The following is a 490,091-nucleotide window of genomic DNA, read 5'->3' on the forward strand; positions in this document are numbered from 1 at the left end:
ACTTAGATAACCAGGCAGCGAGTTCCATTTCCCTTGACTTTTATACTTCTGCAATCGTTTTTTCTTCTGTACCGTTCTAATCTTTTTGACACATTTTTTTCGTTGTAATACACTGAAGAGCCAAAGAAACTGGTACACCTGCCTAATATCATCCAGGGTCCCCGTGAGCCCGCAAAAGTGCCGCAACACGACGTGCTACGAACTCGATTAATGTCTGAAGTAGTGCTACAGGAGACTGACACCATGAATCCTGCAGGGCTGTCAATAAATCCGTAAGAGTACAAGCAAGTGGAGATCTTTTCTGAACAGCACGTTGCAAAGCATCCCAGATAATTTCAGTAATGTTCATGTCTGGGGAGTTTGGTGGCCAGCGGAAATGTTTAAACTCAGAAGAGTGTTCCTGGAGCCACTCTGTAGCAAGTCTGGACGTGTGGGGTGTCGCGTTCTCTTGCTGCAATTGCCCAAGTCCGTCGGAACGCACAATGGACATGAATGGATGCAGGTCCCATATCACTCCAACTGCACACGCCCCAACCCATTATAGAGCCTCCACCAGCTTGAACAGGACCCTGCTAACATGCGGGTCCATGGATTCATGAGGTTGTCTCCATACCCATAAACGTCCATCTGCTCGATACAATTTGAAACGAGACTCGTCCGACCAGGCAACGTGTTTCCAGTCATCAACAGTACAATGTCGGTGTTGACGGGCCCAGGCGAGGCGTAAAGCTTTGTGTCGTGCAGTCATCAAGGGTACACGAGTGGGACTTCGGCTCCGAAAGCCCATATCGATGACACTTGTTGATGGCCCAGCGTTGAAATATGCAGCAATTTGCCGAAGGGTTGCACTTGTGTCACACTGAACGATTTTCTTCGTCGTCGTTGATTCTGTTCTTTTTCCGACCGCAGTGACGTCGGATATCTGATGTTGATCCCTGATATTCACGGTACACTCGTGAAATGGTCGTACAGGAAAATTCCCACTTCATCGCTACCTCGGAGATCCTGTGTCCCATCGCTCGTGCGCCGGCTCATAAATTAAGGATAATTGCAGAATGTGATGTCACACAACGTGGCACTACACAAAACTGGCGCTAATGGCATAGGAACATAGCGAACACACACGACACAAATCTGTTAAGCCCACGTTACTGGTGATAAGTTGAAAAAACAGTCCCAAAGCACATGTGCTACAAATCGCCACTGTTTCCTGCGCATGTACCCCAACATCAGTATGGGATATGATCACCATGCACACGTACACAGGCCGCACATCGGGTTTGCATACTCTGGATCAGGTGGTCGAGCAGCTGCTGGGGTATAGCCTCCCATTCTTGCACCAGTGCCTCTCGGAGCTCCTGAAGTGTCCTGGGGGTTTGAAGACGTGCAACGATACGCCGACGGAGAGTATCCCAGTCGCGCTCGATGGGGTTTAGGTCTGGAGAACAGACGGGCCACTCCACTCACTTAATATCTTTCGTTTCAAGATACTCTTCCACGATGGCAGCTCGGTGGGGCCGTGCGTTATCATCCATCAGGAGGAAGGTGGGACCCACTGCACCCCTGAAAAGGCGGACATACTGGTGCAGAATGACATCCCTGTACACCTGACCTGTTACAATTCCTCTGTCAAAGACATGCAGGGGTGTACGTGCACCAAACATGATCCCACCCCAAGCCATCAAACCACGACCTCCATACAGGTCCCTTTAAAGGACATTAAGGGGTTGGTATCTAGTTCCTTGTTCACGCCAGATGAAAACCCGGCGAATCACTTCAGACTATACCTGGACTCGTCTGTGAACATAACCTGGGACCACTGTTCCAATGACCATGTACTGTATTCTTGACACCAAGCTTTACGGGCTCTCCTCTGACCAGGGGTCAGTGGAATGCATCTTGCAGATCTGCGGGCGAATAAACCGTGTCTGTTCAGTCGTCTGTAGACTGTCTGTCGGGAGACAACTGTTCCGGTGGCTGTTGTAAGGTCCCGATCAAGGCTACCTGCAGTACTCCGTGGCCGTCTGGGGGCACTGATGGTGAGATATCGGTCTTCTTGTGGTGTTGTACACTGTGGACGTCCCGTACTGTAGCGCCTGGACACGTTTCCTATCTGCTGGAACCGTTGCCATAATCTTGAGATCACACTTTGTGGCACACGAAGGGCCCGTGCTACAACCTGCTGTGTTTGACCGGCCTCCAGTCGCCCTAGTATTTTACCGCTCATACCGTCATCAAAATGTGCTCTTTGAACCATTTCCAACACACAGTCGCCATTAGCATGTCTGAAAACGTCTGCACACTTACACGCTGCACCGTACTCTGACATGCACCAACACACCTCTGTGTGTGTGGACTGCTGCCAACGCCACCGTGCGACGACCGCAGGTCAAACGCACCGCATGGTCATACCTCGAGGTGATTTAAACCCTCAAAGCGCCCACCAGAGCGTTGTTTCACCATGTGTCAGCATTATCCGTAATTTATGAGCATGAGTGTATTACAGCAGCAGTAACCTATCGAACAGTTGTGCCGGACGCTTATCTTGTATATGCGTTGTCGACCACAGTGCCGTGTTCTGCCTGTTTACATATCTCTGTATTTGAATTAGCATTCCAATACCAGTTTCTTTGGCACTTCAGTATATAATCGCTAACTATTTCATCCGTTTCATGATTAAGATTACGTTTTGTAGGTGATCAGGTTATATTCAGTTTACATGTTGCCTATGTCCATCATTAATTATTACATAAATGAGGTTCTTACCAGTTGCAAAGAATATGAAATTGACGGGTTCTCATTGTTTTGACTCAAAGGAAGGCCTCGGCGCTTGTTGGTGACGTCACGTCAGCTAGGCACGGCGAACGCCAGGTCTGTTGCAGGCAGAAACGCCTGGGCGTGCTTATCAATATAAAACTCTTTTTGGACAAAATTTTTGGTATTGTTTTGGATTCTGCAGTTTTATTTAGATGAAAGATTTTCTTACTATCGTAAAGCTACAAATGAAGATCATAGTTCTGTATTACTGAATCCTGTTGAAACAAACGTAGATCAATATGAGAAGATGCTTTGCCCCATTGCAAGCTTCGAAAATTTTACATTCAAGTAACTATATTTACTTGATCCATTTTGTTATCGAAACTTACCCCAACCCCCTTACAATGAACTCGTTTCTTTTATTTATTTATTTATTTTCGTTTGACATCGTCACTGGAAATGTGAACTAATTTACATGTGTAAATGTCCAACTGTTGCCAGTAATTAGATTACAGTCGTTTTCAACAAAAGGAATTCTAAACAGGAAACAAAATAGCTTCATACATCGAAAATACTGCTGAGCTTAAACTTTTTTAAACATGCACATTAGAAAAGATAAATATTCCCTTCTTGCAACTGAAAGGAGAAACTTTATAAGATAAAAAATTTTATTTGATAAAACAAGTATCTCTCTTTTGCCTCTTCTTCTGTTCCCCACCCCCTCCCCCAAAGTGTACAATCGCCATATATTTCATTAACATTCAGTGCTCCTCACCCCATAGTCAACCAAGATACCTAAAGAAGAGCACCAATATGTTCACAGTTTCTTGAAAAAGCAACCCAGCACAAACGTATCTTCCTCAGATTTACAAATAAGGTAAAGAAGCACGAATTCTGTTGCTGCTGGACCATGAAGTTGTTTTTGTATGTCAATCCTTAAAACAGGTGGAAATTTAAGTTCAGGAGTACACTGTTTGTAAAGAAGTGTAATGAACTGCACAATTAATTGACTGCAGAAATTTCTCAGAACAATGTGTTTTGGTCAACTACCGCCAATAGTTTCACATTTTCCTGTGTCAGAGAGGGAGACACCACCATTAGGAGTATGCCTGCAACAGACCTGGCGTTCGCTGTGCCTAGCTGACGTGACGTCACGAACAATCGCCGAGGCCTTCCTTTGAGTCGGTGTTGCCCATGCCCGAGGGAGAACTCGAACCTCCGCCGGGACCAGCCGCACAGTCCATGACTGCAGCGCCCTAGACAGCTCAGCTAATCCCGCGCGGCTTCAGTTTGTCAGCCGACCCTTACACACAAAATTAACGAGCACCTTTTGTGGTCTTTTAATGGTTTACCTATTATCGATTCGTAAAAAAGAATCAAACTTTGAGAAATAAATTATTTTCACGTACTTCATTGTTCAAATATAAAATAGAGAACAATGCCCGAAATGACGTACAGTACTTTATTACAAAGCATGGGTGGCAACTCATCAAGTAATGATGAAAGGAGGGAAAATATACACATACTGGACGAAATATTAATAACGACAAAAACAGGTGAACCTACAAAGTTCTTTTATTGTTATTTCAAAATTTGTTACACATATTTACAAACAAGGTACAGTACACAGTTCTGCCATTTTATGTAAAGCTCTTCTATTTGTACAGCTGTAATTGCATTTGGAAAATGAATCAAATGAGTATTCTGAATATTACGTCGAGTATAAGTGGTGTAAATATTTATAGAGTTCTGGAACCTCGTTTCTGTTAATATCTCGAATGCGCTATAAGCTGACTGTTTTTCCCTTTAGACTTTCATGCACTGAAGACTTCTCGTCGTTTCTGGCGTGACTTCACGCACAGGAATGTTTGTATCAGTCTTCTTTTCGCAGGGTCGCAAACATATTTTGGGAAGACTTGTAAAGTAGAACACTTAACGTTTCGAGTTAGACAGTCACCAACTGCAGATGGAACCTTAGCGTAAGTTAGGAATACGGCAGCATTCTACAGGATTTACACATCACCATATTTGTGAAACCTGTGTCCGTGACTGAATGTTAGCTGTTAGAACAAGAGAAACATGCAGAAACCTGTCGTTTGTTTTTCACGACACGTTCTGGCGACTTAACTGCATCATAATTTGAAACTTTCCGGCGTAGCTCTTGTGTACGCAACTCTCTTAATGTTCAGCAGTTTTGACCCACCAGCGGTATGTTTTACAGTAACGAGCTCTGCAACCAAACACTACCCATTTTCTGCATCATAACTGTAAATCACTGACGAGCTAAACTCAAAAGACTGCCAACTAAAAATGGAAGTACAGTCAGCCAAATACCCTGTGTCAAGTACAAATTACTCTATAAAATTGTTAAGGCTTTCGCGGCCACTTGTTGACAAACTGCCTATTGGCTTCTGTCTCGGGTTCTTCGGCCGACGTTCATCTAATGATTTTTCTGACGTTTCGCCAGCACGAGTGGCTGGCATTGTCAAAGCTTCATCCTCCATTGCCGGTGGTGAAATGGAGCCGAGCTCCCGGCCGCAGACTATATGTACCTGGCGCGCCAACGTCCGAGGGCTTCTCCGCGGTCATTTCCGGTGCGGTTCTCCTCTTGCTACCCGCGACGGTCGTTCGCTGCAGTACGGGAAGCCAGGAGCCGTTTACCATAAGGTTTTCCTCTTTCTTGTTGAAACTGTTCGCGTGTTTTTGTATTTCCACAGCTTCTCTGAACAAGCGCGTGTGATGGTGCTTCTCTACAGCCAGAACTTCCGTGTCGGCGAATTTTATTACGTGGTCGGTCTCATGATTAGTACGATCGTAACGAGAACAGGACGAATATGTGAGCCGCAACACCTCAAACGAGAAATGCAACACCTGGAAACTGTTCTGAGGAGCAATGGGTACTCCACAAATTATATTAGAAGTGTAACAGAGCCAAGCACTCGGCGAAGTAAGGAACCAGAAAAAGAAATGTCGGGTACGGCCTTTCTGCCATACATTCCCAGAGTGACGGACAGAATCGGCCGTATATTGCGCAAACACGGCGTAAAGACGATTTTAAAACCGACAAGGAAGATCAAAGAGTGTCTTAGATCGGCGAAGGAGAAAAGAGACCCACTTGCAATGTCGGGAATATACCGTATACCATGCACATGCGAAAAAGTTTATGTCGGAATGACTGGACGATCAATTAACACCAGGATCAAAGAGCATAAGCGACATTGCAGGTTGGGGCAGGTGGAGAAATCGGCCGTGTCAGAGCACGCACTGAATGAGACCGACCACGTAATAAAATTCGCCGACACGGAAGTTCTGGCTGTAGAGAAGCACTATCACACGAGCTTGTTCAGAGAAGCTGTAGAAATCCAAAAACACGCGAACAGTTTCAACAGGAAAGAGGAAAGCCTTAAGGTAAATGGATCCTGGCTTCCCGTACTGCAGCGAACGACCGTCGCAGGTAGCAAGAGGAGAACCGCACCGGAAATGACCGCGGAGAAGCCCTCGAACGTTGGCGCGCCAGGTACATATAGTCTGCGGCAGCGAGCTCGGCTCCAGTTCACCACCGGCAATGGAGGGTGAAGCTTTGACAATGCCAGCCACTCGTGCTGGCGAAACGTCAGAAAAATCATTAGATGAACGTCGGCCGAAGAACCCGAGACAGAAGCCAATAGGCAGTTTGACAAATTTCTCTATCTAAGGTTTTTTAATGAATTCAGCAAGTTTTCTCATACCTACATTACCGTAGTCATGGCCTTACGTGAACAAGACATAGAAGAGCTGTCGAAGGAAAGGGACAGCACTGATCGCTCAAACAAAATCGAAGGGGATGAAAAGCAGCAAAAAGCGCAGTAGCGACTTGCTTCCTCTCAAAATTGGGAATTCATCAGTGACAGGATTCTCCTGTGTAGGAAGCAAGATTGCAAAGCATGATCCAAGTGAGGAAGGCGTCAGGAATATACTGGCAGACGCAGAGAGCTTTCTGCATCTAAAGAACTTTGCTGGTAGCAGATATTTTTGAAATGAGGATGGAGTTCCTGAAAGAATTCGTCTGGAGCATGGAACAATTTATAAGTTCCGAGAAGATGAAACTCGAAATATTTGTAATGTGTTGACGGAGAACATTAAAAGTGGACAAACAAAGCACAGACAGGGTACCTAGAGTGAAATCGAGATAAACACAGGTGTACGCCAAGACGGTAGCCTATCCCCAGTTCTTTTTCATCGTGTACCAGAGAAAAACTGAGAATTTTGAATGCGCAACTGAATGACCGTAATATTTCCCCAGTAAGGTTGGTAAGAGGAAACAGAAATATTGCAGCAAACTATCTCGCATATACAGATGGCTTTGCTATATTTTCTGAAATGTGACATGTGCTATAATACAAAACAATCCTTTAGAAGAAGTAGGCAACAGGACTGGCCCAAGAATTTGTGCGGGAAAAAAATACATTTTTAACAAGCATTAAAAATGCAACTAAATTTCTGAAAACAGATACTGGACAAATAGAGAAGGTTAAAAAAATTAAATATATTGAGGAAATAATCCAATAAAGTGGTTCCGAAGAAGCCGCTATAGAAGAAAGGACACATAAAATGGGAGGGGCACATCGTATAGCTACATACCTTTACAATAACAAATGCCTACTTAAAAATGGAAAAATAAGGCATTACAGTACAGCAGTCAGGCTAGAAAGTCTACGTATAAGCGAATTTCTAACACGAAACTATATTTTAGATAAATTAGATATACTAGAAGGATGATCTGGAGTGAAATATTAGGCCCACGATAACGCGTGGAAGGTTGGAAATTACTTACTGATGATGAAATTTATCGAAACATAGGAAAAACACCGGAAATAATGGGAAAGACTGTCATTTTTTAGCTATTTACATCGAATGCAGGACAGTACAATAACCAAAAAATCGTCGAATATTTCTGGGATAAAAAGTCAGCGAGTTGGATACACGAAATAAAATAAACGATTTAAAAAATAAAATAAAAGCTAAAGAAACAACTAAGAGAGAAGTGTTTAGGGAAGAAGTATTGACTCAATGGTAGAAGAGTGATAGAAACTGCTCTGAAGTGGCCAGAAAGCGGGAGGGAAAATCACATTTTACGGATGAAACAATACTAGAAGAAAAGAAACGAACGACGAATAAGTAATTTAAATTGGCAAGTAGTCCTTAGCTGTCCCATCCGAAAGCAATACAAATTAAGAAGTACTAAGAAAAATTATCGAGGAACGAAGTTTGTGGTATAGTCTTGGGAGGAGAAGGAACAGGATACTGGGACGTTTGCTGTGGCACTCAGGAGGGAGTGTTGGGTGCTGAAACTAACAGAGAGTAGATAGGTCTACAATATGTAGAACGGAGTTTAGAGGATGTTGGGCACAGTAGTTACGCGGTGGTGACTGGATCAGCAGAAGGTGGAGGACAGTATCACAAGAGTCGTGAGGTCGATGATTAAAAATCAATCTGCTGGTCCAATAAAGCAGACTTCCAGTCCAGATTTCACTCTCGCTTCGCAGACTGTATTCGGGATTCGTACGCTCCTTTCGAAATGTCCTGCAGTACTAACAGAAGTACTTTTTCATTAACCCGATTATAGAAACTATAATTATCAAGGGTCCAGCCATAGAGCCCAGTGGTAATTCAAGCTATTGCCAAAAAATCTGACACAGCAGAAAGTATTTTGTCCTAACTTTTTTATTTTGACCGAAAATATGAGAATTACAGCCATAGAACCCTGCAACAACTGAGACTGTTCCCCTCACGCCTGGCGCTATTGAGAGAGCATTCATCATTCGTCCTTAACTCGATTAGCTACGCACAAACCAGCAATGGACGACCTCCATCGTAGCACCATTTATTACCAGGATACGTGGCACTCCAAAAACTATGATTCAAATTTCTATCATGCGTCTGTACATATTCAAAGAACCAACTTTTAAACCAGGCTACCAGGCCTTTTGTTAGCTTACGTGCTCTGTGGTATCGGAGGAGGTGTGCCATTGTGCCCTACAGGAGTAGCGACACATGACGCTTTCTAAAGTAATAACAGTCCCCCAGAAACAGAGTTCTGTGATAGTTCAGTTCGTTACCATGGTACCTGGTTTTTAAGAAATTAATGAGTGTTAAATTGATTATGCTCATTTAGACTGAAAATGTAAGTGGTTGGTGTATAGAGCCCCATAGTAGCTGAGGCTGGAACCAGATTATCTGACAAGTTATATTTACTTCATGTAAATAAACTAAACACAGCAGTGGTCGAGACATAATGCCCTGTAGCTGCATCATACTGCCCTTCAGCAATCCTGGTTGTTGTCAAGACATCTGACACTAATGAAACAATGAATCCCTCTCTGTTATCTGGATTGAAAAGTGCCATGGTCTTGAGTTGGAGCCCAATAGTAGTTCCAGTAGTTAAAGGCACTTAAACTGACTACAGTCATAGAGTTGAAAATAAAATGGTGTTCGTGGTAACTGAGGTTGTAGCGAGACCACATCTTTAGTTGTTACGCAGACAGAAGATAAGAAGGCTTTGGAGACAGATTCTGCTAGCAGCTGAAGCGTGGTACAGGTCCCTACAGTAGTAGGACAACCGGAATTTCCGAAGCCGTTGGTCATGGATTTGATTATGCAGACTGAAATAGCAATGGCCTTGAGATGGAGTCCTGTGGTACTTCAGTTTGTCTCCAGAATTTCGGAAGGTAATGATCCTTAAATCGATTTTGCTCATCAGAGTTGAGAATAAAAATGTATCACAGAGCTCCATGGCATCTTGGGGATACCTGACATCTGACTTCAGGTTAGTTACACCGATTGAAGATGGCAGCGGTCTATAAATAGCATCCTGTAGTAGTTCAGCTGCGTTGGTGTGTCCTATGGCACTCCTGGTTATAGAAAGGGTACTTGGCACTTTTTAAACCACTGCCACACAGCTCCATTATCTAGGCTGGAAATGCAGTGGTCTGGAGTTGGAGCCCTGTGGTAGTTCTGCTTGTCGAAAGAGATTTTAGACGACAACGACCCTTAAATAGACTGCGTTCATACGAGATGAAAAGAAAAATGGTCCAGACAAAGAGCTCCATGGTAATTTAGATTGCAGCTAGTCTACCTACCGCTTTATCTTTAGTTGTCATGCTAAGAGAAGATAACAGGAGTTAAGAGATAATGCCAGATAGCAGTCCAAATGGGCCACAGCTCCCTTGTAGCAGCCTAGGTTGCCGCTAGGACACCTGCCACTTCTGAAACCATTGATCATGTGGACTGAAAATGACAGTGGTCTTGAGTTGAGACTCTGTGGTAGTTCAGTCCGCCATTAGGATACCTGGCATTTCAAAAGGTAACAATAAATCGACTATGTTCGTAGGAGCTGAGAATAAAAATGGGTAGGACTTGGGGACCGATGGTAGCTCAGGATGTCAAATTAAACCCCTTTCAGCCATCTAGTTCCCAAAGTTATTTTATTTGGCTACTAGTTTCGGAGATTTACTACACCATCTTCAGGCCCCTGAAAAACATGTGGGAAGATTCCATCCCGGTTCTGATCAAAATAGGGGCCAGCAATACTGTTATTAGTAGATTTATGCTTGCTATAGCGATCATTTCAACCATCATCTGTCGGCAGTTGCAGATGACAGTTGAAGGTATCGCCATAGCAAGCAAAATCTGCTGGCCCGTTTTGATCAGAACTGAGATGGAATCTTCCTACAAGTCGGTCAGGGACCTGAAGATAGCGTAGTAAATTGCCGAAACTGGTAGCCAAATAAAATAAGTTTGAAAACTAGATGACTGAACGGTGCTTGAACTGTCATCCTGTATCGAATAGCTGAGTCCCACAACCATCACTGAAAAAGTGGACATACAGAGACTTGATGGTATCTCAAGTTGTAGCCAGCCTACCCGCCATCGGCCTTTAGGTCAGTTATACAGACTGAAGAGAACAGCGGTCTAGACATAGTGTCCTGTGGTGGTTGTGGTGCTTCAGTGGGTCTCACAGCACTCCCAGCTGTTCGAGGAACTCTTGGCGCTCGGTAAAGCATTGTACTCTATCTCGATAATCTAGACTGGAAATGCAGTGGTCTGGAGTTGGAGCCCTGTGGTGGTTCTGGTAATCAAAAGACATTTTAGACGGCAGCGATCTTTAAAGGGAACATGAATATAAGAGGAGAAAAGAAAAATGGTCCACACATAGAGCCCTGTGGTAACTGCAATTAGGCCAACTGTCACTTTTTATTTAGTTGTTACAGCAACACAAGACAACAGCGTTCAGTGATAGTGCCATGTAGTAGTTCAGGTGGGCCACAGCTACCTGTAGCAGCCCAGGTTGTTGCTAAGACATTGACACTTCTGAAACTATTGATCACGTAGACTGAAAATGACAGTGGTCTTGAGTTGGGACCATGTGGTGGTTCAGTTTGGTACCAGGATATGGCGCACTCCAGAAGGTAATCCATTACACTCGAATGGACCGGGAACACGCGTGGTATTGGCCAGTTGTAACAGGGCCAGCCATGTCCTTCATCCCACAGGCTGGAGACCGACTAGTGGCAGGAGGGGGGCGGCCTCTGCCAGCACGCGGGCAGCTCCTCGTACACGTGCTGCAGCTCCTGGGGGTGGGGCGGCAGCGGCAGCGGGGCCGGGGGCGGCGTCGTGCACATGTGGTGCAGCTGCAGCCCGCCCACGCCCAGGCTGAGGGCGGCGTCGCGGCGCAGCGTCCCGGCCGCCGACTGCGGGGGCGGCGGCACGTCGTACGTCGCCGCCTGCATCGGATCTGCAACACGACGCACCGCTGCGGTTAGCTCGTGGCTTGCCACCCACTGACGTCGGAATGACGTGTGACTTGATGCGACCGCAGAAGTCGATAGCAGTCGACCAGCAAGCTGCGAGTGACACAACCTTCTCCCTCATGTGTATGGACTGTCGGAAATATAGACATATTCGGAAACAAATAACCAAATACACAGAGGTGACATAACTCATGTCATACCGTTATGCATCTACATCTACATCTACGTACATACTCCGCAATCCACCATACAGTGCGTGGCGGAGGGTACCTCGTACCACAACTAGCATCTTCCCTCCCTGTTCCACTCCCAAACAGAACGAGGGAAAATTGACTGCCTATATGCCTCTGTACGAGCCCTAATCTCTCTTATCTTTGTGCTCTTTCCGCGAAATGTAAGTTGACGGCAGTAAAATTGTACTGCAGTCAGCCTCAAATGCTGGTCCTCTAAATTTCCTCAGTAGCAATTCACGAAAAGGACGCCTCCTTTCCTCTAGAGACTCCCATCCGAGTTCCTGAAGCATTTCCGTAACACTTGTGTGATGATCAAACCTACCAGTAACAAATCTAGCAGCCCGCCTCTGAATTGCTTCTATGTCCTCCCCCAATCCGACCTTATAGGGATCCCAAACGCTCGAGTAGTACTCAAGAATAGGTCGTATTAGTGTTTTATAAGCGGTCTCCTTTACAGATGAACCCATCTTCCCAAAATTCTACCAATGAACCGAAGACGACTATCCGCCTTCCCCACAACTGCCATTACATGCTTGTCCCACTTCATATCGCTCTGCAATGTTACGCCCAAATATTTAATCGACGTGACTGTGTCAAGCGCTACACTACTAATGGAGTATTCAAACATTACATGATTCTTTTTCCTATTCATCTGCATCAATTTACATTTATCTATATTTAGAGTTAGCTGCCATTCTTTACACCAATCACAAATCGTGTCCAAGTCATCTTGTATCCTCCTACAGTCACTCAACGACGACACCTTCCCGTACACCACAGCATCATCAGCAAATAGCCGCACATTGCTATCCACCCTGTCCAAAACATCATTTATGTATCTAGAATGACATTTTCACTCTGCAGCGGAGTGTGCGCTGATACGAAACTTCCTGGCAGATTAAAACTGTGTGCCGGACCGAGACTCGAACTCGGGACCTTTGCCTTTCGCGGGCAAGTGCTCTACCAACTGAGCTACGCAAGCACGACTCACGCCCCGTCCTCACAGCTTTACTTCTGCCAGTACCTCGTCTCCTACCTTCCAAACTTTACAGAATCTCTCCTGCGAACGTTGCAGAACTAGCACTCCTGAAAGAAAGGATACTGCGGAGACATGGCTTAGCCACAGCCTAGGGGATGTTTCCAGAATGAGATTTTGCCCGAGAAGGGCAAAGGTCCCGAGTTCGAGTCTCGGTCCGGCACACAGTTTTAATCTGCCAGGAAGTTTCATATCAGGGCACACTCCGCTGCAGAGTGAAAATCTCATTCTGGAAACATCCCCTAGGCTGTGGCTAAGCCATGTCTCCGCAATATCCTTTCTTTCAGGAGTGCTAGTTCTGCAAGTTTCGCAGGACAGCTTCTGTTAAGTTTGGAAGGTAGGAGACGAGGTACTGGCAGAAGTAAATCTGTGAGGACGGGGCGTGAGTCATGCTTGGATAGCTCAGTTGGTAGAGCACTTGCCTGCGAAAGGCAAAGGTCCCGACTTCGAGTCTCGGTCCGGCACACAGTTTTAATCTGCCAGGAAGTTTCATCATTTATGTAGATAGAAAACAACAGTTGACCTACCACACTTCCCTTGGACACTCCAGATGATACCCTCACCTCCGATGAACACTCACCATCGAGGACAACGTTCTGGGTTCTATTACTTAAGAAGTCTTCGAGCCACTCACGTACTTGGCAACCAATCCCATATGCTCGTACCTTAGTTAGGAGTCTGCAGTGGGGCACCGAGTCAAACGCTTTCCGGAAGTCAAGGAATATGGCATCCGTCTGATACCCTTCATCGATGGTTCGCAAGATATCATGTGAGAAAAGGGCGAGTTGCGTTTCGCAGGAGTGATGCTCTCTAAAGTGGTGCTGATGCATGGACAACAACTTCTCTGATTCAAGGGAATTCATTATATTCGAACTGAGAATATGTTCGAGAATCCTGCAACAAACCGATGTTAAGGATATTGGTCTGTAATTTTGAGGATCCGTCCTTCTACTCTTCTTATATACAGGCGTCACCTGCGATTTTTTCCAGTCGCTCGGGACTTTACGTTGTGCAAGAGATTCGCGATAAATGCAAGCTAAGCAAGGAGCCAATGCAGTAGAGTACTCTCTGTAAAACCGAATTGGAATCGCATCAGGACCTGGCACGTATACAGATGGCGGTAGTACCGCGTACACGACGTACAAAAGGGTAGCGAGTTGAAGAAGCTGTCATTTGTACTCAGCTGATCCACGTGAAAAGGTTTTCGAAGTGATTATGGCCGCTAGACGGTAACTGACAGACTTCGAAAGCGGAATGGTAGTAGGATTTAGCGCATGGGACATTTCCTTTCGGGTATCGTTAGGGAACTCAATATTTCGAGATCCACAGTATGAAGAGTGTCTCGAGAAACGAAATTTCAGGCATTACCTCTCACCATGGACAGTGCACATGGCCAATGGCCTTCACTTAACGACTGAGAGCAGCGTCGTTTACGCAGAGTTCTCAGTGCTTGCACACAAGCAACACTGCGTGAAATAACTGCAGAAGTCAATGTGGGACGAACGACGAACGTATCTGTTGAATGTGAATGTCGTGTGACGAGGGCCTCCTCTCGGGTAGACCGTTCGCCTGGTGCAAGTCTTTCGATCTGACGCCACTTCGGCGACTTGCGCGTCGATGGGGATGAAATGATGATCATTAGGACAACACAACACCCTGTCCCTGAGCGGAGAAAATTTCCGATCCAGCCGGGAATCGAACCCGGGCCCTTAGGATTGACATTCTGTCGCGCTGACCACTCAGCTACCAGCGGCGGACAACGTATCTGTTAGGGCAGTACGGTGAAATTGGGAGTTAATCGTCTCTAGCAGCAGACGACCGACGCGAGTGCCTTTGCTAACAGCACGACATCGCTTGCAGCTCCTCTCCCGGGCCACAACCATAACGGTTGGGCCACAGACGACTGGAAAACGTGGTCTGGTCACACGAGTCGGGACTTCAGTTCGTAAGAGCTGACGTTAGGGTTCGAGTGAAACGCAGACCCAGCGAAGCCATGGACCCAAGTTGTAAACGAGGCACTGTGCAACCTGGTGGTGGCTCCATAAAGGTGTGGGCTGTGTTTACATGGAATGGACTGTGACCTCTGGTCCAACTGAACAGAACATTGACTGGAGATATTTATGGTCGGTTACTTGGAAACCGTTTACAGCCACTCGTGGATTTCAAGTTCCCAAACAACGACGGATTTTATATGGATGAGAATGCATTTCACTGGGCCATAATTGTTCGTGATTGGTTTGAAGAACATTATACACAATTCGAGTGGATCATTTGGCCAGCCATATCGTCCGACGTGAATTTCATTTATGGGACAGTCTCGAGGCCATTTTGTGCACATGATTCTGTACCGGGAAACCTTAGCAGTTGTGGACGGCTGTAGAGGCAGCATGGCCCAATATTTCTGCACGAGACTTGCAACGACTTGTTGAGTCCCTGCCACGTCCATTTGCTCCACTGCGCAGTCCACAAGCCTATGTGACACGACATTAGGAGGTATCCCGTGACGTTTTGTCACCTCAGTGCGTTTGTGACAAGCAAGGAAACAAATGTCATTCCTGCTTGTTTCACTCACAGCAATTTAATTTTTCGTTTTTCTAATCACACTGAAGCCACAAAATCGAACATACTCCTGAGATATAGCGTTCTTATATGGAAACAACCGGGTGATAAAAAAGTCAGTATACATTTGAAAACTTAATCAACCACGGAATAATGTAAATAGAGAGGTAAAAATTGACACACATGCTTGGAATAACATGGGGTTTTATTAGAACAAAAAAAAAAAAAAAAGTTCACTAAATGTCCGACAGATCTCTTGCGCGCCTCGTTTGGTGATGATCGTGTGCTCAGCCGCCACTTTCGTCACGCTTGGCCTCCCAGGTCCACAGACCTCAGTCCGTGCGATTATTGGCTTTGGGGTTACCTGAAGTCGCAAGTGTATCGTGATCGACCGACATCTCTAGGGATGCTGAAAGACAACATCCGACGCCAATGCCTCACCATAACTCCGGACATGCTTTACAGTGCTGTTCACAACATTATTCCTCGACTACAGCTATTGTTGAGGAATGATGGTGGACATATTGAGCATTACCAATAAAGAACATCATCTTTGCTTTGTCTTACTCTGTTATCCTAATTATTGATATTCTGATCAGATGAAGCGCCATCTGTCGGATATGTTTTGAGCTTTTGTATTTTTTTGGTTCTAATAAAACGCCATGTCATTCCAAGCATGTGTGTCAATTTCTACCTCTCTATCTACATTATTCCGTGATTTATTCAGTTTTCAAATTTATACTGACTTTTTGATCACCCGGTACATCGAACATTGCAGAATATATTTCTGTTACGTTAATAAGAGAGTCCCAGAATCTGTTACAAACGCGGATAGAAAAAAAAGGAATGTTAGAACTTAGCATAACATGAGTCTACAGCCTTGAGCTCCGTAATCCACGTCTCTAGCCGATTGCCAAATATCACTTTCTACAAAAGTATCATTTATTCTAAGGTGTTCTCGAAGGCTAGTTATGGCGCCATTCTTATAGAGTCGTTCGTCGTAACGCAAAGTTTCGGAAGAATCTGTGATTGATTATCCTAGCATCATATACCTCGGGTGAGATGATGGAGAAGATATGGAAAATGCACTGTGAACAATGTCCATGAAACGTACGTCGAAGGGGCAAAATATTATCACCAAATGCTTAACGGTAAATCGCGTTTTTTTTCTTTTTTTTTTTTTAGGAGACCAATTTCAGTGAATAAAATATTTCAGGGTAGAGTCTGACACACAAAATACTATGTGACAGGATGAATATAGTTTCATTTAATTTGATTATTCAGTATTTTAGGTTTGTTGTCATATGGCAACAAAGTGAATATATTATGCTATTATTGATCGTTCAGTTACAAAGACATGGAAATAGTCTGTTATATCATTAAGCATAATTTTACATACTTTAAAATGTAATTAGATGTGACAGAAGTTCCAGAAATAATTTACTCTTCCAGCTGTTTTCCGGTGTATTTACGTAATTCCGACCTTCAGCAACGATAATCGATTTTGAAGTGTTCCTGCCAACATAAAGCCGCTAAACACAGGCTAGCTCGATGCAGTCAGACTGTGTGTATTGCCAGGCAGCAGCATCGTGCATATACGAGTGTTTTCCTTAAAACTGTACGTTAATTTACGGTTCGTTGGCAAATAACACCGTGACATAGAATGTTAATAGCGTGTTGTTCCGCTTTTGAAACAGCAGTGATTAGGCGTGGCGTGGATTCCACAAGTCCTCTGAAGGCTCTGGAGGTATACGGCAAGGATCAAGCAGTTCCCGAAAATTACGGGCCGGTGCTTTCTGGACACGGAGTTGGCACCCGATAGCATCCCACGCGGGTACAATCGGATTTAGGTTACGTGAATTTGGTGGCCCACTTGGATGGGTGACCATCCATTCTAACTAGCACTGTTGGCAAACTGAGGAGCTGTTTGATTGAGAACTAGCAGTTTCGGTCTCGTAAACCGACATACCGCCGAGAGAGCGATGTGCTGACCACATGCCCCTCCATATCTGCCTCCAGTGGTGCTGGTGGGCTGAGGACCACACGGCGGCCGGTCGGTACCGTTGAGCCTTCACGGCCTGTTCGGACGGAGTTTTAGTTTCACAATTTGGTGGCCAAGATATCGACTTGAGTTCAGTATCACGTTTTTGAAACCACTGTAGCACGGTTCTGACGCGTGTCTTCTCGGTGACTGTGGGGTGTGGCAGCTTGACTTACCGATGAAGGAGGAGGTCCTGGGCGAGCAGAGGGCGTGGGAGGGGCTGAGCACCGCCGCCAGCAGGAGGCCCTGGCCGCCCATACCGCCCCCGCCGCCCCCGGAGCGCGCTTCCACCCCCGCCGCCTCCGCGCCCGCCGCTCCCGAAGGCTGCACGAAGACGGGGCTCAGGAAGACCGGCGCCGCCACTGTGGACATACGACGGACTATCATGTTTCTGGATTTCTGCAGAGGAATGCCAGCCCATTCTTCCTGAGCGCCAAAACCAGAGAGGGAATACTCTGTTCATCACAAGAATAAACCTGGTGTAAACATTACGCCATGTATTCTTCCGCGTTTGCTTGAATCTCATTCGATTTCGTTTCAAGTGGCGCGGAAGCCAAAATGTGACCAGTACAGTCATGTACTATCATAAGGATACGCTTTACGCTGTGTTAAACGCACGTAGACTGTGCGATGACGCCGGCACATTAAACTTGGACAGCACTGGTCAACCAGCGGTCCAATTAGCCTACAATGATGTGAGCAGTTGCAGTTCAGTAGTAAAAAGAGACGGGCAAAGAAACAGTACAGCTTCGAATGTCACTTAATTTTTAAAAAGAATCAAATAATATTCAGGAAAACCCCAGCACTGACGCACGCTTCTTAGGTGACGAGACGGAAAGCACAAAATGCTAACAGACCTGTTATTTCTCGGGACAAATCGCTTAGCCTGGCTCCAGGTCAGTTCCGTTGGGTTCACATTGTAATGGTACAGCGGCAAAAGTAAAAATGCAGCATTTGTATGCAGTGCTTGATGCTGTGAAAATGATTGTTTTCTGTGTTTCTACGACACTCATCTACATCCGTGCTATAAAACACTGAACATAGTTCAAATAAAGAGTATTTGGTTTTGCATTTTTGCCTTAAAATGAAATTGTTATTTTTTCTAAATTTAAGGAATCTTTATTAACAGTCATTCAGAAAATGTCGCTAGTTAAGAATTTATCTTTGAAATGAAAACAGGAATTTCGCGTGCAGTATGTAATTAGAAAGAAGAAGACGTGCGTTATTAATTAAAAATAATGATGAATTTTACAATTACGAGATGCAGGTATTCCAAATTGAACGAGGAAAATAAATGACTTCCACGAGACTTGAATCCGTGAACCATGACTTGCAGTGAACAATCAATCTGCTACACTACTGGTGGCGCTATACATAAAATGTAAATATGAAATTTGACTATATCCAATACATTCATAAAGGCGAAGGGTGGACACATCCGATATTAAGGTCCACTCATAGATATCCGGATACTTTTGTTACAGCAAAAATTCCCCCAAACAAATATAACACCTGTAAATAATGTTGCACTAAATACAATGATGTTACTTCCAACCACAGAGAATGAAGTCAATAAAACTGTTCAAAAACTAAAACACAAAAGGTCAGTAGGCTTAGATGAAGTACCAATGAGTGAACTGAAACAATGCATAGGGATTACAAAAGGCCGCTTACAAAGATAATAAATGAATCCTTCACGTCAGGGACATTTCTAGAGCAGTTAAAAAAGGCAAGAGTTGTACCTTTGCTTAAGAACGGTAATGCAGAAGACGTAGAAAATTACCGGCCCTGCTGTCACCATTCTCAAAAATAATAGAAGCAATTACGAAAGACACATTAATGAATTACCTGAATAAATACAATCTTTTAAGCGAATCGCAGTTTGGTTTCCGAAGGTGCAAAAATACGGAGTCAGCCATAGTAGAATTAACAAAACTTGTACTTGATACTCTTGATAAAGAAGAGTGTGTCACAGGCATATTTCTGGACCTTTCTAAGGCGTTTGATACAGTCGACCACAAGATTCTATTAAATAAAGTAGAAGCATTAGGAATAAGAGGGGTAGCTAATGACTGGTTTCGATCATGCGTGACAGGGTACAAAGAGCAGCATACTTCAAATACATCTAAGCATTTAGTAAAACACTTATCAAAACCAAAATACATTAATATAGGGGCCCGCAAGGTAGCATATTAGGACCAATACTATTCCTGACATACATCAATGACGACTTCCCTAGTAGCGTTACTCTTCGATGATGGCAGCAATATTATAGTCACTGAGAAAACAAGAGAACTCCTTGCAGAGAAAGAAAATGAAACTCTTAAGGAAGTATATGATTGGCCAATAAGCAATAAAGTGACACTGAACATAAGGAAAACTAATGCCATGAATTTCAGTTTGAAGAGGAAAGATGACAATGTTAAGTTAAATGTAGATGGCACCTCTACAGACTGTGTAACAAATGTAAAATTTCTAGGAATGAATACTTATTCTCAGTTGAAGTGGTGTGAACACACAAAGGTACTTGCAAACAGAATGTCATCAGCATGTTATGCCCTTAGAATCCTATCATCAGTGTGTAACATTCAGTGTCTTTTAGTTACATATTATTCATGTGTACACTCAGTCCTTAGCCATGGCATTCTTTCTTGGAGAACAAATGCACAAAATATGAACACAATTTTCAAACTCCAGAAAAGAGCCATAAGTATAATAATCAAAAATACTAGTCGAGCTCATTGCAAAATCCTGTTCAAAACACTGGGGTTTTAACTGCTCCATGTGAATACATTTACCAGTCAGTTGTACACATCAAAAATAACATTGGTAATTACTGCACAAACAGCCCTGTCCATGACCATACAACAAGAGATAGACTCAACTTACATTTACCAAGAAAAAATGAACATAAAACTCAAAACAGCATCTTCTACCAAGGAATAAAACTGTACAATAAATTACCGAAAGAGATTAAAGAAATTGCAAAAGTACACTTATTTCAAAAGGCGGGTAAAATGTACCTGTCATGTAATACATTTTATACATTGAAGGATTACTTAGCTAAAACAGAGTAGGAGTTTGATAAAAAAAGTGTTATACAAATAAATAATAATAATAATAATAATGGTTATAAAATATCCAACATTCCACATAACACCTTCACTTTACGTTTTTTTCTTTCTTCTTTCCTTTCTAGAAATACTTACCCCCAAGCTATGCATAGCACGATACTAACACCTCTTCCTCTTTCTGAGCTCAACATCTCACTCATTATGGAGGGGTGTTGGCTCAGTTTTTCAGGATAGCAAATGGGAAGTTGCAGTACAGAAAATGGCCCAGAGATCACCAGTGTGTGTGTGTGTGTGTCTGTGTGTGTGTGTGTGTGTGTGTGTGTGTGTGTGTGTGTGTGTGTGTGTGTGTGTACGAATTAGCTTATTTTAAATTGAACTAAATTTGTAAATACTTTGACATGTCCTATATCCTTGCAAAAACAGATCTACGGATGAATAAAGCTACTACTACTACTACAGTCCCCTTGGAGAACTCTGTAAATTTATGAAAAGCATTAAGGACAGCCTATTTATCGACACTTTTTAACCGTGTTCCACACGCGTGTTTCACAATGGAACAGTAAGTTTCCTCAGCCATTTTCATACTGCATATTAACAGCGCGACAATCAGGGACCAACAGTGCAGAGGCGGTGACTATACACGATTTTTGAAATAAAAACTACATAGCCAAAGCGTGATAAAGAAATACGTTGATGGGGATTAATACATTTGAATATCTTTAAAGTTTCATTTAATGTAACGTAGTAGTTATACAGGGTGTGCATAAAGTCCGGGAACATTTTCAATTATTTATTGCATAAGAACTAAATATTGTACAGATGTTATACATATTACATTTTGAAGAGAAACTCTGAAAGTGTTTCTTACAAACATTCGATATGCGAACCATGAGTCACCCGGCAGACGTGAATACGGTAATCGAATTCTTGCCATACCCGTCCCAGCATGGCATCGTAGACTGTGGCAGTCGCTTCCCGTGTTCTCTACCGGAGCTCTGCTACATCACGTGGTAGAGGCGGTACACACACCAGATCTTTAATGTATCCCCACAGAAAAAAAGTCACACGAAGTGAGATCTGGTGATCGCGGAGGCCATTTCATGAGACAGCTGCCCCTTCTGTAGCACGGCCGACCTGTCGATGCGGCAGCTCCGTGTTCAGGTACCCACGAACTTCACGATAAAAATGGGGTGGAGCTTCATCCTGCTGAAAGATGAACGGAGAGTCCGACTGCATTTGAGGCATCAGCCATGTCCAAGTAGGAATAGCCATTGACAGAGCTCTCGGCAAAGAAGAATGGCTCGCACAGTTTTCGACGTGACAAGGTACAAAAAACATTAACCTTTGGGGAATCACGCTCAAATTCAGTGCATTCGTGTGGATGCTTTGTACCCCAGATTCGACAATTATGCCTGCTTACTTTCCCATTAATGTGAGAAATGGCTAAAAATTAAGCGATCAACAATGCTATCCATATCCTCATTCAATTGTTGCAACAGCGAACGAAACTCGAAACGCTTGTCTTTGTCGTCATTGAGCTTCTGCACTAGCTTCAATTTGAATGGTGTTACAGACAGCTTCTGTCGCAGGATTTTCCACACTGTCGTTGGAGCCATTTCGAGTTCACGGGATGCACGGCGCACCGATTTCTTTGGACGCATTATGAATGTCTCTCGTACACGTTCCACATTCGCTTCACTCAAACTGGGATGTCCGCTTCTCTTTGCCGGGCACAAGCAACCCATCGTAATGAATTTGATGTGCCAGTGGTAAATGGCCTCCCTTGTTTGTGGCTTCTTACCGTACTTGGTTCTAAACATCCGTTGAACAGCTGTAGCACACTTGTTTTTGTCGAACTCCGACACACAGAAAACTCGCTCCGCACCTAAACTCTCCATGTTTGCGACTAGCGGTGACTATCGGCAAATTACCAAACTACGCTGTGGTGGAATAAATGGAAAGAAACCTTCAGGGCTTGTCTTCAAAATGACATATGTATGATATCTGTACAATGTTTGGTTCTTGTGCAATAAATAATTGAAAGTTTTCGCGGACTTCATGTACATCCTGTATACAGCATACGTAAGCAGAACCTACTTTCAAGAGCGTAACGACACCAGTGTACGTGTGCTACGGCTTCTGACCAATCATTGCGTTTGTGTTTGTTTACATCAGGTTTATTCTTATGATGAACGGAGTATAGCCATTTTAGTCGCTGGGGTGTGGAGCAAAGTCAACTATCCTGCGTATCTCAAAGGTGTTCCATTGGGTTTCGGTCAGCTTCTTCCATTTCAGGAACCAATGCCTCAGAGTTGCTGCTTTGTGGCAGGGTGCGTTGTCATGCTGATACAATCATCGTCCCCGAACTGTTCCTCTACCATATCCAGTACAAAGTGCTGTAAAAAGGATTCATATTCTTCCCCATTCGGCGTTTTCTTAGGCGCGATGAGTGGGGCCACACCCTAACCACCCCCACACCGTAGCACCGCTTCCTACATACTACACTCGAAAGGTATGTACATAGGGTAAATAAATTCAAGTTTTGTAAGAAAATATTACATTGAACCAGAGATGATCAAATGTAGCATCGACTGTGTAGTAGCGTCGTTGCTCAAAAACAATCGTGTTACGAGTAATGCGTTAGAGTAACTTCAGATGTATGGAGGACTCCCAAGTGTAAAGTGTTGTAGCTGACGTGTGCTGGATATATACTTATGATTTTTTTTTTTAATTTGCAATATACAATGATGATTGCTAACTGAAAAAGAATCTTAACAGAAGTCTGAAATAATTAACGTAAAGAAAGTTGTTTTGTTACTGATGCAATGCGTGTATTCATAAGTGACGATTGACACAATGTAAAGCATGCACATCCAATGATTTTGTAAAGCTAATTGTTACTGTATAATCAGTTAATTCAGTGTGTTAACTGTGAGCATGATCAATTTTCAAAGAGTCAAAATACAAGTCTTAAAGTTAGTGCCATATTGTTATCTACCCGAAGTAAATACCAGTTCCCTGATCCATATCATTTTTGATTAACTATTTTTCTCTAGAAGTTATCGTCTCAGTCATATTCGATTTAATTAAAATGTATGCTAAGCAACAGCCTTACACCATAGCTGTTTGATAACTATACAATTCAAAGTACTAACAGAGAGCAGTGCGAAGTGCGTTACCATTGCGCAGGTAAAGGTAAGAAATCTTATTATTTCACGGATTGAATTCATTAAGCACAGGGACCATTATTTTCAAATTGATGAAGTTTTGTTTTATTACCAGGGCCAATTTGAAATCAATCGTATTGCATCAGATTCAGCTTTTGTGTTACGTAAATGCATGGGTTGTTAGTTTAGTTTAAAGTTATTGACAGTTTACATTCTCACAGCTAAATTTACACTCTCGCAGTCACAGTTCAGTACAGGGCAAAGCGCAGATAAAGCGACGAGACAGAATACACGTTCACATGCCATTCCCATTTGAACAGTTGTGTTTCAGACTACTGTCGGTTACGCAATTTCAATAATACACTGAAGCGATAAAGGAACCAGTTTAAGAGTGCGTTTCCAGATACAGAGATATGTAGACAGGCAGAATACGGCGGTTACTGCTGCTACAATGGCAGGTTATCAAGATTTAAGTCAGTTTGAACATGGTCTTATAATCGGCGCCCGAGCGATGGGACACAGCATCTCCGAGGTACCGGTGAAGTGGGGATTTTCCCGTACGACCATTTCACGAGTATACTGTGAATATCAGGAATCCGATAAAACATCAAATCTCCGACATCGCTGCGACCAGAAAAGGATCGTGCAAGAACGGGACGACTGAAGAAATTCGCTCAGAGTGACAGAAATGCAACCCTTCCGCAAATAGCTGTAGATTTCCAGATTCGCAGGAGAGCTTCTGTGAAGTTTGGAAGGAAGGAGACGACGTACTGGCGGAATTGGAGCTGTGAAGACGGGTCGTGAGTCGTGCTTGGATAGCTCAGATGAAAGAGCACTTGCCTGTGAACGGCAAGTCTCGGTCCGGCATACAGTTTTAATCTGCCAGGAAGTTTCATATGCTGCAGATTTCAATCCTGAGCCATCAACAAGTGTCAGTGTGCGCACCATTAAACGAAACATCATCGATATGGACTTTCGGAGCCGAAGGCCCCCTCGTGTACTCTCGATGACTGCACGACATAAAGCTTTACGCCTCGCCTGGGCCTGTCAACAGTGACGCCGGACGTTTGATGAATCGAAACTTGTTGCCTGGTCGAACGAGTCTCGCTTCAAATTGTGGACGTGTAAGAGTATGGAGAAAACCTCATGAATCTATGGACCCTGCTCGTTAGCAGGGGACTATTCGAGCAGTAATGGGGTGCCGGCCGCTGTGGCCTGGCAGTTCTAGGCGCTTCAGTCGGGAACCGCGCTGCTGCTACGGTCGCAGGTTCGAATCCTGCCTCGGACATGGATGTTTGTGATGTCCTTATGTTAGTTAGGTTAAAGCAGTTCTAAGTCTAGGGGACTGATGACCTCAGATGTTAAGTCCCATAGTGCTTAGAGCCACTTGTATTTGTAATGGTGTGTGGCGTGTGCAGTTGGAGTGATATGGGATCTGCGATACGTCTTGATACGACTCTGACAGCTGACACGTAAGTAACCATCCTGTCTGATCACCTGCATCCATTAATATCCATTGTGCATTCCGACGGACTTGGGTAGTTGCAGCAGGACAATGCGAAACCTCACACGTCCACAATTGCTACATAGTGGCTCCAGGAAAACTATTGGGAGAAGTTTAAACACTTACGCTGGCCACCAAACTCCCTAGACATGAATATCATTGAGCATATCTGGGATGCCTTGCAACGTGCTGTTCAGAAGAGAAGTCCCTCGAATTCTTACGGATATTACGGAAAGCCCTGCAGGATTCATGGTGTCAGTTCCCTCCAGCACTACTTCAGACATTAGTGAGTTAATGCCATGTCGTGTTGCGGCCCTTCTGCGTGCTAGGGGGCGCCCTACACGGTATTAGGCAGGAGAACCAGTTTCTTTGGCTCTTCAGTGTAACATACCAGTACACCTCCTGTACTTTAAGGTCTGATCAAAAGTGTCCAGACACTCCTACGTCATGTAGAATTGATACCGGAGACGGATCCGCCTACGTAAAAAGGGGCGGCGAGTATTGGCTTGTCAGTAGAGGAGCAGTAACTGCAGATTGCGTCGTTGAAGAGAGCTTATTGACTTGACTGAACATCACCTGAGTAACAAATCCCAGCAGGCACATTTATGGGGAGTGGCAACGTAAAGGGCGAACCACAGCTGCAACAAGATCAGGGAGACCTCATGTAAGTGCAGATACTGTCGACCATTACAGAGGGTGGGTGAAAAAAATTGCCTGAAATAAATTACTTGGATGCTATCACTAATCCAGCTGATACAATGACTGTGCATAGGGAGTTGGAAACAATGGGGTACAATGTTGGAGCAGTTCCTCATGAGCCACACATTTCTGGAATGAATGCTGAGAGACGCTGGAGGCGGTGTAAAGAGGGATGCCAATGGACAGCAAATGGCTGGAAACGAGTGCTCTGGATTGCTGAATCACGCTACACCCTGTAGCAATCCGACGGAAGGATTTCAGTTTAGCAATGTCTGAAGAACGTTACGTGTCATCATGTGTAGTGCCAACAGTGTGAAAAATATGCATTTGAAATGAGTCAAACATGAATGTTTCAAATACACTGAAGAGCCAGAGAAGTACACCTGCCTAATATCGTGTAGTACGGAGAAGTGCCGCAACACGACGTGGAATGGACTGGACTAATGTCTGAAGTAGTGCCTTGAATCCAGCAGGGCTGTCCATAAATCCGTAAGAGTACGAAGAGGTGGATATCCCTTCTGAACAGCAGGTTGCAAGGCATCCCAGATATGCCCAATAATGTTCATGTCTGGAGAGTTTAGCGGCCAGCGGAAGTGTTTAAACTCAGAAGGGTGTTCCTGCAGCCACTCTGTACCAATTCTGGGCCTGTGGGGTCTCGTGTTCTCCTGCTGGAATTGCCCAGGTCCGTCGGAATGCACAATGGACACGAATGGCTGCAGGTGATCAGACAGAATGCTTGCGTACATGTCACCCGTCAGAGTCGTATCTAGACGGACCAGGGGTCCCATATCACTCCAACTGCACACGCCCCACACCATTATAGAGCCTCCAGCAGCTTGAATAGTCCCCTGCCGACATGCAGGGTCCATGGATTCATGAGGTTGTCTCCATACTCGTACATTCGCTCGATACAATCCGAAAGGAGACTCCGACCGGGCAACATGTTTCCAGTCACCAACAGCCCAATGTCAGTGTTGACGGGGCCAGGCGAAGCGTAAAGCTTTGTGTCGTGCAGTCATCAAGGGTACACGAGTGGGCCTTCGGCTCCGAAACCCCTTACCGATGAAGTTTCATTGAATGGTTCGCACCCTGACACTTGTTGACGGCCCAGCTTTGAAATCTGTAGCAATTTGTGGAAGGGTTGCACTTCTGTCACGTTGAACGACTCACTTCAGTCGTCGATGGTCCCGTTTTTTGCAAGATCTTTTTTCCGGCCGCAGTGGCGTCGGAGATTTGATGTTTTACCGCATTCCTGATATTCACGGTACACTCGTGAAATGGTCGCACGGGAAAATCCCCATTTTATCGCTACGTCGGAGGTGCTGTGTCCCATCGCTCGTGCGCCGATTATAACACGACGTTCAAACTCACTTAAATCTTCTGCCATTGTTAACAGCAGCAACCGATCTAACAACTGCGCCAGGCACTTATTGTTTTATATAGGCACTGCCGACCGCTGCGCCGTCTTCTGCCTGTCTACATATCTCTGTATTTGAATACGATCTCTGTAGGAATATGTGTGGACAGGCCGTACGCTCCTCGGAATCAGTTACTATTGGTTATCCATCTTAAGCCTACTTCAAGGATAATTACACCAGATGCGTTTGGATTTTATTTATAAAGCATCTTCCGTGGTTATTCTGCAAATAGCATACATGCATTTGCACATATTTGGTTGTTTTAGGTTAAAAACAGCGTTTTGTTATTAAAGTTGGCTTGCAAATTACTTACGGTGTTCTTTTACATTCTCTCTCTCTCTCTCTCTCTCTCTCTCTCTCTCTCACACACACACACACACACACACACACACACACGCACACACACAAAGTAGTTTCACAGGTTAGCAACACTCACAACGTGAACGAAAACAAACGAACAGACATAAACACTGTTGCTGTGCAGAGTGAGAAACGAGAAACAGTTTACGAAAGTGAAATGTAAATAACGCAGCGCAAGAAGTTCTGTAGAACGGTAAAAACTGCCGAGTCCATATGTGAATCTAAGTCTTCCGACGTCAACCGCTGCTAGCAAGGAGGGAAGAGGCAGAATATGAAAACAAACACCGCAAGTAATTTGCACACCGACTTCATAAACAAAACGCTGCTTTTAACCTAAGGCAACCAAAAATGTTCAAACGTATGTATCGAATTTGCAGCATAACCATGGAAGGCGCTTTATAAATAAAAGCGAAAGGCTTCTGGTGCAATTCTCTTTAATTAAACAGTATTAAGCTCAAGACGGATAACCAATAGTAACTGATTTGAACAGCTTCTGCGGAAGATGGCCATGCAAACAAAGGTGTCCTCTGCAATTGTTTATGTCTATTCCGCAGCTAAGATGGTATGAAGAACTAACTGCAACATCAGTCGCTTTTGTGACCGTTGTGACCACTCTCGAACATTCGCCACAGAAAATCGCTACTTCTGACAATGATCGTGTAACTTTAGACTCTTAAAGCAATCGGTTTTTGTAGGATAAATTTCAAATTCGAAACACAAAATAGCCAAAATACACATTAGTACGAGTTTGCAGTAATAAGTACAGGAGTGCAACCATTTGTGGCAGCTAAAATTACGGTCCCAGTAAAATACGTTTGAGCACTATTTTGAACAGTGTGATAACTGTGTAAATGTAATCTTGGTATAAACTGCTCAGTTTTCATTTTTCAATAAACCCTTATAGGAAATTTCCAGTTATCTAGGTACACAGATAAAATATTTGTCTTTGTTTTAGCCATGAAAAGAGACTTACTGAATCTTCACAACAAAATAAGAGACGCCGTCAGAATCCAAAAGCGGATTATGGGTTTACTACACAATTATTCAAGTATCATTATGAAATAACTGAAACGAACAGAACCAGGTAATAATCAACAATATGACACTAACATTCCATGGAGAATTCGTAAAAGGAACCTATTCCACATAGTATGCACTAAATAATTCAGCTTTCACAAAAAATTTCAGTCTGCACAATATCCCCTTCGTTCCCATGTGGACCTAAGTTCATGACCTTTTTTCTCCGTAAATAGGCGTATTTTTCCGCTTATAGACCGATGGTCCGCGAATGTGGACTTATTTTTAAAAGCAGGCCGCACCACCTCTCAAGGTGTATTCGTGTATTAGCTTACAGCTTGTCGTGTGGAGAAAATAATTAATTCTACAAATAAAAAAACTATGTAAATAACTATTGTGCCTAAATATCTGACTGAGACTCGGTGTTTTTTTTCCCTACGGTTGGCTAAGTAGTCTCGATGTTGAGAACTAGTTCATATTTGTATGAATTTTGTTCGTTACTATCAAACAACTCATTTCTTGCAGGTCCTCGTACGTGGATGTCAAGTCATAATGCATATTTTCAAATTTCAATTTACTTTTTGATAATGGAATACGGAAACAACTGTTATTTCTACACTCTACAAAACTGGATGAAATATTAACCGATGAGCAATTAGAAGCTCTTTTTAATGAAAGCACTGTGGGATTATCTTTTATGGAAGATGTCGAATTCACGTCTTCCGCTGAAGATAGTGCTGCTGAGCTTGAAGAAACTAAGCGGTACACAATAAGAACGTTAAGATGTCGTGCCGGTAGCTAGAAGAAGGGGACGTCCTTGAACAGTAAGTTCCTCTGACTGTGAAGATGATGATGGTGCAGGAAATGCGAATAAAAACCGAAGAAGTTCTGTGTTGCAACTAATTTCAGAAGTTAAGTTTTAAAATGTTGGCCTGCTGCTAAAATTTGCTTGAATGCCTCACAGTGTAGGAAACCTGGCAGTTCCAAATTATTACTTGCCACAAGTAATTGTATGATTATAATTTCCTCGCAGTTATGAAGCTGTTTTAGACCACCAACAAAAACATGAATTGGAGAGGAGGTATTTCAAAAATATTAACTGCACGAATCGTATTTTCTGTGTGCATTAGCATATAAAGTTTACTGCTTCAAATAAAATATACTTATATATTGCAGAATAAAATGTTTTATTGTAGAAATCGGAAAGAGAATACAAAGCAAAGACTAGTACATTTTCATGATAAGTGAGATTTGAGGCCCACATTTGTGGATCTCCATTTATGCCTTAATAAATCATCAAAAAATATTTCATTTGCATTTTTGTCATGCTTTTTTAATACTTTGCTGGAAAATATGAAAAGAAAATTTTTCGGTTAATTCCTTTATTGCAGGTGTGGAAAGGATATATTGAACCCAAAATGAATATCACATGCGTTACAATCATAAATCAGTGCTTTAACTGGATGCGACGAAATGAGGAGATGGTAGATCTAAAAATGGTGGTGGGTATCCCTTCTTTTATAAAAAATACAGTAGTGCCATTTGAGCTGTTACACTTGTCGCAAGCAAGCGAAATTCCCTTGCGTATGTATCTTAATAGATATCAATTACGAATTGTTGGGCCATTTATGAAACCCGTGCACTAAATCACGGTATTTACGAACACGATCTGCCTGTAAGAACGATGTAATGACACTGAAAACCTGAAGAACGTGTACGGAGAACCCTTGCGCCGCGCAATGTCGCGTCACAATGGAGACAATGTATAAGGTATGATGGCGAAAAATTCTGTTTTGCGCTCCTGAATGCTTACTCGACAGATATTCCTACTGTCTGTATCCGACACACATTGTCTTTGGTTCATTACACTGAAATCGCAGATATTCCAGTGTAACAACAGAGCTAGCATCGTAGCCAACAACAAACAAGCTTGTGATTGTGGACAAGGCATGCTTAACGGAATTCTCATGGATGCCAGTTCTAAATACGTGCTCTTTGAGCTACCACCTGGTACAAAGGTCAGGTTTTGAAAAATCGTTATGAAATTCAGAACAAGCTGAAAGTGTTGATCGAAGCAGTTTGACAAAATTGCACATTCCTGGATATTCATCTGAAAGGAAGTACTCAGTCGTCCGATCTAAAATACAGGACAACCTAGTTTCCGAGGTAACTGTCTTGGTGTTGTTTCAGTTTTCATGCTATGAAACTAGAAAGATAGAGAATATATATTTCTGTTCTATATTAAAATAACTGTCGTGATATATCGAATTATGTTTTCACGATTTCCGAATTCTTCAAACGTAATCAGTCTTCGTATTTGTGCTATCTTGATTTCTTTCCATCATTTCTTGTCAAAAGAACACGTTCGTACACGCCTGTGCAATGAATTTCACGATTTTGGCCTGTCTTACTAAGTTGGCCATGTTACGTCAGGATTTCGCACACCGGTTCCATCTCACTTGCGTCTCTGAGTAGTTGTAGGACAGCATGTTAAGTGTACATTTGTAAGTAGTCGTTTGAAATAACATCGCTCGCTTATTAAAATCTATTATCGTGCAGAGCCACCTCCTATATTCCAAGATAATTTTCTTGAAGCTATTTCCTTTTTAATTGAATCAAAAATAGAAAATTAGTTATTTCTGTTTCATGTAAGAGAATAACTGCTTAAAAACTGTCATATATCCAATTATATTCAGACGATTTCCGAATTCTCGATGTCTTGGTGTGATCTCGATTTTTTGCATCTGTTCTTGTCAGTAAAATGCATTCGTTCTCGCCCGAGAAACGTATCTCACGATTTTGTACTGTTTTCCGAAGTTGTAGTATTGCAATTTCATCTCACTTTGTGCCGAAGTTAACTGCCGCCCTTAGTGCTCCCTCGCGTTTTTGAGTAACTTCAAAAAAACTTGTGATGTGCTGTCTGTTCGGTTAACTTTGCATTCGATCACTGGTTAAGCTATCGTTTCAAATAACAGATATTCATCACAAGTTGTGTCAGTATAATTGGCTCTGCTGATATTCAGTTCAGATAATATTAGTACTGCTGCTGAACATCTGTGTAGCTGCAAGTTAGGGTGGGAAAAACCTACCAGTTAAAACCGATACCAGTATTTTAGTTCTGAATAGCCGATATTTTTCGGTATTTATTTGGTCTCTGTTACAACACGTGTTTTTGTATTTCTACTAATAACGGGGTAAATAAACCGAAATAACTGTTAGCCATAGCAGCACTGCTAAAATATTTCGTTTTTAAATAAACCTTAGTTAGAGAACACGTAATTTTTATTCGTGAAATTTTCATTGCTTTGAAACACCGCGTTATTATAGAAACTGGGCAAAGCGATCAGTGCTATTTTAATGACAATGCTAACAGAAACGGGTTATTAACAAATGACAAGAATCGATACTGCATTGCTGAGACAATAATGTATCTGTTACCATGTGGCTTGGTCTACTAGATGGTACGCGTGTACATACGATGTGCAAGACCCACAACAAACTTGTGACATAATCTGAAGAGAAAACTTGAGACGTAACAGTTGATTCATAATTACGATGAAAATCTGCTGCCTGGGTCTACATAACATACCCTTATCTGCTTGTAGTCCTTGAAAACGAACAAAGTAACACGAAAAATATAGTTCTTCAATCTTAGTTTTCGTCCTTTAGCAATGACTACTCGTCACGTCCAAATAAAGGCCGATTATAACACGATTTTGGAGGAGAGTTTCAAAAACTTAGAATCAGTAGGAGAATACTGACTATTTTTGTAATAGTCAACCACTTATCACTTTTCGAGAAAAGTGGCCACCGGTAAACGGACTACGTTTTTTATTTGCGTACTAAATTTTTTACTTTGATTCTACGTGTCTTTAAACTGAGGAAGAAAAAATTTTTAAATCTTTGTTCGATTTCTACGCCTATTACAGGAGATCATATGAATAAAAAACTGAAAATCGGTTATTTCATAAACCAGCTACTTTGAGCTGTTTTGACAGTCCTATTAAACTGGCGTTGAAAGGAGTAATATAATCGAAAACCTGTTGTTTCAGCGATAACAGCCATCCCTACTGCATGTGGCGGCTAGACTCCAAAATCACTCATACAGCACAGTGTATTACGTATCTCTTGTACTCCCCCCCCCCCGCCCCCCCCCAAAAAAAATCATAAATTCGAAACTCATAGTAAACAGACCTATTACATGTGCCCCAGGGCCCTAATTATTTGCCATATATCAATTTCCGCGTAGTAGTTTACTCCATTTTAATAAACGGCCTGCGTTGGCCTATTGTTAGAGGATGCTGGCAGGCCCCAATGCAACGCTTTAACTCTTAGAGAGCCCACATACAGACTTTTCATTAATATCGTTTCTTGTCTGACAGTTCTTGCGTCGTAGCTCATTGGTTAGAATAGTCTTAATTTGAGTATTTTCCCCAACGTGTCCACATTGCAAGTTGCTTGTGATGAATGCAATGCGCAAAACTACCCATAGTGAGCCCGAAATACAATAATAACAGCACGAACGTTAAATCATGGATTTCGCGCAGTATCTTCACGGTCAGCAACAGCTAGGATTAAGCGTTTCATTACCAGATGGCACTGACGCACTGGTAGTGGCTACCGTCGGTAGATGGCACTGCAAGGCAGTTCTGCCATTTTGACAAGCATAATACGTGAAGTATCTTAAAAAAGATCTGTCATTAAGAAATAACACTAAGGGTGTACCACATAACGTTCCCTTCCTATATTTATGAAATTAAGATAATGATTGAAATCGCGAAGTAAGGCGATGAACACCTCAGAATAGGTGTGCTGAATATCGGAATGCGAACTGAAATCGAATACTTACAAATCATTGACCGTTTGTTTTCTACGAAACAGAGTAAGTGAATGCTATTATAAATGACTGACAAGTTTCAATTTCACATCATGATGTTAAGTAAAGGCTACTATCACACTTTTTGAAACTGACTGTTCAAGTACTAAAGATGACTGAGATAGTTATGCAGATTTATCCGAATATTCAAATAACTTGTACCTAGAGAGGTACCTGGTTCCTGGTTTTACTACTATCCGCTATGTTGTATATCCATTTCGCTACTTAATCGCCTACCCTAATTCTTACAAAGAGAAATCTAGCAATACGGCTACATTGGATTAATTAGATATTAACTATAATACGGTGTATGTTTCGTCCACCATACCTAAATTTCAGTTTGATAAAAGTCATGATCACAGAAGTAGATTAGCGTTCTTGAGGAACAGAATTCAAATTATTTTCCGACCATTCTGATTTAAATTTCCTGATATATCCCGAAATCGTTGAAGGTGAACGTTTGGAATGCTTCCTTTGAAACAAACATGTTCGGTGCCACGGCCAACGCCAGTGTCGAAGTGACGGTACATCTTACTCTTCGTTTCTTTGGCTATTACCTACAAAGTTCCCGTCTGATTCCATATCCTGCAATACACTTGAAAAAATAAAAATGAATTGACCCCGACGTGATTTGAACACGCAACCTTCTGATCTGGAGTCAGACGCGCTACCGTTGCGCCACGGAGTCAAGTTATCTTACGGCGCATTGTATCACAATATGTTCACATATATTCTAAGTAATTATCATACTCTGTATTGAAGGGTTTTAGTTCTTCTACATGTTATTTAGATAATGTATTTCATTTGCATCACTACTACTGTCACTTCAAGTTCCAGAAATGAATAAAGTATTCTTTTATTTCGAGTTGACACCAGAGAGAAAAGAAGTGCCATACAGTTTCGTTGCAGATACAGCACTGAGGCAACAAATTAAGCGATAAATTCACTTTTTCTGAATGAGTTCCAGGAGATATAGCCACGATGACCGACATGAAAGCGAGCGAAATCTTCACAAAGAAATGATATGGAAGGTCTTACCTTTCGTTAGCCGTCTGTGACCCTAACGTCTGAGCTTGTGACCACTTACTTGACGTCTGTTCAGATCTGGGATGTCAGTACGGTATCTTTTGTACCACACTGCTAAAAATAAACGTAAAATCCCGTTATATTTCACTGGATCCGAAAATTTTCATCTCTTATGATTTAAATTAAGTACCGTATCGATTATGTGTAATACGTTCAAAATATTTTTTAAACATCGCGGCAGACAGTATTCGTCATTGTTGGACTCCATGATTCGTATTTATCTGCAGAAGTAACCCATTATACGGCTCTGAAAATTCCGCCTTATGCATGACACTGTGATATTTTATTGTTTGATATTTACATTGTGCAGTGCACATTAATTATTGTTTTTTTAGCTAAACTTTGTCCGCATAATTGTGTAGTTGTTGTAGTTCATTGCGTGTTTGTCCAAATAGCCACGAATGCTGTAATGATACTAAGGGTGTCAAGTTCGTAATCTCATAGTTAACGCATACTTAATACTCACGACGACACACTCTTAATTGGAGGAGATACGCTGTGCAATTGCACCGTCTTATTTTTCACATTGTTATAGTTAATATTTGTTAAGTGTAGTTTTCTACAAAAGAGTGGTCATCAGTATGCAAAAAGTAAAATAAAATTAGAAACACTGACAACGGATGTAATTTAGCCCATTCTGGCAAAATATTGTCACATGCTATCTATCTATACATGCCTATATAAAGAAGATTGCGCGTTTAATTCTTTGTCTGTACAAATCTAGAGTTTTATTCGAATCTTTATGAAATTTTGCACACTTTACCTTCCAGACAAGAGGAAGATCACTGACTGCTTAAGATTTCGTAATCTAACATTGTGTACTACCAAGCTTTGCGATATTTTCTTTCACAGTTTTATTCGAGTTTGGTGTAATTATACATTTGGTAACTGTAAATACGCTTTCATTATGTTTTCGTGAAAGGAAAGTCTCTCTGCTTGCCTTGTAGAAACTCCTAAATCAGTATATCTTTTTGAGTAATAACGGCCCCCCCCCCCCCCCCCGCACTCCCTCGCCCCAGCTGACTGTAAATATGTATTTCTTGTAGAAAATTAAGTTTACTGAAATGATACAAGTATATATTTACAGTAAGATTTTGGGTCCATTATGCATTCCACATATATTACTTTACTTTGTAATTTAAAAAGGAATCAAAGCATACTCTATGATGTAATTGTTAATACTAAACTTATGGCTCGAAATTGGTGTATATTTGTAAAAGTCACGACAGGAAGCATCCCGTTGACACCCAGTGATTCAAATATGTCCTTCGATTTAAAGCGATTGCAGTTTCCCCTGTGGCTTGCATTCGCCATGAGTACAGGGCCAGTCACTTTGTGTGACGGGTCAACGTCGGGCACTGCAGCTAAAATGTGTGTAAAAGAACTGAAGAAGATAAATCTGTGGTCTTCCGAAGGTTGGTTTCAACACCACAGTATTCAGTTATTGAGAGAGGGGGGGGGGGGGGGGGGGACTACATTTGAACGTGGACACCCAGTTATTGTGCAGTTCGGCGAACGAGAAACCTTTGGATCCATCATATGGCACATTACCACTGACCCAAATTACAGTTGAATCGGTGCCTTGGAAAATAGGGCATGTCCACTTTTTCCCATGTTCCGTTTACCGGCGATAACTGATCTTTATGTTTGTATGCATCGTTTGGTGTAACAAGGAGTCGCATCTCATCAAAAGAAATGCTCGTTTGTTGAGTTAGAGAATGGGTCCTGTCCAGATAAACAAACCTATTGTAGACCTGTTCCAATAAAAAAGAACAGATGTAAAGAAAATTCTGCAACACATACCCAACGAGCGGAAATCATTTATAACAGTACCTGTCAGTGGCCAGCGAGGGATGGACACCATTGCCTGCTTTTCTATAATTTGACTGTATTTTGGGTACTTTATGAATAAACTTAACATGCTCATGACACACTCTCTTATTACTATAACGACTAAGAATAACATAAACACAACCGTTCTGCTGCAAACAGAACGCTAGCTGTCTCATCCGTATTATCAGGTTCGAAATGGGCCATCTCCAGTACTCTCAGACTGAATTACTGACCGCACTTGATGGCGAAAGTGCGTTGTAATACTGTATGGTATTTCACTCTGAGACCAATTGCCACATAGCAACTCCATGACACCGTGCTTAAACCTGCTGTGTACTAAAACTGTTTTTTTGTTTCTCTTGGAAAATTTACTTCTCGGACATGACGCCTTTTTCAACTCACCGACTCAGTTATTAATTAGTTGTTGTTGTGGTCTTCAGTCCGAAGACTGGTTTGGTGCAGCTCTCCATGCTTCTCTGCCCTGTACAAACCTCTTCATCTCAGAATAACTACAGCATCTTACATGTGTTTGAACCTGCCTACTATATTCATCTCTCGGTCTCCCTCTACAATTTTTACCTCCCTTCCTCCTCCACCACAACCAAACTGACGATTCCTTCATGCCTCTGAATATGCTCTAGTTTAGCGATGCTGTTAGTTAGAAAGCAGCTTTTTACAGAAGCGAAAAAAGCGAAATATTTTTTCAGGGACTAGATAGAATAGACGGTGCCGAATCTTGTGTTGGCAAATAAAAAAATGGTCGTATCTTGCACGGTGTGGCATTTTTCAGAAAATAAATACTCTTATGAGCTCTCAATTACACAACAAGTTAACAAATATGCAAAGCACGATTCCATCAGTTCACTAATATTATTCATGATCTACTTTGGATATTTCTGCATAGTTGATGGTACTGGCACAGAACCTTTTTATTTATTGCGACTGACTGCGTTTGTCTGCCAGAAACAGTGAAAATTATCTACTTACAGCAGAATATTAATTAGCAATAATCTATACTTCATACAGCTTGCAAATATCAAACAGTAAGTTAGCGGTGATGGCATTCTATGGGACAACAAAATCACGTGTGAAACTGCAATACATGCAGATACAAGAGTGTAAGTATAATTTTCTTAAATATTTCTGATTCATTCTACGTCAATTAGTTGGTATTTTGTATCTTTTGAAATCCAGTAAAGTATTCCGTGCTGATTGTGCCAACTATTTCCCGCTTATCTCCACTATACACTGTTAAGACAAAAAAACAAAAACAAAAAAAAAACAAAAAAAACCGCACCACGGAGAAATTATCTCAATGGGACGGAAATCGCTAGACGTGATGTACATGTACAGAAAAACAAATGATTTCAATTTCAGAAAAATTTGATGATTTATTGAAGAGAAAGAGCTTCACAAACTGAGCAAGTCAATAACACGTTGGTCCACCTCTGGTCCTTGTCCAAGCTGTTATCCGGTTTGGCAATGCCTGACAGAGTTGTTGGATGTCTTCTTGAGGGATATTGCGCCAAATTCTGTCCGGTTGGCGCGATATATTGTCAAAACTCCGAGCTCGTGGGGGCGCACTGCCCATAATTCTCCAAACGTTCTCGACTGGGGAGAGATCCGGCGACCTTGCTAGCCGAGTTAAGGTTTGGGAAGCACGAAGACAACCAGTAGAAACTCTTGCCGTGTGTGAGCGGGCATTATCTTGCTGAAATGTAAGCCCAGGATGGCTTGTCATGGGCGGCAACAAAACGGGGCTAAATGCGTCCTGCTGGTACCCCAGACCATTACTCCTGGACTCCCGGTTCTCAGGCCGCATGGCAGGCGACAGTCAGGTTGTTATCTCATGGTCGTCCGGCGCGTCTCCAGAGATGTCCTCGGCCTGCAATCTCACTGGTTCTAGCAGAATTGTGTTCAGTGATGATCTCTTGGAACTGAGGCCTGATGACCATCGAAGACGTGTCTGGTGACGCCCCAGACAGCAGTGGGACACCAACCCGTCCCTGCCACGTGGCCGACAGCCAGGAGTGATGCTCTGGGGTGGCATCTCTTTCATAGCAGGACCACTTTGGTTGTCACCCTCACAGCACAGCGGTACGTCGACGATATTCTACGACCCGTTTTGTTGCCCTTCACGACAAGCGCTTTTGGGATTACGTTCCAGCAAGATAATGCCTGCTTGGATATGGCGAGAGTTTCAACTGGTTGTCCTTGTCCAAACCAAACCCTACCGTGGCTAGCAAAGGTGGCCGGGTCTCTCCCCGATTGGGAACGTTCGCAGGGCACGGAACTTGTTCATCTGGTGATCCCAAAGGGCATAGTTACAGTGGGGAGATGTATATGGCTTTTGATGTTGGAAGAACTTAGTGAGAAGATTTTCAGATCCAGTTCTGCTGAATGATTATGATGCCAGTCTTCGTTTGAGAAACAATATAATCAAACTGCAGCCACCAGAATATAATCAGTTCTGTTCACCAAGACTTATCAATGTACTGAAATATGCCTGATACGAATCAAGATATTTAGAGGGTCACCCATGCCAATTTGAAATCCTGCTGAATTTTGTTTTATATCGTGTTCAGTGTCGTGTATATTATGTGAAGAAATTTCGTTCATTTTTGTGCTTGCTGTAAGAAAACGTTATGTTTGAAGCATTTATTTACATATTACCGTTATTGTAATGGGTATCAGCAAACCACAGAAAGGGCGCTCGTCTAAAACGGGGCACGTGTGACACAGTAAGGTAGTCGTAGAAACGATCGGTATTGTAGTTATAAATTGTCGAAGCTGGGTTGGGAAAGAACCAGAGCTCTGAGCCCTAATAGAAAGCACCGAAGCTCAAATAGCTATGGGTACAGAAAGCTGGCTAAAGCCGGAAATAAATTCAGCCGAAATTTTTTTAAACAATCTAACAGAAAGGATAGATTAAATACAGTTGGTGGTGGAGTATTTATTGCTGTCAGAAGTAGTTTGCCTTGTAGCGAAATTGAAGTAGATAGTTCCTGTGAAATAGTATGGGTAGAGGTTATGTTGTTCAAATGTGTGTGAGATCTTATGGGACTTAACTGCTAAGGTCATCAGTCCCTAAGCTTACACACTACTTAAACTAAATTATCCTAAGGACAAACACACACACCTATGCCCCAGGGAGGACTCGAACCTCCGCCGGGAACAGCCGGTAGAGCTTATACTTGACAATCGGACTAAACTATTAATTGGATCGTTTTACCGACCCCCGACTCAGAAGATATAGTTGCTCAACAGTTGAAAGAAAACCCGCGTCTCATTTCAAACAGGTACCCCACTCAAAAAAATTATACATTTAAAGCCGGTGGGAGGCATAAAACTTGATACGAAATTGTTCTGATGCTTTCTCAGAAAATTATTTTGGACAATTAGTTCACAAGCCCACTCGAAGCGTAAATGACTGCGAAAGCATACTTGACCTCTTAGCAACAAATAATCCTGAACAAATAGTGAGTATCGTGACGAATACAGGGATTAGCGACCACAAGGCAGTTGCTGCTAGGCTGAATACCGTAACACCTACAACCATAAAAAAGAAACGCAAAGTATATCTATTTTGAAAAGCTGATAAAAATGCTCTTAACTTCTTTTTAAGAGACAGTCTTCACTCTAATCATGTAACCGTAGAAAATATGTGGAATGATTTCAGAGAGATAGTATCGACAACAGTTGACGGATATATACCACATAAATTAATACTGATCCCCAACGGTACGCAAAAGTGTCAGATCCCTGTCGCAGAAGCAACGAAATAATTTCCACAACGAAACTGTGTGTCGAAATTTGGCAGAAAACCCAAAGAGATTCTGGTCATACATAAAGTACACCAGTGGCAAGACGCAATTAATACCTTCACTACGCGATACCAACGGTGAAGTAACTGATGACAATGCCACCAAAGCAGAGTTATAAAACACGGTTTTCCGAAACTCCTTCCCCAAAGAGGACGAATTAAATATTCCACAATTCCAATCAAGAACAACTTCGAAGATGAGAAACATTGAAGTAGATATCCTCGGTGTAGCAAAGCAGCTTAAATTACTTAATAAAGGCAAGGCTTTCGGTCCAGATGGAATACCGGCCAGGTTCCGTTCAGAGTATGCAGATGCAATAGCTCCATATTTAGCAATTATATACAACCGCTCGCTCACAGAAAGTTCCATACCTAAAGACTGGAGATTTGCTCAAGTCACACCAATACCCAAAAAGGGAAGTAGGAGTAATCCGCTGAATTACAGGCCCATACCACTAACGTCGATTTGCAGTAGGGATTTGGAACATATACTGTATTCGAACATTATGAAGTACCTCGAAGAAAACGATTTATTGACGCATAGTTAGCACGGTTTCCGAAAATATCGTTCTTGTGAAACACATATAGCTCTTTATACTCATGAAGTAATGAGTGAGTGCTATCGACAGGGGATGTCAAATTGATTCCATATTTTTAGATTTCCAGAAGGCTTTCGACACCGTTCCTCACGAGCGTCTTCTAATCAAACTGCGTGCCTACGGAATATCGCCTCAGTTGTGCGACTGGATTCGTGGTTTCCTCTCAGAAACGTCATAGTTCGTAGTAATAGACGAAAAGACATCGAGTAATAGAGAAGTAACATCGGCGTTCCCCAAGGAAGTGTTACAGACCCTCTATTGTTCCTGATCTATATTAACGACATAGGAGACAATCTGAGTAGCCCTCTTAGATCGTTTGCAGGTGATACTGTCATTTAACGTCTTGTAAAATCAACAAATGACCAAAACGAATTTCAAAATGATTTAGATAAGATATCTGCATGGTGCGAAAAGTGGCAATTGACCCTGAACAAAGAAAAGTGTGAAGTTTTTCACATGAGTACTAAAAGAAATCCGCTAAATTTCGATTACGCGATAAGTCACACAAATCTGAAGGCTGTAAATTCAACTAAATACTTAGGAATTACAATTACGAATAAACTAAATTCGAACGATCACGTAGATAATGTCGTGGGTAGAGCCAACCAAAGACTGCCATTCATTGGCAAAACACTTAGAAGGAGCAGCAGCTCTACTAAAGAGACTGCTTACACCACGCTTGTCCGCCCCATTCTGGAGTATTGCTGTGCGGTGTGGGATCCGCATCAGGTGGGACTGACGGATGACATCGAAAAAGTACAAAGAAGGGCAGCTGGTTTTGTATTATCACGAAATAGGGGAGATAGTGCTACAGACTTGATACGTGAACTGGAGTGGCAATCATTAAAACAAAGGCGTTTTTCGTTGCGACGGGATCTTCTCATGAAATTTCAGTTGCCAATTTTCTCCTCCAATTGAGAAAACATTCTGTTGGCACCAACCTACATAGGGAGAAATTACCATCACGATAAAATAAGAGGAATCAGGGCTCGCACAGAAAAATTTAAGCGCTCGTTTTTTCCTGCGCATCGTTCGAGAGTGGAAGGTGGTTCACTGAACCCTCTGCCAGGCACTTTAATGTGAATCGCAGAGTAATCACGTAGATGTAGATGAATGATTCTGTATCATAATAACGAATTACTTATTAGTTTCAATTAACATAATGCAAGTATACGAAAAACAAAAAAAAAAGAATGTAAAACGAAAAACTACAATTTAAAATAAAACAAATGTAAGTACAGTAAATAAGTAGATTACTAATGAATGTTTAGATATTTTAATTATGTATGCTGAATATACTTTGACAGCTGTGTACAGCTTATTTTCAAAAAAAGGTGTTTCATAAACCAACTTTATTATACATGGATGTATGTAGTTTGAAATCTTCTTTATGTTCCAACAAAAGCTTTCATTTTTCAGAATTAAGTAATGGTGGTGGAGCTTTTTACAAAATTTAAAATTATTACAAAATTCGATTATACAGTTTTCAAGAATGTTAATCACGTATCAGCTTTTATATGAGAGACATTTTTTATATGTATCACAGTTTTGAAGCTATCCCCAAATATACCAAATTACCTTTCGGGGTGTGTTTTGCCCCTAAAAGTGAAATTGGTCACGAGAAAATACGTACTCCATTATTTTTAATCCTCTACACATCTACACATCCACCAAATTTTATCAAGACCGTTTATTGACATTGGGAATGTTTCCGCGTCAGAGTTTTGAATGTACTTCGTATTAAAACCCACATCTCACTGCGATCAATCAAAATAGGTTGCGCACACTGATTGTGTTCTTGATTATTCAGGCAGACTGAAGCTTAGTTTAGTGTGCTCCCTGCCGCCATTGGATAAGCAGCTGCAGCAGCAAGTCGTATACCCCTAGCTTACTTATCTGTTACATAGTTTAATTCTTAATTTCTTTGCGTGTTTTTGGGTACTTGCATTCTTTAATTCATAAATTTCGGGCGTATAACAGTATTTGAGAGTTGTAGCATCGCGCTTTAGTACCTGAATAGTGTAAATTCGCGTAGTCGTCTGTCTTCTGTTTTTGTTTTGAACGGCCAGTGTCGGTTGGTCACAGCCAGTGTGCTCCCTGCCGCCGTTGGGTAAATGGCTCTGAGCACTATGGGACTCAACTTCTCAGGTCATTAGCCCCCTAGAACTTAGAACTAGTTAAACCTAACTAACCTAAACACGTCACAAACATCCATGCCCGAGGCAGGATTCGAACCTGCGACCGTAGCGGTCTCACGGTTCCAGACTGCAGCGCCTAGAAACGCACGGCCACTTCGACCGGCCGCCGTTGGATAAGCAGCTGCAGCAGCAAGTCGTATACCGCTAGCTTACTTATTTGTTAGATAGTTTAATTCTTAATTTATTTGCGTGTTTTTCGGTACTTGCATTGTTTAATTCATAAATTTCGGGCGTATTGTGGTATTTGAGAGTTGTAGCATCGCGCTTCAGTGTTTACTTCGTAGATTCTTACTTAAATTGCGTGTGAGTTTCGTATAGGAGGTGTAATTTCGAGTTTTAGTTACTGTAATCGTAAATTCAGGCAGATTGTAGCGCAGTCGTTAGGCATTTGTACCGGTTAGTTAATACATTCTTTGCGTGTTTCCCTTGCGTAATCTAGGCACGGACTCGTCTTTCAGTAACTCTTGTTCAACATCGATTAGAATGTACAGGGACTGCGATTGCTGTGTTCGGATGAGAACTGAGTTGGCATCCCTTCGCTCACAGCTGCAAGCGGCGCTGACTTCGGTCGCGCAGCTTGAGGCTGTTGCCAATGGGCACGACTGTGGGGAGCCGGACTTGGGTATCACGGGGATATCAACCTCGTCCCATCTGTCCCCAGATCGGTCTGCCGCTGTGGTTGCCCCGGTTGCTGCCCGCAGTGGGGCTGAGCCCTCGCCTGTGGTTGATTGGGAGGTCGTTTCAAGGCGTGGCAGGCAGCGAAAGACGTCCCCGGAGGCTGATCAGAAAGCCCGGTGCGTCTGACAAACAGGTTTCAGGCACTGTCTCTGGCTGAGCCAGATGCAGCTGTCTGCCCTGTTTCAGAGGATGATTCTCAGCCTTCAAGGTCCGGGCAATCGCAGAGGGTGGGCTTATTGGTAGTTGGGAGCTCCAATGTTAGGCGCGTAATGGGGCCCCTTAGGGATATGGCGGCTAAGGAGGGGAAGAAATCCAGTGTGCACTCCGTGTGCATTCCGGGTGGAGTCATTCCTGATGTGGAAAGGGTCCTTCCGGATGCCATGAAGAGCACAGGGTGCAGCCAGCTGCAGCTGGTGGCACATGTCGGCACTAATGACGTGTGTCGCTTTGGATCTGAGGAAATTCTCTCTGGATTCCAGCGGCTATCTGATTTGGTGAAGGCTGCCGGTCTTGCTTACGAGATGAAGGCAGAGCTTACCATCTGCAGCATCGTTGACAGAACCGACTGCGGACCTTTGGTGCAGAGCCGGGTGGAGGGTCTGAATCAGAGGCTCAGACGGGTTTTCGACCGTGTTGGCTGATTCCTTGACTTGCGCCATAGGGTGGTGGGGTTTCGGTTTCCGCTGAATAGGCCAGGAGTTCACTACACTCAGCTGGCGGCTACACGGGTAGCGGAGGCTGTGTGGTGCGGACTGGGAGGTTTTTTAGGTTAGAAGGCCTCGGGAAAGTACGGGGTGGGCTGCAATCTCGAAGGGTGCATGGCAAATACAGGACGTGCTTGGATAAAGGAACAGTCGGAATTGTAAATTGTTGTAGTTGTGCTGGGAAAGCCCCTGAGCTACAAGCGCTAATAGAAGGCACAGAATCTGAAATCGTTATAGGTACAGAAAGCTGGCTAAAGCCTGAAATAAGTTCTGCAGAAATTTTTACGAAGTCGCAGACGGTGTTCAGGAAAGATAGATTAGGCAGAATTGGTGGTGGAGTGTTTGTGTCTGTCAGTAGTGGTTTATCTTGTAGTGAAGCCGAAGTAGATACTCCGTGTGAATTGGTATGGGTGGAGGTTATACTTAACAGCCGAACTAAGTTAATAATTGGCTCCTTCTACCGACCCCCAGACTCCGATGATATAGTTGCTGAACAGTTCAGAGAAAATTTGAGTCTCGTAACAAATAAATACCCCACTCATATTGTTATAGTTGGTGGGGACTTCAACCTTCCCTCGATATGTTGGCAAAAATACTTGTTCAAAACCGGTGGTAGGCAGAAAAAATCTTCCGAGATTGTCCTAAATGCTTTCTCCAAAAATTATTTCGAGCAGTTAGTCCACGAACCCACGCGAATTGTAAATGGTTGCGAAAAGACACTTGACCTCTTAGCCACAAACAATCCAGAGCTAATAGAGAGCATCATGACTGATGCAGGGATTAGTAATCACAGGGTCGTTGTAGCTAGGCTCAATACCGTTTCTTCCAAATCCACCAAAAACAAACGCAAAATAATTTTATTTAAAAAAGCGGATAAAGTGTCACTAGAAGCCTTCCTAAGAGACAATCTCCATTCCTTCCGAACTGACTATGCAAATGTAGACGAGATGTGGCTCAAATTCAAAGATATAGTAGCAACAGCAATTGAGAGATTCATACCTCATAAATTGGTAAGAGATGGAACTGATCCCCCATGGTACACAAATCAGGTCCGAACGCTGTTGTAGAGGCAACGGAAAAAGCATGCGAAGTTCAGAAGAACGCGAAATCCCGAAGATTGGCTAAAATTTACAGACGCGCGAAATTTGGCACGGACTTCAATGAAGATGCCTTTAATAGGTTCCACAACGAAATTCTGGTCGTATGTAAAATACACAAGCGGCAAGACGCAGTCAATACCTTCGCTGCGCAGTGCCGATGGTACGACTGTGCCGCTAAAGCGGAGTTATTGAACGCAGTTTTCCGAAATTCCTTCACCAGGGAAGACGAATGGAATGTTCCAGAATTTGAAACACGAACAGCTGCTAGCATGAGTTTCTTAGAAGTAGATACCTTAGGGGTTGCGAAGCAACTCAAATCGCTTGATACGGGCAAGTCTTCAGGTCCAGATTGTATACCGATTAGGTTTCTTTCATATTACGCTGATACAATAGCTCCCTACTTAGCAATCATATACAACCGCTCGCTCACCGATAGATCTGTATCTACAGATTGGAAAATTGCGCAGGTCGCACCAGTGTTTAAGAAGGGTAGTAGGAGTAATCCATCGAACTACAGACCTATATCATTGACGTCGGTTTGCAGTAGGGTTTTGGAGCATATACTGTATTCAAACATTATGAATCACCTCGAGGGGAACGATCTATTGATACGTAATCAGCATGGTTTCAGAAAACATCGTTCTTGTGCGACGCAGGTAGCTCTTTATTCGCACGAAGTAATGGCAGCTATCGACAGGGGATCTCAGGTTGATTCCGTATTTCTGGATTTCCGGAAAGCTTTTGACACTGTTCCTCACAAGCGACTTCTAATCAAGCTGCGGGCCTATGGGGTATCGTCTCACTTGTGCGACTGGATTCGTGATTTCCTGTCAGGAAGGTCGCAGTTCGTAGTAATAGACGGCAAATCATCGAGTAAAACTGAAGTGATATCAGGTGTTCCCCAGGGAAGCGTCCTGGGACCTCTGCTGTTCCTGATCTATATGAATGACCTGGGTGACAATCTGAGCAGTTCTCTTAGGTTGTTCGCAGATGATGCTGTAATTTACCGTCTAGTAAGGTCATCCGAAGACCAGTATCAGTTGCAAAGCGATTTAGAAAATATTGCTGTATGTGTGTGGCAGGTGGCAGTTGACGCTAAATAACGAAAAGTGTGAGGTGATCCACATGAGTTCCAAAAGAAATCCGTTGGAATTCGATTACTTGATAAATAGTACAATTCTCAAGGCTGTCAATTACCTGGCTGTTAAAATTACGAGCAACTTCAGTTGGAAAGACCACATAGATAATATTGTGGGGAAGGCGAGCCAAAGGTTGCGTTTCATTGGCAGGACACTTAGAAGATGCAATAAGTCCACTAAAGAGACAGCTTACACTACACTCGTTCGTCCTCTGTTAGAATATTGCAGCGCGGTGTAGGATCCTTACCAGCTGGGATTGATGGAGGACATCGAAAGGTGCAAAAAAGGGCAGCTCGTTTTGTATTATCACGTAATAGGGGAGAGAGTGTGGCAGATATGATACGCGAGTTGGGATGGAAGTCATTAAAGCAAAGACTTTTTCGTCGCGGCGAGATATATTTACGAAATTTCAGTCGCCAACTTTCTCTTCCGAATGCGAATATATTTTGTTGAGCCCAACCTACATAGGTAGGAATGATCGTCAAAATAAAATAAGAGGAAATAGAGCTCGAACAGATAGGTTTAGGTGTTTGTTTTTCCTGCGCGTTGTTCGGGAGTGGAATGGTAGAGAGATAGTATGATTGTGGTGCGATGAACCCTTTGCCAAGCACTTAAATGTGAATTGCAGAGTAGTCATGTAGATGTAGATGTAGAAAATTGTATTTGCTTTACGGAAATAACTCCAGGGCATTCTTCTTCTTCTTTTTCTTACTTTTTCTGTCCATTCAGTGTTGAACTAGGCTATATTCAAATAACCTCATACCATGGTTCCTTTGTTAAGTTTTAGCGGAGAGTGTTGTACCTCTATGGTAGTGTACCTAGTAATACACCATGTTTTTCCGTGGGTACTTCTCATATAGTGACTGATTTTGGAATCGCATGAAGAAACGCGCTCTAGAGATGGTCAAAAGCAGATTTCGGCAATTTCTACTGGTTTTTTTTTCGGTTTTTGTCGTTGTGAGGCATAAGATTGTGTTTTGTGTAGCACTTGTAAATGTCTTTAGTTCTACACATTTAAGTTTTGTATGACGTATTAAAGCGTTTTATGGCGTGTGAAGTTCTGTATATATTTAAAACCAGTAACATAACGTGTGAACAGTTAAGCCATACTTCGGTCGAAGGCTCTTCTAGCGTGAAACACGTGATATTTTCAAATAAACTGAGTTTCTTTAATGCATTATCAGTTTTCCTCGCCTTTAAAATGGACAATTCTGTTAGCTGACAGTGTCTTCTACTTAAATGTATTGCAGTAGAGCACACTGAGACGAGGAACGTCATTGCACACCTCCTCATATCGCACAGGATCTCCTTTTGTTTAGGGTAGTGCAGCAACTGAAGCTGCATGGGCTTAGCAAGTCGTTGGAAGTCCACTACAGAAATACTGCGCCGTGCTGCCTCTGTGGCCGTCCATAACTACAGAAGTGTTGCCGGTGTAGGATATCGTGCAGGAACTTACATCTCCATTATGCCCCATAAATGTTCGATGGGATTCATGTAGAGTGATCTGGGTGCCAGATCATTCGCTCGAACTATTCAGCATGTTCTTCAAACCACTCATGAACAACAGCTGTGACCTGGTGACATAGCGCAATGTCATACATAAAAATTCCATCGTTTTCTGGGAAAATGTTCTGCAAGTAACCTAACATAACCATTTCCAATCAATGACCGGTTCAGTTGGACCGGAGGACCCAGTCTATTCCACTTAAAACAAGACCACACCATTATGCAGCTACCACCAACTTGCACAGTGCCATGTTGACAACTTGTGTCCACGGTTTCGTGGTGTCTACGCCACACACGACTATACCAAAGCTCTTACCACATGAAATCGGGACTCATCTGACCAGGCCACGGTTTTGCATTGGTCTGGGGTCCAACCCATTTGGTCACGAGCCTACATGCTGTGTTGTGCTGTTAGTAAAGGCACGCGTTGGTCGTCTGCTGCCACAGCCCACTAACACCAAACGTCGCCGCACTGTCCTAGCGGATACGTTCATCGTACGTCCCACATTGGCTTCTGCGGTTATTGCACGCAATGTTGCTTGTCTGTTAGCACTGACTACGCGAACGTCGCTGCTCTCGGTCGTTAAGTGAAGCTCGTCGACCTCTGCATTGTCTGTGGTGAAAGATAATGCCTGAAATTGGTATTCTCGGCACACTCTAGACACTGTGGATCTCGGAATAATGAATTGCCTAACGATTTCCGAAACGGAATAACCCACGTGTCTAGCTCCAACTACCTTTCCGTGTTCAAAGTCTGTTTATTTCCGTCGTACAGTCATAATCATGACGGAAACCCTTTCACATGAATCACCTGAATACTAGCGACAGCTATGCACTACCCCTTTATACTTTGTGTACGCGAACTGTCGCCATTTGTATGTGCGCATAACGCTACCCCGTGAGTTTTGTCACCTCAGTGTAATAATGTAGCACACAGACTATGAAGTACAATTTATATTTGACTTGATCATTTGTTCCTAGTGTTGTACCGTGGAATAGTTTTTCACACTTCGAGAAACCTCATTTTTATAGAATAATTTTTATAATTTCAGAAAAAGGCTGCAGCACAGATAAAGTGAGTGCTGTCATTTCGAAATGGAATAAGGAAATGGTAGACGCGAAAGGTTGAAAACTGTTTCAAGATAAACACTCTGCCCTATAATTTTATTTTCGTTGTGTTCACCATAAATTTTTATCTTGTTATAATTAATTTTAAGGTCTATTTTCAAACTTGGTCCATTAAGTTTCTCCATTTAGTGTTGATGTTTACCTGCTCTACAATCGTCTTTAATAACAGACACATTATCCATTGACTTTTATTCCTTCTTTACTCTGAAGTGACAAATGTCACGGGACAGCTATATGCACGTATACAAATGGCGGTAATGTCGCGTACACAAGGTATAAAAGGGCAGTGCGCTGACGGAGCTATAATTTGCATTCAGGTGATTCATGTGAAAAGGTTTCAGACGTGATTATGGCCACACAACGGGAATTAGCAGGCTTTGAACGTACGGTGGTAGTTGGAACTAGATGCATGTGACATTCCATTTCGGAAATCGCTACGGAATTCATTATTCCGACATCCACAGTGTTAAGAGCGTACCGAGAATGCCATATTTCAGGCATTACCTCTCCCGATGGACAACGCAGCGGCCGACGCCTTTCTCTTAACGACCGAGAGCAGCAGCGGTGTCAGTGCTAACAGACAAGCAACATTGCGCGAAATAACCGCAGAAATCAATGTGAGACGTACGACGAATGTACGCGTTAGAACAGTGAGTAGAAATTTGTCGTTAGTGGGCTATGGCAGCAGACGACCGACGCGGGTGCCTTTGCTAAAAGCACGTCCCCTTCAGCGCCTTTCCCGGTCTCGTGACCATATCGGTTGGATCCTAGACGACCGGAAAACCGTGGCCTGGTCAGATGAATCCTGGTTTCAGTTGGTAAGAGGTGATGGTAGGGTTCAGGTGGGGTGCAGATAATCCCGAAGCAATGGACCAAAGTTGTCAACAACTGTGCACTCTGGTGGTGGCTCCATAATGGTGTGGCTTCTGGTGCAAGTCAACCGATCATTGACTTGAAATAGTTATTTTCGGCTACTTGAAAGGCATTTGCAGGTGGAATACTTATGGATGACATCGCGTCATGTTGCTGCTTCACAGTTGTTCGCAACTGGTTTGAAGAAGATTCTGGTGAGTTCGAGCAAATTATTTGCCCACCAGATCGCCAGATATGAATCCCAGCGAACGTTTATGGGCCATAATCCAGAGGTCACTTCGTGCACAAAATCGTGCACTGGCAATACTTTCGCAGTTATGTAGATGCAGCATGGCTCAATATTCTGAAACGGAACAACTTGTTGAGCCCGTGCCAAGTTGAGTTACTGTACTGTGGCGGGCCATTGGAGGTCCGACACGGTATTAGGAGGTACGCCATGACGTTTGTCGCCTCAGTGTATTTTTTCAGTTTATAGATGTAAAAAATTTTCGTAAGCCACCAAAATACACTCTCTGTAGGAGCTGCAGTCAACGCAAAGTAGTCGATGATGGATGAGGTTATTAAGTTTATTTGTAAAAAAAAATATATATTCTATCAATGCCAAGCAAATAGTTTCGTCCGTCTGCTTGTAGGAGATTTTGTGCTGAATCAGTTGTACCTTTGTGCAGAGAGAATTTTGGCGGACGTACCTGTGGTGGTGGGAGCTGCCGCCATGGGGTCCGGCGCCATGCTGCACGCGCCGCTGTGGGGGCTGATGGAGCGCAGCTCCATGGTTCCCGCCCCCGCCGCCGGTCCGCCCCCTGCCGCCCCCGCCACGTAGCGGCGCCGCCCCCGCGCCAGCATCGCCGCTGACACGGAGACCACCACTATCACCACCAGCGCCTGCGCACCAAACAACACGCCGTTTAGTCGCCTTCTCCAGGAAGTGAATTATTTACTTTATCTCACCAGACAAAATATAGCCTATTTCAAAATGAACTTTTCAGAAATGGGGATCGGTAGAAAGGTGTGGTTTGAGGCATAATGTTCAGACACGCCTAAAGTTTTGCTAGCCGTTTAACAGAGTTCACTGTGTGCATCATCTGTAGCGTGCAGGATATCTAATGGATATTCCAGTTCTCCCATGTCCAGCCTAGCATGTCCTTAATAACGGGTGCAATTGCTACCCTCACGTGAGCTGACAGTTCTTCAGGCACAGCAGTGGGGTACGGCAGAGTAAATCCTTCACAAAGCTCCAAAGAAGAAAAAATCTATTGGGTTTACATCTGGGAGACTTTGGAGGCCAGGAATGGGTCCTCCTCTACTAATCCAGCGACCTGGAAACGTGGCGTCCAAAGCCTCCTAACGATAGAGCCCCAGCGAGTTGGGGCATCAACTGCTGCAGCGTGGTGCCAGATTGCAGTGCTTCGACCGTGGAAAATGCAAACTGTTCAAATGGTTCAAATGGCTCTGAGCACTATGGGACTTAACATCTGAGGTCAGTCCCCTAGAACTTAGAACTACTTAAACCTAACTAACCTAAGGACATCACACACATCCATGCCCGAGGCAGGATTCGAACCTGCGACCGCAGCAGCAGCGCGGTTCCGGACTGAAGCGCCTAGAACCGATTGGCCACAACGGCCGGCTAATGCAAACTGTCCCAGCACGCCCAGGTAAACAGGTGAGGCTACAGACGCCTCTGCAGAGTAAAATGGTCCCACCGCACGGTCGTAAAGCAGACCGCACCACATGTTTACCTTTGGATTCACCCGCACAATTTCCATGCTAAAGTGGGGGGTTCTCACAGCTCTGGATCCTCACATTGCTTCTGTTTACTTTCCTGGACACATGAAAGAAAGATTCGTCCGTCAAGATCCTTCTTTTTCGGATAGTCTAGGTCCTTATCAATGCGACTCGGGGTCCCAATTGCAAATACTTTGCGCTTTGGCCTGTCATCAGGTTGAATTGCATGCAGCAGCTGTATCTCATAGGCATGGAGCTTCAGTCTCTTACGTGGACCCTATGGTAGCTGCAGCTGTCGAGGGATCGATTTTGTTGGGCTCTGGATAAATACTCGTTGTACCCATTGTACATCTCGATCTTGGTCTCTATCAACCATTCCACACACTGTACGGGACGGTGGGAGCCGACTCTTTTCGTCAATACCTTACCTGCAAAAACAGAACAAAAAACTCAAGGTGTGTGTGAACATGAAACTGCAAACTGCACCTTTCTAATTATCCCATTTTTTGAAATATACGTCGTTAAAGTTTTAAAGATAATTTAGGAACATCCTATCTTAGTCATCCACCGAAAACAGCACACTAGGCCCTCTGAGGAGCTGTAAATAGTGTAGGACTGCTATCAAGTGGTTGTACAAGCCGCGAACCGCTGGCGTCAGACATGACGGAAAAGTGACGTGTACTTCCCACTCGCTTTTACAGAATCAGCGCAGTAGCGTAAGTCGACTTGGAGACAAGACAATAGCAGAAATGAGCTATGGTGTTTGGAAGTGCCTGCCACAACTCTACAATAAAGTTACTCAGTATTTTGGTGTGTTGACATGGACCCTGCAGTGTGTCTACAAAGAATAGTCTACCACTTCAAGCCATGTAACACAGTGTAAGGACAGTGGTCATAAAAATATTCTAGCCGATAGGGACTGGAGATGACTGCTTTGCCTTGTCAGTGACATCCAGTTTCATACCTGTTGGGAACTGATTTGTCAACAAATGCAAGTCCCAATGAATTTCACGTAATGGAGTAATGGAGATATGGAGTCAAGTACCTAGCTTAAGACCATTGCTCACACTGGGACAGAAAGGTGCATGCCTTCAATGGACCACTCAACACAGAGGTGGGTCCATCATTTTTAGGCTATTTTTCTGACCACTGCTAAGGGGCCATTCATTGAATTTAAGACGATTATGGACCAAGATATCTATTTCAACATTCAAGTTGACCTTTCTTCTACAAATATTTGTGATGATTACACTGTGGACACTTCCGCTTTCCAAGATCTCAACAGCTGGGTTCACTGAACTGCACACATACAGGGTGTTTCAAAAATGACCGGTATATTTGAAACGGCAATAAAAACTAAACGAGCAGCGATAGAAATACACCGTTTGTTGCAATATGCTTGGGACAACAGTACATTTTCAGGCGGACAAACTTTCGAAATTACAGTAGTTACAATTTTCAACAACAGATGGCGCTGCAAGTGATGTGAAAGATATAGAAGACAACGCAGTCTGTGGGTGCGCCATTCTGTACGTCGTCTTTCTGCTGTAAGCGTGCGCTGTTCACAGCATGCAAGTGTGCTGTGGACAACATGGTTTATTCCTTAGAACAGAGGATTTTTCTGGTGTTGGAATTCCACCGCCTAGAACACAGTGTTGTTGCAACAAGACGAAGTTTTCAACGGAGGTTTAATGTAACCAAAGGACCGAAAAGCGATACAATAAAGGATCTGTTTGAAAAATTTCAACGGACTGGGAACATGACGGATGAACGTGATGGAAAGGTAGGGCGACCGCGTACGACAACCACAGAGGGCAACGCGCAGCTAGTGCAGCAGTACAAAAATCAAACGCGGCAACTCCTCAGCGCCGCTACCATTGCTGCACGAGAGACATTCGCTAACGATATAGTGCACAGGATTGATGACGGCGATATGCATGTGTGACGAAGCTTATTTTTACCTGGACGGCTTCGTCAATAAACAGAACTGGCGCATATGGGGAACCGAAAAGCCCCATGTTGCAGTCCCATCGTCCCTGCATCCTCAAAAAGTACTGGTCTGGGCCGCCATTTCTTCCAAAGGAATCATTGGCCCATTTTTCAGATCCGAAACAATTACTGCATCTCGCTATCTGGACATTCTTCGTGAATTTGTGGCGGTACAAATTGCCTTAGACGACACTGCGAACACCTCGTGGTTTATGCAAGATGGTGCCCGGCCACATCGCACGGCCGACGTCTTTAATTTCCTGAATGAATATTTCGATGATCGTGTGATTGCTTTGGGCTATCCGAAACATACAGGAGGCGGCGTGGATTGGCGTCCACATTCGCCAGACATGAACCCCTGTGACTTCTTTCTGTGGGGACACGTGAAAGACCAGGTGTACCGCCAGAATACAGAAACAATTGAACAGCTGAAGCAGTACATCTCATCTGCATGTGAAGCCATTCCGCCAGACACGTTGTCAAAGGTTTCGGGTAATTTCATTCAGAGACAACGCCATATTATTGCTACGCATGGTGGATATGTGGAAAATATCGTACTATAGAGTTTCCCAGACCGCAGCGCCATCTGTTGTTGACAATTGTAACTACTGTAATTTCGAAAGTTTGTCTGCTTGAAAATGTGCTGTTGTCCCAAGCATATTGCAACAAACGGTGTATTTCTATCGCTGCTCGTTTAGTTTGTATTGCCGTTTCAAATATACCGGTCATTTATGAAACACCCTGTACATCTCTGGTTTGACAATCACTCAGGCACGTTACCACATATCGGTTGGCCCTCACTCGATTCCATGGAAACTGTCTGTGACTATCTTTTAACAGCGGAAGAAGCGTAGCTATCAACATCTGCGCAGTTTGGTAGCTCTTCAGGATGTTATCATGAATGAGAGGTTTCAGTTGAATATGACACTCGCGAAAAAACTTACAAATTCTTTTCTTCGCCCACTTGGGGCGATTGTCTGGGCTAGAGGCAGTGTTACAACGTACTAGCGTGACGTTTCCTAAGGAGGGAATAATTTTGTGCTTTGAAAGATGAGTTGATTTGGCCTGGAGTGCTATTGCCACTCTAAATAGCGTTTCCAAAACGAATCATTTAGTGCGTCTGATACAGAATGTTACGAATCAATGCGTTTTTTTTTTTCTTATGGCAGTGAAACACGAATTTTCGACGGAGAGACCATTCTAGAACGGTTGCTCCGCAAGCAGTGGAGAGACACATGTTGGGAATGAATGGCAAAACGTTCAAAGAACTGGATCAGGTAGCAGACTGGAATAAAGTGTTTATAATACAGGGTGTCTCAAAAATAATCATCCGATTTGGCATGTCTATATTTCTGAAACTAATGAACTTATACAATGAATTTTGTTTTTTGATGAATAGGAAAATCAAAAAGTTTTTTTCATACCTTTTCATTTGTGTTCACTATGCCACCCTTGAGATGCATGGCATATGTCAGTGCGGTATTCAAATTGTTCCCACACTGCATCGAGCAAATCTTGAGTTACAATTTCCACAGCTGCTGTTACGCGATATCTCAGTTAATTCATTGTTGTTGGTAACCGAGGGACACAGTTTTATAAACCTCCGCAAGGAATAATCACATATAGTCAGGTCCGGTGACCTTAGAGACCCGTAAAGTAAGGCCGAATGATTCGGTTCAGTGCGACCGATCCATCGTTGAGTAATCCATTGGTTTAAAAATTCCCGCACTTCGAGACGTCTGTGTGGTGGTGCCCCATCCTGTTGGTAAATGAAGTCGTTCGAATCAGTCTAGAACTGCGGGAAAAGATAGTTCTCTAGCATCTCGAGATATGTCTTGCTGTAACAGTGTTCTCGGCAAATAAAAATTTTCCTGTGAAACTGCTCAAAACACATTAAATTTTTCAGTCCCTCTCATGTTATACAACTTCATGTGGTTGTTTTGTACCCCATATCCTCACATTATGACGGTTCAGCTCTCCATTTAAATGGAATGTCGTCTCACCAATAAACGCTAAGCGTGCACGAAAACTGCCATCCTCCATCTCGGTAAGAACGAAATTACAGAAGTCCACACGTTGTCGTTTGTCATCTTCAGGAAGAGCCTGCAGCAGCTGAATTTTGTGCGGTTTCGTGTGTAAACATCAACGCAACACGGCCAGGCGGACATCGGCAGCATGTTGAGCTGTCGTGCTGCACGGTGTACGGGTTTGTGCGGACTCCTTGTGAAACTATGGCGGATGCGTCCGACGTCTGTGTCCGACACTCAGGGACAGCCCAGCCATTTGCCTTTACACGTACAACCTGTTTCTCGGTATTGTTCGTGCCATCGTCTAATGCTCCGTGCTGTAGCAGGATCCCCATCATATGTAGTACGAAAGTCACGCTCAACAGTTATCACTGACATGCACTGCGCTACACGTAGAACACAAAACGCTTTCTGTTCTCCCGACACCATTTTTACTAGAACAGAAATGGGCGCACACTGCTGCTACCTAGCGGAAACAGTGTAAAACTCAAGAATTTGTAGCATATTGCAGCTCCATCAGCAACTTTGAAAGACTAATATTTCGAAGGATCAGCCTCAGTTGCCCAAATTTTCTCGTCTTTACCAGGTTTCGGCTACATTAATCTAGCCTTCTTCAGAAGCATAAAATTACTATAACATACCAGAGTAAGGTACAGTCAACACTAAAATTAAAACCTATAGTACCGTGACATGGTACCACGGTACTATAGGATTTAATTTTAATGTTGACTGTGCCTTACCCTGGCATGTTATAGTAATTTTATGCTTCTGAAGAAGGCTAGATTAATTTAGCCGAAACCTGGTAAAGACCAGAAAATTTGCACAACTGAGGCTGAACCTTCAAAATATTATAAAACTCAAGAGATTGTTGTTGATAATTCTTCCGGGTTATATGGCCGTGGTCCATGGAATTCTTCTATTCCTACCGTTTCGTCCAATACTACGTTGGACATCTTCAGAGGTATGGCTGGTCCTGCCGACTGACCAGTCGGGCGTCGGAGAGCGGCCTAAATACCGAGGAAAGTGGGCGTGGTCTAGCTTGCACGTAGTAGCAGAGAGAAAACTAGTCAAAGATAAAATGTAACTATCGATAGTAGTCCATCATAGATAAAAATCACTTATCGATTCTGTAACGCCACTGTCCATATCTCGCTTAATTTCAAGGCCTCTTCTATTAAAATTTTGCTGAAACATAAAGTGAAATCGGTATTCAAACCTACCAGAAAAATAGGACAAGTACGTCGTTCTGTTAAAGGCCACCATTATCAACTAGCGGTGTCTATAAAATTCCGTGTACTTGTGGCAAGGTCTATATTGGTACTACGAAAAGAAGTGTGAATACGAGGGTAAAGGAGCATAAATTCTTTGCCGACTGGGAAAAATAGATAAATCGCCCGTTGCGGAACATGCACTTCAGTCAGGTGACCATGTAGTTAAGTTTTCTGAAACTACAGTTTTAAGTGCTACCACGAACTATTATCCATGACTGTATAGGGACGCTATTGAAATTTATGAACTGAAGATAATTTTAATAGAAAAGAAGAGGCCTTGAAATTAAGCGAGATATGGACAGTGGCGTTACAGAATCGATAAGTGATTTTTATCTACGACGGACTATTATCGATAGTTACATTTTATCTTTGACTAGTTTTCTCTCTGCTACTATGTGTAAGCTAGACCACGCCAACGTTCCTTGGTATTTAGGCCGCTCTCCGACGCCCGACTGGTCAGTCGGCAGGACCAGCCATACCTCTGAAGATGTCCAACGTAGTATTGGACGAAACGTTAGGAATAGCAGAATTCCATGGACCACGGCCATACAACCAGGAAGAATTATCAACGACAGTACCATCCGGTAGTGAAAGCCTTCATTGTATGACTCAAGAGTTTGCTCCTCCCAACAGTATGTTGTCCATGCACATATCTCAAATAATATAAGTTATGCTTTTTAAAAATCGGATGAGTCTTTTTGATACACCCTGTACAGTAAGTGCTGAACCCTAAACATAATTTATGGTTTAATTTCAGAGCCTAATACGCTCCACATGGTACATGACGTGTGGTACTCACTGAGCCTCCGATTGCGACGGGCAGCCATGTGGGCATGGTGGTCTCGGGGTCGGGCGCGGGCTGCGCCGGTGGCGCCTCCACGGGCAGCGGCGGCGGGTCGGCCATCACCAGCAGACCCACGCCGGGGTCCTTCCCTGGGGGCAGGCTCTTCAGGTCCTCCCCTCGGCCGCGCTTGGCGTGCGCTGCCTGTGCATCCAACAACGACATCCAACGAGCCACACTAACACTAGACACATACACGTTTGAGGAAAACAGTTATTCACTTAAGGAGGTGGGAACAAGCTCTATGGACAGTAAAGAGAATTACAGGAGTGATAAATAATAGCAGATGTGTACAGGGAAGATTTTTCCTCCCTTTTATAATAATGTTACGGACTGCATAAGAAAAGCCCTCCGGTTCAAAGGATTTTAAGCCCACCAGGAAAACGAAAGAATGCCTGCGAACTGCAAAGATTGGGCGTCATCCACTTACAACAAATGGTAGGAATGAAATTCCGTGTAACTGTGGCCAAGCATACCGGGTGATCAAAAAGTCAATATAAATTTGAAAACTGAATAAATCACGGAATAATGTAGATAGAGAGATACAAATTGACACACAAGCTTGGAATGACATGGGGTTTTATTAGAACAAAAAAAAAAAAAGAAAAAAAAAGTTCAAAAAATGTCCGACAGATGGCGCTTCATCTGATCAGAATAGCAATAATCAGCATAACAAAGTAAGACAAAAAATGGTTCAAATGGCTCTGAGCACTATGGGACTCAACATCTGTGGTCATCAGTCCCCTAGAGCTTAGAACTACTTAAACCTAACGAACCTAAGGACATCACACACATCCATGCCCGAGGCAGGATTCGAACCTGCGCGGTTCCAGACTGAAGCGCCTAGAACCGCACGACCACACCGGCCGGCTGTAAGACAAAGTAAAGATGATGTTCTTTACAGGATATGCTCAATATGTCCACCATCATTCCTCAACAATAGCTGTAGTCGAGTAACAATGTTGTGAACAGCACTGTAAAGCACGTCCGGAGTTATGGTGAGGCATTGCCGTCGGATGTTGTCTTTCAACATCTCTCGAGATGTCGGTCGATCATGATACACTAGCGACTTCAGGTAACCCCAAAGCCAATAATCGCACGGAATGACGTCTGGGGACCTGGGAGGCCAAGCATGACGAAAGTGGCGACTGATCACACGGTCATCACCAAACGACGCGCGCAAGAGATCTTTCACGCGTCTGGCAATATGAGGTGCATTTTTGGTTCTAATAAAACCCCATGTCATTCCAAGTATGTGTGTCAATTTTTACCTCTCTATCTACATTATTCCGTGGTTGATTAAGTTTTCAAATTTATACTGACTTTTTGATCACCCGGTATGCTTGGCCACAGTTACACGGAATTTCATTCCTACCATCTGTTGTAAGTGGATGACGCCCAATCTTTGCAGTACATTGAAATCATGAAAACACGCATCAATACTCCCTTAGCTGAACATAAAAGGAGCTGTCACTTGGGAAGTGCTTTTCAAACTGGAGAATGTGCAATGAAATTTAGTGAGACCAGCGTTTTAGCCAAGGCAACGTGTTATCTGGTCTGTGTGTGCAGAGAGGACAATTTTAACGGAAAAGAAGGAGTTAAGGAAAATAAAATTTATATGCCAATTTCAAATCAACAAGCTCATAACTTGTAATAAAGAACAGTTTCACCAACCAGAGATAATATCGCGTTTAGCATCTCGTGATATGTAGCTTCGGTATTCTATTGCAACTGTATTAGCATGTTAGGAAGGCGAAATTGTGTAAACCACTGGGTTTCGGTAAAAGCAGAGAATTTTAACATGGTAACACACAAGTGTCGGTGTTACTCAGAATTCGCCGCTGATGTAGCCTCTCTGAAAGAAAAGAGGTTATCAAGTCAGGCGAAATTAAATTGCTCATTATTTTGCGATTTCAGCGTAATCGTGTAACACATTGGGTTTTTAATAATAAATGATCCATTTGTAAAATTATTGGTCGCACTGGCATAGCCAATAAAGATGATCGGTTGGAAACTCTCTAGCTACAGCTTACAAGTTTGGCCTGTGAGTAGTCTCTTCCCCTCCTCTCCCCCTCCCTGCCGCTCAGCGTCCACTTGCAATGTAACCTCCACCACTACCAGTGTCGCCTCCTCTCCCTACCACGTCCTGTTCGCAGATATGACCCAAGTTGCTTTGTGCACACTCTACTTTGGCACATTTACTGACTCACATATTGCTGTTATACTTACCCGGAATTATGACATTGCGTCACTGTACAAGTTATGGTTTCAGCCGCTACTCCCAGTGATACAGCTGAGCTAAGCCAGCCTAGCGTTTTACCAGCCAGTCTCGCCATTCACGATAGTCAAAGTAAAGCGAATATTGGTAACTGTCTGTCAAACTACAATTAACAATGCATCTCTCCTATGTAGTTCAGAGAATACATATATTGATAAGGTACGTATAAACTGCAGGAAGAAATGTCAAAGCATGGACTGTGATTAGGAGTTGACCGTTTAAATACACTGCAGAGCCAAAGAAGCTGATACACCTGCCCAATATCGTGCAGGGCAGAAGTGCCACAACACGACGTGGCATGGACTCGACTACTGTCTGAAGCAGTGCTGTAGGGAACTGACACCATAAACCCTGCAGGGCTGTCCATAAATCCGTAAGAGTGCGACGGTTTGAAGACCCTTTCTGAACAGCAAGTGGCAGGGCATCCCAGATACGCTCAATAATGTTCGTGACTGGGGAGTTTGGTGGCCAGCGGAAGTGTTTAAACTCAGAAGAGTGTTCCTGGAGGCGGTCATTAGCAATTCTGAACGTGTAAGGTGTCGTATTGTCCTGCAGGAATTGTCTGTCGGAATGCGCAATGGATATGAATGGATGCAGGTGATCAGACAGGACGCTCATTTGGATATCATCTGTCACAGTCGTATCTAGACGTATTGGGATCCCATAACACTCAACCTGCCCACTCTCCACAACATTGCAGAGCGTCCACCAGCTTGAACAGTCCCCAGCTGACATTCAGGGTCCACGGATTCATGAGGTTATCTCCATATCTGTACACGTCCATCCGCTCCTCCGACGAGGCAACACGGTTCCAGTCATCAACAGTCCAATGTCGGTGTTGATGGGTCCAGGAAATGCGTAAGCTTTGTGTTGTGCAGTCATCAAGGGCACACGAAGGGGCCTTCGGCTCCGAAAGGCCGTATCGTTGATCTTTCATTGAATGGTTCGCCCGCTGACACTTGCTGATGGCCCAGCATTGAAATCTGTAGCAATTTGCGAAAGGGTTGCACTTCAGTCACGTTGAACGATTCTCTTCAGTCGTCGTTGGTCCCGTTCTTGCAAGATCTTTTTCCGGCCGCAGATGATGTGTTACCGGATTCCTGGTATTCACGGTACACTCGTGAAATGGTCGCACGGGAAAATCCCCACTTTATCGCTACCTCGGAGATGGTGTGTGTTATCGCTCGTGCGCTGGCTATAACAACACGTTTAAACTCACTTAAATGTTGATAAGCTGCCATTGTAGCCGCAGTAATCGATGTAACAACTGCGCCAGACACTTGATGTGTTATACAGGCATTGCCGACCGCAGAGCCTGACTCTGCCTGTTTAGGTATCTGTATTTGAATACGCATGCCTATACCAGTTCGTTTGGCTCTTCAGTTTAGTTTACTGTATGTTGATGATCAAGTTGTTGTAGTTGAGGATGAAGGAGATTTAAGTTACATGTTTTGAAAATTAGTGAAGAAATGCGAGGAAAAGGGTACTGACATGTACGATAAGGGGGGGTAGGACGTCAAACGGGCCGAATTGGAGCAGGAGAAACACAACAGGACATTTTAATTTCCAGTGCCTATACTTTTACAAATAAATTCATAAAACTTTGTCAGCATGACCAGGAAGGATTCAGGATACACACTCATAGAAGCGAAAGTTGAAAAACATAACAAAATAAATTTTTTTACATGTGAAATTTCATCATTTTTTCACTTACTATTGGCTGCATTTGTTGCTATATGTACACTTTTCTTCATAAGTAAGAGAGACTGTTCGATAAATTTTGCACAGCATACAAACCATACTTACAGGTGGCTGAAACTCTAGAATCTATTTAATTTATGAAAAAATGAATGAGCTGTTACGTTTTATGCTTTATGTTTAGAAAAATATCAAATTTTGTAGTTAATTATCTCTATTTTTACCAAAGTTTTTAATAGATTTGGAAAATTCTGGAGTTTCATACATCGGCAAGTAAGGTTTGTATGCTGTGCAAAATTCATCAAAGAATCTCTCTAACTTGTGAAGAAAAATGTACCTATAGCAACAAATGCAGCCAATTGTAAGTGAAAATGATGAAATTTCACATGTAAAAAAAATTATTGTGTTATTTTTTTGAACTTTTACTGCTATGAGTGTGAATCCTGAAACTTTCCTGGTGGCGCTGACAAAGTTTTATGAATTTATTTGTAAAAGTATAGGCACTGGAAATTAAAATCTCCTGTGGTGCCTCTCCTGCTCCAAGTCGACTCGCTTGACGTCCTACCCCCCTTAACACAGTATACGGTCATAGGGAGTTTAAAAACCTTGGTTTTTAAACCAAGAATGTAGTTATTAAAACTACACCCTCATATACATACAGTATCTGACAAAAATGTCTGGACACCCATATGGAATGCGGAATTCACCGCCAGATGCCTCAAGGACTGTCTTCACCAGTGTGAGAGGTGGCGGGGAGAACTGTGTTGTGAGTAGTGAAGCAGTGACAGCACAATGGGTCGCTCAGCGCCCTCCAGTGGGGATTAGACATTGGATGTCACCTGAGTAACAAATGCGTCAGGCACACTTAAACGATTCTAAAGGTGCCCAAGTTGACTGTAGGCGATGTGTATGTCACGTGGAAAAGTGAAAAACGAGAAGGAACGGCCACAACTAAACCGAGGCCAGGCAGACACCTTGTACTGACGTACAGAGACCATACACCACTGCGAAGAGTGGTTGCAAAAACATCGAAGGAAAATCGCCAGAAGGAATCACTCCTGAGTTTCAGGTGCTGCCAGCCGTTCAGCTGGCTCAGTGACTGCAGATATGTAACTCAAAAGAATGGAGCGCAATGGTCGAACAGACGCAGATGAGTGACACACTTCTGTAGTCATTACCAAGTTAAGCCTGAAGTGGTGAAAAAAAAGACACCACTGGACAGTGAATGACTGGAAACGATTCATTTGGAATGAGGCATCAAGCTGTACCCTGTGGCAATCCAACAGCAGGGTTTCGTTGGACGAATGTTAGTTGCCATAATGTGCAGTGCCAACAGAGAAGCACGAATGAGGTGGTTTACCGTGTGGGAGAGTATCTTTCGTGGTTAGGCTGTGGTCCTCTTATTGCGTTTAAGAAAACGTTAAATGTAGAAGGACAGGAGAAATTTAACCGCATTGCAGACTGCGTACAGTAGAGGAACAATTGGGAGATGATAACGGTTTGTATCAGCGTGACGTTAAGCAGCGTCTGTGTTGCAGTGGTCGCTCCAGAGCCGAGAGTACAACGTCAGTACCTCGTCTGATTTCGGCCCTTGTGGTAGAATGTGCTGCCATCCCTCCGCAGACATTCAGACACCTCACTCAAAGTGTACCGAGCACAGTTCAAGTCGCTTTAAAGGTGAAGGGGGAACACACTCCACACTAATGCCCACTTGTAAATATCCGGATACTTTTGACCATATTACTCATCCTTCCGTATACACTGGTGAACAAAATTACAGTAACAAACTGATATTTACCCAGGCTACATCTAATCCACGATATAATCATACGAACTATAAACAGAAGCCTTACAATCGCGTTCTGCACGAAAGATGGCTTTCCGATCAACAGAGAACCAAGTCAACAATGACGTCAGCGTCACTATCAAGCCGGATATTGTTTGCAGAGTAGTCCCACATCCACAATCGCTGTGTACAGTCACAAACGGTGCAGTACGGCACAGAGAAGAGTGCAGTGGAGAGACGTAGGAAGAATGGAAGCAGGAGAGTCGCAAACAGATGAGGCCCGGTGGCTTAATGCGAATCGTTCTGTTGTTTCTCAGATGAGGGGACAGTTTATAGAGGCCGAAACTGTATCCTGGAGATCAGGACGGGAAGAACCACTTGTGACATCAGAAAGAGACGACTGTTGTTTGGCTGTAAGGGCACGACGGTACCGCCTTAGTACTGCTCTGCAACTGGCATCTGACTTCGCAACATCCCCTGGACGTGTTGTATCGAGCCAGAAGATGTACAGAAGGCTTCAGCAGAGTGGCAGACCTGTTGTGTGCGTACCTCTGGCGTGTCTTCCCAGGAGGGAATGTCTAGAGTGGAGCTGTCAACATGCCACCTGGAGGGTCAAACGGTTGGCCATTGCTCTTTTCACAGCCGAGTCCCGATTTGGTCCGGAGAGTGACTCTCGACGGATTCGCACCTGGCAAAGCACGCAGAACACGATTTAGAAAGCCAAACATTGTAGAAAGAGACCGATATCGAGGAGGATCCCTAACAGCGTGGGCACTGATTATGTTGGCCACTCGAACACCTCTTTATGAAATTGTGCAGGTGTATCGGCAAGGTTTAACTGCTGTGACGAGATCTTAGGACCTCATGAGCGGTTGTAGCGAGGTGCTGCGGCCTCATACTTTGCATTGATGGAGGATAACGCTCAACCTCGTAGGGCACAGGTGGTTGTTGTTTTTTTGGATATTGCACGCATGGTGTAGCCTGCTCGCCCTCCCGACTTGAAGCCCATCGAGCATGTGTGGGATGAACTAGGAAGACGGGTTGCATCAGTGAAGGTGTTGACCAACCGCTCTCCAAGACTTACGAGCAGCACTGCATGAAGAATGGGCGTTACTGCCACAATACGAGATTGATAACATCAGTCACAGGATGTTCCGTCGTTGTGAGGCCTGTATTGGTGCCAGAGGTGGTCACACCCCATACTGAGCACCTTAACCAGTTTCCAGAATGTGTGTGCAAATCAGTTAAGTGGAAAAAAAAAACAAGGAAAATTTTTGTATACCGTTATGGATGTTGCAATTGTTTACGTTATGCATTTTTTACATTGTTTCCACTTCACTGTAACCTGCTTATACTGTTTTGTGACAAAAGTGAGTCGCCCTGCTAAACCTACAGGACAGGACAGGCAGTTTAAATTGTGGAAAGGGGCCAAACTAAACGGCTCTCAGTTACACTCGAACATACAACTCTATTTGTCTGACCAATCACTACAAGAGCCAAGAAAATAAAAAAAAAAAATACAGCATTAATTTGTGGAACTTAATTACCGGCTGAATGCGCTATACAATCTCATGCCTTAAGGGCAAGACCACTTTAATTTAAAATCGCCTGAAAGCCAATAACTTAAGACTCAAACCAAAATCAGAAATTTAAAAGGCATAAGGCCTTATCTTAAATCAGTTCTTTCAATTAGGCTGAAGGCCCAAACAATCTCGCACCTTAAGAGCAAACAACTTTAATAAAAAAAAATCGGATGAATGCCCATCACTTAAAGATTCAAACCAAAATAAATTTTTAAAAGGCCAAAAGGTCTTATCTTAAAACAGTTCTTTAATTAGGCTGAAGGCCCAAATAATCTGACACCTTAAGAGCAAGACAACTTCAATTTGAAAATTGGCTGAAGGCCCATCACTTAAGACTCAAACCAAAATAAATTTTTAAAAGGGCAAAGGCCTTGCCTTAAAACAGTTCTTTAAATTAGGCTGAAGCCCCAAACAATCTTACGCCTTAAGGTCAAAACAACATTAATTTAAAAATCGGCTAGAAGCCATACAAATACAAACAACAAGAACAAATATGAAAAGGCAGTACACCCAACGGCGCTCAGAAGTTTCCGAGGGTCGGCCTGGAATTCAAACACTAACGCTCGCTTAGGCGAGACAGGCAGTCGGCCCAACCATTCTCGATCCGACGACAACCCAACCGACAGACAGTCAACGGACCCACTGACAAGATAGCTTCCGCTCCAGCCGACCACAACACAACAGGGGGTTCAATGGGACAACGTAGAAAGTATTGGCATCCACAACCAATTATACATTGAGCTGTCAAACTACACACCGTGCTGGACAGCGACAACACGATGAGAAAAATACACTGCCTGAATTTGCGTCAATGGCCAGAGCAGATAACCGGACGTTAACGGCCACAAGGCAGAAGATTCCGCTGGTGCACTGCAATTCAAAATAACCAAGTACAGTTAAACTCCACCGGAGGGTGACTAAAATTTGCCAACTTGAAAACACAGGTTTTTGCTCCCGGGAATTTCCCAACAGCCAACAGCGAACTCCAAACGACACAATGTGAACAGTCGTGACTTGCTGGTAGATTAAGTCAAAATTCAACTTTCGTGTCCAGGATCGGTGAGCCACGAAACTCGTAGCAATGGGAACAGCACCACAAACTGCGACCGCGCGTGGACGCCGCCAGCGGCCCCGGCCAAAGCACGAGCCGTGGAGATTTCCTCGCTGCTCCACGCCAACCGACCAACTACTCGCACACTGCACAGCTGGAAACAATAAGCGCCAGGCCAAAGATAGTACAAGGTGCGAATATCGATACACACCGCTGCTGCCACTCGCGGAGACAGAGGATAACAGCATAATCGCCATAACCGCGGGAGACTAAACACAGAGTAGCATTGTTGTTGTTGTGGCCTTCAGTCCTGAGACTGGTTTGATGCAGTTCTCCATGCTACCCTATCCTGTGCAAGCTTCTTCATCTCCCAGTACCTACTGCAGCCTACATCATTCTGAATCTGCTTAGTGTATTCATCTCTTGGTCTCCGTCTACGATTTTTACCCTCCACGCTGCCCTCCAGTACTAAGTTGGTGATCCCTTGATGCTTCATAACATGTCCTACCAAGTTGTGCCACAAACTCCTCTTCTCCCCAATTCTATTCAATACCTCCTCATTAGTTATGCGATCTACCAATCTAATCTTCAGCATTCTTCTCTAGCACCACATTTCGAAAGCTTCTATTCTCTTCTTGTCTTAACTATTTGTCGTCCATGTTTCACCTCCATACATGGCTACACTCCATAAAAATGCTTTCAGAAACAACTTCCTGACACTTAAAGCTATACTCGATGTTAACAAATTTCTCTTCTTCAGAAAGGCTTTCCTTGCCATTGCCAGTGTACATTTTATATCCTCTGTACTTCGACCATCATCAGTTATTTTGCTCCCCAAATAGCAAAACTCCTTTACTACTTTAAGTGTCTCATTTCCTAATCTAATTCCCTCAGCATCACCCGACTTAATTCGACTACATTCCATTATCCTCATTTTGCGTTTGTTGATTTCATCTTATATCCTCCTTTCAAGACTCTGTCCATTCCGTTCAACTGCTCTTCCAAGTCCTTTGCTGTCTCTGACAGAATTACAATGTCATCGGCGAACCTCAAAGTTTTTATTTCTTCTCCATGGATTTTAATGTCTACTCCGAACTTTTCTTTTGTTTCCTTTACTGCTTGCTCAGTATACAGATTGAATAGCATCGGGGAGAGGCTACAACCCTGTCTCACTCCCTTCCCAACCACTGCTTCCCTTTCATGCCCCTCGACTCTTATAACTGCCATCTGGTTTCTGTACAAATTGTAAATAGCCTTTCGCTCCCTGTATTTTACCCCTGCCACCTTTAGAATTTGAAAGAGAGTATTCTAGTCAACATTGTCAAAAGCTTTCTTTAAGTCTACAAATGCTAGAAACGTAGGTTTGCCTTTCCTTAATCTTTCTTCTAAGATAAGTCGTAAGGTCAGTATTGCCTCACGTGTTCCAGTATTTCTATGGAATCCAAACTGATCTTCCCCGAGGTCGGCTTCTACCAGTTTTTCCATTCGTCTGTAAAGAATTCGCGTTAGTATTTTGCAGCTGTGACTTATTAAACTGATAGTTCGGTAATTTTCACATCTGTCAACACCTGCTTTCTTTGGGATTGCAATTATTATATTCTTCTCGAAGCCTGAGAGAATTTCACCTGTCTCATACATCTTGCTCACCAGATGGTAGAGTTTTGTCAGGACTGGCTCTCCCAAGGCTGTCAGTAGTTCTAATGGAATGTTGTCTACTCCCGGGGCCTTGTTTCGACTTAGAGTAGCAATCAAGGTTTAATCCAACGCATAACATGAGCCATCCACGGCTCAAAAATAAACACAGCCTTGCCAAATTTCCATTTGTTTAATTACTATTAAAAACAGTCTTGATCACGATTTATTTAACAAGGTGACCGGTTTCGACCACTACTGTGGTCATCTTCAGACCATTGAGTAGGAACCTCTTTCTGTTGGAGTAGTGATTCTCCAACAGAAAGAGGTTCCTACTCAATGGTCTGAAGATGACCACAGTAGTGGTCGAAACCGGTCACCTTGTTAAATAAATCGTGATCAAGACTGTTTTTAATAGTAATTATTTATAAGACATTGATCACTGCTGTTCCCGTAATGCATTCAAAAGTAACCCATTTGCTTAATTTCGGACACCGGTGTTGCTTACATCTATGTCCCTAATAGCCTTGGGCACGCCACACCATTTGACACTGTCTGACGCCGTTTCTAGACCCCCCGTAAAGTCTGCAGCCCACTGTGCGCCAGAGCTACGTCGCCGGAGAGCAGCGCGCGAACTGACCTTCCTGCGGCCGTTGAGCACGTGATGCTCTATGGCGACGGGCTCTCCGCCCCCCTGCAGCTCCTTGGGGACGGCCTGCCGCCCCCACGGCTCCCAGCTGCCCTCCTCGGGCCCCCCGGCGGCCGCCCACTCCGCCCCCGCAGCCGGCGGTGGAGTCGCCGTCTTGCGAGCGTAGGCGGGCACCTCCTTCACGTCGCTCGCCTGCCCACACAAAGCACTTCCTTCACCATCCGCCATCAGGTGGACCGCAATTAGAGTAAATACAGTACACTATACAAGGCACTCTTCCTCGGCAGCAGTGTATGGCGCGATTGGAAATACAAACTTCACAACAATTTACAAAGTGCACGTGTATGAAATCGCTCTAACACACTGAACAAATACAGTTTTATCACTCATCTTGGTCAAACACCACAAAATAGAGCCCTCTGGCAAAGCATCGTGCTAACAAAGGCATTAAAATATTTTCCAACAAATCCCCATCTCTGTATCCCCAGTTACATTTTAACTGTATTTATGTTAACTGCCAACAACCTACCAGAGAAATGTTCTTTTTCTTCTTCTTCTTCTTCTTCTGCTTTTACGGCCTCATTGGACCACTTCAGTCAATCATTTCTGGTCCTCTTCTTTGGTATTTTCCCCTTCCGAGTGGCCCAGTATCTCTTCATTCGTTCCGATGCTTTTCGTCGTTCCTTATCTGTAAATACCCTTTTCATTGTATGGCGTTTGTCAATTTTTGGTTTAAATCTTATTTCTGTGTCCCTCAACTTCTTTAAATTTGGCGTTTTGTTCTGCAAATCATCCAGAGTTATTTCCAGTTCTTCCATATCCTCTCTTATTTCCTTAAGCCATCCTCCTTGTTGTTTCAAATTCCAGAGTTTCTCAATAATTTTCCTTGATAATCTGGTTTCTGGTGTCCTCAGAATGTGACCACAAAAAGAGATCCTTTTCTTTCGTATAGTATCAGTGATGGGCTCCAGTTCTCTGTATACCACTTCATTTGGAACTATCTGCCATTGCCCAGCTTTTTGATATTTCTTATTTATGCATGTTCTAGCAATTCTTCTCTCTACTTTTAAAATTTTGTCAATTCTATTTTTCTGGGTGACTTTAAAAAGAGTTTCACTTCCGTATGTAACCTCTGGCCGAACCACCGTCTTGTAATGTTTTAATTTTGTTTTAATTGATAGACATTTTTTATTGTACGTAGACCATGTTAGTTTTTGAGCTTTTATCATTTTATTAGTTCTTGCTCGCCATGCAGGTTTCTCGTCCAATTTATGTGTTATAATTTCACCCAGGTATTTAAATTGTTTCACTATTTTAATTTCCCTATTGTTCACTGTGGTGTGATCTATTACAAGTGGATCCGTTACCATTATTTCAGTCTTTTCAAATGATATCTGGAGTCCTAATTTTTGTGCTATATTTTGTAAGCTTGTTATTTGTTTCGTGGCTTCCTGAATATTATTAGCTAGTAATGCTAGGTCATCAGCAAATCCCAAGAAATTTAGGTTTATTTTATCTTTCTTAGTTCCAATTTTAATATTCATAGGATTTTCCTTGTACCATTCTCTCATTACATATTCAAGAGCACAACTGAATAGCAATGGTGATAAACAATCTCCCTGTCTCAACCCTGTTTTAATCGTAAATGGTTCAGATATTTCTCCTCTAAATTTTACTTTGGATTTGGTGTTTATTAAGGTTAACTGTATCATTTTTATTAATTTAGGATGAAGTCCAAAATTCCTTAATATTTTCATCATTGAAGATCTATGGATGCAATCATACGCCTTTTTGAAATCTACAAAGGTTATGACTAGTTGTTTTTGCCTTCTTTTGTAGACATTCATAACTAACTTCAAGGTGATTATCTGTTCTGGGCAGCTTCTCCAGGATCTAAATCCTCCTTGATATTCTCCCAGTTCCAGTTCTAATTGATCTTTACAGCGGTTGTATAGTATTCTTGACATGATCTTATACGTGCAGTCCAAAAGGGAAATTCCTCTATAGTTGTCTGGATTTGATTTTTCTCCTTTCTTATGTAATGGATGTATTATAGCAGTAGTCCAATTTTCTGGTAATTTCTCTTCATTCCAGATTTTTACTATGCATTGGTGTAATGCTATCTTTACTGGTTCTGCTGCATATTTCCAAAGTTCAGCAAACGTTTGATCTTCTCCACTTGCTTTGTAGTTTTTGAGTTCTTTCAAAGCTCTGTAGACCTCATTAATTGTAGGTGGATTTATATTTTCTGCTGGTGTTTTAATTGGGGTTTCTGTGTTTATCTGAAGAAGTTCTGGGGGATCTTCACAATTTAGTAACTTGTTAAATGTTTCTGCTAGAATTTCTGTATTTTTACTATTGCTATGGGCTAGGTTATTATTTTTTTCTTTTAACATTAATGTTGGAGGATCATATCTTTGTAATTGTCTGCCAAATATTTTGTAATAGTCTCTTGAGTTTGTTTTTTCACTATTTGTTTCTATCATTAGAAGTATATCTTTTTGGTACTGACGTTTAACTCTCCTTATTATTTTTTGTGTTGTCTTCCTTTGTTTTGTGAGTTCCAAATATGATTTTTCTGTTTTTTCATTTTGATGCCTTAACTAGGCTTGGTGTCGATCCAACACTGCTTCATCACATTCATCGTTCCACCACTGGTGTTTTTTCCTTGGATTTATAGGGGCAACTTGTTCAGCTATTTGTTTCAATTTGGGAATTATTTCTTCCAGATCATCTGTTATTTTTATATCCCTGGTTTGTGCTTCATAATCCTCATTTTGTATCAGTTTATGAGGGTCATAGGTTCTCTTCTTCTTCTGGTGGGATTTTTTCTTTGCTAATGGGGTTAATTTAATTTTAATTTTTATCATGTAATGATCTGATCCGGTATCTGTCCCTCTCAGTACTTTCACATTGTAAATTTCCTTGTGGTAATTCTTATCCATGCAGACATGGTCCAGTTGCCATTCTCCTTTTTTCCAGTCAGGTTCGTGGGAAATGTTCTTCTAATATGTAACTAAATAACTAAGCCTCCTAGATTTAAAAAGTAAAAAAAAAAGCCTCAAGTCATCAGAAGATCTAAACCAATGATTCAGATTTGATACGCACATCAAAAAAGGTTTTGCATCACCTCGGTTCCGAGAGTTCCGGAACCTGTACAGAAAATTGGAATAGAGATCAACATAAACATCATTTCCGCCTTTTTTATTGCTCACGCAAACCACACATTGCGTGTGGTACTACCATACAGCGAGACCTTCCGAAGAGGTTTTCCAGACCGCTGCACACACCGGTACATCTAATACCCAGTAGCACATCCTCTTGCATTGATGCATTCCTGTATTCGTGTACAGGCATACTATCACAAGTTCATCAAGGAACTATTGGACCAGATTGTCCCACCCCTAAACGGCGATTTGGTGTAGATCCTCGGAGTGGTTGGTGGGTCACGTCGTCCATAAACAGCCCTTTTCAATCTATCCCAGGCATGTTCGATTATGGTAATGTCTGGAAAACATGCTCGCCACTCTAGTCGAGCGATGTCGTTATCCTGAAGGAAGTCATTCACAAGATGTGCCCGATGGAGGAGCGAACTTTCGTCCATGAAGACGAATGTCTCGCCAATATGCTGCCGAAATGGTTGCACTATCGGTCGGAGGATGGCATTCACGTATCGTACAGCCGTTACGGCCCCACATTATGCCACTCCAGAACAGCGGTGAACCTCCACCTTGCTGCACTCGCTGGCCAGTGTGTCTAAGGCGTACAGCCTGACCACTTTACCTCCAAACACGTCTCCGACGATCGTCTGGTTGAAGGCATATGCGACACTCATTTCCGAAGAGAACGTGATGCTAATCCTGAGCGGTCCATTCGGCACGTTGTTGGGCCCATCTGTACCGCGCTGCATGGTGCCGTGGTTGCAAAGATGGACCTCGCCATGGACGGCGCATCATGCAGCCTGTTGCGCACAGTTTGAGTCGTAACACGATCTCCTGTGGCTGCAAGAAAAGCCTTATTCAACATGGTGGCGCTGCTGTCAGGGTTCCTGCGAGCCATACTCCGTAGGCAGCTGTCATCCACTGCCCTTGGGCGGCCTGAGCGAGGCATGTCTTCAACAGTTCCTGTCTCTCTGTATCTCCATGTTTGAACACACCGCTTTGGTTCACTGCGAGACGCCTGGACACTTCCCTTGTTGAGAGCCCTTCCTGGCACTAAGTAACAATGAGGACGCGATCGAACCGCGATATTGACAACACGAGCTGTTTACCTCCTTTCTGGTGGAATGACTGGAACTGATCGGCTGTTGGACCACCTCCATCTAGTATGCGCTGCTCATATATGGTTATTTACATCTTTGAGCGGGTTTAGTGACATCTGCGAACAGTGAAAGGGACTTTGTCTGTGATACAATAACCACAGTCAACGTCTGTCTTCAGAAGATCTGGGAAACGGGGTGATGCAAACCTTTTTTTGATGTATGTATGCGCGAAAAATGGCAATTATGGCGGAATAAGGAAAACTGTGACGTTATCCACACGAGCACTAAAAAATCCGTTAAATTTCCATTACACGATAAATGACACAAATCTAAATGCTGTCGGGGTTCAGTTAAATACCTAGGAATTACAGTTACGAACAACTTATATTGGACCAATCACAAAGATATTGTTGTGGGGAGGGCAAACCAAAGACCGTGCTTTACAGGCAGAACACTTAGAAAATGCAACAGGTCTACTAAACAGACTGCCTACACCTCACTTGTCCTTCTCTGCTAAAAATATTATTGTGCGGCGTGGGATCCTAGCCACGTAGGATTGACGGAGGACGTCGAAAAAGTTCAAAGATGGGCAGCTCGTTTTGTATTATAGCGAAATAGGCGGGGAGAGTCGAGACAGTGAGTGCCACGTATATGATACACGAGTTGGTGTGACAGTCATTAAAACATAGGCTTTTTTTTTGCTGCGAGATCTTTTCACGAAATTTCAATCACCAACGTTTTGCTGTGTACGCGAAAATATTCTACGGCCAGGAACCTACACAGGGATGAACGGTCACCGTAATAAAATAAGAGAAAACAGAGCTCGTATTGAAACATTTAAGTTCATTTTACCCATGTGTCGTTAAAGAGTGGAACTGTAGAACAAATGGCCTGAAAGCGGTTTGACTTACGCCATGCCAGACACCTTAATTGTGAATTGGAGAATAGCCATGTAGGTGTAAATGTAATACTGGTCTGCATACTGTGTTATGTGCGCACAAAACAGTATCTGTGCTCGGCATTAGCTAATAATTCCAGACCATGCAAACATAACAACAGAAGTATCGATTTAGTTCACTTTTAAGTTATATATTGTAACACCAGTTTTCGTCATTCGTGTAAATACCAGTTTAGATCAAAGTGTTTGTCCACATATCGATTTATCTTACACACAAAAAGCAAACAATCCTTTTTGGGTGAATCATATTCCTTTGTAACATGCACCAGTTGTTGGTCATACGCTGGATGCTGGCAGATCTTGACAATCGTTATATATTTTCATTCGTAGTGAAAAGCGTGGTCTGTGGTTTGTGTTCTGTAGCCGGTGGACAACAGAAAAGCTACCTGCCAGACGGATAAAAATTTCAAAGATATTGTCGCAAAACGCAATAGAACTCATTTATCGATACAGTTCACCGTATAACCATTACTCATGGTGATAGATTAATGCCTCTTTGCCTATTTTCTTGTCACAGCACCAGTACCCAGCATTATACTATGGAAATGAACGTGTGACTGCCATGTGCCCCGTCTGAAGACGACCCTAACAAGGTGCCAGAACTATTTTGTGGGAACATTAGAAAAATGTGGCTGGGTGCACTTTTCTGTATTCATATAGAAATACAGAGTTTATCGAAAGAATTAATCCGATATCAAAAGGCTAGGCAAACTTACGGTACTAAGCTTTATAATAATTTTAATTTTCTGTCAAGGTTGTATTGGAACATTCTTCAAACTGTGGAATACTGTGATATATCTTCAACTTTTGCAGTCCTGTTGTCCTGAGTTGCGTATAATATCTATGTCGACATTATTACTTTCAGACCATCTGAATAAGAAACAGTTTTTGTGCAACAAGCGTTTCGCCTTTATTGCAAGGCATCTTAAGTGGCCTGAAATATGTACATACTTTTCTTTATACTATTCAGTTTACATTTTTGACTTTGTATATAGAGATTATAAACAGTATTGGCACTTCCTGCTTTTCTACGATTTAGTAACAATTTGCGGGTTTCGTGGATGTACCTCTACCTATTTACCCATCGTTACTTAGTAGGACTGACCACGTAATAAAGGGAAACAGGTACTTGCATATTTTCCTGAAAAGTGCTCACTGACATGAAAAGATGGTATCGTTCGATCTTTGTCAAATTTCCACATCAGCAAACTTTCAAAATGATTCGCAGAAATTTTACTTCCTTAATGTGGTGGTGGTAAGTTCTCACGGGACCAAACTGCTGAGGTAATCGGTCCCTCGGCTTACACACTACTTTAACTTAAACTAATTCACGCTAAGGACAACACACACACATCCATGCCCGAGGAAGGACTCGAACCCCCGGCAGGGGGAGCCGCGCGAACCGTGGCAAGGCGCCCGAAACCACGCGGTTTCCCCGCGAAGCTTTCCTTAATGTCTGTGATGAATGAGATCAGTAGAGATGAACAGGTTCACACAATATAGGCTACTGAAGAGTGCATTAAATATGCGGCCGGCCGGCTCTAGGCGCTCCAGTCTGGAACCGCGCGACCGCTACGGTCGCAGGTTCGAATCCTGCCTCGGGCATGGATGTGTGTGATGTCCTTAGGTTAGTTAGGTTTAACTAGTTCTAAGTTCTAGGGGACTGATGACCTCAGCCGTTAAGTTCCATAGTTCTGAGAGCAATATGAACCATTAAAGATGCCTGTAAACTAAACATGACCCTGCAAGAAGCTTCTGGTAGCCCATGCGCACTCACACAGTGTATACACAACAGTGGTAGAATGAGATGCGAGTGATCCCGCTAGTGAAGATAATCGACAATGCGTGGCGGCAAATGCACGTACAAAGTCATTGATGAAAAATCATTATAGTATAGAGTAAGAAATTCTCATAGGCGAGCTACAAACATTTAAACAGGAAAAAAGTGTATAAATATTAGTGCAGTATCCTGCCCAGTAACAAAGCCATGGGGCTCAAGTATGCGAACTTGTACAATTAAGTAAGAAAGATTTAGAAACATGACGAAGAAATATAGCATAGGAGCGTAACTGACAATAAACGGAGTCGAAACGCTGAAAAACAACAAGAAGTTAAAGAAAAAGAACAAGTTATACAATAGAGCACCCAAACAGAAATCTTCCTAACTAATAGTCTAGAGAAACTATGCACCAGGACACGAGTTAGATGGTACATAAGCGTGCCAGTAAATAATTTAGAAAAGTTTACCCAGAATGACTAAGAGTAAAAGAGGGCCAGTAATTGTCGAGAGTGTATAGCCCAAAACAAAATTAGTTCATAACGATAAAACTAGCATATACTTCTACTGTCACGAACAGGAACCGGGGCCAAATTGCATATCCCAAATATTCCATAAAATATAATGCAATTACAAAACTAGAATTTTTTAAAGGCAAATTTGCAACAGAAACCTACAACATGCTTTAGAAATTTAACAGGAGCTTCGTAATGAAGTATTATGCACAGGGAACAGGCTGGGTGTAATAGTAAGCATCGCCATTTTCTACATCTACTTCTACATCTACATCCATACTCCGCAAGCCACCTGACGGTGTGTGGCGGAGGGTACCTTCAGTACCTCTATCGGTGCTCCCTTCTATTCCAGTCTCGTATTGTTGGCGGAAAGAAGGATTGTCGGTACGCCTCTGTGTGGGCTCTAATCTCTCTGATTTTATCCTCATGGTATCTTCGCGAGATATACGCAGGAGGGAGCAATATACTGCTTGACTCTTCGGCGAAGGTGTGTTCTCGAAACTTCAACAAAAGCCCGTACCGAGCTACTGAGCGTCTCTCCTGCAGAGTCTTCCACTGGAGTTTATCTATCATCTCCGTAACGCTTTCGCGATTACTAAATGATCCTGTAACGAAGTGCGCTGCTCTCCGTTGGATCTTCTCCATCTCTTCTATCAATCCTATCTGGTATGGATCCCACACTGCTCAGCAGTATTCAAGCAGTGGGCGCACAAGCGTACTGTAACCTACTTCCTTTGTTTTCGGACTGCATTTCCTTAGGATTCTTCCAATGAATCCCTGTCTGGCATCTACTTTACCGACGATCAACTTTATATGATCATTACATTTTAAATCACTCCTAATGCGTACTCCCAGATAATTTATGGAATTAACTGTTTCCAGTTGCTGACCTGCTCTATTGTAGCTAAATGATAAGGGATCTTTCTTTCCATGTATTCGCAGCACATTACACTTGTCTACATTGAGATTCAATTGCCATTCCGTGCACCATGCGTCAATTCGCTGCAGACCCTCTTTATGGGTCAATCGGGGCATCCTCTAGCAATAGCGTTATGCGGAGGGGTATGGAAGGGCGGGTGTTACCAAACAGCTCTCCCGGGAATTATGGGTTTAGTAGAACTGGTGCCCCACTTCTCGTTCAAGTAGCTCCCCAGTTGGGATCACGAGGCTGAGTCCTCCCATAGACAGTACCAGGGACTGAACCCGTGTCCTTCGTATGGCAGTCAGCCGCACTGACAGTACGGAGCCAGACAGAGTATGTACGCAGGTACAGCCAAATAGTCACCCCCAGGAGAAGATGGAGGCGCCAGCGCCCTTGCCGCAGTGGTAACACCGGTTCCCGTCAGATCACCGACGAAAGCGCTGTCGGGCTGGGCTAGCACTCGGGTGGGTGACCATACGGTCTGCCGAGCGCTGTTGGCAGGCGGGGCGCACTCAGCCATTGTGAGGCAAACTGACGAGCAACTTGACTGAGAAGTAGCGGCTCCGGCCTCGTAAACTGAGTTGTGTGCTGACCACTTGCTCCTCCATATTCGCATCCAGTGACGTCTGTGGGCTGAGGATGACACGGTACCGTTGGGCCTTCATGGTCTGTTCGGACGGAGTTTAGGAGGAGATGGAGGGCGTACTGTCAGCTGGACAGGAGTGCTGACCTTCTTCCTGGGCGCGCCCTTGCTGATGGCGTCCTTGCTGATGCTCTCGGGCGGCAGCTCCGCGTGCGGCGTCGACGTCAGCACCTCGTGGTCCGCCCCCTCGTCGTCTCCCTCGTCGTGAGCCGCGGCGCCCGGCTCTGCCCTCTCCGTCCAGTGGATGGCCGGCAGGTCCGAGTGCAGCAGTGGGTGGCCGTTCTCCGGGGGTATCCGTCGCCTCCCTGTACACACGCGGCCAAACACTCTTCGTCCACACATGTAAAGGTAATTTCTGCGGGACCACAAGGAACGGGTATAGGAGCATTACAAATAACAATACATACAGGCTGGATTACAAAGAATACACTGCGTAATAAAACTGTTTGTAGTGAGATAAATGTACTACCCGATCTTAGATCATATGAAGTGAACGATACCGCGGTGAAGACGTAAATACCAAAGATCCACTACTATAAAACCATGTGAAAATGCAAAATGAGATTTTCACTCTGCAGCGGAGTGTGCGCTGATATGAAACTTCCTGGCAGATTAAAACTGTGTGCCGGACCGAGACTCGAACTCGGGACCTTTGCCCTTCGCGAGGAAGTGCTCTACCAACTGAGCTACTCTTTTTTTTTATTCTCTTATTTTAAAGCCCCTTAGGGAAATGGAACTAAAAAAAGGAACTAAGTGCCACCGCCACTTTTCATCCTATTTTGTTCGATATAGTTCGTTGCGTTTGGTCTGGGCGGACGTCACAAGATAGTCGTTCAAGTTGATCGCTGATGCCTTGACTCAGTTTTTTTCTTACAGAGAGCACGCAGCCCTCTGACCGAACGCGCTGAGCTACCGTGCCGGCAAGCGAATAGAACCGCTCGGCCACAACGGCCTGGTCTGCCTCATGTATCGTTATATCCAAATGGTTTATAAATGTTAAGCTACATTCAGATCCGATGATGGCACTTTTAGTGTGTTGAAACCGGTTATCCAGTAAACAGCATTTAAGTGATCTTGGCTTTTGAATTATTTCTACTGAAATATGTTACCTAGACAAATGAATTCCCGAAATTTAATTACATTAATTGTTTTTTGGTACTGTGATCTTTTTTTCCGTCAGTGTAATTATCTTCGGAATACATGATCTCAAAATTTTGTGAAAACCTAATGAAAATATTTTTGAAGTCCCAATCGCCTGTCGCCCACCATGAAAGCTGCAACGCCCAGTAGTGGGCAGCAGAGACCAGGTTGATCGCCACTTATGTAAAGAAATCACCCACTCCATATTGCCGCATCGAATTAATCGACGACTGCAGATAGGCAATCCAATAAACAGATTTCTAATGTGGCCTGTTGTTTCCCTTCCTGAACGATTCGTGTCAACAACTTCAATTAAATGCATGCACGAGATGACTTTTGTCGTGTCCCAAATGTTGCCCTATTGAGCACCTCTAATGTGAGTTACAAACTTGAAGACACCCTCTGTACACTGATATGCCTCCTTTTCTGGAAGTGACGCACGTAATTTAAGTGGAGTCGTCTTCTGAAACCCGGGAGGTACCTACGAATAACCCTCTATCTAGCCGTGACCCTGGTTCCCACGTTGACATTTAAACAACATTGCATCAACTTCAACTGCAAGATCGTAGCAAGTGTCTTGCTGAGCGCGACGAAAACGTGTTTCCGCCCGGAATCGAACCGGGGACCTTCTGCGTGTTGGGCAGACGTTATAACCGCTACCCCACGGAAACTGCTACGCTCTGCCCTCCACGTCTGATACAACTTGTAGGAAGATCGCCATTGTGGCATAAAAATCACTTTGCGGAAACGCACAATGCAGGTATTTCGCATTCGTGTGCAACATTCGACAGCGCCGTTGACTACCTGAATGCCATGACGAATAAGAGCTCAAGAAGTCATCGGAAATGCTCGCGGGAGAGTCCTCAGCAGCATCTGCTGCTCTTTCTTTCCTTATGAGGTACCGTCGATTCGCGCAGTCGTTATTGCAAAAGATGTCACCAAAGGCAATCCCTTCGTTAGCGGTACGACGTCTGGGCTTAGAGTTGATGCAATGTTGTATAAATATCAACGTGGGAACCAGGGTCACGGCTAGATAGAGGCTTATTCGTAGGTACCTCCGGGGTTTCAGAAGACGACTCCACTTAAATTACGTACGTCACTTCCAGAAAAGGAGGCTTATCAGTGTACAGAGGGTGTCTTCAAGTTTGTAACTCACATTGGAGGTGCTCAATAGGGCAACATTTGGGACACGGCAAAAGTCATCTCGTGCATGCATTTAATTGAAGTTGCTGACAGGAATCGTTCAGGAAGGCAAACAACAGGCCACTTTAGAAACCTGTTTATTGGATTACCTATCTGCAGCCGTGGATTAACAATAAGTTGGTCACAGGTTACTGACCCAGGACTCTGTGTGTATATTCTGTGGAACGCATTTGTACACAAATAGGGGTGGACAACGCAGTGCATGAGTCAGTGAGGATTGCTGCAACATTGGACCATAGAATAAGATATGAGGTAAATGGATTTACCAGATAAGTACTTCAGTCAGGTACAATTCTGTAGAGAATGTTGGCACTCGGCATGATGACCGAATAGAAGGTGGAGTGTAGATATGGAGGAGCAGAGGACTGGAGAACGGCTTTACTGAGCAGTGGATGTGATGGCAATGACAAGATACCAGCAAGTGTGGACAGTGATGACGTCAGGGCTGGACTCACCGCTACGACCCGGACCCGGAGGCTCGGAGCCCGCGGTCAGCGACTGGTTGTGGTCGGACATGGCGGGGACCGGCGGCATGTCCAGCAGAGGCGGCAGGTCCAGCTCCGGGGGCAGCGGGGGCGGCGACGGCGGCGGCGACGTCTGCGTCTCTGGGGACTCCGTGGCTGGACGGCTCTCGCCAGCGAGGGCGTCCAGTGGCAGCGGCTTCTCCTTGTCCACACCCTGCACGAGGCGCGAGGGTGAGGTGAGGAGAGGTAAGAAAAACTGTAAGGGTTAAGTGGATAGTAAAGGGAAACGGTAAGGACGTGGAAAAATAGGAAAGAAAGTCTCTCCGTGTAGCCTTAACAGCACCTGTTACTCTGTTCAATAGCATTTTTCTGGCAGAGATTGTTACAGCTAAATTTTTTATGGACCTGTCGAGTTATATTGTTACGATTAGGACAGAAGTGGATGAAATGATGTAACAAGAACAGTGAGAACTTTGTATTTTGTGTTATGTATTGGAGTATAGATATCGCCAGCACTGTCCGTCTGTCCTTGAAAAGTATGTATACAAGCAGAATTGTATTAAATACCCTGTGAGAGAAAGATAGGTGAAAAACATAGTTTTCGTGATTTTTCAATCCAGGTGTAAACTATTTTCCCCGCTGCAGAAGACTTTTTAAAGTCGAGTAGAGGTACTTAACAATTTCGTTTGTTCTGTAAGGCAGTGTAACGTTTGAGGTTATGAGAAATGAAGTTACACATGTGTTTGTGTCTAGCTATGATGACACTTTCTTTTTTTGTAAAGAACAGTGGGACCGTGGCTTAGGGGAATAATGGGATGATTTGTCGATTCGATTTGTCACTGTTATTTTACGATCGATAAAGCTTTTTTTTTTTTTTTTTTTTAATGAGAACATGGCCAAGAAGGCTGTATTCTTTTCATTATCCGTCCAGTTGTCCAATTCCAACTGTTTGCCATTTTAAAGCACATTTCTTAAGCTTCCAGCTTCATTTCGTATTCTAAGGCGGAAGCTCAAATGAGGTGCTTGAAAATGACCCACCGTTGAAATTGGCAATGAAAAGAATACAGCCTATTTAGACCATGTTCTACTACACGTTGTGGTTGTGTATCCCCCACAAAAATAAAATTTATGAAAGATCTGAATGAAGCTTGTGTGGAATATGGGATGCAAATAAACACAGCAAAAACAAAAAGTATATTCAAAAATATTCAAATGTGTGTGAAATCTTATGGCACTTAACTGCTAAGGTCATCAGTCCCTAAGCTTACACACTACTTAACCTAAATTATCCTAAGGAGAAACTCACACACCCATGCCCGAGGGAGGACTCGAACCTCCGCCGGGACCAGCCGCACAGTCCATGACTGCAGCGCCTAAGACCGCTCGGCTAATCCCGCGCGGCATAAAAAGTATGATCATCAGTACAAGACTGTTCAGTATTAAAGTAGGACAATTTACCATTAGCCAAGTAAGTGCATTTAAATATCTTGGAAGCACAATAACTGAAGACTTGAGATGTCACCAGGAGGTGAAAACTCGAACTGCCCTAGCGAAGAAGGCATTCAACAGAAAGAGGAGACTCTTATGTGGCAAATTAGATAAAGCTCTAAGGAAAAGGCTTGGCAAATGGAGTGTGGCACTATATGGGGTAGAAACATGGACGCTGAGACGGGAGGATGAAAAAAGTTTAGAAGCATTTGAGATGTGGGTCTGGAGGAGAATGGAGAGAATGAGCTGGATGGAAAGAGTGAGTAATGAAAGAGCATTGGAAAGGGTTGGTGAGAGAAGATGTCTGCTGAAGGTTGTAAAAGAAAGGAAAAAGAACTGGTTGGGATATTCATTGAGAAGGAAGTGCTTGCTACCAGATGCTTTGGAAGGATTGGTTTGGGAGAAGACTGAGAGGAAGAAGGAGATACAAGATGATAGACGACTTAAAGGGAAGAGGAAATTATGCAGACCTGAAGAGGATGGCAGAAGACTGGACAGCCTGGAAAACTACCATGTGAAACCCTGGCTTTTGGCAGAATGATGATGATGATGATGATGAAGCAAAACGAGTAAAACTACCTGCAGATTGAGAGTAAAAACGATGTGGCGTTAGTGAGTGGTGATGACACAAACACACACATATGCACGTGTGCATGTGCAGGGTAGGTGAAATGAGATGGAGATGATAGGGTGTACTTGTGATTCATAAAAAGATAAGGGAATTGTATTTATTGCTTCTTGTGAGGCAGTTTTATTAAGAGGCAGTTATTATGTGCTTGGAATATATCCAACAAATGATGGAGGGCGTTGGGTGCAAGGAGCACTCTTGCATGAAAAGGTTGACACAAGAGAGGCATTCGTGGTGAGTCACATCAAATCTGTCAGAAGACTTACGAAAAAGACTTTTGCAAATACAACGAAATGAAGTGTGCCACAGGGATGAATGCTGGGTCCTGCACAACTGCTCACCGCGGTCTTGTCGGGCGCGCCCTTCTTGGCGAGCCTGGTGTCCTTCTTGGGGAAGGCGGCCGCGGGAGGGGCGCCCTTCTGCTGGGCCGACACCTCGGCGACGGCGGAGAACTGCGGGGGCGGCTGGCCCGCCGGGTCGGGGGCGTCGGTGAGGCGCAGCTGCTGCCAGTAGGGCGACCCCGCCCCCACCTCTGGAACTGGAGCTGGAGCTGGAGCCGCTTCCGGATCTGGCGTGGACGACGCCGCTGGAAGGAACACTCTCAGTGTTAGCACTGCCACCACACCAAATACACAGCAGCGATATTAATTAATGAAAAATTCTGCTTTGTCACTAACTGAGTGGAAATCGGGTAGATGTTATTAACAGCTTTGTTATTAGCTTGCAAAGAACTAGTGGTTACAATGGAGATAGAAATTATCTCCGCCTCTTTTCCGTTTCCAACTAAATACAGTTCTGAGATATAGACTTCAACTAAGTCTGGAAGGTAGCTGGGGCACTGGCGATGCAAAACGGATACATCTAAATGGTGCACTGATAATTTCAATCTTTCGAGAGACATCGTCCAATTGGGACTAGAGATAAGTCGATTTTCAACACTTGTCCTGCAGCGAGACGGGAGACAATGTCCTCGATTTTTGGAATGGTATAGTAAGTACCTCAGCGGTTTCAGAAGGTTGTAAGTAGGCTGTTTAGGTTTTAATGTTGGTAACGTCACCTAGCGGTCTGTATGAAAATCACTGGCTGTGCTGTGTGCAGTCTGTGGCTGGTTGGCATTCTTGGAGTATTCGCCATTGTAGTGTTGGGCAGTTGGATGTGAATAGCGCGTAGCGTTGCGCAGTTAGAGGTGAGCCGCCAGCAGTGGTCGATGTGGGGAGAGAAATGGCAGAATTTCCATCAGAAAGAGTAAATTTGTAAGATTGGATATCATGAACTGATATATGTATGATGACTTTGGAACATTATTAAGGTAAATACATTGTTTGTTCTCTATCAAAATCTTTCATTTCCTAGACTATGCCTATCAGTAGTTAGTCCCTTCAGTACTTTGAATCTTTTATTGGCAGTAGTGGCGCTCGCCGTATTGCAGTATTTCGAGTAACGAAGATTTTCGTGTGGTTAGTGATTCATGAAAGGTATAGGTTATTGTTAGTCAGGGCCATTCTTTTGTAGGGATTATTGAAAGTCAGACTGCGTTATGCTAAAAATATTGTGTGTCAGTTTAGTGTTGATCAGAATAAGTAAAGAGAGAAATGTCTGAGTACGTTCAGTTCCGCTCAGCTGTTTGACAATAAAATAATGGAAGAGGTTTATCAGCACAGTCATTCATAAATTTTTCTAAGGGGATGTTTCAAGGTGACTGTGCGGAGACTACAGGGTGGGGCAGGTAAACGTGGCCTGGACGAGTGTGGTTAATGTATGCATTAGCTACACTCCGAAAAGCGCGCACCACATGTACGCCCGCCATGCGAGCCACGCCAACTCGGAGTGTAGTGCGGGTTGTGTCAGTGTGAGTGGAGCACTGCAGAGGAGACGATGGGACACACAGTGGAACAGTTGGTGTTCGTTGTGGAAAGCTGCGTGAGAGCAAAGTCGCGGAAACGGTGTGGTCAGTTGTTTGCTGAAGAGTTTATTGATGTCTAAGTGCCATCAGAGAGTCCCACGCAACGGCTTAGTCAGAAAATGACGTCAGACAGGATCTGTTTTCCACAACTCAAAACACATTCCGAAACGTGCCCTCGCACCAGAAAATGTGGCTGCAATTCACCTGAAAAAGCTTCAGAGTCCAACGAAACCAACTCGGTGCTCTTTGCAAGACTAGCATTACACTTCGAGTATGTGGACGAATACTCCACCTGAAACTGCACATGCTTCCCGACCGAGTGTCTGTTGTTCATGCATTAAAATCAGCAGACGTTCCTCAGAGCCTCCAGTTTCGTAAGTGGCTGTTTACTGAGATAACAATGAATTACTTGGACACGGATCTGGTTAAAAAAAAAAAAAAAAAAAAAAAAAGGAAGGTTAAAATGCGTCTGAGCACTATGGGACTTAACATATGAGGTCATCAGTCCCCTAGAACTTAGAACTGCTTAAGGACATCACACACATCCATGCCCGAGGCAGGATTCGAACCTGCGACCGTAGCGGTCGCGCGGTTCCACACAGAAGCGCCTAGAACCGCTCGGGCACACAGACCGGCTGTCTGGTTTCACCTGAGTGGTTATGTCATCTCACAGAATAACAGGTTTTGGGCAATCTGCATAACTGGAGAATCCACATAACTTCCACGAAACGCCATTGCACGATCAGAGCCGCGCGAAGTGGCCGCGCGGTTTGAGGCGCCATGCCATGGACTGCGCGGCCCCTTCCGCCTGAGGTTCGAGTCCTCCCTCGGGCATGGGTGTGTGTGTTGTTCTTAGCGTAAGTTAGCTGAAGCAGTGTGTAAGTCTAGGGATCGATGACTTCAGCAGTTTGGTCCCTTAGGATTAGGTTGGGACTTAGTGAGCAGTCTCTGCACGCCGCGTTGTTGGTCCCATCTTCTTTCGTCAGACGCTGACTTCGGCGCGTTACGTTGGCAACATTTTGAAACCGTTTGTAGCAGCATTAAACCAGGAGGAAAATACCTACAGTTACTTCCAACAGGGTAGAGCAACTGCCCTTACAGCCGGCCGAACCTTGGAGCACATTTATACAATCTTCACAACTGACGCAGTTGTTGACAGAGGTCACTCTGGTGGCCGCCCTAGCTGGCCACCAAGGTCACCTGATCTGTCAGCGTGCGATTACTTTGCGTGGGGTCTAAAGTGTATCGCGACAACCCTAATGCTAAAACTTTGAACATAGCTGCTAAGGTTCAGTGACCGTGTCAGAATTATATCAGAACAAATAAGCCCTCGGTCACAAATATTAAGTCAAAATTGACCAGGTTTCGATGTTACTACGAGCGTCGTCTTCAGAATTAAACCAACTGTTCTAAAACATAATAGATGTATAAGACATTAATAAACTAAATTATGTACTGACTGGAAAGAGATGCAGTACTTACAAGTCACATTCTAAAAAAAATCTAAGCCGGAAAGGTAACGTCATGAAAAGTTGTAAATAACATGGCGAGCCGCTAAGGGCTGCTCGTACCTGAGTGAACACGGGTTGCAACAAAAGTGAGGTGCCCACGTTAGAAAGTGTGGGCAAGTAAACATGGTGTTGCTACAAGCGCCATCTAGTAGCCGCAGAAACGACTAGGCTACTGTACATTCAAAATTAGACACATGAAATTGTGATGCAGCTGATTCAGGCATAACGTAAGCACTAATAATACTAAATTGAAGGTACATATTTACCTGCTTTAAACGGAGATACAACGTAAAAAAAACGTCAGTTATGGCATACAAGAAAACAGCAAAGACGTAACAGGAAAATAACATTTCGGTAAACTGCATGAGGAAATCTGAATCAAAGATCAAGCAACGGCTTTATACAATCGAAAAAGTTTTTATTTCGCAGCTGCAGCTGTTCGTTGAGAATGAGGCCATCATGACGAGATATATGCTTGAAAATCTCCAATTTCTCTAAAACATCTAACCTACGCCCCTTCTTTTCGGTATACAGAATACTGCTATCGCCAATGGCTTTAGGCACGTGTCCAGTAATTAAGACATCAACGGAAAAGGATGAATTTAGGGGACTGGTGCCGTTTTTTCTCAAAAGATGTTTTTTATATCTGATGGTGAAAACACATCCAGTTTGCCCTATGTAATAGGAGGAGCAGGTATCACAGATGATCTTATATACGCCAGAACTTTCGGTAGGGGAGCGAATGGATTTCAAATTATGAATGAAGTTTCTCTTCAGATTGTTATTAGTAGAGTAGGCAACATTGCAGTTGTATTTGTTACGAAGCACGCGCTGAATCTGATAGGAAATGGGTCCTACGAAAGGAATAGAAAAACGTTGAGCGTAGTAGTTCTTGCAGTTTTCTTTTTGAAGATATCGTCCACTATGTTAGGCGTATATTCATTATTGACTGCTATGGTTTTAAATAAATTAATCTCCTCATTAAACTTTTCTGTTGAAAGTGGTATGGAGGTGGCTCGGTGGACGGCAGAGTGAAAAAAGGCCATTTTTTGAGACTGTGGATGAAAAGAGGAAGCAGGCACGATTTGGTCAGTATACGTTTCTTTTCGAAAAATATTGAAAGTGATGTTCTATTGTAAGCGTCAAGTCTAAATGTAATTCCTACGTTTCTTCGTATCCTGGAACTCTGTTCTTTGGGCCACTTTTATTTGCTCCACCCTGTACAACACGCACAGAAGAATAATGTGTATCAATGGATAGAGTAACTCACCAAATTTCGAATCGTAAGTTGCACTAGCAGGCAGGTGTATCAGAACGTGTATACGAATTATCCACTCCGTATTGTCGCACTGAACTAGCTCGTGCCTGCAGATGGGCAAGCCAGTGGTCTGCTGTCTCACCTTTCTGGGCAATTAGTGTCAGCGACTTCACTGAATCGCTCGCAATTGCTATGGTTTGCCGCACCAGAAATCGTGTCCCCGCTGAGCACTTTTAATTAAGATCGTGGCGAGGTGCTCTGTCCACTGATATGTGCGATTTTCCTGTATATCTCACAGTACCTGTGCAGTTGTTTCCCGCGTCACCAGAGGTACTTATGAATAATTCTGCACTAGTTACAATGAATTTCATAAATTACGCCACATCACAAGTACAAGGGTCATTCCTAAACTAATAACTCCATTTTTTTCTATGCCAACTACAAGAGATACGGAAAGCACAATACGCCGTTACGTAGAGCAAGATTGCAGGAAGATACTGCCACCACCATCTGTCATGTTACGCTCTTGACAATGCTGGATAAGAGTGCTCTTTGAAAAACCTGAACCAGAAGAGGCCAGCCACTCTCTTACAACCTTGTTCGCAGCGTTTGAACCTGGCCATGTTGTCCATCTTTCGTAGGCTTAAAGAAATGTAAGTCTGCTTCTGATAAACCAAGATTTTATGGTCGAATTTCCACATCATATCTCGGATGATGAAGATGCTAAGAAAATTATATATAAGAGGGTGGTTTGAAAAGTTCTCGGAACGAAATAGAATAAAGTACTTACATCACTGAAACATTTGTTATTTTTCAATGTAGTCTCCTTGTAGATTAATGCACTTGGTCCAACGATGTTCGAGTGCCTTGATCCCATCTTGAAAATGAGTTTCCTCCAGGTCTCCAAAATACTTGTCAACTCTACATCTACATCTGCATGGATACTCTGCAAATCACATTTAAGTGCCTGGCAGAGGGTTCATCGAACCACCTTCACAATTCTCTATTATTGCAAATCTCGTATAGCGCGCGGAAAGAACGAGCACCTATATCTTTCCGTACGAGATCTGATTTCTCTTATTTTATCGTGGTGATCGTTTCTCCCTATGTAGGTCGGTGCCAACAAAATATTTTCGCGTTCGAAGGAGTAATTTGGTGACTGTAATTTCGTGAGAAGATCCCGTCGCAACGAAAACTGCCTTTCTTTTAGTGATATCAGTTCTTCGTTTTAGGTGAATCTTCGTCCACCAAGAAAAATTTTCAGTTATGGGAAGAGACAGAAGTCTGACGCAGCCATATCGTACCTTAGTTCGTGCAATTAATAATGTCCATTCTCATACGTTTTTGATCCAGGGTCAAGAGCCGCGGCATCCATCTAGCAGATTATTTTTTCATTTCTAATTCTTCAGTTAAAATGTTATATATCCTTTCACATGACATGAAAAGCGTGAGAAATTTCACACACTTTCAATCGGCGATCCGCCATGATCATTTTGTGCACTTTTGCAATGATTTCTGGAATAGTGACACATCTTGGCCGACCACTTCATCTAAGCTCTCCCAACCAAATTTAAATTCATTTGTCCACTTGGCAACAGTTGAATATGAAGGAGCAGAGTCCCCCAGTGTATTCTGGATATCGGCATGAATGTCCTTTGCTTTCATACCTTTCTTTACTAAGTACTTAATCACTGCTTGAATCTCGATTTTTTTCCGTCTTCGCAATTCACTACGCGGGAACAACAGAGCCACGTCACCACCACAGCTCTCTTCCAAGAGCACTGACGAGGCACATGTTTACAGGCAATTGTCCAGTGAACATCACGTGAGCAATTCCTTGCGCTAGTGCTGATCTCTCGTGCTGATTCCGAGAACATTTCAAACCCCTTCCCCCCCCCGTCCCCACCACACACACACACACACACACACACACACACACACACACAAATATATATATATATATATATATATATATATATATATATATATATATATATATATATATATATATCTATGGTGGTCAGCAGTAGTCTGTAAATCTTTTAACAGCGTTGCAGGGTAGGTTGAGACTTTTTTTTTGGGCATCAGTCTGCTGACTGGTTTGATGCGGCCCGCCACGAATTCCTTTCCTGTGCTAACCTCTTCATCTCAGAGTAGCACTTGCAACCTACGTCCTCAATTATTTGCTTGACGTATTCCAATCTCTGTCTTCCTCTACAGTTTTGCCCTCTACAGCTGCCTCTAGTACCATGGAAGTCATTCCCTCATGTCTTAGCAGATGTCCTATCATCCTGTCCCTTCTCCTTATCAGTGTTTTCCACATATTCCTTTCCTCTCCGATTCTGCGTAGAACCTCCTCATTCCTTACCTTATCAGTCCACCTAATTTTCAACATTCGCCTATAGCACCACATCGCAAATGCTTTGATTCTCTTCTGTTACGGTTTTCCCACAGTCCATATTTCACTACCATACAATGCTGTACTCCAGACGTACATCCTCAGAAATTTCTTCCTCTAATTAAGGCCGGTATTTTATATTAGTAGACTTCTCTTGGCCAGAAATGCCTTTTTTGCCATAGCGAACCTGCTTTTGATGTCCTCCTTGCTCCGTCCGTCATTGGTTATTTTACTGCCTAGGTAGCAGAATTCCTTAACTTCATTGACTTCGTGACCATCAATCCTGATGTTAAGTTTCTCGCTGTTCTCATTTCTACTACTTCTCATTACCTTCGTCTTTCTCCGATTTACTCTCAAACCATACTGTGTACTCATTAGACTGTTCATTCCGTTCAGCAGATCATTTAATTCTTCTTCACTTTCACTCAGGATAGCAATGTCATCAGCGAATCGTATCATTGATATCCTTTCACCTTGTATTTTAATTCCACTCCTGAACCTTTCTTTTATTTCCATCATTGCTTCCTCGATGTACAGATTGAAGAGTAGGGGCGAAAGGCTACAGCCTTGTCTTACACCCTTCTTAATACGAGCACTTCGTTCTCGATCGTCCACTCTTATTATTCCCTCTTGGTTGTTGTACATATTGTATATGACCCGTCTCTCCCTATAGCTTACCCCTACTTTTTTCAGAATCTCGAACAGCTTGCACCATTTTATATTGTCGAACGCTTTTTCCAGGTCGACAAATCCTATGAAAGTGTCTTGATTTTTCTTTAGCCTTGCTTCCATTATTAGCCGTAACGTCAGAATTGCCTCTCTCGTCCCTTTACTTTTCCTAAAGGCAAACTGATCGTCACCTAGCGCATTCTCAGTTTTCTTTTTCCATTCTTCTGTATATTATTCTTGTAAGCAGCTTCGATGCATGAGCTGTTAAGCTGATTGTGCGATAATTCTCGCACTTGTCAGCTCTTGCCGTCTTCGGAATTGTGTGGATGATGCTTTTCCGAAAGTCAGATGGTATATCGCCAGACTCATTTATTCTACACACCAACGTGAATAGTCGTTTTGTTGCCACTTTCCCCAATGATTTTAGAAATTCTGAAATTCTCGTTGAGACATAATAGGTAAGACATAAGAAAAAATTCGATACGTTGCGACAGAACGTCGTTGAAACTCAGTGAGTTGTTGATAATGGCGTCTTTGTCGCCTTTAAGGCATTCTTGACTAAAAACGTCTCAGCACGTCCGATCTCAAAGGCAAGTAACACTCACGACCGTTAAGCGTGTATTTAAAGCGAACTTGATTTTCGTCTTCATAGTGGCGTTGCTAGCCCCACTTAATGCCACCGACGCGAAATGAGATTATAATTCATCTTTCATATGTAGAAACACGCTTATCAACTTTCGTTGGTGTCTCACAACTCCTTGTTAGTGTTGCGTATTTTTTTTCAGTCAGTGTATATTGACTTTGTTCAACAATACTTTGTGTAACAGAGACAGCTGGTTAATATTCAAAATATCAGATGCAAAAAAGAAGAAGAATCATATAATGATTTAATATTATTTGATTATTTATAATCAAGCAGCAACTTCTTCAGTTAAAAGAAAAACTGTAGCAATTCTTGTGTTTTGACCGCATTTAGTTTCTGAAATTTGTAACTGAATATTTCGTAATTAGCGATCTCATATCCGTTGTATACCGAACACAACACTGATATTCTGGTTTTCTTTTCAGGCGTTCGCAGCGTTAGCTGTTCTGGCAGACTGCTTACTGATAATGTAACCACACATACCGCTCCATCAGCTCCCCTGCTGACGTCATTGCCAGAGTATACTCTGAATAGCGGGTTGATCATTTACTGTCCGCTGCTGGGAATAAGTGTGGCTTCAGTCCGGTTTGAGGTGGATGGCTACAGGGGGCGGGCTTGTTTCCGTGTCGGTGGTTGTGATCCACTCCGGAACTGGCGTGTACTCACGTGCTGCCTGGCTGGGGTCGTCGGCCACTGGAACGCAGCGGTCCTGGTCCTTCTGGAAGCCCGCGCAGCACTCCTCCACCAGCCGGTCGCGAGACACCACCTGCACAGGAGCTCACTCTGCACCACCCACCTCTCAACTCACTGCGCCACGGAGGATCACGAAAAAGGCCTTAAATGCAGTAATTACAAAGCATAAGATCTTAGCGGGAGAAGAAAATAAAAATAGAAAACAACAGGATTGAATGAATGCAACTGCTTCAACTACACTACTGGCCATTAAAATTGCTACACCGAGAAGAAATGCAGATGATAAACGGGTATTCGTTGGAATAATATAGTATACTAGAACTGACATGTGTTTACCTTTTCACGAAATTTGGGTGCATAGTTCTTGAGAAATCAGTACCCAGAACAACCACCTCTGGCTGTAATAACGACCTCGATACGCCTGGGCATTGAGTCAAACAGAGCTTGGATGGCGTGTACAGGTACAGCTGCCTATGCAGCTTCCACACGATACCACAGTTCATCAGGCGTATTGTGACGAGCCAGTTGCTCGGCCACCATTGACCAGACGTTTACAATTCGTGAGAGATTTGGAGAATGTGGTGGCCAGGGCAGCAGTCGAACAATTTCTGTATCGAGAAAGGCCCGTAATGCGGTCGTGCATTATCCTGCTGCAATGCAGGGTTTCGCAGGGATCGAATGAAGGGTAGAGCCACGGGTCGTAACACATCTGAAATGTAGCGTCCACTGTTCAAAGTGCCGTCAGTGCGAACAAGAGCTGACCGAGACGTGTCACCAATGGCACGCCATACCATCACGCCGGGTGATACGCCAGTATGGCGATGACGAATACACGCTTCCAATGTGCGTTCCCGCAGTGTCGCCAAACACGGACGCGACCATCATGATTAAACAGAACCTGGATTCATCCGAAAAAATGACGTTTTGCCATTCGTGCACCGAGGTTCGTCGTCGAGTACACCATCGCAGGCGCTCCTGTCTGTGATGCAGCGTCAAGGGTAACCGCACCCACGGTCTCCGAGCTGATAGTCCATGCTGCTGCAAACGTCGTCGAACTGTTCGTGCAGATGGTGGTTGTCTTGCAAACGTCCCCATCTGTTGACGCAGGGATCGAGACGTTGCTACACGATGCGTTACAGCCATGCGGATAAGATGCCTGTCATCTGGACTGCTAGTGATAGGAGGCCGTTGGGACCCAGCACGGCATTCCGTATTACCCTCCTGAACCCACGGATTCCATATTCTGCTAACAGTCATTGGATCTCGACCAACGCGAGCAGCAATGTCGCGATACGATAAACCGCAATCGCGATAGGCTACAATCCGACCTTTATCAAAGTCGGAAACGTGATGGTACGCATTTCTTCTCCTTACACGAGGCATCACAACAAGGTTTCACCAGGCAACGCCGGTCAACTGCTGTTTGTGTATGAGAAATCGGTTAGAAACTTTCCTCATGTCAGCACGTTGTAGGTGTCGCCACCGGCGCCAACCTTGTGTGAATGCTCAGAAAAGCTAATGATTTGCATATCACAGCATCTTCTTCCTGTCGGTTAAATTTCGCGTCTGTAGCATGTTGTCTTCGTGGTGTAGCAATTTTAATGGCCAGTAGTGTAGCTACAATCAGTAATACACTATAAGATAAAAATCACCCCTCGTTCTTATGGAAGCACTTACTCGGATGGCGCTGAGTGATAGTGTCGTTCGATGTCCTCCTGAGGTATATAGTGCCAAAGCTGTTCATATGGTGACTCTGATCGTGCAAAACCGGAGCTGGTTGGAGATTCCTGCCCATAATGCTCCAATCGTCCAATTGGGCAGAAATCCCGCGACGTTGTTGGCCAAGGTAGTATGTGACGAGCACAAAGACAAGCAGTACAAACTCTTGTCGTGTGCGGATGAGCGTTATCTTGCTGAAACGTAACCCCAGGATGGCTTTCCAAGAAGAGCAACAAAACGGAGCGTAGAATGTCGTCGACGTACCGCAGTGCTGCGAGGGTGTCCGGGTGACAACCAAAGCAGTCCTGCTGTGGAGTGAATAACGGCACCCCAGGCCATCGCTCTTGCTGGTCGGGCTGTGTGTCGGGTGACAGTCACGTTGGCATCCCACAACTGCGTGGGCGTCTCCAGACAGGGGGATCACTTCGAAGCGAGACTCATCGCTGAAGACAGTTCTTCTCCCGTCAGTGAGATTCCATGCTGTCTGGCCTGCGGACCATTTGTCTTCCCAGGAGGACACCCGTCCACCACAGCTGTGCGTCGACGATACTCTACGTCCCACGTTGTTGCCATTCTGGGCTTACATTTCAGCAAGATCATGCCTGCCTGCACGCGGCGAGAGTTTCCACTGCTTGTCTTCCAGCTTGGCAAACCCTACCTCGGCGAGCAAGATTGCCAGATTTCTCCCGACTTGAGAACGTTTGGAGGATTATGGGCAGGGTCCTGCAACCATGTCAGGATTATGACCATCTAAAGTGCCAGTAGGATAGACTTAGGTACGGTATCCACCAGGAGGACATACAACAGTTCTATGAATCAATGCCGAGCAGAATAACTGCTTGCATAAGGGTGAGAGATGGACCAACTAGTTACTTGAATTTGTGGAGCACTTTCTCTTGAGTAAATCATTAAATGTTTCTGAAAGTGTTCGGATTTGTTCGTCTGTACATATACGTCACATCTACCGATTTCCGTGCCATTAGGATAATTCTTTCTTCCTGCGTCTTTTTTTACTTTTCTATCTTAGGGTGTATGCATATATGTTGCAGATCCGGAGGTGTGTTTAAGAAATAACGCGAATTTTTTGCTTCTACGCGAAAACTTTATTCGCTCGTCGGTCGAATTTCCTTGCGTGACGCAATACCCTCACATTAGAATCGCTAATTACTACGAGACCAATAGCTCGTAAACAGAGGTTGACTCCACAACGAATACATGTCGGTACGTGTTTGTCGCGCAGTATTTGTTTGGCTGTGATGTCATGGTACCAGCGTAGGCACATGCGCTTTAAGTTGTAAACTGATGTAGCATGGAAACGCGACTAGCTGCGACGTCGATTTTGGTGTCACTGTGGAGACCTTGTCACTGTGGAGCGGTGCTGGGAACCAAAATGAAACAACAGAGATATTCTCCGGGTTATAGGTGAGAATCGGTATTAAATTGAATATTACAAAGTAATTGATTGTGTTGCCTCATAAGACTCGTCTATATGATCGGAATTATAGAAAACGCAGGTCAGAGGAAAGGTCGTGCCGAAAGGAATCCGAAATGCCTAAGATGTCCAGTGCCGAAACAAAGTGAGACGTAAGGCAGCGTCGTCGAAAAGGAAATGCAGTACTGGCGAAGAGCCATCACGTAGTTACCCACTGTATTAAATACACTGAAGAACCATAGAAACTGGTACACCTGCTTAATATCGTGTAGAGCCCACGTGAGAACGCACAAGTGCCGCAACACGACTTGGCGTGGAGTCGACTAATGTCTGAAGTAGTGCTGAACGGAACTGACATCAAGAAACCTCCACGGTTGTCCGTAAATCCGTAAGACAACGAGGAGTGGAGATATCTTCTGGACAGCACCTTGCGAGGCATCCAAGATATCTTCAATAATGAAACTTCCTGGCAGATTAAAACTGTGTGCCGGACCGAGACTCGAAGTCGGGACCTTTGCCTTTCGCGGGCAAGTGCTCTACCATCTGAGCTGCCCAAGCACGACTCACGCCCCGTCCTCACAGCTTTACTTCTGCCAGTACCTCGTCTCCTACCTTCCAAACTTTACAGAAGCTCTCCTTGCAGCAGTAGCACTCCTGAAAGAAAGCTGTGAGGACGGGGCATGAGTCGTGCTTGGGCAGCTCAGATGGTAGAGCACTTGCCCGCGAAAGGCAAAGGTCCCGACTTCGAGTGTCGGTCCGGCACCCAGTTTTAATCTACGAGGAAGTTTCACATCAGCGCACACTCCGCTGCAGAGTGAAAATCTCATTCTGGATCCTCAATAATGTTCATGGCTGGAGAGTTTGGTGGCCAGCGGTAGTGTTTAAACTCAGAGCCACTCTGTGGCAATTCTGGACGTGTGGGATGTCGCATTGTTCTGCTGGAATTATCCAAGTCCGTCGCAATGGACATGCAGAATGGATATGAATGGATGCAGGTGATCAGACAGGATGCTTACGTACGTGTCACCTGTCAGAGTAAACGTATCAGGAGTTCCATATCACTCCAACTGCACACACGCCTCACACCATCACAGAGCCTCCACCAGCTTGAACAGCCCCTGCTTACGTGTAGGGTCCTTGGATTCATGAGGTTTCCATTCCTGTACACGTCCTGTACACGTTCATCCGCTCTACACAATCTGAAACGAGACTCGTTCGGCCAGGCAACATGTTTCCAGTCATCAACAGTCCAATGTCGGTGTTGACGGGTGCAGGCGAGGCGTATGGCTTTGTGTCGTGCAGTCATAAAGGGTACACGAGTTGGCCTTCGGCTTCGAAAGCCCATATCGATGATGTTTCGTTTAATGACTCGCACGGTGACGCTTGTTGATGGCCCAGCGTTGAAATCTGCAACAGTTTGCGGAAGGGTTGCACTTTCGTCACGTTGATCGATTCTGTTGAGTCGTCGTTGGTCCCATTCTTGCAGGATCTTTTTCTGGTCGCAGCGATGTCGGAGATTTCATGTTTTACCGGATTCGTGATAGTCACGCTACACTCGTGGAATGGTCGTACGAGAAAATAGCCACTTTATCGATACCTTTGAAATGCCCTGTCTCATCGCTCGTGCACCGACATAACGCCATGTTCAAACTCACTTAAATCTTCATAACCTGCCACTGTAGCAGCAGTAACCGATCTAACAACTGCGCCAGACACTAGCTGTGTTATAAAGGCGTTGCCGACCGCAGTGTCTCATTCTGCCTGTTTGCATATTTCTGTAAGTGAATACGCATGCAATTACCAGTTTCTTTGGCGCTTCAGTGTTTATTCATTATTAAATTAAATCTTAATATGAAGCCGTTCTTATGACTTCATCGCGCCGTTTATGCGATAAATCTAAGGCGCGGACTCGAACTGCGCATCCAGAAATTTTTTTGGAAAGAATTTTGCTTATTGGTCTCTATCGATGTCATGCCCTTCAGTATAGTCCCCATTTGTTATTACATCCTTATGCCAGCGCCTTTTCCAATCCCCAAGACCCTTCTGGAACTCAATTTTGGTGACAGCTTTCAGCTCTCTCGGTGATGCGTTTTTAATCTCATCTGTGCCCACTTTAAGATTTTACCTATTTTTTGGAACAGAAGTCAGTCACGTGGCAACATGTCTGGAGCATATGAAGTTTGGGGCACTATTAAAGTATTGTTTTCAGGCCAAAAATTCATGAACAAGCAGCGAATTATGGACGAGTGAATTGTCGTGGTGTAAAATCTATTAACATTGTCTTCAGGAAGTTGTCAACAGCGCAAATATGTTTCACAGTATTGATGAACCAAAGCTGCATTTGGTTCTTTTCTTGTACTACCCATTGTCTGGTGACTGTATTATAGCAATTGGAGGATGAGTCACAAATATAGCTACAATCACAAAAATAAAATGTAAACGATAATGGCAAGAGCATCACTATTGTCACTTGCCTAATGCAAATCGATGTCAGCGATATGGGTCTGTAATTCAGCGGACTACTCCTATTTCCTTTCTTGAGTGTTGGTGTTGTGCAACTTCCTAGTCTTTAGGTATGGGTCTTTCTATGAGCAAGTGACTGTATGTGACAGCTACGTACGGAGCTATTGTGTCAGCATACTCTGAAAGGAACCTGACTGCTATACAGTCTGGCCCAGGGGCCTTGACTTTATTAAGTGATTTATGATGCTCCACTACACTGATGATACCTATGTCTAAGTTCCTCATTTTGTCAATTGTTCTTGATTTGAATTCTGGAATATTTACTTCGTCTTCTTTGGTGAAGGAAATACCGAAAACTGTGTTTAGTAACTCCGCTTTAGTGCCACTGTCATCTAAAATATTACGAGCGCTGTCGTGCAGTGAAGGTCTTGATGGTGTCTTTACACTAGTGAAGTAAACACGAATCTCTTTGCCTATTGTACCAGATTTATTTAAAGAGTTTCGTTGTGGAAAGCATTAAAAACATATCGCATTGAAGATAGCGGTGAATGTCGAGCTTATGTAAAACTTCTCCTGTCTTGAGTATTTTACCGAGGGAGATGGCACCGTAGTTAGCACACTGGACTTTCATGTGGGAGGATAACGGGTCAAACCCACGTATGGTCATCCTGATTTGGGTTTTTCGTGATTTCTCTAAATCAGTTCAGGTAAATGCCGGGATGTTTACTTTGCAAAGGCATGGACGACTTCCTTCCCCGTCCTTCCATAATTCGATGGGACCGATGACTTCGCTGTTTAGCCCCCCTCCCCCGAATCAACCAACGAGCCATCTTGGGGATTTGGCGTTCTTTTAAATTTGGCATGCTTTTTTAGTTGCTTCTGCAACAGTGTTCCGACCTGTTTGGTGTACTGTGCAACAGTACACTCGCTGTCATCTGACAACAGAAGAGTTGCACTAATCGAACTGATAACACACGAAATTACAAAACTCGCGTTAGTTTTTGAACACATCTCGCGTAACGTTTTTGGTTACTTCAGCTTTTTAACGGTGATACTGTATGAAGAAGGACTGACAGTGTGTTTATTAATTAAAACTTCCGGGCTGAATTGCCGTGGTCCTTCCTGACGTTTCGTTGCTTACTGCGGGCAACATCTTGCGAGGTGAGTCGGCGAATGGCTGCTAGGCGCTGGAGGTCCCGCTCATACAGGGTGTTACAAAAAGGTACGGCCAAACTTTCAGGAAACATTCCTCACACACAAATAAAGAAAAGATGTTATGTTGAGATGTGTCCGGAAACGCTTACTTTCCATGTTAGAGCTGATTTTAGTTTCGTCAGTATGTACTGTACTTCATGTACTTCTCGTTGATCACGGACGTGGTTTTGCAGTCAGTGCAATGTTTACAAATGCGGAATTGGCAGATGCCCATTTAATGTATGGATTAGCACGGGGCAATAGCCGTGGCGCCGTACGTTTGTATTGAGACAGATTTCCAGAACGAAGGTGTCCCGACAGGAAGACGTTCGAGGCAATTGATCGGCGTCTTAGGGAGCACGGAACATTCCAGCCTATGACTCGCGACTGGGGAAGACCTAGAACGGCGAGGACACCTGCAATAGACGAGGCAATTCTTCGTGCAGTTGACGATAACCCTAATGTCAGCAACAGAGAAGTTGCTGCTGTACAAGGTAACGTTGACCACGTCACTGTATGGAGAGTGCTACGGGAGAACCAGTTGTTTCCGTACCATGTACAGCGTGTGCAGGCACTATCAGCAGCTGATTGGCCTCCACGGGTACACTTCTGCGAATGGCTCATCCAACAATGTGTCAATCCCCATTTCGGTGCAAATGTTCTCTTTACGGATGAGGCTTCATTCCGACGTGATCAAATTGTAAATTTTCACAATGAACATGTGTGGGCTGGCGAGAATCCCTGGCGAGAATCCGCACGCAATTGTGCAATCACGTCATCAATACAGATTTTCTGTGAACGTTTGGGCAGGTATTGTTGGTGATGTCTCGATTTTGCCCCATGTTCTTCCACCTACGCTGAATGGAGCACGTTATCATGATTTCATACGGGATACTCTACCTGTGCTGCTCGAACATGTGCCTTTACAAGTACGACACAACATGTGGTTCATGTACGATGGAGCTCCTGCACATTTCAGTCGAAGTGTTCGTACGCTTCTCAACAACAGATTCGGTGACCGATGGATTGGTTGAGGCGGACCAATTCCGTGGCCTCCACGCTCTCCTGACCTCAACCCTCTTGACTTTCATTTACGGGGACATTTGAAAGCTCTTGTCTACGCAATCCCGGTACCAAATATAGAGACTCTTCGTGCTTGTATTGTGGGCGGCTGTGATACATTACGCCATTCTCCAGGGCTGCATCAGCGCAATAGGGATTCCATGCGACGGAGGGTGGATACATATATCCTCGCTAACGGAGGACATTTTGAACATTTCCTGTAACAAAGTGTTTGAAGTCACGCTGGTACGTTCTGTTGCTGTGTGTTTCCATTCCATGATTAATGTGATTTGAAGAGAAGTAATAAAATGAGCTCTAACATGGAAATAAAGCGTTTCCGGACACATGTCCACATAACATCTTTTCTTTATTTGTGTGTGAGGAACGTTTCCTGAAAGTTTGGCCGTACCTTTTTGTAACACCCTGTATATGGACCACGGCAATTCGGTCCGGAAGTTTCAATTAATGAAGACGCCGGCCGTGAAAGCTTACATGTTATGATGTGTCAGTGTGTTTATTCTGAGCCACGGCGACCGTTGCCACTGTGAGCGACTGACCTGCGTCCTGTCGACCTCCCTCAGCTCGGTGTGGTACTTGGAGCAACGCGGCGGCACCTTCATGCACCACTGGTACGTCCTCAGGGTGACCGGCTCCTTGGAGCGCACCTTCATCGTCACGTTGTACCTGCGGGCAGGGAGCTCTGCTGTACTGTCGGCAGCGGGCCGATAACACGGCTGAGAAAAAACGTGTAGCTTAACCAGAAAATGGTTCAAATGGCTCTGAGCACTATGGGACTTAACTGCTGTGGTCATCAGTCCCCTAGAACTTAGAACTACTTAAACCTAACTAACCTAAGGACATCACACACATCCATGCCCGAGGCAGGATTCGAACCTGCGACCGTAGCGGTCACGCGGTTCCAGGCTGTAGCGCCTAGAACCGCACGGCGACTCCGGCCGGCTGTAGCTTAATCATTATGCAGTAACATGGTTGCTGAAAGACCTGATTAAATTTTCCACTTACTGCCATGAATGGCATCTGTCATAGAGTGTGAACAGGAGTAATATAACGGCCAAGATAAAGAGAAAGGACCCAATAATAACTGATTACAACAGTTGTAAGTAGGCTGTTTAGGCTTTTATGTTGGTAACGCCACGTAGCGCTCTATATGAAAATCACTGTCTGTGCTGTGTGAAGGCTGTGGTTGGTTTGCATTGTTGGAGTAATATTCGCCATTGTAGTGTTGGGCAGTTGGCTGTTAACAGCGCGTAGCGTTGCTCAGTTGGAGGTGAGCCGCCAGCAGTGGTGGATGTGGGGAGAGAAATGGCGGAGTTTTGAGAGCGGATGATCTGGACGTGTGTCCATCAGAGACAGTAAATTTGTAAGACTGTATATCATGGACTGATATATATATATATATATATATATATATATTATGACTTTTGAACACTATTAAGGTAAATACATTGTTTGTTCTCTATCAAAATCTTTCGTTTGCTAACTATGCCTATCAGTAGTTAGTGCCTTCAGTAGTTAGAATCTTTTATTTAGCTGGCAGTATTGGCGCTCGCTGTATTGCAGTAGTTCGAGTAACGAAGATTTTTGTGAAGTAAGTGATGCATGAAAGGTATAGGTTATTGTTCGTCAGGGCCACTCTTTTGTAGGGATTACTGAAAGCCAGACTGCGTTGCGCTGAGAATATTGTGTGTCAGTTTAGTGTTGATCAGAATAGGCAAAGAGCGAAATGTCTGAGTACATTCAGTTTTGCTCAGCTGCTTGAAAAGCAAATAACGTAAGGGGTTTATCAGCACAGCAATTCATTAATTTTTCTATGGGGACATTACACAGTGGGGGTTAACCTGCTGAGGACATTATATCGTATAAGATTTAGGGTTAATACACTCTGAGACAAAAATAATGACGCACCACAAAGGAGTAACCCGAATGGGACAGAAATCGGTAGGTGTCATGTATACAGACAAACAAAAGATTACAATTTCAGAAAAATTTGGTGATTTATTCAAGAGAAAGAGCTTCACAAATTAAGCAAAGCAATAAAGTGTTTGTCCACATCTGGGCATTATGCAAGCAGTTATACGGCTTGGAATTGATTGGCAGACTTGTTTTATGTCCTCCTGATGGACATTGTGCCAAATTCTGTCCCGCTGGCGCGTAATAGTGTCAAAATCCCGAGCAGGTTGGAGGGCCCTGCCCATAATGCTGCAAACGGTCTCAATTGGAGAGAGATCCGGAGACTTTGCTGGCTAAGGTAGGCTGTGGCAAGAAACTCTCCCCATACGACGGCGGCCATTGTCTTGCTGAAATGTAAGCCCAGGATGGCTTTCCACGAAGGATAATAAAACTGAGCGTAGAATATCTTCGACGTGCGCTATAAGGGTGACGAGGATGACAACCAAAGTGGCCCTCCTTGGCAACCCGGACCACCACATCCGGTTGTCAGTCTGTTATCCCACCGATGTCTGGGACTTCTCCAGAAAAGTCTTCGGCCTGGAATCTCAGTGACTGGAGCAGAATTTGCTTCAGTGAGGAGCCCAGTTTGAAATAAGACCGAATGACCAGTGATGTGTCCGGACAGTGGCGGGATATCATCCTGAACGTCGCCCGCCATACAGCCCACAAGCGGGAGTGATGGCCTCGAATTCCATTCATTTTCATAGTACGATACCTTTAGTTGTCATCGGCTGCACCCTTATGGCACAGCGCTACGTCGACGACACTGTACAGCCCGTTTTGTTGCTGTTCATGGCAAGTCATTCTGGGCTTACATTTGGGCAAGGTAATGCCCTTCCACATACGGCAAGAGCTTCTGCTACCATGGTCAGCAAGGTTGCCAGATTCCTCCCCAAATCAGAGAAAGTTTGGAACATTGTGGGCAGTGCGTTCCAACCATCTCGGGATTTTGATGATCTAATGCACCAATTGCACAGGATTTGACACGATATCCCGCAAAAGGGCTAGATGTGGTCCAACGTCTTACTGACTTTCTCAATTTGTGAAGCTTTCTTTCTTGAATAAATCGTGCAATTTTCCTAGAATTGTAACCATTTATTTGTCTGTACATGTACATCACCGATTTCCATCCCATTTGTATAGTTCCTTCCTGGTGGGTCGGTTTTCTTGTCTTAGAGTATATAAAGAAGTGATAGGAAATGTAACGATCACTTGAACGCAGTATTTCTGAGGACGAACTTTCCCTGTGTTATTGTAAATGAATTAGTCTCTGGGTGCAAGAATGGGACTGCCAGTCCCACAGTCTGTTATCCATGAAAGAAATTAAAAACCGTCCTTACAGCCAGACGATAATTTATTTACGACTGGAAATCATCACAGTGCTGCATCCCCACCATCCACGACGATGGAATGTCGAAATGAATGGAAGACCTGAATTTGTTCTAAAGATTCTGAGTGAGTGTGGTACATCTGTAAAGGAAAGTGATCTGGTCTTCAAATTTTATATTATACCCAAACAGTGTATTACTGAATATCGCTTCTTTACCATAACTGTATCTACACTCCTGGAAATGGAAAAAAGAACACATTGACACCGGTGTGTCAGACCCACCATACTTGCTCCGGACATTGCGAGAGAGCTGTACAAGCAATGATCACACGCACGGCACAGCGGACACACCAGGAACCGCGGTGTTGGCCGTCGAATGGCGCTAGCTGCGCAGCATTTGTGCACCGCCGCCGTCAGTGTCAGCCAGTTTGCCGTGGCATACGGAGCTCCATCGCAGTCTTTAACACTGGTAGCATGCCGCGACAGCGTGCACGTGAACCGTATGTGCAGTTGACGGACTTTGAGCGAGGGCGTATAGTGGGCATGCGGGAGGCCGGGTGGACGTACCGCCGAATTGCTCAACACGTGGGGCGAGAGGTCTCCACAGTACATCGATGTTGTCGCCAGTGGTCGGCGGAAGGTGCACGTGCCCGTCGACCTGGGACCGGACCGCAGCGACGCACGGATGCACGCCAAGACCGTAGGATCCTACGCAGTGCCGTAGGGGACCGCACCGCCACTTCCCAGCAAATTAGGGACACTGTTGCTCCTGGGGTATCGGCGAGGACCATTCGCAACCGTCTCCATGAAGCTGGGCTACGGTCCCGCACACCGTTAGGCCGTCTTCCGCTCACGCTCCAACATCGTGCAGCCCGCCTCCAGTGGTGTCGCGACAGGCGTGAATGGAGGGACGAATGGTGACGTGTCGTCTTCAGCGATGAGATTCGCTTCTGCCTTGGTGCCAATGATGGTCGTATGCGTGTTTGGCACCGTGCAGGTGAGCGCCACAATCAGGACTGCATACGACCGAGGCACACAGGGCCAACACCCGGCATCATGGTGTGGGGAGCGATCTCCTACACTGGCCGTACACCACTGGTGATCGTCGAGGGGACACTGAATAGTGCACGGTACATCCAAACCGTCATCGAACCCATCGTTCTACCATTCCTAGACCGGCAAGGGAACTTGCTGTTCCAACAGGACAATGCACGTCCGCATGTATCCCGTGCCACCCAACGTGCTCTAGAAGGTGTAAGTCAACTACCCTGGCCAGCAAGATCTCCGGATCTGTCCCCCATTGAGCATGTTTGGGACTGGATGAAGCGTCGTCTCACGCGGTCTGCACGTCCAGCACGAACGCTGGTCCAACTGAGGCGCCAGGTGGAAATGGCATGGCAAGCCGTTCCACAGGACTACATCCAGCATCTCTACGATCGTCTCCATGGGAGAATAGCAGCCTGCATTGCTGCGAAAGGTGGATATACACTGTACTAGTGCCGACATTGTGCATGCTCTGTTGCCTGTGTCTATGTGCCTGTGGTTCTGCCAGTGTGATCATGTGATGTATCTGACCCCAGGAATGTGTCAATAAAGTTTCCCCTTCCTGGGACAATGAATTCACGGTGTTATTATTTCAATTTCCAGCAGTGTAATAACATCCGACTGCAACCACTAAAAACCTGTAATAGGAATTATAAAAACATCCCATATACGTTCATGTAAAAAATGTGGATACTTGTTTGTGTGTGTGTGTGTGTGTGTGTGTGTGTGTGTGTGTGTGTGTGTTTCACACAAGCAAATGGTTCAAATGGCTCTACGCACTATGGGACTTAACATCTGTCGTCAGTCCCCTAGACTTAGAACTACTTAAACCTAACTAACCTAACGACATCACACACATCCATACCCGAGGCAGGATTCGAACCTGCGACCGTAGCAGCAGCGCGGCTCCCAACTGAAGCGCCTAGAACCGTTCGGCCACAGCGGTCGGCTCCACGCATGCTTGCAACGTTATCTACACTCGACATTAATGTTGGAAATGTGATGATGTGGCCTGCCTCTAACAGCCAGACATTCCACACGAACGTTGCAGATGAACGTGCACACTACACGCACACACAGCAAATGTTCTCACTAGCACAATTGAAAGCATGTACAAAATTTTGTTCTCACTACGCTTCTCCTATAGATGACCGGGAACTGCATGTTTGTGTTGTCCTCATCATTTCAGCATCATTCGGTATAGTGGTGGCACTTGATAGTGCAAAGATTCGGAATTTGCACGGGTACTGATAATTGCTCAGTTGTGAGTGCCCCGCAAATCAAATATCATCATCATCACCGCCATCTTTGTCCAGTACACAGAAGATACTGCGTGGTCGTGGGTCTGTAGGCTCCTGATAGCACTCAGATGTTTTACAAGGAGGGTCGCCTCAATTTTAATCAACTGTTTGGCCTTAGGCGACGAGTTTTTATATTCTCTAGGAAATGCCATGATGCATTTTATTTATCATGAGAACTGCTCTTGTGGTATGAATGCCATTCGCAATCACAATCACTTTTTGAAAAAGTTACACATAATTAAAGTAGAATATCATCTGAACTGTTTAGAAGGAACACAATGTACAGGGTGGTGATAATTAAACTTTCGCTTTAGCCAGTGTAGACAGAAAACTATTTAGTATAAGGGTGCACAATTTTATAGCAATGGTGTTCAGACTATGCGCTACAGAATTTTTGGCAGTAATAGTGTTACTGTAAGGTTGAACCACGTAGAAGGGGATTCTATCATTAATTTATTTTGAAAGGCTAATTTCATTGTCTCATTACAGTCCAGCATTAGCTTCGGCTGCCTGTAATTTTCTCGTCCCACGGTCTCGTAACAGCAAGTGAGCACTGGGGTGGGCAACCTCGACCACGCGCCTCCCTCGTGTGCTGACGAGGTAATGCAGCCTAGGCGACTCTGATCAGCCCACGCTTCAGAATTTTCCATGCTACCCCCGTGGCTTTCACGGATTCTGACCAATCAGGGCGAAGCCGCTTGGTCGTGCTGAATGTACCCCGCCGCCCATTGGCGAAGCTCTCTCTCTGGCGCGCGCCCTGTAGCTGTGAACACCACCTGCCTCTCCCGGTGCTGCCGCGCCGTACTCTTTGTTTCAGTAGCTGTCACGCCATTCGGACTTGTCCGAATGGCAGACACCAAATTTCATTAACTTTGCGAACTACGTTTCGCCCGCCACTACACTCTGGCTCACCCTTGCCTCCATAGGCCTGACTTATGTGGCCCATTTGAATGCATTTTCCGCCAATAAATGGTCTCTTAACTAAAATTGTCTTAACACAGGGTGATTCAAAAAGAATACCACAACTTTAAAAATGTGTATTTAATGAAAGAAACATAATATAAACTTCTGTTATACATCATTACAAAGAGCATTTAAAAAGGTTTTTTTTCACTCAAAAACAAGTTCAGAGATGTTCAATATGGCCCCCTCCAGACACTCGAGCAATGTCAACCCGATACTCCAACTCGTTCCACACTCTCTGTAGCATATCAGGCGTAACAGTTTGGATAGCCGCTGTTATTTCTCGTTTCAAATCATCAATGGTGGCTGGGAGAGGTGGCCGAAACACCATATCCTTAACATACCCCCATAAGAAAAAATCGCAGGGGGTAAGATCAGGGCTTCTTGGAGGCCAGTGATGAAGTGCTCTGTCACGGGCTGCCTGGCGGCCGATCCATCGCCTCGGGTAGTTGACGTTCAGGTTTCATAACTAACCTTTTTCGTAGGACACTCCATACAGTTGATTGTGGAATTTACAGCTCTCTGCTAGCTCTGCGAGTCGATTTTCCTGGGCTGCGAACAAATGCTTGCTGGATGCGTGCTACATTTTCATCACTCGTTCTCGGCCGTCCACAACTTTTCCCTTTGCACAAACACCCATTCTCTGTAAACTGTTTATACCAACGTTTAATACACCACCTATCAGGAGGTTTAACACCATACTTCGTTCGAAATGCACGCTGAACAACTGTCGCCGATTCACTTCTGTCGTACTCAATAACACAAAAAGCTTTCTGTTGAGCGGTCGCCATCTTAGCATCAACTGACGCTGACGCCTAGTCAACAGCGCCTCAAGCGAACAAATGTACAACTAAATGAAACTTTATAGCTCCCTTAATTCGCCGACAGATAGTGCTTAGCTCTGCCTTTTGTCGTTGCAGAGTTTTAAATTCCTAAAGTTGTGGTATTCTTTTTGAATCACCCTATAGTTTATTCCCGGCCACCACCTTCTGCTCCAGTGATCCTGTACATTACCGTCATGACTTGCCTTTAGGCGCAGGTAGTGGTGCGGCAGTGTAGGGTTGACACACGGCATCAGTGTGTGTTACAACTGTAGGCAGTCAACATGGGTGTAGCCAAGGTGGGCCGGGTTTTACACGTAAAGCTGTTTAATCAAAACAGCAGCAGTAGCGCTGCTGTTCTTTTCGAGTATGGACGCACTGCTCGTGATCCGAACAGCCAATGGGAAGCGAGGAAACGTCTTTCTGAGCCGTTCCACGTGGTCGACCACACACCCAGCGCTTAATCACAACGCAGTATCTTCCACCCAGCTGAGTTTACCCCAATATTGTGTAACATATATCTCATTATTTGGCTGGAATGACCGTCTCCCAACAAACCAACAATATGTTTCAGATTGGGCAGAGTTCAGTGTAGCACCAATTGGCCAAAACATTACAGCCTGGAGATCATCCATGATCATTGTTGATTCTACCAGGTAGCGAATGAAGAATTCATGAATAGGAAATTTCTATGATTGTGTGGTCTTGTGGTGACATGAATGAATCAATTCTTCTTGAGCTTTCGTTTGGCTACTGTGGGGCCATTATACTACAGGCTGCCATGCTGGGCAGTGTAATCACTGAAGGATCTCCTTCTCCTGTGTCTTTGTTTTGATTTTCTTTTCTTCGATTTCGCGTAAAGGGGCAAGGGGGGAGGGAGGGGGGAGGGGGGGGGGAAGTGCATGGCGAACTGGCAGCGATTCGTGGCATGTTATCAGACAGAAATTTGCGCAATGTTATACAATGATGGCAAAATGTAGAAATCAAATAAAGCTACAACAGTGCCTTGGAAACTCACAAGGAGGATGTCTATATGATTCAGCACACTGAAATGAAACGAATAAAGTCAGTGGGGACAAAATCGACAAATATGCTATCATGTCTGTCTTATATACAAAGCAGAGTGTATACAGGTATGGTGTATGTTCAGGATCTCCTCCCAAAGACCTGGATCGATTTCAACCCAATTTGGCACAGAGACACCAGGTCTCATGGATGTCAGTTCTGTGGGGTTTATAACCTCCTAGCTCCAATAGGAACAGAGAAAACGGGTTTTTGGAGTCATTGGGATATATGCTACTCTACAGGATAGACATTTTGAGTGGGAAATCGACTTGCTTTGCAGCACTGTCTACACGCCAGGGGCAAGAGACTGTTTACCGGGCCCCGACATGTCAGCTGCCGTGAGTGACAGATATGCTACGTTGGTAGCTTTATCGTACATGTCAGTGGCAAATAAATGATCTTGAGGTCACTGACATGTAGCCTGCCCTGCATGGAAGGTGTGTAGTGGGAGTAGGTTCGACCTGCTTCAGTGAACTGTACTGCAAGGGCTACATGGGCATGGCTGAGGACAGGTTGAGATAGATAGAAGAGTGGATGGACAGAATGAGGGGGAGGCAGACTGAGAGAGGGAAGGAGGGGAAGATGTATGAAGCAGGCGAATGGTGTAGAGGGTGGTGGGCAGGAAGAAAAGGAAGAGAGAGGCAGAGGTTGAAAGAGAGAGGGAGAAGGGAGGAAGATATGGTTAGAGAGAGGGGGTGGAGAAAATGGAAAAAGAGATGGGGAGGAGGAGATGAAGAGGAAACAGATAGATAGAGGTGGGAGGATGAGGTGGACAGGTAGATGGAGGAACAAGTAGACACAGTGATGGTGAGTGGGAGGTGTGGTAATACAGGATACATGTGTTGAGCGCATATGCGAGTGAAGCAATAAAATAAGCTGTTGAGTGTTGTGTCTAGACAAGACAGCCTAGACACAATGAGAGGAAGCCGAAAGGCACGCGCTTAAACTCACGCAGGCTGGCGTGAGGTCTGAAACAGGATACGTAATGAATGCTATAAAGAAAAGTACGTAGCTTCTGGAATACTTAACTTTAATCCACAATTGGTGAACATTGGTCTTGTTGATACAGTATTATCATCTCAATATAACTTTGTGATGGCGCCTTGCTAGGTCGTAGCAATTGACTTACCTGAAGGCTATGCTAACTATCGCCTCGGCAAATGAGAGAGTCTTCGTCAGTGTAGCATCGCTAGTAAAGTCCGCGGTACAACTGGGGCGAGTGCCAGTACGTCTCTCTAGACCTGCCGTGTGGTGGCGCTCGGTCTGCTATCACTGACAGTGGCGACACGCTGGTCCGACGTATACTAACGGACCGCGGCCGATTTAAAGGCTACCACCTAGCAAGTGTGGTGTCTGGCGGTGACACCACATTGAGAAACACTGCAGTCCAATTGAATGCACCTTCCACTTTTCGATAACGTAATCTTGTGAGTGTTTTTCATACTGGGATGTCTCGATATGCGTCGGTACTTACGTCTCCTTCCTGTGACACACGTGTTCCCCCAGCAGTGTGGACGATGACGTAGACGCCGCCGCAGCTGCCACCGCCAGCGTCGCCCACAGCCACGTGGCCATTACGTGGCGCCTGCAACAACAACACAGGGAAACTAGAGCCAAAGCAAGTGATCTGTTAGTGGCTGCCGTCTGCTATACCTGTGGACAGTAGCAAGATACGATGACGGTCTCTCAGTGGGGATCACTGCACGTCTGTAGCGTCAACAATCTACAAACCGAAGGTTTTGCAGACAGCAGAAGACACAAAAACTGAGCACTTTTTCTATTCTGCAACAGCCACCTACATATCTGTATTTGAAGCAATAAAAGTAACGCCAATGCAAAAAATTTAGAGCTAGCATCCAACTTATGTTACCTTTTTCAGCTGCTCATCACAAACACAGAAACACACAATGTTTATCAGTATCGAGTGAAAAAGTAAAATATAACGGAATAAAACTAAAAAGCGACTTTTGCTTCAATTGTAGATGAATCTAGTAGGTGGTATACCCCGAAATTTTTTAGGCATTGCAGCACGATTACAAAAACGAGATGACGTAGTAGCTGGTTTGTAATGGTGTCCGGAAAGATATGGGCCGTTGACTTGTGGACACCAGAGGTTTGCGGACACGTAAGGTTACGTAACAACGCACAGCGCAGTAGCGGCTGCAGAATGTGTTCTTTAAGCTACAAGCAGCAGTCATTCGGAGGTCGCTCCCGCGTGATTAACACGTTGCACATTTAATAACTGATGTATTACCGGTCTGAAAGGAAGCCTGTCATCTGGTTCGAGGACGGGCGCTAGTCACAAGCGAGTAGTATTACCAGTGTCATCGATTAACATCTTGGTTAATAAAGTTCTTTATTTGTTCTCCATGTAGCACTAAAAACTTGGACACATATTTAAAAAAAATTAGATAATTTTTCTGTCAGGTGAACTAACAATTAGTGTGATAGTCCCTTTCTCTTTAAACGTCACTGATGCACAGACGTACGAAGCCGAATTTACCACGCGGTAGCAAGCTCTCAGGTCAGGTGACTGCTGTGTGTAGGCTAGACAGCAGTACTTACATCCGCTACCACACTGTGTACTGTTACGTGACCTTACATCTCAAGTGTTGCGTGAAAGTCGCTCTGGTGGAAACACCACACCCTGCGCTCACTTTACTTCCAAATTCCTAGTGCCACTACCACTGTGGAAAACTACCAAGGTCAGCCCGTCCGCTCATTACAGCGGTTGCAGGTATCGTAAATTTGGAGAATCCAGAGAGGGTGTTTCTTCGATCACTGCAATGGGAAGATGCGTTCGAAGAATGGAGACGTGTTTTAAGTGTGCGAACATCTCTGTGGACCACCTGACGATGCAGCTCTGGAAATAAATAAGCAAATGGAGAGGCAGAAGAAGAACGCTCGAGAAGTTACTGCGCAGTTATGCGAGATACGCGTGGGTGAAATAGCGAATCTTCATAGTAAAGGTTGTGATTTTACTACTGTACTACCTCACTCGGAAAATATGAAGAGGATCATGCGTTACCTCCTACTGCTGATTCTAGGATTAATAGAAGTGTTTGTCCAATAATTAGTGGTGAAATTAAATTTATTGCTACAGATGGTCCGGTATTTCCTAATAAGGTTAATAATAAATGTCCGGCAATTGTGTTTGCTGCTTGAAATTTATCTTCCCGAAGATATCTTAAAATGGCCGATGACAGTAGTTCTCACCTATAAGACGATAGATCACAGAAGAAGATAGTCATTTTTTCTGGAAGTAAAAGAAAAGATAGCTTACAAACATCTTCCTATTTTTATGGCTGGAACATTTCAGAGCGGCATCAAGCAGTCTGCACAAATCTACGAGGGTTGACTGAAAATTAATGCCTCCACCTTCGTAACTCTTCAACAGTTGGCAGCATTGGTATGCGGCAGGTACTCGTTTGTTCCGTAGCCTCTCCTCTACAGCTCCAGTTGGCGTGAAGCCTCAGCATTGAACGGCTGTGTTGTTACACTGTAAAGTATGGAACCGTGCGCAGGCGGTCGTCCAATGCGATTTAGTCAACGTGCAGTCATTGAATTCTTGACAGCAGAAGGTGTCACCCCAAAGGAGATTCATCAGAGAATGAAAGCAGTTTGTGGTGATTGTGTTGATGTGAGTACTGTGCCTCGTTGGGCGAGTAAGTTTAAAGATGTTGAGGCTGGAACATCTGACCCGCGTGACAAACAAAGAGTTGCTCGTCTTGTTACAGCAACCGCCGAGTTTCACAAGCAAAATGTTGGCAGATTGATTCGCGACGATCGTCGTGTCAGTCAGAGAGAAACTGCAAGCACAATCGACGGCTAACAAGGGTCCGAAAGGAAAAGGGAAATGTTTCCCTGCAGCATGACAATGCCAAACAACACACTCCACGTGCCACCGCAGCAGAACTTCAGAGACTGAATTTCACCACCGTACAGCACCCTCCATTCAGTACAGATTTAGCACCGACTGACTTCCATCTATTCCTGATAATGAAAGACGATTATGCTTCTGATGAACACGTTGAGAGAACTGTGAGACTGTGGTTGCGGAAACAGAGTGTCGACTTCTTTCGTGACGGCTTCAGAAAACTTGTTGATCGTTGGCAAATGGCTCAGAGCACTATGGGACTTAACTGCCGAGGTCATCAGTACTCTAGAACTACTTAAACCTAACTAACCTAAGGACATCACACACATCCATGCCCGAGGCAGGATTCGAACCTGCGACCGCAATGGTCGCGCGGTTCCAGACTGTAGTGCCTAGAACCGCTCAGCCACTCTGGCCACCTCGTTGGCAGAAACGTATCCAATTGGCTGGCGATTATGTGGAAAAGTGAATATTGGTAATTAAAGATTACATTGTAAGCATTATTTCTGCGTTCGATTTATTAAAATATTCCCATCCAAACCCAATTAACGAAGGTGGAGGCATTACTTATTCAACCCTCGTACACCGTAAAGGCGGACTTAGGAGGCCCGAGTGACGGAACAGATATACTTCCTATTGTATTTGCTCCCCCTCCATAATTACAAGAAAGAAACTTGTTTCGTCTGATTAGACAAACAGTTCGTCAGTGGTATCCAGGAAAAGTGTCTTTCTTGAGTGAGGCAGATGCGATATCTGCCCTTCGTGGAGTTTTCCCCACAAGAGAAATAAGTGAATGTTATGTCCGTATCAAGAAGAGTTTATGGAGAAAAGTTCAAGGTGTCGGTCTGACTGACGAGTACCATCAGAACGAAACTTTGTGACTTCACGTCAGCACGTGAGCCGCGCTGGCATTTGTAAAACGGGTGGCTGTAGTGATGGATGTGTTGACATTGATGTCCAGTCTCCTGACAACGAAAGCCTCTCTCAGTTTTTGACTACTTTGTGGATACCTGGCTCCAGAACGATGATATCCACATCGCAGTGTGGAACAGCTGCGGGAAAAGGCACCTGGCGACCAATGCTGTTGAAGGGTTGCTCAACAAAATAAATAATATTATTCAAAACCTTCGTCCTAGAATCAGCTATATTGTTGAATGCTTGAAGAAGCAAGTGGAGCTCACAAATTGCATGGGAGATGAAGCTCGAAAGGAAGGCGTAAAAGAAAAAGTATTTGATACTGGATGACGCGATAAAGGCAACTGTAAACGTTTATAAAAATACTGGCGGCATTGAGTACTGCTTGCAAGCCGTTGTCCACATTCAAAAACTCGACTATGGTCTATTCGCAAATAATATATTAAAAAGCTATGAAAGCCACTGAATCCTCGCAAATTTATGTGGTCTAAATTATTAATTATATTGGAAAAGCATTATCACCGTTAATTTTATGTTATATTAATAAATTAACTGTAATACAAATAATGAATCCTATGTAAAAGGTGTATGGATGTTTCGTCGCTGATGCTGGTATTTTTCCAGTGTGAGTAAAGAGTTCTAAAAATAAATGTGACACAATTTTCAGAAATTGTGTTTGTTTCCCATTTACCTTAACTCTTCCCTCGAAGTGGTCCACTCGTTAACCATTATTAAAGGTATATTTTTCCTAGTTTTTGATTCCAATAATAATTGTTTATATGGTTATATACAGTTTTTTAGTCTCGGTTTAACTTGATCTTGTGCTTGTTCCTTATGCCCAGTTTCCTGAAGTTACACTCTTATGTTCCATGTTAGATGAGTCGAGAGGATCACTGCCACCACGAAATTGCTGTCAAAAATGACATGGTGGTGTTTAACATCAAAAGAGCAAATTGCTCAAATTATAGTTCATGTTTCATAGTCTTTAAACTAGGCTTTGTCTGGCCTTATGATATGCCTGAAATAGCAGTATATGTACTCCGTATGCCTTCGTATTATACATTTGAAACAAAACAAAAATCTACCTTGTCAGCCCACGGCGTGACCGAGCGGTTCTACGCGCTTCAGTTTGGAACCGCGCGACCGCTACGGTCGCAGGTTCGAATCCTCCCTCGGGCATGGATATGTGTGATGTCCTTGGGTTAGTTAGGTTTAAGTACTAGGTTCTAGGGGACTGATGACCTCAGATGTTAAGTCCCATTGTGCTCATAGCCATTTGAACCTACTTTATCAGATATATTTTTTTGAATTGCATTTCAATCCAAAATTATTGGGTAGCATAATTAGCGTAATTATTTTTAAGACTTCGGAATGTGGTTAATAAAAGATTCTCTGGGACATCGCTTTCACTTTAAATATTAAAACACGATTTTAGCGGCCGACCGGACTGACCGAGCGGTTCTAGGCGCGTCAGTCTGGAACCGCGCAATCGGTACGGTCGCAGGTTCGAATCCTGCCTCGGGCATGGATGTTTGTGATGTCCCAGGGTTAGTTAAGTTTAAGTAGTTCTAAGTTCTAGGGGACTGATGACCTCAGAAGTCCCATAGTGCTCAGAGCCATTTTTGAACAATTTTAGCGTGTTCAATTAAAGCGCAGCAATATTCCAGATTGGAGCCACGAAAAATTCCTTTCACTTCGAATACTATGCGTACATCATATTTATACAAGAACTATTACTCTCATTCGAGAGGACGATGGTTCAAAACTCGCGTCCGGCCATCCTGATTTAGGTTTTCCGTGATTTCCCTAAATCGCTTTAGACATACGCCGGGATGGTTCCTCTGAAAGGGCACAGCCGACTTACTTCCCTAACCTGATGGTCCTGTCTCTCAAAACCAACCATCCAAGCTACTTTACTCTGTAAAATGCTCCTCAATGTCATGAAATTATCGTAAATGATTAAGGTATCTGGAAACCCAGCTGTATGAATACCTAGTTAAGTGCCGATCAAAATCGAAATCTGTGTACAATTAACAGTCCAATATAATTAGCTCGATAAAAGGTCGTGCCTGTCAATAAATATGCACTAGCTTGAAATATTTTTAATGGAAGTTAGGCATTCCAAATATCATGTAAATCATTCTGCTATTGTTTCTAGTTTGTGCTAAGCTTTTGGGGGCCGTAAAAACCATGAAATATTCAGACTTTTTTTAGTTTTTCGCTTAAACCTCGAAAACGATACAACCTACAGAAAATTTACAGAATACCAAAAGGAAAGAGCATAAAATTTCGCTTAGAGAAACCTACTTAAAAGTTAAAATCGCACGTCTGTAACGCAAAAACGGTGCTCCAAATGAAACGTGTTATGTATGAAAGATGTAGAGTATCAAACTGTGCTTAAGAAGACATCCTAAATTTAAAAACTCATTCACTACTTTGCAGAGATACAAATAAAAACGCGAAGACATTCGCAGCGGTAAATTCCTGTTAAGACTTTTTTGTGAAGTCAGATTACTTTTGAATGCCAGATCATCCACATTCGTCCAGATATTCAGATTTACGGGCAACTTCGTTTGGTACCTAACTAGGTAGTTATTTCCATTTATTGATTTAATTATTAAAGACGGTAGTTTTTAGTTTTTGTGTCAATTACTTATGTCTCTGATAATTACAAAAAAAATGGCTCTGAGCACTATGGGACTTAACATCTTAGGTCATCAGTCCCCTAGAACTTAGAACTACTTAAACCTAACTAACACACACAGCCATGCCATGCGACCGTAGCGGTCGCGCGGTTCCAGTCCGAAGCGCGTAGAACCGCTCGGCCACTGCGGCCGGCTGTGATAATTACACAAAGAATATCAAACAACAGGGAAAAAAGCATGGAAAATGCCCAGATAATTTTGGTGAGACAGTTTATGTTGATCGATAAGTAGCAAAACCACTCCGTTCACAGCCACTTGACATACTGAGTCAATAAAGGTGAATGGGCCGAAACGCCTTGCGGAATTTCAAAAGTCAAGTCAGACACCTTTCAGCCGTCTAATTTCCAAACTTATTTTATTTGGCTACCAGTTTCGGCTATTTACTACGCCGTCTTCAGACCCCTGAACGATGTGTGGGTAGATTCCACCTCGGTTCCGGTCAATACAGGTGCCGGCGTTACAGTACTAGTAGCATCTGTAGACTTCTGTTTGCTAAGGCCATCACTTCAACCATCAACTGCCGACTGCTAGATAAACCAGAACCGAGGTGAAATCTTTTTACACGTCTGTCAGGAGTTTGAAGATGGCGTAGTAAATCGCCGAAATTGGTAGCCAAATAAAATAAGTTTGGAAACTAGACGGCTGAAAGGTGTTCGATTTGACATGCTGTAGCGAACAGCCGACTCCCGCAACCATCTCTGAAAAGATGGACGTATAGAGAGTTGCGGAATTTCCGTGTACTCGTAACCATTGGTGCGCAAAATTATATTTTTGGTAACTTTACGATACCACCTGGTACGAATGAAGTTTCGGTAGTAGTCACACCTGTCAGGCCGTGCCTCCTTTTGGTATGGCGATTACAAAACTTTTAGTGTTTTTTATTGCATTCCGAATTATCTTTCTTTCAGGCACAACTTGCTTTATTCAGTGAGTTGAACGCTGCGCATGGTGAAGGCAGACACGAACGCTTTGCCATGTCCTCCGCCGGCCAGGAAGACAAAAAAACTGTACGGATGGAGCCGTCCTTCGGCACCCAGCCGAGCCCCCGCCCCCCCCCCCCCCCCCCCGAACACCCTGCCTCATGCCGCACACGTTGAGAAACACATGCTGCTTACACTTACACACACACACACACACACACACAGAGAGATACGTCCATATGCTAGGCTCACGCATCCGGTATACGGCGGTCGCTGGCTCTAAACGCAGCCAAAGTCACGTATCTTTCCTAACCAGGCAGCCAGAACAACATGGGGGTAGAGCAGTTCCAGTCCTGCCGACACTATATGTGAGCGGGGTGCGGTAGGGAATTTCCCTTGTCAGAAAGCTGTAGTAGATATAGGAAACCGGGTACACTATGTGATGGAAAGTATCCGGACACCTGGCTGAAAATCACAGGTTTGTGGCGCTCTCCATCGGTAATGCTGGAATTCAATATGGTATTGGCCCACTCTTAACCTTGATGACAGCTTCCACTCTCGCAGGCATACGTTCAGTCAGGTGGTGGAAGGTTTCCTCGGGGAATGGCAGCCCATTCTTCACGGAGTGCTGCACTGAGGAGAGGTGTCGATGTCGGTCGGTGAGGCCTGGCACGAAGTCGGCGTTCCAAAACATCCCAGAGGTGTTCTACAGGATTCAGGTGAGGACTCTGTGCAGGCCTGTCTATTGTAGGGATGTTATTGTCGTGTAACCACTCCGCCACACGCCATGCTCGATCGTGTTGGAAGATGCAATCGCCATCACTGAATTGCTCTTCAACAGTTGGAAGCAAGAATGTAGGCTTGTGCTGTGATAGTGCCGCGCAAACCAACACGTGCAAGCCCCCTCCATGAAAAACACGACCACACCATAACACCACCGCCTCCGAATTTTACTGTTGGCACTACACACGCTTGCAGATGACGTTCACAGGGCATTCGCCATACCCACACCCATGCCATCGGATCGCCACATTGTGTACCGTGATTCGTCACTCCATGCAACGTTTTTCCACTGTTCAATCGTCCAATGTTTACGCTCCTTACACTAAGCGAGGCGTCGTTTGGCATTTACGGCGTGATGTGTGGCTTATGAGTAACCGGAAGACTTCACGAGGCATTCAACCGTAACTCATCGTGCTGGGATCCAGACCAGACAAATGTTTTCAAGTGTGTGAGGAGTCCTAAGGGACCAAACTGCTGAGGTGATTGGTCCCTCGATTTACATGCTATTTAAACTTATACCAACTTATGCTAAGAACAAGAGACACACCCATGCCCGAGGGAGGACTCGATTCGCCGGCGGGAGGGGCCTAGCAGTCCGTGACATGGCACCTCAAACCGCGCGGCCACATGGCAACATAATCTGCAGGGGAGAGAAAATGACTGGGGTCAGCGACTACCGAATGAAATACTAAGAATCTAAAACTTCCTGGCAGATTAAAACTGTGTGCCCGGCCGAGACTCGAACTCGGGACCTTTGCCTTTCGCGGGCAAGTGCTCTACCATCTGAGCTACCGAAGCACGACTCACGCCCGGTACTCACAGCTTTACTTCTGCCAGTATCTCGTCTCCCACCTTCCAAACTTTACAGAAGCTCTCCTGCGAACCTTGCAGAACTAGCACTCCTGAAAGAAAGGATACTGCGGAGACATGGCTTAGCCACAGTCTGGAGGATGTTTCCAGAATGAGATTTTCACTCTGTAGCAGAGCACTTGTCCGCGAAAGGCAAAGGTCCCGAGTTCGAGTCTCGGTCGGGCACACAGTTTTAATCTGCCAGGAAGTTTCATATCAGCGCACACTCCGCTGCAGAGTAAAAATCTCATTCTGGACTAAGAATCTACATTGCGTTGGTGCAAGTGATCATGGAAGTGTGGACTTAAAGATGTAACGGTGGTTGATGGATTTACTTGCTACAGTGGAAACGCTGCTGGCGTGCTGTCCGACGCACAAGGAATCCAGCAGACTGGGTAGCGCCAAAGGGTGGTTGGCTTTCGGGTTCTGCTGAATAGGTCAGGTGTCCACTATACGCAGGAGGCGGCTACACGGGTAGCAGGGGCTGTGTTGCGTGGACTGGCAGGTTTTTTAGGTTAGAGGGTCTCGGGAAAACACAAGAAGGGCTTCAGTCACAAAGGGTGCAGGCCGAACACAGGAAGAACGTAGACACAGGAACCATCAGTGTAAATTGTGTCGTAGCTGTGTTGGGAAAGTACCAGAGCTCCAAACGCTAATAGAAAGCACTGATGCTCAAATCGTTACAGGCACTGAAAGCTGGCTAAAGCCGGATATAAGCTCAGCCGAAATTTTTGCGAAGAACATAACGGTGTTCCGAAAGGACAGGCTAAACACGGTTGGCGGTGGCGTGTTTGTTGCTGTTAGAAGTAGTTTATCTTGTCGCGAAATTGAAGTAAATATTTCCTGAGAGTTAATATGGGCAGAAGTCATTGTTGGCAACCGGAATAAAATAATAATTGGATCCTTTTACCGACCTCCCAATTCATATGGCACAGTTGCTGAAAGGTTCAAAGAAAACTTGAGTTTGATTTCAAACACGTAGCCGGCTCATACGATTATAGTTGGTGGTGACTTTAATTTACTTTTGATATGTTGGCGAAAATATTTAATTTCGGAGGTACGTGTAAAACATCGTCAGAAATTGTGCTAAACGCTTTCTCTGAAAATTATTTCGACCATTTATTTCATGAGTCCACGCGAGTAGTAAACGGTTGCGAAAACACACTTTTCTTAGCAACAAATAATCCTGAGTTAATAACGAGCGTCAAAACGGATACATGTATTAGTGAACACAGGGTTGTCGTATCGAGACTGAATACTGTAACCCCCAGATCCTCCAAAAATAAACGAAAATATAGCTATTCAAGAAAAGCAGATGAAAATTCACTTGACGCCTTCCTGAGAAACAATCTCCAGTCCTTCCATATTAATAATATACGTGTAGACCAGATGTGGCTTGAATTCAAAAATATAGTATCGGCAGCAATTGAGAGATTTGTACCGAGTAGATTAACAAACGACGGAGCTGATTCTCCTTGGTACACAAAACGGATCAGAACACTGTTGCCGAAACAACGAAATAAACATGCCAAATTTAAACAGACGCAAAATCCCCAAGATTGGCGATCTTTCACAGAAGCTCGAAATTTAACGCGGACTTAATTGCGAGACGCTTGTAGTAGTTTCCACAACGAACCTTTGTCTCGAAACCTGGCAGAAAATCCAAAGAGATTCTGGTCGTATGTGAAGTATGTTAGCGGAAAGAAACAGTCAATGCCTTCTCTGCGCGATGGCAATGGAGATACCATCGAAGACAGTGCTGCCAAGGCAGAGTTACTAAACACAGCCTTCCGAAATGCCTTCACAAAAGAAGACGAAGTAAATATTCCAGAATTCGAACCAAGAACAGCTGCCAACATGAGTAACGTAGAAACGAATATCCCAGGAGTTGTGAAGCAACTTAAATCACTCAATAAAACCAAGTTTTCTGGTCCGGACTGTATACCAGTTAAGTTCCTTTCAGAGCATGCTGATGCATTATCTCCATACTTAAAAATCATATACAACCGTTCGCTCTACGACAGATCCGTAAACAAGTTGCGTAGGTTACACCAATATTCAAGAAAGGTAGTAGGAGTAATGCATTAAATTACAAGCCCATACCATTAAGATTAGATGGGTAGACCACATAACTAATGAGGAGGTATTGAATGGAATTGGGGAGAAGAGGAGCTTGTGGCACAACTTGACTAGAAGAAGGGATCGGTTGATAGGACATGTTCTGAGACATCGAGGGACCACCAATTTAGTATTGGAGGGCAGCATGGAGGGTAAAAATCGTAGAGGGAGACCAAGAGATGAATACACTAAACAGATTCAGAAGGATGTAGGTTGCAGTAGGTACTGGGAGATGAAGAAGCTTGCACAGGATAGAGTAGTATGGAGAGCTGCATCAAACCAGTCTCAGGACTGAAGACCACAACAACAACAACCATTAACGTCGATATGCAGCAGGATTTTGGAACATACATAGTGATCGAATATTACGAATTACTTCGAAGAGCCGGCCGATGTGGCCATGCGGTTCTAGGCGCTTCAGTCCGAAACCGCGCTGCTGCTACGGTCGCAGGTTCGAATCCTACCTCGGGCATGGATGTGTGTGATGTCCTTAGGTTAGTTAGGTTTAAGTAGCTCTAAGTCTAGGGGACTGATGACCTCAGATGTTAAGTCCCATAGTGCTGAGAGCCATTTGAACCATTTTTACTTCGAAGAAAACGGTCTATTGACACACAGTCAACATGGATTCAGAAAACATCGTTCTTGTGAAACACGACTAGATCTTTATTCGCATGCAGTGCTGAGTGCTATTGACAAGGGATTTCAGATTGATTCCGTGTTTCTGGATTTCCGGAAGGCTTTTGACACTGTACCCCTCAAGCAGCTTGTAGTGAAACTGCGTGCTTATGGAATATCGTCTCTGACTGGATTTGTGATTTCCTGTCAGAGAGGTCACAGTTCGTAGTAATTAACGGAAAGTCATCGAGTAAAACAGAAGTGATTTCTGGCGTTCCCCAAGGTACTGTTATAGGCACTTTGCTGTTCCTTATCTTTATAAACAATTTAGGACACAGTCTGAGGAGCCGTCTTAGCTTGTTTGCAGATGACGCTGTTGTTTATCGACTAAGAAAGTCATCAGAAGATTAAAACAAACTGCAAAACGATTTAGGAAAGACATCTAAATGGTGCGATAATAGTCAGTTGACTCTAAATAACGAAAAGTGTGAGGTCATCCACGTGAGTGCTAAAAGGAATCGTTTAAACTTCGGTTACATGATGAATCAGTCAAATACAAAAGGCCCGAAATTCAGCTAAATACCTAGGAATTCCAATTACGAACAGTTTAAATTTGGAAGGAACACAGAAAATGTTGTGGGGAAGGCTAACCAAAGACTGCGTTTTATTGGCAGGACACTTAGAAAATGTAACGGACCTACTAAGGAGACTGCCTACTCTACGCTTGTCCGTTCTCTTCGTTCTCTTTTAGAATACTGCTGCGCGGTGTGGGATCCTTAGCAGACAGGATTGACGGAGTACATCGAAAAAGTTCAAAGAAGGGCAGCACGTTTTGTATTATCGCGAAATATGGGAGAGAGTGTCACTGAAGTGATACAGGATTTGGACTGGACATCATTAAAGCAAAGGCGTTTTTCGTTGCGACGGAATCTTCTCACGTAATTTCAATCACCAACTTTCTCCTCTGAATGCGAAAATATTTTGTTGACACCGACCTACATACGGAGAAACGATCACTGCGATAAAATAAGGGAAATCAAAGCTCGTACGGAAAGATATAGGCGTTCGTTCTTTCCGCACGCTATACGAGATTGGAATAATAGAGAATTGTGAAGGTGGTTCGATGAACCCTCTGCCAGGCACTTAAATGTGATTTGCAGAATATCCATGTAGATGCAGATGTAGACAAGGAATCCAGCACACTATGGTTGTTGACCGGCGTAGTATGAGGACGAATCTGTTAGGAGACAACCATCTACCAGTTAAATGCTCCAAAATAAATGAACAAACAGAGAACAAATTCTTTAGTGTTTGTGGTAGACTAGTAGCTGGGTAATTGCTTAAGTGTTTCAATGTAGTTTCCTAGTAGTAAAAATAGTTGTAGTTTTTTAACATTTAAAAAAAAACTAAGTATCTAAAATAAATAATTGCTACATAACTTATAACTATCCAAGGGAATGTGATTTGTTTGGCCTAAGTTAGTTTTTCAGATAACAGGCTGCAATTGTGAAAAATAAATAAATACATGAAAAATTCCCTGGCACACGAGGTGTCCGCAAATCTCCGCTTTCGACCAACGATAACTAGGTCAGTACATCCACAGGAGCTACGGATACGAGAATATGCTGATGAAGACCCACTTTTAAAATGTCACAGCGAATTGTACGTCGATCTCAGTAGTGACGATTGTTTCCGTCCATTTGTGGGCAGGACGCTACGTCAAAAATGTAGAACTCTATGCTCTGAGATGCCGAGAGGTAGTCTCAGTCGCCTAGGCAGGAAAGCATTTTTTCCACGGCACACATTGGTCCCTTTCTTGTAGACACAATGTGCGGGCAAAACAATAATAATATGAACACCATGCATTATAGTACATCTTGCAGCAAGTTGGCACGGAGCGAGGGCGGGGCGCAGCGGCTAGCACACTAATCTCGCATTCGGGAGGACGACGGCTGAAACCCGCGTCCGACCATCCGGATTTAGGTTTTCCGTCAGTTTCCCTAAGCCACGCAAGGCAAATGCCGGGATGGTTCTTTTGAAATGGCACAGCCGACTTTCTTCCCCATCACTCCCTAATCCGATGGGGCCGATGACCTCGCTGTTTGGTCCCCCCCCCCCCCCCAAAAAAAAAAAAAAAAAAAATCAACCAACAAACCAACCACCGTTACAAGTTGGCAGGACTGCACAGATCACGGTGCCACGTGTTTTAGGTTATCTTTCAGTATAATACGACGGTTAACACCAGGGATCGGCGAAGTGTGTGATCTCACAGACAACTCGTTGGTGCGCGGTAGGGGGGAGGATCTATGACGAAAACATTTGGACTGTTTAACGTTTCACGAGCGGCAGCGTCCACGGAATTAACAGCATACACAAAACATGGTACAACATTACCGACGAAGTGGAATAGTGGGCGGAAACCGAAGTTAACTGACAGAGTCCGACGAGCATCAAAAAATATTGCGACCAGACAACGTAAAACTACAAAACTCAAGACTCACTTGAGTAATACTGTGTGGACAAAAACAGCTTCACAAGGCTAACGTTCATGGGAGGACTGCAACTTTGAAATCCTCAATAACGGAAACCAGCGCAAAGCTTCGACAGAAGTAGTACCGCGATCACAAAACCTGGACATCTGATGACTGGAAGAATGTGTTATGGTGCGATGAATCATCGTTTACAGTAGTTCCTACAAACGGCAGAGTTTTTGAGTGGAGAACATCAAAAGATGCCTGCGATCCAGCCTGATTGCCTCCTACAGTGGAGCTTGCGGGTGGTTCTGTTATGATTTGGGCCGCTATATCGTGGTATTCGGATGGTCCTACCGTTAGCCTCACTGCCCGGATTACAGCGAATGAGTATCTCGAAATCCTCGACACTGAAGTGATTTCTATGACTAGCATATTTCTGCCAAACATTGTCATATTCCAAGATGATAATGCGCGCGTACTCACAGCTAAGAAGGTTCAGGCGTGGTTAGTGGAGCACCAGAATATCTGATCCGGTGAACTTTCGCACTGAAACATATTTGTAAAATAAAAATCCGCTTCAGTTGTCACTAATTTTCTTAATTTATTCCACGACTGGTTTCGAACCTTAAAAGTTTCATTTTCGAGTCCTATGCTTGATGGCGCCTGAAGATGAAGCTTTAAGCTCAGAGACTGGTCGTTGAATAAATTAAGAAAATTACCGGCAACTGAAGCGGATTTTTATTTTATAAATGACAATATCATGAACTACCTTCCATGGCCGGTACACTCTCCAGATCTCAACATCATTGAATAGGTATGGGGAGTCTTAGGGCAAGAGAGCTAGGAGCAGATTTCGAGCTCCAACATACTTCAAGCAGTTGGCGGATGTTCTGGTACAAGAATGTTAGAATATTCCGCTGCAAGCTATTCAGGCACTCCACGAATTTATTCTGCGAAGAACTGCATCGGTTATGAAGGCCAATGGTGCCACGACCATTTATTAATACATAAACACAGGGCTATTCACAAAGAAGGAACAGATTTCAAACATTTATTGCTTCCAAACTAGAAAAGATAGAAACGCAATTCCAGCGTTCCTGAAAAGAGAACAGTTCAAATTTTTATGTATTCAACGTGAGCACCATGACAAATACACTACTGGCCATTAAAATTGCTACATCACAAATATGACGTGCTACAGACGCGAAATTTAACCGACAGGGAGAAGATGTTGTGACATGCAAATTATTAGCTTTTCTAAGCATTCACACAAGGTTGGGGCCGGTGGCGACACCTACAACGTGCTGACATGAGCAAAGTTTCCAACCGATTTCTCATACACAAACAGCAGTTGACCGGCGTTGCCTGGTGAAACGATTTTGTGATGCCTCGTGTAAGAAGGAGAAATGCGTACCATCACGTTTCCGACTTTGATAAAGGTCGGATCGTATCCTATCGCGATTGCGACATTTCTGCTCGCGTTGGTCGAGATCCAATGACTGTTAGCAGAATATGAAATCGGTAGATTCAGGAGGGAACGCCGTGCTGGATCCCAACGGCCTCGTATCACTAGCAGTCGAGACGACAGGCATCTTATCCGCATGGCTCTAACGGATCGTGTAGCCACGTCTCGATCCCTGAGTCAACAGATGGGGACGTTTGCGAGACAACAATCATCTGCACGAACATTTCGACGACGTTTGCAGCAGCATGGACTATCAGCTCGGAGAACATGGCTGCGGTTACCCTTGACGCTGCATCACAGACAGGAGCGCCTGCGTAGGTGTACTTAACGACGAACCTGGGTGCACGAATGGCAAAACGTCATTTTTTCAGATGAATCCAGGTTCTGTTTACAGCATCATGATGGTCGCATCCGTGTTTGGCGACATCGCGGTGAACGCCATACTTGCGTATCACCCGGCGTGATGGTATGGGGTGCCATTGGTTACATGTCTCGGTCACCTCTTGTTGGCATTGACGACACTTTGAAGAGTGAACGCTACATTTCAAATGTGTTACGACCCGTCGCTCTACCCTTCATTCGATCCCTGCGAAACCCTACATTTCAGCAGGATAATGCACGACCGCATGTTGCAGGTCCTGTGAGTGCCTTTCTAGTTACAGAAAATGTTCTACTGCTTCCCTGGCCAGTACATTCTGCAGATCTCTCACCAACTGAAAACGTCTGGTCAGTGGTGGCCGAGCAACTGGCTCGTCACAATACCCGAGTGACTACTCTTGATGAACTGTGGTATCGTGTGGAAGCTGCATGGGCAGCTGTACCTGTACACGCCATCCAAGCTCTGTTTGACTCAATGCCTAGGCGTATCAAGGCTGTTATTACGGCCAGAGGTGGTTGTTCTGGGTACTGATTTCTCAGGATTTATGCACCCAAATTGCGTGAAAATGTAATCACATGTCAGTTCTAGTATAATGTATTCGTCCAATGAATACCCGTTTATCATCTGCATTTCTTCTTGGTGTAGCAATTTTAATGGCCAGTAGTGTATCAAAACGGTGGCTCATTCCTTGCCACACACGAAGCAGCTGGTCTCTCGTTATCGAATTCACAGCTTCAATAATGCGATGTCGCAGGCTTTGAAGAGCCTCAGGCATAGTGGGGATTAAAACGCGGGCTTTTGCGTAACCTCAGATAAAAGTGACAAGGTGCGAGCTCTGGAGACCTGGGAGGCCCCCTCTACCGACTCGACGTCTCAGTTTGGAAGGAATAAATGTTTGAAATCTGTTCCTCCTTTTTTTGAACAGCCCTGTATTGAGAATGGGGCGTAGTACTGCCAGTTCATGTTAGACTCCTGTACGCACTACACTACCTAACATTGTTTATCACGTGACGCTCTGGACTAATGTCACCTGTTCTTACATGCAGTGAAGGAGGCTATGTAATGGTTGAAACTCAGATGTGCTGTAATAAGACGACGGGTTTCGCAATTGACTGCTGTTCTTTTCTCCGTTTTCTCAGTTCAACTATCGCTGTGCACGTCGGGATGATACGGATTCCAATCTGACTCGGATAGATACTGTGTATATGTCAAGTGTTGATATTATTTTGTTCACATCCTTTATGTAAGAGTCCAGTTTGAGGTGTGTTTGTGGAGTGGCAACGGCCTTGCCGCGGTGGTAACACCGGTTCCCGCCAGATCACCGAAGTTAAGCGTGGTCGAGCTTGGCTAGCCGCCGGATGGGTTACTGTCCGGGTCTGCCGTGTGTGGTCGGTAAGCGGGGTGCATTCAGCCCTTGTGAGGGCAAACGAGGAGCTACTCGACTGAGCGACACCGGTCACAAAAACTGAAAACGGCCAGGAGAGCGATGTGCTGACCACCTGCCCCTCCGTATACACATCTGCTGACACCTAAGGGCTGAGGATGACACGGCGGTCGGTCGGTACCGTTGGTCCTTCAAGGCCTGTTCGGAGGTGTTTGTGCGTTTCTTTTTGTATTTGTGGAGTGTAGATGAGAGTAATGGAAGTGTGTACAGTGTAGTTTTGCGTTTTTTTTATTATAGATGAAGGGATGGGTATTGTATTGTTTTGTGTTGTATGTTTACCGGGGACCTAGAAACGACGGAGAGGCTCCGTCCCCGCCGCAGCCGCAGTGGTCCGCAACCCCACGACGGCTACCGCAGTCCACTTCACCCCTCCGCCGCCCCACGCCGAACCCAGGGGGCCGGCCGAAGTGGCCGTGCGGTTAAAGGCGCTGCAGTCTGGAACCGCAAGACCGCTACGGTCGCAGGTTCGAATCCTGCTTCGGGCATGGATGTTTGTGATGTCCTTAGGTTAGTTAGGTTTAACTAGTTCTAAGTTCTAGGGGACTAATGGCCTCAGCAGTTGAGTCCCATAGTGCTCATAGCCATTAGCCGAACCCAGGGTTATTGTCCGGTTCGGCTCCCGGTGGAGCCCTGCAGGGAACGTCTCACAGCAGACGAGTGTAACCCCTATGTTTGCATGGTAGGGTAATGGTGGTGTACGTGTACGTGGAGAACTTGTTTGCGCAGCAACCGCCGACACAGTGTAACTGAGGCGGAAAAAGGGGAACAAGCCCGCATTCGCCGAGGCAGATGGAAAACCGCCTAAAAACCATCCACAGACTGTCCGGTTCACCGGACCTCGATGCAAATCCGCCGCGCGGATTCGTGCCGGGTCCAGGCGCTCCTTCCCGCCCGGAAAGCCGTGCGTTAGACCGCACGGCCAACCGGGCGGGCCAAGGGAAGGGTAGCGAGAGGGTGACACCAGGTGTTGGGAGAGCCTCTCGAAAAGCACCTTAACGTCCCCATCCGGAGGACGGATCACCAACAGTGTCGCCATGTTCTCACTTCTTGACACAGTGTGGAGAGGTTCATGATTTAATACAGAACATTATCACAAAGGCTGGTGATCAGGAACTATCCGCCACCACCTCCCCTCGCTGGCCAAATACCACAGTGAAAATTTAACCCACCGTCTTACCTGAGACTCGAGGGCTACCGCACGGGAATCTGTCAGCGACCTCAGCTACAATTCTTTTGTTCCTGGTCAACGGGTGATCCCTTCACCAACGCCGATATTTTGCGGGTCTTCCTGGGTTCCATTTACAGTCAAAGGAACCATCCTACACTACTGGCCATTAAAATTGCTACACCAAGAAACAATGCAGATGATAAACGGGTATTCATTGGACAAATATATTATACTAGAGCTGACATGTGATTACATTTTCACGCTATTTGGGTGCATAGATCCTGAGAAATCAGTACCCAGAACAACCGTAATAACGGCCTTGATACGCCTGGGCATTGAGCAAAACAGAGCTTGGATGGCATGTATAGGTACAGCTGCCCCTGCAGATTCAACACGATACCACAGTTCATCAAGAGTAGTGGCTGGCGTATTATGACAAGCCAGTTGCTCGGCCACCATTGATCAGTTGGTGAGAGGTCTGGAGAATGTGGTGGCCAGGGCAGCAGTCGAACATTTTCTGTATCCCGAAAGACCCGTTCAGGACCTGCAACATGCGGTCGTACATTATTCCGCTGATATGTAAGGTTTCACAGGGATCGAATGAAATGGAACGTCCACTGTTCAAAGAGCCGTCAGTGCTAACAAGAGGTGACCGAGACGTGTAACCAATTGGACCCCATACCATCACGCCGGGTGATACGCCAGTATGGCGATGACGATTATACGCTTCCAATGTGCGTTCACTGCGATGTCGCCAAACCCGGATGCGACCATCATGATGCTGTAAACAGAACCTGGATTCATGCGAAAAAATGACTTGCCATTCGTGCATCGACGTTCGTCGTCGAGTACACCATCGCAGGCGCTCCTGTCTGTGGTGCGGCGTCAAGGGTAACTGCACCCATGGTCTCCGAGCTGATAGTCCATGCTGCTGCAAACGTCGTCGAACTGTTCGTGCAGATGGTTTTTGTCTTGCAAACGTCCCCATCTGTTGAACTCAGGGATCGAGACGTGGCTGCACGATCCGTTACAGCCATGCGGATAAGATGTCTGTCATCTCGACTGCTAGTGATACGAGGCCGTTGGGATCCAGCACGGCGTTCCGTATTACCCTCCTGAACCCATCGATTCCATATTCTGCTAACAGTCATTGAATCTCCACCGACGCTAGCAGCCATGTCGCGATACGATAAACCGGAATCGCGATAGGCTACAATCCGACGTTTATCAAAGACGGAAACGTGATGGTACGCATTTCTCGTCCTTACACGAGGTATCACAACAACGTTTCACCAGGCAACGCCGGTCAACTGCTGTTTGTGTATTAGAAATCGGTTGGAAAGTTTCCTCATGTCAGCACGTTGTAGGTGTCGGCACCGGTGCCAACCTTGTGTGAATGTTCTGAAAAGCTAATCATTTGCATATGACAGGATCCTCTTCCTGTCGGTTAAATTTCGCGTCTGTAGCACCTGATCTTCGTGGTGTAGCGATTTTAATGGCCAGTAGTGTAGCATTCGCCCTTGAGCGAAACCACTGCAGAACGTCTGTCTGGACGCCGACCCCGGGACTCGGACCGGTCGCTCAACCACTGCGGCTCCCTCCCCGGTGACGTCGACTCGAGCCGGCGGCAGAGCTGTGCTGGTAAACACGGCAGGCCGGCTGTTTGGACGAGACAGCGGGCCGCTCCCAGAAGCTGGCGTGGCGTTAGTTAGGTCACGGCACCCAAATAGCGCGCTGATAGCGTCACCCGGACTCTGAAAAAACGGAAGTGTGGGGACGCTGCAGGCGGAAGCGGCTGTGCTCCCCGCCGCACCGACTGTTGCTGACTGCACGCCGACGCCGTCTGAGGGGCGGAACGCACAGTGGAAGGCAGTGGCGAGGACCTGTGGCGGGGGCGAGCACGTGCGCGCAGCCGCCCTACACCGCACACCACTCCCTGCGACTTGACAAAAGTTACAGGACAGCAATACGCACATTTGCATATGGCGGCAGTGGCGGGATTAGCCGAGCGGTCTAGGGCGCTGCAGTCATGGACTATGCGGCTGGTCCCGGCGCAGGTTCGCGTCCTCCCTTGGGCATGGGTGTGTGTGTTTGTCCTTAGGATAATTTAGGTCCGGGGTCTCCAACACTTTTTAATCCGCGGGCCACACTGTCTCCTCCACGAAGTCGTAAGGGCCAAGATCTACCCAGTGTGATTAAAGCACACTAGCACTCCATGATCGCCGTTATGTAAGGCTAAAGGAAATCGCAAAAAACTAAGGTTGTGGGAACAGCTAGCTCTGAAACGAACTACGATTTTTATTTAATTACATAATTTTGATTGGTGGACATACCTGACCGAAATTCTGGCGTATTTTATTCTGTCGAATTTCACCGGCAAAAAAGTATGTCATTGCACATTCTCTATGTATTTTACAACGCAATCAAAAGAAAGTGGAACCTCGCTTAAGAAGCATCTTCCATAACGATTGATTACTAAGGCTAGTCGCCGAAGTGGCGTCCATTTGAAAGACTTGCACCAGACTCGTGAGTAGAATAAAATGCAAAGAATTCTTTTACTTAAAATGTTTTCGCCAAACTAGTCTGTTATCTGTTTTTTTTTTCATTATCGCACTGAGAATGGTCTGTCTGTTTATTGTGGATAGCCACAAGTTTAACCATGACCTTACGCTTTGTAAAGATAGAGCTCCGACAATGTCGCGGTGTGTTGGTCGCGATAGACCTTGAAACTCAGTTGTTGGCAGTATAGGCACCACCTCAAATATTTGGCGGGCCGGATACCGGGGGTGTCCGGCCAGCTAACGCGGGCCGGTTTGCCGGCACTCGCGGCCCGGTTTTGGCCCGCGGGCCGTAGTTTGGAGACCCCTGATTTAGGTTAAGTAGTGTGTAAGCTTAGGGACTGACGACCTTAGCAGTTAAGTCCCATAAGATTTCACACACATCTGAACATTTCTGAACGCGTGCACAAGTTATAAAAGGGCAGTGCATTCGCGGAGCTGTTATTTCTACTCAGGTGATTCAAGTGAAAAAGTTTCCGACTTGATTACGGCCCCATAACGGGAATTAACAGTCTCTGAACACGGAACAGTAGTTGGAGCTAGACGCTTGGGGCGTTCCATTTCTAAAACTGTTATTGAATTCAGTATTCCGAGATCCACAGTCTCAAGAGTATTCCATGAATACCAGATTGCAGGCATTATCTCTCACCACCGACAACGCAGTGGCCAATAGCATTCACTTAACGACCGAGAGCAGCGGCGTTTGTGTAGAGTTGTCAGAGCTAACAGACAAGCAACACTGCGTGAAATAACCGCAGAAATGAATGTGGGATGTACGACGAACGATTGTGTAATTCGATTGAAGAGTTCCTAGATAACAGAAAGCACCACGTCATTCTCAATGGAGAGAAGTCTTCCGAAGTAAGAGTGATTTCAGGTGTGCCGCAGGGGAGTGTCGTAGGACCGTTGCTATTCACAATATACATAAATGACCTTGTGGATGACATCGGAAGTTCACTGAGGCTTTTTGCGGATGATGCTGTGGTATATCGAGAGGTTGTAACACTGGAAAATTGTACTGAAATGCAGGAGGATCCGTAACGAATTGACGCATGGTGCAGGGAAGGGCAATTGAATCTCAATGTAGACAAGTGTAATTTGATGCGAATACATAGAAAGAAAGATCCTTTATCATTTAGCTACAATATAGCAGGTCAGCAACTGGAAGCAGTTAATTCCATAAATTATCTGGGAGTAGGCATTAGGAGTGATTTAAAATGGAATGATCATATAAAGTTGATCGTCGGTAAAGCAGATGCCAGACTGAGATTCATTGGAAGAATCCTAAGGAAATGCAATCCGAAAACAAAGGAAGTAGGTTACAGTACGCTCGTTCGCCCACTGCTTAAATACTGCTCAGCAGTGTGGGATCCGTACCAGATAGGGTTGATAGAAGAGATAGAGAAGATCCAACGGAGAGCAGCGCGCTTCGTTACAGGATCATTTAGTAATCGCGAAAGTGTTACGGAGACGATAGATAAACTCCAGTGGAAGACTCTGCAGGAGAGACGCTCAGTAGCTCGGTACGGGCTTTTGTTGAAGTTTCGAGAACATACCTTCACCGAGGAGTAAAGCAGTATATTGCTCCCTCCTACGTATATATCGCGAAGAGACCATGAGGATAAAATCAGAGAGATTAGAGCCCACACAGAGGCATAGCGACAATCCTTCTTTCCACGAACAATACGAGACTGGAATAGAAGGGAGAACCGATAGAGGTACACAAGGTATGCTCCGCCACCCACCGTCAGGTGGCTTGCCGAGTATGGATGTAGATGTAGATGTAGAACATACCGGTTAGGACAGTGCGACGAAATCTGGCGTTAATGGGCTATGGCAGCAGATGCGGGACGCTAGAGCCTTTGCTAACAGCACGACGTCGGGTTCGTGTCCATTCCGGTTGGAACCTAGGCGACTGGAGAACCGTGGCCCGGTCAGAAGAGTTCCGATTTCAGTTGATGGTAGGATTCGATAGTGGCGCTGAGCCCACGAAGCCATGGAGCTTGTGAACAAAGCACTCTGCAAGCTGGTGGTGGCTCCATAATGGTGATGGCTATGTTTACATGGAATGGACTGTGTCCTCTGGTCCAACTGAACAGAACATTGACTGGAAATGGTAATGCTCGGCTACTTAGAGACCATCAGCAGTCACTCATGGATGTCATGCTCTCAAATAACGCTGGGATTTTTACTGATGACAATGCGCCGTGTCACCGGTTTGAAGAACATTCTGAACAGTTCGACCAAATGATTTAGCCACCCATATCGTCCGACGTGAATCCCATCGAACATTTATGGGACGTGATCGGGAGATCAGTTCTTGCGCAAAATCCTGCACCAACAAGACTTTCGCACCGCGGCTCAGTACTTCTCCAGGGCACTTCAAACGACTTGGTGAGTCCGTACCACGTCAACTTGCAGGGCTACGCTGGGCCAAAGGAGGTCCCACGCGATATTGGGAGCTATCCCTGAATTTCAGCGCATTATGCAGCTTGGTAGCTAGGTTACTTCTTATCCGCTGTTGGAATTCATGTTTACATATTTACGCAGTCGCAGTTGCAGTCGAGTTTTGGTTTGTAGCCATGGCAGATGTGAGCGACTGAGCAGCTCTTAGTGACAAGTGTGTTGGTGTGCGAACGACAACACACGGGCTAGACAATGAAACTGGTTATGGGAGCATTCTAGAAAAGATTTATTAAGGCTCCACAATGAAAGACAGCATTCCTGCTTTGGGAAAGACGTGCTTTTGTTTTTGGCAATGGAGTGGAAGGAAGAAGACGCGCAAATAAACATGTGACGGAGTCTCTGTTTCCATTGAGCAATCTCCTATGAAGTCGACACGTAAACGCACCGAGGACGACAATGCGTGATCACATGGAAAAAAAAAGAGTTTGAGGTCAGACATTTTCGACTGACTTTGGTAAACCAGTTATCGGATACAGAACTGAATGAGTGCGTTTCAGCATGCCGGGCTTTGTTCTCAGTTTCTAAATGCAGCGATCCCTGTCAAGGCTATGTTTTCACATGAATGTGCCATTTATCGTAGCTCATGTGCTGGAAACATTGTCGTTTGGGCCAAATGAACCCTCATTACAAAGGAACTCGTCTCACGTAATGATATGGGCAACGATGACATCACATCATCTGCTTGGATCGCACTTTTTTGACGAGAGTGTCAACGGCGCATGTAATTTACATGTGTTACTGACATGGTTAACATCTCAGCTTCAGGAAACGGGGCTCACAGAACGCATATGGTCGCAACAAGGCGACTCTCTTACAGTGCGCGACTTCCTAAATGCTTTCCAAGGCGACGAAAAGCAACGCCAATTACCTTGGAATGGCGACAAAGAAGTCCTGATCTCACCACACCTGACACCTCGTTAAGGGGTGCCATTACCTGCACAGATCTTTATGCTACAAACGAATAATTGCGGAATGCTGTTGAGAATATACAGAGTGACAACTACTGAGCTATATGAAATAAAATCGTCATAACTTCAGAACGGCTTGCCTTAGGGCGTACAAACTACACGGTTGGCCACGGGGCATGATGAGAATCAGTATGCGCCATATGGTTTGGTTTAGCGACGACGTCCGCTTTCTTTTGGACGGGTTCTTCAATAAGAAAAATTGGCGCATTTGGGAGACTAAGAATCCGCAATTCGCGATCGAGAAGTATCTTCACCCTTAACGTGTGACAGCACGGTGTGCAATGTCCAGTCGTGGAATAATCGGTGCGATATTCCTTGATGCCACAGTGACTACCGAACGGTAAGTGAAGGTTTTGGAAGATGATTTCATCCCAGTTATCCAAAGTGACCCTGATTTCGCCAAGATGTGGTTCATGCAAGACCTCATCAGAGCAGAAGAGTGTTTGAGGTCCTGGAGGAGCACTTTGGGGACCGCATTCTGGCTCTGGGGTACCCAGGGGCCACCGGCACCGGCCTCGATTGGCCGCCGTATTCTCCGGATCTGAGCACGTGCGACTTCTTTTTCTAGGTCTGTATTAAAGACAAGGTGTCAGCAATAACCTCAAAATCATTCCTGAGCTGTAAACACCGATTCAGGAGGCCATCGACAGCATCGATGTTCTGACACTTGAGCGCGTCATGCAGAATTTCGTTATTCGTCTGCACCACATCATCGCCAATGACGGCAGATATGTCGTAACCTAAAATCGAATATCTGTAGTGATGTTCACATGTTGAACAAAATGTGTGCCCTCCGTAATTTATAAATAATTCACGATTTTTTGAAATATAGTTCAATAATTGTCACCCTGTGTTTTTGACACTGTAACACCGGACTTCCTCAAAAATACACACATCAAAAAATGTTTTACATCACCTCGGTTCCGACAGTTCCGGAACCTGTACAGAAAATTGGAATAGAGTTCAACATAAACATCATTTCCGCCCTTTCTATTGCTCATGAAAACCACTCATGGCATGTTGTACCACCATACTGCGAGACCTGGTGGTCTAGATTGCTGTACACACTGTAAGTAGGCTGTTTAGGTTTTTATGTTGGTAACGTCACCTAACGCTCTGTATGACAATCACTGGCTGTGCTGTGTGCAGTCTGTGGCTGATTGGCATTGTCGGAATATTCGCCATTAACTTTTCTAAGGGGACGTTTCATATAGCGACCCTGCCATATGAAACGTCCCCTTAGAAAAATCAGTGAATTACTGTGCTGATAAACCCCTTACGTTAATTGATTTTTCAAACAGCTGAGCAAAACTGAACGTACTCAGACATTTCTCTCTTTACTTGTTCTGATCATCACTAAACTGACACACAATATTTTTAGCGCAAAGCAATCTGACTTTCAACAATCCCTACAAAAGAATGGCCTTGACTAACAAGAACCTATACCTTTCATGAATCACTTACCTCACAAAAATCTTCGTTGCTCGAACTACTGCAATACAGCGAGCGCCAATACTGCCAGCTAAATAAAAGATTCTAACTACTGAAGGCACTAACTACTGATAGGCATAGCTAGCAAATGAAAGATTTTGATAGAGAACAAACAATGTATTTAGCTTAATAGTGTTCAAAAGTCATTATATATAAGTTCTTGACATCCAGTCTTACAAATTTACAGTCTCTGATGGACACACGTCCAGATCATCCGGTCTCAAAACTCCGCCATCTCACTCCCCACGTGGCATTGCTGGCGGCTCACCTCCAACTGCGCAACGCTACGCGCTGTTCACATCCAACTGCCCCACACTACAATAGGGACTATTCCAACAATGCCACTCAGCCATAGACTGCACACAGCACAGCCAGTGATTTTCATACAAAGCGCTACGTGGCGTTACCAATATAAAAACCCAAACAGCTACTTACATAGCCCCCATGCTCCCCACAAAAAATTTTACAAATTGTGTGGGGACGTTTCAACACCGGTACCTCTAATACCTAGTAGCACGACCTCTTGCATTGATGGATGCCTGTATTCGTCGTGGCGTACTATCCACAAATTCATCAAGGCACTGTTCGTCCAGATTGTCCCACTCCTCAACGGCGATTCGGCTTAGATCCCTGAGAGGGGGTTGGCGGGACACGTCGTCCATAAACAGCCCTTTTCAATCTATCCCAGGCATGTTCCATAGGGTTCATGTCTGGAGAACATGCTGGCCACTCTAGTCGAGCGATGTCGTTATCGTGAAGGAGGGCATTCACAAGCTGTGCACGATGGGGGCGCGAATTGTCGTCCATGAAGACGAATGTCTCGCCAATACGCTGCCGATATGGTTGCACTATCTGTCAGATGATGGCATTCACGTATGGTACAGCCGTCACGGCGCCCTCTATGACCACCAGCAGCGTACGTCGGCCCCACATAACGCCACCCCAAAACAGCAGGGAACTGCTGCACTCGGTGGACCGTGTGTCTAAGGCGTTCGGCTGACCAGGTTGCCTCCAAACAGGTCTCCTACGATAGTTTGGTTGAAGGTATTTGCGACACTCATCGGTAAAGAGAACGTGATGCCAGTCCTGAGCGGTCCATTCGGAATGTTGTGGGGCCTATCTGTACCGCGCTGCATGGTGTCGTGGTTGCAAAGACGGACGTCGCCGTGTTCGTTGGTGTGACGTTGCGCATCATGCAGCCTATTGCGCACAGTTTGAGTTGTAACACGACGTCGTGTGGCCGCAGAAAAAGCATTATTCAACATGGGGGCGTAGCTGTCAGGGTTCCTCCGAGCCATAGTCCGTAGGAAGCGGTCATCCACTGCAGTAGTAGCCCCTGGGCGGCCTGAGCGAGGCATGTCATCGACAGTTCCTGTCTCTCTCCGTATCTCCTCCATGTCCGAACGACATCGGTTTGGTTCATTCCGAGACACCTGGACACGTTCCTTGCCGCGCGGAGTGGCCGCCCGGTTTGAGGCGTCATGTCACGGATTGCGCGGCCCCTCCCACCGGAGGTTCGAGTCCTCCTTCGGGCATGGGTGTATGAGTGTTGTTCTTAGCTTAAGGTAGTTTAAGCTAGTTCAAGTAGTGTGTAAGTCTAGGGCACGATGACCTAAGCAGTTTGGTCCCTTAGGATTTCAGACGCACACTTATTTGTTGAGAGCCCTTCCTGGCACAAAGCAACAATGCGGACGCGATCGAACCGTGGTATTGACCGTCTAGGCACGGTTGAACTACAGACAACATGAGCCGTGTACCTCCTTCCTGGTGGAATGACTGTAACTGATCGGCTGTCGGACCCCCTCCGTCTAATAGACACTGCTCACGTATGGTTGTTTACATCTTTGGGCGGGTTAAGTGACATCTATAAACAGCCAAAGGGACTGTGTCTGTGATACAATATCCATAGTCAGCATCTATCTTCTGTGAACCGGCGTGATGCAAAACTTATTTTGATGTGTGTATGTCAAGAAGAACAGCGAGGCGTATGGAAATGCATATACAGCACGATGAGGAACATACCGATTTAATGAACACTTAATACGTAAGTAAGTACTTGTGCTAAGGAAAATGAAATCAATTAGGCTTCGATATTACGGAGTGCGAGAACTTCTCGCAAAGCTTGTACTGTGCCAGTTCTTTCTATGTATGGTCCAAGTTCCATTGAGCATTGTTACTTGGCAGTGACACAAGACGCGAAACTTACTTTTATCCTTAAGTTTTGCACACCAGTGCTCATATACATTAGACATCCAGTCACATTGATGTGACTATGTTCGACGCCAAACTGCAATTGCCACTCACAGACGGCAGATGACAGCACTAGCAGAGGAGGGTATATAAAGCGTTTCGGGTGGACGAGGAAAACGCTGCAGTCGTTGTCGTAGTGAAGAAACGGAGCCCAAATGGTCACGATCATCGGCTTTCGGGACAAGGGCGGAAACAGTTCCGAAACGGCAGAGTTCGTAAACCGTTCCTGTGGTTGAAGTCTACCGTGCATAGCAAATGGCGCTCTCCCAAACAGGAGCCGAGGCAACAATGGTGCACCACGGGCCATAAATGACAGCGGCGGCTGCGGGGATGTGTACTGACTGCCCAGATAAACCAAGGGGCTATCAGCAGTGTCTCCTCAGCGAACGTCTGGAGAACGTTGCTGTGTATGGGTGTAAACAGCAGCTGCCTGGTTCGTAGAACCACGCTGACTGCTGTTCATCGCGGGCGAAGGCAGGTATTTGCACTCCAATACCCCAGCTGGACGTCCACTCGGTGGAGACAGGTGGTCTTTCCAGATGAATCAAGTTTTATGCTCCATCGGCCAGATGGTCGGGAAACGTCTGAAAGCAAATACCCTGCAACTATCGTCGGAGGCAAGATGTTTTAGTGCCATTCCTTGGGTGATCTCACCACTCTCAAAGGCACAATGGATCGACACAAGTATGCGTCGACCCTGGGGACTATGTCCACCCCTACACGCAGTCTGTTGTTGCTCGATACTATGGCTTCTACCAGGAGGACAATGCAGCGTCTCACTCAGCTCGCAGTGAACGTACTTGCTTCGGAAAGCACCTGGATGAGTTTACACGTACTCACTGGCCAGCAAACTCTCCTGATTTAAACCCAATCGAGAATCTATGGGACCACCTCGGTCGGGCTGTTCGTGTCATGGATCCTCAACCGAGAAACCTGGTGCAGCTGCCCACGGCAGATGACTCCACATCCCTGTCGGTATCTTCCAGAAAATCGGTGACTCTCTTCCTGCACGTCTCGCAGAGGCCTTCGTTACAGAATGTGATCATGTAGGGTTTTTACAGATGGTCGTATTAATTTCACTGGCAAAGTGTATTACACTGATGAATAATGTATGCTCTGCCACAGACCATCTGATGACTTGCCGGTTGGAAGTATACATATTCCGTGCAATAAAATGTTCAGTTTATGAACTCTACCCCACCGCGGCGATGGAAATGGAATTGAGCGTTTGGCGTCATTGGCCGGGAGGCCACTTACGGGGCAGGTCAGGCTTCCTTCGTGCAGGTCTTATTACATTCGACGCCACATTGGGCGACCTGCGCGCCGGATTGGGATGAAATGATGATTAAGACAACACAAAACCCAGTCCCTGAGCGGAGAATATCCCCGACCCAGCTGGGAATCGAACCCGGGCCCGTAGGACGGCAATCCGTCAGGCTGCCCACTTTTTTTTTTTTGTTTACTCATTTTGTTCGCTTTCGTTCGTTGCATCTGCTCGGGGCGGACGTCGTAAGACATCCGTTTAAGTTCGTTGTTGATCGATTAACTCAGTTTTTTTTATTACAGAGGGCAGCTAACCCTTTGACCGAACACGGTGAGCTACCGTGCCGGCGGTTTTTGTTCGCTTTCTTTCGTTGCATCTGCTCGGGGCGGACGTCGTAAGACACCCGTTTTAGTTCGTTGTTGATCGGTTAACTCAGTTTTTTTTTATTACAGAGGGCAGCTAACCCTCTGACCGAACATGCTGATCACTCAGCTATCGCGGCGGACATCTCGGCGATTATTTGATACAAGCATATAACTAAATTGTTAATGACTTACGTAACAAAAAGGAATGCATTTCTTTTGTTACTGCATGAAGGAATGAAAACGTTGCCTGTACAAAGGTATTATATGAAACCTCTAAAATCCTATATTACGTAACCCAATAAATGAAAGGATACTGCACAGAAGAATGCCAGCGTACAGGCCTTGGTCTGACCGCGAACGGGAATTCGATCAACGTCATGTAATTCTGTGAGCACTAACAACATTTTTCTTTCCGTAGATAAGGGCTGCAACCGCAAAAATTAAATAAATTTTCCTCAGATACGCTCTGCGGGAACACCGTGATCGTCAGAAGCAGTGCTGCACCGCCTGCAGGCATACAGGAGTGGAATTTCTCTCGCACTGGTCACGCTGTGTTACAAAAATTCTCTCAACAAATTCCAGGACGTCGACCTTCCTTTCAAAGAACAGCTATTTCTGTTTTTAGCAGACGTATCTCTTTGCAATTTAAGTCCACAACGTTGTTGTCTATCGTGACGCAAGCTCCTGGGAATGTTTCTGATAGTGCTGACTTATAGAAACCAAAGCACTGAGATGTTTCTGGCAATTTTACTCTGTTGCATCTATCGAGGCATGTTCTTGATAATAAAAGAAACTAGAAATCAATCAATAATACGTTATGTTTGAAGAACGAGCACTGGAAATATTGAACAAAGTGATGCAGATGCAGTTTAAAATTACACAAGTCGAAGGAAAACATTTTGATTACTGCTTATTAGGTAATAGCTTATTCTTATCGTTTTCTTTGAATCCATATCGGACGTCAGTTTTTTTCTGTCGCAGACACTCAGAAATTTATAAATATGAATTGTATATATGTTTTTTGTATTCTTCTGGGCCCACAGCGCGATGTATATATTGGGGAGACATAAGTACATAAGTCCTAATCGCTGCTATGTGCAGGTTTTCGATAGGCCTACTTCGGCTCCAGTGCCGTTTTCTGTCTGCGAATAAAATATGAATTCGTTGATTTTTGGTTCTACTGTTATGGATAATTATTGTCAATATTATTGTCAATATTGGTAGTACTAACGTCTAGCTGTTTCAAGTGTCCACGAAACATCATTTGATTGTTATTTCTTACAGGTCGCGTGATTATATGATTGTGGCAGCCACACTGCCATATTTCGATCGTTTATGTTTTTGTTGGTTTTGCCTTTTGGTCCTGTTTACAAGTTTTTTGAACTTCTGAAAACTTTATTTGATAGAACACCAGCGATGTTATATAGTCACAATTTTGTTCAGATTTATTAACCTGTGAGCACAGTCTAACGTAACAGTCGCGACACTACGTTTCGTTTTTGTTACCCACAGCGATACCAGCGCCCCAAGCGGCCAGCAATCGACACTTCTGAATACTATATCGAATGTGTACAAATACTAACGTTTATATTGATTTGTAACATAGTTTTTACAATAAGTGTGTGTAAAGACCTAAAAACCGACAGTAACTAAAAATGACACCACAATTATCATTATTTAGTTTCCTAAGGACCCTGGGAGGTACGAAGCGGTACATTACAGAACAGTTCATTTTCGACTCTCTTGTAACATACAGACGTTTACTGAATAATCTCGTTTTCCTTTAATAAAAAGATTACTTGTAAATACCGGAACATCCAGCCTTTAGTAGAAAGACATCGTGTATCTAACCAACGATGCATTTCAGCCAAATTAGTAAATGTGGAACGTAGGAAAACTACACGGAATGTAAGACCTACATTATATAAGGTATCAAATAAGCCACCACAACTGTAGCATAAATGAAAACCACACATACATGATCACAATTCCACAATTGCAGCTAAATCTGAGCTCTAAACGGCAAGAATCATCAACACAGTCTCTTTTGAAGCAAAAAGAATTACATTTAGAGGAATGTTTGTGTATTAGAAAATCGAGTGAGATGTAAGAATAGGCGACTCATTAGACTGTACAAAAAAATTTAAGTGTCAAAGAAAGTGCCTATAATAACAACAGACAACAAAAGGAAATATGTGTTTCTATTCTTTCGCTTTCAGCGAAATAAGCTGCAAGTATACATGCATTCGAGAGTATTTCTTCGTGAATAAGATTTAGCCTATGTCATTGAATCAGCGTGACTTGGCTGGTTTCACCTGTTTATCGCGATAATTCATGTCTCTTAGTAATATAATAGCACATGGAATGCAAAAATATAACCAACATTTAGTTAATTTAGTAGAAAACAATTTAAAACAAATATTATCCGTACGACGCATGCGACCGACTGCTTTCTCACCGCTTGGAGCGCTAGTGTCGCTCCAACTGTCAAACTGTAACAATTTTCACATCGGAGAGTATCGTGACTGTATGTACACTCCTGAAAATGGAAAAAAGAACACATTGACACCGGTGTGTCAGACCCACCATACTTGCTCCGGACACTGCGAGAGGGCTGTACAAGCAATGATCACACGCACGGCACAGCGGACACACCAGGAACCGCGGTGTTGGCCGTCGAATGGCGCTAGCTGCGCAGCATTTGTGCACCGCCGCCGTCAGTGTCAGCCAGTTTGCCGTGGCATACGGAGCTCCATCGCAGTCTTTAACACTGGTAGCATGCCGCGACAGCGTGGACGTGAACCGTATGTGCAGTTGACGGACTTTGAGCGAGGGCGTATAGTGGGCATGCGGGAGGCCGGGTGGACGTACCGCCGAATTGCTCAACACGTGGGGCGTGAGGTCTCCACAGTACATCGATGTTGTCGCCAGTGGTCGGCGGAAGGTGCACGTGCCCGTCGACCTGGGACCGGACCGCAGCGATGCACGGATGCACGCCAAGACCGTAGGATCCTACGCAGTGCCGTAGGGGACCGCACCGCCACTTCCCAGCAAATTAGGGACACTGTTGCTCCTGGGGTATCGGCGAGGACCATTCGCAACCGTCTCCATGAAGCTGGGCTACGGTCCCGCACACCGTTAGGCCGTCTTCCGCTCACGCCCCAACATCGTGCAGCCCGCCTCCAGTGGTGTCGCGACAGGCGTGAATGGAGGGACGAATGGAGACGTGTCGTCTTCAGCGATGAGAGTCGCTTCTGCCTTGGTGCCAATGATGGTCGTATGCGTGTTTGGCGCCGTGCAGGTGAGCGCCACAATCAGGACTGCATACGACCGAGGCACACAGGGCCAACACCCGGCATCATGGTGTGGGGAGCGATCTCCTACACTGGCCGTACACCACTGGTTATCGTCGAGGGGACACTGAATAGTGCACGGTACATCCAAACCGTCATCGAACCCATCGTTCTACCATTCCTAGACCGGCAAGGGAACTTGCTGTTCCAACAGGACAATGCACGTCCGCATGTATCCCGTGCCACCCAACGTGCTCTAGAAGGTGTAAGTCAACTACCCTGGCCAGCAAGATCTCCGGATCTGTCCCCCATTGAGCATGTTTGGGACTGGATGAAGCGTCGTCTCACGCGGTCTGCACGTCCAGCACGAACGCTGGTCCAACTGAGGCGCCAGATGGAAATGGCATGGCAAGCCGTTCCACAGGACTACATCCAGCATCTCTACGATCGTCTCCATGGGAGAATAGCAGCCTGCATTGCTGCGAAAGGTGGATATACACTGTACTAGTGCCGACATTGTGCATGCTCTGTTGCCTGTGTCTATGTGCCTGTGGTTCTGTCAGTGTGATCATGTGATGTATCTGACCCAAGGAATGTGTCAATAAAGTTTCCCCTTCCTGGGACAATGAATTCACGGTGTTCTTATTTCAATTTCCAGGAGTGTATTAGACTGTGCTATGAGTTTCAGTGATTACTGATTTGATCTTTGCTGTTAATATTGTCGTTTCTTGTAAAATGTTACTGGTTTGAATGTTTATCCATTTTCTATCTTGGATACGTCTACAAAATTTTTGATGTAGTGTTTGTGCTTAATATCAGTTTGTTCGTTTAGTATGCTTTGTTGGTAGTTATATTGTGAACCTAAATATCTATTTCTTTCAAGATATCCACGGTTATTCCCTTCGATATTACGTGTAATATTTGCATTGTTCGTTCCATCTGGTCTACTATGTGAGTTTCTGTTTTCATGTGACTGAAGAAAGCGGATGGATTTGCGTCGCTATTTCTGGTGTGTTCTCGATATCTAATTCTGAAACTTCTTCCTGTTTGTCCTACATAAAAATCATTGCAATATTGATATTTGATTTTGCGTATGAATTTGTGTGGGCAGGCGAATTTTGTTTTCTCTGACTGAATTTGTGTTTTTAGATAGTATTTGGTTCGGTAAGCTAATTTTTCTCCCGTATTTTTTCAGTAATGCACTTAATTTTTATCTCAGTTTGCTATTAGTTCTTTTATTGCTGCGTTTTCTACGTTTTAACCGCGTTCGTTGTTCCTCCTGATAACCTCAATGTTGAGCGCCGCTAACCCACAAACAGCACTTCTGTACGGCCGTATTTTGTTCATTTGGCGGCAGTGCGGAACACCTTCCGGAAGTCAAGGAACCCGGCATGTACTTGGGCGCCTGTTATTTGCTGCTTTCTGGGTCTCGTGGATGAACAGGTGACTGGATTTCACACGATCTTTGATTTCGGAACCCATTTCGATTCCTAAAGAGGAGATTTTCCGCCTCCAGAAATGTCATATGGGAGCAAAAAAAAACGTGTTCCAAAATTGTATAACAAACCGGCGTCATAGATATAGATCTATAGTTCTGTGCATGTGTTCGGCGACCTTTCTTGACAACGAAATGATCTGCGTTTTTTTTCCATTCACTAGGAACTCTTCTCTCCTTCAGCGAGCAACGCTGTTGCTAGAAGAGGAGTAAGTTCTACCACTTACTTTATATGGACTCCTACTGATATTCCCTTAGGTCCAGTCGCCTTTCCTCTGTCGAGCGATTTCAGTTCCTTCTCTACCCCCTGGTCACTTATTTCGATATCTTGGATTTCGACGTTCATGCGACTCAGTGAAACAGTTTTGGAAAAAGGCGTTTGCTGTTTCCGTCATCTCCCGGTCAACCTCCGTTTATATAAGCAATTTACCGGTCTTGCTCCAGTTGTCGGCTAATTATAGCGACAATATTGTCTGTAAGAATGGATAGTCTCTTGAAAAGGGGTTATAAGATGCGTATCAACAAACAAAGGTAATGGTGCGTACTCGAATCAAATGAGGTGATGCTTAGGGAATTGCATTAATAAATGAGACACTAAAGTAGTAGATGAGTTTTTCTATTTGTGCAGCAAAATAACTGATGATGGCCGAAGCTGACAGGATATAAAATGTAGACTGGCAATGGTAAGGAAAGCGTTTCTGAAGAAGAGAAATTTAGTAGCATCTGATTGAAGGTACTTTTGTGTGCTGCAAACCAAACGATTTAATTTATGGCACAACTTTACTGAAGCCATCAGTTGCACTATTGTCTTTCCATTTACGAGTATCACAGTCTTACACGTAATGATGTTGTCCCACATAATGCCATCATCATTGTTCGGTCATCTGATATTTGAAAGTCGTATGAAGTGTAGATTATTTATAATTAATATGGGGTCTCTTTTTAGACAGTTTTCGCTATCTGTAGCATAAAAAGCAATTAGTAGCAATCATGTAAAACTTTTGTGCTAGTACTATAAACTACATAAATTTCCGAAAAAAATCATGAATAATATTAGGGAACTAACTGAATTATCCTTTGCACATTTGTTAGCCTGTTGTATAATATACAGCTAACAAGGATGTTACTATTTTGCGAAACTGCCACCTTATGGGAGAGAGAACTATTTTTTTTTTAAATTTACTATGCTAACTTTTGTAGCCAGCTGTTTTAGTTCTACGAAAATTGACAACATACTTCTTTTTTTTACTTTTTTATAAAATTAAGAATGGATACTAATTAATATCATCGCTAACACTAGGCCACCTGCTGGAGCATCAAGGAATAGTCAATTTTATGGGGAGGGGGCAGTATGGGACGTTAAAACTGTAGAGGGAGATGAAGGGATGAATGCAATAAGCACTTTGAAGTGAATGTAGGTTGCAGTAGTTACTCGGAGATGAAGAGGCTTGCACAGGATAAAGTAGCCTGGAGAGTTCCATCCAACCAGTCTGACTGAAGACCACAACATCAACATCGTTGTCTATGATTGTCTCTCGCGTTACGTGCAACAAACGTGGGTAAAGTCAGAGCGACGAGTACTTAAAGTGGCTTCCAGGCCGCATTCTCCCTGTGAAGCGGCGATAAACGGAAACCACGCGACAACGACAGCTGTATTTACGGCAGACGAGCTCTCGCCTTAATGAAGATTAACGAGCTGACGATACCAGTAATAAGTGGGAACCTGCCGCCATACGTCTTCTGAGGCAGTGACGTAACAGAAGTTCACTGGCCACTGCGCCGATTCGAAGACGTTCGGCGCCATTGTTATCAAGTTCGACAGAGCCATCTTATGCTGTGAAGTTTCCTTAACTCAGATATGCAGCAAAAACTGGCCTTTTGTTTCCTTTATCGTTGATGTAGCAAGCGCTCAAAATAAAAAAGGCTAAAGGACGTGCTTCGCGTCAGTACACTGTCCCAATATTTAGCTTAAAAACTAGAGTATTTGTTGTTTTCACTGACCGGAAGCCTCCAGTGACGGGAAAGAATAGCAATACCAACAAATAATTAAGGTAGACTAACGAAATTTCGGCAATACATTTGTCTAGGTAAAATATTTAAGTGTTTAATGTTGCAAGATCACAGGTAAATGTAAGCGCGAGATACGCCAATGCAAACGAAATGCTGATACATTAACAACCGGTGTAGTGTTGAATGCAAGAAGGCAAACGTGCGTCATTGTGTTGTACAGGTGTCGGAAGTAAATTTGTGGTTCAAAATAGTTCAAATGGCTCTGAGCACTATGGAACTTAACATTTGAGGTCATCAGTCCCCTAGAACTTTGAACTACTTAAACCTAACTAACCTAAGCACATCACACACATCCATGCCCGAGGCAGGATTCGAACCTACGACCGTAGCGGTCGCACCGTTCCAGACTAAAGCGCCTAGAACCGCTCGGCCACATCGGCCGGCTCAGTTTGTGGGATGGAGTCCTACGCCTGTAGCGTTTTGGTCCGTCAATAGAAAGAGTGTTAATGCTGGACGTCGATCACGCTGGAGCTGTTGGCCGATGATGTACCATATGTGCTCGACTGGAGACAGATCTGATGATCGGGCCGGCCATGGCAACATGCCGACCCTCTGTAGGGCGTGGTGGGTTACAGCAGCGTTATGTGGGCCAGCGTTATCCAGTTGGAAAGCACCCCCTGGAATGGCAGCACCAAACTGACGTAGAAATTTCAGTCAGGGAACACGACTGTGTTCCTGCTGTCATACAAACTGCACCCCAGACCATAACTCCTGGTGTAGTTGGTTGTAGGTCCCATCTGGCGTCCCCCTAACCAACACACGGCCATCACTGGCACCGAGGCAGAACCAGCTTACATCAGGAAATACAACACACCTCCACCCTGGCCTCCAATGAGCTCTCGCTTGACACCACTGAAGTCGCAAATGACCGTGGTTTGGGGTCAGTGGAATGCACGCTACAGGGCATCTGAATCGGAGCTGTCCTTGAAGTAACCGATTTGTAACGCTTCGTTGTGTCACTGTGGTGCCAGCTGCTGCTCGAATTCTGCTGCAGGCGCAGTACGATGTGCCAGAGCCATACAGCGAACACGATGGTCTTCCTTCTCGGTAGTGCCACGTGGCCGTCCGGAGCCCGCTGTTCTTGCGACCGTACATTATCGTGACCACCGCTGCTAGCAATCATGTACTCTGGCTACATTCCTGCCAAGTCTTTCTGCAGTATTGCGAAAGGAACCTCCAGAATCTCGTAGCCCTACAAGACGACCTCCTTCAAACTCAGTGATCTGTTGATAGTGGCGCCCTTAGCGCCTTAAGTGCATTCTTGACTAACATCAACTGACCGTGTCCAGTCTTAAAGGCAACTAGAGCTTACGATTCTTCGGCAAACCCCACGAAAAGTTTCTTTTTGCTATGCTTTCGCCCTCACCAGCGGGTCAAAACCCAGCATTCCAATAGAGATATCTCGAGCAAATTGCTGAAGTTTTTACGATATATTCCTAAGATCCCAATCTCGAACAGCCTCAAAATTTTCTTCATATCTTTATCCGTTTCCGAGATATGGAGGTTCAAAGTGACCCTACTTGTATACGTAAAATAGACACGTAAAATCCTCTGTGAGGCTAAATCATAGTTTATAAGGTGACATAGCACGGAGAAATATACTGTAAAATATCTCCGTTCGAGATATGGAGGCTCAAAGTGACCCTACTTGTATACGTAAAATACACACGTAAAATCCTCTGTGAGAGTAAATATTAGTTTACAAGGTGACATAGCTCGGAGAAATATACTGTAAAATATCTCCGTTATCATCTGGGAACGATATTTTCTAGTACTGAAGCACATGGAAAATTTTTGTGCATTTCAAATCCGGTATAATGTGTAAAATTAGTTTTGCGTTACTTCAATTTCACATAAATAAACTATCTAAATTTTACTAAGCACTACGGAACCAGTGGAAAAATACTCCCATCGGAGCACAAAAATTGCGAATATGTCCCTGTTTATACTAAAAGACTCTGACTAAAAAGTGGGGTACCAGCTGCCTAATTCTACCTTCCTCAGCACCTTTGATAATTTTCCCCAAATTTTCGGCATCCGAACATGCTGAGAGAGAAGACAGTGGAAGTGGCAAAGAGACGGAAACTGGAACATAGTAGACAGTGGTTGTGTTATAGAAAGAGCGAAAGAGACAATGGTAGTGTGTGTGTATGCGTGTGTGTGTGTGTGTGAGAGAGAGAGAGAGAGAGAGAGAGAGAGAGAGAGAGAGAGAGAGAGAGGGGGGGAGAGAGGAGGAGGGAGGGAGGGAGAGAGAGAGGGACTCACTGGCAGCGGAACATAGTTGACAGTGGCAGAACAGTGCTAGGAAAAGAGAGAAGTAGAAAGTGCCACGGGCGAGGAATAAAGAAAAAGAGAAAGTGGAAGTGGATGGGAGCCAGTGATAATGAGAGGCAGACTATATGAAAATGACAACAAGAAAGAGAGATAGTGACAAGAGCATTGTTCCGGTGGTATGCAATATGCACAAGAACCAAGAGGGAACTCTTAAGACTGGAAGACCAAGAATGATAGGACAGTGATTCTGTCTTTTTCCCCTACTACTGAACCTGAACTTCGAAGAAGTAACGTCGGAAAAAGATGAGTATGGAGAGTGAGATTTAGATAGATGGTGATACGATATCAATGATAAAATTCGCTGATGACGCTGCTACGGTCAACAAAAATGGGGAAAAAATTTCAGGACATGTAGAAGGGAGTGTACGGTCTAATAACCACAGAACGCGTATTGATAGTAAACCAGAAAAATACGAAGGTAATGACGAACAGTAGAAGTGTGATTAGCAGTAGTGTTGAGATCGAAAATAGGGACCACGTGACAGAGAGAAACTCAAGGGATTCTGATACCAAGGCGTGACGGATAAAGCAGGCTACCAAGGCGAAAAGGGCATTCCTGGCCAAGGCAAGTGTAGTAGTATCAGACACGGGCTTTAATATGAGGAAGAAATTTCTGAAAAAGTACGTTTGAAGCATAGCATTGTATGGTAGTGAATCACATAAAACCGGAAGAGAAGAGAATCGCAGCTTTTGATATGTAATGCCACAGAAGTATGTTGAAAATTATGTGGACTGATAAGGAATGAGGAAGTTCTCCGTAGAATAGGCGAGGAGAGGAATGTGTGGAAAACACTGATAAGAAGAAGGGACAGGGTGATGGGGTATCTGTTAAGACATCAGGGAACAACTTCCGTGCTACTAGAGGGAGCTGCAGAGGGAAAAAACTGCAGAGAAAGGAAGGAATAAAGAAAGATTGGGTTTAACGTCCCGTCAACATCGAGATCATTAGAGACGGAGCACAACCTCGGATTGTGTCAACGGGGAAAGGAAATCGGCCGTGCCCTTTCAAGGAAAGTGTCCCGGATTTGCTCGATCGATTTAGGGATATCACCCTAAATCTAGATGTATTCGGGTTCGAATCGTCATCCTCCCGAATGCGAGTGCAGTATGCTAACCACTGCGCCAGCTCACTCGACAAGAAGGAAGAGACTGGAATATATGCAACAAATAGTTATTGAGATGTAAGACTTGAGGTAAAATTATCTGGATCGTTAGGCCGCGTGGTACTTCTTCTACACTACCGACGTTTGGACACACGTGCTGAGCTTGTGGTGTGAGCGGCGGGGACTGAACTCTCAAGGGCGTTCAGTCAACCGTGGACCCCTGTGCTGTGATAGTCATTAGGATCTTGTAGTGTCCACGGCTGACTGGACGCACAAGTGTGTTCAGCGAACCTGGACACCACAAGATCCTGTAGAAGATCCCAGCAGAAGGGTCGAAACGTCGATCGCATAGAACAAACACAACGATGCCGTGGCCCGACAACCGAAGAGATTTTACCTGTAGTAACTATGATGGTGGGAACGCATGGGACTGGCCACAAGACCGATAAACCATTAAACCAAAGTCTGAGATTATTTATTCTCATCCTACACATGAAACGAATAAAAGTGGGTCTTTGTACTGGTCAGTGTCGAGTACCAATACTGCTTTCTCTCCATTAATTGTACGACAGTTGTTGTTGTTGTTGTGGTCTTCAGTCCAGAGACTGGTTTGATGCAGCTCTCCATGCTACTCTATCCTGTGCGAGCTCCTTCATCTCCCAGTACCTACTGCAACTTACATCCTTCTGAATCTGCTTAGTGTATTCTTCTCTTGGTCTCCCTCTACGATTTTTACCCTCCACGCTGCCCTCCAATACTAAATTGGTGATCCCCCGATGTCCTACCAACCGATGGCTTCTTCTAGTCAAGTTGTACTACAAACTCCTCTTCTCCCCAATTCTATTCAATACCTCCTCATTAGTTATGTGATCTACCCATCTAATCTTCAGCATTCTTCTGTAGCACCACAATTCGAAAGCTTCTATTCTCTTCTTGTCTAAGCTATTTATCGTCCATGTTTCACATCCATACATAGTCACACTCCATACAAATACTTTAAGATACGACTTCCTGACACTTAAATCTATACTCGATGTTAACAAATTTCTCTTCTTCAGAAACGCTTTGCTTGCCATTGCCAGTCTACATTTTATATCTTCCCTACTTCGACCATCATCAGTTATTTTGCTCCACAAATAGCAAAACTCCTTTACTTCTTTAAGTGTCTCATTTGCTAATCGAATTCCGTCAGCATCACCCGACTTAATTCGACCACATTCCATTATCCTCGTTTTGCTTTTGTTGATGTTCATCTTATATCCGCCTTTCAAGACACTGTCCATTCCGTTCAGCTGCTCTTGCAAGTCCTTTGCTGTCTCTGATAGAATTACAATGTCATTGGCGAACCTCAAAGTTTCTATTTCTTCTCCATGGATTTTAATACCTACTCCCAATTTTTCTTTTGTTTCCTTTAGTGCTTGCTCAATATACAGATTGAATAACATCGGGGAGAGGCTACAAAACTGTCTAACACCCTTCCCAACCACTACTTCCCTTTCATGCCCCTCGACTCTTATAACTGCCATCTTGTTTCTGAACAAATTATAAATTGCCTTTCGCTCCCTGTATTTTACCCCTGCCACATTTAGAATTTGAAAGAGAGTATTCCAGTCAACATTGTCAAAAGCTTTCTTTAAGTCTACAAATGCCAGAAACGTAGGTTTACCTTTCCTTAATCTATTTTTTAAGATAAGTCGTAAGGTCAGTATTGCCTCACGTGTTCCAATATTTCTACGGAATCCAAACTGATCTTTCCCGAGGTCGGCTTCTACCAGTTTTTCCATTCGTCTGTAAAGAATTCGCGTTAGTATTTTGCAGCTGACTTATTAAACTGATAGTTCGGTAATTTTCACATCTGTCGACACCTGCTTTCTTTGGGATTGGAATTATTATATTCTTCTTGAAGTCTGAGGGTGTTTCGCCTGTCTCATACATCTTGCTCACCAGATGGTAGAGTTTTGTCAGGACTGGCTCTCCCAAGGCCGTTAGTAGTTCCAATGGAATGTTGTCTAATCCCGGGGCCTTGTTTCGACTCAGGTCTTTCAGTGGTCTGTCAAACTCTTCACGCAGTATCGTATCTCCCATTTCATCTTCATCTACATCCTCTTCCATTTCCATAATATTGTCCTCAAGAACATCGCCCCTGTGTAGACCCTCTATATACTCCTTCCACCTTTCTGCTTTCCCTTCTTTGCTTAGAACTGGGTTTCCATCTGAGCTCTTGATATTCATACAAGTGGCTCTCCTTTCTCCAAAGGTCTCTTTAATTTTCCTGTAGGCAGTATCTATCTTACCCCTCATGAGATAAGCCTCTATATCCTTACATTTGACCTCTAGCGCAGGACAGTATCAAACGAATAGAGTAAGTAAAAAGGGAGGATATGATAGACGCTAATTGCGTTGTTGGCCTGTCATGCGGATTAGATGTAGGAATTGACAGTCTATGCAGACATTGTGATGACAAGATAGCGATGTTTTTAACTCTGTTGTTCTTTTAGCAGAGCAGCATACAGTGTGAGGCGCTAGTGTTGTGGATCGTGGCGAACTGGAGCATGAACCAGGAAGCGCCGGCCTGCCGCATGTCGAGTTTTGAGGGGAGCGACCACCATGGAGGAAGGGCCCCTCCCCCCACACTTTAAATTCGCTGCTATCACGGCGTCTGCTCGTCCTGCAGGACGCGTCCGCTTCGGCGCTGGCAGTTCTTGCGGCGGCAGATGCTGAGGCATCGGGTGACGACGGACCGAGGTGCAGATGGCCAGCCTCGCCCGTCCACACGTGTTCCACACACACACACACACACACACACACACACACTACACTGCACTCGTCATGGCTTCTAGACCCTCCCGCCGGCCCATTGCTCTGCAGTGTGCCAGCGCTTATTTGGCAAGTGTGCGAGAACATCGGAAAAGGAATTTAAGTTAACAGGGTAATAAAACGTTTTATGTACAAAAAAGCTTCCAAAATATAAGTTTTATTTCCCAGATCGTAGTTGATACCTATCCTGATTACTAGATCCAGCAGAGTTACGGCCTTGCCGCAGTGGATACGGCTGTTCCCGTGAGATCACCGAAGTTAAGCGCTGTCGGGCGTGGTCGGCACTTGGATGGGTGACCATCCAGACCACCATGCGCTGTTGCCATTTTTCGGGGTGCATTCAGCCTCATGATGCCAATTGAGAAGCTACTTGTAGCGGCTTCGGTCAAGAATACCATCATAACGACCGGCAGAGCGGTGTGCTGACCCCACGCCCCTCCTATACGCATCCTCCACTGATGATGACTCGGCGGTCGGATGGACCCGCTAAGCCACTCGTGGCCTGAAGACGGAGTGCTGTTAGCAGAGTTACAAGGTGACAATTATTGAACGATGTGAAATAAAAGGTGTTGACAGATGTGAAAATTACCGAATTATCAGTTTAATAAGTCTCAGCTGCAAAATACTAACTCCAATTCTTTACAGACGAATGGAAAAACTGGTAGATGCTGACCTCGGGGAAGATCAGTTTGGATTCCGTAGAAATATTGGAACACGTGTGGCAATACTGACCCTACGACTTATCTTAAAAAATAGATTAAGGAAAGGCAAATCTATATTTCTAGCATTTCTAGACTTAGAGAAAGCTTTTGACAATGTTGGCTGGAATACTCTCTTTCAAATTCTAAAGGTGCCACTGGTAAAATACAGGGAGCGAGAGGCTATTTATAATTTGTACAAAAACCAGAAGCAGTTATAAGAGTCGAGGGACATGAAAGTGAAGTACTGGTTGGGAAGGGAGTGAGACAGGGTTGTAGCCTCTCCCCCATGTTATTCAATCTGTATATTGAGCAAGCACTAAAGGAAACAAAAGAAAAATTGGGAGTAGCTATTAAAATCAATGGAGAAGAAATAAAAACTTTGAGGTTCGCCGATGACATTGTAATTCTGTCAGAGACAGCAAAGGACTTGGAAGAGCAGTTGAACAGAATGGACAGTGTCTTGAAAGGAGGATATAAGATGAACATCAACAAAAGCAAAACGAAGGTAATGGAATGTAGTCGAATTAAGCCGGGCGCTGCTGAGGGAATTAGATTAGGAAATGAGACACTTAACGTAGTAAATGAGTTTTGCTGTTTCGGGAGCAAAATAACTGATAATGGTCGAATTAGAGAGGATATAAAATGTAGACATGGCATGGAAAGCATTTCTGAAGAAGAGAAATTTGTTAAAATCGAGTATAGATTCAAGTGCCAGAAAGTCGTTTCTGAAAGTATTTGTATGGAGTGTAGCCATGTATGGAAGTGAAACGTGGACGATAAATAGTTTGGATAAGAATAGAAGCTTTCGAAATGTGGTGCTACAGAAGAATGCTGAAGATTAGATGGGTAGACCACATAACTAATGAGGAGGTATTGAATAGAATTGGCGAGAAGAGAAATTTGTGGCAGAACTTCACTAGAAGAAGGGATGGGTTGGTAGGACATGTTCTGAGGCATCAAGGGATCACCAATTTAGCACTGGAGGGCAGCGTGGAGGGTAAAAATCGTAGGAGACCAAGAGATGAATACACTAAGCAGATTCAGAAGGATGTAGGTTGGAGTAGGTACTGGAAGATGAAGAAGCTTGCACAGGATAGAGTAGCATGGAGAGCTACATCAAACCAGTCTCTGGACTGAAGACCACAACAACAACAATGAAATAAAGTTGTCATAACTTGTGAACGGTTTGCGTTAGGCAGTTCAAACTGTACGGTTGGCCGCGGGGCATGGTGGGAATTAGTATGCGCATGCGCACGCGCCTTGTTTTTGTCGGCCACTTTGATCTGGATGGTTTCGCCAATAACCAAAGTTGGCTCATTTGGGGGACTGAGCATCCGCATTTCGCGATCGAGAAGTCTCGTCACCCTCAACGGATGACTGCGGGGTGTGCAACGTCCAGGCACGGAATAATCGGTGCCATATTCCTTGATGGCACGGTGACTGCCGAACGGTACGTGAAGGTTCTGGAAGATTCTTTCATCGCCATTATCCAAAGTGACCCTGATTGTGACAAGATGTGGTTCGTGCAAGACGGTGCTCGACCCCATGGAAGTAGAAGAGTGTCTGATGTCCTGGAGGAGCCTTTTGGGGACCCAGGCATGGGCCTCGGAAAAAAATGGCTCTGAGCACTATGGGACTTAACTTCTAAGGTCATCAGTCCCCTAAACCTAACTAAACTAAGGACATCACACACATCCATGCCCGAGGCAGGATTCGAACCTGCGACCGCAGCGGTCGCGTGGTTCCAGACTGTAGCGCCTAGAACCGCTCGGCCACACCGGCCAGTTGCGTGGACCTCGACTGGCCGTCATATTCTGCGGATATGAACAGATGAGACTCCTTTTTGTGGTGCTATATCAAAGACAAGGTGTGCAACAGTAACCCCAAAACCTTTGCTGGACTGGAAACAGCCATTCAGGAGGTCAGCGACAACATCGATGTTCTGACAGTTCAGTGGGTCACACAGGATTTTGCTATTCGTCTGCGCCACATCATCGCCAATGATGGCAGGCATAACGAACACGTCGTAATCTAAAGCGAAATATCTGTAGTGACGCTTACGTGTTGAATAAAGTGTGTGTACGCCATAGTTTATAACTAATTTACATTTTTTTCATATAGTTCAATAACGGTCCTCCTGTATATTTCTATCTTCAGGATCATCGGATACGTGAAGTACGGAACCACTTACCGACATATACACACCTGACACCAGTGTATGTGCTCTACTTGGTGTATGTGACGCCTCTGTGCTTTGCTGATACAGTTATGGCTTTTATTTCAGTGTGCTTAGTGTTGCATGGAAGACTCTTTGTGTGAGTTTACCTCCATGCTTCCAATGGCCAGATGGCAACGTGCCACACGTAGTGGATTGTAATTCACGTATTCTGCCTCTGAAGATGGTAACATAGCGCTGCCGAAACTAGTAATCAGGATACACATCATCTGCGATCTAGGAAATAAAACTTCTATTTTGCAAGCCTTTTTACACTAGTATAGAGGTCGCTCTCCTTCTGACACTGGCAGGTAATTACAAAAACCTTTATGTTCTTGTTGACTACGCTTGGTAAATCATCTCCTTTTGTCCTCGCATTTTCCCGCTATTAAGGGGAGCCCTTCCTAGTCACATGGCACCATCAGTTCATCCTCTCGACTGAGGCACAGTTTGTTCACATCACTCTGGACAGTGGCGAAACAGCTAGTTTGAGGTCTTCATGTCTCTCTCTCTCTCTCTCTCTTCTCTTTCTAGCCACAGGAAGGCACTTTTTACGACATGACCACCAGGCCTTCGCGTTCGTTATGTGATCCTACCATCATAGCCTGCATTCTGAGAGTTTTTTTATTTGTGGGGACGACTATGAAGCTACCTCTTATGCGGCCGTAGGCCTCCTAGGCCAGTGTCAATTTGAATAAAAACATTTCGTACATAACGCGGCGTCATTATGAAGCACTAAAACAACCGTAATTCCAAAGCCTCGGCCATCTTTGCAGCGGTCCTCTTCGGGGTCACTAAGTGCTGAATCGCCGCGTGGGGTAGCCGCGCTGTCTAGGCTTGCCCCGTCGGAGGTTCGAGTCCTCCCTCGGGCGTTGGTGTATGTGTTGTCCATAGCGTAAATTAGTTTGTTAGATTACGTAGAGTTTAAGCTTAGGGACCAATGACCTAAGCAGTTTGTTCCCGTAAGATCTTACCACAAATTTACAAATTTAAAAAAAAAGTGCTGAATTCGGACGATTGTGTTCCACTGTATACAGGATGCTTGTTTTAACCTGAGACAACTAAATATATCCAAAACGACGCATCGTTCGTAAAAAAATCTTATAGCTGAAAAGGGGTCATCTGTCTGTGGTACAAACTGTCACGTCCTAACCACCCCTGCTGCGTGGGCGGGGTCAACTTTGTATTTTCAAATGGGAGCCCCCCACCTCTATAGTAGAAGGCGGTGTATTCGACAAATATCGAGTGTGCCTGTTTTTGCAGTTAAGAACCCATACATCTGATTCTACAATTCAATTTACCATGAAAATCTAAACCTTTGACTTCTGTCGATACTGATTTTCAAAATTTACCTGCTTGTAACGTGACTGTACAGTAAAAATAATACTAACACTCAGCCCTTGTGAGGCAAACTGGGGAGCTACTTGACTGAGAAGTAGCGGCCCCGGTCTCGTGAACTGACATACGGCCGGGAGAGCGTCGTGCTGATCACATGCCCCTTCACATCCGCATCCAGCGACGCCTGTGGTCTGAGGATGACACGGCGGCCGGTCGGTTCCGTTGGCCTTCATGGCCCGTTCGGACGGAGGTTGGTTTATCTTAGTCCGTATAAGCTACTCCTATGATTTTTTCTGTCATTTAATAAACATGTATTTCAAACCGAGCGAGTTGGCACAGTGGTTAGCTCACGGGACTCGCATTCGGGAGGGCGACGGTTCAAACCCGCGTCCGGCCATCCTGATTTAGGTTTTCGGCGATTTCTGCAAATCGCTTCAGGCAAATGCTGGGATAGTTCCTTAGAAAGGGCACGGCATACTTCCTTCCCCATCCCTCTGTAATCAAATGGGACCGATGACCTCGCTGTTTGGTCCCCTCTCCCCAAATCAACCAAGCAACCATGTGTATTTTAATGTATTTTGCTGTACTGTGTAACGGTACTTTGACTACCGCGCCTTCGCCAGTACAAAGATATGATTTACGATCGCGCATGCAGAAGAGCGCTGCGCCAGCGACAGATTTTTATAAGTAATTTTGATCTTTTTTACTTTTGCGTAGGTGCTTGTTTTTAACAACTAGTTTATCACTCTCTTGTCTTTATACGTCCAAGACGTGTATTTTTCTGCGATTTGTTAAATATGCTTTTAAGTGGAAATTAAAACTATGTTACGAAACGAAGTTATTTCAGTAGTGATTCGCAATGGTTATCGCCAAATTTATAAATTAATCCTGACAGTGACAACTTAGAAATTTTCATCAGACGGAGAACGAGAGGAACAGCGAACAATGAAAACAGGTCATCCTACAAGAAAATTAAGAAGTATTCCAGACGCAGCCACGAAGACTATATTATAATAAATGCTACGTTTCTGACAGAATTATAAGGTAAATTTCAACTTATTTCTGATGCTATTTCCTTACAGTCGCTTTTTGTAGTGTTGCTGACCCGGTCTGCCGTTCACGGTCAAATTACAGCACTATCTCAATCAGTAATACGAATTCCGCCTTATTCGTAACTTATTCCATCAAAATTCGAAACCCAATCAGATTTTGTATTTTCACGGCAGAACCCCGAGGAAAGGAAACACTACAACTGTATGGGTTGTTCCTATTAATACAGTGAATTTTGATAATATTCATTGTCACACACGGCTAACTGTAGCCTTTTTGTAGCCTTCTGTTTGAGATGTTACGGAGCGCCAAGTTCGGCACGCCGCCTGACAGGTTTTTAGTTTACTTCGCTCCGGCCAGCATGGCTTGTGAGCCGTGCGTGGCTCGTGTCCATGCCATCTCTTATTTAACTTTATTTTTTTATTTTATTTTTTTTTTTTTTACCGTACTGCCACCTCGTTATGTTACTTTTCAATTACTGGTGTCACTGAGTTGCTGCTTTGTCTGCCTGTGAGCGGCAGCAGCAGCGCTTATCGACATAGGCCCTGCTGTATTATCTTTGCTGGACTGCTATTACTGCCTGGTCGTCGTGTGTCGTCGAAAGGGTTGGAACGCGCCAGCAGTGCAGTTCGGACCGGGCAATGAAGTCAGTTGGAACTCGCCAGCACTAGTGTTCGGACCTGGCAGTCGGACAGCTGGGAAGTGGCAAAAGTTGGGTCGGGTTGGAGCGGCAGTCAGGTTCGGATAGCTATGACTCGCCCGACCGTTGCCGGCACACATGGCTGGAGGCGGTCTCGGTTGATCGTCGGCCGTTCGTCTTGTCGGACGACGTGTATTTGATCGCCGATCGCTTATGGGTCGGCGGTGTGCGTCTCAACTCGTGGTTCCTCCTGGTGATTGCACAGTCACCGTGAGAGTTGGCAATACTCTCTTAGGATTTAAAGGTTGGCTACAGCGTGCATACACAAGCTCTGGAATCAAAGATATTGTTGTCGCGCTTCGCAGCGCACTGATTAACTAGTGGCAGTTAGGAGGCCAGTGTAGGAGCCCGCCTGCTGTGGTGCGCACGTCCGTTGGGCGAGGGGTCGTCGCCGAGCTGCCGTACTGCCGTGTCCGCCAGCAGCGACACAGGATTCGGTATTGAGTTGATATCTTTTATAATTTGCAGCGTGCTTATTAATTGAAAGAAAAGGGTTTGTGTATGTGCGTAGCAGCAGGCGGTAATTTTGATAATGATAGGAGTTGAATTCTTAAGGAAAACCATTGTTAGGCGAATAGATTAAGTATTGATTTTTGTCATTGATTTCTTTTGTAATTGTCAGCGAATTGTTTCACTATGTATTTAATGGAGAAGTATTTCAGTCTGTCTCAAGAGTTTGATTAATTTGTAATATTGCTTTAATGCCACTGGAGGCAGATTTACGTACGAAGCGATTATTCCAAGAGGTTCTAGCGTTTTGTTAATTGAATGAGAAAGAATCGCCTTCAGAATATAGTTTTTGAAAAAAAGGAATTACTTGTTTGGGTTATCATTTATCGAGTTTAGATTTCACCAAACCCTTTCTCTTGAATTATATGCAGTTGTAGGAAGCCGCAGCAACAGCAGGAGCCGCCATACACAACATACATTGCACTCAGCATGAATAATAAGTTTTTTTAATGTTTTTGTTGAATGATGGAATGCAGCAGATCAAGCAGTGGCGGCAGAAAGACCAAGAAAGTTATCCGTTGCGCACAGGATCAATAAAAAAAATAAAGTTTAGGCGATTTCTGTAATAGTAAAGTTAACAAGAGTACAAGCACGAGGTTTTCGGTAGAAAACACGAGATAAGAAGATAGAGCTCGCGACTTTCAACTGCTTTTAGCATTGATCGCGTTCTTCGTCCAAGTGATTGTGAAATTGTGTGTAGCCTGTGATGTTCACTGCCCAGTTATTTCAGTGCTGTCTCCGTGCTGATGTGCAGCCGTTGGTCGGTTGGCGCAGTCGCGTCTTCAGCACCAGTGGGGCATGCAGCGCCAGGGAGACGCTGATAGCCATCACTCGCCGATGACTGCCGACACACGTGATTTGAGTGGGGACGACTTTGGTTGATAGTAGGTTGGTCGTCTTGTCGGACGGCGTGTATTTGGCCGGCGATCGCTTATGGGTTGGCTGTGTGTGCCAACTCGTGATTCGTCCTCAGTCACTGCCGTTAGCATTGTCTAGTCCTTCGTGCAAGTGTTTGTGAAACTGTGTGTAGTTTATGTGGTTTGACTGACAAGTTATTTAAAAGTTGTCGGCGTACTGGCCATGAACTGGTCGGCTGGCGTCGAGTAGCGAGGAAGGACAGGATAGCCATCACTCGCCCGACGACTGCCGACACACACGTCTGAGTGGCAACGACCTTGCTTGGCCGTTTGCTCGGTCACACGACTTGTATTTGGGTCGCCCACCGCTTATGGGTTGTCTGTGATCCGTTCTGGTTGTTGTTCCAGTCTCCGCTGTTAGCATCGTTCGAGTTTTGGTGCAAGTGTGGACCGGAATTGATCTTGATCGTTGGTCCGTTGACTGTCTGTCGGTTGGGTTTCCAGCGGATTGAAAAGTGGTTGGACCGACGGCCTGTCTCACCTAAGCGAGCTTTAAGCGTTTGAATTCCAGGTCGATCCTCGAACATGTGAGCGCCTTTGGGTGTACTGCCCCATTCTTTAAAAATTTGTTCTTGTTGTTTGTACTTGTATGGCTTCTAGCGATTTTGTTTCAAATTAGAGTTGTTTTGCTCTTAAGGCCTTCAGCCTAGTTTAACGTACTGTTTCACGTAAGCCCTTTGGTATTTTAATAATTTTAATGTTGTTCAATTTTAAATCTTGGGTCTTCAGCCGATTTTGAGTTGTTTGAGAACAACCACCTCTGGCCGTAATAACGGCCTTGATACGCCTGTCTAACATTACGAGTCAAGACAGCTGTAACGGAACTTGAATAGCGTAAAGTTATCGTTAAAAACGCACGCCGCGCGATTTGTTATGATTTGGTCGGTCATAATAGTAGTAACATGCTTTTGAATACAATTAAAATATAACGGCGATACCTGTTTAGCGTTATTGGAAATAATATGTAATAAATTAATGATTAAGGTAGCCGATCCTATAAGAAGAGGTAAAATTGGGCATATTAAGGTGTTTTGCTTTATATCGACTAAGCCGATGATACGGCGTCTTTTTTTTCCGTTTACGCTTAGAAGAAAAAAAAAACCAGTAACGAAGTGCTAATTGTGCGTTGTGAAAAATATAGGGGCGAATTTTAAATAGCTACAGTGTATAATCAGACTAACAAATGGACATTCAGTTACGCGAAATAGCGGACAGTGAAGTGTGGTCATTAAATTGAGTACACCTACAGGGCGGTCAATTCCAGGATAAGTCTATTCGCGTCTCACGAGGCACGCGGAATTGAGACCGGTTTTTTTTATTATATCACGGAGAGCGGGCTTCAATTTATAAAAAGGAGAAAAGCTGTATCATTATCATTGACTGTTGGTGTTATGCAACCAAAACTGTTCATCAAAGGGTTTCGGTGAATGAGTGGTGAATGCGAAATGAAACTGTGAACGAAGTTATGTTAAATAAAGCAGAAGAGACAAGACAGTTTGGTCGTATCTGTTATTATTCCATAAACCGTAACATTTATTCTCGTTGTACGAAGCCTTTATAGACGATCGTTATGACAATTTGCTTTGAAGGGATCTCGTTACGAGTTAAGTTTTGGGGACCTGGTCAACAGGGGATAGTTCTTAACTACTGCAGCTATTCTGGAATCAGGTGCTACCGTGACCGTTGTGTGTTGTCTATGGCTTAAGGTCATCATATCTCATGCTCTAAGATCGACGCGCCTTTCCTCTTGGTATAACGGTGTCTCACGGTAACCACGACAACGCCGACGGCGAAGGAAAATACGGTAGAAGTGGCGCCACAACGTGCGGCTCGATCGAGGAGGATTGCTGCATCGAGTCGAGTGTCATCCGGATTCACGAACCCTCGAGTTGGAAAATATTGTAGCAGCCAGTGAGTCTGTCCAATGAAAGAGGTATTCTTCAATAATCGCTAAAAGTGAGCGATACTACCAGGTATGATTAAAATAACTGTATAATTATAAAAAAAAGGAAGTTGAGACTTGTGATTTCGGAAGATAAATATATATAAATACATAGTGAAAATAAGTGTATGTCTTGGTAGTGAATAATCATGTCAAAACGAACGAAAAGAATACATGATAATATGCAGTTGAGTAGAGTAATGAGTAGAGAGAGAGAGGAAAGTGAAGAGGAAAGGGATGATGTATCCCATGAGCTCAATGTGGGACAGGAGACATGTACAGATAATAATACAGTTATTGATTTAGAGCCGTTAGGAGATTCAAATACAATGATAAGTAAGGTAAGCAGCGTGGGAGAACATAAAGATCTTGAGGTTTCGGAAGTAGATCAGCAAGTTTATCCTCAAAATGGAAATATTAATCAAAAAATGTTTGATCTGCTGGTATCAATAAATACTCAAATGGCTGTAGTGAATGGAAGACTTGGTTCACTAGAAAAAGATAATAAGCAATTAAAAGAGGACAATCAAAAGTTCATTAGAAGTTAAAATGGATTCTTTGGAAAGCAAACTGAACACCTTTGATTATAAACTGGAAAATACTAAGAAAGAATTAAAGGCGGACTGGGAGACTCAATTAAATGCGAAATTTGGAGAACTAGATGCAGAGTTTTCTAACACCTTAGAAAGGCAATATAATAATTTAATGGGAAAACTTCATGACGTAGAAAAGAAATATGAGGTAGTTTCGAAGAGTTATGATGGCCTGTCCAATAGGATGGTTAAGTGTGAAAGCAGCTGTTTCAATGGTAGCGCACAGATAGAAGAGCTTTCGAAACAAATAGTCGAGTTTGAGTCCGATGCTCGTAAGGGGATTGACAAGTATTTAGTAGATCAAACTAAAAGACTTGACGAAGATCTATCTGAATGGATAGAAATAAAAGGAAATGAAATTGTAGACAAGGTTAAGACTACTATTGGATCCCAGCCAAATGAAAATATCAATGAGCACCTGAGTAGAAATGATGAATTAATTAAGCTCTTCACTAGCGAATTTCAGAAAATAAAAGACAAAATAGTTGATGAGTTACCTAAATGGCAAAAGGAAACCAATCATAAATTGGCGGAGTTAGAACGAAAGTCATCACAAAATTTGTTGACAGAGGACAAACGTTCGGAGAATAGGTCGAAAAACAACCGAACATGTGATAATACGAAGTACAATTGTGGTGAAAATTTGCATTGGGAAGTTGATGATTCGGTTGGTAAAGATGATGATTCTTTTGGTCAGCGAGGATATTTGTCTTCTTTAAAGGTGGAGAACAGCATTTTTAAAAGTAGACAATTCCCAACATTCTCCACTGAAAAGAACAACCTGCATCCGAAAATCGTTATCAATAATTTCAAAAGAATATTTCCGCGTAGCTGGTCAGAACACGACCGACTTCAATTTATAGTATCCAAAATTACCGGAGAAGCCGCATTATGGGCCGCCGAAGTAAGTGAAAGTTGCCATACTTGCGCTGAGTTTGAACAACTTTTTTTGGCTAAATACTGGTCGTCGAGTAAACAAGAGAAATTAAGAAAAGAGGTTTACCAACCTGAGTATTTTAACAGTAAAAGGAGTACTTTAAGGCAGTATTTTGAAAAGTACATAAATAAAACACGTTATTGGAGTGCTCCAATTTCTCACAAGGAAGTGATCAGAATTTTGAAGGGAAGGTTGCCCATAAATATACGTGAAAAGTTAATAAATGTTCCTGACCACGATGTAGAACAATTCTTGTCGGTGATTGACTCAATAGATATGATTATGGAAGACGCAAGACAAATGAATAGTAATCAAATGTCGGCTCACCCTCATAGTAATACGAATAATTATAATAATAATTTAACGTATAATAATAATAATACCGAAAACCAGGTCAAACCCGCATCACAGGAGCGTGGACAATCTTCATCCTATGGCTGCAATAAAAACAATGATTATAATAAATATAGAAGAGATACTTACTGTGCTAGAGGTAAACCTCGATATGGTGACGCGAATGTGCATAGTAGTGATATTAATAAGGGTAACAGGTACCCAAGTGATGAACCCAATTGCATTCGACCTTGGGAAGATAATTCGAAGCATAATGTTCATCGGCAGGATGGAACAAATGCCTCGAGTCCTCATCCAGCACAAGGAGTTATACCAATGGGCGAAGGAGCCTCCAATGTGCGACGGGGTGAATACCATAACTCAGATCATACTGTACGGATTGTGGAAGTTCATGAACCCCCACCGATGACTCAACGAGATAGATTAAACTAATACCAGTCACCAAATGCCTTCCTAGGATGACTGGAAAGGAGAAGGAAGGCAGGCATCAATTTGAACTGAGAGTATTAAGGTATAATAATGATCAGGATATAAGGAATGAATTAATTGAAGAAAAACCTGAAGTTTCTAATAAATGTGGACAAATTTTACAGGCAATAATTCCAACAAGTATAAATAATGTTGATGTTGAAATATTAATTGATACTGGAGCAACTATTAGTGTCATGACGTTGGACTGTTTAAAACAGATAAGCCGAGGGGTAAAAATGCCCACTTTTCCTATCTCAGGATGTACCGTGTCTGGCGCGTTCAGCGCAAAAATGCAAAAAGTTGTGAAACAGGTACGTGTTGACGTTACAATACAGGGGGCTCAAATAGAAAGTACATTCCTGGTTGTTCCTAAAATGACAGTACCATGTATCTGGAGTTTGGATTTTTTATGTGAGACCGGTGCAATCATTAATTTAGAGAAAGGTGAATGTATATTTAATTCAAATGGTAATGTTTTGACAACTACCCTGAAAAAGGGCCGAGTAATTCCAAATCAATTGTGTATGAATCTAATGGCAAAATATGTCAGTATTGATGATGAAAATGTGTATGATATATGCCTTATTGAATGTTCTGAAGAAATGATGGATAAAATGTCATTGCAGGAAAAGGTGTTAGAATCAGAATATTTATCTGTTATCCAAAGGGATGAACTGTACTACTTGTTGGAAGCATATCAGTCAATTTTTAGTAAACGTCCGGGTATAATAAAAGACTTTAAATACCATATAAAGACGTATGCACATAAACCCTTTTGTCGTACTTCCTATTCTATCCCATGGAAAAAGAAAGAAGTAGTCAGAAAGGAAATCAATAAAATGTTAGAATGGGGTATTATTGAGCCCTCAGATTCTGAATATTGTAACCCTCTTGTGGCGGTAATTAAACCCAATGGTGACATCAGATTGGTGTTGGATGCCAGAGAGATCAATAAGATCATTATACCTGTACAAACGCGACCGGAGAACCTAGAAGAGTTAGTACAAAAGTTTTATGGTGCCCGCTTCTTAATTTCTTTGGATATGCGTAGTTCATATTGGCAAACTAGAATATCGAAAGAATCTAGAAAATATACTGCATTCGTTTTTCTGGGCCGAAGTTACCAGTTTACTGTCATGCCATTTGGGTTGAAAATAAGCGGTGGTGTTTTCATATCGGCATTAGATACCGTACTGGGCAGAGACCTTTTGAATGAAGTTACTTTATATGTGGATGATTTGCTAATTGCTTCTGAAACTTGGGAGGAACATTTGGACTTATTAAGAAGAGTTTTTGCGAAATTTTTGGAATACGGAGTTACTGTAAATTTGAGCAAATCCAAGTTTGCTCATAACCAATTGAAATTTCTTGGACATATAATCACTCCTGAGGGGATAAAACCAAATCCTAAAAAGATGGATGCGATTAACAGATGTGCTTATCCAAAGAATAGAACGGAATTAAAGTCATTTATCGGCTTAGTTTCATTTTTTCGACGATTTTTACCAAATCAGTTAGGAAGTCAAGACTGTTTGTTACGGCTGTTAAGAAAAAATGTCATGTGGGAGTGGAATTCCGAATGCACGCAAGCTTTTGATAACATTCGCAATGCTTTGACTAATGCTCCACTGTTACATCATCCGAGACTTGATCAAGATTTTTATATTGCTGCGGATGCTTCTGAAACAGGATTGGGTGCCACTCTTTTCCAGATGGACAATCCAGAAGATATCAGTACCATCAAGATAATTGGGTTTGCCAGCAGAACACTCTCTAGCTGTGAACGTGCATATTGTACTACTGAATTGGAAGTGCTGGCCGTGGTCTGGTCACTTAGAAAGTTTCGCTATTTTGTATATGAAAAGAAGATCATTGTATTCTGCGACCACAAAGCTTTATCTTTTATTTTAACAGGAAGGATGTTCCATTCACGTTTAACCCGGTGGGCCTTGCTACTGCAAGAATATGATATTATGCTCAAATACATCAGAGGGAAAGACAACATCATAGTCGATGCTCTTTCAAGATTACCGAAAAGAAAGAATGCTGACGAGTGTGAAGAACAGACTATTGACTTTAAAGTCATGAATTTATCAAGGCAATATTGTGAGAGGCAGATTTCACAGCTATCTCGAAGTCTTCCACAACTGCAAGAAGATGATAAGTTGTGGAAAGCCATTAGGCAGGCTGTTGAAAGCAAAACGCTAAGTCACTCTCAAGAACAGTATCAATTAAAATCCGGAATATTGTATCGGAGGAAGGATGAAGAAGATGTTTGGAAAGTTTGTGTTCCAAATAAATATTTAGAATCACTAGTATGGTACACTCACTTGAATTGGGGTCATTTTGGTGCCGCTAAATGTACAGCCAAAATGGCACAATACTACTATCATCCAAATTTGGGACGTATAGCTACAAATATCCTTAAGAAGTGCAAAATATGTCAGAAGGCGAAACCCATAAACTATTGTCGGAAGATAGAATTACATCCTATCATCCGACAACAACCTTTAATGTTGGTGTCATGTGACGTCTGTGGGCCATGTCCCATGACACGTGGACGGTTCAAATATGTATTGGCTTTCTATGATGTCTTTTCAAAATATGTGAAATTATATCCTTTGAAAAATCTCCACGTTTGACCCATGTTACGCAAATTTATCAACAACTATATAACTGAGCTTGGCAAACCTATAATGATCTTGACAGACAACGCTGCTTATTATACAAGCAAAGTATGGAGAGACACTATGAAAGAACAAGGAATCCAGCACATTTACATCTCAAGATTTTACCCTTGTGGAAATCCGGTTGAAAGAATCTTCCGAGAGTTGAACCGATTTTTACGGACGTACATACCCAAACAACATTATAAATGGATCGATTGGATTTATGAATTTGAGAAAGTGTATAATGACTTACCACACTTATCGACAGGTTATTCACCTAACCAAATAGTATTTGGTGAAAGTATTGTGCCAGAATGGATGAAGAAATTACCTGCAATAGAACAAAAGATTACCAAGAAAGAAGATATGGTGAAGAAGGTCTACGAAAACCTGAAGCATCAAGCACAATTGAGAAAAACCCGTTTTGATAAAAATGTGAAGAAAGTAGTCACATATGATGTAGGGGAAGAAATTTTATTGAGAAATCACCCAAAAGCATCAACCAGGAAAAGACTGAATAAGAAATGGCAATATTTATATACAGGTCCATATAAAATAATGAAAATACCTCATGAAGGGAGCTACCTCCTGGCAGATTGTGATACTGATGTAATTAAAGGCTTGTTCCCTCACATAGACCTGAAGAAGTATTATCAATAATGAGCAAAATATAGATTCAAGAAACACTGAATGATACCAAGACTACACTCAGTGGACTACATAAAAGCACCAATGGATAAATACGTACTTACACTAACTTACAAAGAAAATTAAAGAATGTACCGATGATTTCCATGAGATACCTTCTTGGTATCAGCAACAACGACGACGCTGAAATACGATTTATCCCTCACCGAACAGCGAGGATGGATGATTTAAAAGTAGAATTAAGAGGAAAAGAAAAGGACCAAATCCTCTCTGGTTAAACAAGTGGCCTAATAAGGGTTTTGGCCTAGGATGCCAATCGTCGAACCCGGCCGTGATCCCTGCCTTGCACAGTCGGTTGAAGAACTGAGGGCTTCATCAAGAAAAAAAAAATGTGGTGTGAATATGAAGTGATTAGTGCGAAGTGCTTCTAAGACAACCTATAAACAAATGTGGAATTTAGTTAAGGGCATTTTGTCTAGGCCCATTAACTCAACTTAAATATTGTAGAATGTATGTACTGACTTGTTGAGTGAATCTGAGAGTGAGTGTATCCGCCGAAACAAATACCCTCTCCCGTCACAGTACACAAAAAAAAATAAGCCTGTTCTGTCTGGAACCCTCTTCAAGACATCACAGTCTGGGGGGCCGTGTAACATTACGAGTCAAGACAGCTGTAACGGAACTTGAATAGCGTAAAGTTATCGTTAAAAACGCACGCCGCGCGATTTGTTATGATTTGGTCGGTCATAATAGTAGTAACATGCTTTTGAATACAATTAAAATATAACGGCGATACCTGTTTAGCGTTATTGGAAATAATATGTAATAAATTAATGATTAAGGTAGCCGATCCTATAAGAAGAGGTAAAATTGGGCATATTAAGGTGTTTTGCTTTATATCGACTAAGCCGATGATACGGCGTCTTTTTTTTCCGTTTACGCTTAGAAGAAAAAAAAAACCAGTAACGAAGTGCTAATTGTGCGTTGTGAAAAATATAGGGGCGAATTTTAAATAGCTACAGTGTATAATCAGACTAACAAATGGACATTCAGTTACGCGAAATAGCGGACAGTGAAGTGTGGTCATTAAATTGAGTACACCTACAGGGCGGTCAATTCCAGGATAAGTCTATTCGCGTCTCACGAGGCACGCGGAATTGAGACCGGTTTTTTTTATTATATCACGGAGAGCGGGCTTCAATTTATAAAAAGGAGAAAAGCTGTATCATTATCATTGACTGTTGGTGTTATGCAACCAAAACTGTTCATCAAAGGGTTTCGGTGAATGAGTGGTGAATGCGAAATGAAACTGTGAACGAAGTTATGTTAAATAAAGCAGAAGAGACAAGACAGTTTGGTCGTATCTGTTATTATTCCATAAACCGTAACATTTATTCTCGTTGTACGAAGCCTTTATAGACGATCGTTATGACAATTTGCTTTGAAGGGATCTCGTTACGAGTTAAGTTTTGGGGACCTGGTCAACAGGGGATAGTTCTTAACTACTGCAGCTATTCTGGAATCAGGTGCTACCGTGACCGTTGTGTGTTGTCTATGGCTTAAGGTCATCATATCTCATGCTCTAAGATCGACGCGCCTTTCCTCTTGGTATAACGGTGTCTCACGGTAACCACGACAACGCAGACGGCGAAGGAAGATACGGTAGACCTGGGCATTGAGTCAAACAGTGCTTGGATGGCGTGTACAGGTACAGCTGCCCATGCAGATTCAACACGATACCACAGTTCATCGAGAGTGGTGACTGGCGCATTTTGACGAGCCAGTTGCTCGGTCACCATTGACCAGACGTTTTCAGTTGGTCAGAGATCTGGAGAATGTGCTGGCCAGGGCAGGAGTCGAACATTTTCTGTATCCAGAAAGGCCCGTACAGGACCTGCAACATACTGTTGTGCATTATCCTGCTGAAATGTACGGTATCGCAGGGATAGAATGAAGGGTAGAGCCACGGGTCGTAACACAATTGAAGAGTAACTTCCACTGTTCAAAGTGCCGTCAATGCGTACAAGAGGTGACCGAGACGTGTAAGCAATGACACCCCATACCATCACGCCGGGTGATAACGCAGTATGGCGATGACGAATACACGCTTCCAATGTGCGTTCACCGCGATGTCGCCAAACACGGATGCGACCATCACGATGCTGTAAACAGAACCTCGATTCATCCGAAAAAAATGACGTTTTGCCATTCGTGCCCCCAGGTTCGTCGTTGACTACACCGTCGCAGGCGCTCCCGTCTGTGATGCAGTGTCAAGAGTAACCGCAGCCACGGTCTCCTAGCTGATAGTCCATGCTGCTGCAAACGTCGTCGGACTGTTCGTGCAGATGGTTGTTGTCTTGCAAACGTCCCCATCTGTTGACTCAGCCTAACTTAAAGAACTGTTTCACGTAAGGCCTTTAGTATTTAAAAAAATAATGTTATTGAGTTTGAAGTGTTAGTCCATCAGCCGATTTCAATTTAACTTGTTTACTTCAGCCTAACTAAGGAACTGTTTTAAGATAAGGCTTGCCTTTTAAATTTCTGATTATGCTTGCTTTTTAAGTTATTGACCTTCAGCCGTTTTTAAATTAAAGTGGTTTTCAGCCGGTAATTAAGTCCCAAAGATTAAGGCTGTGTGTTTAAAAAAATTTTTTGGGGGGGATCTTGTAATGTTTGGTCAAATAATAAAGCTGAATGTTCAAGTGTAACTGACAGCCCCTTATTTTGGCCCCTATCCACAATTTAAACTACCTGTCCTTTCCTGCAGGTGTAGCAGGGGCCTCAACTTGTTCACTTTTGTTATGTTCAACCACTGCACTCGACTCTTTTTTTCTGTGAAATCTCGTGCACTATACAGGACGTTTCCGTAACAGCGTGCAAAAATTTAACAGGACATAGAGGATGCTCCAGTGAACAGTTTGAGATAGGGAATCTGAGGTCGGAGAAGACAGCTTAAGGAGATAATAGGAATAAAATCCACAGTACCGTGTACTTGTTTGTTTATATTACTTACGGTTAACTGCAGATACCATCACCGACACAATTGACGTAACACTTGTACTTTATCGTACAAAACGTGCTGAAACTGACGGCCATCAACCTCAACGCAAACAGCACATCTTCATACAAGGTTCTGACGCACCCTCACGAATATCCCTGATGTGTTTCGAATCAGAACACAGGCAACCACAATTCCGGCAACTAAATCCCTCTCCATATCCACTGGGGTCAAACAAGTGGCTTTTACTATCACACAGGAAATAATCAAGAGGACTGACGTCAGGTGACCCCGCAGGCTATGGAATAGGACCTGCCCTTCCAACCCAGCGACCAGGAAATGCAGCGCTGAGATGGTTGCGGCGCAGCGTCATGTTGTGTCCACATCCTCTCACGAACAGACAAGGGTACGTCCTCCAACAACTCATGTAGAACGCTTTGCACGAATCCATCCAGACAGCCCGGTAGAGGATATGGCTCGCCCTCTTTGCTTCCTTGCAGGAAATAAAGAATGTACATGCATTAAACAGTACGGTAGGTGTAAACTTATACGCATGTTAGTTGTAAATAATGTGGAAAACAGTAACGCTAGACCAAGCAGTAGACAAGTTTACTTCCGTATCTCGTTAAGCTGGCTTCTCCGACCCTAGGTTCCGTACCTCAAATTGTTCAGTGGAGCCATTCTCTATGCCGTGCTACATGTTTGCACGAACTTACGGAAACACCCAATATGTCAGATCTTATGCAACTTTCTTTATTGTATTCTGTAAATTTGTCTGTCACATATTCCGTCTTACTGTGTAGGTAGTGGATTATTTTTGTCCTCATGACGTATGGATTTTTTAACAGACGGTCTAATGATGGGCCACGCCCGAAGCGCATGATAAACAGTTTGGATTCAATGCAAAATTCCTGTGGAGTACCCAAGATCTGTTATTAGCGACCGATCGACATTGTATGTGTGTATTTATACAGAGGTGTGGGATTATTGTTCCTGTGCAGAATACTGTCTTGGTTCTCTGGCAGTCTGACGATGGCGGAGTGCAGGATGATGAAACGTCGCGGAAAAAAAAACAAAAAACAAAGACGCGACACAGCTGGTTGGAAGTCGTAAACGACAGCTGGATGACGCGCTGCAGTGCTGGAAGCAACGCGAGATTCCGCACGTGCAGCAGGGATTTGTTAATCACTTGCAAGCGTTAAAACCTGTCTGATTTACTTTAAAAGAAATTTCCCGGTTTCTCCCAGAAATGGCCTTTCTTCTTCAAGACTATTTAAATAGTACATTTAAATGTCATAGGCGCCTAAATAACAAGCAGGTTCACCTGGAAAATGTCAAATAATGTGAAATTTTATATATATATATATATATATATATATATATATATATATATATATATATATATATATATATATATATAATTTCAAACCTAAGACTATGTCAAATTTAGGATGCTTTCTTTTTTTAATGTTTTAAAATAGAATATACAACTTATAGAACACAGTTTAGGTTCAGTATAATTCGCAATAGGTACCTAATGTCTGACAGAAATCTGATAGACATACAAAAGCCAATCAATTGCAATAAAGCTTTACTTTTACTATTTTTCCTCATCAGAGAATTCACGATTACCTAAAAAGATTATAAATAAACATTAACATAGAGGAAACTAAATAACAACCAGTTTTTATTCCTAAAGGCTTTATAACATGACTGTGATCACATGTAATAGCTGATGAACCACTTTTAAGAGGAATAATGTTCTCGCCACATAAAATACTTCATGAAGGAGTTCATATTAAAATCGCAAGACTGAAACTGACACAAAGCTGGTAACTGCTGGTAGAACTACAGCTACATGCCGCAGCACACTATACACGCCGGCCGCTGTGGCCGAGCGGTTCTTGGCACTTCAGTCCAGAACCGCGCTGCTGCTACGGTCGCAGGTTCGAATCCTGCCTCGGGCATGGATGTGTGTGATGCCCTTAGGTTATTTAGGTTTAAGTAGCTCTAAGTTCTAGGGGACTGATGACGTCAGATGTTAAGTCCCATAGTGCTCAGAGCCATTTGAACCATTTGAAAAATTATATAGGAGAATGCAACAGAAAATATGAGCTACACTTTGGTACAAAATGATTAAGGTGTAATAAATGAAAAACAGACAGTAGAATGATGTCTCAAGAGTCTGCTCTGAGGAAAAACGAGACTTCACTTTTAGGCGTTTCTAAATAAAGGCTTTGTAACATTAAATTTTTTATCGCGTAATTGCAGTTTTTCGTTTAGAATGAAACAGTCACTGAAAGAATGATGTTTGTAAATTTCTAACTCTTTAAGAATATTAAGTCTAGTGCCTGCCCTCTCTGTGTGCAGGATACCGACGTCATGAACTTCTTTAAGCTTATGGCCTGTAATTAATAAATGATCGGCAAAGGACGAATTATACAGGATGATCGGAAAGAGGGGAGTGACTATATAACATTTCGAATAGGAACCCGTGCCAAGAAAACGTATCGTTTCTGTGCTACAGCCGTCTGAAAATAAGTTTGCTAGGTAGGTACGTAACAGGGTAGTCATGGTGGGGGATAATTACGTCGAATCGGCCGATGTCATTTGGCGTCTATCCTGCCTCTCTGAACTGGTTCGAGCCTCATTCACATGTCTGTAAGTGTTGGAGCAACATGGTTGGGTAGGCGTTTGCAGAATACATCTACATGATCCTTCTCTATGGCAAAGCTCACGGTAATGGAACAGCTACTTGTCGCGTTTACCAAGATCTTTATCCGCAACGTCGGACTCCGTCGCAAACCTTTTCGCCGCAATTGCGCAACGGCTTCGAGAAAAAGGAACCTCCAGCGTCAACAGACGTGACCGTTGTGATCCAGGGGACGCCCCACACCCGAACTGCAGGAGGCCGTTCTGCATCGCGCTGAAGAGAACCCGTCGACTAGTACACGAGCAAATTCTCTGGCGGTTAATGAGTGGAATTTTAAAACAATTGATGTACCGGGTCACCCTAATCAACTACTTGTAAAAGTGGTCGCGTTAACCGCGTGCTTTCAAATGGCTGTAGCGCGTAAACGGTACGTTCCCGGACACGCGTTCCAATTCAAAATATTATATACCCACTCTCCTGGAAGTCTGTAACGGGAAATTCCGAAAGCAGTGTGTCGAAGTTCGACAAGTGCACTTTCGATATCAAACTGACGTCAAATTAAATGACTTAACTAATTACACTACTGGCCATTAAAATTGCTACACCAAGAAGAAATGCAGATGATAAACGGGTAGTCATTGGACAAATATATTATACTAGAACTGACATGTGATTACATTTTCCAGAACAACCATCTCAGGCCGTAATAACGGCCTTGATACGCCTGGGCATTGAGTCAAACAGAGGTTGGATGGCGTGTACAGGTACAGCTGCCCATGCAGCTTCAACACGATACCACAGTTCATCAAGAGTAGCCCGTTGCTCGGCCATCATTGACCAGACGTTTTCAATTGGTGAGAGATCTGGAGAATGGGCTGGCCAGGGCAACAGACGAACATTTTCTGTATCCAGAAAGGCCCGTACAGGACCTGCAACATGCGGTCGTGCATTATCCTGCTGAAATGTAGGGTTTCGCAGGGATCGAATGAAGGGTAGAGCCACGGGTCGTAACACATCTGAAATGTAACGTCCACTGTTCAAAGTGCCGTCAATGCGAACAAGAGGTGACCGAGATGTGTAACCAATAGTACCCTATACCATCCCGCCGGGTGATAAGCCAGTATGGCGATGACGAATACACGCCTCCAATGTGCGTTCACCGCGATGTCGCCAAACACGGATGCGACCATCATGAGGCTGTAAACAGAACCTGGATTCATCCGAAAAAATGACGTTTTGCCGTTCATGGACCCAGGTTCGACGTCGAGTACACTATCGCAGGCGCTCCTGTCTGTGATGCAGCGTCAAGGGTAACCGCAGCCATGGATTCCGAGCTGATAGTCCATGCTGCCGCAAACGTCGTCGAACTGTTCGTGCAGATGGTTGTCGTCTTGCAAACGTCCCCATCTGTTGACTCAGGGATCGAGACGTGGCTGCACGATCCGTTACAGCCATGCGGGTAAGATGCCTTTCATCTCGACTGCTAGTCACACGAGGCCTTTGGGATCCAACATGGCGTTCCGTATTACCCTCCTGGACCCTCTGATTTCATATTCTACTAACAGTCATTGGATCCCGACCAACGCGATAGGCTGCAATCCGACCTTTATCAAAGTCAGAAACGTGATGGTACGCATTTCTCCTCCTTACACGAGGCATCACAACAACGTTTCACCAGGCAACGCCGGTCAACTGCTGTTTGTGTATCAGAAATCAGTTGGAAACTTTCCTCATGTCAGCTCGTTGTAGGTGTCGCCACCGGCGCCAACCTTGTGTGAATGCTCTGAGAAACTAATTATTTGCATATCACAGCATCTTCTTCCTGTCGGTTAAATTTCGCGTCTGTAGCACGTCATCTTAGTGGTGTAGCAATTTTAATGCCAGTAGTGCAGTAGACTTCTCTTAAGCCAGAAATGCCCTTTTTGCCATTGCTAGTCTGCTTTTGGTGTCCTCCTAGCCCCGTCCGCCACTGGTTATTTTGCTGCCCAGGTAGCAGATTTCCTTAACTTCATCTACTAAGTGACCATTAATCCTGATGCTAAATTTTTCGCTGTTCTCATTTCTGCTACTTCTCATAACTTTCGTCTTTCTTCGAATTACTCTGAATCCTTATTTTGTACTCATTACATTGTTCATTCCATCCAGCAGATCGTGTAATTCTTCTTCACTTTCATTCAGGATATCAATGTCATCACCGAAATCGTATCATTGATATCCTTTTACCTTGAATTTTAATTTCACTCCTGAAGCCTTGTTTTATTTCTGTCATTGCTTCTTCGATGTATAGACTGAACAGTAGGGGTGAAAGACCACATCCGAGTCTTACACCCAAGCACTAAGTTCTTGGTCGTCCACTCTTATTATTCCTTCTTGGCTCTTGTACATATTGTATATTACCCGTCTCTCTCTGACCACAATCTATTGGTTATGACCTGTAGATTAAAACTGAAGAAACTGCAAAATGGTGGGAATTTAAGGAGATGGGACCTGGATAAACTAAAAGAACCAGAGGTTGTACAGAGATTCAGGGAGAGCATAAGGGAGCAATTGACAGGAATGGGGGAAATAAATACAGTAGAAGAAGAATGGGTAGCTTTGAGGGATGAAGTAGTGAAGGCAGCAGAGGATCAGGTAGGTAAAAAGACGAGGGCTAGTAGAAATCCTTGGGTAACAGAAGAAATATTGAATTTAATTGATGAAAGGAGAAAATATAAAAATGCAGTAAGTGAAACAGGCAAAAAGGAATACAAACGTCTCAAAAATGAGATCGACAGGAAGTGCAAAATGGCTAAGCAGGGATGGCTAGAGGACAAATGTAAGGATGTAGATGCTTATCTCACTAGGGGTAAGATAGATACCGCCTACAGGAAAATTAAAGAGACCTTTGGAGATAAGAGAACGACTTGTATGAATATCAAGAGCTCAGATGGAAACCCAGTTCTAAGCAAAGAAGGGAAAGCAGAAAGGTGGAAGGAGTATATAGAGGGTCTATACAAGGGCGATGTACTTGAGGACAATATTATGGAAATGGAAGAGGATGTAGATGAAGATGACATGGGAGATACGATTCTGCGTGAAGAGTTTGACAGAGCACTGAAAGACCTGAGTCGAAACAAGGCCCCCAGAGTAGACAATATTCCATTGGAACTACTGACGGCCTTGGGAGAGCCAGTCCTGACAAAACTCTACCATCTGGTGAGCAAGATGTATGAGACAGGCGAAATACCCTCCGACTTCAAGAAGAATATAATAATTCCAATCCCAAAGAAAGCAGGTGTTGACAGATGTGAAAATTACCGAACTATCAGCTTAATAAGTCACAGCTGCAAAATACTAACACGAATTCTTTACAGACGAATGGAAAAACTAGTAGAAGCCAACCTCGGGGAAGATCAGTTTGGATTCCGTAGAAACACTGGAACACGTGAGGCAATACTGACCTTACGACTTATCTTAGAAGAAAGATTAAGGAAAGGCAAATCTACGTTTCTAGCATTTGTAGACTTAGAGAAAGCTTTTGACAATGTTGACTGGAATACTCTCTTTCAAATTCTAAAGGTGGCCGGGGTAAAATACAGGGAGCGAAAGGCTATTTACAATTTGTACAGAAACCAGATGGCAGTTATAAGAGTCGAGGGACATGAAAGGGAAGCAGTGGTTGGGAAGGGAGTAAGACAGGGTTGTAGCCTGTCCCCGATGTTGTTCAATCTGTATATTGAGCAAGCAGTAAAGGAAACAAAAGAAAAATTCGGAGTAGGTATTAAAATTCATGGAGAAGAAATAAAAACTTTGAGGTTCGCCGATGACATTGTAATTCTGTCAGAGACAGCAAAGGACTTGGAAGAGCAGTTGAATGGAATGGACAGTGTCTTGAAAGGAGGATATAAGATGAACATCAACAAAAGCAAAACAAGGATAATGGAATGTAGTCTAATTAAGTCGGGTGATGCTGAGGGAATTAGATTAGGAAATGAGGCACTTAAAGTAGTAAAGGAGTTTTGCTATTTGGGGAGCAAAATAACTGATGATGGTCGAAGTAGAGAGGATATAAAATGTAGGCTGGCAATGGCAAGGAAAGCGTTTCTGAAGAAGAGAAATTTGTTAACATCCAGTATTGATTTAAGTGTCAGGAAGTCATTTCTGAAAGTATTCGTATGGAGTGTAGCCATGTATGGAAGTGAAACATGGACGATAAATAGTTTGGACAAGAAGAGAATAGAAGCTTTCGAAATGTGGTGCTACAGAAGAATGCTGAAGATTAGATGGGTAGATCACATAACTAATGAGGAAGTATTGAATAGGATTGGGGAGAAGAGAGGTTTGTGGCACAACTTGACCAGAAGAAGGGATCGGTTGGTAGGACATGTTCTGAGGCATCAAGGGATCACCAATTTAGTATTGGAGGGCAGCGTGGTGGGTAAAAATCGTAGGGGGAGACCAAGAGATGTATACACTAAGCAGATTCAGAAGGATGTAGGTTGCAGTAGGTACTGGGAGATGAAAAAGCTTGCACAGGATAGAGTAGCATGGAGAGCTGCATCAAACCAGTCTCAAGACTGAAGACCACAACAACAACAACAACAACCCGTCTCTCTCTATAGTTTACCCCTATTTTTCTCAGAATTTCGAAAATCTTGCACCATTTTACATTGTCGAACGCTTTTTCCAGGTCTTGAATTTTTTTAGTTTTGCTTCCATTATCAACGGAAACGTCAGAATTATCTTCTGGAGCCTTTACCTTTTCTACAGCCAAACTGATCTTCATCTAGCACATCCTCAATTTTCTTTTCCATTCTTTTGTATATTATTCTAGTCAGTAACTTGGATGCACGAGCTGTTAAGGTGATGATGCGGTGATTGTAGCACTTGTCAGCGCTTGCAGTCTCCTAAATGGTGTGGATGATATTTTTTCGAAAGTCAGATGGTATGTCCCCAGACACATACATTTCCACACCAACCTGAAGAATCATTTTGTTGCCACTTCTCTCAATGATTTTAGAAATTCTGATGGAATGTTATCTGCCTTATTTGATCTTAAGCCTTGCAAAGCCCCCTTAAATTCTGATTCTAATACTGGATCCCCTACCTCTTGTAAATCGACTCTTGTTTTTTTCTTCGATCTCACCTGACAGATCTTCCCCTCATAGAGGCCTTCAGTGTACTGTTTCCATCCATCCGCTCTGCATTTAACAGTGAAATTCACGTAGCACTTTCAATATTACAACCGTTGCTTTTAATGTCACCGGAGGTTGTTTTGATTTTCCTTTACGTTCAGCCCTTCCGACAATCATTTCTTTTTCGATTTCTTCACACTTTTCATGCAACCATTTCGTCTTAGCTTCCCTACACTTCCTATTTATTTCCTTCCTCAACGACTTGTATTTTTGTATCCCTGAATTTTCCTGAATATTTTTGTACTTCCTTCTTTCATCGATCAACTGAAATACGAGGGTTGTCCAGAAAGTAAGTTCCGATCGGTCGCTAAATCAGAAACATTTTATTTGAAAGAGTTAGCTACACTTTCCAGATACTTCTCTACATAGTCGCCGCTCCGACTTAGACATTTGACGGAGCGTTATACCAAATTTCCAACACCATCGTCATAGAAGGTGGCCGCCTGTGCTTCCCGATAATTCTCTACGCTGTCTATAGGCGTAGCCTGCGCCCAAGTGTTGTCTTCGTATCCAGCGTTTCATGTGAACAGAGATGATACTCAGGACGAGCCAATTAGGGCTGTCTTGTGAGTGATCTAACACTTTGCATCGAAAAGGCTGCAGGATCACCTTCACTGCCCCTGCAGAGTGCGGCTGAGAATTGCCATGAAGAAGGAAGTGCGTGGCAGTTGTGTCAGGTGGGCTGCATTCATTAAGGCGAAGCCTCTCAGCGGGTCCTCCTACTCGACAGCAGACATCGTTGTCCTAGGCACCTTCACTCGCTCACAGTGCGCTCACAACTGAAAAGAGCGTCTTGATGCGATCGACGGTCATACTAGAGACACTACCCAACACATCTGTGCAAAGCTTCGTTGGGTTTTCACTGTGGTGTCCATTTCGCGACCGATCGGAACTTACTTCCTGGACAACCTTCGTATTGCTTCTGTTGCCCATGATTTCTTCGCAGTTAAGTCCTTTGTACCAATGTTTTTCTTTCCAGCTTCTGTGATTGCCCTTTTTAGAGATGTCGATTTCCCTTCAACTGTACTGCCTACTGAGCTATTCTTATTTTTGTACCTATAGCCTTAGAGAACTTCAAGCGCATATCATCATCTCTTAATACTTCTTTGCGTATTGATTCTTCATGACTAATCTAATGTTCAAATGTGAGTGAATTCCTTGGGGACCAAAATGCTGAGATCATCGGTTCCTATACTCACACACTACTTAAACTAACTTAATGCTAAGGACAACACTCACACCCATGCCCGAGGGAGGACTCGAACCTCCGGCGCACAATTAGTGACATGGCGCCTCTAACTGCGCAGACACTAATCTCTTGAACGCCAGATTACTCTGCATCACCACAACATTGTGATTTGAGTCAATATCTGGTCCTGGATATGCCTTATAGTACAGTATCTGGTTCCGGAATTTCTGTCCGACCATGATGTAATCTAACTGAAATCTTCCAGTATCACACGGTTTTTTCCAAGTATTCCTCCTCCTCTTGCGATTCTTGAAAGGAGTATTCGCTATTACAAGCTCAAATTTATTAAAGAACTCAATTAGTCTTCCTCCTCTCTCATTCTTTGTCCCAAGCCCATATTTTCCTGCAACCTTTTCGTCTACTTCTTTCGCTGCAACTGTGTTCCAGTCCCCCATGACTATTACATTTTCATCTTCCTTTACGTATTGTATCTTTATCTTGAGCTTGCGACATAGGCAAGTACACCTGAACTATCGTTGTCGGCGTTGGTTTCCTGTCGATTCTGATAAGTATAAACCTGTCACTGAATTGTTCACTGTAACTCACTCTCTGCCCTACCTCCCTATTCGTAACGAACCCTACACCCGTTATACCATTTTATGCTGCCTATACTCATTTGACCATAAATCCGTCTTTCCATTTAACTTCTCTGACCCCTACTATACCTGGATTGAGCCTTTGCATTTCCCATTTCAGATTTTCTAGCTTCCCTACCACACTCAAGCTTCTGACATTCCACGCCCCGACTGGTAGAACGTTTTCCTTTCGTTGACTATTCAATCATTTTGTCATGGTCACCTCCACCCTTGGCAGTCGCCTCCCGGAGATCTGAATCGAGGACTATTCCGGAATCTTTTGCCAATGGAGAGATCATCATGACGATTTTTCTATTACAGGCCACGTGTCCTGTGGATACACGTTTTGTGTCTTTAATACAGTGATTTCCATTGGCAGGTTACTATTATGCAAAACCCGTGAAGGAGGATCTCGAAAACGGCGAAGCTGGTGGAAAGTTCACGTGCTACTGTCGTGAGCATTTACGGACAGAGGTAGGAGGACAGTGAAACTAGCACTAGACGCTAAATGGTTGAATGGGCACAACGCATATTACAGGGATTTCGAGGGAAGCAGTGGATGACTGCATAACTGTAAGCAGTCCTACAGAATTGGAGGACGTAAGCTAAAGAAATTTAAAACAAAGAGTTATCTTTACGACTGCACAGTAAACTGTGGAAGCGGCTCAAAAATTTGTAGATGAGATAAACAAAGTGATCGCACCGTTGAGTACGGAATTTGTTTTCAAGTCGGACCAGACGGGATTTGATGAGCGTTGTATCAGTTTCAACTAACGTCAGGGGCTCAACGCATTCGTATACAATCATACCGACTGTTGATCAGGATGGTAAATTGGGTGTAAAGTTATTTGTTGCGCGGCGGGAATTTGGAGGGGATATACCGTACTAAGATTCTTTGTCGCCTTCCTGGTCTTGCAAGGGCAGCAGGGAATATTTACGTCGCAGCAAGCAAGATTGGAAAAATTGGCCTAAGAGAACTACAGCTATGGTATGAGCACTACTTTTGGCCAATAGCTGGTGAGAATAACTTGCTTTTGCTGTGATTCCTGGTCCACGTATAAAAATCATACAGCTTTACAGCAAACAAAATGTCCTAAGTATGAGACATTGCAATTCATACTACATGGAACCATTGGACAAATTCAGGCTCAGGATGTTTTTTTTTTTTTTTTTCCGTGCCTGTAAAAGATATTACAGCACTATCTGCAGCTAAGCATTAAAGGATAGCCGCGCGGAGTGGCCGCGCTGTCAAAGGCGCCATGTGACGGATTGCGCGGCCCCTCCCTCGGGCATGGTTGTGTGTGTTGTTCTTAGCATAAGTTAGTGTAAGTAGTGTGCAGGTAGCGATGACGTCAGCAGTTTGGTCCCTTAGGAATTCACTCGCATTTGAACATTTGAGCCGTAAAGGACAGCCAGTTTCACGATAAGCTCTACGACACACTGTTTCGTATTCGGTTGCATGCCATCACATTCCTTCAGTTCTCGTTACCCCGTCACACCATCATGATTCTACACGCATTCTTCAAGAGTGGATACCTAGGTGAACGTCCAGTACAGTTTGTGACTCCCAAGGAGTCCGCCTTCGATGTTGATGGTACGAACCTGTGTGATTACTGTGACGTGCCATTTTTCAGTCGGTGGTTTGCATCGAACAATTCTCGAATGTCGACATGTCCGTTTTGCGAAGTGTAATGCGTACATCCCACAAAAGATTGATCTCTGCTCCTCCAGGACACTCATTTTCTTTCGCGCTCCTGACGCACGTGGTGAGTCATTAGTAACTAATATGTTGCTGTTATAATTGCTAGCAAAACCTTTTCAAATGAGCCTTATTAAAGACTGAACTTGCGACCCCGCACTCAAGGGGTTTTTGTCAATGCGCCTGTACTTTCTTCACCAAACGTCAGTCCTGATGACCTGCAACACGCGACCGAAGTCTACGGCGTTCTGGACATCATGAAAGGAGGGAGCCGAGTTCCTGCAGGTAACCGTCAGCAGAATGGGCACCCATTCTCTCACGCACCGTTTGCGAATAGCGAAGGGGGCAACACATACTGCTGCAGGTACCCTCCGCCAGGCACCATATACGGTGGCTAGTGGAATGCAAATGTAGGTCTGAAAACGAGTGCTTCTAATGAGTTTCGCCATTTCGTGGATTTAAGGCACTTCGAAAGTAAGTACCTGCTCTTGCTGTAAGTAGCATTACAGCAGGTTACGCCCGCCTGGTCCCGGCGAGGGGACATGGTGTGGGATTCGCCGACGGCTCAATCGGAGGTCTTCCACGGCGCGGCGAGGGACGCCTCGTCCCACAGAGGCAGCGGAAGCGCCAATTGAAGACAATCGGCCGTTCGCTCGGCCGTCTACCGACCCAATGGGCGCACCAGCGGCCGGGACTGGACTGGGCTGTTCGGGGGGGTCGGGCGGCTGCGGTCCCCCTCACACCCTGCCCGCGACAGCCGGCGCATACGACGCCAGAGGCTGCATCTTGGTCAAACGTTTCCGCAACACACTCCAAACAGCGCACTCCACGCAGACCATCAACGTCTAATTCAATGGACGACTATTTTAATAGACTTTCTCAGGACAGTTTACGTCTATCTTCTAGAGTCTTCAGTTCCTTCAGTAACTCTGTGACACTCTCCCACGGGTCAAACAAGCCTGTGACCATTCGTGGTGCCCTTCTCTGTATGCGTTCAATATCCTCTGTTAGTCCTATTTGGTACGAGTCCCACATACTTGACCAGTATTCTAGAATCGGTCGCACGAGCGACTTGCAAGCAATCTCCTTTGTAGACTCATTGCACCTCCCCAGTATTATACCAATAACCAAAGTCTACCACCTGTTTTACCCACAGCTGAGCTTATGTTATCATTCCATTTCATGTCCTCTCCAAGTATTTGTATGAAATGTTCGCTTCCAACAGTGACTCACTGATATTATAGTCATAGGATACTACGTTTTTCTTCGTTTTGTGAAGAGCACAATTTTACATTTCTGAAAATTCAAAGCAAGATGTCAATCTTTGCACTACTTTAAAATCTTATCAAGACATGACTGAATGGTTCAAATGGCTCTGAGCACTATGGGACTCAACTGCTGTGGTCATAAGTCCCCTAGAACTTAGAACTACTTAAACCTAACTAACCTAAGGACATCACACACATCTATGCCCGAGGCAGGATTCAAACCTGCGACCGTAGCGGTCGTGCGGTTCCAGACTGTAGCGCCTTTAACCGCTCGGCCACTTCGGCCGGCATGACTGAATATTTATGCAGTTTCTTTCAGGTAGTAGATAGTAGATTAATATTATATATTATAATACTATGTATTATATATACTACACTGCTGGCCACCGTAAATGCAACACCATGAAGGAAGCATCCGAATCAAGTGAAATTTACACCATGGGTTTGCAACGATGAGATATGCGACTGATTAGAATTTCAGCGCAGACGCACATCACGCGCACCTGTGGCGCCACCTCATAGCGCCATTTAGGGCTCGGCGATTTCGACGAGTGTACGTTCGGCACGTGTGTTTACCTTGTGGTTGTTTCACAAGACGATCAGTTATGCCTCGTAGACAACAGCGAACATCTTTTGATCAAGTATCCGAGTTCGACAGAGGAAGGATAGTGGCTTACCGAGATTGTGGATTATCATACAGAGAAATCGCTAGTCGTGTTGGACGAAACCAAACAACTGTAATGCGGATATGTGACCGTTGGATGCAGGAGGGTACGACGGACCGACGTGGTCGATCGCATTCACCTCGGTCCACCACTGCACGTGCTGATGGGCAAATTGTGCGCATGGCAGTGACGGATCGCTCAGTGACATCCCGAACCATAGCACAGCACATTGCGTCTGTAACGCATCATCCAGTGCCTGCGCGTACCATTCGACGCCGTTTACAGCAGAGTGGTCTGTCCACAAGACGTCCATTGCTTCGTCTACCATTGACGCAGAACCACAGACGTCTCCGTCGCCAATGGTGTGATGACAGACGGATGTGGAAGGCAGAATGGAATGACGTTGTCTTTACTGACGAGGCACGCTTCTGTCTGCAGCACCACGATGGTCGGATTCGAGTGTGGAGACACCGTGGAGAGAGGATGCTGGATAGCTGCATTATGCGCCGCCACACTGGTCTTGCACCGGGTATTATGGTATGGGACGGTATTGGATATTACTCTCGCACGCCTCTAGTACGCACTGCCGGTACTTTAAATAGCCGGTGCTACATATCCGAGGTGCTGGACCCAGTTGTCCTTCCTTACCTTCAGGGCTCGGCCACAGCCATATTTCAACAGGATAATGCGCGACCACACGTGGCACGCATTGTCCAAAGGTTCTTCGTCAATAACTAGATTGAAGTGCTTCCCTGGCCGGCTCGCTCTCCGGATCTTTCGCCGATAGAAAACATGTGGTCCATGGTTGCTCAACGAGTGACCCAGATTACATCCCCAGCTGCCACACCAGATGATCTTCGGCAACGTGTGGAAGCTGCTTGGGCTGCTGTACCCCAGGAACACATCCAACGTCTCTTTGACTCAATGCCGAGACGTGTGGCAGCGGTGATCTCCAATGGCGGCTACTCTGGCTACTGATTCTGGCAGGAACCACATGTCACAGGCGTCTGTAAACGTAATCATTTGATACTTGGTCAACATGTTATCTACAAAATAAATTTTGTTGTGCTACCTCTTGTCTTTCTTGGTGTCGCATTTACGGTGGCCAGCAGTGTATATATTATAATACTATACAATATATAAAAATACTGAATATTTATGCAGCATGTTTCAGGTAGTACTTCATCATAGATAACTGTATCATCTTCAAAAACGCCTGATTTTACTATTAATATTGTCTGCAACGGCAGTAATATACAACACGAACAACAAGAGTCCCAACACACTTCCATGGAGCACACTCGAAGTTACTCCTACATTTGACGATGATTCTCCATCCAAGATAGCGCGCTGCGTCTCCCCTGCTAAGAAGTCCTCAATCCAGTCACAAATTCCAGTTGATACTCTATATGATCGAAGTTTTGACAATAAGCCTACGTGTGGTATTGAGTCAAATGCTTTTGGGAAATCAAATACTGCATTTACCTGATTGCTTTTATACATAGCTTTGAGTATGCCACGTGACAAAATTGCGGTTTCACATGATCGATGTTTTCAAAATATCTATGCCTCGTAATACACTGAAGCGGCAAGGAAACTGGTATAGGCATGCGTACTCAAATACAGAGGTACTTAAACAGGGAGAATACGCCACTGTGGTCAGCGGCGCCTGTATAAGACAACAAGTGTCTGGCGCAGTTGCTAGATCGGTTACTGCTCTTACAATGGCAGGTTATCAAGATTTAAGTGAGCCTGAACGTGGTGTTATACTCGGCGCACGAGCGATGGGACACAGCACCTCCGAGGTAGCGATGAAGTGGGAATTGTTCCGTACGACCATTTCACGAGTGTACCATGAATATGACGAATCCGGTAAAACATCAAATCTCCGACATCGCAGCGACCGGATAAAGATCCTGCAAGAACGGGAGTAACGACGACTGAAGGGAATCGTTCAGCTTGACAGGGTGCAATCCTTCCGCAAATTGCTGCAGATTTCATTGCTGCCCCACCAACAATTGTCAGCGTGCGAACCATTCAACGAAACATCATCGATATGGGCTTTCGGAGCAGAAACCCTTGATGACTGCACGACACAAAGCTTTACGCCCCGCCTGGGCCCTTCAACACAGACATTGGACTGTTGATGACTGAAAACATGTTGCTTGGTCGGACGAGTCTCGTTTCAAATTGTATCGAGCGGATGGACGTGTACGGGTATGGAGACAACCTCATGAACCCATGGACCCTGCATGTCAGTATGGGACTGTTCAAGCTGTTGCAGGGTCTGTAATGGTGTGGGGAGTGCGCATTGGGAGTGATATAGGACCTTTGATACATCTAGATACGACTCTGACAGCTGACACATACGTTAACATACTGTCTGATCAACTGCATCCATTCATGTCTCGTCCGCAGCTCGTGGTCGTGCGGTAGCGTTCTCGCTTCCCACGCCCGGGTTCCCGGGTTCGATTCCCGACGGGGTCAAGGATTTTCTCTGCCTCGTGATGACTGGGTGTTGTGTGATGTCCCTAGGTTAGTTAGGTTTAAGTAGTTCTAAGTTCTAGGGCACTGATGACCATAGATGTTAAGTCCCATAGTGCTGAGAGCCATTTGAACCATTTGAGCCATTCATGTCTATTGTGCATTCCGACGTACTTGGGCGATTCCAGCAGGACAGTGCGACACTCCACACGTCGGGAACTGCTACAGAGTGGCTCCAGGAACACTCTTCTGAGTTTAAACACTTCTGCTGGCCACCAGACATGATTTTGCATATCTCGGCTGCCTTGCAACGTGCTATTCAGAAGAGATCTCCGCCTTCTCGTACGGATTTATTGACACTCCTGCAGGATTCATGGTATCAGCTCCCTCCAGCACTACTTCACACACTAGTCGAGTTAACGCCACGTCGTGTTGCGGCGCATCTGTGTGTTCGCGGGACCCCTACAGGATATTAGGCAGGTGCACCAGTTTCTTTCGCTCTTCAGTGTATAAACTGCATATCCTGTATACACACTACTGGGCATTAAAATTGCTACACCAAGAAGAAATGCAGATGATAAACGGGTATTCATTGGACAAATATATTATACTACAACTGACATGTGATTACATTTTCACGCAATTTGGGTGCATAGATCCTGAGGAACCAGTACCCAGAACAACCACCTCTGGCCGTAATAACGGCCTTTGATACGCCTGGGCATTGAACAGAGCTTGGATGGCGTGCACAGGTACAGCTGCCCATGCAGCTTCAACACGATACCACAGTTCATCAAGAGTCGTGACTGGTGTATTGTGACGAGTCAGTAGCTCTGCCACCATTGACCAGACGTTTTCAATTGGTGAGAGATCTGGAGAATGTGCTGGCCAGGGCAGGAAACATTTCCTGTATCCAGAAAGGCCCGTACAGGACTTGCAACATGCGGTCGTGCATTATCCTGCTGAAATGTAGGGTTTCGAAAAGATCGAATGAAGGGTAGAGACACGGGTCGTAACACATCTGAAATGTAACGTATACTGTTCAAAGACCCGTCAATGCGAACAAGAGGTGACCGAGATGTGTAACCAATAGCACCCTATATCATCCCGCCGGGTGATAAGCCAGAATGCCTCCAATGTGCGTTCACCGCGATGTCGCCAAACACGGAAGCGACCATCATGATGCTGTAAACACAACCTGGATTCACCCGAAAAAATGTTTTGCCATTCGTGGACCCAGGTTCGACGTCGAGTACACTGTCGCAGGCGCTCCTGTGTATGATGCAGCGTCAAGGGTAACCGCAGCCACGGTCTCCGAGCTGATAGTCCATGCTGCTGCACACATCGTCGAACTGTTCGTGCAGACGGTTGTTGTCATGCAAACGTCCCCATCTGTTGACCTAGGGATCGAGAAGTGGCTGCACGATCTGTTACAGCCATGCGGATAAGATGCCTGTCATCTCGACTGCTAGTGATACGAGGACGGCGGGATCCAGCACGGCGTTCCGTATTACTCTCCTGAACCCACCGATTCCATATTCTGCTAACAGTCATTGGATCTCGACCAACGCGAGCAGCAATGTCGCGATACGATAAACCGCAATGGCTTTATCAAAGACGGAAACGTGATGGTACGCATTTCTCCTCCTTACACGAGGCATCACAACAACGTTTCACCAGGCAACGCCGGTCAACTGCTGTTTGTGTATGAGAAAACGGTCGGAAACTTTCCTCATGTCAGCACGTTGTAGGTGTCGCCACCGGCGCAAACCTTGTGTGAATGGTCTGAAAAGCTAATAATTTGCATATCTCAGCATCTTCTTCCTGTCGGTTAAGTTTCGCGTCTGTAGCACGTCATCTTCGTGGTGTAGCAATTTTAATGGCCAGTAGTGTATCTGTTATAATGAAAGGTTGTGGAACAAGGAGACAACTTTGAGCTGTGAATGGATGGTGGTGGTGGTGATGGTATCTGGGAGCGTCCTTTCATAACACGCGGGTGTGTGCGTGTGGCGAGGCAGACACAGGGACAAAGCGGCCGCCGGTGATGTAAGCGCATGCGCAGCGGAGCTTCCGGTCCCTGGAGGAACAAAAACTGCGCCGTGGTGTGGCCCGTCTCGCCCCTGAGCGCCACATTCCAAGGCACGGCCTGGGATGAGGGGGCGTGGCACACGCAAGCAGCACTGCGTGCCTGCCTCACCCGGCCGCGACAAGTAGCGACAGGGCAGCCTCACACCGCCCCCGCGCGGGACGTGCTCCTCGCCGTTTAAGCCGTCCTCCCACGGGATCTGAAAACGCACGTGGACGACGAGCTAATGACGTCACAGCGTGGTACTGCACGGTACACTACACTGCCGAGCGGGAAGTAAAGCCGTCGGCACACGGACCGTGCTGTCGAACGTTAACGTTCAGCGTGCCAAGTTCAACGTGCTGCTGAGCGCTCAGGAACGATGCGACTCGTGCATACGGTACGTGGGCCCCAACGTGGTATACGCGATCGCAACGCACTCCAGCGGCAGTTGAGCGATGTTTCTAGTTCGTAAATCACACTGTTTACCCAACGGGCGCGCGTACAATTCCCACGTTATCTCTATTAAAACGCACATTTCCTCCATCGTCCACGAAAAGGAAAGTACCATGTCCAATCAATGAGGACAGAGACATATAAAAGTTCCATTACAAACAGTGCGGTACAAATTAGGAATACTTCTCCGCATAAGATAAACATTATTTAATCATTCCCACATTTTATTAAAACCCCAAGGTCAGTCTTACTTAATCACTGTTCCTACCCAATAGGGGAATCTTTTCAACATGTGAATTACGAAGCGTAAAAGGAAAGGAGCAAAATATCTTTATGCAAGTAGCGCAAGCTGTCCTGTAGATTAAGCCAATCGAACAAAGTCACCCCTCAAAAAAAGGTGAACTTATATTTACATAACATCAAATATCACAGTATATACTTATATTAAACTAATAATGAAGTATCAGAACCTAATAAAACCGCTAATGTTAGGAAATAAAATACAGGAGTGGCAAATCGCGAACCACCGCTCCAACTATCAAATCAATACGAGACAGTTGCGCTATCATTACGCTAATCCAACAACACACGGATACATGTCACAAGTAATCCAAGTATGTTACCCGTTGCAGAAAACCTTATCGTAGATACGTTACTAATTGAAAATTAATTATAAGAAATTGTACAAGAACAATGCGTTTTGGGTGGATCTTCCGTGTGTCACTGCCTTCAAATAGCCTACTCTCATAAGAGGCAAGTTACAATAATTCTTTTGCCATGATATGATGTATCTCGTTATTTTATTGCAACGAATCACACAGTTAACAACGGGTTTTCCAATGATTCTGAATTTGCTGATGCTCAGAGACGGCATGTATAGATATAAGCTTGAAATGAATGCCAATATGGCGCCTCACAACTCTGTACTGAAGGGAGACGGCGTACATGTGACGTAGGTGGCGTTGTGCCATCTCATTGGTTCAACGCTCAGACGCACGCTCAGAATATCTGCCATGCCACATATTGCTCTGCACGTTCGGAAAGACTCCCGAACGTGCTATTCCACGCCATGACGTCAGAAACTCGGCACGCTCAACGTTCGTATGCACGGTCCGTGTGCCGACGGCTTAAGCAATCTGGCGGGTCAGGTTTTCGCCTCGTTCAGAGGTGCGTAGCGAATGAGATGCTACATCGTGTTTACGTCACAAGGGCCACCGCATTGTTAAACATCGCATTTGGTGCGGTTTTTTTTTTTTCATAGAGTACGTGGAACGAGTATAAGCTGTTTCTAAGCGTCAGAAAACTGAGGATCTATCGGACAAGCGTCGGTTTAGCTTGTATTTGTTATAATAAAGTGATGGGAAACTACACATCAGTAGGTAAAGGCTTCCTATAGTTGAAAGTTTCAGTCTTATAACTTGGGTGTTACGTAAGTACGTATACCGTTTCAGTGCTACGGTACAATGATGATCTACGGAAAGGTCGTCTTTTTGCTACACTTTGCATATTACATTTCAAATAATGACGTCTTTAGAAGGTCTGTACCTTATAAGGACGCACAGTAGTAATGCCAAAGGTATGGCACACTTCGTAGCATTGTCTGTTCCGAACTGCGAAGGAAAACGTAACAAGTTCACATCCAACTCCTTTTTTTTTTTCAGCTTTCATTTTGTAAGAGATTTTGGGTCTTTCTTGTTTATTTATTTATTCGAATAACCGTTTTGGAAGGTACGATAAATCAACTGTCATTTTGCTTCTTTGTGTATAATGTTCGTTCCTCCCAGACTTCCTGCATCCTTCGAGAGTCTCGTTCCATTTCTTCCTGGGTCCACTTTCTAACTGTTGCAGACCCCATCCTTTCCCGAAATCGTGCCTTTCGTGTTGCTTCTGCCAAAAGTATTCTGTTATCTCCCGTGTCCGTCCTAATTCCTGTGTCTTTCACGTCTTTGTCAATTTCGGTGAACCATGTGGGTTAGGATTTGTCGCTGTTTAGTAAGTGGAATATCTGCTTATACCACTCGATATACGTATATGTCCATAAAACTGTAGCCTTCTTTTGCGTTTTCAAATAGAGCTCTCTGTTTGAATGTTCAAATGCGTGTGAATTGTTAAGGAACCAAACTGCTGAGGTCATCGGTCCCTAGACTTACATACTACTTAAACTAACTTATACTAAGAACAACACACACACACACACACACACACACACATACACACACACACACACACACACACACACACACTTAGGCCCGATGGAGGACTCGAACCTGCGGCCGGGGGGCCCGCGGAATCCGTCACATGGCGCCTCAAACCGCGCGGCCACACCGCGCGGCGCTCTCTGCTTGATTTTTACGTGCATTCAACATTACTATTACGTCTAGGATCCAGTGTTACCTTAGAATTCTTCTTTGAACTTTTTCGAGTTTCTCATGATGCCCAAATCTCGTCAGTTTATGCGTTTCAGGTCTTATCACCGGAACTACCGGTAGTCGAACCCGGACCCATGCGTGTCAGATCACGCAGCTCCGAAGTAGGACATTGTAAACAGCAAACGTCCTACAACGCTGCCCTGGCGTACTTCCGAAAGAACATTTACATCTGTCGATTTCTTCCCGTTATGAACAACATGTAGGGTTCCACACGGAAGGAAGAACTGAAACCAAAAACTAATCTGGCCGGATACTCGCTGATTGCACTACTATATAAAGACAAGTTGTAGTTTAACGTTGTTACCAAAAATCTCGGAAAATTCATGTCCGATGTACTTCTGGTTTTTACACCATACTCTAATAAAACTTTGGATGGATACAGCCTACGCATATTTTTAATGTAAAAGAAAAGAATCTTAGTAAAAATCTCAGTAAATTTCGACCGATATACTTCAAATTTGTACAAGATACTCCAATAAACGTTCAGACTGATATAGGCAATATATTTTTAATATATACGGTACATAAAAATATACAGAAAATCTATACCTCTTTATGAAGAAAATCGCAGTTTAAAGCTCGAAAACTTCGTGACAGATTTACTAAAAATTTGTAAATGATACTCTAATAAACGGTCGGACGGACGGGGGCTACATATTTTGAAATTTATGTGGTATATAAGTAGTATATCCACTGTGTAAATGGAAAAGGTTGTTAACAAAAATCACGAAATATTACTGACGAAATAACTTCAGATTTTTACGAAATACTCTAATAAACATTCAGACTGACATATCGTACTTCTTTATAAATATGGATGGTATATATATATATATATATATATATATATATATATATATATATATATATATATACTGTATAAAAGAGAAATGTTCTAGCAAAATTCTCCAGAAAGGTTTGGCCGATTTACTTCAAATTCCTCATTATAATCTAAAAAACGTTCAGACGGACATAGACTGAATATTTTTGAAATATATTGTATACTGTATTTAAATATATGTCTCATCTACATCTACATCTACGTGATTACTCTGCTATTTACGATAAAGTGCCTGGCAGAGGGTTCAATGAACTACCTTCATGCAGTCTCTCTACAGTTCCACTCTCGAACGGCACGAGGGAAAAACGAGCACTTAAATTTTTCTCTGCGAGCCCTGATTTCTCTTATTTTATCGTGATGATCATTTCTCCCTATGTAGGTGGGTGCCAACAGAATGTTTACGCAATCGGAGGAGAAAACTGGTGATTGAAATTTCATGAGAAGACCCCGTCGCAACGAAAAACGCCTTTGTTTTAATGATTGCCACTCCAATTCACGTATCATGTCTGTGACACTATCTCCCCTACTTCGCGATAATACAAAACGAGCTGCCCTTCTTTGTACTTTTTCGATGTCATCCGTCAGTCCCACCTGATGCGGACCCCACACGACACAGCAATACTCCGGAATAGGGCTGACAAGCGTAGTGTAAGCAGTCTCTTTGGTAGACCTGTTGCACCTTCTAAGTGCCCTGCCAGTGAATCGCAGTCTTTGGTTTGCTCTACCCACAATATCATTTATGTTATTTGTAAGTATTTAGTTGAATTTACAGCCCTCAGATTTGTGTGACTTATCGCGTAATCGAAATTTAGCGGATTTCTTTTAGTACTCATGTGAATAACTTCACACTTTTCCTTATTCAGGGTCAATGGCCACTTTTCGCACCATACAGATATCTTATCTAAATCATTTTGCAAGTCGTTTTGATCATCTGATGACTTTACAAGACGGTAAATAACAGCATCATCTGCAAACAATCTAAGACGGCTACTCAGATTGTCTCCTATGTCGTTAATGTAGATCAGGAACAACAGAGGGCCTGTAACACTTCCTTGGGGAACGCCGGATATTACTTCTGTTTTACTCGATGACTTTCCGTCTATTACTCCGAACTGTGATGTTTCTGGCAGGAAATCACGAATCCAGTCGCACAACTGAGGCGATACTCCGTAGACATGCAGGAACGGTGTCGAAAGCCTTCCGGAAATCTAAAAATATGGAATCAATTTGACATCCCCTGTCGATAGGACTTATTACTTCATGAGTATAAAGAGCTAGTTGTGTATCACAAGAACGATATTTTCTGAATCCGTGCTGACTATAAGTCAATAAGTCGTTTTCTTCGAGGTACTTCATAATGTTCGAATACAGTATATGTACTAAAACCCTACTGCAAATCGAAGTTATTGATATAGGTCTGTAATTCAGCGGATTACTCCTACTTCCCTTTTTGGGAATTGGTGTGACTTGAGCAATTTTCCAGTCTTTAGTTACGGATCTCTCTGTGAGTTAGTGGTTGTACGTAATTGCTAAATATGGAGCTATTTTATCAGCATACTGTGAGAGGAATCTGAATGGTATACAATCTGGACCGGAGGCCTTGCCTTTATTAAGTGATTTAAGCTGCTTTGTTACACCGAGGATATCTACTTCTATGTTTCTCACCTTGGCACTTGTTCTTGATTGGAATTCGAGAATATTTACGTCATTTTCTTTCGTGAAGAAATTTCGGAAAACCGTGTTTAATAATTCTGCTTTAGTGGCACTGTCATCAGTGACTTCACAGTTGTTATCGCGCAGTGAAGGTATTGATTGCGTCTTGCCACTGGTGTGCTCCAAGTATGACCAGAATCTCTTTGGGTTTTCTGCAGATTTCGAGACAGAATTTCATTGTAGAAATTATTAAAAGCATCTCGCATTGATGTACGCGCTATATTTCGAACTTCTGTAAAACTTTGCCAATCTTGGGGATTTTCCGTTCTTTTAAATTTGGCATGCTTTTTTCGTTGCTTCTGCAACAACGATCTGTCCCGTTTTGTGTACCATGGGGGGTCAGTACCATCACTTATTAATTTATGTGGTATATATCTCTCAATTGCTGTCGATAGTATCTATTTGAAAACATTCCACAACTTTTCTGCACTTACATGTTCAGATCGGAAGGAGTGAAGACTGTCTCTTAAAAAGGTGTTAAGAGCATTTTTATCAGCTTATATATACTTTGCGCTTCTTTTTGATGGTTGTAGGTGTTACGGTATTCAGCCTAGCAGCAACTGCCTTGTGGTCGCTAATCCCTGTATTCGTCACGATACTCACTATTTGTTCACGATTATTTGTTGATAAGAGGTCAAGTATGCTTTCGCAACCATTTACGCTTCGAGTAAGCTCATGAACTAATTGTTCAAAATAATTTTCTGAGAAAGCATTCAGTACAATTTCGGATGATGTTCTATGCCTAGAGCATAAAGAGAAATCGTTTGTTACTTTAATAGACGCTCTGCCAAACATAGGCTACATATTTTTAATACAGTATATAAGGAACACAAACCTGTAGCAATTGCGAAAGGTTCGCTAGTCTCGTATATAGAGAGAACTTCCAGTGTTTGGAGTCGTTATCAGGTAGCCACTCCAGCAGACGTGCGTCGAATTTAAAGACGTGCTGTTTGGATCGTAATGACTCATAAATTATCGTATACGATGCAGTACCATGCGAAAATGTTGCAGAGATGCCCAGGAAATTTGAAAGCGAACCGTTGGGAGGAAGGCGGCGTCTAGCATATGTCCATGTGGGTGAATTAACTGGAAAACCTCTTCTGCCTCAGTCTCGGGAAGCCTGATTAGGGAGCTTTAGAATTAGGAGAGAGATTGGGACGTGCAAACGCAGATTAGAAACACTTTTCGCTCCCTACAGTTGCGCATGGAATAGAAAAGGAAGTGCATAATAATACTGGCATGCACCTCATACTGGCGTACGCACATTACGAGTCGATACAATGAACCTTTCGGAACATGCTGCCCATCATCATCATCACCGACGTCGTGCATTAGACGTATCGGCTTGTTCTGCCTCAGAACTGTCCATGCAATCGTTTTAAGTTTGGCAAATGATTTCTGTAGGATTCTATTTCAAAGCAACTTTAGTGATTATATTCTAGAGATGCGCTCTACCAAAACTACGGTTCAATAGTTTTAGTGCACTTCGTGAATGACGCAGTAAATAGCAGCATTACCGGCAGTAATTGTAGAACTGGCAGGGAAGAAACATAAATGAATGTGTGTGACAGAAAATGGGAGCGAACGACTCAGCTTTGTTTTTTTTGTTTGGTTGTTTCCGACGAAATTAAAATCGTATATCATTCAGTCTTAGTTCATCTTGTGTTTTATGTTCTTACAGTATACAAATCGCAAAAAGTATTAAAAATTAGTTGACCGTGTAACTTCTGCGCTTTTATGTAACTAAAGCACATCTTTAGGTAATTTTGTAGATTATCTAACTCGACACTCGTGTTTTATTCTGACTAACCCAACCATATCAACTTCATATTTACTTCTGGGTACTGAATTGCCACTGTTATTACGACAAACAAGTGTTAAGTGGTATACAGCCTCTTATCATATTTTTCCGTTTTAAAAAATGGTTCAAATGGCTCTGAGCACCATGGGACTTAATATCTGAGGTTGTCAGTCCCCTAGAACTTAGAACTACTTAAACCTAACTAATCTAAGGACATCACACACATCCATGCCCGAGGCAGGGCTCGAACCTGCGACTGTAGCGGTCGCGCGGTTCCAGACTGAAGCGCCTAGAACCGCTCGGCCACACCGGATGGCTTTCTGTTTTCCTATTGCAGTCTTGTTCACCTGAAGACGGGCTTCTAATGGCCTGAAATCGGCCCTGATTGAACGAATAAAGCTATTTACAAATGAAGCGGCTTATTATCTGATGCCAGGATGCTCAGTTGCGTTAACCAAATTTTATGTAAACAAAGCAATTACTTTCGATGCAAGTACAGTTCACAGGCACTAACAAAAAAAATACATGTAATTGTTGCTGTTATTTTGTACTCAACAGAACGTTCTTCATCATGATCAAAGGCAAGCATTTGCTTTTATTATTGAGAAATGCGAAAGTTGTGTGTGAATAACAGAAACCTGTTTATATAAGTTCGGCGCAGTATTGAAGAGATGTTTGATATACCTTTGTTTTGCATTTTTTATTTTATCTTTTTGTTGAGGAAATTGCTCTTTCTTGTGCTATATAATAAATCTATATTATTTTCTTTATTTTTATTGTAACATTTCTCTGTGTCACGTTAGAAATCAATAATTGTCGAATAGAACGCGAATTAAACATTGACAATTTCTATTATGCTATAAATGCTGTTTATTCTTAAAGAACAGACAAGAAGATAACTATGAAAAACAAAAATAATCTATGGGTTAGCTGGCCTTTTATATACCCTCAATCAGTTTCTAGAGGGTTCACCACTTCTGGGTTTTAGGGGAAATCTAGTAAGATATCACATACATAAAGAAAGCGAACGTTATAACCTAACGCCTGATAGGTATGCAACACACCTCGTGTACAAGTAGTGTGAGTACGAGCTTAGCTGGCCAAAGCTACTAGGAAAAGTACCGTAATGTACGCACTTTTGTGGTGGTCTACAGTAGCTATGGCAGTTTTACAACTTTGTTGTGTTGTCCTCCCCTACATTCTTAACTTTTTAAAATTAGTGCCTATAACTGCCTCCACATTTAATTCCCGTCTACTGTTAATATTCTTTGTACAACCTAGCAGCTACTAAATTTCGCTACGTAGTGGAAAAACTAAGGTTGTGTTGTTTTATAAGACGGTGGAGTTTAGCTTTTGGATACAAACAACGTTAACGGACCAGCTGTAGCTTCCTATGGTCTGAGTAAGGTTTCCTTTCAAATGTTACCTTTTAACGTTTGCCACATTCTGGCAAAGAAATGGTTAAATCTTTTTATTTTTATTTCAACATCGCCTGATTTTTATAATCTAAGTAACTTCCCAGGTATTTAAATTCACTTACTTGTTCGGATACTTGCACTTTTATTATAATGTTTTTGCCCTTGTAAGTTGTAATTCTCGAAAGGCCATGACTTTGACTGTGGAAATTGTCATACCACACGTAGCTGGTTCCTGGTTCAGTTTATGTGCAGCTGTGCATTTCATTTTCAGCATTGACTAGTATGACCTGTTCGTGAGAAAACGTTAAGATTCTAAAATTTATGTTCTTAACGATAAAAGTCCCGTTTACTATTTTAAGTCTGTTTTTAGGACAGCATCAATATAAACATTAAGAAATGTTGGTGAAAGCACACACCATTTTCTCACTCCTCGGCTAATGTTTGCTGAGATTGATCCTCTTGTCAGAAAATGAACTGTTTTAAACAAAATTATTATATAATTCATTAAGTTGCTTTATTGACGGTAATTAATGCACATGATCGATTTCGAACTTAGACAATTTCATCTGTAGAACGTCCAACTCAACCGAAAGACTGATGCATTTAAAGCGGTCTAAAACGCAACCACAAAGAAAATCAGTAGTGCTACCGTAAGCATGAAATACTCTGTTTCTGGCGTGCAGACAGTATCAAGGCCAAACGTCTACTGAGCAAAGTTTCAAGTCTGCCACTCGAAACGAAGTGACCCACGAATATCGGCAGTGCTTCACATTACGCGCACACACCAGAACTGGCTAATTTTATGTTTAGATACCTCTAGTGATTTTCGGTGTGGTTATGTTTTGGGCCATTTAATGTAATTCATTTTTTTCTGTTGACTTCGGCACAAGCACGCCAGAAGAAGGAATTGTGTGATTTAGAAATTGATCATGTGAATTAAATACCACCTACGACTAACGAAATTCAACTGAACGCCCCTAAGTTTGCTTCCATGAAGGCGAATCACACCAGAATTAATCTGATTATTACGTACGATGATTTAACAGCTGACATTAAACGCTTTTGTATTTCAGTATTTTCTGATGCTTTCGAATAATTAGTTTCGTTTCAGCCTCTGAGATGCCTTCTCGTAGTCTATAAACGCGCAGCAAATGAAAGTCTTTTCTTTTTTTCGGTTGTAAGATACAGTGTGAACATGATTTTCCATTTCTCAAGCGACGCTGGCTATCTGAAACTTTTCGCGTCAATAACAGGGGCTAAACTTTTATCATTATGCCGCACATTTCACGGCAGCGAGTTATAAGAGTTATTGCTCTGTAATTTGTACATATTTACTTATCAGTCTTCTTCTATATCAGACTAGCTGCAGCACATGGTGTTGCACGTGATGTTTAATATCTGTCGGACAAAGTGATTGACTCTGTGCGCTGTTCATTCTGGAAACGAAGCTCCCTCTCCACCGAAGTTTGCCTCGCCCTACACGTAGAAGCTCTCATACGCTCACGGTGTAGACGAAGCTCGCGTTGTTCGGGTATTGTCGACGCTGGGATAGCTTTTTGTCTTTTAGCTGCATGTTTTTCCTGACCATACATTTTCTTTTCTTCGGTAGCAAAAAAATGGTTCAAATGGCTCTGAGCACTATGCGACTTAACATCTGAGGTCATCAGTCCCCTAGAACTTAGAACTACTTAAACCTAACTAACCTAAGGACATCACATACATCAATGTCCGAGGCAGGATTCGAACCTGCGACCGTAGCGGTCGCGCGGTTCCAGACTGAAGCGCCTAGAGCCGCTCGGCCACTCCGGCCGGCTCTTCTGTAGCATTTCGACAGCTATGAACTGATATCTACGTTGACTAAACCTTTCTTCTTCTAGTTCCAGCTAATAGAAGCAAATCGGCAATTAAAAGTACTAAAAATTAGCATAAAGGAAGTAAGATGACTTAGGTGGTAATCCGAGCTAACAGCTAGCGCTGGGAAATGATATTCACGTTCGAAAGGGCACGAGATTTCCCAATACAGCGCTGCATTCCAACAATCACGTGACATTTGACTCGCCCGGCGCGTGTGCGAGGGGTAAGAAGCTACGAAATAGACAACAACAAGCTCTGCATAAATACAACTTTTGTGAAACAGAGTAAAAAATAGCATTAAATCCTACCAGTGCAAACACTACTATTGTTTTTGAACATAATTACAATACGAGATCTCGTGCAGTGCTGGTATCTATGTATATATAAACATTTATGATGATTTTTAAGTAAAGGTGAACCGAGTATATTTTTTTTCCTTTATTGAATTTCGAATTTTGAAGTAAAGCGGCCAAGAACTTTGAAGTAAATCGGTCAAGTACTTATATATTTACATATGTATATTTATATAATGTGTATATTTAAAATATATAGCCTATATCCCCCCCCCCCCCAAATTTTCACCAAGGGATCAAGTAGAAATTTGCAGGTAATGGTCCAAGAACTTTTAGAGATTTTCGGTAACGATCTGTCCGTTTTATATATTACACATGTTTATGTTTCAAGTCATAAAATGAAATCTTATGTAGATAGTGATCTTCAAGGTACAGTGCCAAATTTCGTCAAGATCAGAATAAAACTGAAAATCTGTATGAATAACAAACAAACAAAAAGAAACAAACGGACACTCTTCTTTATAAATATAGACATATAGCGCTTCACTCCAGTCTTCTAGTGTGTATCCAGACTACCAGGCTATGCTCATGCCAACGGTTTAAGTAGGTGCACTGGACAGGGTCTAAGAGCGATCAAACTGCGAGCAGTTTAGTAGGAAGGGAGAGGGTGCGGCCCTCCCATAAAGAGAGCGACGGGGAGGCGTTCGCCCTCAAGGGCATGAGGGCACCGGAAAAAGGGCAGCGGGCGGTCAATTAATAGGCTGCAGGGCTGAGTCAGCCGCCCTTTGTCAAGCGCCGGCCCGAGCGCCTTGACGAGCGTTCCAGGCTCTGGAAACGACCGTCCGAGCTGGAGAGCGCTCCTGGACGAGAAACTGAGTAAAAATAGTCCAGATCGACCTAAGTTTGTTCTGTGGAACGCCTGATGAGAAATGAGTAAGGCTGGGAGATGCAATTAACTACCTGACGTACGATATTATTGAACGATATTATTGAACCACATGAAAAAAAAACTCGAATTAGTTACAAACTACGACGCGCGCACACTTTTTTCTACATGTAAACGTAACTGCAGGTATTCGGATTTAGGTTGTAACATGTTCGATATGCCTGCCATCATTGCCGATGATGTGGTGCACACAAGCCGGCCGCGGTGGTCTAGCGGTTCTGGCGCTGCAGTCCGGAACCGCGGGACTGCTACGGTCGCAGGTTCGAATCCTGCCTCGGGCATGGGTGTGTGTGATGTCCTTAGGTTAGTTAGGTTTAAGTAGTTCTAAGTTCTAGGGGACTTATGACCTAAGATGTTGAGTCCCATAGTGCTCAGAGCCATTTGAACCATTTTTTTGTGGTGCACACGAATAGCGAAATTCTGCGTGACCAGCTGAAGTGTCGGAACATCGATGCTGTCAATGACTCCTGAATGGCTGTTTTTACCTCAGTAATGGTTTTGGCGTTGTTGCTGTACATCCTGTGTTTAATATAGCCCCACAGAAAGGAGTCGCATGTGTTCAGATCCAGAGAATATGGCGGCCAATCTAGGTCCGTGACAGTGGCCTCTGGTTACTCCAGAGCCAGAATGCGGTCCCCAAAGTGGCCCTCCAGGACATCACTCTCCTAATTCGATAGGATCGAGCTCCATCTTGGACGGATCACGTCTTGTCGCAATCAGGGGAACTTTGTATAATGGGATTGAAATCATCTTCTAAAACCTTTCCGTACCATTCAGTAGTCAGTACGCCGTCAAGGAATATCGCACCGATTATTCCGTGAGTGGACTTTGCACACCACAAAGTCGCTAGTTGAGGTTGAAGAGACTTCTTGATCGAGAAATGCGGATTCGAACCCCCCAAACACGTCAATTTTGCTGACTACGAACCCATCCAAATGAAAGTGAACTTCGTCGCAAAATCATATTGCGCCTAGTAATGTAATTCCCATCGTTCCCCAAAAAAATGGTTAAAATGGCTCTGAGCACTCTGGGACTTAACTTATAAGGTCATCAGTCCCCTAGAACTACTTAAACCTAACTAACCTAAGGACATCACACACATCCATGCCCGAGGCAGGATTCGAACCTGCGATCGTAGCAGTCACGCGGTTGCAGACTGTAGCGCCTAGAACCGCACGGCCACTCAGGCCGGCCATCGTTCCACGGAGCCAACCGTGTAGTTTGAACTTCCTAACGCAAACCCTTCAGAAGGTATGACAATTTTATCTCATATGGTCCAACAATTGGCACCCAGTATTAAATGCTTATAGAGAGACAAGCGATCTGGTTGACAGGCAATGAGTGATGTAGACCACGTGATTAAAAGTATCTGGACACCTAATAGTGGAGATTAATATTGGACGTGTCATTCCGTGGCCTTAATGATGGCTTGAAATCTACTGGGAACACTTTCAGTGAAGTGTCTGTCTGCGGCGGAATGGCAGCCCATTCTTCCTCAAGAACCGAAAGAAGAGAATGTGTGATGTCGTATGCTGCAGTATGGAACGAATTCGGCATTCCAGCTCACCTCAAAAGTGTTCCACTGGGTTGAGGTAGGGACTGAGCACTCGAGTCAATTTCAGAAATGTTGTTGTCCACAAACCACTTCCTCCCAGATGGTGCTTTGTAACAGGGTGCGTTGTCATGTTGATACAAACTACTATAGTTTACTCAGGTGGCACCCAGTGATTAGACCAAAGTCGCTGATTTCTCTTGAACGACTCAGTCTGCTCTTACTGCTTCTCTACTGACACCACAATACTCCCTGCCTTTTTTTTTGATCGGCCTCCTTTGACATATGGCGACCTTTTGCACATTACATATAGGCATGTGGATACTTTCGATGACATGCATAGCAGAGCTGATCAGTGATGACCGGTTAACCAGCAGATATATCACAGCTCCCGACTATAACCGAGCGAGTTGGTGCATTTTTTGGCACACTGGACTCGCATTCGGGAGGACGACGGTTCAAATTCCCTAAATCGCTTCAGATGGTTCAAATGGCTCTGAGCACTATAGGACTTAACATTTGAGGTCATCAGTCCCCTAGAACTCAGAACTACTTAAACCTAACCTAAGGACATCACACACATCCATGCCCGAGGCAGGATTCGAACCTGCGGCCGTAGCGGTCGCGCGGTTCGAGACTGAAGCGCCTAGAACCGCTCGGCCACACCAGCCGGCCCCTAAATCGCTCCAGGTAAATGCTGGGATGATTCCTGTGAAAGGGCACGACCGGTTTCCCTACCCATCCTTCCCTAATCCGATGGGACCGATGACCTCGTTGTTTGGTCCCCTCCCCCGAATCAACCAATCCCGACTATAACTGAGCGCTCTGTTCCAGCTACCTGCAGTGGTCTGTCACAGGAGGTGACCAGAAATTGACGGAGCGGTCGTCTGGTCAAAAACACTCGCAGTGTGTGATTCATGCCCCAGTTTTTACAGCGCGTAAAAGAAATTGTGTGCTGTATACAAAATTTTAGAGTGTTTGGAGGAGATAAAGGGAAACTCCTACTTTTATGTGACAAAAGTCTCACAGATGCACTCTTACCCACACGAGATCTCCATGAATATTATGACGCTACTGATACTCAGAGACGGTGTTGCCATGAGATGAATATTATTTCGGAGATGTTGCTAAAATTACGCATACGTTAATGCACAACTGGTATCTGTGTGCTTATGATTGTTTAATACGCTCCAACCAGGCACGTGTTTCACGAACAACGGCTGCAGTTGCAGCTGAAGGAGGAGCCAGCTTTTGGTACTGAAATTACCGCGTCTTTCTCCTTGAAGCACCGCCAGAAATGTTGGCGAACGCCCCGCCAGCAGTCAGGCAATGATTATGGATGGTTCCATCACGACGGGACCGCACTACACTTGCCATTGATGTCAGGGAACACTTAAATAATGCTTTTCCCAATTGTTGGATTGGTAGGGGTGAGCCGGTACCGTTGCCACCACGGTCTCTCGAACTCACTGGATTTCTTCGTACGGGTGGAGACGCTGAGTTTGCTGTACGAGACACCAATAGCCACAGTGCCTTTAAATAATTTTGAAAAATCGTGATCTCACAGTACACCAGCAGCTCGCTTTATTAAAATTACCTTTCGATCAAAAAACGGACCATCTTCAGGCATTAGAAACGACATTAGTTAAAATGATCGTCATGCATTAACAAGGCGAACCAAAAGCACAAACTCAGTGTGAGTTCTGCTTCGCCCTTGAAACACTCCACCTAGTGTATAAATCGGATACTTTTTTGGGTTCCATAATGCTGATATAGTTAATGTGCATTATTGATGTGGATACAAATGACAATTGTTGTGCGCATTAATGTCGTTCCATAATGCGTCAGGATGATGTGTTGTTTGACTAAAACTGACTGTTTTGATAAAGTGACATGCAGCGATTGGGCTACGTCATGATTTTTCAGAAGAAAATTATTTTCGTGGCAGCGGGATGTCCAGAAGGAACGAATCACAATTTCTTACAAAATGAAATTCTCAGAACTGTAGTTGCTTACAATGTGCTTAACTGTGAGAATATAGTTCGCGTGAGATTTGTACACATTACTCTGCTGTTAAGTAGGTAACGTTCACATACGTGCGAATACGGTACATTATTTGGTCACATATTTTGGAGTTAGTGACATATGCTGCTCAGAAGGAAAAGCAAACATTGCGCAGTGATTCACCATGAAGAACTCGAACTGTTTTCTTCTTTTTATTACCTTTTAATGGCCAAAGAAATTCTACAAACTGCAACAATTTCAAAAGCAAAAGCCTCATTCTTAGCGATAATCGATGAATTATTACACACTATAAAGTGCATCACGAAAACATAAAGCAACCTCTATATATTAATAGCTCTCAAATGATACATTTGCCGATGTGTAAATATATCGATTATCGTGCTTATCAACGTTTTTTTCTGAGTCATCAGGCTTTTGCAAGTATTCTTCCCCCTCTTTTGATTCTTGAACAGAGTGTTCGCTATTACTAGCTGAAATTTATCACAGAAGTCAATTAGCCTTTTTCCTTTCTCATATTTGTACCAAGCCCATATTCCCCTGTAACCATTTCTTCTGATCCTTGCCCTACACCTGCATTACAGTCACCCATGACTATCAGAATTTCATCTCCCTTTACGTACTATACTACCCTTCGAATATCCTCATACACTTTCTCTATTTCTTCAGCCTGCGACATCGGCGTGTATGTCTGATCTATCGTTGTCAGTGTTGGTTTGCTGTCGATTCTGATAAGAACAACCCTATCACTGAACTGTTCACGGTAACCCACTCTCTACACTACCTTCCTATTCATAACGAATCCTACTCCCGCTGTGTGATTCTCTGCTGCTGTTTGTATTACTCTGTACTCACCTGAACAGAAGTCCTTGTCTTCTTTTCACTTCGCTTCACTGACGCTATATCTAGATTGAGCTTTTGCATTTCCCTTTTCAGATGTTCTAGCTTCCCTACCACAACCAAGCTTCTGACATTCCACGCCCCGATTCGTAGAACGTTATCCTTCCGTTGGGTAGTCATGGTCATCTCCCCCTTGGCAATCCCCTCCTGGAGATCCGAATGTGGGACTATACCGGAATCTCTCATCAATTGAGAGTTCATCATAACACTTCTCCAATTACAGGTCACATGTCCTGTGGATACACGTTACGTGTCTTTAATGCAGTGGTTTCCATTGCCTTCTGCATCCTCATGCCGTTGATCATTGCTGATTCTTCCGCCTTTAGGGGCAATTTCCCACTCCTAGGACAAGAGAGTGCCCTGAACCTCTGTTCGCTCCTCGCCCTCTTTGACAAGGCCGTTGGCAGAATGAGGCTGACTTCTTAGGTCGGAAGCCTTCGGCCGCCAATGCTGATTATTAATCAAAACTTGAGGTATGGTGGGTTTCGAAACCGGGACCAAAGACGTTTTAATTATTAATCAAAGACGCTTCCGCTAGACCACGGGTGATTATTTCACACGGAGAAGAAATTACGGGTCATTATCTTACAGTCAGCAGAAAACGATAAATACAGCATGTTGCTCGTAAAAATAAACAGAATATACAGTTTATGTTATTCATATTATTTGATCAATTTAAAGTCAATATATAGTATGACTTTTGTATTGCTGCTAGTTATTTCTGCTCTCCCAATTAATTCTTGTGTGTTAAATTAGACAGACGTTTTGTCTGTCGCCTTCTTGTCGTCTGCTGTTGCCTACATCCTCCTTAGTTTCTTTAATGATTAATCAGTATGTGAATAGTCTAACAAGTCTGTCATACAAACATCTCGCACTTCAGTCTGTTCCTCACATAAAGGGTTTTGAACAGTTGTACAGACAGACAGACGACAAATTACATTTACATCTACGTGATTACTCTGCTATTCATAATAAAGTGTCTGGCAGAGGGTTCAATGAACCACCTTCAACCTGTCTCTCTACCGTTCCACTCTCGAACGGCACACGGGAAAAACGAGCAGTTAAATTTTTCTGTGCGAGCCATGATTTCTCTTATTTTATCGCGATGATCGTTTTTCCCTATGTAGGCGGGTGCCAACAGAATGTTTTCGCAATCGGAGGAGAAAACTGGTGATTGAAATTTCATGAGAAGATCCCGTCGCAACGAAAAACGCCTTTGTTTGGATTGCCACTCCAGTTTACGTATCATGTCTGTGGCACTATCTCCCCTATTTCGCGATAATACAAAACGAGCTGCCCTATTTTGCGTGGTGTCTGCAGTCTCTTTAGTAGACCTGTTGCACCTTCTAAGTATTCTGCCAATGAATCACAGTCTTTGGTTTACTCTACCCACAACATTATGTATGTGATCGTTCCAATTTAGGTTATTTGTAATTGTAATCCCTAAGTATTTAGTTGAATTTACAGCCATCATATTGGTGTGATTTATCACGTAATCAAAATTTAGCGGATTTCTTAGTACTCATGTGAATAACTTCACACTTTTCTTTATTCAGAGTCAATTGCCACTTTTCACACCGTACACATATCTTATCCAAATCATTTTGCAAGTCGTTTTGTTCATCTGATGACTTTATAAGACTGTAAATGACAGCGTCATCTGCATACAATCTAAGACGGGTACTCAGACTGTGTCCTATGTCGTTAATATAGATCAGGAACAATGGAGGGCCTTAACATTTCCTTGGGGAACGCCGGATATTACTTCTGTATTACTCGATGACTTTCCGTCTATTACCACGAACCGTGACCTTTGTGACAGGAAATCACGAATCCAGTCGCACAACAACCTCCGGAGGCACGCAATTTGGTTAGAAGACGCTCGTGAGGAAATCTAAAAATATGGAATCAATTTGACATCCCCTGTCGATAGCACTTATTATTTCATGAGTATGAATTTGTGTTTCACAAGAACGATATTTTCTGAATCCGTGCTGACTGTGTGTCAATAAATCGTTTTCTTCGATCCTATAAACGGTTGCGGTTTCACCTACTGAGGTGCAGAATCATAAGAATGAAAATACACAAACGTATCATGGAAAGTACTGCATTGGGTGAAATAATTTCAACTGTAGGCCTACTCAAAATGAAATGCAGATGTGTGTAACAGGTAGCTCCTGGTACCATATCGCGTCTTATTGTATTGGTTAAGAACGGTCTTGGTTGCAATTTTAATTTTTTATTTTTCAACGCAGTTCGCCTTATTTAGGCATCTTCAGGTTGATCTACATAGAAAACAGAGAACAAATACATCTATTTAAGAATCGCGATCGCGCTGTGCAGACTTGGATAACCTATAAACATGTATAAACAGATCAACTATTGAAAGAGCGACTACCTTAATTTGGTATTTCTTAGAAGAATTCTTTAGTCAGTGCAGCCAAAGGCCATCGTCGAATATATCAGGCCAACATCGCCTTCGTTAAACTCAGTAAAAACTAGAGATATAAAATAGTAAAATTATTACCTTTTCTAGATGGACGCGAGAGGCAGCAAGATCTGCATAACGCGTTCCTGTTCACAGGAGAGAGTAACATAGTAAGATGGGGGCTCAGGTAGTAAGCATAATGCTCTTTCAATAGTTGATCTGTTTATACATGCATGGTTCAAATGGCTCTGAGCACCATGGGACTTAGCATCTGAGGTCATCAGTCCCCTAGACTTAGAACTACTTAAACCTAACTAACCTAAGGACATCACACACACCCATGCCCGACGCAGTATTCGAACCTGCGACCGTAGCAGTCGCGTGGTTCCAGACTGAAGCGCCTAGAACCGACATGCTTATAGGTTATCCAAGTCTGCACAACGCGATCGCGATTCTTAAATAGATGTATTTATTCGCTGTTTTCTATGTAGATAACCTGAAGATGCCTAAATAAGGCGAAACGCGTCGTTGAAAAATAAAAAACTAAAATTGCAACCAAGACTGTTTTTAACCAATACTGTTAAGCACTGGTTTGGTGTATGCCACATATGGATTGGAAGAATTTCTATATTCTGTCTTCCTCGTGTTCACGCGTGAGTAACGTCGGTGTGGCGAATGAGGTTTCAGTGGTCACGGCTGACACAGGAGTTGATGACGTGGGCAGTGGATCTGGGGCGACAGGGATCCACGGCGAGTGGCCCGCGACTGTACCGGGCAGGGTAATTCTTAAATTGGCGCGCCCATTGGGCAGGCGGAGTGGCCCGGGCCCAGCGCGGGGGACCTGACGACGTGACGCACGGCCGAAACTCCGCAGCCGGCCCCTGCACGGTCCCTATTTGTCACATTAGTGAGTACGTCCTGAACGTTTATACTATTTGGCAAGGGACGGAGGGGGACGTCAGCACCAGGCATTTTTGCTCCGGCTGGGAAGAGTGCTCACAAGGGAACCTCCCCATCGCACCCCCCTCAGATTTAGCTATAAGTTGGCACAATGGATAGGCCTTGAAAAACTGAACACAGATCAATCGAGAAAACAGGAAGAAGTTGTGTGGAACTATGAAAAAAATAAGCAAAATATACAAACTGAGTAGTCCATGTGCAAGATAGGCAACATCAAGGATAATGTGAGTTCAGGAGCGCCGTGGTCCCGTGGTTAGCGTGAGCAGCTGCGGCACGAGAGGCCCTTGGTTCAAGTCTTCCCTCGAGTGAAAAGTTTAATTTTTTATTTTCAGACAATTATTATCTGACCGTCCGATGTGAGGTAACTGCGCCGTAGTATGGGGACGCTACACCTAAACAAACATCAAAAGGTTGAAGAATATTTTTACTCATTCACCAAGTGCACAAGTTAGGTGGGTCGACAACATATTCCTGTCATGTGACGCACATGCCGTCATCAGTGTCGTATAGAATATATCAGACGTGTTTTCCTCTGGAGGAATCGGTTGACCTATGACCTTGCGATCAAATGTTTTCGGTTCTCATTGGAGAGGCACGTCCTTTCGTCTACTAATCGCACGGTTTTGCGGTGCGGTCGCAAAACACAGACACTAAACTTATTACAGTGAACAAAGACGTCAATGAACGAACGGACAGATCATAACTTTGCGAAAATAAAGGAAGTAAACTTTTCACTCGAGGGAAGACTTGGACCAAGGACATCTCGTTCCGCAGCTGCTCACGCTAACCACGGGACCACGGCGCTCATGAGCTCACACTATCCTTGATGTTGCCTATCTTGCGCATGGACTACTCTGTTTGTATATTCTGCTTATTTTTTTCATAGTTCCACACAACTTCTTCCTGTTTTCTCGAGTGATCTGTGTTCAGTTTTTCAAGGCCTATCCACTGTGCCAACTTATAACTAAATCTGAGGGGGGTGCGATGGGGAGGTTCCCTTGTCAGCACAGTGTCAGAGTAGGCAGGTGAGAATTGTCTTCGTTATTTCCGTTGACAAACGCAAGTTTCACAAAGTAGCACTCAATCTACAATTACGAGGGGCGTTCAATAAGTAATGCAACACATTTTATTCTGAAAGCAGGTTGGCTTTTTTCGTAATTCCTGTACACCATATTGTTGTCCACTCTATTCGCTACAAAACCCTATTTTTCAATATAATCTCCTTTCAATGCGACGGCTTTATGCCACTTTACTGGGAAGGCCTGTATGCTCTCATGGTACCACTTTAGTGGTCGATGTCGGAGATCAGCGTCTTGATACGTCAATAACCTTTCCGTCATCCACGCACTGCTCCCCGCCGAGTGCATCCTTCATAGGGTCAAACAGGTAGAAGTCGGAAGGTGCGAGATCCGGGCTGTAGAGGGGATGAGGAAGAACAGCCGAAACAAGTTTCGTGAGCTGCTTTCGGTTGCTCAGACTTGAGTGTGGCCTTGCAAGGTCACGGAGATGTTCCTTTGTGTTTTGGTGGTGGCGAACACACTGAAGTCTTTACTTCAGTTTCCTATACTATACACTTGGTCGCTGCATCGCGAGGGAGGACATCGAACAGAAAGAACCCATTGAGAGTCCCAGAAGACCCTCGCCACCACTTCACCAGCTGAGGATGCGGCTCTGAACTTCTTCTTCGGAGAAGAGGTGGTGTGGTTCCACCCCATTGGCTATCGGTTTGTTTCCGCTTCGAATTTATGAACCCACGTTCCATCGCCTGCGACTGTGTTTGATAAACAATTGTCACGATCAGCCTCGTAATGCGTAAGCAACTCCATACAGGTCGTTCTTAGTTGCTCTTCTGGTCTTCTGTTCGTCGGCGAGGATCCCAGCGGCTTTGAGTGCCCCAACTGGCTAACGAATGTGTCAGCACTACCCACAGAGACATTCAAATATTTCTGGCTTAGTCAGCCATCACATTAGGCTCCAAGAAACTGTTCCCAGAGCAGTGGAGATGCAAGTATATACACTACTGGCCATTAAAATTGCTACACCAAGAAGAAATACAGACGATAAACGGGTATTCATTGGACAAATATATCATACTACAACTGACATGCGATTACATTTTCACGCAATTTGGGTGCATAGATCCTGAGAAATGAGTACCCAGAACAACTACCTCTGGCCGTAGTAACGGCTTTGATACGCCTCGGCATTGAGTCAAACAGAGCTTGGATGACACAGCTGCCTATGCAGCTTCAAACGATACCACAGTTCATCAAAAGTAGTGACTGGCGTATTGTGACGAGCCAGTTGCTCGACCACCATTGACCAGACGATTTCAGTTGGTGAGAGATCTGGAGAATGTGCTGGACAGAGCAGAAGTCGAACATTTTCTGTATCCAGAAAGGCCCGTACAGGACCTGCAACATGCGGTCGTGCATTATCCTGCTGAAATGTAGGGTTTCGCAGGGATCGAATGAAGGGCAGAGCCACGGGTCGTAACACATCTGAAGTGTAAGGTCCATTGTTCAAAGTGCCGCCAATGCGAACAAGAGGTGACCGAGACGTGTAACCAATGGCACCCCATACCATCACGCCGGATGATACGCCGGTATGGCGATGACGAATACACGCTTCCAATGTGCGTTCACCGCGATGTCGCCAAACACTGGTGCGACCATCATGATTCTGTAAACAGAAACTGGATTCATCTGAAAAAATGACGGTTTGCCATTCGTGGACCCAGGTTCGTCGTCGAGCACACCACCGCAGGCGCTCCTGGCTGTGATGCAGCGTCAAGGGTAACCGCAGCCACGGTCTCCGAGCTGATAGTCCATGCTGCTGCAAACGTCGTCGAACTGTTCTTGCAGATGGTTGTTGTCTTGCAAACGTCCCCATCTGTTGACTCAGGGATCGAGACGTGGCTGCACGATCCGTTACAGCCATGCGGATAAGATGCCTGTCATCTCGACTGCTAGTGATACGAGGCCGTTGGGATCCAGCACGGCGTGATGGTACGCATTTCTCCTCCTTACACGAGGCATCACAACAACGTTTCACCAGGCAACGCCGGTCAACTGCTGTTTGTGTATGAGAAATCGGTTGTAAACTTTCCTCATGTCAGCACGTTGTAGGTGTTGCCACCGGCGCCAACCGTGTGTGAATGCTCTTAAAAGCTAATCGTTTGCATATCACAGCATCTTCTTCCTGTCGGTTAAATTTCGCTTGTGTAGCACGTCATCTTCGTGGTGTAGCAATTTTAATGGCCAGTAGTGTAAATTACACTGCTTCTTCTGTTGTTCTGTAAGTTTGTTTATTGCATTTTAACATACACTTGCCTTATGCCTGATAGTATTTTAACATCTTATGTGCTCCTACGAGGGCTGCGCGAACTTACGGCGCAAATGTTATACAGCTCTTGCGAAGCGTTGCCGTTGGGTGGTGATAATGTAAACAATACTCGGAGCGCGAACTGCACACCATTTAACCCGTGGCTTCGCAGCCATCAGTTAGTGTACGATCGTGGTTTTACGAGAAATCCGAGGAGCCGTCAGCACCAACCACAAGGGTAAACGCTACAATCTTTCTCTGTTTTTTTAATATACACTAGTACTGCCTGTAACTTTCACTGTAGCTTTTCTGTATCTTATTTCAAGACCATACGTAATAGCAAAGTTTGTTACTTTACTGTTCCTAACCTTGCAGGATGGCTTGTATATAAGCCGAAACCGGTTAATAAAGAAATATTATTACTATCTCGGCTGTTCATTTTGACTTAAATGTAACATCAGGTCGCTGCTCTCCGTAGACTGTGTTGTCAAAATTTATTAGCTGTGTTTGTTCCTTTGCACTGGGGGTTCAGAACCACATCACCAACAGTTGACCGAGCGAGGTGGCTCAGTGGTTAGCACACTGGACTCACATTCGGGAGGACGAGGGTTCAAACTCGCATCCGGCAATGCAAATTTAGGTTTTCCGTGATTTTCCTAAATCGCTCCGGGCAAATGCCGGGACGGTCCGTGTGAAAGGGCACGGCCGACTTCCGTCCCCATCTTTCTCGAATCCGACGCGACCGATAACCTCGCTAGTAGGTCAAAAAAATGGTTCACATGGCTCTGAGCACTATGGGACTTAACTTCTGAGGTCATCAGTCCCCTAGAACTTAGAACTACTTAAACCTAACTAACCTATCACACACATCCATGCCCGAGGCAGGATTCGAACCTGCGACCGTGGCAGCAGCGCTGTTCCGGATTGAAGCGACTAGAACCGCTCGGTCACAGCGGCCGGCGACACACTCTGTTGGTACTTACTACTCGTACTTCTGTTCTGACAACACGAAACTCGTCGCCTGCTTTTACATTGGCAGGTCCACGTCTCGTGGCATGTAGCGGTCAATTTGGCACCACATAGCGGTTTCCCCGTACTTGTGGTAGAGTACCTGAACATAGATATCACTCGAAGTGTTTCTCGAAAGGTCGATGTGTCGATACTGGAGGAAACGTTTGCCAGCTCGGTGTAGACGTGAATGTTTCGCGGGCGCCGCCTGTGTGGGACGCAGGACCCGGGTGCCACTTGGAGGCAAGCGGACGGCGGCAAGTCTGTCTGTGCTGCGCAGAAGCAGAATCAGGAGCACAAGCAGCAGCAGAAGCAGAGGGCTCCCACTCCAGCGGGCCATCTGGCTGCAAGGCCGGCCGTGGGAACGCTGGAAGCCCCACTCGGGCTCCACTCACACGCGCCGGCCTCGACTCCGCACAGGTTCCAGCCAGACAGCGGGCTCCAGTGCTGCCATCTGGCAGAAGGGGGGTCACACCACGACGTCGCGTGCCCAGCTCTGTGTCCGATGTAGGGTCGCGCAAGATATCGATAAATTTAAGCTAGCCTGCCCCATGTCAACAACATTATTTAAAATCTGTGTAGACTTCACTCTTAAATCATGGTCTCGTAAATACAATGGGATGGGGCTAAAGATTAAACATGGACTTTATTTACATCACCTACTATTTGCTGATGGTCCAGGAGCTGTAGCACAAGACGGGGAGGATACAAATGCTGCAGAGGCAGCCAGAAAAAATGTATAGAATCTTTTCCACGCTCCATCGAGATATCGATACTGTCGTTCGATTTGACTTCGATTGTATTGTAGTATGCTCTTTGGCTCAACAGATGTTAATAGTTTCATCTCGGAATTGAGGAAACAAGATGGCTGGAGCACGCTTGAGAACTGAGCAACGAAAATGTATTGTGAAGCGGTTTTTCTAGTTTGATAATGCCGTTGGAGTGCAACGTCAGTGGAGGCGGGAATTTGAAACAGAACCGCCAACCCGCCTAGCAGTTAAACGCACTATGACAAGTTGGAATTGTGTGGAATGATTTGTGATATTTACAAAGGAAGATATGGAACATAGCGTACAGCTACAAGTCCTGCTTCGTCGGCTCTCGTGTTGGAAACGTTTGTTGGTTCTCCATAGGAGTCTGCTACACAATGTGCATGTGCAGTACTTTTATTTATTTTATTTATTTCATTAACAGTAGAGACTAACCCACTGTCTTTAAATGTAAGGTGGGTCGGACGATTCTGAACCCAACATCAAACACTTCTCAGTATTACGATGTTATTGGTATACAGTTGTTAATGCTTTTTTTTATAATATAAATAACATAAAAATTTCTGTAAGTTTACAGCGAAATGAATGCTTAACAGTTGGTAAAATGGCACTAAGCAATTTGCTTCTGCCTAGCTGATGAGAATATAATTTATACTTGAAAATGTCAAAGAAAAAGAAAAAGAAAAATGTAATACAATGAGTGTGGTAGAAATATTTTGCAATATGTAGAGGGAAGTGATACACTGTGTCTGGATGTGTAACATAGCCTATGTAGCATGTTGGTTGGTAATGGCCTATTTCTACCTATTTCAGGTGAGAGGGCCTCAGTAGAACCTCGAGCTTTTCTCATCTGAAATTGTTTGTGCTTATCTATGTTTACTGTGTTTGTGTGTATTGGTATATTACTGGGAGTGTTACAAGTCAAGACACTACGTGATATCCAGCAGCTGTTTGTTTGTCCTATTGTTGATGGTTGCGGTATGTTCTTTGTGATACCTTAGGTACATACACCGGGTATTATACAGATTAAATACTGACTGAGCATTTGATACATGGAATACATGAATTTTAGCTGTACATGAGAAATACACTTATGTTTGTAATTTTTTTAGTGGAGAAAGAATGTAGTTTATTGCTATTTGAATGCATTATTCCTTAAATAACTTAATATAATACATTTATAGTTTTATAGATACTTTATACAGAAAATACATTTGATGTAGGAATATAATTCATTGTAGCTTCAAATAGAGAAGAGAATATACGTCTATCTACACATAATAAGACGAACAATACATTACTGCTTGTGAGCAGTATACTTTAAATACTATGTGTTCCAGTCATCGGGATTACGTATTATTCTGGCGATGTCATTGTCGTTCTGTACAATCTCACTTGTGCCATCGTGTTTCACAACAGTGTGACATGTTCTGATGTCCCAGTTTATCCGCAAACGCATACTTCATCGTTAGATACTCCCATGCGGTTTAAATGTACCGGATACGGCCTGTGGCCTGTCAGGAAATGGACCATCCCCCGGGTTGGATCGACATTTCAGTTGTAATCTTTCGCGTACGTCAGGACAGAAAGAGTGTACTCGGCGACCCCTGTCGGATGCGTCCCACTCTCTCTGCCATGTTTGAATCCGCCATTGTTTTATCTTTGTTTTGTTCATAATGTTGGTTCCTGTAATTTCGTAGACTTTATCGAGCCTGTCCCTCTTAAGCCAGTAAAGTGCAGCTCTACACCGTCTTGTTATATCTATAGGGCAGGTCCCCACCACAACGCAAAGTGCCTCTCCTCTAGTGAGGTGGTGTTGAAGGCTCCGCTCATCCTCAGGGGTACACTGCGTTTACCTCGTCTTGCAGTTGTCTTGTTAGTCTGTATGTTCAGTCAGTGAGTCCAAGCACTTGCGGCGAAGCATGCGATGGATTCAGATACCGCAACGTGGTGGGTCCTTATCGTCTTAATAGGTACAAGCGTACGAAGAATTCAGAAAGCAGCAAAGTAGGAAGTTTACATTCCTGGACTACTGCACGCGATTAATGACGACAATCATGATCACCGAATGAAATTTTCCGAATGGTATCAGCAAATGGTAACTCATGACGAACAATTTGTGACGAAGGTAGTGTGGAGTGACGAGGCACAATTTAAACTTAATGGAACCGTGAATCGGCTTGACAGTGTGTACTGGGCACCGGAAAATCCCCATATTTATGTGGATAAAACGGTCAGTCTGCCAGGGGTTCATCTGTGGAGTGGACTATCATCTAGGACCCTTTTATTTTGATGCTACTGCAGCCGGCCGAAGTGGCCGTGCGGTTAAAGGCGCTGCAGTCTGGAACCGCAAGACCGCTACGGTCGCAGGTTCAAATCCTGCCTCGGGCATGGATGTTTGTGATGTCCTTAGGTTGGTTAGGTTTAACTAGTTCTAAGTTCTAGGGGACTAATGACCTCAGCAGTTGAGTCCCATAGTGCTCAGAGCCATTTGAACCATTTTAACCTAAGGACATCACACACATCCATGCCCGAGGCAGGATTCGGACCTGCGACTGCAGCGGTCGCTCGGTTCCAGACTAGCTCCTAGAACCGCACGGCCACTTCGGAAAGAAAATTAAGAAGGTCAATACCTTATGTTATTTGGGATCCATTTTAGAAATCGAGGGAAAATCAGAGGCAGACATTAATAAAAGAATTAGTAGTGGAAGGAAGGTCATTGGGATGCTCAGCTCAATCTTACGGAACATAAATACAATAAACCGAACCAAAAAAATCATATATAAACCGGTACTACACAGCATAGTTTTTTATGGAGTGGAGACTTGGACTACTAATGTGAAATACATAAAAAAACCTGCAAACAGTAGAAATGGACTTGTGGAAAAGATAAGCTAGAATTTCTAGAAAAGAGAACAAAATGACGAAATAATAAAGAGAATGGAAATAAGAGAAAGAATACGTGAGGTGATGGATAGAAGGAAGTTACAATGGTAACGGGTATGGAAGAAGAATGGAGGTAGCCAGAAATCCGAAAATGGAATGGAAACCAGAGGGAAAGAAGAGAAAAGGACGCCCTATGACTACCTGGCTCCGAAATGTACGATTAACAATTACACGACTTGGCGCACAGGACAAAGGTGTACAAGATCGGAACACCTGGAGGGACGTCCTGAGGAGATAAATTAAGACCTTATGTCACAGATGTAATAATTTCCGGGTATTTGTTATGTTGGAGAAAGTAATAAATAATTTCTCCAAATTAATATCGATAGAGACTGTCGATTTTTAATTGTCGATTTATCGACTAATAAAATTTAACATGATTATCGAAAGCGATATTTTTATTGTCTGTCTTCACTTGATTCATAGGCATTATAGTTCTCATCAGCACATTTCTGGCCCATCCCAACAACTACAAATCTTTGCAATCTGACAGTAAATGTCTTACAATGTTCTTAATTTAATTTCGCATTCAGTACTACAAGTGAGCATCAGATTTGAACATGACTGTATCTGTACTGTGTATTCTTGTAACCTTGTGTCATTTGTACCATTGCAAATGACGCGTGCTGGGTGGAAAATGCGCATATTTGGTGACAGCATTGTACGAGAATGGCGGATATTACTTCTCCCTGCTCCCAACTATGAGGCAGAACGTGCGCTTGTCTTACCCCCTGATTGCCTCGATCAAGAAAAGGTAGACGCACTGCAAAAGCAACGTATACTCGCCACAAAAGTCATACACATTACTGCGCTGGTATTTAATGGAAAATGGGCCCTAATTGTCCGAAACGTTTTGCCGGCGTTTCACGACTGTTTTATTAGGAATTTCTCAGAAATACTTAATGTGACAAGTCGCTTCTCTTTCCTCTGAAATAGCGCCTTTCTTAGCAAGCTTGACTGCGCAGATAACACAAGCGGACTGACTGGAGAACATATTAAACGAAGAGTTCTGTTCATGTCTGCCGCTGACGATTATTACACTATTGCCCATTAAAATTGCTACACCACGAAGATGAAGTGCTACAGACGCGGAATTTTACCGACAGGAAGAAGATGCTGTGATATGCAAATAATTAGCTTTTCAGAGCATTCACACAAGGTTGACGCCGGTGGCGACACTTACAACGTGCTGATATGAGGAAAGTTTCTAACCGATTTCTCATACACAAACAGCAGTTGACCGGCATTGCCAGGTGAAACGTTGTTGTGATGCCTCGTGTAAGGATTGTAGCCTATCGCGCTTGCAGTTTATCGTATCGCGACATTGCTGCTCGCGTTGGTCGAGATCCAATGACTGTTAGAAGAATATGGAATCCGTGGGTTCACGAGGGTAATACGGAACGCCGTGCTGGATCCCAACGGCCTCGTATCACTAGCAGTCGAGATTACAGGCATCTTATCCGCATGGCTGTAAAGGATCGTGCAGCCACGTCTCGATCCCTGAGTCAACAGATGGGGACGTTTGCAAGACAACAACCATCTGCACGAACACTTCGACGACGTTTGCAGGAGCACGGATTATCAGCTCGGAGACCATGGCTGCGGTTACCCTTGACGCTGCATCACAGACATGAGTACCTGCGGTGGTGTAGTCAATGACGACCCTGGGTGCACGAATAGCAAAACGTCATTTTTTGGGGTGAATGCAGGTTAGTTTAGAGCATCATGATGGTCGCATCCGTGTTTGGCGACATCGCAGTGAACGCACATTGGAAGCGTGTATTCGTCATTGCCATACTGGCGTATCACCCGGTGTCATGGTATGGGGTGCTATTGGTTACGCGTCTCGGTCACCTCTTGTTCGCATTGACGGCACTTTGAACAGAGGACGTAACATTTCAGATGTGTTACGACCAGTGGCTCTACCCTTCATTCGATCCCTGCGATACCCTACATTTCAGCAGGATAATGCACGACCGCATGTTGCAGGTCCTGCACGGGCCTTTCTGGATACAGAAAATGTTCGACTGCTGCCCTTGCCAGCACATTCTCCAGATGTCTCACCAAATGAAAACGTCTGGTCAATGGTGGCCGAGCAACTGGCTCGTCACAATTCCCCAGTCACTACTCTTGATGAACTGTGGTATCGTGTTGAAGCTGCATGGGCAGCTGTGCCTGTACACGCCATCCAAGCTCTGTTTGGCTCAATGCCGAGGCGTATCAAGGCCGTCATTACGGCCAGAGGTGGTTTTTCTGGGTACTGATGTCTCAGGATCTATGCACCCAAATTGCGTGGAAATATAATCACATGTCAGTTCTAGTATAATATATTTGTCCATTGAATACCCCTTTATCATCTGCATTTCTTCTTGGTGTAGCAATTTTAATGGCCAGTAGTGTATGTTCGCAACTCAAAATTTTTTGGATAATTTCAAAAGGTGCAGAGGAAGGTAGACAGAGGCAGTTGGTACCGTGCTTTTTCCGTCATACAAGCAAACAGGAACTCATACTGTTTTTGCGCTACTAGAGGAGCATTCTTCCGCTGGCGGAATTATATGACAGCGCGTTGGTGGAGAGCGCCGAATAGCCGCGTCCTCTGCTGAGACAGGCAGCTACTTACGGTAGGAAGCTGACCCGGCGCCCTGTGAGGGCACAGTACTACTGATAACAAGGCCGCCTCCACACTCTGCCCGGACGCCAGCACACGCCTACTTAGATAGCCGGACCACCACGCTAGTGGGGGAGCTTTCCGAGTGTCGCCTTTAACAGTGACTGCACACCAGAACGGCCAACAACCGCTATTCTTCCGCATATCTGAAGCCACTGTAAATTAAAAAGTCCCCCGCCGCGATTCTTCTGTCTGTACCTTCGGGCTAATCTCGATAACTACTGTAGGGATTGTGATATGGTTTTCACCAGTAGATAGGAAGTCATGGTGCACGGTACTGACGTGTTCAAAAAGCCGCCCGCGAAAATGCAATTTTGTCAGGGAGTCTCGGCTTCTATTGATCACAGAGACAAAGTGTCAAGTGTTTTGGATAGTCCTCGATCTAACGTTCATTTACATCCCTATCGGAAGAACGCTCGTACTACAGCTATCCTATAGTACAGCGTCAAAGTATAAACGTAACACACTTGACGCAGTCTAGGCAAATACAGGAAATCGTTTGCTTCTTTTGCATTAGGTGTGGTCTATGGTGGACCTTAGGCAGCTTGTAAAAGCACCAGTTGGTCGTGGGCGGTTCTTAAGAAAATCCAGAAAAACTGTCGTTTTTGGGTACGAGAAGTACAGATTGTGGGGTAATTCGCACTCAGGGCGGATAGTTGAAATTTTCAGCCGACATTCTCAGGGAACTTCCCAACTTTTTTTCATATCATTAACCGTTATCGAGGCGTAGAGGTTCAAAGTTACCGTACGTATGCATAAAACTGCAACCGAGCGAGGTGGCGCAGTGGTAGCATACTCGACGCGCATTCGGGAGGACGACGGTTCAATCCCGCGTCCGGCCATCCTGATTTCCCTAAATCGCACCAGGCAAATGCTGGGATGGTTCCTTTGAAAGGGCACGGCCGACGTCCTTCTCTAATCCGATGACACCGATGACTCGCTGTTTGGTCTCTTCCCTCAACCAACCAACCAACCATAAAACTGCAAAAACCGGTTTGTGTCCGTTTTTGCACCGAGCGCCGCAGGTATCTAAATAACCAACCACAGAAAATAGCTGAAATTTTAACGGTACACTCTTTAGACATTCATCTATGAACAACATTATCCAATTTTCGAAAATAAGTGTCCTTTATGAAGATACACCGGAAAAACCATGATTTTTGGGTTCCTATAGTACCAATTGTAAGGATGAGCACTTCTATAATTTCTGTTCATGGCAGGTGGTCGAAATTAGTACCATATATTCTTAAGATGATGTTCTCGGGGAACCTCGAAACCTTTTATGATATCATTAATCGCTATCGAGATCGAACGCTTCAAAGTTACCGTACTTATGCATGTAAAACATGCACATAATATCAGGCCTGATACGCAAATGTAGTTTTAAGTGACGTAGTGAACACCTGACAAGGGTTATAGACTCATCGCAAGAATTCTGAGGTCACCAAACTATGTTTTTGCTCAACATTTCGCACCAATAAAACTTAATGACGCGCTATCTCTGTGAAACAGGTGCTTCACGCCGATACAAATACGCTCAAAGTGATGCTGCAATGACAAAAAAGGGCTATAAATGCTCTTAACATGCCTGAAAAGAACCGAAAATGTCTTCGCAAAATTATGTAAAACTGGGAAGACTGCAAATTTAGCAAAATATTTCTAATAACATTTTTACTCTTTCAAGATACAAATCATAAGCTGGGCGTTTTAGGTGAACTGCGATCGATGAGCGAAGCATCCACAAAAAATGTAAAGATAAAGATTTTGTGTGAACCGTATATTGGGCATACTTATTTGTTGCTTATATTTGTCAAAGTATAGAAATATGTCGAAGTATGCAAACAAAGATTACTGTGCTACAGGATGCATTTTATATAAGCTGCGCACTCCGATGTAGCAGGGAAAAGAAGGGAACCAACTGAAAAAAAGACGAATATATTCCTCTTGAAGAGAGTATGACAGAAAAGTGGGGAAGCAACTGCTTCAATCCTAAGTCCAGTTTGCTCACCAAAAATTTTGTCGTGCGAACATTTCTTGCTTTGTTGTGTTGAAAGACAGTAGCGAAGACAGTGTGAAGGTGGAAGGTGTAAGTGCCAGTGAAAGAGAAACGGGACAATGGTGGTGCGACAGAAAAAGTGGCCACGAAAGAGAAGGAGATGGAAGAAGACAACAGCAGTCAGAGCGAAAGCTAGAGGAGGTATTGGTGATCGGGTAGCGACTGTGACATTACAAGAGAATGAGAGGTGGATGGAGATAGTAGCATTAGGACCAAAAGAAAGAGGAGGCAGAGATGTGACCATAATGTAGGCTTGGAGCGACTGGATTCTCGCAGACCAGCGAACTTTAACACGGGGTATATGGAGGGGTGTGTGTCGGACCGAAATTTGAAACACAGGGGTGTAGGGGGCAACAGGTTGGACCCCCGCCACAGAATTTTCGTGCTGCCCATGTATGGTGGAGACAGTGGCAGTTATGAATAAAGACAGAAGGAGGGAGGATTCAGTGGATGCGGGATATACTGTTAATCAATGGAAGAAAAAAAGAGACAATGGGAGAGTGATAAAGCTGTATAGACAGTGGCACAGAGCGGGATATACTATGAAGGATTAGCTACGAAGAGAAACTGGGTACAAGGATTTATCGTGTTTCGTGTTAAAAAAATCCCAAATACGTTCACATGGCATAATTTTTGGCGAGAATGATGGAATGTGGACTGAGGAAAGTGACTCCCCACTTTTATGTGAGAGTCTTTTAAGGCGGATCCTTTTGTCTTTTTCTTTCAAAAGGCACATTTTTCCTCTGGTATTACGAACATATTACCTCTACGGCAGACAAATCGATACAGCACCTGATCGAAAGTCTCCCTTTCCCCTCCCCATCAACGCGGAACTGTCTACCAGATGTCACGAGAGAGTATAAAAAGAGGTGCGGGAGTGTTGTGTGGAGAGTGGGTCGGTCAGGACACCTTAGTGACTTCATCTACATCTACATGGATACTCTGCAAATCACATTTAAGTGCCTGGCAGAGGGTTCATCTAACCACCTTCACAATTCTCTATTATTCCAATCTCGTATAGCGCGCGGTAAGAATGAACACCTATATCTTTCCGTACGAGCTCTGATTTACCTTATTTTACCGTGGTGATCGTTCCGCCCTATGTAGGTCGGTGTCAACAAAATATTTTCGCATTCGGAGGAGAAAGCTGGTGATTGGCATTTCGTGAGAAGATTCCGTCGCATCGAAAATGATTTCCACCCCAAATCCTGTATCATTTCTGTGACACTCTCTCCCATATTTCGCGATAATACAAAACGTGCTGCCTTTCTTTGAAATATTTCGACGTACTCCGTCAGTCCTACCTGGTATGGATCCCACACTGCGCAGCAATATTGTGAAAGAGGACGGACAAGCATAATGTAGGCAGTCTCCTTTGTAGGTCTGTTACATTTTCTAAGTGTCCTGCCAATAAAACGCAGTCTTTGGTTAGCCTTCCCCGCAACATTTTCTATGTGTGCTTTCCAATTTAAGTTGTTCGTAATTGTAATACCTAGGTATTTAGTTGAATTTACAGTTTTTAGATTAGACTGATTTATCGTGTAACCGAAGTTGAACGAGTTCCTTTTGGAACTCACGTGGATGACCTCACTTTTTGTTATTAAGGGTCAACTTCCACTTATCGCACCATTCAGATATTTTTTCTAAATCGTTTTGCAATTTGTTTTCATCTTGTATGACTTTATTAGTCCATAAACGACAGCGTCATCAGCAAACAACCGAAGACGGCTGCTCAGATTGTCTCCCAAACCGTATATATAGATAAGGAACAGCAAAGGGCCTATGACACTACCTTGGGGAACGCCAGAAATCATTTCTGTTTTACTCGATGAGTTTCCGTCAATTACTACGAACTGTGATCTCTCTGACAGGAAATACACATAACTGAGACGATAATCCATAAGCACACAGTTATATTACGATCCGCTTAGGTGGTACAGTGTCAAAAGCCTTCCGGAAATCCAGGAAAACGGAATCGATCTGAAATCCCTTGTCAATAGCACTCAGGACTTTATGTCGTAAGTAGGCTGTTTAGGTTTTTATGTTGGTAACGCCATGTAGCGCTCTATATGAAAATCACTGACTGTGCTGTGTGCAGTCTGTGGCTGGTTTGCATTGTTGGAATTTGCTATTGTAGTGTTGGCTGTTAACAGCGCGTAGCGTTGCGCAGTTGGAGGTGAGCCGCCAGCAGTGGTGGATGTGGGGAGATAGATGGCAGAATTTTAAGAGCGGACGATCTGGACGTGCGTCCGCCAGAAAGAATAAATTTGTAACACTGGATGTCATGAACTGATATATATATGTATATATTATGACTTTTCAACATTATTAAGGTAAATACATTGTTTGTTCTCTATCAAAATCTTTCATTTGCTGACTATGCCTATCAGTAGTTTGTGCCCTCAGTAGTTAGAATCTTTTACTTATCTGGCTGTATTGGCGGTCGATGTATTGCAGTAGTTTGAGTAACGAAGATTTTTGTGAGGTAAGTGATTCATGAAAGATATAGGATATTGTTAGTCAGGGCCATTCTTTTGTAGGGATTATTGAAAGTCAGATTGCGTTGCGCTAAAAATACTGTGTGTCAGTTTAGTGTTGATCAGAATAAGTAAAGAGCGAAATGTCTGAGTACGTTCAGTTCTGCTCAGGTGTTTAAAAAATCAAATAACGTAAGGGGGTTTACCAACACCGTAATTCATAAATTTTTCTAGGGGGACGTTTCAATGTGAGTAAAGAGCTAGTTATGTTTGACAGGAATTATGTTTTCTAAACCCATGTTGACTGTGCGTCAATAGATCGTTTCCTTCGAGGTAATTGATAATGTTCGAACACAATATATGTTTTAAAATCCTGCTGCATATCGACGTTAACGATATGGGCCTGTAATTTAGTGGATTTCTCATACTACCTTTCTTGAATACTGGTGTGACCTGTGCAACTTCGAACGTGGACTAGTCATTGGATGTCAGCTGAGTACTAAATTCATGAGGAACATTCCAATCTCTCTATAAGCCACCAGATGGAGTAAAGAGCTACGCCACTGGATAGTGGAAGACTGGAAATGAGTGATGTGGAATGAAGGATAACGCTGTAATCTGTGGCAGTCCGATGAAAGGGTTTGGGTTTGGCTGATGGTTGGAGGACGTGACCTGCCATCACTTATAGTACCAACAGTGAAGTGCAGAGGAGGTGTTGTAAAAGTATGGCGGTGTTATGCGTGTGTAGGGTCCGATCCTGTTATTGCGCTTAAGAAAACGCTAAATGACGAAGCGTTCGAACGCATGTTACAAAATTGTGTGTTGTGTTCAGTAGACGAATCTGTTTGGAGACGGTGTGTGTGTGTGTGTGTGTGTGTGTGTGTGTGTGCGTGTGTGTGTGTGCCAGCATGACGATGCACTATGTCATGAAGCAGCATCTTCAGGCAATAGTTTGTGGACAATAACAATTCTGAAATGGACTGCTGTGCCCCGAGTCCCGCTCTGAACCCAATCGAACACCTGAAGGATGAGTTAGAACGTCGATTCACTCCAGACCCCGCCGTCCAATATCGCTACCTTCCCTGGTTTCGGCGTTTCCAAGTGTCCCTAGGAGATTCCGAGCCGCCACAAAGGTGAAGGGTGGACACACCCCATGTCAGTGCCCAGTAATGGATCTCCAGATAGTTTCGGTGAACTATTGCTACCTTTGGAAAGCCGGGGTACTTTACTTGTTACACGCTAAATATGTATCGACTGAGATCAACGACTCATGGTGTCGAGGAGAGTTCCAGCCAGATCCACACTACGCAAATCACAGCCAGGTGCGTGGCAGAGGTTGTTTCCAATGCGCAGTATACTCCACATATTTCTATATACTCCATAAGCAGTTGGACATTGAATGGCTGGCAGAGTTTGGAAGGGGCCTCGTCCTGGGTCTCCACTTATCCAGCTGATCGAATTGTGCTGTATCCATATTTGTGGAGCACTCGAATGTCACAGTGGAAACCTCCCAGACAGCTGCTTCCGGGATTCGAGCAGGTGCTCCACGGTGGCTTAATCAACGATGGTCGGCATGCCGCCTGGCCTGGGTGTAATGTAATGGTACCGTACCAACAGCCGCTATTTTGAGATTGTTTTCTTGCGCTACCAGTTTCGACGTTTCCATTGTGTCATCTTCAGACGTATAGAATAAAGTTACAAATGGTTCAAATGGCTCTGAGCACTATGGGACTTAACTTCTGAGGCCATCAGTCCTCTAGAACTTAGAACTACTTACACCTAACTAACCTAACGACATCACACACATCCATGCCCGAGGCAGGATTCGAACCTGCGACCGTAGCAGCAGCGCGGTTCCGGACTGAAGCGCCTAGAATCGCTCGGCCATAGCGGCCGGCAATAAAGTTACAAGACAGTGGAATAAACATAATAGGATGTAACACATAGTGTTACATAAATGAAAGAATGATACATATTAACGTATACAGACTGAACACAAAGGCCACCAACAAACTGGGGGGATTGTTGACTGCAAATGAAGGCGTAAAGGTCTTGTGAACAAGTGTCTGGAAATTTATCGTTGTCACGGTAGATGGCGCTGACAAATGACAGTTCCACGTGCCGAGTGTTCCTTGTGCAGCAGGCTGTGTGATTGATGCAGGGAAAGACATCACACATCCTTTTTGGGCGTTTGAGCGATCACGGGTCCTTTCAGACAGATGAAGGTCCAGGGCGGAGGACTTTGCGTGCACCAGATTTGGAGGGCCGGGTCTTACAGGATACTGAGACGAACCCTGATACAAGCTCCAGGCAGGTGGCCTGCCAACACGGTGTGCGCCAGACTACGGTTGTGTGTATCCTGCATAATCGCTACCATCCCCGTCACCTGCAGTCCTACGGAGGCCACTCTGAACACCTGCAGTGACGTGGATGCGGTGCAGCTCTGCACTGTGTTCCGGGATGTTTTGTTGCGGTTACACGCACACTGTCCATTTCCGAACACGTGTTCATAGGACATGTTTTCCTCCATTTCTGGTCAGGAATCCGTTCCTGTCTATAAAATTCTAATTAAATTTGGTCTAATATAAGCCTGTTGAAACAATAAATATCAAAACAGTAATAAAGAACTATTTATAGTTTTTCACCACATGTATAATCCTCTCCATAAAAAATCACTAAATAATATATATATATATATATATATATATATATATATATATATATATATGATGAAGTCCCATACTCCTTGACAGAGCATAGGGAAACGATGCGGGAGACCCGCACCGCCGTACTAGGCAAGGTCCTACTGGAGGTGGTTTGCCGTTGCCTTCCTCCGACCGTCATGGGGATCAATGATGATGATAAAGACGACACAACAACACCCAGTCATCTCGAGGCAGGTGAAAATTCCGTGACCCCGCCAGGAATTGAAACCGAGACCCCGTGCTCGGGAAGCGAGAACGCAATCAGTTTATCGGTTTCATTCATGTTCAAGCTGTACAAGTAAAAGAAACCAGTAATGAAGTAAAATATTCAGGCTATAGTGAAAGATGCACTATGAACATACAACATGATATTCAGACACAAAGCAAGAACATAAGTCACCTGACGGAAATAACTATGAAACAGTAGCGTATTGTAAGCATAAGTCCTATGTTTTCATTGTCTATATATATATAAGGGTATAAACGAGAAGGGTCTATTTCTTGTTACATGGAAGAAACAGGAAGAGCCGGGCAGAGTGGCCGAGTAGTTCTAGGCGCTACAGTCTGGAACAGCGCGACCGATACGGTCGCAGGTTCGAATCCTGCCTCGGGCATGGATGTGTGTCATGTCCTTAGCTTAGTTAGGTTTAAGTAGTTTTAAGTTCTAGGGCCGGCCGGATTGGCCGAGTGGTTAAAGGCGCTACAGTCTGGAACCGCACGACCGCTACGGTCGCAGGTTCGAATCCTGCCTCGGGCATGGTTGAGTCTGATGTCCTTAGGTTAGTTAGGTTTAAGTAGTTCTAAGTTCTAGGGGACTTATGACCACAGCAGTTGAGTCCCATAGTGCTCAGAGCCATTTGAACCATTTTAAGTTCTAGGGGACTGATGACCATAGAAGTTAAGTCCCACAGTGCTCAGAGCCATTTTTTGAAACACGAAGAATAGCGCCGGACTTACACCGTAAAATTGTAAGAAACGATAAACGCGTTAAAAATAAAGTAGCGAATTAATAATCGTATCGCAAAAATAACTATGAGGGCTGATAACCGAAAATGGTCGTAAAGCAAAGCAGTCAGTACTACATAATACGAATAATTCAATCCAATAGTCAAAGTGCTACAAACCATCAGAATGGAAACAGAGCAAGGAAGTGTAAAAATGTGAACCAGATGCAAGTAAAGGGAAGCATGTCAGGTGTTATATACGTAAGTATTTTGAAACCTTTATGTGAATCCACAATAAAAAATGGATATACGTATGTAGATCCTTCTCGCTTATACCCTCACATATTTGTAGACAATGAATGTGTAGGACTAATTTTTAAATTACTTTGACACTACTCTTTTATACTTATTTCTGTTAGGTGACTTATGTTCTTGCTTTATGTATGCAACCATGTTGTATGTTCATAGTATACCTTTCATTATTACCTAAACATTTTACTTCATTACTGGTTTCTTTTAGTTATGCACGTTAATATGTACCATTTGTTTCATTTATGTAAAAGTGTGGGTGACATTACGTGTTCGTCTGCTGTCTTGCAACTTTATTCTGTACGCCTGAAGATGCCGTGATTGGAACGTTGAAACCGTTTGCCTAATAAAACAATGTCAATATAACGACTGTTGGTACAGTATTATTACATTACATCGACCACACGCAGTCCTGGTCCACCAGAAGGTAGGACTGCTGTTCTAAACCCCTTCTCATCTGCGCCTGTTAGAGCTGCGCTGTACCACAATACAAAAGCTGTGCTTCCGTAGTTTTGGTACAGTACATAAATGACGTAGTAAAAGGTAAGATTACCGGCACTATTGGTAGCACTGTCAGGGAAACAAACATAAATGAATGTGTCACAGAAACAGGGAACCGACGGGATCACTTTGTTTTTGTGTTTGTTGGTTTTGCACGTAATTAGAACTGCACATGGTTAAGCGTTAGTCCATTGTATATTTTACAGCATTACAAAATATAAATTCCATTTTATGAGTAATAAAAATTACTTGATCGTATAACTACTAACTTTTATGTAACCAAAGAAATTACTTTTGATGCAGATGCAGTTTAGATCCGCAAACGCAAAAAATCTATATAGCTATGGATTTTATTTCGTAGTCAATAGAACGTCCTTCATCAAGGTCAAAGGCAAGTGTTTCCCATTATCATTCATAAGTGTGCAAGTTGTTAATAAATAAGAGAAACATGTTTTATACTCTGTAGTGCCAAAGAAACTAGTATAGTCATGCGTATTCAAGTACAGAGATATGTATACAGGCAGAATACGGCGTTGCGGTCGGCAACACCTTTATAAGACAACAAGTGTCTGGCGCAGTTGCTAGATCGGTTACTGTTGCTGCAACGCCAGGTTATCAAGATTTAAGTGAGTTTGAACGTGGTGTTATAGACGGCCCACGAGCGATGGGACACAGCACCTCCGAGGCAGCTATGAAGTGAGGATTTTCCCGTACGAGCATTTCACGAGTGTACCGAGAATATCAGGAATCCGTAAAACATCAGATCCCCGACATCGCTGCGGCCGGAAAAAGATCCTGCAAGAACGGGACCAACGACGACTGAAGAGAATCGTTCAACGTGACAGAAGTGCAACCCTTCCGCAAATTGCTGCAGATTTCAATGCTGGGCCATCAACAAGTGTCAGCGTGCGAACCATTCAACGAGACATCATCGATATGGGCTTTCGGAGCCGAAGGCCCTCTAGTGTAGCCTTGATGACTGCACCTTGATGACTGCACGACACAAAACTTTACGCCTCGCCTGAGCCCGTCAGCACCGACATTGGACTGTTGGTGGCTGGAAACATCATGTTGCCTGGTCGGACGAGTCTCGCTTCAAATTGTATCGAGCGGATGGTCGTGTACGGGTACGGAGACACCTCATGAATCGATGGACCCTGCATGTCAGCAGGGGACTGCTCAAGTTGGTGGAGGTTCTGTAATGGTGTGGGGAGTCCGCATTTGGAGTGATATAGGACCTCTGATACGTCTAGATACGACTGTGACAGCTGACACATACATAAACATTCTGTCTGATCAACTGCATCGATTCATGTCCATTGTGCATTCCGATGGACTTGGGCAATTCCAATAGGACAATGCGACACGTCCAGAACTGCTACAGAGTGGCTCCAGGAACACTCTTCTGAGTTTAAACACTTCCGCTGATCACCAAACTCCCCAGACATGAACACTGTTGAGCATATCTGCTATGCCTTGCAACGTGTTGTTCAGAAGAGATCTCCATCCGCTCGTTCCCTTACGGATTTATGGACAGCCCTGCGGGATTCGTGGTGTCCTCTCGAGCACTACTTCAGATATTAGTCGAGTCCATGCCAGGTCATGATGAGACACTTACGCGTGCTCGCAGGGACCCTACACGATATTAGACAGGTGCAGGAGTTTCTTTGGCTCTTCAGTGTCTAAGCTCGACGAAGCTTTGAAGCGATGTTTGGTGTGTTTTCTTTCGGCATTTTTTAAGGAAACTGCAGCTTCTAGTGCTATATGGCAAAGCTGTAATATCTTTTAAAATTTTTACTACAACATCCCTCTGTTTATCGTTACAAGTCAACAATTTTCGAATAAAACCTGAGTTAAACTCTGACAATTTCAATTTTGCTGTACATAATATTTGTTTTTAAGCAACGGACAGGAGGATAACTTCGTAGACCAAAAATTTTCTGCAGGTTGCGCAGCCCTTTATACATCCAAGCTCAGTTTCTAGATGATTCACCACTTCCTGCTTGTATGGGAATCTAGTAAGACTGATCGCATACACAAACAAAGCGATCGAAATGAGGTAATGCCCGACAGGTATGCAATACGTCAGACATACAGGTAAAGCATTTCCGATCTTAACTGACCAAGGCTAATGGGATAACTACCGTATTCTACGCTTATTCATTCTACCGTAGTGTACGGTAGTTTTACATCTATAACATCTGCCATCCAAGAACAAGTAACGGACTCCCCACAGAGTTCTGGAGTTAAGTATCAGCCTCGACCATTGGTCGAAGACTTGAAGCTGACGGACGAGGGAATTACCGTCCGCTGGGTAGGCTGCCGTTAACACAAAAGACTGCATGGCCTGTTGACGAGTGGCGTCGTACGATGAATCGCGGCTCTGCACTGCCTCACATGGCCGACGTTGGCCAGCACAGCGGCGATCTGGGGATAAGCCCATTCCTTCCAATGCTTTGGAGACCCACGGCAGTGTTACTCCCAGCGGAATGGTATCGGGGGCCATCGGGTATGGCTGCACGTCATGGCGTTTAGTGACTGAGAGAATTCTGCCAGCCCAACAGTACACACGGATATTCTCTATCCTCATGTTACCTCTCATGCTACCGTATCGTGGTAGTACTTCTCAACAGCAGAGGAGTCACATTAATACCACACTCTGCCAAGGTATATGAAAAGATCCTGGAAAGCAGAATCCGATCAGGGGTCGAGGACAAATTGAGAGAGGAACAGCACGGCATCAGACGTGGGAGGTCAACTGTTGACCTCGTATTTGCAGCGAGGCAGCTCCAGGAGCACCACAATAAATTTGGGGCAGACCTCGTGATGGCGTTTCTCGGCATAGAAAAGACATCTGATTGAGTCTGTAGAGAAAAGGTCTGGGGAGCCTTAGGAAATAAGAGAATGAAAAATAGTCAACAAGTAGAATGGAGGCGATGACTGTGGAAGTCTGAGTTGGGTGAAAGTGGGAAATGAAAGAATGGACTGGTTTCACAAAACAGGTGTTTTGTAACAGGGCAGTTCATTGTCGCCACACCTCTTCATTGTGGCCTTGGATGAGATAATGACTAATGTGGCAGAAAGAAACTGTAGAAGATGAAAGTAACGGTGTTTGCAGACGACTTGATGATCTAGGCAAACAGGGAAGAGGAGATTCAGGAACAGCTGGATGCTTGGGAAGAAACTGTGAGTGGGTATGGAATGAAATTTAATGTAAAAAAGTGTGAGATTCTCGTTACAAGTAGAAAGAAAGATAGACCAACTAGCGTAATAAGGACTGGAGGTGAAGAGTTTAAGTAGGTGGAGAGTCTCAGGTACTTGAGCACAGTGACAGACGAAAATGAAAGAAATGAGAAAGAGCTCAGTGAATGTGGCAGACAGGTAGAAACATTCCTGCGCAGTGTTGCAGTCCTCGTCCGGAGCAAGGCAACCCATAAAAAAGCGAAGATGTAATATGTGGAAGTTACTACAATCCAGTATTGATCTATTATTCTCAAATATGGGTAATGATTCAAACAGACGTTGGTACATTACAGGCATGTGAAATGAAGTTCCTCAGAAGTAGGATAAGAGTAACAAGGAGAGATAGGATGAAGAATGAAAGGGAAATAGTGAAACATAAACCTTTGCAGAGCAGGATAGAAACATAGAAGCTAAGGTGATGTGGACACTTAAAGAGAACGGAAAACAAGAGGATTTGCAAGAAGATTGAGAGGCGAAGGAAATGACCAGGAGTTAGATGGCTGATAGGGTGTTGAAAAAAGAGGCGAGGTCTCTACCAGTGAGAACATGGTGGGAAAATAGAATTAGATGGCGCTGCTTATGTTCCAAGCAGACCCAGCCTAGGGCTGGAAATAGTTTAAGATGATGCTTCTCCTGCTGCTGCTGATGATGACAACATTCGTCCACTCATGGGACCTGTCTCTGAAGAACTGAATGAGTGACGGTGAGCCACTCCCGTCGTCGACAAGATCTCCAGATCTCCCTCTGGTAAAACATGTGTGTGACCAGCTCGGAAGTCAATTCCGTCCCGGTGCCGGTATACCGGATATTAAGCGCCAGTTACAACATTTGTGGGCCAGTTTGCCTCAGGAGGAAATACAAGCCCTTCATTTCACCGTTCTCAAGCGAATCAGTATATGCTTGAAGAGCCAGAGAGGGTACAGCTCCATACTGACAAGTGGGCTCATAACGCCAAGTTCTTCGTAAATTTGATTCGATTTTGTACTTAACGAAATAACATCACAGACCCTGTCAAGTTACATTTTGTTTCCTCCTCCCCTTCTGGTTGCTACACTTTTTCCGTGAGACAAACACATGGATTAACTAGAAACTGTGAGGTACTTTGGAAGTAAGAAAACTAATTTGGAATTTATTGCTTAACGAATACAACAAACATTTTTCGTTGAGATTTAGTATTATAATTTAACTCGTCATTGCAACGTTTTATCTATTGTTCCGTATTTTGGGATAGCAATCCAAAAAGTTGTAAGTGTCTGATTCTAAAATGAAAACATTCATGGCTAGGAATGCTTCAATCATTAAGATACTGCCTGAGAAACCAAGTTTGGCCGGGGGTTTATTTATTCCGACTTCCTATTAGTCTATCTCCTCCTCACTCCACTCTGTATCCATGTCCACTACCCCCTCTCTCTGTCCATGTCAAACTCTTTCTATCTCCTACTGATCCTCACTCTGTCCATGTCTCCCTTCCCCGTCTGCTCCTGCCCTATCTGTCCATCTGCTGCTCCCCCCTCTAATTCCATCACCTCCTCCTCCCCCATCCGAGCATTTCCTCCGCCATCCTCTCTCTTCATCTCTTCCCCTTTCCCCTCTGTACCCGATTCCTTTTCTGCCCTCTGTCTGTTCATTTGCTATTCTTCCCTTCCTCTGTACATCTTCTCCTCCCTCTCTGTCTGTCGATCTCCTCCACACCCATCTCTCTGCCTGTCTTCCTCCCACTGTCTCTGTCCATCTCCTCCGCTTTCCTTTCTCTACGCATCTCTTTCTCTCCACTCATTCTGTCCATTTCCCCATCCCCCATCTCTGTCCATCTCCTTCTCCTCCTCCTCCGCCTCATACTTTTGCCTGTCTCCACATTGTCCCTCGCTGTCAGTTCATCTTCTCATCCTTCCTTTCCTCTTCACGTTATCACCCTCATCCAGCTGATGGTTCTTATCCCTACAGTATTTATTTCCAGATTGTAATTAATATGTGTACCACATTTCATTGGAATCGTTCCAGGGGCTTAGGATAAACCTTTTACCCGTGGCTTGGCTCGCATACACACATTTAACATATTTCACGCGTTTTCGTACACGTATTTCACCTGTATGTGTAGCGAATTTCGCTCTGTAGTTTCATTTTCTCACAGCTTAATGTTTATGACGTCTTATCTCCTAAACTATATGCTGTACAATGATATAATTTCGCCTGTACATCCAGTGATATTGTGCCTACTGTATGGTAAATGTGTTGTGAATAGAGTTAGTAGTATAGAAATAATAAATTAAAACCTGATGCATGAAGCGGCAGTTTCAGTTTTTTCCTTTCATCATTCTGTGGGGTTGTCAGTGAGAAAAAGTTTTGTAAAGGCTTGAAACTGCATCTAAAGTTTGTTGCAAGTCCCTAACTGCTTTCGTTATCAAATACTGGATGACCAAAGTATGGGTATTCTCGCGTCGTGGGATGCACTGCTTTTTCACTCCCATCTCTACCACTTTGATAGGTGGGTGGTTTTTAAAGCAAACACTCCGTCTTCAGGTCACAAATGGCCCATCGGGACCATCCGACGGCCGTGTCATCCTCAGATGAGGATGCGGATAGGAGGGGCGTGTGGTCAGCACACTGCTCTCCCGGTCGTTATGATGGTATTCTGCGACCGGAGCCGCTACTATTCGGTCGAGTAGCTCCGCAATTACCATCACGAAAACGGCAACAGCGCATGGCCGCCCGGACGGTCACCCATCCTAGTGCTGGCCACACCCGACAGCGCTTAACTTCGGTGATCTGACGGGAACCGGTGTAGCCACTGCGGCAAGGCCGTTGCCCTGAGTGGTTTTTACCTCCATAGTAATTCTTTCCAGACAGTAAATGATATGTGTACTAAGTTTTGTTGAAATCGGTGAAGTCGTTTAGGAGGAGATGTAGAACATACTGAGATACATACATAAATACATATGTACATCCGGTTTTTTTAAAAAAATTGTATCGATTTCGGCCTATAATTCCGTGATCGAATGAGTTTCTTTGAAGTACCCAAAGTTGCGTTCCCATCTGCTGAGGACATCGTCAGAGGCGATTACGACTTCCGTGAATGTCCAATCCACACCCTACATCGCTACTCCGACAGTCATAGAAGCTGCAACCATTCCTCTGTGAGTCCCCTGCAAATGGGGACGAAGCGTTTATTGTACCACGGCATTATAGCCTGGAATATTGTAATAAATTGGAATGTTTCACGTTACTAAACAGTTTAGTCCATTCCTATCGATAAAAAAATAACGAAAATGGTAAGCTTTGTCACTGACGTTACTGTGCAGGACATTATTGCCATGATTTAAATTTTTTTGTTTAGAGTTTGATATATGTGGCGACAATTTCTTTAAACTATGTTTGAAATACACTGCAAGACCTAAGTCTTTTGCACAAGTTATAGTTAAACTGATTCAAGTCACGCATATATGTCGCCAGAGCATCGACACCCTTAACGACCAATACAGGAAACAGTGTCGCAACTATTTTTTAATATACCACACGATACATTAACACATGTTACCCTATGTACGATAAATTCGCCACGCACGCTGTTTCCAAAACTACTCCAACACTTAAAGGACACAATGCTATCGGCAGCACGACACAACGAGCTATCAGGTATCTCGATCCAGTGGAATCAGTCTTCTCTTGCTTGGATGAAGAGACTTCAATTAACCACTAAATCAGGTCCATTTGAAATGGGCTTCCAGCACAATACTGACTGGAAACCCTAATGCAGGAACACTGACATGTCCTCTTTACCATTCAGCAGAAGGATCTAAATTATGACGCTTTCGCCAGTTGGCTGTTCTTCTATTTTGACTACTGCAATTTCGCTTCCAAGACATTTTTCAGAGTAATTCATTATTACTCTGTCATAATTAGTGACACTTTGTACCGTACAACACCTCAAAAACATCTTACACAACATATGACCATAAAGGCAATGTCAGTGCCCCTACTGTTGTTGTTGTCTTCAGTCTGAAGACTGGTTTGGTGCAGTTCTTCACGCTAGTTTATCTTGTGCAGGGTTCTTGATCTCTTCATAACTACTCCAGCCTACACAAATTTCAACCTGCTTACTGTTCTCGAGCCTTGGGCTCCCTTTACAATTTTTACTCCTCCCCCCTCCCCCCCTGCGCCCACTGTATCATTACAGCACAGAATAGTAAGTGATGGAAACCAGAATAATTTTATTAAACTCACATTGCATCAGGTAAAATCGAGTCATACTACAACAGAAGTAGCCGGCCCGAGTGGCCGAGCGGTTCTAGGCGCTACAGTCTGGAACCGCGCGACCGCTACGGTCGCAGTTTCGAATCCTGCCTCGGGCATGGATGTGTGTGATGTCCTTAGGTTACATAGGTTTAAGTAGTTCTAGGGGACTGATGACCTCAGAAGTTAAGTGCCATTTGAACCATATTACAACAGAGGTGGAAGTGAGAAGCGAGCCAGCATGTCACCAGTGGGGCAGGTCATCGATACATTACAACACTGTTCAGTGAGGATGTGCATTCAGCAGGAAGCAGAGTGTGACAGAAAAATGAAGGAAAGAAAACAAGCATATTCGTTAGCTCATACGAATTGTTCCAATAAACTTTATTTTCTCCACAAGAGCAAATAGTGAGGAACTGACGCAGCAGTTAACAAACAGTCTGGTAAGTGAATACAGCAGAATAAGGAGGACACATGCGGTCATTACGAACTGATCCCCGTGTCATAGCCTCATGCTAACTCCCTTTAAATATCGCAGCTCTCCAGCTCTCATCACGAGTTCATAACTGGAATTGATGCCATTCACGGTAATAGCACTCTATTGTATGATCATGATACTGTAGTGAATCTATGTCCTAGATGCTCCAGCACAGCCTATGAACTAGCCACAGATGTACTTGAGATGATGGCCTTCATCCCATGAACTTCATGCTGTTCGCTGCCTGCCATGTATGATGGAGGAACTTCCGACAACACCACATCACAAGGTTCTGCTGGCACAGAACTTCAGTCCTGAAGGCAGCAACAGGGCCTCTTGGGGTCCACGCTGAGGCGCCTTCGGGTGCTGAAACCTGCCAGGGGTAGGGAGGAGATGAACCGACCCCACCACTACCGACACCAGGAACGTTGCAGATGGGCCATCGAAGGTCATCGTAGAATTCTAGCACCTTCCAGCAGTCAGCCTGAGACCACTATCTTGACTTCATAGGACAGGTGTTTGTGCTCTGCCCTCGATAACATTAGCAAACTGACGATTCCTTCTTTCAATCAAGTTGCGCCAGTAACTTTTTTTGTTCCATTCGATTCAGTACCTCTTAATTAGCTATATGATTCATTCCATTTGATCATCAGAATTCTTGTGTAGCACTCTTTATTGTACACTTTTCATTGGCGTACCACGATACACGCCATACAAACACCTCCAGAAAGGGCTTTTTACCAGTTAACTTTATATTCAATGATAATACACTACTGGCCATTAAAACTGCTGCACCAAGAAGAAACGCAGATGATGAACGGGTATTCATTGGACAAATATACTAGAACTGACATGTGATTACATTTTCAAGCAATTTGGGTGCATAGATCCTGAGAAATCAATACCCAGAACCACCACCTCTGGCCGTAATAACGGCCTTGATACAAATGGGCATTGAGTCAAACAGAGCTTGGATGGCGTGTACAGGTACAGCTGCCCATGCAGCTTCAACACGATACCACAGTTATCAAGAGTAGTGACTGGCGTATTGTGACGAGCCAGTTGCTCGGCCACCATGGACCAGACGTTTTCAATTGGTGAGACATCTGAAGAATGTGCTGGCCAGGGCAGCAGTTGAACATTTTCTGTGTCCAGAAAGGCCCGTACAGGACCTGCAATATGCGGTCGTGCATTATGCTGCTGAAATGTAGGGTTTCGAAAGGATCAAATGAAGGGTAGAGCAAGGGGCTGTAACACTTCTGAAATGTAACGTCCACTGTTGAAAGTGCCGTCAAAGCGAACAAGAGGTGACCGAGACGTGTAACCAATGGCACCCCATACCATCACGCCGGGTGATACGCTAGTATAGCGTTGACGAATACACGCTTCCAATGTGCGTTCACCGCGATGTCGCAAAACACGGATGCGACCATCATGATGCTGTATACAGAGCATGGATTCATCCGAAAAAAATGACGTTTTGCCATTCGTGCACCCAGGTTCGTCGTTGAGTACACCATCATAGGCGCTCCTGTCCGTGATGCAGCGTCAAGGGTAACCGCAACCATAATCTCCGAGCTCATAGTCCATGCTGCTGCAAACGTCGTGCAGATGGTTGTTGTCTTGCAAACGTCCCCATCTGTTGACTCAGGGATCGAGACGTGGCTGCACGATCCGTTACAGCCATGCGGATAAGATGCCTGTCATCTCGACTGCTAGTGATACGAGGCCGTTGGGATCCAGCACGGCGTTCCGTATTACCCTCCTGAACCCACCGATTCAATATTCTTCTAACAGTCAATGGATCTCGACCAACGCGAGCAGCAATGTCGCGATACGATAAACCGCAATCGCGATAGGCTACAATCCGACCTTTATCAAAGTCGAAAACGTGATGGTAGTCATTTGTCCTCCTTACACGAGGCATCACAACAACGGTTCACCAGGGAACGCCGGTCAACTGCTGTTTGTGTATGAGAAATCCGTTGGCAACTTTCCTCAAGTCAGCACGTTGTAGGTGTCGCCACCGGCGCCAACCTTGTGTGAATGCTCTGAAAAGCTAATCGTTTGCATATCACAGCATCTTCATCCTGTTGGTTATTTTCGCGTCTGTAGCACGTCAGTTTCATGTTGTAGCAATTCTAATGGCCAGTAGTGTAAATACCACTTCTTGAGAAACGCGTTGATTGGTATTGTCAGTCTTCATTACATCCTGTATACTATGTCCAACGTCAGTTATTTTAGTTATTTTACTGCCTTAATAATAACTGTCACATTTCCTAAATCTATCTCCCTCGGCATACCCTACACAGCGAACAACAGGTGCACACATTCAACAATACCTCTCCTACACTTCTGCTCGAACAAGCTACTGTCGGCTTCAGATGTTCTCGGCGAAAATCGGCTGCTTCGTGGATAGTTTTGCAACTTTTTCAAAATTGTTTTCGATTCTTCCCCACCAGCAATATCTTCAGTTAATACACCGTACTCAGTAGCAAATACGTGGTTTATTACATCAGTACGTTTTGTTGCTTCTGATTTCTTCGCAGCAAAACGATTCCACGAATGCGTCCTGCTTTCAACGGACAGACATTTTGGCAACGTATTGTTTGAACACCGGGAAACGACTAAACCTGGAAGACAAAACTCGAACAGTCACGGTCTTTTACCACGTACAGCCACCGAATCTTATCACCCCACAAAGAGAGCAGTAGTAACGCTCTTAGGACAGCACAAGAGAGTACTTTCTTTAAAACCAGGTCTCCTTAAAAACTTTGTACGCACAGTTCAATTGAAACGACAATGATAACGAATTCTTTCACTGCATTTTGCCGCCGGCCGGAGTGGTTGCCGCCACGGTAGTTCAGCGTGTTCGGTCAGAGGGTTAGCTGCCCTCTGTAATAAAAAAATCTGAGTTAATCGATGAACAACGAACTTAAACGGATGTCTCACGACGTCCACCCCGAGGAGATGCAACGAACGATGTGTGTGATGTCCTTAGGTTAGTTAGGTTCAAGTAGTTCTAAGATCTAGCGGACTGATGAACTCAGAAGTTGAGTCCCATAATGCTCAGAGCCATTTGAACCATTTTTTTGCATTTTCCCAGTATCCTGTCAGTCATCAGAATTATGTCATGCACTTTACTTATAATTAAATCTATGACAACATTTCGCTTCATATCCCCCACAACTTGTTGCACCCAGGCGCACTGCGGTCGTTGATACTGCACTCATACTCTCCGTATGCGCGCCACACCATGCGTTCGTAGTATATTCCAAAATGCCGCGCATAAAAACGGGATTTTCCGCTGTTCATACCTCGGGTTCAGTTATTGACAAAATGGTGGGGCCAGATGTTTAGGACAGCCCTTGGCCTAGGACTATTTGTGTACTCAACAGAACCATCATCTTAGTGTCACTGTCCTACAGTGCGTGCTAGAACAATGAATGTTCCATACTTCCTCCTGCTAGGGCTAGATGCGAATTATGAAGTCATCACAAGTTCATGGGCAGTTCCTCGGAAAACCTCCAAAAGGTTTATTTTTACTGTATTTTCGTCATTACCAGCGGACCAAAACCCACCCGCGTATTTCGAGACGGCTGCGCACAGCAAATGACAGTCATTTTTACGAAGTATTCCTAAGATCCAGATCTCGAGCAACCTTGGCAATTTTCTTTATATCTTTATCCGTGACACAGACGTTCAAAGTCACCCTACTTGTTCACGTAAAATCCGGTGTGAAGCGGAAATGTAGTTGATAAGATGACGCAGCACGGAGAAATACGCCGTAAAGTGTCTCCGTTATCATCTTGGAACGTCACTTTGTCGTACCGAAGCACGTAAACTCCGGTCTGTCTCGTAAAATTAGGTTTGCGTTATTTTAATTTCACATAAGTAAACTGTCTTAATTTTACTGAGGAATACATTTCTTTTCATATGAGTTACATCTCCTGCTGCACCAGGGAAAAGAAGGAAAGCAGCGGAAAAATGTTCCTATGAGAGCACAAAAAACGGAAGATTCCACAACAAACTTGCGATCTCTCTTGAGGAGAAAACATAAAACTTAACGTTTCATTGAGCGTCTACGATAAAAGCAGAAGATATGTGATCTGCCGCCCGTGTCTGCATAGTAGGCATCTTTATCTGCTTGCAGCCCTTGAGAACGGACAAATTAATACGAAAAACGGAGTTCTCAACCCCAGTTTTCGCTCTTCAAAACTGGCTTCTGATAATGTCCAAACAGATTACATCACTTTGGAGCACATTTTCGAAGAATTAGAATCAGTAGAAGAATAATGGTGATTTGCTGTAGCATTCAATCGCTCATCACTTTCGAGAAAAGCGGCAAACGGAGACAGACTAAGTTTTCTTTTATTTGTCTATTTAATTCAATATTTTGTTTCTGTGTATCTTGAAACGCAGGTATTCAAAATTTTTCCATCATTCTTCGGCTTCTGCGTTTATTACAGGAACTAATAGGAATAAAATACTGAAAATCGGTTATTTCATTTACCGGTTATTCTGAGCGGTTTTAACGATCAGGTTAAACTGATTTCGAAACGAACCGAAATTTGTTGTTTCAGCGATAACCTCCGTCCCCGCGCTGTAGTATGCGGGAAAGTGTCTCTGAGTGATTGTATTTATTTATTTAACCTGATCAGATTAGAGCCATCAGGCCCTCTCTTACATCGGACCAGTGTTCCACACATGCAGCATTTCACACATGAGAGTTACTTCATGACAATAGTTTAACTGAGAAAATTAGATTACTCTAGTGACAATATGAATAAAGAGTAGTGACTAAAACCTAATAAAGTAAATGCGGGAGTATTTTTACAACAGGTGCTATACATACAGATTATGATAAAAGCAATAATAATAATAGTAAAAAAAATCAAATAATAATGATAAACATGCGAAAAATTGGCAATAGTAACGAAGATTTGTGCAGATGTACATTAATATCTTGGTGTGTAAAGTAGATGTTTACTAGTATAGCGAGTTTTGGGGAAGGGAGATTTAAGGAGGGGGAAAGAGGGAAGTAATGAGGTGAAGTGCATTCATGTACACAGGAAGGCATTACTGATGCCTAAGTAGATACGTCATTGACTGTTTTTGGAAGCCGGACTCGTTTTTAAGTTCCCTAATATAACGAGGGAGGTTATTCCAGAGTCGGGTTCCCGCTGCTGTAAAGGACTTGGAGAAGGCGACTGAGGGATGCAGTGGAACAGAGATTTTATTATAATGGGAACGTGTGCTTCTGTCATGTTGTTCCGACATGAGCGTTAGGGACGGGGAGAGATATGAGGGACAGTGTACATTTATAAGGCAGTAGATGAGACAGAGTGTACGGAAATCTCTGCGTTTGTCTGCACACAGCCAGGACAATTTTGCACATGCTGGTGAAATGTGATCAAAAAGTCGAACGTCACAGATATATCGGACGCAGGCATTCATGACCAGTTCCAGACGTCACGAATTTTCCTGAGAGAGTCCTTGTAGGATAATATCGCTGTAGTCAATGATTGGGAGTATAAGCGTTTGTACTAATTTCTTTTTCAGATCGAAAGGGAAGAGTTTTTTATATTTTTGTAGGACATGAAGGGATGCTGATGCTTTTTTGCACACTGCAGTTACGTGCTCTGTCCAATTTAGATTTTCATCTATTATTACTCTCAAACTCTTTGCTGGGGGAGAGAAGTTAATATATTTTGTTCCATTTAGGATAAGAGATGGTATCGATTCCCGATGTTTTGGGCTAATGAGCTTAGAGTGACCAACAAGTACCGCTTGGGTTTTAGATGGGTTTAGTTTTAGACCTATGTCCTGTGCCAATATTGACAGTGCATCGAGGTTAATATTGAAATTTTCAATAGCTTTCTTGAGATTCTTTGGTTTCACACTTAGATACAACTGAAGGTCATCAGCATACATATGATATTTGCAATAGGTCAGAACCGATGACACATCATTGACATACAGAGAGAAGAATATAGAACCCAATACTGAGCCTTGGGGAATGCCTGACACAACCTGCCGCCATTGTGATTTTATATTCCCAGACAGGACGCGTTGCTGACAAGACGTCATGTATGAGCGAAACCATTGCACTGCACTTGGTGAGAAATTTAGACCGCTAAGTTAGACTAGTAAGATGTCGAAGTCGACAGTTTCAAATGCTTTGCTGAAATCTGAGAAGCAAATGATAGTCGCTTCTTGTCTGCCCATGGCAAGTTTCAGGTCAAAGGTATAAGATGATTTCTGCAGCGTTTCTATTTGGTTTGATGAATGGCAGAGTGCACTGAATTTGTCGAAATGTAAGCTAACGAAGAGGAGTAGGAAAAATATTCTGTACCGTTCGAATACATATTAGTAACGTCCTGATTCACTCTGTCACGTCGATTAAATATCTAGGCAAAGAGATACGAAATGAAACGAACATCTAAGGATTGTAGTGGGGAAGGCGAATGGTCCACTTCTGTTTATTGGGAGAAGTCTATGAAAGTGTGGCGGAGACCACTGCTGGAACATTAGTGCGACCCATTGTTGAGTACTGTTGGAGTGTTTGGGATCCGCACCAGATCGGATCAAAGGAAGACATCGAAACAGTTGAGAGGCGCGCGCGAGCCGCTGGATTTGTTACCGGTAGGTTAACTGGCAAGTATGACGCAGATGCCCAGTGAATTCAAATGAGGATCCCTGGAGGAAAGGCATCATTCTTTTCGCGAAACACCGTTGATAGAATTCAGAGATGCATACTTTACAGAACTCTGAAGCAGTGAAATCCAGATGTTAAAATGCAGACACCAGACGCTGCAACTAAAACTACTGCGAAACCAGTCAACTTTATGTTCAAATGTTACACCCATTTCAAAACCTGGATTTTATTGCTTGAAAGTTCTGTAAACTATATGTACGTATGTTAGCTGGGGCTGCCCTCGGTTTAAAATTATCTGCCATTTTATACATGAGATTTCATTACACTGCAGGAGCCTCCACGAAGATTGCGTTCACCACTCGAACAACAAGCAATCGGGCGCCCCTGGAAACGACCTAGTCGGCCAATCCTGCAAACACCGGAGCACCAAAACCAAAGATGACAAAACAACTCTCCGAAGAGACTAAAAAAAGGCCTTTATCAAGACCATCACTAGTGACAAATTCCTGCAATATTGAAGGCTTATCTGTAAATAAAGAAATTTTATTATCTGACATGTGCAAACGAAACAACTGTGATGTTTTAGTGATACAAGAAACACACAGAGCACCAACTAGCCATAGACCAAAAATACAGGGCATGAAATTAGTTCTTGAGAGACCACACGAAAGGTACGGAAGTGCTATATTTGTGAAACCGAACTTAGACGTATGCTCCTGTGCTCTGACCTGCGAAGAAAATATAGAAATTTTAACTATTGAGCTACATTCATGTACTGTAACATCCGTGTACATACCACCCAGTGCGAGGTTCAAATTTACGGAGCCTGGAAATTTCCATTCAAAAAACATTAAAGTTGTACTAGGAGATTTTAACTGTCACGGTCTCGCATGGGGTTATAAAGAGACAAATGACGATGGCGAAATGCTGGAGATCTGGGCAGACCAGGCTAAACTGAAATTGATACATGACCCAAAGTTGCCTGCATCATTTAACAGCGGAAGATGGAAACGAGGATATAATCCAGATAACATCTTTGTCTCCCAAAAGGTATCCCTGCAAACAGTAAAGCAAATCGAGGACCCAATTCCAAGATCGCAACACAGAGCAATAACTTGCTGCATTACTGCAGTAATCAAATCAGATGTAATGCCCTTCAAGAGACGCTTCAACTGCAAAAAAACTCATTGGGAACTTTTCACACAGGACCTTGATAAGGAGATCGTGGAAATTAAACCAGAGATACAATTATATGAAACTTTTATTGACCTTGTCAAGAAAATCTCTCGACGGCGCATACCTAGAGGGTGCCGCACCCAGTATATCGCTGGACTCAATGGTAGCAGCAAGGAAGCTCCGAAAAAGTATGAAGAACTGTACAATAAGGACCCCTTCTCAGAGGAAACGATCCAGGCAGGTGAGGTACTGATGTCTGGTATCTCTGAAGCGAGAAAGGAAAAGTGGTGCAACCTCCTACAAGAGACGGACATGAAGCACAGCAGTAGGAAGGCATGGAAACTGCTCAAAAGTCTCAGCAACGACCCAACAGAACCACAACCAAGTTACAGTGAAGTTACACCTGATCAGATAGCTCGCCAACTACTCATGAACGGAAAAACTAAAAGGAAGATCAGGAATGGCAAAATTAAAAGAAAATTGAACGAGGAGATTAGCTTCCTAGCTCGCCCGTTCTTCATTCAGGAGCTACAAGATGCCATCAACGATTTGAAAAACAATAAGGCCGCTGGCCTCGACGATCTGAGATCTGAGCAAATTAAACATTTTGGACCGGGAGTACAAGCATCGATCCTAGAGCTAATGAATAACTGTATTACAACAATGCAAATTCCTAAACTGTGGAGGAAAGCTCGGGATATTGCGTTACTAAAACCAGGGAGAGACCCAGCTGAAGCTAAAAATTTCCGGCCTGTCTCACTGCTTTTTCATTTATTTAAAGTGTTGGAGCGAATGATCCTCAAACGCATAGCTGATTTCGTGGACAAAGCCCTCATTAACGAACAAGCTGGATTTCGACCAGGAAAATCATGCTGTGGACAAATCCTTAATCTCACACAGTACATCGAAGACGGCTATCAGAGGGGAGAAGTAACTGGGGTCGCATTCCTGCATCTCAGTGCTGCATATGACACAGTTAACCGTAAGTTGCTTACCCAGAAAGTGTATAATGTCACTAAGGTCTACACCCTTTCTAGGTTTGTGCAATGCATGCTACAGAACAGACGCTATTATGTAACCTTACAATCTAAAAACAGCCGATTGAGGACACAGAAAAATGGACTTGCACAGGGCTCCAATATTATTTAACATCTATACCAATGATCTTCCCATCAGCCACCAGACACGAATGTTCATGTATGCTGATGATGCAGCAGTGGCCACACAGGATGAAACCTGTGAACAAGTGGAGGAGAATCTCACAGGAGCCTTAACAGAACTTGCTACCTATTACGACGGCAATAATCTCAAACCAAACCCTAGTAAATCTCAAGTATCCGCCTTCCATCTTAGGAACAAACAAACCAAACGGAAATTCCGAGTCATGTGGCAAGGGGAAGAGCTGAAACATGCAAACAGCCCAAAATACCTGGGAGTAACATTGGACAGAGCACTTACTTTTAAGCAGCACTGTCACAAGACTAAAAAAAAAGGTCTGTGCCAGGAACAACATACTGCAGAAGCTAACAGGTTCATCGTGGGGCGCTCAACCACATGTTTTGCGCACCACGGGTCTGGCGCTGAGTATCTCAGCAGCGGAATACGCGGCGCCAGTTCGGAGGAACTCTGCTCACACTAAGCAAGTTGACGTCATCGTAAACGAAACTGTACGTATTGCCACAGGATGCCTCAAACCAACTCCCACAGACATCATTTATCCCATCATAGGCATAGCATCACCCACTATCCGCAGACAAGTAGCCGCCGAGATCGAAAGATCAAAACAAAAGAATGATCCTCTACACCCGATGCATAAGCACCGAAAACAACGTGTCCGGCTGAAATCCCGCAGGAGTTTCATTGAAACTACTGAAGAGTTCGCCACCAAGTCCGTCGCAAGGCGGCTATCTCTTTGGGAAGAAATGGTGCCACACTCCACAATGGAACTACTTGAGGAGGGATCTGCAGGATTTCAACTACCTTTTACAACTTGGAAGTCATTAAACCGGCTGCGCACTGGAGTAACTGGGTGCAAATCAAACCTATTTAAATGGGGTTACAGTGATAGCGATAGGTGTGAATGCGGAGCAATACAGGACTTGGACCACCTACTGATTTGCCCAGATATGTCTATAACATGCACTAAAGATGATATTTTGAAAGTCAATGACAAAGCAAACTACGTTGCTAATTACTGGGAAGGAAAGATATAATTGGTGCATCCGGATACGGAAGAAGAAGAACAATTACATTCATAACTTTACATAAGCGGAATTTTATGGATTTCTTTTTTACTGCCGAGTTGGACACCCCCAATACAGATACTCGTTTTTCTTTCCTACTTTTGTGACTGGATTAGGAAAGGGAATGACTTGCCGTAGTACAAGGTACCCTCCGCCGTGCACCGTGTAAGGGCCTGTGGAGTGCGTTTGTGTATGCAGATGCTTAGAGTTGTTTGGGCTAGGTACCAGACAAAGTGCGTTAAGGTCGTGTCCTCTGCCTGCTCCGGAGAGATGTAAACAAACCTGTTGTGTGGAGCCCTATACACACATGGCTACGCCCGCTACTTGACGCTGGGGTGCTTACACGCGCAGCGTTCTCGGTATCTTTAGACACCAGACGCGCGTGGCCGCCTTACCTGTCTAGCGAACGCCTCCTGCCGCCGACCAATCACAGCCGCGCATCAACAGGTGTCTGCCCCGCGTTCACTACTCGCCGCCTCGCCTCGCTACGCACTCGACGCACGGAACGCACAAAGCACACGCAGCGGCCGCCACACACAGACTGGATCACTGGTCAGGGGTGACGGGAAGCGGGGAATGGTGGGGGGGAGGGGGGGAGACCGGCCGCACCGCTTCTGCAGGCCCCCTTCCCTCTCCCCTCACACCACATCGTGGGCTGCGTCTTCTAGAAGCAACGCCGCCCCCGCGTCTGCAACAGGAGACCTGCTGCACCAGTGACGTCGTCCGAGCTGATCTATATCTACTTACGTGTACACTAAGGAGACGGAAGTTACCGGATAGCGACATGCACATATACAGAAGGCGGTAGTGTCCCGTATACAAGGTATACAGGGTGGTTCGTTGATCGTGACTGGGCCAAATATCTCACGAAATAGCGTCAAACGAAAAAACTACAAACAGCGAAACTTGTCTAGCTTGAAGGGGGAAACCAGATGGCGCTATGGTTGGTCCGTTAGATGGCGCTACCACAGGTCAAACGGATATCAACAGCGTTTTTTAAAACAGGAACCCCCATTTTTTATTACATATTCGCGTAGTACGTAAAGAAATATGAATGTTTTAGTTGGACCACTTTTTTCGCTTTGTTGTAGATGACGCTGTAATAGTCACAAACAAATGGTTAAAATGGCTCTGAGCACTATGGAACTTCTCAGGTCATCAGTCCCCTAGAACTTCGAACTACTTAAACCTAACTAACCTAAGAACGTCACACACATCCATGCCCGAGGCAGGATTCGAACCTGCGACCGGAGCGGTCTCACGGTTCCAGACTGCAGCGCCTGCAGTCATGCACTGTGCGGCTGGTCGCGGCGGAGGTTCGAGTCCTGCCTCGGGCATGTGTGTGTGTGTGTGTTTGTCCTTAGGATAATTTAGGTTAAGTAGTGTGTAGGCTTAGGGACTGATGACCTTAGCAGTTAAGTCCCATAAGATTTCACATTCACAGACTGTAGCGCCTAGAACCCCTCGGCCACCACGGCCGGCTCTCAGAAACATATGGCGCACAATTTTAGACGACAGTTGGTAACAGGTACGTTTTTTAAATTAAAATACAGAACGTAGGTACGTTTGAACATTTTATTTCGGTTGTTCCAACGTGATACATGTACCTTTGTTTAACTTATCATTTCTGAGAACGCATGCTGTTGCAGCGTGATTACCTGTAAATACCACATTAATGCAATAAATGCTCAAAATGATGTCCATCAACCTCAATGCATTTGGCAATACGTGTAACGACATTCCTCTCAACAGCGAGTGGTTCGCCTTACGTAATGTTCGCACATGGATTGACAATGCGCTGGCGCATGTTGTCAGGCGTTGTCGGTGGATCACGATAGCAAATATCTTTCAACTTTCCCCACAGAAAGAAATCCGGGGACGTCAGATCCGGTGAACGTGCGGGTCATGGTATGGTGCTTCGACGCCCAATCCACTGTCATGAAATATGCTATTCAATACCGCGAGCTATGTGCCGGACATCCATCATGTTGGAAGTACATCGCTATTCTATCATGCAGTGAAACGTAGTAACATCGGTAGACCATTATGTAGGAAATCAGCATACATTGCACCATTTTGCCATCGATAAACTGGGGGCCAATTATTGTTCCTCACATAATGCCGCATCATACATTAACCCGCCAAGGTCGGTCATGTTCCATTTCTCGCAGCCATCGTGGACTTACCGTTGACCAATAGTGCATATTAGGCCGGTTTACGTTACCGCTGTTGGTGAATGACGCTTCGTCGCTAAATAGAACGTGTGCAAAAAATCTGTCATCGTCCCGTAATTTCTCTTGTGCCCAGTGGCAGAACTGCACACGACGTTCAAAGTCGAGCCATGCAATTCCTGGTGCATAGAAATATGGTACGGGTGCAATCGATGTTGATGTAGCATTCACACCGACGTTTTTGAGATTCCCGATTCTCGCGCAATTTGTCTGCTACTGATGTGCGGATTAACCGCGACAGCAGGTAAAACACCTACTTGGGCATCATCATTTGTTGCAGGTCGTGGTTGACGTTTCACACGTGGCTGCACACTTCCTGTTTCCTGAAATAGCGTAACTATCTGGCGAACGGTCCGGACTCTTGGATGATGTCGTCCAGGATACCGAGCAGCATACATAGCACACGCCCGTTGGGCATTTTGAACACAATAGCCATACATCAACACGATATCGACCTTTTCCGCAGTTGGTAAACGGTCCATTTTAACACGAAGCAAATACCGTCCGCACTGGCGGAATGTTACGTGATACTACGTACTTATACGTTTGTGACTATTACAGTGCCATCTACAACAGAGCTAAAAAAGTGGTCCAACTAAAGCATTCCTATTTCTTTATGTACTACACGAATATGTAATAAAAATGGGGGTTGCTATTTGAATAAACGCAATTGATATCAGTTTGACCTATGGCAGCGCCATCTAGGGGGCCAACCATAGCAGCATCTGGTTTCCCCCTTCAAGCTAGACGAGTTTCGTTCTTTGTAGTTTTTTCGTTTGACGCTTATTTCGTGAGATATTTGGCTCTGTCACCATCAATGGAGCACCCTGTATAAGGGGAGTGCGTTGGCGGGACTGTCATTTGTACTCGTATGATTCATGTGAAAAAGTTTCCGATGTGATTATGGCCCTACGGCGGGAATTAACAGACACTGAACGCGGAATGGTAGTTGGAGCCAGAAGCCTGCGACATACCATTTCGGAAAGCGTTAGGGAAGTCAGTACTCCGAGATCCACAGTGTCGAGACTGTGCCGAGAGTACCAGATTTCAGGCATTACCTCTCACCTTGGTCAATGTAGCGCCAGACAGGCTTCGCTTAACGACCGAGTGGCGACTTTTGCGTAGAGTTGTCAGTGCTAACAGACAAGCAACATTGCGAGATATGACGGCACAAATCAATGTGGGAGGTACGACGAACGTACCCTGTAGGAAAGTGCGGCCAAGTCCGGAGTTAATTGGCTACGGCGACAGGCGACAGACGCAAGAGCCTTTGTTAACGGTGCGACATCACCTACAGCGTCTTTCCTGGGGTCGTTACCGTATCGGTTTCACCCTTAGACGACTGGAAAACCGTTTCCTGGGATGATGAGTCCCGATTTCGAATGTGGTGTAGGCCCCACGAAGCCGTGGACCCAATTTATCGCCGGCCGTTGTGGCCGAGCGGTTCTAGGCGCTTCAGTCCGGAACCGCGCTGCTGCTGCTGCGGTCGCAGGTTCGAATCCTGCCTCGGGCATGGATGTGTGTGATGTCCTTAGGTTAGTCAGGTTTATGTAGTTCTAAGTCTAGGGGAATGATTACCCCAGATATAAAGCCCCATAGTGCTTAGAGCCATTTGAACCATTTTGAACCCAATTTATCAACAAGGCACTGTGCAAACTGATCGTGGCCCCATAATGGTGCGAGCTGTGTTTGGATGGAATGGACTGGGCCCTCTGGCCCAACTGAACCGATCAATGACTGTAAATGTTCATGTTCGGCTACTTGGAGTCCATTTGCAGCCTTTCACGGACTTCATGTTCCCAAACAACGATAGAATTTTTAAGCATGACAGTTGCCATGTCACCAAATCACAATGGGTTTGAAGGACATTCTGGACAGTTAGAGCGAATGATTTGGCTTCCCAGATGGCCCGACATGAAGCCCATCGAACGTAACGGGACGTAATCGAGAGGTCACTTCGTGCACAAAATCCTGTGCCGGCAACACGTCCGCAATAATGGCTCAGTATTTCTGCAGCTTTACTGTATGTTTCAGAAGGATGTAGGTTGCAGTAGGTACTGGGAGATGAAGAAGCTTGCACAGGATAAAGTAGCATGGAGAGCTGCATCAAACCAGTCTCAGGACTGAAGACCACAACAACAGCAACATTTCTGCAGTATACCTGCAGCGACTGGTTGAGCGCCGAGCGATACGGTATTGCGGAGTATTCGATGACTTTATATGTGTATGTGTGTATAAATACGCTGCAATCCACTGATAAGTGGATGCGAAAGGATACTTAACCATAGCAGCATCTGTACTCCGGAAGCCACCTTACGGCGCGAAGCTTTGTGTACGACGATCACTTCCCCCCATTCTTGCTGCAGTCTGCAATGCTTAGACCAGATATATTTTCTTTTTTTCTCCTCAAACAATTATAGTCTCGGTCCGGTACACAGGAAGTTTCATATCAGCGCACACTCCGCTGCAGAGTGAAAATCTCATTCTGGAAACATCCCCCAGGCTGTGGCTAAGCCATGTCTCTCGCAATATCCTTTCTTCCAGGAGCGCTAGTTCTGTAAGATTCGCAGAAGACCTTCTGTGAAGTTTGGAAGGTAGGAGACGAGGTACTGGCAGATGTAAAGGTGTGAGGACGGGGTGTGAGGCTTGCTTGGGTAGCTCAGATGGTACAACACTTGCCCGCAAAAGGCAAAGTTTCCGACTTCGAGTCTCGGTCCGGCACACAGTTATAATCTGCCAGGAAGTTTCATATCAGCGCACACTCCACTGCAGAGTGAAAATCTCATTCTGGCAACAGAAACTAGTTATCGTGTTCCAATTGTTAAAGGAGAAAAAAAGAAAATATATGCGGTCTAGATATTAAAAAAAAATTATTTCTGTTTACTGGTACCTATTTTAGGTGTTTTATAATCGCTTATTATCTGAAGCTGTTATTACCGACAAACAAATAAACATTATAAAGTCAGGTGTCCTTGGTCAGTTTTGTGTGCCTGAAAACTGTATTTAAACTTTGCAAATAGACGAAAAAAATTGTAGAAAACGACTGCATAATGTTAATTATAACCCGTCTTGATTGCAAAATGTTTATTCACTTACCGGTTTCGGTTCCTCCAGAACCATCTTCAGATCTGAAATGACAATGATACTAATTTACTATTTCACAAATGCAAGCCTGTTTCGTCCTATCAGATCAACATCAAGTGTACCGGCTCGCGGCACAACACGGAAATAGCGGGAACCACGGAATCAGACCATGGAGGAAAACAAGTCTACACCAGCGCCATGGATATAGAAATCGCCCTTTGTTTTCGATCGTACAAAAACGATAATTCTATTATGTATTTCAATTTTGACAAGTACGGATTTCAACCTTGAGAAGTATTGATCTTAAGTAAGTATTTTTAGAGAGAAAAGCAAATTAGAAAAATCTACTTAATACAGTATGTGCATATGTAATGTAACAAATGTACAAGACGCCACCTGTCGGTAAGAGTTTTATAATTAATATAAATGACGTGCATTCTGCCAACCAATTTAATGTGACGCAGCATGTGAAGGTAACTGAGCGTGGACGGGTTACTCCTGTAACCGAAATTGCAGGTACGTTCTGGTACATTTGATGTTGATCAGATAGGACGAAATATGCTTGCACCTGTGAAATAGTAAATTAGTATCATTGTCATTTCAGATCTGAAGATGGTTCTAGAGGAACCGAAACCGGTCATGTGAATAAACATTTTGCAGTCCAGACGGATTATAATTAAAATTATACAAAAAGTGACTGCGGTATCCCTGCAGACATTATGTCTGTTTTTGCGAAAACGACTGCGTTCTACCGGCGGAATTGACTTTTGAAGAAAAATGTAGGTGACATTGTCTCAGGGTATCCGCTTTACGGGCGCACGCGTTCACTAAAGCCGTGAGGCCGGTCGCCTTGCGTTAGGCGTCCAGTTCTCGCATTAAACGGCGGCGCAGTACGTTCTGCTGGCCAGCACTGGAGCGGCTCCTGTACCAATATTTGAAGTCTCCATCAGATACGGCGTGCACACAGCAGCCTGGCCTGTCAGCGGCCTGTGCCGGGCAGAGGCGTCTCTGCAGTAGGTGGTGGTCCACTACACATTGCGGCTCTCTACACAAGCAGTGTACACCGGATGTACAGAAGGCGTGGCCTTGCGTAGGTGTAAATATGCCGAATTAGCGCTCACATTTTTTTTCGACTGATCTCTCACACAGATACAATCCACACCTTACCGCACACTTAATAGATATGATGTCTAAAAATTTTAAGCAAAGATATGCCGTACTCACAATAGCTGATAAATCCCACTGGCCAACGATGAGAAAGAACATTTTTATTGAAAGTGGCTCACTCTTTTAGTTTGTAGAGTAGTGCTTCACCTACCATTTACTCAATACAGAATTCGAAAAAGCGTTTTCAGCTACTTTAATTATATGGGTGGCGAAGTCGAATTCCACAGACAAAATTTCCAATACTTCGCTAATATCTCGAAGCGCACGCCAGAACTTTTGTGTTGTTATACACTCTAAGACAGGAAGAAAACGACGCACGGATGGGACGGAAGTTGGTGAATGTAACATACATGTACAGGCAAAAAAATGATAACAATTGCAGAAAAATTGGATGATATATTCAAGAGAAAGAGCTTCAGAAAGTGAGCAAGTAGTAGTGCGTTGGTCCTACTCTGGATCTTATGCAAGAAGCTGTTCGGCTTGGCATTGATTGAGGGAGATGTTGGAGAACCTCCTGAGGGCTATCGTGCCGAATTCTGTCCAGTTGGCGCCCATAGTACGTCAAAATACCGAGCTAATTGGATGGCCCAGTTTATAATGCTCCAAACGTTATGAACTGGGGAGAGATTCGGTGACCTCACTGAGACACCCACTAAACCCGCTGGGCAGAACAGGTAATTAGGATTGTGGAAAGGGCCAAATAACGTTGGGATCAGTTTCACCTTGTAGTTTATTGTAATTTAATAGCACATTTACAACCAAAGCGGCACGTTGCCGAGCCTTTACCAAATGCAACTCCTTCACGGCTGAAGGTTTCCAAACAAGAAATCTTAAAAATCAACAAGATAAAATGCAGTTAAAATAGCAAATAAAATAATCAAAACAACATATATCAAGGCTAGGTGGAAAGCCTCAAGGCAAAGTAGAAAGAACAAACATATGCAAGGTGCAATACAAATGGCTGAAGGCCACAATTAAATTACGAAATTTTGAAGTATATTACCATAATCTTTTAAAGGCAGAATCCCGCAATGTTTAAGCTTGAAAGATAATTTTAAGAACAAAGTTGCAAGGCTGAAATCCCACAATTAATTTTCAAAATTAAAAAAAACCATAATCCTTAAATTTTAAATAGCTGAAAACATAATTAAACACCGGTGGGAAAGACAACGGCCCTCAGAAGCCTCCAGGGAGGTCGGTCTGCCCTCGTTCACTTAAGTGAGGCAGGTGATGAGCCCAACTACACTTGATCTGTCGGAATCCAACCAGGGGACAGCCACGGACCGACCGACAAAACGACTTGCTTGCCATCAATCAGTACACGACAACTCAAACACAAAAGGTTACGAGGATGATAATCCACAATGATGTATGTATTAGCTGTCAAAATTACACACCATGTTGGACAGCGACAACAGGTGAGGAAAGGACGCTGCCTGAAATTATGTTAGTGGCCAGGGCAGGTAACCGGAACACTAACGGCCATAAGGCAGAAAATTCCGCTGGTACACTTGAATTTGAAATACGGTAATATAGTTAACTTCACCCAAAAAGAACACTGCCCGAATTTACGTGAGTGACCAGGGCAGGTAACCGGAACACTAACAGCTACAAGGCAGAAAATTCCGCTGGTGCAGACCAATTGTAATCAACCGATATAGTTAATTGCACCGCATGGCGGCTAACTTTCAGCAATAGAAACACTCGGTATTCCTCACAGGAAAACCTACCCAACAGCGAACCACCGAAACGAACCACCACATCATGAATGGACGTGGCTTGGGTAGTTGAAACCACTACTCAACTTTGACGTCCTGGGTCGGTGTGATCGGACAGCTCCACACACGCTCCGGCACTGCGCAGGGATCGCCAGCGGACCCAGCCGACTGCACCGCACGGAGATAAACTTTCCTGGTCCGCAGCAACCGACCGACTCACTGCAGACCCCCTAGCCGGAAACTATATGCACAAAACCAAAGATGGTACACGGCGCAAATATCGATACACATCAATGCCGCCACACGTAGGTAGAAGAAGAACCACGACGTAACCGCAACAAGGGCGGGAAACCAAACACAGATAGACAGCGAAGTTCACGAAAATGCGTAGTTGGGATTGAGCATGGCTCACTCGCTGGCCATGGCAGGGTTTGGCAAGCAGGAAGACAAGCATTTGAAACTGTCGCTGTGTGTGAGCGCTTATTGCTTTGCTGAAATGTAAATCAAGGATGGCTTGTCATAAAGGGTAACGAAACAAGGCATATGATATCGTCAATATACCGCTGTGATTTAAGAGTGCCGCAGATGAGAACCAAAAGGGGTGTCCACCTATGAAAAGAAATGTCACCGTGGACCATAACTCATGGTTGTTGGGCCGTATGAGGGTGACACACAGATTGGTACCACTGTCTGGGGCGCCTCCGGACACGAATTTGTTGGTCATCGGGGCTCAGTTCGAAGCAGGACTCATCACTGAAGAGAATCCTACTGGAGCCAATGAGATTACATGCCGAAGACGTGTCTGCAGACGCCTTGGACAGCTGTAGGACACAAAACTGACTGTCACCCTCCATACATCCCGACAACCAGGACCCTGGGCTACTATTTTTTCTTCATAGCAGGACACCGTTGGACGTCATGTGCGGCACTCTTCACCACAGTGGTACGTCGACGATATTCTCTACGCTGTCTTTTTTCCCTCTTCATGGGAAACCATCTTGGGCTTATATTTCAACAAGATAACGCCCAATCGCACACGGCGAGAGTTTCTGCTGATTGTCTTCGCGCTTGCCAAAGCGTACGTTGGCCAGCAAGGTCCCCGGATCTCTCCATAATTGAGGACGTTTCGAGCAATGTTGTCAGGGCTCCCCAACCATCTCAGGATTTTGATGATTTAACGCGCCAGTTGGACAGAATTTGGTACGATATCCCCCAGGAGGTCATCCGACAATTCTGTCAATAAATGCCAAGCGGAATAAGTGCTTGCATAAGGACCAGAGGTGGACCAACGCGTTATTGAAATGCTCAGTTTGTGAAGCGCTTTGTTTTGAATAAAGTATCCAGTTTCTCTGAAACTGTAATCATTTGTTTGCGTGTACATGTACTTCACATCTACCGATATCCGTCCCAGTCGGATAATTCATTTGTGGTGCGTCTTTTTCTTTCCATTTTTTTTTGGTTGTGCTCCAGGGTTCTCATGCTCTGACCAATGCATGAAAACTTCAAGGGATACGGTAGACATCAGCCTAACGCAAAGCAGGAATATCCTTTGCAGACACTGAAAGACTTATAGTCTAAGATGGCTATCGAGAAACACATTTAACATCGTGTTTCCTCAGAATAGTACCAATGCTGTCGGAAATGGTACCTGCATAATGCAAAAAACTGTAGAGTTGGATGCAGCATCGTCACCACCAACTTGTGGCGAAACAAGCGCTGTCATCATTGTCAGAGATAAGCGAGCGAGTGTGCCGGGACTTCCCCTAGTTCACTGTTACTACGGCCACGTCATCATAACGCGCCTGTGCGTAGTATACCAACCATTGCGCTGTAATCTGAGAGTGAAATTAAAAATTAAAACAACTTTTCCAGAATTTGTCAGTGTATGCTTCGATATACTAACACTGACACCCGAACTCTCATAGTGCTCTAATGAATATGCTTCGCTAAATATATTAATTTAAGAAAAAGTAAGAGGCGCTAAATAATGAAGCTAGAAAGCTAAACATTGTTCACAATGTGAAAATGCATGTCACAATCAAAATTTAGAAGTTTCAATATTTTGATCAAAATCGGCGTTTTATCGAAAAATCGGAAGCATTAAATATTAGACCCGGAAAGATGAAAATTCATATGTACCCTCAGTCTGACATAAAACCACTAAATTTATAACACCAATAATCTCTCTAGTAGTTTTCAAGTAATTTACCAAAAACTAAATTTTTAACGGAACCTTCCCTATTCATAATAGTATAAGTATCGTTTGTATTTTCTATGGAGAGTTTTAATTACAGCACTCGATTACATTGAAGACATATAGTTGTACCAAGTTTGAAGCATTAAGGGTAAATAACGACCATTACAAGGAATCTAAAAGAGGCAGTTGAGGTGTCATTTTCTATTGTCGGTTCCGTTATAAAAATTATAGCCAGGAAGTTTAAATGCAGTACAGCTAAAACTTTTTCGGTGACTAAAGCAAACTTAACTCCGTTCATACAAAAATTAAGAAAATTGTAAAGTATTAAACGTCAGAGATATTAATTAATACGCGTACGAGAAAAGGACCGTTTAAATGCCACAGAGGTCACCTCTGAACTGGTAATAGTGCTGTTTCCGATAGGGACGTCATTATAAGCATCGGGAATATTATTATGTTGGTGCGTGTGAATCTTTACTGAATATATGAATCAATTACGTCAAAACTGTTATTAATAGTTGCTGATCCCGCTGAGTAAATAGCAAGTAGGAATATTTTCTTTCAGTGAATACACTGAGTAATGTAGACTGGCAGACTGTAAAATGGTCAGTATGTTCTCCGCAGCTTTCTGGTTGACACCATAAACACACTGAAGAGCCAAAGAAACTGGTACACCTGCCTAACATCGTATAGGGCCCCCGAGAGAAAGCAGAATTGCCGCAGCACGTCGTGGCATGGACTCGACTAATGTCTGAAGTAGTGCAGGAAGGAGTTGACACAATGAATTCTGCAGTCCATAAAACCGTAAGAGTACGAGGGGGTGGAGATCTCTTCTGACCACCACGTTGCAAGGCATCCCAGATATGCTGAATAATGTTCATGTGTGGGGAGTTTGGTGGCCAGCGGAAGTGTTTACACTCAGAACAGTGTTCCTGGAGCCACACTCTAGCAGTACTGGATGTCGGGTGTCGCATTGTCCCGCTGGAACTGCCCAAGTCCGTCGGAATGCACAGTAGGCACGAATGGATGCAGGTGAGCAGACAGGATGCTTACATAGGTGTCAGCTACCAGAGTAGTATCCAGACGTATCAGGGGTCCCATATCACTTCAACTTTACGCGCCCCACACCGTTACAGAGCCTCCACCAGTTTGAACAGTCCTCTGCTGAAATGCAGGGTCCATGGATTCATGAGGCTGTCTCCACACCCGTACAAGTCGATCCGCTCGATACAATTTGAAACGAGACTCGTCCGACAAGGTCGACATCTTTCCAGTCATCAATAGTTTAATGTCGGTGTTGAATGTTCCAGGCGAGGCGTAAAGCTTTGTGTCGTGCAGTCGTCAAGGATACACGAGTGGGCCTTCGGCTCCGAAAGCCCATATCGATGATGTTTCCTTGAATGGTTCGGACGCTGACACTTGTTGATGGCTCAGCACTGCAAAGTGCAGCAATTTGTGGAAGGATTGTGTAGAGTTGGCAGAAGAGCCAACACTGTTTTTCTAGAGGAGGCCGAAATGCACGCGTTTAATTACACGCTGACTGGCGTGAGGTCTGGAACAGGACAATATCTTGAGAATTGCAAATAAACTACGTAGTTGATATAATACTTAACTTTAATCCACGATTGTAGAACATCTCTCTTGATGATACATGCATCACATAATAAATATCAATTGAATACGGCGCCTTGCTAGGTCGTAGCAAATGTAGCTGAAGGCTATGCTAACTATCGTCTCGGCAAATGAGAGCGTATTTGTCAGTGAACCATTGCCATGAACGTCGGCTGTACAACTGGGGCGAGTGCCAGGAAGTCTCTCTAGACCTGCCGTGTGGTGGCGCTCGGTTTGCTGACAGTGGCGACACGCGGGTCCGACGTATACTAATGGACCGCGGCCGATTTAAAGGCTACCACCTAGCAAGTGTGGTGTTTGGCGGTGACACCACAGATTGTACTTCAAAAATGGTTCAAATGGCTCTGAGCACTATGGGACTTGACTGCTGAGGTCATCAGTCCCCTAGAACTTAGAACTACTTAAACCTAACTAACCTAAGGACATCACACACAGCCATGCCCGAGGCAGGATTCGAACCTGCGACCGTAGCGGTCGCGCGGTTCCAGACTGTAGCGCCTAGAACCGCTCGGCCACCCCGGCCGGTGATTGTACTTCTGTCACGTCTAACGATTCTCTTCAGTCGTCGTTGGTCCCGTTTATTGCAGGATCTTTTTCCGGTCGCATCGATGTCGGAGATTTGTTGTTTTGCCGGATTCCTGATATTCACGGTACATGCAACCTGAGGCAGCAGGTACTCTTCCACGCTGAGCCAGGTAGTGGAAACTATCAGCCTGTAGATACAGGTCAATATGGATAGGCTTCCCACAAATAACATGTCGCATCGTAGCATCATGATCCCTCATGTGCAGCACGTCAAGGAAGGGAAGGCAAGCACCCTTTTCGACCGCCATAGGGAAGTCAGTATTCGCGTTTAGTGCACTGAGATGTTCTGAAAAGATGTGCAAATCACACTACAAGATGGCCAATTAGGATGTACACTGATGAACGAAAACTCTACGGCCATCTGCCTGATAGCACGCCGATTTACCTTTGCGACGCAATGCAGCAGCAATACTGCGTGGCGTGGATTCAACAAGTCTTTCATAGACATGTGACACTGGATACCTACAGGCAAGTCCCCCAATTGCCATAAATTATAGGCCGGTGGGTTACAGTCGCAAGCTTGCGCTCGATAGCAACGCAGATGTGTTCCGTGGGGGTGCAGATGGGATGATTCTGGTGGCCGAGGCACCGACGTAGGTTCACTGTCACGCCCCTCGAACTACTGCAGCACGATTCTGCCCATGCCACACGGTTGTTATCTCCTGGAAGATACAATTGATATCGGGTGTGACATCAAGCAAGAAGCTCCATAGCTGGTCCCTAGAAATGTTCACACTGTCGACAGCTGTCATTGTGTTCGGTTACTACCGCAGCTGCCATGGAAGACCAGATGAATGTCAGTCATATTACACTGCTGGCCATTAAAATTGCTACACCACGAAGATGACGTGCTGCAGACGCGAAATATAACCGACAGGAAGAACATGCTTTCATATGCAAATGATTAGCTTTTCAGAACATTCACACAAGGTTGGCGCCGGTGGCGACATCTACAACGTGCCGACATGAGGAAAGTTTCCAACCGATTTCTCATACACAAACAGCAGTTGACCGGCGTTGCCTGGTGAAACGTTGTTGTGATGCCTCGTGTAAAGAGAAGAAATGCGTACCATCACGTTTCCGACTTTGATAAAGGTCGGATTGTAGCCTATCGCGATTGCGGTTTATCGTATCGCGACATTGCTGCTCGCGTTGGTCGAGATCTAATGACTGTTAGCCGAATATGGAATCGGTGGGTTCAGGAAGGTAATACGGAACGCCATGCTGGATCCCAACGGCCTCGTATCATTAGCAGTCGAGATGACAGGCATCTTATCTCCATGGCTGTAACAGATCGTGCAGCCACGTCTCGATCCCTGAGTCAACAGATGGGGACGTTTGCATGACAAGAACCATCTGCACGAACAGTTAGACGACGTTTGCAGCATCATGGACTATCAGCTCGGAGACCATGGCTGCGGTTACCCTTGACGCTGCATCACAGACAGGAGAGCCTGCGATGGTGTACTCAACGACGAACCTGGGTGCACGAATGGCAAAACGTCATTTTTTCGGATGAATCCTGGTTCTGTTTACAGCATCATGATGGTCGCATCCGAGTTTGGCGACATTGCGGTGAACACACATTGGAAGCGTGTATTCGTCATCGCCATACTGGCGTATCACCCGGCGTGATGGTATGGGGTGCCATTGGTTACACGTCTCGGTCACTTCTTGTTCGCATTGACGACGCTTTGAACAGTGGACGTTACAATTCAGATGTGTTACGACCCGTGGCTCTACCCTTCATTCGATCCCTGCGAAACCCTACATTTCAGCAGTATAATGCACGACCGCATGTTGCAGGTCCTGTACGGGCCTTTCTGGATACAGAAAATGTTCGACTGCTGCCCTGGCCAGCACATTCTCCAGATCTCTCACCAATTGAAAACGTCTGGTCAATGGTGGTCGAGCAACTGGTTTGTCACAATACACCAGTCACTACTCTTGATGAACTGTGGTATCGTGTTGAAGCTGCATGGGCAGCTGTACCTGTACACGCCATCCAAGCTCTGTTTGACTCAATGCCCATTTGTATCAAGGCCGTTATTACGGCCAGAGGTGATTGTTCTGGGTACTGATGTCTCAGGATCTATGCACCCAAACTGCGTGAAAATGCAATCACGTGTTAGTTCTAGTGTATTTGTCGAATGAATACCCGTTTATCTTTCTATGTATTCGCAGCACATTACACTTGTCTCCATTGGGATTCACTTGCCATTCCCTGCACCATGCGTCAACTCGTTGCAGATGCTCCTGCGTTTCAGTACAATTTTTCATTGTTACAATCTTCGGTATACTACAGCATCATCCTCAAAAAGCCACAATGAATTTCAGATGTTATTCACAAGGTCATTTATATATATTGTGAATAGCCACTCCCCTGCGGCACACTTGAAATCACTCTTACTTCGGAAGACTTCTCTTCATTGAGAATGACATGCTGCGTTCTGCTATATAGGAACTCTTCAATCCAATCACAGAATTGGTCTGATAGTCCATATGCTCTTACTTTGTTCATTAAACGACTGTGGGGAACTGTATCAAACGCCTTGTCGAAGTCAAGAAACACGGCATCTATCTGGGAACCCGTATCTATGGCACTCTGAGTCTCGTGGACGAATAGCGCGAGCTGGGTTTCACACGATCGTCTTTTTCGAAACCCCTGCAGATTCCTACAGAGCAGATTTCTAGTCTCCAGGAAAGTCATCATACTCGAACATAACACGTGTTCCGAAATTCTGCAACTGATCGACGTTAGAGATATATGTCTATAGTTGTGCACATCTGTTCGACGTCCCTCCTTGAAAACGGGGATGGCCTGTGCACTTTTCCAGTCTTTTGGAACGCTACGCTCTTCTAGAGACCCACGGTACACCACTGCAAGAAGGGGGCAAGTTCCTTCGCGTACTCTGTGTAAAATCGAACTGGTATCCCATCAGGTCCAGCGGCCTTTCCTCTTTTGAGCGATTTCAATTGTTTTTATGTCCCTCTGTCATCTATTTCGATATCTACCATTTTGTCATCTGTGCGACAAGCTAGAGAAGGAACTACAGTGCAGTGGAAAATTTCACAGGAACATGATTGTAAACTTCTATTTATTGATTAATTACCGTTGCTACCCATGACATATAGCATAAAAGATATTTTAGTCCGTTTTTCACAGTTATTTTTCTTATTAAAATCCCTAGTGCCGCACGAACACTAAGGCATGTCGTGGATATAGTAACAACAGAAGTCACTAGATCGCGGGCCGATCAAAAGATCGAACAGAATCCGCAATTTCCCGAAACTGTGACATGAACTGTTCGATAGCGACCTACACAGACAGAAACGATCGTCATAACAAAAATTAAGTAAACAAGGGGCCGCAAGGAGAGATACAGGTGTTCGTTTTTTTCTGCACGCTTTTCGAGACTGGAATAATAGAGAACTACTGTCGAGTTCGATGAACCCTCTACCAGGCACTTTAGTGTGATTTGCAGAGTATCCATGCAGATGTAGAAGTAGCTGGTCAAACACTGTCCCACTGGGAACAGTGAAAACTGTGCTGAAACAATAGAAGTCACATTTAAAGGGACTTTTGTTCGCTATGCGGCTTGCATTCGCTGTATCAACAAGGTACAGAGCCAACTACCTTGTGTGGGAGATATCACACATCCCGGGTAACATCGGGCACTGGACGTAGTGTAAATTAAAAACTGAAATTTCTTGTGGCCGGTACCGCATGACAACCACGCAGTAGGATGTACTCATATTGTACGTTCTTTCACAGAAATAATTGAACCATCAATTAGGGCGGTTCACAAACAACTCAAGGACGCATGTTATTCCAAAACATTAACGTGGATGTAGGGGCCAGGAGGTGCTGGTGAAATAACACACACTGCTAGAGATACATTTTTATTTTAAAGACTTTCTTAATAATAAATTTTTAAGTCTGTCTTTTTTTAAAAAACAATTTCAAAAACAATTTCCAATAGCTGACAAATTTTCTTTATGAAAAGGAGATTGCACGGTATGACGTTAACAACTTCCCAATAATGAGATTTTAAACTTATCGTATATATATATATATATATATATATATATATATATATATATATATATATATATATATATATATGAGAGAGAGAACAATTCCTTAAAAAACCCGTAAGTAGCTAGTTTTTACTAAAGTTAAAATAGTTGTCTCTTACCAATTAAATAACTTATATTACACCTGTCAGTTGTTACGAGATAAATATGAATAAGCCAACACACAAACCTTCACATTAAAGGCAATTCCCAAAAAACAGTAGTTTGGAATAGAGATCAACATAAACACCATTTCCGCTCTTTTTATTGCTCATGAAAACATTGCATGTTGTACGACCATACAGCGAAACCTTCAGAGGTGGTGGTCCAGATTGCTGTACACACCGGTACCTCTATTATCCAGTAGCACGTCCTCTTGCATTGATGCATGCCTGTATTCGTCGTGGCATACTAAGCACAAGTTCACGAAGGCACTATTGCTCCGGATTGCTCCACTCCTCAACGGCAATTCGGCGTAGATCCCTCCGAGTGGTTGGTGGGTCACGTCGTCCATAAACAGCCCTTTTCAATCTACCCCAGGCATGTTCGATAGGGTTCATGTCTGGAGAACATGCTGGCCACTCTAGTCTAGGTAGTCATTCACAAGATATGCACGATGGGGGCTTGAATTGTCGTCCATGAAGACGAATGCTTCGCCAAAATGGTGCCGATATGGTTGCACTATCGCGTCGGAGGATGCATTCACGTATCGTACAGACGTTACCCGCGCCTTCCGTGGCCACCAGCGGCGTACGTCGGCCCCACATAATGCCAAACATGACGACTGTCTGAAGGCATGTACGACACTCATCCGTGAAGAGAACATGCTAATCCTGAGCGCTCCATTCGGCATGTTGTTGGCCCATCTGTACTGCGCTGCATGGTGTCATGGTTGCAAAGATGGACCTCGCCATGGATGTCGGGAGTGAAGTTGCGCATCATGCAGCGTACTGCGCACAGTTTGAGCCGTAACACGACGTCCTGTGGCTGCACGAAAAGAATTATTCAACATGGTGGCGTTGCTGTCAGGGATCCCCCGATCCATAACCCGTAGGCAGCGGCCATCCACTGCAATAGTAGCCCTTGGGCAGTCTGAGCGAGACAGTTCCTGTCTCTCTGTACCTCCTCCATGTCCGAACAATATCGCTTTGTTCACTCCGAAACGCCTGGACACTGCCCTTGTTGAGATCCCTTCCTGCACAAAGTAACAATACGGACGCGATCGAACTCGGTGTTGACCGTCTAGGCATGGCTGAACTACAGACAACACGAGCCGTGTACCTCCTTCCTGGTGGAATGGAACAGATCGGCTGTCGGCCGCGCGGGATTAGCCGAGCGGTCTAAGGCGCTACGGTCATGGACTGTGAGGCTGGTCCCGGCAGAGGTTCGAGTGCTCCCTCGGGCATGGGTGTGTGTGTTTGTCCTTAGGATAATTTAGGTGAAGTAATGTGTAAGCTTAGGGACTGACGACCTTAGCAGTTAAGTCCCATAAGATTTCACACACATTTGAACATTTCCTTTTGATCGCCTGTCGGACCCCCTCCGTCTAATAGGCGCTGCTCATGCATGGTTGTTTACATCTTTAGGTGGGTTTAGTGATATCTTTGAACAGTCAAAGGGACTGTGTCTGTGATACAATACCCACAGTCAACCTCTGTCTTCAGGAGTTCTTGGCACCGCGGTGATGCAAAACTTTTTTTGGTGTGTGTAGAAGCAAAGTGTTCTATTAATTAGAATGTGTTTTCTACAGATGATTTTGGATTCCTGCCACCGGCCGTCGCAACTTTTCTGCTTCCTGGTTTGTGTCCGTGCTGCCTCCCATAGTAGCCGACACAACAATACCCGGTTGCTGCTGTTGTAAATAATTTAACGACCGGTTTCGTAACCTAGAAGCGACATCATCATCACGTGAAATATGGTGAATCATGACAGTGAAGTTGCAACAAGGACGGGAGCGAACGTTCCTTGTCCATGAATAAGTGACGCTATTAGCGGATGGTCAGGTAACCAGAAGGTATGTATCGAACGCTTGACGAAACGTGAATGCATATTTCGTAACCTAGAAGCAACATCATCATCGCGTTAAATATGGTGAATCGTGAGATTAAAGTTGCAACAAGGACGGGACCAAGTATTCGTTGTCCACGTTTCCTCAAGCGTTGGGTCCATACTTTCCGGCCAACTGACGATCCGCTAATTGCGTCATTTATTCATGGACAAGGAATACTTGGTCTCGTCCTTGTTGCAACTTTAATATCATGATTCACCATATTTAACGTGATGATGATGAGGCTTCTAGGCTACGAAACTTCTACATCTACATCTACATGATTACTCTGCAATTCACATTTAAGTGCTTGGCAGGGGGTTCATCGAACCACAATCATACTATCTCCCTACCATTCCACTCCCGAACAGAGCGCGGGAAAAACGAACACCTGAACCTTTCTGTTCGAGGTCTGATTTCTCTTATTTTATTTTGATGATCATTCCTACCTATGTAGTTTGGGCTCAACAAAATATTTTCGCATTCGGAAGAGAAAGTTGGTGACTGAAATAGATCTCGCCGCGACGAAAAACGTCTTTGCTTTAATGACTTCCATCCCAACTCGCGTATCATATCTGCCACACTCTCTCCCCTATTACGTGATAATACAAAACGAGCTGCCCTTTTTTGCACCCTTTCGATGTCCTCCGTCAATCCCACCTGGTAAGGATCCCACACCGCGCAGCAATATTCTATCAGACGACGAACGAGTGTAGTGTAAGCTGTCTCTTTAGTGGACTTGTTGCATCTTCTAAGTGTCCTGCCAATGAAACGCAACCTTTGGCTCGCCTTCCCCACAATATTATCTATGTGGTCTTTCCAATTGAAGTTGTTCGTAATTTTAACACCCAGGTACTTAGTTGAATTGACAGCCTTGAGAATTGTACTATTTATCGAGTAATCGAATTCCAACGGATTTCTTTTGGAACTCATGTGGATCACCTCACACTTTTCGTTATTTAGTGTCAACTGCCACCTGCCACACCATACAGCAATCTTTTCTAAATCGCTTCGCAACTGATACTGGCCTTCGTATGACCATACTAGACGGTAAATTACAGCATCATCTGCGAACAACCTAAGAGAACTGCTCAGTTTGTCACCTAGGTCATTTATATAGATCAGGAACAGCAGAGGTCCCAGGACGCTTCCCTGGGGAACACCTGATAACACTTCAGTTTTACTCGATGATTTGCCGTCTATTACTACGAACTGCGACCTTCCTGACAGGAAATCGCGAATCCAGTCGCACAACTGAGACGATACCTCATAGGCCCGCAGCTTGATTAGAAGTCGCTTGTGAGGATCGGTGTCGAAAGCTTTCCGGAAATCTAGAAATACGGAATCAACTTGAGATCCGCTGTCGATAGCGGCCATTACTTCGTGCGAATAATGAGCTAGCTGCGTTGCACAAGAACGATGTTTTCTGAAACCATGCTGGTTACATATCAATAGATCGTTCCCTTCGAGGTGATTCATAATGTTTGAATACAGTATATGCTCCAAAACCCTACTGCAAACCGACGTCAATGATATAGGTCTGTAGTTCGATGGATTACTCCTACTACCCTTCTTAAACACTGGTGCGACCTGCGCAATTTTCCAATCTGTAGGTACGGATCTATCGGTGAGCGAGCGGTTGTATATGAGTGCTAAGTAGGGAGCTACTGTATCAGCGTAATCTGAAAGGAACCTAATCGGTATACAATCTGGACCTGAAGACTTGCCCGTATCAAGCGATTTGAGTTGCTTCGCAACCCCTAAGGTATCTACTTCTAAGAAACTCATGCTAGCAGCTGTTCGTGTTTCAAATTCTGGAATATTCCATTCGTCTTCCCTGGTGAAGGAATTTCGGAAAACTGCGTTCAATAACTCCGCTTTAGCGGCACAGTCGTCGGTAACAGTACCATCGGCACTGCGCAGCGAAGGAATTTACTGCGTCTTGCCGCTTGTGTACTTTACATACGACCAGAATTTCTTCGGATTTTCTACCAAATTTCGAGACAATGTTTCGTTGTGGAACCTATTAAAGGCATGTCGCATTGAAGTCCGTGCCAAATTTCGCGCGTCTGTAAATTTTAGCCAATCTTCGGGATTTCGCGTTCTTCTGAACTTTGCATGCTTTTTCCGTTGCCTCTGCAGCAGCGTTCGGACCTGTTATGCGTACCATGGAAGATCAGTTCCATCTCTTACCAATTTATGAGGTATTAATCTCTCAATTGCTGTTGCAATATCTTTGAATTTGAGCCACATCTCGTCTACATTTGCATAATCAGTTCGGAAGGAACTTCTCTTTAAATAAATTATTTACGACAGCAGCCAGGCAGGTATTGTTCAAGACGTTTGTTAACTCACATATAGCAACGAAATTAATCACTCACCTTAAAAACGGGTACCACAGGTCTGAAAATATCTTCCATGCGGTAAGAGCTGCACACCGTCAAGCACTCAGAGCAGACACAGTGCTGGAGGGAAGGAGAAGGTGTCCGAGTGCAGTGTACACGGGTACACAAGCTCGCTTGTGCTTACTGAACGCTTCTGCCATTTCGTGGCGGAAAAGAAAATCACAGCCCCGGCCGGTACTGTAAAGCCGGCCGCGACTCGGCCCTATAGTAACCTGTGCGGATGACGTGCCCCGGCTGTCTCTTCTCGGAGCCCGGCGCGCGCTGGATTTACGCAAAGAGGCGGCTGCGCGGCGCCACGCGGAATGCCGTCGGTCAGCGAGGAACGCGCACGTGTCCTGCACGAGGCTGGCTGCAGCTGCGACTGCGGCCGCACGTGTCGCGCGCGGCGCCGTCCAGGATGCGCGCTGCAGGTGGCTCGGAGAGCAGGATGCCAGTTCGGGCGGTGTTTCACAAACGGAGACTGGCTCTGCAGGTGAGAAGATCGCTCTCACATCTGGCCACTCTGATTTGATTCGCACAAGTAGCCGCGCGGGATTAGCCGAGCGGTCAAAGGCGCTGCTGTCATGGTCTCTGCGGCTGATCCCGACGGAAGTTCTAGTCCTCCCTCGGGCATGGATGTGAGTGTTTGTCCTTAGGATAATTAAGGTTAACTAATGTGTAAGCTTAGGGACTGATGACCTTAGCAGTTAAGTCCCATAAGATTTCACACACTCGCACAAGTAGGAGAAGCACAAATTACGGCACGAGAATTAGAACTGTGACACAGTTCAGTAAAATCTGAACGGTTTCTCTGATAGGTAAACCAATTACGGCAGCAACAGGAGGACACGAAGCAGGCGGAGGGACAGTATTATGGCTGGAGTCGCCACGTCTCTGGCTTTTTACGATCGTGTCCTGCCAAACACACGCAAGTTCGGCCTGTCCAAATACTGTCAGACTTTTTAGACATGAAGTAGAGAACGCACAACTAAAGACCGTTCCAGGCTTAAGAACAGACATAGGGCAAAATGCATTCTTCTGTTTAAACATACACACACAATACACACACACACACACACACACACACACACATATATATATATATATATATATATATAAGTTACAGCTAAAATAGTAGAACTTGAGACTATTATGTACAACATAATGCTTGATATTCTGTGCAATTTTTTTTTTTTAAATGCGCAGCGACATCCATTCTATTAGGATTTCAATTGTTAATTACCGTTGCTTCTACACTACTGGCCACTAAAATTGCTACACCACGAAGATGACGTGCTACAAACGCGAAATTTAACCGACAGGAAGGAGATGCTGTGATATGCAATTGATTACCTTTTCAGAGCATGCCCACAAGGTTGGCTGACAACGTGCTGACATGAGGAAAGTTTCCAACCGATTTCTCATACACAAACTGCAGTTGACCGGCGTTGCCTGGCGAAACGTTGTTGTCATGCCTCGTGTGAGAAGGAGAAATGCGTGCCATCACGTTTCCGACTTTGATAAAGGTCCGATTGTAGCCTATCGCGATCGCAGATTATCGTATCGCGACACTGCTGCTCGCGTTGGTCGAGATCCAATGACTGTTAGCAGAATATGGAATCGGTGGGTTCAGGAGGGTAATACGGAACGCCATGCTGGATCCCAACGGCCTCGTATCACTAGCAGTCGAGATGACACGCATCATACCCGCATGGCTGTAACGGATCGTGCAGCCACGTCTCGATCCCTGAGTCAACAGATTGGGACGTTCGCAAGACAACAACCATCTGCACGAACAGTTCGACGACGTGTGCAGCAGCATGGACTATCAGCTCGGAGACCACGGCTGCGATTATCCTTGACGCTGCATCACAGACAGCAGCGCCTGCGATGGTGTACTCGACGACGAACCTGAGTGCACGAATGGCAAAACGTCATTTTTTCGGATGAATCCTGGTTCTGTTTACAGCATCATGATGGTCGCATCCGTGTTTGGCGACATCGCGGTGAACGGACATTGGAAGCGTGTGTTCGTCATCGCCATACTGGCGTATCACCCGGTAGGACGGTATGGGGTGCCATTGGTTACACGTCTCGGTCACCTCTTGTTCGCATTGACGGCACTTTGAACAGTGGACGTTACATTTCGGATGTGTTACGACCAGTGGCTCTACCCTTCATTCGATCACTGGGAAACCCTACATTTCAGCAGTATAATGCACGACTGCATGTTGCAGGTCCTGTACGGCCATTTCTGGATACAGAAAATGTTCGACTGCTGCCTTGGCCATCACATTCTCCAGATCTCTCACCAATTGAAAACGTCTGGTCAATGGTGGCCGAGCAACTGGCTCGTCACAATACGCCAGTCACTACCGTTGATGAACTGTGGTATCGTGTTGAAGCTGCATGGGCAGCTGTACCTGTACACGCCATCCAAGCTCTGTTTGACTCAATGCCCAGGCGTATCAAGGCCGTTATTACGGCCAGAGGTGGTTGTTCTGGGTACTGATTTCTCAGGATCTATGCACCCAAATTGCGTGAAAATGTAAACACATGTCAGTTGTAGTATGATATATTTGTCCAATGAATACCCGTTTATCATCTGCATTTCTCCTTGGTGTAGCAATTTTAATGGCCAGTAGTGTATAATGTACTTATTCTCGTTAACTATTCAAGCAATAAAACTGGAATTTCACAGTTTATATCTGCGCAAGAGGCTAATAAAACGTGTTGAACAGATTTTGGTTTCGTGTTATAGCTGCTTTGAAATTAATTTTATAGTTTTTCTCAAACTTTAAATGAGAGCTTTTCTCAGAGATAAGATAACAGAAATGCGCTGCACAAGATTATTCAGTAAGTAATTCTCAAGAATTATGCCGAATTTCAGGATGCTAACTTTTACAGTTCTGGAGAAAGGGTGCTTTACAGCTTATAAAACTTGGTTTACGGCTGTTCGCATTTAAAAGTTTTATTTCATTTTTTGACAATATTGCTACACTTCTAGTGACTAATGCTGTCCGTATCCATAATCTTTTCCTCGTCTTCCTGGAGGAATCTCTTCCCCTACTTCTTTTGCCTAGTCAACTATTGCATGTTTTCTTCTGCTGCCTGAGTGTTGTCCAGTCGTGCTACATCGATGCTTCTGAGTATCTTCAGCGTGAATGCAGCTGGCTGGAAGCCTAGTCTCTGCAGGCACTTAATCCTACCTCCATTTCCACTGCTGAACACTAGATAGGCATCACATACAACAACTGAGGACACTGTCATCATATACTCTAACACCATTTGACCAACAATTAGCACATCCATATGAAGGAATAATCAAATGAGCAAGTATGTCTAAGTCAATTAACCTAAACCCAAGGAAAACGCGTCTTTGGCACTATACACGGCATCGTCAATTCCTTCACTAATTTTGTTCTTCAGTGAACTCAATGACATTGTCGAAGTGACTTCTTTGAATATGTGTCCACTGTTACGACCAATTTCGAACAAAACAGGTTGATGTTATTATTATTTATGTATGGACCCAGAAGGCCACGCTAGGTACAATCCATCAATGTCGCTTTTGATGGTTGGCTTTCCTTTGTGTCCAAATTTGTTTCATCCTTTCAGAAGGAAGTCTCTTTCCTTCATCAGACCACGGTGTCCCTGTCCGTTTTCCAATTTCCCTCTGACCAACTTTCCAAGCAAATATCTTTTGCCTGGATGTTTTTCTATCTGTAACATATGCCTAAATTATACCAGCTATTTCAAGACCCTTCTTAATCTCATTGATCCAGTTAATTGCTTCAGTTTTGGCCTTACTTCTGTTATCGTACAATACTACTATTTGTTTTGTCAACCTAGTGGGTGCCATTCTTTTAATGTGCCCATAGAATTTAAGTCTTTGTTTTCTCATGTCACCATGTATGTCTGTGTGTTTTCCAATTTCCTTATTACTTCTCAGCCTATACGTTTCTCCACAAGTAATTTTGGGGCCTAATATTTTCTTAACAGTCTTTCATTCTTTTGAATTTCTTCAGTATCCCTCTTTCTATTTATAATTAAAATTTCTGCTCCATAAAGATATTCAGGTTTGATTACAGTGTTGTAATGCCTAAGTTTACTGAATTTAGAAAGTGACTTTTTATTATAAATATTTTGTGCTAATATGAATGCAGTTACATTTTGGTGCTCGTTTTTTGCGTGTCATATATTCCGTTTTTTCGAATGATATTTGTAGTCCTACTTTTTCCGCAACTTCTTTAAGAATTTCAGTTTGTTTTTGAGCTGTGGTAATATCCCTAGTTTTAATTGTCAGATCATCTGCAAAGGCGATGCAATCTACTCTAGTATTACTTCCGCCTAACTTGATTGATTGATCTATAGTTTGACTCGACTATTGCTCTCGCCATTCTGTAATCGTCTTTCCCAAAACACACGTAAACAGTAATGGGAAGAGGCCGTCTCCCTACCTAACACCAGTGTTTTTGTCAAATGGTTCAGAAATTTCTCCCATGAATTTAACTTTAGAGCTAGCGTCGGTTAACGTTTCCTTAATCAACGTTAGCGTCGCATTATGTAGCCCTTTTTCCTTTAAAATTTGGAAAAGACATTCACGATCAACTGAGCGGTAGTACTTTTAAAATCCACCAATATACATACAGTATTGTTACCAGAAATCCTTTGGTGCCTAAGGATTAGTTTTAAATTAACAATTTGCTCGGGGCAGGATCTGTTTGGTCTAAAGTCTGTTGGTATTCACTAAGTTTAGGTTTTAACTGTTCTTGGTGTCGATCAAGTAAACAATGCGAGAGAATGTGACCGGGAGAAGAAAGATTTCTCGGTAAATATTAACATAGGTTCTATTCCCTTTTTTCTGCAATGAATGAATTAGGGCACTTTTCCAGTCCTCAGGTATTTTCTCAGCAAAACTAAAAGCTGAAATAAGTTTGCAGTACGTACTACTAAAAAAAACCGTTGTAAACAAAAAAAAGTAAAGACAAAGTTTCTCACAGCCTTCTAGACTCATCTGCAGTTAGTTTCGAAAATTTGACGCACAAAAAGTTTCTAGCGGAGAGAAGGTGTGGATCACAGCATAGAAAGAGGGAACGTGCCAGGCGCAGTCGCCCACACAAACTTTTCAAAAACATATTTCTAGCCAGAGTACGATTATGAAACTTTGCGACATTATTCTTAAAGAATCACTCTAATAAATTAAACAATAAAAAATTCGATTTTTTTCGCAATTTTGTCGTACGTCTGCCATTAACAACTGTATTTTTATGTTTTTAATTTTTGTTATGAAGTGTTGTTGTAAATGTTTTGTATATTATCTTTTGAAAGCGTGGTTTGAAAATCGAATACGTAGCTCGAAATTAGTCATTAGCATAATTAAACGCAGCTGTGACGGAATTACAACAAAGAAAACATATAAATTATAAAAATGTATGTATGTATGTATGTGTGTCTGTTCCATCTCTCCTCTTAAACCAGTGGGCCGGTTTCAGCCGAACTTGGTACACGTACCGCTCACTGTTTGGAAGTCGTCGCTTTGCCAGTGGGAACCACCCATCTACCACCAGGGTGGGGATGGGGACGACAATCAGTGGAGCGCGCGACACGTGAATATCTATACTTTAGTCATCTAGTATTTGAGAATGGGAGCATTTTGTGAGTTGGAACAAACTTAGACGTACTTCCAAACCTTTACGAAACTTATTCTCGCTGACAACCCCAACAAAATGATGAAAGGAAGAAACGTTTTCGCTGTTCATGCAGTAAAACTGCAGCATGGAGCATGACGTTTTAGTTTATTACTTCTTTACTACTAACTGTATTCGCGACACATTTTGCAAACGGTGTTCACATACAGCACTGAATGTACTAGAAACATTGCATCATCGTAAGACACTTAGGAGATACGACGTCATGAACACCGAATGCGTGAAAAACTACCGCGTCACGCAGGACTTTTAGATTTGCTGCTTCTTTGCTACTGACTCTGTTCCCAAGACATTTCGCAGGCGGTATTGACATATGCCGCTGACTGTGCCTACAGAAATATATCGTTGTACGGCACATTGCTCAGGAGATGTGACGTAAAATAGTGAGATGCGTGAGAAACCGCTGCATCATGTATGACATTTTAATTTACTACTTCTTTAGTACTAACTCTATTCGCAACACATTCCGTGAACAGTAAGCACCTATACCACTGCACAGAGCTGTAAAATTAAGTAAGTGTAGAGCAGAGAGTTCAGGAGATACATTATAAACGCTAAATTGAAATAAGTGCACACATATGTGTGAAATAAATTAAATATATACGAAATGTATTTGATACATACATATGTGAGTAAAGCCACAGGTAAAAAGCTCATCCCAAACTGCTGGAAGGTTTCAGTCAGTTTTGGTCTACATATTAATTACAGTTTGGATGGAAATACTGTGGACATAAGAGCCACCAACATGTTACTGGTGTGACTGTGATAATGTGGAGAGACCGCAAGGGAGAAGAAGGAGATGGACACAGATAGGACGAGGAGAAGATGGACACAGGCAGGAGGAGGAAGAGACAGAGAGATGGACAGAGGGAGAGGAGGATATGGATAAAGAGAGCTGAGAGGAGATGGACACCGAAAGAAAAATGGAGGAGATGAACAGGGAGAGAGGAAGCAAGAGAGGGAAAGAGAGAGGAGGGGTGGAGTAGATGGACAGAGAGAGTGAGGGGTGGTGGTGATGGACAGGATGGGGGGGGGGATCGATAGTGAGAGGAGGGAGAAGAGATGCGAAAAGAGAAAAAGGACGTGTAGAGAGGGGGAGTGGAGGAGATGGATAGAGAGAGGAGGAAGGAAGAAGTATGCAGAGAGAGGGGGGGGGGGGGAAATGGGAGACGGTAGAGAAAGAGGACACACGAGGGAGGAGGACATGGATTAAGAGAAGACTGGAATAAATAAATACCCTGGAAACGCTGCTTTTCTCAAATAGCTATACAAATAAATTCTTTGTACGAGGTGCGACAATAAAGTAATATTTGCAAGATGTGGCAGCTCTGAAGGCTTGCGTAGGCACAATATCTTTGACCTTGGTCTATAAGCTGCTTCTAGTCCAAGCGGCACATCGATGCAACTGCTCAGTCGTGAGTTGTGCTGTAATAAGTTAACATGTGTTTGTGTCTCTTGTCACAGAAATGGAACTGTATAATATTGCGCAACGGTATACCATTCCTTTTTTGCGTTATATTGGGTGAAAACGCGACGACAACTTACGGTAAGCTTCAGAAGGCTTTTGGAGAGAAGGCTATGTCAAGAACTCAAGTTTTTTGTTGGCATAAAATGTTTAGTGAAGGCAGAACGAATGTTAAAGATGAAGACCGCAGTGGACGACCATCAACCTCGCGGACGCACGTCAACTTACGCAGGGTGCGTGAACTCGTACGATCTGATCGAAGATTATCTGTGAAAATGATTGCAGAAGAACTGAACATCAATCGAGAAACGGTTCGTCTATTAATAACTGAAGATCTTGGTATGAGAAAGATTTGTGCAAAAATGGTCCCCAAAAACAGCGAAAAACATGAAAAAATGTGGCAGCTGATCTGTTAGAGCAAATGGAAATCAATCCAGAATTGTTGATCCATGTTATCACTGGTGATGAAAGTTGCTTTCCTCAGTACGAACCAGAGACAAAACGCCAAAGTTCGCAATGGTGCTCAAAGGGATCATCCAGACCAGAAAAAGCTCGCATATCAAAGTCAAAATTGAAAGGCATGCTTGTGTGCTTCTTTGATTCCAAGAGAATTGTTCATAAAGAGTGGGTGCCCCCTGGACAAACAGTTAAGCGATATTACTATAAAGAAATTTTAGAAAAACTTCGTAAAAGAGTTCTTCGTGTCCGTGCCAACATTGCTGATAATTTGATTCTGCATCACGATAATGCGCCATCCAATACTGCTCTCTCAGTACAGCAATTTTGAACCTCAAAACAAATTTCAGTACTACCACAGCCACCTTATTCACCAGATATCTCTCCGTGCGACTTTTCTCTATTGCCAAGATTCAAAGAGGCGGCCAAGCTACACCATTTTCAAACAAAACAAGATGTCCAAAAAGCTGTGACGAGGGTCTTGGAGAATATTACAGAAGATGAGTTCCAGAAATGTTACCATTAATGGCAGAAGCGCTGCGAAAAGTGTGTGCAATCAGAAGGGAACTACTTTGAAGGAGACAACACGAAACTTGACTAAAACGGTAAGCAAAATTTTTTTTCACATCAGTCTCATTACTTTATTGTCGCACCTCGTACATGTTGCTAATGAAAGAGTAACACCGGTATAATGCAATTATTAGCGGCTGTATATTAAGTTTGGCTGCTTAACAGGTAGCAGCTCCCCGTTCATAAAGCGAGCTCTGTCCACGTTCTTGGAAGTTCGGTAAGAAACAACACTTTCAAAACCTCTTGCGCAGATGAGTAAGACATAACACGCGTTGTGTCGTAAACAGTACGCTGAAAGTGGGAATTTACTTTGAGCACCGTTAAGTTGATTTCAGAGAAAACTGACTGTAATTGATTATTACTGAACTACTGGTAATACCAAACTGACTATTTCTATTTAAAATTGGTAGTCGTGGTTTTAGCACCAAGAACCGGACTCAGTAACATAGCGCCGAGTCTGTCTTTTCTGTCTGTGGACGTTTCGACCCTAATTACAACTCCTCCCCACGCACCTGGAGGACGCCCCAGGCGAACAGAAGAGGCGGTAACGGGGCACAACTACAAGCACCAGGATGAAGAAACAGATGACCTTCCTTGGTGAAACTTTTATAAGGGGCGATCAAAACGTTTTCGTTTGAGGGCGTGACCGAAGCGTATATGCAACATAGCGCGACTAGGATGCGGATATACACTCCTGGAAATTGAAATAAGAACACCGTGAATTCATTGTCCCAGGAAGGGGAAACTTTATTGACACATTCCTGGGGTCAGATACATCACATGATCACACTGACAGAACCACAGGCACATAGACACAGGCAACAGAGCATGCACAATGTCGGCACTAGTACAGTGTATATCCACCTTTCACAGCAATGCAGGCTGCTATTCTCCCATGGAGACGATCGTAGAGATGCTGGATGTAGTCCTGTGGAACGGCTTGCCATGCCATTTCCACCTGGCGCCTCAGTTGGACCAGCGTTCGTGCTGGACGTGCAGACCGCGTGAAACGACGCTTCATCCAGTCCCAAACATGCTCAATGGGGGACAGATCCGGAGATCTTGCTGGCCAGGGTAGTTGACTTACACCTTCTAGAGCACGTTGGGTGGCACGGGATACATGCGGACGTGCATTGTCCTGTTGGAACAGCAAGTTCCCTTGCCGGTCTAGGAATGGTAGAACGATGGGTTCGATGACGGTTTGGATGTACCGTGCACTATTCAGTGTCCCCTCGACGATCACCAGTGGTGTACGGCCAGTGTAGGAGATTGCTCCCCACACCATGATGCCGGGTGTTGGCCCTGTGTGCCTCGGTCGTATGCAGTCCTGATTGTGGCGCTCACCTGCACGGCGCCAAACACGCATACGACCATCATTGGCACCAAGGCAGAAGCGACTCTCATCGCTGAAGACGACACGTCTCCATTCGTCCCTCCATTCACGCCTGTCGCGACACCACTGGAGGCGGGCTGCACGATGTTGGGGCGTGAGCGGAAGACGGCCTAACGGTGTGCTGGACCGTAGCCCAGCTTCATGGAGACGGTTGCGAATGGTCCTCGCCGATACCCCAGGAGCAACAGTGTCCCTAATTTGCTGGGAAGTGGCGGTGCGGTCCCCTACGGCACTGCGTAGGATCCTACGGTCTTGGCGTGCATCCGTGCGTCGCTGCGGTCCGGTTCCAGGTCGACGGGCACGTGCACCTTCCGCCGACCACTGGCGACAACATCGATGTACTGTGGAGACCTCACGCCCCACGTGTTGAGCAATTCGGCGGTACGTCCACCCGGCCTCCCGCATGCCCACTATACGCCCTCGCTCAAAGTCCGTCAACTGCACATACGGTTCACGTCCACGCTGTCGCGGCATGCTACCAGTGTTAAAGACTGCGATGGAGCTCCGTATGCGACGGCAAACTGGCTGACACTGACGGCGGCGGTGCACAAATGCTGCGCAGCTAGCGCCATTCGACGGCTCCTGGTGTGTCCGCTGTGCCGCGCGTGTGATCATTGCTTGTAACAAACAATGTATTTACATTAATAATGTTCAAAAGTCATTATATATATAAATTCATGACATCCATTTACACAAATTTCCTTTTTCTGTCGGACACACGTCCAGATCGTGTTCGCATAGTAATCTCTCAACGCTCTGGCATCTCTCTCTCCCCACATCCACTACTGCTGGCGGCTCACCTCCAACTGCCCGACACTACAATAGTTAATATTCCAACAATGAGTCCAACTAGCCACAGACTGCACACAGCACGGTCGGTGATTTTCATACAGAGCGCTACGTGGCATTACCTGTTGTGTTGGCCGTGTTACTAGAGGAGGCCGAAATGCACGTGTTTTAGCTCACGCAGGCTTGCGTGAGGAGGGAAGACTATACCGACGTGAGGTCTGGAACATGACAAGGAATTAGAATTCAGAAAGCGGACCTAATTAGTTTGATACTTAACTTTAATCCATTAATGATGAACGTCGCTCTTGACGGTACATGATTCAGAGTAGTATCAGTTCAAAATACATTCTTGAAGAATATGGCGCCTTGCTAGGTCGTAGCAAATGACGTAGCTGAAGGCTATGCTAAACTGTCGTCTCTGCAAATGAGAGCGTATGTAGACAGTGAACCATCGCTAGCAAAGTCGGCTGTACAACTGGGGCGAGTGCTAGGGAGTCTCTCTAGACTAGACCTGCCGTGTGGCGGCGCTCGGTCTGCAATCACTGATAGTGGCGACACGCGGGTCCGACGTATACTAACGGACCGCGGCCGATTTAAAGGCTACCACCTAGCAAGTGTGGTGTCTGGCGGTGACACCACATTACCAACATGAAAACCTAAACAGCCTACTTACAAGTCCTGCAGGATCATTATGTCAACTCGTCAACTCTCTCCTGCGAGTCCATGCCAAGTCGTTTTGCAGCACTTCTTCGTGCTCGCGGGGGTCCTACGCGATATTAGGTAGGTGTACCAGTTTCTTTGGCTCTTGAGTGCAGCATTGCCAGTAAATATTGAACGTGCGGAGGCGAGTTATGTACGGGCGGTATCGCGAAAGATGCGAACACGACGGCTTGGCTCTGAGCAGTATGCGACTTAACTTCCGAGGTCATCAGTCGCCTAGAACTCAGAACTAATTAAACTTAACTAACCTAAGGACATCACACACATCCATGCCCGAGGCAGGATTCGAACCTGCGACCGTAGCGGTCGCTCGGTTCCAGACTCCAGCGCCTAGAACCGCACGGTCACTCGGGCCGGCCGCACGACGGCTTGAAACGGGCGATTTGCAGACACCGTCAATTCGGGGGAGGTCTTCGCTGATCTCGACTTACGGGTGCCGAGGCTGCCTGGTGGCATCGCAGGTGTCGCCAAATGTGCGGGGAAACCCTGCTGTCCGCACGTCTCAGAGTCCCGCCGCATCTGCGGGCGTTCAGAAGCCAGCGGACGGCTGCGGCAGCACAGTGAGCTGTCGCGGCGAGGCAAAGTGGTCGGGTGCGGGTAGGTGGAGGTGGACCGGCTGTCCTTGGAGCAGCCAGCCGCCGGCCATTAGCGCTGATGAGGCTGGAGGGGGCAGCGGGGGCTCAAGAGGGAAGTCGCAATCGTAGGCGCGACACGCACTCACGCACTGCGGCAGACGCGAGACGCGGCCGGTTCTCAGTGCGTGGCGGGTGATGGTACGGCACTCAGGAGGGGTGATGGGGGGGGGGGGGGGAGAGAGTCGAAACTACATCTACGCGGCAAGCCACCGTACGGTGCCTGGCGAGGGGTACCACTGCTGTACCACTGCTCATCATTACCTTTCCTCTTCCACTCGCAAATAGAGCGACGGAAAAACGACTGTTACGTGCCTCCGTATTGGCCCTAATTTCTTGTATCTTCGATGTCTTCCTTTAAGTCGACAGGCTCGGATCTCAATCAGACGAGCAGTACTCAACATTCATCTATGCAGTTTTCTTTACAGATGTACCACACTTTCCCAAAATTCTTCCAGTAAAGCATAGATGACCGTTCGCCTTGGTTACCACAACCTTCACATGCCCGACCTATTTCCTATCGCTCTGCAACGTTATGCCTACATATCGAATGGACTTGACTGTGTCAAGCAGGACGTTATTAATGATGTATTCGGTTATTACGAGTCTGTTGTCCCATTCACCCGTGTTACACTACTGGCCATTAAAATTGCTCCACCACGAAATTACGTGCTACAGACACGAAATTTAACCAACAGGATGAAGATGCTGTGGTATGCAAATAATTAACTTTTCAGAACATTCACACAAGGTTGGCGCCGGTGCCGGGACCTACAACGTGCTGACATGAGGGAAGTTTCCAACCGATTTCTCATACACAAACATCAGTTGACCGGCGTTACCTGGTGAAACGTTGTTGTGATGCCTCGTGTAAGGAGGACAAATGCGTACCACTTCGTTTCCGACTTTGATAGAGATCGGGTTATAGCCTATCCTGATTGCGGTTTATCGTATCGCGACAATGCTGCTCGCGTTGGTCGAGATCCAATGACTGTTAGCAGAATATGGAGTCGGTGGGTTCAGGAGGGTAATACGGAACGCCGTGCTGGATCCCGCCGTCCTCGTATCACTAGCAGTCGAGATGACAGGCATCTTATCCGCATGGCTGTAACGAATCGTGCAGCCACGTCTCGATCCCTGAGTTCAACAGCTGGGGACGTTTGCAAGACAACAACCATCTGTAGGAACAGTTCGACGACGTTTGTAGCAGCAGGGACTATCAGCTCGGAGACCGTGGCTGCGGTTACCCTTGACGCTGCATCACAGACAGGAGCGCCTGCGATGGTGTACTCAACGACGAACGTGGGTGCACGAATGGCAAAACGTTACTTTTTCGGAGGAATCCAGGTTCTGTTTACAGCATCACGACGGTCGCATCCGTGTTTGGCGACATCGCGGTGAACGCACATTGGAAGCGTGTATTCGTCATCGCCATACTGGCGTATCAGCCGGCGTGATGGTATGGGGTGCCATTGGTTACACGTCTCGGTCACCTCTTGTTCGCATTGACGGCACTTTGAACAGTGGACGTTACATTTCAGATGTGTTACGACCCGTGGCTCTACCCTTCATTCGATCCCTGCGAAACCCTACATTTCTGCAGGATAATATACGAGCGCATGTTGGAGGTCCTGACCGGATCATTCTGGATACAGAAAATGTTCGACTGCTGCCTTGGCCAGCACATTCTCCAGATCTCTCACCAACTGAAACCGTCTAGTCAATGGTGGCCGAGCAACTGGCTCGTCACAATACGCCAGTCACTACTCTTGATGAACTGCAGTATCGTGTTGAAGCTGCATGGGCAGCTGTACCTGTACACGCCATCCAGGCTCTGTTTGACTCAATGCCCAGGCATATCAAGGCCGTTATTACCGCCAGAGGTGGTTGTTCTGGGTACTGATTTCTCAGGATCTATGCACCCAAATTGCGTGAAAATGTAATCACATGTCAGTTGTAGTATAATATATTTTTCCAATTAATACCCGTTTCTCATCTGCACTTCTTCTCGGTGTAGCAATTTTAATGGCCAGTAGTGTCAATTACATTTAGAGCCAGCTGCCGTTTATCACACCAACTGTAAATTTTGTCTAAGTCGACTTGTCACCTCCTACGGTCACTCAACTTCGACGCCTTACCGTGCACCACAGCATCATCAGGAAACAGCCGCAGACTGCTGACTACCCTGTGGGACAGATCATTTATGTATGTAGAAAATAACCGGGGACGTATCATACTTCTCTGGGGCACCCTGACAATACCCTTGTGTCTCTGATGAACACTCGTCGTCGAAGACAACATATGATGATTTTTTGGTTTCTGGGGCGCTCAAATGCGTGGTCATTAGCGCCGTTACAAAGTCCCAATGTTTACACAGTCCAGTCTAGCCACTTGCGCGAAGCATGATGAAATGATGAGGACAACACAAACACCCAGTCCGCGGGGAGAGATAATCCCCAACCCGGCCGTCGAACACCGGGCCCCGTGATCCAGAGGCAGGAATGCTAGCTACTAGATCATGAGCTGCGGGCAGGATAACACACTGGGTTCTGTCACTTAAGAAGTCTTCATGCCACTTACATCTCTGTGAACCTATTCCATGTGCTCATACCTTCATTAACAGCCTACTGTGGGGCACGCAGCATTCCTGTCAAACCTCCCTGGTGCACCCCAGACGATACCGATGTCTCTGATGAGCACTCACCGCCGAGGACAACATACTCGGTTCTGTTACTTAAGAAGTCTTCGATCCACTGACATATCTGGGGCTCCATTCCATATGCTCTTACCTTTCTGAACAGCCAGCAATGAGGCACCGTGTCAAATGCTTTACGGAAATCTAGAAATGCGGAATGTGCCTGTTGTGCTCCATCCATAGTTTGCAGTAATCATGTGAGAAAAGGGCAAGCCGAGTTTCGCACGAGCGATGCTTTCTGAAACCGTGCTGATTCGTGGATGTAACCTTTGCGGTGTCATGTACAACGTGTACAACTTTGCTGCCGCCGTTTGCCGATAGGTGGCGACAACGGTAAGTAGCGTTCGAAAGAGACAGATCACAGACGTCAGGCAGTTAGCTTGGACCTCGGTCAACGTAACCTCATTCAAACATTAGTCGTTTTGTGTCTGCATCATATTGATCTTGATTGAAAATGTCAGTTTACGAGCCTAATTCTCGTCATTTGCGGGAGGTGTTACTGTTTTGTTTCACTATGAAGAAAACAGCGGCTGTGTCTCATAGAATGCTCTCCAGTACGTATAGTAAGGACGCTATTAGTGAAGGAACGTGTCGTGTGATTTCAACGCTTCAAGAACGGTGATTTTGACGTCGTAGACCGGCATAGTTGTGGAAGAGTGAATGTTTTAGAAGATGCAGAATCTGAGACATTGCTGAGTGAAGACTCGTGCCAAACTGAAGAAGACTTGGCACAATTAGTGGGAGTGACACAGAAAGCCATTTCGAAACGTCTCAAGGCTATGGGCATGATTCACAAAGAAGGAACTTGGGTCCCGTGTCAGCTGAAACCAAGAGACATTGAACGACGTTTGCGTGTTTGTGAACAGATGCTCCAGAGGAAAAACGGAAGGGATTTCTGCATCGCATTGTGACCGGGGACGAGAAATGGGTTCATTACGATAACCCCAAACGCAAAAAGTCACGGGGATATCCCGGCCATGCTTCCACGTCGACGGCCAAACCGAATATTCACGGCTCCAAGATCATGCTCTGCATTTGGTGGGACCAGCTCGGCGTCGTGTACTATGAGGTGTTAAAACCAACTGAAACAGTCACAGGTGCTCGTTATCGAACGCAATTAATGCGTTTGAGCAGAGCATTAAAAGACAAACGGCCGCAATACAGCGAAACGCACGATAAAGTGATTTTGCCGCACGACAACGCTCGACCCCACGTTGCAAAAAGAGGTCAAAACGTACTTGGAAACGTTAAAATGGGAAGTCCTACCCCACCCGCCATATTCTACAGACATTGCACCCTCTGACTATCACCTGTTTAGATAAATGGCGCATGGTCTGGCTGACCAACCCTTCCGATCTCAAGTCACAAATTGGATCGATTCGTGGATCGCTTCAAAAGATGAACAATTTTTTCGATGCTGGATTCGTACACTGCCCGAAAGATGGGAGAGAGTAGCAGCCAGCGATGGAAAATACTCTGAATGAAACTTGTGTAACGAATTTGTTTCAATAAAGCCTAAAATGTTTGAGAAAAAACGGCGGAAGAAAGTTGTACACCGTGTAAATTTATGGTATTCCAACTGAGAATATTCTGCAGTAAACAAATGTTAGGTCCGTAATTTTGCAGGAACGATCTTTTACCCTATTACGAACAGGAGTCACCCGCGCCTTTTTCCAGTCGCTTGGAACATAACGCTGGACACATTTGCTATAAATGCAAGCTGTGTACGGAGCCAATGCCTTAGAGTGCTCTGTGTAAAACTGAATCAGGATTCCATCAGGACCTGGCGTCTTACTTGTTTTGAACTCTTTCAGTTGTTTCTCTACGCTGTGGGTGCCTATTACTGTGTCGTTAATACGGGAGTCAGTTCGATGGTGAAACAACGATGGTATGTTTACACGTTTCTCCTGCGTGTACGATTTCCTAACGTGAAATTAAAACTTCTGCTTCCGTTTTGGTGTCTTCAAGTGCCACACCAGATTGATCAACGGTTGACTGGATTGAAGTCTTAGACCCGCATAGCGATTTCCCACAGGACCAGACCTCACCCCGCTGCCTAACCCTTAAATTCGTGAGGAGTAGAAGGCAGCAGGCGGTGGAAGCTGCGTTGTTTGGTTCGCGCAAAACTTTCCACGGAATTCCCCACTGCCGCCTAGTAAATAAAATACGAGCACTCATCTACATCCGTATCCGTCCTCCGCAAACACTGTAAAGTGCATGGAAGAGGGTACGACCCACTGTACCAGTTATTAGGATTTCTTCTCGATCCATTCACGTATGAAGCGCGGGAAGAATGTTTAAACGCGTCTGTGCAGTCCTGTAATTATTCTAATCTTGTCCTTATGATCCCTGTGGGAGCGATACTTTGAGGGTTGTGGTATGTTCCTAGGTTCACCATTTAAAGCCGCGTCTTGAAACTTTGTTTGTAGACTTCCTCGAGATAGTTTGCGGCTGTCTTCAAGTGTATGGTACTTCAGTAGCTTCGCCATCTCCCACCTGTGAAAGAAACCTGTGAGCATTCGTGCTGCCCTTCTCCGTATACGCCAAGTTTCCCCTGCTAGGGCTATTCGCCGCGAGTTCCGCGCACTTGATCAATATTCTAGGAATGGTCACACGAGTCATTTGTAAGCAGTCTTTTGTCGGCTCAATGCTTGTGTCTAGCAATCTGCCAGTCTTCCACCTGCTTTATCCACGAGTCAAACTATGCGAATATTGGGAATTCCCGTCACATCTACAAATAAAAAAAATTTCCCGCACACAACTGGGAACGGGGCTATACGAGCAGAGCCGGATAAACCCGAAAGAGTGAAGAATGCCAATCGCTGTTTGTTTATGTGGTTGATTGGACGTGCGAATGATCACCGTTGTTATACACAACTGGCCATTAAAATTGCTACACCAAGAAGAAATGCAGATGATCAACGGGTATTCATTGGACAAATATATTATACTAGAACTGACATGTGATTAAATTTTCACGCAATTTGGACGCATAGATCCTGAGAAATCAGTACCCAGAACAACCACCTCTCGCCGTAATAACGGCCTTGATACGCCTGGTCATTGAGTCAAACAGAGCTTGGATGGCGTGGTCACGTACAGTATCCCATGCAGCTTCAACACGATACCACAGTTCATCAAGAGTAGTGACTGGAGTATTGTGACGAGCCAGTTGCTCGGCCACCATTTACCAGAGGTTCTGAGTTGGTGAAAGATCTGGAGAATGTGCTGGCCAGGCCAGCACTCGAACATTTTCTGTATCCAGAAAGGCCCGTACAGGACCCGTAACATGCGTCGTGCGTTATCCTGCTGAAAAGTAGGGTTTCGTAGGGATCGAATGAAGGGTAGAGCCACGGGTTGTAACACATCTGAAATGTAACGTCCACTGTTCAAAGTGCCGTCAATGCGAACAAGAGGTGACCGAGACGTGTAACCAATGGCACCCCATACTTATCACGCTGGGTGATACGCCAGTATGACGATGACGAATACACGCTTCCGAAGTGCGTTCACCGCGATGTCGCTAAACACGGATGCGACCATCGTGATGCTGTAAACAGAATCTGGATTCATCCGAAAAAAAGACGTTTTGCTATTGCACGCGCTTCTGTCTTTCACCCAGCGTCAAGGGTAACTGCAGCCATGGTCTCCGAGCTGATAGTCCGTGCTGCTGCAAACGTCATCGAACTGTTCGTGCAGGTGGTTGTTGTCTTGAAAACGTCCCCATCTGTTGACTCAGGGGTCGAGGCGGAGCTGCACGATCAGTTACAGCCGTGCGGACAAGTTGCCTGTCATCTCGACTGCTAGTGATACGAGGCCGTTGGGATCCAGCACGGCGTTCCGTGTTACCCTCCTGAACCCACCGATTCCATATTCTGCTAACAGTCATTGGGTCTCGACCAACGCGAGCAGCAATGTCGCGATACGATAAACCGCAATCGCGATAGGCTACAATCCGACCCTTATCAAAGTCGGAAACGTGATGGTACGCATTTCTCCTCCTTACACGAGGCATCACAACAACGTTTCACCAGGTAACGCCGATCAACTGCTGTTTGTGTATGAGAAATCGGTTGGAAACTTTCCTCGTGTCAGCACGTTGTAGATGTCACCACCGGTGCCAACCTTGTGTGAATGGTCTGAAAAGCTGATCATTTGCATATCACAGCATCTTCGTCCTGTCGGTTGAATTTCGCGTCTGTAGCACGTCATCTTCGTAGTGTAGCAATTTTAATGGCCAGTAGTGTAATCATTAGCGAAATCCATAGATGCAGCCTAGTCGAAAAAACGACTAACAGAGAATAACAGGTATGAAAGATTACATATTATCTACCCGGCGTAGCGAAGAATATGGAAGTTTGACAGAATGTATTTGCCAGATCGCTACACTACCAGTTGTACAGTTCGCAATTAGCAAGTCCCTTAAGTTCTGTTTTCGGGATAGCACGGGAAATGCCGCGTTGTACGAACACTTAAGAACGCCTAACAAGAGAATAATCGAGGGATAACTGAGTCTGTGATTCTGTCAGCGTTAGCGAAGTTAACCGCAGAAAAACTTTCCACAATGGCAGGCATGGTTATAGAATTAGTGATGAAAGATTGTTTGTTAGAACGATGAGCGAGAAGAAACGGAACATCACACAAATTAAATGGAAGAATATGACGATTCTAAATTTATATGAAAATTTCGTACTACTACTTTTCGATAGCTTGCTTGAGAATCTGGCGCATATGAACGAAATGTGAAACTATTTCCTAACATCAAACATTCTGTTTGCAGTAGGCCTAATAGGCATCTGATGTTGGTACTTCGTGAATTATGTTCTGTTGTGTTATTTGTGTAAATTAGGTACATAAAAATGACCGTTTGTGCCAAAACAGTTTCGCTTATTTTTCGTGTGTTACTGTTGCAATGTTAGACGGCCTATTTCGTTTTATTTAGCAGACAGCATAACGAAACCAAGAAATCATACCAGTCTTGGGTGTTATTAGTATTAACAGCTTTTTCAGTAATAGACAACGCCAATTTGATTTTTCAAGTAGCCAAATGTTTGACGAACTTTAATGAGAATAGATTCTTTTGCAGAAAGGAAAGCACACTGTGTAAAGCTGTAGCAACATTAGTGAGTGAAAAATGCTGGGACGTAAGGCTCGAAGAAATGTGTACTGTCTTGCTTGTCACTTGTCTTTACCGCTTTTATGTTTCCTATGCTTAATTTTATGTCACACAAAAGAGAAATTTATTAGCTAATAGGACATAAAGGGTGCAAATTTTCTGACGAGATCTTATTCTCCCTGTCACAAATAATCTCACTCATTATCAGTTGTGAGCTATTTTTCTTAAAGGGTGATAGGATATCAATCTGGCTGACTGGGATCAGGAGGGGCAACACAGGACATTTTAATTTCCACTGTCCTGGATGTACGTTTGAATTCCACAGAGCGAAATTCAGCGATGTGCGGTAGGAGCAAGCTGTGTGAAGAGGCGTGGCACTGCACTTTGTCACACTTAAGACCGAATAACATTCTTACACTTCCTCGACATATATGTTTTATATATCAAACTGTTCAGAAAGATGCGTGATCAAAAAGTCAGTATAAATTTGAAAACTTAATAAACCACGCAATAATGTTGATAGAGAGGTAAAAATTGACACACATGCTTGGAATGACATGGGGTTTTATTTGAACAAAAAAAAAAAAAAAAAAACAAGTTCACAAAATGTCCGACAGATGGCGCTGGGCAGCAAAACTGCTACCGTGACGGGTGAGAGGTAAGCCGATATGTTACAGAATCGCATCATCCCCAGCCTGGCTGATAAACACCTGCTGGAACGTACGATGTTTATGCAGGATGGCACTCCACCCCATATTGCTAGACACGTGAAAGATCTCTTGCGCGCGTCGTTTGGTGATGATCGTGTGCTCAGCCGCCTCTTTCGTCATGCTTGGCCTCCCAGGTCCCCAGACCTCAGTCCGTGCGATTATTGGCTTTGGTGATACCTGAAGTCGCAAGTGTATCGTGATCAACCGACATCTCTAGGGATGCCGAAAGACAACATGCGACGCCAATGCCTCACCGTAACTCCGGACATTCTCTACAGTGCTGTTCACAACATTATTCCTCGACTACAGCTACTGTTGAGGAATGATGGTGGACATATTGAGCATTTCCTGTAAAGAACATCATCTTTACTTTGTCTTACTATGTTATGCTAATTATTGCTATTCTGATCAGATGAAGCGCCATTTGTCGGACATTTTTTTGAACGTTTGTGTTTTTTTTTTTTGTTCTAATAAAACCCCATGTTATTCCAAGCATGTGAGTCAATTTGTACCTCTCTATCTACATTATTCCGTAATTTATTCAGTTTTCAAATTTATACTGACTTTTTGATCACCCGGTTTTGATGTGCTATCTCAAAAGCTTGGGGTGGGGGTGGGGGGTGGGGGTGGACGGATGCCCCGGTTCGGAAATATCGTAGATCCTGGGCTGTTTGGAAATAACGTTATATAACAGCTGTGTATATAATAGCACCAATATTTCCACATCATTGCGTATTTTATATTAAAGGAGTTCGTATAAGATGGATACATAATATTGCTTTCATATGTTCATTCATTGTAGGGTATGCATGGCGGCGGGAGCGAGCAGCCTGGCTGCTCCATGAATTGTCTTGCCATCGAATGCACTCGTAACTTCACACCGAAGTAATGGAGGGAGGAGAACAAGCAAACAGGGCTATCGAGCCCCGTATGTTGGACAGCAACACTTCCAGTTTTACTCTTGAAAAAGATACGAGGAGAAACACCACTAGAAATTCTCAGGCTTGCCTGAGACGTAAACGCAGAGTAACTCACGACGCAGACCCTGCAAATAACGAGACACTTACCCTCCTGCGCCCAGTGGACCGAACTTCCACTAAGTGCGATCGCCTAACTTCCTTTGGAGAATACGCCTGTGAACAAATTAGAAATCTTCGTAGCACACGTCTCAAGTCTCTACCACAAATGCGCGTGACATAAAGTACTTTTCAGTTTCGAAATGGATTCAGAAACTCAAGGTCTAACGTAAGGTGTCCCTGCATCCACGACTAGCTTTGCGTCATCAGCCACCAGCCAGCCCACACATGGCGCAGATCCAAACACTGCAGAAACTGCTCCCTGTGCTGCTTCTTCTTTTATTTATTTATTTTTTTTTTAAAAAAAACTTTACAACCTTTCCGATTTGATTTTCAATTATTCAAGGTATAAAGCTTTCCCTTATGTATAATTTATCATTAAGATTACAAGCGTTGTGAGACCCGAAATAAAAGGCTCTTTCCTGCATGTTCTTGACCTTTTTATTGTAAATGTCCTATATCTGCCAAATGTTTTGTTCCTCACAGTAAGCCGTATAAGAAACGTTAGGTTGTCGTCAGCCTGCTATCCAGTGGACACGTTTTTTTTAAGCTGCAGCCTCGCCGGCGCACATCAGCAACACACCTGGCTCTGATAAAAAAGAAGAGGAACTGCCCGACTATCGGGAATTGCACGCAGTGTTGTCTGGTGTAGCGACAGCGATGTCGTCAACCACCTGTGGTGCAACCGGTCATCGGCCTCTTCCCGGAGCGACGCCCAGTTCTCCAGTTGATTCGAACTTCTTCATCGTGCCCCGCACGGCAGGTGGAGAAAGACGACCCTTCCGTAGTCCTTTCAGCAGGCGATATTCTGGAAGTGCAGCTGCAGCATTACTGTTGTCTTGATAATAAAGCTTCACCAATAATGCCCTGCTCCTTTTGTGCAAGCTCATGCTGACACGTCAACAAGCGCACTGCGACTGGTCAGGTGTGTGAGACTAGGAATCACAACGGCTGATCACGGCATCTGATGGCCGCAGTTGGGACAGGATGGTGGCACTGTGGCCATGGAAATCGTATACCCCCTACTCTGGAGATTAACGCTACCAATTTTGATATTCATACGGAAATTAAATGGTTCAAATGGCTCTGAGCACTATGGGACTTAATATCTGAGGTCATCAGTCCCCTAGACCTTAGAACTACTTAAACCTAACTAACCTAACACACATCCATGCCCGAGGCAGGATCGAACCTGCGACCGCAGCAGTCGCTTGGTTCCGGACTGAAGGGCCCAGAACTGCTCGGCAACCGCTGCCGGCTGTACGGTTATTAGGCATATCTTTTCGTGTGTCTTTGATCGACAGATCGCGGCATATCCCCCTTTTCACCAACGATAACTGATAGTGTGGAATGTTCTGAGAAAAATAATTTTGGGTACTGGGCCGCGTCACTATAAACTAATACAGCAACTAAATTGCTGATATTTCGAATACAAACCACCCTGAAGAGGACCGCAGCAATTCGGTCGAAACTTCGGGAGTTTAGTTGCTCTAGTAGTTTAAAATGACGCCACCCAACACTCAAAATTGTTGTTGTTGTTGTGGTCTTCAGCCCTGAGACTGGTTTGATGCAGCTCTCCATGCTAATCTATCCTGTGCAAGCTCCTTCATCTTTCTCCTGATAACGACGTCCTCTTGAGTAGTCCCCGCCCGGAGATCCGAATGGGGGACTATTTTACCTCCGGAATATTTTACCCAAGAGGACGCCATCCTCATTTAACCATACAGTAAAGCTGCATGGCGTTCTAAAGTGTTCAGTGACGAGTTCTGCTTCTATTTGTGGTGGTTAGACTGACGCCAACTTGTCCCTAGAAAACTTTGTGAAACATCATAGGGAGCATAGGTTATCTAGACCCATACCTCTCAAAATCCTGGTATCACTGATTATGTGAGGAGCTGTTGGCTATACCAGCAGGACTGATTTGATAATATACACACATCAACAAAAGTTTTGCATCACCTCGGTTCTGAAGGTTCCATAGCCTGTACAGAAAATATCTGTAGATACCAACATCATTTCCACCCTTTTTATTCCTCATGAAAACCACCCATTACATGTTAGGGGAAAAATTACGGTTGTAGTTTCTCAGTTTCTCCTTGCTTTCAGCCGTTCGCAGTACCACAACAGCAAGGCCGTTTTGGTTAGTGTTACAAGACCAGATCAGTCAATCATCCAGACTGTTGCCCCTGCAACTACTGAAAAGGTTGCTGCCCCTCTTCAGGAACCACACGTTTGTCTGGCCTTTCAACAGATACCCCTCCGTTGTGGTTACACCTACGGTACGGCTATCTGTATCGTTGAGGCACGCAAACCTCCCCACCAATGGCAAGGTCCATGGTGCATGGGATTATTTTATTCAAAATGACACTGGCCATGGGAGCGGACGAACTTACATAATGTGAAATGTTATCTAGAACCTGAGAGGAGATTGTGAGTCATAACTATTAATCCCTGCAACTGTAAATATTTTACTGGAATAAATTCCAGATGTTAAAAGTGACGATTTTAATTTTGTAGCTGTTAGCCACCAATTCGTAGTGAAGGGTTAGAGAAGAGTTAAGGAGGCCACAGCCAGGATACAATGCATAGTGCCCGTAACACCAGATCTCGATATCCGAACGCGGGTTCGATGTTTCGTTAGTTAACGTAGCACCCTAAGAAGATATCTGATAAGGGGATCGGACTTGTTGGCTCCGACTGTGGAAATCCATCTGAGGCAGGAGACACTGTATTGTTGGCTGTTCTCTCGCAACCTCGACGAATCGCTACCATTCTGGAACTCCGGTGTTTCCATGCTTTTGGGGCGTGTTGCAACAGAGGACGCGAATGTGCAGGTTTACTGCCATCTTTCAGAGTAAGGGTGATCACTTGACTGACATGCAAACACTGCAGGATGTGAGCTGGCGAATGGCCTCTGGACATTTGACGAGAACTGCAGGGACCGGCTCGACCAGAAGGAACACACCTGTCGTCTCCTCGTCGCCATCGCAGTGCCTCGTACTGTAGAAAACAATGGAAAGAATGTTACGGGTGGCCGCTGTCCTCTTTCTACAACACAAATGCACATGTGGATTAACACGGTTCTTTGTTTACATGAACAGATAGCTGCTCCTTAACTTTAACAGAGTCCGTGTGTTGTGCTACAAGCCCATCCGTAACAGTCCTCTGGCAGACAATATCGGTTCTCTTGATCTGACGCCTGCACCGTAGCAGCCTAAGCTCGCTCTGCAAAGGAATGACGAATGCCAACTGGAATGCGGTTTAGTGACTGAGCTAGTGAGTGAGGCACCCGGTCAGCGGCGACGACATAAATATTTGTGGTCGAGAGGGCGTTGGCGGCACGTTGCTTGCGAGTCTGTCTCCGGCCTCTCTCGTCATAGGTGCGCTTGATCGCGTGCCTACTATCGATATTCTCACTGCGGCTTTGCCGACCAGTGTGCTAGTGACAGCTTACGCAAGCACAACTCTACCGGCAGATCGCAGGGGTGTCTGAATGCCTTCAATAAATGGATGACAGCACCTGGAATCCGGGCAGAGGTTACGGGCGGCGCATGCCAACGAATCGTCTGGAAGAGATTACTGGAAGATGGTCGACAGCTCGACTTGTCGTGTGGTCGTTTACTGCTGACACCACACCGCAGATAACAAAAGGCTTGTATGTTTTACAGCCCGAGTCAGCTGGGACACTGAATGGCGTTCTGAAGTGTTCAGTGACGAGTTCTGCTTCTTTTTGTGGTGGTTAGACTCACACCAACTTGTCCCTAGAAAACTTTGTGAAACATCATAGGGAGCATAGGTTCTCTACACCTGTACCTCTCAAAATCCTGGTATCAGTGATCATGTGAGGAGCTGTTGGCTATACCAGCACGACTGATTTGGTAATATACACACATCAAAAAAAGTTTTGCATCACCTCGGATCCAAAGATTTTACAGTGAATCGCAATACAGATCAGCACAAACATCATTTCCACCCTTTTTATTGCTCATGAAAACCACACATTGCGTGTTGTACCACCATACAGCGAGACCTTCGGAAGTCGTGTGCACACCAGTACCTCTATTACGCAGTAGCACGTCCTCTGCATTGATGCATGCCTTTATTTGTCGTGACATACTATCTACAAGTCTGAGGCACTGTTGGTCCAGATTGTCCCAGTCCTCAACGGCGATTCGGCGTAGATCCCTCAGATTGGTTGGTGGGCCACGACGTCCCTAAACAGCCCTTTTAAATCTATCCCAGGCATTTGCGATAGGGTTCATGTCTGGAGAACATGCTAGCCACTCTAGTCGTGCGATGTCGTTATATTCAAGAAATTCATTTACAAGATGTGCACGATATGGGCACGAATTGTCATCCACGAAGACGAATGCCTCGCAAATATGCTGCCGATATGGTTGCACTTTTGTTCAGACGATGGCATTCACCTATCGTACAGCCATTACGGCCCCAAATAATGCCACCCCAAAACAGCAGCTTGTCATCGACAGTTCCCGTCTCTCTGAATCTCCTTGCTGCACTCTCTGGACAGTGTGTCTAAGGCGTTCAGCCTGACCGGGTTGCCTCCAAACACGTCCCCGACGATTGTCCGGTTGAAGGCATATACGACACTGATCGGTGAAGAGCACGTGATGCCAATCCTGAGCCGTCCATTCGGCATGTTGTTGTGCCAATCCGTACCGCGCTGCATGGTGTTGTCGGTGTCCTGTGGCTGCACGGAAAGCATTATTCAACATGGTGGCGTTGCTGAGAGGGTTCCTCCGAGCCATAATCCTTAGGTAGCCGTCATCCAATGCAGTAGTAGCTTTTGGTGGCCTGAGCGAGGCATGTCATCGACAGTTTCTGTCTCTCCGTATCTCCTCCTTGTCCGAACAACATCGCCTTGGTTCACTCCGAGACGCCTGGACACTTCCCTGGTCGAAAGCCCTTCCTGGCACAAAGTAACGACCCGGACGCAATCTAACAGCGGTATTGACCGTCCAGGCATGGTTGAACTACAGGCAATACGAGCCGTGTGCCTCCTTCCTGGTGGAATGACTGGAACTGATCGGCTGCCGGACCCCCTCCATCTAATAGGCGTTGCTCATGCGTGGTTGTTTACTTCTTCCGGCAGGTTTATTGACATCACTAAACACTCTAAGGCACTGTGTCTGTGATACAGTATCCACAGTCAACGTCTATCTTCAGGAGTTCTGGGAACCGGGGCGATGCAAAACTTTTTTTGATGTGTGTAGTTAAAGTCAGGGTGGTCGCCCATCAGGGGAGAATGGTAGGCGCTGTTGTCATAGACCCCATAACCAGGGTACCAAATAGCATATCCAGTAGTGCAATACCGCACAAACATCACCCACCTAAAAAAGGGAGACGTTTAAAAATATTAAAATCTTGCCACAACCTGTGCTACAGACATACAATTGATTCCGTATTTCCGTAAGGTTTTTGGCACTGTACCACAGAAGCGGCTGGTAGTGAAATTGCGTGCCTATGAAATATCGTCTGAGTTATGTGACTGGTCTCGTGATTTCCCGTCAGAGATTTCACAGTTCGATGTGATTTGACGGAAAGACATCGAGTAAAACAGAAGTGATTTCTGCGTTCCCCAAGGTAGTGTTATAGGCCCTTTGCTGTTCCTTATCTACACTCCTGGAAATTGAAATAAGAACACCGTGAATTCATTGTCCCAGGAAGGGGAAACTTTATTGACACATTCCTGGGGTCAGATACATCACATGATCACACTGACAGAACCACAGGCACATAGACACAGGCAACAGAGTATGCACAATGTCGGCACTAGTACAGTGTATATCCACCTTTCGCAGCAATGCAGGCTGCTATTCTCCCATGGAGACGATCGTAGAGATGCTGGATGTAGTCCTGTGGAACGGCTTGCCATGCCATTTCCACCTGGCTCCTCAGTTGGACCAGCGTTCGTGCTGGACGTGCAGACCGCGTGAGACGACGCTTCATCCAGTCCCAAACATGCTCAATGGGGGACAGATCCGGAGATCTTGCTGGCCAGGGTAGTTGACTTACACCTTCTAGAGCACGTTGGGTGGCACGGGATACATGCGGACGTGCATTGTCCTGTTGGAACAGCAAGTTCCCTTGCCGGTCTAGGAATGGTAGAACGATGGGTTCGATGACGGTTTGGATGTACCGTGCACTATTCAGTGCCCCTCGACGATCACCAGTGGTGTACGGCCAGTGTAGGAGATCGCTCCCCACACCATGATGCCGGGTGTTGGCCCTGTGTGCCTCGGTCGTATGCAGTCCTGATTGTGGCGCTCACCTGCACGGCGCCAAACACGCATACGACCATCATTGGCACCAAGGCAGAAGCGACTCTCATCGCTGAAGACGACACGTCTCCATTCGTCCCTCCATTCACGCCTGTCGCGACACCACTGGAGGCGGGCTGCACGATGTTGGGGCGTGAGCGGAAGACGGCCTAACGGTGTGCGGGACCGTAGCCCAGCTTCATGGTTGCGAATGGTCCTCGCCGATACCCCAGGAGCAACAGTGTCCCTAATTTGCTGGGAAGTGGCGGTGCGGTCCCCTACGGCACTGCGTAGGATCCTACGGTCTTGGCGTGCATCCGTGCGTCGCTGCGGTCCGGTCCCAGGTCGACGGGCACGTGCACCTTCCGCCGACCACTGGCGACAACATCGATGTACTGTGGAGACCTCACGCCCCACGTGTTGAGCAATTCGGCGGTACGTCCACCCGGCCTCCCGCATGCCCACTATACGCCCTCGCTCAAAGTCCGTCAACTGCACATACGGTTCACGTCCACGCTGTCGCGGCGTGCTACCAGTGTTAAAGACTGCGATGGAGCTCCGTATGCCACGGCAAACTGGCTGACACTGACGGCGGCGGTGCACAAATGCTGTGCAGCTAGCGCCATTCGACGGCCAACACCGCGGTTCCTGGTGTGTCCACTGTGCCGTGCGTGTGATCATTGCTTGTACAGCCCTCTCGCAGTGTCCGGAGCAAGTATGGTGGGTCTGACACACCGGTGTCAATGTGTTCTTTTTTCCATTTCCAGGAGTGTATATAAACGATATGGGAGACAATCTGAGCAGCCGTCTTAGGTTGTTTGCAGATGATACTCTCGTTTATCGACTAGTGAAATCATCAGAAGAACAAAACAAATTGTAAAACGATTTAGCAAGCAACACAAGGTGGAATGCGAATGTGGAGAGGCATACATCTGCGAGACTGGCAGGCCAATAACAAAGCGCATTCCGGAACACGAGCGTTATATTCGTCTAGAGGGCAACACAACGAATCTGCAGTGGCAGAATATCAGCAAGACTGCGGAAAAGAAATAAAATTGAGCGAAACCTGTGTGTTGGCGGAGCAGCCGGTTATGACGAAACGCAAAATGAGAGAGGCCATTCAAATACTTAAAAACCCTAATAATACGAACAGGGAGGATGGACTCAGGCTTGCCCCATCTCGGCTGCCAGCAATCAGAGCCCAACAGACCGCTCTGTCAACACGAGGCGCGAGCACCACCGGCGAGGAACTGCCGCCGCGCGCCCGACGTCCAGCAGCTGGTAAACAGCAGCCGACTTCTCATGCGACGGTGGCCACCAATCATGGTACACAACACAAGAGCCAATGGACAACAGAGGTCACGTTCTCCCTCCACTGCAACAACCTACTAAAATAAAGTTCCCTCTGCTTCTTCCTTAAGTCACCAATGAACGAACTATCTTTTTAAAATGATGAAGTAATGGCATGCACAGTGAATAGTAACAACAAAATATAAGTGACACTGCATAGCTAGATCGCACCAGAAGACCCAAAAGAAGGCGCCGGTACCACACCCAGAAAACGTTTATGTGGAATGAATACATAGAAAATATTGTGGGGAAGGCGAACCAAAGACCGCGTTTTATTGGTAGGATACTTAGAAAATGTAACAGGTCTAGTAAACAGACTGCCTGCACTATGTTTGTCCGTCCTCTTTTAGAATACTGCTGTGCGGTGTGGGATCCTTACCAGATAGGATGCATGGGGGCTTAATTAAATATTAATGCAAATACTTTTATGTGTTTTTTTTGTCGCTGTTTGTCCGATTACGAAGTCTCGTAAACGGTTGGCCCTGACTAGTTTTAGTACGCAAACTGACTGCATAGAATAACAACAAAGAAAGGAATGAAATTTTCCGTTAACACAATTAATTAATTAAGTCCCCAGCAGCTATAAAAGCAACGCAACAACAAAGCACAAGTGTAAGTGTTCTGTGTGTGGAAGTGTGATTCAACGTACACATCTGGCACGGATCTTCTTCAATAAGACAAGAAATTTTAAATATCATTTATACTGAAGTAATTAAAAAAAATAGAAATACTATAATTGCGCAAGAAAACCAGAATTACACTCTAACACAAGAACACAAGCCAGATGCTTTGTTGACTGAACCTGTAATGACGCATTATTTAAGACATTGAAATAATAAAAAGAAAAGGAAATTTTTTTTTACCTTGATATATATTGACGAAAAGCACTCTGATCATTACAATATCTCCATTAGAACAACATCGGCTGTCTATCCCATCAAACAACTGCATAAAACATGGAACAAGCACTCCCTACTACAACATCTCAACACCGACTCGCTACCACCTCTCCACCACCACGTCTCGACAAGAATTTTTCACTACGACATCTCAGCAAGCACTCTACTCCACCACGACTTCTCGATAAGATCTCTTCACCACGACATCTCAGCAAGCACTGACTACTACGAGTTCTCGACAAGCACTGCCAGTGGAGGCGGCGGAATAATACTCTTTGGCGCAATCTCTGGCGCTGTGGCTCAGTGTAGCCACCTTTCAAGGATCAACGGAGAACATCGAAAAAGTTCGAAGCAGGGCAGCACGTTTTGTATTATCGCGAAATATGTCACTGAAATGATATTGGATTTGGGCTGGACATCATAGAAAGAAAGGCGATTTTCGTTGCGGCAAAATCTTCTCACGAAATCCCAATCACTAACTTTCTCTTCCGAATGCGAAAATATTTTGTAGATGCCGACCTACATAGGGAGAAACGATCACCATATTAATAAGGGAAATCAGAGCTTTTACGGAAAGATATAGGTGTTCGTTTTTTCCGCGCGCTATAAGAGACTGGTATAACAGAGGATTATTACGAAGGTGTTTCGATGAACCCTCTACCAGGTACTTAAATGTGATTTCCAGAGTATCCATGTAGATGTAGAACAGAAAAAACTTACACATAAAGAATGTATTACCAGAAGGAAAACAGATTATAAACGGCTGCACTACAGTTCGCAACTGCACTCTATCTGACACATTAAAGGAAAACACGAACCAAACAAACTCACGGAGGAAGAGAGAAAGTAGAAAGTAGACGCTGCAAACAGATATGAGACCAAGTGAGCATCGACGGAGACTGCATACAGATAATAAATATAAACACTAAGTTTTGTGAATTGAAGGAATGTTACTTGCGGGTAAAGTTCCGCAAAAACATGTGTTGTGTTTGCGCTACTCTGAAGGTACGGCAGAGAGGGTTGAGTTGTGTTGATTTTGGGGGAAGAGACCAAACAGCGAGGTCATCGGTCTCATCGAATTAGAGAAGGATGGGGAAGGAAGTCTGACATGCCATGTCAAAGGAACCACCCAAGCATTTGCCTGAAGCGATTTAGGGAAATCACAGGAAAACCTAAATCAGGATGACCAGACGCGTGACTGAACCGTCGTCCTCCCGAATGCGAGTCCAGTGTGCTAACCACTGCGCCACCTCGCTCGGTACAGTAGAGAATGAGTACCGGAAAAGATATTTCGACAGTGACTATTTTCACACAGCAAAATTTCTTTTAGAGATAAAGTGAAGTGACAGTAATATCGTTGCAGATGACAAGCTACGAATATACAATAATGTACAACAGATCCTACATAGCCCAGCAATGTAGAAAAAAGGTACCATAATGACAATAACACGTAAAAAAGTGCTATTAGCCATAAATTCTTTGGAGTAACTATTATTATTTGTGACATGTTTGTATTTTACACAACTGAATAAAGAATATCCACTGACGATGGTGCAAAGGTGTTGAAACATGTTTCGAATTGTACAGGGTGCTTCAAAACTCGACGGCAAAATTTCTGGGATGGATTCCTCATATAACAAGAAGAAAAACGTCAGGTAAACATGGACTGTAAAGTGCATAACTTCGGAGCTACGATCACTAGGTCATCTTCGATACTGCGAAACACATCTCTTCCACTGAACAAGGGCCATAGCTCTTAAGATATCGACTTTAGCGCCAGTGCTCACTGGACATCTTTTTCTTGTTTTGGTCCACTCATACCACCACATCTCAGAATATGGAAAGCGAAGAGCTTGCAGTAAAATATATGTGTTTCACAGTATCGAAGTTGAAGAAGTGCCCATAGCTCCTAGGTATGGACTTAACAGCCCATGTTTACCAGACGTTTTTCATCTTGTTATGTGAGTAATGAATTCCTGAAGTTTTGCCGTCGAGCTCTGAAACACGCTGTGTAAGAAACCTTTGTTTGTACCGTTCGGGGAGTCTAAATGCAGTACTTTTGTATGAAAACACTGCTACTACAAGAGCTAGAAAGTCAAGCGATGAAGAGTTGAATACCTGTTATGTGGTGAAGACCTCCATAAAGTTTGGTAAACACCGGACTAGTGCTCCATGGTGTACCACTATTTCCATCAGTGTATGGAGGCTATAACCGCCCTGATAACATTACCTCCACTTTTCTGTCTATAATACTTCTGAAATAAATGATCCAAACAAACAGAAAGAAAGGTTCATCTCTAGCAAGAAGCCATGTGCTTGGATATTTCTGGTATCTCAACCGCGGATTTTTCAGCACTCATTTAGCTTTAGGACTCTGTATCTCGCAATGAACAAAAATGGACTTGTACCACTATTGATATAAGCCCTTCACGTGTAACTGGTCATGGTTGCAGTGAACGAGTAAACCAGATATTTGCTGTATATTGACGAACTGGCAAAAGGATTCGCAGTTACGGTGGTTGTAAACCAGTGTGCAAGCCTCTCAAAACAGTAAGTAGTCTCATTGTTATCGTTCTGTTGGGAGAGCTTGGGAAAGTTGAGGTGTGTTACCAGTGAGATGAACGGTTCTGATGCCTACCAGAGTGTAACAGGGATAGGAACAACCGACCGCTTATAACGGGTACCGGTATTTTAGTTATGAATAACTGGTATTCTTCGGTACTTATTTGGTTACAGGAGGTTTTTTGCCAATAACAGAGTAAAAAAAGCGAAATATCAATTAGCCATAGTAGCAGTGCCAAATTTTATCGTCTTTAAATAAACTGTTTTTAAAAAAGTAGTGATATTTGTTCTTACAATTTGCTTTGATTTGAAATATTGCATTATTATAGTAGATCGGAAAAGCAATAATTGCTATTTTAATAACAATGCTCAAAGAAGCGAGCAACAAACACATGGCTCAAATGGCTCTGAGCACTATGGGACTTTACATCTGAGGTCATCGGTCCCCTAGAACTTAGAACTACTTAAATGTAAGGACATCACACCCATCCATGACCGAGGCAGGATTCGAACCTGCGACCGTTGCGGTCGCGCGGTTCCAGACTGGAGCGCCTAGAACCGCTCGGACACATCGGCGGGCAAAACACATGGCATAAGGACTGGAACAAGATTGCTGAGACAATAATGTCCCTGTATGTCGTGGCTTAAGCTGTGCGTGTACGTACGTGCCGTGTGCAGGACTTGCCCCTGCAGAACAGCACCAAGCGTAGTCTGGAAATATTTTTACCGAGTGACGCAGCGATGTAGCACAGTGGTTCACCCACTACAGATTTGTCCGACATTCGTCTGAAATAATGAAAGAGGAAGGAAACTATGATAACAGTAATAAACTAATAACTTAAGAAGAGTTCATTTCTATTATAAAATGAAATTGAAACTAGCTGATCGGCGGTGTTTATCTACATAATATCCGTTTAGTTGCTTGCATCCCTTGAGAACGGACGAATTAACACGAAAAACAAGAGTTCTTTAACCTCAGTTTACACCCTTTCAGAACTGACTATGCGCAACTCCTAAATAGTGGAATGATCCTGATTACATGATTTTTGAGCAGAGTTTCAAAAAAATTAGAATCAGTAGGAGAACACTGGCGACTATTTTGTACTATTCAACCACTCATTACCTTCAAAGCAGAGAATGGTTGACGGACTTTCTTTTAATTCCTTATTTAATTAAATATTCTGATTCTACGTATCTTGAATCACTCAGTTTCTTCATTCTTTGTTAGATTTTTACTTTTATTGCAGAAAATAATGGGAGTGAAAAGCCGAATATCTGTTACTGTATCTGAGCGTCATGACGGATACAGGGATTAGTGAACACAAGGTCATTGTAGCGAGGCTCAAAACCATATCAACCAAAACCGCTAAAAATAAAAGCAAAATATATCTATTTAAAACGGCAGATAAAAATTCGCTTGATGCCTTCCTAAGAGAGTCTCCATTCCTTCCAAGCTAATTATGTAGCCTAAGTGTAGACCAGATTTGGCTCAAATTCAAAGATACAGTATCGACAGCAGTAGATAGATTCATACCGCATAAGTTAATAAGAGACGGGACTGATCCATCATGGTACACAAAACACTTCAGAACACTGTTGCAGAAGCAATGAAAAAAGCATGCCAAATTCAGAAGAACGCAAAATCCCCAAGACGTGCTAAATTTCACGGAAGCTCCAAATTTAGTGCGGACGTCAATACGAGATGTTTTTAATAGTTTCCACAATGAAATATTGTCTCAAAATATGCTAGAAAACCCAAAGAGATTCTGGTCGTATGTAAAGTACACCAGTGGCAAAAAACAGCCAATACCGTCACTTCGATAAATTGCACAAATGTAAGGGCTGTCAATTCGACTAAATATCTAGGAATTACATTTACGAGCAACTTAAATTGGAAAGAACACATAGATAATATTGTGGGGAAGGCGAAACAAAGACTGCGCTTTGTTGGCATAACACTTAGAAGACGCGACAAACGCACTTAAGAGACAGCCTACATTACACTTGTCCGTCCTCTGCTGGAATATTGCTGCGAGGTGTGGGATCCTTACCAGGTAGGATTGACGGAGGACACCGAAAAAGTGCAAAGAAGGGCAGCTCGTTTCGTATTATCGCGCAATAGGTGTGAGAGTGTCACTGGTATGATACGCGAGTTGGGGTGGCAGTCACTGAAACAAATGCGGTTTTCTTTGCGGGGAGATCTATTTAAGAAATTTCAGTCACCAACTTTCTCTTCCGAATGCGTAAATATTTTGTTGGCACTCAGCTACGTAGGGGGAAACGCTCATCATAATAAAATTAGAGAAATCAGAGCTCGAAAGGAAAGATTTAGGTGTTCCTTTTTCCCACGCGCCATTCGAGAGTGGAATGGTAGGGAAGTAGTATGAAAATAGTTCGATGAACCCTCTGCCAGGCACTTAAGTGTGAATTGCAGAGTAACCATGTAGATGTAGATGTAGAACCGTTTAGTTTGAGCGGATTTAACAGTCAGGTTAAACTGGCCTGAGGAGAGAGAAAAAAAAAAACGATGTAACAGGAAACCTATTCCGCCATCCCTAGAGTGTAACACCACTGACATCGGTGCTGGAGACCATTCCCCCACGGCCTAAAGTGAAGTTTTCTCAGCATAGCTACATCAGCCGTTCCACTTGTTTCGCGCTACACAGTAACCTGCGAACAGGCATTTCCCTGCAGGCGCAGTGCGCAAACACGCCTCTATGAGTCACGGAGTGGCTGGGTCACGTGACGGAGCTGCAGCTACCGCAGATTACGCTATCACTGCGTTCGAGGAAGCGGGCTTCGTCATCCAATGGATGCGCTGTCCTCCATTTCGGGCCGCGCTGCGTTACGGAATGCAGTGTTTATTTTTCGAACCGCAGCGTCGATGACGGCACTTGCGATCGAAGGAGACGTATCACCCGGCAACGCGAACTGGGAAGTGGCGCCAGTTAAACGATATGCATGCGACAGCAAGCGTACTTGATATGTTGCAAAACGCCGCGCATAGAAACGAGACTTCCCGGTGGTCATACGTCGTGTTCTGCTGGCAATACGAAGGTAGGATCAAGCGTTTTGAACAGCCCCCGTGCCAGGTACCATTTGTATACCCAACAGAAAAGTCGTCCTAGGGTCATTATCCTACAGCACGGCGTCAAAGTATGACTGTTACACATCTGATTAGACCAATAGAGAGAATCGGCTGATGTCTTGTAAGGTGGGCTTGATGGGGTTTATGAAGACACCATTGCTTCATGGGTGGTTCTTTCCAAAACCTCACAAAACGGTGCTTTTTACTATATTTTTGCCGTCACCTGCGGTCCAAAACCCAACCGAGGATTCCAAGCCGGCTATTCACAGCAAACGGCTGAAATTCGTTCGAGACGTTCCTAAGATCCGATCTCGAAGAACCTTGAAAATTTGCTTCATATCCCTGTCCGTTTCCAAGAAACAGAGGTCCAAAGTTACTCTACTTGTACACGCTAAGTACAAAAGTACAACCGAGTTTGTGGCGAAAAGACAGTTTGTAAAGTAACGTAGCGCAGAGAAATACGCTGGAAAGTGTCTCCGCTATCATCTGCGAAATTCATGTTTTAATACTGGAACACATGCAACTATTTTTTTTTTTGCGTATAAAATCCGGTGTGAGGTGTAAAATTAGTTTTGCGTTATTTTAATTTCGCCTAAGTAAACAATCTAAATTTTACTGACCGAAACATTTCTTTTGATATGAGTTACACGTCACGCTGCACCACGGAAAAGAAGGGAACCAGTCTAAAATGCTGGTACGCAGGCACGCACCGGCCTCCCGCGCTCACGCAGCGCCGTCCTCTCCCACGCACATGCGTGTCTCCTGTTGCAAACACTGCGCTTGCATCACTGCCTCCTCTCGTCTTCCTCAGGTTCGTGGCTTAGACATTTCATGCTGATTTCTTCTACACCAGTTCCTCCGATCACTTGTTAGTTCTTCTGTCCTTTCTCCTCTCAAGTCGGCTATCACCCATCATTTTTGCCAGTGGCAGTCATAAAGTTTCAGCTACCATCTCGAAAAAGATCAAGCTGCTACCATGAATCTTGATGACGTCCTAGCGGAAAAATGCTGCTACTGCAGTACAAAAAATGTAAGTTTGTTCCTGTTTATTTAAAGGACCCTGTCTGAAAAGTGGGGTACCAGCTGCCTCATTCTACATTCCTCAGCACGTTTAAAAATTCCCCCCCCCCCCCTCAAAAAAAATTGGCACACAAGCGTGTTGTCGCTTTTTTATTCTGGGAGAGATGTAGACAGTGGTAGTGGTAATCAGATGGAAAAGTACTAAATACTGCAAGGTAGTAGGCACCAGTTGTGGTATAGAATGGAGACAATGGCAGGGCGAGAGAAAGAGAGGGACACAGTGGCAGTGGAAAATAGTTGACAGTGACAGAACAGTTTTGGAAAAGAGTTAAGGGGCAGTGCCGAAGGGGGTGGGGTGGGGGGTTGTGAGGGTGGTGGTGGAGGAAGAAAGAGGAAGAGAAAGTGGAAGTGGGTGAGAGCCATTAATAATGATAGACCAAGTATGTGACAATGACAACGAAGAAGAGAGAGAGAGAGTGAGAGAAAGCAACAGTAGGGAGGAAGGAATAAGATAGCAGCAATTAAGAGAGAGCAAGAGAGAGACAGTGCAGGGGTGGGAGACTGTAGAAGTGGGATAGAATGTAGGGCACTGTGCCTGTGACACAGGGGACAATGACAGAGAGACACTGCGAGATAATGACAGTCAGTTGGGCTGAATGAGTAAGTGAGGAAGTGCAGCTGGGATGGGTATGAGCGACCTACAGGGACGGACTAGTCAGAGCCAGCGAGTTACAGTTACGGGAGCTTATGGAAATGGAAGGGTGAGTTACTTGTTAAAAGAAGTGCGAATATGTTCACATTCCTCAATTTTGGAGAATATTTTAAAGGTGCTGAGGAAGGCAGAATGAGGCAGCTGGTACCCAACTTTTCGGTCAGAGTCTTTAAAATAAGCAGCAACATATTCACATTTTTTGTGCTCGTGTAGGAGGATTTCCTGGACTGGTGTAGAGAAGGACCGGGAAAGTCATCAAGATTCATGGTAGCAGCTTGATGCTTTTCTGGATGACAATTGAAACTTTATGAATAACAGCTGGTAAAAATGATGGGCGATAGGCGGCTTGAGAGCAGAAACAACAGGAGATCTAACAAGAGGTTGGAGGAAGTGTTGTAGAAGGAATCGATTTGAAAGTCTGAGCCTTGAACTTCAGTGGCAGTGACACGAGCCCAGTGTTTGCAGCAGGAGACACGCACGTGCGTGGGAGAGGACGGCGCTGCGTGAGCGCGGGGCGGCCCGTGCGTGCGAGCGTGTGTGCCAGGATTGCGTCGAGTGGCCAGTTCCGGAGGGTGGGGAGTCCCCCGCCTGCCTGGTGCACGCTGGTAGTTGCGGCGTAAGCCGCAGGGCGCCGCTAGCTGCTTTCCTGTCCACCCGCCGTCACAGCCCCCTAAACTAGCGAACTTGTTCATCAAACGCGTCCCTGCCTGGCCGCGGAATTGTGGAACAAGCCCGTGCACGTACCAAGGAAGTATGTCAGTTTAACCTCACTTTCAAGCCCACGCTGTTCGTGTTCGTGGGTGTTTTAAACTGAAGAGTGAATGGCCACAAATGCAGACAAAACAGTCCTGACATTGACTTTGGTACTAAAGAAGAAGAAGAAGAAAATAAGATGCGGGTCAGAGAATGGCAGAAATGAGAAGGACTTATCTATAAATATCTGCTAAGGGAAATAGTTCTCTTAGTACCAGGCGGTTACACCAACTTCATAGAATGAAACGTTGTCAAGGCCCTCGTAAAAGAGCAAACTTGTGTGTCAAATTCACTCTTATGTAGCCACCGATGTATCAAACAAGCGCCTACACGCTCAAAGAAGGCTTGTTATTTTAACCTTATATGTGAAGCGGACGTTTTTCGTATGTGCTGTATTTTGATACCGGTGGGAACGGCTACAAATGCAGATAATGCGTTTCTAACATTGCCACTGTAATTAAAGAAGAAGAAGAAGAAGAAGAAGAAAAGACACTGGTTCAGGCAATTGTTTAAAATGAGAGAGAAACATGTGCATGAAAACGTGTTGATGGAAATGTTACGCTCACAACTCGATGATTGCTTTAACTTTATGATTACTTTAACTTTCTGCGAATGGGCAGTGAAATGTTTGATAACGTGTTTAGAGTTACCTCGCTTTCACATTGCAAAAAAACCAACTATGCGAAAATTTATTCTCCTCTACTTGCTCCTCTAACGAAAGTTCATTAAAATATCACAACATGGGGACATACAGCCCTCGTCGTCCTTGGAAGAACTGGAGATCTTCCATTTCTTTTATTTCATTGCATTCCCGCTTGTAAAATACTGCTTTTGTTCTAACCTCTACCTGTGTAATATACGTATGAGAATGAGATCGCTACCATTTTGGTAAGTATCTTTGCTTTTATCCTTGATCGTATTTGCATAGTTACTTAAACACGCGATGCAGTGAGATAAACTGTGATAATGGCAATAATTTTCACTAAACATGTGCTGCGAAACCGACACAAACAACGGCCGCCACCTTGCCAAACTGTCCATCAGTCAAAATTTCTCCCAAACACGTCAAACACGACCTATCCGTGACAAACACTTCAGACAACACCGTATATGGCCAAATGCTTGGCAGGAACTGTTTTATCGTGTACAGGGGCCTTTACACTACAGCCGATCGGTTCCAGCCATTCCACCAGGAAGGAGGTACACGGCTCGTGTTGTCTGTAGTTCAACCATGCCTGGACTGTCAACACCGCGGTTAGATCGCGTCCGCGTTGTTACTTTGTGCCAGGAAGGGCTCTCAACAAGGGAAGTGTCCAGGCATCTCGGAGTGAACCAAAGCGATGTGTTCGGACATGGAGGAGATACAGAGAGACACGAATTGTCGATGACATGCCTCTCTCCGGCCGCCCAAGGGCTACTACTACAGTGGATGATCGCTACCTACAGATTATGGCTCGGGGGAACCCTGACAGCAACGCCACCATGTTGAATAATGCTTTTCGTGCGGCCACAGGACGGCGTGTTACGACTCAAACTGTGCGCAATAGGCTGCATGATGCGCAACTTCACTCCCGACGTCCGTGGCGAGGTCCATCTTTGCAACCATGACACCATGCAGCGCGGTACCGATGGGACCAACAACATGCCGAATGGACTGCTCACAATTGGCATCATGTTCTCTTCACCGATGAGTGTCGCATATGCCTTCAGACAGTCGTCGGAGACGTGTTTGGAGGCAACCTGGTCAGGCTGAACGCCTTAGATTCACTGTCCAGCGAGTGCAGCAAGGTGGAGATTCCCTGCTGTTTTGGGGTGGCATTATGTGGGGCCGACGTACGCCGCTGGTGGTCACGGAAGGCGCTGTAGCGGCTGTACGATACGTGAATGCCATCCTCCGACCGATAGTGCAACTATATCGGCAGCATATTTGCGAGGCATTCGTCTTCGTGGACGACGATCCGCGTCCCCATCGTGCACAATTTGTGAATTGCTCCCTCCAGGATAAGGACGTCACCCGACTAGAGAGGCCAGCATGTTCTCCAGAGATGAACCCTATCGAACATGCCTGGGATAGATTGAAAAGGGCTGTTTATGGACGACGTGACCCACCAACCACTCTGAGGGATCTACGCCGAATTGCCGTTGAGGAGTGGGACAATCTGGAGCAACAGTGCCTTCATGAACTTGTGCATAGTATGCCACGACGAATACAGGCATGCATCAGTGCAAGAGGACGTGCTACTGGGTATTAGGGGTACCATTGTGTACAGCAGTCTGGACCACCACCTCTGAAGGTCTCGCTGTATGGTGGTACGACAGGCAATGTGTGGTTTTCATGAGCAGTGAAAAGGGTGGAAGTGATGATTATATTTATCTGTGTTCCAATGTTCTGTACAAGTTCCGGAACTCTCGGAACCGAGGTGATGCAAAACTTTTTTGATGTGTGTAGCTGCGTTAACTGTGTCAGCGATTATTGGAGAAGAGAACAGTAAATCGCGATGAATTTTCTGGACCGGTCGATGGTTTCAACAGCGAATTGCTGGTAGAGGAACACCACGTATCACCGTTCAACGATCTGACATACATAATATTAGATCTTGATCGGTAACTCAGTTTAATTTTCATTTCATTTCAGGTTTTATTTTGCATATATCTGAGGTATAGTGTCTTCTGTCAGATTGCTCATGGATAACATCCAAATTCTCGATTTTGCATTGACTGCTATCACTGAAGTAACGTACTTCATGTCATACATTTCAAGACCGAGATTCGTTTCGTATTTTCATTGCATCGGAAGAAGAGATTTTTTTTTTTTTTTTTGCTGCTCACTGTCACCGAAAATGATACTTCCTGGGAATGTATGAACATGAGGCAGGTAGGGATAGGTGTATAAACAGGATGAGTCACTAACTACTGCCACCAAGAATAACTTCGAAAGTATGATAGTAGCTGAAACGTTTGTGGGACATAAGCTGCACGGGTTAACGGGGGCCATAATAAGACGTTGGTTTTTTGTTGCTAGGTGGGGTCGCTTCAGAGATATGAAGGTCAATTTTATTCTTTAAATGTGATGCTATAGTTGGCACTTATTTTCTGCTGGTGGCTATCGAGGCGGATCCAGTCACGTGTAACAGTAACGCCTTTGAAGGTCATCGAAGCTCACAAAGATGACATGAACGTCCATTTACTGAAAGTATTCGAAGTGATGGGTATTGTTATAAATTCAGTGCTATTATCTTCTTATTATGAATTGAGTGGTATTCGTTATCACATCGTCACTTATTGAAGCACATGTTCTGACAATTCTCTCTCGCGTATCTTCAGGTGTAGTTGGAACATCTTCGTAAATAATGTCTTTTATGAATACCCACAAGAAAAAAAATCCAGAGGCGTCAAGTCTGGCGAACGAGCCGGCCACGGCGCATCTCCTCCGCGTCCAATCCAACGATTTGGAAATTGTCTCTGCAACTCATTTCTAGCCATCAGCAAAAAATGTGGCCGACACCCGTCGTGTTCCCTGTTCAAATGTTGAAATGTGTGTGAAATCTTATGAGATTTAACTGCTAAGGTCATCAGTCCCTAAGCTTATACACTACTTAACCTAAATTATCCTAAGGACAAACACACACATCTATGCCCGAGGGAGGACTCGAACCTCCACCGGGATCAGCCGCACAGTCTATGACTGCAGCGCCTGAGACCGCTCGGCTAATCCCGCGCGGCGTTCCTTGTTCCTAAACGTATTTCTTCCAATAAGAGCTAATGTTTCTTGCAGGAATGTGGTGCACTTCCTACCAGTAAGATTTCCTTCGATGAAATAGGTGTCTATAATTCTGTCCTCCAGAATCCCACACCATACATTCACCGACCACGGTTTTGGATTTTCAGTTGCCCAATAATGCATGTTATGGAAATTAACATTTCCATGGTTCGTGAATGTAGCTTCGTCAGTAAATAAAATCAAATTAATAAATGTGTCATCCCTCTGAATCTGAAGTTGAGCGCATCGGCAGAATTCAATGCGACGCTTGCAGTACGTACCAGTTACTTCTTACTGGAGACTGATATGGTAAGGATGATATTTATGGCGATGCGGAAGACGAACAACACTACTCTGGCTCACGCCAGATTCCCTTCCGATTTGACGCGAACTAACACAAGGATCTCGAAACACAGTGGCAAGAGTGCCAATTTCCGATTCCTCGTTAGTAACTTTCCTTTGCAGGATATGTTTCCGATTCGTTACAGATCCATTTATTCTCAGTTTATTATTCACATATTTAAATGTACGATGTGTAGGGTGAGTACGTTGAGGATATCTTTCATCGTATAGTTCTCACTGAATTTCGTTGGTCCTCTCCGTAAGTGAGAAACATATCGACTTGTTCTTGGAAGGAATACATCATTCACATTCACTTGATTTGACAATTCTAGTCTTACCTTTCAACACTACCAGGTGTTGTATTGCGAAACCGTGGAATTGTGTTTACAAGTCAATGTCACGTTAGATGGATACGCCGTATTCGGCGTATATTTACTAGTTGCACGATATACGAGAGGGAACTGTCAGAGCATGTGCTTCGATAAGTGCCGAAGCGATAAATAATACCACTCAATGCACGGCCGCGTGGAGTGGCCGCTCGGTTTGAGGCGCCATGTTACGGATTGCGCAACCCCTCCCGCCGGAGGTTCCAGTCCTCCCTAGGACATGGGTGTGTGTGTTGTTCTTAGCATAAGTAGTTTAAGTAAGTTTAAGTAATGTGTAAGTCTGGGGACCTCAGCAGTTTGGTCCTTGAGGAATTCACACTCAATCCACGATAAAAAGATTGCTGCACTGCACTGATACCAATGCTCATCACTTCGAACTCCTTCTGTAAATGGACGTTCACGCCATCTGTGTGAAGTTCGTTGACCTTCTAAGACCTTACTGTTTCACATCATTGGATCTCGATAGCCGCTATCAGAAAATAAATACCAAACTACAGCATTCCATTTAAAATAACAAAGTTAACGTTCATGTCATTGACGCGACCCCAAATAGCAACAAAACACCAACGTCGCATTATGGCCTCCGTTGTCCCATGCAACATTTGTCCCACAAACTTTTCAGCTACCATCATACTGTCGGAGTTATTCTAGGTGGTAATAGTTAGTGACTTACCCTGTAATTTACACACAATTTCATAATAATCAAAAACTCCCAGTGTGTAACCTGTGTTTACTTTCTGAAGTAGACCGGCAGTCACGTTAACATTTCTGGCCACTGCAGAAACATTCCAGTCGTCAATTTATGCAGCAATAATTGCAGAAATTACATTAAAGTAAATAACATTGACGTTTGAGATAATACTTCTATTAAATGAGTAAGAAAGGCCGAAAAATCTTTTAGAAAACAGGTCGAAAGAAAAAAAAAGAATTGATATGAGGTGGACACAAACGTACGAGCTTCCTCTCCACAGCTCAGGACACGATGAACAAACTAGGGCTTCAGCGTTGTAGCGTTGTCTCCGTAAGACCGTGGGTAAAATCTGTTCTACCTGATATTTAACTGTAACAGCGCACTTTTGGAAGCTTGTTATTGTGCCATACCATTGAAGCGGAGTACTTTTGTGACACAGAAGCTATAACACTAAACTCATCAAATAGGGGAAGCCATAAGCTACAACTGTGTAGTCTTCTGTCATTTTATTATAACAAATCATACCTGAACGACGTGTTTTCGAGACATCCTCAATCTGCTGATGCTTTGAAACAGCTTATATTCATTCTATGTGCTCTATAATGAAAAATGTTCACACAAATCAGAGACGGCGACAGTGTTTCTACGAAATCTCTCACCCCACCGGGAAGTAGTTTCACGTCAGCCTCTGGGCGCAGGCTACGGCTAGCCAGTTAGACTGGGGAAACAGTGGGGGCGGGTTGCAGTGTTCAAAGTCTCGGTGTGGTTGTGGCGGTTACTTCTGTAAAATATCTGGGAGTATGCGTACGGGACGATTTGAAGTGGAATGATCAGGATGAGGTATCGAATATAGTGCTTCCCCTTACTTATACCTCCCGAGGTAAATAAGAGAGATTCGAGCGCGCACGGAGGCTTTCCGGCAGTCGTTCTTCCCGCAAAAATACGCGATTGGAAAAGGAAATGGAGGTAATGACAGTGGCACGTAAAGTGCGCTCCGTCACACACCGTTGGGTGGCTTGCGGAGTATAAATGTAGATGCAGATGTAGATGTAGAGTGCACCTCGCTTGCCGACAGCACTCGGTAGAGCCGAACGGTGACCCATCCAAGAGTTAACCCACCTTGACAGCGCTCAATTTCGATGATCTGAGGGGAAGCGGTCTTACCACAGCAGCAAGACCGTTACAATTAGTACAGCATGCAAGAAATAAAATCAGGAGATTAAAAAGCACAGAGAGTCGGTAGTGCCGTAGCAATCAGTGTCATATCCTCCATTTAAATTGCAAGTGCTATTAGCGAGCCTAATTCTCATTAACATTCTAATTTTTCTCATCATCTCATAAATGAGTCAGATGTGGCTAGCTGAGATGACTAGCCACCTCTCAATAGGAACAATCTGAACAACAACCACTCAGCTACCTAGCAGTAAATGATCATTGTAATTAGCCGGCCGGAGTGGCCGAGCGGTTCTGGGCGCTACAGTCTGGAACCGCGCGACCGCTACGGTCGCAGGTTCTAATCCAGCCTCGGGCATGGATGTGTGTGATGCCCTTATGTTAGTTAGGTTTAAGTAGTTCTAAGTTCTAGGGGACTGATGACCTCAGCAGTTAAGTCCCATAGTGCTCAGAGCCATTTGAACCATCATTGTAATTAAACAAGAGGATTCAAGCCTAATCTCACTGATTACGAATACGTCCTACTTCATGTTCTGCTATTTGTGTTCCAAACATGCATGATTTTCTTTAAGTCTTGTGGGATTCTCAAACGCCAAAGCACAGAAAGTTTTGTACAGCATCGTTTATAGGTATAATGTGTGCAGCAAACTTGGCGGTCGTCAATAGAATCTTAACTTGTAGTGGATCAGTATGCTAACCGTCCTTTGAAAAGGACAAAAACCGTTTAACTCTAAACAACAGTATTTTTGAAAACTGGTTAAGTTTCCTTTCTGTTTCTTGGTTAGCAATGAGCAGTAAAATATTTATGTACTGCGTCAAACCTAATAACTTACTCGTAAAAATGGTCGTGCTACCAGCATGTTTTCAAATGGTTGTAACACAGAAATGGTACGTTTCAGTACATGGGCCTAGAAGTTTGTAAGCTGAACTTCTAGAGTACCCACTATCCACATTTGCCACTGAATGTATTTGCAAAAATATCGTATGAAACATAGTTCAGGAAACATGATGCCAGATATTGAGATTTCAACGTCATGTATGACACCTTAATTTATTATTTCTTTCCTACTAACTCTACTACCAACACATTTGCAGGCCATATCCACATGTGCTACTGAATGTACTTAGAGAAATATATCGTTGTACAACACCGCTATATACTTACATCTCTGAAAAAGTGGCACTACATGCATGATGTTTTAATTTATTACATTTTTTCTACTTGCTCTATTCATAAGACATTTCGCAGCCAGTTGGCATATACACCATTGGATGTACCTGCAAAATCATAACACTGTACATCACAGAGTTAAGAAGAAACGACTGCATGAACATTGAGCTGTGCGGAAATGAAACTGCAGGCCGAAATTCGCTAGAGATACAGATGAAATGGAGGGTGGGGCAAATAAAAGTGTCCGAAACGAGTGGATACGACTGGCCGGGAACGTATGCATGTAAGAGAGGAGGAAAAGACGTAGAGTTACTTCCAACAGGATGGAGGAACTGCCCATACAGCCGGCCTAACGTTGCAACACATTTGCGCAGTCTTCACACCTGGCAGAGCTGTTAGGAGAGGCCAGTCTGTCCGCAGTCCTGGCTGGTCACTCAGGGCATTTGATCCGTCAGTGTGCGTTTACTTTGTGTGGTGAGCCCTGGAGTCTAGGATGTTTTGCTACAACCTTCATAGTCTTGAAGAAATGCAGCAGAACATTTCGGATGAGATAAATTCCAGCAGTCCAGCTTCGGCATGCCTTCAGCTACTTGCTGACCAGGGCCCAAAAGTGCCAAGGCGTGAATGGTGGTCACTTTCACCATCTGCTATAGTCAGTTTAATAATGTACGTCATTTGCTATGTTTCTTTGTACCGCGGAACACTGTTCTCTGGGCCACATTTACTTGCCCCACTCTGTATGTGCACAAATACGTATGAAATATGTTACATACATGTGAAATATGTTTGACATATGCGTCCACGGGCAAAGCCATGGGTATAAACCTGTGGAACAATTTTAATCAAATTTGGTGCACTTGTTAGTTACGATCTGAAATGCTGCAGGGGTAAGAAATATCAGCCTCTTATTGGGCCGGTGATGATGATGTGTACAGAGAAAGGAGGAGGAGATGAACTGATATAATGGGGGAACAAGGAGATGGACAGTTATAAGGGGGAAGGAATGGATGACCAGCGAGAGAGAGAGAGAGGAGGGGGAGATGGGCAGAGAGAGTGGCAGAAAGAAATGGACAGAGACAGCGAAGAGAAGATGGACGGAGACTAATAAAACATTGCAATAAATATGGACAGAGATACCTATACAAATTTTATATATACAGGGTGAGTCACCTAACGTTACCGCTGGATATATTTCGTAAACCACATCAAATACTGACGAACCGATTCCACACACCGAACGTGAGGAGAGGGACTAGTGTAATTGTTTAATACAAACCATACAAAAATGCACGGAAGTATGTTTTTTTAACACAAACCTACGTTTTTTTAAAATGGAACCATGTTAGTTTTGTTAGCACATCTGAACATATAAACAAATACGTAATCAGTGCCGTTTGTAGCATTGTAAAATGTTAATTACATCTGGAGATATTGTAACCTAAAGTTGACGCTTGAAACCTCGGACGTTCAGTTGCGTGTTGTAACAAACACGGGCCACGGTCGGCGAGCAGCATCTGCAGGGACATGTTTACGATGACGACCATGTTTACGAGTGTGGCTGTAGTGCACTGTTGTGGTTTGGTCTAGCTGTCGCAGTGTCCGCATGTAGCGCTTGCTGCTATTGTTATTCTGCATTCGTCTCCGCACGCAGACCAACTGTAGTACACCGTGTTACAAGACGTCTGTGATAGTGTAGTGTTGTAGGAACTGTGACCATGGTGTATTCGAACTCTTAAAAGTCGGAGATGATACTCATCTATGGCGAGTGTCGACGAAATGCAGCTGAAGCCTGCAGGGTGTATGCAGAACGGTACCCGGACAGAGAGCATCCAACGTGCCGCACATTGCAAAACATCTACCGCCAACTGTATGCAACAGGTATGGTTGTAGCACTCAAACCGGTCCGTAACAGGCCCGTCACAGGAGAAGAGGGTGCAGTTGGTGTGTTAGCTGCTGTTGCCATGAACCCACACATGAGTACACGGGACATTGCGAGAGCCGGTGGACTGAGTCAAAGTAGTGTCATGCGCATACTGCATCGTCACCGCTTTCACCCGTTTCATGTGTCGCTACATCAACAATTACATGGTGATGACTTCAATCATCGAGTGCAATTCTGTCAATGGGCATTAACAGAGAATGCGTTGCAGTTCTACCTGTTTACCTATGAAGCGGGTTTCACAAACCACGGGGCAGTGAATCTACGGAACATGCATTACTGGTCCGTGGACAATCCTCGCTGGCTCAGACAGGTAGAGCGACAGCGACCGTGGACTGTAAATGTATGGTGCGGAATCATTGGCGACCACTTCATTGGTCCTCACTTCATTGCAGGGGCCCAAACAGCTGCAACATACATCGCGTTTCTACAGAATGATCTCCCAACGTTGCTCGAAAATGTCCCACTGGAAACGCGTCGACGTATGTGGTATCAGCATGATGGTGCACCTGCACATTTCGCGATTAACACTAGGCTTACCATTGACAGGATGTTCGACGAGCGTTTCATAGGACTTGGCGGACGCATAAATTGGCCAGCCCGTTCTCCTGATCTTACACCTCTGGACTTCTTTCTGTGGGGTACGTTAAAGGAGAATGTGTACCGTGATGTGCCTACAACCCCAGGATATGAAACAACGTATAGTGGCAGCCTGCGGCGACATTACACCAGATGTACTGCGGCGTGTACGACATTCATTACGCCAGAGATTGCAATTGTGTGCAGCAAATGATGGCCACCACATTGAACATCTATTGGCCTGACATGTCGGGACACACACTATTCCAACCCGTAATTGAAAACGGAAACCACGTGTGTACGTGTACCTCACCCCTCATGGTAATGTACATGTGCGTCAGTGAAAAAGACCAATAAAAAGGTGTTAGCATGTGGACGTAATGTGCTGTTCCAGTCTCTTCTGTACCTAAGGTCCGTCACCGTTCCCTTTGGGTCCCTACGTAATTCGGTGCTCTCCCGTACACACGATCGAACAACGGAGAAGTGGTACTCAAGCGTCAACTTTAGGTTACAATATCTCCGGATGTAATTAACATTTTACAATGCAACAAACGGCACTGATTACGTATTTGTTTATATGTTCAGATGTGCTAACAAAACTAACGGGGTTCCATTTAAAAAAACGTAGGTTTGTGTTAAAAAACATACTTCCGTGCATTTTTGTATGGTTTGTATTAACCAATTACACTAGCCCCTCTCCTCACGTTCGGTCTGTGGAATCGATTCGTCAGTATTTGATGTGGTTTATGAAATATATCCAGCGGTAATGTTAGGTGACTCACCCTGTATATACACGGTGGTCAGAAAATGTGTGAAATGCTTGTAGGGACGTTACAGGGCAGATTGTTCTGAGACATAAATGTTAAGAAAGAAATTCGATACGTTGCTCCGTTCCCGAGTTACTTAGCACAGAATTTAGCCAATCGGGGCGTCGCGCGCTCACACTCAAGCGGCCCGCCCAACGCGTGCTGCGTCTCGTTAGCTGAAACTTGAATTTACGCGCGCGGCGATCTGATTGGCTAACTTCAATGCTAAATAGCTCGGAAAAGGAGCAACGTATCGAATTTTTTTTGTAACATTCATATTAACACGACTCCGAAGGGACCGAAAAATCAGGAGTTCGTGTTAAAAAAATTCGTGATAAGTGAAAAATACAGATTTTAATAGGTATACATGTACAGCAGTACGCTAATGAGTAATACACTACACTATCAATCACGTTATTGTAGAATTATAGCACTATAAAGTGATTGTAAAATCAAAGTACTCACAAATTATGTACGTTACTTTCTCGGAAAAAAAATCGGTCACGGGAACGATAATATTTTGTAATTTCGCAACCAATGGTAATGAAAGCGTCCGTAAACCCAGCAGTGACGTCGGATGTTGAAGCGAACCCTTCTAAACAGTCCAAAGCTGTAAACGTCTCCTGACGGGTGGGTGGAATGGTTCAAAAATGGTTCAAATGGCTCTGAGTACTATGCGACTTAACTTCTGAGGTCATCAGTCGCCTAGACCTTAGAACTAATTAAACCTAACTAACCGAAGGACATCACACACATCTATGCCCGAGGCAGGATTCGAACCTGCGACCGTAGCGGTCACGCGGTTCCAGACTGAAACGCCTAGAACCGCACGGCCACACCAGCCGGCAGGTGGAATGGTATCTGTATTCTCTTCCTCTTCACTTTCTTCTGATGGCCCTGCTTGCTCCTCGTTCACAGCTTTTGGTACATCCGATTCCACAGAAGCACATACGGCAACATCGTCGTCTACACTAATAAGTTCTTCGAAACTAATCCCAGTGTTCCAATGTCCTGCAGAACTGTCCATTCATCAGGTGAAGTGGCATCTTATAACTCGTGGACATCTTCAGTGTGGGTATGTCTCCAAGCTCTGTTAAAGCACTTCCCTATATGATGTGGCGATACTGAACCTTTATGTTCGATAGGTTCAGATCATGAACGTTATGGGGAGTACATCTGTCCAATGTAAGAACAACATGTTTGTTTTGAGCAACCATTCGACTGTTGAAACGAAGAAGCCACTTGCGAAATGATGTGCTATCGACCCAAGCTTTCTGGCGGTGAGAGTAGATGCAAGGTAAAGTGTCCATATTTATGTTTTCGAAACAACGTGGTTTCTCGGATTTACCGATAACCCAGGGACGAAAATTCTCACTGCCGTCAGCATTACGGCACAGTAAATCAGTCACACGTTGTTTGCTTCGTGCTCCACCGAGACACTTATCACCTTTCATCCCCAGGGTGTGATTAGGAAAACGATTGTAGAAAAATCCAGTTTCATCCATGTTAAACACATCACACGAGGCATACTTTTCCCTCTCTCAGTTGAATTCAGGCAACTAGCTGTTCGCACATTCTTCATCAACTTTATTTGCTTCACCACAAATTTGTACAGATGAAATTGAATGTCTCTTTTGGAACGGCTACAACCAACCAGTAGAATAACGGAAGTCTTCCATGCCCATATTTTTAGCGATGTAATTTGCTTTTGACTGAATTACAGGGCCAGTTAAAGGTATGTCAGGTGCACGCATATGACTGAACCATTGTAGCAGTCACGTCTCAGTGTCTTCATACTTGTCGGTACGAAGTCGTTTAGATTTGTTTCCAGAACCTGATGCCGCAACATTAATAATTTTTTTCTCGTTTCTTAATAATCGTAGATAAAGTAGATTTAGGTATTCCAAACTGCTCTGCAATTGCTGTTTTCTTGGTTCCGCGGTCCACTTCATCTAGAATCTTAAGCTTCAACTGTACATTTAGAGCTGTCTGTTTCCTCTTTGCCATTTTCGCGTGCTACGGTACCGGTTGTAGCTGTAGTTATATTCAGTATTCCCACTTGGTACGGCTTCGACTAACAGAACACATGTCAAATCTGGCACTGAGTACATTCCTAAATGCTGCTGCACACATTGTTGAATGTCTTACAATGTACAGCATACGCTGATTGTTGAGGTGAGAATCGCGGCTACCGACCTACAATACGTTAAAAACGACGCAACAATAAGTATAATTAGCTTTTTAGCTATATTTCCTACATTCATTTCGGAAAAAATTACACTTTAGAATACTCTAAGGTCGGAAGTTTGTGTTACAGTGAAATTTAATTACGCTAGGAACAGAAACAGAGTTCGTAATTCGCCTTAACCGAAATTCGTGTTAACCGATAAAACATACCATAAGAACTAATGTATTCATGGCGGGACAAATATTTTTTTTCGCGTTAACCGCGAGTTGGTCTTACGCCAGTTCGCACTAACGAGGTTATATATATATATATATATATATATATATATATATATATATATATATATATATATGTATATATTTCGTTTCAAAAGACAGAATTTTTCTGTACGAAATTCCATATACACAGTTTGAACACAAAATATGGAAAAATAAATAGAGTAAAACATTTTAAATACCTAGGTGAAATTTTGGAGCCAACCGGAGGAGAGAAAGTTGCACAGAAGATCAGACAACAGAAAATGAAGAGAGCATATGGTATGACACATGAAATATACAATAAAAAATGCATCTCCTCGAACACAAAAATCAGACACTAATGCGCAGTAATTAAGCCAGCAGCACTATATGCTAGTGAAACGCTCACACTCCACACAAAATGTGATTTAGAAAAAATACTAAAAGAAGAACGCAAAATTATGAGAAAGATTTTAGGTCCAAAATTAACAGAAGAAGGATACCGGATACAATCAAGAAGAACCACAGAAACTATATCAAACCTGGCAGCAGACATAAGAAGGCGAAGATTAAAATTTTATGGACATGTCACTAAACTTCCCCCCACACGACTCACCAACAGAATTCTCACTTACATAGAAAAAGTCAAATCAACAACACCACGGATTAGCCAAGTAAAATTAGATTTACAAAAAGCAAATATTGAACTTAAAGATGTCAAAGATAGAAAAACTTTTAGAAATAAGGTGGAAAAGTGGATTGTATTGTCGGAGAAGGAAGCACTAAAGAGACCAGCAACAAAATGGACAGAAGAAAGAAAAAGAAAACATGGAGAACGAATGAAAGAAGTATGGAAGAAACGACGTCAGAAAGCTTTGCGTGATCCTTCTGGGTCCATTCGCGATAAGTAAGTAAGTAGGTGTATATATATATATATATATATATATTCTCGTAAACCATTGGATCGAGTTATGGGAAACTTCTTACACATATCAGTTACTATCTGGAAAGCATTGCTGTGGGGATAAGAACCACAAACCTATCAAAGGGGTGAGAGGGGTGAGGCTGGGGGTGAAAAAGCAGTGCACCCCATGACATGCGACTAACCACTAACCATACTTCAGTCACGCAGCATGTGGGAATGAGAGCATTTACAAGGAACCCCTAGAGCGCGAGCTCGAGAAAGGCCAATGATATTTACAGCATTAGACACCCCACATGTTGTCTACCGTGCGACCATCATATTGGCTGCTACTGGCGACAGGAGCAGGACTGGAGTTGAGTACAGCTATGGAGCGTAGCTGAGCTGCTTAGTCCACGATTATCTCACAACAGTGCATCAGTGTTACTGACGTCGATACCAAGCAGAGCTGTGGCAAAGATTAACAAAGCAAACATCGTGTTATATCTACAACAATAGTTGCAGAAGTGGAAATTTCGTAAGAGAGGAACTCAAGGAATTTCGCAGACTGAGAAATATTTATTTTACGGTAAGCAAGACTGGAAAAATGAGCGTAAGAGAACTACAGTTATGGTATGAGCACTGCTTTTGGCTAATAGCTGGTCTAAACACTTACTTTTGGGTGAGTCCTGGTCTGCATATAAAAATCATACTCCTTTAGAGCAAAGTATCCCTCCTGAAAAGTGTGTGACATTGCAATTCATACCATCTGGAACTACTGGACAAATTCAGCCTCTGGATGTTTTCTCCGTGCCTATAAAACATCTGAAGCTGCGACTTAAAGGAAGGGTAGCAAGTTTCACGATAAACTCCACGACAGACTCTTTCGCATTCGGTTGCGTCAGACCCCATCAGCCCGTTACACCGATACGCATTCCTTAAGAGTGGAGACCCAGCTGAACGTCCTGCACGGTTTGTAACAAAGAGTTCGCCTTCGATCTTGATGGTGTGAACATTTCGGATCACTTTGGAGCGTGCAGGTTAATGGTTTGGTTTAAGCATTTCTTGAATGTTGACGTTGTCCATTTTGTGAAGTGTAATACATACACCACATAGGTTAATCTCTGCACCTCCTGGACAATCATTTTCTGCCTTCGTGATGGGCATGGTGAGTCATTCGCAGCTAATATTTTTCCTGTCTGTGTGGTTAATATGATACTTTCAAATGAGCTTCACTAGAGATAGAACTTGCGTCTTCACGCTCAAGCGATTCTGTGTTAGGCACTTGTAACAAACTTTCCACATGATTTCAAACCCTTACGGAACTTTTTATCGTTGACTACCCCACAAAATAGTGAAAGAAAAAAGGTATAGCGATTACTAAATTTTAGCTGTTCAAGTGGTAAAACTGCAGCGTGTATGATGACGTTTTGATTTATAACTTCTCTATTACTAAATGTATTCGTTGCATACTGTGCGAAATGTGTTAAGACATACCACTGAATATACCCGAAATGTTACATCATTCTACGACACAAGTTCAGGAGATATGTCGTTATAAACGCTGAGATGCGTTAAAACCCGCAGCATCATGTAAGACGTTTAAATTTAATACTTAGTTTCTACTACCTCAATTCTCGACATTTTTCGCAGACGGTATGCACTTCCCTCGTTGAATGTACAAAAAAAAAAAAAATATCATTGTACGAGTCATAGTTCAGGAGATGTGACGTTAAATAGACGGATGCGTGAAAATCCGTCGCATCATGCTTGACGTTTTAATGTATTACAGCTTTAAAACTGACTCTATTCGTAACCCATTTCACAGACAATAGCCAGATATAACACTGGATGTACCTGCAAAATTATATCATTGTACACCACACAGTTCAGCAGATACGGCGTCATAAACATTGAGCTCGTGCAAATGGAACTGGAGGTCGAAATTAACTAGACATACAGGTAAAATATGCGTACTGACACGTGTGAAATACGTTAAATATATATGAAATATATTTGACATGTGCGTAATGCGAGCAAATCCACGGGTAAAAAATCACCCTAAACTCCTGTAACGATTACAATCAAAATTGGTGGAGAAAAATACTGTAGGGATGAGAACCACCAGGCTCCTAGTGGGGTGAGTGTGATAACATGGAGAGACTGGGGGATAAAGAGGACGGACAGCGAGGGGGAAGGAGGAGGTGTAAATGTCGTGTGACTAGGGCCTCCCGTCGGGTAGACCGTTCGCCGGGTGCAAGTCTTTCGATTTGACGCCACTTTGGCGGGCGCCTCACGCGTCGATGGGGATGAAATGATGATGATAAGGACAACATAACACCCAGTCCCTGAGCGGAGAAAATCTCCGACACAGCCGGGAATCGAACCCAGGCACTTAGTATTGACATTATGTTGCGCTGACCACCCAGCTACCAGGGGCGGACAAGGAGGAAATGTGTACAGATAGGACGAGGAGTTGGACAGAGATACGGGAAGGGAACATGGACAGATGGAGGAGAGAGGAAGAGACAGACAAGCGAAGAGGAGGCAGGCAGAGAAGGGAGGAGGGGGACATGGATACAGAGAGGGAAGAGGAAGAGATGGACAGAGAAACAAAAAAGGAGCAGATGAACAGAGACAGGAGAGACAGGCAGGAAGACGGTGGAGGAGGAGACGAAGAGAGGAAGTGGAGAAGGAATTGGACAGAGAAGGGAAGGGGAGGAGATTGGTGGAGACAGGCTAGAGGAGGAGATGGACACAGAAAGGGAAGGACAGGAAGTGAACAGGGAGAGGCGGCAGGAGGAGATGAAGATGAGGTGGATGTTGACAGAGAGCAGGAGAGCAGATGAAATTATGTGGGGGAGGCAGATGTGGTCAGAGGGAGAAGGGGACCGAGTAGGGGAACGACAGGGATGGTCGTATAGAAGAATGAATAAAATCATACGCAGGCAATGCTGTGTACCTAGGTAGCTTTTTTATAAATAAGTATTCAACCGAGAATAACACTGTGGGGCACATCTAATATACACAAGCAGACATAAGTACATGCATTTCGTAATATGTGCTGATTATTACCGAACTCTACTCATTCTCTTTAAGAAATCTTCCTTGAGCCGTGGTAAAAATTGCTGTTTTGTAGAGCGATCTGCAGCGCGTTGTGTGAGGCAGTCGCCGTTTCTGGCGATGGCGCCGCTGTGGCAATCGCAGCTTTGGTGTCTCCCTCTGGTGGGAAAGGTAGCGTGTTCACGTGCATTTAAGGGGCGATATGAGCTCGCTAGAAGGCGAGTCTGGTCAGTTGGTCAGTCGGGTCAGTGTGGGGCAGTCAGTGTCTGTCTGTCTGTCGTCCGGAGTGCTGGTATGTGTTACGCCGCCAGTCTGCTCGAGTTTGCTCAGGCAATGGGCATTGGCGGCTGGATCGATCGGTTGGTCGGTCACGCACTGGGACACCAGATGACTTGTCCGTCTTGAGCGTCGGCGCATGTGAGGTCGCCACGTGAGTCCAGTGGGCCGCGCCGTATAGCGAGGGGTAGTGGCTTCGCGGCCGACACGAGAGCAACGGGAGTCAACCCACGACATCGGTCTGACCGGTGCGAGCTGCGACGCCGTGAGACGGGAGATCGGCGCGCCTTCCTGCGTCCATTGCAGCGGCTGGCAGCGGACGGTTCGGGAGAGCGTTTTGGGGGTGCTGCGCCAGGTCTTCGCCAGACATCGCAGTTTATTAGAAGTTAAGTGATTCGTGATATGTTGTTTCATTTACTTGTTAAATTCTACTCGTTGTCTTGGTCAGTCTCTCGTGCGCAGCTTGCTCGTCTGTCTCTCGTCCGCATTTGTTAAGCAGTTAGTGTATGTTTGTCTGTCGGTCGGTCTGCCATACGTTAATAGCTGCCTCTGTCATGTTTGTCGGATTCGGTGTTAACGAATTTATTGCTTAAGGTTTAAAAGCTGAATCCCTGAAATATGTTTTTATCTTGCCTATCATCTTGCGAGGTGGTATATGTGTAATGTAGGGCATGTGGTCTAGGGGTAGCGTCTTTGATTCATAGCGTCTTCGGTCCCGGGTTCGATCCCAGCCACTGCCTAAATTTTGATAAATAATCAGCATTGGCGGCCGAAGACTTCCGGTATAAGAAGTCAGCCTCATTCTGCCAACGGCCTTGTCAAAGAGGGCGGAGGAGCGGATAGAGGTTCAGGGCACTCTCTTGTCCTAGGGGTGGGAAATAGCCTCCAGAGGCGGGAGAATCAGCAATGATCAACGACATGAGGATGCAGAATGCAGAAGGCAATGGAAACCCCTGCATTAAAGACACGTAACGTGTATCCACAGGACATGTGGCCTGTAATTGAAGAAGTGTCATGATGATCTCTCCATTGGCAAAATATTCCGGAATAGTCCCCCATTCGCATCTCCGGGAGGGGACTGCCAAGGGGGAGGTTACCATGAGAAAAAGATTGAATAACCAACGAAAGGATAACGTTCTACGAGTCGGGGCGTGGAATGTCAGAAGCTTGAACGTGGTAGGGAAACTAGAAAATCTGAAAAGGGAAATGCAAAGGCTCAATCTAGATATAGTAGGGGTCAGTGAAGTGAAGTAGAAGGAAGACAAGGATTTCTGGTCAGGTGAGTATGGGGTAACATCAACAGCAGCAGAAAATGGTATAACAGGTGTAGGATTCGTTATGAATAGGAAGGTAGGGCAGAGGGTGTGTAGCTGTGAACAGTTCAGTGACCGGGTTGTTCTAATCAGAATCGACAGCAGACCAACACCGACAACGATAGTTCAGGTATACATGCCGACGTCGCAAGCTGAAGATGAACAGATAGAGAAAGTGTATGAGGATATTGAAAGGGTAATGCAGCATGTAAAGGGGGACGAAAATCTAATAGTCATGGGCGACTGGAATGCAGTTGTAGGGGAAGGAGTAGAAGAAAAGGTTACAGGAGAATATGGGCTTGGGACAAGGAATGAAAGAGGAGAAAGACTAATTGAGTTCTGTAACAAGTTTCAGCTAGTAATAGCGAATGCCCTGTTCAAGAGTCACAAGAGGAGAAGGTATACTTGGAAAAGGCCGGGAGATACGGGAAGATTTCAATTAGATTACGTCATGGTCAGACAGAGATTCCGAAATCAGATACTGGATTGTAAGGCGTACCCAGGAGCAGATATAGACTCAGATCACAATATAATAGTGATGAAGAGTAGGCTGAAGTTCAAGACATTAGTCAGGAAGAATCAATACGTAAAGAAGTGGGATACGGAAGTACTAAGGAATGACGAGATACGTTTGAAGTTCTCTAACGCTATAGATACAGCAATAAGGAATAGCGCAGTAAGCAGTACAGTTGAAGAGGAATGGACAGCTCTAAAAAGGGCCATCACAGAAGTTGGGAAGGAAAACATAGGTACAAAGAAGGTAGCTGCGAAGAAACCATGGGTAACAGAAGAAATACTTCAGTTGATTGATGAAAGGAGGAAGTACAAACATGTTCCGGGAAAATCAGGAATACCGAAATACAAGTCGCTGAGGAATGAAATAAATAGGAAATGCAGGGAACCTAAGACGAAATGGCTGCAGGAAAAATGTGAAGACATCGAAAAAGATATGATTGTCGGAAGGACAGACTCAGCATACAGGAAAGTCAAAACAACCTTTGGTGACATTAAAAGCAACGGTGGTAACATTAAGAGTGCAACGGGAATTCCACTGTTAAATGCAGAGTAGAGAGCAGACAGGTCGAAAGAATACATCGAAAGCCTCTATGAGGGTGAAGATTTGTCTGATGTGATAGAAGAAGAAACAGGAGTCGGTTTAGAAGAGATAGGGGTTCCAGTATTAGAATCGGAATTTAAAAGAGCTTTGGAGGACTTACGGTCAAATAAGGCAGAAGGGATAGATAACATTCCATCAGAATTTCTAAAATCATTGGGGGAAGTGGCAACAAAACGACTATTCACGTTGGTGTGTAGAATATATGAGTCTGGCTACATACCATCTGACTTTCGGAAAAGCATCATCCACACAATTCCGAAGACGGCAAGAGCTGACAAGTGCGAGAATTATCGCACAATCAGCTTAACAGCTCATGCATCGAAGCTGTTTACAAGAATAATATACAGAAGAATGGAAAAGAAAATTGAGAATGCGCTAGGTGACGATCAGTTTGCCTTTAGGACAAGTAAAGGGACGAGAGAGGCAATTCTGACGTTACGGCTAATAATGGAAGCAAGGCTAAAGAAAAATCAAGACACTTTCATAGGATTTGTCGACCTGGAAAAAGCGTTCGACAATATAAAATGGTGCAAGCTGTTCGAGATTCTGAAAAAAGTAGGGGTAAGCTATAGGGGAGAGACGAGTCATATACAAAATGTACAACAACCAAGAGGGAATAATAAGAGTGGACGATCAAGAACGAAGTGCTCGTATTAAGAAGGGTATAAGACAAGGCTGTAGCCTTTCGCCCCTACTCTTCAATCTGTACATCGAGGAAGCAATGATGGAAATAAAAGAAAGGTTCAGGAGTAGAATTAAAATACAAGGTGAAGAGATATCAATGATACGATTCGCTGATGACATTGCTATCCTGAGTGAAAGTGAAGAAGAATTAAATGATCTGCTGAACGGAATGAACAGTCTAATGAGTACACAGTATGGTTTGAGAGTAAATCGGAGAAAGACGAAGGTAATGAGAAGTAGTAGAAATGAGAACAGCGAGAAACTTAACATCAGGATTGATGGTCACGAAGTCAATGAAGTTAAGGAATTCTGCTACCTAGGCAGTAAAATAACCAATGACAGACGGAGCAAGGAGGACATCAAAAGCAGACTCGCTATGGCAAAAAAGGCATTTCTGGCCAAGAGAAGTCTACTAATATCAAATACCGGCCTTAATTTGAGGAAGAAATTTCTGAGGATGTACGTCTGGAGTACAGCATTGTATGGTAGTGAAACATGGACTGTGGGAAAACCGGAACAGAAGAGAATCGAAGCATTTGAGATGTGGTGCTATAGACGAATGTTGAAAATTAGGTGGACTGATAAGGTAAGGAATGAGGAGGTTCTACGCAGAATCGGAGAGGAAAGGAATATGTGGAAAACATAAGGAGAAGGGACAGGATGATAGGACATCTGCTGAGACATGAGGGAATGACTTCTCTAGAGGGAGCTGTAGAGGGCAAAAACTGTAGAGGAAGACAGAGATTGGAATACGTCAAGCAAATAATTGAGGACGTAGGTTGCTACTCTGAGATGAAGAGGTTAGCACAGGAAAGGAATTCGTGGCGGGCCGCGTCAAACCAGTCAGTAGACTGATGACAAAAAAAAGGGCATGTTTGCACATTTTATGTAAGACTGCACTTCATTGTTGTTGTTCTTGTTGTTGTGGTCTTCAGTCCTGAGACTGGTTTGATGCAGCTCTCCATGCTACCCTATCCTGTGCAAGTTTCTTCATCTCCCAGTACGTACTGCAACCTACATCCTTGTGAATCTGCTTAGTGTATTCATCTCTTGGTCTCCCTCTACGATTTTACCCTCCACCCTGCCATCCACTACCAAACTAGTGATCCCTTGATGCCTCAGAACATGTCCTACCAACCGATCACTTCTTCTAGTCAAGTTGTGCCATAAAGTCCTCTTCTCCCCAATTCTATTCAATACCTACTCATTAGTTATGTGATCTACCCATCTAATCTTCAGCATTCTTCTGTAGCACCACATTTCGAAAGCTTCTATTCTCTTCTTGTCCAAACTAGTTATCGTCCATGTTTCACTTCCATACATGGCTACACTCCATACAAATACTTTCAGAAATGACTTCCTGACACTTAAATCAATACTGGATGTTAACAAATTTCTCTTCTTCAGAAACGCTTTCCTTGCCATTGCCAGCCTACATTTTATATCGTCTCTACTTCGACCATCGTCAGTTATTTTGTTCCCCAAATAGCAAAACTCCTTTACTACTTTAAGTGTCTCATTTCCTAATCTAATTCCGTCAGCATCACCCGATTTAATTCGACTACATTCTATTATCCTTGTTTTGCTTTTGTTGATGATCATCTTATATCCTCCTTTCAAGACACTGTCCATTCCATTCAACTGCTCTTCCAAGTCCTTTGCTGTCTCTGACAGAATTGTAATGTCATCGGCGAACCTCAACGTTTTTTATTTCTTCACCATGTATTTTAATACCTACTCCGAATTTTTCTTTTGTTTCCTTTACTGTTTGGTCAATATACAGATTGAATAACATCGGGGACTGGCTACAACCCTGTCTCACTCCCTTCCCAACCGCTGCTTCCCTTTCATGTCCCTCGACTCATAACTGCATCTGGTTTCTGTACAAATTGTAAATAGCCTTTCGCTCCCTGTATTTTACCCCTGCCACCTTCAGAATTTGAAAGAGAGTATTCCAGTCAACTCTGTCAAAAGCTTTCTCTAAGTCTGCAAATGCTGGAAACGTAGGTTTGCCTTTTCTTAATCTATTTTCTAAGATAAGTCGTGGGGCCAATATTGCCTCACGTGTTCCAACATTTGTACGGAATCCAAACTGATCTTCCCCGAGGTCAGCTTCTACCAGCTTTTCCATTCGTCTGTAAAGAACTCGCGTTAGTATTTTGCAGCTGTGACTCATTAAACTGATAGTTCGGTAATTTTCACATCTGTCAACACCTGCTTTCTTTGGGATTGGAATTACTATATTCTTCTTGAAGTCTGAGGGAATTTCGCCTGTCTCATACATCTTGCTCACCAGATGGTAGAGTTTTGTTAGGCCTGGCTCTCCCAAGGTTCAGTAGTTCTAATGGAATGTTGTCTACTCCCAGGGCCTTGTTTCGACTTAGGTCTTTCAGTGCTCTGTCAAACTCTTCACGCAGTATCATATCTCCCATTTCATCTTCATCTACCTCCTCTTCCATTTCCATAATATTGTCCTCAAGAACATCGCCCCTGTATAGACCCTCTATATACTCCTTCCATCTTTCTGCTTTCCCTTCTTTGCTTAGAACTGGGTTTCCATCTGAGCTCTTGATATTCATGCAAGTGGTTCTCTTTTCTCCAAAGGCCTTTAATTTTCCTGTAGGCAGTATCTATCTTACCCCTCGTGAGATAAGCCTCTACATCCTTACATTTATCCTCTAGCCACCGCTGCTTAGCCATTTTGCACTTCCTGTCGATCTCATTTTTGAGACGTTTGTATTCCTTTGTGCCTGCTTCACTTACTGCATTTTTATATTTTCTCCTTTCGTGAATTAAATTCAGTATCCTATTACCCAAGGATTTCTACTAGCCCTCGTCTTTTTACCTACTAGATCCTCTGCTGCCTTCACTATTTCATTCCACAAAGGTACCCATTCTTCTTCTACTGTATTTCTTTCCCCCATTCCTGTCAATTGTTCCCTTATGCTCTCCAAGAAACTCTGTACAACCTCTAGTTTAATCAGTTTGTCCAGATCCCATCTCCTTAAATTCCCACCTTTTTGCAGTTTCTTCAGTTTTAATCTACAGCTCAAAACCAATAGATTGTGGTCAGAGTCCACATCTGCCCCTGGAAATGTCTTACAATTTAATTCCTGGTTCCTAAATCTCTGTCTTACCATTATATAATCTATCTGAAACCTTTTAGTATGTCCAGCGTTCTTACACGAATACAACCTTCTTTCATGATTCTTGAACCAAGTGTTAGCTATGATCAAGTTATGCTCTGTGCAAAATTCTACCAGGCGGCTTGCTCTTTCATTTCTTAGCCCCAATCCATATTCACCTACTACGTTTCCTTCTCTTCCTTTTCCTACTGTCGAATTCCAGTTACCCATGACTATTAAATTTTCGCCTCCCTTCAGTTCAAATGGCTCTGAGCACTATGGGACTTAACATCTGTGGTCATCAGTCCCCTAGAACTTAGAACTACTTAAACTTAACTAACCTAAGGACATCACACACATCCATGCCCGAGGCAGGATTCGAACCTGCGACCGTAGCAGTCGCGCGGTTCCGGACTGAGCGCCTAGAACCGCTAGACCACCGCGGCCGGCTCTCCCTTCAGTATCTGAATAATTTCTCTTATCTCATCATACATTTCTTCAATTTCTTCGTCATCTGCAGAGCTAGTAGGCATATAGACTTGTCCTATTGTCGTAGGTGTGGGCTTCGTGTCTGTCTTGGCCACAATAATACGTTCACTATGCTTATTTTCCTATTCATTATTAAACCTACTCCTGCATTACCCCTATTTGATTTTGTATTTATAACCCTGTATTCACCATACGAAAAGTCTTGTTCCTCCTGCCACCGAACTTCACTAATTCCCCTTATATATAACCTATTCATTTCCCTTTTTAAATTTTCTAACCTACCTGCCCGATTGAGGAATCTGACATTCCACGTTCCGATCCGTAGAACGCCAGTTTTCTTTCTCTTGCACTTCATGGGTTTTTTAAATGGGCATTTTAGTATATAAAGTTGCCACCCTTCCACCGTAAGAGTTTTCTTTTAAAAACAAGTTGCTCTTTCGGTGGCGAGTAATTTTTTTTCTAATGTGAGTGTTTTGTACCATTTTCATCCTTCCTATGGGGTGCATTGTTTATGTGTTTGTGTGAGTTCTTAAAATTTTTAGTTTAAAGTCATCTGGTGTGTTGCAGATTGGCACCAGTGTAGTCTTTCAGAGGTTGTTGTGAGCGGTCGTGACTACGCAGTGTTAAAAGGGAGCGGCAAGGTTCTCAGCCCGAAAGCTCGTACTGTCAAACGTTATTTCTAAATCTGAATAAATTGTAATTTAGAATTGGAAGGAGAATCAGCATTGGTCGTATTTTTTTGTTTTATTATCCGCAAAATCGATTTTCCGTCACTTAGTGAAAATCCTCAGTGCTGTAATATACAATTAAAATTGGTAGGCACTGGTATCAACAAGCTTAGAGCGATCATAGACCGGATAATAAAACAAAAAAATACGACCAATGCTGATTCTCCTTCCAATTCTATCCAGCATTTGGTGGTGGTGTACAGAACTCTCCATGGAGTCGCCAATCAATAAATTGTAAGTTGATATTTAGAAGGTGCCTTCTGATTATAACTTTTAAATCTGTCAAAAAAACAGGAAAGGGTATTTAGGAATAAAATTTCCATTTGTTGAAAGAAATTTGTTTTCATCAGTTACCCATTGGCAAATACTTCCACGCTCACATAGTGATTAAATGCGTTAATGTTCTCGATGTATCGCTAGTAAAGAAAGTAAAGTCTTTAAGAAAAGATTTTGAGAGTAAATCCACAGTTCAGTCCTCTTCTTTGTTTGTGTGTGGTAGGTTCATCATACGCCACAGCTGGCGGCCGGGAGCGCGAACAGCCTCTGGCCCTGTGCCGGCCGCACTCTGCGGCGGAGTGCGTCGCGGGTTGCGGGGCTGCCAGGCGGCTGAAGCTCGCGGCCCGGGGGCGCCAACCGTTTGGCCGGCCCAGCGCCTCTGCAGCGAGCCGCCTCCCCCCCGGTGTCACCGCTGGGTGGTCGCGCGTGCGTGCGAGGCCGCTCCGTTTCGTCCGCCACAACTGCAGGCTGCCTGGCCTCTGCCACCGACCGCGAGCCCTGTGGGGAGCGCGAATGATCGCACGCGTCTACTCGCCTGTTTCCGGCCGATTCCACCCCTAGGAGGACGAAATAAGCCACGAAAATTTCTTGAAAAGTGTAGCTATTAAGGCAAATTTGAAGCTAGACCTACGAAAATTGGTATTTGGTTTATCGCTCAGAAATAAAGAAATACGTGTTTCAGCTGTTTTGAAAATTTAGCCTCTATAGGGGTGAAATAGTTGGTCACAATCTTTTGAAAATAAACCATTATTAACATAGACAAATGTAATGTATTGCGAATACATAGAAAGAAGGATCCTTTATCGTATAATTATATGATAGCAGAACAAACACTGGTAGCAGTTACTTCGGTAAAATATCTGGGAGTATGCGTGCGGAACGATTTGAAGTGGAATGATCATATAAAATTCATTGTCGGTAAGGCGGGTGCCAGGTTGAGATTCATTGGCAGAGTCCTTAGCAAATTTAGTCCATCAACATAGGAGGTGGCGTACAAGACACTCGTTCGATCTGTACTCGAGTATGGCTCATCAGTGTGGGATCCGTACCAGGTCGGGATGACAGAGGAGATAGATAAGGTCCAAAGAAGAGCGGCGCGTTTCGCCACAGGGTTATTTGGTAAGCGTGATAACGTTACGGAGATGTTTAGCAAACTCAAGTGGCAGACTCTGCAAAAGAGGCGCTCTGCATCGCGGTGTAGCTTGCTCGCTAGGTTTCGAGAGGGTGCGTTTCTGGATGAGATGTCGAATATATTGCTTACCCCTACTTATAACTCCCGAGGAGATCACGAATGTAAAATAAGAGAGACTCGAGAGCGCACGGAGGCTTTCCGGCAGTCGTTCTTCCCGCGAACCATACGCTACTGGAACAGGAAAGGGAGGTAATGACAGTGGCACGTAAAGTGCCCTCCGCCACACGCCGTTGGATGGCTTGCGGAGTATAAATGTAGATGTAGATGAACCACTAAACTATTTTTATAGTTGCATTGGTATTTGATTTCACGGTTACAAACAAAAACTACGTGTTCATTGTTTTTGGAAATTAAGCTCTTATGGGGCAGAAATAGCGGATGAAATGTTTTATGAAATATTTCATTAGGAAAGGATTTTTACAGCTAAATCTATGGAAAATTGGCTCTGAGCGCTATGGGACTTAACTTCTGAGGTGATCAGTCATGAAAAATTGAATGTGGCGTCTCGATTAGGAATACAAAACTGCATCTTTCACTGCTTTTTGAAATTCAACCCCAATGGGAGCGATGTGTGAGACAGGGGATGAAAGTTTATATGGAAATATAATTTTGAAGCTAAATCTATGAAAAGTTGTATTTAATTTCTCTGCTGTAAATAAAAAAGACGCATTTTACTGTTTAGCCAGCTGTTTAGCCTTGTCACAGTGGTAACTCCAATTCCCGTCAGATTACCAAAGTTAATTAAGCGCTGTCGGGCTGGACTTGCGCTTGGATGGGTGACCTTCCGGGTCGGCCGAGTCGTGTTGGTGAGGAGGCTCCACTCAGCCCTGGTGAGGCCAGTTTAGGAGCCTTCCGTGGTCTTTTTGGACTGAGAGCTGTCTTCTCATTTCACTGTTTGTGGAAATTCAACCACTCAGAGGGTCAAATGTCTAGTGAAATGTTTTATGAACATACCTCATTACGAAAGCACTTTTAAAGATAAATCTACGAAAATTGGCATTTGGCTTTTCGCTTGGAAATAAAAAGTAAGTGTTTCTCTGTTTTTGAAAATTCGTCCACTAAGTGGGTGAAATAGGATCAGACTGATTCTCCGACTCATCAACGCTCGGCCCACACCGCTAAGGATAAAAACTTCAAATTTGAAGAGGTTTTAACAAGGGATTGTTCGAAATTCCACTCATAAGCCAGTGAGACAAGGGATCCAAGAATTTGTGAAAATAAGTCGTTATTGAGACAATTTTGAAGCGGGAACTACGATTGTATTGCACTTCTCATTTAGAAATAAAAAAAATACATGTTTCAGTATTTGTATAAATTCAACCACAAAAATGGGAAAAAGTGCATGAAATTTTTTTTAAAAATAAACCATTATTAAAGAACTACTAAAGCGTTTTTAAAGCTACATCTATTAAAATTGGTATTTGACTTCTCAGTCAGAAACAAAAATACGTGTTTCAGTATGTTTTGAAATTCAACAGTCTAAGAGAGTGAAATAGGGGATGAAACGATTATGAAAATTATTTCATTATGAAAGCATTTTTGAAGCTAAATATATGAAAATTTGTATGTGATATTCTGTTAAAAATAAAAGAAATGGAAGCTTCGTTGGCTTTGGGAATTCACTCGCTGAAGGCTTGAAATAGGGGATTAAGAAAATATTTCGTTACATTGGAAAGTTTTGAAGCTATATCTATAAAAATTGGTATTTCATTTCACGGTTAGATACAAACAAATATGTGTTGGGGGATAAAAATGTCTACAGAAATATCCACACAAGAACGCAAAACGCACGATTAAAAAAAAAATCTCCGATTCCAACTACCAGAATCGCTTCTCTGGCCTTCTCTGGAGAAGTTCAGGTGTTGCAGTTTGTGAACAACATGAAAATTCGATCAAGTATAAACATATAAAATCTGTGCATACCATATGGCTTTCGCGAGCGAAGCGGTGGACGCTAAGCTTGTCATGACAAAGTTCAGACTTAATGTTTATCCGATTACTGTTGTTAGAACAACCATTGGCGACAAACTGCAGAAAGGTTCTACCGAAACCGAGACACATCTCTCGTCAGGTCGGCGAAGACAAAACACAGGAAGTGAAGGGTCGTATGAAAGCTTATAGGCAGTCGTTTTTCACTCACTTCATTTGCGAGTAGAACAGAAGAGGGGACTACTAACGGTGATGCAAGGTAGCCTTCACCATGCATCGTATTGTGGCTTTCGGAGAATAAAGGATGTCTCAAACCTTTTGGATCATAGTGAAGCAGGTGATAGCGGGACCAATCAAAGGGAGAGGCAGCAGATAACGTCCTATTAGATGATTGTGGACAATGCCCACCCACACGTCGGCACAGAATCGTAGCTGGTGGCCAGGGGATTGTTGTCACTCGAGACATGGCTTTTGGAAACACCATCACTGGTGAATGAGGCCTCATACGTGAGCAACACAAACTGCACAGAGTTCGGCACTACAGCACTTCAGTGGATACTCCATTGACAGAAGTGAGCCCAGGGGTCCCAAACTCCGTTGGCCGCAGTGCTTGCACGTACTCCTTATGAGAGGGGTGTAATACCTGCTCCACAATTTGTACAGTGTGTTCTTCGCAGTGTGCGTTTCAAGGGTAAGTTGTTGGGTGCTTATTGCTGGGTGGTCGGCCACGCGATCCATGACGGTCTGCTCAAAGCCTGGTGTTGAGACATATCTTTGACGGTAACGTTAGCTGGTTCTCTTTGGTGTGAACTACCCCTTGTCTCGTAAGTTGGTATTCATGGGGATAAATTGCTTCCGGTTAGGATTACGCCTATTGGGCAAGCATTCTCTGTAGATTCGTGATGCACTATGGTCACTACATACTGCCGCACCATATATTAAATGCCTGTCTGTCAACTTTTGTGACGAGTAACGTTCCATCTTTGACTAAGCGTCATGCTCTGCACACAGTAACACATCTCACCGCCGGCCGGTGTGGCCGAGCGGTTCTAGGCGCTTCAGTCTGGAACCGCGCGACCGCTACGGTCGCAGGTTCGAATCCTGCCTCGGGCATGGATGTGTGTGATGTCCTTAGGTTAGTTAGTTATAAGTAGTTCTAAATCTAGGGGACTGATGACCTCAGAAGTTATGTCCCATAGTGCTCAGAGCCATTTGAACCATTTGAACATCTCGCCACGGACGAAGCTATCTGATACAATTGACAACAGGGGTGGTGGTGAGCGTGCGGCATAGGTTAGTGCGCTGGTGTGGTGCATGTGGCCGTCTCATGACACACACGTTATGAGCCAACTTGTGTACAATGTCTCTACTTGGTGGTCGGGGTTGTACGCTGTTTATCATCCACTACCACTTCCAGTGTGCAACCGGGATCTTCGCGAGAGTGCGGCAGAACTTCATGTGGCGGTACAACACACACATTGAGACTGGCGGTCGTCGCTTTGAGCAGTTGCTCTTTGTCATATGGAGCAAGCTGTGTATGTTGATAACACAATAAATATGCATTTCCTACCACTGGTTCCCTATCTCAGTAGTGCATCCAGTATAACTTGTTTGAATTTGACGCATATGTAGCTGCACTGCGCCTATGCTCGTTGTACGTGGTTAGTTGAGGCGCTTCCACGAGATTTACAGCGCGCTTCATTAGCTGTCGGAATGTGTTACGGTGGGACGCGCCCCATAGAGAGCGGGATGAAGAAGGCTGGACTGGGGCCCCCCGGTGCGGCCAGCCCACACAGAGGGACAGGATATTGCGGCGGCCGGTCACAGCGGGGTCTCCGCGCCATAACGCAGGTGGGGGCGGCAGGTATTGCGACCCGCGAGTTGCGCTTAATGAGGGCGGCTCAGGCTGCGAGAGGTCGCTGCCGTCATTAACTGACGCGAGCGCTGCGGAAGGCGCCTCGTGTTACACCGGCCGTTCTGCGCGGAAAGCCGGGAAATCCACTGAGTGTTGCTGCTCCACACGGATCAGTACTGGGTCCACTTTTGTAAGCAACTCTCGTCAGTACATCGATATCGTTTCTCGTTTATAATATTTGACTATGCTATCTATAGCCGTACACGGAGCATTACGAAAAGCAAATACGGTGGATGGTGTCTTAGGTTACACCGTCCGTCCTACGTAGAATGACGAGAAATCCACTCACTCACTCCGCTTCCGTAAGCACCTTTCCTAACTGTCGGTGCATCGGTATCGTTTCGTTTCACATTTGTAATACACTACTGGCCATTAAAATTGCTACACCACGAAGATGACGTGCTACAGACGCGATATTTAACCGACGGGAAGAAGATGCTGTGATATGCAAGTCATTAGCTTTTCAGAGCATTCACAGAAGGTTGGCGCCGATGGCGACACCTACAACGTGCTGACATGAGGAAAGTTTCCAACCGATTTCTCGTGCACCAACAGCAGTTGACCGGCGTTGCCTGGCGAAACGTTGTTGTGATGCCTCGTGTAAGGAGGAGAAATGCGTACCATCACGTTTCCGAATTTGATAATGGTCGGATTGTAGCCTATCGCGATTGCGTTTTATCGTATCGCGACACTGCTGCTCGCGTCGGTCGAGATCCAATGACTGTTAACAGAATATGGAATCGGTGGATTCAGGAGGGTAATACGGAACGCCGTGCTGGATCCCAACGGCCTCGTACCACTAGCAGGCGACATGACTGGCATCTTATCCGCATGGCTGTAACGGATCGTGCGGCCACGTCTCGATCCCTGAGTCAACAGATGGGGACGTTTGCAAGACAACAACCATCTGCACAAACAGTTCGACGACGTTTGCAGCAGCATGGACTATGAACTCGGAGACCATGGCTGCGGTTACCCTTGACGCTGCATCACGGACAGGACCGCCTGCAATGGTGTACTCAACGACGAACCTGGGTGCACGAATGGCAAAACGTCATTTTTTCGGATGAACCCAGGTTCTGTTTACAACATCACGATGGTCGCATCCGTGTTTGGCGACATCGCAGTGAACGCACATTTGGAAGCGTGTATTCGTCATCGCCATACTGGCGTATCACTCGGCGTGATGGTATGGGGTGCCATTGGCTACACGTCTCGGTCACCTCTTGTTCGCATTGACGGCACTTTGAACAGTGGACGTTACATTTCAGATGTGTTACGACCCATGGCTCTACCCTTCATTCGACCCTTGCGAAACCCTACAGCTCAGCAGGAGAATGCACGACCGCATGTTGCAGGTCCTGTACGGGCCTTTCTGGATACAGAAAATGTTCGATTGCTGCCCTGGCCAGTACACTCTCCAGATCTCTCACCAATTGAAAACGTCTGGTCAGTGGTGGCCGAGCAACTGGCTCGTCACAATACGCCAGTCACTATTCATGACGAACTGTGGTATCGTATTGTAGCTGCATGGGCAGCTGTACCTGTACACGCCATCCAAGCTCTGTTTGACTCAATGCCCGGGGCATATCAAGGCCGTTATTACGGCCAGAGATGGTTGTTCTGGGTACTGATTCCTCAGGATCTATGCACCCAAATTGCTGAAAAGGTAATCACATGTCAGTTCTAGTATAATATATTTGTCCAATGAATACCCGTGTATCATCTGCATTTCTTCTTGGTGTAGCAATTTTAATGGCCAGTAGTGTGTTTGACCACAGGAAGACAAATTATAGAAATGTATGTTCCAGATCTCCTAAACCACTGGGCCGATTTCAACAAAACATGATACGCCTATCATTTAGTCTCGAAAGAATCCGTGTGGTGTTAAGATCTAGCAACGTATCAAAGGGATGGGAGTGATGGTGGTGGGGAATCAGTGCAGCCCGTGATGCAAAAATACCCGTACTTTAGTTATGCATGTTTGGGAATGAGAGCACTTAAAGAGTCGCAACAAACTTTGAACGTAATTCCAAATATTTACGAAACATAGTCTCGCCGTCGAGCCCCACAAAATGATGAATGGAAAAAAAATTTGTCGCTCACTACATTTTCGCTGTTCGAGAAATAAAACAACCACATGGCGCATAACGTTTTAATTTATTACTTCTTTAGTACTAACCGTATTCGTAACATATTCTACAGGTGGTATTCGCATATACCAATTAATTTGCGAGCAAAACTACGTCACTGTACGACACATAGTTCAGGTGATACAAAGTCATAGACACTAAATGCGTGGCAAGCTACCGCATCACGATAGACGTTAAATTTATTACTTATACTTCGTTCCTACCAACTCTATTCGCAACACATTTCGCAGACAGCAAGCACACATACCACTGGCTGTACCTACAAAATTGTTTCACCCTACGACACATAGATCAGGACATATGAAGTAATAAACTTTGAGTTGCGTGGAAATAAAAGTGAAGCTCATGTATAAAATATGAAAGGAACGGGTGGAGATGAAAAACGAGAGGGGTAGGAAGAGATGGACAGGGAGAGAACGGATGGAGGAGATGGACAGACAGAGCGGAGTAGGAGATGGACGGAGAGTGGAGTGAGTAAAGCGGAGACGGGCTAATACAAGTTTGGAACAAAACCATTCCCGGGCAACAGTGGCTGCTCAGATAGTTACAATATAAATCGCCCGTGGTGCATTTCAGTGTTCACCAATGACCAGCCAGATGACGTCGCAGTTTACGTGAGTTTACATCAGTACACAGGCTTTAAGTACGCACTGTCCACACTGTAGCAGACGGTTTGACATGTTAAGTACATAGGTAGGAAGGCAGTTCCGAATTACGCACCAGGACATCAAAAATATGAACGCGTGTATTCTGAAAATCCGATGAGGTAATCAAGTGCCCATCATATTTGATGACGGTTAATCATGTCTGGCCACGACTAAGTCTTGATTGTTCCTCATTATACGAGCAAGTTCTCTGTATTCTGTGGCTTAGAACTGCAATGAAGTTTATAAGTAGGGGAGACGGTCGTAGCTAGAAAATGGTGTGCTTAGGAACACACGATGTTTCTTCATCACAACGTCAGCCCAGTTGCTGATTTCAGAACCACGCGCAGCAGCAGAGACTGCCACAAGCAGTTTCTCCCATTTTCTATAGAATTTGTTGCTGTTACATATGATATTTAATTTAGTCGAGCATTTGTAAATTTTTCGACCTTTTTCCTGCGCCACCCTGTAGACTCAAAGCACTCGCCGAAATAGCCGAGTGTGAGCAGCATTGCGACGACTAACGGCGTAGGTTCTGTCTTGGAATACGTCACTTACCTGCGCAGACAAGACAGTGTCTGGGATCAACGACGTAATCCGTGTACTCAGAAATGATCGTCTATCCACAAGGATGGCAGGTAAGCTTGGATGTTAATTTTCTCTCACTACAGATCACACTTTGTATCACTACAACGATGCTACGTACTGAAGGGTAGCCACAGTTACTAATTTTGTGGTATGTTGGGGCTAGTGGTAGCTACCGGGATGTGCCAATATTGATCTTAATAAGGCATCCGACTAACACGTTAATCTCAGTCCTCAGTCGCGGTGCAAAATACTGTGCACAAGAATATACAATGGTTAGAAATCAGAAATTACACTTTAACCTTTGTAGCGGCAGACTTTCAGTGTATCAACTGACAATACGACGCCGTACTTCGCAAAGCAAAGGTGTAATCAAAAATATGCCGCCAAAGTGTAAAACTAATAAATACGGACTGTCTGACCTGCAGATTCCACTGCACGAAACTCCTACCAGAGCTTCAGTGTATTACGTAAACTCATCCAGTCAATGTGAACTGTAAGTGCGTTCAACTTGCAGCTTCCAAATTTTATCTTTAAATACGAGTCGTTGCTAGTCAACGATAACGTGTATACTTAGCGTCTCGCTACAATAAGATCAACTGTTAAATAGAATTAAAACGTTTTAACTCCTTCTCAGACATCTCAATCTATCCGAACTAAATGAAATTTATTTCTTTTAAAATTAATTATCTTACATATAGCGTAAACTAGCTTTCCTTGTCCTTCAATCGTTACTATGTTTTCTCTGCAATTTAGTAAATATAAATTATCCCTTTCCGTTTCTTTGAGGGTTAATATCTCTGAACTTTACTTCGACTCAGCGCCAACATTTTTCTTTACATATCTGTGACTTCTCTTTAATACTTTTCTATACAAGCAAATAACTGTCTGCCCGAAGATCGAACTTGGCTTTCAAATATCTTTCCAGCAATAGTTCTGGGGTACATGCTACTCGGAGGCTCCTTTTTATAGCTTAAAACAGAAATTCTCTGTCCCTATTGCCTATTCGAGTATAGGTTCAAGTTACCATATTTTGTTACGAGTCCTGTTTAACTACACAAAATCCGACTAAGCGGAAACGTAGGTATAAAAAAAGTCAAACAAAATACCTGAGTGTCACCGCCACTTTTGAACTATGTAATCTCTAAATGGGACACAATTCTTAACCACTTCTGGCGTTCACTTTAAGCGAACCCACTAATATTGAAATACACTCCTGGAAATTGAAATAAGAACACCGTGAATTCATTGTCCCAGGTAGGGGAAACTTTATTGACACATTCCTGGGGTCAGATACATCACATGATCACACTGACAGAACCACAGGCACATAGACACAGGCAACAGAGCATGCACAATGTCGGCACTAGTACAGTGTATATCCACCTTTCGCAGCAATGCAGGCTGCTGTTCTCCCATGGAGACGATCGTAGAGATGCTGGATGTAGTCCCGTGGAACGGCTTGCCATGCCATTTCCACCTGGCGCCTCAGTTGGACCAGCGTTCGTGCTGGACGTGCAGACCGCGTGAGACGACGCTTCATCCAGTCCCAAACATGCTCAATGGGGGACAGATCCGGAGATCTTGCTGGCCAGGTTAGTTGACGTACACCTTCTAGAGCACGTTGGGTGGCACGGGATACATGCGGACGTGCATTGTCCTGTTGGAACAGCAAGTTCCCTTGCCGGTCTAGGAATGGTAGAACGATGGGTTCGATGACGGTGTACGGCCAGTGTAGGAGATCGCTCCCCACACCATGATGCCGGGTGTTGGCCCTGTGTGCCTCGGTCGTATGCAGTCCAGATTGTGGCGCTCACCTGCACGGCGCCAAACACGCATACGACCATCATTGGCACCAAGGCAGAAGCGACTCTCATCGCTGAAGACGACACGTCTCCATTCGTCCCTCCATTCACGCCTGTCGCGACACCACTGGAGGCGGGCTGCACGATGTTGGGGCGTGAGCGGAAGACGGCCTAACGGTGTGCGGGACCGTAGCCCAGCTTCATGGAGACGGTTGCGAATGGTCCTCGCCGATACCCCAGGAGCAACAGTGTCCCTAATTTGCTGGGAAGTGGCGGTGCGGTCCCCTACGGCACTGCTAAGGATCCTACGGTCTTGGCGTGCATCCGTGCGTCGCTGCGGTTCGGTCCCAGGTCGACGGGCACGTGCACCTTCCGCCGACCACTGGCGACAACATCGATGTACTGTGGAGACCTCACGCCCCACGTGTTGAGCAATTCGGCGGTACGTCCACCCGGCCTCCCGCATGCCCATTATACGCCCTCACTCAAAGTCCGTCAACTGCACATACGGTTCACGTCTACGCTGTCGCGGCATGCTACCAGTGTTAAAGACTGCAATGGAGCTCCGTATGCCACGGCAAACTGGCTGACACTGACGGCGGCGGTGCACAAATGCTGCGCAGCTAGCGCCATTCGACGGCCAACACCGCGGTTCCTGGTGTGTCCGCTGTGCCGTGCGTGTGATCATTGCTTGTACAGCCCTCTCGCAGTGTCCGGAGCAAGTATGGTGGGTCTGACACACCGGTGTCAATGTGTTCTTTTTTCCATTTCCAGGAGTGTATTTAATCGCACAGCACTTGTTATATAAGTATTCAATATATGTATTCAAATCTGCGACAACATCTGACTGGATTTCATTACTACAGTAACGACGTAGGACGTCCGCTCTCCTCACAACGGTAATAGCATTTACGGCGTGTCTCTAGAGACATTTCCAATATTTGTTACAATAAACGACCCATACGCTGAAGTCACAAAATACACTCTGACACAAAATCGCAGAGGCACGATTCCTAAGTGCTTGCTTTCTATTCAAGTACCACAATAGTGGGTGCTGTAATCTAACTCACAAAATCACATAGTGACTTCACGTGATACAGTCTCTCATCAACGAAAATCTCCAACTAAATAAGACATGTCACACCTACAAAACGTTCGGCTATCAAGCAAGTGAATGTTCAGACACTGCGTCCGCAGAAAATAAACAAACAGGAGAAACCAGTCTGAGGATTCAATTATTCGTAGTCTCAGCTGCTACTACCCACAAAATTGTACATTTCATGACAAATTTGTGTTCTGCTTTTCTCTCCACACGGTGAGCTCAATCTTCACCCAAATCGGCGAGACACTTACTTTTTCCAACAAGCCGATAACATTTTCAAAGTTTGTACCTAAACGACTTAAGAGTTGCTTTTAACTCTCCCGAGGCTAAATCCCGGAGTAGACTAACTTATTGCGCTCGTCGAGACTATGACTGAGCCGTGGTGCGGCTCGCGTTGCTGCTGTTGCCGGCCAGACGGCCAGACGGTATCGTTTAGTTGGCATGGTTGCGGTTGTTGTTTTCTTCTCGTGTTGACTGGCGCCACTCGGTTTCGCAAGCGTTGCCTGTCCGCTAGTGGCAGCAGCGGCGGTTATCGGTAAGTAGTAACTGTTGCCCTATCTTTGGGGCGACGTCGTTGTTTTTCCGGGTCGTGTGAGTGGGTCAGTTCGGTTGGGGACTCAGGAGGAGCCAGGTCCGCGCAGTGCCAGAACACGCCAGGACTGCTGGCGGCGCGCATGGACTGCCAGATGGAGGAGCTGTGGTAGCGCGGGTGCACGACCTCGTCGTAAACCGGATCCGGCATGCCTTAAGATGAGTGCATTTCAATCCATGTAGAGAAACCTCCACCATTGTAATATCTCGCGACTCTCCAGTGACTTGGGTTCGTGTCGCTGCTCGTAGTGTCGCCGAGGCGAAGAGCGGCGAGTGGGGTGCTTTCTACTCTGGTGTTTGTGGTTCCTTTCTCGTTCCGTGGTTGTGGTTCCTTTCTCGTTCCGTGGTTGTGGTTCCTTTCTCGTTCCGTGGTTGTGGTTCCTTTCTCGTTCCGGGTGCCCTAAACACAGTATTCTGGGGATGCAGTGCAGACCGCCGGTTCCGGCTTTGGCGTATTGTTCCATCGTTGCATTTGGTTTATCAGACGTCAGGTAGCTTGAGCAAGATTATCATTAGTCATTCGTTAGACTGCCACAAGTCTGAATTACCATCTTGTGAAGTGAATGCAACTCTTGGCTGCCTGTCTCATCGCTCGCGAAAGTGTTTGTTGCTGGACCTTCTCAGAGGTAAATTCCTGGAGCACCGTCTGTAGCCCCTTGTGTTACAAAGTTTACCATCATCTTATTTCATCCGTTTTGTGATCAATTGCTTTTTTTAATTAATCTTTGCTATTGTATTTGCTGTTTTACAGCAGTTTTCTAAATTTTTTATATTATTGCCTTTTCTGGCTTGTAAGGCCTTCAGTCGTGATAGTGGTCATTTGCCTTAAAATTTTAATCTGGTATTTGTATTTTAGCAGTAAGCCTTAAAATCTTATTTACTGCCATTCCTGGCGTCTGATGCTGTGTTCGTGGCGACTTGCCCTTAATATTTCAATAACTGTAATTTGTAAGTTGCAGTGAGTTTTAAACAATTCTTAATTTATTACCATTCTTGGTGTGTAAGGCCCTCTGCCCGTATCACAGTGGCTTGTTTTTCAAACATTATCTGTTGTCTCTGTATTCAATCGTGATTTGCTAAATTGTACCTCACTGAAAACACTATTATTTGCACAGTTGCTTATTCCTTCATTAGTAACGTGTGGTATGTATATTTATTGTTCAGTCTGGAATTACTACTTTAAAATAAATTGTATGTAACTGTAAAAGGCAACCAGTAGTTACTGATTTCGGCCCTGTCCACAATCGTAACCGAATCCTGCCTTCCCTTGACTATCACGTCTCAATGAGACCATCTCGTCAGTTTAGTCTTGGGAGACTAATTAAAATTCTTAAGGGACAAGACAAGATCTGTTTACGGTGAACAAATGTATCACGCTAATAGTCTCTTTGACAATAGATGTTTATTCTTAGCAACCGCCGCCGTGATCTGGTAGAGGCTAGATACTTCGTAGCTCTAATCTTTGCCGCACGCCGCGGCTCTGCAGTCGGCTGGGCGTAGTAAACTCGCTGACTTGACTGGAATCTGCTTATCACGTAAATCAGGCGTCAAAATCTACAACATTTTAACATATAGGCAAATAAGAAAATTTTACAAACTCACAAATAAACCCTAAATTCTTCCAAAAAAACAGTCAATTCTGATAATAAGATGAGCCGATAACACCCGTTAATGTGCTATAAATTTGTCGATTTAGAACTTGTACCAATTTACGTGCTGCATAAAATACACCTGTGCTCGAAACTTGAGAACGAAATTAACTTTCGCGTGTGCCGCTGCCAAGTAACATAACTCAATGAAACTTGGACCATACATACGAAGGAACTGCTGCAGTACAGTATAAAGTATCACTAAAAAAAAATACGGAATGACACGAAGAGAAATAATGAAATAACTACACACAAGTCGCTGCCAATTACAATGGTCCCCTGGACTCTACAAAATGTGGCACTCGGTTCCTGATAGCGTGTGTGTGATCACCGCATATGGCAGTGGTTGCTCTGCTCTGCAACGTGCTTCCATGCTGGCCACAAGCTTTTTGAGGTAGGGCGCTCCATACCTCCCCCAGAGCGGCTGGGCACGTGGCATTTAATTGGGAGCAACGGAGAGGCCAGACCTTTCACCGAATATCATTTCGTTGCAAGAGGTCCTTCATCTACACTGCTCTACGCGGTCGCCCATTGTCATCCATAAAAATGAAATCCCAGCTGAATGTATTCCTGGAAAGGCGCACGACGTGATCGTTAAAGTGTCCTCACAAGCGACTTCTAATCAAGCTGCGGGCCTATGTGGTATCGTCTCAATTGTGCGACTGGATTCGTAGTAATAGACGGCAAATCATCGAGTAAAACTGCAGTGATATCAGGTGTTCCCCAGGGAAGCGTTCTGGGACCTCTGCTATTCCTGATCTATATAAATGACCTGGGTGACAATCTGAGCAGTTCTCTTAGGTTGTTCGCAGAGGATGCTGTAATTTACCGTCTAGTAAGGTCACCCGAAGACCAGTATCAGTTGCAAAGCGATTTAGAAAAGATTGCTGTATGGTGTGGCAGGTGGCAGTTGACACTAAATAACGAAAAGTGTGAGGTGATCCACATGAGTTCCAAAAGAAATCCGTTGGAATTAGATTACTCGATAAATAGTACAATTCTCAAGGCTGTCAATTCAACTAAGTACCTGGGTGTTAAAATTACGAACAACATCAGTTGGAAAGACCACATAGATAATATTGTGGGGAAGGCGAGCCAAAGGTTGCGTTTCATTGGCAGGACACTTAGAAGATGCAACAAGTCCACTAAAGAGACAGCTTACACTACACTCGTTCGTCCTCTGTTAGAATATTGCTGCGCAGTGTGGGATCCTTACCAGGTGGGATTGATGGAGGACATCGAAAGGGTGCAAAAAATGGCAGCTCGTTTTGTATTTTCACGTAATAGGGGAGAGAGTGTGGAAGATATGATACGCGAGTTGGAATGGAAGTCATTAAAGCAAAGACGTTTTTCTTCGCGGCGAGATCTATTTACGAAATTTCAGTCACCAACTTTCTCTTCCGAATGCGAAAATATTTTGTTGAGCCCAACCTATATAGGTAGGAATGATCATCAAAATAAAATAAGAGAAATCAGAGCTCGAACAGAAAGGTTCAGGTGTTCGTTTTTCCCGCGCTATGTTCGGGAGTGGAATGGTAGAGAGATAGTATGATTGTGGTTAGATCAACCCTCTGCCAAGCACTTAAATGTGAATTGCAGACTAATCATGTAGATGTAGATGTCACAATAACGTTTACGGATTTTGATGTCAGAACACCCTCGCAACACTGTATCTTCCCACACTATGATCACTCAAAATATCGTGTTTGACTATGTTTCTGGACGCATTATGTGTTCGCACCTCTCGCCATACGACGGTATGTCTGGCACTGTTGAAAACGATGGTTTTGGTGGTCCCAGTGTTATGGTGTAGTAGGCATGGTGTTGCAGGGGAATAAATACCCTCTACAGTCCCTCTAATACCATGCAGGTTAATCTCTGACGTCTTAACACATATCCTAGGATACACTCCATTCTTCTAGTCAGTATTTTCGAAGCGTCTTTCGCTGAGAATCTTCTCGTTCCTTATCTCATCAGTCCACCTAACGTTCAACATTCTCTGCTGCACCACCTCTCAAACGTTTCGATTCTCTTTTGTTCCAGTTTTCGTACAGTTCATGATTCACTACCGTACAACGCTGTGCTCCAAACGTTGGCATTCTCAGATATTTCTTCCTCAAATTAAGGCCAATGCCTTGTATCAGCAGACTTCTCTTGGGAGAATCTTAACTAAATGTAATTGATTTTACGAAACAGGTGGCTTTCAAAACATTTTTTCTACCGACTCTTGATATTGCTCAACGGAGAGAGACCACAGACAGTTTGGATTAATGGAAGAGATAGAGCAGATCTGAAGAAGAGCGGCACGTTTCGTCCCGGTATGGCTTAGTCGGCCCGGGAGCATTACGGAGATGCTGAATAAGTATAGCGGCAAAAGCTACAAGAGAGGTGTTACGAATCATAGAGATTTAGAATTGAAATTCGGAGAGCGTACTTTACGGGAAGAGCTTTTTCGTCTGTAACCAAGGAACCAAATACCAATTTTTAAAGATTTAGCTCTAAAAACGTTTTCGGAATGAAATATTTTCATAAAACGTTTCACTATTACATCACTTAGGTGTTAAAAACAGTGACATGCGTATGTTTTATTTCTGACCGAGAAGCCAATATAAATTTTCATACATTTGGCTTCAAAAATGCTTTCACAATGAAATATTTCCATAAAAACTTTCATCTCCGTTTCATCCCCATAGGGGCTGAATTTACAAAAACAACAAATCATGTATTTTTTAATTTTTAACTCAGAAGCCAAATTTTAATTTTCATGGATTTAGGTCTAAAAATGCTTTCATAATAAAATTTTCTCATATAAAATATCATCCATTATTTCACCCTTTTAGAGGTTCAGTTTCCAAAAACATTCAAGCATGTATTTCTTTTTATTAGCAAGTCAGAAGTCAGATACCAATGTTCGTAAATGTAGCTTTAAAATGGTTTAGTAGTTCTTAAATAGTGATATATTCTCAAAAAAAGAGGCTTTCACCCCCTGTAGTGTTAAATTTAAAAAAATGCTGCAACATGTATTTACTTCATCCCATGTAGGCTTTCACGGCCGGCGTCTTTATCAGTAAACACTTCCGGGCTAAGTTGCCGTGGTCGATCTGTAGAAATTCTTCTCCATGACGTTTCGTTCTCAACTTAGCCCGGAAGTGTTTACTGATAATGTATTACTTATTTCTGACCGAGGAATAAAAAACCAGTTTTCGTACGTCTAGCTTCAAAATTGACTTAATAGCGACATTAAAAAAAAAAAACCTTTCATCCCCTATTGATCCCCTTAGGATTGGAATTCCGAAAAATCCTTTTTTAAACGACGCCTACACTACAAGATCCACATCTTCACAAAATTTCAAGTTTGTATCAATAGCGATATGCGTTGGACAATGATGAGTCGGTGAGTCAACCAGGACATTGCTATATATGTACATGGTGGTCCACTGATCGTGACCGGGCCAAATATCTCACGAAATAAGCGTCAAACGAAAAAACTACAAAGAACGAAACATGTCTAGCTTGAAGGGGGAAACCAGATGGCGCTATGGTTGGCCCGCTAGATGGAGCTCCCATAGGTCAAACGAATATCAACTGCGTTTTTTTAAAATAGGAACCCCAATTTTTTATTACATATTCGTGTAGTACGTAAAGAAATATGAATGTTTTAGTGGGACCACTTTTTTCGCTTTGTGATAGATGGCACTTTAATACTCACAAACGTATGGCTCCCAATTTTAGACGAACAGTTGGTAACAGATAGGTTTTTTACATTAAAATACAAAACGTAGGTACGTTTGAACATTTTGTTTCGATTGTTCCAATGTGATACATGTATCTTTGTGAACTTATCATTTCTGAGAACGCATGCTGTTACAGCGTGATTACCTGTAAATACCACATTAATGCAATAAATGCTCAAAATGATCACCGTCAACCTCAATGCATTTTGCAATACGTGTAACGACATTCCTCTCAACAGCGAGTAGTTCGCCTCCCGTAATGTTCGCACATGCATTGACAATGCACTGACGCATGTTGTCAGGCATTGTCGGTGGTTCAAATGGCTCTGAGTACTATGGGACTCAACTGCTGAGGTCATTAGACACCTAGAACTTAGAACTAGTTAAACCTAACTAACCTAAGGACATCACAAACATCCATGCCCGAGGCAGGATTCGAACCTGCGACCGTAGAGGTCTTGGGTTCCAGACTGCAGCGCCTTTAACCGCACGGCCACTTCGGCCGGCCATTGTCGGTGGATCACGATAGCAAATATCCTTCAACTTTCCCCACAGAAAGAAATCCGGGGACGTCAGGTCCGGTGAAAGCGCGGGCCACGGTATAGTGCTTCGACAACCAATCCACCTGTCGTGAAATATGTTATTCAATACCGCTTCAACCGCACGCGAGATATGTGCCGGACATCCATCATGTTGGAAGTACATAGCCATTCTGTCATGCAGTGAAACATCATGTAGTAACATCGGTAGAACATTACGTAGGAAATCAGCGTACATTGCACCATTTAGATTGCCATCGATAAAATGGGGGCCAATTATCCTTCCTCCGATAATGACGTAACATACATTAACCTGCCAAGGTCGCTCATGTTCAACTTGTCGCAACCATAGTGGATTTTCCGTTGCCCAATAGTGCATATTATGCCGGTTTACGTTACCGCTGTTGGTGAATGACGCTTCGTCGCTAAATAGAACGTGTGCAAAAAATCTGTCGTCGTCCCGTAATTTCTCTCGTGCCCAGTGGCAGAACTGTACACGACGCTCAAAGTCGTCGCGATGCAATTCCTGCTGGATAGAAATATGGTACGGGTGCAATCGATGTTGATGTAGCATTCTCAACACCGACGTTTTTGAGATTCCCGATTGTCGCGCAATTTTCTGCTACTGATGTGCGGATTAGCCGCGACAGCAGCTAAAACACGTACTTGGACATCATCATTTGTTGCAGGTTGTGGTTGACGTTTCACGTGTGGCTTAACACTTCCTGTTTCAACGTAACTATGCGGCGAAAGGTCCGGACACTTGGATGATGTCGTCCAGGATACCGAGCAGCATACATAGCACACGCCCGTTGGGAATTTTGATCACAACAGCCATACATCAACACGATATCGACCTTTTCTGCAATTGGTAAACGGTCCATTGTAACACGGGTAATGTATGACGAAGCAAATACCGTCCGCACTGGCGGAATGTTGCATGATACCACGTACTTATACGTTTGTGACTATGACAGCGCCGCCGGCCTTGGTGGCTGAGCGGTTCTAGGCGCTACAGTCTGGAACCGCGAGACCGCTACGGTCGCAGGTTCGAATCCTGCCTCGGGAATGGGTGTGTGTGATGTCCTTAGGTTAGTTAGGTTTAAGTAGTTCTAAATCCTAGGGGAGTCTGGCATGAGGTCAGTCGCTTGACGGCGCGTTTCGGCGCGGGCCCGCTCGTTGCCGGCGCGCCGTAAGGCACGGAGGCTCGCACTGGGGCGTATCGCTTCCCAGTCGGGCGTGCCGCGGCAGTCCTCACAGGGGAAGTGAAGCGTCTCTTATAGCCTCTCCTTCCCAAGTGGCTCTTTACGCCTTCCCGTGGTGCCAGACGTTAAGCTTGGCATACTGCCTTGCGACAAAAGGGAGAGCTGCGACCCAACCCGATGCGAAAGCGAAGGGTGCGTGGCACAGGGGGAGCTGTGTCGAGGGACCGAACACCAGTCCCTTTCTGTTCGCAGGGCACAGACCAGCAGGTGCTCTGCATGCCGGCGACCTCGTTTGTCGGCGTGGGATCACGGCGCGAGTCGGCAAGGGTGCTTCGCCGCGCCCCTGGGTAACCGGGGCGTGTTCTGCCAAACCCAGGAGGTGGTGACATCGCCTGGGCCAGGTTAGATGGGCCCAGACCGCCGAACGACTGGGGAACGGACCCACCACCTGAGTAGGAGTGGGTCCTTGGCCTTCAGGTGGAAGCTCGGGCAAGTAGGCGCCGAAGGGCGAGGGGTGCATCCGCCTCTCCGGAGTGCGGGGTGCAGTTGCCGAGGAGCGTCGTGTGAAATCGTCGACGACGGGGCCATCGATGGGGACCAGTACGCTGGCGACGGCGCGTTGAACCCGCCAGCTCGGAAGTGCCCTTGACCTAGGGGCGAGGTCGGTGGGCGAGCTGCGAAAGTCCCCCCCCCCCCCCCCCCCCCCATGCCAGAGGAGCCGGTCCGGGGCAAGAGACGGGCTCCCACTTCTTTTCATCACTCGTTCATAATGGCGACAACAGAGACGAGTGATACTAGTGCGCCTTCGAGAGCTTCTTTTGCGCCTGATCCCTCTCCACAGGACGAGATGGGACAGGCAGTGGAGGATTACACAGTAATGCAGAGGCATTCTAAAATCACGCTGCTCCTAGAACAAAGCATTAAAAACGGCAAGATAAGTCAGGCAGCAATCTTGCAGATAAAAAAGGAATTGGCTGCATGGGCAATTGCCCATGCCAAATTGGAAGGAAGAGTAGAGGAGCTAGAAAAGGAAAACACCCAGATAAGACAACAACAACAACAACAACCGAGCAAGACCTGGGCGGCGGTGGCAGCATAAGCCCCCAGACAAAACAACACAAAAGAGGCAATAGGCAGGGTGTCAAAGAAACAGGAGACGGCAGTCTTCCTTAGGACCCTGCCTGGAAAAGATACAAGTGTAAAAAGAATACAGGAACTTCTGACCACTACGATAGACCCAGTTAAAGACAAAATTAAGATAAAACGTGTCAAACCAAGCCGCAATTAGGTAATTGTGGAAGTTGCGTCTGAAGAAGACAAGAACAAACTTCTTGAAAATACCAAATTAAATGCAGTAGTGAAATGTGAACCCCCAAAAAAGAGGAACCCCTTGGTCATACTATATGACGTTCCTACTGTAATGACCAATGAAGAGCTGTCTGAGGCAATCAGAAAGCAAAGCTTTGAAGACATAAATGAAAAAGAACTTCAAAATAAATTCAAACTAAGATTTAAGACGGGTCCTCGGGACCGTGATGTCGTACATCACGTCGCCGAGGTCTCCGCAACAATGTGGAGGAAAATTACGGTATTGGGCAGACTATACGTGGGATTCCACGCCATAAATACAAAAGATTACATTGTGGTACCTCGTTGCCACAACTGTGGTGACTTGGACCACATCCTGAGGCACTGCACCAGGGGGTCGGCCTGCTCCAAATGCGGTGATAACGGACACACACGGAAAGACTGTAAGGCCACAGGTGTCTGCATCCCGTGCAAGAGTCGTGGCAAGAAGTCCTGTGGAGCCACAGGACGGAACTGCCCTACCTACAGGATGCTCGAATAGAGGTTGATTTCCCGCATCGATTATGGCTGAAAACGGCATACCATGCAGGATGCCAAAGCATAAATCCCCGAGCAAAAGGAGGAGGAATGCAATGAGAGCATGTAGATTCAGGAATTTCCTGAAGTCGCTTATCAAGGCCGATGTACCAACAGTTGATAAATCTATACAAACTGACTCCCCCACCAGGGACATTGGAATACAAACTGAGCTCCCATCAGAGGTTAGAGCACCCTCCTCCCAATGCCGGGATAAGCTGCCGATTAAAAATCCACAACGGCAAGAGCATCCTGTGGTAGTGACAGACAATGTTGTAAAACCTGTCCAAGAAAGTACAATAACGAGTTCCACCGCCAACCCCAACACCAGAGACAGCCCGGTGGTCAGGTTGCCTCCCGTGGACCCGGTGGGGGTGTACCCAAACCTTGAGTACACCATGCAGCTAGCTAGACTGGAGCAGCCGACAACCCTGACCACTGCATTGCGTCACGTGGTCCGAGTAGGACATGAGTACGGACGAAGGGTAACCTTTTCGGTGATGGAGGCTGTGGACAGAATACAATTAAAGTCGGTGAACCTCCCCACTGACTTCGGAGCACTGCGAGATCTACTCAGAAAAGTGTTTGACAGACGAGGAGAAAAATTTGACCTAGATGAAATTTACCAACAATCAGTGATGGCAAACGGACGACTGGCATATGACTGGAGCAAAACCTGGCCGCATGACCACATACATACCTATTTTCCATGACGACTAGAATAAAAATTGGACAACTAAACACTCACAACAGTCGACTGGTAATGCAGGAGCTCCGAAAGGAAGTGGTGGAGAAGAGACTAGATATACTCTGTTTACAGGAGCCGTACTCTCTGGCTGGAAAAGTTGCGTTCACTGCCGCAACATGGCAAATTGTCAGCAGTGGGGACAGTCCCAGAGCGGCTACTGTGATAACAAACACCGCACTGCGAGCAACACCTCTGTCACAGTATTCCAATAGTCACTGCAACGTCGTGGAGATACAATCTCCTTCTGGAATTATCATCATCATCAATACGTACTTCCAGTACGGTGATAGAATTGAACGACACTTAGATCACCTAGCGAGTGTGGCCACGGCGTTGCGGGGACGCAAAATCATTATAACTGCCGATATAAACGCCAAATCCCCCCTATGGTACAGTGGCACAAGGGATGAAAATGGTGCTAAAGCAGAGGAGACGCTAATGGCTCTTCAACTGGTGGTGGCGAACAGACCAGGTAATCCCCCCACCTACGTGGCTGGAGGAGGACAGGGCACCAACATAGACGTGACGCTGGTCACGCCGAACGCACTGAATATGATACAAGAGTGGAGAGTGGAAGACAATGCCACCACCAGTGATCACAATTTAATCACTTTCACTGTAGGAGGCAGAGAGTGCCGCTGGGCCATGGGGTGGGAGGTGCAAATAAATTTCAGAAAAACGGATTGGGAACGCCTAATCAGAGAGTGCGACATTCCTCCATTACCAGAAGGAGACGCACGACAGGACTTCAACGTGGTACGAGCGGTAACGAGGGCGATTAAGGCGGCCGTACCAACCAGGAGGAGGGCCGTGGCGGCCACACCGGCACCATGGTCAGCCGAGCTGCAAGAACTACGTCAGTCTGTTAGAAGACTGAGGAAGCACTACCAGCGCAGTGTCGTCTGGTGGGAAAAGCAAAGATGGCTGCAGTTATACCGGGAGGCAAAGGACAACTTTCAACAAGAGCTACAAAAGACGAGAATAAACAGCTGGGAAAGTTTTGTAACTAATCAGCTGGCCCTCGATCCTTGGGGTGTACCATACAGACTGGTGAGGGAGAAAATCCGCTCCCCAACAATGATATCAACGCTCAGGCACGGTGACGGAATGACGGAATCTTGGCAGGAAACTGCCGAGGTCCTCCTTCGGTCGCTGCTGCCTGACGATGACAGGAATAATGACACCGAAGAGCAGCGTCAATTACGAAACGAAGACCTTCATAGGTACGTAAATGACGTAGCGGTCCTCCCCTTCTCAGTAGAGGAAGTTGCTGCTCTTATCAAGTCCTTAAAGAAAGGGAAAGCCCCCGGACAGACGGCATTGTGGCGGAGGTAGTGCAGTTCTTGGCCCCACAACTAGTTGCCCCACTTACAGATCTTTATAATGCATGCCATAGACAAGGCAAATTTCCAAAAACATGGAAAACTGCAGACGTGGTAATCATCAAAAAAGGCCACGGACCCTGCTGAGGCCAAATCCTACAGGCCCATTTGCCTGCTGGATGGCTTTGGCAAACTCCTAGAAAAGTTGTTAGCGAACAGACTGACTGCTCACCGCATGCTGCAGGGGATGAGCGACAGGCAATCGATTTTAGGCCGGGACGATCGGCATCTGATGCAATCGCCCTGGTGGCCGAGGTCTGCGGCTCAGCCCCTTGTAAGTATGTTGTTGGCATCATGGTGGATATCAGTGGCGCCTTCGACAACCTGTGGTGGCCTTCGCTCTTCTCCTGCCTTCGGGAGAAGGGATGTCCAGGGCTGCTATATGGGTGTTTGAGGAGCTATTGTGAAGATCAGGAGGTATGGCTATCATCCCCTAGCGGGAAAGTCCGGAAAACCATCACCAAGGGTTGCCCCCAGGGCTCCGTGTTGGGTCCCCTTTTTTTGGGACATCCACATGGAGCCTCTTCTGGAAAGCCTGCAACGGAGCGAAGAAGTGCTAGAGGTGATAGCCTACGCTGACGACCTCCTCCTGCTGGTCGGCGGCCGAAGTCGCGAGGATATAGAACCCAAAATAGATCGAGCACTAAATAAACTACAACTATGGTGCCGCAACACCAAAATGACGATCTCACCAACCAAGTCGACTTACCTGCTACTTAAAGGACAATTAACGAGAAACCCGACTGTGAGAATTGACGGAACGCCCGTTTTACGGAGACGAGAAACGCGCTACCTAGGAATCATCATCGATGAAAGATGGAACTTTGCAAGGCACATAGAAACCGTAACCCAGAAAGCCCTACAATTATTAAATAACCTGATTTCTATAGGACACAAGAGATTCCACCTTCCGCCTCATTTAATCAAACTCTACCACAATAGTATACTGACATCAATAGTGGGTTACGGCTCAGGAGTCTGGGCTCACAGGCTCACGAGGGTGGTGCCTGCCATGACGGTGAGGAGAGTACAAAGGAGCATGATATTAAGGTCCGTGGGAGCATATAGAACTTCTCCGGGTGGAGCACTGCTAATCATAATGGGGCTCTGCCCTTTAGATATTAAGATTAGGGAACAGGCCGCTTGGTACTGGGACAGAAAGGGTATTAACACCAAGGTAGAGGAAATTATGGGGGTAATAGTGAGGGAAAAAGGGGAGATAAGGGAAAGAGGGATAGATGTATGGCAGGAGATATGGGAGTTAGATGAAACTGGTAGAAGAACCTTTCAGTTCCTACCAGACGTCAAGGAAAGACTAAAAATGAAGTATTTTGAGCCAACTAGGGGTTTGTTCCACTTTCTCACCGGTCATGGCCCATACCCGACTTATCTAAGTCGGTTTGGGAAAAGGACGACGCCTGCGTGCGACTGTGGCGCACCGGAGGGTATTCCTGACCATGTGGTTTACGAGTGTCCCCTTTTCGATGATGTAGCCGGGACACTGAGACGACAACTACCAAATACAAATACCTATGACCTATTGAGACAAGAGGAGACCTTTCAAAGACTAAACATGCTAGCAAACGAGGTATCACAAAAGTATTAAAAGCTTTTTTGAGAGACCTACAAGCCTAGTTAAATAGAAAACACTGATTGCGACCACAGCTCCGGTCCCATACCGCCCGTTCGTGGATAGGTCGACTTCACAGTTGGAATCCGCCACGACCGGGACCAGGGGGACTGGGGTAATCCCGAATAGGACAACGCACCAACCATGACGTAGAATAGGAAGTAGATTTAGGCAATTAGAATAGGATAGTAAATTAGGAACCTGCAGCGATAAACCATCCTTGCCTGCCCTGTGCCAGGGGCACGCACATAGGGATTAGCTCTCTGGGCAAGGCTTCCAAAGTAGGTTTATATAATTACACTGGCACAATTGTAACGCTGCAGGCAGTTAGTACTAACCCTTTCGTAGTAACTAGAAGTCAAGCTAACTTAAAATAAGAAGTTGTCTGCCTAGTACTAACCGCATAACTGTCTGTAATTAAGTATAATGTAGAAGCTGCCATTGTATAAAGTAGGAAAATAGGACCCACTAATCAATAAGGTGGTGGGTCCATCTTGTATAATTATTATTGTGTTATGAATAAAGAATTTAAAAAAAAATCGTAGGGGCTGAAGACCTCAGATGTTAAGTCACATAGTGCTCAAAGCCATTTGAACCATATCACAGCGCCATCTATCACAAAGCGAAAAAAGTGATCCAACTGAGACATTCATATTTCTTTACGTACTACACGAATATGTAATAAAAAATGGGGGTTCCTGTTTTAAAAAAACGCAGTTGATATTCGTCATCTAGCGGGCCAACCATAGCGCCATCTGGTTTCCCCCTTCAAGTTAGACGAGTTTCGTTCTTTGTAGTTTTTTCGTTTGACGCTTATTTCGTGCGATATTTTGCTCGGTCACTGTCAATTGACCATTCTCTATATAGAGGTTCGTAGTTCCCCGCATCCAGTTGTACGGGGAAGTTTATTTGGCACTGATTGTACACGTGAAGAAACCGATCGTTATGAGAAACGCCCGAATGGTATGCAACACACTTAACCACCTTCATTGTCCGAATCTACTTGGAAAACTACGGAGCCGCGTGGGATTAGCCGAGCGGTCAAGGCGCTGTGTTCACGGACTGTGCGGCTGGTTCCGGCGGATGTTCGGGTTCTCCCTCGGGCCATGGGTGTGTCTGTTTGTCCTTAGGATAATTTAGGTTACGTAGTGTGTAAGCGTAGGGACTGATGACCTTAGCAGTTAAGTTCCATAAGATTTCACACACATCTGAACATTTTTTTTCGAAAATACGGAAGAGTGCGCTTACTTACGGTAGTCTGTGGTAGCCTGTAACTAAACAGTAGCTTCACAAACCCGGTCGGGGCGCACAGCATTTGCGACAGCCGAGAATTTCTTTGACGCCGTGGCGCGTCCGATGCGACGCGTAGGACTTCAGCAGGCAGAGCACCGCAGTCGTCGGCCGTCGCAGCTCGGCGCGACTTCACAGCCCTGGACGCCGGACGTGCCTCTCCGTCCTCCACCACGGACGCCTGTCAGTAGGGCGCGGTAGCAGCGGAAGCGCGACGACAGAGGAGACGCCCCCTCCCTCCCTCCTCACGTGAGCGGCGAAGCGCCTTATGGGCGGAGGGACGGAGGGACGGAGGGAAGCAAGCCGCCGCACACGAGCGGCCGTCCGTGGCGGCGCCCTTCTAGTGCTGGCCGCGACCGAAGGCAAACAATGAAAACGAAATGATCGTATGGCATCGTTGGACGGGAGGCCCCGTTCGGGGGAGTTCGGCCGCCGCATTGCAAGTCCTTTATAGGTGACGCAACATTGGCGATTTGCGAGTCAATTTGGAATATTACTACAAGGGAGACAGGGCAACCAAGAGTACAGGATGATGGCATCACCATCAGAGCGAATGGAAACTTGATAAACAACAAGCCGGAAGTCGAAAACATTTTGAATAGTCATTTTTTAAATGTTGTAGAGAAAATACACTCCTGGAAATTGAAATAAGAACACCGTGAATTCATTGTCCCAGTAAGGGGAAACTTTATTGACACATTCCTGGGGTCAGATACATCACATGATCACACTGACAGAACCACAGGCACATAGACACAGGCAACAGAGCATGCACAATGTCGGCACTAGTACAGTGTATATCCACCTTTCGCAGCAATGCAGGCTGCTATTCTCCCATGGATACGATCGTAGAGATGCTGGATGTAGTCCTGTGGAACGGCTTGCCATGCCATTTCCACCTGGCGCCTCAGTTGGACCAGCGTTCGTGCTGGACGTGCAGACCGCGTGAGACGACGCTTCATCCAGTCCCAAACATGCTCAATGGGGGACGGATCCGGAGATCTTGCTGGCCAGGGTAGTTGACTTACACCTTCTAGAGCACGTTGAGTGGCACGGGATGCATGCGGACGTGCATTGTCCTGTTGGAACAGCAAGTTCCCTTGCCGGTCTAGGAATGGTAGAACGATGGGTTCGATGACGGTTTGGATGTACCGTGCACTATTCAGTGTCCCCTCGACGATCACCAGTGGTTTACGGCCAGTGTAGGAGATCGCTCCCCACACCATGATGCCGGGTGTTGGCCCTGTGTGCCTCGGTCGTATGCAGTCCTGATTGTGGCGCTCACCTGCACGGCGCCAAACACGCATACGACCATCATTGGCACCAAGGCAGAAGCGACTCTCATCGCTGAAGACGACACGTCTCCATTCGTCCCTCCATTTACGCCTGTCGCGACACCACTGGAGGCGGGCTGCACGATGTTGGGGCGTGAGCGGAAGACGGCCTAACGGTGTGCGGGACCGTAGCCCAGCTTCATGGAGACGGTTGCGAATGGTCCTCGCCGATACCCCAGGAGCAACAGTGTCCCTAATTTGCTGGGAAGTGGCGGTGCGGTCCCCTACGGCACTGCGTAGGATCCTACGGTCTTGGCGTGCATCCGCGCGTCGCTGCGGTCCGGTCCCAGGTCGACGGGCACGTGCACCTTCCGCCGACCACTGGCGACAACATCGATGTACTGTGGAGACCTCACGCCCCACGTGTTGAGCAATTCGGCGGTACGTCCACCCGGCCTCCCGCATGCCCACTATACGCCCTCGCTCAAAGTCCGTCAACTGCACATACGGTTCACGTCCACGCTGTCGCGGCATGCTACCAGTGTTAAAGACTGCGATGGAGCTCCGTTTGCCACGGCAAACTGGCTGACACTGACGGCGGCGGTGCACAAATGCTGCGCAGCTAGCGCCATTCGACGGTCAACACCGCGGTTCCTGGTGTGTCCGCTGTGCCGTGCGTGTGATCATTGCTTGTACAGCCCTCTCGCAGTGTCCGGAGCAAGTATGGTGGGTCTGACACACCGGTGTCAATGTGTTCTGTTTTCCATTTCCAGGAGTGTAGGATCCAAATGTTCATTATAAGAAGCAAGGCAGTTAATGGAAGAGGCCTTACCCACACAATTTGATACAATTGAAATTCCACCCACCTCTCCTTCTGAAATTAGGAAGATAATAAACTCTCTCGAGAATAAAAGCTCACATGGGATTGGTGGCATTTCCAGCAGGATAATAAAAGCTTGTTCCCAAGAAATAAGTGGGATTCTTAGCCACATATCTAATAGCTCTCTGAAGCAGGGTATGTTCTGAGATAGACTGAAGTATGCCATTGTTAAACCATTGCTTATAAAAGGGCATACGTTTGATGTCAACAACTACCGCCCAATCTCTCTTCTGACTGCCTTTTCCAAATTTTTTGAAAAAGTAATGTATTGTAAAGTAGCTTCACACCTTTGCAAAAATAAAGTTTTAACAAAATGTCAGTTTGGTTTCCAAAATGGTTTTTCAACGGAAAATGCTATATATACTGTCACTAATGAAATATTAAATGCTCTAAGTAACCGGGAGTCACCCGTTGGGATTTTTTGTGATCTATCAAAGGCTTTTGATTGTGTAAATCATGGAATACTTCTAGATAACCTCAAGTACTGTGGTATGAATGAGACAGTGCTCCAATGGTTTGAATCATACCTAACTGGAAGAGCGCAGAAAGTTGAAATAAGCAGTTCACCTAATATGCAAAAAGCTGGTGATTTCTCAAACTAGGGAACAATCAAGAATAGGGTGCTGCAAGGTTCGGTGTTGGATCCTCTGCTGTTCTTAATATATATTAATGACTTGCCATTCTATATTCACGAAGATGCAAACCTGGTACTTTTTGCCGATGATACAAGTATAGCTATCACACCAACAGACAAGAATTAACTGGTTAAATTGTAAATGATGTTTTTCAGAAAATCATTAAGTGGTTTTTTGCAAATGGGCTCTCATTAAACTTTGACAAAACCCAGTATATACATTTCCACACAGTAAGTGGAATGACACCATTGATAAATATAGACTTCGATCAGAAATCCGTAGCTAAGGTAGAATATTCAAAATTTCTAGGTGTGTGCATTGATGAGGGGTTGAACTGGAAAAAACACACTGAGGATCTGCTGAAACGTTTCAGTTCAGCTACTTATGCTATTAGGGTCATTGCAAATTTTGGCCCTATACATCTGAGTGTAAGTGATGACGAGAAAGGACCGACCATCATAATGGAAGAAGTAAAGTCTGCCATAGCTGCAATGAAAAATGGCAAAGCGGTAGGTACAGATACAGTACCGGGAGAAATACTGAAATGCTTGAACCACGATGGAATAAGAGAAATATTGAGGTTATGTAATAAAATATGACAGTGGTGAATGGTCTGAGGACTTTCTGACAACAGTAATTGTTCCATTACCGAAAAAACAAGGAACCAAGAAATGCAGCGAGAACAGGACAATCAGTCTCATTTCACATGCAACCAAAATGATGTTAAGAATAATTAATAAAAGACTTGAAAAAGTAATGGAGGAGAATCTTGGCGAGGAGCAGTTTGGCTTTGGCCGAAATACGGGCACCAGAGATGCAATAGGGCTCCTACGAATCTTGGGAAAAAAGTTTATTGAAAAAGGAAGAGACCTATATATGTGCTTCATCGATCTAGAAAAGGCATTTGACAGTGTGGTTTGAGACAAGCTGGCGACTATAATGAGGGAAAAAGTGGACCGGAAAACCAGAAGACTTATAAACTCATTATATCTTAATCAAAAAGTTTCAGTTAAAGTGAGAGGAGAAAGTACAGACTGGATCAGACTAGGAAAAGGAGTAAGACAAGGATGCTGTTTATCACCTACTCTTTTCAACCTCTACTTGGAAAATATGATTGAGCAATGCTCATTAGATGACAAAGGAGTAGAAATTGGAGGAAGAAGAGTAGGGTGTTTGAGAGTTGCTGATGACATGGTCCTTCTAGCCACAGGGGAAAAAGAATTACAGGATTTGGTGCACACCATTGCAACTAACGGAAAAAATATGGAATGAAAATTAACACAAATAAAACAAAAGTATTGGCACTAGGGGGAAATAAGGAAATAAAAATTATGCTCAATGGAGAAATACTAGAGCAGGTACAAAATTTTAAGTATCTTGGAAGCAGGATAGACACCGACTGGAAGTGCACCAGAGAAATTAAAACAAGAATAGCAATGGCAAAAGAGGCGTATTATAAGAAAAGGAGAATCTTCTGCAGCGGTCTGGACAGAGAACTCTGAAAGAGACTCATAAAATGTCTTGTATGGAGTGTTCTTCTATATGGCGCTGAAACGTGGACTATGAGGGAAAAAGACAAAGGCGCTGTAGGCTTTTGAGATCTGGACATGGCGGAAGATGGAAAGAATAAATTGGATGGACAGAGTAAAAAATGAAGAGGTACTGAGATGAGTGGGAGAGAAAAGACAGTTACTAGATGTAATAAAGAGAAGAAAAAGAATGACGGACTGATAAAAACAGTTTTAGAAGGTTATGTAGAAGGAAAAGGAAGCGAGGAAGGAAGTGTTGAGTGGTACTTAAGTAAATAAATTAGTGAAATCAAAGTGAAGTAGAAATTAGAAAATAAATGAAAAACTTGGTTTAGTTTAGAGAGTTACATACTGGCAAACAGCGGGCAGAGCAGAAGAGCCAATGACCGTGAAGTCAGCAAGTTAAGGAAAAGCCATCGCCCTCCCCACATAAGCGGACGCTGTCGATTCAGCAGTCAGGGCATCGCCCGACCGGCTCACGTGTTTCTCAGTTGTCACATGTGAGCAAAGGCCCTCGCCTACGTTCCAAGAGCCAATGACCGACGTTAAGAAGATTCTTCGAGAAGCTTTTCAACGTGACAGAAGAGGCAATGACCGTGAAGTCGTTCACCTCCAGTAAACTGATGTGAATAAATACGCGAGACGCAGTGGGCCCAACAGACGAGAGACGAAGAAGACGAAGAAGTGAAGAAGGGTAGCAGTAGTTTTCAGTCAGTTCGGTGCTGAAGACCGTCATGCAAGAAGAGGCTGCATCATGCACAGACGCACCAAGTCCGCCGCTGTAATGGAATAGCAAGCAGCAGCCTCGGGGCCAGAAGACAGAAGTTAAAAGGTATTTGAAGACTGATTTTTACATACCCGGGTGACTCGTGACGATGGGAAGGAGACAGCCTCACATCAGCAGTCACCTGTGAGCTGGGATGAAGATTTGACAGCCGAAGACTGGCAAGCGGGAGTCCGTTGTTCGAGTCCGGGACACTGGCGTTCCCCCGCCGCGCCGCTCCGCTGGCCGACGCACAACACACGCTGCCGCTTAGAGAAGAGAAACACTGGGACGCCACATCCAAGGTATCACCATCCGATGCACGACTTCGCTCTCAATAATTAAACGGGCCACCGCACGAGGCGCGTCTCCAGTCAACTAGGCGAGACGCCGAAACGAGATACACACCGCCACGCGTAATCAGACGCCGCCGCTGCCGCAGCAGAAGGCTTCGCAAACGACACAGCTGCCGCTCTGCGAGCCAGAACATCGAGTAAGGAAACAGTTGTACAAAACTTTCAATAAAAGTTATCTTATGTAAAAACGCTGTTTCATTCTACCTCATACCCGAGCCAAGGAAGAACCCACCCTGCCCACATGTTGTTAAGAGAGAAAAAGTAATTCATTTAGTGTTTTTCACCCTGGCATAACGCTTTAGAATCAAATGCCCTTTGCAGTAATGCTCATCCTGACAATTGACTAGCATAAAAAAAAAGAAAACTCAGTTACGTTTAGTATCAGAAGTGTTACAGAAGAGATTCCAGATACTGGATGACATGATAGACGTTACGACATACAACAGCCTTAAGAAGGAAGCAGTGGATCGCAGAAAATGGAGAGGCAAAGGACCTGCTAATATAGCAGATAACTGATGATGATGACATCTGAGTAAATTAGCTTACCATGCCTATTTTCATTCTCTGCTTTCCTATGGCATCATATTCTGGGGCAACTCATCATACAGTAAAAGAGTGTTCACTGCACAAAAGCGTGCAATCAGAATAATTGCTGGAGCTGATCCAAGATCATCCTGCAGACACTTATTTAAAGAGCTAGAGATCTTCACTGTAGCCTCACAATATATATATTCATTTATGAAATTTGTTATTAACAATGGGATCGAATTCAAAAGTAATAGCAGTGTACATGGCTGCAACACTAGGAGAAAGGATGATCTTCACTACTCAAGGTTAAATCTAACTTTGGCTCAGGAGGAGGTAAATTATGCTTCCACGAAAGTCTTTGGTCACTTACCTAATAGCATCAAAAGTCTGACAGATAGACATATAGCATTTAAAAGGAAATTAAAAGAATTTCTTAATGGCAACTCATTCTACTCATTAGATGAATTTTTGGATATAATAAGTGGGTAATTTCCCCACCCCCACAAAAAAATTAAAAACATTAAGTGTCATGTAATATTTTGTGTAATTTAATATCTGGTATAGACACCATTTATTAACCTGACACGTTCCACATCATTACGAAGTGTCGTATTCATGATCTATGGAACAAGTACTAATCTAATCTAATGATCATGATGGACACACAACACCCAGTCACCTGCCTCGATTTGAACCCGGGCCCCCCGCGTGGTATGCGGTAACACTGCCGCTACACTACGAAGGCGGACTAGGAAAACAATGAAATGAGGGAAACGAGAGCTGACGGGAAAAGACTTCAGTTCTCGATGCAATGGGCCCGCAGCGTTGAAGGCATCTGCTGAACACATTAAGTAATAAAATTCAAATTGCTGCCTCAGGAGTTAAGTGTTTTCATTGTCATGGATCCATTTTGAATAAATTACCATTTTCAGACCATCGGCCAAAATTACGTAATATTTTATTTTATTATGATGTTGGTATCGTATTTCTGGATACACAAATTTTGTACTTACGTTGACATATCATCAGTGATCGATCTGACTCTGCATTCTATTACAGCGCGGTGCACATTTTTAGGACTCTAATCGTATAAGCTGTTTTGTGGTTTGCTGCTGTTGTTATTCGTCCTTTCTCGTAGTTTATGTAACTTGACGTTCTATAGTCACATTCAACAGATTGGCAGTTGTGACAGCTGGTCAAAGATGTTATACGGTTACAGTTGCTATAGTGTGTTGATACTATGATTCTGGGCTGTAAGTATTTTTTTTGTAATGGATGTTTCTGTGGGTAGTTGTTTGTGTGTATCCGTTATCTTTGGTCAGGAATATCGTAAAATTTTGTACGAAATGTTTGTATTTTAAATTCGTTTGTTCATTGAAAATGTCATCACGTCGTTGTTTTGTGTATATGTAGATTTCTATCTCTTCAAGTACATTCAGTGCTAAACCATTAGGTAACATTCCATTCTTTCTGCGTTGTGGTTATTGTTCTTCAAGTAGTTGAAGAATGATTGTTTTCGCTAATTGGTTCAAATGGCACTCAGCACTATGGGACTCAACATCTGAGGTCATCAGTCCCCTAGAACTTAGAACGACTTAAACCTAACTAACCTAAGGACATCACACACATCCATGCCAGAGGTAGGATTCGAACCTGCGACCGTAGCGGTCGTGCGATTCCAGACTGAAGCGCCTAGAACCGCTCGGCCACACCGGCCGGCTATTTTCGCTAATTCTCGTGTGCTCTCTGTGACGGATCAAAATTATTATATCGGTTTTCGTGTCGTCACGATTTAATTTTATCCTTTCACTGTTCTGTTACAGCAGTCAGGAAATAAGATTAGTCAAGGCTATCATTTCATCGTAACTAAAGTGTGTTGTTGAATATACTGCGTCCAACCATGCAAGTATTCGTAGAGAGCCGCCAAAGATCATCCACGCTTCGTTGACCGACAGCAGAGCTTGGGCTCACCAGAGATCCTCCAGCTAGAAGAGCAGCAGACGGCCACGGGATTCTCTATTTCAATTGTTAAGAAATAATGGTAACATCCTACGTTTGCATGAACTACTGGTTCACCTATGGTACTGAAGCGAGTTTCACTCCGTCACTATTGAGGAGCTGAGGGGTTAGTGAGCTTGCTTCACTAACACGGTAGAATGACGTGTTACTGCATGTGATTTAGGAGACGTTTACTAGTGTCGAGATCGATACCTACCTAGAACAAATTGTATCGATTATTTCGTCTATGTGGAATTTTCGGCGGTATTGTTGAAAAAGTATAAGAAATTGTTCTCGGACTGAGTTGCGTTTGTAATGCAACGTTTGAAGAATGCAGTAACTGATGTAGAGCATGTAGAGTATAATCAGTTTCTCAATCTTGTCAGAGTCGGGCTCCACCTAATTTGTGTGACATTTCACGAAAGGTCACATGATTTTAAGTTGGTACGTGTTTATTCAAGGGTGGTATTTGATTGTATGATTCGTGAGTCCTCAGTCTACGAAGACACTATAAATTTTCAGCTTCAGTAATTTTATATGAAGTAGTTCGTGTTGTGTTGCCTGTGACACTAGCCAATGCAGGCGCCAGTGAATTAAGCTGTTGCAAATGGTTACAGGAGATTTATGAAGGCACACTCTAAGCTAGTTGAGTGTCAACCGAGAGTGTAACCTTTTTAGTATAGAGTTGTACTACTAGGCAGTAACGCTATTGTGTGTGTGGAGTAATTGCTTCTCGAGCATTATTTCCGAAGCTTCTTTCGATCGGCGAATCAAGCAGACGACACACCGTTCGGAGGTGATTTTTTATAGATAGTGTATTTTTCCTATACGTACTGTTAGTGACGTAACCATTAAGACCACTAGTTAAACCATTTCAAAAGGGAAATTCCATGCCGCGCGGGATTAGCCTAGCGGTCTAAGACGCTGCAGTCATGGACTGTGCGGCTGGTCCCGGCGGAGGTTCGAGTCCTCCCTCAGGCATGGGTGTGTGTGTTTGTCCTTAGGATAATTTAGGTTAAGTAGTGTGTAAGCTTAGGGACTGATGACCTTATCAGTTAAGTCCCATAAGTTTTCACACAGATTTGAAAATTTTTGATTTTGGAAATTTCAACTGCTATCATTATTTCAGTAGTAAACGTGATGGGTGGCAGTTACTTTTATGATTTGCTATTGGTTACGCGAGAGACCGGCACCTGATGAGATTCCTATTTTGAAAATCTTTATTGTAAGATGAAATATAAAGTGGTGGTGGCACCTAGGATTTATTTTGAGCTTTTTAAATTGTTGATTTCGCTTTGTGTGGGGATATCAGTTTTTTGCAGTCACTAGTTCACAATCGACGTTTGGCCATTGTAAATCATTTACATTTAAAACGAAACAAAAATAAACCTTCATTCGTTAAAAATAAATATTAGTGCCCGAGTTATCATTTACCCGCCACGAAGTTTCAGTAAATAATTGTAGAAAAGAAAATAATTTAAAAAGGAAAGTAAAAGTTATAGTACTGACATTTAGCAAGTAGCGTAACCACGCTCAAGCCAGCGATAAGATCTGGACAATTGAATTGAGAATAGTTAATAACAAAGCGTCTTGTATCTTAAGACATTACAACAATTTCATGAGAGGTTGGTACTGAAACATTACAGCTAAGAGTTGGACAGAATATTTCTAAAAGATTTACTAAAAGAATGAACTAATTATTTTTTTAAACATTTATTAATAAGGGATCAAATAACCAGAGGTAGTGCATAAAGAAATTGAGGTAAATTCCAAGAATAATCGCCTATGGAAGTTGGAGAGCTCCAAACGTTGTATATCGAACATGAGATAGTAAATCGATTAAGGAAGTCTCGTGGCGCGCGTTAGGAGTATGTTTCAAGTTGTCACTACAGCAATGACAAAAGAAAAGCGTTAGACAAGCACTCGTAAATTCAAAGGAGACGACTTACCTTACTCGTCGTCGGTGTCATCGTCTTTTGACTGTCCGCGTGATGTATAAGCTACAGGGGAAATTCCTTTTTTCCCATACCCAGGGTAAACTCTGCCAATATCGCGCAGGAATATCGGCAGTGTCGCATGCGTCGACTTTCCCCTGCAAACGCAAGTTGTGAAAGTGTAGGTATTGGAACAAGTACAGTTCGTCCCTCTCTCCTGGGCACACTTCTCTTTTTATGGTAGACTTGACAGACTTCCACAGTTTTTCTATATTCTGGGTATGGACCCTGGCGTCATCTGAAGAGGCAAACTCCACAGAGTGGTTCACGAATTCGTGGTCGAATCCTTCAGCTTTGAGAGTCTGGTGCGACTGAAACCCGTCTGTGACGACTTTTGTTCCAGGCAGTATGAAATGTTTTATGAGACCCACTAAAGTCACCTTGTCTCGGGACAATACGCTCACAACAAAACACTTACGGGACTCTCTTTCTGTCCCACCGAAAACCCAAATATGGCCTACTTCACATTTAGAAGGTCGTACTCTCTGATTCTTTCGTGTAGCAATATGAGATTCGTCTACTTCTACTGTTTTATTCGGTCCACCAATTGGCACACTGTCATTTGACACTATTACGTAGCACACTTCTCGGCAAAACCCGAAGTAGTCACACGCGGTATTTGCCGATAACTCAGTTTGTGATGCTGTGGCTTGCAACGTGTAATCTCGAATCCAGCACGACACAAGAATTACGCTCGTCTGAATCGATAATTTGGAGGACTCGAACCACGTACTTTTCCTGGTGCTGGTTCGCTTTCCGCAAAGTCCGCAATAAAATTGCAACGGAATCTCAGTGTCCACACTCCTCTTACGCAGTTTCACAGACTTCTCAGCACCACGGTCGATATAGTCCCTCCTTTCGCCGTCCGGCACGAGTCCATATTTCCGGCAAAAAGTCAAACATTTGTCTATGCTGGATATGCATGGAATTAGAGTTCTCCATGTGAGGCAATCCGCAGAACGAACGTGACAAGCAGCAGACATTACACTCGCTATCAAGTGAAACCGTGTCGATTTCCCAATGGAATCTCAAACAATTACGGCGGGAATGTAATATACAAGAACTGAAGAAACAACGCAAAACTGATAAAAATGACGATCACAAATAATTGATCATAACGCGCGCCACTAGGCTTCCATACTCTATTTACTATCGCACGTTCGATATGTATCGTTTCGAGCCCTCCAACTTCGATAGGCAATCATTTTTGAAAACTACCGAAGTTGATTTACGTTGTCTTAGTAACAATTTGTATCTCTGAATTTGGATGTAAAATTCTATTACGAAAATACTTTAATTTTGATACTTTCCAGCACTTAGGAATTTGTAAGTAATTGATGGGATATAAATGTTAGTGTTGTTGTGTCTAGACACAATGAGAGGAAGCCGAAATGCACGCTATAAGCTCACGCAGGCTGGCGTGAGGTCTGAAACAGGATACGTAATGAATGCTATAAAGAAAAGTACGTAGCTGCTGGAATACTTAACTTTAATCCATCATTTGTATACATCGTTTGTGGTGTCACCGCCAGACACCACACTTGCTAGGTGGTAGCTTAAATCGGCCGCGGTCCATTTAGTACATGTCGGACCCGCGTGTCGCCACTGTGTAATCGCAGACCTAGCGCCACCACCAAGGCAGGTCTCGTGATACGAGAGAGCACTCGCCCCAGTTGTACGAGAACCTAGCTACCGACCAGATGTACGAAGCCTTTCTCTCATTAGCCGAGAGACAGAATAGCCATCAGCTAAGTTAATGGCTACGAACTAGCAAGGCGCCATTAGCCATACAGTGATTGTACTTAAAGTCTCCTGTGTATCGTCAAGATCGATGTACCACCATGTTTGAGTAAAGTTAAGTATTAAACCTGCTCCGTACTTTTCTTCCTAACATTAATTACGTATCCTGTTCCAGTACTTCACGCCCGTCTGCGTTAGTCTAGCTTGACTTTTCAGCCATCTCAACTTCACGGTGTCGGCCCAGCTACCGACACAACATCGTTCTTGATGAGACATGCTTCATACGATAACTATCAATTGCTATGGCGCCTTGCTAGGTCGTAGCCATTGACCTAGCTGAAGGCTATTCTAACTATCTTCTCTGCAAATAAACGAGGCTTCGTCAGTGTTGCATCGCTAGCTAAGTCGTCCGTACAACTGGGGCGAGTGCTAGTAAGTCTCTCGAGACCTGCCGTGTGGTGACACCACAACTGACATAATACCGAAGGTCGTATATTAATGCAAGGAGAGGTGTTTTAACATATTTTTAGTTATTTAGTGGCATATTGCTACGTGCTAACTTGTGCATGCATATGGTACATATATTGAAAGAATTCTTTACAAAAAAGAATTTTCATTAGTAGTGAGTTGGCTTGTGCATTCGCTCTGTTTTATGTTGATGGTCCTTCTTTGTGATCCATTTAATCGAAGCTCTGCCATAGTACTCCGTCTTCAGGCCACAAGTGGCCCATCGGGACCATCCGACCGCTGTGTCATCCTCAGCTGAGGATGCGTATAGGAGGGGCGTGGGGTCAGCACACCGCTCTCCCGGTCGTTATGATGTTTTTCTTTGACCGGAGCCGCTACTATTCGGTCGAACAGCTCCTCGCTTGGCATCACGAGGCTGAGTGCACCCCAAAAAATGGCAACAGCGCATGGCGGCCCGGATGGTCACCCATCCAAGTGACGGCCACGGATACCGGTGTATCCACTGCAGCAAGGCAGGGTAATTTCAAAAAAATTTTTTGGCTATCGAAGTCGCGGGTTCCCAACTATAGATATCGAACTAACTCCTGTAGTAGTTGGTGTTAGAGCTACACCTTTTTTAGGTTGAAGTCAGCTGATAGGTATACCCGCTTAAAGGAAGTTCCCCTAACTTAGAGCTCACCTTCAGAGGATGTCATGTTTTCAAGTAGAGGAGGAATTAGCATAAAATTGTTGGATGTAAGGTCCGCCAGTTTTACAAAACACTGTGTTTTCCAAGTACCCAAACATGTTTCAGCACCACTGTGCCATCATCAGTGGGTTTCCGTTTTATTTAGTCTGTAACGTGAACATTTTTTACTAAATGATTAAAAATTATGTGGATACTTAGTTCAAACAATAATTAGTATCTTTTTGTTAATACCTTTATACTTGGTGTGCGTGATTTTTCAGGACTACTTGTGTATAATTTAGTACAGGTAGCTTGTCATCTGCAACCAAACGATGTTGATGAGAAATTTAGTTGTGAGTTAACCTATGAACTAAACGTAATTTAGTATGTCGCGATATTTCGCGACTACATTAGTTTTTACTTACGTTTTCGTGTGGCAAGCCCTTTTATTCTCAGCACCATGGTAAGGTGTATGATGCACACACAAATGTTACACGTATTTTCACAAATAAGGTCGTAAAAGCACTTTGCACTTCACCAAAACGCAGTGTAATTGTGGTTGTTGTGTGTCCCAGCCCAGACGCTGTTCATTTCTTCACCAGTGAGTTCGGAGCCAAATTCGTATTTTGTCTATATTTTACCTTTGTGTGTGTTTGTGTGTGTGTGTTTGTGTGTGTGTGTTTTCTGTACGCTTCTTAGCTTTTTGTGTCGTCTTTTACATGGTGTTCCTTTTGTGTCTAATATGGTGAGTCTTTGCAGAGTATAGTGTATCCATTTTTCGTGTGTGTGATTGTGTGTGTGTGTGTGTGTGTGTGTGTGTGTGTGCGTATGTGTCTCTGTGTGTGGTTAAAGTTTATCTGTTTGTGTTGTCATTTTTGTAAAGTTCCTTTAATGTGTTAAGTAGTGTGCCCTTGCAGAGTGTTCTGTATTCATTTATGACCCGTTTTCCTTCTGCTATTGCCTTCTGTATGTGGGAGTTTTCCCCAATGGTCAGCTTGCTGTGCAGGCTGTGGCTGGGTTTTAGTATTCTTAAGTCTTTTTCTATTGTAGTTAGGTGGTGATTGTTGGCTACAAGGCGGTCAGCAAATGTGCTATGGGAGCTGTTGCTTTTTAAAGCTCTGAGGTGTTCTGAATATATGGTTTTGAAGTTTCTGTATGTTTGTCCTATGTACACTGACTGGCAAGTGTAACATATGAGTTCATATATTCCTGATCTGTTAAATTTATCCGTGGGTGTTTCTTGTGTTCTGATCTTTTTCTGTGTTGTGTTCTCTGTCCTGTACCCTATTTGGAGTCCCTGTTTCTTTAATTTGTTACCTATTCTGTGAACAATCTTGTTATTGTAGGTGACTATGTGCCATTTCGTTTTGTGTGTGTGTTGTTGCTCTGTTGTGTCTTGTGTGTGGTCATTGTTTGTGTTTTGTGTTGTTATGTGTTGGGTGAGGATGTGTGTGCGTGTGGTATGTTCATTTTTGCACTGTTTACATATTTTTCGATTTAACTTGTCTACCACAATGGTATCATAAACATTTTCTGGTGCTATTTGTTTTATTGTGTTTAGTTCTTGTGTGTAGTTCTGTTTCTTCATGGGTGTTCTGTTTAATCTATGGAGCATGAATCTGAAGTTTTCTTGCTTATGTGTCAATGGGTGGTTCGACAGGTTGTGAATGGTGGTGCTTGTGGTCTCGGTTTGCTGAATCCACAAAAAGAAATCAATTATTCTTTGAACTAAATATCCACGTATTTTTATAATCGTTTAGTAAAAATGTTCACATTGCAGATTAAACAAAACGGAAACCCATTGATGATGGCACAGTGGTATTGAAACATGTTTGGGTACTTGAAGAAACGGTGTTTTGCATAACTGGCGGATGTTAAATCCTACAGTTTTAACTGCAAACACAGTAAACACAAGGAGCTGCAAATCCAGATGAGGAATTAGCATATTTCATCAAAATATAAGAGGTATTAGAGATAAAGCTAATGAACTGCTTATAGATGTTGACTTTGAAATTATTGGTACATCGGAGCATCACTTAAATAATTTGACAATTCAGAGGCTTGCTTTACCAGGATACAGATTAGCTGGCTGTTTTTCAAGGAGTTCTTCGCAGGGTGGGGGAGTGGCTATATACATAAAAAACAGTATTCCATTTGAGTCCATAGACATATCGCGGCACTGCACTGAACAGATATTTGAACGTTGTGCAGCGGCACTTGAACTTAGTGAGACATCAGAGCATTTCTGCTCAAGCTAGAGAGGGTTTTTGATTCATTTTGTACGAAGTACCATAAATTAGTAATATGTGGTGACTTAAATACAAATTTTGTATACGATGGTGCAAGAAAAAGCATCTTGGTAGATCTCCTAAATTCATATGATCTGATGCAGACTGTGTTTTTTCCACAAGGGTGCAGGGGAACAGTAGCACAGCCATAGACAATATTTTTATTCACTCTTCATTACTAGATGGGCATTCAGTTAGTAAAACGGTGAATGGCCTTTCAGAACATGATGCACAAATTTTATCGCTAAAAGGCCTTTGGTACTCAAACAAATGTTACATATAATTACAAACTATGTAGGAAAATTAATCCAACAGCAATAGAGTGATTTTTAAACCTTCTCAAGGAACAAGAGTGGCAGGATGTTTATAGTGCCGATAACACTGATGATAAATGTGATGCTTTCCTTAACACATTTCTCATGCTCTTTGAGCGTTGCTTTCCATTAGAACGTTCTAAACGGGGTACTAACAGTAACTGGCAGCCCAGGTGGCTGACTAGTGAGATAAGGATATCATGTAGAACAAAGCGGGAATTATATCAAAATGTTAGAAGTAGTCACAATCAAACTACAGAAGCCCATTACAAACAGTATTCTAAGATGCTTAAAATGTTATTAGGAAGGCAAAAAATATGGAAAATAATTCGCAGGATAAAATTAAAACGATATGGTCAGTTGTGAAGGAAGTTCTGGTCAGCAGCATAACATCGACAATATAAAGTCAGTTCCTACTAAAAATATTTCTGTTACTTATAAATCAGGTATATGTAGAGTATTTAAATATCACTTTCTGAGCATTGCTTGTGAATTAAACAAAAATTTAGTTTCTACAGAGAATCATATAACTTTCTTGACAAATGCCTTTCGAGATTGATGTCTGAAGTACTGCTATGTGATTCATACAGGGGAGATTGAGTCAGTAATAAAATCACCGAAGACTAAGGACTCTCATGGATATGATGGAGTGCCTAGAAGAATATTAAAGTACTGTGCTGCGCATGTTAGCCCTGTATTTAACTCTATTTGTAATTTTTTCTTTCGGAATGATCAGTTTCCTGAACGATTACTCAGTAGGAAAGCCGCTTTATAAAAAGGGAGAAAAGGATAATGTAGACAATTTTAGAACTATTTCTGTGCCATCAGTGTTTGGTAAAGCTATTGAAAAGGCTGTGTATATAAGGATAATTGATCATTTTATATCACATGATTTGCTATCAAACGTACAGTTCGGTTTTAGAAGTCATTTAACAACTGGAAATGCTATATTCTCTTTCCTCTGTGAGGTACTGGATGATAAACAATAGGTTTCCAACGGTAGACATATTTTTTGATTTAACTAAGGCGTTTGATTGTGTTGATCACAAAATATTGCCCCATAAGTTGGACCATTACAGAATACGGGGAGTAGCTCACAATTGGTTCACGTCTTACTTTAGTAACAGACAGCAAAAGGTCAGTATTCACAATGTTGAGAATGGCTGTGATGTGGGGTCTGAGTGGGGTACTGTCAAGTGTGGGGAGGGGGGGAGGGCTGCCCCAGGGATCAGTGTTGGGGCCACTCCTGTTGCTTATTTATATAAATGATATGCCCTCTAGTATTATGGGTAACTCTAAAATATTTCTGTTTGCTGTTTCCAACACATAATTCAACAGAACCTGATGTTTTAATTTCACAGAATGGGCATATGATTAGTGAATCTGAACAGTTCAAGGTGTTCTGCTAGGTAGTAAACTGCCTTGGAAAGCCGACGTTCAGTTTCTTGTTCAAAGACGTAATGCTGCCATTTTTACTATTCTAACGGTATCCGAAGGGAGTGGTTGTTCGACACGAAAATTAGTCTACTTTGCTTACTTTCATTCGCTTCTGTCGTATGGTATTGTATTTTGAGGTAACTCTTCCCTTCCTAAAAGGATATTTTTGCCTCAGAAACGGGTGGCTCCGGCAATAAGTGGTCGACCCCTGTTCACGAGTCTGGGTATTTCGACACTGTCCTCTCTCTCTATATATATATCCCTTACTGTCATTTCCTGTTAACAATATTAGCTTATTACCAAGAATAAGCAGTCACTCAGTTAATAATCGGCAGAAATCAAACCTGCATTTGGATAGGACTTCCTTAACTCTTGTGCAGAAAGGTGTGCAGCATACTGCTGCATCTATTTTCAATAAGCTACCGCTCGAATTAAAAAATCTTAGCAGTAATCCACGCGCTTTCAAATCGAAACTGATGAGTTTCCTCATGTGCCATTGTGTCGAGGAGTTTCTTGAAAAATTAAGCTGATTCTTGTTGTATTGTTGATTGCCTTTACTTAAACTTATGGCTTGACTTTTTCCGGGTTCATAAACATTTTATTTCTATCTGTTGTAATTTTCAGGTACTGACATGTTCCATGGCCTTGGAGATTTGCTCCTCAATTTCATCCTGCGGATCTTGGCGTGTAAATAAATAGATAAATCAATAAAAAGTGTGATTCTAATCGATCATGCGACTGTGGTAGCGGCTGCTATGATAAATTAGTTGTGAGTTGCTAGGGAAACGTAAACGATTTATGTCGGTAGTGTGTTGGATGTCTTGTGTTGTGGACGTTTCTTCGGCCAATTGCTTCACGTCGAAGAATATAATTCCATCCTTGTGTAACGTAGAAAATTGTTTGAATTTTTGTCGGAAATATGGACTAATAGCGGATGACGAAAAGAGGGACTGTGTCTATAAAACTTCGTAAGAAGAGTTCTGATAGTGAAATACCTTTATGATTTCATTGTGGAAACAGTGGTACACGAACGACTATCAGAAAAAATACATGGTCTGGCTATTCCAAATTATCGCTGCAGACCAGCGTAATTCATGTACCTTGCTGGACTAGGGACTACACCCTGGAAGCAAGGCATCGGAAACTGACTTATCTGCCAACGCCGTGTGCCACTGTTTCGGGTTTTGCAGAGAAGTGTGTTATGTAATAGTAACGAACGACAGCGTACCGATCGGTGGACCGAATATAGTTTTTGAAGTGGACCGGTTGGGTTGGGTTGTTTGGGGGAAGAGACCATAGAGCGAGGTCATCGGTCTCATCGGATTAGGGAAGGACGGGGAAGGAAGTCGGCCATGCCCTTTCAGAGGAACAATCCCGGCATTTGCCTGGAGCGATTTAGGGAAATTACGGAAAACCTACATCAGGAGCCCAACTCTACTTGTTTCAGTATCTGTATTTCCGTAACTTGCGGTTTCAAGGAAAAATTGATGCATGTGACACTCTACCCGTATTTTTGCGTAGCATAGGCAGAGTCTACCCAGGTTACGGCAAAAAGGGAATGCTTCCCCTCGCATGGACTTTCTCATGACGACAATATCGACGACGAGTAAGGTAAGTCGTTTCCTTTGTAATTACCAGTATTTTAGTCGACGCTCTTCTTTTGTCGTTGCTGCAGTTACCACTGTAAACATACTCATAACGCTTGCCATCACAATCGGGTGATCGATTTAGAATACACGTTCGATATGTATCGTTTGGAGCCGGCGGCTTCGATAGGCAAACTTCTTGGAAATTACCTGTTATAGTGCTGGGAGGTAGAATTACCAGTTCGCTCAAGCATACAATTTCTTATTGGTCACATGGTCGTTCGTGCGGTGTTTCTAGGAATCTCTGTCCTACTGAGATGTTGGATACAATTGTACTGCACCTTTCCACGAGTATTTATAGTTTAATTTATATATTTTTTTTCTTGTTTTTCTCTCGTACTTGGACGGAGTGGTGCGTGAAAGTTGTAACAGGGTAAATTACGTGGACACTCGTAGGCTGCAATTCCGCCACAGTGCATGTCGACATCTTATACTGAAGTTGCGCCCTGTCTGTCATACGTAAAATTTATTGCAATCCTGGTCTTGCCTGGGTTTGTGTATATTGGTAATTTTGTTTTTCCTGGGTGAAGTCTACGGCGGATGTTATTGTTGGTTCTGTATACTAATTCTATACTTCTGTTCTTCATTAGTGCGTTTAATTCGTTTGATATTGTGCCTAAATATGTTAGAGAAATGTGTTGGTTTAGTAAAAATACTAATTTACAACTTTTTGATGTTTCTCTGGATAATTTTAAGTGCTTGCGAATTTTTGGTTGCATAGGTGTACTTCTTCTTTTGTATATCTGCGATGCCGTAGGACAGATCCACACAATTGTAGACCTAAATCGTTGACGTCCATCTGTTGTGGAATTATGGAACATGTTTTATGCTCAAGAATTATGTCGTTCTTGGAAAATGAACATCTCCTGTATAAAAATCGACATGGATTTCGCAAACAGACAGACTGCGAAACTCAGATCGCTCTGTTCCGCATGAGATCCACAGCGCAGTAGACAACGGATCTCAGACTGATCCCGTGTTCCTTGATTTCAGAAAGGTATTTGACACCTTCCCGCATTGCCGTTTAATGAAAAAAATGCGAGCTTACGGAGTATCGGAGCAGACTTGCAATTGGATTCAAGACTTTGTTGCAGATACAACTCAACACGTTGCTCTTAACGCAACAAAATCGACAGATGTAAAGTTAATATCTGGAGTATCACAGGGAAGTGTGATAGGACCGTTGCTGTTTACAATATATATAAGTGATTTAGTAGAAAGCGTCAGATGCTCTTTAAGGCTATTCGCAGATGATGCAGTTGTCTATACCAAAGTAGCAACGCCATAAGGTAGTAAGAATTTGCAGAACGACTTGCAGATAATTGATGAATGGTGTGGGCTCTGGCAGTTGAGCCTGAACGTAAATAAATGTAACATACTGCACAGGCATAGGAAAAGAAATCCACTACTTCACTATTGTCTGCCGTAAAATATCTAGCCGAAATGGTTCCATCACGATAAAAACACAAAACTCGTATACCAGCGATTTGGATTTGATGAGATAAAGATTTGTCTTCATATTAACAGAATCTTTCGTCGGTTCTTGGTAGAACAACATTATAATAATAAATGAAAAGCACCAGTTTGCTTTTGTTCTACAATATTATTTTAATTTTTAAACTGGTACGCAGTCACTGCTTTGATTATAATGTTAATGTTAAAATGCAGTACCACCACACTCTCAAACTGTAGGTTCCCTCAAACACCTCAATTTTCCTGCATTTACTAATTTCTGTTTATCTTATTGATATTGCTTAAGTTCCTCTTGTATTCTGTATTTACATTGACAACTGTCTCTTCTTTTTTAATTGGTTGTGTATCACTCTCCATGTTTCAAACCTCTTGATGCAGCCTTGTCTGGTACTAATTTTATCTTATTTTGTTAGTTTTGTTTATTAATAGAAACTGTTATGTAGGCATGCTATTCCTGTTTTGTGCTAAAGGTTTTCCTGTCAACTCCATTGTTATTTATGTACTGTTCAGTTTTTACTATTTCATTGCAAAGATGTTTCTACTTCACTCTAGATGTGTTACTTCTCTTCCAATGTTGTCTGCTAACATTTAACTTCTTTGGTGATAATACTCAGTAAATGTCTGAAGATGGCCCTGTAAGCCGACAACCGGTCAGCAATAAAAATAATATTGTAGAACAAAAGCAAACTGGTGCTTTTCATTTATTATTTAAGTCTTCGTTTTCCCTCACGCTGTTCGAGAGTGGTAAGGTAAAGACATAGCTTCAAGATGGTTCGAAGAATGCTCGGCCAGGCACTTAAGCGTGAACTGGAGAGTGCACATGTAGATGTAGACCCACACCAAAGAGCACTCACATGGTATACTGAACGTATATAAAGATACGCGGGAAGAAACGTTACAGGTTTGTTTTACTCACGGCACGGCACCATGGAAATGTTCAAGAACCTCAAGTGGAAGAGGATTGAAGATACTCGCCAATTACCCCGCCAAAAACCACTTACAGTTTCAATGACCGGCAACTGTTTTCCGCCCGTTGGTGAGCGGTGCACCTGGCCAGCTGCACACATCTGTATATGCGGTGGCGGCGTATTCAGGGGCGAAGCACGGTATACACCACAAAATGAATAAGCTAGACGTTACCTTCAGCCGCCTAGGTATCGCTCCTATAAAGACTGCAGTAGGATTAGAACGAATTTAAACTCTGCAGCGGAGCGTACGCCGATTTAAAACCTGCTGCCAGGTTAAAACTGTATGCCACACCGGGACTCTCCCAGCTGAGTTATCCAGGCAGCACTCAGGACCCGCACAGCTGTACTTCTGCCAGGACTAGCACTCGTGGAAGAAAGGATATTGCGGTGACGTGGCTTGCCAGGAGGGACGTTTCCACAGTGAATTTTCACTCTGCGGCGGAGTGTGTGGCGATTTGAAGCTTCCTGGCAGGTAGACAGGAACACACAGTGAAGATTCTCACGACCAGTTGTCGCAGCTTCTAGCGAATCTTGCGAATTGTGTGGCCGTGGTCCGTCAGACTTTTTCGTTCCTGACTTTTCGTCGAGAGCTGCAATGGCTATTTTCAGGTGTGGCCCCGGTTCGGCAGTCTTCCAGACAGGTTGATCGTACTTTGGAAAGTGACACAAATACTTTGAAAATGGAGGCGTGGTAAAAGTTGAAATGTGACTGACAGAGATGATCCTTGTCAGCCGAAAAACATAACTATGGAATAGTGGTCTGTCAAACATAAAATTTATCTATCGATTCTGTGGAGCTACTACTCATATATCACCAACTTAGATGATTTAATTTTTTATGTTAAAATTATCCATATGTATATATACAGGGTCGTCCATTGATCATGACTGGGCCAAATATCTCACGAAATAAGCATCAAACGAAACAACTACAAAGAACGAAACTCGTCTACCTTGAAGGGGGAAACCAAATGGCGCTATGGTTGGCCCGCTAGATGTCGCTCCTATAGGTCAAATGGATATCAACTGCGCTTTTTCTTTTTAAATAGGAACCCCCATTTTTTATTAAAAATTAACTTCTGAGGTCATCAGTGCCCTAGAATTTAGAACCACTTAAACCTAACTAATCTAAGGACATCACACACATCCATGCCCGAGGCAGGACTGTAGCGCCTAGAACCGCTTGGTCACCCCGGCCGGCCTATTTTTTATTACATATTCGTGTAGTACGTAAAGAAATATGAATGTTTTAGTTGGACCACATTTTCGCTTTGTGACAGATGGCGCTGTAATAGTCACAAACGTATAAGTACGTGGTATCACGTAACATTCCCCCAGTGCGGACGGTATTTGCTTCGTGATACATTACCCGTGTTAAAATGGACTGTTTACCAATTGCGGAAAAGCTCGATATCGTGTTGATGTATGGCTGTTGTGATCAAAATGCCCAACGGGCGTGTGCTATGTATGCTGCTCGGTATCCTGGACGACATAATCCAAGTGTCCGGACCATTCGCCGGACAGTTACGTCATTTAAGGAAACAGGAAGTGTTCAGCCACATGTGAAATCTCAACCACGACCTGCAACAAATGATGATGCCCAAGTAGGTGTTTTAGCTGCTGTCGCGGCTAATCCGCACATCAGTAGCAGAAAAATGCGCGAGAATCGGGAATCTCAAAAACGTCGGTGTTGAGTATGCTACATCAACATCGATTGCACCCGTATCATATTTTTATGCACCAGGAATTGCATGGCGACGACTCTGAACGTCGTGTACAATTCTGCCAGTGGGCACAAGAGAAATTACGGGACGATGACAGATGTTTGCAACGCATTCTATTTGGCGACGAGGCGTCATTCACCAACAGCGGTAACGTAAACCGGCATAATATGCACTATCAGGCAACGGAAAATCCACGATGGCTGCGACAAGTGGAACATCAGCGACCTTGGCGGGTTAATGTATGGTGCGGCATTACGGGAGGAAGGATAATTGGCAATCTAAATGGTGCAATGTATGCTGATTTCCTACGTAATGTTCTACCGATGTTACTACAATATGTTTCACTGCATGAGAGAATGGCGATGTACTTCCAACATGATGTCCGGCACACAGCTCGCGTGCGGTTGAAGCGGTATTGAATAGCATATTTCATGACAGGTAGATTGGTCGTCGAAGCACCATACCATGGCCCGCACGTTCACCGGATCTGACGTCCCCGGATTTCTTTCTGTGGGGAAAGTTGAAGGATATTTGCTATCGTGATCCACCGACAACGCCTGACAACATGCGTCAGCGCATTGTCAATGCATGTGCGAACATTACGGAAAGCGAACTACTCGCTGTTGAGAGGAATGTCGTTACACGTATTGCCAAATGCATTGAGGTTGAGGTACATCATTTTGAGCATTTATTCTATTAATGTGGTATTTACAGGTATCACGCTGTAACAGCATGCGTTCTCAGAAATGATAAGTTCACAAAGGTACATGTATCACATTGGAACAACCGAAATAAAATGTTCAAACTTACCTACGTTCTGTATTTTAATTTAAAAAAACCTACCTGTTACCAACTGTTCGTGTAAAATTGTGAGCCATATGCTTGTGACTATTACAGCGCCATCTATCACAAAGCGAAAAAAAGTGGTCCAACTAAAACATTCATATTTCTTTACGTACTACACGAATATGTAATTAAAAAATTGGGGTTCCTATTAAAAAAAAAACGCAGTTGATATCCGTCTGACCTATTGCAGCGCCATCTAGCGGGCCAACCATAGCGCCATCTGGTTTTCCCCATCAATCTTGACAAGTTTCGTTGTGTGTAGTTTTCTCGTTTGACGTTTATTTCGAAAGACATTAGGCTGGGTCACGATCAATGGAACACCCTGTATATTTTGAAGGCTTCTTTGTATAACCGTGCATAATACTCTGACGAGAAAAAAAACAACACCGAAAAATAATTAATCTACAGTAATGAAATGTCAGGAAGACGTTTGTCTAGCTAGCATTTTAAAATGATCAGCATTGCTAGATCACAGGTGAATGTAAGCTCGAGATAAGCCATTGCAAATGTGAAGTACTGGCACATTAATAACTGGTGTAAGCGCAGGATGTCGAATACAAGCATACAAACGTGTATGCATTGTGCTGTACAGGTGTCGCATGTCAGTTTGTGTAATGGAGTTCCATAGCTGTTGGAACTTGGTCGGTCAGTACAGGGACGGTCAGTGCTGTTCGTGGATGACGCTGGAGTTGTCGTCCGACGCTCGATTGGAGGCAGGTCTGTCGATCCGGAGATGTCGTCCGACGCTTGATTGGAGGCAGGTCTGTCGATCCATCAGATCGAGGCAATAATGTCGACACTCTGTGGAGCGTGTTCGTTTACAACAGCGGTGGACGGGCGAGAGAGCGTTATCCTGTTGGAAAACAATCCGTCGAACACTGTTCATGAATAGCAGCACAAAAGAATGAATCAGCAGATTGATGTATAAATGTGTAGTCAGTGTGAGTGGAATAACTTAAACGGGTGGTGATAAAGCCGTCTGGTACGAGTACGCGGCGTTTACTGTCCTTCACAGTTACCACGCTTTTCACGCCCCTCGTGTACCCTGCCAGGCCTGGTAACAACAGTAAACACGAACGACACTAATTGTCTCTGGTGGCTGTTCCACTTGACACAGGGAACTGCCAGTCTAACCGCTTACGTATCCACCGATGGTGTGTCCGTAGACACCGCTACATAGACATCCGACCATGTCTCCTGGGTGCTTCCCTTTTTTGACAGGAAGTGAAATTACACCACGCACTGATGTATCCCAGCAGAAACTCTTTCATCTACATCTACATACATACTCCGCAATCCACCATACGGTGCGTGGCGGAGGTTACCTCGTACCACAACTAGCATCTTCTCTTCCTGTTCCACTCCCAAACAAAACGAGGGAAAAATGACTGCCTATATGGCTCTGTATGAGCTATAATCTCTCTTATCTTATCTTTGTGGTCTTTCCGCGAAATGTAAGTTGGCGGCAGTAAAATCGTACTGCAGTCAGCCTCAAATGCTGGTTCTCTAAATTTCCTCACTAGCGATTCACGAAAAGAACGCCTCCTTACCTACAGAGACTCCCACCCGAATTCCTGAAGCATTTCCGTAACACTTGCGTGACGATCAAACCTACCAGTAACAAATCTAGCAGCCCGCCTCTGAATTGCTTCTATGTCCTCCCTCAATCCGACCTGATAGGGATCCCAAACGCTCGAGCAGTACTCAAGAATAGGTCGTATTAGAGTTTTATAAGGGGCCTCCTTTACAGATGAACCACATCTTCCCAAAATTCTACCAATGAACCGAAGACGACTATCTGCCTTCCCCACAACTGCCATTACATGCTTGTTCCACTTCATATCGCTCTGCAATGTGACGCCCAAATATTTAATCGACGTGACTGTGTCAAGCACTACACTACTAATGGGGTATTCAAACATTACAGGATTCTTTTTCCTATTCATCTGCATTAATTTACACTTATCTATACTTAGAGTTAGCTGCCATACTTTACATCAATCACAAATCCTGTCCAAGTCATCTTGTATCCTCCTACAGTCACTCAACGACGACATCTTCCCGTACACCACAGCATCATCAGCAAACAGCTCCACATTGCTATCCACCCTGTCCAAAAAATCATTTATGTAGACAGAAAACAACAGCAGACCTACCACACTTCCCTCGGGCACTCCAGATGATACCCTCACCTCCGATGAACACTCACCATCGAGGACAACGTACTGTGTTCTATTACTTAAGAAGTCTTCGAGCCACTCACATGCTTGGCAACCAATCCCATATGCTCGTACCTTAGTTAGGAGTCTGTAGTGGGGCACCGAGTCAAACGCTTTCCGGAAGTCAACGAATATGGCATCCGTCTGATACCCTTCATCCATGGTTCGCAAGATATCATGTTAAAAAAGGGCGAGCTGCGTTTCGCAGGAGCGATGCTCTCTAAAGCCGTGCTGATGCATGGACAGCAACTTCTCTGTCTCAAGGAAATTCATTATATTCGAACTGAGAATGTGTTCGAGAATCCTGCAACAAACCGATGTTAAGGATATTGGTCTTTAATTCTGAGGATCCGTCCTTCTACCCTTCTTATATACAGGCGACACCTGCGCTTTTTTCCAGTCGCTCGGGACTTTTCGTTGGGCAAGAGATTCACGATAAATGCAAGGTTTCGCATTTCGAATAAGCAGATTGATGTATAAATGTAAAACTGAAGTGATATCAGGTGTTCCCCAGGGAAGCGTCCTGGGACCTCTGCTGTTCCTGATCTATATAAATGACCTGGGTGACAATCTGAGCAGTTGTCTTTGGTTGTTCGCAGATGATGCTGTAATTTACCGTCTAGTAAGGTCATTGGAAGACCAGTATCAGTTGCAAAGCCATTTAGAAAAGATTGCTGTATGGTGAGACAGGTGGCAGTTGACGCTAAATAACGAATAGTGTGAGGTGATCCACATGAGTTCCAAAAGAAATCCGTTGGAATTCTATTACTCGATAAATAGTACTATTCTCAAGGCTGTCAATTCAACTACGTACCTGGGTGTAAAAATTACGAACGACCACATAGATAATATTGTGGGGAAGGCGAGCCAAAGGTTGCGTTTCATTGGCAGGTCACTTAGAAGATGCAACAAGTCCACTAAAGAGACAGCTTACACTACACTCGTTCGTCCTCTGTTAGAATATTGCTGCGCGGTGTGGGATCCTTACCAGGTGGGATTGATGGAGGACATCGAAAGGGTGTAAAAAAGGGGAGCTCGTTTTGTATTATCACGTAATAGGGGAGAGAGTGTGGCAGATATGATACGCGAGTTGGGATGGAAGTCATTAAAGCAAAGACGTTTCTCGTCGCGGCGAGATCTATTTACGAAATTTCAGTCACCAACTTTCTCTTCCGAATGCGAAAATATTTTGTTGAGCCCAACCTATATAGGTAGGAATGATCATCAAAATAAAATAAAGAGAAATCAGAGCTCGAACAGAAAGATTTAGGTTGAAACTTCCCCTTTGAACAATTTATACAAGACTGTGCTTAAACTGACACACAATGTTTTTAGCGCAACGCAATCTGACTTTCAAAATTCCCTACAAAAGAATGGCCCTGACTAACATTAAACTATACCTTTCACAAATCACTTACCTCACAAAAATCTTCGCTGCTCAAGCTACTGCAATACAGCGAGCGCCACTACTGCCAGCTAAATAAAAGATTCAAACTATGGAAGGCACTAACTACTGATAGGGATAGTTAGCAAATGAAAGATATTAATAGAGAACAAACAATGTATTTACCTTGATATCATCATATACAAATATATCAGTTCATGACAAATTTCAAAACTCCGCCATCTCTCTCCCCACATCCACCACTGCTGGCGGCTCACCTCCAACTGCGCAACGCTACGCGCTGTTCACATCCAGCTGCCTAACACTACAATGGCGAGTATTACAACAATGCAAAGCAGCCACAGACTGCACACAGCACAGCCAGCACAGACTGCACACAGCACAGCCAGTGATTTTCATACAGAGGTGGCGTTACCAATAAAAAAACCTAAACAGCCTACTTACATATCCCCCATGCTCCCCACAAAAAATTTTACAAATTGGATTGGGCAGTGGCCAATACAGATTTGAAAATTTTTTTTCATAATTACAATAATAAAGAAATCAAATGCACACACTTATTGATACAATGTTGGTCAAAAGCTAAAAATTTCTCACAGTCCATAAAGACAGTCCAGATTGTTCATCACAGTAAAAATGCAGAGTTTTTCTCAAAGTCTGAGCTTTAAAAGAAAATGCACACAGAAGTAGTGGATTTCCATGCAGTCTTGAAGAAGTAGTGTTGTCCTTCCAACGAAAAGACAATGCTGACTCTTGACATGCAGACAGGTAATGGGCCACAACAGAGCAAACCCACCGCAGAGTCAGTCGACGTTTTGAAGAATATTGGTAGGTAGGTCATCACAGAGTAGATCCACTGTAGTCCTGGTAGAGATCACGGTATTGGTGGGCCACCAGAGGTGCAGACCCACTGTAGTCCTTGTAGAGATAGCCAGCAGCCATCTGTTGTGACTGTGCAGGTGCACAATCACCATTGAAGAGTCTTGCGGATAATATAGCAAGTCCATAAACCACCACTTGTGCACTCACAAAGTTTTCGGAACTGTCCTTAGAACCAACAATGCTGTTATCCCGTCCCTTTCTGAATTATTAACACACGTGCAAACACTAACAGTCCCTACTTCTCATATATTGTCCATATACTATGACCAACAGAAACGTGTGCAGTGAAATGTAACTTACAAGTTAATAATAAGATGAACTGGTGTTAATTACAATTTTATAACACGAGAATACAATTACAAAGGTACAAAATACATCATTAAAAACATAACAATACAGATAACATTTGTAGTAAAACAGGCGTTACAAAAGAATAGAAATAGACATATACGTCAGTGTTACAGGAATTATGACATGAGTACATACATAAAAGATCAGAATAACTTTCGAAACATCAACTTCACACATGAGCATTAACACAAAACAAAATAAATAATGTCTAAACATCTTTACAAAGTAAATAACACATTATTAATGCCAATTGTATTTGAGGATAACAGTATTCCTCATCATAGTGAATGTAACTTAGTATTAGAAGAGAAAAAAGTTCTATGAAACAGTACACAGAGACAGGAAGAAAACAAATACACAAGGGTACACAAACATATAGTGGGATAACACAAAAGGGAAAGGACAGGGTTTGTTTTACTGCAGTATTTTGCATGGAGATCTCCCTTTGTTCATCATTATTCCCAAAAAGTCCTATCTAAGCCTGCTTTCTGTATTCTGTTCATATTTCTTTCAAAATAATTATTTCTGATTGTACAATACTCATTTGGGCCCAAATCTTTTTCATATAACTTCGCAATGCATTCTTTACCTATTTTCCATAGTCAGTTTCTTATATAGTCTACCCCCTCTTAAGCTAACTTAAATCTACTGAGCTCAGATGCTAAACTAAGGGATGAGGCAATGCAGCAGCACATAAAACAATTAATATAAACAGCAATGAAAAAAATGGAAAATCGCAAAGCAAGCTACAGTAAATCTAAATTACCAAGCAATTCAACATTACAACTAATATGAGGCAATGCGCAGCAAACAAAAAATAAAAAAAAAAAACAAATCTGGCTTAGCAGAGTAACACAAATTAAAGTTCAGTAGCACTATGCCTGGCAAACAGCAGCAGCTTATATCTAAACATGACATAGCTCAAGCAGAAAAAATAGTACACTAAAGATAACAATGCAGATAAGGGAAATGTATAATCACATCTTAATGTCTATGTAATGAAAGTGGTGCACCACAACAACTTATTGTAAAAAAAATATTACCATGTACTTGAAAAGAAAATTATGTGTCCAGTTACTGTTACTAGTCCCTTCTTATTGTTCTTTCCTTTCCAAGTGCTCCTTTTTTTAAAGAATGTGGATTACAAAATTATCATTTAATAGATCTGTTGACAGAAAGTGTTCACATTAGCAAATGCATCTAAGTTTATTTTATAAAACTAATGCTGTAACACAGCTGGAAAACAGGTATCAAATGAAATTAGCAATTACGCAAACCAAAGCATAAAAATATCATTCAATAGTCATGTGACATTTCATAAGTTAGTAGAAATTCTCTCAACTCTCGTAGAAAGACGCTTGTTGTAATCAGGTGTGCAGATGTAAATATATTTCTCGTCATTTCATTAGGCATTTCAGTAAATATCATAAATTACGAGCTCCACAGTATGCTTTCAACAAGGAAATGTCAATAGCGAGGATAATGGCCTCCCCTTTTTTTTTCTACCTGTGCTTCCGGAAAGGCACACCCTAATGGCTTGTTCTCCAGGTGTCTGACACAGCGGTGTGCCGACGACGCACGTGCAGGTGGTCACTTAACTTTCTTACGGAAATATTTACGACAGCAGTTTCCGCTACAGTGACAGTCTCATATAAAAATTTCACAGGTCGAGAATTTACGTTGCAAATGTGTAGAAACAAAATCCTATGAATATAACAGTGTCCAAAAAAATTTTCGCCGGCATTGTGATACATTCACACATTTACACACATTTCATAACTCTTAAAGTACGATTCTTGGTTTCCAACATCCTGTTTCACAAGTCAAGAGTCCCTAACTTCTATTTATTATTCATATACATATAAACATGTAATCACATTCCTCATATATGGTAGCATCATCTTATTGACATAAACATACCTCAACAGCATACTACACATCGTCGTCGTAAAAATAACATCATAACACCTCAGTCAAATCTCAAAAAGGTCGTAGCTTTCTGCAATAATTTCAAACCATAAAAAATATTCTCTGCTCATTTCAATAGTGTCATCTGCCTCAAACGTACTTTAAAAATCATGATCTCATACCAAATACATCATTCAAAGCTCTCGTAGTATCACAATGGTTCCGAAAAATATGAGCAGTTCACAAAGTAAAGACAAATACAATTTCATAAGTGTGAAGTTACCCAACTGTGTAATTGCATAAAGATGTGTCACTGATGTAGTAAAAAAAAGTTTATCTCTCAGTTAAATGATCAGATAGCTGTGTAATTTATGTTTCAGAGAAATATGGTACCGATGTGTAAAGTTGTATAAGCAAATACCATATTAGCTAGGGTTCCTTGTGCTTGCCAAACACATGGTACACAAAGTAAGCATGTACCCCCCTGAGGATTAATGTAATTATACCCTCAGGTGTTACAGATGTATCATGGAAAATGTATCACGGAAAACTTTCTTTGTAATTCAAAGATCTTGAAAAATAAATGGTTTAAGTACAAAATTAATCACTGAAATGCGTGTCCTGTAGCGCTAAATGTGCATCTTGTTGTAAGATAATCTCTGTGGAAGTGTCGTAGTTATTTTCCTCCGAAAGCTAAGTTCTGCAGTACTTACCTCATGATAAACAAAAGTGAAATGCTTTGCGTAGAGATATTTTAGTTATTACGCTTATTGTTGTGATGATGAAAGTACTGTGCTGTAACGTATTGTTGTGCTATGGAAAAGGCTGTCTCCTTGTAGCTATACCACAAAAGTTACTAATAAAACATGTTTTGCTTTCCAGAAGAATTCAGAAAAATTGTGCAGATATAAAACAAATACACCGCAAAAGCAACAATGTAAATTATGTCACCCATTAGTAGTGTTGTAATATAACCGTGTAGCAGTCAAAGAAACCAAATACTAAGTCATCTTTAATCTCACAGAAAGTACTTTAAATCCCAAATGTATTTTCAAGTAAACCAAAATGTTGCATTAAAATCTCATTAGCAGTACTGGTAAATGTTCTAATCGTGCAACTAACAAGCAAGAATGTACACACACAATTACACTGTGTCGTCTGTTCGCAATAACAATGCATTCGTAATTTCTGTTTAAATAAGTTTTCTTGGTTCTTGACTGGATATTTAACTTCAAACATTGTTGCATGGTAACAGTTTCTGAAGCATAATAGTAACGTGAAGTGAAACGTTTTATGGCAAAGACAAAGTTAAAATGCAGATTATCTTTCAATAAACGGTTTTACATGTGAAATGTGGTGTAAACCTTTACTCTTCCTAGTACGCAGAGTTTCAACTTCAACGCAATTATCATGTGGTATACGTCGGATTCTGTAAGGTCCATTGTAAACTAGAAAGAATTTGTGACTCAAGTGTTTCTTCTTATGTGACAATGAATGAGCTTTAATGAGAACTTTCTGACCAATATACAATTTCTTTGCATTTGCTTTACCGTGTAGTTTTCTCCTTTTGTCTGCTGCAGATTTTATATTTTTAAGAGCCAAATCAATTATGTCTTTGTGTCGAAGTTTACGTGTATTCGGGAAAGGTAGAAGCTCTCTGATTCTGTTCGGTGGTTCTTCATTCTTCAGTACAAGAATAGGTGGTAAAGCAGTGGAATCATGAGGCATTTCATTCAGCACATTTTGAAATAAGTGTAAATATCTGTCCCAATGCTGATGCTTTCTGTGACAATAAAGGCAGCAAAGCTTATTGATTTCTTTCATAATCCGTTCAGACGAGTTGCAATGTGGTGAGTACAATGAAATAAAAACGGGTTTGATTTTATGATTCCGAAGCGTGCGTGACCAAACAGCAGATCTAAATTGAGGTCCGTTATCTGAAATGACTTTAGCAACGTGGCCAACTTCACGTAAGAAATTTTTAACAAAGGCGTTGGATACAGATCGTCCAGTGGCTTTACGTAACGGAGTGAAAGAAACAAATTTTGAAGTAAGTTCAACAGCGACTAGAACGTACGAAAATCCATTGGATGTTCTGACAAGGGGTCCCAAGAGATCAACAGCAGCAAATTCTTTTAATTTAGAAGGAGTAATAGGAAACAATGGAGCACGATGTGAGATAGTAGATGGTTTCGCCTTTTGACAAAGTTTACAAATAGACAAGACTTTTGGAATTCGCTTTTCCATATTGTTAAAATAACAAGTCGTTCGAAGAATATGATAACATTTTCGTGGGCCAAAATGTGCGTAGCTGAAATGAATGTACCAAATGAGCTTATTAACAAAATCGTCTGGAATGCAAAGTACCCATAGCTTGTCATCAACAGTGCAGCGTTTGAAGAGTATGTTGTTTCTAACCAGGTAATAATGCCGAATCTGAGTGTATGTCTTTTCATGCCATATACTTTTGATGTCTTTCCAAATCGGATCTTTATCTTGTTCATGAGTAATGTCCTTTAAAGATGTGGTGATGAAGTTTTCAAATGCTACTTTCTGAATGTAAAGAATACTGAAATTTTTCTCAATGTTGCCTACTGTGTTATTTTTCTCAAGCCCAGCCGGTGCGCGTGACAGCGCGTCCGCAACAATGTTCTCCTTGCCGGGAATGTAGACTATTGTGAAGCGGAATTCTTGCAGAAACAATGCCCAACGTTTTAACCTGTCATGATTTAATTTTGAAGACATAAGAAATTGTAATGTACGATGATCACTGTATACTTTTACGTGCTTACCAGAAAGAAAGAAACGGAATTTGTTAAATGCCCAAACGATAGCTAAAGTTTCTAATTCAGTAACGGAATAATTTTTTTCAGATTTTGTTAGCACTCGGCTAGCAAAAGCAATGGTTTTCTGAACGGTAGTGTCATTTTCTATGGCTTCTTGAAATAGATGGGCTCCAAGACCGACTTTAGAAGAATCCGTGCTAAGGCAGAAATCTTGTGACAGATCTGGATGAGCTAAGATTGGCGCGTGAAGTAACGCTTCTTTTAAAGAATTGAATTCCAATTGTGCTTGTTCGTCCCAGTTCCAAATAGTATTTTTTCCAGTGAGAGAACAAAGTTTTGGTGTAACAAGAATTTGCATATTCAGAAAACGACGGTAAAAATTTACGAGACCTAGAAAACTGCGGACTTGTCTTTTTGTGGATGGAACTGGAATGGCTCTGATTGCTTCTAACTTTTCAGGATCCGGCTGAATGCCTTCAGAAGAAATAATATGTCCCAAAAACTTCACCTTTGTCCTACCGAATTCAGACTTTTCCAAGTTAACTGTAATTCCAGATTCTGCAAAAATACGTAACAAACTGTTGAGGATGCGATTATGTAGTTCCCATGAAGCTTCTGCTATTAGAATATCGTCCACATATAAGGTGATGTGACGTTTTAAGAACTCAGGTAATATGGAATTTAGCCCGCGAATGAATGCTGCTGAAGAAATGTTCAAACCAAAGGGAAGTTTCCGAAACTGATAACAAACGCCGAAACAAAGGAAAGCTGTGTATTTTCTACATTCTGGATGAAGTTCGATATGATAAAAGCTGGATCTGAGATCAATGGAAGACAACACTTTTACACCATTAAAATTTTGAAGAAGTTCTTCCAACGTTTGCGGCCTGTCTGTTTCAGGAATAATGATCGTATTGATTTGTCTCGAATCTAAGACAAGCCTGATCGATCCATTTTTCTTCTCAACAACATGTAATGGATTGTTGTATGAGCTTACTGCAGGCTCAATAATGCCCTCGTCAAGCATAGATTGTATTTCTGTTCTAACACGGTCCCTATAATGTGCTGGAATTACATATGGTCTAACACAAAATTTAGTATGCTCACGAACACGAAATTGGTATTGAAATCCCTTGATTGTTCCTGTTTTATGAGTAAAAACTGTGGAATGTTCTTGTAAAATCTCAAAAAGGTCCTGCCTATCAGTGTCATTACAATTCTCAATTGTTTGAATTTTATTCTGAATTAACTCATTAATTTCAAATATGCCGTCGATATCATCCCTGTCAGTTCTTGCAGAGTGATTGTTAGTGTCTAGTTCCGTAGAAAATTCCGAACTGTTGTCCAACAGAAGGTAAAGCCGATTGATTTTTTCGTCATGGTTTGAGAGCCAATCTTCAAATTTCAAAGCTATTGACTTACCTTCCTTCTCTAAACTTATTTCAGCATCGTGAAAGTTTAAGATTGCTTTGAATTCATTCAAAAAGTCTACTCCCAATATAATTTCCGTCGACAATAATGGAACAATAAGAAAGTTCGTAGAGAAGCTGTGGCTTTGACAAAAGAATTCTAAGTTGGTTTGTTGGCGTACATCTACACTTTTTCCAAAGATTGCATCTTGTAATTTAATCTTACGTAACGGAAGTGTGGGGCAATCGTTCGATTTGTTGCATTTGCTAAAGGCTGTTTCACTAATTACTGAGATGGGACTGCCAGAGTCAAGTACTGCCGTAAATTTTACGTCATTTACAGTAATGTGAATCACAGGATATGCAATGTTGTTAAGTTTTACGTCGTGTTCCTGGAGTAAGATGTCCCTAATGTCTTCCATTTTGACGCAATTACTAGCTACGGCAGCTGCGTCGTCAGTGTCATAAGTACGTTTTGTGGCTGCCAGCGGTGTGAGTCATTGCCTATTGTCTCTTTGTTGGCGCGCGTCGTTATTGGGATTTGGAGACCTAACTTCTACAAATTCACCGTGACGAGAGGGCCCTGCTCTGTTTGAATCCCGCCAGTTCTGATGCAATTCAGGTCTGTCGTTACGATCATATCGTCTGTTGTCATGTCGGTAGATTCCATAGTTTCTTTCTTGTCGGTCACATGGTGGAGAATTTCTCCCTGAGTCGTAACTGCGCGCTGGACCGTTGCGTCTAAAGTTATTCTGTCTCCCTTGATAATAATTGTTTTGGTTCCCATATTGTCTGTTTCTCTGATTGTCTCTGTGATAGTCATTACCGCGGAGAGGTGATCTTTCCCTGTAATTATTACTACTCTGCCAACGGTTGTCATACGGGTGGTGTCTGTTTTGGTCATGATTTGTGTTGTGAGAATAGCCTTGTCGCGTCCAGTTATTATCGAGGAATCGTGACGGATGTGACCTGTAATTGTAGTGTTCCTGTTCCCGCATTCCGCGATTGTCAGTGTCAATTTCCAATTCTTGTAACAGTCCCTGAAAAGCTTCAATGTCGTCTTTGCAACGTCCTGCCAAAATAATGTGTCGTAAATGTTCAGGCAATTTGATTAAGCAAATGCGGATAAGTTCTGAGGGGCTGTATGGGTTTGAAAGATACTGATTCTTATGCAACATGTCTTCAAAATATTTCATAAGACTGGAAAATTCAGATTGTTCGAATCGTTTCATCATTATGATGCTATGTTTTACTCGGTCTTGTGTGGCTTGAGACCAATATGCTGAGAGGAAGGCATGGTAAAACTCTCCTTCACTGTGGCAATCGTGGATTACCGATCGCATTCTTACAGCTGGTTCATTCTCCAAGTAGCCACACATAAATTCTAATCTGTGTTCTAATGACCAGTTGGGAGGAAAACAATGAGAGAATTGATGGACCCACGCTTGTGGATGAATGTCGTTGGCAGAATTCTTAAATGTTTTGAATTTACGTGTAGTAATGAACAGCTTATAGTCAAAATCATCATGTCGGCGAGTCGCATATCGGTCATTGTTAGGTCGTGTCGGCCATTCCATCTCAAAATTCGGCGTACCTTGCCAACTTCTTTCACAATTTCCGAAGTGCCCTGTGTTGTTATTTTGTGTCTGTTCCGTATTTGTATGTCCCTCTTCCCGTATTGGGGCGCGAGTGTCCTCTGAAATACGTAATTCTTGTACTACTTGTGCCAACTGATCTTGCACTTCCCGGATTTCTCTTTTGTACTGTGTATTGATTTGATTTTGATTTTGTTTGAATTTTCTAATTTGTTCATACTCTTCTGTGTCAGTGAAGGCTACAGGTGTTGTGTCATTCAGATCATCATCTACCTTTGTAGATAAGTTAGTGACCTGATCCGAAAGTTCGGCTACTTTATCCGATAGTGAAATCATTTCCTCTGTATGTTTTTCTGAACCAAGTTTCAGAGTGTCCATTTGTGTTGCAATCGTGTCTACTGTGACCTTTAAGTTTTCCTGAGTTTTTGCAAGTTGCGTAACCGAATCGGTAGATGCAACTGAGTCAATTTTAGCCCACAAGGTCTCATGATTTTCATGAACAATGGTCTGCAGTTCTTTTATGGCTGCTTCGTGATTCTGTAATGCATTTTCATGCCGTAAAAAAATAGGTTGAAAATGCTCACAAATTTGTGTTTTTACGTCATTACAGACTTTTTGACATTTCGATTCAATGTTATGTAACTCAGTAGTTAAATCTTCACGTGTTTGTTCAAGCGTGGTGTGAAGATTTTGTTCCATTGCGTCTAACTGTTGTTGTGTTTGTCTCTGGTGTTGTTCCATTGTGTCTAACTTTTGAAGATTCTGTTCTATTGTGTCTAACTTTTGTAGCCTTTGTCCCATTTATTGCATTAACTGTAATAACAGTGCACTGGTGTCTGAAACATGTTCCTCAGTGCTATTCGGCAACACATTTGAACCGGTAATATTCGCAGTTTGAATAGCAGAAAATGTGTCTTGACTTATTTGAGAAAAGGGTGAGGACGCAAAACCTGAATCTACAGTATTTGCAAGATTGTGTCCTGTCATTTCGGATTCCTGAGGCGAGCTGTTGCCGACCGATCGATCGATAATGCTTCCCTGTTCACTAATTGTTTCACTGTCTACACCATTGTTTGCAGCCCGCTCCATTTCCCTATGTACAATTACCAAATTACTACTTTGAACATTAGTTAATTCATTACTCGGTGACGCTAACACACTGCTTTCTTCACTGTCATTTCTCAGTTTACTTTGGAGCGTAGTATTACGTTTTCCACACGCCATTATTGTCACAATATTTCACACGACAACACAGAAAAGCACAATTTTAAGAGCAAAAATAAGAGAACACATTAACATAGAACTGAAAATAATATCTAGTTAATTGCAGCTGCGAAATACTTGGTGCAAATCTACATGCATGCCACAACTGTTTTACTGTGCAACAATGAAAAACCACAACTACCAAGGAGATTCTCTCTACAATTACGCAGTAGCAATAAACAAAATCTACACTAATTACACAAACTACAAAAAAAAAAATCAGAAAATTTCAGTGAGGTATCCTCGGCTAAGGGTCGACATATGAAACTTCCCCTTTGAACAATTTATACAAGACTGTGCTTAAACTGACACACAATGTTTTTAGCGCAACGCAATCTGACTTTCAAAATTCCCTACAAGAGAATGGCCCTGACTAACATTAAACTATACCTTTCACAAATCACTTACCTCACAAAAATCTTCGCTGCTCAAGCTACTGCAATACAGCGAGCGCCACTACTGCCAGCTAAATAAAAGATTCAAACTATGGAAGGCACTAACTACTGATAGGGATAGTTAGCAAATGAAAGATATTAATAGAGAACAAACAATGTATTTACCTTGATATCATCATATATAAATATATCAGTTCATGACAAATTTCAAAACTCCGCCATCTCTCTCCCCACATCCACCACTGCTGGCGGCTCACCTCCAACTGCGCAACGCTACGCGCTGTTCACATCCAGCTGCCTAACACTACAATGGCGAGTATTATAACAATGCAAAGCAGCCACAGACTGCACACAGCACAGCCAGCACAGACTGCACACAGCACAGCCAGTGATTTTCATACAGAGGTGGCGTTACCAATAAAAAAACCTAAACAGCCTACTTACAAGGTGTTCGTTTTTCCCGCGCGTTGTTCGGGAGTGAAATGGTAGGGAGATAGTATGATTGTGGTTCGATGAACCCTCGGCCAAGCACTTAAATGTGAATTGCAGAGTAATCATGTAGATGTAGATGGAATGGGAGAGAATATGTGGTGCCACACTACCCTCCGACATGCACCTTAAGTGGCCTGCAGAGTGTGTATGTCTACGTAGATGTGTGTGGTGTGAGCGACGCTGTGGCCAGCAGCAGTGCTGAAACAGTCGGGTTGAGCAGACTGCCGGCAGGGCTCCGACGACCGCCTATTCCCGCGAACCCACCTGGCCGTCACGCAAACGCAGTGTCCGCCAGTTAGGCGGCCGGATCGCGCCGACTGCGGGCGCCCACTTGTGGCCGGCAACAGGTCCGCACTGGCCGGCAACAGGTGGTGAGGCGCCGCCCCCACCAACCCTGTTCCCTCAGTCCAGGGCTAGGCTCGGACCTGACCTCACGACGCGTACCGTCTCACTGGCGAACGGCGCCGAAAATCACACTCCATTTAAAGTCGGACGACATTTCATTAGAGAAAGTGTCCAAGTCACTGATCGACGTCCGTGATTCTCTGCTGCACAAGACTATACTCCACATAACTGGCGAGAACCGAGCGAGGTGGCGCAATGATTAGCACGCTGGACTCGCGGTTCAAACATGCGTTCGGCCATCCCGATTTAGGTTTTCCGTGAAAAAATGCCGGAATATTTCCTTTGAAAGGACACGACCGTTTTCCTTCCCCATCCTTCCCTAATCCAATGGGACCGGTGACCTCGCTGTACGGTCCCCCCCCCCTCCCCCCGTAGAGAACCAACCAACAAACTGGCAAACACTTAACCCTCGTGGTTGAAGGGACAGATACTGCGGTTGGATAGAAATCCGGAAACAACGGGTGAAGTGCATGGTTGAACGTAAATGCAGGTGCCAGCCAAGCTTTCAGATTTAACGACAGCCGGCGCCTGTGCAGCGTGCCCTCCGTACGTCATGATCAGAGCAGTGTTGTGTGTAGTCGTGGGTGCGTTATGTCGGAGCTGACCGATTTACACTCCTGGCCATTAAAATTGCTACACCACGAAGGTGACGTGCTACAGACGCGAAACTTAACCGACAGGAAGAAGATGCTGTGATATGCAAATGATTAGCTTCTCAGAGCATTCACACAAGGTTGGCGCCGGTGGTGACACCTACAACGTGCTGACACGAGCAAAGCTTCCAACCGATTTCTCGACGACGTTTGCAGCATCATGGACTATCAGCTCGGAGACCATGGCTGCGGTTACCCTCGACGCTGCATCACAGACAGGAGCGTCTGCGATGGTGTACTCGACGACGAACATGGGTGCACGAATGGCAAAACGTCATTTTTTCGGATGAATCCAGGCTCTGTTTACAGCATCATGATGGTGGCATCCGTGTTTGGCGACATCGCGGTGATCGCACATTGGAACCGTGTATTCGTCATCGCCATACTGGCGTATCACCCGGCGTGATGGTATGGGGTGCCATTGGTTACACGTCTCGGTCACCTCTTGTTCGCATTGACGGCACTTTCAACAGTGGACGTTACATTTCAGATGTGTTACGACCCGTGGCTCTACCCTTCATTCGATCCCTGCGAAACCCTACATTTCAGCAGGATAATGCATAACCGCATGTTGCAGGTCCTGTACAGGCCTTTCTGGATACAGAAAATGTTCGATTGCTGCCCTGGCCAGCACATTCTCCAGCTCTCTCAGCAATTGAAAACTTCTGGTCAATGGTGGCCGAGCAACTAGCTCGTCACAATACGCCAGTCACTACTCTTGATGAACTGTGGTATCGTGTTGAAGCTGCATGGGCAGCTGTACCTGTACACGCCATCCGAGCTCTGTTTGACTCAATGCCCAGGCGTATCAAGGCCGTTGTTACGGCCAGAGGTGGTTGTTTTAGATACTGATTTCTCAGGATCTATGCACCCAAACTTCGTGAAAATGTAATCACATGTCAGTTCTAGTATAATATATTTGTCCAATGAATACCCGTTTATCATATGCCTTTCTTCTTGGTGTAGCAATTTTAATGGCTGGTAGTGTATTTAGCTGAAGTGACAACCTCTTAATTTGTGTAATTTATTTTGGAATATAAATTTAGCGGATTTTTTAGTACCTATGTGAGTGGCTTCACATTCTTTATTGTTTAGGGGCAACTACAATATTTCGCACCACAGGAATATCTTGTCTAAATAATGTTGAAATTAATTTTGATCTTCTCCTGATCTTACTATCCGGTAAACGGCAGCATCATCTGCAAATGAACTAGTAGCACTGTTCAGAATTTTTCCTAAATTGTTTGTATACACTAAAAAGACCAGAGGCCTTATAACGGTTACTACGAACTGACAGGAAATCACGAACCCAGTTGCACAACTGAGACGGTACTCCAAAAGCACCCAACTTCACAGAAGCCGTTGTAGAAGAACGGCATGAAAAACCTCCTGAAAGTCTAGAAATGTGGCATGTACTTGATATCTCCTACCGACAACTCAGTGCTTCCCGTGAATGAAGAGATTAGTTCTGCTCCAAGAAGATCGATTTTTTAAAATCTGTGCTACTTTGTGTCAACATGCCGTTCGCTTGAAGATATCTCATAATCAGCCTCCGTCTCCTTCCACTGATTGTGCTTTGATTGGTGGCAGAGCGGGCCATGAATCACTAGGATTCGTTAGCGTATCGCTGACTATACATACTTCGGACGACTGATAGGGAAATGAAAAGCAACGTCATGGCAGAATGATCCATCAAAGTCAGCCGAAATTATTCCGTGTTTGCTGGCGCTGAGTTTATCGGAGGAGCGGAAAAAAAGGCAAGATAATCCAGTAACCAGCAAGTAACCTCATTATAACTGACAAACCCCATCTGTATGCTCTGGGTATTAAACCGGGCCGCTGCAGTTTCGATCACCTGCGTTGATGCATTTCGCGGGGACTGGTCTAGCAAGAGGAATCGTATATAACTCTTCCTTGTGTTACACTTTTCTACCTAAAATGAGGAGAAAGCCGTATAGGTGCTCCATACGGAACAGTGCTGCGTCCACTTTTATTCGTTTTATCTATGGGGTGGGGAAATGTTGCATCACTCTTCTTTTTTTGTTTTTGTTTTGATTCATCAGTCTTATGACTGATTTGATGCGGCCCGCTACGAATTCCTCTCCGGTGCCAACATCTTCATCTCAAGGTATCAGTTGCATCCTATGTCCTCAGTTATTTGCTTGACGTATTCCAATCTCTGTCTTCCTATACAGTTTTTACCCTCTACAGCTCCCTCTAGCACCATGGAAGTTATTCCCTGATGTCATAACACACGTGCTATCATCCCGTCCCTTCTTCTTGTTAGTGTTTTCCATACATTCATTTCCTCGTCGACTCTGCGGAGAACCTCCTCATTCCTTACCTTAACAGTCCACCTAAGTTTCAGCATCCCTCTATAACACCATATCTCAAACACTTCTTTTGCCGTAGTCCCACAATCCAACATTGGCTATCATACAATTCTATGCTCCAAGCGTGGTGTTAACCTCAACGTGTCTGACAGAGCTCAGAATGGGCCACTACGTACGACAACCGACGACACTCATCGAAATCGGGTTGATGAAAAAAAAAAATGGTTCAAATGGCTCTGAGCACTATGGGACGTAACATCTGAGGTCATCAGTCCCCTAGACTTTGAACTACTTAAACCTAACCAACCTAAGGACACCACACACATCCATGCCCGAGGCAGGATTCGAACCTGCGACCGTAGCAGAGCGCGGTTCCGGACTGAAAGAACCACTCGACCACAGCGGTCGATGGTGGTTGATGAACTCATCAAAGAAAATCATCGGGTAAGACAGACAGAGATCTCGGGTAAGTGTGGAGTATCACGAGAGCGTGTAAAGTTCATTATTGCGGATTTGCAGTAGAGAAAATTGTGTTGATGGTGGCTGCCTCGAATACTCACTCCTGACATGGAACACGAGAGACTGGACTTCTGTTAACAACACGTTTTGCATTTTCATCACTAGGGTGATGGCTTGCTTAAAAACACTGTGACAAGTGATGAAGCCTGGGTTCACCATTTTGATCCAGAAAACAAGAGAGCATCAATGGAGCTCCCGCCCAAGGGATCACCGACGCCAAAACAGTCCAATACCATGCCATCAGCAGGCAAAGGTATGCGCACAGTGTTGTGGGATGTTCAAGGTGTGGTGCGTTTGGAATTCATGTCTAAAGGAATCACCATAACCTCTGCAAAGTTCTGCGAGATCAACAGGAAATCGAAAGCACGAATTCGGAGAGTTAGTCCCTACACGGATCACCCTCTCATTCAGAATGACAATGCTACAAAACACACGAGCGCTGCCTCATCGGCAAGAATCAGACGCTTTGCGTTCTCTGTGATCAATCATCCTAAATACAGTCTCGACTTGGCCGCATCCGATTTTCATCTACTTCCAAAAGTTAAAGCACGCCTTCGAGGAGATAGCGATGAAGTGGTACAAGCAGAGATGGGGTTGTGGCTTCTACAGAGGCGGTACCGACAAATTGGCATCTCCTTGGGAGAAATGTATTCGTCGTCAGGGTGAGTATGTTGAGAAATAAATACGTAAACATGAAGAATGAAGATTTAGAATGTTATTAAAGCCAGTTTTGTTAAAAAATCCTTGAAGAATTTTTTCATAAAAAATTCGGAGGCAATGCTTTTCAGCACGTTCTCGAACATACGCTAATTCTTTAGGGTGAATGCAGAAGGAACACCAACATGCTTGCATTTTCGCACATTGAGAAATGACAAGAGGCGATCTGTTTTACTGTATACAATACCTTCTATATCAAAGATCGCATAAATACATCCTTGTTTTCAACAACCGTTTTCGACAAAGTTATTCTGGTATACAAAACTTTTTGTTACAAGACGTGTTCATCGTGAGGCGGGACCTCATCCCAAGTTGTCGTATTGGCACAACGACGACAGTTGCAGTTCAGACGTGTAGCGCGTCCACGTCTGCCGAGGGAAAGAGAAAAGTTGCTCGTCCTCGTATGCAAAAGGGTTGACAGGTGACGTGTATTACGAGAGACAGCCGCCTGGCGCCACTTAACGCCGTACGCAAAGTTTAATTACCGAGACTCCTGGAGAAACACAGGAAGGTCTGCTGGCACGAGTTCTGGCTGCCGCTGTATAAGCTGAAGAGACACCAGCTGGGACGGCGGCTATGTACCAGACCGTGCTAAGCAGGTACGGTGTCTGTGACAACGCATGTGCGTGTCGCAATGCATCAGTACTGTTCTGTACATGCCGTATCATGAGTTCTCTTTTGTTTTGGGATAAAGTAAACATGCAACGTTCAAGTGCTAATACAAAAAAAGAGTGCTTAGGTGATAAATGGATGTTTCGTTACGTTTCCTTTCGAAATGTTACCATCCTCAACCAGAAGTCGCTGAGTTAACCATCTGAATTGAAACAGTCGTCGGACATGGGTTCCTATTCAAAATATTACACTACTGGCCATTAAAATTGCTACACCAAGAAGAAATGCAGATGATAAACGGGTATTCATTGGAGAAATATTTTATACTGGAACTGACATGTGATTACTTTTCACGCAAGTTGGGTGCACAGATCGTGAGATATCAGTGCCCAGAACAACCTCCTCTAGCAGTAAGAACGGCCTTGATACGCCTGGACATTGAGTCAAACAGAGATTGGATGGCGTGTACAGGTACAGCTGCCCATGCAGCTTCAACACGGTACCACAGTTCATCAAGAGTAGTGACTGGCGTATTGTGACGAGCCAGTTGCTCGGCCACCATTGACCAGACGTTTTCAATTGGTGAGAGATCTGGAGAATGTGCTGACCAGGGTAGCATTCGAACATTTTCTGTATCCAGAAAGGCCAGTACAGGACCTGCAACATGCGGTCGTACATTATCCTGCTGAGATGTAGGATTTCGCAAGGATCGAATGAAGGGTAGAGCCACGGGTCGTGACACATCTGAAATGTAACGTCCACTGTTCAAAGTGCCGTCAGTGCGAACAAGAGGTGACCGAGACGTGTAACCAATGGCACCCCATACCATCACGCCGCGTGATACGCCAGTATGGCGATGACGAATACACGCTTCCAATGTGCGTTCACCGCGATGTCGCCAAACACGGATGCGACCATCATGATGTTGTAAACAGAACCTGCATTCATCTGAAAAAATGACGTTTTGCCATTCGTGCACCCAAGTTCGTCGTTGAGTATACCATCGCAGGCGCTCCTGTCTGTGATGCAGCGTCAAGTGTAACCGCAGCCGTGCACTCCGAGCTGATAGTCTGTGCTGCTGCAAACGTCGTCGAACTGTTCGCGGAGATGGTTGTTGTCTTGCAAACGTCCCTATCTGCTGACTCAGGGATCGAGACGTGGCTGCACGATCCGTTACAGCCGTGCGCATAAGATGCCTGTCATCTCGACTGCTAGTGATACGAGGCCGTTGGGATCCAGCACGGCGTTCCGTACTACAGTCCTGAACCCACCCATTCCATATTGTGCCAACAGCCATTGATTTCGACCAACGCGAGCAGCAATGTCGCGATACGATAAACTGCAATCGCGATAGGCTACAATCCGACCTTTATCAAAGTCGGAAACGTGATGTTGCGCATTTCCCCTCCTTACACGAGACATCACAACAACGTTTCATCAGGCAACGCCGGTCAACTGCTCTTTGTGTATTAGAAATCTGTTGGAAACTTTGCTCATGTCAGCACGTTGTAGGTGTCGCCACAGGCGCCAGCCTTGCGTGAATGCTCTGAAAAGCCAATCATTTGCATATCACAGCATCTTCTTTCTGTCGGTTAAATTTCGCTTCTGTAGCACGTCATCTTCGTGGCGTAGCAATTTTAATGGCTAGTAGTGTATGTACTCACTCCCCTCTACCAATCGTAGAACTTTATAACGGAAATTTCTGAACACTCTGTACGTAGCGCACAAAGATGATTGTTAGCCCTTACCTCATGAGGCGTGGTCTCTTAGACCGCGCGAAAAGTTTCAAACTCGCTCTCCAAGGCCAGTTGTGGTGGAATGCTTCTACACTCCCCCTACCCTTCTTAAATTGCCGAGCATACGATGTTTCTGTCGGTTGCGCTGTTATTGTTTACTGTTGACACGTGTTGTTGACAGGTGTTGGAGTCTCCTGGGCGGCGCCTCGTGAACTACGTACGTATTTTCTTCAGTACGTTACCGTATAGGTCAAAATGTGTTGGCACAAATGTGTCATTTTATTTTTAACTTTCCAAAGTTTTATGCAATTGTTAGTCGGTCTACGGAGGAAGGCGTAGTGATATAGACCAAGAAATAAACGAAAAACACGACGATTTTACTTTATCCAATAATCACAGTTCTGCTACCGAACAAGAGTATCATTCAGAGGAAGAACTTCAGGAAAGTTGTGATGGGGATCTGTCTGCTTCTTCAATGAAATATTTAAAGTGTCTGTTAAAATCAAATGTGTTCTGAAAGGTGATAAAAATGTAGTTCCCAGCAATGAATGTCAATTTGACAGACTTTCTTTTTGTGCCTATCGCGTGGAATTTTTATGCGCAAATTTAAACCCTGGAATTTAGTTTTATTTGGAAATTTATTTGCTACAGAGATTGTATAATTTTTCAAAATGTAAAATTCAGTACTGCTGAAAAGAACCACACGAAATTATGTGCATTTGTGTGATAAATAGTAAAATGTTGCAGGCTTCCTTTAGCGCAAAAAATAAACTAGAAACATTCAAACAAAACTTAAATAATTGTAGAAATAAATGTTACATAGCATAAATTAAAAATTTCAAATTATTTTTGCCTTAAATGTCGATTTAAACATAGGAGTCCGAGGGGTATGCGTTAGAGACAAGTTACCTCGCGAGTTAAGGTTGAAAATGGCTCTGAGCACTGTGCGACTTAACAGATGAGGTCATCAGTCCCTAGAACTTAAAACTACTTAAACCTGACTAACCTAAGGACATCACACACATCCATGCCCGAGGCAGGATTCGAACCTGCTACCGTAGCGGTCGCGCGGTTCCAGACTGAAGCGCCTAGAACCGCTCGGCCACAAAAGCCGGCTCGCGAGTTAAGGGTTAAGTTTCAAAAATGACAATGTACTGTAAAATGCAGATTAGCACATCTGTTTACGTTAGTTTGACGTGTTCCATGCTTTGTGCACTTTACTGTATATTGCGATTTTCAAGACTTAACGATCATCTGTGAGCGCTGCATGTAGAGGATATACGGAACTGGTGCTTTTTCATTGTACGAATTGTTTCGGAAAGGTTTAATTTCTGACACACCATCGTATAAAGTGCTACATTGTTGCCACTAATACGTCAACTTGGCATGAGGCTCCAGCTCGCAATGAGTACGTTTTGTAGCCATTTTTTTTTTTAACCAGAAGGAGACTAAAACTGACGAATGTGTTTGCCGAAAATAATAAGTATTTATGCGATTTTGGCTGTAGAGAGTTTTTTTTTTATACCATGGAAGACAACACTTGAATTGCACGCATGAATGTCTGCCCCCACTCTCCTTCCAATAAGAATAACAATTCAGCAAGTTTACAGTAAGCTGTTACTGGTGGGGGACCGGGATACTACGCAGTAGGTAATAAGCAAGCTTACTACGGACGCAGATAACGTAACAGATTTTCTATCAGCTGTTGCTCATCACTTGCACGCCAGTGGCAGAGAAACTTGGAATGCCGCTGGAATAAGTCAGACAAGAGTTACTCCCATTTTGCACAGAAATAATATCATGTGTCACCAGCAGGGTCGCAGAAGACCCACGGATTTCAGTCGCGGTTCTGATACGTCATAAGACAACAGGTTCTTTCCTCAAAGAACTAAACCCACCGATGAAGTTACCTTTGCAAATCATAACAATTTGAGTGTAAGATATTTGGATTATTGGGCCAGTGGCTGTGGTGGGTTAAACTTCAACATCTGGTCGTATGTGAAGTACACAGGCGGAAAGACATAATCAATACCCTCACTTCACAACAGCAATGGTAATATTTCTGATGACAGTGCCACTAAAGCAGAGTTACTAGCTATAGTTTTCCGAAATTTCTTCACCAAAGAAGACGACATAAGTATCCCAGAATTCGAACCAAGAACAACTGCCAATCTGAGTAACTTAGACGCAGATATCACCAATGTAGTAAAACAGCTAAAATCCCCTAATAAATGCAAGGCCTGGGGTCCTGATTGTATACCAGTCAGGTTCTTCTCAGACTACGCTGGTACAACTGCTCGATATTTACCAGTGATATACAGCCGATCGGTCGTTGAAACATCCTTGCCGGCCGCTGTGGCCGAGCGGTTCTAGGCGCTTCAGTCCGGAACCACGCGGCTGCTACCGTCGCAGGTTCTAATCCTACCTCGGGCACGGATGTGTGTGATGTCCTTAGGTTAGTTAGGTTTAAGTAGTTCTAAGTCTAGGGGACTGATAACTTCAGATGTTAAGTCCCATAGTGCTGAGAGCCATTTGAACCATATGAAACATCCGTGCCTTAAGACTGGAAAGTTGCACAAGTTACACCAATACCCAAGAAAGTAAATATTAGCAGTCCGATGAATTCAAGACCCATATCGCTAACGCAGATTAGGAATAGGGTTATGGGACGTATACTGTGTTAGAAAATTATGTGTTATCTCGAAGAAAACGATTTATTGACAAAGAGGCAACACGAATTCAGAAAATATCGTTCTTGTGAAACAAATAGCTCTTTATTCACACAAAGTAGTGGTGCCATTGGCAGGGGATGCCAAATTAATTCCATAGAGTTTCAGATTTCCAGAAGGCTTTTGACGCCGTACTCTACAAGCGACTTTTAATCAAATTGCATTCCTGTGGACTATCGTCTGAGTTGTGCGACTAGATTCGTGCTATCCTGTCATAAATGTCACAGTTCCTGGTAACTGACGGAAAGTCATTGAGCAAAACAGAAGTAAAACCCGGCGTTCCCCAAGGAAGTGTAATAGGCCCTCTCCTGTTCCTGATCTACATTAACGATTTAGAAGGCAATCTGAACCGCATCTGTTGGATTGTTTGCAGCTGATGCCCTCATTTATTGTCTTATAAAGTCATCGAATGCTCAAAACCATTTGCGAAACGACTTAGACACGATATCTGTATAGTGCGGAATGTAGTAGTTGACTCCAAATAATGAAGTGTCAAGTTATCCACGAGAGTACCAAAAGAAATCCGCTAAATTTCGGTTACGCGATAAATCAAAGTAAAAGTTGTAAATTCAGCTAAATACTTGGAAATTACAAGTACGAAGGATCGTAAAGCAATTCAAAGACTGCGACTTATTGTCATAGCACTTAGGAAATGTAACAGGTTTACTAACAGAATGCATACACTACGCTTGTCTGCCCTCTTCTGGAGTGTTTCTGTGCGATATGGGATTCACATCAGATAGTAAAGGAAACAAAAGAAAAATTCGGAGTAGGTATTAAAATCCATGGAGAAGAAATAAAAACTTTGAGGTTCGCCGATGACATTGTAATTCTGTCAGAGACAGCAAAGGACTTGGAAGAGCAGTTGAACGGAATGGACAGTGTCTTGACAGGAGGATATAAGATGAACATCAACAAAAGCCAAACGAGGATAATGGAATGTAGTCAAATTAAGTCGGGTGATGCTGAGGGAATTGGATTAGGAAATGAGACACTTAAAGTAGTAAAGGAGTTTTGCTATTTAGGGAGTAAAATAACCGATGATGGTCGAAGTAGAGAGGATATAAAATGTAGACTGGCAATGGCAAGGAAAGCGTTTCTCAAGAAGAGAAATTTGTTAACATCGAGTATAGATTTAAGTGTCAGGAAGTCGTTTCTGAAAGTATTTGTATGGAGTGTAGCCATGTATGGAAGTGAAACATGGACGATAACTAGTTTGGACAAGAAGAGAATAGAAGCTTTCGAAATGTGGTGCTACAGAGGAATGCTGAAGATTAGATGGGTAGGTCACATAACTAATGAGGAGGTATTGAATAGAATTGGGGAGAAGAGGAGTTTGTGGCACAACTTGACGAGAAAAAGGGACCGGTTGGTAGGACATGATCTGAGGCATCAAGGGATCACAAATTTAGCATTGGAGGGCAGCGTGGAGGGTAAAAATCGTAGAGGGAGACCAAGAAATGAATACCCTAAGCAGATTCAGAAGGATGTAGGTTGCAGTAGGTACTGGGAGATGAAGGAGCTTGCACAGGATGGAGTAGCGTGGAGAGCTGCATCAAACCAGTCTCAGGACTGAAGACCACAATAACAACAACAGGATCGACGGAGAATATCGAAAAAGTTAAAAGAAGAAAATGGTTCAAATGTCTCTGAGGACTGTGGGACTTAACATCTATGATCATCAGTCCCATAGAACTTAGAACTACTTAAACCTAACTAACCTAAGGACATCACACAACACCCAGTCATCACGAGGCGGAGAAAAATCCCTGACGCTGCCGGGAATCGAACTCGGGAACCCGGGCGCGGGAAGCGAGAACGCTACCGCACGACCACGAGATGCGGACGTTAAAAGAAGAGCAGCTCGCTATGTGCTGTCACGAAACATGGGGCGGGATGTCACGGATGTGATACGTGAACAAGGTGGAAATACGAGGGCTATCCAGAAAGTAAGTTACGATTGATCGCGAAATGAAAATCACACTGAAAATTAGAAATGTTTCATTTGTAGCAGTTACACCTTTCAGCTACTTCTCTACGTAGTCGCCGTTCTGACTCAGACATTCGTCGTAGCGTTGTACCAACTTTCCAATGCCCTCATCATAGAAGGCAGCCGCCAGTGCTTCCCGTCAATTCTCTACGCTGGCCTAAAGCTCGTTGTCTGTGCCAAAATGTTGTCTTGATAGCCAGCGGTTCGTTTGAGCAGAGATGAAACTCAGTGGGAGACAATTACGGGCTGTATTGTGGGTAACCAAACATTTCCAATTGAAACGATGCAGGAACATCTTCATTGCCCCTGCAGAATGAGGCTGAGAATTGTCTTGAAGAAGAAACCGCATGACAGTTATGTAATGTTGGTTGCATAGCTTCAGGGGAAAACTCTCACCAGGCCCTCTTACTTGGCGGGAGACACTATTTTCTATAACATCTTTACGCGCTCACTAAGAGCTCAGGAATGAAAAAAGCGACATAATTCTACCTAGAGTCATACTAGAGACACTGCCCAACAGATCTTTGCAAAGCTTTATCGGATTTTCATAGTCGTTTCCATTTCGCGACCGATCGTAAGTTACTTTCTGGACAGCCCTCGTAAATTAAAACAATGGCGTTTTTCAATGCGGTAGGAGATTCTCGTGAAATTTAAATCACCAACTCACTCCTCAGAGTGTGAGAATAATTTATTGGCGTCCACCTACACATGGAGAAATGATCATTGTGGTAAAATAAGAGAAATCAGGGCTCGCACGGAAAGATTTAAGTGTTAGTTTTTCTCATGCGCAACCCGAGAGTGGAACAGTTGGGAAATAGCTTGAAAGCTCTTAATTGTGAATTGCAGAGTAATCATGTATACGCAAAAGGCACTGCTATGTGAAAATTTAGTGCGAGATTAATGGAGACTGCTTGACTGGTCCTTACTTCATCGAAGAAATATTAACCGATAAGAGACACAATTTCGTGCTAGATTGCTACCGGCTGTCCTAGAGGAAGTACCGCTTGAAATACGCTGAGGTGTGAGGTAGCGGGACGGTGGGCTAGGAGAGCATTCACCCTACTTTTTTCCAGATCGCTGGAGAGGACGTTCAGGCTTTATCGGTTGGCCTCCAAGTTAACCTGATTTGACGCCACTGGACATTTTTCTCTGGGGTAAACTCAAAGATGAAAGCTATGCCGAAGATCCTACAGCCCAAGACGTTTCCAAACAGTGTATTCTTGCAGTGTTTGGAATGGTGTCAGAGTCTGCCCAGCAGTGTTAGCAATGCAAGCGTGTAATTCGGTATACAGTAGGCATTCCCAACACTTGATGCCATAACTGTAGTTTTAAACAAGGGTTATTATTCGACAGTTCTTATACCTCCATTCCCTGCTTTGTAAACCAGTTCAATTTTTGATATGCACCTTCCTTTCAAGGATCTGACGGAAAGAGGGGCGGAAAATGTTGGTGTTGTTAACTGGTGAATCATGCCTAGTTGCCAAGCACTTTGTCTTCTAGTTGTTATGTGTGTCCAAACACGTGCAGCTAGTGTGTCAAATTAAACTGTCTTCCATTATTCTGCTTTTGTCAGCAGACTTTCTTAGCTGTGCCACGCTGGAAGGCCACATCAGTTCGACGCCACAGTTCCTCACAACAAGAAGTTGTGCAGAAGGGAGCGGTCGATTTGATGTACAAAACATGGGAATAATAAGTTAGAAATACGGAAATTAATCCGAAACTACTTATGGCATTTTGAAGAGTAGAACACCGCTGAATTTGTCTCTTTTTAGGACTGAAATACAGGGAGGAACCAGAGAGACTGGCACATCTTACTAATATCGTGTAGGGCCCCCGCGATCACGCAGCAGTGCCGCAGCACGACGTGGCATGGACTCAACTAATGTGTAAAGTAGCGCTGGAGGGGACGCCATGAATCCTGCAGGGCTGCCGATAAATCCGTAAGAGTACGAGGGGGTGGAGATCTCTTCTGAACAGCACGTTGCAAGGCATCCCAGATACGCTCAATAACGTTCATGCTTGGGGAGTTTGGTGGCCAGCGGAAGTGTTTAAACTCAGAAGAGTGTTCCTGGAGTCACTCTGTAGCAATTGTGGGGTGTCGCATTGTCCTCCTGGAATTGCCCACGTCCGTCGGAATGCACAATGGACATGAATGGATGCAGGTCATCAGATAGGATATTTACGTACGTGTCACCAGTCAGAGTCGTATCTAGACATATGAGGGGTCCCGTATCACTCCAACTGCTCACACCCCGCACGGTTACAGAGCCTGCAGCAGCTTGAACAGTTCCCTGCCGACTTGCTGGGTCCATGAATACATGAGGTTATCTCCATACCTGTACACGTCCATCCTCTCGATAAAATTTGAAACTAGACTCGACCGGCCAGGCCACATGTTTCCAGTCCTCGACAGTCCAATGCTGTGATTACGGGCCCGCGAGGCGCAAATCCTTGTGTCGTGCAGTCATCAAAGGTACACGAGTGGACTTTCGGCTCAGAAAACCAATATCGATGATGTTTCGTTGAGTGGTTCTCACGCTGACACTTGTTAATCGACCAGTATTGAAATCTGCAGCAATTTGCGGAAGGCTTGCACTTTTGTCACGTTGAACGATTCTCTTCAGTCGTCGTTGGTCCCGTTCTTACAGGATCTTTTTTTGTCCGCAGCGCCGGCGGAGATTTGAGTTATACTGGATTCTTGATATTCACGGTACACTCATGAAATGGTCGTACAGGAGAATCCCCACTTCGTCGCTACCTCGGAGATGCTGTGTCCCATCGCTCGTGCGCCGACTATAACACTCACTCACATCTTGATAACCTGCCACTGTAGCACCGAGGGAGGTGGCGCAGTGGTTAGCACACTGGACTCGCATTCGGGAGGACGACGGTTCAATCCCGTCTCCGGCCATCCTGATTTAGGTTTTCCGTGATTTCCCTAAATCGTTTCAGGCGAATGCCGAGATGGTTCCTTTGAAAGGGCACGGCCGATTTCCTTCCCAATCCTTCCCTAACCCGAGCTTGCGCTCCGTCTCTAATGACCTCGTTGTCGACGGGACGTTAAACACTAACCACCACCACCACCACCACCACCACCACTGTAGCAGCAGTAGCCGATCTAACAACTGCGCCAGACACTTGTTGTCCTATATATCCGTTGCCGATCGCACAGCCGTATTCTGCCTGTTTACATATCTCTGCATTTGAATACACATGACTATACCAGTTTTTTTTTTTTTCGCTTCAGTGCACGAACTGCACAAATTTCTATAGTTCGATCCGGAAAAGCAAAGTTGATACTCACCTCCGTATAATTAATATAGCTCTGAAAACAGACTAACCGTCATTTAGTGAGGACGTTTTCAAAATCTATCTGGGTGAAAAGGGAATTACTACGTCTTAAATAGTTCCGGAAGTATCAGAGGCGAACAGTTTAGCTGCGTATTCTCACCACTCGCTATTGCTTCGTACCTTCATAGCACACATTGCGCTTTTGGTAAATATTCTATGTACGTTGAATACATTTGCGGTCGTATAACGTTTTCCTCTGCCATATCACGTTGTTATTATCGTTTGTTTGAACATTCATCGTACTGCGTTCTAACACTCAAGAATTCCTTAACCTTATTCAACATCTGTGAAGATACTGCGTATAACAATACCCAGTAACATACATAATTTTATCTAAAGCCTGTTCAGTCGAACAGAATCCCAACGACACCCACAACTAGGGGGATACCAAGGTAGATTCCGGAAAAAAATAGATCATGCACCTAACAGACCAGAAAATAAAGGAACAACGATGCAACACTTACTCAGGTTTTTAAGATTTCAAGGAAGCATATGATTCCTTTGAGTGAAAATCCCCCACCAACTTTATGAAAGCGGTTTGGATCCGAAACATTAACAAATAATTCATCCGAAGTTAGGTTTTGTTCTCCAAAAAAATTGAGATAAGAACAGCAGTCAGTCATGGGTAGGGAGTGTCGCCTTTGCTTTTCATCTGCGCCCTGGAGAAGGTGAGCAGAGGGCGGAGGAAGTCCGACACGAAAGGCACCAAAGTGGCAAATCAAAAAATAACATGCATGTGGACTGCCTGCGACTCGCAGATGACATTGCCGTGATAGCAGATACACCGTATAACATTAACTGCCTACGCGTTTGTGTATGCTGATAGTGTATTTATAACCAATTACGGTACTTAGATGCAGTATGATGTTCCCCTCTGTAAGGATTTTTGTAGATTTGACCATGAAATGCCTAAAGCGTTTTTGCCTATCCGATATGAAATTACATTGACGAAAACACACAGGACGTAACAGATCTGATTTAGAAACTAACTTCTCAAACTTGTGTAACTGAATTAGAATACGGCCGCCAGCCTAATTAGGCATAGAAATGTGAAACATTTCTATTAAAGAAAAAAATAGAAAGTTTTAGTTGAAAAACTCAGCCTATACACAAACAAAAAAAAGTTATAGTGGGTAAAAACAGTAGCAGAAAGATACTGACGTTCTCATAAACACAAAAGACACTGTTACACTCATTAGTATTAAATATTTTGTCAAAACTGAATAACTTCATCGACTTCGCAAATGTAAATCACTGCTAAACTGGAATTTGGGCATGGGCCTAGTCTTATTTCATCAGATATTTTCTACAAAGTTTGAATTTAAATAAAATTCACATGAAGTAAGATGTACACGATTCTTTAAAAACAAAGAAGTAACTGTTTTCATGAATAATGGCATTCATAGTAACCTTACCTTCAGTGGGAATAAAACAGAAAGTGGGTGCTCATAAACTGATATTACACTTTTTTAGCACACAATGTGCACAAAACTCAACATATTCCTTAATCTAGTAAATATGTATTTTTACCAACTTTCAATGGGGTCCCCTAATCTGGACTACTATAGTAAAGCAAACAAAACACACTTTCATATTTCATGAACAATCTAAAGAATGCCATCTTAGGAAAACACTTCTTTGTAAATTGACTAAACTTGTGTGAATTTTTAATAGATTGTACAGTCAATATATTCAATAGGTATTGCTTTTCAAACCAGTCATTAAGAAGATTTAATTTAAACTGACCTCAAAATGGTTTGTTGTCTGTTTGTTATCATCTCAGTTGTTTACTTTTGAAACCATAAGTTAAGTAATTTTAAGAGATCACAAAATTTTAGAATTAGGAAGTTCAATTACTGGGAGGCCTTCACAAAAGCTACACTTACTTCATCCCTCGACTTAACAAAATCCACAATAATTTTAGATAATCTATTTCACTCAATTCTGAACAAATTTAATCAGATAATTGTATTTCTTTTTCTTTTATAACCATTTCTCCTGATCTGGACACTCGGAAATCATAGTTCAAAAGGAGAGGATCCTGATAGGTGTTATAATAGGGAAAAAATCAAAGTAGGTACGTAAATTTTGGTATGAGTTACCTTGTATTTGCACATACTAAATGTGCTGATGCATCACTTTACAAATCTATTATTTTTCCTCTCTGTTACAATGATTGCGCAGTATTTGTAGCGAATATATTATGGCAGATGGACTTGCAGTTGTAATTGATATGCTCTGATATTTTCTTCGTGGCGACGATCATCAGGTTTTGTAATAATTTCAGGCCACAGAGTATTGTATTAAATCAATTCATCCATCCGAGGCTTCGGCGTAATAAATCCAAGCACTGAAATCCTCACTCGGCACCTGCAATATGCACTTTCCAATCACCAGCTGCCAACTGTACGGTAACTGGTCTCTGACTGACTCTCATGTCCACCATTTTACTCGCACCATCCCCAATTTGCGCGCGCTAAATAACTTCCGTTTTAGAGGGGAACCATTCCATCCTTTACCATAACATGAACCAAGAGCCCTTAGTGTGATCAGCAGTTACGAAGTAGCAAGTAAACATTTTTTAAGCAAACATTGCATTTAACTATATCAAAAAATCCATACAAGATTATTTAATCAAATCATCCATTTCTATATAGAACCAAAGCAATTAGTCAGTAAAGAGAAAACGTAGTACAACATATCAAAGAGCACATATTAAAGAAAATACACTTTATGCAAAGCATAATTAATTAGAAGGAAAAAATTACATAATATCTTACTATGGTGTTACAACAAGAAAATGCTGAAATTCAGACAGAAAACCTTACTGTACAAGCAGGAAAAATCAGATTACAAATTTCAGTCCCGAAAACAGAACCGATAACAAACGTTAAAAGTTTTCCACAGAACTTACTCATAAAAAAAAATATCAAATTAGCCAGCTCACCCAAATATTTAGGTGAGTTGCTAAACACAAACAACAATTACAAGGACTGGCTAGAGATAAGAGCAGATAAGGTGAACATTACGTTACAAAACACCAGAGACTTGAAGAAGAAAAAGCCTTTATCGAGGTTCAAATGGTTCAAATGGCTCTGAGCACTATGGGACTCAACATCTTAGGTCATAAGTCCCCTAGAACTTAGAACTACTTAAACCTAACTAACCTAAGGACATCACACACACCCATGCCCGAGGCAGGATTCGAACCTGCGACCGTAGCAGTCCCGCGGTTCCGGACTGCAGCGCCAGAACCGCTAGACCACCGCGGCCGGCCCTTTATCGAGGGACACTAAAATTTATTATTACATCATATTAATGACATATGTATCTCTGTTTGGCTCCGAAACACCGGTTATAAGCATACTTGGCACAAGATATCTGTGAACAGTGTGGAGAACATAATACATACATGCACAAAGCAAGAATGTCGTTTTTCGGCTGGAATGCATGACGACCGACTGACGAAGCAAATTTTTAGCAGAATTATGATGCTGAAAGGACAGCCAAAGTGGTTTAAACAGACAATGCATGACCTCAAAGAAGCGAAAATCGAGAAAACGGACACATGAAATAGTAATTTATTTAGGAACAAAATTCAGAAAGTGATCTTCAGGGAAGAAGACGAAACAAATGAGAGACAGCATCATCCGATCGAACAACTCCGAAAGCTGAAATCCGAGCTATAAAACGAATTTCGGCGAAGTGGAAGAACAATGGATGCAGCAACAATTGAAATATTGATTTCACGTGCTCTGTAAAAGGTCTATTCGAATAAATAACTTTATCTTGCTCATTCATCGAAATTCGGCGCATTATCGAAGGTCTTCAGGAAGTATCGGGTCACGGAGTTTTGCGTGTTTATCTACGTGTTATAAAACGTCGTCCGTGAAAAAAGCGAAATGGTTAGAAATTCCATTGGTCCACATATGAAGATTCGTTACCGGTTCTGACAGGTGTCGTTAGTATGCATAAATGAAGAGAACATCACAGGATTAAATGAAATGGGGGGAGGAAGCGGGATCGCTCACCGGAATGACCGCTTCAAAAGGAATAAGCAGAGGAGAAAATAATTAAAAACATGGTGAATACAAATTGTGGGCTATAGGCAGTCGAATTTTTGTCTTTGTTTTTGAATACAATGACGCCACTTATAACAGAGCCCTTCTTTAATTACACGCGGCATTTGCCCTCGCTGGTACGAATATTGTGTGTTAATCTTTTTAATTTTTTGCTCTTTCGACAAAAGAGCGAGATTATACGGTTGAAAGCCTGCCTAATGAAGAACAAAATGCGCGACTAATTCTCGTACCACGTCCAGTCAAACAGACAGAATCAGGCTGCCCGCGAAACAATCGTATGTTTCTGCACATCAGACACAGTAGATCGAAATACTCGTGCTCCGAAAGCCCCTGACAAAATAAAACTTTATTCCATAACAGTACCCATTAATCTATCATCATCAGTTATGACAATATTATTCACTTCAACCTGTATGATATCGCCTTTTCTCTTGGGCAAAAATAAAATGTAAGAGTACCTTGCGAAACGGAAAGTTTTAATTGCTAAGTTAATTAAAAGATCGATACAGATACATCAAAAACTTCCAGAATGCTGCAACTAGAAGAAATCCAATTTCAATTTTATATTGCTCTATCAAACAGTGATGTACAGCACAGAAGCATTCTATCCAATTTTCATTTTGACATTTTTTGTTTTTATATGTTTTAGCCCTTTCAACCATATTCTACCTGGTTCAGTCAGAATGTTATAAACACAATTTTCATGTGACCAAATGTGGCAATTTGTGAGGGGCTACCAACACCATAAATAGTTTGGACAAGAAGAGAATAGAAGCTTTCGAAATGTGGTGCTACAGAAGAATGCTGAAGATTAGATGGGTAGATCACATAACTAATGATGAAGTATTGAGTAGAATTGGGGAGAAGAGGAGTATGTGGCACAACTTGACAAAAAGAAGGGACCAGTTAGTAGGACATGTTCTGAGGCATCAAGGGATCACAAATTTAGCATTGGAGGGCAGCGTGGAGGGTAAAAATCTTAGAGGGAGACCAAGAGATGAATACACTAAGCAGATTCAGAAGGATGTAGGATGCAGTAAGTACTGGGAGATGCTCGCACAGGATAGGGTAGCATGGAGAGCTGCATCAAACCAGGACTGAAGACCACAACAACAACAACTACAACAACAACAACCAACACCATTTTTGGCCCTGAACCAGCTGTATAACTGGCTATCAGAATAGTTTAAAACCAGCTAAAACTAAACTGGAGTCATAAGCCATGCCCTAATTCTGATGGGGGGCTTGCCCGACGCTATGAGAATGAAGTCACTAGCAACTAGAATATAAGCAGAAACCTCAGTTGAAAAGTGGAAGTTTGGCAGCAGCTCTTGGGCACTTGTGGGGGCGGTTGTAATAGTGGAAGTGTTGGCAAACACTTTAGCAGACGACAAATGCGAGTATGTTTCCAAGGTAGTGCCACAGTGTTTTCGCCCCGGGTGAGTGTGGCAACACTGACTCACTGAGGCAGCAAAGTATATCACTGTATCAGTCTCATGTAGCTGTTTATTTACAGAATAATAATAAAACAACATTATTACAAGTTTTTGTTCTTTATTTATAAAGTTCAAAACCACCTCAATCAACATATGAAGTTGTATACCCGCAGCTCTAGACAGGAAAAGACTAAAGGATAAGTACAGCCACAGGATTAGCGAAGTTGCAAATCTCCTTTATAAACGGGGATTTGAACTAATCCCATTTACGTATATAATAATGCACTCTGTATGTATGTATGCCCATACATATGTCCAGGATCTCCCCCCGAATATCTGATTTGATTTCAGCCAAATTTGGCACACAAACAGAAAACTTCACATGTGTCAGCACTGCGCAGTTTACAAACTCCTAGCTCCAATAGGAGCATAGATGTGGGCAAAAACATAGTTTTTCAGTAGCTGCTGTATTGGCTGCACTGTAGGAGAGGTGTGTTGTGCGAGAACAGTTTATGCGTGCCTCATCTACTTGCTTTGCAGGACAACCCACGTTCCAAGGGCAAGAAATGCTTCTCCACCCCTAACATGTAGGCTGTGTTACACAACAGGTATGTTGTGTTGGAGTAGAATTGGCTTGCTTTATTGATGTAGGCCTACTTTTCTTGGCAGCCCAAACGGTTTTCAAGTCTCCGATATATAGGCTGCCCTCATAACAAGAGAGTTGTAGGAGTAGTATACTGCTCCTTTATTGACTCATTTCGCAGGGGCTACATGTGCAGATGGGCATGGCTAGCAGAACGCTGAGACGGACAGAGGAGGGGTGTGTCGTGTTCTACCCACTTGTCTAATATAGGGTGCCTAGAAAAGTTGCTTCATCAGATCGCTAGACACCAATTGAAGCAAATCGTAGTAACGAAGTTTATTACAGTAAAATAAATGACAATACTGAACCTTGCGTTTTCATAAAGGTGTTTCGCAGGCAAATGGCAAGATGCAAATAATCACAGTCAGCTTCCATCCCTTTCGAACTAAGCACATCGCCAGACTGTCTAACACACACTGACTGCCACCCTTTTAAAAAAAAGTAACCTCTCTGACCAATATCTGTGGCTTCAGGAACAGATTTACAAAGAGTATGGTCTGAGAGGTTGAGTACATTTATCAAATTCACATATTCCTTTACATTTGTGGTCAAAACCTCTATAAAATCGACAATACAAATAGGAGAGTTACCTTCCAATACTCCACATGACACCGTACACTGCACATGTTGTACCATTATCAGTGATTGCTTTTCATGAATAATTGAAGGGAAATGAATGGAAAGGAAAAGGGACGGGAAAGAGATAGGTAGGAAATAATGGTTTCCACCCACAGAGGTCGTTGCGAGAAACCATCGGCGAGAGTCGAAAATTTGCGACAGACTGGGACTCGAATCCGAATGCTCTGAGTCTCTGGAGTGGTTGTCTTAATCACCTCAGCAGAGATGGTCTAATAGAAGAATGGAATGAAATCGTACCCAGGCAATGCTGTGTACTCAGATGGTTTTATTTTGTGAATAAGTATTCAACCGAGAGTAATAAATACTGTGGGGCATATCTAGTATATACGAGGGTTTTTCAATAAGTAATGCCCCACATTTTTAAAGAAAAGCCATTAATGTACATAGACAAACGTCCTTGTCGGAGCTTCACATTTGATGTTTGTTCTGTGCGCCGGTGAAGTTTCGAACCGTTCTGGCAGATGGCAGAGACGTAGTACAGCGTCAAAATGGCGTCTACATACGATTCACGTTACAAGCGCGCTGTTATTGAATTCTTATGTGCGGAAAAAGAAACTGTGGTGAACATCCATAAACGTTTGTGTGAAGTGTGTGGCTATGCTGCAGTTGATAGGAGTACAGTTGGGCGATGGATAAAGAAAGTTACAGCCTCAGGAAATGCAGAAACAGAGTTCCATGATCAGCGACGCTCGGGACGTCCTGTCAGAGCCACTGCTCCAGATATGCTGAATCGAGCCGACCGGCGCATCACGACTCAACAACTGGCACTACAGATGTCGTTCAGCATCGGAAGTGCGTCTGCAGTGATCGAAACTCTCGGATATTCAAAGAGGTGCTCACGACGGGCTCCACGGATGCTCACAGCGGCCCACAAATTCACAGAAAGGCCACCTCATCTTGTTGGAGCGTTTCGAGACCGACGGAGAGGCCTTCCTGTCACGGATCGTTACGGGGAATGAAAGCTGGGTGCACCACTTTGCGCTGGAAACAATAAGACAATCCACGGAGTGGAATTATCCTCATTCACCACAAAAGAAGAAATTTAAGACAACCCCCTCTGACACAAAAGTCACGATGACAGCTTCTGGGATTGAGATGGCGTCATTCTCGTGGATGTGATGCGAAGAGGGCCAACCATCAATTCATAATCATACTCAATTCATATACTCTCTTTCAAATTCTGAAGGTGGCAGGAGTAAAAAACAGGGAGCGAAAGGCTATTTACAATTTGAACAGAAACCAGATGGCAGTTATGAGAGTGGAGGGACGTGAAAGGGAAGCAGTGGTTGGGAAGGGAGTGAGACAGTGTTGTAGCCTATCCCCGATGCTACTCAATCTGTATACTGAGCAAACTGTAAAGGAAACAAAAGAAAAATTCGGAGTAGGACTTAAAATCCATGGAGAAGAAATAAAAACTTTGAAGTTCGCGGATGACATTGTAATTCTGTCAGAGACAGCAAAGGACCTGGAAGAGCAGCTGAACGGAATGGACAGTGTCTTGAAAAAGAGGATATAAGCTGAACATCAGCAAAAACAAAACGAATATCATGGAATGTAATAATTAAATAGGGTGATGTCGAGGAAATTAGATTAGGAAATGAGACGCTTAAAGTAGTAAACGAGTTTTGCTATTTGGGGAGCAAAATAACTCATGGTGATCGAAGTAGAGAGGATATAAAATGTAGACTGGCAATGGCAAGAAAGCGTTTCTGAAGAAGAGAAATTTGTTAACATCGAGTATAGATTTAGGTGTCAGGAAGTCGTTTCTGAAATATTTGTATGGAGTGTAGCCATGTACGGAAGTGAACGTGGACGATAAATAGTTTAAACAAAAAGAGAATAGAAGCTTTCGAAATGTGGTGCTACAGAAGAATGCTGAAGATTAGATGGGTAGGTCACATAACTAATGAGGAGGTATTGAACGGAATTGGGGAGAAGAGAAATTTGTAGCACAACTTGACAAGAAGAAGGGATCGGTTGGTAGGACATGTTCTGAGGCATCAAGGGATCAGCAATTTAGTTGTGGAGGTCAGCGTGGAGGGTAAAAATCGTAGAGGGAGACCAAGAGATGAATACACTAAGCAGATTCAGAAGGATGTAGGTTGCAGTAGGTACTGGGAGATGAAGAAGCTTGCACAGGATAGACTAGCATGGAGAGCTGCATCAAACCAGTGTCAGGACTGAAGACCACAAAAACAAACATGAAGACTCTCAATAAACTCAAGAACCGTTTCCGACGTGTTCGATCGGACAAGAATCCAGGTGAAATCTTGCTCCAAGAGGATAACACAAGCCCACACACTAGTAGGGGAACCTGGGAACACATCGACAGCTAGCATTGGACATCATTGCCTTATCCATCCTATAGTCCAGACCTGGCACACTTCGACTTCCATTCCTTTTGGCCGCTTAAACGTTCTCTACGGGGAACACAGTTCCAAGATGACGGAAGTGTCAGTCACGCACTGAAAACATGGCTAAACCTGCAGGACAAGAGCTTTTACCAGCAGGGAATACATGCTATTCCACAACGTTAGGGTAGGGCCGTAGAGCGTGATTAGGGTTATGTAGAAAAATAGGACATGGACAAGACATGTTGATTTATATTGTCACCAAATTCTGACTCTTAACAATAAATATGCTAGAAAAAAAAAACGTGGGGCATTACTTGTTGAACGGCCCTCGTACGCGAATTATCGTAAAATGTACGGGTTATTATTTATCCCCTCTTCGCTGGCGCCGGCGCGGAGCCCCGCTGAGTGCGTCGCGGGTTGCGGGGCTGCCAGGCGGCAGGCGGCGCCCCCCCCCCCCCCCTGCTCCCCCCCCCTTCCTCCTAAACCCCGGCGGCGCTGCGGCAGACGGGGGCCAGCTGGGCGCGCCTCTGCATTCCACGTCGAGCCTTCTGGGGAGCGCGGTTTGGTTGCACGCGTCTATTTGCCTGTGTCCGGGAGATTGTGCCTCTCCTACCAATTAGTTCACTTGACTACTGTTTTTTTTCGGTTGCTGCCATTTGTAAATGGCGTGCCATCCACTGAATAAGACACACTGCGATGTTTTCACAATATTGTGTGGAAATGGCTTTTAAGGAAAAGAAAAACTAAGTTAGTAATTGATTTCGAGAAATACACGACCAAAGAGATGCAAAAGTGAACAAGAAATCAATAAATGAGACACATTCAGAAAGCAAACGGGGAGCCTGAAATATGAAGTAAAAGGGCAGAGAAAACTAAAAATTAAAGGGTGAAAGTTTCGGCAGTAATAAATTGAAGGAGGAACAAAAAATGGAATGATAATGAAACATTGAAGTGTGAACACTGTCTTAAGGACAAAAAAAGTGTTGTACTGAGATAAAGTTTGTATAAGTTCTTGTTCTGTTGTGATGTATTAATTAATTTGTGGCTGTAGTTGCCCTGCACCTGGGACGTAAACCTTCAGCTTATCTGTAATTGACGGAACTTACTGGTTGTTCTTGCGTACTGAGAATGTTGCGCTTGTTAATGCGTCAGGATTGGCCAGGAGGGGAAAGCGGTTGACACCCGTTGAGGTGAAGAATAAAACATAGTTTAACCTGTGAAGTTTTAATGCCGTAAAGAAAGGCAGGCCTGGAGAAGCCGCCGACACTGAATGGGTTGGTTCAAATGGCTCTGAGCACAATGGGACTTAACATCTCAGGTCATGAGTCCCCTAACCTAAGGACATCACACACATCCATGCCCGAGGCAGGATTCGAACCTGCGACCGTAGCGGTCGTGCGGTTCCAGACTGAAGCGCCTAGAACCGCTGGGCCACCAGCGGCCGGCGACTGAATGGGCAGCAGCCCAAGAGAGCAGGTGAGGAGGGCGTCTGAGTGGTTCGGAAGCTGCCAGCAGAAGAGAACGAACGGCGTGTCCGCTCCCGGCAGCCGGCCGCGGTTCCACCCCCACTCGACCACCTCGAAGGCTTCCTATTGCTCGGTCAGATCGTAAGACGCGCAGTTCGGTAGCGTTACCTCGTCAGCAACACGTGAGTCCAGCTGCTGACGGTTCAACACGTGACTTTCAGGGTGGTTGCATCCGTTTCTGGGAAACGTGACTGAGACACTGCAACTTACCGCCAGGCAGAAGGCACTGACGAAAGAGAAAAAATAAATATCAAACTTTATACTAATAAATCCATTCAGTATCGGCACCAACTGTATACATTTTTGAAGGTTAGAAATTTCTCATAAACCGAGAAATGTTAATCGTACAGTTGTATAAAAACAATAATCTGTTCATGTCTCTGTACAAGCCATATTGAGGTGAGATCATGTGCTCAATTTTTCTCTCTGTCCATGTCCCAGGGAGCGAGAACTAGAGAGAGAGAGAGAGAGAGAGAGAGAGAGAGAACGCCACATCGCCTGCAACGCCACGGCCTCCCCGTGGCTCGTCTCATCGTCTCACTCTCATTGCCTTCTGCTGCCCAACGAATATTACATCTGACTGGCAAATGGGCAAGAAGCGACGCCTACTGACTATTCATGATCGTTGCCTTGCCCAGTGGAATCACTGCTAGATTCTGCACTGAATTTGCGGCTGAGTCAGCGCATTTTCTAAATATAATCTATTGTAATTCAAAACTTTCTGGCAGATTAAAACTGCGTACTGGACCGAGACTCGAACTCGGGAACTTTGTATTTCTGCCAGGAAGTTTCATATCAGGCACACTCCGTTCCACAGTGAAAATTTCATTCGGGAAACCAAGCTGTGGCTAAGCCGTGTCACCGTAATATCCTCTCTTCCACGAGTGCTAGTTCTGCAAGGTCTGCAGGAGAGTGTCTGTGAAGTTTGGAAGGTAGAAGACGAGGTACTGGTGGAATTAAAGCTGTGAGGACTACTCGTGTGTCGCTATCTCCTCAAGAGCGTGCAAAAACGTAAGAGGACATAGAGAATGCTCCACTGAACAATTTGAGGTAGGCAACCTGTGGTTAGCTTAAGGAGATATGGAAGAAAACTTATCCACAGCTCTTCCTAGCATTACTATTTTCCAGGTTATTTACAACTAACATGTGCATAACTTTACACTTGGTGTGGTGTTCACTCCTGCAAGGAAACAACGAGCACGAGTCTGATTAGTAGGAAGTCATGGCGTAGGTTTTGTTTGCCTTACTTATTAATGAAGTGGTGGCTCTCTTGCATCGTATTTGCATTGTGTCATGATAGAAAGTGCTATGAATCAACAACATGAGGCTGCACCGCCTCACTTCAGTGTGGGTGGCCGCAAACATCTCAGTGCTGTATTTCCTGGTCGCTGGATTGCAAGGAGAGGTCCTGTTCCATGGCCTGCGAGGTCACATGACCTGAATCCCCTCGATTATTCCCTATGGGGGTATCTAAAGTCGCTTCTGTATGAGACACCTGTGGATACGGAGATGGGATTAGTTGCCAGAATTATAGCTGTCTGTGACGTGATCCGAGACATACCAGGGATATTTGTCAAGGTACGTCAGATCTTGTTCTGCGATATCATGCTTCCATTGAGGTTGGGGGCTGTCAGTTTCAGCACATTTTGGAAGATACAGTACAAATGGTTCGTTCAGTTGCAGAAAACTGTAACTAATGAAAAGAACAAAGTAAACAGTAATGTTATTTTATTCCTATTTTCTCCTCAAGCCAGCTGCACTGACCCCAGGTTCGCTGCCTCAGATTGTTTATTGGAGCGTCCTCTACCCCTGTTAAATTTTTGCACGCTCATACGGAAACACCCTGTATGAAGATGACAATACTATGTGGTGCACGTGGTACGAAAGGGCGGTGCATCGGCAGAGCCGACTGTCATAGTCAGCTGATTCATGTGATTACGGCCGCACGACGGAAATTAACAGACTTTGAACGCCGAATGGTAGGTGGAGCTAGAAGCGTTGGACATTGCATTCCAGAAGTCGTTAGGGAAATCAATACTCCGAGATACGCAGTGCCAAGAGTGTGCCGAGAATATCACATTTCAGCGATTGCCTCTCACCAGGGAAACACAGTAGTAGACGGCCTTCAGTTAACGACCGAGAGCAGCGGTGTTTGTGGGTAGTTGTCAGCGCTAACAGACAAGCAACACTGAACAACAACAATCTTACTAAAAATATAGTAGTAAATAAGTTATACAGAACTGCAACCAGTCACTTTTTTGATTAATTATCTTTTATTCCAGGAACCGGTTTTCGAACCTTTTCAGGACCATCTTCTACATCTACATCTACATCTACACTTATACTCCGCAAGCCACCCAACGGTGTGTGGCGGAGGGCACTTTACGTGCTACTGTCATTACCTCCTTTTTCTGTTCCAGTCGCGTATGGTTCGCGGGAAGAACGACTGTGTGAAAGCCTCCGTGCGCGCTCGAATCTCTCTAATTTTACATTCGTGATCTCCTCGGGAGGTATAAGTAGGGGGAAGCAATATATTCGATACCTCATCCAGAAACGCACCCTCTCGAAACCTGGACAGCAAGCTACAGCGCGATGCAGAGCGCCTCTCTTGCAGAGTCTGTCACTTGAGTTTGCTAAACATCTCCGTAACGCTATCACGCTTACCAAATAACCCTGTGACGAAACGCGCTGCTCTTCTTTGGATCTTCTCTATCTCCTCCGTCAACCCGATCTGGTACGGATCCCACTCTGTTGAGCAATACTCAAGTATAGGTCGAACGAGTGTTTTGTAAGCCACCTCCTTTGTTGATGGACTATATTTTCTAAGGACTCTCCCAATGAATCTCAACCTGGTACCCGCCTTACCAACAATTAATTTTATATGATCATTCCACTTCAAATCGTTCCGCACGCATACTCCCTGATATTTTACAGAAGTAACTGCTAGCAGTGTTTGTTCCGCTATCATATAATCATACAATAAAGGATCCTTCTTTCTATGTATTCGCAATACATTACATTTGTCTATGTTAATGGTCAGTTGCCACTCCCTGCACCAAGTGCCTATCCGCTGCAGATCTTCCTGCATTTCGCTACAATTTTCTAATGCTGCAACTTCTCTGTATACTACAGCATCATCCGCGAAAAGCCACATGGAACTTCCGACACTACTAAGTCATTTATATATACTGTGAAAAACAATGGTCCCATAACACTCCCCTGTGGCACGCCAGAGATTACTTTAACGTCTGTAGACGTCTCTCCATTGATAACAACATGCTGTGTTCTGTTTGCTAAAAACTCTTCAAGCCAGCCACACAGCTGGTCTGATATTCCGTTGGCTCTTATTTTGTTTATCAGGCGACAGTGCGGAACTGTATCGAACGCCTTCCGGAAGTCAAGGAAAATAGCATCTACCTGGGAGCCTGTATGTAATATTTTCTGGGTCTCATGAACAAATAAAGCGAGTTGGGTCTCACACGATCGCTGTTTCCGGAATCCATGTTCATTCCTACAGAGTAGATTCTGGGTTTCCAAAAACGACATAATACTCGAGCAAAAAAACATGTTCTAAAATTCTACAACAGATCGACGTCATAGATATAGGTCTATAGTTTTGCGCATCTGCTCGACGACCCTTCTTGAAGACTGGGACTACCAGTGCTCTTTTCCAATCATTTGGAACCTTCCGTTCCTCAGAGACTTGCGGTACACGGCTGTCAGAAGGGGGGTCAAGTTCTTTCGCGTACTCTGTGTAGAAACGAATTGGTATCCCGTCAGGTCCAGTGGACTTTCCTCTGTTGAGTAATTCCAGTTGCTTTTCTATTCCTTGGACACTTATTTCGATGTCAGCCATTTTTTCGTTTGTGCGACGATTTGGAGAAGGAACTGCAGTGCGGTCTTCCTCTGTGAAACAGCTTTGGAAAAAGGTGTTTAGTATTTCAGCTTTACGCGTGTCATCCTCTGTTTCAATGCCATCATCATCCCGGAGTGTCTGGATATGCTGTTTCGAGCCACTTACTGATTTAACGTAAGACCAGAACTTCCTAGGATTTTCTGTCAAGTCGGTACATAGAATTTTACTTTCGAATTCACTGAACGCTTCACGCATAGCCCTCCTTACGCTAACTTTGACATCGTTTAGCTTCTGTTTGTCTGAGGTTTTGGCTGCGTTTAAACTTGGAGTGAAGCTCTCTTTGCTTTCGCAGTAGCTTCCTAACTTTGTTGTTGAACCACGGTGGGTCTTTCCCGTCCCTCACAGTTTTACTCGGCACGTACCTGTCTAAAACGCATTTTACAATTGCCTTAAACTTTTTCCATAAACACTCAACATTGTCGGTGTCGGAATAGAAATTTTCGTTTTGATCTGTTAGGTAGTCTGAAATCTGCCTTCTATTACTCTTGCTAAACAGATAAACCTTCCTCCCTTTTTTTATATTCCTATTAACTTCCATATTCAGGGATGCTGCAACGGCCTTATGATCACTGATTCCCTGTTCTGCCTTACAGAGTCGAAAAGTTCGGGTCTGTTTGTTATCAGTAGGTCCAAGATGTTATCTCCTCGAGTCGGTTCTCTGTTTAATTGCTCGAGGTAATTTTCGGATAGTGCACTCAGTATAATGTCACTCGATGCTCTGTCCCTACCACCTGTCCTAAACATCTGAGTGTCCCAGTCTATATCTGGTAAATTGAAATCTCCACCTAAGACTATAATATGCTGAGAAAATTTATGTGCAATGTATTCCAAATTTTCTCTCAGTTGTTCTGCAACTAATGCTGCTGAGTCTGGAGGTCGGTAAAAGGAGCCAATTATTAACCTAGCTCGGTTTTTTAGTGTAACCTCCATCCATAATATTTCACAGGAACTATCCACTTCTACTACACTACAGAATAAACTACTACTAACAGCGACAAACACACCACCACTGGTTGCATGCAATCTATCCTTTCTAAACACCGTGTGCCTTTGTAAAAATTTCGGCTGAATATATCTCTGGCTTCAGCCAGCTTTCTGTACCTACAACGATTTCAGCTTCGGTGCTTTCTATCAGTACTTGAAGTTCCGGTACTTTACCAATGCCTCTTCGACAGTTTACAATTACAATACCGATTGCTGCTTGGTCCCCGCATGTCCTGACTTTGCCCCGCACCCTTTGAGGCTGTTGCCCTTTCTGTAATTGCCCAAGGCCATCTAACCTAAAAAACCGCCCAGTCCACGCCACACAACCCCTGCTACCCGTGTAGCCGCTTGCTGCGTGTAGTGGACTCCTGACCTATCCAGCGGAACCCGAAACCCGACCACCCTATGGCGCAAGTCGAGGAATCTGGAGCCCACACGGTCGCAGAACCGTCTCAGCCTCTGATTCAGACCCTCCACTCGGTTCTGTACCGAAAGTCCGCAGTCAGTCTTGTCGACGATGCTGCAGATGGTGAGCACTGCTTTCATCCCGCTAGCGAGACTGGCAGTCTTCACCAAATCAGATAGCCGCCGGAAGCCAGAGAGGAGTTCCTCCGATCCATAGCGACACACATCATTGATGCCGACATGAGCGACCACCTGCAGATGGGTGCACCCTGTATCCTTCATGGCATCCGGAAGGACCCTTTCCACATCTGGAATGACTCCCCCCGGTATGCACACAGAGTGCACATTGGTTTTCTTCCCCTTTCTTGCTGCCATATCCCTAAGGGGCCCCATTACGCGCCTGACGTTGGAGCTCCCAACTACCAGTAAGCCCACCCTCTGCGACTGCCCAGATCTTGCAGACTGAAGGGCAACCTCTGGAGCAGGACAAGCAGCCATCTCCGGCCGAACATCAGTATCAGCCGGAGACAGAGCCTGAAACCGGTTCGTCAGACAAACTGGAGAGGCCTTCCGTTTAGCCCTCCAGAATGTCTTTCGCCCCCTGCCACACCTCGAGATGACCTCCCACTCTACCACAGGTGAGGGATCAGCCTCAATGCGGGCAGTATCCCGGGCAGACACAGTCATAGTCCGATCGGGGGATGCGTGGGACGAGCTGGCCGTCCCCGACAAACCCCCATCCGGACCCCCACAGTGATGCCCATTGGCAACAGCCTCAAGCTGTGTGACCGAAGCCAACACTGCCTGGAGCTGGGAGTGAAGGGATGCCAACTCAGCCTGCATCCGAACACAGCAGTTGCAATCCCTATCCATGCTAAAAACTGTTGTGCAAAGAACGTCTGAAATAATCGACAGAGAGCACAAACAAATCGACACAAAATTTAAACGGTTATTAAAATACAAGATTGCCTAGTAAATGCAGTAATGCTGCTACTTGCGCACTGCTGACACACTGTTTGGCGGCGGAAGGAGACTACGCGATTTTACATTATTCAGGTACTAAAACGCGATGCTACAACTCTACAATACTATAATACGCCCAAAATTTATGAATTTGAACAATGCAAGTACCAAAAACACGCAAAGAAATTAAGAATTAAACTATGTAACAAATGAGTGAGCTAAGAGTATACGACTTTCTGCTGGCAGCTGCTTATCAAACGGCGGCAGGGTGTCTAGTTGTTATATCACTACACACACTTCCACACAAAATGTATTAATTTACACTCTGACAGCGAGACTTTTCCAGCATCCAGCATGTGATTTACAACTGTTGCTTGTAACAAAGATCTTGACAGAAAGATACGGCATAAACCTACTTTGCACAGAGATGTAAATTGTTGTTCTTTACATGTATTATACTCGAAATAAGGGCAAATATTTTAATCAGACTGGCGATAACATGAGAGCACAAAATAAAATAAATAAATAAAAAAGTACAGGAACAAACTTCAGGTGATCGGATATCTTATTTCTATTTGTATATTACATACATTACAGGCAGTTTATAGCAATTTTTTATATTTTTTATTAACATGAATACACAGTGCGATGCAGCTGTCTGTATGACTAGGATCTTTATATTTAAATTAACAACAAATCTTCAGATGAACTGTTGACTTATTTCTGTTGTTATGTTAACATGATCTGGGGTATTAGCAAGAGTAGATTCTGTATATTTTAGCTAAAGGTATATGTATAAAAGTTATAGTGATTGTAATGGACTAAAGTTGTTTGTATGGCTGTACGCTTTATATTTAAAAACCAAGAACAATAGTACTTTAACTGTTGACTTATTTTTATTCTTACATTAAAGTGATCTGGAATATTGGTCAGCCGGCCGGAGTGGCCGAGCGGTTCTAGGCGCTTCAGTCTGAAACCGAGCGACCGCTACGGTCGCAGGTTCAAATCCTGCCTCGGGCATGGATGCGTGTGATGTCCTTAGGTTAGTTAGTTTTAAGTAGTTCTAAGCTCTAGGGGACTGATGACCTCATATGTTAAGTCCCATAATGCTCAGAGCCATTTGAATCATTTTGAATATTGGTAAAAGCAGCTTCTGTTTGTTCCAGCTAGAAGTAATATGTATAAAAGTTCTGATTATGATAGCAGGACTGATACAAGAAGTAGGCAAGATCCAAAGAAAAGGTGCACGTTTCGTCACAGGTTCATTCAATAAGTTCGAAAGCTTCTCGCAGATGCTGAGCCAACTCTAGTGGCAGACGCCACACGAGATGCGTTGTGCACCACACTGCAGTTGACTGTTAAAATTCCAAAAGCGTGCGACCCTAGAATGATCAACCAGTGCATTGGTTCTTGTTACGTATATCTCGCCAGAAGGTAACGGGAAATGGCGTAAGTGAGAGTGGAACACAAAGTACCCTCCACCACACACCGTAAGGTGGCTTGCACAGTACAGAGGAAGATGTAGATGTAGGTGGTCTGGCAGATCACGGTTGTGAGCAGAAACCAGAAAAATGCGACTATCACAGCACAAAAAAGTCGAATATATCCTGGCCATGGTTACTAATGTAAACGAATAGAACTAGCTTTTCGACAGCTTCGAAGACATTTAAAGCAAAACATCTTGACATACTCTTGATTTTTCACTTGTTGGTGTTAGTACCAGTGTCATGTAATACAATGCATCGTGTCAGGTAAAGTGACAAGATACATGATGTCATGTGTATAAAATTACACATGCCGTCATGTCATCTTCACTGTGACTGGCAAATCTTCTGGATCTTGAGCAGTGGATCAGGGACTTGAGCCTATAATTTGCAAGATGCAGGCGTGCCAACACCTTACAGCTGAGAGAGTTCACTGCACTGGGGAAGTAGGCTTAAAGAGTCGAAAAGAGCGAAAATGTCAGCAGGTTTTTATTTAAATGTCTTTGAAGCTGACAGTTAAGTCGAAAAACTATTTCCCTTCTTTTGCATCCCTAACTCCGCTCAGGGCATATTTGCCTTTTTCTGCTATGATAGGCGAATTTTTCATTCTGGTTCCCAATATTTAGGCCGCCGTAGCTTGGGAACCGGTGTAGATTTTCGTTCAGTCGGGCGACTACTGATTCGTTGCAGGTTTTTTCTTTATTGTTTTTCGAGCCATGTTCCTTACATCGTGACAAAGGGTAAAGCTTTCATAAAATAAAAGTCGACCATTAATTACAGGTATATATCCACCATTTAACATAATTTGTAACGATTCGCATAAATCTGAAACACAGAAGTGACACAGATAGAAAAACTAACGAAGACGTGCTTTTCGCACTAAAATCCGATGGTGCAAGATTTTTAAAGTGACTTTTTAATTTTATCGTAAAAGTGCATTTTTTGTTTATGTGATTCACTTAAAACGGTTTCCGCGCGTTTAATTCACGTAAGAACGTATCTTACGTACTACATGCGACTTTAAACCATCGTATCTCGACAACGGATTGAGATTGCTGGAGAGATAAAAATATAACTTTTATCCATTGTGAATGTGGAACACTATGGCTGTAATATGAAAAGGTTTTCAGAAACTACCGCAACCAGTCGCAAATTTAGTGCTTTTTTGTTCTAGCTTTGTCAGGCTTGTTGTATATAGTTAATAGATTCTGCAGATATATATTTGTTATGTGTAGCACTTTGTAAGTTATTATTCACGTTTTCGAATTGCTTTTACACACTAATATTAACAGGTTTTGCCACAGATACCAACTTCCACGTTTTATAAACTGTATACAAACCGAAGACCTTATTAGTTTATCTTCCCTCGTACAAAGTTTTAACCGATTAGTAAGAGATTAAAATATGGAAATGGCGCTCTTCAGGAACCTCCAAAAAAGGTGGTTTTTGGGTGTTTTCATATGTAAAACCCTATCGATGCACATACAAAAGGTCCCATTAGCCGGGCATTACTTTCAGCCTAATTAAAATCTTTTGCAAAAGGAATTAATCGATTCGCAGTATTTGCCTGGGTGCCAGCTCCGATTCGTAGTTCAAACCTTGCTTAATATACTGTAAGGGAGCTACAGTAAGACGGATGTTTGAATGTCTGTGCAAATAGCCGCTGGTCGGGGCTAAACCAAAATCTTTTTATTCCACGTTCGCAGCTCAAACAGGAAGCGAGCACCAAGACTCACCCATGCCTCTCAAGCGCTGTAAGGATAATCTAATTTTCCTGATGTAATGTGAGGCGCTGTTTAACACCGTGTGTGGAAGCTGCCCCCGCTGGAGGTTAAACGAGTGAGTTGACACGCATCATGCGCTGATAAAATCGTGCCGGGATTACTAGCAGCCCGATGTTTGGCCGGCGGTCGTTCGCGCAGCTGACAATACATCGTGACGGACGCAATAACATATCGGTGTCAAAAATTATAATTAATACACAGCCGGGCTAAAATTACAGAGTAATCTCCGTGCTAACCGAGTTTTAATTGCAGCCCAGTCAATTCGCAATTCCGTGTGTGTATGTGTGTGTGTGGGAGGGGGGGGGGGGGAGGGGGGAGGGGGGGATACAAATGTCGCAGTTCATCGAGGGCTGGTTTCCACCTGCGCTACAAATGAATTATTTCGCATTTGTTTGCGCGGTGTTTTGCGCGTAATCCGCTGCAATGTGTCCGGAACACAGGCCCTTGATGAGCTAGCACCCACGTGACGTGCGACAGCACAAGGAACCACTGGTGACATGTGGATTTTTTCATTATCTGGCAAACTTTACAGACACATATATTGGAGAGAAGGCACTCATTCGTTTGAGGAGTCAGCGAAATAACCAACAAATAAAACAAATAAAAAAGTAAAATAGAAACTTCGCGAGGTTTTTCTCGATTATCACAGTACGGGGAGAGTTACATAGAACCTACTGCGCCCATGTGGATGCAACTTTTTTTAGCTTAGCTACGCTACAATCGAAGAATAGTATTTTGGGACTCAGACAATATACTTAATACAGGACGGTCGGAGGTATATGCTGGCACATTCAGGTAATTTAAAATTTATTTATTTATGATTCTTTATTGTAAAGAAGGAATACTGAATTGACATTTTATACATGAGATTTCTTTCGTAACAGGGTGTTTCACAATTTACGTTACACAGTTCTAGAGGTTGTAGAGGAGCGTTAGTAGATCTAGTTTTACACATGAATCCACGACTGTAAACATCATCCAACGAAGCTACATAGCGTCAAAGTTACAGGCGCTGGCTCCTGTAAATGTACGTACATATAGGGCGATTCCGTGACGATGTAACAAACTTTCTAGGACGATGGAGAAGGATAAATGTATCAATTAATGTTCCTGTACCAGAAACGAACGAGAAGAAAGTTATGCATACATTTACAACTATGAGCACTAGTTGAATAGAGATGCATCACACGTTAGCAAAGACGGACACCTACTCACAGATTTTCAGGTATGCGTTTTAGAGTCTATGTTTACTGTACATTTTTCCTTGTTTTGGTTCGTATTGACACCTCTGAAAATTGCATACCCCACATTGTTAGCAACAACAGTACCGGTACATGTATTCCACTCTCAGAGGTACCACATTGATACATTTATCCGTCCCCATGATCCTAGAAAGTCTGTAACATCATCACAGTATCACCCTGTATATATACATGGTGGTCCATTGATAGTGACCAGGCCAAATATCTCACGAAATAAACATCAAACGAAAAAACTACAAAGAACGAAACTCATCTAGCTTGAAGGGGGAAACCATATGGCGCTATGGTTAGCCCGCTAGATGGCGGACAACAGTTCGCGCCCCCATCGTGCATATCTTCCTTCAGGATAACGACGTCGCTCGACTAGAGTGGCCAGCATGTTCTCCAGACACGAACCCTATGGAACATGCCTGCGATAGATTGATAAGGGCTGTTTATGGACGATGTGACCCACTAACCACTCTGAGAGATCTACGCCGAATCGCCGTTGAGGTGTGGCACAATCTGGACCAACAATGCCTTGATTAACTTGTGGATAGTATGCCACGACGAATAAAGGCATGCATCAATGCAAGAGGACGTGCTACTGGGTATTAGAGGTACCGGTGTGTACAGCAATCTGGACCACCACCTCTGAAGGTCTCGTTGTATGGTGGTAGAACGTGCAATATTGGTTTTAATGAGAAATAAAAAGGGCGGAAATGATGTTTATGTTGATGTCTAGTCCAATGTTCTGTACTGGTTTTGGAACCCTCGGAACCGAGATGACGCAAAACTTTTTTTATGTGTGTATCATAAACGGTTTCAGATATCGCACTGACATTTTTGGCGAACGATAGCACACAAAGACCTGAGTATTTTACCGTATCGTTATTATGTATTACTTCGTTATCTATTGTGTCAGTCCAATAACTACCAACTTTTCCGGTGAAACAATGTAATTTTTAATAGCCATCGATAACTGGTGAAATGAGAAATGCTATGGGATTTGCAACAACATACCTGAAAACATTACACCTTTTTTGTACTGAGGATGTGCTTTTCCGTATGGTACTGACTTTAATTTTCCTCAGTTCCTCAATTAATAAACTTGATAAACCACTGTTTCGGAATTCTCTGGCAAAAGTGTCTGTCCGACAAGATAGTGAGGGGAGGCAGTGTAAACTCCGCTGTGTGACAGAAGCAGCAGATTTTGACATGGCAACAAAAGAAATGTGTAGGTTCTACTTAAAATTCGCCACTCATGACGATTCCCTGAAAGTTACAAATGGTTAACAAGCCAGGGGAAAATAAATGGTGGTAGTGGTTAGTATTTAACGTCCCGTCGACAACGAGGTCATTAGAGACGGAGCGCATGCTCGGGTTAGGGAAGGATTGGGAAGGAACCATCCCGGCATTTCCCTGAAACGATTTAGGGAAATCACGGAAAACCTAAATCAGGATGGCTGGAGACGGGATTGAACCGTCGTCCTCCCGAATGCGAGTCCAGTGTGCTAACCACTGCGCCACCTCGCTCGGTAAAATAGATCGCTGCATTTTCGGTTAGATTCTTTTTAGATGCTAACGAAAGCGAATGTGAAAGTAGATTTTTCTGTATGGTCACGACATGCAAGTGTGGACAGGGATGGTCTCCACTTAAAATATTCAGAAAATGTGAGCGCAGGCTTCACAGTTTAGAACGACACTCCCCCTCCAGCGGTCTGAGCGACCCTCCCACCACTGCTTGTCTCCCCACGCTTCCCCAGTCGACTGCGCATAATGGCGATGGCAATTTGCATGCACCATATCTCTGGTGTAGCGCAGGAAACTCTTTGGCTATGATAGTTCAACATCTCTGCCCACTGAGGGCAGAAGAAAACAACAGACAGCCGCAGTGCTGTTTTGTTCTTGTTTGCGCTTAGAGTGTAGGCGCCCTGCTGATGTGAAAGGACACTGTTGTGAGTGTTTTGATGTTTTGATAATATACCCTCGTATTGTTTTAGTTACTGTATACTGATATAACTAGTGCAATAGGTAAACAGGTATGATGAATATATGCTGCAAGACTCAGAAATGCCACTTGTTTTGTAGGGTCTAGTTTAGCAGGGGATACAACCCGTCGGCTTTGACCAATGACATGAGAATTGGCCAGAGAGCATGTATTACAAAGATGAAAGAGCTGAGAAGAATGTCCAGAAACAAAGGAATGCAAGAGAGAAAAACTGTACTTCACATATATAAGGGCCAGTAGTATTTTCACGTTAACGATATAGCGTATTTGTATCTTAGTATTTATCCGCAAAATACAATGGAAAGAAATGAATGAAATATATTACTAGCAAAGAATACATCACGTCACATGTATGTCAGTTGTATCTCGAAACTCTTTCGAACTGTATTGCTTAAAGTGCAGTACAGGATACAAGCTCAGCGTACGACGATTTCTTAGTTTCAACTAGCATTGCTGTCTTGTTGTTCACTTGAACTATGCATCCCCTGCTTCACTAAACCGTAAATGAAACACCCGATACAAATTAAAAGCTCATCCGAAGTGTGTTGCGTAAGTACAGTACGGAATACGAATTTGTCGTAAGTCGATTTCTTCGTTTTCACTAGGATTAATGTCCTGTTCTTCACTTGAACGATGTATCCTCCGCTTCAGTAAACCCTAAGTGGAACACGGGATACAAATTGTAGATGTGTTGTTTATTTCGTCTCCGCTATTACGAACAGTCTTTTCTTATGTACATATCACTACTACTGATGACAGAAGGACATACGTATGTAATATGTGTATACCAGACTTCCGTTGACCTCTATATATGTACATTAGCAACGAAAAGGTGGAAATACACGTACGTTACATTTGCAACCTGTACCTGAATTGAACTACATGGGGACAAGAAGACGACACATGTACAATTTTTATCCCGTACTTCACTATGGGGTACAATTTTCTTGTTGCCTTGGACGGTAATAGTATCCCATTCGTTACCTGAGTTATATAGCTATACGCAACATTTGTATCTTGCTTGCCAATTGACATATATAGTGTCAGTGAAGGACGAGATACAAAATTTTAGTTGTGTCGTCAGTGTAAAGGCGAAGTGAAGTACGGGATACAAATTTTAGTTGTGTCGGGGGTTTCGCCTGTAATATAGCAAGTACAGATTCGAAAATGTCGTACTCATACTAGTGCTGGGAAACGAAAGAAGATCGACAGCTGAGAAATTTCTATTACGTACTTCACAACACGAAAATACACATATTGGTGGAATAAAACAGTGAAGTATGTCAAAATAGTGAAATACAGTGAAAGAAGCAAATGGAAAAGTGAACTTACCACACAGAAATATCGAGGAATAACCGAAGCTCGTCTAGACAGACAGTAACGAAAATCACATACCCACAAACGGACAAATCCATTCCTATAATGAAAAGAAGTCACTAAATATTGTTCTACAATAACAAACTAATACTGCAAATTACCTCAATATAATTACGAATAATTATTTTAATGTACAATGATAGCGCTTATCCGGAGCACAGAACTGTTTTATTATATATGCCTCCAAGTGAAGACATTACTGTCTATGACTAATGTATGACGTCATTGGTCAAAGCCGACGGGTTGTATCCCCTGCTTCACTAGACCCGTTTTGTAGGTAAATTGAAACAATCATTTGTATTATGATCTACTACTGTTTTTTTAGTTGCGTCGATAATATTCTACTAAATCCTCTGGCCAAGTTTTTCATTGTTTGGGATGGAAAGGGTTAGGGGACCGAATGCCCGTATATGAAACAGCTTGAAATGTCTGATTACAGATGAGCTATCATGTTAAGCTTGTAAGAGAGAATGAGTCTAGAAAAGTTTTGAAAGTTGTCCAGAGTCACTAAGCGCTCTAATTGTCAAACACTTGATGAATTTAGTCTGGCAATTTGCGTTCCGTTTTGTGCAAAAGCTGGTTTTATCACGCATCTCGCTGTTTATGGCGTCACACCTCCTGATCTATGTCTCGTACAATGATATAATGTTTCAGGTACATTCAGTGGTGAGTGTGGATTCTGTCTGCAAAACGCTTTTTACATACTGATAAAGAAGCGACAAATAAAAATGTCATGCGTTATTCTGAATGTTTATCACATGAAAAACGAAAATGTAGTAAGCGATAAACTTTTTTCCTTCCGTCATTTTGTGGGAGGTGCCATCGAGAAAAAGTTTCGAGTTTTGTAATGGTTTGAAATTATTCTGTGGTAGAGGGTTCGCTTCCTGCTACCTTTTATGTTGGACGTTAAAACTATTTGGTGAACACAATATTAAAGTATTTGAATTTTAAAGGCGAATACTTTGAGAAAGAAGAATACGATTTGTTTTTCTTTCAGTGTTTTTGAAAAACATAGAAGGCGGACGCCATGCTGAGCCGTAATGGCAGACATTCTACCTGCGCTGTCGTGAATAGAATCATAATGGAGGGGGGGGGGGGGGGGGGAAACAACACAGTTACGTGTCGCTCCCCTCCACCACATACTGCACCGTGTTAGATTCTAATTTAGGCTAGTACATTCGGTCACAAATCCACGTTTTCCCTATCGCCTCGTTAAACGTTTATTTTTTAACGTGTTTCTGTCCTACTGCCGCTGAGGGTAAAGTCATGGGTGGAACCATGTAGTCTGACTGGTACTTATAATTTTGTTTTCCAGCCCTTTGTTGGCTACGTGCAAACACTAGCTCCAAATCAACGGCACCGGCGCTTGATTTCGATAACTGTATGTTCGTCAGCAATAACTAAGAATTTCATTAGCATTCGGCCTGGCGTATTGTCGTTGGAACAATAAGCCCATTCTACGCTAAACGGCATAAATTAGCTATTGTGCCGGAAAATGTGCCTCTTCCGCCTGTCAGAACGTCGATAGGCAGTAAAAACAAAGAGGCTGAGGCGATCTGGAAATTAATAAAGAGTCGGAGAGACTGGTAAATATTGTTCACATATTTCTACTTTCGCCGAATGGCGCCTGAGAAGAACATTGCCGGCAAATCTCGGTATTAGCTCTAATTTCTCGTCGCGGTCGTTGCACGAGATGTATGTGGGAGGAAGTAATATGTTGCTCAGATCTTATTGGAACATATGCTCTCGCAGTTTTAACATTAAACATATCTGTGGTGCACAACGCATCCTTTTCAGAATCTGCCACAGGGGTTTGTTGGGCATCTTCACGAGACTAAACGATAGGGTGACGAAACGCGCCGCTCTTCTTAGAACGTACTCCATCTCCTCTGTTGATCCCATCTGGTAAGAAGCTCAGGATGCTGAGCAATACCCAAGAATAGGTTGGTGTCTTGCAAGTGACTTCTTTTGCGGATGAGATACATTTCTGAACTCATGGTCCGTAGTTTGGTTCAAATGGTGCTGAGCACCATGGGACTCAACTTCTGAGGTCATTAGTCCCCTAGAACTTAGAACTAGTTAAACCTAACTAACCTAAGGACATCACACACATCCATGCTCGAGGCAGGATTCAAACCTGCGACCGTAGCGATCTCGCGGTTCCAGACTGCAGCGCCTAGAACCACACGGCCACTTCGGCCGGCGGTCCGTAGTTTGTATTAGTACTTCGAAATTTAGTAACTCAAAAACATTAAAGCCACTGAGGCTAATTAATAATTATTTTCGAGAGAGAGTAATGCGTTCAAGAATATAACTTTATTTTTGCATATCGTTGAACACAGGAAGAATACCAAAGCCGAGATATATATAAAAAGAGATGGCATATCGCCAGAACAAAATCAAAGAATAATCACATCGTAAATAACCTTCTTCACAGAATAAACGCCAAAGTCCACTGTGCGATTTCGTTGTGTCATCAGACGGTTCCTACAACATTAATAAAGACTGAAATGAAACTTTAACCGAGTAATTACTATGTTGTGACCTCTGTGTGAGCCGGCCGCGGTGGTCTCGCAGTTCTAGGCGCGCAGTCAGGAGCCGTGCGACTGCTACGGTCGCAGGTTCGAATCCTGCCTCGGGCATGGATGTGTGTGATGTCCTTAGGTTAGTTAGGTTTAAGTAGTTCTAAGTTTTAGGGGACTAATGACCACAGCAGTTCAGTCCCATAGTGCTCAGAGCCATTTGAACCATTTGAACCTCTGTGTGAAAATAATTAAAAGCACTGGAATACATAGTGGAGTCAATATTGATTTTGATCTTACTCACTGAATTACTTGCAACTTTTATTTTAGATACATTGTATTTCCACACTATTCAAAATGAAAGATGAAAACAAATTTTGTTCTTCTAATTATTAACTTGTTGGTGCAGTAAACCAGGAATATTAACCGACTTGTTATTTTGCGTATTTTTAAAAAATTGTTCTTTAGAACTCAATCTTTTTCCTAATAATTTAAGAACAAGATCCAGCTTAAAATATTTAATATCGTTGAATAATATAACTCACTGCATTGGCAAGCACTATATTGTTATTCATGCAAAATTTTTGTTTATTTAGCTTTAATATTGGATGACAGAATGACACCTAAGTATGCAAAAATGTTGATAACGAGGAACAGGAACAAAAGATTTGCATGTCGTTTTCTTCTCAGTAAAATATCAAAGCATTCCAGCTCCATAATCTTGTTGATTCTCAGTGTCTTTTTCATCTTCTTTAGTTTTCCTTCTTTTCTTCGTTATTCTGTCGTCCCTTGCTATGCTTCCAGCAGATTTCTCAGTTACAGCGACACATTGCCTGTCCACTTATAGTGGCGTGGCTTTCATGTTATACCCAGTTTCGATACCTAGTCTCATCGTGATTCTTAATCTGGTTGTTACTCCATCATTAAATCATATGATCGCATACATCACGCCAATCTGAAAAGACGATGTGCCAACAAAAACAGTTTATAACACGAACGTATGCGAAAAAACATAAACTAAAGTAATCTACTTGTATCGACAGAGATATCGATTTCAATAAATCCCTGCTCATACTACAGTCGATATGGTCTTCAAAGATATTACACACACACGAGTTGCTGTGGAAATGTTGTTGTTGTTGTTGTTGTTGTGGTCTTCAGTCCTGAGACTGGTTTGATGCAGCTCTCCATGGTACTCTACCCTGTGCAAGCCTCTTCATTTCCCAGTACCTACTGCAGCCTACATCCTTCTGAATCTGCTTAGTGTACTCATCTCCTAGTCTCCCTATACGATTTTTACCCTCCACGCTGCCCTCCAAAGCTAAATTGGTGATCCCTTGATGCCTCAGAACATGTCCTACAAACCGATTCCTTCTTCTAGTCAACACTCCTCCACAATTCTATTCAATACCTTCTCATTAGTTATGTGATGTACTCATCTAATCTTTAGCATTCTTCTGTAGCACCACATTTCGAAAGCTTCTATTCTCTTCTTGTCTAAATTATTTATCGTCCATGTTTCACTTCCATACATGGCTACACTCCATACAAATACTTTCAGAAACGACTTCCTGACACTTAAATCTATACTCGATGTTAACAGATTTCTCTTCTTCAGAAACGCTTTCCTTGCCATTGCCTTGTCTACATTTTATATCCTCTCTACTTCGACCATCATCACTTATTTTGCTCCCCGAATAGCAAAACTCCTTTACTACTTTAAGTGTCTCATTTCCTAATCTAATTTCCTCAGCACCACCCGACTTAATTCGACTACATTCCATTATCCTCGTTTTGCTTTTGTTGATGTTCATCTTATACCCTCCTTTCAACACACTGTCCATTCCGTTCAACTGCTCTTCCAAGTCCTTTGCTGTCTCTGACAGAATTACAATGTCATCGGCGAATCTTAAAGTTTTTATTTCTTCTCCATGGATTTTAATATCTACTCCTAACTTTTCTTTCGTTTGCTTTACTGCTTGCTCAATATACAGATTGAATAGCATCGGGAGAGGCTGCAACCCTGTCTCACTCCCTTCCCAACCACTGCTTCCCTTTCATGCCCCTCGACTCTTATAGCTGCCGTCTGGTTTCTGCACAAATTGTAAATAGCCTTTCGCTCCCTGTATTTTACCCCTGCCACCTTCAGCTTTTGAAAGAGAGTATTCCAGTCAACATTGTCAAAGACTTTCTCTAAGTCTACAAATGCTAGAAATGTAGGTTTGCCTTTCCTTAATCTTTCTTCTAAGATAAGTCGTAGGGTCAGTATTACCTCACGTGTTCCAACATTTCTACGGAATCCAAACTGATCTTCCCCGATGTCGGCTTCTACCAGTTTTTCCATTCGTCTGTAAAGAATTCGTGTTAGTATTTTGCAGCTGTGACTTATTAAGCTGATAGTTCGGTAATTTTCACATCTGTCAACACCTGCTTTCTTTGGGATTGGAATTATTATATTCTTCTTGAAGTCTGAGGGTATTTCGCCTGTTTCATACATCTTGCTCACCAGATGGTAGAGTTTTGTCAGGACTGGCTCTCCCACGGCCGTCAGTAGTTCCAATGGAATGTTGTCTACTCCCGGGGCTTTGTTTCGACTCAGGTCTTTCATTGCTCTGTCAAACTCTTCACGTAATATCGTATCTCCCATTTCATTTTCATCTACCTCCTCTTCCATTTCCATAATATTTTCAAGTACATCGCCCTTGTATAGACCCTCTATATACTCCTTCCACCTTTCTGCTTTCCCTTTTTGCTTAGAACTGGGTTTCCATCTAAGCTCTTGATATTCATGCAAGTGGTTCTCTTTTCTCCAAAGGTCTCTTTAATTTTCCTGTAGGCAGTATCCATCTTACCCCTAGTTAGATAAGCCTCTACATCCTTACGTTTGTCCTCTAGCCATCCCTGCTTAGCCATTTTGCACTTCCTGTCGATCCCATTTTTGAGACGTTTGTATTCCTTTTTGCCTGCTTCACTTAATGCATTTTTGTATTTTCTCCTTTCATCAAGTAAATTCAGTATCTCTTCTGTTACCCAAGGATTCTACTAGCCCTCGTGTTTTTACCTACTTGATCCTCTGCTGCCTTCACGATTTCATTCCACAAAGGTACCCATTCTTCTTCTACTGTATTTCTTTCCCCCATTCCTGTCAATTGTTCCCTTATGCTCTCCCTGAAACTCTGTTCTACCTCTGGTTCTTTCAGTTTATCCAGGTCCCATCTCCTTAAATTCCCACCTGTGGAAATAGCGGAACCAAAATTAAATAACGAGACACTATAGGCAAAGCTTTGTGTGTGACAGTAATGTGACACCTAGGCATTCACCCCTGTCTGCTTTAGGAAGGCACTGAAAGACGAAAATGATAAGGTACTATACATGAGGTATATTTTTTTAGAATCAGCAAGAATCATAGAATTTTATTAAATAAACAAATTATATTTTTTGAACCCGCATGACGTCCAGGTTCCCTTAACATTATTCCAATGAACATCAATCAGCCTGCCACTTCTATTTCCTACCCATTCTCTTATGTGGTCATTCCACTTAAGGTCAATCCAGATGATTAGTTCTAAACACTTTTTGTAGCTACTGTTTCGAGTAATTTTTTATAGCGTAGTTGTGCAGTAGTGGATTTCTTTTCCTATGTATGAGCAATATTTTTCAGTTATTTACGTTCACAGTCAACTGCCAGTGCCTACACCATTCATCAGTTCTCTGCAGATTAATCTGTAAATCGATACAGTCTTTGGCGTTGCTACTTTCTTATAGAAAATCACATCGTCTGAGAACAGTCTTAAAGAGCCCCCGGTGCATTCTACTTCATTATTTATATTCATTAGAAGCAGTAACTGTCCATCACACTTCCTTGCGGAACTTCCGAAACTACATCTGTCGATTTTGTTCCCCCCTCCGGGCGAGGACTACTCAGGAGGACGTCGTTATCAGGAGAAAGAAAACTGGCGTTCTACGGGTCGGAGAGTGGAATGACTGATCCCTTAATCGGTCAGGTATGTTAGAAAGTTTAAAAAGGGAAATGGATAGGTTAAAGTAAGATATAGTGGGACTTAGTGAAGTTCGGTGGCAGGAGGAACAAGACTTCTGGTCCGGTGAATACAGGGTTATAAATACAAAATCAAATAGGGGTAATGCAAGGTAGGTTTAATAATGAATAAAAAAATAGGAGTTCGGTTAAGCTACTACAAACAACATAGTGAACGTATTATTGTGGCCAAGATAGATACGAAGCCCACGCCTACCACAGTAGTACAAGTTTATATGGCAACTAGCTCCGCAGATGACGAAGAGACTGATGAAATGTATGATGAGATAAAAGAAATTATTCAGATAATGAAGGGAGACGAATATTTAGTATTCATGGGTGACTGGAATTTGATAGTAGGAAAAGGAAGAGAAGGAAACGTAGTAGGTGAATATGGAATGGGGGTAAGAAATGAAAGAGGAAGCGGTCTGGTAGAATTTTGCACAGAGCATAACTTAATCACAGCTATCACTTGGTTCAAGAATCATAAAAGAAAGTTATATACATGGAAGAGGCCTGGAGATACTAGAAGGTATGAGATAGATTATATACAGGGTGTTACAAAAAGGTACGGCCAAACTTTCAGGAAACATTCCTCACACACAAATAAAGAAAAGATGTTATGTGGACATGTGTCCGGAAACGCTTAATTTCCATGTTACAGCTTATTTTAGTTTCGTCAGTATGTACTGTACTTCCTCGATTCGCCGTCAGTTGGCGCAATTGAAGGAAGGTAATGTTGACTTAGGCGCTTGTGTTGACACGCAACTCATTGCTCTACAGTACTAGCATCAAGCAGGCACTGTTGATGTATTGATTGGGCCCCATGTTCTTCCACCTACGCTCAATGGAGCACATTATCATGATTTCATACGGGATACTCTACCTGTGCTACCAGAACATGTGCCTTTACAAGTACGACACAACATGTGGTTCATGCACGATGGAGCTCCTGCATATTTCAGTCGCAGTGTTCGTACGCTTCTCAACAACAGATTCGGTGACCGATGGATTGGTAGAGGCGGACCAATTCCATGGCCTCCACGCTCTCCTGACCTGTACCCTCTTGACTTTCATTTATGGGGGCATTTGAAAGCTCATGTCTACGCAACCCTGGTACCAAATGTAGAGACTCTTCGTGCTCGTATTGTGGACGGCTGTGATACAATACGCCATTCTCCAGGGCTGCATCAAGCGCATCAGGGATTCCATGCGACGGAGAGTGGATGCATGTATCATCGCTAACGGAGGACATTTTGAACATTTCCTGTAACAAAGTGTTTGAAGTTCGTTGGCACGTTCTGTTGCTGTGTGTTTCCATTCCATGATTAATGTGATTTGAAGAGAAGTAATCAAATGAGCTCTAACATGGAAATAAGCGTTTCCGGACACATGTCCACATAACATATTTTCTTTCTTTGTGTGTGAGGAATGTTTCCTGAAAGTTTGGCCGTACCGTTTTGTAACACCCTGTAATGGTAAGACAGAGATTTAGGAACCAGGTTTTCAATTGTAAGACATTTACAGGGGCAGATGTGGACTCTGACCACAATCTATTGTTTGGAAGAAGACAGAGTGTAGTGACAGTCTTTCGCCCAGCATCCTCCACCACACACCGTAAGATGGCGTGCGCAGTACGTCTGTAGATGTATCGCAACTCTCGTGGTCTGGGACGTCCCAGTGGATAGTAACAATAATAATAACAAGCAAGAATTTAATAAAGTTCGCAACAGTTTTTTTTATAGCAGTCACTCATTAAGAGAATTACTTTTTTCCTGACACTGACTAGAACAATTTTTTTCACGTAATGTCTGAATCATCCTAATATCAGAGGTGCGAAAGATCACAATTTCTCACCGGAATGACGGGGCCGGCCTTCAGCTGCTATCTCTAGAGTGACAGATACTGTGAGCGACATCGGCCGCTGGCTCATCTGCAGACAGCTTCTCCCACGTCGTTACTGACGTGTGACAGCCGCGTGCCTCGAGCTCACGTCCGTGACGGGTTGGAGTTTGCCGCCTACTCTGACGAGAAATCACCAACACGGTGAGTCGTCACAGAACCGACTGTTATGAATTTTCGTAAACGAACATATCTATGGCACAAGAAGGACGTGAGCCGTGCGTGGCTCGTGTCCCCGCCACCATTTATTTTACTCCCTGTCTGTAACGTACCTCCACCTCATTACGTTAATTTAAATTACTGCTGTCACTGAGTTGCTGCTTTGCCTGATCGTGAGCGGTGCTAGCGGCGTGTCGATATATCCCCTCTCGTAGTATCTCTGCTCGACTGCTGTTACTTCCCGGTCATTGTCTGTCGTAAGCCAGTTCGAAAGAGAGTTCGCGTGGCGAGTCCGGGTCTGCCAGTCAGTTGGAACGCCTCTGGAGCGCAGTCCAGACCTGCTGGGCAGGCAGTTGCAATGCGGCACTAATGCAGTCGGGTTGGAGCAGCAGTGAGGTCTGCGTCGACATGGCTCGCCCGACCATTGCCGCCACGCATCACTTGAGCCGGGCCGCGGTCTTGGTGGACCGTCGGTCGGTCGTCCTACCGGACGACGCGTTTTGGCTCGCCAATCGTTCATGAGTCGGCTGTGTGTGTGTGTGTGCGTGTGTGTGTGTGTGTGTGTGTGTGTGTGTGTGTGTGTGTGTGTGTGTGTGTGTGCATCGACTCCCGATTTGTCTTCGTGCGTCTTTACCGACTGTTGGGCATCGTTCAGGTCTTCGTGCAAGTGTTTGTCAGGTTGTGTGTGTAGTTGGGGTTTTTTTCACTGACGACTATTTTAGGTGTTGTCGCCATTCTGAGGGCAGTGCTCCGTCTCATCGGCGACGTGTAACTGGTTCTCTGAGCGCTTCTGGTCCCCTTCTATTACCATCTTGTGGAACTTGAGTCGATCCCTTCCTGGTGCAGGGATGTCTTTTAGCCAGTGAGCAGTGTTTCCTCTGCATGGTTGGGTCCGAGCCAGTATTTTCCGCCGTCGTGTGTCTGGAAGTGAGTGGGAGACGCACCAGCAGTGCAGTCGCGACGGAGCAGCAGTCGCGGACGGACCAGCAGGCAGTCGGTCGGTTGCTGCGGACCAGGGAAGATATCTCCGCGAGGTGCAGTCGCCGGTCCCTGCCCAGTGTCGGGGCATGTGTGAAACTGTCCGATCGCTACCAGCTCCGTAGTTGACCGACCCAGGGCGTCAAAGTTGACTGGTGTTTTAAATACCCAAGCCTCGTCCATTCATGTGGTGGTCGTTTCGGTGGTTCGCTGTTGGGGAGGTTTTCCTGTGAGCAACACCGAGTGTTTGTACATTTTTGATTGTGGACAAATACGTCCGTAACATTTGTGTTTGAGTTCTCATGTAGTGATTGATGGCAAGCAAATCGTTGTGTCGGTCGATCCGTGGCTGTTCCCTGGTTGGGCTACGGCGGATAAAAATGAACGAGACGAGACTGACCCCCCTGCAGGCTTCTGAGTGCCATCTGTTTTAGGCTGCTTAAAATTTAAGGCTTATGGTCATTTTCCTTTTGTCTTAAAAATTTTGCAAAATTAATTCTTAAATTCATCTTTCAAGCTTAAACATTGCGGCCTTCTGCCTTTAAAAGATTATGGTAATATATTTTAAAATTTTGAAACTTAATTGTGGCCTTCAGCCATTGGTATTGCACCTCGCATATGTTTGTTCTATCTGACTTGCCTTGAGGCTTTCCAGTTAACCGTGATATGTTTTTTGTTTTTCTTTTTATTTTATTTGCATCTTTAATTGCATTTTTGTCTTGTTGATTTTTAAGACTTCTTGTTTTTAAACATTGTGGCCTTTCGCCATTGGTATTGCACCTTGCATATGTTGAAACACGTATGTAACATAGCAGCGATGGTGAGGCACGTTAAAATCTTTGACCAGAGAGCCTATTATCGTGGTTAGTATGCGCTTGACCGCGCGAGTGTTACGAGCAGTCTGCTAGTAGTAGTCGTGCAGTGCAGTACGCTAGTAGTCGTCATGCAGAGCAGTCGGTCAGTGGTAGCAGCTCAGTGCGGTTGTGTGATGTAGTCTGTCGGCAACACTGGTCAAGATGCTGAATGAGGTATACTGTTAATTAAGATAATCATCGGATAATGTAAAGTTTATTTATTGTAATTAATTTCCAACAAGTGCCCCCAATAATAATTTTGATTTCAAAGCAATTTTTACAAAAACAAATTTATTTAATTTCGTTCCACTTCCCTTAAAGAAAAGTTTCAGTTTTCAATTAGATTACAAAAAGAAAGGCATATTATTATTTGCAATGCAGTTCCTCCAAGCCGTGCGCAAGAATAAGAGCAGAAATTTGACTAGCAGTTACAATGAGGTAAGAATTTAATTCTGATTTTTTGCGCAGGGCCAAAGACAGATATTTCGGTTTAATTGAATTATCATTATTACTGAGATTGTTTTATCACTGAATTGACTTTCATTATTTTCGTGACGAACTTATACTTGGGTCAGATTGCGATTCACATTTTTGTTGCGTTTGTCAGTACATTTCATTGCAGGGAGGTTATTCTTGGCTCCATTTCTATATAATATTGTCATTTAAAATTTCAGTGGAGAGGTTACACTTAGCGCAATGTCCTTTTCTATTAAGTATTGTCTTTCCTTTTAAATTTCGGTGGGGAGGTTACACTTGGCGACACCCAGTCCAGGATCGTATTTCGTTGAGAGTCTTTTGAACAACAGTCAGATATCTGCTTTTATTTGCTTAGATATAATTAGGATTTGGCGCAACGCTTTTATTAACTTGTGACTTTCTTTCTACAGGTCAACGGCAATTCGTTGCTCTGTTGTATTTGTGTGTTGCTTTTGCATTGTGCTTATTTCTGTTTTGAACAATTGTGACTACTGTAAAAATGCCGCGAAAGACTGTGAATAGTGTATCTCGAGGTATTACGAACGAAATTACCGGCTCAAACGACTTTACCGATAGGACATGTGACACGCAGTGTAATGATGACAATCCTGCGTTCACTAACAATCAGTGCATTCCAACCACTAGTGATGACTTTTACCTTGATAATGAACAAACGAACTCAATTGTCTCGTCTGTTAATTTGACGACAATTGATGACGCGGAACGCTCTATTGTAATGAGCGCTGCCCAGCTTAACACACCCGATTTGGAAAATTCAAGTAACGTAAAGACAAATTTGTCTAATGAAAGTGATCAGGATACTCAAAGTAGGACGGATTTATTTAATTCCGGAACAGTGTCTGACAATGTACATCCGACTGATAAACGTTTTTGTAAATTACAGAATGACCAAATGGTCACACAAAACGCGACAATTGTAGATACACCATCAAACAGTACTGAGAATAGAGTAGGTAATGTCACCTTGGAGCAATTTATGGCAATATTGATACAACAGAATGAAAAACAAAGTGAAGATTTCAAACAACAACTTAATGAACAGGTCAAACAACTTAGGGAAGATAACAAACATTTAAATGAAAAACTTAACAATAATGACAAAAAACAAGACAAACTTAGTGAACAGGTCAAACAAGATAACGAAAAACTCAAACAATACTTAAATGAAAAATTAGACGACAATTCCAGACAGCTTAGTGAACAAATTAGAGCCGTTGCCGCGCAGTGTCATGACACTAAGGAACAGTTGCGCGTGGAAATTGAGGCTTGTTCACGAAAAAATAGCGAAGAAATTAAGTCTGTTGCGCAAGAATTAAGGGAAATGCAAACAGCCGCAACAGAAACACTCAGAGACGAAATTAGCGGAGTCGCTAAACAATGCTCTGAAAAAGCTACACAATTACGGGACGAGTTTAAAGCAATGACGGTAGAACTTTCGCGCACAATGGACGCAAAGATAGACGCGAAATTCGAACAACAGAATACTCAGATTGACGAACGCTTTAATCTTCACATACAAAACAGTGATACGCGTTTCCGCAAATTTATTCAAGATCAAAACAAAGTAAAACGACAAGTCATGGAAACAATCACTGCACAAAGACAAGAAGACAAACGTAAAATGTTCGCGAAAGCGAAGACGTATGTAGACAATAATATTGCTACAGTGTCCGACGAAATTAATTCCATCAAACAGTCGAACACAGATTTACGTGACGAAATTTCCAATCTTAAATTAAAAACAGATACACACACGGTAAATATTCAAACAGTGACCGAGAGATTCGAACAACGAACTAACACAGGATTGCGATGTCATCAAAGCTGATGTTAAAAAACTGAGCGAAACTACGCGTAAGTTGCAAAAACAGATTAATGCGTCCGATTCTAAAACCGATGAACAGACAAAAATACTGACTGAAAAATATGATGAATTAGCCAGTCGTATTGATGCTATTGAAAGTAATAATGATAATAAATCAGACGATACTGCACCGGTTTCATTTATCCAAACACCTGAATTTCAAAATTTACAGCAGACAATTAATGAGATCGATTCATCTAACAACACGTTACGTAGGAAGTTATCAAATTTACAACAAGAAGTAACAGAGATGAAAAACATTCCAGTTAATAACATACCACAACAGACGCCACTTTATGAACATGTGTCAGACTCACGCAGCGCGTATAATTTGGGTAATCTACAGAGAGTACGGGACTTAGATTCCGATCAACCACAGTTCAATAGATTCTCTTACGATCCTGAACCTGTTCCATCACACAGAGATGATAATTTCGATTACAAACATTTTCTGTCAGTGAGGAAGTTTAAAGTTTTTAAAAACGATAGAACGCAGATTCACGCACTGGATTGGATTCAACAATTTAGCTTTGCTCTTCCACCGACTTGGCCTGTAACGCATAAACTTGAATTTATTTGCAGTTTTTTGGAAGGCGAACCGGCAACTCGTATGAGACCGATCGCGAGACAGTGTTACTCGGTAGAGGAATTTCAGAATGCTTTTCTGTCAGCGTACTGGTCGAAGACGACACAGCGCGGAATTAAAGATCAGTTGATTAGTTTGCCGAATTACGAGAACTCCAATTTTCCCAGTGTGACGCAATTTTTTGAGCACATGGTGCAACAAAACCAGTACCTAAGTGAACCGTACAGTGAATCCGCACTTATACAATTATGCATCTCTAAATTACCACGGTCATTACGAGTGTCACTTCTAACGGGCCAGCAAAAAGAAAACATTTCAGCATTCAGAGATCTTTTACAGCTCTTGGAAGTACAGCAATCTGATTATTCTTTTGTAAACAAAAACTTTTCGTATAATAACCAAGGTCAACAAACTTACAGTAATTATGATCAGGGACGTAATTTCAATAGGAAAAGTAACAGACATTTTAGGAACGACAACTACAAGAACTTAAATCACAGACAAAATTCAGATTATCAATATCGTCAAAATTTTCAGCAACAGGAACCACACTTTAGTAACAATAGAAGTGTTTCACAACAACAACATCAAAACCAGCCGGTTAGCATACCTAACCAACAATGGAATGCACAAGGTCAACCAGGCTTTAATGTCTCGCCGCGTGCACGTATAGTCCCTGATACAAGAAATAGTAACGTACGGCAGCAAGGAAACAACTACGTACAAAGAAGACAGTATTTCAATTCCTATCGTAATGCACCGTATAGGAATGACTATTACGACAGACGTAAAAACGATGAGCACAATTATCAGCGTACATATAATAACAGTCGGTCTCACCGACAGCAAAATTATACGCAAGAACATATTCTCATGAATGAACCCGACAGTAGGTACCATCCAGAGCGTAACACGTCTGGAAGAAGTAATAGGACAGTTCAAATAGTAGAAATGCCACAGAATCCTCCCAATAATAATAACACGTCAGATAGAATCTGACTAGATACTGTACAGATCGCATCTTCCAATAATACAAGCACTACCTTTGACACGCAAAATGTTGTTCACGAAAATGTAATTACTTTTGACGATATCAGAGACACTCTCTTGCAGGAAAGACCAGTTGTTCAGAAAACTATTTCACATCCTGTTATCGAAATTAAGATTGGTTCATCGAAATTCTCAGCAGTAATTGATTCCGGCTCACCTATATCTGTAATAAATGAGGAGACTTTCAACGAGTGCAACAAAGAGAATACGTATCCGACATTACCATTAGGCAAAACAAAAGTGAAAGGAGCAGTACCGAGTAAAGGAGTAGACGTTAAATTACAGACGCATTTATCATTTTGTATTGGAGGTCATACTTTCCACTCAAATTTTTGGATTGTTCCTTTATTGACAACAGACGTTATTTTAGGTACGAATTTTTTGGTACAACACGACGCAGTTATCGATTTTCAGAATTGTTATTTAATGTTAAAGGATGAAAATGTACAATTGGCTTTAGAATTTCAGCACTCTTTATCTGCGGAAGTGCAAACAATTAATCGCACAGAGGTCATTTCCGCGACACATAACATAGACTGTAATCTCACATTGTTCACGGATACGTACGTACACAACTATAATACTCCAGACGAAGCTGACTACGACGTAATGCAAATGATTTCCGATAAAGTTAGACAAAGCAGTGCAACTACAGACGACGAACGAACGCAGTTACACAAAATTCTTTTACAGCAAGCTCCAGTTTTTGACAATGTTCCTGGTACTATGTCCGGATTTATGTATGAATTTCAAGTCAAGCAGCACGACACATTTAAAGCAAAGCATTATCCCATTCCATATATTCACAGAGAACAGGTTAAGAAAGAATTGCAGGATATGCTTGACCAAGGAATTATTGAACCGGCAGTTAGTCCGTACATAAACCCGCTACATATTGTTAAGAAAAAAGATGGCTCACTTCGCCTTGTACTTGATTCACGTCACATTAATGACATTATTGTTAATGAAACAGATCGACCACAGACATTAGAGGAACTTCCACAGAAATTTCATGGTACTGCTGTTTATTCTACACTAGATTTGAAATCGGGATTTTGGCAAATTCAACTTCATCCGAATGGTAGAAAATATACAGCTTTTCTCTGTTTTGGCGACTGTTATCAATTTTGTAAATTACCGTTCGGCTTAACTATTTCTTCAGCAGCTTTTATTCGCGGTTTGAACACAATACTTCCGACAGAACTTAAGGACAGAATTACGACGTACGTAGACGATATTCTTATTGCAGAAGCTAACTGGTCTGAACACAATCTGATTCTTGAACAACTGTTACAAACTTTCCATGCACAAGGACTTACAGTTAATCTTAGTAAATCGCACTTTGGCAAAACTTCTATAAAATTTCTTGGACACGTAATTTCGGCAGAAGGCATTGCACCTGATCCCGAAAAACTTCAAGCTCTACGTGACATTACTGTTCCTACGACGAAGAAGCAATTACGCAGTTTTTTGGGCTTAATTAACTTTTTTCGTAAATTTATTCACCATTCTGCTTTAGACACGCCTAGACTATGCCAATTAACAGGTAAAAACAGTATTTGGTCTTGGGATAAGCAAGCACATTCTGAATTTGTGAACCTGAAACATGCTTTGTTGAATGCTCCACTTTTATCGCACCCAGATCTTACCAGAAATTTTTCCATTGCCACTGACAGTTCCAACACCGCTTTAGGCGTACACATTTTCCAGGAAATTGAAGAAGATGATTCAATAGTAATTAAAAACATCGCATTTGCAAGCCGCATTTTGTCACCTGCTGAACGAAATTATTCCGTTACAGAACTTGAAACATTATGTGTTGTATGGGCTTTTACGAGATTTAGGCACTTTCTTTATGGCAGACATACCACCGTCTACACAGACCACAGAGCGATACAATTTTTACTTTCGGCTAAATTCACTCACGACAGACTAAGCAGATGGAAACTTTATTTGCAGGAATTTAATTTTACAATAGTTCACATTCCCGGCACACAAAATGTTATAGCAGACGCACTATCGCGTTCTCTCGGCAACAATCAGCAAGACGTAGCAACCAACTTCTGCAAAACAAATTTCAGTGTCATGTACATTCAGCAAGTTGCATTTGAAAACTTTATTTCATCGTCATTACAGGACATAGCAAAGGAGCAAAATAAAGACAATGTGTGGAAAGAAATTAAACACCTTTGGCAAGATAAGAAAAATGTTACGATTAGAAACCACTACACTGTACGCAATGACATTCTGTTTCGCCGCTCTCATCCTGACAGCAACAATTGGTTATTATGCATTCCTGACGAACTGGTTAACAAATTAATTTGGTACACTCATTTAAGTTACGCACATTACGGAGCACGAAAATGTTTTCTTATACTGAGACAGAACTGTTATTTTTCTAACATGGAGAAACGTATACGACGAGTTTTAGCGTCTTGTAAAATTTGCCAGAAAGCTAAATCAGACACCACTTCACATATTCCTCCTTTATATCCCATTGTACCTGTTAAATTAAGACACATGGCCGCAGTAGATATTTTTGGTCCGATTCCCAGAACTAACAGAGGTTTTTGCTACATCTTTGTCGCTGTTGAGCTCACTTCAAAATTTGTTACTTTCACTCCGTTACGCAAAGCTACTGCTAAAACTGTTTCGAAAGCATTTGTAAAACATTTTCTATTTCATGTAGGGCATGTGATGAAAGTAATTTCTGACAATGGATCTCAATTTCGTAGTAGCGTATGGACACGCATGTTACGAGCCAGAAACATTTCTCCGATTTATATATCCAAGTACCATGCTTCTTCGAACCCTTGTGAAAGATTAATGAAAGAAATTGGTAAGCTGTGCCGAATATACTGCCACAAAAGACATATTGATTGGGATACACACATACTCTCATTCCAAGATGTAATTAATTCCATTCCAAATGAATCCACTATGCTATCTCCGTCTGTTATACTGAAAAACGTTGAACCACCAAACAAAATTAAAGAATTAGTAAACTTCCCTAAATGTCGTCGACTGAGACACCACGAAATAATTGACATTGCGCTGAACAACATCAAACGTGCCGCAGAGCGCCGGAGAAGACAGCAAAAACAGGTTTGTAGACGCCGCGACTTTCACGTTGGACAGAAAATATTAGTACGTACACACTATTTATCCAGCAAAATAAAAGGTAAGTGCAGTAAATTTGAACTTCTATACGCAGGTCCATATCGGATTCGCAGCATCCCTCACCCCAATGTTGTACACGTCGAAACTTTGAGAACTAGAAAATCGAAAGGCAATCACCATATCTCAAACATTAAACCGTTTATTGAGTGAAGACACTTTATGATTCAACACACTATGATGCCATTTACTTATGCAATTATATTCACATGATTAATTACTGATGATTATCGTATTTTTTCTTGGCAAGTGCCCGGCAAGGTAAGGTTAGCAGGTCGCTTTTCTTGTCGTTACACATCAGACCATGCATATTTTTCCAGATGAACTTACGTATTTTATGAATAATTATGCAATTGTATGTAATGACGTATTAATTTTATCAAATTCTCTCTCCATTAAAGTCTTTAATTCTCGCCTTTATTAACTACACTACATACAAGCTGAACACAACGAACGTCACAAATTTGTCTTTTTATGTACGATTGTTTTCATGTTTTGTTTATATGCACTGTGAAATAGTTAAGATATAACACACCAGTTGACTTTGACATTTTTTTTTTTGCCTTATGACATCTCAACATCGTGACTGTTTTACATTTTTTGCTGCTGCATTGTATTATTCTGTGTACATTTCTGCATCTGAACACTGTCAATGTTTTTGACATATCACGTTTTCTGTCATGTTATGCTGTATGGTTAATTATGTTACCATAAACCAGTCATTATTTAGTGGGTATATGATTTAAATGCAGGACATTAATCTTTGTTCATCAATTTCAGAAAGAAATGATGCGTGTAAGAAATAAATCCAACAGAAATGGGAATTTCACCTACGGAATAAACGAAAGAAGATGCAATAACTTAATGGGGAAGAGTAAATGGATCAGGATTAACAAGCATTAACAAGAATATACTATACTCATCGTAGAATAGCAGTCTTAACTAATTTTTTCTTTCAGAATACAAGGTGATTGATGCAGGCTGTCAGACTGAACTGAACATCTTAGTTTTAGTGATGAAATATGCTAGAGATAAGGAATAGTTGTATAATTAGTAATGAAGTGATATTTTTTGCAGATGATAATGAATGCTGATGAATAATGATGAAGAATATGCTGTCATGAATAATGAAGTTTTTCTCTACAGGTGATGATGATAATGGTGTTATGATGAGATGTATAATGAAGTTTTCTTTACAGATGAGGATAATGTTGAAGTTATATATTTATGCTATGTAGTTATTTAAGTATTTGTTGCAGTTTGTTTTGACAGCCGGTGTTATATTGCATAGTAGGATGACGGAAAGTTTTGGAAAGGACAGCTATGGAACACATTTTATACGCATTTCACTACCTGTTAATTCGAAGTTCACTACTTTTCAGCATAGTGTGCGTTTCTTCTTTCAGGTCAATATTCCATTTTGTATTTTTTCCAGGAGAAGCTTTTCATGATACTTACTAAACCTGTTACTTATTATACCTGTTCTAGTACTTGCATTTTTATTTTTTACCCATTTGTGTTTATCATTTATAAATGTGATCACATATACTGCCTTATTACATAACCTTGCTACAGCTGACTAATGACGAATGACGTTACCTATCCTCATTTGCAGCAATAGGTCAAAAGCAAATAGTGTTATGCCTCAGCAATTAATTATCGATCCCAACGCAATGCATTGCTAACAAAAAAAAAAAAAAAATGTATTACCAGTCCCAAATAGTGATACCAATTTGAGAAAGTTCTGAGTAATGCTGAACGGCAATGAATAATATGTCACTTGGAAAATGATTAATTAATTATGCTATGCTTTGTAATTGGAAATGAAAATGCTTTGTAATTAGAAGGCTAATGATTCTTACTATATTGGAATAACTAATGATTAATTAACTGTAATTAGAAAAAGGCTAATGATTCTTAATTATGCTTTGTAACTGGAAATGAATGCGATTGTTTCATAATGCTTTGTAATTAGAAGGCTAATGATTCTTACTATATTCAAATGACAAATGATTAATTAACTATGCCATACTTTGTAACGAAATGAATGTGATTGTTTAATAATGCATTGTAATTAGGAGAAAGCTAATGATTATTACTATTGAAATGACAAATGATTAATTAACTATGCCATACTTTGTAACGAAATGAGTGTGATTGTTTAATAATGCATTGTAATTAGGAGAAAGCTAATGATTATTACTATTGAAATGACAAATGATTAATTAACTATGCCATACTTTGTAACTGGAAAAGAATGCGATTGTTTCATAATGCTTTGTAATTAGGAGAAGGTTAATGATTAATACTATATTGGAATGACAAATAATTAATTAACTATGCCATACTTTGTAACTGGAAAAGAATGTGATTGTTTAATAATGCTTTGTAATTAGGAGAAGGCTAATGATTCTTACTATATTGGAATGACAAATGATTAATTAACTGTAATTAGAAGAAGGCTAATGATTCTTAATTATGCTTTGTAACTGGAAAAGAATGTGACTGTTTAATAATGCTTTGTAATTAGGAAAAGGCTAATGATTAATACTATTGGAATGACAAATGATTAATTAACTATGCCATACTTTGTAACTGGAAAAGTACGTGATTATTTCATAATGCTTTGTAACTAGGAAAAGAAGGCTACTGATTCTATGTAAAACAATTAATGAACATTATTCTGTAATACTGCATACTTGGTACAGAAATGTTCAATAACTGGGCTATGAATGCCGCAAACTACTAATGAAAACTGTAATTGTCAATATTATGTGACTTAATGTCCTTCACCTCATGAGCTAACTACCCTGAATTACTGCAATGTCCATTTGTCCTGTCTATCCTAGTGATCATGGAGCACCATCTTTGGTTTTGCACTAATTCTACGTTGGTGTGCCTTGTAAGAGCGTGGTGTTGACACGACATGCTGTCCACCACCGTGAGCGATGAAGACGTTATTATGGTCCCACTGTTTAGTGTACCTAATGTACTGCCAAAATGAAAACATGGAACATTACTACGACAGTTCAGTGTCTTGGCTACACTGATAAATTCTGATGGGAAAAGAACTTCAAGTTGTGTCACTTGGTGTTGTACTTCTGTGGAAAGATATGGACTTTCGGAACAGCTGTGTGCAATCTGAAGTGCTACAACCATGATGCAATCCTTCCCTTTCCTATCCTAATTCTTGTCACATAGTGAAATCATTTTTTTGCTAACATCATTTATGTTCATGGCTATACATTTTTTTCGATTCGCTGAACTCCAGTGCGAGTACACTTATGTCACTGGTCGACATAATTTTTTTGCCATTATGTTTATTTGTTGTGAAAATGCTAAAGACATTTTTCAATTTGTTCTGAAGTACAGTATATGTACACTCTTGTCTTTTATATTGTATATACATTTTTTATTTTGATGATATGTTCTGAACTACAGTGCATGTGCACTTATGTTAGGTGTTAATATGTTTTCTACTGAACTTCAGTGCCTGTGCACGTTTCTCATTTTTCAATATGATTTGTACTCATTCTGTATGTTCAATACTTCAGTGTGTATGATTTTTTTTTTTGCCATTCTGTTTATGCTAAAGAATTTTTTCAGTGCCTGTGCACTTCGTTTTCTGTCAAATAATTTGTATATACAGTTTTCTGATTTACTACTATGTTTTGTACTCACATTTTGTCTTTGTCTGATATATTTTGTACTCGGTGCATGTGCACAACATTTAATTTATGTACTAAATTTGAGTATTCTGTAAACTGTAAAAATTTCTTGCGATGGCAAGTACAAATGACTCACCATCGCTGCCAAATTTTTGCCCCCCCCAGTGGAGAGTTATGAAACACGTATGTAACATAGCAGATGGTGAGGCACGTTAAAATCTTTGACCAGAGAGCCTATTATCGTGGTTAGTATGTGCTTGACCGCGCGAGTGTTACGAGCAGTCTGCTAGTAGTAGTCGTGCAGTGCAGTACGCTAGTAGTCGTCATGCAGAGCAGTCGGTCAGTGGTAGCAGCTCAGTGCGGTTGTGTGATGTAGTCTGTCGGCAACACTGGTCAAGATGCTGAATGAGGTATACTGTTAATTAAGATAATCATCGGATAATGTAAAGTTTATTTATTGTAATTAATTTCCAACAAGTGCCCCCAATAATAATTTTGATTTCAAAGCAATTTTTACAAAAACAAATTTATTTAATTTCGTTCCACTTCCCTTAAAGAAAAGTTTCAGTTTTCAATTAGATTACAAAAAGAAAGGCATATTATTATTTGCAATGCAGTTCCTCCAAGCCGTGCGCAAGAATAAGAGCAGAAATTTGACTAGCAGTTACAATGAGGTAAGAATTTAATTCTGATTTTTTGCACAGGGCCAAAGACAGATATTTCGGTTTAATTGAATTATCATTATTACTGAGATTGTTTTATCACTGAATTGACTTTCATTATTTTCGTGACGAACTTATACTTGGGTCAGATTGCGATTCACATTTTTGTTGCGTTTGTCAGTACATTTCATTGCAGGGAGGTTATTCTTGGCTCCATTTCTATATAATATTGTCATTTAAAATTTCAGTGGAGAGGTTACACTTAGCGCAATGTCCTTTTCTATTAAGTATTGTCTTTCCTTTTAAATTTCGGTGGGGAGGTTACAATGTTTGTTCTACCTACTTTGTGCTGATTTCTTAAAACTGTTTTATTGCTATCTTAATTGGATTTTTATCTTATTGATTTTTTAAGATTTCTTGTTTGGAGGCCTTCAGCCGTGAAAGAGTTGCATTCGGTAAAGGTCCGGCTGTGTGCCGCTTTGGTTGTAAAAGTGTTATTAAATTACAATATATTATAATTGGAAGATGAAACTGACCCGAACCTATTTGGACTTTTCCACAATCCTAATTACCTGTTCTGCACAGCGGGTTTAGCGGGCGTATCAGGACGGATGACTGCAGTAATAGACGGTGTCAGCTGATAGATTCCAAGTCTAAAGAGGTGTGTAACCCAGTGCCAGTATCACTCTCAATCAGTGGTCATTGAAAGAGCTGTAACAGTCCTGACGCAGTTTTGCTCTTGCTCATCCACCACTGACTGCTGACTAGGCACAGGTGGCAACACCTACCCTTGTTGCGCTGAACCTTGTGACCAGATGGCACATACATCTCAACGCCAAGAAGGACGTAAACAAAAATGATGGGCGTGTTTCTACATCTCAAAGATGAAGTCTATTCAAATTGAGTTAGGTGTGGTGTGAGCCCCTCCACGCTCGCACAAGCATGGTGACCAACTCAAAAGGTCTACTGTCACCTCCGCATTGTTAGTATTTAGAATGGAGGAGATCGCAGGAGCGAGGAACTGCGATGTTATCCGTACGTCTGGGTAGGGTTACCCATTAATACGGGCGCATCTGGGTGATAGAAGTGGTCGGAAAAGCTCGACAGAGTGAAGCTTGAAATAAGAGCGGTTTAAAGGGCAGAGGGAAAAAAGTCCCAAGGCAAGTGCCAAGGGAAAAAACCTCTGCGACAGTGTCAGATTGGGAAGTAAGGGCAGTAGCGGTTTCTTGCTATCTGCGACAGATCGTGCAAGGCAGGGTTATGTTAGCGGTTCGGTATCATGCATCAGTACCATAGAAGCAATGCCAGATTGTCGTGGAATGATCAGTCCTGTCGAGGGGGTGAGCGCTGCTGCTGCTGGGCCGACGATGTCTCCTGGGCCAGCTGCTGCTGCTGCTCCTGTAACGTAGCCATGTCGTTGTAGGTTTGTCAGTTACATGGTCCTGAAGGAACTGGCAGTGTGATATGTGTTGGTGAGTCGTGTATGGCTTACCTGCGATTGCCAGTTCTCATGGCAGAGGCTCAGCTAGCAAGCTAGACAGTGGCTGAAGTGCAGGGGCTCGCCTCATTGTGTCGTTTGCGTAGTTACGAAGTTACCATAGATGGTTAGTCCCTAAGGAGTGTCTTTGGGCGCTTGTGTTTCCATCTATGGTTGTGATATTAGTTGCCCAGGTATAGGATGTGAGGATTGTTCGAGTGACTTGATTTCTTGTACAGTCGTGTGGCGAGTTTTTTGGATACCTCTTGGAGAGTCTCCAGTCGGTATTCTCGGTGAAGGTCCGCTGTCCGTGTGTATCGGGGAGCATTGCGTATGATACGTAATAACTTGTTCTGTATTTTCTGGAGCCGGTCGAGGTGTGTGGACGCTGCATGTCCCCAGACAGGAGCTGCGTATGTCATCAGCGGTCTGGTCAGTGTCACGTATAATGTCCTAGACACCCTCCTACTCACTGTACTGTTCCTGTTGAGCATAGGATAGAGTTGTTTGAGCCTCGCGTTTGCCCTGTTGGTCATGTATTATACACTCCTGGAAATGGAAAAAAGAACACATTGACACCGGTGTGTCAGACCCACCATACTTGCTCCGGACACTGCGAGAGGGCTGTACAAGCAATGATCACACGCACGGCACAGCGGACACACCAGGAACCGCGGTGTTGGCCGTCGAATGGCGCTAGCTGCGCAGCATTTGTGCACCGCCGCCGTCAGTGTCAGCCAGTTTGCCGTGGCATACGGAGCTCCATCGCAGTCTTTAACACTGGTAGCATGCCGCGACAGCGTGGACGTGAACCGTATGTGCAGATGAAGGACTTTGAGCGAGGGCGTATAGTGGGCATGCGGGGGGCCGGGTGGACATACCACCGAATTGCTCAACACGTGGGGCGTGAGGTCTCCACAGTACATCGATGTTGTCGCCAGTGGTCGGCGGAAGGTGCACGTGCCCGTCGACCTGGGACCGGACCGCAGCGACGCACAGATGCACGCCAAGACCGTAGGATCCTACGCAGTGCCGTAGGGGACCGCACCGCCACTGCCTGGGGTATCGGCGAGGACCATTCGCAACCGTCTCCATGGAGCTGGGCTACGGTCCCGCACACCGTTAGGCCGTCTTCCGCTCACGCCCCAACATCGTGCAGCCCGCCTCCAGTGGTGTCGCGACAGGCGTGAATGGAGGGACGAATGGAGACGTGTCGTCTTCAGCGATGAGAGTCGCTTCTGCCTTGGTGCCAATGATGGTCGTATGCGTGTTTGGCGCCGTGCAGGTGAGCGCCACAATCAGGACTGCATACGACCGAGGCACACAGGGCCAACACCCGGCATCATGGTGTGGGGAGCGATCTCCTACACTGGCCGTACACCACTGGTGATCGTCGAGGGGACACTGAATAGTGCACGGTACATCCAAACCGTCATCGAACCCATCGTTCTACCTTTCCTAGACCGGCAAGGGAACTTGCTGTTCCAACAGGACAATGCACGTCCGCATGTATCCCGTGCCACCCAACGTGCTCTAGAAGGTGTAAGTCAACTACCCTGGCCAGCAAGATCTCCGGATCTGTCCCCCATTGAGCATGTTTGGGACTGGATGAAGCGACGTCTCACGCGGTCTGCACGTCCAGAACGAACGCTGGTCCAACTGAGGCGCCAGGTGGAAATGGCATGGCAAGCCGTTCCACAGGACTACATCCTGCATCTCTACGATCGTCTCCATGGGAGAATAGCAGCCTGCATTGCTGCGAAAGGTGGATATACACTGTACTAGTGCCGACATTGTGCATGCTCTGTTGCCTGTGTCTATGTGCCTGTGGTTCTGTCAGCGTGATCATGTGATGTATCTGACCCCAGGAATGTGTCAATAAAGTTTCCCTTTCCTGGGACAATGAATTCACGGTGTTCTTATTTCAATTTCCAGGAGTGTATGTAGTCCCCCCATGTGAGCTTCCGGTCTAGCGAAACACCGAGGTATCTGACTTTCGCAGCGAAGCGTATTGGACTTGCATGTATGTAGTGTTAATAAGTCACAGCTGCAAAATACTAACGCGAATTCTTTACAGACGAATGGAAAAACTAGTAGAAGCCGACCTCGGGGAAGATCAGTTTGGATTTCGTAGAAATGTTGGAACACGTGAGGCAATACTGACCCTACGACTTATCTTAGAAGCTAGATTAAGGAAGGGCAAACCTACGTTTCTAGGATTTGTAGACTTAGAGAAAGTTTTTGACAATGTTGACTGGAATACTCTCTTTCAAATTCTGAAGGTGGCAGGGGTAAAATACAGGGAGCGAAAGGCTATTTACAATTTGTACAGAAACCAGATGGCAGTTATAAGAGTCGAGGGACATGAAAGGGAAGCAGTGGTTGGGAAGGGAGTGAGACAGGGTTGTAGTCTCTCCCCAATGTTATTCAATTTGTATATTGAGCAAGCAGTGAAGGAAACAAAAGAAAAATTCGGAGTAGGTATTAAAATCCATGGAGAAGAAATAGAAACTTTGAGGTTCGTCGATGACAGAGACAGCAAAGGACTTTGAAGAGCAGTTGAACGGAATGGATAGGGTCTTGAAAGGAGGATATAGGACGAATATCAACAAAAGCAAAACGAGGATAATGGAATGTAGTCGAATTAAGTCGGGTGATACTGAGGGAATTAGATTAGGAAATGAGACACTTAAAGTAGTAAAGGAGTTTTGCTATTTGGGGAGCAAAATAACTGATGATGGTCGAAGTAGAGAGAATATAAAATGTAGACTGGCAATGGCAAGCAAAGCGTTTCTTAAGAAGAGAAATTTGTTAACATCGAATATAGATTTAAGTGTTAGGAAGTCATTTCTGAAAGTATTTGTATGGAAGTGAAACATGGACGATAAATAGTTTGAACAAGAAGAGAATAGAAGCTTTTGAAATGTGGTGCTGCAGAAGAATGCTGAAGATTAGATGGGTAGATCACATAACTAATGAGGAAGTATTGAATAGATTGCGGAGAAGAGACGTTTGGTGCACAAGTTGACCAGAATTAGGGATCGGTTCGTAGGACATGTTCTGAGGCATCAAGGGACCACCAATTTAGTATTGGAGGGCAGCGTGGAGGGTAAAAATCGTAGAGGGAGACGAAGAGATGAATACACTAAGCAGATTCAGAAGGATGTAGGTTGCAGTAGGTACTGGGAGATGAAGCTTGCACAGGATAGAGTAGCATGGAGAGCTGCATCAAACCAGTCTTAGGACTGAAGACCATAACAACAACAACAGTGTTATTGGTCTGCAATTTTGGTGTTTGAGCAGTAATTTTGGCCTGTGAGTGAACAGAACTGCCTCGCGCTTGTCGACGTTTACTTTAATACGCCACTTCTCCAACCGAGGCTCGACAGTTCTGAGTGCTGTCTGTAGTCTGTTATTAATGTCTTGCGCAAGGATGGCAGTGTCGTCTGCGTAGATGGCAACCGTCGTCTTTTGTGTCGTTGGAATGTCATTAATGTAGAGATTAAACAAGAAGGGCCCTAGGATGCTACTTTGGTGTACCCCCGCTTGGATGATATGTTGTGTCGATTGTTTACCCTGAATGTCAGTGTTGAAACTTCTGTTGGTGAGGTATGAGTGTGCGAGACATACGAGTCCGTCGGGGAGGGCATTGCGAAAGAGACGATCGAAAGCTTTCTCGATGTCAAGGAACACTGACCCAGTTGCTTCGTGTTAGCCGTGTGTTATGTACTCTACAACTCTCAGTAGTTGTTGTGTTGTCGAGTGGTGGTTCGTGAATCCGAATTGCTCCGGGCGCATGGTGTCATTGTCAATGCAAAACCGGGTGAATCGTTTTAGAATCACCTTCTCGACGACCTTACTGAGCGCGCTCAGCAGGCTGGTGGGTCGGTAGTTTTGTGGTCTCTCCCTGGCTTCCTCAACATCAGGACCTTGGCCGCCTTCCAACAGGCAGGGAAGTGTTGGTGTTTGAGAATGGCATTCGTAATGTAGGTGAGATATTCTATGGTTTTGGCCGTGAGCTCCTGGAGAACGCGGTTCTGAATGCCATCGTGACCAGCGGCTTTCGAATTGTGTGGCGCTAGCAGCTCCACTTTGAAGAAGCAAATCAATTTGGCATCAAAAAGGTGCTGTGACAGTCGTGAGCGTTAGCTAACTCTGGACGTGGTGAGATCGTCCTAGTCAAGAGTGTCTTTCAGGCGACAAAGACGCCATTATCAGCAGCTTATTCAGTTTGAAGCTGGATGTTCCATCTGTGATGTTACAGGAAGACTTGGCAGGAAATTAGTCGCTGTACGAGGTGCATTCAAGTTCTAAGGCCTCCGATTTTTTTTCTAATTAACTACTCACCCGAAATCGATGAAACTGGCGTTACTTCTCGACGTAATCGCCCTGTAGACGTACACATTTTTCACAACGCTGACGCAATGATTGCATGGCAGCGGCGAAGGCTTCTTTAGGAGTCTGTTTTGACCACTAGAAAATCGCTAAGGCAATAGCAGCACGGCTGGTGAATGTGCGGCCATGGAGAGTGTCTTTCATTGTTGGAAAAAGCCAAAAGTCACTAGGAGCCAGGTCAGGTGAGTAGGGAGCATGAGGAATCACTTCAAAGTTGTTATCACGAAGAAACTGTTGCGTAACGTTAGCTCGATGTGCGGGTGTGTTGTCTTGGTGAAACAGCACACGCGCAGCCCTTCCTGGACGTTTTTGTTGCAGTGCAGTGTTCTTCAAAACATTTTCGTAGGATGCACCTGTTTCCGTAGTGCCCTTTGGAACGCAATGGGTAAGCACTACGCCCTCGCTGTCCCATAACATGGACACTATCATTTTTTCAGCAGTGGCGGTTACCCGAAACTTTTTTTGTGGCGGTGAATCTGTGTGCTTGCATTGAGCTGACTGGCACTTTGTTTCTGGATTGAAAAATGGCATCCACGTCTCATCCATTGTCACAACTGACGAAAAGAAAGTCCCATTCATGCTGTCGTTGTGCGTCAACATTGCTTGGCAACATGCCACACGGGCAGCGATGTGGTCGTCCGTCAGCATTCGTGGCACCCACCTGGATGACACTTTTCGCATTTTCAGGTCGTCATGCAGGATTGTGTGCACAGAACCCACAGAAATGCCAACTCTGGAGGCGATCTGTTCAACAGTCATTCGGCGATCCCCCAAAACAATTCTCTCCACTTTCTCGATCATGTCGTCAGATCGGCTTGTGCGAGCCCGAGGTTGTTTCCGTTTGTTGTCACACGATGTTCTGCATTCATTAAACTGTCGCACCCACGAACGCACTTTCGACACATCCATAACTCCATCACCACATGTCTCCTTCAACTGTCGATGAATTTCAATTGGTTTCACACCACGCAAATTCAGAAAACGAATGATTGCACGCTGTTCAAGTAAGGAAAACGTCGCCATTTTAAGTATTTAAAACAGTTCTCATTCTCGCCGCTAGAAGTAAAATTCCATCTGCCGTACGGTGCTGCCATCTCTGGGACGTATTGACAATGAACGCGGCCTCATTTTAAAACAATGCGCATGTTTCTATCTCTTTCCAGTCCGGAGAAAAAAAATTGGAGGCCTTAGAACTTAAATGCACCTCGTACATGACTGCATACAGCGGTGGTCACCAGCATGTACTTGTACGGTCGCAGGGAGACCACGCCCCGGATGTCCCCGTGACACTGACGAGAGGGAAGGCCGTCGTATGCTGCTCTGGCAGCAGTTTGAGCATCAGTTGGCACCACAGTGACACAACCAACTGTTACTAGTCGGGCACTTCAAGGACAGGCCAGAGCCAGACACGCTTAACGCGCATTCAAGTGACCGCAAACCACTGCCATTTGCAAGTTCAGTAGTGGGAAGCGAGAGCTCATTGGAGGGCAAGGTGGATGTCTGCTGTGTTTTCCAATGAAAGCTGGTTCTGTCTCGATGCCAGCGATGGCCGAGTGCTGGTTACGAGGAGACCATCTTAGGGCCTGCAGCCAACCTGACTGCGTGCTGGACACGCTGGACCTACACCTGGAGTTATGGTCTGGAGTGCGATTTCGTATGACAGCAGGAATCGCTCTCGTGGTAATCCCGCGCACCATGACTACAAATCTGTACGTCTATCTGGTGATTCGACCTGTTGTGCTGCTATTCATGAACAGCATTCCAACAGGATACCGGCCGCCCACATACCGCTGTTGTTACCCAACATGTTCTAAAGTCAACATGTCGCCTTCGCCTGCTCGACCACGAGACCTGTGTCCAATCGAGCACATGTGGGAAATCATTCGGCGACAACTCCAGCGTCATCCACAAATAGCACTGACCCACCCCGTATTGACCGACCAAGCGCAACAGGCGTGGAAATCTATCCACAAACTGACACCCGACTACTGCGCAACACAATGCATGCACATCTGCCTGTTAGCATTCAACATTCTCAACGTTACACCGGTTAGTAGTGTACCAGCATTTCACATTTGCAGTAGTTTTTCTTGCGCTTATATTAACCTACGAACTTGCAATGGTGGTCTCTTAAACATGTTACCTAGACAAGTGCATTCCAGAAATTTCATTACTCTACATGAATGACTGATGGTGCTGTGATTTTTTTCCGTCATTGTATGAACGTAACTGTGACAGGAACTCAAATAAATAATAAAATTTAGTTACTGGTCCTTTATGGCAACTCAGTTTTGGAGTGACACAGACATATATTTCGCCTGTGGGCTGGTTTGATGTTAATTATGGAAATCTTTCACATAGGGAGTGTGAGTTGATTCACATGTTGTTGCTGTGGTCTTTAATTCTAAGACTGATTTTTTACGTTGCTCTCCATATTACCCTATCCCGTGCAAGCCTTTCCATCTCTGCATAAGTATTGCACCTTACGTCCTTGTGAATGTGCTTACTTTATCCAACTTATGGTTTCCGTTTATAAGTTTTAGCCCCCACAGTTCGCTAAATTGGTGATACCCTACCTATCAACCGATCACTTCGCCTAGTCAGGTTTTGCCACAAATTTTCTTCCTCCCCATTTCTGTGCAGTACCTGCTCATCAGTTATCTGGTGTAGCCATTTAATTTTCAGGATTCTTCTGTATCACCACATTTCAGAAGCTATTATTCGCTTTGTCTCTTCTTCTCTGAACTGCTGTAGTCCATGTTTCACTTCCAAAGGAGGCTGCATTCCAGAAAAAGGCCTTCAGAAAAGACTTCCTATCACTTACGTCTGTATTCGATGTTAACAAATTTTTCTTCTGTGGAAACGCATTTAACATCCTCTCTACTTCTGCCATTATTGGTTACTTTTGTCCAAATGCCGAAACTCATTTACTGTTTCTAATGTTTCATTTCATAATCTAATTCCATCACCATAGCTTGATTTAATTAGGACTACATTTCGTTAACATTGTTTCACTTTTGTTGAAATTCAGATTAAAACGTCTTTTTGAAATATTATCCATTCTGCTTATTTAATCTCCAGGGTCATTTGCCGTGTCACACAGAATTACAATATCATTGGCATACATTAAAGTTTTTACGCCTTTGCCTGAACATTTATTCCTTCTACAAATTTGTCCTTGGTTTCATTTGTAAAGACTGAATTACTTGTGGAATAGGCTACAATCCTGTCTCACTGCATTCGCAATTACTGCTCCACTTTCACGTCCGTCGACTCTTAGAACAGCTGCCTGGTTTGTGCATCTACATCTACGTGTACATCACTACTCTGCAGTAGTTATAAGCGGATAGTTTATCGACCCTCCTTCATACAATCTGTACGCTGTCCCACTCTCTAACAGCGCCTGGGAAAAATCAACGCTTTAATCTCTCTGTTCGCACTGCGAGTTCTTTTATTTTATTTCTATAATCATTTCTCTCTTTGCAGCTTCCCGACAATGAAATATTTTCACGCTCAGAGAGGAAAACTGGTAAACGAAATTTCGTGAAAAGGTCTCGCCGCAATTAAAAACGCCTTTTGTTTTGAATCATTGCCGCCGGAACTTGCTTATCATATCCGTGACACACCTTTCCATTTCTTGCAATAACACAAGACGAACTGCTCGTCTTTGAACTTTTCGGTGTCCTCCGTAAGTCCTATCTGATACACATTCCATACTGTGCAACAGTGCTCTAGAAGAGGGCGGACAAGGGTGGTGCAGGCAGTCTCTTTAGCAGACCTGTTGCATCTCGAAAGAGTTCTTCCAATAAAGCGCACTCTTTGCTTTGCCTTGTCGGCAACGTTATCTGTGTCATCATTCCAATTTAAGTCGTTCGTAATGGTAATAGCTAAGTATTTACTTTTATTGAGGACCTTGAAATTTGGGCGATTTACTGTACCGAATTTCTTTTAGTATCTATGTACATAACATCACACTTTTTAATTTGTTAGAGTTATTTGTCACTTTTGTACCATAGATATAAAATGTCTAAAGGATTTCTCAGTTGTTTCCATCAGCTGATGACAGGATCATCTGCACACAGTCTAAGAGCGCTCGTTAGTTATAACTTCTAGGCAACGTTGCGCTCGCAGTTACATTTATAACTTCGAGAGGACATTCCAGCCGATACCGTAAAAAGCTTTCTCTAAATGTAGAAATGTAACGGTTGCCATTCTTTTTTGCATCTCGTAACGTCTGAGACAGGGTCCGTATTGTCACGCGAGTCTGTACATTTCTCCAGTACCGCAACTGACTTCCCCGACGTCAGCTACGACCCCTGCTGCCGTTCTTTCGTTAATTATTGGCATCAGTACGTTGTAGAGATGACCACCCACACTGATAACGCAAAACGCTACAACCACCGCCTACACAGCGACTGACAGCCGAAAGGTGGCTTTGTGGACAGAGACAGGAAAGTGTGCGGTGTGTTTCCGTAAGAGCGTGTAAAAATTTAACAGCACTCACAGAATGCTCCAATCAACAAATCGCGGTAGCGAACCTGCGGTCGTAGAAGCCAGCTTAAGGAGATAACAGGAATAAAATCACATTACTGTGTACTTTTTTATTTACATTAGTTACAGTTAACTGCAAATACCGTCATTGGCACAAGTGACGTACCATGGACCTTGCCGTTGGTGGGGAGGCTTGCGCGCCTCAGCGATACAGATAGCCGTACCGTAGGTGCAACCACAACGGAGGGGTATCTGTTGAGAGGCCAGACAAACGTGTGGTTCCTGAAGAGGGGCAGCAGCCTCTTCAGTGGTTGCAGGGGCAAGAGTCTGGATGATTAACTGATCTGGCCTTGTAACACTAACGAAACGGCCTTGCTGAGCTGGTACTGCGAACGGCTGAAAGCAAGGGAAAACTACAGCCGCAATTTTTCCCGAGAGCATGCAGCTTTACTGTATGGCGAAATACCCTCAGACTTCAAGAAGAATATAATAATTCCAATCCCAAAGAAAGAAGGTGCTGACAGGTGTGAAAATTACCAAAGTGTCACTTTAATAAGTCACAACTGCAAAATACTAACGCGAATTCTTTACAGACGAATGGAGAAACTGGTAGAAGCCGACATCGGGGAAGATCAGTTTGGATTCCGTAGAAATGTTGGAACACGTGAGGCAATACTGACCCTACGACTTATCTTAGAAAATAGATTAAGGAAAGGCAAAGCTACCTTTGTAGCATTTGTAGACATAGACAAAGCTTTTGACAATGTTGACTGGAATACTCTCTTTCAAATTCTAAAGGTGGCAGGGGTAAAATACAGGGAGCGAAAGGCTATTTACAATTTGTAGAGTAACCAGATGGCAGTTATAAGAGTCGAGGGACACGAAAGGGAAGCAGTGGTTGGGAAGGGAGTGAGACAGGGTTGTAGCCTCTCCCCGATGTTATTCAATCTGTGTATTGAGCAAGCAGTAAAGGAAACAAAAGAAAAATTCGGAGTAGGAATTAAAATCCATGGAGAAGAAATAAAAACTCTGAGGTTCACCGATGACATTGTAATTCTGCCAGAGACAGCAAACGTGCTGGAAGAGCAGGCGAACGGAATGGACAGTGTCTTGAAAGGAGGGTATGAGATGAACATCAACAAAAGCAAAACGAGGGCAATGGAATGTAGTCGAATTAAGTCGGGTGATGCTGAGGGAATTAGATTAGGAAATGAGACACTTAAAGTAGTAAAGGAGTTTTGCTATCTGGGGAGCAAAATAAGTGATGATGGTCGAAGTAGAGAGGATATAAGTTGTAGACTGGCAATGGCAAGGAAAGCGTTTCTGAAGAAGAGCAATTTGTTAACATAGAGTATAGATTTAAGTGTCAGGAAGTAGTTTCTGAAAGTAGTTGTTTGGAGTGTAGCAATGAGTGGAAGTAAAACGTGGACGATAGATAGTTTGGACAAGAAGAGATTAGAACTTTTTGAAATGTGATGCTGCAGATGAATGCTGAAGATTAGATGGGTAGGTCACATAACTAATGAGGAGGTATTGAGTAGAATTGGGGAGAAGAGAAATTTGTGGCACAACTTGACTAGAAGAAGGGATCGGTTGGTAGGACATATTCTGAGGCATCAAGGGATCACGAATTTAGTATTGGAGGGCACCATGGAGGGTAAAAATCGTAGAGGGAGACCAAGAGATGAATACACTAAGCTGATGCAGAAGGATGTAGGTTGCAGTAGGTACTTGGAGATGAAGAAGCATGCACAGGATAGAGTAGCATGGAGAGCTGTATCAAAACAGTCTCTGGACTGAAGACCACAACAACAAAAACAGCTTGCAAAATCTGTTGAAACTGACGGCCATCAACCTCAATCCAAGCATCACATCGGCGGATAATATTTTGACGCACCCTGGCAAATATCCCTGGTGTGTCTCGGATCGCATCACAGGTAGCTACAATTCTGGCAACTAATGCCAAGCCGGCCGTAGTGGCCGAGCGGTTCTTGGCGCTACAGTCTGGAACTGCGCGACCGCTACAGTCGCAGGTTCGAATCCTGCCTGGGGCATGGATGTGTGTGATGTCCTTAGGTTACTTAGGTTTTAGTTATAAGTTATAGGGGACTGATGATCTCGGAAGTTAAGTCCCATGGTGCTCAGAGCCATTTGAACCATTTGACGGCCTGAGTGGCCGAGCGGTTCTAGACGCTACAGTCTTGAACCACGCGGCCGCTACGGTCGCAGGTTCGAATCATACCTCAGGCATGGATGTGTGTGATGTCCTTAGGTTAGTTAGGTTTAAGTAGCTCTAAGTTCTAGGGGACTGATAACCTCAACAGTTAAGTCCCATAGTGCTCAGAGCCATTTAAACCATTTTTCGAACCATTTGAACTAATGGCATCTCATTATCTATTGGGTTCTCATACACAAGTGACTTTAGATGTCCTCATAGGAAATAATCATGGGGCTTTAGGTCCGGTGACCTTGAAGGCCATGGAATAGGGCCTTCTCTGGAAATCTAGCGACCAGAGAATACAGCATGAATGGCTGCGAACGTCCACACTGAAGTGAGGCGGTGGACCGTCATGTCGTTTTCACATCCTCTCACAAACAGACAAAGGTACGTTCTCCAACAACTCAGGCAGAGCTGTTTGCGCGAGCCTCAAGTACAGGTGGCCATTCCTTAAGCTAGCTTCACCAACCCCCGGTTGTTCAGTGGAGCATTCTCTGTTACATTTTTGCACGCTCTTACGGAAATGCCCTGCAGATGCGAATGGGGAATCATTCAAGTGACGATACAGGCCCGGGCCGCAAATGGAGAAATCCACTGACACGAACGGCTTTGCCACAAGCTCGGTTGCTATTGTCCGGCGCCTGGGGATGAACATCGTGGGATGGCTAAGCTGGTCGGCTACCTGTGTCGCGCTGTCGTGAGAATCCGTACAGAGCAGTTGAAGCACGATGAGTCCACGAGTAGGTGACTGCGTGCCAGGCGTTCCCTCGTCACCACAGAACGCGCAGGTCGGAGGCTCGCCCACTCTGTGCAGTAGGACAGGCGCGAGCTGTGGCAGGTTGCAGAGGCGGTGCGGCCACAAGTGTTTCGGAGCGCACGTTCCACCGCAAGTTGTTGAAAATTGGGCTTCGGATCCGACAACTATACATGTTCTCATGTTCACCCAACGACATCGTCAATTACGATGGCAGTGGGGACGGGAACATCGAGACTGCTCCGTGCATTTATGAAAAAGTCTTGCCTAGTCCGCTGAACCACGGTGCAGATAGTATACCAGTGAGGCTCCTTTCAGAGTATCCAGATGCAACAGCTCCATATTTAGCAATTATATACAACCCCTCGCTCTCAGAAAGTTCCGTACCTAAATACTGGAAATTTGCTCAAGTCACACCAGTACCCAAAAAGGGAAGTAGGAGTAATCCGCTGAATTGCAGGCCCGTTTAGTGGTTAATAAAAAAAGAAAAGAGAGAAGAAAAGAAAAAGAAAAAAAGGGTTAAAAATGTGGGAAGAAATGGTGAATAAAAAGGGGGTTTTAAAATCGTAAATGACCGTGAAAAAGGGAAAGAATGAAAAACAAATCGGACTACGTATTACAGAAAAGTTATCGGACTTCGTAATTCGGAAAGGCTATTGCTGGGGTGGTCCTTGTGGCGTTTCTGACCTAAAGTCAAACCAATTTCCACTACAAAAATTATCTGAAAAAAGACAGAGAATAACAAATGTAACTAACAGGAGGAAATATTAGTTCATGCTTTACCAGGTTAACATGTCTTCTTTCGTGCGGCGTCTAGGTCTTCAAAAACCTCCTTCATTTCTGCGTGAAAAGTCTGCTCCAAAATCTTGCAATAAGTTTCATTGTCCAGGGATTTCTAATGTATCCAAAATCGTCTTGATATTGAATGCAATTTATTTTAGTTGCTTCTCTCCATCCTCCGAATTTCATAACAACTTCCACAATGTCTACGCATTAATAAGTTTTTTCGTCTTAATCAGATCACGTCTGCATTAAGCTTCCCCTCTCGAGAGACAATAATGAAACGGATAGAAAAACAAAAAAGAGTTACAATTTTAGTATTTTCTCTGCCGTCGAGCGGTCTTACCGCTGCGACGGCACAATTCATGTCTAAGGGAACGAGTGCAGCGCGGCGAAAAAATTCAAAGTCCCGCTACAGCCGTGTCACTAATGTCAATTTGCAGTAGGGTTTTGGAACATATAATGTATTCCAACATTATGAAGTACCTCGAAGAAAACGATTTATTGACACACAGTCAGCACGGATTCAGAAAATATCGTTCTTGTGAAACACAACTTCATACTCATGAAACAATAAGTCCTATCGACAGGGGATGTCAAATTGATTCCATATTTTTAGATTTCCGGAAGGCTTTCGACACCGTTCCTCACAAGCGTCTTCTAAACAAATTGCGTGCCTACGGAGTATCGCCTCAGTTGTGCGACTGGATTCGTGATTTCCTGTCACAAAGGTCACGGTTCGTAGTAATAAACGGAAAGTCATCGAGTAATACAGAAGTAATATCCGGCGTTCCCCAAGGAAATGTTACAGACCCTCCATTGTTCCTGATCTATATTAACGACATAGGAGACAATCTGAGTAGCCCTCTTAGATTGATTGCAGATGATGCTGCCATTTACCGTCTTGTAAAGTCATCAGATGATCAAAACGAATTGCAAAATGATTTAGATATCTGTATGGTGCGAAAAGTGGCAATTGACCCTGAATAAGGAAAAGTGTGAAGTTATTCAAATGACTACTAACAGAAATCAGCTAAATTTCGATTACGCGGTAAGTCACACAAATCTGAATGCTGTAAATTCAACTAAATACTTAGGGTTTACAATTACAAATAACCTAAACTGGACCGATCACATAGATAATATTGTGGGTAGAGCAAACCGAAGACTGCGATTCATTGGCAGAACACTTAGAAGATGCAACAAGTCTACTAAAGAGGGTGCTTACCCTATAAATGGTTCAAATGACTCTGAGCACTATGGGAGTTAATATCTATGGTCATCAGTCCCCTAGAACGTAGAACTACTTAAACCTAACAAACCTAAGGACATCGCACAACACACGAGGCAGAGAAAAGCTTACCCTATATTTGTCCGCCCTATTCTGGTGTGCGGTGTGGGATCCGCATCAGGTGGGTCTCACGGATGACATCGGAAAAATACAAAGAAGGGCAGCTCGTTTTGTATTATCGCGAAATAGGCGTGATAGTGCCACAGACGTGATACGTGAATTGGGGTGGCAATCGTTAAAACAAAGACGTTTTTCGTTCCGACGGGATATATCACCAGTTTTCTCCTCCGACTGCGAAAACGTTCTGTTGGTACGCATCTACATAGGGAGAAACAATCATCACGAAAAATAAAAGAAATCAGGGCTCGCACAGAAAAGTTTAAGTGCTCGTTTTTCCCTCGCGCTGTTCGAGAGTGGAACGGTAGAGACACAGCTTGAAAGTGGTTCATTGAACCCTCTGCCTGGCACTTTATTGTGAATAGCAGAGTAGTCACGTAGATGTAGATGTATAGTTACATCTGGTCGACCGTCGTTTTAGAATATGCCATCGAGCAGCCCAATGACTGCCTGAAACCCGCGGCGCGCCATAGACGCCAGATGTTACGGCCAACATAGAACATTCATTTGCGATTCCGTGGGATCATTGGTAGTTATAGAAGACACCGTGACAGCTGCGACAAACTATCGCTCCGCTGTTTGTGGGAAATGAGTGATCCGAGGCTACCGACCTGATGTCACACACAGCCGGAATCCAGTCAAGGACTTCTGGAATCCATGCCACACACAATCGTTGTTTCGTTGCGCTCCAAAATCGGGCCAGCACGCTCTTTAGGTCAGAACAATTTGCCTGAAGACTCTACTAAGTGAGATGTCTTGTGGTGAGGGTCTCCCGTGGGGTAGACCGGTCGCCTGGTGGAAGTCTTTTAAGTTGACTCGACTCCGGCGACTTGCGTGTCGATGGGGATGAGATGGTGATTAAGACAACACCCAGCCTCGAGCGGAGAAAATCTCCAACCCAGCCGGGAATCGAACCCGGGCGCCTCGCATGGCGCCGCGCCGGCCACTCAGCTATCGAGGCGGACACACTATTAAGTAATGACGTGAGACAGAAAACTCACACTCCGCGTCGTCTTGCGGCTGCGCGTTCGCTGATGACCTGCCAGCCATCGCCGCTCCCCGGCTGTCGAGCCCCTGTGGGGTAGGCTTCCCGCTGCGCAGCCTCGTGCCGTGACGATCGTCCCCTCGCGACGGACCGCCTGTGCGCCAGCGCAGTGCGCGACAGCTGAGCGGGAGTGACGGTCCGGGGAATCCCCGCGCGGCCGGCTCGTAATTAGCCGGACGCCACCGCAGCTCGCCTGGGGACGCGACGGAAAACCCGGCAGCGCGGGTCGGCGCCCGGCGAGCCGAGTTGTGATTGCTCTCTTCTGTCCGGCCCGCTTCTCTGCTTCCTCGACGAGGACGCGTTCCACCCCACCCGACATCCCGAGTCCCAGCCACCGCTCTGTCTCTCTGTCGCTGTAGCGTCCTGCGAAACATAAACATACAGACCATAAATTCCTGGTTTATTTAGTTTCAACTGATTTATGAGCAGCCAGTCTGAGTTTACAAATATCGCATTGGTGCACAACGCCGTAGCATTTCTCCATAAGTTTAACAAAAAACAAGAGATACACATAACAGTGACTCTAACCGTCAGTAATATATTATATATTATTTTCGATTGCTCCATTATAAGAGAGCGATTGAACTTGAGTAGTCATGATTTCTTCTTCTTTCTTCGTTCTTCCCAAATGCTCTTCACACGTTCACTGTGCTCTCTCTTGCGTTCTTCCGACCATCTTTTTCCCGTTCTGTTCTCCGTGTATTCTTGTTTAACTGTGTGTTTGTGTATGATATTTCTAAACCTTTCTCTATTGTTTATGTTGTCTTGTGTGATCCCCAGTCTTGTTCTGTTTCAGTGATCCACTTTGTCTTGTTTTTGCTCTTGTTTACTATCTCAAAGATTTGCCTTGTGAGCAGGCTTTTATTCATCCTGCTGATATGTCCTTTAAAATTTCATCCTTATTTTTCTAATGGTGTCCGTTATTGTTTCTATGTCTTTCTAAATCTCTCTAGTTGGCCTCTTCTTCCAAATTCCTTCCCGAAACACTTGTCCATATATCTTCCTCAGAATTTTTCTTTCCTGCTTTTCAATCTCTCTGATCTTCGTATGACCATGAATCACTGTAGTGTCTGCAGCATAAAGTGCATCTGGTAGGACTACTGTGTTGTAATGCCTTAGTTTCGCAGAATTAGATTTCTTATGATAGTGATTCCAAGTGAGCTTATTTATATCAAGGCTGGAGTGATTTTCCGATTCCGCGACTGTAGGAACAACTCGAGGCGAACGTCGAGCCATATTCGGAGAGCATTTTCATCCGGTAAGGACGTTTCTTGAAGGTTGTTCGATAGAGAGCGGAAAAGGTGAACATCGGAGATCGCAAGATCAGATGAATAAGGGGGGTGTGGACCTCCTGTATAGTGTTTTCTGTCGGAATGCGGGCGGGCGTTATCATATAGTAGCATCGCTTCACGCAGACTTCCTGGTCGCTGTTCTTGGACTGCGTCTGTAAGACGTCTCAGTTGTTGACAATAAACGTCAGCAGTGATGGTTACAAGTCTACGAAGCAACTGCCAGTACACCACACCATCGCTGTTACACCACATGAATAACGTTACCTTTTGTGGATGCGGACAAGTCTTTCTATGGGGAGTTGCTGCTTTGTTCGGGCTCAACCATTCCTTTCCGTTCCTTGTGTTGCCATAGAGACACCATTACTCGTCACCAATAGGAATGGTCGGTGTTATTCACGAACCAAATTATGACGAGCTGAGATGTACGTATGGCCACCCATTCATTTTGGCTTAGAGCATGCGGTACTGATACATCTCTTTTCTGAACCTTCACCACTGCATGCAAATGACGCACACGTGGATCATTGTGGATTAATGCGTTCAAACAATCTTCATAAAACCCCGAAAGTCTTCCTGAACATGGAGAGTCAATAACGTCAAAACTATCTTCCTTAAAACGAGAAAACCATTTTCTTGCCGTGTTCTGTCGAATGCCATTACCTCCACACACGGTGCTAATGTTCCTGGCTGCCTCCGCTGCTGTCACCCCTCTGCTGAACTCAAGCAGAAGAACTCCATTCTCTAGCATACACAGCTCGACTTACTATCTCCAAATGACAAAATGACAATATGTAAACTCAAATGGCAACAGTAAGCTACAAATAAAAAATGACAATCGATAAATAACCCCGTAGCAACCGGAATACCAACATGCAAAACAATAACTCTACGGACTTGTGCACCAACCTAATATCTGGGGTTGAAATGAGTTGGACCATGCTGCGGCACATTCTTTAAATAATCTCGCTGACTCACAAGGTCACTGCTAATATCTTTTTTGGCACTTCTATCGCGGCAGAATAATTCATCACTAAAGCGAAATGCCACAGTGCTTGCTTCCACTCAAGATTTGTCTGAGACAACAAACAATTCCAGGAAGATTGCTCGACTAGAGTGCTGCTTATACATTCACTCCAACAAATAGTATAAAATATGGTAATCCCAAAAGTAAGGTCTCCTATTTTGTTATAAGTACATAGACCTGTTTATTTCTACATTGGTTTACAGCAGTTTACAGCTTGAACATTTAGGTATTTTTCGACATAATCACCATTTCTGTCGATGCATTTTTGTAGATGCTGTGGCAGTTTTTGTATGCCCATGTCATACCAGCTCGCCGCCATGCTGTTCAGAAAGTTATGAACCTCTTCTTTCACCTCGTCGTCGGAGCTGAATCGCTTCCCGGCCAAATGTTCTGTTAACCTAGGGAACAGGTGATAGTCACTGGGCGCCAAGTCAGGACAATAGGGTGGGTGGGTGATTATGTTCCACTGAAACTGTTGCAGGACAGCAACTGTTTGCCGAGCGATGTGTGGGCGAGCGTTGTCATGGAGAATGTGTATGCCCTTGCTCAACATTCCTCTCATCCGGTCCTGAATTGCCCGTTTGAGTTTTTTCAGAGTCTCGCAGTATCTGTCAGCGTTAACTGTGGTCCCAGTGGGCATAAAGTCGACCAACAATACCCCTTTCCGATACCAAAAAACGGTTGTCATGACTTTACCGGCAGACTGTGTTTGTTTGAATTTCTTCGGCTTTGGTGAAGAAGGATGCCGCCACTGGCGTGATTCTTGCTTGGTCTCAGGTGTAAAGTAGTATGCCCAGGTTTTGTCACCCGTGACAATTGAGTCCAGAGAGTTGTCCTGTTCGGCTGCAACGTGGCGAAGAAACACGCGGGAAGCATCAACTCGTTGCCGCATGTGGTCCTCAGTCAGCATGCGTGGCACCCATCTCGCGCACACCTTCCGGTGGTTCAATGTTTCCGTTACAATTCTGTGAGCGGTGCTTCACGAAACCTCGGGAACCAACGTGCAGAGATCATCCAGAGTGATCCGCCGACCTTCACGCATGCTCTGCTCAACCTTCAACACTGTCTCCTCGGAAACTGGCGGTCTCCCGCTCCTTGGTTCGCCGTGAATTTCGGTTCGACCAGCTGAAATCTCTCTACACCACTTACGAACATTTTTGACATCCATGCGCGACTCACCGTACACTTTCGTCAATTGGCGATGGATTTCAATCGGCGCAGTGTCCTTTGCGTTAAAAAAACGAATAACTGCACGCAATTCGCACTTGGCGGTAACATCCAACGGGAACACCATTCTCAACGGCTGCCAAGCTAAGACAGCGCCTCAGCGCGGCGTGCGCATGTTTACGCACAGCGCGTGGAGCACTCTTCATAACAGTGTGACCGACTGCCACACAAACAGAGTTCTGTCTATATAAAAAAATAGGAGACCTTACTTTTGGGATTACCCTCCGTAATAAAATATCGCCAGTCGCCATTTTTTGTGATCTTTCCAAAGCATTTGATTCTGTAGATCATGTCACTCTCTCAGAAAAGCTCAAGTTTTATGGAACTGATGAGATTACCCACAATTGGTTTGAGTCATACATAAGATAAGGAACGCAAAAGATTATGCTAAATAATTAAGACATTGTCAGAAGGGTAGAAAATTTTAGTGATTGGGGAGGAAATCGCAGAAGGAATCCCACAAGGTTCAAATTTGGTTCGGCACCTACTCTTTATATGCGTGAATTACCTTCCACTTAACATCTAAAAAGAAGAATTTCTACTTCTTGCAGACAATACTAGTGTTACAATAAATCTTATTAAAGGAAAGGCAACAGAAGAGATGATAAATGATATTTTCCAAAGAATTATAAAGTGCTTCTCACGAAACTGACTAGCGCTAAATTTGGAAAGAACACTCTCTATTCAGTTCTGTATAACAAACAGAGTCGTACCAGCACGTGAGGCAGGAGTCGGTAAATCTTTGGTTGAAGTTACTGATGAAAACTTGAAATGGAAGAAGCATATTACTGAGATTGTTAAAGGGTTAACTTCAGCCAGTTTAGCTCTTCGGATAGCTGCTAGACTCGGAAACGAACGAATCAGTCTCCTGAGACATATTGCATATTTCCACTCAGTATCGTAATACGGATTAATTTTCTGTGGCAACTCATCAGGTAAGACGTACTGATTGTACAAAGGCGAGCAGTAAGAATAAGACGTGGTGTTCACCCACGGACTTCACGTAGGCACCTCCTCAAGCAACTTGGCATTTTACCTGCGCCGGCACAATGTATATTTTCGCTACTGAAATTCGTCGTAAATAATCCATCACAGTTTGAGAGGAACGATGATGTACGTATCTGCAACACTAGAGGAAAGAATGACCTTTATTACCCATTGTTGAAGGTATCAGTCACTATGAAAGGAGTTCAATACGCAGCCACAAAATATTTTGATCATTTGCCCAACATAAAATGTCTGACAGTAGCAAAGAAAATTTTAAATGAAGCTTAAAATTGTTTCTCCTATGCAACTCCTTCTACTCCATAAACCAATTTCTACTTAAAAACTGGTATCTAGAAAAAAATTAAAAAAAATGTAGTTGCGAAAGTTGGTCTAAAATAATAATGTCTTCATTAACGTTAACACTAATCGGGTGTATGTATCCTGTAAGCTGACTCGGTCCACATAATTAAAATTAAGGAACCATTCAAATGGTCTATGTAGCATGTAACTAACTACGAAAGCTTTAACACACAAGTTGGATGATTAACTATGGCTGACATATAGTTTACTACAAATATCTAATACCGATAACAACATCCCCCTCCTCCGCCCTCTGTTCTGGTGACAGGTAGACCAGTCGGCACCGACCGACCACCGCGTCGTCTTCAGCCATTGGATGAGGAGAAATCTGATTGAGATCATTATTTCTCCAAGGTTAAAATTCAGTTCCCTTATCCAACATAAAAACAAACCCAGAATATACTTTGACACCAACATCTACATGGATACTCTGCAAATCACACTTAAGTGCCTGGCAGAGGGTTCATCGAACCGCCTTCACAATAATCCTGTCTTATTCCAATCTCAAACAGCGCGAGGAAGAAACACCTATATGTTTCTGCGCGACCTCTGATTTCTCTTACTTTCTTATGATGACCTTTTCGCCCTATGTCAAGAAAATATTCGGGGGAGAAACTTGGTGATTGAAATTTCATGAGAGGATTCCACCGCAACGAAAAACGCCTTTGTTTTAATGAAGTGCACCCCAAATCCTGTATCATGTCAGTGACACTCTCTCCACTATTTCGCGATAATGCAAAATATCCTCCTCTTCTTTGAACGTTCTCGATGTACTGCGTCAGTCCTATCTGGTAAGGATCCCATACCGCGCAGCAGTATTCCAAAAGAGGAGGAACAAGGGTAGCGTCGGTAGTCTCCTTAGTAGCTCTGTTACATTTCTAAGTGTCCTGCCAACAAAACGCAGTCTTTGGTACGCCTTGCCTACAACATTTTCTATGTTTTCTTTCCAATTTAAGTTGTTTACAATTGTAATTCCTAGGTACTTAGTTCAATTTACGACCTTTATATTTGACTGATTTATCGTGTAACCGAAGTTTAACGATTTCCTTTTACCACTCATGTGGATGACTCCACACTTCTCGTTATTTAGTGTCGGTTCCCAATTTTCGCACCATACAGATATCTGTTCTAAATCGTTGTGCAAATTGTTTTGATCTTCTGATGACTTTATTGGTCGATAAACGACAGCGTCATCTGCAAAGATTGTCTCCTAAATCATTTACATAGATAAGGAGCAGCATAAGAGCTACAACGCTACCTTGGGGAACGCCAGAAATCACTTCTGTTTTATTAGATGACTTTCTGTAAATTGTTACGAACTGTAACGTCTCTGACAGGAAGCACGAATCCAGTCACATAACTGAGACGATATTCCAATAAACACGCTGTTTCACTACAAGCCGCTTCTGTGGTACAGTGTCAAAAGCCTTCCAGAAATCCAGAAATATGGAATCAATTTGAAATCTCTTGTCAGTAGCACTCAACACTTCATGTGAGTAAAGTGCTAGTTGTGTTTCACAAGAACGATGTTTTGTAAATCCGTGTTGACCGTGTGTCAATAGACCGTTCTCTTGGAGATAGTTCATAATGTCAGAATAGAAGTACTCATACGCAAAATCAGTAGACCAAATATTGCAAATGAAATAGACACGAATTTAGACATGAAACTGAAACAACTACAAGAAGGTGACTGGAATAAAACTCCAGAAGGAACTTACAAAACTTACAACACTTCTTGTTACGAATTCTCTCCAGAATGCCACGTGCAGTGAAGAACATGTGGGCGGCAGAGAGAGGCTTGAAATAGAGAACGAGTGGAGAAGTCATTAATGAATTTGAAGTCGGGTGAGGGATTCGGGACTTTTCGATGAGCTTCTCTGTCCATAATTAACATACAGTTCTATTTCAAAGTATCTAAAGATTCAATCGCGAATTAAAGCATATAAATCATTACAAAAAGGAAATAAACACTTTAATAATAATTCCTTGCGTACAGAGGAACCTAAATCTGCTAACAGATTTCGGCTGACGTAATTTTGAGAGCAATTTATTACTTGTGCAGACAACTTTGTAGGTGGGGCAACCACAGCCATGAGTATTCATCTTGGGTATTAATAATCGCTTCAGCTGTATTTTGGTCCTATTATCATTGTACCACTACTGGTTGCGTTAAAGCCACATCTTCAGGTGACATATGATTAAAACATTAGAGCGGAAAAGCATGGGATAAAGGATTCCGAGCTTTTACGCTCTAATCTATTAATACCCAAGATGAATTTATAACTTGTTCTACAGAGCGGAGGGCGGTATAAAGATTCAAGTTAAAACGGAGCGTTTCCTCGATCCTGAAACGTGCACAATGGGAAAATCCCGCCTTTCCAGCGGCCGAGGCTGCACCAGGTTGGGAAATCTCTGGGGCAAAAAGGAAACGGCCAGTTCTATGGCGCAGCAGAGGACAGCTGGCCGCTTAACCACCCCAGCAAGGTGGCGCCAGGAGTACTGTTTTCAGCCGTAGGCTCACTGGTGTGAGATGCCGGCCGACCAGCAAACAAAACACACGAGTGAGTGTAAATGTAGGCTTCCGCGGCCATTGCCACAGTCAGTAAAACTCCTCTGGGTTTTTGGCCGCATTGTCAACTACACTCCTGGAAATGGAAAAAAGAACACATTGACACCGGTGTGTCAGACCCACCATACTTGCTCCGGACACTGCGAGAGGGCTGTACAAGCAATGATCACACGCACGGCACAGCGGACACACCAGGAACCGCGGTGTTGGCCGTCGAATGGCGCTAGCTGCGCAGCATTTGTGCACCGCCGCCGTCAGTGTCAGCCAGTTTGCCGTGGCATACGGAGCTCCATCGCAGTCTTTAACACTGGTAGCATGCCGCGACAGCGTGGACGTGAACCGTATGTGCAGTTGACGGACTTTGAGCGAGGGCGTATAGTGGGCATGCGGCAGGCCGGGTGGACGTACCGCCGAATTGCTCAACACGTGGGGCGTGAGGTCTCCACAGTACATCGATGTTGTCGCCAGTGGTCGGCGGAAGGTGCACGTGCCCGTCGACCTGGGACCGGACCACAGCGACGCACGGATGCACGCCAAGACCGTAGGATCCTACGCAGTGCCGTAGGGGACCGCACCGCCACTTCCCAGCAAATTAGGGACACTGTTGCTCCTGGGGTATCGGCGAGGACCGTTCGCAACCGTCCCCATGAAGCTGGGCCACGGTCCCGCACACCGTTAGGCCGTCTTCCGCTCACGCCCCAACATCGTGCAGCCCGCCTCCAGTGGTGTCGCGACAGGCGTGAATGGAGGGACGAATGGAGACGTGTCGTCTTCAGCGATGAGAGTCGCTTCTGCCTTGGTGCCAATGATGGTCGTATGCGTGTTTGGCGCCGTGCAGGTGAGCGCCACAATCAGGACTGCATACGACCGAGGCACACAGGGCCAACACCCGGCATCATGGTGTGGGGAGCGATCTCCTACACTGGCCGTACACCACTGGTGATCGTCGAGGGGACACTGAATAGTGCACGGTACATCCAAACCGTCATCGAACCCATCGTTCTACCATTCCTAGACCGGCAAGGGAACTTGCTGTTCCAACAGGACAATGCACGTCCGCATGTATCCCGTGCCACCCAACGTGCTCCAGAAGGTGTAAGTCAACTACCCTGGCCAGCAAGATCTCCGGATCTGTCCCCCATTGAGCATGTTTGGGACTGGATGAAGCGTCGTCTCACGCGGTCTGCACGTCCAGCACGAACGCTGGTCCAACTGAGGCGCCAGGTGGAAATGGCATGGCAAGCCGTTCCACAGGACTACATCCAGCATCTCTACGATCGTCTCCATGGGAGAATAGCAGCCTGCATTGCTGCGAAAGGTGGATATACACTGTACTAGTGCCGACATTGTGCATGCTCTGTTGCCTGTGTCTATGTGCCTGTGGTTATGTCAGTGTGATCATGTGATGTATCTGACCCCAGGAATGTGTCAATAAAGTTTCCCCTTCTTGGGACAATGAATTCACGGTGTTCTTATTTCAATTTCCAGGAGTGTATAAAGCTAAGTGGAATCATTTATGGATTTTGAGAAATAGTTTGATTCAGAAGGCAGAGAAACAACTGCTGAAACCATTAAGTAATCTGGCATTAAAGCTAAATTAGTTAGTATAAGTAATTAATAAATCTCTAGCAAATACAATACGTAGAGTAAAATTGACTGGAGAATAAAACAGGGAGATGGCTTTTCACCTTTATTGTTTAACTGTGTTTAAGAAAAAAAATGTGATGTCTGGAATCTGGAGCAGAACAGAAAAATCACAAAACTGAATTAATAATTTTAGGAAGAAAATAAAATGTCTACCTACCTTTTATAGACAGTTTTGCAAATGTGAGAAAAGCAGATCCTCAAGTAAATCTTCTGGAAAGTATAGCCACTATTGTCAGAATTTCATGCGAAGAGAAAACCGTGAAATATGAAAAAATGTACTGCAGTATGTATAAACATACATAAACATACATAGGTAAAATTATATATGTTAGTAAATTTAAATGTCTTGGAGAAATCATACAGCGGGACAGACTGGAAAGAGTTGTAATAGATGTAAAGATCAGTGAAATAGAAAGACCTTAAAGTTACGTATATCAAGAAATCTACAACAAGAAATACAAATATCCGTATTTCTGGAAAAATAATCGAGAAATAGTACAGGTTACAGAAATAAGAAAGTAATTAGAAAGGAACAATATCAAGAAATTACAAATAATATAAACCGTTTTAATGATGAATACTAAATACAGAAAGCTCAGTAACGATTTGGACAGAAAGACGGGAAAGATAACATGAAGAAAAGGTGAAGCAGTCCTAGAATAACAGGAAACAGTAAAATGGAACAAATAATCGGAGTTTATACGTGATTCCCAGTTTACAGTATAACAATAATAATAACAAGTATTAATATTATAATCATAATACCTGCCAGGAAAGGCCTATAGGTTTTATTTGCAAGATTGAATTTTGTATAACTTGTTATTTGCACATTTATATCAAGACTAAAATTAGTGTAGAAATAATAAAATTGTACAAAAGCCAGGAGGCATTAGGTTTAGAAAAAAAATTGCAGGAGCTACGATTTGAAACTAGGACTTTTTTGCATCTGTCGCCGACTATTTAATTCCTATCTCCTTCAATTTTTTTCAGAACATATAACGTGTTGATGAAATTTGATTTGGTATTTCGATCACCATCATTATACTTTCAGTTCCTGTGTGACTCTTTGTTGACGAGTCTGTCACATGTACGTCACTGTCTTTTATAATTCTGAAATGAACCATATTTGTCTTAGACCACTGAGAATGGGAAGGAGTTTTAAAGGGATGACGGTAGACTTTTATGTGCGTTTATAGAAGTAGCTGAAACATGAAGATGCATTTAATAAAATAAAATAAAATTTCGTTTCAACATTAGTGTACAGTTGGCAATTTGTGTTAGCAAACACGCTGAAAATACTGTACATAGGGAATTATTTATTATTCGTGATTCAAAGCTACCCGACTTATGCACGTAGAATATTCACGTAATATGTGGTCTAATGTGCAAATGTAGTTTTAACTGACGTAGTGATCACATGGCAAGAGTTCTTGAGTCATCGCAAGGGCTCCAAGATTACCAAACTGTTTTTGTCAGCATTTTTTCATCAATGAAATTTTCTGTATAACGGGAAATTCACGCCCATGCAAATGTGCCCAAAAGCGGTACTGCAGTGCCGAAAACGGGCTAAAAGCGCTTTTAACGGGAGTGTAAGAACATAAATGATTGTCAAAAATGATGTAAAACTGGAAATGTTTTGTATCTTAAAAGAATAAAAATGTTTTTAGAAGCATTTTACTGAACTTGGAGTGTTTCCAAAAAAAGTGGGAATGATTTGTATCTCAAAAGAATAAAAATGGCACTAGAAATATTTTACTGAATATGCAATGTTTCCAGGTTTTTAGATTCTTTTCAGGCGCGTTAAGACCCTATTTAGCCCATTTTTGTCTCTACTGCACCACTTGACGAAAACACAGCTTGGTGACCTCAGAAACTTATCGATTTCCCTAGAATCCTTTCCACGTGTTCACTACGTCCGTTAAAACTACATTTACGCCTCAGACTGAATACAGCATGAATATTTTACGAGCATGAGTACGGTCACTTTGAAGCTCTGTATCTCGGTAACGGTCAATGATATCGAAGAAAGTTTCGAAGTTCCCCGAGAACGCCATCTTAAAAAGCATGTCCTAAACACTTCGACGATCAGCCAAGAATATAAATTATATATAATTATAGTAGTGCCAGTCCCACAATTGCTACTTTTCGTACCCAAAAATCATGGTTTTCCGGGGTTTCATCAGGAACCACATTTATGAACAAACGGTGCCTTTATAAGCAGTAAATGGTCTACCCTGGATCGCAGCTATTGCAAAAGAACCAACCAATTTGGTCAACTTACCTGGAATGGAGGAAGTTTAAATTTTGACCTTGTACTGTAGCATGGATACAGTATGACCGGTCTTCCGATAGGTATACAAATGGTCATCAGGCCAAGAGCTATTGCAAACACTTGACCCCATGTCTCTGTTATCAATAGAAACCGGTATATTACCCCCTGAAAAATTTTCCCTCGCAGCGTTTTGGAACAGGTAAGATGTCTTACGATTCCTTGCAGCATGCCGGATATTAGTTTCAACTCTGCGGAACATTTGCCATAAAGTATGCACAGGCCCTAAAAAACATTGGCACAGTCACCTTTCCGCATATAATACAAAATACATAAACGTTGTATGTATACAATTAACTCTGACTCCGGCCGGAGTGGCCGTGCGGTTCTGGACGCTAGTCTGGAGCCGAGCGACCGCTCCGGTCGCAGGTTCGAATCCTGCCTCGGGCATGGATGTGTGTGATGTCCTTAGGGTAGTTAGGTTTAATTAGTTCTAAGTTCTAGGCGACTGATGACCTCAGAAGTTAAGTCGCATAGTGCTCAGAGCCATTTGAACCATTTTTAACTCTGACACAATAAAGGAAATAATCTGAATATTAAAATATTTTCCCAACACAACACCTTGTAACCAATTAAATGAGGATATTCTCCTGCTCAAAAAAGTATTACGACACTGTTTGACATTTCTTTATTGTGCTTGACATTCTTCCGCAACAAGGTGGTTTTATTGCATTCGCAGCGTAAAAGTTACTGTGAGCTTGGTAAAGAACTTTTTGTTGGTTATACAACAGTGCAGGTAATCATCAAGAAGTTTCAAGAAACTGATACAACAGAAAAAAATGGAGATCCGAAGGTCCGAGAATTCGTACATGTAGGGAGCGTCGAAGTACAGTCACTCTTGCGCAAAAAGAGCCCTTTAAAACTACAGGGTCGTTTGTATCCGATGTCCAGCCAATGTGTAACAAACAGGTCAGCGTTCAAACTATTAGGAATGTTTTGAGCGTAACTGATGATCACGGCAGATCTCCCAGGAAGAAGCTATTCATTTCGGAACTTAACCTAAGAAAACGCGTATAGTTCGCCGAAGATTGTGTCAATTAATAGATTGAATTTAGGAATACTAAACTGTTTTCTCTCGAATCCAAATGCACGTTGTTTGGGTCTGAAGGAAAGGGAAAAGCGTGCCCCAGACCAAATACAGAGCTCCAGTTTCGTGTCCTACCTACAGTTAAACATGGGTAGGGTGAGGAAGCATAATGGTTTGGGTGACTTGGCAATTATTGAAAGTGGGTCATCGTAAATAGGTCCGCCCCCCGGTAGCTGAGGGTCAGCGCGACAGAATGTTCGATTCCCGGCTGGATCGGAGATTTTCTCTGCTCAGGGACTGGGTGTTGTTTTGTCCTGATCATCATCATTTCATCCCCATCGACACGCAGGTCGCCAAAGTAGCGTCGAATCGGAAGACTGGCACCAGGCGAACGGTCTACCCGACGGAAGGCCCTCGTCACACGAGATTTACATTTTTTTTATCGTAAATATATCGATGTGTTGCGAGGTCATTTAGGAGTAGTGCACAGATATTAGATCTTCATGGAGTATTTTACTTTCGATCCTAAACATAAGGCTCTGAGAATTCGGGAATAGTTATTAATAATACTCCGAGGAGGGTTTCCACTCTACCACAGAGGCCTGATCGTAACCCAACAGAGTGTTTGGCCACACTTGGATACAAAGATTGAAAACTCCGTTCTACACAGAAGCGGGAGTTTCAGACGGTGTTGTTAGCGGGAAGGTCGAAGATGTCACCGGACATTACTCGCAACTTGGTTCACTCTATGCCTAGACTTCTACAAGCCGTCGTCAGTGCTAACGGCATGCATACAGGGCACTATAATTGAGTTACTTGAATTAGAGAGACTGTAACTTCATTTTTGTGTAGATTTGCCGATACTATTTTCATGTGTAGGGCCACTGATTTCTTTTTGTAAAGTAATGTTTTTTGTTGAGAGAAACCAGTTATACTAGACGAACCTTACGTTTACTGCTGTACGTTTAAGTAAATGTCCAGTGTCTTGGTATCACATTTACTTATTTGTGATCCATGTACACTAAGAAGCCAAAGAAATTGGTACACCTAGCCTAATATCGTGTAGGGCCCCCGCGAGCACGCAGAAGTGCCGCAACACGACGTGGCATGGACTCAACTAATGTCTGAAGTAGTGCTGGAGGGAACTGACTCCATGAATCCTCCAGGGCTGTCAATAAGTCCGTAATAGTACGAGGAGTGGAGATCTCTTCTTAACAGCACATTGCAAGGTAGCCCAGATATGCTCAATAATGTTCATGTGTATGGCGTTTGATGGCCAGCAGAAGTGTTTAAACTCAGAAGAGTGTTCCTAGAGCCACTCTGTAGGAATTCTGCATATGTGGGGTGTCGCATTGTCCTGTCCGTCGAAATGCACAATGGACATGAATGGATGCAGGTGATCAGACAGGATGGTTACGTACGTGTCACCTGCCAGAGTCGGATGTAGACGTATCAGGGGTCCCATATCACTCCAACTGCACACGCCCCACACCATTACAGAGCCTCCACCAGCTTGAATAACCCCCTGCTGACGTACAGGCTCCATGGATTCATGAAGTTGTCTCCATACTCGTACACGTCCGTTCGGTCGATACAATTCGAAAGGAGACTCCGACCAGGCAACAAGTTTGCAGTCACCAACAGCCCAATGTCGGTGTTGACGGGGCGAGGCGAAGCGTAAAGCTTTGTGGCATGTAATCAAGGGTACAAGAGTGGGTGGGCCTTCGGCTCAAAAAGCCCATATCGATGATGTTTCGTTGAATGGTTCGCACGCTGGCACTTGTTGATGGCCCCGCACTGAAATCTGCAGCTATCTAGGGAAGGGCTGCACTTCCGTCACGTTGATCGATTCTCTTCAGTTGTGTTGCAAGATCTTTTTCCCTCTGCAGAGATATCGGAGATTTGATGTTTTACCGAATCCCTGATATTCACGGTATACTCGTGAAATGGTCGTACTGTAAAATGCCCACTTCATCGGTACCTTGTATATGTTGCGTCCCGCCGGCCAGTGTGGCCGAGCGGTTCTAGGCGCTTCAGTCTAGAAACGCGCGACCGCTACAGTCGCAGGTTCGAATCCTGCCTCGGGCATGGATGTGTGTGATGTCCTTAGGTTAGTTAGGTTTAAGTAGTTCTAAGTTCTAAGGGACTGATGACCTCAGATGTTAAGTCCCATAGTGCTCAGAGCCATTTGATCCCCCTCCCCCCCCCCACCCCCCTTTTTTGCGTCCCATCGCTCGTGCGCCGATTATTACACCACGTTCAAACTCAGTTAAATCTTGATAACCTATCATAGCAGCATCAGTAACCGATGTAAGAAGTGTGCCAGACACTTGATGTGTTATATAGGCATTGCCGACCGCAGAGCCGTATTTTGCCTGTTTCCATATCTCTGTATTTCAATACGCGTGCCTTCACCAGTTTGTTTGGTGCTCCAGTGTAACACTCTGAGAAGTATTTTGACTCCACTACTCTATCGTAACCCGACTGAGCGTCTCTGGCCACGCTTGGATCGAAAACATCGTTCTACCGGAAAGCGGATGTCTCAGTCGGGGTGGTTACAGAAATAGTCGAAGATCTCAGCAGATATTACATGCAGTTTGATTCTCTGAATAAAAAGACGTCTGTAAGCTGTCATCAGTGCTAACGATATGCACGCAGGGTACTAGAATTGAGTTACTTGAAGTAGGGAGCCTTTAACTTCATTTTTATGTAGGTTTGCCAAAACTGTTTTTATGTGTGGAGCAAGTGAGTTGTTTTTGTGGACTATTACTTTTTTTGTTGAGAGAAACTAGTTATACTAGAAGAATTTTATGTTTACTACTGTACGCTTAGATAAATGTAACAGTGTCTCGGCATTACCTTCATTTGTTTGTGCTGTGGTTCAAAAATGTTCAAATGTGTGTGAAATCCTATGGGGCTTAACTGCTAAGGTCATCAGTCCCTGAGCTTACACACTACTTAACCTAAATTATCGTAAGGACAAACACACACACCCATGCACGAGGGGGGACTCGAATCTCCGCCGGGACCAGCCGTGTGCTGTGGTTCAAATGGCTCTGAGCACTATGGAACTTAACATGTGAGGTCATCAGTCCCCTAGACTTAGAACTACTTAAACCTAACTAACCTAAGGACATCACACACATCCATGCCCGAGGCAGGATTCGAACCTGTAACCGCAGCAGCAGCGCGGTTGCGCACTGAAACGCCTAGAACCGCTCGGCCAAAACGGCCGGCTTTGTGCTGTGTATATAACGGTGGGTATGCCAATACCTTGTGCTGCCACTGCGTCAGAACGCTGATGGTCTACCTCCTCTATCCCGCATCCCGCCACCCCAAACACGTGGTCTGAGGTGAGTTTCCTAGCATAGATGAAACTATAAAAAGAGATACCGGTATTATCCCCTTTGGAATGTAATCGAAACTTAACTGATGACATCCACGGCTAACGACTCGTTTTTGTCAGCCGTTTCTTTCAGCTATACTGGCTGGACACTGTAGAATGTGCCCCGCATCCTGTAGATGTCGGCACCCGCACTGGCTCCTCGTAGCCAGGTGTAGCTCGGGGATGTACCGGTGTAGTGGCAGGCCTGGTCGCCGGCGGGGCTGCCAACTTGCGGGCGTGCGGCGGTAATCGGTTTCGCCTGCGGGCCCTTTCTAATTGACGCTCGCCGTGCCTCGTTAGCGTTACAGGGACGGCTGTTGGTTCCTCCCTTCCCTCCTTCCCCCCTGCGACGGGCCGCTCCTCGCGCTTGGGCCCCAGCGAGAGGCCCGGAGTGTTCCCTCCTTCCTCTGGACTACAAAAGTGTGGTCTGCCTGAGTCTACACCCACACACTTGTACTCCGCAGTACATCTGCGACCTACAGAGCCCTGTGGTGTGGACTCTGTTAGGGGAGATTTTTTGATAACGAACTGCATTTTAATGCAATTTTCGAATTAAAAAGCTATAAGGCAGCTTTTAAGGCATACTATTTAATTGCACGTCCGCTACCGTAGCTGAATGAACACCGTGCCAGCTTGTCATGCCGGGGGTCCCGAGTTCGATTCCCGGCTCGATTGGTGACGTTCTCCGCTCAGGCACTGTGTCGTCTTCATCATCATCATTTCATGTTCATCGATGCGCAAGTCGCCGAAGTGGCGTCACCTGAAAAGACTTGCACCAAGCGATCAGATCTACCCGTCGGAAGGCCCTCGCCACACGACATTTCATTTCATTTAATTGTGCGGGCATTTAATTAAAAAAGTACACGGCCCAGTCACACTGATGCGACCACCTTCAATGTTCGACGCCTACATCTACATTTACGAACGTACTGCGCATACGGTGCGTGGTGTAGGGCACCCTGTACCACTACTTGCAGTTTACTTTCCTGTTCCACTCACAAGCAGAGCGAGACAAAGAGGACTGTCTATACTGAAACGCCCAGCTTAACCCGCAGGACAGGACAGCTAGTTTAAATTGTGGATAGGGGCCAAAGTAAGGGGCTGTCAGTTACACTTAAACATACAACTTTATTTCATCAAACATTACAAGAGCCCAAAAATAATTTTTTTAAACACACAGCATTAATCTTTGGGACTTAATTACCGCCGAGCGGTTCTAGCCGCCACAGTCTGGAACCGTGCGACCGCTACGGTCGCAGGTTCGAAACCTGCATCGGGCATGGATGTGTGTGATGTCCTTAGGATACTTAGGTTTAAGTAGTTCTAAGTCCTAGGGGACTGATGACCTCATCAGTTAAGTCCCATAGTGCTCAGAACCATTTTGAACTTAATTACCTCATCAGTTAAGTCCCATAGTGCTCAGAACCATTTTGAACTTAATTACCGACTGAAAGGAAAAAAAATGTGTTTGAAATCTTATGGGACTTGACTGCTAAGGTCATCAGTCCCTAAGCTTACACACTACTTAACCTAAATTATCCTAAGGACAAACACACACACCCATGCCCCAGGGAGGACTCGAACCTCCGCCGGGACCAGCCGCACAGTCCGTGACTGCAGCGCCTGAGGCCGCTCGGCTAACCGGCTGAAAGCCACTTTAATTTAAAAATGGCTGAAGGCC

General features: G+C 43.9%; 1 protein-coding gene, 2 non-coding genes and 1 pseudogene across 3 annotated transcripts; all 4 read right to left on the bottom strand.

The window, feature by feature from the left end:
- Nucleotides 1-10,961: 10,961 nt before the first annotated feature.
- On the bottom strand, nucleotides 10,962-246,110 carry LOC126428126 (uncharacterized protein TP_0369-like). The gene is made up of 12 exons (XM_050090030.1): nucleotides 245,972-246,110; nucleotides 109,641-109,751; nucleotides 100,229-100,355; nucleotides 91,775-91,874; nucleotides 83,068-83,312; nucleotides 80,602-80,824; nucleotides 77,891-78,108; nucleotides 68,719-68,919; nucleotides 58,009-58,194; nucleotides 50,887-51,079; nucleotides 17,592-17,777; nucleotides 10,962-11,530 (listed from the first exon to the last, which is right to left on the bottom strand). The coding sequence occupies exons 2-12, from the start codon at nucleotides 109,739-109,741 to the stop codon at nucleotides 11,301-11,303; spliced, it is 2,010 nt and encodes a 669-aa protein (XP_049945987.1). The 5' UTR covers nucleotides 109,742-109,751; nucleotides 245,972-246,110; the 3' UTR covers nucleotides 10,962-11,300.
- Nucleotides 34,147-34,218, bottom strand: Trnaw-cca (transfer RNA tryptophan (anticodon CCA)). The gene has a single exon. It is a non-coding gene; the product is annotated as a tRNA-Trp (tRNA).
- Nucleotides 79,542-79,614, bottom strand: Trnav-aac (transfer RNA valine (anticodon AAC)). Its single transcript has one exon. It is a non-coding gene; the product is annotated as a tRNA-Val (tRNA).
- Nucleotides 233,481-233,598, bottom strand: LOC126428476 (5S ribosomal RNA; annotated as a pseudogene).
- Nucleotides 246,111-490,091: the final 243,981 nt, after the last annotated feature.

Source organism: Schistocerca serialis, chromosome 12 (assembly GCF_023864345.2).
Source record: "Schistocerca serialis cubense isolate TAMUIC-IGC-003099 chromosome 12, iqSchSeri2.2, whole genome shotgun sequence".
In the NCBI taxonomy this organism is placed as follows: Eukaryota; Metazoa; Arthropoda; class Insecta; order Orthoptera; family Acrididae; genus Schistocerca; species Schistocerca serialis.

What these genes read in the sequence shown, in the direction of transcription:
- LOC126428126 (XM_050090030.1), bottom strand. Translation starts at nt 109,741, where the DNA reads ATGGCCACGTGGCTGTGGGCGACGCTGGCGGTGGCAGCTGCGGCGGCG. An exon ending in GTGTGTCACAGGAAGGAGAC is followed by an intron (nt 100,356 to 109,640) that starts GTAAGTACCGAC and finishes CCCTGCCCGCAG; the next exon opens with GTACAACGTGACGATGAAGG. An exon ending in AGGGCGCGCCCAGGAAGAAG is followed by an intron (nt 68,920 to 77,890) that starts GTCAGCACTCCT and finishes TTGTGTGGGCAG; the next exon opens with GCGAGCGACGTGAAGGAGGT.